The sequence below is a fragment of the Chironomus tepperi genome, unplaced genomic scaffold (assembly GCF_022539635.2).
Source record: "Chironomus tepperi strain 1889 unplaced genomic scaffold, CSIRO-AGI_Ctep_v1 contig_12, whole genome shotgun sequence".
Taxonomy (NCBI): Eukaryota; Metazoa; Arthropoda; class Insecta; order Diptera; family Chironomidae; genus Chironomus; species Chironomus tepperi.
The window spans coordinates 7609-561930 of NW_027226134.1; the positions used below are offsets into that span (position 1 = coordinate 7609).

The 554322-nt window shown below is 32.3% G+C and overlaps 50 protein-coding genes, 1 long non-coding RNA gene and 4 other non-coding genes across 76 annotated transcripts; 33 read left to right on the forward strand and 22 right to left on the reverse strand.

Moving 5' to 3' along the window:
- Positions 1–44322: 44322 nt before the first annotated feature.
- On the reverse strand, positions 44323–50224 carry LOC139088679 (uncharacterized). The gene is made up of 3 exons (XM_070637939.1): positions 49519–50224; positions 45176–45442; positions 44323–44832 (listed from the first exon to the last, which is right to left on the reverse strand). Exons 1-3 carry the CDS (start codon positions 49657–49659, stop codon positions 44665–44667), a joined length of 576 nt encoding a protein of 191 aa, XP_070494040.1. The 5' UTR covers positions 49660–50224; the 3' UTR covers positions 44323–44664.
- A 1508-nt stretch (positions 50225–51732) lies between these two features.
- LOC139088547 (kinesin-like protein KIF18A) lies at positions 51733–56094 on the reverse strand. 2 transcript variants are annotated; one of them, XM_070637826.1, is made up of 6 exons: positions 55957–56094; positions 55567–55882; positions 54448–55496; positions 52561–53323; positions 52327–52455; positions 51733–51821 (listed from the first exon to the last, which is right to left on the reverse strand). In XM_070637826.1, exons 1-6 carry the CDS (start codon positions 56014–56016, stop codon positions 51790–51792), a joined length of 2349 nt encoding a protein of 782 aa, XP_070493927.1. In that variant the 5' UTR covers positions 56017–56094; the 3' UTR covers positions 51733–51789. The 2 variants fall into 2 exon arrangements, with proteins under 2 accessions (XP_070493927.1, XP_070493920.1); XM_070637819.1 differs by lacking the exon at positions 51733–51821 and adding an exon at positions 52013–52261.
- On the forward strand, positions 53427–54300 carry LOC139088563 (ribosome-recycling factor, mitochondrial-like). Its single transcript, XM_070637837.1, has one exon. It carries the CDS (start codon positions 53480–53482, stop codon positions 54245–54247), a length of 768 nt encoding a protein of 255 aa, XP_070493938.1. The 5' UTR covers positions 53427–53479; the 3' UTR covers positions 54248–54300.
- A 51-nt stretch (positions 56095–56145) lies between the features above and the next one.
- LOC139088395 (ubiquitin-related modifier 1 homolog) lies at positions 56146–56648 on the forward strand. Its single transcript, XM_070637612.1, has 3 exons — positions 56146–56236; positions 56289–56356; positions 56412–56648. Exons 1-3 carry the CDS (start codon positions 56214–56216, stop codon positions 56609–56611), a joined length of 291 nt encoding a protein of 96 aa, XP_070493713.1. The 5' UTR covers positions 56146–56213; the 3' UTR covers positions 56612–56648.
- On the reverse strand, positions 56632–62285 carry LOC139088378 (striatin-interacting protein 1 homolog). Of its 3 annotated transcripts, none has more exons than XM_070637592.1 (6): positions 62180–62285; positions 61877–61992; positions 61053–61803; positions 60723–60862; positions 58072–58431; positions 56632–57959 (listed from the first exon to the last, which is right to left on the reverse strand). In XM_070637592.1, the coding sequence occupies exons 2-6, from the start codon at positions 61925–61927 to the stop codon at positions 56685–56687; spliced, it is 2577 nt and encodes an 858-aa protein (XP_070493693.1). In that variant the 5' UTR covers positions 61928–61992; positions 62180–62285; the 3' UTR covers positions 56632–56684. The 3 variants fall into 3 exon arrangements, with proteins under 3 accessions (XP_070493693.1, XP_070493684.1, XP_070493700.1); XM_070637583.1 differs by having other exon boundaries at positions 60699–60862; XM_070637599.1 differs by lacking the exon at positions 61877–61992 and having other exon boundaries at positions 60699–60862; positions 62180–62276.
- A 1579-nt stretch (positions 62286–63864) lies between these two features.
- LOC139088156 (pyruvate dehydrogenase E1 component subunit alpha, mitochondrial-like) lies at positions 63865–66630 on the reverse strand. The gene is made up of 7 exons (XM_070637229.1): positions 66422–66630; positions 65591–65759; positions 65478–65525; positions 64924–65326; positions 64781–64864; positions 64459–64722; positions 63865–64396 (listed from the first exon to the last, which is right to left on the reverse strand). The coding sequence occupies exons 2-7, from the start codon at positions 65639–65641 to the stop codon at positions 64071–64073; spliced, it is 1176 nt and encodes a 391-aa protein (XP_070493330.1). The 5' UTR covers positions 65642–65759; positions 66422–66630; the 3' UTR covers positions 63865–64070.
- Positions 66598–69008, forward strand: LOC139088119 (uncharacterized). 4 transcript variants are annotated; one of them, XM_070637187.1, is made up of 3 exons: positions 66598–66694; positions 66868–67398; positions 67451–69008. In XM_070637187.1, the coding sequence occupies exons 2-3, from the start codon at positions 67119–67121 to the stop codon at positions 68986–68988; spliced, it is 1818 nt and encodes a 605-aa protein (XP_070493288.1). In that variant the 5' UTR covers positions 66598–66694; positions 66868–67118; the 3' UTR covers positions 68989–69008. The 4 variants fall into 4 exon arrangements, with proteins under 4 accessions (XP_070493288.1, XP_070493296.1, XP_070493280.1 ...); XM_070637195.1 differs by lacking the exon at positions 66598–66694 and having other exon boundaries at positions 66700–67398; positions 67451–68646; positions 68733–68787; XM_070637206.1 differs by lacking the exon at positions 66598–66694 and having other exon boundaries at positions 67347–67398; positions 67451–67501; positions 67572–69008.
- Positions 68986–69944, reverse strand: LOC139088163 (acylphosphatase-2-like). The gene is made up of 4 exons (XM_070637241.1): positions 69735–69944; positions 69643–69659; positions 69473–69582; positions 68986–69209 (listed from the first exon to the last, which is right to left on the reverse strand). Exons 1-4 carry the CDS (start codon positions 69901–69903, stop codon positions 69089–69091), a joined length of 417 nt encoding a protein of 138 aa, XP_070493342.1. The 5' UTR covers positions 69904–69944; the 3' UTR covers positions 68986–69088.
- Positions 69945–74971: 5027 nt separating this feature from the next.
- On the forward strand, positions 74972–79460 carry LOC139088145 (uncharacterized). The gene is made up of 4 exons (XM_070637217.1): positions 74972–75562; positions 77095–77199; positions 77279–77516; positions 77581–79460. The coding sequence occupies exons 1-4, from the start codon at positions 75353–75355 to the stop codon at positions 78261–78263; spliced, it is 1236 nt and encodes a 411-aa protein (XP_070493318.1). The 5' UTR covers positions 74972–75352; the 3' UTR covers positions 78264–79460.
- Positions 79461–82235: 2775 nt separating this feature from the next.
- On the reverse strand, positions 82236–113944 carry LOC139088637 (CD109 antigen-like). The gene is made up of 7 exons (XM_070637895.1): positions 113590–113944; positions 89349–89424; positions 84510–89276; positions 84253–84446; positions 84009–84183; positions 82968–83073; positions 82236–82898 (listed from the first exon to the last, which is right to left on the reverse strand). Exons 3-7 carry the CDS (start codon positions 89259–89261, stop codon positions 82669–82671), a joined length of 5457 nt encoding a protein of 1818 aa, XP_070493996.1. The 5' UTR covers positions 89262–89276; positions 89349–89424; positions 113590–113944; the 3' UTR covers positions 82236–82668.
- A 1566-nt stretch (positions 113945–115510) lies between these two features.
- On the reverse strand, positions 115511–127135 carry LOC139088995 (uncharacterized). Of its 2 annotated transcripts, XM_070638384.1 has the most exons (5): positions 127077–127135; positions 116930–117155; positions 116763–116867; positions 116539–116692; positions 115512–115905 (listed from the first exon to the last, which is right to left on the reverse strand). In XM_070638384.1, the coding sequence occupies exons 2-5, from the start codon at positions 117071–117073 to the stop codon at positions 115805–115807; spliced, it is 504 nt and encodes a 167-aa protein (XP_070494485.1). In that variant the 5' UTR covers positions 117074–117155; positions 127077–127135; the 3' UTR covers positions 115512–115804. The 2 variants fall into 2 exon arrangements, with proteins under 2 accessions (XP_070494495.1, XP_070494485.1); XM_070638394.1 differs by lacking the exon at positions 127077–127135 and having other exon boundaries at positions 115511–115905.
- Aos1 (activator of SUMO 1) lies at positions 126265–128545 on the forward strand. Its single transcript, XM_070638373.1, has 3 exons — positions 126265–127433; positions 127492–127920; positions 127981–128545. The coding sequence occupies exons 1-3, from the start codon at positions 127342–127344 to the stop codon at positions 128453–128455; spliced, it is 996 nt and encodes a 331-aa protein (XP_070494474.1). The 5' UTR covers positions 126265–127341; the 3' UTR covers positions 128456–128545.
- Positions 128452–129184, reverse strand: Sf3b6 (splicing factor 3b subunit 6). The gene is made up of 3 exons (XM_070638408.1): positions 129010–129184; positions 128765–128936; positions 128452–128703 (listed from the first exon to the last, which is right to left on the reverse strand). The coding sequence occupies exons 1-3, from the start codon at positions 129037–129039 to the stop codon at positions 128525–128527; spliced, it is 381 nt and encodes a 126-aa protein (XP_070494509.1). The 5' UTR covers positions 129040–129184; the 3' UTR covers positions 128452–128524.
- A 123-nt stretch (positions 129185–129307) lies between these two features.
- Positions 129308–163292, forward strand: Oatp74D (Organic anion transporting polypeptide 74D). Of its 3 annotated transcripts, XM_070638340.1 has the most exons (9): positions 129308–129675; positions 137478–137589; positions 158721–159490; positions 159572–159880; positions 160347–160884; positions 160940–161133; positions 161238–161396; positions 161453–161629; positions 161689–163292. In XM_070638340.1, exons 3-9 carry the CDS (start codon positions 158767–158769, stop codon positions 161904–161906), a joined length of 2319 nt encoding a protein of 772 aa, XP_070494441.1. In that variant the 5' UTR covers positions 129308–129675; positions 137478–137589; positions 158721–158766; the 3' UTR covers positions 161907–163292. The 3 variants fall into 3 exon arrangements, with proteins under 3 accessions (XP_070494441.1, XP_070494432.1, XP_070494449.1); XM_070638331.1 differs by lacking the exons at positions 129308–129675; positions 137478–137589 and adding an exon at positions 148744–149354; XM_070638348.1 differs by lacking the exons at positions 129308–129675; positions 137478–137589 and adding an exon at positions 157690–158099.
- LOC139088367 (J domain-containing protein DDB_G0295729) lies at positions 129705–134189 on the reverse strand. The gene is made up of 3 exons (XM_070637572.1): positions 134185–134189; positions 133483–133737; positions 129705–132328 (listed from the first exon to the last, which is right to left on the reverse strand). The coding sequence occupies exons 1-3, from the start codon at positions 134187–134189 to the stop codon at positions 129994–129996; spliced, it is 2595 nt and encodes an 864-aa protein (XP_070493673.1). The 3' UTR covers positions 129705–129993.
- On the reverse strand, positions 162885–165628 carry LOC139088980 (uncharacterized). Its single transcript, XM_070638360.1, has 3 exons — positions 165492–165628; positions 164756–165330; positions 162885–164700 (listed from the first exon to the last, which is right to left on the reverse strand). Exons 1-3 carry the CDS (start codon positions 165553–165555, stop codon positions 163300–163302), a joined length of 2040 nt encoding a protein of 679 aa, XP_070494461.1. The 5' UTR covers positions 165556–165628; the 3' UTR covers positions 162885–163299.
- A 237-nt stretch (positions 165629–165865) lies between these two features.
- LOC139088405 (uncharacterized) lies at positions 165866–170370 on the forward strand. The gene is made up of 7 exons (XM_070637624.1): positions 165866–165996; positions 166054–166428; positions 166630–166861; positions 168886–168944; positions 169010–169266; positions 169749–169860; positions 169923–170370. Exons 1-7 carry the CDS (start codon positions 165915–165917, stop codon positions 170225–170227), a joined length of 1422 nt encoding a protein of 473 aa, XP_070493725.1. The 5' UTR covers positions 165866–165914; the 3' UTR covers positions 170228–170370.
- Positions 170371–171477: 1107 nt separating this feature from the next.
- On the forward strand, positions 171478–173518 carry LOC139088328 (protein takeout-like). The gene is made up of 5 exons (XM_070637510.1): positions 171478–171586; positions 171678–171733; positions 171808–172064; positions 172571–172682; positions 173164–173518. Exons 1-5 carry the CDS (start codon positions 171573–171575, stop codon positions 173463–173465), a joined length of 741 nt encoding a protein of 246 aa, XP_070493611.1. The 5' UTR covers positions 171478–171572; the 3' UTR covers positions 173466–173518.
- A 2051-nt stretch (positions 173519–175569) lies between these two features.
- Positions 175570–180771, forward strand: LOC139088413 (uncharacterized). The gene is made up of 9 exons (XM_070637633.1): positions 175570–175688; positions 175758–175816; positions 176269–176522; positions 176578–176689; positions 176827–177391; positions 179347–179405; positions 179473–179729; positions 180153–180264; positions 180327–180771. Exons 1-9 carry the CDS (start codon positions 175672–175674, stop codon positions 180629–180631), a joined length of 1740 nt encoding a protein of 579 aa, XP_070493734.1. The 5' UTR covers positions 175570–175671; the 3' UTR covers positions 180632–180771.
- Positions 180772–181584: 813 nt separating this feature from the next.
- Positions 181585–183532, forward strand: LOC139088335 (protein takeout-like). Its single transcript, XM_070637523.1, has 5 exons — positions 181585–181672; positions 181764–181819; positions 181894–182150; positions 182577–182688; positions 183178–183532. Exons 1-5 carry the CDS (start codon positions 181659–181661, stop codon positions 183477–183479), a joined length of 741 nt encoding a protein of 246 aa, XP_070493624.1. The 5' UTR covers positions 181585–181658; the 3' UTR covers positions 183480–183532.
- A 2074-nt stretch (positions 183533–185606) lies between these two features.
- On the forward strand, positions 185607–187253 carry LOC139088204 (protein takeout-like). Its single transcript, XM_070637311.1, has 5 exons — positions 185607–185740; positions 185811–185869; positions 186325–186578; positions 186634–186745; positions 186884–187253. Exons 1-5 carry the CDS (start codon positions 185724–185726, stop codon positions 187186–187188), a joined length of 747 nt encoding a protein of 248 aa, XP_070493412.1. The 5' UTR covers positions 185607–185723; the 3' UTR covers positions 187189–187253.
- Positions 187236–249746, reverse strand: LOC139088194 (serine/threonine-protein phosphatase 4 regulatory subunit 1-like). 2 transcript variants are annotated; one of them, XM_070637289.1, is made up of 9 exons: positions 249639–249746; positions 248361–248439; positions 211526–211638; positions 194600–194757; positions 194174–194338; positions 190885–191235; positions 188899–190725; positions 188536–188794; positions 187236–188226 (listed from the first exon to the last, which is right to left on the reverse strand). In XM_070637289.1, the coding sequence occupies exons 1-9, from the start codon at positions 249643–249645 to the stop codon at positions 187937–187939; spliced, it is 3249 nt and encodes a 1082-aa protein (XP_070493390.1). In that variant the 5' UTR covers positions 249646–249746; the 3' UTR covers positions 187236–187936. The 2 variants fall into 2 exon arrangements, with proteins under 2 accessions (XP_070493390.1, XP_070493398.1); XM_070637297.1 differs by lacking the exons at positions 248361–248439; positions 249639–249746 and adding an exon at positions 218568–218865.
- Positions 249747–250049: 303 nt separating this feature from the next.
- Positions 250050–252800, forward strand: LOC139089163 (oocyte zinc finger protein XlCOF6-like). Its single transcript, XM_070638617.1, has 6 exons — positions 250050–250179; positions 250250–250399; positions 250456–251665; positions 251725–251845; positions 251969–252254; positions 252317–252800. The coding sequence occupies exons 1-6, from the start codon at positions 250132–250134 to the stop codon at positions 252494–252496; spliced, it is 1995 nt and encodes a 664-aa protein (XP_070494718.1). The 5' UTR covers positions 250050–250131; the 3' UTR covers positions 252497–252800.
- Positions 252607–257074, reverse strand: Marf (Mitochondrial assembly regulatory factor). Of its 4 annotated transcripts, XM_070638589.1 has the most exons (13): positions 256903–257074; positions 256590–256777; positions 256356–256463; positions 256018–256291; positions 255668–255960; positions 255381–255611; positions 255138–255245; positions 254972–254989; positions 254545–254837; positions 253605–254238; positions 253375–253545; positions 253053–253249; positions 252607–252992 (listed from the first exon to the last, which is right to left on the reverse strand). In XM_070638589.1, the coding sequence occupies exons 4-13, from the start codon at positions 256214–256216 to the stop codon at positions 252791–252793; spliced, it is 2346 nt and encodes a 781-aa protein (XP_070494690.1). In that variant the 5' UTR covers positions 256217–256291; positions 256356–256463; positions 256590–256777; positions 256903–257074; the 3' UTR covers positions 252607–252790. The 4 variants fall into 4 exon arrangements, with proteins under 4 accessions (XP_070494690.1, XP_070494698.1, XP_070494681.1 ...); XM_070638597.1 differs by lacking the exon at positions 256356–256463; XM_070638580.1 differs by having other exon boundaries at positions 256018–256463.
- A 174-nt stretch (positions 257075–257248) lies between these two features.
- dUTPase (Deoxyuridine triphosphatase) lies at positions 257249–257958 on the reverse strand. The gene is made up of 3 exons (XM_070638701.1): positions 257787–257958; positions 257407–257717; positions 257249–257347 (listed from the first exon to the last, which is right to left on the reverse strand). Exons 1-3 carry the CDS (start codon positions 257888–257890, stop codon positions 257319–257321), a joined length of 444 nt encoding a protein of 147 aa, XP_070494802.1. The 5' UTR covers positions 257891–257958; the 3' UTR covers positions 257249–257318.
- Positions 257959–258408: 450 nt separating this feature from the next.
- Positions 258409–260596, forward strand: LOC139089187 (uncharacterized protein CG5098). The gene is made up of 2 exons (XM_070638655.1): positions 258409–258535; positions 258595–260596. Exons 1-2 carry the CDS (start codon positions 258506–258508, stop codon positions 260077–260079), a joined length of 1515 nt encoding a protein of 504 aa, XP_070494756.1. The 5' UTR covers positions 258409–258505; the 3' UTR covers positions 260080–260596.
- Positions 260567–261688, forward strand: LOC139089198 (leucine-rich repeat transmembrane neuronal protein 4-like). The gene has a single exon (XM_070638667.1). The coding sequence runs from the start codon at positions 260567–260569 to the stop codon at positions 261647–261649; it is 1083 nt and encodes a 360-aa protein (XP_070494768.1). The 3' UTR covers positions 261650–261688.
- A 113-nt stretch (positions 261689–261801) lies between these two features.
- Positions 261802–262022, reverse strand: LOC139089244 (small nucleolar RNA U3). The gene has a single exon (XR_011544280.1). It is a non-coding gene; the product is annotated as a small nucleolar RNA U3 (small nucleolar RNA).
- Positions 262023–262553: 531 nt separating this feature from the next.
- On the reverse strand, positions 262554–264730 carry LOC139089177 (dnaJ homolog subfamily C member 11). The gene is made up of 6 exons (XM_070638643.1): positions 264591–264730; positions 264284–264498; positions 264174–264228; positions 264015–264112; positions 262871–263957; positions 262554–262808 (listed from the first exon to the last, which is right to left on the reverse strand). Exons 1-6 carry the CDS (start codon positions 264654–264656, stop codon positions 262677–262679), a joined length of 1653 nt encoding a protein of 550 aa, XP_070494744.1. The 5' UTR covers positions 264657–264730; the 3' UTR covers positions 262554–262676.
- A 277-nt stretch (positions 264731–265007) lies between these two features.
- Positions 265008–269503, forward strand: SA1 (stromal antigen). 2 transcript variants are annotated; one of them, XM_070638551.1, is made up of 7 exons: positions 265008–265113; positions 265235–265316; positions 265381–266992; positions 267125–267940; positions 268147–268437; positions 268699–269078; positions 269146–269503. In XM_070638551.1, the coding sequence occupies exons 2-7, from the start codon at positions 265258–265260 to the stop codon at positions 269354–269356; spliced, it is 3369 nt and encodes a 1122-aa protein (XP_070494652.1). In that variant the 5' UTR covers positions 265008–265113; positions 265235–265257; the 3' UTR covers positions 269357–269503. The 2 variants fall into 2 exon arrangements, with proteins under 2 accessions (XP_070494652.1, XP_070494660.1); XM_070638559.1 differs by having other exon boundaries at positions 265017–265114; positions 265239–265316.
- A 2458-nt stretch (positions 269504–271961) lies between these two features.
- On the forward strand, positions 271962–286991 carry LOC139089173 (uncharacterized). The gene is made up of 4 exons (XM_070638629.1): positions 271962–272434; positions 280457–281904; positions 281992–282067; positions 282879–286991. The coding sequence occupies exons 2-4, from the start codon at positions 280651–280653 to the stop codon at positions 283226–283228; spliced, it is 1680 nt and encodes a 559-aa protein (XP_070494730.1). The 5' UTR covers positions 271962–272434; positions 280457–280650; the 3' UTR covers positions 283229–286991.
- A 4378-nt stretch (positions 286992–291369) lies between these two features.
- On the forward strand, positions 291370–294844 carry LOC139088422 (protein boule-like). Its single transcript, XM_070637644.1, has 7 exons — positions 291370–291439; positions 291600–291612; positions 292710–292860; positions 292927–293101; positions 293471–293550; positions 293641–293677; positions 294788–294844. Exons 1-7 carry the CDS (start codon positions 291370–291372, stop codon positions 294811–294813), a joined length of 552 nt encoding a protein of 183 aa, XP_070493745.1. The 3' UTR covers positions 294814–294844.
- A 19960-nt stretch (positions 294845–314804) lies between these two features.
- Positions 314805–315025, forward strand: LOC139089252 (small nucleolar RNA U3). The gene has a single exon (XR_011544281.1). It is a non-coding gene; the product is annotated as a small nucleolar RNA U3 (small nucleolar RNA).
- Positions 315026–318520: 3495 nt separating this feature from the next.
- TfIIFalpha (transcription factor IIFalpha) lies at positions 318521–327049 on the forward strand. The gene is made up of 5 exons (XM_070638030.1): positions 318521–318669; positions 318735–319082; positions 319142–319615; positions 321246–321307; positions 326081–327049. The coding sequence occupies exons 1-5, from the start codon at positions 318628–318630 to the stop codon at positions 326841–326843; spliced, it is 1689 nt and encodes a 562-aa protein (XP_070494131.1). The 5' UTR covers positions 318521–318627; the 3' UTR covers positions 326844–327049.
- A 40784-nt stretch (positions 327050–367833) lies between these two features.
- Positions 367834–391513, forward strand: ttk (zinc finger and BTB domain-containing protein ttk). Of its 3 annotated transcripts, XM_070637400.1 has the most exons (7): positions 367834–368533; positions 377695–377982; positions 380080–380586; positions 380671–380784; positions 380853–380934; positions 388922–389494; positions 389573–391513. In XM_070637400.1, the coding sequence occupies exons 2-7, from the start codon at positions 377845–377847 to the stop codon at positions 389797–389799; spliced, it is 1641 nt and encodes a 546-aa protein (XP_070493501.1). In that variant the 5' UTR covers positions 367834–368533; positions 377695–377844; the 3' UTR covers positions 389800–391513. The 3 variants fall into 3 exon arrangements, with proteins under 3 accessions (XP_070493501.1, XP_070493484.1, XP_070493492.1); XM_070637383.1 differs by lacking the exons at positions 388922–389494; positions 389573–391513 and adding an exon at positions 382842–384295; XM_070637391.1 differs by lacking the exons at positions 367834–368533; positions 388922–389494; positions 389573–391513 and adding exons at positions 374822–375052; positions 382842–384295.
- A 1684-nt stretch (positions 391514–393197) lies between these two features.
- mRpS18A (mitochondrial ribosomal protein S18A) lies at positions 393198–393771 on the forward strand. Its single transcript, XM_070637656.1, has 2 exons — positions 393198–393297; positions 393362–393771. Exons 1-2 carry the CDS (start codon positions 393198–393200, stop codon positions 393769–393771), a joined length of 510 nt encoding a protein of 169 aa, XP_070493757.1.
- Positions 393772–393804: 33 nt separating this feature from the next.
- On the reverse strand, positions 393805–395335 carry LOC139088585 (protein FAM8A1). Its single transcript, XM_070637857.1, has 4 exons — positions 395166–395335; positions 394387–394955; positions 394119–394164; positions 393805–394059 (listed from the first exon to the last, which is right to left on the reverse strand). The coding sequence occupies exons 1-4, from the start codon at positions 395247–395249 to the stop codon at positions 393892–393894; spliced, it is 867 nt and encodes a 288-aa protein (XP_070493958.1). The 5' UTR covers positions 395250–395335; the 3' UTR covers positions 393805–393891.
- A 438-nt stretch (positions 395336–395773) lies between these two features.
- On the forward strand, positions 395774–399776 carry Strump (WASH complex subunit strump). Its single transcript, XM_070638540.1, is given in 5 exon segments — positions 395774–395955; positions 396023–397056; positions 397059–398844; positions 399082–399522; positions 399582–399776. Coding segments are annotated over 5 exon segments (3558 nt in total). The 5' UTR covers positions 395774–395821; the 3' UTR covers positions 399745–399776.
- A 254-nt stretch (positions 399777–400030) lies between these two features.
- Positions 400031–405016, reverse strand: HIPP1 (HP1 and insulator partner protein 1). Its single transcript, XM_070638570.1, has 5 exons — positions 404865–405016; positions 402371–404795; positions 402005–402215; positions 401796–401936; positions 400031–400506 (listed from the first exon to the last, which is right to left on the reverse strand). Exons 2-5 carry the CDS (start codon positions 404785–404787, stop codon positions 400354–400356), a joined length of 2922 nt encoding a protein of 973 aa, XP_070494671.1. The 5' UTR covers positions 404788–404795; positions 404865–405016; the 3' UTR covers positions 400031–400353.
- On the forward strand, positions 401019–401974 carry LOC139089217 (U-scoloptoxin(11)-Sm5a-like). Its single transcript, XM_070638690.1, has one exon. The coding sequence runs from the start codon at positions 401086–401088 to the stop codon at positions 401779–401781; it is 696 nt and encodes a 231-aa protein (XP_070494791.1). The 5' UTR covers positions 401019–401085; the 3' UTR covers positions 401782–401974.
- Positions 405017–405326: 310 nt separating the features above from the next.
- LOC139089209 (tRNA N(3)-cytidine methyltransferase METTL6) lies at positions 405327–406340 on the forward strand. The gene is given in 3 exon segments (XM_070638678.1): positions 405327–405645; positions 405705–406279; positions 406282–406340. Coding segments are annotated over 3 exon segments (825 nt in total). The 5' UTR covers positions 405327–405454.
- Positions 406341–406777: 437 nt separating this feature from the next.
- On the forward strand, positions 406778–408424 carry LOC139089236 (uncharacterized). Its single transcript, XR_011544279.1, has 5 exons — positions 406778–406853; positions 407291–407621; positions 407814–407870; positions 408071–408128; positions 408333–408424. It is a non-coding gene; the product is annotated as an uncharacterized lncRNA (long non-coding RNA).
- Positions 407648–407739, forward strand: LOC139089259 (small nucleolar RNA snR60/Z15/Z230/Z193/J17). The gene has a single exon (XR_011544282.1). It is a non-coding gene; the product is annotated as a small nucleolar RNA snR60/Z15/Z230/Z193/J17 (small nucleolar RNA).
- LOC139089265 (small nucleolar RNA snR60/Z15/Z230/Z193/J17) lies at positions 407907–408002 on the forward strand. Its single transcript, XR_011544283.1, has one exon. It is a non-coding gene; the product is annotated as a small nucleolar RNA snR60/Z15/Z230/Z193/J17 (small nucleolar RNA).
- A 722-nt stretch (positions 408425–409146) lies between the features above and the next one.
- Positions 409147–412956, forward strand: LOC139089079 (choline-phosphate cytidylyltransferase A-like). 2 transcript variants are annotated; one of them, XM_070638510.1, is made up of 2 exons: positions 409147–409401; positions 411686–412956. In XM_070638510.1, the coding sequence occupies exons 1-2, from the start codon at positions 409273–409275 to the stop codon at positions 412676–412678; spliced, it is 1122 nt and encodes a 373-aa protein (XP_070494611.1). In that variant the 5' UTR covers positions 409147–409272; the 3' UTR covers positions 412679–412956. The 2 variants fall into 2 exon arrangements, with proteins under 2 accessions (XP_070494611.1, XP_070494620.1); XM_070638519.1 differs by lacking the exon at positions 409147–409401 and adding an exon at positions 410623–411366.
- On the reverse strand, positions 412912–423488 carry LOC139089054 (choline-phosphate cytidylyltransferase B-like). Of its 3 annotated transcripts, none has more exons than XM_070638487.1 (3): positions 423252–423488; positions 418902–419033; positions 412912–415145 (listed from the first exon to the last, which is right to left on the reverse strand). In XM_070638487.1, the coding sequence occupies exons 2-3, from the start codon at positions 419010–419012 to the stop codon at positions 414105–414107; spliced, it is 1152 nt and encodes a 383-aa protein (XP_070494588.1). In that variant the 5' UTR covers positions 419013–419033; positions 423252–423488; the 3' UTR covers positions 412912–414104. The 3 variants fall into 3 exon arrangements, with proteins under 3 accessions (XP_070494588.1, XP_070494595.1, XP_070494601.1); XM_070638494.1 differs by lacking the exon at positions 423252–423488 and adding an exon at positions 419236–419410; XM_070638500.1 differs by lacking the exons at positions 418902–419033; positions 423252–423488 and adding an exon at positions 416442–416669.
- On the forward strand, positions 420702–422983 carry Ir68a (Ionotropic receptor 68a). The gene is made up of 2 exons (XM_070638463.1): positions 420702–422326; positions 422386–422983. The coding sequence occupies exons 1-2, from the start codon at positions 420728–420730 to the stop codon at positions 422935–422937; spliced, it is 2151 nt and encodes a 716-aa protein (XP_070494564.1). The 5' UTR covers positions 420702–420727; the 3' UTR covers positions 422938–422983.
- Positions 423489–424432: 944 nt separating the features above from the next.
- trk (trunk) lies at positions 424433–426020 on the reverse strand. Its single transcript, XM_070638264.1, has 2 exons — positions 425820–426020; positions 424433–425128 (listed from the first exon to the last, which is right to left on the reverse strand). The coding sequence occupies exons 1-2, from the start codon at positions 426008–426010 to the stop codon at positions 424567–424569; spliced, it is 753 nt and encodes a 250-aa protein (XP_070494365.1). The 5' UTR covers positions 426011–426020; the 3' UTR covers positions 424433–424566.
- Positions 426021–426376: 356 nt separating this feature from the next.
- Positions 426377–428889, reverse strand: LOC139089046 (coiled-coil domain-containing protein 22 homolog). The gene is made up of 2 exons (XM_070638475.1): positions 427400–428889; positions 426377–427021 (listed from the first exon to the last, which is right to left on the reverse strand). Exons 1-2 carry the CDS (start codon positions 428840–428842, stop codon positions 426785–426787), a joined length of 1680 nt encoding a protein of 559 aa, XP_070494576.1. The 5' UTR covers positions 428843–428889; the 3' UTR covers positions 426377–426784.
- Positions 428890–428960: 71 nt separating this feature from the next.
- LOC139088697 (ATP synthase subunit C lysine N-methyltransferase) lies at positions 428961–429860 on the forward strand. The gene is made up of 2 exons (XM_070637963.1): positions 428961–429425; positions 429482–429860. Exons 1-2 carry the CDS (start codon positions 429138–429140, stop codon positions 429797–429799), a joined length of 606 nt encoding a protein of 201 aa, XP_070494064.1. The 5' UTR covers positions 428961–429137; the 3' UTR covers positions 429800–429860.
- A 225-nt stretch (positions 429861–430085) lies between these two features.
- LOC139088295 (zinc transporter ZIP3-like) lies at positions 430086–434105 on the forward strand. The gene is made up of 4 exons (XM_070637454.1): positions 430086–431276; positions 431336–431410; positions 431492–431617; positions 432879–434105. The coding sequence occupies exons 1-4, from the start codon at positions 430283–430285 to the stop codon at positions 432956–432958; spliced, it is 1275 nt and encodes a 424-aa protein (XP_070493555.1). The 5' UTR covers positions 430086–430282; the 3' UTR covers positions 432959–434105.
- Positions 434076–439462, reverse strand: LOC139088283 (uncharacterized). Its single transcript, XM_070637444.1, has 5 exons — positions 439317–439462; positions 436572–439258; positions 435356–436125; positions 434383–434503; positions 434076–434294 (listed from the first exon to the last, which is right to left on the reverse strand). Exons 1-5 carry the CDS (start codon positions 439330–439332, stop codon positions 434154–434156), a joined length of 3735 nt encoding a protein of 1244 aa, XP_070493545.1. The 5' UTR covers positions 439333–439462; the 3' UTR covers positions 434076–434153.
- A 5987-nt stretch (positions 439463–445449) lies between these two features.
- On the forward strand, positions 445450–472339 carry LOC139088777 (IDLSRF-like peptide). The gene is made up of 5 exons (XM_070638065.1): positions 445450–445920; positions 462785–462892; positions 463012–463032; positions 467772–467942; positions 469911–472339. Exons 1-5 carry the CDS (start codon positions 445797–445799, stop codon positions 470084–470086), a joined length of 600 nt encoding a protein of 199 aa, XP_070494166.1. The 5' UTR covers positions 445450–445796; the 3' UTR covers positions 470087–472339.
- Positions 472340–491047: 18708 nt separating this feature from the next.
- On the reverse strand, positions 491048–493931 carry LOC139088626 (myotubularin-related protein 9-like). Its single transcript, XM_070637884.1, has 4 exons — positions 493562–493931; positions 493220–493494; positions 492133–493154; positions 491048–492066 (listed from the first exon to the last, which is right to left on the reverse strand). Exons 1-4 carry the CDS (start codon positions 493724–493726, stop codon positions 491783–491785), a joined length of 1746 nt encoding a protein of 581 aa, XP_070493985.1. The 5' UTR covers positions 493727–493931; the 3' UTR covers positions 491048–491782.
- Positions 493932–494006: 75 nt separating this feature from the next.
- On the forward strand, positions 494007–496733 carry LOC139088268 (putative RNA-binding protein Luc7-like 2). Of its 3 annotated transcripts, XM_070637432.1 has the most exons (5): positions 494142–494191; positions 494257–494348; positions 494641–494741; positions 495451–495549; positions 495609–496733. In XM_070637432.1, the coding sequence occupies exons 4-5, from the start codon at positions 495454–495456 to the stop codon at positions 496344–496346; spliced, it is 834 nt and encodes a 277-aa protein (XP_070493533.1). In that variant the 5' UTR covers positions 494142–494191; positions 494257–494348; positions 494641–494741; positions 495451–495453; the 3' UTR covers positions 496347–496733. The 3 variants fall into 3 exon arrangements, with proteins under 3 accessions (XP_070493515.1, XP_070493533.1, XP_070493523.1); XM_070637414.1 differs by lacking the exon at positions 494641–494741 and having other exon boundaries at positions 494007–494191; XM_070637422.1 differs by having other exon boundaries at positions 494641–495549.
- The last annotated feature ends 57589 nt before the right edge of the window (positions 496734–554322 follow it).

A 554322-nucleotide genomic window follows, 5' to 3' on the forward strand; every position in this document is an offset into this window, starting at 1 on the left:
AGAGCAAGAAGAAGGTCGTTCATGAATGATGTGAGTCGTTAATATGGTTTTTGGGAGTCTTTTGGGCTGGTTAATCTAAAAAGTAGCTTCATGAAGTAGTTAGCTCATCACTATGTCGACCATTTTGACTCACTCAGATACCATGTTAGTTGGAATTTGTAATAGAAATTGAAGATTTGCAATATAATCAAAATTCAAAAATTTCAGTTCAAAATTCAAAAAATTGAGTTCAAAATTCAAAAATTTCAGTTCAAAATTCAAAAAAATCAGTTCAAAATTCAAAAATTTCAATTCAAAATTCAAAAAATTGAGTTCAAAATTCAAAAATTTAGTTCAAAATTCAAAAATTTCAGTTCAAAATTCAAAAATTTCAGTTCAAAATTCAAAAAAATCAGTTCGAAATTCAAAAAATTCAGTTCAAAATTCAAAAAAATCAGTAAAAAGTTCAAAAATTTAAGTCAATACTCAAAATATTCCGTTCCAAATTCAAAAAAATTAATTCAAAATTCAAAAAACTTAGTTCAAAATTCAAAAATTAAGTTTCAAAATTCAAAAAATTAAGTTCAAAATTCAAAAAACTTAGTTCAAAATTCAAAAGCTAAGTTCAAAATTCAAAAATTTGGTTCAAAATTTACAAAATTAAGTTCAAAAATCAAGTTCAAAATTCAAAAATTAACCAAAAACTGAACTTCATTACTGACAAACCCCACAAAAATTGCAGCATATTCAAGTGCCTTATACATTCATTACTTCTACCCATCACCCATCATAATCATCATCATCGTCTTCATTTATTCATGCAATGACAATTTAAAACTATTTTATAGTGATATACACTGTGTGTATATGAATATGAATTATGCAATGAATTATTCCACTTTTTCTACATATCTATTTGCAGTACCATCCAACTTGCTTGCACTCAATTAAAATTCATTTTGCGATGACAAGGAAGGAATTTTTCCATCGTCTCAGTTTATTTATGTGCACTAATTTCACAAAACCTATATGATATATAAATATGTGTATATGTGTATTAAATTTTAGTAAATTTACTCATGGGAAATCTATGTTGACATATTTCAAATTAATCCACTTTATTATACATAGCGCTGCATAATGTGACAAGGATCGGATAAATTTAAATGTTATCAATATAATAATAGGACGTGGCAAAGCAGTTTAGTAAGCATTATTGGGTGGGATGGATTTTTTTGAGGTTATGTGGCGCAATTTTGGCTTTATGGGTAGCAAGTATGCATGGAAAGCACATGGTGCATGGAAAGCACATGGTGCATGAAAAGCACATGGTGCATGAAAAGCACATGGTGCATGAAAAGCACATGGTGCATGAAAAGCACATGGTGCATGAAAAAGCACATGGTGCATGAAAAGCACATGGTGCATGGAAAGCACATATGTATGAAAAGGACATAGTGGATGAAATGCACATGGTGGATGAAAAGCACATGGTGCTTGAAAAGGACATGGTGCATGAAAATCACATACTGCATGATAAGCACATGATGCATGAAAAGCACATGGTGCATGAAAAGCACATGGTGCATGAAAAGCACATGGTGCATGAAAAGCACATGGTGCATGAAATGGACATGGTGCATGAAAAGCACATGGTGCATGAAAAGCACATGGTGCATGAAAAGCACATGGTGGATGAAAAGCACATGGTGCATGAAAAAGCACATGGTGCATGAAAAGCACATGGTGCATGAAAAGCACATGGTGCATGAAAAGCACATGGTGCATGAAAAGCACATGGTGCATGAAAAGCACATGGTGCATGAATAGGACATGGTGCATGAAGAGCACATGGTGAATGAAAAGCACGTGGTGCATGAAAAGCACATGGTGCTTGAAAACGTGCATGGTGCATGAAAATGTGCATGATGCATGAAAAGCACATGGTGCATAATAAGCACATGGTGCATGAAAAAGCACATGGTGCATGAAAATGACATGGTGCATGTAAAGGACATGGTGCATGCTAGTTACCCGTCAAAATTGTACTATCCCTGCCTCCACAACACCATACCCGCCATTCAGTCAACCACACAACAGCTACGTTCAATTACATCCAAAAAAGGAACTTCGTTGAATAATGAAGCGACAATTTTCTCTAAATATTGCAAGCACTGCGTACATATCAAATTAAATGACATAAAATATTTTGCATATATGTGTATACATATAATTGAGAATATGCGTGTGTATTGCCAGCAAATCACATGAAAAAAAAGGGGAAAATAGGAAAATGTGAAAAGTGTCATCAATTTAAATGTGATCATGGGAATAATATGTATTTTTTTTCCTATAAAATTGAGTAAAGCATTGAATTGAGATAGGAATGGCACTTGACACATTTTATCCCTAATTGCATTCGAAATATCTCAACAAAATTTTCAACTCACTACAAAATTGACACCCATTCTATAATTAAGACATTGAAAATTCCCCACTGCATAATGATGATAAATCGACTACACATTCAGGCATCAGCTTACAAAATGATTCGAGACTATTTAACATAATAATAAGTTTGGGGTATAGGAGATAAAAAAAAAATTATCTGATAAATGTCAGTTAGTGGATGGAGGATGAAGGAGAGTGTTGAGGACTTGAAATGTCGTGAATTTTGATGAGCTATGGCTAGTAATTTATGATTTTGTGGCAATAAACAAATGGTGTCTGTCTGCTCTGTATTATTGTGGGGATTTTCAAGGAATTACTTTAATGATTTAGAGACACATGTGGTGGAATAGAAGACACAAATTTATGCTGAATTAGGGGAAATATTTTAAATTATTTTACTGTTTGTCAGTAAGCTGTTAAATAACTGATGGGATGATTTTTGGTTTATTAACTGAATGTTTGAAGCCAGAGTTGGTATTTTAGTTTCGATGACTAGGCGATAGGGTCAAATACCTCAATTTTGATAGTATTTAGATCATTATAACCTGTTCCATTCTCTTGGTTTATGCCCCAATTGTCAATGATGATTGCTACCAACTGATATTTTCGTGTATCGAACTACGTATAGATGAATCTATCTAGAAATGTTTAATCCTCTCCTTTGTGAACGATAAAGGTTCGATTTCTACCACAAATCGGTCTCTTAATGATGACATAGAACAGTGATGGACAACTTGTAGGACGAGGAATACTGCCGTGCCGTAGACAAATTTTGAAAACGCTATGAACCTAAAGATGCGTGCAGTTTATCTTCAAGGTGTGGCGCGAAATATAAAAGGTTGTCCAACACTGACTTAGAATGTTGTTGATATGGTCAGGAATCGCATAAACCTCAAGACATCATATCAACATCTAAAGTCAAATAAACAACCGAGAACCTTGTTTTATACTCTTGCAAGTTCCAAGTCTTCCCCAGAAATACATTTCGACTACATTGAATAGGACAAGGCGGTTGATCAATCCAAAATCCGGCACCAGGCAGGTATGACTCTGTCTTGATACTGGATTTGGATTAACTCTGCGGTTTGGGACCGAATTTTTGATCAATTAACCGATTTGTGCTGTTCGACTACAGACGCTAACAAACAGTATCAATAACCAACAAAACCCTCAAAATAACAACTGTGTATTGAACGTGCCCCAGCTGCATTGCAATTCCATTCCAATATTTCAAGTTAATTTCCATCTCCCCTTTTCTGCATCCCGAAAACTCTCCAGACACTGACAATCCTCAGTAAATATCTACCGAGAAAAGTAAGTACTCATGTCATAAGAGGCACAAATTTCATGCATCATATGCGTATTCTTAACACCCAATTTATCAGATTCCTATTATTATTATTGTTATTATCATTATCTATATTATAAACACCCAATTCCTTTGCTGATACAAGAACGGAAGCCATGTGAAGCCATTTTGTGAAGCCATGTGAAGCCGAAAATTGAGGGGTATCAGGGGGAATGGGGGTGTAACGTGAAGTTGTGTGAAGCCGTGTGAAGCCATGTGAAGACAAAAATTGAGGGGTATCAGGAGGAATGGGGGTGTAATGTGAAGTTGTGTGAAGCCGTGTGAAGCTATGTGAAGCCAAAAGTTGAGGAGCATCAGGGGGAATGGGGGGTGTAACGTGAAGTTGTGTGAAGCCATTTTGTGAAGCCATGTGAAGCCGAAAATTGAGGGGTATCAGGGGGAATGGGGGGTATAATGTGAAGTTGTGTGAAGCCGTGTGAAGCTATGTGAAGCCAAAAGTTGAGGAGTATCAGGGGGAATGGGGGGTGTAACGTAAGTTGTGTGAAGCCGTGTGAAGCTATGTGAAGCCAAACGTTGAGGAGTATCAGGGAGAATGGGGGGTATAATGTGAAGTTGTGTGAAGCCGTGTGAAGCTATGTGAAGCCAAAAGTTGAGGAGCATCAGGGGGAATGGGGGGTGTAACGTGAAGTTGTGTGAAGCCGTGTGAAGCTATGTGAAGCCAAACGTTGAGGAGTATCAGGGAGAATGGGGGGTATAATGTGAAGCCGTCTGAAGCCATGTGAAGCCAAAAATTGAGGGGTATCAGAGGGAATGTGGGTGTAACGTGAAGTTCTGTGAACCCGCGTGAAGCTATGTGAAGCCAAAAATTGAGGAGTATCAAGGGGTATGGGGGGTGTAACGTGAAGTTGTGTGAAGCCGTGTGAAGTCATGTGAAGCCAGAAGTTAAGGGGTATCAGGGGGTATGGGGGGTGTAACGTGAAGTTCTGTGAAGCCGTGTGAAGCTATGTGAAGCCAAAAATTGAGGAGTATCAAGGGGTATGGGGGGTGTAACGTGAAGTTGTGTGAAGCCGTGTGAAGCTATGTGAAGCCAAACGTTGAGGAGTATCAGGGAGAATGGGGGGTATAATGTGAAGTTGTGTGAAGCCGTGTGAAGCTATGTGAAGCCAAAAGTTGAGGAGTATCAGGGGGAATGGGGGGTGTAACGTGAAGTTGTGTGAAGCCGTGTGAAGCCATGTGAAGCCAAAAATTGAGGGGTATCAGAGGGAATGTGGGTGTAATCTGAAGTTGTGTGAAGCCGTGTGAAGCCAAAAATTGAGGGGTATCAGAGGGAATGTGGGTGTAATGTGATGCCACATGAAGCTATGTGAAGCTGAAAATTCTGAAGATGGGGCGCCACGGGCGCTCCCGATACTCTAGTTATTAATATTCATGCTTTACAATGACGAAGACGACAAAGTTGTCCTGCAAATTTATTGAAAATTTCATTAAACATGCCCGAGAGTAAATTTGGTTCCGACTTACTGTGAACTGCTGCATGTATGTTGATTCCACATGTACATATATGAAGAATTATGTGTTTACACATTTATGCAGACTAAGTTGTCGTACCATCTTGCCAATATCTGCATTCCACAATGCTACTTATGATGCTCAAGGGAACAAGCAGCAAGCATGAATAGGAAACTAAGGAAGAAGTGAATAAAGCAGAAGCAACAAAAAAAATGACATTAAGACAATTTTCCCTCATATTCTTCGGGTTTTTGTGCTTCTGAGCAACAGAACTGCTGAAAGGAACTGAATACTAATTTCTCATATGAATAAAACAAAGATGTTAGAATGCAAGAATGTTGAATAGACCGAAAAAAGAAGCAGGAGATATTGTTGTGTGTACATCGTAGGAGAAGTGAAAATTTCACGCTCATATCCTGAACATATGAGGCATTGTGTTCAGCATGTATCATCAAAAATTTATTTTATCTTGTTTTGTGTGCTTTTGATCTACAATCCTCATAGATATATACACAATTTTTTTTGCAATTTGTATGTCAGAATTTTAGGTCATTTTTTATTTGATGAATACAAAGAATGAGGTGCTGTTTGATTAAACAAAGTCTAGTGAACGATGTTCGGACATCCTTTTGTGGATGATTGTAGTTGAACTGAAATGAATTTTGTATTCTTTTAAAGCCTAGATATGTTTTTTATAGTTGTTTTTTAGCTGTATACTAAGCCAGTGCTAAGCAATCCGTGTACTGAGGCATACTCGAATTTGTTCGACATGCCATGAACCGGATGCCGTGTGCTCTTTCACTAGTGGCGTACCACCAAAGCGTGCCACAACAAAAATTTGGTACCTCTTCAATATAATAGACAATTTAAGAAATAGTTGCTACTCTATAGTGTAAGCAAGGTGCATCTTAAGTTACTAATGTGTTAAGACATGATATTGACTGATTCCTACACTTCTAAGTAGTTTTTTTTTTCATGAATCTATGTCATGGAAAGTACAAACCGTAAAAAAAGATGAAAAATCCGGCTCATTTCTGCTTAAGTCTGACATCCTTACTTTACTCCCTTGGCTGGGGCGCAAGTCTGACATAATACTGGATTTCACCAAATATCATCCTAGGCTAGAGAAACCCTTGACTGGAAACGCATTGAAAATTGTAGAGTGAGGTTGTGAAACTGATCAAAATGATCAAGATTGATAAGAATATAATTGGTCAGTTCCGTTCCCTTGTTGTGGACTTTTCTATGACTTCTATCCTCACGGTATCATCATATGATTGATATGATACCGTACAAGTTACACACTTTACAAGCTATACTAAAAGGAGCAAAATGGACAAGATTTCATTGAGAAGGTGAATTTACGAGACCATTGTCCATTTTGCAGTTTCAGATTTAGAATTTGAATTCCGGACTCATAAAGTCCTACCAACTCTTCTACAAGGTGTACTGCACATTGTCTCAGTAGTTGTGGTTATTCCGTACCATACAATACCACGGCGTATTCAGCAGGATGGGTTTAAGTGTCAAAATTTCTGGTTTCGCCCAGTACCGAAGAAATCATCTCTTAATTCACCAACCCCTGAATGATACAAAACACAAAACATCCTGAACTTTACTTAATATTCCCAGAATTCATATTTCAGTATCTAAATTGGAAATGTGAAACATCCAGAACACAGAAAAAAAAGAAAAAATATTCAAATAACATGAATAGAAGACAGAAAGAAATTACAAGAAATAACCAGAGCGATTCGAACATTTCTTCCATAACAATTCACTCATGAAACATGAGCGTGTCTGATTGAGTTGTATAGCTTTAAAAGATGCAACATGCAAATAGAGATAACTAGAAACCTAATAATTGTTCATATTCCATTTGAGATTTTATGTTCATGCTTTGATATTTTCCATAAATGTATATGAAAATGTCAGTGCATGTATGGAAAATACATTTATTTTTATCTAAAATCTACTGTACCGTAACCAAAAAATATAAGAAAAATATGTGAATGAAGAAGAGTCTTGTACTGTATATGAGCATTCAAAAGTTGAACTGTTTTGTTCATAAGAGACTAGTTTCGCTGGTGATGTTGGAGGAGTGTGGAGTGCTTGTGCTTCGGCATCATGTCTCTCTCGAGACGACAACAAAATGTCATGGCTGTGGAAGCATGAAAATATAGAGATTCGGCGGTATATCTATCTGGTTGTATGGTTGAAAGGAAAGAACTAACTTGACTACATATTTCATGATTATGCAAGATGTGAATATGGATGGATTTTTGGTGAGGTTGAGATGTGGATGGGGCACATTTAATGGGTCTCATGTGCTGAGTGGTAAGATGCAAGGTATGGGAAATTGATGTTGACAATTTATTGTTATATAGACAGCACTTAATTTAAAAGTTGAAAAATTGTAAAATTTGGCATCTGGTGGATATAGAACCTGCATATTCATTAAAAGGAAGTAGCAAATATCTAGTTTCAGAAACTAATTAAACCAATTAACTACGAAGCTCTTAAGGACTACGGAGCTCTTAAGGACTACGGAGCTCTTAAGGACTACGGAGCTCTTAAGGACTATGGAGGATCTTAAGGACTTCGGAGCTCTTAAGGACTACGGAGCTCTTAAGGACTATGGAGCTCTTAAGGACTACGGAGCTCTTAAGGACTACGGAGGCTCTTAAGGACTACGGAGCTCTTAAGGACTACAAAAAATACAAGATTGCGCATCTAAAATGCAGCATGAAGATTTGCAATTTTGGATGAACCCTTGTATCTTGAGAAGGACGTCTATGGTCGAATGGATCAACAACAGGCCATTATTCTATGTATCAATCCTGACTCACGAGGTCGTATCTGCGAGTTCGAATCCCACCAGAGGCTTTACACTCAATCATCATATAGAGTGCTAAGGATGCAACATGGAATCATGCCATAATCACTACATTACAGCCATCAAATGTCTTCATACCCAATTCCCGCACTCTACCCAGACAACCCTTCATTGCATCCCCAATTCCAATTCCAGACAGTTTATTACCAAATTTTATGAACCGAAAATCCTCAAAATGAGCATTTAAACCATCCCAAATATAACACAAATAAAAATTGCACATTATTTCCACTCAGACTCTCGAAAAAATCAGTTCCATTTCCTCCATAAATTTGCATAGCACACAGAGAATTGCACGGATTGATTAAAAAAAAAGCTTTTAGACGGGTAGAATAAAGAGCGACAATCGAGAAACATTCTAATCACACATGGGACTTCCATTATCGTCAGACGAAAAAAAATTATTGTGTTCGACATTTTTATTCATTCCTTCCTTATATTTTCATATTTGAGTGAATGAGAGGAGTGCGGGACGCCCTCACTTGAACAAAAAAAAATTTTTTTAAATTTATTACACAATGTTGCACAATAAAAAAAAAACGCAAAGCAGATTGTATCATGCTGTCAAAGCGATAAAAGAATGAGCAAGAGAAAATTTACAGACATTTTTTGTCGAAAACAATGCAGGATGAGTGGAGGAAAATTGCGGTTGCAATTAAAAAAAAACTACTGAAAAGTGCCTTTTTCTGCTGTTGAGGAAGTTGTTACAAAATCTCATATGAACATGAAAAGACTCTTCAAGTAACTTCCACGTGGATATGGGTTATTGTATAGGAATTATTCTGAATTTCGGATCAAAATGGATTGGAAAAAAGGACTTGATCGTCATGATTAGGAAGTTAAAAGAGTCTGGAAACTATATAATTATCCAACTTCCACGTGGATATGGGTTGATACATAAGAGTGATTCTGGGTTTGATACTAAAGTTGTTGGAATTAGTTTAGATAGAATTTGGTGGGCATAACTAGGGAAGAAATCAGAAAATTGGATGACTATTCAACTTCCACGTGGATAAAGGTTTATACATAAGAATTGTTCTGGATTTAATACCAAAATGGCTGTAATTCGTTTACTTTGGACTTGGTTGGCATGAAGTTGGCATAATTTGGAAAAAACTATCTGGAAATAACATGATTACCCAACTTCCACGTGGGTAAAGGTTGATACATAAGGGTAATTCTGGATTTGATATCGAAATTGCTGCCGTTGGAAAATTTTGGACTTGGACTACATAATTATGAAAGGCGAAGAATCAGGAAACCACATGACTAGTCAACTTCCAGGTGGATATTGGGTGATTCATAAGAATAATTTTGGATTTGATCCCAAAATAATTAATATTTGTTTATTTAGGACTTGGTCGATATATTTAGGAAAGTAAACGAGCCTGAACCCTACACGACTATCCAACTTCCACGTGGGTACAGATTTGATACATAAGAGCGATTCTGGATTTGACAAAAAATAATTCTGGGCTGCAGTCTAGAAAATAAATGATAATCCAAAGACATGTATTTTGCAGCACTGATTGTGACATCACGTCCAAAATCACACTCAATAACCAACGTCATTTACATACGATTCCTTAATTGATCTATCAATTACTTGAGCCTCTAAATAGATGAATAAGCACAGAAACATCACCTTAACCTCTCAAGACTAATCTACCGCTGAATCCAAAAGCAAAAGCAATCGAATTAAATCTAATCAATGAATCATAAAAGGACCTGTCAATTCCGAATTACCTTCTGGGTGGTAATTACAAAAAAGGTTGAAAATGTTTTTGACAAAAGGATAAAAATAGCAAGTGAAAAGGTACAAAAAAGGTATCATAGTAAATGCCTAACACACTTAAATCGATACTTTCTCATTATTTATGGTGATAAGGTGTTGATGAATAATATTGATATAATGTTATCCATAAGAATATCTTGAATGGGATATAGGCAAATAATTTGTATATGGTATGGAATGAAAAGGCTAACATTTGACCACATTTAAGCATCACATTGGGTTAGCAGAGGATTATTCAACTTCTTGGAGTAGAGTGCCTTAAAAGTATCGTAAGCAACAGCCAGACAATGAGCATACTTACCTAAATGAGTCGATGAACATGACTGAGTGTCTTGATCGGCAGCAGTAGATCCGGTGGATTTCGCCAAGTGGCTGCCACTTGGCTCTAAGTGTACTGCCACCTCGTTGCCATGGTGACAACATTTCAATATGTGCTGTTCGAGGAAGCTCCTGGTAGGTAATTTGTTAAGAAAATATTTTGAAGAACATTGACCTTAATTCCATCGATTTACATGATTATCAAGTAGCCGGCATTACTGTATCAATAATTACAAGGCATCATGGCCGCTAACACCACACCGAGTGGTAGCCAGGGGGAAGATTACTTGGCGTGAAAATTATACGCCATTTCCCGCCAGCAGTGTGAAATTTCACGCCGACGGCGTGAAATGGCGTGAATTTCACAAAATTGGCGTGAAATGGCGTGAAATTTCACGACACAGTTTATTCTGGAAATGACTTTGACCTTACTGGATCTTGTTATTTGATCGGGAAAGTAACTTTTACCTTACTGGATCTTGATTTTAGTTCGTGGAAGTGACTTTAACCTTACTGGATCTTGATTTTAGTTCGTGGAAGTGACTTCGACCTTACTGGATCTTGTTATTTGATAGGGAAAGTAACTTATACCTTACTGGATCTTGATTTTAGTTCGTGGAAGTGACTTTGACCTTACTGGATCTTGTTATTTGATAGGGAAAGTTACTTTTACCTTACTGGATCTTGATTTTAGTTCATGAAAGTGACTTTTATCTTACTGGATCTTGATTTTAGTTCGTGGAAGTGACTTTTACCCTACTGGATCTTGATTTTAGTTCGAATAAGTGACTAAAAACAAGATCCAGTAAGTCCAAAGTCATTTATACAAACAAAAACCGAGATCCAGTAAGATCAAAGTCACTTCCACGAACTAAAATCAAGATCCTGTAAGGTCAAAATCACTTTTACGAACTAAAAAACAAGATCCAGTGCGGTCAATGACACATTGCCAACATTAAACCAAGATCCAGAAAGATTCAAATCATTTCCAAGGAACTATCATAAAAAATAACAAAATCGTTGGGACAAAAAAGTTAAAAATATGCTTTAATCACTAAAGTATGCAAATATTTAGCCCCGACATTAGTGACTTGGATCTCTGACCCCTGAGAAAACCGAATTTCAGATCGGTTCTCTAACTTAGGGTGAAAATCAACTTAAAAACCAATTTAAAGATGAAAAACCATTGGAAAAGTCGATTTTAAAAATAAAAAAATTGGTGTGAAATTTCACGACGCTGGCGTGAAATGGCGTGAAAGTGGCGTGAAACGGCGTGAAAGTGGCGTGAAATGGCGTGAAATTTCACGCCACGGATGTGAAATTTTGGCGTATACGTTTCACGCCAAGTAATCTTCCCCCTGGTGGTAGCAATCAATTTTACAGCAATATTGTGTTCCCGTAAATGAGGCAAACCATCAGAGGAATAGTTTGGCATACTTTTTGCAAATAGAAGAGTGCTGGTCAACCTGTGTGTCGCGGCCGACTTTTGTGCCGTGAAAAAACTACTGGTGTGTCTCAAAAATTTTGTCAAAAAATCCAAAAAGTGTGCCGTGACACAAAAAAAGGTTGTCCACCACTGATTTAGGCAGTTAATTGTGTAGTTTTTAATCTGGAGATTAAAATGTACTGAATCCCACGATTACATGCAATTCAATTGAAACTGACACAAATATTTGCAATTTCAACGTAAACTTGTGAATGGATGATAAGCTTGTGAATGAAAATTAAGCAACAATGTCTTTAAGGAATCCTTAGAAATCTAAAAAAAGAAACTCGTTAATCGACTGCCCCTTTAAGGCATTATCCTTCCTGTAATGGATATCCATCTCAAAAACAGTAATTCTTCATTTCTTCTTATTATATCGCATGGAAGCTCACAACCCATCATCATCAATAATGTCTGTATTGCATGTACTCAGCGTATGAATAGACTCTTTCCTGACTTATATTATATTATTTTGTTTCCCTTCAAAAAAAAATGCTCAAGCATTAAGCACTCGAATTATGAGTAATTATACTTTATAGCATAAAACTTTCTTTCAATACTCCTTCATAGCTGCTGCGAACGGGCAACAATGAAAAGGTGAAAAAGGTGAAAATTAAATTAGAGATTTTAATGTGCATTGAAATTTATTTCTACCTTCTATTATTCAACCTTTTGTGCATGATCTCACAATAAAGCGAGACTAGTGCAAGGTAGCAATCATTTGAATCGATTGAACTTGACTACAGCAGGTATGTACACACACACAAAACTGTATCATAGTCAGAAATGCGGAAAATTGCTAAAGAAATGAAAAAAAAATTACAAAAGTCCTCAGTGTTATTGATCGAGGGACTTAAGCGCATTTTTGTCCCAGCGATCAGTAATTGATTGATAAGTCAGTTATTGATCTACAAAACGAAATCCAGTAGGATCCAGATCTTTAAACAAGATTCAGACTAACTAAACCAGATTCAGTAGGATCCAAGTCATTTCCCGAACCACAAAACCAGATCCAGTAGTATCCAGTACGATCCTGGTCACTTCCAGATCCTCAAAACAAGATCCAGTAAATTCCAAGTTACGATACTAAAAATTTTAGAATCTCATCATTTAACGGATTTTCATTTTTCAAACAACATAACGGTAAAAAAATTCAAACTTTTTTCAGTAAACACTGTTAAAACGTCGAAAAACATTGAAGAACACTGTAAAACAATGAAAAAACGTGTTGTTTATGAAAATGAAAAATTGTTAATTATAGTATTTATGCGTTGATTTGAAACTTTCAAATGCCCGACGCGCCAATAACTTTATGGAACTGATCTTTTATAACCATTTCGAGCTCTCAACGATGTCTAGATAAAAAGATTTTAATGGCAGCCGAACAAACGACCGAACATTGTGTCTTATTAAGCTACCTTTTTGAAAAAAATTTCAAAAATGCGCTAAAAAGTCAGCAGTAGCTGCAAAAAAAGCATCATCATCATCATCATCATCAAAAGCAAAGCAATAAGAATAAAATTCAAATTATATTTCAACACGTTCATTGAATTGCAAGCATAAATTCCGTTCTCGCATTTCAAGTGCCTTTAATATAACAAAAAAAAAAAAAAAAAAATTGTGAAAGAACTGAATTGACGGTAAATGGTAGAATGGCGTGTACTGAGGGTGGCAATTAAAAAACATTTTGTCTGGGATTTCATCGCATCATACAATAAATTTTGTGCTTACGCCATGATATGTGTATTTTAATAAATGAAAAAAAAAATATTCCACTGTCTATGTACGTAACATATATATAGCATAGAGGAGGATGCGAGGAAATGGAGTATGTGCAAAAAATTTATTATGAGTGGATGGATGACATGGAGAAAGTTTGGATAGGGGAGTAACTAACGCTGTCGATGGGGTTACAATAATAAATTCACAGCCTATAACTGTCATATCATCCCCCAATATCCTGTTCCCCTCGAGTTTCTGCAATTTCCAGCAACAACGAGCTAATGCAGTGATGGGTAACTTTTATTTTTCGTGACCCACCTCAGTGGTAAGCCTCGATCAAGACTGTACATTGCATACGATCCATGGCATTTCCTGACATATTCATTAATGTGCCGCGACACACAAGTTGTCCACCACTGCCTATAACTGTCACATCATATCCAATATCCTGTTCCCCCTTGCGTTACTCCATTAGTTCAGTGGTATGCAACTTTTATTATTCGCAGGACACCAAAGTGGCAAGCTTCATGGTTTTTCCAAAAAATGTGTCGACTCACTAATGTGCCGCGGCACACATGTTGCCCACCATTACCTTTAACTGTCACATCACTCCAGCTCAATGGGGGGCAACCTTTATTTCACGTGGCACACCTTGGTGGCAAGCCTCTATCGATACTGTACCTGACATAAGATACATGACATTTCATCACATCTCCATCAATATCCCGCAACACACAGGTTGCCCACCACTGCATTAACTCGTTGTTGCTGTTAATATAGGAGATACAATTTAAGTGATGAAAAAAAAATCCATGAATTTTTAAAAAATTAGGATGGAAATTGGATTCGTGCCATTTCTTGCGTTATGTTCACATTAACCTAAATATTTTTGTTGACTTTCCTGTTCAGCTAGCGTTACTGCTCGAGGAGCTTTAAGTGTGGCAATAATAGTCGTGCTAAAATAAGTTTCTGTGATTGAATTATTGTCTGTTCATGTTTTTTAACTGAAAATTATGGTGATTTTTTTCTATTTTATTGGCTCGCATGCTGGTTTGATGGTGCAACATTGTAGAATCTGGAGTAAGTTGGCTGTATTAAGACTGTTAAACTGATGCAAGTGGAATGCTTCTGTAACTGAATGGATAAAGATCTGTAACACTAAAAGCTATGAGGTTGTAAGCTGGATTTCCATGAGAAATTGAATTTTCAGCCAATGCTGTTAATGTAAATGTCTACTTTAATTTATTTGGAGGACAAAAACATATTTGATGCCAAAATGGCTAAAAAAAGTGGTTCAAGGACATCGATGTGATAACTTAGTGCCAATTTTACTTAATACCAAATGGTTGATGATTCAGCATCAGAGGTGGCACCAATCCACCATTGGTTGGACTCCATCTTTGCAAAAGATAAGAAGTAACATCCCTACTACAGATGAACTGTGATCCATGGCCTCCCTCAGATGCACCTTTGCTCATGAGCGCATTCTACAGAGTATTTGGGGTCAAATCCCTTCCTGACACCACTTTTGGACACAATTCTTCAATTTTCTAGGATTTTCTGTAGATTTTTGCGTTTCCTCCAGAGTCCATACAGGAGAAAATCTCACTTGAAATGGAAATGCACATTAAAAACGCCCCAGCTTACAACAACTAACTGCAAAGGTGACATGCCACCTATCTAACCAATGCATAAAGTACAAACAACTCCCCATGTCAATTCCAAATAGTCAGCTAAAGACAAACTAGACCAAAACCACGATTTTCAATTCCAAAAATTGCACAAATTTAGTACACGACACAACCATCAAACTTTCCGTATGGAAACAACGCTTGTTCCAATTAACTTTCTCACTTTCTTTCCCATGTACAATAGATATATGTGTAGCATAGCATACAAGAGAGAACACATCAGTCACATGCAGGAGAAATATGTTTTAACATAAAAAACATAATACGTTACGTATATCTTTTCAACAAGGACAGAACAAAATTGCCATTCAAGTGTGAAAATAAGCACAATGTTGAAAAAAAGTATAAAGCAACAAAATACCGTCATTCATGCAATAGCAATTAAAAAAATTTTTTTTTTGTATATATTTTGCCTCCTCATTCACTTTGAAATAATGGCTTAACGCGAATAAGCGTGAGTAGCGCGCAAATTAAAATTCACATAACAATATTCAGGAACTCTTTTTTTGTTAGAGGAGATAAAGAATTGTGGATAAAGTAATTGTTGAGGGAAATTTGAAAGCGCTGTTGTGTTGAAAGTAGAGGAATGGGAGATAGTAATGAAGGATTTTTGTTAAAGAGTTGTTAAAATCTGCTTGAACTTTGGATTTTGCTGTTGATTGTGGAGTACAAGTACATGTTCAACACAATCCACAAAGAGCTAGAGCTGTGGTGGATATTTGGGTTATTTTTGACTAGATATTTTAATATCTGGATGGCATCACGTCCCGAATATCAGGTCGGAATGACTCTGACCACAAATACCAAAATCACGTCCACCTGATGCTGGATTTTTGATCAATTAGTCGTGTGGTGTTCTGACTTTGATTAGAAATCATCTGGATTCCTAGAATTTATGAAGTTCCAAATCTAATTAAATCTACTAGTGTTGTCTGAGAGTAACATTTAAAGACTATGTGGACGGCAAATAGGGTTTCTGATGCCGTTAACGAAAACGGAAAACGGGCCGTTTTTTGAAAAAATAAAAACGGAAAACGGCCGTTTTTTGCTAGCCTTTTTTCCGTTTTTTTACATGACTTTTTTTCTGAAATTTTTGAAATTTTATGAAATTTTTCGAAAATTTTATGAATTTTTTTGACTCAAAAAAATTTTTTATTAATAATTTAAACTAAGAAAATTAAGGTTCGTCAATTTTTTGGCCTGCCGGAAATTTTAGAAGTAAATTTTTTATGTGCAAATCAAAAAGGACTTCATTTTGAACGCAACGTGTTGTTTTGCTTCCATTAAAAAAAAAAAACGGACCCGTTAACGGCCGTTTTTTGGAAAAAAACGTAAACGGCCGTTTTTTAAAAATGCCGTTTTTCAGAAACCCTAACGGCAAAAGATCGAGAGGAAGACTGAAAATGCTACAGTTCTCAATATTCCTAATTGAAGTTATCAAGAGATAGAGTTGTCTACATACGTTCTTTAAACGCGGCAATGGGCCCCAGTTAAGGAATTAAGTATGTAGTGGTGTCTGACCAGAAGGGAATCTTATGTTTCTAGTTATATAAAGACGAATCTACCAATACGAGATTAAGGCCTCTATGACCAAGTAGGCAACAGACCGGATTTCTGCTTCATTCTTTAATGAGTACGTAGATTCGATTCCCAGCAGAGATCGATCGCACTCTATCATTTTATAGAGTACTGTCGATATGACAAGTATTCGTACACGTTTCTCACGACATTACATCCTTCCTTCGAATATTGGATACGTTATTGTCTGCCAAGAAAACAGATTAGAAACGGGGACCAAGCGAGCAATGCAAAACCGAATTCATTAAGCAAATATCACTAAGTCGTTTTAACACCATTTGGTATCTGAGGTTGCTGAATCGGCTTCAATTAAGAACATCTAACATAAGGTCCGTTACGTAACACTCTTATTCTCACAGTCAAAAAGATACCTTTTAGGTATCGTAGTGGTATTTCTGTACCATGAAAGCATGCTCTTTGTCTGTTATCGATGGTTGCCGGGAACAAGGTCTTTTAGTCGATTTTCGCATTACGAAATTAGTGAACGACCCCATACCAGTCCGTAAAAATGATAATCACTTATACTCCTACCAAAAATTCATTGTTTAAAGAAAATTATCCTTTATGCTCTGTAAAATTAATTTTCATGACTTATTCATATCATTCCGCATAGACTATAACGAGGAATGAGAAAAAAATAGTAGGAATTGCTGGTATTTAAGATAAAGCAAAAGTGATGAGCATCTAAAAACAGTAAATACCCCGGTGCTATTCATTTATACACTCCTTAACTGTCTTCAAGCTGAATGTTGGCTGAATGTCGACACGAAACTGTCTCGTCCGCCCGTCACATTTTGTAAAATTAAAAACTTCTCTACCTCCTACTTGCTTCATCTTTTTTTTAATTTTATTTGCGGCAAAAAGATACAGACAACTGAGCGCATTACAAAACAGTGAGTGTTTTACAAATATTTACATTGTCCTCGATAATTTATATCCTTTCAAGTGTCTCCGTCGACGATGTTCCTTTTGTCATTTTATTTCCCCTTTTTTTTCATTTTATTTAGAGTAGCACAGCACAGTGAGACAGTGGAACAAGATAATTTCCTTCATTATTTACCGCATTAATGATTTCTTTCTCTTGTTGTTGCTGCTTTTTTGATGATGTTTTCTGGTGTCGCAATGAAGCTGTTGTGCCACATTGTCATTAATTTTAAATTTATTCTTATACATTATAATATAACTTTTCTAATCAACGTTATACACACGATTCATGGTCCTTGAGGAATTTTCTGTCAGATTATTTTTTTGTTTTTTTGAGGTTGGATGGGATTTTGGGTTTGATTTATGATGAATTTTTTGATTTTTGAAAGGATTGGAATTTTTTTAAGGAAATTTTGTGGTGGGATTTCTGAAGGATTCTAATAATGAAATTGATTTTTGAAACAATTAAAGCTGCTTGAGCTTCTTAGGAAGCATGTGCAATTGAATCGTATGTGTTTACATCTGAGAAACTTGTCGGAATAGCTGTAATGTGTTGTGTAGTGTTGTGTAGTATTGTGTAGTGTTGTATAGTGTTGCATAGTGTTGTACAGCGTTTTGCAGTGTTATGCAGTGTTTTGAAAAGTTTTGTAGTGTTGTTCAGTGTTTCAAAGTATTGTACAATGTTTTGTAGCGTTGCATAGTGTTTTAGAGTGTTTTGTAGTGTTATGAAGAGTTTTGTAGTGTTGTGTAGTGCTGCATAGTGTTTGGTAGTGTATTGGAAAGTTGCATGGTGTTGCGTAGTGTTGCATAGTGTTGTGGAGTGTTTTGTAGTGTTGTGTAAAGTATTGAAATATTGTGTAATGTTGTGCTGTGTTTGGTAGTGTTGTGAAGTATTTTGTAGCGTTTTATGGTGTTTTGTAGTATTGCATAGTACGGTGGATTGTTTTGTAGTGTTGTTATAATGTTCTGGAGCGTTTAGTTGTGTTGTACAGTTTTGTGCTATGTTGTGTAGTGTTTTATAGTGTTATGTAGTGTTGTGTGTCACTCTATAGTGCTGTGTAGTGTTGCATGGTTTCTTACATAGTGTTACATTATGTTATGTATTATTGACAAAATCATCAAAAGGGACTTCAACTTAGCTTATTCACATGCTGAAAATTTAATTTAGAAATTAAATATGAATAGATGGAAGGATGCCAACAGACAAGAATGAATGATAATTGTTACAATATGTATGACGCACATTTCATCTCACTGAATTTCCATGAAGAAAATATCTTAATTCAATTTTAGCTTTTTCTTCTGTTTAAAACATTACTTAAGCTCGTCACTTGTGTGAAAGTGATGATAAGTTTCATGTGGGAACATTCATAATTTTAAATTATGAACAAATGTGAAGTTAATGAGTTCTACTTATAACATACGAATGTAGTTGAAGAGATATGAATAATTAATTGTTTGTTGAAAATTATTGAATTATTCAAAAGTCAATTAAATGTTTATTTTAAAGTTCTATTTTGAGGTAATCGCATGGAATTTAAATTTCCAAGAATATTTTGATATTGATAGGATTAATTAATGAATGAAATTTCTCTTTAATTTGTTATTTATAATCGAAATTTAATTCTGGTTGGAATTGATTGATTAAACATTTTCCAAGAATTACTAACTTCATGATAATGCACAATTAAAGCTTATAGTTGCTGTCGTGGGTGAAGGATGGGAAGGGGTGTGTTAGTTGGCACCCTCTACAATTTACTGGCTACGCTTCTGTTTGTTGCATTTCTAAAGCCTATACTCATTGTTATGGGTGAAAAGTTGGAGTGGGTGGATTAGTCGTAAAGATCGAGTGACCCCATCTCCCTCCTTTACCAAGCTAAGCTCCTGTTTGTTACACAATTAAAGCCTAAAATCACTGCCATGGAAGGCCGAGGTGGCAGTATAATTTAACTAAACCCCTCCTCTGCTTTTTCTGGCTACACTTCTGTTTGTTGCGCAATCAAAGCCTATACTCGATGTCATAGGCAAAGCATGCGAGAGAGTGAAGTAGTCGTATTGATCCAATTAACCCCTCCTTCTTTTATTAGCTATGTTTCTGTCTGCTGCACATTTAAATCACCTATACTCACCGAAAGGGATGAAGCGTGACAGGGGTTGTGAATGAGCCCCTCTCCCCCTCCTCCCATTTATTACTTTTGTTTAATACGCAACCATACAGAGAACAGATCCTTATTAAACTGAACAGCTGCATTTAGTTAAGATGTCTCATAATTTATGCCGCCGCCAAAAAAAAGAATATCCAACAAACTCTCAAAGGACACAATTCTAATTAAAACTTGCCAGCTAATTCCACCCAAGTTAGAATTTATTTCCTTATCTAATTTCCATTCATAAACATCGTCCTTAATTTCGTACCATCGAGTGAGAGAAAGAACAAAGCAAACAGACGTCTGTTAAAAATAAAAAAAAATAAAATAAACAACAGCAACAACATAAAAACTCATGATGTATATCACATCGAAAACATTACAACAACAACAACAACTCGTAGATTGAATTATTTCATTTTATGCTCATAAAATAGATCATTTTTCTTCTTTTTTTTTGTTGCCTCAACCATTCATTTGCTACCATTCCCATTGCTTGTTATCATCCACTTTCTCTTTTTTTTACTTACTTCCATTTCAATAAAATTCAATGTACCAAAGCTATAGAAAAAAAGCGTCATAAAAATATGAAAAACCACTCTAATTAATTTCATTATGGTAGATATGCTATAGCCTGCGTTACATTGAATTCGTAATGGGGCATTGAATTCTATAAGAATGTGAGATGAAATGGTAATTTGAGGGTGAAATGGTAAAAAAAGACTAACCCGAGTGTACAAAGAGCACGCTAAGAGCATGCTCAAATTTTCGCTGAGCACGCTAGTGTGAGCATGCTCTTTCATACAAAACCTGATGCCACTACTTTACGCCTCTGAGCACGCTCAGAGAGCATGCTCTTTTAACGTGCTCAGAGCACATTGTGAGCATGCTCTGGAATGTGGTGTGACATGAGACATTTTTTGAAAAGTGTCATGTGACATAAAGTTGAGCATGCTCAGAGCATACTTAGGAGCATGCTCAATGAGCATACTCAAGAGCACACTCACTGAGTATGCTCTAGAGCGTGCTCACTAAGCATGCATAAATATGCAAAATTTAAAAAAAATTAATTAATTTTCACTTATGGAAGAGAGAGAGAGAATGTACTTTTTTAATCATATAATATTAGTAGTATTAGAAAATGTATTTGTAATAAATTCTGTTTAATTAATAATCTGAAAAAACCAAAGTTAGAAAATTTCGCTTTTACCTGGATTCGAACCTGAGACCGCTTCGTTGCTATTTGAGACCATCGCCTTAACCATTACGCCACCGCTGTATTTTACCTAATAATTTATATTTGGCAAAAACCATATATAAATGTTATGTATTTTACTGATTAATTTTAAAAGTTTTTTGGTTATTTTTTTCGGTGTTTCACTGTATTTTCAGGTGGATAATTTTCATAGATTTTTCCAAGATTTTCCACATTTCCACGTTGTGCTCAGAGTATGCTCTTGAGCATGCTCAACGATGTGCTCAGGTGAGCATGCTGAAATTTCATAAACCACATTTTCTCGTTGTGCTCAGAGTATGCTCTTGAGCATGCTCAACGATGTGCTCAGGTGAGCATGCTGAAATTTCATAAACCACATTTTCTCGTTGTGCTCAGAGTATGCTTTTAAGCATGCTCAACGATGTGCTCAGGTGAGCATGCTGAAATTTCATAAACCACATTTTCTCGTTGTGCTCAGGATGTGCTCTTGAGCATGCTCAACGATGTGCTCAGGTGAGCATGTTAAAATTTCACAAACCACATTTCCTCGTTGTGCTCAGGATGTGCTCATGAGCATGCTCAACGATGTGCTCAGGTGAGCATGCTGAAATTTCATAAACCACATTTTCTCGTTGTGCTCAGGATGTGCTCTTGAGCATGCTCAACGATGTGCTCAGGTGAGCATGCTGAAATTTCATAAACCACATTTTCTCGTTGTGCTCAGAGTATGCTCTTGAGCATGCTCAACGATGTGCTCAGGTGAGCATGCTGAAATTTCATAAACCACATTTTCTCGTTGTGCTCAGGATGTGCTCATGAGCATGCTCAACGATGTGCTCAGGTGAGCATGTTAAAATTTCACAAACCACATTTCCTCGTTGTGCTCAGGATGTGCTCATGAGCATGCTCAACGATGTGCTCAGGTGAGCATGTTAAAATTTCACAAACCACATTTCCTCGTTGTGCTCAGGATGTGCTCATGAGCATGCTTAACGATGTGCTCAGGTGAGCATGCTGAAATTTCATAAACCACATTTCCTTGATGTGCTCAGGATGTGCTCTTGAGCATGCTCAACGATGTGCTCAGGTGAGCATGTTAAAATTTCACAAACCACATTTCCTCGTTGTGCTCAGGATGTGCTCATGAGCATGCTCAACGATGTGCTCAGGTGAGCATGTTAAAATTTCACAAACCACATTTCCTCGTTGTGCTCAGGATGTGCTCATGAGCATGCTCAACGATGTGCTCAGGTGAGCATGTTAAAATAAAATGTGGCATAATACACGAGCATGCTCAAGATATGCTCAGGAGCATGCTCAAGAGTATGCTCAGATGAGCATGCTAATATTTAAAATGCCATTTTGCATGAGCATGCTTAAGATGTGCTCAAGAGCATGCTCAGTAGTGTGCTCAGGTGAGTACATCAAAATTTTGATTTTGAGTATGCTCATGAGCATGCTCAGTTGAACGTGCTCACCTGAGCACGCTCAAAAAAATTTTATATTTTTCGAGAGCACATTCAGAGTGTGCTCATGAGCGTGCTTAGTTGAGCATGCTATGGTGAGCACGTAAAACGATGAATTTGAGCATGCTCAGAAGCGTGCTCAAAAAACTGAGCACGCTCTTTGTATACTCGGGTAAACAAGGTCTTTATATTCTGAACTGAATGATATTTAAGCTCATTCGAAGATCTCAAGTGTTGATTACTAGACTGATATTGATCCACGTATGCAATTTGCAATACCTTCTAGTTTTTCAGGAGGTGTGGGCGGGAAGGGAGATATGGAAGAAGAATGATTTTGCTAAATCAATAGCGTCATTGCTGCGCTTTCAGTTTCACAATAAAATTCAGATCATTCTCTTTTTAGCATGAGACATGACTAGCTTGGAGAATTGTGAGGTTTTGGCATTGTGGGTGGCTGTCCTTATGAGGATTTAGTTTAGTTGGCAGTCGACTCAGGAAGGTATTGGAGAACTAACCCTAGACATTTATCCCGATCGGCGCATATTGAAATGTTGCCAACACGGCGACGAGGTGGCAGTATACTTAAAGCCAAGTGGCTGTCACTTGGCAAATCCGGTTGTTTTCGCCACATTTCAATATGTGCCGATCGGGTATGTAATCATCATTGAAGTCAATATATCAACTAATTAGCAGTCCGTATGAAATAGTTCTTACTTCATTGGCTGGGGTGCTTGAGGGCCCATTGCCGCCTTTTAGGAACGTCTGTAGACAGCTCTATCTTTCTACAACTTCTGCCAAACCTGTATTCAACAGACAGTCCGTATGAAATATTCAACTCAATTCAGAGTAACTTCAGGGAAAGGAACTCCATACTTTGATGGATATACGTAGATGTGGTGATGCCCCGGGGCAAACATTTACAATTCGGAGCATGTCAATCAATTACCAATAGATTGCTGCATAGAGGAATTCTACCCAAAAAATGTTGGAACTGTACAACTAATAACATGTCAACGATAAGTCACGGTAGTAGCGTAGTCTGAAATAAATGGAGGGGAAATGCAAAAATGACAGAATACAAGGGAAAGGGGAGGGGAAATAGCAAACATTTGCAAATGCAGAAGATTTTGATAAATCCTAAATCGCTTATGGATATGCTTCTTAGTCACGAGAATTCTAAAATTTGCTCATATAATCAAGTAACCACTAATAACTCAATTGTAGAAGCATTTGACTAGATATTGTAGAATTTAGGTTCGATTCTCATTTAGGGTATACTAACTTACTTACTTACTTACTGCAACCATGTTCCTATGTGGAGCTTAGGTTACAGCAGAAGGCTTTCCATCTAACTCTGTTGCTGGCTCTGTCACATAGTTTGGACAAATTCTCTGTCCGCACGTTGAACTGATATTCTTTACTGGGACTCATTACTGGGACAGAAACACAAATTTTTTACACAGTCCTTGGATGGAATCCACAATTTGACAAAATATTGTTGAACTAAGGCTCGATTCTCATTTAGAATATGTCATCATAGAACCATTTAAGGTTCAATTCCCATTTAGGACAGTTTGTTTAAGGCATAATAATTAATTAAAGGCTCCTTGATAAGAAAAGGCAATAAGACCTACTGTTCCTTCCCCTTAACTATAGAAACATCCTTAATATATTAGTCAAAGTCCATGAATCATTGCATCCCTAACTAAAACAGCATATTTCCATCAAAAATTACCCAAATTGATTTCTCAGCCATAAATTTACCTTAATATCTTCAAAAAATGCGCTCCTCTCCCTCCACAACACAAATTACCTCCCAATACAAATGTTCCTTCCATACTATAGAATCATAGAATATCGTACACGTAACAATCATTTTGGTGATTTGGCTGCATTTCACGTATTTCAATTGATTTTCAATAAGGGTACTACCAGAGCGATGTGCGATGTGCTTAGACAGTGAATGTGTGATAAAGAAGTGTGGGAAATCGAGAGTAGAAGAGCTGGATAAAAAAAAATGAATGAAAGATGCAATTTTCAATTATATGATTTTCCATCCATTTATGTCTTCGTGATGTGACAAAATATATATTCTCCATTTGTATTGCATTCGAGTTCTGTTCTTTTTCTTATATATGTGAAATCATCATCATCAGCTACAAGTTCGTGTGGTATGAGCGATGCAAAAATTTTCAACCCTCCTGAACAAGAAAAAAACGAAGAAATTTGAGAGCAAACACAAATTGAATGAAAAATCTACCCTACCCAAAAGATATATGAGTCTGTATATTTTTATCAAATGGCACTGCCTTTTAGCGTACACTTTTTGATACATAAATTGCTCTGTGCTGTGTGTTATGTTTGTATTTTTACTCGATTTTTACGACTGCATGTCATTTCTTTTGAGAGATTTTTATGTTGTTTTTGTAAGGATTTTTAGGATCTCTAGCTATTTATCAGTCAATTTATGCTGTTTTGTAGCTTCTTGTTTAGATGTTTGGATAGTTGAGTCACTAGAGATAGTTTAAACGGAAATTGTACAGGAAATCTCGATCTGATTGTTGAAAATTCATTGAATTTCAAAATAAACAAGTTTTTTCGCATCATTTGATGCAAGAATTTCAGGCTAAAAATTGATACAAAATAATTTAAATTCAGAAAAGTGGTTAAAAATTTGAATTTTATTTTGTCGTTATTTTATATTGCAAGTTTCTTTTCAACTATTTTCGTATCCTTAATGACTCACCCTAACAGACAATGCACACAGTCACAATGCTCAATCAATATATGAGCATACCCATGAGCATCCTTCTTGTTTGTTCGAATAAACTCTCTCCTTGGTTGTCTTAGCTTGTATTTAAGGATGTCGGCTTGATAGGCCAACGAACCCTGTATTAATCAGAACCTCCTTTGACTCTATCTCACTTTATGGCTTAGCTTAGATTGACAGTCTCTACCGCGAGAAGGTGACGATGGCTTATCGAGAAGTTAAATAATTAAGTAATGCACGTAAGTAAGTAATGCTGTGGTGGGCAACCTTTTATGTTTCGCGGCACACCTTGGTTATATGTCTCCACCAAAATCACACACGACGTACAATTCATGGCATTTCCAACAATTTTTGGCGACACTAATGTGCCGCGGCACACATGTTGCCCACCACTGAAGTAATGTTACATCGTCTAATTTTGAAACAAAATAACCAAATTCCATGATTTTATCAACAAATAATTTTACAACAATTTCAAATAATCCATAAAATGTTTGATAATAAACAATCATAACAGAACAACTGCTGTTCACTATAATTACGAAAAAAAAAACTCCCTTAATGATGATTGATTATTGGACGATGACAATTCTGTTATAAATTAAAACCACAAATATATTCAAAATTGATATCAAGAGGCACAAAAACAATGAATATACAAAATAATGAAGCTTAAAATGATGAGCACTTCTGACGAATGTAGAGATTAATAACCATGACATTGTTTGATATCACCAAGATCATTATTTTGTACTTAATTGAAACATTGAAGCTGTTTTTCTTTCAAAAAAAATTTTATTTCATGCATGAGATTAAAAAATCTCTTTTGCTTGCTGTTTCCATGCTAATCACTTTACTTTTTAAAGTATGTTTTAATTTAATTTAATTTAATGAGGAATTTCAAGTACAAATTTAATTAAAAGGAAATGAGCATTTTCGGATGGAGAATAGAAAAATTATGGGTAAGAAAGAAAAAAGGGAAAAAGACTCGCGTTTTGTAATGTGTAAAGATTATAATTTTAAGATATGGAAGCGAGTGAATTTAAATTAAATGTTAAATGTTATTAAGACTAGGTTAGAGGGGTTTAATCATTTTTTCTTAGAAATGTATCTACATACGTATATTAATTGGCGATTTTGTATGGAGTCGTTCATAAATGAGGGAGTCAAGTAAGCTTTGTGGCAGATCCGCCTAATTATTGTAATACCGACCAAGTAGTCATGGGTTCGAAACTCGGCAGCCAGAAACTTTTCACGAATCATATGCAGTAGAAACGCAGCTCACAGCCTCCTTTTGGGGACTATAGACAATAAGCTGATAATAGCGTCATCAAAGGATCGATTCTGATCCCACCATAAAAAGTAGGTCTACTAAGTATAGAGGTCTGGTGGTCCATCACTCGTTAAAGAATCATTAGCCGCGAAACTGTCTAGCGCAACTCTGAATCTCTATTATCTGAATAGCATGAATATGTTTTTTCGTTCATAAATGACATCCAAATTTTGAGTCTACATCTACATTAATATAAACTTGACATTTAAGGAACTTGCTATGATACTTTTTTACAAACGATCGACTGATTGCAACCTGTTCCACTAGGAACGATGCTCTACTTATTACAAGATGCGTTAACTTAGCAATCCTATGGTTAGAAAGTGGAAACATCCCTGAAACTTGTTTGGACAATTATCCCTTTTATTCCATTTTGAAGTTTTCAATGGTAATTCTCAACCGTCCCCAAGTCTGTATGATTCTTCTTCTTATTTTTGTAAAATTTTAGTATTCACGTCAATTGTGAATTTAAAAGCTATTGCTGGGACACAATCACAAGTTTGCTGCTCCTCTCTTTTCTGGAATCCTCTAGGGAAACGACAGCCAGGAGCTCCAAAAGCATCAACCTTGAACTAGTATCATAATAATCTCAATTAAAAATCTCAGCATCTTGCCATCAGCATTATTTTTTTAAGTCAGCAAAATGTTGTCTCTACGCAACAATTTTGTTCTTTTTTACGACTTCTGGAACAAGTAACGTGAACATTTGTACTTCCTTCTGGTATTTCCCTTAGCATATATCCTTATCCAGTTCCTAGATTTAGATTCAAGAGTTCCTGATTACTTAACGTGAATTTAAAACTAGATTTGTAAAGCATACAGACAATGTGCTTAACACAGACATCTCCTAATATTCCCCCACATCTACACTCTATCCTCCTATGCTCATTTCATAATTTTCCTTCCGCCAACTTAAAATAAGTAAATGGCAAGGAAAGGAAATATAATGAAAGAATTTATTATTTGCTATTTTTTTCTTCCCTTTTTTTGCTAGAATTCCTTATTATTTCACATTGTTCCCAACTTCTATGTGTATATATGTAGAAGGTATTGTTTATATGTCATTTTCTTTCTCATAGAATCATCATCGTAGGTGTTCTTCTCCTCCCCATCATCAGCATCTTATGTTTCCATTCATTCTTCATCATCCCCATGAGAATACATAAATTACGTATTTAGCAGTTATAGAAGACGTTATTTGCTGTGGAAAAAAATATATAATTTTGATACATTTTATGGAGAAAAGGAAGAAGGAAAAAAAAATAATCTAAAAAATCAGAAGATGAGGAAAATGAATCATATTGACAGCAATGGAAGGAGGTGGAAATTTTATATTTTTTTGTAAATAGATGCAAAAGTTGAAATTAATGTCTTTGAGTTTTTATTCCTTTGTTGCTGTTATTTGAGTACAAATTCTATTTAGACTGGTGTTAGGGTTAAAATTCTTGAATTTCCAACCTTCGAAGAATCCCAGAGCTTGAAGTCGACTCGGAGATTGTATGGAAAAGTCGAGTCGATAGTCGACTGTCCGCCAGAGTTGGCGGGACTCTAATATGAAGACACTGTTGAAGCGTGTCCATTCTTCAATATAACTAAATCAAGATCCCATACTTTAGTGTTGTCCAATTTGTTTGCTTCGGTACAAAAATGAAGACTTCATATTGAAGACTATGTACCTTACCATACTACTCGATCGGCACAAATTGAAATGTTGCCACCACGGCGACGAGTCGGTCGTATACTTAAAGCCAAGTGGCTGCCACTTGGCGAAAACAATCGGATTTGCCAAGTGGCAGCCACTTGGCTTTAAGTATACGACCGACTCGTATACTAGAATCGGGCTAGAATGAAAAGCTAGGAGTTCCCATAGACTAGTTAAATTGGCTTCGTCCCTGCATGGATGCCAGTTCATTTGTATAACCAGTAAAGTAGACAAGTAAGATTCATCAATTGTGATATATTCCACAAAAGTGCAGTGCCAAATTCCTCCAATTTTAGAAATTTTCGATTTTATTGTTTATACTTATTGAAGATAATCCAGCGTAGACCTAGTAACTTGTAAGTATGCATAAATCAGATTCTCCTTGTCATTTCCTAAAAAAAAGCTCATCCTTACAAATTGAAAGGTCACGAAGCTTAAAAATAAAAATAATGACGTCCTCTTGCAATTCCGATTTGAGAAATAATCCTAGATCAATCCAAGATTGTTGCCTTAACAGCAGGTCCATTGAAATGTGATATTTACCAGATTTTTATGAATTATTTTTAATTTTAGATGTTGTAAATCCTAAAAAGTTCATTTTATGAATGACAATTTTTTCAGTCAGCAGTTGCTTTACCACCTTAAAATTTATGTCCCACGGATGACATTTATATTCGATTGTAAATCCTGCGACCTCATTACATTATTTTTATCTCAACTGAAATTTGATAAATTACAGCTTCATTTAGGATATGGACAAAGAATATTCATTAAAAAGAAGAATTCAGCTCTGTAATTCGAGTAGTTTAGGCTATAATGTAAAGTAAATATCTACCATTGATTTTTACGATTTCAACAGCTGTGGTTTCCATAATATTATATTTCTATTGCAACAATATTTTGTATGGATTCACCATTTGTGCCATTAAAACAGAATGTGATGTAATGAAATTGATAACAGACGTATTGTGTTGTGCAATAATAATGATCTTTAATTACTGAGTAAAAGTATCGAATTGTTTATTGAATTTTAGTAGATTGTTGCTTTTATTATAGTTAGTTGGAAAGGGCTTATGAATTTTTGAAAGATGAAAATATTGATGATGGTCATTTGGTACTGGATATGCCTGTATTAGTAAATTTCAGTAATGTCTAAACGTTTGTACGTCTGTTATGTAACAAATAAGGTTTTGGGAGGAGAGAGGATTGATAAAGCCAAAGTCTGATTCCGAAGCTGACCGAATGTGAAGTGTATATCTTCTTTTGGTATCTCCTGATACACCATAGTCTTAGAAAGGTCGAAGCTACATCAACGTCTTACGCGTTCAAATACCCGTTCCAATTTCTTTATACAAATCTGAGTTTGTTTTAATCTTTGATACACAGAACAAGCTGATTTTGAATCACTTCTTTACTTGCTTAGTTGAAGCGCACGCACATTGTTGTGTGGAAATAACGCCTAACGCCGTTTCTATCCTTCGAAACAATCTGGTATTTCGGACAGAGTTGCAAAACAGGTGCCTGTGATAGGCATAATCAGTACGAATTCTTGATTATTTATATGGTTTTTCATACAAAACCGTTAGTTTTGCAACTCTGATTTCGGAATATTTATGACCCTAGCGTACTTTTCTAAACATCGTTTAATTCACTGCTGGCGGCCATGCTATTAAGCAAGATACATAAGCCGATATGAGATAGAGTCAAAGCCTATCGCCTTGTCTGAAGACATAACTTGTCGTACAAGCGTAGAGAAGAAGGTAGGGCCATAGCACAAGAAAATAGCAGGAGGAGCCGTTTTGGATGGAACAGATCCCTGTTTAACCGCTTTATAAATGCACTAGGATTAACAGTGGATCAATAGGAACTAATCATCATCATCACCTTGTCTGAAGGACTTGGCAGTCCTACAATCAAGATTGAGATATATAATCGAAGAGTTTATCAGTTTCTAGGAATGATGAGGTCTACAACCTTACATTTTCATCATCCTCCTCCCCGTCTACATCCTTTCCTCATCCTCAAATCAATGTCAAAATCTGTAGAATCTCAAGAAATTGGAACAAACTTTTCAACAAAAGACCACCATCATAGTAGTTCCAATAAGATAAGTCAAAGACAATTGCCATCCGAGTCATAAAGTGACTATTGAAGCAAGCCATAATTTTATTAATCTAACGAGATCTAAGCATAGAAAAAGGAGGAAAGCGAGAGAGAAAGAATAATTTTGAGCAACTCAGCAAAACTTAATGTTTTATAAATAAAACGGAATTTATCAACATCTTTTTTGTGGCTATTCATAGTCTATATTTTTTTGATAAAAATATATATTCGTATATATAGAAATAATCACATTTTATTTGAAGCCATTAGGATTACTGTCGCCGTCAACTGAACGGCAATAAATTTCATTTGTAGCGTAAACATTCTGTCCCCCAATTTTGATCTCGTTCCTTTACAGGAAGGCTATTCACCCAATTCAACAATATATATGAATTAGTAGAAATAATAACAATAACAGCTTAATGCTGTTCAAAAATCATCGTCACTGCCATCAGACGTAACGATAATAGTATATACTTGATGGTTGCCTTGTCGCCATTAACATAGTCGACGTGTACTGCATAAAATGCTCCATAATTAAATTAAACTTTCATAAATTCTCTTTTTTTTTGGCTATTGTGGACGAGAATGGTAAGAAACGAGTAAGTATGTAGAGAAGCGAAATGAAACATAAAGTTTGAAGCAGCACAATATTAAATTTCCATTTTTACGTCCATTCACTTGGTCAGTTGGATAAATATTATGTAAAATAATAAAGTGGGAGTTGGCGGTGAGAGGTCAGGCACATGCTAAGACTGAATAAATTTCCTCTCATTCCTTCACGGTCGTGCAATTTTTATTGCAACTTTTTGTGCGAGAAATGGGCGAAGTAAAGGAGTCGTTTTTGGACTGTGGATATGAATTTTTTATGAACGTTTATGTTGGCTTTAAGCTTCAAGGTTAAGGTTTGAATGATGTAATTAGTTAAAAAGAGTTTCTAGTGCCAACGGCATTGTGTCAAAGTATTGAGGACCTTTTGACCATTTAGAGAGTATGCTTCAAATTTTTACGTCAGTAGTGGACAACCTTTTTTATTCCACGGGACACTCTTAGAAAGGACTTAGAAAGGTCTTAGAAAGGACATAGATTAATCTGAATACCTGAAATTATTGATCGCACATCGATGCTCCACGGTATACATGCTGTATCCACGGTATACAGGCACCTCTGATATACGTCATACTCTATACAAACACCCGTTCCCATTTCTCAATACAAATCAGCTTATCTTAAGCTCGGACACACGGAACAAGCTCATTATAAATCACTTGCTTTCTTACTTCCTTCCTTAGCTGGAGCGCACGCACATTGCCATCCGGAAAGAACCTCTAAAGCCGATTTTATCCTTGAAAACCATCTGGCAGTTTATAATAATAATGACTCTAGCGTCCTCTCCTAAACATTCAATCCAGAAATTTTTTAGTCTATCTCGAGCTCTCTTAACATCTGTAAAGTCATATTCTGTTACTCTATGTACCTCCTGTGGGCATCCTGTGGGCGTCAATGCTCATTAAGAGTCTAAAGCCAATAAATCTAACAATTTGGATATTTGCTACCTTAAAACAACTTCAAACCAAACAGTAATCAATCAACAACCCAACCTCATACAACTTTAAAGACATTAAAGCTATTAAAAAAGCCAAACAACCAAACAAAGGTCAACATTACTAGAAACAATATGCACTTTAGTAATCCACTTACAGTAATTTTCAAACTAGTCATTTTTAGTTCCTTCATTCTGATGTGCTTTATTCTGAAAAGAGTAAATTTATTCTGAGTGACTTTAACGCATTTTGGTCCCAGAGATCAGAAATTGATGAGTTAACAGTTTTTGGCAATTTTAACGGTTTTGCAAAATTTGAATTTTTAAGTAAAATTGATCATTTGCAGCCAACTTCAGGTATATTTATGAATGAAACAAGAATGAAATTAAATTCATTAATTATCGAATTTAGGAATGATTACAAGATTTAAGTCAATGTGATGAGCCAATGACTCTATAAAATTGATCTAACAAGACTTAGTTGGACTGTCGACGATGTCTGATCAACGAATTCTTAACAAAGCCCGAAGTCGACTCGAATTTAATGTGAAAAACTCAATTTGACTTCAGAAACTGATCAACCGACCAGACAAAGTGTTTGATTAAGCTGCTTATTTCTCGAAAATGCGCTTAAAAAGTAAGTAGGATGAAGAAAATATAGAAATAAAACTAACTATAGTTGTTATCCCGCAAAAATACATAACACAACCAACCCCAATGCCAAAAAGTGGCACATAAAGCTAGAAAAAATTTTCATTTATGTCCATAAAAATATGTTCATTCTCTGTTTCCCTTCCATTCACTTTTTTTTATTTGGGTTGTATGAAAAGTTTCAAATATATGCACAGAATATAAAATGCTGAGTAAGAGAGAGAGCAAGCGACATTGCACAACATTTATTAGTTAATTTCAGAATATAATCGTTAAGCAGCATAATTTAGAGAGTCGCCAAATGCTTTCGACATTTCGACTCGACTCCAAACACAAAAGTGCACTAAACAAACAGGAGGAATGAAAACAATAAAAACTAAAAAAAAAGTGAAGCCAGCTGCATTTAAAAAATTATGAATTGCCTTCGTTCGTCGGTATGAATGGAAATAGTGGCGCAATGTTCATGTTTCAGGAAATGCCGTGTTTAAATATTTGCTATGTTTTGTGAAAGCTATAGAGTCATAAAGTATAATACAGAAGCATAATATAACCAAAAAAAATGCTTTGGCTGCTTTTTTTTCTTGCTTTCCTTTTTCGCCTCTCGTTCCTCCTTAAGCTTTTGTTTACTTGCCTTGCGATGAGCGGAAAAATTATCTCTTCAACTTTTTTTTTCTCTTCATTTTCATTTGTTGAAGCGTGATTTTTGGTGGGAATTGTTGCTTAGTTTAAATTAGGCTGACTGTGTATTTGGCTGAAGTACAAGTTATGAGGAAAGACTTTGCTTTTAAGATTACGACTAGGTTTCTTCTCATCTTAGAATCATCAAGGTATTATGAAGGATTTTATTTGTAGCAATCTATTCTTAAGATTCTTGCCTTTTCCCTGTGGAACTATTGAGGAATATTGAGCCATTCATAACATGTACAATTGTCACTCTTCGGACTAGTAAGGCATTTTTAGAGCATCCCTAATGGCACAGTAGAGTTATTGAATGCTCCCACGTCTCTGTTTTAACAGTAAACCCTAAGAAAAGCACGGTGAAGCCCTTGCGAAACACAATTATGATTGTTTTCAAGACATTGAGTATCATTTGGGATTAGGGTAACCTTCCAGACAACAAACAATTAGATCGAATCCATGTCGTGTATTGTTAAACCATCAGAAAAGCATTATTCCAAGAAACAAACTTTAGGAGCTATTTTCTATTCTTGAGTTATCCGAGGTTATTTGACTACATGGTTGAGTACTATATATAAATCAAACATTCTCTGTGTCTGCTTTTCCGTTAGAAAATCAATTAAATTCATTTCATACCTTCATTTGCATACGCAGCCTTAACACCTACATATTAAAGCAATATCGATTTGCTACATCCCGCCAATAATGATACAAATCAAAAATTAATGAGGAACTCATTCTAAATCCATCAAATCCAAATCTGCTTAGTAGCTTAACCCACTTGATATAATCCACTCAAAAGGTCGAAAAAATAAGAAAACCTTCACAGTTCTCAACAAGATGCTTCCTAATAACTCCTCAATAATTCCATTAAACTTACTTTCCTGATCCATCCACAACTGCGCCGAACAAAATCCCTCATTAAGTTCCCAAGCCAAAGCAACTTCCTTCATTATTTCATTCTACTTTGCAAAGCAATTTCACCCTTATTGCTTATTCCTCGAAAAAAAATGTGGAGAAAAAGAAGGAAGAAGCTGCCACATGAAGAATTGTTGTTGGGAAATCACGCGGCACAAAAAAGCAAAGAATAAAGCATAAGAAAAAAGAAAGAATAACTCTGACGAGTACTGAGCGGGGAGGGAGAGACAGGCATGAGAAGGAAGGCATAATGAGCTCGATAGGCAATAAATTTTCGTGCTCCTGCACGACTTTGGCCCCTCGTTAACTCTTTGCGCTAAATTTATTGATAGCTTTACGTTAGGTCTTGCTTTTTTCAAATAAAATGAGCGGAAGAAGAGCTAGTTGGGCAATAAATAATCATTGTCGAAGGATTGAACGGAACAGAAAAGAAAGCTTGCGGGTGACTTCGACTGTCGTGTTCATCTCCATCTCACTTACTCGATGTCAATTTTCCTTCCTTTTCCTGCTCATGTGAAGTATCCATGATTTGCATGAATAAATTTGCTAATGGTGATTGGAATCAATTTTCTACATTCTTTTTTTTTGGGGCTTCACTTTTATCTTTTCTCATTCAATTCTCTCCGATGCCTGTCAAAAAATCCTACAGAGATTCAGTCAGGAAAGTAAAAAAAAAACCTTTTGAAAACAATTAAAAAACTTTTTTTATGTGCTTTACAGTAAAAAAAAGGAAAGAAAAAAGAAAGTTTTTTAAGTTTGAGGCAGAAGGGAATTGTGTGATAAGTTGATATAATCAATTTAGGTACGATGTGGAACGCATTTTGGTATGGAATCAATTGTTCTTATGATTAATTGACCGAGTGGCTGCATCGTGCCACAAGTTTGCTTTTATTCAAATTTGATTTTTCGAAATAAAAATTGAAACTAAATACAGCCATAATGGCTGTAATGGCTGTATTTATAAGGACAATTATTCACCATGCCGTTGCTAACAGACTCGGGGATATCGAGCCAAATACAGAAAAATCTGTAAGTGCAAGTTTAAGGCCTCTAAGGTCGAGTGACTAGGCATCCGACCAGAAATCTGACACTCTTTCGTGACCACGTGGGTTCGATTCTCACTAGAGACCAATCTCTCAATTATAATACAGAGTGCTGTGGAAGATAAGAATTCACACAATGCATACGTCATTACAGCCTTAACGATGACGTATCGGTACTTTAGTGATTACTTTGTGATGATCGGAATGGATACCCGAATGGCACAATGACACCAAACAGCACTTTTTGCAGTAAAAATTGGTCGTAATCTGCCGTCACGGTGCCATTAGAGAAACCTTTTAACTTACTATTGAAACCGCTGGGTCTTTAACCTATGATTGCCATGTAAATGCTAATAATTCTAGTCCTGAAAAACGAAACCAAATTCACTAACGAATCATTTCAGCTCATTCAAAGCAGATGAAGGCAGGCTTTACTTTGTTACTTTCGCTTTATCCTAATTTCAATGCTGATTAACCTTAAACGCTGAGCTGAAAGTCGACTTCAAATTTGCATGGAGTATGAGTATGAGTGTCATACACAATATGAGTATTCCTCTAACTCTACTTGCATTTAAACTTGAAGCCGTAAATATAACTCAGATATATGAACCCTAAAACCAGATCCATATGCCAAGATGGTTGGACCTTAAGAAATCAAAAAATCGATAGATCCGATGTATTCAGTGTTGGTATGATACAGTACAGCTTGAGTATAGTAGAGATCCACCACTATCATCCCTTCGTGCCACTATATCATACCAATATTGTACACCAGAATCATTTATCAATGACATCATCATCTCCTCTTTGTCAAAACTAAAACTTAAATGAAATAAAATTCAAACTAAAATAAAGACCCAAAAAAAAAATAATCTTCAATTATGTCAGATACGATGCCATAAGCTCATATTAAAAATTCCAAGAAATATTCACCATACCCAGACTCAATAATTATCAAAAAAAAGTCCCAAACTACCAATTTATCTGGTCTACAATAAAACGATTAAAGTATACTGTCCAACGAAGCATAAAGCATTAATTTTATTATCTTTCACAAAAAAAGGCAGTTCAACTAGTCAGAATGATGAAAATCACATTGCCCAAAAACAATTTCGACTACAAAAAAAAAGGGAAAACTTGCCAGTTTAAATGCTCCATCCATACATGAGGTTATCGATTGCCCATTTTACAGACGGAGAAGAAGGAAAAGAAGCACAGAAACTTTAATATTTTTGTTCATGGAAGAGGAAAAATAAAGAATAAACTATAACTTTCTTTACCCATAACCAGAATACAAATTAAGTTTCCCTATCCTTACTTCCTACACTCTTTTATCTTATTGCTATATTTTTGCTTTTCCTCCTTGAAGTCTTGACTTTCTTGCTTCTGCCGTATAGATAAACAATTTTTCTTTTTTCTCTCCCTTATTTCCTTGCCTGCCTGCTTGCTCTCAACATTAAATTTTTGTTTTCATTCACTGGAATGTGATTGTGATTTTTTGTGGTATGAGGGATATATGGAAAGGAAGTGGGATGAGGGACAATGTCTCTCAATTTTCCAACTCTCCGGAATTGAGTCGCTCATTCTCTTGAATTGAATCAGATTGGATTTCCTCATTCTCAACATGTGTTGCTTTATGTACTATTTTAATGCTCAACATGCTCACCCTCTTTTTATGAATGAATTTCTCAAACATTGTTATGTATCATCGTCATTCATCCCCACTACTGAAATATTGTGAAGGGAGAATTTAAGAGAGTCAATTTAAATGTGAGAGAATGGATTGTGTTGTGGCATGTAGAAAGTAATATCATTGAGGAAGGATTTCACTTTTGAAGTCTTGAAATCGACTACAAGCATTAAAAATTCTGTTATTTAATGTTCAAACCTTGAAAATTTCATATTGCACACTAAGGTGTTTCTAATTAAATTATTGATTGAGGTTCAGTGGAGATAACCAAACCTAATTCTGCAGTACATAGCAAGACCTAAATTATTCTTTTGCTAAATACGATCTTCAAAATATTGGATTTGATATTTGCTTATTTTCAAATGTCATGTAACTCATACAAATTGCGAAAATTAATTTCAGGTCAGTTCTAACAATTTGAAATTATGCTATCTAACCAAATGACCAAATGAAAAATAAATATCTTCTCATGAGGAATTGAGTCTTGTTGAGTTAACTTCACCTTGTGTGATCAACTTCACCAGACATCTCCATTCTCCAGAACATAGAATAGAATAGAAAATAGTTAAGGATTTACAAAAAATATACATGATCACTGCAATCTTTGATCTATTATGATACTCTTGCCCCATTTGCATTGCGATATTATTCCTAAGTCTAATGTTAAAATAACCCTACTCGTTTACATCCTCAACAGTAATATTTTAAAAATATTCCTCAACTTGTATCCTTTGTGTCTTTACTAAGAAAAAAGAAAAATAGTTGTCAATACTTATCCTTATCCAATAGTCTATACACTTTTTATAGTCATGAACAAAATATATTTTCATACTTGACATTTTCATTTACTCAATGAGAAAAATCACTTGACTTTTGCGTACAAATGAAACTTGAATGAATGAAATTTTACTACTTGACTAATTTAAAATAATAATATGAGGATATTTTCAGCAAAGACACATGCAAGTCAAGTAATGAGGATATTTATACATAATGTGTCAATACTACAGTTATGTGGTATCTACAGGATATTAATGTAAAGTCAAGTAACCATCTTAATAAGTTGAATTGCTTAAATGTTGAAAACTACCAATGGAATGAAGATCCAATTTTTTGTAGAATTTCAAATTTAATTAATAAAGTATGAATTATTAAGATCAGAAGCGTTGCGAAGAGCTTTTGTAGGATTTTTTTTTATAAATAATCATGACACTTTTTTGGAGAATAAATAACCACTTAATCTTTAAATAAGAAGAGTTGTTACCACAAGCCCCTCTCCATCTTCTGGATAATATCGAGCTAACCAGGGCCCCGTAGTGGCGTATTGATGAGTATTACACCCTCCTCTCCTCTTTTGGAACAAAATTCTTAATTTTGCTAGAGTTCTAGAAATTTTTTTTGCATTCTATTCAGTTTATATTCTAGAATCTTTGCAATCAGTAAGAGAGTTGATCTCAAGTCACCTGACTGTGTCCCACACTAGCCCGATCAGCACAACGTGTTCGCAATGGTATCGCAATTACCGTATTAACAGTAAGACACGAAGTTACCATGACGACATTTCATTGACGGTTCCACAACGCATTGTGTCGCTCGGGTCGTGGTTCGCAAAGATCAATATTTTAATTTCTAGAAAGTTAAACAATTAGCAACTAAAAGTTTTCATAAGTTGGTCGGAATAGAAAAAAGTCTATAAATCATAGATAAGCCTTATTTTAATAGTTGCTGCACATTTGTCAAACATTACCTAATCCTTTGTATATTAAAAGCGATATAGATGCAAAAGAAAATAACGGAAATGAGATGGAAAGCTGCATTTACACTTTCATCTAGCAACATCTGTTGTTATGGACAAGACTTGAATGCAAAGTATCCAATTTCCTTATGAAGAAAGTCACCAAGGTGAACATCAAAGTCCATTTCCTTAAAAGACTTAATTCCAGCAAAAAAATTCCATCTTATACAACTCGAACTTCATAATATTTATTTAATTCTATATCTTATAAGTAGTTATTAGAATGAGGATAAATAGACATGCATTTATAAATACTCCACAAATTATCTATCAGCATTTCACTTCCATTCTGAATCTCATACCATCATAATGTGCAAAAGTGAATCAATACAGTCGGTGACCGGTACATCGGATGCTGAAAAGTCCGAAGTTATATCCGATAAAGTTAATTTTGATGAAGCAATACGATTAGCTGCATATGGAAAATTTAATTATTTTATTGTGATAATTAGTGGAATTGTGCTATCGGCTGTGCTACTTGAAACCCTCAGCATCTCATTTGTCCTTCCAGTTGCTGAAAAGGATTTAAATTTAAGTACAGAGGATAAAGGAATTGTCAGTTCCGTTGCATATGCAGGAATAATTGCATCATCACATTTAAGTGGATTTTTAGCAGACACAAAAGGCAGACGATTAGTCATCATGCTATCATTGTTGCTCTCTTTTGGATGTACACTTATATCCAGTTTTGTAAATAATTTTTGGATATTCACTGCCATGAGATTTTTTTGTGGATTTTTGTAAGATTTATATAATATGAATTTTTGGAATAATGTGAATAATCGGTTCTGTTTTTGTATTTAGCATATCTGGAAGTAGTGCGACAATTTATGCTTACTTAGCGGAGTTCCATACGATTAAGATGCAATCAAAAGTTATTATGGGAGGTGAGTTACTAATGGAGATAGGGATAATACAAGTGATCATCTATCCCGAAAAGCAGAATATATTCTAGGCGGTCAAATGACTGCCATATGGCGTTCAAGTGATCATTTTCATGTTAACTTCTTTAAAAATGGGTCATGTGGCCGCCATCTGCCTGAAAAACTTGTGCCGGATAAGATTTCGTACTGTCTTTTCCGTATTAAACTTTAATAGAGCTTTTTAATCAACTCTAAGATAGATCAGCGGATCTAAGAAGATCGTTGATAAATAACGTTCATTGTTCATTATTAAGAAATCTTTAAAGTAGACCAATATTTCTGAATATATCAATAACTGTCATTCAATTTTCAAATTGTATTTGCAATTAAATTTTACAGATTATTCCCCTGTCGTTGTTGTTGGCCCCTTCATAAAAATATTTAGTCTGTTCTCGATCGTCAAAGAATGAAGATCTAAGATATTTATATTTCTGTTCAGTTATTATTTGCCTGATAGAGATTTAAAAGATCCTTCATTTACAAGTTATAGAAGTAATTTCAACAAAGCACAAAAAATCGATGATCGTTTCTTCTTCAAGTTAATGAAAGTTCTGAAAAAAATAAGGGTCTGCAACTATGTAATTCAGACAGTTAAGGTTTTGTTTTCTTTAAATTCAAATCAAATGAATCCGTTATACAGAAAGGTAAAATATAGGATCGGCAAAAATGTGAAGGCCTGGATTTCCTGCATTTCAGTTTCTCAGGCTTGCAGTTAGCAATTGAACTTAAAAATTTCAAATTCAAATTCAAAATTAAGTTTTATAAGTTTCTAGAAAATGTATTTCACTAATGAACATCTAATCAAACAAGACTAAATACTAATAATTCCAATATTTACAGCCGCATTTGTTTTCGGTGTCTGTTCAATGTGTATGCCACTTATTGCTATGCTGATCATTAATCAAGAATGGATTTTTACAATTGATTTTTTGAATGTCGAATACAAGCCATGGAGGTTGTTTGTGCTATCCTGTGGATCTTTGAGTTTAATAAGCGGTTTATGCTTCGTTTTCCTTCCTGAATCTCCAAAGTTTGCATTCAACAATGGAAAGAAAGAAGAAGCACTAAATACGCTTAGGAAAATCTATAGACTCAACACAGGACGACCTGCTGAAGAGTATAAAGTTAAGGAAATAGTAGTTGATGATAAAAATTTGGAAAGCAGCGAAACAGATTCGAAGGATTTGTCATTATGGAAACGGATGTGGAACCAAACAGCACCATTGTTTCAGAAGATCCACCTGAAAAACACGCTGATTTTGTGCTCAATACAGTTCTTGATATTCAACACATCATCAGGGTAAGTATTTGATTTTTAGGATATATGCGGAACTGATCAAATCCTCAATTTCTTTTTAGATTCTACATGTTCTTCCCAGAAATTCTAAATCGAGCAATTGAATTCTCCAACCAAAATCCCAACGCATCCTGTACAATTTGTGAAGCATTCTACGAGAACAGAAACTCATCAATCGCTGAAGTCAATCCATCGAGCATCATAAAGCTCGAATTTAAAACTTATGAATATTCCTTCATATTGGAAATAATATATGCACTTGGATTTGCTGTGATTGGAATTCTCGTTAATCGTCTCGGAAAATTATTCATTGTTTTATTTGTTTTACTTGGCTGTGGACTATGTGGATTTGCGATATCATTTGTGTCAATAGTCAACTTATCAATTTATCTCTACGTGATACTGTTGGCGTGTGGACTCTCTGTCAATGTCATTACGGGAAGCACACTTGAACTTTTTCCAACGAGCTTAAGGTTAGTAGATATTGACTTAAATTGTGAAGGTTGGCTGTATTTATGGATAGTTAGTCTAGAAGTTTAGTTATGATGATAATGAATAATATCTGGAAAATTCCTTCTATAGAAGCTTTTGAAGGGCTTGATCAGCTGTTCTAAAATGTGATAACGAGCTTACTAAGTTCATAATGTACATGTTCTTTATCTGACGTAATCAATAACTCCGGAAAGCACATGGCGTAGCAATTGTCGAAAATTAGGTTTTTGTCCAATTTAGCTATGGAAATCCAATGCCGGCCCATGTAACCAAAATATTCCATATATTTTCCTTCGACATTAAAGGAAAATAATATGTACTATCCATTTAAATATCAAATTTTTTTTGTTGTCCTTGTATGTTCTAAAAGTATTCCATTGATGGATTACCGCAACTCGCAAAAGTTCGAATCTCAGTTTTTCACCATAGAAAATTTTTTTGGCAAGAAAAATAAATTTTGTTCTAAATTTTGAATTCTATATACTTCACAAGAGCAAACAGAAATCACTTTTATAAGTCCGACCCAAATTTATATGGAACTTATAAATATTTATGAATGTGTTCGAGACTTAACAGTCTGCAGCTTAATTAAATTAAGCATCTTTTGTCATTTTTTCATGGTGTTAGTGTACTATAATTAAGTGCACACTAATACTTTAACAATAAAAATACATAAATATTCATGGAAAAAATACAAAGAAAACATGTGAATATTTATATGCATTTTATTGTCCATCAATGTAATACTTTTGTATTACATTGGTTTTCCCTTTATGTTCTACATTGATGTCATATTGCATCTTCCCTATTATCTTCCTTTTCCTAACGACAAGGAACGTACATGGAATGTACAAAAGTATTATCCATGGAAGATTCTTAAGTAATACACAATTCTTCCTTTTGGTTACATGGGGGATTTCATCTAATCTGGACTGGAGTCAGAGTCATGCAATCCTATAGCAGGGCTTTTGGTCAATTCCACATCATGTGCCTTCCGGAACCCGACTCCTAACTCAAACTCTAATCAACACAAACCTAACCTCAATATTCCCATTTCAGAGCTATGGCTGTTTCCCTATCGTTGATGTGTGGACGCTTGGGAAGTGTATTTGGATCGCTTGTCGTTGGACTGCTGTTAGACAAATATTGTAAATATGCCTTCTTGTACTCTGGAACGACATTAATTATCTGTTGCTGCCTTATTTTCTTCATACCAAATATTTCTAATCGTCGTGGTAAAAAATCTTGTGATAATAAAGAGATATCGCCTATTTAGTTATTGACTGACTAGTTTATATGGTTTGTGTTTGAATTTGTTGTCCATAGGCTTTAATTAGCAGGTTATATATAGAATGTCTTTGAATATTCTGGCCACGTGTTCTCTAAACAATGTACCGCGGCTCACCGGTGTGTGAATATGTTCAAATGTGTCGCAGCAGGCTTGAACATCTTTATGTACTTTGGTAAGTCTGTTTTTAGACATGACCAAATGTTCACAACAAGTCTAATCAATTCCGCTTTTTACTGACATCAATTATCGAACTTAAACAACAACAACGATCCCGGTTGTGAGGGGATATACTGGGAATATGGATGTCTAAATAAAAATTCAGTATAATATGCTAAAACCAAATCTACCGTGACTACAAACACTTGGCATTAATCAAAATATTTCAAAATTAGAAGTGCTAATGAAATAATGAAAAATTATAGTAATTAGAACAAATTCTTGGCGAATTCGTTGAATTTAAAAAAGACTTGCTATGTACAATATGTATAACAAGATATTGGTTTACGTAGACTATAAGACTTAGTCGTGCAGATGAAATTTTTGACACCTTTTTCAGATTTTATCATAACAGAATGACCAAATTTTATTAGTTGATGGTTTAAAATAGTAGAATATTATAGACCATGTGTTGGACTTTATGGCTTAATCTAATACAACGATAAGAGCTGTATAATTAGCATTGTATAGGGAAGATAGGTTTAAGTGAGCATTGTAGCACACTACCAGAAAAGTCGCCGGTAGCTCAAAAGGTAAGAGGACGTGATATGGTACTCAAAAGTAATCAAAAGGACGTTAGTTCCAATCCCACTCAAACCCTAACCCAAACCACAAACTATATTGTGGGGTAATGTAGTTTTTTCTCTAGAACCTTACCCGAATATCACAAGCCGGATAATCAAATCAAAACCGGCTTCAAGCCAGCTTGTCAAATAGATTGATGTCGTATATAAACAGATTTGATGATGATGATTGGTTCTTATTGATCCACTGTGAATTGTAGGGCGTTAATAAAGCGATTGAACAGGTCTCTGTTCCGGGCTAAAACGGCTACTTCTATTAACTTCTTTTGTTGTTCTGCCTCCTTCTCTACTGTTGTACCGATTTGATATTCGGATTTTAGTAGTAGTTTAGTAGAAGATAACAAAGATACTAAAATTCAATCTAAACTTGAAAACTGGGTCATTGTCTTCTTAACTGACGTACAGACATATTACTTTTGTTTCAAGGTAATATACGATTTACAAATATACATAATAGTCTGTAAATCGAAGTATAATCCTCTGTAAGTCGAAGAGGTAGACCAAAGAGCTCATGGGTTGCTGTGTAAGCAACGATGCAAAAATGCTGGAAATTAGAAACTTACAGAAGTTATCTAAAGACAGATACAGCTTCCGACAAATCTTAAATGCGGCAATGGGCCCCACGTGTGCCTTCGTCAAGGAAGTAAATAGTAAGGTCGAGTTTGTCGAGCCTTCTGCCAGAACCTTCTACGATCAATGATCTTCTTGTACCATCACAAATTATTTTTATGCCTATATCTATGAGAACTGAAATTTAAGCTATACTATCTCAAGATAACAATCAAATAACAACCGTCCAAACCATATTATTGATCATTATGACTAGATCCTTTATTTACATTTCTCAAAAAAAAAACAATTAACAAATGCATAAAATACAATAAAGCACTTTCTTCGATATAATTTTTTTGGTATATTTGTAGCTATCTATCTAGTCCTGTATTATAAACTCTTTAGTAACCAAGCAACTGTTAAAGTTAACTTCCAGCCACAAACAGCCAGCTATTTATGAATTGATTACTAAAGAAAAAATGTCTTTATCTCCATGCTTTCCATATTTTACTTTTTCGTTAAATATTCAGCTCATCCATGCCTTATCATTATGATATGTAAAATCTCCAATAATTTTAAAATAAATCTCCATGATCCTAAATATGTTGAATGGTTAATTCCTTTGGGCATTTTTCGATTTCATAATGAATTATCTCATTATCAATCATTAAGGTATCGTATGCTGGTGGTGGAATGTCAAATCCCATGACAATGTCGTATTTTGGTGGTAAGTCTGCCGCTTCGGCTGCATCTGCTTGTGGATTCTAGAATGGGAAAATGAAAAATTTGTTAGAAATTGTTAAATGTTACCCGTGTAGACCAAAATACGCTAGAACTGGACATTGGCTGGCCATCAACCAGTTATTACGTATTTATGTCAACTCGGGTTGATTATGCACATCCAGAACTCAATTCTAATGAATATCTCTATGACGTCAAGCAGTAACTATTCAAATACACAAAGCCATATATCTGACATTCATTATGAATGATATACGGATGTACTTTAAAAGGAGAAAAAGACAATAAATAACATTGTTCATCATGTGATGTGCATTCAATGATAAGATAAGGACATGAAGCAAGCTTTTAAATTAATCAACTTACGTAGTATGAATAATGTGGACCTAAATCATCACTGTATTGTGGACCAACCCACAAAAATTTCTTTCCAAGTCTCGATGTTACATACATGCATAATGCAAGACATACAACAGCTAATGCAGCGCCTAATCCAAGTACTAATAATCGTGATTCTGTTGTCTCGAGCCAATTTCGACGTGTTGCTGATTCAAGCATTAATCCAAGAATAACGAGCATCGGCAGTGAGATGAGGATGACAATTAAATCACAGAATGATTGCTTATTTGACTTCTATTAATGAAAAAGAAAATAAAGAAAAGTGTAAATAGGTTTTTTGACCTTCACATGCATGCACAGAAGTACTGAACATTTTCATCCATTGACATTCAATCTCAATCAGCGTGATTTTCATTTTCACCTGAACGATAGATGAGAAGTATGTGTTTATTTACATTCGGCAATATATATCTCGCATTCACATGCGGTCTATAGCTAAAACGAGTATAAATTTTTACATTCCAAACAGTTGGCAACGTATGACGTCAAAAGAAGTCACAATAGTTTTGGATAGAGATGCTCAATGTGTTAATTGAAGTTTTATTAAATGTTAATTTTAATGGTAAATTTATACAGTGTTTTTTCATTAGCATAAACGCACTTTTTAATTCCGAGAATTCTGACTTTTTTTTATTGACTTTTCTTTCCGAGACGTTGCCAAAATCTCGAAATTCCTAAACATAAGTTGTTGATAAAAAGTGGCGCAATTTTGATATAAATGATTGACTTAAATACAGGAAATGGGACACGAGTGTGAGATAAATGCACACATTATCATTAAGTACTTGGAGATGATACACAGTATAATGATCTTCATTTTCTCATCAAATTGAAACAAAAAAGAGCATATATTAAGTTTACTTTTGTTCAACAAATGGGTCACAGATGTGCGAATGAGTATTTGAAATAGTAAGTTTGAGTAATGGGAAATTTTACTGATTTTTAATGTCTTTTTTGTAAGTTAATAGCTTTAATTTATAATTACTTAGAAGAATGCTTGCTATTAATTGAGATATGGACACAGGAATAGAGTTTCCCGAAGTCTTGGATTAGACAAATCTAGAGACCGAGACTGGGAAGTCTTGATCTCGGTCTAGATAGCTATTACACAGAAATAATTTATTTGTTAATCTACAGAAGGCCTGTGGATGCTCCATTGTTAGAGCTATTTAAATCCGACTTTTTAGATGGAAAGAGATCGCGCGGTAGGCCAAAGAACTCATTTAAAGAAGCTGTCGATAGAGATAGTGACACACTTGGAATTTGTAATTGGCAAGATGAAGCCAGCTATAGAGTCAGCTACAAACTGTCAGCTTTAATACTGAAGGAGGCCGTTGATCACTCTTGATCTGTACGGCCAGCGAAGTAACTAAGTAAGTTAATCTACAGCTTCTTTTTTGAATTCTTGTTCTTTAATTTTTATCAATTGGAACTTTTCGGAACTTAATTTGAAGGTCAAATATAGAAATATATTTAGACACAATTAATCTACATAGGAAGAGTAATCAATCTTAGACTAATGAGACATTAATGGCTATAAACCGGATTTTGCCACGGGTTCACTTATTAACAACTTATCACGTTCTGTAACGTGCTGAAAGGAACTCTTTCAAATATGAATCTCTCTTTTATTTCAATTTATATTTTTTGAATCAGATTTACCCATCCTGAACGTAATAAGTGAACGATCCCTAAGTGACATTTAGAATAATCATAGCAAATATTGAACAAGTAGAACAAACTGAGATTTATCAACCGTAATTCTAATTATAAACTTACATGTCTAACAAATGACATTTTTATATCTAGACAAATGATCATTTAATCGCAGCCTTAACAACTCAGGATCAGAGTTGCAAAACAGCACCTGTCACAGGCAAAAACCGTACAATTTCTTTATAATTTATAAGGTTTTATAAAAAAAACATACACATTGTTGAGAAATTGTACGGTTTTTGCCTGTCACAGGCACCTGTTTTGCAACTCTGCTCAGGATGAACTACCGGCTCTAAAATCCCTAACTATTCTATTTACATAAAGAATTCTAATTGACTAAACCAGTAGCATGTGCTATTCTCAAATTTTAAGCCATGTGTTTATAAGTACATACTAAAATAAAGTGAAACTGGATTGTGATCAGTATAACAGCTGTAATTTCATAGAACATATTCCAATTGCTTGAATAATTGTGGAAAAAATATAAAGACAATTACTTTATTTTCACACTTTTAAAATGATTGTCGACCAAAAATAATCAAAATGATAACAAGCTGACAGAATAAATATCTAAACGTGTCTCACATCCAACGAAAAAATAGAATAAAAAAATCTCTTATCACTAAATCATTGTTTAAGTTCACATTGTGTGCACTGTCATCAACCTACAAGATTATTATGCTGACTTTATATATGACAATCGATTAGTAATTAAGTTACTTATGATGTAATTCAAGTTCAAGGAAAAGACGAAATAAAAAGAAACAATTAAGCAAATAGCTGCATTCAGTCACGTTATAGAGATGTATTGTCTTAATCACTCGTATGTACTTATTCATTGTTTCTTAATTCAAGATGATTAAATAGAGCATTTTCGGTTGTATTGATAAATGAGTTTTTTTAGTAGTAAATTTTATAGTAAATTCGATTGGAAAATTGAATATATTAAATTTAATAAAGAGCTGTTATGATTGACATCACGATTAAATATTTAATTAAATGGTTTAAAAATTTCCGACATTTCAGAATTTATAGCCGATAGTCGACTATAGTTTTGTATTAAGTCGAGTTGACTTTTTCATACAAAATCCGAGTTGGCTTTGAGCTTTGCGTCAGATGATTCTAATATATTAAAGATCATGTATCTATGCTGGAATAGTCATGAACGTGATTTGCATCAAAAACATGATCAAATACAGTACCCGAATAACGCAAGGCGGCAAAAAAGACGCAAGTCGGTCGTGCAACCGTTGTTCGCGGCACGTCATTACGTCGACGTGACGGCCACGCTGTGCTATTCGGGGTAGTCAGGTCGATCTTTGATTCAGTGTTAATGTCAGCTTTTGTTCGAATTGTTCAGTCAGTTACTTCGTATGCAGACTCTTTCCAGTTGTTCCTTGCAATTTTATCATTCTAACTGCATTATTCTTGATCTAATTCTAAATTACATCTTTCCTAGTTCCACCATAGACATGCTACTCTCAGTTTACTTTCCTAAACCTCAACACCAGATTGAATCATGTATCAAAATCTATTTTCATCATGTCTGCCCTAATTAAACTGAATCTAGGACTTTCAAAAATCTAAAATTCCCAAAAAATCTTCTTCCAATCCAATTTCACACCGAAATAACCTGCTCTACATTTATTCAGCGCCAAAAACCCAAAAGTGTCGTCGATGAAATGCTGCGACGATAAGACGACGACTGCCTCATTTCACAAAGACACAATTTAGTTTAATGAATTTCGAGAAAAACTCATAAATTTACGCGTCGTAACAAGTAAATTTTGTAGCAATCTTTTTGAGGGTTAAGGAACTTCCGATTTATGACTTGGCACACACAATTATTTTTAATCCGCGCTCAATATGAAGGAGAATATTTTACGGAAATTAACACATTTTAATATTATTTGCGCTTTATTTCGTGTTAGATGATTTAATTTTGATTTTGTTATATTTTTGATAGGGTAGGGACAAGGTTGGCGGGATATATACCCGGTTATTTATCTTAAAACTACTGAATCAAAAGAATTGCACACAAATTGTGATTTTGATTATGGTATGTGAGTGCCACAAGGCGACGAACCTAATTTTTGTCGTAAAATTGACTCCAAATCAACCGTTTCGGTGCCGGCAGGACAATTTTGCATCTTCCGTGTCTCACGACGATGCAGCAAACACGTTGTGCTGTTCGAAACCGGTTCTTTAATTTTGTGATCTTTAAACCGATCCGGATGACACAGGGCGTCAATTCTACACTGAATCCGGGTTTAAGCCGGTGCAATACCATCCTCCTTCATATTCAAACGCGAGCCTAATGCTGAATATCATCAACTTGTTCTTACCGAACAACCAATCATCCCCAACTCCTCAACTACTATTCTAAAGTTCAAGTTCCTTTTATTGATCTTGTAATACTTTAAAAATTATGTGTGCAATCTATTTATATTTGGATATATTTAGCCATCGACATATAGTCAAATGCAAACAATAACAAAACACATTCAGTCAGTCACTCAAAAATCGTATTACATTAGATAATGTCTACATCAGCCACAAGTAATAACAAATTAATTATCGAAATTAGTACCTACCTTAAATCTTCGTCGTCGTACATCTTCACAATCCGTTGATGATGTCGATTGCATTGGCGCGGCAACAACAGCAGCAATTGCTGATGGAACGCTTGTCGTTCCACTTAGAATAAAAATTTGATTGCTATGTACAGCACTCATGTTTCTCTATTTGTTATTGATTGTTACTGTTTAATTATTCTATTTGATATTACTAGATACGCGCTCGGATATAAACAGAAATACGGAACAGACTCTTCTTTAAATATAGATTTTCTCTCTTATTCTTTATTAATTTTTTTTACTTTTTCTATGAACTATTTTTAAACCATTCGAAAAGGAAAATTAAAGATTATTTCCCCGATTTTCATTTATAGACGAAAAAGCGGGGGAGAATTTTAATTCACATTGCTTACAGTGACTCTGTAATGTTTTTACTGACTTTCCTTGTGTATTCTCACAAAATTTAATTATTTTTGTTTTGTTTTCGTTCTCACAGAGAATCTTAATGTTCTCAATGTTCTCTATCCAATAATTAATCACCCCCTTTTAAGGGTCCTGTTTATGGATTATAATTCCAGTTTGAAATGTGAAGTTTTTGATTTGTTGGTGATTGTCGCAGAGTTATCATTTAGATATATGTAATTGTTCTCTTTTCTATAGTTCGTCACTTAAACGTCTTGATCACTTGACTATAAGTTATCAACTGAGCGAAGGTCTTGGCGAATACATTTTATTTTATATTTTTTTTTTTATTTTGCGAGTATATTGAGTTGTTTACCCTCTCAGGCTTGCTTCTCATGAGATGAAAAATTGTGACGTTCGCTTGCTTGCTTCTTTTTCTTCATCAAAAGCTTGATGTTTGCTCAATAAATTCTTATTATTTATCTGACACTTTTTATTCAACAGATAACAGACTAGCGTAAAATTATTTTGTATCAGTTGCTCTTTACATCCTGACTTTTCGTTCTTTAACTGCGTTTTGGGTATGAAACAATTTTATCGTTGAAAAACAAAAACATTTGTTTATACCAGATAGCGGTGGAAATGGCTAGTAGAAATTTTCTTTCTCTTTGTTATGATGTTGTGAAAAACTTTTTTTTGTTTACATACTTTATACTTTGTATTTGTGAATGAAATGAATGATCGAGTTGAAGATCTTATCTTAAAGTAGTTGATTCTGTGTCTAAAATTAAAAGTCACTCTATTTTGCATCGTATGATAAAGTCATATTATGAAATTTATAGTCTTTTCTATTTGATATCACCTGAAAAGCACAAATTATCTAATCGACCCAAAATCCGACACAAAGCAGGCGTGGTCGGATTTAAAATGCTGTCGGTTTTAAAATGAATCCGGCATCAAGAGTCATGCCAATCTTGAGTCGGATTCTTGATTGAAACGACACAACACAATAAGTGGGTAACGCAACGTAGCCGCTACGTGTTGACAGGCAATCATCATGTCAAGCTTGTGTCGGATTTTTGATCGAAATAGCGCAACACAATTGCCAGGCAACGCAACGTCGCCACTACGTCTTGATTACAAAATGTCATGCCAATCTTGATTCGGATGATAAAAACGACACAACACAATAACTAAGCAACGCATCATCGCCAGCACGTGTTAATGACAAAATGTCAAAAAGACGAAAAGTTGTCCTAACTGCTTGTGACGGATTTTTGGTCGAAATAGCACAACACATTTGATAGGCAACGCAACGTCGCCGTTACGTCTTGATGACAAAACGTCATGCCAATTTTTAGTCGAATTCATGATCAAAGCGACACAAGACATTTTCTAGGCAACGCAACGTCGCAGCCATGTTTTGACGACAAAACGTCATAATAAGGTCTTAACTGTACCGTGATGGCTGTTTTTGATTCATTTTGATGACAAATAATAAAATTAATTGCAACAAAAATTTATGAATTAAATGTTAATGACTTTTTAGTACCTAGACAATGAATTTCGCAGAACGAATTTCACAATAACTTTTGGAATTTCCGAGAAAAGTGTTCTTTTGTATAAGTACAGGTTGAATAATTACTAAATCGTGTTTTGAGTCATTGCTACAAATTTCTAAGCAATTAGGAGACACAAATGACGCTTGTCAACTTACACAGTATCGCATGCCTACTTACACAAACAGTATAAAATCTTTTTAAAAAAATCACCTCAATTTTATTTGCTAATTGACTAGAATTTTGAATTTATCTTAATTATTTGAAATTTGCTTCAAAGTTTTGAATTTCCTCAATCGAAATCTGCGAATGGCGTTAAAAACCCGTCTCAAAAAAACAATTTTCCGCGCGGTAAATTCTCTGAAAAAGAATTAAATAAAAAAGTCAGCATGAAAAAGCAGTTTTTATAGTGTAAAAAAATCATGTTACTTTAATGTTATAATTGAATAATTAATTAATAAAAAAATATTTTAAATATACATGAAGACATAAGCTTTTTTTTTGTAGTATCCGCAAATTAGTGAGTATCGCATTAGAATGCTTTTCGAGACAGTAAAATAATATAATATATCCGATATTTCCATATTTATATAAGTCTTTAAAAAATATATATCATAATCGCATGATTAAAACTTTATGCATAATATAATAAAACTTAATACTATAGAGATATCCTCAAAAATTAAAGGGTGAATTTCAGACTTATTTTCTAGTCGCTCTAAATTTATCGGAACTAGTCGTAAGGGATGATGAAACTGCTGATTTTACAAGATTTGGACGATGCGCCAGAGATGCTGGTGCTGAATATTTTAAAATAAAATTAATTATATTGGATTCTTTGGATATTTAATTTTGATAATCTTACCTTTACTTCCGGCAAGCCGGTTTGGAGTTCTCGGAAGCTTTTTGATGCGATTCGTTGGACTGAATTTCTTTGTATTCTCCTTGTTTATTGACAGCGTGTACTTTGATGGTGGCTTTGATTGCTTAATAGCTGAAAATAAGTGGATGAAGTTATTAGTGAGGCAAAATATATTTTAAAGCAGACAATAATCATTTGAAAATATAACGGTCAAAAATTATTTGAATAAAAATTTACCTTTCAAACTTGCTGATGTTGATGAAGACGTCGTTGGAACTCTGTTTCTACTCGGTCCTGGCAGATTCTTCAGTGGCTGAATATCCATATCGAATGTCGCATTCATATCATTAGGATTATTATTCCCAAAGTTAATTGCCTTCAGTGCCTTAGGCTTCACAAAATAATCGTCGTTTTTTAACTTTTTAGTTTCAAAATCATCATCAACTTCCACTTCCTCTCCATTCATGCGCTTCCTCGACATCACCGATGGACTTTGTAGATGATTTTCATTACAATGTGACAAGTCTAAGTGCTGGAATGTCAAATTGTCCTCCGTGCCTATATGATTAAGTGTGATGTCGTCTTCAGCAAATTTCACAGATCTTTGACCTTGTAACAATTTAACAATCTTTTGGAACTTATCGAGTGTTGCATTATCAAGTTCACCCATCGAACGTAATAGTAAATAATTTTCTTGAATGACCTCACACGCCTTCGTGACGATATTTGTAAGATTCTCTGTCTCAACCTTATATTCATTATTTACTTTATTCATGTGATCTATTTTCATGACTAATTTTGCATTTTCTGCTTCGGCATGCTTCTTCTCTAAATACGTCTCCAATTCGTTGTAAAGATTTGCTTCTCGGATTTCAGCTTTAAGGCACTCTAGACCTCTCATGATGTCTGAGAAACGTTTTGTCCATTTTGCCAAATCTTCATTCTTTCTGGATATCTCCTTGCTGAATTTATCAATTGTCTTGTCTAACTTTGAGAGATCCTGTGAAATAAAGTAATAAAAATAACCGTTAATATTTAAATTTAAATTCCATCTTTGACCAACTTAACCTAAAATTTATTTTTCATGTGACATTATTGCTGAATTATTTGTTTATATTTTAAGTCGCGTACACAAACCGAGTAAAATTCTAACAAAATGCTATCTATACGGAATATAGCACGTTTAATGAGAGTATCAAGATGCATTTTAAGTGAGAATATTCCACGACAAGCAGCAATTCAAGGAATATCACGAAATGGACCACAAATTGCGTCAATTCAATTGGTTAGAAATTATGCAAAGGGAAAAGACAAAAAGAAGGACAGTAAGAATCCAACAAAAGTTGCTGTGAATGAGGAACAGCTGGCAAGTGTCATTAATCTTGAAAATTTAAAATCACAAATGGAAAAATGTTTGATAACAATGAAGGATGAATTTGCTAAGAATCTATCACTTAGATCAACAACTGGAGCAATAGAAACATTAAAAGTTAGTGCTGATGGAAAGGATTATGAATTGCAGGAATTAGGTCAGATTATAAGAAAAAATCCAAAGACAATTGTCATTAATTTAATTGGATTTCCACAACTCATACCGAATGTCCTTCAAGCACTCTCAAAGAGCGGCATGAACTTAAATCCTCAACAAGATGGAACGACTGTCTTCATTCCGGTTCCAAAAGTTACAAAAGAGCATCGCGAGATGTTGGCAAAAAATGCAAAAGCACTCTTCATTAAATGCCGTGATTCGATCAAGGACAACCAAAATGAATACATAAAGAAGGTCAAGAGGAAGGCTGACATTTCTGCTGATCTTAATCACTCCGTTCAAAATCAAATTATAGCTATTGGCGATAAACATATTGCAGAAGCTGAGAAACTTCTTCAAACTAAGCAGCATGAATTATTAGCAGGAAAAGAATAGATATTGTACAAAATTAAATTGCAGCAACAATAAAGAGAGATATATCCAATGGACTCAATTGATTACTTAATTAATCATTAAAATAATTCTAATTAGATAATCCGTAAAAATAACATTTCAAAATTTAACGGTTATTAAAAATTTAAAATGTGTAATGAGAATTTTTGAAAAATAACGGTCAAATCCAAAGATTTACTCACCATATCAAGACACGAACCATCCAGCTTTAAAATCTTTTTCACCAACTCATACTGTTCCTTAAATTTAATCCGTAGATTAAGGAACTTCTCAGACGACTGTAGCTTGTAGCACCTTTCTCGCACTTTTCTAAATTCTGAATAAATTGTGTCAATCTTTGAGTGCCATTTTGACAGGTCATTTGGTTTCATGACACTTGTTCCATCGTCTGACTCCCTTATAATGTTTGCGACTGTCTTATTATCCATAATTTGAATTTCGAGCATTTTTGTGCGTTCTTTATACTTTTCAAGCTCAGCCTTTATTTTCTCTAATTCGGCTTGCTGATCATTGCATTTCTTTAAAAGGAACTCTTTCGGCATGTTTGTTGTGATGACATTTTGTTTGCATGTAGTACGAATCTTTTTAGCACGACTTGCATATTTTAAGGTATTGTAAGTATCCTCAAATGTCATGGACGACGGTGACACATTTGCAATCATCAAAGTTTGACAATTTCCACCTAAACTATCTTTAAGGATACGAGTTAGATTCGAATCACGATAAGGAATGTGCTTACATCCGTCTGCTAATTTATTGATGCAATTTCCCAAAGCTAACAGTGATTTATTGATATTAGCACCTTCCTTAAATCTCAAGCCTTTGCATTTTGTGGATTGAGCACGTTCACTGCCAGCTAGATCAATCATTGACAATTTCACAGTTCTTTTCGTGTTTGTCTTCTTCTCAACCATTCGAATATGCACTTGAAAAATAGCATGAGAACGTGAACTTTCAGCATTTGCATCTGTTGGATGTTGAGTTCGATTTTTATTTCCTAAATGTAATAATTCAATCAATTCCTCAGCACTATGAATTTGTTTCAAGACAAGTCCACTAACAACAACACCGTTTGAATCTTCTCTTAACTTTAACGGACCGGATTTTGTCAATAAGTTCATGACATTTTCATTATAAACTTCTAAATATGATATTCCGATATCAAATCTTCGTTCTTCACTATATTCATCCATTTGTCTGAAGAGTTCTTGCATCGTCAAATATGTTATTCCTAGAAAATTGCGAAACAGTTACACATTAGGTCGATTCCAACAAGAATTTAATAGGATTTTTAAGCTTACCTGCAATTTCATCACTACCAAGCATTGTATAAGTTTTACCAGCACCTGTAGCGCCATAAACAAAAACGGAACAATTATATCCACCCATAACTGATGTTACTAAAGGCTTCATGCAATTCTCAAAGATATCTTGATTAACGGAATCTTCATTAAAGACTGAATCAAAATCCATTGTGAGCTTCTTTTTGACTCGTTTTGTGATGTCTCGATGAGTTTGCTTTGTTCCATGAAAGAAAAATTCATCCTCGTCTTCATCTGGATCGAATACAAGCGACTGATTGTCCAAAACTCGAATAATTGATCTCTGATTTTGTTCCTGATTTTTGAAATTAAAAATTTGATTTATAAACAAAAATTTCTTATTTGTAATTTTTAGTATAAATAACTCACTAATTCACGTCGATTGAAAGGTCGAACACGCACAGCAACCTTAATGGCCACTTCCGACATTTTATAACTGTTTAAAATATACGATTATCAATAAATTTAATTAATTTGTTACTGATGAAAATTTCTAAACTATTTTTCAACGCCTGTTATTTTAAATTTGAAGAAAATCCGTTAAAACGAGGGGTCGTCAACTTTTTCTGATTCACTGTTTACAAACACAACGAACATTTCGCAAATTTAGTTAAATATCGCTAAATATGGATATAACGCTTGATTTTGGGTAAGCATCTGACATTTTCTAGTGACTTATAACTTAATTAATATTTTTGTAGCGGTGGTGCTGAAGTTCTTTTCAATAATATCAAAAAACGTGAGCTTAAGCTGGATGATGGAACAAAATGTAAGATCCAGAATAGAATTTCATCAAAGTTATAGACTAATTAATGATTTTTTAGGGACAATTCGATCATTCCTGCAATATATGAAAGATAATCTCTTAACTGATAGACTAGAACTGTTTATGCAAGGTGAATCTGTAAGACCTGGAATATTAGTGCTTGTAAATGATACAGACTGGGAACTCCTCGGTGAATTAGACTATGAGATTCAGCCAAAAGATACTATATCATTCATATCAACACTACATGGCGGTTAAATAAATTAAAACAAATAATATCCACATATAATTATAATTAATTTTTTTTATTCATTTATGTCACATAGTCAGTTTATCCTGATTTCATAAAATATGTCGAATAACGTATAGCATTTTTGATCTCATTGATGAGAACCAAATTTGGTTCATTCAATACTTCATTCCAATCAATTGGATTTGCACAAAAAACTTCCTCTTTCAGCCATGCTTCATAATTATTCTTAAATTCTTTTGTTAATTCAAAATGGTCATCTACTTCCAATAAATTTTCACTATTTAAGAGATTATTAATATTTAATTCATTCTCAATACCATTAAATATCGCATTGTCAACATTATTAGAGTTTAATCCAAGATTTTGATTACCGCCGACATTCGTTTGGTCTGGAAAGCGTATAGCATTGGAAATTTGCGAGAAATATCGTCGATTATTGAATCGATCAACACAGGTTCTGAGTGTACATTCTTCAGCCTGAAAATCCCATGGTCTTGCATCTAAATCATTTCCAAATGCCCAATCTGAGTTCAAATGATGACGAACTTTTTGATAAATTGCACTGATGATCTTCATGTTCGTCTTACGCCACTGTCTTCCAAGATACTTAGTCTGCATCTTCAGTAATTTAAGGACATACAGCTGCATCATTGCATGACGAACTTTCAATGTCCTTTTCAAAATTGGTGCTGATTTGAACACAACAAGCATCATAATCCTTGAATTCTTCCATTTAGTCAGCTTGTTCAATATCCTCAATAGATTAATACATGAAAAGATATTTCTCCATGAATATGGCTCAGAATCTCCAATAACCAAGTCTGACGTTAATTCTGGCTGTTCACCAATAACACATGATGGGAAATCCATAATTGGAATAATATTCTTTGATCCAACATAAGTCATGATGCTTTGATTAAAGAATTTAAGCACCAAAGGAATGCAATTTGCAAATACGAGATGTTGTGACATGAATTCAAATTGATAGACATGATTAATCTTAAAATGTTTCAAGTATAACAGCAAAATAGCTGAAACTGCTTTAACAATAATCTCTTTATGACGATTAACATCAATTCCCAACTTAGTTGATTGAGTTACTGTCATTGGCATGTCCTCGGGAAGTACATCCGCCATAATATTGATACTTTCAGTTTTAGCTTTTGATGTTGGTGCTGCAGCAAGCAATATTTTCAATAGAGAGATCATGTATTGTGGTAGATTTGGAAGAATTGCTTGATAAAGGACTTCTGTTGGATTTACTGGAACTTCGTCTTCTCCTTTTGTCAATGGATTTCTGGCAATTTCCTCTTCACGCTTCACTTGGATGTCAGCTAGACTCACATAAAGATGCTACAAAAAAGAATTTAAAATTAACGGTCAGACAAGATTTAAAAAATAACGGTCTAAGAATATTTAAAAATTCAAATTTGAAATTTCCGTTAATTTTAGAGTTGCTACTTACTCTCTTCAGTATGTTGATTCCTTCACAAATCGGATTTGGGAGACCAGCAGTTGTCTCACAATTATCTGGTAAAGTATATCCAATAAACTTCCTCCTTGATATATCCATAAACTGATAAATATCCTTTTGACGAACTTTTGGCTCCCAAGGTAATGTTGGATGTGGAGTCGTAGCTGCTGATATTGATGGCTGTTTATTTAATTCACTCTCATTGTGCATCATTCCATTCTTGTCACCATTCATTGGATCATCAAATTGTCTGTAATAGTCCGGAATGTCATCTTCATTTTCAGCATTTTGTGCTTCCATTTCCATTCCAAGTTGTTCCTGTTCATCCAACGAACTCTGTTTCATTAAACTCTATTTTTGGGAGACGAGAAAATTCGTATTAGTTGATTGATTTGGGATTAAAATGTGCGTCAACTACACGCCAAAAGTGTATGATATAGATAGGATTATGTTTTAGTAGAAGCACTATTCTAATATATATAGGAAGGCACACTTATAGAAATAATATTGTCGTTCTCTAATTTCTAATTAATTCCTACATTCTTTTGAATATTTATGCATTTTTTAATTAAATCATAAAATATATACTTTTGGGTACTCTAATAAATTTACATTTGCTGAACTATCCAGCCATCTAAAATAATCAGCCCAATTGTTCAAGTCAAAAATGGTTCATGCAAAAGACTTTCTCATGTTCAATCAATAAAAATACATTCAATCATTGAATAAATGGTCGACAAACGGGAACATCAATAAAGGATTCAACAATCATATGCTTGAAAACTTCATATATATTTTTGTGTGTGATTTGATGATGTTGAGGAACAAAAGAACTAATAAAAATGTACATAAGGACTGTACGGTTGATGGATTGACACGCTTTTATAGAAATGACAATTTTTGCTATTTACATGATTAATTTTTGTCTATGAGAAGCCAATTTTGATGAAAGTCAACACTCAAATGTGTAGAGCTACATAAAAGCGTGTAGGAACACAAGAGGGATGAGTAATGAAAAATATAATTTTGGGTCAATGTGCTGATTGTTTTCAGGCTAAAAATAATAAATATCTATTAACATAATTTCTATTTCCTATTTCTATTCTTGTTTTGAGCGCACTTTCTATAAGATTTAACACAGAAAATAACACGGAACTTGTCAAAAATTAGTTTTGAAGATTTAAAACTTAACGGTCATTTACACTTTGAATTTTTATGCCAACTTTGAATATTTTTTGACAAATTTCAAAATTTTCACCGTTTTTTGACAGAATTCAAATATTTTTTGGACGTTAATTTTTGACAAATTCAAAATTTTTTGAGACCGTTAATTTTTGACAAACTTTAAATGCATTAATGACGAATTTTTCATTTTTTTTGACCAATTCTATTGGTAGAAAATGCGCTTTAATCAGTACACGGAACAAGTTTAATCTAATTTCAATTAAATTATTCTATACTAATTTTAATGTGCGATTTTTTTGTGATTTATATGAGGATTGAGTTGAGTTTCAATGATATCAATAAACCTTAGTTGAAAATGTAAATGTTCATGCATGAAAAATTAAAGTTATGTATCCCTGATTAATTAAAATTAAAAGGAGAAAAAATTAATCACTGAATTTTTAGCGCATTTTTGGAATTTTTTTCAAAAAGGTAGCTTAATAAGACACTTTGTCTGTTCGTTCGGCTGGAACGCGAGATCTCAAGAACTAGACATCGTAGAAAGCTCAGGATTGTTTTAATAGCTCAGTTCCATCGATTTATTGGGTTATCGGTCATTTAGAAGTTTCAAATCAACGCATAAATACTATCAATTAACAGTTTTTTTTTCATATACAACAACAACAAAAACAACAATACGTTTTTTCATTGTTTTACAGTGTTTTTCAATGCTTTTACAGTGTTATACTGAGTTTGATTTTTTTGACCGTTATAAGGTTTGAATTATGAAAATCCGTTAAATGATGAAGTTCTTAAATTTGTGGAAGTTTTATATGGATCTTGTTTTAAGATTTGAAAGTGACTCTTATGGATCTTGAAAAAGGTCTAAAGTTATGGATAGGTTTTTATCCCTGATCCTAATCTCGTTTTGTGGGTCGGGAAGTAAACTGAAACTGGATCTTGTTTTTGAGGTCTGAAACTTATTAATCAATTAATCACTGAAAAATTTTTCAATAACACGAGGACTTTTGTAATTTTTTCATGTTTTTTGGTTGTTGGTTACTGTCAATTACCAGGAAAAATATAATTATTATCGGATTTTTAAAGAGATGGTTAATTAAAGAAACACCGAATAAAGATATAATAAATAAGAATGAAATTTGTTAGAAACACATGAGATCATGGGTTATGAAAATGGTTCATTAAATAATCGGACATGTTTTACTCACGCTGGGAACATGGCAATTAAAAAAATATTATCCAGATTTTGTAAAAATTAAATTTACAAAATCCTTCAAAAATTAGTGTTTTTTTTTCAACGCGAAAAAATGTCACAAAATGTTTAAAAAATTCAATATGTATAGAACAAAATAATGGATTTTTATCAAAATATATATCATCAAGAACAAATGTGATAGAATGATAGAAGCAGAACGGAATAAAAGCATCTCTACCTCTGAAATCACAATATTACGTACTCGTCGGAATGGCCGAGAACGTTTTGCCATGTTGTCATCATTTCCTGCGGTTGGCGGCGGTGAGCTAGCCCTCATCGATCTGGACACTTCGAGTGTATCTTCTGTTATTGGTGGTAAGCCTTCTTTCTCACGATATTCATCTACAATGATCAGAATTGTATGTAATTTATTAGTTTTTGAATCAAACTGAATTGTTTGAAAATTACCGGTTTTCATAAATTTGAATTTAGCAATTTTGTGTATTTGAATTTCAAAAATACGTTAAAATTCAAATTTTTGAAACCCGTTAATTTTTTGATTTTATAGATTAAATTAACACAAATAACTCACTTTTCAGTTTCTTTAAAGTTTCAGTTCCACCTAAGCTGACTAGCGAAACTTTCCATAACAAGAGTAGAACTTTTTTCATTGGAAAATGTGGAGCAGATCCACTACAAAATCTCGTAATCATTCCAAGCAATTTAACTGCTAATAATTCATCGCCCAAAGGCTGACTAATTTCTTGTGTGAATGCATCAACTAGATCCAAATGTTCACTGTCAGGTCTTTCCGATTCTGCACGCATAACTTCAGTAATGATGTAAAGAACTGACAAAATCACACGTAAATCCACAGAATCAGCTAGTGAAACAGCAATTTTTCTTATGGCAACATTTGCTGTTGCTGCATTTTCAATTTCGAGATTCAATAACTCCACAAATGCTTGAAAAACACCCAATCTATAAAGCATCATGACATTATATCGACATAAACTTTGTTGCTCTTCATCAGATTGCACTTCCACCCAACATCCTTGTGCAAGATACAGCAATGTACGTGCTGCTTTCATTCTCATCGTATTATCAAGCACTTCCAATTGATCTATGAGCTTCAAAATGATACTTTGGTGTTGATCTTTATCAAGTTGTTGCCACAAAGGCTTCAACTTGTACATTTCCATTTGATCTTCAAATGCTTTGACATTAAGCTGGAATTCGTTATGTTCTGTGTAGCTATAGAGCTCAGCAACCTCGTTAAGATGAGTATCGGCGTCAGCATAGGTGAATTCGAGATCTACAAACTCATTTGCTCCATTTCCCGACTAAAAATAAAGATCCAGTAAGACATTAGATGATGAAAATTTGGAGGAAATTTTTAGGGAAAATTATACATACATCGAAACCACCGTCAGAATCGAAAAAATTGTTTATCGTTAGGCCATCCATTTTATACAGCTTGATATATTTATTTTTTTTTTTTATATTTTATATAGGTAAATATTGATGAATTACTTAAACGGAAAATTCAATGAATTATGAACATTATTTTCATTGTGCGTATATGAAAATTTAATTTGCATTTGTATTGGTGATAAATTTTTCTATGCAGAAAAATTGTAATGAATTTTTTTTCCGATTTATGAGGTGATTAAACATGATTTAATGACTGAATTCATGTTATTAGTGAAATATACTTACGTCTGAATCGTTTAAAAGATCCATAATAGCCTAATTCGTAGTTAAAACCATTAAATTTAATAAAATTAAAATTTTGTGTTAATGAAAATAAAAATTTTACTCAATTTTTTCATTCAAATATTTTTTAGCCGTTATGAATTTTTTGGGTAGCCCAACATTGATGGATGAAATTGTGCAGGTTCGAATAAAGATGGACATATTTAACCCAATCCTGCAATATTTAATCCAGTAATAAAAATAAACCTAATATACTTAAATCTAAAACTTTTTATTCAGTCATCAAACATTTGACTTAATTCAGTATTTTCTCTCATTAGCACTTCCTCTCGTGACCTCAGCAGCTGCTTATATGCCAGAACATTGCTATACTCTTTACTTGGTGCTGAAATCTGTACACTTATATGAATTTTAACAATTTCCAGATCATTTTCGAAAGGAATCAAATTCTCAAGACTGGACATGATGTCTGTAAATGATGATTTATTTTTGAGCTTATAATTTAAGTCTCCAATATTATGTTTAAGCCATTGCTGATAAGTTTGCTTCTTTAAATTCGCTGTGTAATGATAAATCTGTCTTGCGAGGATTAAGGACTTGTAGAGGCTACTTAAGCTGTTTGTCTCACAAAATGCTGTTATTTGTGTAAGAATTAGGTCTGAAAGTTAAAGGACATTCTTAGTAAATTCCTAAAAATTGAGTACCGAATAATATTGCGACCGACAGAAATTGAAATTAATCAAAAAATAACGGCAAAATGAAATTTAAATTTGATTACTTTTCAAAATAACGGTCAAAACAAGATCCAGCAGTTCATGATCCAGTTGATCTTTAACTTACTTTTCAATTCAACATATCCATCGTACTCATCCTTAATGTAATTAACAATCATTAATATGAAGAACCAGCAAATATCTTTCTCACTATTAATTAAATTACAAATTTCCTTGACGATCAAACTGTTGTATAAAGGCATAATATTGTCGATGACATTCCGAAGGACTCGAAAGCTTCTAAATTCTAAATTCCAATCATTTTGGTTAGTAACGACTTCAATCAGTTCCTTTGGACTCTTGAAGTCTAGGTGAAATAAATTATTTAAGAATTTTCGCAAAATAGACTTTGTGAAATGATCTGCAGGCAATAGCTCGTGTGTGGACATGATGATCTCATTCTGGATAATATCTTGCCGATGGATTAGATCGTTGATATAATTCTTAATAGACATATCAATTAGATCTTCAAATCTGTTGCTGTCAATTAGTTCCTCAAATAAAATGTAGCTGTCCTTATCATCCAGAATCTCTGTAACAATTTGCAGCTTCTCATACTCATTATTAATACTTCCTAAATAATCACTAATTGAGCATACATCACATTCTTTAAGTATTTTCAGTACATTTAAGGCACCAATATTGTAACTGATGGAATTTATTTTGTTTCTTATGATTTGCTTCTCAAAACTGTTAAGGTTGACTAATTCCTTCTTTAATTCATACTCAAATGGCAGTATAGGACACTCAAATCTGTTTATCAAGTCGTTTACTATATTAATTAAGTAATTCAGCTCCATTTCAATAATTTAAGAATTTTCCCGGTCACTTTGTTTTGTTTTTGTTACGTTTTACGTATACGTAAAAATCCAAAGTGCTTACGTAAAAATATCCGTTAAAAGAAAAAACCACGAATTAAAGTTTAATTAAGGAATTTCAGTGTTATTTGAAATTCGATAAATATTTTTCGGCATTTTATTTCTATTAGTTAAACTTAATATCCGATTGAGAGAAACAAAAAAATTACAGCACTGAAATCTCTATGCATGTTAATGAAAACTTAGTTACACATTTTTTTCGTGTTTCGATATAATGGAAATGGGAGATATACATACAGGAAATTATTTCATGTTAACAGCAAGACCATTTGATGTGTGCTTAAGCATTTGATCTGGTCGTACTCCACGGATTTCAGGCTGAGCAGTCTTTGAGTAAATATCGCACGAGAGCTCTGAAACTTCAATTTCTGGTTCAACCTTTGCAATATCAGCAGCTGCATCTACTTCTTTCTTGACTTCAGCATCGATCTTCTTCAATTCTTCAACGGTGGCTAAACCAGTTTGAACCATACGCTCTCTGAATGATGAAATTGGATCACGTTTTTGACGAACTTCTTGAACTTCTTCACGTGAACGGTAGCTTGTGCCTGGATCGGACATACTGTGACCTAAAATAATCCATAAAATGCCATTAGAATTAAGTCAATATAAGTTAGTCAATAAGACATACCAGAATAACGATAAGTTGCAGTTTCAATAACAATAGGTCCATTATTTACAGCATAATCAATTGCAAATCTTGTTCCTTCTTTAACAGCCAAAACATCCATACCATCAATCCACAAACCAGGAAGAACGTCTCCTCTTGTATAATATTCTGTATTGCACGATGATCGCTCGGAAGCAGTTCCCATACCATATCCGTTGTTTTCACACACAAAAATGCAAGGCAATTTCCACAAATATGACATGTTGTATGCCTCAAATACTTGACCTATGGATTATCACTGTCTTTACTATCCAATTCTATATTGGGAATTTCACTACTATACCTTGATTTGAAGCACCATCACCATAGAGGGCAAAGCAAACACCTCCATTTCCTTTGTATTGACAAGCTAAGGCTACGCCGGCACCTAAAAATCACAATATAAAGTTACAGATTGAATATTCAGCTACAAAATGAATCTCCTACCCATTGGGACTTGAGCTCCGACAATTCCGTTGCCACCATAGAAATTTGGTGCATACATGTGCATAGAACCGCCCTTACCGCGAGCACATCCACCTCGTCTACCTGTTAATTCGGAAAGAACACCTTGTGCTGATACTCCCATCAAATATGTCCATCCATGAACACGATAGGCAGAGATGAGATTATCTTGTGGACGCATAACTGATTTCATTCCAACAGCAACAGCTTCTTGTCCGGAATATAAATGGCAAAAGCCACGAATAATTTTCTCTTTGTACAAATTTCCGGAACTTGTTTCGATACGACGAATAACTTGCATTTTTCGGTACATGTCCAATGCTTCATCTCTATTTACACTGACCGTACTCGAAGGTGCACTGTCCAAGCGATGAGTTTTGAATGGCTGTCAAAAAAAAAGTGAGAGATGAGAGAAATGTCAAGTTTGAGGAAGTAAACAAAAATTTTTGTACAATACAAAATAAACTGATCTGCGCAATTCTAATATTATAATGATAACTGTAGCAACAGAGTATATAAATTTATAAACTACTTACTCGAAATACTTCGAATGATGCTTCTTGCGTTGCATAATTTTTTGCATTCTGTGTAAAAAAAAGGGATTTTAGATTATTTTATATAATGATCATTAATTATTGATTGTCCTTACAATATTAACACTTTTGAAGAGCTTTGTGGCGTTTCTTGTTATGTTATTCATGGTTTAAATCCTTGGAAATAAGAAAATCAAATGGGAAACGAAATTTATTTATTTGCAAAATAATTTTAGAATTGCTTTCGATGCACACGATGTTATTCGCTTAACAGTGTAGATGCAACTGAAATATACGAAGAGAGAAAGGTGCATTTTAGCTAATAGTATCATTGCAATTGCTATTGTTAATCACTTTGTGCTTTGCCGTCTCTTAATTATTTTTTAATCCGCGGATTATTTTTTTAATCTGAGTTTAATTTTTTAATCCTTTAGATTTAGTTAATTTTCAAAACAAAGGAATCTTTGCAATTTTCTTTTTTCATAGACAATTTTTTGATATGATGATTACATAATTTGATAGCTCGTAGTATTTATTTTCGGCTGTTCTTCTTTCTGGAGACTGTTGCATAATTAACCGCGAAATAAAATGATTTTCATTCATCAAGTCATGCATTTAAAACTTTAAAATACGTTAAAAAGGAATTAATAAGAAAAATCTTTACTATCAAGGCCGAATTTTCCCTAACCTTGCTCACTATTCTTTAAGTATCCGGGTTTTGATAAAAATAGAAAATCACACAATTGAGATTATTATCTTAATAAATTTTCACTTGATCGTCACATTAATATGATACGCATATCCAAAAACACATGACACCCACACGATTTTATTACTGATACTATTTTTGCACATATATATGCACTCTATTCGTGACGTGTAATATGGAATAACAATACAAGTTCAAGGAAAACATTTTTTTGTTAATTTGCCAATCCTTTTCTTACTTTTTTTGCTGCGTATTTTAATTAACTATGCCGAATTTGTGTAAATATTTGTTTATACAACAGAATGCTTTAGTGTCTGACGATTCTTATTAAACTGAAACCATAAAAATTGCCTCGCGATAAGATATCAAAATATTTTGTGTGTTTTTTGCTGTATAGTTTCGACAATTTTCACAAGACAGTCAAGTTATACAAGAGAAATCACATTTGGAGTGAAGTTGGCTGAATGAACTATTTTTAGGCATAGATACTCTACATTATTCCCAAGATCCAGTAAATCTCACAAATGAGAAAAAAAGCCGTTAAAATTCAAAAATTTCAAATCTCATGATCGCTATTTTTCAAATTAAAATTTAACGGTCATTTTTAAATCAAAATTGATTCAAAATTTATTTATAGTGTCCATCCCTTGAATTGTCGTTCAGTAATTCTGAAGTTCATTTCAGTTGAGTTCATGAGCGGGAAAATATTTTGGAACTTTGCGGACAATTGGCAAATCATGTTAATCTCAAGCTTCTTCAGATGCCTATGAATTCAGATTTCTCCTGACTGTGCTCTTTTCACATTGTCAGCTATCTCCATCATCAAAATACCATAACGATAAAATTAGATTCAAAAACTTTCAAAATATTCGGTCTGTTGACAAGATACAATTTTAATTTTATTAAATCCTAGTGTAATTAAGGAGCTAAACCTTATGGATATAGACTATACACAAGATATAGATTATGATTTCAACGATGGGAATCAGGAACCATTCGTATATTTGGAGGAATTTGATGAATACCTAGATGAACTGAATTTGGATTTTGTTTATCCTTTTAATTCCAAAATAATCAACTTTGAAGACGTCGGGTCGCTTCTAGTGATAATTAGTGATGAAGAAATTGTAAATATTAAGTACACAGTCAATACAGACAGTCATGACAAAGTGCCAATTAAGATCAAAAAGACAACAAAATTCACTAACATTGCAGGTAATCCAGACATCCTTTAATTAAGGAATATGCACTAATAAAATATTTTTAGGAGTTGACATCATTTCCAACCAGTTCCACACATACATTCATGACAAAAATGGTGATTTATTCAAGTTCAGATCAGCACAGTCGCTAGATAAAATCAAGCATGAGAACATACTTTATTTAAGGTATTACAACTTTCAAGACAACAGCTGTTTCGTGATGATATCCAAAGCTGACACTAAAGTATCATTATACATCTATGATAAATCATTTGACAAGGAATACTCAGGATATCAGAAATATGTAGACCTAATTTTACCTGAAGATTCCATCCAAACACTTGAGAATGAAGTCACACTGCCAAAAATTAAGGAAAACTTTTCATTCGCCAGCGAGATGCTGTATAACATTACTGAAAATGACCTAGATGTAGAGTTTTTCAATTTTTTTCTTGGACTGGATGTTAAGAATGAGAATATTAGAGATATATTGTTAGTGTCTATGAATGACAGGCTGTTTTACGTCAAATATACAGGTACTTTTGATGCAGAAAGTACAGAAATGGGAGAATTAGAGCAAGAACCTTTGCAACTAGAGACTGTCATCGTTTCCAGAGGAAGAATAAAGGCCATAAAATACCTAAATAGTTCAATCATGATCATCGATGAGTTTTGGGTCCTGACTGTATTTTATCAATGTATAAGGACAAATGTGATTAAAAGGACGGAAATACCACTAGGTGATGAAATCAGCTGCTTTGAATTCACCGACCAATACTTGATATACTCAAATCGATCTAAAATTATTTTTATGAAGTTCAAGTTAGCACCATCGGAACCGGAAGTTTTTGAAGTAGATTTAAGTCTAGTCGCAACATTTTCTATAGCTCAAAATAACGAATTCCTAATAGCCATAGACAAGAATAAGTTCTTCTATTACGTGCCAATTCCGCAATCGGAAGTTCCAAAAGACAGCGATGACATGAATGAAAAGTACGAAAAAGTCACAAAGGATGACTTGAAAAAGTTTCCGGATGTTATAAAATATCTCGAAAATGTTGAGCAAGACATAAAGGAACTGTCGGATACGATAGAATATGAAAGCAACATGTTGCTTCTATTGACTCATTTAGAGAGAAATGACAATGTGACAGCTGGAAGTGCCAAAATCAAATATTTGCCATTTTTAACACCATCACAGGAAGACGATATTATTTGTGATCCAATAACTTTACAGTCAGGACATTCATTCATCCGAATCGTAATTGAACTTGACCGTATTTTTAGTGCCTTTAAATTCACAATTGCTTTTTATCGCCATACATCACATAAAGGCGTTCTTCTTAGACATATCGAAATTGAGCCAAGAAATGACAAGACAAACTTTGCAATTTATGTACCTGATGAGCTTGATGATCATCCAGATAATAAGCTAGAACTTTATGCTAACTTCTATGTCAATATAAAGGATGAATGTCATACATTACAAATCCCGTTCAGTATTAAAGGAACTAAGGTCTCAACATCATATACAAATCGACAGAACATTGAGATTGATAAATGTATTAAGGCATTGAATAAATTGTTACATGATGATAAATAGAATAATTTAAGTTCCAATTATACCTGGATGCTTTATTGCTAATTAATTGTTTTAATTTAATGAAGATCACTGAGTTACAGTAAATATAATTTTAGGTGCTTTATCGTACTCGTTTGATACTAAAGTTCTCGTAAGTAAAGTCACTAATAACTTTAGGCTCCGAAAAGACAGCTTTATCAATTCGGCTTGATGGACTTCCAGTCTTTGACAGCCATTCCTTCCTACAATTAAAATAACATTGTTTTAAATTGGTCAATCGTTGCTAGGTGATATATCAGGATATAAAAGATGAAAAAATATATATATCTGTGGACTATGGATTTCCCTCAAATCGATAATCAATAATCCATGTCTGGAATATTTTTAACATTCTAGAACATGTCTCAAGTCACTTCCACTACATCCATAAGTGTAATCATGAACAGTCACAGGTATCGTGTGAAAATCGACAGTTAAATCCCACGAGATTAGTAACAAAACTTACATTTGATTTAAGGGACCTTCTTCACCTTCCATTTGACCTTTGACAGTCCCATCTTTAGTATTCATACACCAGCCGCGGACTCCTAGCTTCCTGCCAGTCTCCTCAGTATGCTATAAAAGTAATTTAGTTAATATAATTCATGAAAATTGTCATAGTTAACATTTGTTTACCTTTCTGAAGAAAACACCTGAAAAAATATTGAAGGAAAAAAATGTTGAAATTTAATGAAACGTAAGCAATATTGTGTATATTCAATAGCTACCTTGTACAATTCCAAACACTTCAAAGTCACAAGCTAAAATTCTACGGCCGGACATTTTCGATGGTTCTGAATTCGGTGAAAATAGATTAAATTTTCCCTCAATATAACACAATATAACAAAAAGCGCTGTGAGACATGATATTTTGAACACAGATTTAATTTTAAGCATTGTCGGAGAACTGTTATATTTTTTACGTTATGCTACGTCTGAATAACAAATAGAGAATGAATTGAAACGTGTTGATGAAAACAAAATCGAATTATTTAACAAACTTTTATGACATTTCCGTGATCATTAAAAGCTTTGTACAGCTTTTTATTGGAAATATTTATTATTATTTATATCAATCAAATGTCTTAATAGAATCGGAATAGTTAGTAAATTTTGATCGCGAATTTGTTAGACATATTAAATATTGTTTTTAAAAATTTAACTACTTTCAAAATTCAAAAAGTTTTGCATCATTTTTTCGCGTCTTTTTGATTTTTTTTTTTTTGAATTTCAAATGACAGTTATTTTCCTAATTTAAATATCGTAACAATAAAGCAATGCAAGTTTAAGAATAATGCATCCGTGCCTTTAAATGTCTAGCCACATGACCACCCGTAAAACATCCAAATGAGACTACCAACAACTTGAGGAATTTGTGTGGCTAATGAGCTTGAAATCGTCACGAATTTTCATTTCATGCTTTCATAATGTCAAGGCTCATAAAGGCATAGGTTTTCTACTTTTATTATCGTAAAAATTGCCATAAAATTGGCCAATGAATTGTGAAAATGTCCATTCATGGCCTGAGTACAATTGCTTCCCTAATTGAGCCCATACATTTGTCCAATACAGTCCTTGACCCTGACTATCGTCCTTGATTTCATTCAAGGCATTAAGTATGACCATATCTTGGAATCATTTTTGTGAAGTTTCTTTACTAAAGCTTGGTTCAAATGAGCTGCCCGGAATATTATCTATGGAATCAATTGCTTTATAAACTGGAATTAATGCATAATATTCTGAAGTGTTAAGAGCTTTTTTTCGTGGCAAATCAAGTTGCTAGAAGACCGGCTTTCAGCGAATCACATTCAGAATTAACTTGTAATGAATCTGTCACTTACGTCCAGAACTGGGCATGCATAGTTGGTCATATTAACTTAAACGAGAAACATTAAATGCTACAATGATGTACATAAATTCATGCTTAACAGAGTAAATAAAATCAATCACAGTAAACATAGAAGTAGAATTAAAATTCAAACAAAGCTCTTATCAAACAGCTGATAAACGTACGTAAACTGTTATAATCGTAAAGTTTCGCGGGGAATTTCAAATTCACATTGACTGCTGAGCTTTTGTTTCATGTACAATACACAATCTTTGTTCAGCTTTTGAACAAAAGTTTTTTAGAAAGAAATGCTCACTTGAGTTTCTCGAGATGTAAATTTGTCGAAATATCCTGAAAAATTAATTTTAAATTTCTGATTTCAGACGACATTTAGACATGCTTCTAGAATTGTCAAAATCATCAGGGTAAATAACAATTTTATTTCAAATTTCTTTACGATACATGGAATGATACAGCAATTTGTTTTACGCAAGATAGAGCAGGATGTAACATGGTATAATTGGTGATAACAAGATCATTCATTGAAGAGATATAAGATGTTATAGCTGGATCTTTGTGAAAATAAAGCATTTTTGTGAAATTCGGATTAATTTGGTTAAACACTGGCAAATCCAGTGTCAAATCACTAAAGGATTATTTAAATTTGGAGGATATAGAAGGCAAAAGTGTTTTTAGAAAGTAATGCTCACTTAGTTTCTCGAGATCTAAATTAAAATATCCTGAAATATTATCTTGACGACATTATGCTTAGAGAATTAATGTATGCAACAATTTTATTTCAAATTTCTTTAGTATGGAATTCAGCATGAGCTTGCTTTTTTAGGTGAGTATACTTATTGTCTGTTAGGGTTATTTGATCTATTAGAGCCTCCTTGACCGTTAGAGCTTCTTTGATTATTTCTACCATCATTTCTATATTGTTTATCAATTTCCTTCAAACTAGTCATCGAATACTTTTTCACAAATTTATTCAAAGTTGCTGAGATGTCATTTGGTTTTGTGTTACGATCCTGGATGAGAATTGTATAAAGGGAGATTTTATTAGATTCAATGACTTTCCAAAAGGGTTAAGTTAATATCCATTTTTGTCAGACTATCCCTGACAGACAATAAGCATACTCACTAAATTAGTGTGCTCATAAGTTTACTCGGGTATACTAAACAATATAATTGATCATTCTCAATTTTGTGAGCATACTCACGAGGATGCTTCTTGTCTATTCGGATAAATTAATGCATGCATTTAAATAATTTTAAGATAAACTTACACTCATTTTGTTTTGTTAGATCCAGAATGAGATTCTTTGATTTTATTAGAACCAAATTTTTTTATGTCCTTTGTCTACGAGAATAGTTGAAAAAATGAAAATATTTCAAGTGAAGCTGCAGTTATCTTTTATTTCTAATATTCTAACTATCCCACGCCCGGTAATGTTATAAATAAATTTGAAAGTCATTGGACGCATAACAAGCGTAACAAAAAGGCATGTCAGACACTTTGTAGTAGTAGACATGAAATTTACATTTGCAGCTGTATTTACTGCCAGCATGCAAGATCATGTAGAGTAAGCTTTTGAGCGTATGCCCATTGTCTGTTAGATTTAGCTGCATAATTAATTAATTTACTGCTGAAACTTGTAGCTATAATCTACAATATTTTATTTAACAGCTGTAAATTGGAGCTGCAAACATAATGTGTTTACTTAAAACTTAATTTACAGCTGCGATTTTTTCCAGTAACAAATCATTTACAGCTGTAATTTATTTTCACCTGCAATTCAATTCTAGCTGCATTTTAATTACAGCTGCATTTTAATTACAGTTGAATTTTAATCACAACTTTATAACAGTTACAATTTTTTAATAGCTACAAATTAATTTGCAGCTGTATTAAATTCATGCTACATTTCATTTCCAGCTGCATTTTATACAGCTGCATTTTACTAACAGCTATAATTTTACGTCAATTGTAATTCCGAAAATTTATTCTATTGCAGGAAGACCGAATTTAACTACAGCTATAATTTAATACGTCAATTGTATATTCCGAAAATTTGGTCTATTCGGAAGACCGAAAAGTTATCGAAAGATAGAGCTTTCTACAGACGTTCTCTAAACGCGGCAATGTACGAACCAGCCAAGGAAGTAAGTATGTAAATATAATTTAACGCTAATTAGCATAGATTATGTCAACCAAGTACTTTCATTAAAGTAATTAATCAGTAACATAATGATGAACTTGGAATAACAAATCTGAGAACCAGCGAAATTTAAGGGTTGTCCTTGAAAGCATTCATGCTTAAAAAATCTTAATTCAAATCCATCACTTCCAACCAAGTTTATTAATCATTTCACACTTTCTGCACTTTTTTGTTGTAACTTATTTATAAATTTTAGTCAATTAACATGTTGTAGGCATCTCGTGTACGAAAATTTACTATTACTTGCGTATCCAAAATATGCTTCATACCAGCTTCATACATATTTACATATCCAATTATCGTTCAATCAGAAAAAAATGTTCTAATTTATTTGTTTTCGCTTAGTCGTTTTCAATTTGGCATTTTTTGATGATAACACGCCGTGTTATTGTTATGTTATGGGGAGTTATGGGTTATGGATACACAGAAACAAAATCTTTCATTGCAATGTATTAACACGTAATTTGATATTTTTTTCCTTCTCTCTTTTTTGAAATGCAAATGATAAAAAAAATAAATTTAATCCCCAGTGTGTTGACATTTTTGTCACATAGTAATCTTTGTGTGTTTCCAGCAGAGTTGGAGACTTTAAGGATTAACTAATAAGTATTAGGATTAAATGATACTAATTGCTTCCTTATTTCTCAAGCATTATGAAACAATTGTGATTCATGACAAATTACGACCAATCATAGATGAAACATGAAGCTAACTTTATTGCTGACTTTCGCTGCTCAATTCCCGATCTCATATGCATCATCATTTTGAATGACAGATTGCTTAGGATTTTCTGATGTTCGGATTTAATCTGGGTCAGGCAAATAGAAGCAAGTAGTCTTAAATTCGATGTGAATAGCAACCTCGATCAACATGATGTGTCCAATTCCCTTTTATACTGTCACGTTATCGTTCGGACACTCTAAAATCTTCTCGTTTACTCGGCGTCGTAGCAACTAAATTATGTCGACTAGATTATGCAACTCAGGAAGACTCTCGAGTCCTAATATCACGAGCTGGTAAAAGAGTCCGAAGAATATATATGAACACACGCATTAATGTTTGTAATGTGTCAAGGTGTGCATTAGCCACGGAAATAAGTAAGGCACATAGACACTAAATATCAAAACCACTAAAAATGAATGAAACTCAACAGCAGCAAAAAGCAAGCTTTGACATCTATGGACAAGAATCTAGTAACGAACTAAAGTTACTCAGTTGCGTTGAAGTCAAGAAGCTTTTGATATTAGAAGGGAGCAATATCAAACTTTATTGCCATAACACACAAACTCAAATTAATGAGCATACTTAAAGCATGCTTTTTTCATACAAATGAGCATGTTCACAAATTAGAGAATACTCATAGTATGCTCTTTGTCTGTTAGGATTAGATATGAAATTGACATGTTAACATGCTGTTACATTGTTCCTTTTACCCAAGAAGAATACTGTGATGACAACATGACTCATCATCCTGCTTATCATAATTTTTTTAAGGTTAGTTACTAGAACTGAAGTTTATATCCTCTTGAACCAGATTTCATTTTGATATTGGTCGATATATCATCCATGAAATAGTTCCCAAATCCCACACAGCAACAACATTTCCAGCTAAGCAATTATGCAAAGTTTCATAATTTTAAAATTTCCCAAAAATGATATCTGCGATTAGTTGCTATAAAGAATAATTGGATACAACAACCCACACACACTTCTTAGTAAATCATCAACTCTGATATCCACAGCAACCTTGAAAAAATATAAAAAAAAAAGCTTTAAAGCTCTAAAATTGACATAGATTTTGTTATTTTTGTTACCTTTGTGAGATGTTTTTGAATCCTTACAAAAAAGGTAGGAAACAGGAAATTGAATTTCTTCACAGAGTATCCAGCCAAAATACCACAAAATCAACATAATTCATTCCTATATAGAATTAACTATAAATCAATGGATGAATATAAATAAAAGCAGCAACATTATTCAATTCCTCAAATAACATTTGGCATCGTTTGTCACAAAAGCATCAGAGAAACAATAGATTTAATAAGACTTGGTGTTCCTTAGCTGCCTGTTTCTTTTCTTTTCTTTTCCTCCTCAACGCGTTGATGGTGTATATCTATACACGTTCATAAATGAGAGAGTCGTCATGTTTATTTATTTCCAAAATAACATATACAACGTCGGTTCAGTTGTAATCTGACTTTGAGGCTTGCAGCACCTCGGAGAGTGATTTTTTATACTAACTTATTTTTTTCAACGAGACAATAAACTTGCATTATCTTATCAAATCATAAACAATATGGCATTAAAATTACCTGAATTTATAACATTAGATTTTTTGCAAGGCATCTTTACGAAGCATTTTAATGGCAGTGGATATGTTAAAGTTGAACATTTTTGGGGTGAATTTGCGACAAAGCCTGGTGATAATTATGCAAGTGATATGTATCGGATTAATGTTGATTATGAGTACAGTGAGTGTAAAAGAAGGAAACCGATTATATTGAAGGTAAGTTTGCATGCTTAACAGGCAAAGAGCATGCTTTTATGGTACAGAAATACCACTATGGTACGTAAAAGCGATCTCATTACCTGTTAGGGCAAGTTAGAAGTATTAGATCCCGAGTGACACAAATGAAAAAAGTTCTGACACGGGAAGGAACATTGGAGCTTCTGCTAAACTTCCTGTATTGACATTAGGACTAGAACTGATTCCGTTTGATGACCATATGTCAATATATGCCGGAAATAGCTTCATTTGTGTTGCTCGGGGACAGTGCACATACATATGACATGATATAAAGGAATGGTACTCAGGGAGTTTTAAAGGAAACAGTGCTAAGTATGCACTTGTTGATTCAGTGAACATTATAACATCTGGGTTGGTATTTTTGAACTGGAATTGGTAGTTGCTCAGCCGACTGAGGGAAGTCATGGATCTCTACTTGATCTCTACGGCCTGCTAAGTATGTAAGTGAGGGTATGTTAGAATCTTCTTAATCACCAAGAGTGATTCAGATTATGTATGGCTGTCTGATACTTGAATCAGTCTGGTTCTGATAACATTTCTGTATCTATGGTCACAACAAATTTTGGTTTTTTGCTTGTCTCACTTAGTGAAGTACCAAGATAACTGTTCTAAATTGCATACTTCAGTATTTTTATTGTCCATATCGTCAAACAGCAACTAAGCTGTACTTTAAAGCAGCAATAAAAGCACATCCATATCTTTTAGACGGTTTGCAGTTATCTTGATGAATAAATGATAGGAGCGGAATCAGAACTTTTTTAAGAGTTGGAGAGTATTGAGTTTTGAAACTACTTAAAAGTTGGAGTGTTAGCTTAGTTATAATTATATTAGAATGCGCCTGAACCTAGTTCTGCCGATGGATTACTTACTTACTTACTTACTTCGAATTGGAGCCAAGATTGCTACAAAATGCTATCCATCTGGCTATTTTGCTAGTCGAATCACAAAGTTCGTAGAAATTCTCAGTTTTGACATATAAGTTCCTTCATTACCGTCCTACCCCATGATGTTTGCAGATGGCTAACAGTTGCCAACTTCAAATATCAAGTGCAATCCCAAATAGCACAAGTCGGTCACTTACTTACTTACTTACTTACTTACTTACTTCGATCCATGACTTTCTACAAGTCGGTTAATCCATCCAAAATCCGACACCAAACTGAAGTGACTCTTCGGGTTTAAACCGAATCTGGTACCAAGTCAGAGTCACGTCAGGGTAGAACCGAACTTCTGATCGATTAATGGACTTGTGATATGTAAGAATACTATGTATTGGCGGTTCCCTGATGGCTATAGTGTGCTGCAGAGTGGACAGGACTTTGGGAGACCGGACTTTTTGGGAGGGATACATTGGAGTCCTGCCAACTTTGGTGTATTGCACAGAAGATGTTTCTGATTATATTTAAGTGTAAATTCAAAAAATACAGAAACAGATTTCTAAATTCCATATTAAAACCCCCAAAATAGCCCCTTAATACCCCCACTAATCATATCTATTTATCAATTATCAGGTGATGCCAGAAGGTGAAATCCAAACACTTGTTATGGTTCAAAATAAACTTTATCCAAGAGAAATTCACACGTATCGTAATCTACTTGTCGAAATCGATAAACTGGTAAATCAATTGAGCCTTTATCACAGTCATAATGATAATAATAGACCTGATAATGAAAATAATAATAATAACATTTTAGTTGAGTGACATCGACGACCAAACAAAATTTGCACCAAGTTGCTTATATACAGCTTCTGAGCCAAAAATGATGCTTGCATTTGAGGATGTAAAGGATAAAGGATATAAAGTTCTGCCACGAAATCGTTTATTGAATTTCGATCAATCATTACCGTTGATGGTGAAATTAGCGAAACTGCATGCTGCTTCAGCTGTTTTGTATGATAAAAATCCTGATATAATGGAACCGTATATTGAAGGTAAACAGTTGTGTCTTTTGCTTAACATATTGTCATATTGACGTAAGAATTCAATCTATTTTAGGCTCAATTTCCAGGAATCCAGAACGGCAAGATTTTCTCGTTCATTATCGCAATTGTACTCGCGTTTTGGGACTTGTTGCTGAAAAGGAATGGGGAAGTACATGGAAGGAAATATCTGCGAAATTGCAAAAGCTTGAAGCAACAATAGTCGATAAAGGATGTGATGTTTACATTAGGGATGAAAAAAGCTTTTCAGTATTCAATCACAATGATCTGTGGATTCCTAACATTTTCTATAAATATGATGAGAATGAGCTTGTTCAGGATATTCTGTTTATTGACTTTCAAATGCCATATTTTGGCAGTCCTGGTATTGATTTGAATTTCCTTATTTACGGATCATTAACAGAAGATACAAGAACGTCATTCAGTAAGAAATTACTTCGTGCTTATCACGAAACTCTTCAATCTGTTCTTATTGCGCTGGATTATAAGAAGAAAATCCCGACATTACATGACATTCATATTGAAGTTTTGAAATGTGGATTTAATGGTGTATTGGCTGCAATGTGTGAAGTTCCACTTTTGTTTTATGAGAATTCAGAAGATTTAGAGATGGACTTGTTGTTGGCTAATTCCACAAAAGCTGAAGAGTTTCGTTATTCGCTGTTTAACAATCCAAACTATAAAAGCTTCATTCAGGCTCTTTTGATTGAGTTTGATGATTTTGGGTATTTGGATTAGATTAAGTGGAGTTATAGATTTTGGGTGGGGAATCTCTTTATTTGTTGTTACAGAGATGTCAGGGCAACTTCCTGAAAAGCACAAAATGGTTAATCGATCAAAAATCCAGATCCAAGTTGGCTTCGACGACTGAATTCAAACCAAATTCAGCACCAATCCAGTGTTACTCTGGCATCTGGCGGTGTAATTCCGGATTTTGGATTGATTAGCTGAGTTTTGTTATTCGAGCTTAACGCAGAGCTAGATGTTGACTCAGAATTTGAATGGAATTCACTTTTTCAATTCAAAATCCAAATCGACTTCAAACTCTGTGCTTCACATCTCTGTATCACTAAAACAATTCTGTCACTCGAGAATATCCCCTATACCTGCAAAATTCCAATTCAATAACAAGTCCTTGGATAATTTTATTAAAAACTTTATTGATATGTTTCTAACTATAAAAATGAGAAAAACAAAAAAGAGTTTCATCTTTACATTTAATTTATCATTTAAAACTTATGTCCTACTATCTTTCTTCATGGAGATTTTCTACAGCTTTCGGTAAACCCTCTCATTCCGAACTCATGTTGATCAACATAACTTCACGAAACATTTTATATATCCACAAATTTATTTACTTTATTTCGAAAGTAAGTTGATTCTATGTCAAATTTTTACAAAATTATTTTTATGGGGTTTGGTCACTTATGACGTCTGATGGGGGTGGGGATGGGGAGTAGGCAAGGAGTCAGATCTATGGATTGGAGTATGAACCTATGAACCATCTATTTATGAGGTTAGGTACAATCGCGAACCGATGCGTCGCCGTAATAGCAGTAAGTCACGAAGTTGCCCTAACGACACCGTGACGGCGAATTTCAACCCAATGCGACCTAATGCGATTTGCAGCATTGTGGCACTCGGGAATTGTAATGTGAATTCATTACCCGAGCTTCACAATTTAGTCAATAGGGTACCAATGCGTCGCCTTATTAAAGGCATGACATTAAGTTGCCCTAACTACACCTTGACGGCGGATTTAAACCAATGTGGTTCGCTGCATGGTGAAGCTCAGAAACCCTAATTTGAAGTCACTACCCGAGCAACACAAGCTTAGTCGTCAAGGAGCCGTAATGTGTCCGTGTTGATGACAAGAAGTAAGGTAATGGTACCTTAACGGCAGCATAACGGCTGTTTTCGGTGTCTTAAGGCAGTTCTTGGGTGCCTACACTTCATAGAAAAAAACTTATTTTAGTTAATAACAATTTTACTAAAAATGTACAATGAAAATTTTTAATAAAAGTTAACCCTCAAATATACATAAAACTAACTTTTATTTTAAATTTAATAAAAATTATTAAATCTAGTTTACAAAATTTCCACATCGTCGAAAAACCAGTTCCAGATTCGAGTCGAAAAAATACCACTTTATATGTTTACAAAAATTTTAATAAATTTTTACTACTAATAATCCTTAATAATAAGCATTAGTATCAGAATGTATTTTTATTATTTTTTATTAAATTTGTTCGAAAGTTTTATAAGAAATTAGTAAAATTTTGTAAGATGAAGTTTTCAAAAAAAAAAAAATGCTTTTTACTTGGTTTGCAAAACAAAGTATGTGAGCTTTTGGGGTCATAACTGAGATCATTTCTAGCAAGGTTACATTCATGAAAGAAGGATAGATTGTTGGTGACACCATTTGTGTCGCATAAGGGAATTAACATTTTATATGAAAACTTTATATGGGAATTATCATCATTACTTGTAACAGTCATTTCTGCCTAGGTTTATGAAGTATTTATGTTAATATATTGAAACCTTAAGCGAATTTTCGTTTGAGTTTTTGATAAGAAACCTTTAACAGAACAAAATGCTTAAAACTTTTAGTAAGTTTTATTAAAATTTTAATAAAAGAATTTTATGGAAATTTACTAAATTTTTTTAAAATTTAATAATTTTTTTTAAAATCTTTATATGAAAACTTTTAAAATTTAGTATTTTTGTACTAAAACTTTTATCATTGCCAACGTTTTTGGGTGGATTTTTTTTGGAATGAAATTTTTTCTAAGGTGTATGCGTCGGAATATTTTTGAGAGCAAAGACCGCAAATATTATAGGGCTTCCTATAACGACACCGTGCGACCCAATGGAACTTTTTGACCTAATGCGGTTTGCAGCATTCTCAAGAGACACTCAAATTGTAATGTCAATAGGGCAACGATGCATCGCAAATTAACATATTTGTTAAGGTGGACGCGAAGTTTGTCGCTAACGACACCTTGATCACATAACTCTTTGGATTTAGAACCAATGTGGTTAATAAGCTAGAAGCTCAGAAATCCTAATTTGAAGTTACTACATTTACAACGTTAGTCGCTAAAGAGCCGCTATGTCTCCGTGTTGATATTAAGAAGTAATTGGTAAGAATTAATTAAATGTAACGACTGGCATTTTCGATTCATATTTAAAGCGGTTCTGATAATAAGTTCAGGTTCATAACAATGAGATTCTAAATCCCCCCCACAGACGTCATTCATAATTAACCCCACATATATAAAAAAAAAAACATTTTTTTTACTTAATTTAGAATTGATTGCTAGTTTACAAAGGAAATACCACTAATATGTCAAAAATACTTTTTTTTTCTACTACTTTATATCCTTAATGAAGAAGCATTGTCTCATATCAGAATCTAATACAGTATTAACATTAAATTAATAATCATAATTTGTGTATAATCAGTTTTATAGAGATTAATAAGTAATCGGACGGTTGGATGAGTTTTCATTCGCTGTTCCTTAATAAAACAAGTATGTGGATTTGGAAATAGATTGCTTAATTATTGGTGGATAGATTGTTGGTGTGCATTTGTATTTAGTTTTAAGGCACCCTTAACATGAATAAAAATTTTACTACAAAAATTATTTTTATTAATTCTCCTTCCTGTCTATACAGCATTTATGTTATTATAAAATTAAGCTTTTCGTTTGAGTTTTTGTACAATTTGAAAAGGCTTCTTTTTTTGAAAATTCAGGAATTTTCATGGAAATCATTACTACAACATTTTTTATGCTTATTCATTTAAATCTTTGATATATAAATTTCTAATTTAATGATTTCTTGTGTATTATTAAGTCATTGCCAAGGTTGGAGGATTGGGTGGATTTTTTTTTAATTTTAGGGATAAATTTGGAATATTTTTGAGTTATTTTGGGGTTGCTGACAGGAGAATAGCCAGAACTTTTTGGGAATCACTTTTCTGTGCCTCAAGGTTACTAAATTGAAATAGGCAGCCACATGCGTCATACATCATGCAAAGTAACATTGAATGGTTGTTAAGTGGGAATCTTTTTGTCGCTTGGAGTGGCTGATAACATATTTTGCATTTAGAAAAATCTAATCAGATTGTTAAAAGCTAGACTTATATTCATGCTGAATTTATTCAGCATTTGAAGTTCTAGTTGCTAGGAAACATCGTCATAAACACTAACAAATACATGTCTAATTGTGACGTGGTGTTTCTCTAAGTCAGTAATGAGCAACATGTACTCCGCGGCACACTGACGTTGAGGATTGTCGACTGGTAAGTGTTGGTTCCGATTTAGGATTCTTGAAATTCGTTGAAAGCTAGACTTCTGGGTTCATTTCTGGTGTACTGTGAAAAATCTTAGGTGTGTCGCTAAAGCCGAATAAATGGCTGATAGCTCTGTGGCACAGTAAAGGTCACACTACATGCTTTACCAAACTAGTTGTATGTTATATTGCAGCAATGCCGACAATATATAATCCTTGGCAAATCCTTAATTGATATCTCAGATTCCAAAGGATTCATCGGCCACAGAGTTCCTACTCTCTCAATGAAGCTGCCAATCGAGATAATATTGCGTTTAGATCGGGAATTGAAAAATGGTAGCCAGACAGAGCTGGTTTTAGACTACATATCGATGGACACAACTTGTAAGGCAGATTTCAAAAGAGCAGATCTAAGGATTTCATAGAGCACAACACCAACTCCTCAAAATATCCCAAATTCATCCAAGATTCATACAATAATCTTCAATATCAATGAGTTGTTCCCCCGCAACCTTGGACTCAATGCTTTATATCCAAATTATGAGTTAAATTGTCTTGAGTCGTCACATGCACATTTCTTTTTATAAAAATTTACATGAAAATATATCATTTTTTATAAAGTATCGATTTTCTTATAAATTTATGTAAGTAAAGTTCGTCATTGAAAAGTAAAAATGCGAAAATTTTAAACTAAAAGTACTAAAAATATAAAAAAAAATTATTATTGTAGACCAGATTTTTTATGGACGGCAAAAATTATAAAAAAAAAAGATTCTTTTTTCTCCCTAAAATGAATTCAGGATGATAACCTTAATTCCGAATAATAAGTGAACAAGTTTAACGATTCTTAGTTTGCTGGCCAGATATTCCAAGGCGGAATCCAATTAATATCATTGATTATTCTATAATGTCTGAATATAACAGCAAGTGCTGATGTCAATATTAGTACGAATGAGATTGGTGATTTTATAGCTGCGTTGTATATTGAACAATATGGACATTGTGAGCTACCGCACACTTCACAAATATTTAGTAAATATGTAGGCAGTGAGTCAAATATCGTTTCATTAAAGCGTTCTGGAAATACAATAAATAAATGTTTATCAATGCTGTTGTTATGAATTATTAATGAATGGGAAATAATACCTGGAGCATAATAGTCATAAACACGAATAGGTAAATACCTAGACATGTTAGCAACCGGAAGCCATCTCTCGACTGTGAAATTTACACAGGTTGGTTCATCGTCAAGCTGGAAATACAAATTAGATTATGGGATTTGTTCCTAAGTGATGAATAGCATGTATAGGAGGGGCGACCCAAACCCCAATCTATTTTCCTTTCCCTCTCCCCATTCCCATTCCCCTTGTCTCTACCCATTCCTTTCCCTCTCCCCTTCTCGCTCTCCCCATTCCCACTCTCCTTCTCTCTCTCCCCATTCTCACTCTCTGCCCCTATTCTCCTTCTCTCCCCCATTCCCATTACCCTTCTCTCTCCCCATTCCCATTCTCCTTCTCTGTCCCCATTCCCATTCTCTCTCTCCCCCATTCCCATTCTCCTCTCTCCCCATACCCATTCTCCTTCTCTCTCCCCATTCCCATTACCCTTCTCTGTCCCCATTCCCATTCCCCTCTCTCTCTTCCCATTCCCATTCTCTCTCTCACCATTCCCACTCTCCTCTCTCTCTCTCTCTCTCTCTCCCCATTCCCCCTCTCCTTCTCTCTCCCCATTTCCTCTTCTCTCTCTCCCCATTCCCCTTCTCTCTCCCCATTCCCATTCTCTATCTCTCTCCCCATTCCCATTCTCCTTCAATCTCTCCCCATTCCCATTCCTCTTCTCTCTCCCCATTCCCATTCCCTTTCTCTCTCCCCATTCCCATTCTTCTTCTCTCTCTTCCCATTCCCATTCCTCTTCTCTCCCCATTCCCATTCCCCTTCTCTCTCCCCATTCCCATTCCCTTTCTCTCTCCCCATTCCCATTCTTCTTCTCTCTCCCCATTCCCATTCCCCTTCTCTCTCCCCATTCCCATTCCTCTTCTCTCTCCCCAAACTCGCCCTCTTTAAACTGGAGATTGACTGAGGTTAAGCTATATCCAGAACACAATCATAAGCTAATCTTTCAATTCCCATCATTTACAGAGGACCCCTCAAACCCAATTCAACTATTCAAAATAATCAATGAACTTACATAGTCGAAATAAAACAGAACTTTCTTCTCAGCAAACTTTGCTCTTTGTAAATTTCTAACACGTTTAGTCAATATATATGCATCAAGTTTCTGCTGTTGAATGATGTAACCAGTAGGAATAGTGACATCCAAAACAGCCATACCCGATCTTTCCGATTCATTTGCATTCGTCCAACTAAAAAATAAATATAACAAAATTTCATTATCTCCTGCCATAAATATCCCCAAATATGTATCATCTCACCTTGCACAACTGACGTAATTAATGTGCGACTGATTCCTACCGTGAAAGATGGCTTTTGTATGTAAATCAAAGCACCGTACAGGCGGTGGAGTTTGATATTTTTCCATATCAACATTATATTGAACAGACATTTGTAAGATTGCAAAACCGGCACCTTTAGCTTGTACTTTAACTGTACCCCATGCATTCGGGATCTGAAAATTGAGCATTTAATTAAATAAATTCAGCCACAAATTAAATTTCATTCAAATTCTTACTTCTATACTCTGTAAATTAGCAATGTTACGATCATTAATTTCAAGTAGTTTTGTTTGACCTGGAAGTGATGTTGCCTCGAGTGTAATTGACAATGATGATACGTCACGAATACGCGTTCTTATTGTGTATTCAATTAATGCTTTCATTGCAATTGCTGTATCTTGTGTTGATGCCCATCCTCCATCAGTTAGACGTTGTGCATTTAACCAAGTAACAATGGAATCGACCATAATTTCTTGACGTGATACATAAGTCAGTAGCGCAAAGGCTGTCGTTTCTATATTAAGGGAATCGAACTCGTAAGGCAGTCGAGGTAGAGAGAAATATTTTTGGTTTTCAAGTTTCGTTGGCGGTAATGGAAGTGGCTCATTTCCCCAATATGAAAATTCACCAGTAAATTGACGGATGTTTGTGAGCAGATTGAATGCATATTCAGCTTTTGGTGCCTTTGCTAACATCAAGGCATACGCGACAATTGCTATTTCATACGGTGTACCAAAGTCTTTAAGATAAAGCAGTTTCTGATCCAAATACATTACAGCACGCTGTTGCGAAAGTGCTATTTTTGATCCAAGAGTTCCCGCCAAATCCTTCATCGTTGTCAGCGTGATTAAGACATGAGCAGTAAGCGATATATTGTAATTGTTTGTGTTTGTAAAGTATCGAGTCTTATAATTTGATGAGTCATTGACTTTTCTGTCTGGTAACCACGTGACTTCATAGAATGAACCTTCAGGCTGTTGATGTCTCAAAAGCCATGCGACATTTCTTTCCATGACTTTTGGATCAATATAGATGAAATTTTCCCATTCATAGAAGGATGCATCTTGGAATGTCCTTGCACAGAATGCTGTAAGCCATACGGAACTTGCTGATTGATTCCAATCCGAACGGAAAAGTGAGAATGATCCATCAGGCATTAAGTAACTCATTTGACGTTGATAGCCAATATTCAAATGTTTAAATGCTTCCTTTTCTGTCTGTCGATTACGTTGATTAATCAATCTCATGTACATGACTGTATAAAGATTCGCGGCAAAACTGAACATGTTCTGCTCAGCTGATTCCATGGGTAAGTTTATGAGCGTTGAGGAATTTACTGGCATTGTTGGAAAAATTGGACCAACTACATCTCCAACTAATGATACTTTTGCTTTATTACTTCCATATACGTAGTATCTCTCGACTTCATATGGAATAATTGGCGTTTCCGTTACATTAACATGCATATATTGGAAAGCATATGCACGATTACTCAAATCCAATAGAATCGATTGATGACGATATTGAGGAAGACCATCAGCTTCAACATGAAGTATTCTTTCAATTCTGTCACTACCAAGTAATGTTGATGCATGTACTTTGACTTTAATGTCACCAAGTCTTGTTGGTACAATTGGTATGTAGACAATTGTTGAGGATTGTGGTTCAAGGTAGATGAAGAATTGATGCTCACCCATTGATGTACGCGGATTGTATGAAACAACAATTCCATCTTCCTCAACATGTACGAACTTGTAGTCAGATGAACCGTGTAAGACAACTGTTGATTCAACAGCTGTGGTCATGTAGTTAAAAACAGTTACACGAATACCAACTTGCTCTCCTTGTCTACACTCGGTCGGCATTTCTACATTGATATAGAACGGCTGACATCCAACATATTCGAGTGGTGTACGAATCATACCGAAACCAAGTGATGGACTTATACTGAATGCTGATACCATCCATAATGCAGGAATATCAGGTACGTCAAGTGTGAATACATAACGACCATGAGGACCAATATTGACATCCTTCCACATCCACACATTGTCGTAGTGTCTCTGAATTCGACTGAATCTGAATTTACGGAACTCAGCAAGTAAGGTTGTATTGTGGTAGTCACAGCCTGCTTCATCAGCACCATCGTCACAATTGAAATATCCATCACATCGTTGTTCTATTGGATAACAACGTCCTGTCAAGCATTCCATCTGTCCAACAGAAATATTGCAATATCCTGGCCGTCTTGGAATCAAGCCATCAGTAAATACAACAAGACCAATGTACTCAAATGTACGATTTGCATCTACACCGTAAGTTGATGATGGATAATAGACTAGATCATCTGGATTACCTTCATGTGAGTACCATCTATGTGCGAATGTTCCATTTGTATCTTCATCAAATGCTGACATTTTGGATATAATATTAGCATATGTCAATTCATTTCCAGCTTGCATGGTATAGAAAGCATTATCAATACCAGATATACCAACATAACTGCCTGGTTCACCATAAATTGCAACTTCGACCTTTTCACCTGTTCTGTGCTTTCTGTTGTTAATATAGACTGTAAAGTTGTTCCTTGAGATACCATTTACAGGGAAAGTAATACTGTCAGCGACTATATGTCCAAATTGTCCAATATTCCACACGACCATTGTTGCAACCGGTGCCATTTCAGCACTTAATGTAACTGACATTGTTTTGACTCCGTCTTTATATGACTCAATTCCAGTCGTTAATATCATACCTTTGGACATGACCATATATTGGAATGTTTCCATGAAGAAATTACTTTCAATATGGAATACGATATATTCACCGACACGTCCATTTGTTGTACTTGTTGTTACTTTAATGTGATTATTTTGTGGTGAATAATGAGATAGGAATAGAATGTCTGATTGTGCTCTATCACCTCTTGGATCAATGTAATTTGCGGTAAGTCGTACTTGAGATACTTCTCTTAAGAAGTCTTTACTCTGCCTATCATCTCCAAGGTTCAAGTCATTTCTTAAATCAATTTTCAATTCCCATACACCAGGCTGTCCAGTCATTGGTAAGATTGTCAATGGATAGTCTCGACTTCCACCATTTCTGCTCTCAACACGTCCTGACACTTCCATAACTGATTGATAGTAATTCTCAATTGGAAGCTTTGATCCGTCGTGATATTCAGCTACAATATATGTTGTCATTGGCATCATTGGCTTAATAATTTGAGGAGATCCACCCATAAATGAGACTTTAATGGATGAATTATACACACGGGCGATGGAATATCCTTCAATAATTTCATCATAGAATTTCTCACCGACTCGAGCAATCACCAAGATTTCCATGTTTGCCAGACTTGGTACAATATTCTTCAGTTCATGCATTGGATATTTGAAGTCAAATGTTCCATTAAAGAATCTTAAGTACGGCAATCGATTTCCATAATGCTCTCCATAACGGTCACTGTATGAATATGATGTATATTCAGGTTTGTCAATCCAGAATGGCCATTCTTCATCGAAATTGTAATGAGTTTCAACAACATATTGATCTTGATAGCCAGTACCGATATATCTCTGGTCTGTGCTTTGATCAATAGCCGGTGAGTAAGGGTTTGTTGGATTGTAATTGTTGTTGGTATTGCCATAGTTATTCGAGAATGGATTGTTGATGCTAAATCCAGGCTTTCCTGAGTACAGTTCTGTATTGTAGTTATAGATCGTCCTCTTGTAGCTGTCGAATCGTGGATTTCTTGGATCTTCTTCTGGCTCATATCCTAAATTCCAGACTCGAAACTGTTGATTGATATTTTTTGGATTAAAGAATCCAATTGGCCGAATAATAGCACGCAATGTCAAATTACCACGAACTGGAGATCCATTTGTGAAATTGGCCATAACCTTGCCATACATGTAAGGATCAGTGTCGAAAAAGAATGCAGGCATTGTCACATTAACTTCAAATCTTGTTTGATAATATTCCTCAACTAGGAACTTCTGTTCCTCTTCCTGACCTTGAGCTACAACACGAATAATCCATTCACCATAGACAGGCTGATCCGATAGCTGATACTCTAAACTAACCGTACCCAAATTTGACTGTCTTGACAGCCAACGTCTCATTATGTGACGATTTGGATCCAGCATATAAACATCAATTGCATTATCAAATCCTTTCAGTTCTGTTGTGATTGGAACGACTCTGAATTGTACGAGATCATTTTGTTTATAAACAGGTTTATTTGTTTGTACAAAAATAGTCATGGATCGTTGCGAAAATGTTAATTTGGTTTCATTTAAGAATGCAATTCCTCCAAATGCCTTTTCATATTTTCCCTCAACTCTTAATTTGTATTCGCCAGGTACGGTTGTTGGTGGTACTTTCATTAAAAGTGTTTCCGGTTCACCAGTCTTGATAATTTGTGAATCAGAACTCATTTCAACTCCATCACGTGAGATTGATGCACGAACGGTAATTGGATCTTCACTTTCAATGAAGACGGAAACGAACACGCGATAAATTTGATTTGGTCTGACCATTTTGGATGCAATAACAAAGTATGTTGCATCATGGATGAGTGGATTGTTAAGACTCTGATCAAATAGTGGATTTCTGTTAAATGATGTTCCAATATTAGTTCTATCGCGATTTCTTGGTCTATTCCTGTCTCTATCTCTCTCTCGGTCTCTTTCACGCTCTCGACTAGACTGCCGCTGATCGAAATCACGCCCTGAACTAAATGGATTATTATCTATTGAATTTCCAAATGTATCTCGATAATTTGGCGTCTTTTGGTCGAGATCATCATTAATATTCGCTCGATATGCCTGAGTTGAAATTTGATCGTAGTTCCTATCATTCCTCTCTGTATTATAGCGATTTACATCATTCGATAGAATCTGTGATAATGCTAACGATATGAATGAAAGAAGAAGTAGCAGTAACGTGCCAAATGACATCGAACGATGCCATGAGCACCTCATCATGCTGACTTTGTAAAACTGGAAATAAATTACAAAAAGTTATATTTATAATTTTGCTGCGTTTTTAAAATTATTCATTCATATACTTACATTTTTAATTAAAATTCTTATGTACGCTCGTTGTCGAAATTAATTTTCATCATAAAACATAAGTCACAATGCAGATCTATAATGAGATTAAAATAAAGAAGGAAAAATTATTAAAGAAACCTTTGAGAAAATATTCAAATTAAAATAAATTCAATGATTTTCGTCCCTATTTATATTTTTATCGTTTTACCGCCCTTTCATGCTCACGGGACGTTCTATTCTTATCTGAATGCTTCATTACTTTCGCGGTTCTTTTTATAAAGGGGGTCTTTGGTTTGAAAATCACATTCACACCAAATTGAAATTTGCAATTCAAATTTAAATTGAAATTTAAAATTTGATCAAAGTAACCTGATTTTGATTTTTTGAAAATTCAAATATTTTCAGTAACGGATCGTTGATTTAGTAGGTCCTTGGTTTGAAATTTTGAAATTTGAACTAAAATTTAATCAAAGTAACCTGATTTTAAAAAGTCAAAAATGTTCAATTTCGGAAAATTTGAAACTAAAACAAAATAGCATTCCGCCTCGAACGTCATTAAGTCGCAGTGTTAGTGACAAGATGTGAATTGTCTCATGCTGTTCAACAAACTGTCTAAAACTAATTGCATTTGAGAAGAAAATAAGAATTGACGACAGAATTGTGCAATCAAGCGGCAATCAACTGCAGACGTTGCTTAGGAATGTCATGAGTCATGAGTTAGAATTGATCTGAACAGTCAGCAAAGCAAGTAAGTAAAGAAACAAAGCTTGAAGTCGACTCGTATTTTTCATTGAGTCGATTTAACTTAATTTTGCAATTTTTCACTCGAATTTGTATGGAAAAGTCGACTTGACTTCATGAAAAATCCAAGTAGACTTCGAGTTCCGTAAACAACAATTATTAAAACCCCAGACCCCCCAAAAATTTTGCAAACAATACTTCCATCAGTTTTGCTAACTTTCTTTATAGTAAATCTAGTAAAACTTTTCGATTAAAAGAAATTACAGAACCAGAACGCATAAATGAAGGAAGAATCAAAGTAAAAATTATTTTTAGAACTTTATTTTCTTCTTTGTAGCTGTAAAAAAGGCCGCGATGCGATAATTATACGCAATAGAAATAGAATTTCATTATTTATTTACTTGCTGAAAGTATCGAAACAGAATACAGAAGCAAATTATAGCATTATGCCTTTAATCCCTTAAAAAATGGTAACGTATTTAGGTTAATGCTTTGGAAATAGTGGTGGATAACCTGTGTGCTGCGGCACTCAAGTGTGACTCTTGGATTTTTGGATATGTCATGAACCATATGTCGTGTACGGTTTCGAACAAGGACAATCATCAGACCAATTGTCAGGTCAATTATCACCAAGGTGTACCGCGGCACACAGATTGTCCACCACTGCTACAAAAATAGTTGATGCCTTACATGTTATAATATCTATGTATATACATGAGGATAGTAAAGGGCAGGAGTCTCTTTTTTGTTGTTAAATTAAATTAGATACAAAACTAAAAGTGGCAGCAAAAATGTGTTTTATTTGTGGAATACATGAACAAGGAAGTAAATCATAGAAAATTGAAATATTGGCAATAACAATAAAAATTTCCCTTTCAATTGCAACTTCAAGTTACATTCGACCACTATGTATATATAGAAAGTATCATGTAGTGAATAAGAAAACGTCAGATTAGGGTTCGATTTTTGGTAACAATAGAGTCATCCCTACTTCGACTGCAAGAGGCATACATATACAAAAAATGCACATTTTCACCCCCCTTAGAACACACTTGGCTTAATGCAATCGTCAGGCAGCATAAATAATATTGAAAAATAGGATAGATTAGATTAAAAACTTATAGGAATGGAATGAGAAGTGGAAATGAGTGCCCAAGAATATCTTTATAATTCCCCGCTATGCACATAACAATGATCAATTTCTCGCTATCATGATGCTCAATAAATGTATTTAGATATTGAACTAATGTTGCAGTAAATGTACCCCTATTTCTAATGTCTGCACATTGTTGCCATCATGAAAAATGTTTCTATTATTGGATGCAATCAATTCACTACTTATTTTGATGTCAGGGTTGGATATTGTTGGATGGGTCTGAATTGGAACTAAGTCATCTGCCCTAAGAGTCGAAGGGCATGGTTTGATTGTATAGAAATACCACTACCGTACTTAAAAGCGATCGATTTGCCTTAGGTCAGGGATCAACTATTGGTATGACAGTAGTGCGCAACCTATGTGCCACAACACTCTGGTGATTCTAGGGTTACCTTTTCAAGTGTTTAGGGAAGATTCATATATAGAACTTTGTCAAATAGTTGAGTAACCACCGATAGGTCAGTGCTAGGAGCATGCGGCTCAAATGCGACTAGAAATTGTAGGGCATGAGTTCGAATCCCATTCGGGATCCGTTTTTAAGATTTATCCTTTTTCTGCTAGACTCATCACTGATTTGTGACAACAATCTGACTTATCTAAGACCAGATTATGGAAAATTTTAAGATATTTGATCTATTTTGGTCATCCAGTGCAACGATTCCATCTGAATTGTATATTTGAATCCCCGGATATTGTCTGAGTTTTACCATCCATTATTTCTTCAGTAAGATCATAAGACTTAGCGTTATACATGAACTACTTGATTGTATTTTGATCACAATAATAATCAATTGTCTATACCAGTGTTGTTCAAACTAGCACCTAGGTGGTAAGACACGACCGAAACAGCGCACATGAGTTGCGGTTGCTTGATGGTAGCCACTACCGAAATCACACATGGGTTACGGTTTATAAAATTTCCAAAAAATTCGGCATACCGCGGCACACCGTTTGAACAACACTGTCCCATACTGAGAATCTTGGTTCCGATTTCCAACACTGTCTTCTTTCCCAAAATTGCTCAAACATAACTAAATAAACAATAATTTAATGATAATAGGTAATATTGTTGCATCCTCATTTTTCGACATATTTTATTCATGAAGGCCCTGCATCAATCCCTCACTGATTTACAGGAAGAAGATGAATTTTCATTCCCAAATCACCTGTCAGTAACGAAGAATCTCACAAAATGAATTATTATGTGAATATGAAAGTCGTTTCCTTCTAGAATATTTACTCAGTTCTTAAAAACTTAAGCCATCGAAGCTATCTATTTTAATAGAAAGGTTTCCCCTCGAGAATCGTATGCTGTATGTTAGGGATGAGATGAAATTTCTCCCCTACTTCATGACCTTTTTCAGGAATAGTCAAAATTCTATGCATTTTAAACGCAAAAAAATATTAAATTTCCAGCCTCTCTCTTGCACAGCCTGATAAAAAAAAAGAAAAGGGATTAGATGCAGCACATGTTACAATTATTTGCTCATGAACCGAAAATCTAAATCACAATTCTTTATGCAAAGTTTATTTAAACATTTCGTGTCATTTGTTTGTCGAAGAAATTAAAGAATTTTATATCCAAAATCTACCCGGAATTTTCATGTTTAAATATTTGATGGAACTGATTAAAAATTCCTTTAAAACACCCTTTTCTTCTTATTATTCTTATTTCCTGTGACTATGTGTTAATGCAAAAAGTTTCTTCGTACATGACACATTGCGGAGCCATTAACCTCATGAGTTACAAAAAAGTAAATTAGATTTCTTAGATGTATGCTATGTATGCTTTATGGCAGTGCTGTCTTAACTGTTTTGGGTCATGGCACACCTTGGTGGGAAGGTTTCCCGAAGTCTCGGTCTCGAGAATTTGTCTACACTACCACGGAAGTCTTGGTCTCGGTCTCAGCATCGTAAATCCTTACTCAGTGGGATTCCTCGACCAAAACCGTACACGACATACGGTTCATGGCTTATTAACTTACTTAACTAGCCGTATAAACCAATTGAGATTCTTAACGGTTCATGACATTTTCAAAAAATGTTCAACAGCACTCTAGTGTCCCGCTGCTTACAATTTAGACAGCACTGCCATATACCGTGATCTAATTAATTCCAAAAAATTAAATTCATAAATTTATAATTCAAGGCATCGAAAGGAGCATAAAATTGGAAAAAAATTTCTTCTTTATTCTCGATTATGTCGTTAGAATTCATTGTGATTCAAGTTTAGGGACGATGGTAAAGTAATTTTAATAATATTGAATGCGAAATCATAAATTTAGATATATAAAAATTTATATTATCTCATGAGAGGAGGGTGCTAGTTACATCGTTGTGCACACTTATTGTATTTTAAGTTTTATTTGGGGATTGTACGGAAGTGATGTTGATTGGGTTATTGGAATTGTAATATACAGAATTCGAAGTCGACTCAAATTTCATTCATAGCATTCGGAGTTGAGAGCAGCGAAAAAGCGGCAATGGTCAAGTAGTTAGAGCGTCGCACTACCGTTCTAACGACCCGAGTTCAAGCCCAGAAAAAGTCTAGTTGGATTCGGATGCTTTTTCGCAGTTCTAGTCATACCAACTCGATTTGTATGATTCGCGACTCACAAATTGTGACTAGGAACGTTGTATTGATATAACCTGGGCCATACAGCGTGCAGAGTTGGGAAAAGCAAAAACGTCCTTTAGGATCGTCTATAATAGTTGTGTACTCAAAAAGACTATCTAGGTATCATATGAGAATTCTTTTGTCATCTGTTAAGAGCAGACCAACTCTTAAGTCTATACAATCTTCCAGAATATTGATGTTAAATTGCAATAGATCTAGTCGGCATTCGAACATTTCATGAAAAGGAGCTGTCGATACATATTGTATTGTGATTTTTACTTTGTTTTGCGGTTACAATCAATAAAGCAAAATTTACATAATACGTATGGCAAATCATAGATAACAATTGATTCGTCCAGCCAACGAAGTAAGGAAGTAAAATGTTATAAACTTGACATTTCACGAATTGGTCAACAAATGCCAATTTTACATCTATACTTTCGATTGAGTAATTGCGATCCATTCTCCTCATTTATGAATCTGAACCTAAGTGACCTTCCATAAATTTGCATATTTAATAGGACACCGCTGAGTCTCGCGACTAGCTTGTAAATGAGAAGTTTGTTTAGAACTTTTTTTTGACACTCTGGTTTCGAACGTCTAGATGTAAGTTCCACGCATCGTTCACCTCACGTGTTGATGGAATTACCAAAAATGACGTGAAGACACTCTGAAGTTACCAAAGCCTCTTATTTCGATGATATTCGGAAATTTGCCGTAGTATGCCATTCAAGAGTAGTTCATAGAATCAATGGACATCATTTCCACACAACCCCTAATACTAGATTTTTAATTTCATTGCTATAGTAATGTAGTAATGTGTCTAATGATAAATCGCATATAAAAATGGATTCAATGAATTAGAATAATGAAAAATTTCTCTTTTTTTTGTTGTTGTTGTGAAAAAGTTATAAAGCCTGAAGAACCCTCGATAACATTATTCACTGTAAAAACATTGCCGACATGATAAAATTTTAAAATGAGGAAGAGAAAATTTTTCGATTACAAAAAATGTCGTACGCAAGAAAAGGTACAGAATCTCATTTTACATTTGTTCCTTTTTCTTTTCCACGCTCTAGCGACTTTGAATGGCCTTGAAAAAGGATATTCAACTCTATAACCAAATGAGAACTGAAAATTATTGACTTTTTTTTGTTCTTCAATGTTATGAAAATTTTATGGATTTCCACATGAAATTGTGAGCAAGTAGTTCAGAAATATTTAATAAGACTGGCCTTTAATTGTGTGCGTAAATAGGACACACAATTTACTTCACTCAATTTAGCGTTAGGGAAGTTTTTATGAGCAATATGACTTTTAGGACTTAACATGCTTTATCATCATATTTCGTAACATTTCATTAAAATGCCACTTTATTCCACTCCAAATATTATAAATCTATTGTTGATTTCAATAAAACCTAATAAAGTGAAGTTATCACGTAAATTAAATCTTTTTGTTTCATGTTCTATGGAAGTAAAATGAGATCCCTGAATTTAATGACTCTTGACGTATTTATGTATATGCTGTCAGAGGTGTAGTTAGGAGGAGTTTGTATGGAGATTAGTGATTTAGCAATAAGCAGAGACAAATCAGGATTGATGTAGTGGTTAGAGTGTCGGTCAATCGATCCTAAGTTGATCCAAACGACCCGGGTTCGATTCCAGGGAAATTCTAGTTGAATTTGGGAATTTGGGTGCATTTTCGATGTTCTAGGTTTACCAATTTACCATGCTAGACATGCCATTACACACCCGAATGTCACAAGTCGGTTAAATGAATCAAAATCCGGTACCAGGTCGGCGTGATATTGACAGTTTACCGGATTTACTCTGAATCCAGATCCAAGTCAGAGTCACGCCATCCAAGAGCCGGATTTTTGATCCAATAACCGATTTATTCTATTCATGACTGTTCCTTTGAAGTGTTAATGCCATACCGTTATACATCGGTCTCATAGAAATCAACCCCAAATGTCTGTCTAACTACACCCCTGCACATGTACATATTTGAATCATGTCGAACAGTAGAATAATGAAATAAATCAAAAAAAGAGAGAGAAGTTCTCTTTTCATGTCTCACATAAATATAAATTAAATTCAATTCTTTGTCACCCCGTTAAGTGAATACTGAAATTTAATTTTAAGCCATAATGAAATTTGTAATTTTTATTCTGCTGCTCTTTATATGCACTCGAAAATAAATTTGAATCTCAAATAATGCATGAATAAACAACTTATAAATTTTAATGTCTTTTTGTGGCGTTTAATTAACAATCTCTGGTTCTTGTTGTTTTTTTTTTAGATGTTCTTGTTATGCTGCTAACTTTTTTTTTAACTTTTCACAAAGTTCAAGAATATGAACGAAAAAGATAATGAAGAAGTCATAGGGATTAAAACAGAAGCCACTTGAGGCATTGTGCATTAATCATTTTTGAGGCTTCTTTTTCATTATGTGCACTCGTAATTTTTTTTATACTTGATAAGTTGTTCAATTAAGGGAGAAGATATAATAAAAGAAATAGAAGTTTAATGAGCACATAAAAAACTGAATAAACAAATTGTTAACTACTTTTGGAGAATTTTTATCTAGAATCTTGATGTTGAAATGTTAGAAAAATAAGAAACTTGATATTGTTGGCTTGTTTACATGAAACACTCCTGAAGAAGTCTTCAGATTTCATTATAAACATACAATTACGAATCAAAGTTTGATTTTCTATGTATTTTTGATAACGGTCATTTCTAATTTGAATGATATTTATTGTTGACATAGTTGCTTGACCCTTGTTGTCATTTAAGTTTTTTATTGAATTTTGAAGAGCAAACATTGGAAATTTGTATTTTTTGTCAATAAATAGTGTCAGCGATCAGCAACTGCAACTGATACCAGCGATAAGAGATTCAAAAGATCCAATAACGGTAGATAGAAATCAATTTTAAGCCTCAATAGCTTTTGATATCAGAAAAATTAGTGAAAACATCGTGAAAATCAGAAAGACAAACAGCTAAGACAGAAAATCAAGAAAAACAACTTAAAAAGGTGAGTCTACACAAACTTAAATCAACAAAATTGACACTTTGGTTTCATAATAAGCTATGAATCGAATTTCAATAGTCAATAATATTAATTAAAAACTTTTTTTTTTCAATAAAGAACTTTGCACTAAGACTTCTTACAAATGAAACTCAAGTAATTTTATAATGCAATTAACGGCTAGCTTACATACATTTTATAAATACTAGACATAAAAGCCACTTGTTCATATTTGCAATTTAATTAAAAAATTTATTTCCTCTCTTCTCTTTTTGTTTGTATTAAGTCATGTGTTAGTAATAAGTTTAGTTTAAAGAGGTGCCAGCCTACAATGTCAATAAAACAACAACTCTTTCTCCTTAAATAACATCATTAATTCTTCATATTTGTAATAAAGTTGATTTAAGAACTTCCTTAACTAGAAACTCTTTTATGTTCTAACAATCAAAACTGTATGTTTATTTTTTAGAAAATAACAAATAATTTTCATTGGAATAAAGAGAAAATTTTCTTTAAAAGAGAGATTGAATGGCTCATGTTGATGCATTATTTACTCAATAACACGACATGGAAACGTAAACAAATATTCAACAAATGATTTTTTTTCTCTTGAAGTCTTGCATCCCCCTTATGTAACATAAAGGAGAAAAAGATATATTTACAAACTCAATAGATGTTCTGTGTTAAGAATATGTAGCAGATATGCATGTCAAAAGCACTAGCAGATGACAGCATCAATTTGAGTAATCGCTCATTTGAGTCATTTTCCATTCATTCGCACAACAAACGCTTTTTAAAAAAAATATAAATTTTTAAATCATTAGAAGCGCAAGCGGGCACATGCTAAACATACTTAAATGTGGATTTACCATAAAAAAAGAGAACAGAGGAAAAAATAATATATAAACACAGACTTTACATGATGTTTATGAAGTTTTTATGTGATTTTTGCCATTCATTCCCAGAAGAGAACGAATGTAACCGTTTACATAGTTCCTCAAAAAAATATTATATTCCAACAATTGCCTTTTTTTTCTCTTCAAAATCTCAATCAACAAGAAGTAGCAATTATAATATTTAAACTTCATTTGTTGTGTGCACGAGAGTATAATTAAGGGAATTTTTCATTTCTCTCAAGCTTGCTTGCTTGATTTATATCTCATGAGGTATCGAAAAGAAGAAATTAAAGATGTATTCGTCTTATCGAGTCATTTTAGCGCATTTTTGTCACAACAATCGAAAATTGGTTGATTAACGGTTTTTGAGAATTCAAATTTACTAACGGTTTTGAAAAATTCGAAAATTTTCTGTTAAAATTTGTTAATCAAAGAAAAAAATATTTGTAACGGATATTGCAAATTCAAATTTTGAGTAAAATTTTACATTTGCAGCCAACTTCAGGTACGTTTACAAATGAAATTGAAATATTTAATTATCGAATTTAGAGATGATTGACCGAAAACACGATAAAACTGATCGCACAAAACTCTGTAGTGTCTGGTCAACAATTTTGTATCGGCAGCCGATCGACCGACGGACAAATTACTTGATTAAGCTCATATTTTCAAATATTGTACTAAAAATCTTATATTTACATGCACAGAAATCTTTGAAGATCAAACTTGATTTTGTCAGAAAGTGTAAGTTAATAGAAAGAATTGCCCCGGAGGTGATTCGGACTATCTTTTCTTGACAAGCTGATCGTCATGCATTAAAATCATGTTTTTATTCGCTCACTTTAATAACAAAATTTTGTGAATAGAATTAAGCACATTGTGCTTCTGTCAGAAATAATTTCCATTTAATGAAAAGGAATTACAGAGACTGAAGCTGAAAGCGTTGAACTCTTAATAATAATTATGGCTGTGTCACAGTTTCGTGCATTTTATCAGGAATAAACTATACAAAAACATTTTAATTATCATCCAAAACGACCAGTCATAGACTCATTTACATATCAGAATTTATATGATCTTGCTGAATTTAATAATTTTCTTCTTTTTTCCCGTTTCCCATATCTACATATTAAGTCTTAATGGCCAACAACATAGTCAGTCGCATAGGAATTAAAGGAAATTTATGAATAATCATTCTCCCAAATGATCCCCTCGTTTCAGCAGGCAATAATCTAAGGTTAAAATATATCTTTATTTAATTTTTTTAATATATATCTTCCATAAACACCTAGAGCATGTCAGTTAAGTCATAAATTTGTGCACTCATGGAAAAAATTTGAATATTTTTTAGATTTTTGAATTGTTAAAAACCGTTTAAAATTTTGCTAAAATTGAAAAATTGATTTGATTAAGATTCGAACTTATATTATTAAATGTTAAAAAAAGTTAACTTTTTTAAAATTTTCAAAATTTTATAAATTTTTATTAAATTTTAAGTTTTTAAATTTTCAAATCTTGAATTTTCAAATTTTCAAATATTAAATTTTTAAATTATAAGTTTTTGAAATTTCAAATTTTAATTTTTTGAATTTTCAAATTTTAAATGGTGTTTGAATTTTAAAATTTAAAACTTTTTGAATTTTCAAATTTTCAATGTTTTTAAAATTTAAATTTGTAATATTTTAACTTTTTAATCTTCAAATTTTAAGTTTTTAAATTTTCAAATTTTAAAGTTTTAAAGTTTTAAATTTTCAAATTTTAAGTTTTTAAATTTTCAAATCTTAACTTTTTGAATTCTCAAATTTTAAGTTTTTTAAAATTTAAATTTTTGATATTTTCAAATTTTAAAATAATTCTAAAAATTTTTTTCAAATAAATTTTCAAAAACGTTTTAAAACCAATTTATTTTAAATTTTTTCCTCAAGTGTGCATTATGGAATATTTCTGTCTGCAGCATATGTCATTTCTAATATTCATGTAACAGAAGAAGTCAAGCATGCAAGCGAGTGAAAATGTGTGGTCAATTAGCAATGGGATAGAAAAATAATAAGAACCGAATGGATTTTTAATTTATTCTGCTGAATTTTAATATTTTTTTAATTAAGCATGAGATTATGTTTTTGTTGTAGGCGCCGCGAGAGCTATTTTGTGCATTTTTAAGTCAAAACATGCATGTTAGCAGGTAGGGAAAACAAGCATTATGACAAGTTACCCCTTCTAAACGGTCAAAAAATTCAGTAAGTTATATGTGGGGTGTGTAGTTAAGTCTACCATATATCGTGTCTTTAATTCCTACCAATTTCATGTGGATTTTTATTTTTCAATTAAACAGAAATTTGGGAATAATAAATAAGAATTATTTCGTGCACCTTTCCACCCTCACAAATTGAGGTTATATTTATGATTGTATAAATGCAAGATGGGCATCGGCTTATTTATATGCAATTAAATATTTTTTTAAACAATTATCTACGCGTGCATGATTCTCAGTAAACAATATTTGAGATTTCATAGTGAGCTGCAAAATTATTTCACTGCCTGTGTACTTTTTGTATCCATTAAATCGATAAATATTAACAAACCATTAGAGCGTAGTGAATGCTTTTTTCCTTCTTTATAGTCAGTCATAGAACTTCAAATTGAGAAAGAATTAAATTCCCATTAACATAAAAGACAAGGCGGGGGAAATAGCGTAAGATGATAGTCTTCGTTAAATAGTTTCAAACTCAATGTGCGTTCTGTATTTAAATTAACTAGAAAGGAATAAACTATAACAACAAACGAAATTCTAAACTAATTAGGCAAAAGAAATTGCTTTCATTTCTAACGGGGAGTCATGCAATGATTTTTTCTTTCAACAAACAGAAACCATATGTCTAATTTGTCTCAATGAAGATTTAATTTGTTCCTATTGCCCTATGCCATTTATCTTGTTCTTTTAGTTTTATTTTATGTCAGTGGAAATAGTTTGATGTGCAGTGTTGGATTTTTGGGTATTTACCTGGGAAACTGGGGAAACTAACGTCCTCTAAAAGGTTCTTTCTGGAGTTAAATTGAGAAGCCAGTGCTTTAGCAATATCAGCAAGATCTCTAGATATCTCAAGACTCAAGATAGCCCAAGTCCCTAGTCTCTATACATCGTTCTATTTTGCAGCTCAAATGACATCAGAAATCTTGAATTGTAGACAAAATTTGAATATTCAGAACATCTCAAGCCGGTTAAATGATCCAAAATCTGTCATCAGATCGGCGAGACTCTGACATAGAACCTAATTTAAACTGAATCTGACTTCAAATAAAAATCACGTCGGCTTGGGGCTAGATTTGAATCGATTTTTTCTTTTTGGAATATCAAGCGTGAATTTTGCAGTTTGATCAGTTACGGTGATAAGAGTTGTGCCATGAGCACTGTATAGGGTTAAACTAAAATAGCATAATAACCTCCAGGATGGCTAGATTTCGAGTTGGTCCCGGTTTGGTTTAAATGCGTGTATTTATTGGGGATTTTTGAGGTTCAAGTCTCGTACATTTTTGGAAAAAAAATTCTTCAATTTGCTAAGGTTTATCGTGGAAAAAAATCAGATTTTGGATAGTTCGACTTATGCTATTTGGGAAGGGTATAAGAGAGTATTGTGCTAGGTTTTATCACAACTCCCACCAGCTCAGTAGATAAGAGCACTTAAGTGGGGAAGTGTACTGGTATCTGTCTTAAAGCACACATTGTCTTGTTTTTGTCTCAAGTAGACATTGTCATGGTTCAAACACTCACTTTTACCAACTTTCTTCTAACCCTAATTCTTTCGATTATTAATCGATTATTATTAATGACTCCAAATTTAAATAATCTATTCTAAATCCCAAGAGTATCCAAATCAACAACACTGCCCCATAGCATTTCTAGTTGTTTTAGTTCTGCGTGAAAGGTAGAAATTATCTTCAGATTTTCTCAAAGATATCTCAAGTGTCTATATTTGTTCCAACCTCTATATCATAATAAAGTAATCAGCATTTAATGATCATGCACAACAAATTATATATGGAATGAGAAAAGTTTTTATGTAATTTATCATCGAGAATAAGTTAAACTTTTGATTTTTTGGCATTGACTTCTTGCCGTCATTTGTCAAGTTTGTAATTTGTTTTCTATCCAACTTAATCCAATGTTTCTAATTCTTTAAATTCTCTTGAAAATTACTTTTTTTAAAATTGAAGGAAATGAATGTCAAGACAGGGAAAAATACTTTGTTTATGCTGACTTAAGATGACTTAAGAACTCTAAAGTGCTGATAAAAATAGATTTAAGATCGTAAATAAAGAACTGAGTGTGAATCTCGTGATTTGATGAGGTCAATAACATTAATTCATGGACATTGAGCAACACCTTTACTGCATGCCTTTTAAATTTCAATTTTAATCTCTTTCTATTCAGCTACCGTGAATTTAATCGACGAGCATTTTGCAAAATTTATTATAGAAAATAAAAATTGAAGAAATTCGTTCTGAATGAGTTCTAATGGAATTGATATTTGAGGAAATTTGAGTACGGTATAATCAGCCTGAAGTCAGATTTTGGTATCTTCAGCCACGATCAAAAATAATTAATCATAAATAACTGTAAATAGAATTATCAACAAAACATTTGAACAAGAAAAGTCAACAATATGATTGAAACATCATGTCCAATTGACAGAAATCTACATCCACCCTTCAAAAAGTAAACAAAATATGCAGAACAAGAAGAAGGAAAAAAAATCAATTCACTGATCGCACGTGTCTCACATTTCCAAGTTGAATGTCAATATGCAATAACCAGCTTAATTCATATCATCTCCTTTTGTCGTAACTGAAGCGTGTGAAACTGAAAGACATTATTGTCGATTACATAATAAAAGCAAGAATTTCACTCGACTTTCATTGATTATAAATTTTCATGCTTGATGTCATTTAATTTAATTTAAAGATGGCGAATTAAAGTTTGAATGACTTTTTTGTTTCTTTTCTTTATCGTTTGGAATGCCATTGAGGAACAGGGTATGGAAACTGAGAGATGTTTTAGTTTGAGTCGAACTTTGAGTGAAGTCGCGGCGAGTTTTCCGTACAAAATCCTAGTCGACTTCCAAATGTACTTGAAATTAAGCAAATTTGAAGTTTAGGAATTGAGAATTTGTCAACGGTCAATTTATATTTGAAAAAATAGTTGATTTCTCCTTTTTTTGTATTAAGTTAATTTAAAGTTCAAATATTGAAAATATGTCAACTGACAATTTATATTTGAATTATGTTGTCTTCTAGTTAATTTACCCTTTATCTTCCTCTTTGTAGTAGTTTATTACCCCTTTGACAAGATTGACTTTCTCTTTGACGTAGTTAACTACCCCTTTGACATGATTTACTTCTATTTTTGATTTAGTTGATTACCCCTTTTACATGGTTGATTACCCCTTGTTTTGCAAATTTAGTATTCAAATATTTTAAGCTTATTTACACTGAATTAAACATTCCCATTACAATTTCACCATTGATTCTAAGCCTTAAACAGCGCCATTCCACAAATCCCACCAAAAATTCTTATGTTAAAAACAAGATTATGCAAAAATTTGCCAAAAATTAATTTATGAACTTCCAAAACAAGTTGAAATAATTCTTTAATTTATTAATCCCCATACAGCATTAGCAGTTAATGTCCATCGATATTATTTATATCCCATAGGCTAAGAATTATTGGTTGAATTTGAAAGACAGTAAGACAGAAAAGAATCGGCATGATTTAAATGAAAATGTTAATTTTATGCAAAAATTTAATTTTTTAAAATTCTCAAAATGTCCTTTATATATAAATGCTGTTCCACAAGACAAGTCTTTATCTCATTAGATTGAATCATGTGTAAATGTTCTGTATAAATAAGATGAATGTTGATCGAAGTAAGAGAAACGTCGTTCGAGTCATGTTACAATTCTCTCTCTGCTTTTTGCGTGAAAATATTTTGTATATAATTTAAAAAAATATAAAAAGCTGTTCCAACAGGTACACACAGTCGTTATGCAAGATTTCTTCACACGAATGTAATGCTGTTAATCTGACAGACGAGCAATAGGCCCTTGCTGTGTGTAAAAATGAAACTTTGTCAAGAATTGATGTTATAAACATATATTTGATGTCCATGCCTTCCATATGCTGTGGCAGTGGTGGGTAACCTATGTGCTGCGGCACATTAGTGTGTCGTGCTACATTAGTATGTCACGTCACATTAGTGTGTAGTGCTACATTAGTGTGCCGTGCCACAATAGTGTGTCGTGTCACATTGGTGTGTCGTACAACATTAGTGTGTCGTGGCACATCAGTGTGTCGTGCCACATTAGTGTGCCTCCAATATTTTTTGGAAATGCCAATAACCGTGTGTGATTTTGATCGAGGCTTTCCACTAAGATATACCGCAAAAAATAAAAGGTTGCGCACCACTGTCCTATGCAATCAAAGCCAAACCAGTAATAGAAATCATTTGGATTTAACATGGTCACCTCATTTTTCACAGGTTAAATCTGATAAGCAATTAATGGCAAAAAACTGTTTTGTATTGCGAATCTTAATGGCAGTCATTAACCAAAATTTTTCATATCTCTGCATATTCGATTAACATTATTATGAATTCAGCAAACGTCGGTAAGTGGATTCAAAAAAAGGAAATGAATATTCATTATAAATGGCAAACAGCACGCACTGTTGTAAAAGTGCGAAAAACGCTTTCTATGTCTATAATAATGGCTATAAAAATCCATAAACAATCAAGAATTTTCATTCATTCTATGTATGATCTATAATGTCTGGGTATGTCTCGTTTGCATAAGTATTTTAAAAACATACTATTCGATATCATTAACATTGATTATTATATAGCCTTATTTAGCATACTTGCATGCTACTGTTTAAGTACGCCGGGTGAAAAAAAAGGCAATAATAACATTTTTCTACATAACAACATGGTATAAAGGAGATAATATATCGTTAATGAAGTATTAAAGTCCGAGGTGGATGTGATGTATAGTGACGCATTTTTCAGATGTTGTAGTCTTAAAGACTTCAAAATTTCTGGGTTTTGAACTTTCTTCGGACACCAAAGGGGGATTTATACAGTTTTGAGGATGATTTGACCCTAAAACTAGCTATTCTGAGCATATACATAATAAACTTGAGCAGTACCATGCGACTAATCGTATTTTTTCGAAATTACGGTTTTTGTCCAATGGAAGTTTTGCTTTTTACCAAATCAGCATGCTACTAACCCAGGGTATATTAATGCTATATATTTGTGTGTCACGAATACACAAAACCTAGTTGGTGTGACTAAAACAGCGAAAAAGCACCCGAATCCAACTAGACTTATCCTGGAATCGAACCCGGAACCTTTGAGTCGATTACCCGACTTCCTAACCAACTAGACCATTGTAGCTTTTTCGCTGCTTAAGGACATCATACAGTCTACTTTTAATATACTTTGATCTACAAGTCCTGCTTGAGTAGACAATTAGAAGATTTGCAGTTACATGATCCTCCTTATAGCTTGACATTGACCAACCAAATATCTATTTATAGACATTGAATGCAATAATTTAGTAAGGATTTTTTGATTTTTGATTCGAAAAGTCCTAGAAAATTGAATTGTTACATCCAAAGAGATGAGGCTGACCCAGAGGTAGACCCCAAAATCCTAAACCCTCTGGATATGTCCATCTTTAATTATCTGCTCAGACTCGATATGGAAATCATCTTAAAGCATTTAAGAATACAACAACAAACAGTCATGCAACTGTAAAAATGGACAAACCATCCACAACATTCCCATTCCCAAAGCAGTTCTCAAAAATACCGCTACAAAAATATACAGCAGGGTAAATTAAAAAATGTGCATTGCCGGTTTACAAATAAACTCTATGGTTGAGTGACTACTGAGTGTCTGCGAGACAATTTTTTGTCATGAGTCTTATCGTAATATTGATGACGGCATTATTATTGTAGCATTTTAGTCTGTCTACTTTCTTCTACATATGTGAAGTTCTTTAAAAGGCTTTTTTTCAAGAAGTGAGAGATAAAAAATATGTGTTTATGGAAACATATGAGCATAATTGATGCTTAAAAAAGATAACTCGATTACTGGCAGTTGCACATTTTTTTAATGTTTCAAAAGCAGCATTTGAGTGCTCTACATTATTCATGAATGAGCAATTACATTTTGTCTCTGAACTGTATAATGATTTTTGGTAATTTTTTGGCAGTGGCTGAATAAATTTTTTTTGTTAATTTATTAAATTTTCAATTTTAATTTTTGTCATAAAAGTTTATGGACAGATGACAATTGAGGCACATGTCAATGGGGTTACTCGAAGTCTCGGTTTCATTGAATTTTCGAGATTGAGACAGAGAACATAACCGAGAATAGAACCGAGACCGGATTCAAGAATGGAACCGAGACCAAGACCAAAAATGGAACTTAGACAGGGACCAAGAATGGAACCGACACTAAGAATGGGATCGAGACCGAAACTAAGAATAGAATCGAGACCGGAACCAAGAATGGAACCGAGATTGGGACAAAGAGTGGAAAACGAACTAAGAATAGAATCTAAACCGGAACCAAGAATGGAACCTAGACCGGGACTAAGATTGGAATCCAGACTAAAACGAAGAATAAGATTGAGATCGGGACTAGAAATAGAACAGAAAGTGGAACCGAGACAGGGACTGAGAACGAGAATGAGTCAAGGCAGGAACCAGGAATGGGACCGAAAACGAGACCAAGAATGGAACGGATACCGAGACTACGAGGGAATTCTTTGAAGTCTCGATCTCGAATAATCTCGATACCAAGACTCCGGATAGTTCCTTTGTGGTCTCGAACTCGATCCTAGTTTCGGTCTCGGTCCCACTTCCGGTCCCGGTCCCAATCTCATTCCCGATGCCCATCTCCAGAATGTCTTGATCCCGTTCACCAAAATGTCTTCATTCTGGTGTCAATACCCCTAAATGCCACTGAACTGCGCTAACTAATTTCTCAGAACTAGCAACTTTTTCATACATATTTCCATTTTAAAGTCGATGAAGTGAGCTAATTGTTCCACTCAACATACAAAATATTGTTTTTTTTTTGCTTGACACATAAAGCATGCATCAAAAGAACATGTTTAGCAGTTTTATGCGATTCAAACATAAACAATATTGCCTGCTATAGTAAATGAGAACACATTTTAGATGCGAGCAGATGCTACAATAAAAAAAATTGTGAGGCGGTGATATTAATGATTATAAAGACATTAAACAGTTTTTTCTCACATAAATTTTTAATAATTTTTTTATGTGTTCTCAAGTTCTTTTTCCTTTAAAAGAATCAGAACATATGAGATGAAGGAATCCAATCATCACACATATTTAAGATGAAGGGACTGAATCAAGTTAAGTGAATATTAAATTGAGTCGAGGTGGGTCGGTGGCTGAATAGTTGAGAGCTTTGGTACCTAATTATTGTGATACCGACCAAGCAGCCATGGGTTCGAGACTCGGCAGGAGAATCATTTTCGAATGCCCTTTTTCGAGTCATAAGTAGTGAAAACGCGGCTAACAGCCTCAATTTGTAGGCTAGAGACAATAATTTGTCAGCAATAGGATCATCTCTGGTTTACCATCCGGGTGAAATGCTCAAGCGCAGCTCTGATACCTCTTGATCCCACTATAAGTAATAGGTCTATTGAGTGCAGAGGTCTGGCGCATTCTCCGGGCAAAATACCCTAGATCAGCTCTGATTCCACTATAAACTGAAGGTACACTGAGTGCAAAGATATGGCGCCAGAGATACAAAACAGGCACCTATCGCAGGTAAAAACCGTACAATTTATTTAATAATTTGTATGGTTTTGTGAGAAGAAAATTCACATTATTAGGAAATTGTATGGTTTTGGCCTGTGACAGTTCCCTGTTTTACAACTCTGTCTGGCGCGTCCTCAAGCGTCTTAGCGCAGCTTTAATCCCACTATAAACTGGAGGTCTATTGAGTGCACTGGTCTGGCGCAACCTCACTAGTTAAACAATGATTAGTCGCCAAATGCCCTAACGTATTTTTGAATCTAAATGATCTGAATAGCTTAGTGCAGCTCTGGATCTCAATGATCTCAACAGCTAAAGATTTTTATTTAATTGAATGTTAAGCGTCAAATTAACCCATCATACAATGCGATTTTTGTGTAACTGCATAAACGAACTGCAAGCGGATATTGTTCACGCGGAGAAGGTATAGACCGAGAGAATAATAATAAAAATTGGCAGATGCTTGTTATAAATAACACACTCGCTTCACATAATATGTAAAAAAAAGCGACACATATCACGTACCATTTACTCTCTATTTTAATTACGAAATTTAATCTAACATCGGTAATTCATTCAGAATTTCACTACGGTTTTATGTTTTACTGCTTATTTCTTTTTTTTTTATTTCCTCTCAACCCTAACTGCACTAAATTTTTTTATATGTTTTAGAATTAAAAACTATATACATGTGTATGAGTCCATCCTGTGAACGAGTACCTAACAAATAAATATGAAAGGATATATGAACATGTAAAAAGAGAATTGAAAAATTGAAATTTCCGCACGTGGCTTAGAAAATAGTTTTTTTTTATGCATGCCCTCTCTCCTGCTTTATTTTTACTACATTTTTCATTCTATACAGGCACTAGAACTCAAAAAGAAAGATTAGAAAAACAACATAACGCACTGGTTAAATCGTTTTGTTACATTTTTAAGTTGGATAGAGAGGAGATTATGTTGAAAATCTATGCTCATAAATCTCATACATGAATGTGCACCTTTCACCGCTGCATGATCTTTTGTTGCTGTAAATTTAGTTCTTTTATTTATGGTTTTGTCAGAGTTGGGTATTTGGTTGCTTGAATTATCATTATCAGACGTCTGAAAGGCACATGTCACGGAAACGGCAAAAGTTGTGTCTTTATGCTGATGTGACTTCAGGGTGGTCTAATTTATACCAAATTCCACTCCATTTCTGAGTTACACTGACCAATGGATCCTGTTTTTCGCTCTTTCTATGTTATGTGTCATTCAGGAATGTGTTGCCATTCTAATTCAGATCTACAGCTTAAATCCAGTAACCAGTACGTGAAAATATTCGTTTCGAGCTCACAATTTTGGATAAATTCATGTAGACTAGCTTGGAGCTAGCTTAAAATTAACTTTTCCAATCGTCTAATTAGTAGGGCTCAAAAGGAAGCAGTTTGTGGCTGATGACAGCTTGAATGGATGTAGATTTAATATGACAGTTTTGAATGAGATTCGAACCTTGTCTATAACTTTACTTATAATGTAGAATAACTAAAATTTGACTAAGATCATTAAACGCTGACAATTGATCAACTAGATCATTTAGTAATCTGAAACAAGATGCTGCATATCTACTAATATATATAACATCGCATTACTCAATCAGATATTTAAATAGACCTTAACTTCCTGTGTACCTGGATCTTACAATAACTAGACATAAACAACATTTGCCTAGAACTAGAAGGCTGAATGAGTAAAACATCCTGAATAAGACAGCAAAGAACTTTAATCCAAATTAAATCCAGTTCTGACAATTTCCCAAAACACCAACACTGCCTCTCTCTTTCATGTTTCAAAACTGAAAATATCTGCATTTATTTTAAAATATTGGATTGTATATTCAGCCACTTTATGTGGAGAGAAATTGTACTCAATTTAAATCAATAAACTATGTCAACATTTATAGATTTTATTGCGTTTACAACATAAATCTAAAATAATTTAGTAAAAAAGTGAAGAAAGATCACGCCGATCATAAAAATCAAAATAAGAATAGAACAAAGCAGGGAGCTGTGTGAGATAAATAAAAATCAGAACAGCTGAACAGCCTTAAAAATTTTCAATTGTTATCGACATCCATTTAAATTTGTTGATTGAATTATTGAAAGAGATTCGGATCAAACATTGACCATATGAGATATTGGACAGAAGCTTTACAATGTCTACAACTGGATATTGAAAAAGAATTTATATCCTCATAATTTGCCAGTCATTAAAATCCATTAGACAGATGAGATTAATTGCATTAATCCATCACATTTACGGGAAATTCAACCCCAAAAATAGAACTTAGTCCATAAAGTGCTCACGCATATGATGAATTGTCTATTATTAGCAGATGAATTGGAATTATGGGATGAAAAATATCAGACGATGATGATCAAAACAGTTATTTCCCTTAAAAAATTATGGTTTGTTTTACGGTGGACAGCAAGCACTCGACAAATGGATTTACGTAGAAAATAACATTCATCATTCCCTTCTGTTTTACATCAAAAATGTATCAAGCATAAGTGAAGCTAGTTACTTATTTTGTCTAAAGAATTATAGATTAAAGGCACTTAAGATCCATGATTTCATGTGACTATATCTGAGTCATATTGCTGTAGGTCATGAGGTCATCAATAAATTGTAGAGAATTTTTCTCAATTCATATGAATTGGATGTTATGTTGCTGGATGAAGTGTGTATTATTGTTGATATGTATGTATTATTATTTGATGCTGATATGAAGATCTCTTAGTAACTGAAGCATGTGTGTGGCTTGAATGGGATTTAATTTGAACTACTTAAACTGTTCAGACCTTAAGAGATCTATAGCTGTGCATTATGTGCTATAAAAGGTAGTTGAGTACAAAAGCTAATGATAGTTTAACGAGTGAGGGATTGGCTGACCTCCCCCGCTCATACATAGAACTATAGATTAGATAGTTCCATCCTAATCACTCTTTAGATTACATTTGTGCCTGCAGCCTACATAGGAAGGCTCTGGATCTGAGTTTACAGTGCTATAGATTCGAAAAAGAACAAGTGAAGCATTTCTCCTGCTGAGTCTCGAACCCATGACCACTGGAGTCGGAGTATTGTAATTAAGTCCCGAAGAACGAAACCACTAAACCATCGAGCCATTGCGATTCACATATACATGGAATTGAGTAGGAACAAATAGGATTTGAACCTTAATTCAGATTAAAATCTATCTGTAAGGTTTTGTGACTAGCAACTGACAATATGCCTTCATTTCGTTTATCTGTCATATACCCAGTTTCTCCAAAAATCAAATGCTCCCTTATCTGCTCAAAATAATGCTGTAAAATCACAATTTCGTGACATTATAGCAAGCTTGATTAATTAGTTAAACACCGCTAATTTTCACTTCCCAAAAATACTCCATACCCAACAATGTAACAGCTTACAAAACAAAAGAAAGAAATCGAAACTTAAACGACACATTTTTCGCTTTAGACACAAGCAACAGTGTACACATAATGTGGTTACAACTTCTGTATAAGTGCGATATGATAAAATGAAAGATGAAACAGAAAGATATGCTTATACAGTATTGAGAATACTTTCTTTATTCTATCCATCAACATAAATTACTCAACACACAGTGATGATAAATAATGTCAAATACACTTGTCATTTCACATATACAGTCATGTCCTTAATATTTCATCACCAATAATAAAGTGGTGTCATGTTATTATTTGCATAGAAAATGAGTAGATATATGACAAAATAAATAAACAAAACTTGAAACATTCCATGAGAAGAATATTTTAAAAATATAAAGCTATTGAGACATTTCCGATATGGATATATTTGCTCATTTGGGAACTATAGTCAACCCCTCAGAGAAATGAAAGAAATATCTTGAAATTCGATACTTTTGTTGAGAGGTTAATTACTCTTACAATTTTAATTATTCGAAACTGATAGTGACCCTCAGCACTGCTGCATATACTACTTCAAATAACAATTATAAATCCATAGAAAGTGATATTATTTTGATAAAAAAACTAGCATTTTACAGTTTTCTTCTTATGAAATTTAATTAAAGTACAAGAAACGTTAAACGAGCATGCAACACACAAACAATGCATTGTCTTAGGCATGGGAATGATGTTTTGTAAGTGACGCATTTTGTGTTTTGAATGTTGAAAAATATCCAATTGGAATGATTTTTGTGAAAATTTTGACTAAATCTATGTCTGGATCTTTTTAGGACATTAAGAAACGTTAAGTGATATGTTATTGTGATTGTTGCTGGATGTAATTGTAATTAAGAACTTTGTACGGATTGAAATTATCAAATTAAATGTTTATTCTTCAAAGTTCAAATACAAACTGAACTTTCGCATCAAAAGGGGTCTTCAACTATGTATAATAAATATTATTTGAATCTCAAATGAACGTTATGTCATAAATTCTCATTTTTAGGGAGTAAAACTAGGATTGAAACTAGATATTCATGATTTAATCAGTAAATGATATTAAGAACTCAATTTTAACTGAGTTGGCATTTAATTTAACGATTTCTGGCACTAAATCTAGCTGAATAATTGTCATCCGCTAGCTATTCCACTAAGAATGTTAAGGAAAATCACCTAAAATACAAAACAAGGAAGATAAGATGAATAAATCTCTAAAGATTGACTATTCCAAGAATTTTAATGATCATTCCTATTTAAGGTCGACTGAAGCTACAACAATTGAAGCAAAACATCCAAAAACTCATCAAATATTCTCAAATCCAAACATCCAGCAGACAAAACAAACTTTGTATACAGTTCATCTTCACCTTAACATGTTACTAACAAACAAAAAACGTTCTGCGGTCATATTACTGTTAATACTGCGCTTCTAGCAACATAAAAAAATTGGTTAATTATAATGCACAAAATTTAAAACATGTGGCTGAACATAATCTTCATTTTTTTATCTATTCTGCAAAAAATGCACTTTTAGTCATTAAAATTTTATACTTTTTTATTATAGACATCTGTGTGTGCTGCATATAGAACATTTTTTGTGCACGAATGCAATACCTCATGCATGCAATTGGCAAAGCAGGTAAGGGTCTTGTACATTTTTGGCTCTTTTGTCAATAAACACCTTTCGTCCTTAACTCATTGTAGTTAGCTTGTATGAGTAAATATGTGAATTAAGAGGAAATGCAACCCTATTGAGAACTAAGTCTTGTTATTGTTTCTATTGTTTACTAAATAAATAGGATATATCTCTTTTCCTATTTCAAATGGTTCCGCATCTTTTCCGTTGAAATCTTTCATTCCCGGCAAAAACCAAATTGATTCTGTTTTGATGATAGCTGCTACGAGTATGTATACATAGACATAAATATTTCAACGGCGGGTAGCAAGCACACTAAGGCAAAAAAGAAATACCAAACAATAAAAAACCTGTTTCATTGTATTTTATTTCACGTTATTATACGTGTATGAATGTTCAACGTCACTTGAATAATGAACTGAAGTCAGTCTTTTTAGGCTGTTTTTACCGTCCAAAATGTGAAAATTTGAATAATAATTGATTTCTATTCTGTAAATCGATTTTGTATTACTTTAACCAATTGAGGATGAAGTAGCAATTTTAATTGATAAAACATATTTGATTTCAATAGAAAAAAATTGGTCAAGCATGCTTTGAGCAACAACACAATGTAGTTAATGTTGTGTCAATCCACACCCATCGCGATCGCATTTTTATACAAGAATTTAAATTTATCGAATAATTTCATGAATTTCCAATTTATTTATCACATATTCACATTCACAGGCATGATCAGTCGTTGGAAAGTTCTCACAATTAATTTATTTGATGCTTATTTTTTGCATTAACGATCAACTAAAAATCGGTTAACGCCCAAAGCTTAAAGAATTAGTCATCTTGATTAATTTTACCTTTAAATTGTCGCTTCCACAAGCTGCTTATTATATTAATTGACGGTATTCCTTGAGATGTATTATTTCCTTATTCTAATCCTTTTCACTTCGTCCGTTTAGCTTCAAATCTTATCAGTTTAAATTCAAGCAGGTTGAATAATTGATTGGCTTAACACTAACACTATCATATAAAATAACCAATTTTTTATGCCTTAATTTTTCCTATTTCTGTGCTTAATTGCTTGTTTTTTCTTTAATATTTAGTTTGCATAACACGATTGTAAATAACTGACACAGGATTCAAATCGGATATTGTAAGGATAAACACTCAAATATGTAAAGAACAGCACGATACACACACGTCTTACACGTTCTGCGGCTCAACTGGAACTGCCAATGTTTGACAGTTTTAAAATAAATGTTTCTGTTACTTACCCTGCATTTTGTGTTGCAGACATTTGTGGCTGTTCGATTCCAGCCATTGTTTACAAACATTTGATTGTGAAAATTTGTTGAAGTTTTGACTTAAATTAGAATTATTGACATGCAGCACAGTTGTGGATATATTAGATTTATGGATAAAAATTGAATAATTATGGATTTATGAATTGCCATATAATTTTTATTTAAAATATTCCAAAAACATTGTGACACAAAAACATTACACAAGCATGTATTCAGTCGGTGTCTATACGGTATGGTTCGCATGCCGCATGCTACATGCGGTATAGTTTTGTTTTGATAGAAATTCTTGTGTTTATAGAAGATGAGATCATGTCACATAAAAAATTCTGTCAATGTTTGTTGAACTTAAAGGAATTCTTAGTTTGGTATTAGAATTGTCAAAATAGACTTTAGGCTGATTTGTTCTACAAAACATGATGTGAACCTTAAATGATTGATTTATATATTAAAATAAGGAATGCAGCTACATGAATAGGATAATAATTTTGCCATACTACAGATTAATCCATGATAATTTTGAGGGAAGAGTTGGTGACTTAAATTAAAGAATGTAGGTTTGAATCCCATTCGGAATTTACTATTGAGATTCAAACTTTACAAATAGCACAAATCGGTAAATTGATCAAAAATCCGATCCCAAGCCGGCGTGACTCTGACTCAGGCCTGGGACAGGCCGGCGTGACTCTGACTCGTGAATGGGATCGGCCGGTGTGACTCTGACTTAGGGCTGAGACCATCCGGCGTGACTCTGACTCAGGCCTGAAACGGGCAGGCTTGACTTTGACTCAAGCTTGGTACTGACCGGCCTGACTCTGATTTTACATTCAGTATCACATCGGCTTTGTGCCGGATTTTGGATCTTTTACTCAACTAGTGCTTTTCGAACTTTAAATTTTTTTTTTTTTTTTTTTTTTTTATTTGACTTCAGTTTAAATTGTAGTTCATTCCTTCTTTGCTTATTAACTAATTTAATTTAATTTATAAACGTGTAAGCGAATAGTTTACTGACGTATCGTACCACAGTTGCTGTCAAGAACACAATGCTTTAAAAGAATTTGATAAAATTGTGTGCTTATCAGTAAATACCGTGACAAATCTATTACTTGCTGATTACAGTTGAGATATCAAGGTGCCCTCAATTGTCTCTGACGTTTTGTCTTTGTCACGGCGACTTGTTGTTCTCTTTGTGTCTGAAACTCTTGGCATGTCACTGACTATAGACAAATTTACACTAAATATGCAGTCTTCCTTTACTGCGATCGAATGGGAAGTTGGGGAGATTGTCAATCTGACTCGGTGGTTGACTAAATTTCAATTGTTTCATCTTCCCATGACACTTCCTTTACAGCATATCAAAACTCTGAAGATAGATCAAAAGACTTTTTTTGTTAAAATACATTTATTTTCATCTCAAATAAATAACATGAATTAAAGCACATTAGTAATTTCTAAGTTACATTAAAGTAAACAATTATTTTTTAAACTTATCAGTTAATGAACATCTTGCATTTAAAAGAAGAGATTGCTGTTCCAAAAATTGTATATTTCCAACTTAATATCAAAACAGCTTCAATGATTAAGGAAGCTTTTATAAATTTAGATATAAAGATCAATTTCCGTTGACTTAAAAATTTTGACAAAATTCAAAAATATTCAAAAAGTTAAAAACTTTTAAGGCTTAAGTTCCTGATTCCAAATCTCTTACTTTTAAAGTGAGAAATTGTTAAGTAAAAAAATTTTATTAATTTTATTTTCACTCAGTTTGTGTCTATCTTCTATATGGTGTTCTGCTATACCGACCCCGATCGTTTTGTTCCTTGAGTTGCAAAAAGTGTGATAATACGACTGCCCACATGTAGAAGTAGATGACTAAAAAGAGGCATTGAAAATTTAATTAATTATACTGTAAATAAATTGATTATATTCAGTTGTGCAGTTTGCTGGGGTTTGGGTGTTATTAGGAGTCGATTCAAGTTTTGTATGTAGTCAGGAATATTTTAACATGCAAAATCTGAGTAGGCTGTGAACTCAAAGTATGGCTATGACTAGGAACATTTCATCCATCTGTTTCTAAGTGCTAATGACAATCTTCATTAATGCTAGTTGAGTTAGCTACTAAATAGACCTGTACCTAACCCGAGTGGATCTAAATACGTTAAATCTAGACATCAACTAGACATTGAGTGGCCATAAACTAGTTTTAACGTATTTTTGTCAATTTGGGTAGACTTTGGCATGAATCTGATGAATCCGTGCTAGATCTACTCTTGTAACGTTCATTTGAGATTTGAATAATATTTATTGTTCATAGTTGAACACCCCTTTTCATATAAAATCTCAGTTTGTTTTTAAACTCCAAAGAATAAACATTATTGTAAATCCATAAGGAATTCATAAGAAATTTGTAAGGAATTCATTTAATTAAGCTACAAATACCACAATTACAATATCCACAGCCAAAACCACCTAGCAAACAGCATTTCCATCATCCACATAACTTACCAACAGCAAGTAATCCAAAAACAAGCCAAAATATTCCATTTTCAACTTTATCATCAAGAAATGATACAACTGCCGTGTAAATGACATCAACTAAAAGACCAATACACAGCATAATACCCAAAATGATCCATGGTAAAAAGAGATATTGATTTTTCTGTAAGTAGAAAGTTTTTTTGCTTTCATAATTCATGTCATTAAAGAATTTATCATCAATTAAGACTTACGATTAATGCTCCAACGATCAATAATGATGATAGAATGATTGTCATGCACAAATTGACGATTAAAATTATTTTAATAACAGATTTTGGAATAATATCATCGAAAATCTATGGGAAAAATTGACATAAATTAGAAATTAGACATGCTTAATTGAATATGTGTGACTTACAATTGTCTTATAATCAAGTTTTGCATAGAGAACTATAGCAATAGTGGCAATCGACAGAAGAATTCCTAATGTACCAGCAATAATAGTACCAGCTTTTAAGCTAGCACATCCACAACACGATCTCAACCGGTTTGGTGATCCCATTTTAGTGACTTAGTTTTTGTACTACGAATGAAAATGCTCTTAATATGTATGCTTAATTCGTGTATGCTTTTCGAACAAAAATCTGTAATGAAAAAAACATAGAAAAATGTGTAAAAGATTTGAATGGAACTAATCTATGACGCTAGTCAACCTAATTAGCAAAGAATGTAAATAAATGAAAATAATGTATGCTAAAGGCCATAAAACCTCAAAATTGAATATCAACTCATAGGTCAACTAATAAAAATATACTATTCTGTCTCGTTCCGTCTTCCGATTACTGTAAATTACACACAAAAAAAGAATCTTTATCTGTTTTTTATTACTAGTCTATTGAAATGTTTATTTCTTTAATTCCTTTACTCTATCGGTTCTTTTATTGGGAAATAAAGTGAGATTTACACTATGATATTGGGAAATTTTTCATATTTTTCTGGTTATTGAATTGATTGATTTGCATCTGGGGGCTTGTAGTCAATTTGGATTAAATTTCATGCGTATTCATCGAAAAAAGCAACTTGATTAATCGTAAAAAAGTTATAAGAAGTCTGGTTTTAAACATAATCACACCTTAATAGTATTGATTAGCGTTGAGATTTGGATATTAGTGAAGAAACAGTTCTGTTTGTCTTGATTTTTTGGGAATGTTACTTTAAGTTAAGAATATATGTTTCCCGAGTGCAACAGGCAGCAATTAGTCGACCGAATGTCTAGCAATAAAATTAACTTTTATGGAACTTCCGAACTTGTCATAAAACGTCAATATAATTAAACATATGGTCAACTAATCATAGCATGTTGTACTTGGATATGACTGACATTAGATTTGAATAACATATTGCTTATCTATCAAGAATGCTGTGCATTCAGATCATTATCGATACCCAGAATTTCTGATCTCCGTACATTCCATAGTTTTCAATCTCGAATATTTAAGAATTCAGGACTGGTCAGAGGACTCAAGTTTTATATAAATAGTGATTTCAGTCGATAGAACTAATGCACTTGGCATCGATTATTGGCAATGGGTTGGCAGCGATAGGACGCAGCTTCAGACGAAAATTGGGGAAGCATGACTTCCAATCATTCACAATTGATCTATACGGTCAAAAAATAAGTAAACGGTATTTCCTTCAACTTTCCCAAAAGTCAACCTCAAGCTCTGATTACAACATATGCATAGCGATGCATAAATCCTCTCCTGATACATGTAATTCTATGTCAACCAGCGACAAATCACTGTCAAATTCTGACAGTGAGAAACGAGTCTAACTTATGCTTTATAACATACAACTAGCGTTGTCATGATACTAATGCTTAGATGTAAGATACGACTTTCTAAATGATTTTGTATCAATCTTTCGAGCTTTTGGAAGTATCTATGTTGCTCAACATGATGAATGAACATGATATATTTCTCACAACATAAGCTATGCATGACATGAAGCTTTTAGACTAAGTCAGCGAGAACCCTTAGTAATTTACTATAGTGTATATTAGAACAGTTGCCAAAGAAACATTAGTATATGGCCTATAAGATACATTTAATGCCTTAATAATTCACTGCCAATTCACTGCCAAATACTGCCGTATACTTATCTCTAAAAGTAATATTACTACTGTGTCAGTGATTAAAGGCTCAAATATTATATAGAGTCGAGTCTACTTGTCCCTATAAAACCGAAGTCGACCACTAGCAATTTGTATTGAGATAAATACTACATTTTACACAACTATTTGTTTTCAAAACATAATAAAAATTAAAAATCTGAGAATCTCGTCTTAAAAACCAAACAAATAGTCACACTAATGGCCCAACAGCTTTATTATTATTTTTATTACATTGTCTTAATTCCCGAAAAAATTATATTTGAGAAATTTGACTATTTATTTCTTTATTTAAGCATCCAATGATTTTTATCTGACCATAAAGCTCGAGTCAAATTTCAACAAACAATAAAGTTAAATGTGCATTTCTGTTAGAGTTTGAGATTTTTTTTTAATTTGTCTGTATATCTTCAATCCCACTTTCCGTGGATGTTATTTTTATTAAGCAAACATTCTGAGAAAATTCAATATTTTTTCTTTTTTCTAAATTGATGCCATTGTTTGTCTATGCACAGCGTAACAAAATGCTTTTCGAGGAAATTTATACGACATTAGAGCTGACACTAGATATACGATATGAAGAAAGATAATTTCTAATGGGTGACCGAACAGCACATCGCGGTAATGAGAGTTATGTGGTAGTCGTGTGATTGTCACATGGTAGCTGTGTGACTATCACATGCAGTTGCGTGGTTGTCACATTGAAGCTGCGTAGTTGTCACAATGCAGCTGTATGATTGCCACATTGCATCTGTGTGACTGTTTCATTGCAACTGTGTGACTGTCTTATTGTATCTGTGTGACTGTCACATTACATCTGTATGACTGTCACATTGCATCTGTATGATTGCCAAATTGCATCTGTGTGACTGTTTCATTGTACCTGTGTGACTGTCACATTGTATCTGTGTGACTGTAATATTGTAACTGTGTGACTGTCACATTGCAACCGTGTGACTGTCACAATGCAATCGCGTGAATGTCACATTGCACCCGTATCAGACTATCACAATGCAGCATTATGACTGCCACAATACAACCGTATGACTGTCACAATACAACCATGTATCTCTCATATTGCAACCATGTATCTCTCACATTGCAGCCATGTATTCGTCATAATGCAACCATGTATCTGTTGGAAAAATGACAGCTCCACACCACAAATGTGCCCCTCGGGACATGTATTTGCTTAAGCATGTCATCGCAAGTCTTTATTGAAAATGATTATAAAAGAAGCATTAACCATTGTGTTCAATTGATCACGATTTATTTTTTTATGAAGCATGGTTGATAATAATTTATTGTAATTAATTACAATGACAGCATTTCGATGACTTCTGTTATGGAATTTAAATGATTTTTTTTTCCCCTGCTTTCAAACTCATTTTCATTTATTGAATTAGGTCAAGCTCCATTAAGCCATCGTCATTGTACTAATTTATCCGTTTAGTAAAGAATACAAAATAAAAATTTTTCGTTTGCCAATCGCCGAATATCCGGCACACAAAGTACACAGACAAAAAAAAATGTGTTTAACTTTCGTGATTTAGCAAAGCAGGCATCGGAATTTCATGAAAAATGAGAAAGCAAATCTTTGTTAATAAAATTAGAATCGTGTGAATGAGCATGAATGAGATGATTCACATGCAAACTTGAAAAATCTTTTTTACATCCTTCGATGTGTCCCATGTTTTGTGATCTTGAAAATATTATGTGTGTAGTCAGTCGGATGAGAGTAAAATATTCACCATTGAGAGAGATCATTCCGACACATGTGCACGGTAAATAAATAAATAAACAGCTTTTTAGATTTACAACCCACATAATTAAGACATTCTGCTAAAAATATAATTGGGTGCTAAATAATACTATCTTACTTTAGGCGGTCGATCACTAATGCTGTCTTATATTTCTTAGGAATTGGAAGTTGTAGACTAAACAGAGATTAATTCGTAAAGCATAATCAGTTAATTAGTCAAGAATCCAGACTCAGGTTGGTGTGACCCTGACTTGATGCTAAGTCAGAGTAGCTGTGTGACTGTCATTTGGAATCTGTGTTACTGTCATATAGTAACTGTGTGACTGTCATAAAGTAACTGTGTAAATGTCATATGGAAGCTGTGTGACTGTCATATGGTGTCAGCAACCGTGTGTCTGCTACATTGGAGCCATTTTTTTGTCACATTGCAACTGTGTGATTGTCACTTTGTGTCTGTCACGTTGCAGCCACGTGAAATATTCGAGTAACTGTCTGTTGTTTATGACGCATTTCTTAGACAGGAAATGAAATTTCCCACACTGTCGCTCGAGATACATTTGACCGTCACATCCGTACAACCCCCACACACACGAAAAAATACATTTCGTCTCATAATACACATGGTCAGACGTAACAAAAATATTCTAAATCACTGTCGACGACTAATAAATTACGCAAAAAAGCGCCATGTGTGACTACCACAACATCTCTTATGCACGCTTCCTTTGTGTAATACATAAACAATCTTAATGTTGCTTCACATTTTCCCGAAACTATTTCCATTCCCATTCTATAAATTTAAAAATTTTCAATAAAAAAAAGCCAAAAAAAATTTCTAATAAAATACCTACGTCTACTTCTTCAACATCCAAAATATAATATTATAGAAGAAAAAGAGTAATTTGGAGATCAAACAGCATGTAGGCGTTCCTTAAATCGCATTTTAAAGTTATTTTCATCACGAATTACATTATTTGAAAAAAAAAATCATGAATGAATGAGTAAATGAATGAAGTCATAGCAATCGGTGTGATTGAGAAGTAAGCAACAATGTTGTTTTTAATCTTAAGTATTAAGACAACACGAGAGATGATTACATAATGAATATTAATAACAGAGAATCTGATAATTAAGCTACTGTTCAAACTAGTTTCTCTCCACGACGTAATAGAGGCTTTACTTGGAAATAGAGACTCTTATTTTTGCAGAGACATGCTGTTTTGCGTTCATTTCATCATGTCAAATGATTTATGGCTTGATCTTTAGTAATGTTTACGTAGTTTTTGTTTGAATTCAAATGAAACAAGTCGCGGAATGATCAGTGGAGATTTCTGTGAATTTTACTCGATTTTCTTCCTTATTATAAACTGGATTTGATATTTCTCGCGAAATACGTATCAAGTCATTCTCAAACTAGATTGTTAGATCTGTCTAACATTGATATAATTCAGATTAAATAATCATAATGTTTATTTGACTTATTTGCACTGCGGTATTACACAAAGGAATGTAAATGACATTGAGAGGGGTAAATAACTATTACATAGTAAGCAACTTAGAAAGGGGTATTTAACTATGAATATTTTCTCAGAAATTTTGACTTTAAAATGACCGTTAACAATTTTGAAAACAAAATTGAAAGGGGTAAACAACTATCAAAAGGTTAAACAATACTAAAAGAAATTTTAAATGTAAAATAACCTTTAATATTTTTTAAAATTTTGTTAAACAGTGTTTAGAGGGGTTAAACAACCATCAAAGCGTAAGTAACATTGAAAGGGGTAATCAAGTATTTAAATATTCTTCAAAATTTAGAATTTAAAATGACCGTTAATGTTATTTTTTAATTTGGAGAACAACATTGAAAGGGGTAAACAACTGTAAAAAGGTAAGCAACATTGAAAGGGGCAATCAACTAATTAGAATTTCTTCCATTATTTGAATTCAAAATGACCGTTAATAATTTTTTTTATAATTAAAATTCAATTTCATTCAAAATTCCAATTTTCTCATGACTTACTGAGTGTAAAACTGTAAATAATCAGCAACAAATGTTATTATGAATACAAAAGCTCCATATTACATCAAAAAATTCACCGGCAATTGCCAGATTTTCCCTCAAAAAAATTTTCCATTCCGCAATACTTATTTCTGATCATTTCTTTTGTGCACTGAAATTCGATTCGGAATTCACAAACATGTGTGATTAATTTATTTTCCATTCTATTATTGTTTTATAGCATTTTTTTTAATCATTGAGAAGCATCATTGTGCTTGATTTTTCAAAATGCTTTTGAGTATCGACTTACAGGCTTACTTTCATCATTCCGTTTATTTTGAAATGAACAATAATGCACACAATTAAAAAAAATCCAAAATGAGAGAGAAGGAAAGGAGGAAGATGTATTTCAATTGCAACTCAAATGTGAAACGTTATAAACTGAAACCTGCGGCCAGTTGTGCTGCTCAACAAGTGAATAATAATTTTTATCTTCTTTTGTTGTTGATGAGAAATCATTTTTTTGTTGTTGTATGTCTGTTTTCTGTTTCTCATCAACTGAAATGATGTTTCTTATTTTTCAAATGATTAGAAGAATTTGTAGGTGTAGATCGTTGAGTAAGTTATTTAACAGGAATGGATTGAGGGGTGGGTGCGTGGAGTAGGCTTTGGTATTTAGAATAGTTTGGTATGAAATTGTAAATGGCGGAAAAATTGTGCTTACTGCCATGAACAAATAAAATGTTCTAATAATTTTCATATTTTAAAAATTTTAAAGGCTTTTTAAAATGTTTGAACTTTCAAATTTTTAAAAGTTTTAAATTTCTAAATTTTAAAATACATTTTAAATTCACAAATTTTTAAAAAGTTCAAATTTTCAAATTTTTAAAAAATTTAAAATTTTCAAATTTCAAAAAAATTTAAAATTTTCAAATTTTTAAAATTTTTATTAGATTTTCAACTTTTTAAAGTTTTTTAGATTTTCAACCTTTAAAAGTTTTTTAAATTTTGAAAATTTTTTAAGATTTTCAAATTTTTAAAGTTTTTTTCAAACTTTTTTTTTAAAAGTTTTTAAATTTTCAAATTTTTAAAAATTTTTAAAAAAAAAATTCAAAAATTTAATTTTTAAAAAATTTTTTAAAAATTTTTTAGTTTTTGAAATTTTTAAAAAGCATTTTAGATTTTTAATTTTTGAAATTTTTTAATTTTCAAATTTTTAAAAAGATTTTTAAATTTTCAAATTTTTAAAATTTTTTTAAATTTTAAAAATTTTAAATTTTTGAAAAGTTTTAAATTTTCAAATTTTTAAAAAGTTTAAATTTTAAAATTTTTTAAAATGTTCAAATTGATATTAAAAACATTTTAAAACAGTTTTTTAATCTTTTTTTTTCACGATTCCAAACAAACTCATTTTCAAAGAAAATTCTAAATTCCGCCCATGCAGCATTACATACAATAGAATAATTGCTAATTCCATATTTTATTTATTTTCTTTAAAATATTATTTCTAAATTAGTTTCGGATTTTTTTGATGTCAAGGTTAATCGCCTATTGGCTTTTGAGAAGAAAGAAAAAAAAAATACAGTTTGTTGAGAAAATTTACTTAGATACACATACATCTACAGCCATTGCTCTCAATTGTTCATACAATAGTTTAATACATGTTATAAATGTCGCACATTTGTTTGTTATAAACTTAAAGTAGCACAATTGACACCTCAAAATGATTAACCTCTCAGTCCCTCTCAGTCCACATGTTTATAGGAAAAATTTTGAGATTCTGTCAATGATGCAATATTTTTGTGTATTTTTTTATATCTTTTTTGACATTCATCTTCTTTTCGTCTTGCCACAGTATGATCACTTTTTTGCACATTCTAAAAAACTTCTGATTCTGAAACCAGTTTTTTTGTTATTTTCATTTTCATTATTTATTCATCACGAACGATCTCTTTTTTGATGAACGGAAAACATTGCCTTAAACGATCGTACAGAGGAGGGGGTCCTCGGTTTGAATAATTAACGTTTTTTGAAATTTCAACGCTTTTTTTGAACGAATTCAAAATTTCCGTTACAAAAAAATTTAAAAAATCTAAGTAACCTTTGAAATTTCAAAAATTAATTTTATTCAAACCGAGGACCCCCTTGTCATCATTTTTCAATTTTTTTAAAATCTTTTCTGAAATTTCCGTTACAAAAATATTTGAAAAATTTCGAAGTAACCTTTGGAATTGCAAAAATCAACTTAAAACTGACTTTATTCAAACCTCAGACCCCCAACTTGTATTGAAGACCGCATTCATGCGCGAAATAATCCAGAAATTCCAGAGCTTTTCATCTCAATAGAATTTTCAACCTTCATTCAAAAATTTTAATTTTTTTTTTTTTCATTTTCCATACGATTATTTTTAGCATTTTGCGTCATTATTAATTTTTGTTTCTCCTTTGGCATCGCACACAATATCTCAAATTCATTTCAGACTTCTTCTTATTTTCTCTCGCGCGGTTTTTGAAGAAAGAAAAGAAAAAAAATTAAAAACATCTTTTTTAAACAAATTTTTTATGATTCATGACTCAACGTTCAAGAGCTTGGCTTATAAGATGTAAGCAAGGTCGAATTAGAGTTTTTCAAGTGTACGAAATCCTTGCTTAGTTCAAGTATTCGACGATTTTATGTCTCTAATTTCTCGCGGTGATCTTCGATCTTTCTTGGGCTTCTGCTGTCAATATAAATAATATTTTTTATGCCTTAACCGCTTTTCAAAAAAATATTATTGGCAGCATTAAGAAAATAAGCCACAATGGAGAGAAGGAATCTCGAGTATCAAGTATCAAGTCACTCAGTCTTTTATTACAATGAACTCTACTGTTCAACATAAATGCTTTTACAATTCTATTTTGTTTTTTCGAACGGACTTTTGAGAAAAGGTAGCTTGATGAGTCACGAGTAATGATTGGCTACGTTAATAAAAGTTGAAAATCTTTAAAAAGTTTGAATTTTTTGAAAATCGATGAAATTTTGAATTTTTGAAAACCGTTAAAAATTTGAATTTCAAAAAACCGTTAAAAACCTTTCAAAAAATGAAAGTTTATGCGCTTCCATCAGCAGCACTAAGACTTTAAAAATCCGTTCAACCATATAAAAAGAGCTAACCACGAGAGAAGAAACTTGCTTTCCTTATTTGGCTTTTTAAATCCATATATTTCTTCAGTCACTCAATGTGAACTCATTTTCCATTACCATTCCGTGATTATTTTAGCCTATTTTGAAATGTTATGACTTCTAGCATTGCCTGTATGTCGTCTGTTTATCTCAAAGCTTTTCAAGTGTTTATGATTAGTCACCGTATATCGATTAATCAGCTTAATTTCCTTAAAAATTCCATATGATTTTGCAGAATAAAAAATATTCATCAATTTTGCTATAAAAAGACAGTTCAAGTCATAAAAATATTTATGACATCAGTTGTGGCGGGGAGATTAAGGATGAATCAAAAAATATATTGCTGAATAATGCAGAACAATTAAATTTTTTTAAGCTTATTCGACTTAGGGTTCTTAAGCTGATGTGTGGGGATTGTTTGCTTGTGATGGCTAGTTCCTGTTGATCCACTGTGACTTATACAGCAACTTAATAACTCACTAATTAATAATTTCTTGCTAATTGCAAAATTAATAATTTCAGACTGAAGTTTTGTTTTGAAAAAGGGCGTTCAACTATGAATAATAAATATTATTCAAATCTCAAATGACCGTTAAAAACAGATTTAAGATTCTGTATTAATATTCCTCTAATTCAGTCATAAGACTGCACAAACATCCATAAATGCGCTCTAAAATCAACCAATTCAATTCCCATTCCATTCAAACTTATTCCAAGTCCATCCCATATTGACATTTTGGTCATCAGCAACTATTTTTTAAAGGAAATGAAAAGTTTCCTTTTTCTTATATTACGAATGCCCGAGTGCAATAAACGAGCAATAACCACGTAGATAATATTTTCATAGTCCATTTAACAAAATCATCATTCCCAATTTGACTACAAATGAGTTGATTGTTGCACATCATCACTTTAAATTAATATGTTAAGTCACTACTTGCATTAACGATGATTATTGACTTTTTGTCTTATTCATGCATTCGCATTGCCTTAATTCTATTATTTTCTATTAATCAGTGGCCATACATTCAAATTTAAAAGTCAACACTGTCAATCTTATTCTTCCGTTTTGAATCACCATAAGTTGTTATTTTGCACCTCATGAATGGAGCTCGTAGGTGGGCGCAATGTATATTAAAGCACAAACACGAAAAAGTATATTACATCACTATATGTTTTCTATTTAAGTCGCTTATTTTTTTTGTTGCTGTTTATTCTATAAAAGAATGCAAATTTCGTATAAAGTCCAATTTTGAAGTCATTGGATGCTAATTTTGTGGTTCTTACGAATTTCACTTCTTTTTTTTTGTTCACTTTCATTAAGATAATGTGACATTTGCACACCTCAAGAACCGTGACTGACCTTTACGGAGAGTGATATTTAGTGCATGAACGAGTGTAATTTATTAGTGTATAAAAGATAAGATTAGATGCGCATAAGGTAGACGGTCGCGAAAAAATATAAACTTACTTTATACACAAAAAAATTGCTAAGCGTGCACAGTTTAATGGTTGATTTGAAACTGAAACGATTGTACGAGAGCGACAATATTTTTTCGATACTTTAGATGAGAAATTCACCATAACATGCTGACCGTTTTTTGGGGTGAATATAAATTTGAATTTTCCCGCAATGCGTAGTTTTGGTCCCTTCGTGTGCTTAAAAAGCCGACAATTTCGATAATTTTTGCAATTTTATTAATTAAACTAGAAATCCGTGATTAAAATAAGTAAAAATGGTTGAGAACGTTATCCATGAACTTACAGCAGAAGAGGCTGAGTTGTATGATCGACAGATTCGCTTGTGGGGCTTGGAAAATCAGAAAAAGTAAGATCCAGAAAATTAAATCATAAATCATGACATAAAATCATTAATTCCATTACAGATTGAGAAACTCCAGAATTTTACTTGCTGGATTAAATGGTTTAGGAGCAGAAATCGCTAAGAATATCATCTTAGCAGGCTTAAAGTCCGTAACATTCTTAGATAACGCAAAAGTATCCAAACTGGATTTTGCTTCGCAATTCTTCATTCCAACAACAGAAGAAGGAAAGTTCCGTGCAGAAGTGAGCTTATTAAGAGCACAGGCATTGAATCCAATGGTTGAATTGACAGCAGATACAGGAAATTTAAGTGATAAAGATGAAGAATTCTTCAAGAAGTTTGATGTTATTGTCATTACTGAGGCAAGCATTGCTGAACAGATCCGTATTGACAACATCTGTCGCCAAAATAAAATCAAGTTCTTCGCTGCTGATATGTGGGGAATGTTTGGATTCAGCTTTGCTGACTTACAGGAACATGAATTTGCAGAGTAAGTGAATTATAACTGATTAATAGACTAACTGGAACTAATTAACTGTTTCATTTCCAGGGATATAATTAAGCATAAAGTAATCTCAAAGCCACACGAGAAAGTCAAGACAGAACCAGTCAAGCACACAACAAAACGCACTCTTAATTTCCCATCATTGGAATCGACAATAAACTTTGACTTTAAGTCTCAATATTTCGCAAAACGTATGAAGAAGACTGGACCTGCTTATATAGTCATGAAGATCTTACAAAAGTTCCGTGAAGATGAAAATCGTGATCCATTGCCTGCACATCGAGATGAAGATATTAAGAAATTATTGACTATAAGAGACTCCATGGCCGATGCCAATTTGATTCCTGACATTTACTTTGAGCATGTTTTTGGACAAATTTCACCAAGTTCTGCAATTCTTGGCGGTGCTGTTGCACAGGAAGTCATCAAGACAGTCTCACAAAAAGACGCACCTCATTACAATTACTTCTTCTTTGATCCACAAACAGCTTGCGGATTCATTGAAACAATCGAGACTTAAGTGTATTTAATTAAAAATGTTTAAATTTATTAAGATTCCTTAAAAATAAAGCTTATGGTTTAATTTCCTTTACTTTCGTAAATCCTCAGAGTTTATGTTGTATTTTGTTTTCATTTTTTCGAGTTCCTCTGCCTTTGCATTCAAATCTTGTTGCTTAAATGCCTTTGATGCTTGATAATACAGCACAATGAGATATCGATTACAAACGTTGAATCCAGAAAGATGATCGCAGGCATTTTTGGCGTCCCCTATAATTAAATTCAATTTTTATTAGCATAAATTACTTGATGAACATAATAGTATACTTACAGATATCCTCATAGACCACAAAAGCAGTTCCTTTGGTTTCTGGAGTGTTTCCGACTCGAATTTGTCTAATTGCTCCATATTTTCCAAAAATATCGTACATTTCATCGCTGGTTATTTTGTATGGAAGGTTTCTGACATAAAGGATTCTGTTGACCTCTGGAGGAAGTCTCACCTATAGAAATAGCAGGAGAAACGTGAATTAAATTAATTTTTTTTTTAATTATCAATTTCTATGGTTTACTTACATTATTTCTCTTTTGCATTGCTAAAGCCATTTTGTATGTGTTTTGATGATCCTGTATTGACTATTTAAATGAAGGAATATCCTGTAAATCTGCTGTAATTAATATATTTTTAAGGAAATCGTTCTTGTTTATATTTTTCTTTGAAGGGATTGAAACTATGTATGCTGTGAGTTTTTCAGTGAGTTTGAATTTCAAAATATCGTTAAAACTAATAATTTTGAATTGCTATAACTCGAGATGGAACCGATCAATCTGACGATCACTGGAATAGATTGATGCTGAAATCATGATCTGTTGGTGTGCCGAAAATTATGTTGATGCAAGAACGTTAAAGCCAAGAAGCTGAGAATAAAGGAAACCTGGACAGTCGGACAAGTAACATCAAGTCTGTAATTATGTATTCGGTAAAATAGCTAAAAACAAAAAAACTCAACAATAAACCTTAAATTGTGCAATAAATGTTTAATTAAGTTAACTGTTAAAGATTTTATGATGAAAGATTGTTGTAGTAATCAAGAAGAAACATTCGGTGAATTATTTATTATTATTGTTGAAAATTATAAAGTGTTTTTATCCATTTTTCTGATTTCTATTGTTCTTGTTATCACATACAAATATTTTATTGATAAAAGTAATAAAATTAAGGAAGATTAAATACATTTCAATGTGAGTATAACTTCATTTTATTACACATAAATGCTTGAAACAAATACTTTTGTAAATCATTTCGTAAAATGCACGTTTTTTGCCAACAATAAAATTCTTATCAATAATCCATGCTTCAGTATGGTTAAAAAGTGTCAACGTAACTGGAACTTAAAAATCTGTTCTCCTGGATCTTACTTCTACTTAAAAATGTATAATATACACTATTGTCAACAAATCAGATAGCTTAAAATTGTCTATTTCAACAAAAAAATATTCATAAAAGAAGCAACGTCATTGAATGACGGGCAAACTGCTTACTAATCGTCATCAAATAACTTAGTCAACAAAAATGTCTTTAAAGTCATTAGCTTTTGGTAAAAAGAGACTTCTATGTTTAGTGTCAATAGAACTTTCCGTATCAGATGTGTAGTAAGGCACACGCTTCATTGCCTCTTTCATAATAAAATTCTGTTCATCAACCAAACAGATCCTACCGAATCGATCAGTTTTAATTGGCAATAAATTCGAGCATAAATTTTCCCTATTTTGCAACTTGTTGCATCGTCTTGAGAGCAATGGACTTTGAACTAACGGACAATCCTTATAAGTGCATGAATCATCATTCTTTTCGCTCTCGCTTGCTGCTTTCTTAAGATATCTCTTCTTACGACTCTTTCCATAGAAAGGGTCACGTTCACTTGCTTTAAGATATTTTATCGGTGGATTTCTTACACCCCATTTTGGTCTATCACCAGATTTCTTTTCTTTTGGCTTATTGACATCATTATGGACATTATTGCTGTTACTATTGGCAGTTACATTATTATTGTTATTATCAATTGTAGAATGTGAACATCGATGATGTGATAGTATATTATGATACTGATGTGAACAAAATTCACAGAATAAGAATGAGTCAGTTTGTGTTGCGACTGTTTTTGAGGCTTCATTTGTGGTTGTTGCTGGTAAGGTGATTCGATACTTTTGTGGCGTTAATATTTTAATTTCATTCTCCTTCATCGTATAACAGTTATTTTCATTGATAGTGGATGTACATGCGTCATGACATGAAAATGATGATTCTTCTTTCGTGAATGTACCATCATGCGGGATAGACGGAGTTGAACAAATTTGAATTGGTGGTGTGTTTGGAATTGATGTTTTAAAATTATCATGAGCAACCTGTTGAGCAGTGCTAGTCAATGACTCATTTTGTATCTCTTGTGACTTTGAATTCTCATATGAAGGATGTCCATTGTTATTCACATCTGGCGTCGGTGGAATGGATGTTATTTTATTATTATCATTCAAAATGACCTGCTTTGTGTTATCGACTTGTTGAATTTGTAGTGTAATTGTTGATGGATTATTTTGTGGTATAATGAATTGGCTTAAATCCAACTTCTCATTTGATGATGGTGTTGATATATCGCGTGAAATGATGGGAAGCATGACATTAGGACTACCTAAACGATTTTGTGTGGCCATTAAGAGAGCTAAATTGTTTAGTTGATTGAAGCCAAACATTTCATTAGTTAGCGGAACAAATGGTACTAATGGCATTGTCTGTAAAACAATAGCAATTCCTTCTAAATCAGAAATCGATTTGGCTGTTGACTTTGTTGTATTCGTCTCATTATTAACACTTTCGGTTGACTTGATTGTTTTTGGTGTAGACATTTCTTCATCACTTGTCTTGACATCATTGTCTGTATTTTGTTGACGCTTATTAAACTTTCTTCTAAATGTCTCTAAATTCTTTTTCTTTAATTTTATTGGAGTTCCAATCAATATTGTTTCGCCATCATCCTCGTCGTCATTATCATCATCATTATTATTATCTGATTGGTCATTATTTATGCTCTTTGTAGGTGTAGCTTCACGTTCCATGACTTTAACTTTGTTGGACGATTCGTCCTTAACTGGAGTTTCCTTGGACACATCAACAGTCAATGGCTTTTGAAATCCTTCAATACAAATTTCAGTTCTTTCACCTATTTTCTGTATGCTTATAGTTTCGTCTAACGAACTTTGTAGGGCAAGAGCTTTCTCCCTTCTCTTTCTTTCTCGTTCCATTTGTGCCTCAAGTGCTGCTTTCTCAAGTGCTTTTTTCATTGTTTCTTCCTTTCTTCGCTCATTTTCTAATTTCTCATTTTGAATTTTTCGTTCTTTTTCCAATCGTTGCTTCTCCATATCCATTTGTCTTCCCAGCCTTTCCTCTTCTAATTTCTCTTGTTGCCATTGCCTTTCTCTTTCCAATCTCTTTATTTTCTCACGTTCTTCTAATTGTTCCTTTATAGCTTGTTGCAGTTCCATTGCCTTACGACGTTTGGATTCACGTTCAGCTAGTATGTATGCATCAACGGGAGCATTTTGACCACGCAAAAAGGATGAGACGGAATGAACACTTATTGACATTGTTTCCTCTTCACTATCACGTGCCTCACTTAAAGACTTTTCTAACCATACCGGACCATTCGTATTACGGGAGCTCCTTCCATTATTATCCTTTGCAAATGAATCAAAGAGATATGAACCCCATTTGGCCCTACCTTCACGTGATTTTTGGTAATTTATTGATGAATCAATTGTTGATGAATTTGCATACGAAGATACGGAAAATATATCTTGACTTGTTACCGATGATTCCGATGATGGCGTTCCAATTGGTCTGAAATAAATTATGCATGGTTAAATGTGAGGGGTTGTTTGTAAATGATGGGAACATTTATGGAAGTATGACTGAACATTCTGAGATATAGTTTGCAAATGATCCGATGAGGTACGTCTATTAATAAATTCGTCTTATACCTCATCATGACCTTCTGACACATTATTTTGTGAGTGACTAACAGCAACCCAAATAGCATAAGTCGGTTAATGTATCTAAAATCCAGCACCAACCTTGTCAGTCATGCAAGTCTGATGCTGGATTTTGAGTCTGTTATCCGACCGGCACTAAACAAACCGGATCCAAAATCCGACAGCAAACTTGTGTGTCACTGTCATTGCACAGGGTTACCTCTCGGTCACCCCGATGTAACTCTGTGCCATGACAGAATCACGTCGACTCTCATTGCTAGTCACATTTAGTTCTTCGTTAGATCAAGACTGACGTGACTTCAGGTTGCCCGAATAGCACAAGTCGATCCAAAATCCGGCTTCAGGACGACATGGCTCTGTCGTGACACAGGGTTGCATCGTGATGACCGAGGGTTAACCCTGTACCATGACAGTGACACGCCAGTCTGTCGACATGACTCTGTCGTGGCACAGGGTTACATCGGAATGATTTAGGGGTAACTCCGTGTGATAAGTGTGACACGCCAGTCTGTTGTCGGATTTTGGATCAATTGTGCTATTCATGCGACCTCGAGTCACGCCAGTGTAGTGTCGGATTTTGGATCGATTAACCGACTTGTGGTAATCGGACAACCTCGACTAGACTGGGTTTAATTTGTCTGTCTTGATCTAACGAAGAACTAAATGTGATTTGTCGTCCCCAGATCAAGAGAGACAAGTCCATTCGGTAACAGATACAGTATATCTCTACAAATTGTTCCACATCATAAGCACACAACCCCAAACATTTTTTGGAATTAATTTTTTACCAAAAACAATAAATAATAATCCGAAAATCAATCAAATTTAACCCAATTACTATAACATAAAATATAAATACAGTCTAAAATTGTTTCTTCATGCAAAAATAAATAAATAGACATAAAATCTATAATAAAATATGAACGAGTTCTTTTTTTTTCGTATTTACATAAAGTATAAAGTATAGAAACAGGGTTTATAGAGCAAATTGTTCATACTCACTTTTGAACGACATCAAATTCCACTTCACGCTCATTATTTGACGAGGAAGGATACTCGTTAAGTGACGATGCCATAGAATAATGTTTTGGATGTACCGTATTCTGTGACTTATTATCAGCTGTATCAAAGTGCGTTTCACCATAATTAAATTCATATTGATTTTGTGTGCTTAGCGTGTGAGCATTTGGTGGCAAAGAAGATCCACCGCTTCCACTCAAATATCCTGATGATTGATCGGAATTGTTACTGCCTTGACTATGAAAATTAAAATATAAATTAGAAAGTTAGAGGACAACTTTTTGCATTAAGGCTTTTTTTTTTGTGTGTGACTTATTATTAGAAAGTATTTATGGAAATTCTTTTGAGGTTAGAAATTGAAGGACGAACAAAAGAAATGATTTCCTGTGGACTTTTTTGCTATTTCGTCAAGAAAGGAATAATTTTGTGATATAAAATATTAAAGGTCACAGTGTGGCGGCAAATCCTTGATATTCTAATTCTTTATAGCTCCAAATTCAATGAAAGGTTTATTTAACAATCCCTGCATTGGCAAAAATCACGCAAACATAAATCGAAGAAAGGAAATTTGCTTTTTCTTCAAGTCTCGCGAAAGTCTAGTTCTTATTATTGAAAAACACTTTCTTTTTGGTCTAGTTCAGGGACGTACATATCTTTGGATGGGGGCTTGTTAATTGAGCTTACGTCATGGGTAGTTATTGCTAATTAAGTAAGAATAGTAAGTAGCTGCTATAAATCTTAGACTGATTTTCCTCTAGAATACTCTAAAATAAGGTATGAACTAAAGAAGGGTTCTTGATATCGAGAACAATATTTTCTGATTCTCGAGGATTGGTCGAAACCGAGTATACATGGAAATTCTTCGAAGTCTCGGTCGAGACCGAGTGAATCAGAATGGTTCCATCAGAATGATCGGTATCTGATGGAAATCGAATCAACGCATTCACAAAGAAGTGATTCAGACATCCGTTCTATTTCCTAACTACTCGGCGACAGAGATCTTACTTTCGAATGGACAAATTCTCCGAAGAGCACAACATGATTGTTAGATCAAGATTTGGCAGGACTCTAATGTGGAGAAAAAAGGGGAAAAAAGGGGTCAACTAATGATATTTTCTTCGAAACGTCGATCCAAAATTTCCTCTGTAATTTGAAAAATGTCATTTTTAGTCGACTTTTAAAACTATCTAGTTAATGTCTATCGTCTACGACATATGCATCAATGTCTAATATTCGAGCCTAGAATTAACCGCCTTTAAAAATTTACGTTGCCTTCATTTAATAATCGATGAAATTCACACAATAAAACCAAGTTTCAAAATCAAATTTCATTTCAAAATTTTTTGGATCAAATTGAATAATGATTATTCAATAACATCCTAAAAATTGGATCAAAATTAAATGATTCGATCCAAAGATTTTACCCCAATGATTTGTATGAAAATTCCCTTATCAAATATGAATGGAATGCTCTAATGAACTGAATGCAATTTTGAATGGGTTACTGCATATAGTTCGTCATATGGTCAATGACATAAAGGAAGTAGTGGAACTTTTTCCGCAGATCTGATCACTAAAATGAAAACGTCCAGAAATGAAATAAAATTATTTTGAGTTCCAGTCAGTTCGATGACCGGTATAACCATCAAACGTCAGGGAAAATTAATCGAATGAAACATAATGTTCGTTTATCAATTCTGTATTCTATATGGTTTTATTCCATTCGCAAATGGAAGAATAAAAGGAAAAATTTGCATAAAAATTAAACCATTTCTTTTTCCACAAACATTTTGGCTAGTGTAGGTAAAAGTGATTTTTGTGTCAATACCGTATCGTATTCCGTTCATATTTCGATGCCAATTTTGAGTGATATGATTCTAGCTTTGCCATTTCCTCTGTAATTTGAAAAAATTCACTATTTTAATGGTTTTTTTGCGTTGTTCAAAACTAGACTAATGCATGGATTAATAATTTATGTCTATGTCTACGACATAATAAATATCAACGTGTGGCCGTCTCAAATTCGAGTTTTTCGAATTTCGAAACATTTCGAACTCAACTTATTTTAAAATAAAAATTTACGTTACGAAGAAAAGTAAAAGTAACGGTTCAAAAAATTTGAATTTTAACGACAAAATTATTTTTGAAAAAAAAAATTAACGTTCGTTTTTGACAGAGTTGCAAAACAGACAGAGGTGCACCTGTCACAGGTAAAAACCGTACAATTTCTTGATAATTTGTATGGTTTTGGAAGAAAATTGTTGAGGAATTGTACAGTTTTTGCCTGTGACAGGTGCCTGTTTTGCAACTCTCGTTTTTGAGACAGGCACACTATGATTAAAAAATAATAATAAAAGAATATCCACATACTGCAATTCCTCATACCTCGCTCTTTTGCCCACTGAATTTTCTTTTGTTCCACAAGCGAAAGTTCACGATTAATGCTATCCTTATGATCTTTAATGATCATCTTTATTAGATACGCCTTAAATATTAATTTATCAAGCTGTCTATATTTTTTCCTATGCTTTAATTTAATAAAGGAAAGAAAAATATGTCTTAATTGTTGGTTCTGTCGAGTAACAGAATAGGTAGTCGTTCGACACACGTTTAAGGATCAAAATACAAATCGCGACTGAACGAAATGAACCGATTTGAATATGGAAAAAAATGAGGCTTATTTCCAACATATTAGATCAATAACCTAGCGTTGTTATGGCAACATTCATATTTAAACATGGAAAAATTCCAAATTATTTTGTGTGACATTACTTAACACTGTAACGTGCTGTACATAAATTTTGTTACAGCTACTCTACATACTTCCTACAAATTTCAATTCATTCATGAAAATGTTGATATTTAAAGGATATACATTTGTAAGGAAATTGAGGAAAACAAAGAGAAAATGTAGAGCATAAAATCGTGGTTCATTGTCCTGCAATGTAGGATACTATTTCATATGTAAAATAGCTTTGATGATGTTTGAGATCCTTAATCACGTTCTAAATATTTTTTGTGGGTAAATTGGTCGGGTGGTTAATTTTCACTGCTGCACAGTGATATGTACACAATGAATGAAATGTCGGAAGTAAATGTTTATACATTTAGTGCAGGAATATGTAGGACATGTATAGTAATTCTATTTATAACCCAATAAATGATCAACAATCACATGGCAACTGTCAAGTATTTATTGGAATTTATCGATATTTATGTTTGTGAATGCAACAATAGGAATTTCCATGTGATTTTTTTTGAGGTTATGTTGAGGCATTTAATGGGCAAGTTTCTATTGATTTCACTTGATGGATTTGGAGATATGAATGAATTAGAAATTGATGTAATGCTGTTGATATGGACGTATATCTTTATTGAGGGCTTTATTTAATGTTTGGGCGTCTTTTATGCTTTATTTTACATTTAATGCTCGTTAAAGACTGATCTGATATCTAAGCCTTTTGTCGCATATTTTGACACGGAAGTAAATATTAAAGCTATAGATTTTATTGACATATGTTCAATCATGCCTGCAGATGCAGTTTTCAATGAATATTGATTGATTTCTAGAGCGACACAACACAGTCATCAAAACACTGTTGCGTGACATTGTGTTGACGACAAAATGACATAAAATTGAATTTTTCCGTCAGGTGACGACAGCAAAGAGCCTCAGCTTCCCGTTCAAATTATTTAGGTAGTTATGGACCAGCCTGAAGACTAGTAGACTGTAGTTGCATAATCAACACAAAGTCTAAGTCAACATCGACATTTGAGCTTGATCCTGACCAAAAATTCAATAAAAATGTCATTGATAAAATTTAATTGTTTGGCAAAAATGCTGCATATTTACGAAAAACATCTCAAAAATGCGGAAGTCCATAAATTAAAGTTGTACTTTATCTAACATCCATATCAAATTTATAACAATTATCCATTTAATATAAATCACCTGCTAATGCATTTTTATCTTTCAGGTTAATCAGCGTTAATTACATTTCGCTTAAGCTGCAATAACTATGCTATATACTGTGATACATAAGTTAGTCAAATTATCGTTATTGAAATTGCAAGACCGTATACGTTTATGTAAGTATTTATATCTTTAATGTACACATTTTTCTGTTTCAGCGTCTTCTAAACTTTTATTGTCAGTGGCACACTTTTCAATTGAAATAAGCATTGACATAATTAGGTCTAGTTTGGGGTGTGGATGAAAAGTTTGGGAATTTTTGTAAAAGTTCTTGCATTTTGTGTAAATTCTCAATTTGACTGGTTTCATGTGTTACACCAAGAGTACTATGATATGCTCTATAGTGAAGATCAATGTTGTCCAAGCTGTGCACAGCAGTACTTCAATCAAGCTGCAGCACTTCAAAATTCAAGGGGTGCCGTCAATCAAGCTCAGAGCTAATTCTAGTAAACAACTCAGTTACTTATTTACTTCGCTGGCCATACAGATCAAGTGTGATCCATGGCCTCACTCAGTCGACGCCTCAAGCTGGCTCTATCGCTGGCTACCGCTTGCCAATTACCAAAAAACTCAGTTGAAGCATCAAATACTTTAAAATTAACAAATGGTGTAGATCTAAAATTCCCATATTGATTGTTTAGAAAAGAACCTCGAGTCAAACAGGCTGCAATTAGTCAACCGCATGTCTGGTCATAAACTTTACACATACTTGACATTTGTAAAACTTGTCATGAAAATATGTCAAGTCTATAACTAGACATACGGTCTGTTCTATAATAACAGTCTGTTCCAATCGAGTGTGTTCTTAATATCCTGAATTGCTTGCTGGCATAGAATCAGCTTCAGATGCGACAATGGTTTCTCAGATGAATACTCTAGTAGACGTGATCATTTAGCACTGAAAGATTCAGTCTAAAGGAACTGTCTTAGTTCTCAATCATAACATAATATCAGAGCTCTATATCTAATACCTTAGTATGTGACAAAAAGAACCCAATAAACTGCTCTCTAGCAAGCACTCCTATCCATTCCAATCACACCTATCCATACCAATCTATAAATAGAGATTCACGACCTTCTACAAGGAGAGTATTCGAAAATAAAAAAAAATAAAAAAAAAAAACCTGAAATTGTTCACGGCTTACAAGTGTGCCACAGCACACAGTTTAGTAATAAACAGCTCTATTTGCTTTTTCAATATTTGCAAAGCTCCATCGCTTAATAAAAAATTAAAATCCGTCTCTTTTTTTTAAAAAAAAAGCTATTGTAAAATTATTAAGCTGCATGGAACTTGTTAAACATGTGTAATAAGTATTTGCTTGACAGCAAAAATATTTTTTTTGCCTCGCCTTCTATTTACTTAAATAAATAAAAATATTTTAAAGAACGCGTGACATTTTTGCACATAATCATATTCTTGCCCGAACAGCACAAATTATTCATGGCAGTCAAGTGGTTGTCCAAATGGCAATTTTCATGTTAACTGCCGTAAAAATTGACACTTGGCTGTCATATTGCGTCCAAATGGCAATTTTCATATCCAAATGGCAATTTTGATGCTTACTGCCATAAAAATTGGCACTTAGATGCCATATTGCATCCAAATGGTTATTTTCATATTGACTGCCATAAAAGATGGCTTTTAGATGCCATATTGCATCTAAATGGATTTGTTTCATGTTAACTGCCATAAAAATTGGCACTTGGATGCCATATGGCTTCCACATGGCAATTTTCAGGTTAACTGCCATAAAAATTGGCACTTTGATGTCAAGTGGCTGCCATTGAGACTTTTGTGCCAATCGGGCCTTGCGATAAGTTAAGCATTTATATTTTAAACATCAATTAATAAAACATACAAGCATGATAAGTTCAATAACTATCAATAGTAGACTCAACAGTATCTAGGTCAGTCAGCAATTTATAGATAATAAAGCACGCGCTCGTCCTCTATTAAATGTTATTCAATATACATACATTTTTCCAGTTCATTCAACTTCTTTCATCACATTATTATTAACTGACTTTCCTATTAATTTTTTGCATTGCAAACTGCATGATTGAGTAATCAACTGCAATGTTTAAAGTGAAAGAAGACATAATTCGACAATGTAAAGGAAAGAGAAAAAAGAGAGTAAGAAATGAGTCAGAAAAAGACGGTTACGATCAATAATGGAATTTCCTTTTTGGAGATGTGAACGACCTGTTGATTATATCAGCATCACAATATTATTTTTTTTACTACTCATTTGGAACAATTTAAGATGAATGAAGTTTTTTTTATGAATTTTGTAGAACATTTCATTGATTGCGATGTCAACGAACCCTCCTTTTGAGTGTGTTTGTTTCGTTAGCAAGCACAGGCAAAAAGCAATTCTAGTGACCTTAATTTTTAAAAAATCTTTGATCAATAATTTGCTTTTTAGCGCATTTTTCTAATTGGAAAAGACGATGTTGTCCGCTTTTTGTCTGTCTGTCCGTCTGCCGCTGAACTACTCCTCCAATTAAAGCTTGTTTGATACAGATTTTTGCTTATTATGAGAAAGGTGACTGCCGAAAAACCAAATAGATTGGTGCGACAAAAGGTTACTTAGATTAACTTTTTTCAAAAATTCCCTTACGTTTTACGTACGTATTTTTTACGTAACCACCAAAAATATGACTTCTTTGAAAAATGCGCTTCCGTCGGTCACAAGTGACCACATCGATACTAGTTTTTGTTGTTTGACTCATAAAACTACCGCATAACTACACAATATTCTCGAAACAATCAGTGATTCTCAACGAGAGATCAACGAACTTTTGGCCAAAAATGAATAAACTGTAAATTGCATTTAAATTGGAGATGATTTCGCATTTTTATCTCTTTCTTTTGTTCTCTGTGTCTGAACTGCACATTTGCAAAAAAAAGAAGAATATCTCATTTTGACGCTTAGCGATTAATCATTCCGATCAGATGATTTTGCAAGAAATATTCATGCATGCAATATAATTCCTGCATAAGAATTGCTTGTCGAGTTCGTGACGAAGGCAACTGTAAATATTTGCCAGACTTCTTTATGCTTTAATCTCCTTCAAATGATGCAATGACAACACAATGACGATTGAATAATGGTCAGTAACTTTAAAAATTTATTCATTCTTGACTGTAATGCAATAATATTTTGAATATTCTGACTGTGAATTGCTTGGTGAATAATAAAAAAATATTACCAAAGTACTCGACTGTTTCCAGCGACTTCAGCGCATTTTTGTCGCTCAGTCTTTTTGAAGCAACAAATGAGAATCTAATTAGAAGCCAGCTTGGTTGAAACAGGCTGCGATCAGTCTACCTTATGTCTAGTTATAAACTTGGCATTATATGACAAGCTGCAAAAATGTCAAGTTTGTTACTAGACTTAAAGTCGACTAATCGCAGCCTGTTCCACTCGGGAAGCAGATCTATGACCTTTCTCAATTCACAATATAAGATTCAGTGGGATCTAATTCACTTCCTCAAAGTAAAAAGTATTAAACATCAAACAGCATCGGATTAATTCATAAAGTATATTTTTAACGATTATTCGAAATTCAAATTTCCGAGTAAAATGTTTCATTCGCAACCAACTTCAGGGATGTTTACAAATGAAATATTAATGAACTAGAATCAATAATTGTCGAATTTAGGAATGATTACAAGATTTGAGACTATGTGATGCGCAAATTGAGTTCTAAGAATGAACTTACAAAGGATATTTTGTATGTCTCGGCCAGATGCGCAGGCCTGCAGTTTTTTGCATCTCTGTATCTATACGCATTTAATTTTGGCAAGCCCTAATATTTAGCCTCTCTACCAGAGCTCGAAGTCATCTCGGAGAGTATGGAGTCGAGTCGACTTGAGGAGTATTTTCCATACAAAAATCGACTTCGAGCTCTGCTCTCTACGATGTCTGCTCAAATAAATTTTAACGGCAGCCGACTCAGTTGGTCGATTGACCTACCAAAGTGTTTTAATAAGCTACCTATCTTCAAAAATGCACTAAAAAAAATTTACGTAAAAATTATCGGATGTTATAATGGAAGGCAATAGTAATTCCACTGTATTTTTTTGTGCTGCTTCGTACAGACCTACCTTAAACAATATTCAATTATACAAATCACTTTCATTTTACATCTATCGGAAATAATTTATTACGTTTTAGTTAGTTTTTACTCGATTCCATTGCAACAAGAAATATAATTGCCATCATCCTACATTATTGTCTAATGCTCTTTAAAATTGCATTTATTAAACAGCCGAGAATACAATTCATTTTGACACACAAATTGAAGAAGTGAAATTTTTTTTACTTTTTACTTTTCATTTTCTATTTTTTTATCTCATTTTAATACAACAATGTAGACGGCAATTTCATTTCTAACTATTTATTATCGTCATCAATTAATAAAGTTTTGCTATAGTTGTCGGCAAATTTCATTTGGCATTTTAGTTATTTTTATAGATTTGTGCAAATCATGATGCTGAGCTTACACTCAATTTTGTTATTTTTTCACTGAGCTATTTTGGAGTGTGCACGCGCGTGTCATATTGTAGCAGCTGTTCTAGATCTACATTGTTTGAGTTATAACGATCGAGTGTATTTAAATGTAGAAGTGTTGAATTTGGCAGATATTTATGCACTTTTTAGAATGAAGCTATTGAGTAGAGCTCGAAGTCTACTCAGATTTTGCATGGATAAGTCAACTATAGCTGACTTCCAACTCTGCTCTTTTAAATTAATTAAATAAAGTTTTACAAATTATTTCGTACACAAAACTCTAATTTCAACATTGTTGCTTATTCTCAAAATTCACACGACCTGTATAATCTCAATTTAGACTAGATCAAGAAAAGAAATGCGTCATTTACGAACATTTTGCAAAGAGGCCCAATATAAAAATGTTTGAAAAGTAGTACAAAAACTGAGAATACATTTGCACTACATTTGAAATTTTAAGTATTTTTACGAGCTTTTCTTATTTAAATCTTAGAGCTTTATCGCCTATTTTAGGATTTTTGAATAAATTTCGTGGCAAACCTCAGATTTTTTTAGGGCACAGGAGTGTGGAGCAGCATACAACCCGAGTGGACAAAAGTACGTTAGAACTAGTCATCAACTGGACATTAACTTGTCATAAGCTAGTTATAATGTATTTTATCCACTTGGGCAGATTGCTCAATACTGCATCAAATCATAAGGATGGTCAATCACTCATAATCTCCAAGGTATGGCATAGCTGCTAGGTGATGTATGTTTTTATGCTCATGGAATAAACAAAATATTCAAATTTTTGACCATAAAACTGCTACCATCGATATATACTGGGTTATTTATTTGTAGACTTTGCCGTCCAGAATAATTTATATTCTTCTTACTTTTGAGTTCACAATACATTTCATGTTGACTATTGAGTATTTCAAGAATATGATTTTGAAATTTGTTCTATTAATATATCAAGATTCTTAAGGCTTGATGAACTTGTTGCTCTTCTAGGCCGATGAAGTGACGTCCATTTGGCTGCCAAGCGGAAACAGCTTCCATTTGGTATTGACAATAGAGGTTTACTAACTTACTTACTTCGATGACAGTACATATCAACTGTCATCTAAAGCCACTCTCAGATGACGCTTAAAGCTGGTTCTATCGTCACTTTCTGCCTGCTAATTACCAATACCAAATGCAATACTGTCTTTATCGACAGCTTCCTTCCAGGAGTTCTTTGGTTTACCACGAGTTCTTATACCATCCAAAAGAGGTTTAGCGGAGCTTTAAAAGCTCCATGGCAGAGCCATCATCATTTGTGTCGCTTGGGTAGCAATATTCAAAGCTTTCTATCCTTACCTTGTGTTAGACGCTTATCACGAAAATGTCCAAATGATAATTCAGCTATTTTTGGCTAATATCTATAATTTCTGAGAAATTTATCTACAAGGTTGAGCATTGATCCTCAGACTACACGTTCTCAAAACCCTTAACGAAAGTCATTTCAAAGGCATTAATTCATCGCTTTCATGCAATGATTCTCTATTGAAGATTAAAATTAAATTCTAGAATTCCCATCTATAAAGTATCCCAGAATAGCTTCAAGAAATGAACAAAAAATCCATTCAAAATTCATAAGATTCATGATTTTTTTTGGTAAGAAGTAAAGCTTCCAATGAAAGAGTTTTTTAAAATTTTCTACACATGTTAAATTACTTGCAATTACTTCATGCCAATAAGGCATTGAAAAGAAAGAAGAATAATAATGTGCGGATGAATAATAATGAAAATGAAAGAATTAAGAAATAAGTCACGTAGAAGCAAAAATAAAAAGAAGTTCTCCACTTGCTACTTATTAATATATTTAACTAGATAGTGCTCATGTCGATTGTAAATGGAGAAATTTAATTTTTTTCGCTTGTTTTAAATACTTCCTTTAACGCAATTTAAAGACGTGCAAATATAGTCGATCTAATTCCATTCGCATTTGACGCCACTAAATTTGAATAATTTACGTGATTTAATCTGTTGCTTCCAAGTCCTTACTTGTTACTTTTTATTAAAAGATGTGTCTTACATCAAAATAATTCAATCAATCATATTTAGTTATAGTTCGCATGACAGATATAACGTGATTTTTATATGAAATAATTTGTGTACAAAGAATAATCATAATGCACAAAACTGACAATGTTGGAATTGCTGCGATATTTTTTTTGCATAAACAATTTTATTATTACTCAAGGTTGAGTGCATCGACATTGATCAGGTTCAAACCACACAATTATATATCGTTTATCAATTTACTCTTGTTATTTCTTTTTTTGCGCATTTTTCTGATACCAAAGTGCTAAAGTTGATACTGTTCATGCTTTTTCTGCTTGTTCCGTATGTGTCGTTGTGCTTTTGTTGGAAAAAAGGTTCAAACGACTCAGTTTTTTTGATACACTAGATCTGTGTTGCATGTTGTCCAAATTGTGTGTCATGGCATACTTTGTTGAGGTTATGTGTGTCGCAGCACACTGGTGTGCTGTAGAACAAACTCAAATGTGCCCAAAATTCCAAAAAAGGTTGTTTCAAATATTTAATAATGCTCAAAAACTTATGATCTCAAGCCTACTTTAGTATTTTTTGGAATAATGATAGGATTTTATCTTAAATAAACATAATTCGGGTCATATTTACTTAAATGATGTGCGTAAAATACTTTCGTTAGTAAATAGTGTGCCTTAACACTTTCTGCAATCTAAGTGTGTCGTGGCTCATAAAAGTTTTGATAATATTTGACTAGATTCTTCCTCACAGAGCTTGAAGTTGATTCAAATTTTGAATGTAGTCTCGAAATATTAAAATGTTGCCACCACGGCGACGAGAACGTGGTATACTTAGGTCAAGTGACAGGCATTTGGTTCTAAGTATACTGCCACTGTGGTGTCAGCCTCGTCGTCGTGGTGGCAGCATTTCAATATGTGCGGATCGAGAGTCGAATAGACTTAAATCGAATTTTCATACAAAATCTGAGTCAACTTCGAGTTCTACTTCCACATCTGCATATGATCAGTTAAAAGGAATTCTATCACTGATCAATTCCCTACCGAGTTAAAGTCACTGAAATCGTTAACAATATCAAGATTTTAATCAAATTCCTGAATCTAGATATAATCATGTGACTGTGACTCTGTTTGAGTCAGATTTGACCTCTTTATCGTCATTTCACAGATATTAACCGTGTCATTTGGCATTTTAGATCCTTGACTGTGCTAATACTTGGAATTCCCTAACAGACAATTAGCATACTCACCTAAATGTGCGTGCTCATGAGTAGACTGAATCAATTTAGTTGAGAATGATCAGTTTTGAGAGCAAACTCGTCAGCATGCTTCTTGCTTAATCAAGATTGACATTATTTTGAGTAGGGCTTTCAATACCGGTATCAAAATGTATGTAATACCGGTATTGACTGTATTGAAAGCCATCATTTTGAGCATTTACAAGAAATGCGCTTCTAGTTCCACACCAATGTAATCTTCATTACTAATCGATATCTGAGTTATCGCACATTCCACAGCTTCAAATCATTCAACCTTTTTTTTATAATTTATTGCAATTTCTGTTTAACGATGTGAAATTTCCACAAATACTTAACATGATAAATTATTGGTGTCACTATATCTCTTAATTCACAGATGAAAGGATTATTGAGTTGATGTCAAAAGTGAGAGAGAAAGTGCTTTGCATAAATAAGCAATAGTGTCGATATCTAAAAAGAAGAATCACATCATTAAATGCGGTATTATTAATTTTTTGACGTTTATCATCTCGTTTTTTTTTCGTGGTGCCACTGTTTAAATAATTCAGCTATAAGCAAGCAAAAAAAATTTCTTTAATTTTAAAGCATGGAAATAAACCTACGGGAAGTGAAGAGAAGCTAAAAAGTCAACTTTCTCTCATTCAACGTCATTTCATACATACAACGACTTGTGTAGTTTATTTAAATAAATGATCAAATAGATCAACAGCGTAAAATCTTTATTAAGATCTCATGCCACCAATGATAATATTGAAGAATTTCAAGTAACAAACTATCCGACACATCCAATACGTCTAAAGAGCATTTGGATGTGAATTAACTGTCCATGATAATTTTACATGCAACATCCTGGCCTGAATACGTCACCGAATCACAAACTACATTCCGCAACTCAAAGGGTGCTAGATGATGACTTACAGTAATGGATTGCATTCCCACATTTTTCTAAGTGAAAGCATAAATTGAGTAATGACTTATTTGCACTTAATTAATAAGCAGAATCTATCTTTAGATGATGCAATGTGTAGATTGCCATCATTAGTGCCATCATATGCTTTGATGAAAGTGATTTAAGATCGTTATGTGGAATTTACTTTCGTTTATTGCCGTTGATTGGATTCGAGTTTGATGTTGCGGGTTATTGTGACTTTAGATCTTTGTATGGTACATGGAGGTACATGTACATGTATGTAATGAATTTATTGGTCGGCATTAACGGCCGGAATTATTGATTTTGTTTTTATATAATTAGAGATTCATACATTCCATAAATATAAGCTATTGATGATGTAGGATCAAGAAAACAATTCTCAAATTTCGAATTAATTAAGGCTCTTAATTTGATCTTCTGGAGATGACGTGCTACTTTTCAGGCTCGTTTTATCAATTTCTATATTTTTAATGCTTGAAGTATCCAGTAAGATCCAGCCATGCGAGCTGAAGACACTGCGATTATTTATCTGTTGTACCACACCCTTTAGACCTACAATTTATAGTGAGATCCGAACTACTTTCAATTATCAATTTCTATACTTTAGGTTACGATTGTAACTTTCGATTTTATATTCCCAACACTAAAAGGTAGGTCATGGATCACAACTGATCTATACGACCAGCGAAGTAAGTAAGTAAGTAACACTAAAAGGGTGCTTCCAAAAAGAAACAACAAACCAATAAACATACAACTTTATAATCAACTCTATAAGCATCATCGGTGTTGTCTAGAGCTGTCTGAACCTGCAATTGAAAAGGCTTTAATCTACAAGCTTCAAATATTATTGAGACTTTATCTAAGAGCAGCATTGCTCTAAAGCTTTAAGAATTGTATTTAGTATGAGCGCCACGTTGCTGAAAATTTGATTCTCGAATTCAAAATGGATCAAAATGACACTTCCACGTCATTTTAACGATTTCCCGTCGACAGGATGAAATTGCGATGTACCAGTGACTAATCTATGTCACTAAAGTTTGTCTGTGCCTCCCAATTTACCCCAAGTCATTCAACCACAATCTAGACAAACTGTTAAGCTAAAGCTCCATTTCCTACAAAGCAGTGAATTGAAAATAAAAGTAGTGAGTCGTATTAATTTACTACTCGAACGTTTCAGACCTCTATCGATTAACTCCTTTCCCCATTCGCACGTTTCTTGACCGCAATTCTATCGCTTTTTATGAATTTTACTTTTTTAAAATAAAAAAATGTTACTGACCATTTCACTTATTTCATCATTGTACTCTCAGTTCAGTTCAGTATTTTTTTATATTCATTCAATATTCCGTTACTTTCGTTATCAATTGTACGTATGCATGCATAGGCTACATTGAAATGAGACTCGATCGAGTTGTAAGTGCTAAAGCAAGTGAGACAAGATAATAAAAAGAGGAAAAAAACTGAATGCATATATATATATATGCATATTATAATGTATTGCAACGGCATTCAATGTTTAAATAATTGCATCGGATTGCATTGGTATGACCATTAAGTTAACAAAAAGTCGACACACATATATTGAACTGCCCTTGGTCAATCTTACTGCAGTTGCCTTTAAGAAAAATCATAAACATGCTTTATACTTTAAAGAAACTTGTTTTTCCTTTCAGTAATAAATCGAATAATCTCATGCAAGAGCATTAATATTATTTTCTGTTTCTTCATTTTCTACTCTTTCATTTCTCTTCCAATATACTTAACTAGAGTATCGGGAGCGCCCGTGGCGCCCCATCTTCAGAATTTTCAGCTTCACATAGCTTCATGTGGCATCACATTACACCCACATTCCCTCTGATACCCCTCAACTTTTGGCTTCACACAACTTCACGTTACACCCCATACCCCCTGATACCCCTCAATTTTTGGCTTCACACAACTTCACGTTACACCCCCCATACCCCCTGGTAACCCTCAATTTTTGGCTTCACATAGCTTCCGTTCTTGTATCAGCAAAGGAATTGGGTGTTTATAATATAGATACTTTTTCTACAAATGTGAGTGATCAATGAATTTACTCACCTTGTCCTTATTTATTCTTCTCATCGAGGATGATCATGTGACTCACATACACGAACTGATAATGACTGTAAATCATTTACATGCAATTTGATACTTTTTTTTACATAATTCTTGCTGCATTTTCATGCTAAGAAATTCTTAAAAACCGGTAAAAATTATTAGCAAGGAAAATTAATTGAACAGGTTGTATACATGCGGCATTTGATATGAGAGAGCTTTTTCATATTCCTTCGGACGACTCTTCTGTCATACATAATCGTTCATATAAAAAAAAATTTGTTTCTTCTTTCCATCACCGTCGAAAGCCGAACGAAATGTTCAATTTTTTTGTGTTTTGTATCGCCTCAGTCTCTTTTCAGTCGTCGAGAAGAGAAGTTGTGTATTATAGGCGAACAGCGGCGGAAAAAAAAGAAGTGATTTTTTTTTATATATATATATAAATTTTGTGTAAAGTTTAAATACCTAAAAAAAATTTAGCATTCCAAAAAGCAAAACAGACAGTAAAAAATTAAATTTGGTGAACTTTTTTTTTTTGCTCAAATTTTGTGTACAAAAACAACCAAAAAAAAAAGTTGTGTGTCTATAAACGTAAAAATAATATTGTGAAAAAGCCAGTCGTGCTGCATAGAGCTGTGGATTTTATAGAAAGAGAGAAGTGTAGAAAAACGTAATAAACAAGTGCTTTGTTCCAATTTTCTAATTTGAGAGAAGAAAAATACTTTTTTTTTTCGATTTCATTTTCATCAGCATCGCAAGTGAATTCTTACTTTTCATCAAACGAGAGTGAAAACTGTGTCGAATTAATGGAACTGACTAAAGTGACATAAAATATAAGATTATTGCTTAATTATTGCATTCTTTAATGGTTCAAAAATAATAAAAAATAAAAATATCAAGTTTGTCTTCCGAAAAAATTCAATAACAGATTAAGGAAAGGAAGCAAACGGTGGCATTAAGAAACAAGTTTCACGAATATTTATATATATTTCGTAGACGTCGTGCATCATCAATTAGGAACGAATATATTTTTATATTTTAGTGATATAGACTTTAAATGTAAGATTTTTTCAGACTTATTTATCTTTTTTTGCTTTATCCAAAAAATCCACCGGACTGGTCTCGTCCTTTCCAAAAAAAAAAAAACTAATAACTTTCGTGTGTATCGATAGCAACCAGCAAGAAAAACAAACCAATAACAAATGTCTCAGTCTGAATATATATTTTTTATTAAGAATGCAAGCACTGCTTATGAAGTTCAATGAACTAAAGCTTGAATATGAAAATTATTAAATCTGCATTATTGCTTACTACTTACAAGACGTGTCGCATAGTGAAATTTATTTAAAAATTATGAAGTAATCAGCAGTGATTAAGGCAGTGTTTTCTTACAATTGAACAAAAAAAAATATGTTAAAAAGGCCTCGTACTATTGATTGAGGGTCTTAAACGCATTTTTCTTAAGGATCAGAAAAATAAACGAGATGAAAATTGTTTAAAAAATAACGGTCAATATTTTTTCGAAAATTAACGGTTGAAAAAAATTCAAAATTTCAAGGGGCCAAAAACACGTGAATTATTTTGTATGGAAAACTGAAAAATCACTAGTTAAAGCATTTAACCTTGGTTTTAAGCTACCAGACCAAGTGATAAGCCTGTAATTCGATAGTGCGGAGCTGATGCTTCAAACCAGAGGTCTCTACGATGTCTGGTTGCTGAGATCTCGCGCCTCATCCAGCCGGTCAAAGTGAAGCTATAATCCCCATTCTTTATAAAATTACACTAAAAAAGTTTCGAAATTTTTAACCATTCACACATGAAGTCAGATAGACAGTGAAGGAACAATTTTGTGAATGTCTGCGGTGCTTATCTTATCTAAATTACATTATTATTATTGATAACCTATTTGGTATCATGAACCTTCGTGAAGCATCAGAGTTGGGAATGATTGCCGGTGTCGGCGACTTCCGAGGCTTATTTTTTGTTTATTTTTTTGATTTTTACTACTTATATGTTGTTTATTTTGGATTCTTATGAGTTTTTTGTTGATATTTATTTATTGTGATAGTGTCTGCATCAGATATGCTGTAAAGTTTACTTTTGTGCCTTGATTTTTAGTTTTTTCTTTGAAAAAGTGCTTTCAAAAATTGTTAAAAATTTCTAATTTGTATCATTTCTCTTAAAAATACTTTCACTTAATGACTTTTGCTAGAAATTGGGAATGTTTTGGTCAGTAGTTACTTGCTTCTTATTCTTACTTCCTTGGTAAAGGCGCACAACTGTCAATTGCCGCATTTAGAGTTGATCTGGATCTGTCTTTAGATAATTTCTGCCAATTTCTAATTCCCAGCAATTTTGCATCATTTTTGATCAATTCATTTGCCTATTCCAATCTGCCTAACCTTTTTTCTACTCCTGTCGCGTTCAATTACAATGTACTGTCTATTTGTGCTAAAATATAACCGGATTTTGTGTGAAAAAGTTTAAAAATTCATATTGGAGTTAATTAGTTATGTGCTGTTTCATTCATGAGACATTCCTTAATTTTTGGCAAGACACGATTTACCCTTGACTAGCTAGAACTTGTCACGAATTTTGCATGAGGAGCTTGAGTAAATTCTATTGCCCAATTTCACTAAAGTGAAGTATTCTCGATTTTGGAGTGTCTACTTTAGTTTTTTGCAATCAGTGAATGATGTGTTATTAAGGAATCAAATATATCGAGCGACACAGATGAAGAAAGCTCCGTCAATGCTCTTTCATGAATACCAAATGGAAGTCTGCTCTATTTGGCAACCAAATGGATGCAACTCAAAGATGTCTTCCATTTGGTGTTAATAAAAGTGCTTTACTTACTTACTACCTCGGCTGGTGCACAGGAGGTCCATTGCCACGTTCGTAGAGCGTCTGTAGACAGCTTTATCTTTCAATAACTTCTGCCAGTTCGGAATATATTGAGAACTCTAGTAAAATGTTCTTTAGCGGATCCTTAAAAGCTTCGTGGCCTTCTTCATTTGTGTCGATCGGGTATATGATCAATGCTGAGTACTAAAGTGTATCTAAGTGTTTGTATGTTTTGAATTTTTGTGATTCAACTCTTAAGAGATTCATTCCACTTTTATGGAATTGCTCGAATATTTCCATATAAAATCAGTCTAATTCCAAAACAAGATTTGCTCTCAAAAAAGCTTCATAATCATTAAGATTTAAGTACCGATCCGAGGAGCAAATCGTAGTCGCTAACGCACTTCTATCTTACTATGTTGACGGCAAAACGCGTAGGTGCCATTACGTCTGGTTTTGGCCTTTTTTGCTTTGAAAATTGAAATTTGCCGCTCGGATCATAATGCTCAGCAGATTCCATAACAAAATTCCCCAAAAACAGTCATCACCTAACAATTCCCGCATGACTGCAACGCCATTACTCCAAAATGATAAAGAACTATGTCAAAACCAAAAACTAATGTGTAGCAGCAAATTCACAGAAATGCTCAAACATTCAACACTGTTAACATTCCAACACCATACATTGTGTACGCGTACGAAAGAAGAAAAAAAAATACAGCAAATAAATAATGTTTAGCAGTCAAGCAGTTATATAAAGAATTATTAAATAATTTCATACTCAAAATGCTGTGTGCTATGACTTAAGGTTGTAGAAACAAAAAATATTAAATAGTTAATTTCTAGTTCTAAATCATATTCGACAAAATGGGATAGACAGATAGATAGATAGATGGATGGGGATAGATATTAAACCTACATGGAAATGTATATACATATTTTCGAATATGTGTGTCCAAAAAAATAAAAAAAAAAAACACTTGATCAAAGTGATCTTGAAAGAGTTCATTTACACTTCAGAATAGTTTTGTACTTCTATGGTCGAAAAGAAATAGCCGAATATACCACTACGACTTAGAATTTATGATGATTTAGAAGTTAATTTGCTATTTTGATAGTTTTAGTAAAAGAGAATATAAAAAAAAAGAATAATTTCAAGGACGAGATAGTCACAGCAGCTTTTAAATGCGTCGTATGTTCTTGGTTTGTGGATAAAAATAACATTTTTTAAGCATGTATTTAAAAATCTACCCGAACCCGCATGTAGTTTCACTTTTAATTTCTCAATTACATTCGGTAGCAATCGTGCTAATTTGCTGCCTCGATGCCTCCTTTGCAAAATTAATATATCTTTACTTTATATTTTAATAAATTTTCGAAATTAAAGACAATTAATATTGGAATAAGTCTCCATCTGACACCTGATAAATATATTTTATTTTCGACTGTCATAATTGGATTTCTTGTTAAAAATTTATTTACATCAGAGTTGCTATGAAGGTGCTTGGTTAGGTGTCTTCTACTGATTTGCAGAACATATGATATCTGAAATGATGCTTTCTTTTTCAAAAATTTAAGAATCCTTATTCTTATTGATCCACTGTGATTGGTAAAGTGGCTCCTTCTTCTTGACCTTTGTACTTCAAGTGATCTCTTTACATGTAGTTCAATACATTTGTATCATTTGATATTAGTACCTAGAGCCTCAACTTCGTTCATCATGATTCATCTAAGATACTAAATTTTTGGTCACTAATTCATATCTAAGTCACTTCCAAAGCAGTTTCGATCTACAGTTTAAGTAAAGTCAGTATAAAAATACATTCAAGTCACTGCTTTTAATATTCACTCAATTATGTTCCATGGCCTACTTATGCTTTCCACTTGCCAAAACTGTTATCAGATAGCTTAGAATCCTAATTAATTGTTTTCTGTGTTATCGGTCATCAGACAACCACATAGTTACGCTTCGTTGTCGTAAAAATTGTGCTTCATTCGTCTTCTTGTCTGACTAAAAAATACAGAGTTCAAAGTTACTCATAGAGTCGACCTCAATCGAACATTCAATTCAGCTACAAGCTCTGCATTTATTTATAGTTATTACTAAATTATATATTTGCTCAAAAAGTAATCCATGAATCCAAGACACCAACTCTGAATTCACACTGAAGACATTAACAGAGTTATGGAACGATGAATAATACACAATTTTTGAGGTCGCAACTTTCAATTTTTTTCGTAGTTGTAGCACACCTAAAAATTTCACTTATTTACTTGAACTTTATTTTTTTGTATTTTTAAATCATTATAAATGATCTTTCGCTTCATCATTACAATGTGTGCCTATATATATAAAATATAATTCATTTTGATTAGCATTTTAGTTTCTTTCTCGCTTCTTTGCATAGATTAAAGTCTTTTGTTTTGAATTTCAAATTTATGTCTTCTTCCGTTCTCTTAAAGATCTTCTCATGCTAGCCACATTGACTACCAAATTTTCGAATTGAAATAAATTGAATTGCATATGTGTAATGAAAATAAACCAATGAAAAACGTCAATAAAATGTTTTTTGGTTGGTGACTTTACTTGAATTAAGAGCTGTTGATTGTAGTTTTTCTGGCTGACTCAATTATTATTGGTATTGAATTATGGTCTGATTATACTTAGTTTAATTCGTAGGCTGTACAGATCAATTGTGATCTATGGTCTCCCTCAGATGACGCATACAGTTGGATCTATTGCTGGATTCCATCTGCTAATTATGATCTAATTATGCCAAAGCAAAATTAAGTTCGTCAAAGATCGCTATGAACAAATTGAAATTTTTATGAAATTATATACTTCACAAGAACTAGTAGAAAAATATTCTATGCAAATTTTAATCGGTTTTTAGTGAACCGAAGCAAAATCAAGTCAACTTCGACTTTTGTAGAACTCTTTCGATACTCAGGATTTCGACGTAAAGCTTAATATTTTCTTTAATTTGGAACAAAGTTGCAAATCTTGTAAGGAAAGCTTTCTAAAATTGGCAAGAAATTGTACGGGATCTGGATTAAAGGTTCTTGAATTTTCCGATAGCAAGAAAATATATGTTCTAGCCAAAGCACAAGTACGCTGTTGCGTAGAATGTTAAACGTGACCTTGCTAGATAATTCGACATGCTTAATTATATTAATTGTGAATAATCATAAGTACGCTCATTTGGATGAGTATGTTAGTGGTGCCGTTCGAACAGAATAAACATTTTGTTTATATTGCGCCATTTCCAACTGATCCAGATTAACAAGTCTCTCTATACAGCTGCAAAATTATGTGATCTATAAATATGTTGTCTCTGGATAAATATGTCTGGTATTTGACACAATGTAGCTAATGATCAATATTTTTATGTGTGACAACTGACAAATGTTATTTAGGAATTTAAAAAAATTATTAACCCTTCACAATAGCTGATTTTCTGCTTGATTAGTTTTCAAAATTTTGATATTTTAAATATTGTAAACATCATGTGACCTCAAAAAGAAGTACTCGTACTTTCTGTTCTTACTTACTTCGATGGTTATCGAAAGACAAATTGTAATCCATGACCGCTTCTAGATGGCGCCTGAACCTGGTTCTATCGTTGGATACCGCATGCTAATTCCCAATACCAACTGCAATACTGTCTAAAGGTTTTTAATACCGAGATCAAGACTGTTCGTTCTCGTTCTCGGGATTGGGCAACACCGAGACTTTCTGAAATCCTAATACTGTTGCCATGTACAGATTTCTTCAATGAGTTCACCGACTGTTCGCGTAATTTCATGCCAATTTTAAGTTATTTTATTTGAAAAACCAGTTAAATTACGTTACAAAATTGCAAAATACTTCTAAAAACAATTGAAATTTTAATTATAAAATGTTCAATCCTGTGGCCGGCTTCTCGATATACACCTACTTATGATATACTCCATCTACCTACATCTACTCTTGCTCTAAGGTATACCCCAAGATATGATTGGAGTGTAGGTGTAGGGATCGGTGTATACTAAGAAACCGGTACCAGGAAACGATCCCATAAGATCACTTAATGCATACAAATGCTATAAATGCGCTTTAAGTCACCACAAATTATCAAAACTTTGTATGATATTAAATTCTAAGTATTATTAATGATGAAACAAACGAAATTCAGTCAATAATTGATATAAATTTGTCTTTAAATGACATTTTTAAATGGAAATCGGTCATTCTATTTTGATGCTTCCTTAGTCCACAAAACAAACCTGTCAATATCCATTAATTGCACATTTATTTGATGTGACATGCACGAAGTCATCATAGTTAAGTTGTTCACATTTGTGCACAATGTTGCGAGAATTGATTCCTTGTGCAAACATTTCATGAGTGAGATAGGCACTGTTCTGACAAAATCAGAAACAACACATCATATGTCAAGAAGAAATTATATCACTCATGTGTGAATGTTGAGATAGGTCAACAAAATAAGTTTTTATTTTTTTTGTTCCCTTCTTTTTTTATGATTTATGATGGATATTACTGGTTTAAATTTGTTCGGGCAATTTTGGTGCTGTATTTTTTTTTGGGACTCGATAACAACAACTTGTTTATTGCCGGCAAATGTCTCACACACAAAAAAAAACTGAATAGCAGACTCACAATCGCTAAAGGTTTAATTTTTTTGAAGTTCAAGCTCAAGGATGAATTTCAAACTTTTTTTTTATTATTATCAGTAAATTCAGTTTCAAGACACGTTCCTTTATCTCTTACCTCTTATTTTTATTCTTTCTTATTTAATCTGTGTTATTGTGTGGTTGTAAGCAAAAAGTTTTGGAATTTTTTTTTTTTATTATTTTTCACAATGAACAGAAAAATAAACTTGATAAGCGCTTTCGTGTAGAAGACTTCAAGGTCACATTACGAACGCAATTCCTACATGCTGTCATACACATTAATAATAATTTTTTTTTGTGTGCAAAAATGTATAAAGTGAAATTTCTTTTTTTGTAAGTTTTTCGTGTATATATGTACCTATAATTGCTTCACTGCACGCTTAAACTGTTTGTTATTGAATTCTGATGTAGTTTGATTTTCAACGAGTTTGAGAATTTTGAAAATTGAGATTTTGGTGAATTTTTAAGTTGTGGTGAGATTGTTTCTTCGTATTTTTACACCCTTTGGAAATTTGAATTTTCGAAAAACCGCTCAATTTTGAACTTCAAGAACTGCTGTAATTTGAATTTTTGTACAGTTCAATTTTGATTTCTGAATATTTTAAAATGGCTCTTAATTTTAAATTTTTGAAAACCGTTTAATTTTGAAATAGGTATTAAGAACTGCTTCAATTTGAATTTTTTAAAACCGTTAAATTTTGAATTTCAAAAACTGCTACAATTTGAATTTTTGAATGCCGTTTGATTTTGAATTTTTGATAAATGTTTTATTTTAAATTTTTGAACATCGTTAAGTACTGAATGCTTAAAAAATATTAACATTCCTCCTCTGAACTTGGTAGAATACATTGACCTCTTTCTACTGATAATGAGCTGCTGTAAAAGGAATTAATTATAAAACAATAAAATGCAAGATTATTTTAATATTTAAAAAATATTATTAAATTATATTTAAATTTTAAAATGAGGCCTGATAAGGAAGTCTGTAAATGTTTATAACTCAGTCTCTAGATGAGCAAATTTGCCTTTGCTAAATTTATTTTTGTTCATGATAAAATTGTGCAAAAATGATCCAATTTTCAATGAAAGTCTATTTGCGAGATGATGATAGATTTATTCATGAAATAAGCATTTTGTTTATAGCCGAGATGTGCATTAAATCAACGCAAAAATTGACTAAATTCAAATTGTCAAAAATAATTTAAATTAATGTGAATAGCTTAATAGAATAGCTGAAAAATAGGACAATTAACTCGGTTTACCTCATAATAAAGAAAGCACGAGTATTTTGCATGCATATTAAGCTCTGCTGACAAAAGGACAAATATAAAATTGTAAGGCAGATTCAGGCTTTTAAAAAATCGGAACGAAAGAGAGCTGAAAGATTTTTTAAGTATTATATATGGGCTCGCCATTAATGTCAATTTATGCGATTTGGAATGAAATTAAATGTGGAGACGAAAAAAAAGAGGAATCACATGCAGTAAAAGAAATATTTTCAAGTTCAAAATAATTTTCTTGTTCTTCTGATGACTGCAAGGCAAAATTTGGTGAAGTCGTGATTGGTTCAGGCGCATTTTTCACTCTGGTTATCAAGTTTGTCATGGAAAGTTTGATAGCGATTTAATGCAAAAATAACGGTCATAATTTATTTGAAAAATAACGGTCAAAAAATATTTGAAAGATTCAAGTTCAAAATATATTTGAAAAAAGTCAAGTTCAAAAATTTGAAAAAATATTTAACGGTTCCTAAACTTCAAAATGCTTGAAACTTGAAGACAAACTGACAAACGACCAACATGACGTCATTTAAACTGCAAAAAATACGCTAAAATTGAGCAAAAAAATATAAAATGAATATTCACAGCGTTTGACCACAGTAGTCTGGTTGTGCACTTCTCTCACATGATTTCGTATGTTTAAAGGCAATCATGCATAATAATTACTTGTCATAAAATATGCAATGTTTTTTTATGCAATTTCTCCCTTTAATGACGAAGCTTGCGATCAAACCTCTTGCATTTTTCGTATTTTTCTCCATTCCATATTTTGCTCGTGAACTTGACATTGACTCTTTTTTTTGTGTTATTGCTTCGTGAACAACATATATTACGAAATGTGAAATACAAGTCGCGACGAATGCAATTTCAGTCGATTTTTTTTTGGTGAATTTTTAAGAATATAATAACAATAAATCAAGCACGCTGGTTATATTTTATTTGTATGTATAAGGAGAAACAGCACGTTGCATCGACGAGTTTGGTTGATAAGAAGAAGGCATTAAACGTAATTGAATTTGATATTCGATTTTTTTGATACGAATTTTATTTTTGTCGAGGTTTTAATTTTATTTTTGTGGAAAAAATGTGTCTGAAGGACAATTTTAAGGTTTTTTTTTGGGGCTTTGCTGATTTCATCATGCAACTGATTAGTGAATAAGCTTTAGAATCGCAAACGACCATTGAAATTTATCAGTCTTCAAAGTAATAAACAATTGAATTTTAACGGAATTTAAATATTCAAATTTTAATCTAGTACAATTTTTAAACTTCAACTGATCGTTACATTTTAAATCTAGAAAGTCTGTTCAGTACAAAAATTCGCAATAAAATTGTAGTAGATTCAAAATTTGAATCTGGTACAATTTTTAAATTTCAAATGACAGTTAAAATTTGAAATTTAAAAATCCGTTAACATTTATGTCACTTTAAAATATTGAACATCCCAAAAATACAATTGTTATGAGACTTTATGTGCCTTACTTACATATTTTTGAATAGTTTTGCATCAGAAATTTGAGTTTAAAAAATGCAAAATGCGCAGCTGTATTATCTGTTATTTATTTAAATATATTTTGGATATGAATTTAAATTAATAATTTTTACTTCTGCTTTATATATTTTTCAGATAACAAAACAACAACATTTAGGATAAGAGTTTAGAACACTGTAGAATGCTAATAGATATGAATGAAACGAATGAGACAGACAATTTCAGTGATGGTCGAGATCTTCCGCTTATAAATGTTAAGGATGTCCCTCAAAAATCTGTGATAGCTTTTAATGATAATAATACTGTAGATAATAATAATAGCATTAATAATAGTTACGATTATAATATGGATATGAAAACAAATGGAAATAATAAAAATACCGAGGAGGATCCACTAACCGGTCAACGTGAATTCGTATTAAATCTACAAAAAGGAACCGACACAAATTTAAGATGGCGAAATAAATTTGCATCAACGAATTTCTTTATGGTCGTTTTTCTACTTGCGTATGTCCTACAAGGCTGCTACTTTACATACTTTGTCAGCGTGATAACGACAATTGAAAAATTATTTCAAATTAAATCAGCCGTAATAGCACTTCTGCTTAATTTTAGTGAGGCTGGACAAATTGCAACTTCACTATTTTTGACTTATTTTGCTGGACGAGGGCATCGGCCACGATGGATTGCATGTGGAATGCTGTTATTTTCACTTGCGGCATTTGGCTCAGTGCTACCACATTTCATATTTGGCAAGCAATTATATAGTCAAAATGAGATAAGTCCACAAGTAGTCACAACATCTATAATGAATGAAGTTGCCGCAGTAAATATGACGACCGATTTGAACGGACTGAATTTATGCTTGAAAGACAATGTATTCTTTAATCAGACTGTTGCATCAAGTGAGTATTAAAGACGAATTCCCAAAAGTAATAATTAGTACTAATTTTATCCTCATTTCCTTTCGTCCAAAATAACAATAGCTTGCAACGGAGACAATAACGAACAAACATTTAATAATAGCGTTACGTTATACGTTTTGATCATATTGGCTGTGAGTTTATTAGGTATTGGAATTGGACAGACGGCAATTGCAACCCTCGGTATTCCATATATTGACGATAATGTGCAATCAAAACAGTCGCCATTATACATGGCAATCACAATAGGTGTAAGAATATTGGGACCGGCGTTAGGTTATTATTTAGGATCAGTGTGCATGCGAATATCATATGACTTTTCAACTGACAAGATTCATACAGATCCTGGATTTACTGGAGCTTGGTATCTTGGTAAGTAACGAATTTTTGAAATTTGAATATTAATCTAGTACATTTTTTTGAATTTCAAATAATCGTTATCATTTTAAATTCAAAATGACCGTTGAAATCGAATGTCTGACTTTAAAATGCTAAAATGCCGCATAAATGTCGTAAAAATTAGATTTATTGATGCAGACGAAAGGAATGCACATAAAAAAAGACCCAGACTATTACATGCTCTCTTTCTCTTAGCACATAAAATGCATTATCAAAATATTTTGCAGTTGCGTGATATTTTTTTGTTGTAAATTTTTCGTCGCTCTTTTGTGCTGTATACACGGCGAGAGAAGATGCTTATTCCACATCCATGTGCTAAACAATTTCCTCTCTATTTTTATTATTAACGTAGAAAATGTCTCGTCTACATTCGCATGATATTGTAGAAAATTCATACTGCATTTCATGACTTATATCCATTATTTTTCTACATCCACAGGTCTATTGCTTGTTTCAACGAGTATGTTCTTTGCTTCACTTGTTATGTTTACATTCCCGAAAACACTCCGCAATAAAACAACGAAAGTTCAACCGATCGACGTTAAAACGAATGCTGACGATAGTAAGAATGAGGAAGCGATTGTTGTGGCTGATACAAGACCGAAATTTAAAGACTTTGGAAAGACAATAAAACGTCAATTAAGGAACGATATTTTAATGTTCCGTACAGCATCAGCTGTTCTTCACTTACTTCCCATAACTGGACTTTATGTATTCCTGCCTAAATATCTTGAAACGCAGTTCCATTTGCCACCAGCTGATGCAAATTGGATATCAGGAACTTTTGGAATTTTAGTTATGGGCGTTGGAATTTTTGTGACTGGCGTTATATCCGTTAAATTTCCATTATCAGCCAAAAAGGTTTCACTGTGGATTGCTTTTACAGCACTTGCTACTGCTTTAGGATTGTTTGTGCTTTCGACACTTGGATGTTCTATGGATAATTATGCAGGATTACAAAAAAGCTCATCTGGATCGTAAGTTGACTGTTGTTAAGCTTAATAAGTCGTTATAATTGTATTAATTTTACAGAATTGCAAATTCATTAGAATTTGTGCTGCCTTGCAATAAAACTGCATCATGTGGATGTGATACTGACAAGTTCTCTCCAATTTGTGGCGCGGATGGTAGAACTTACTTCTCAGCTTGTCATGCTGGCTGTTTTGACTCAACAAAGGATGTTAACAGTTCATCAAGGATGTATCACAATTGTAGTTGCATAGATGGTAAGTTCAGATTAAATCTAGTACTAAATCCCAAGTTTTGAAAATTTCAAATTATTTTTGACCGTTATTCTTTAAATATTTTTTAACCGTTATTTATTTTTCAGATGCTGCTCCAATAAATGCAATCGATGGCTTCTGTAAGACTGAAAGCTGCAGCACAGTTATGGTGATATTCATTACAGTCTTTGCACTCACTGTGTTTATCCATTCCACATCGGAAGTTGGCGGGATGCTTATCATTATGAGATGCACACATCCGAAAGGTACTTTTGATAATTTAATGCTTAGCTATTCAGTTCTAATATGTTAATTAATTTAGATAAATCAATGGCAATGGGAATTGTGCAATTTTCCCTTGGTCTACTTAGCAACATTCCTTGTCCTCACATATTCGGGAGAATTATTGATGCAACATGCATTGTGTGGAATAAAGTATGCTCAGAGAACAGTTATTGTTCGTTCTATAATGCTGATACGTTTAGGAAGTACTTTTTCGGTATGTCTATTGCTAATTATCTAGTTCCTGCATTTAATACAATTTTAATTATTATATAGGTGTTTCCTGCTTTATTATGCTCATCGCATTTGTAATGGATATGATTGTGTTCTTTAAATCTCATCGAATTGACATTGACCCGGAAGGTAATGAGCCTGAAGCCGATACATCAAACAAGGAACTCCAAAATGAGGATCAAGGCGAGGAAGATTTATTAAGATTACGTAAACTAACGCCTGATGTTGATGAAGAACAGCATACCAAATTAGGAATGTAATAACTTTATTAAGGATATGTCAGAAAAAAATAAAACTTTTTTGTTGTTAACTATGTACTTTGGAAAATAATTTTTCATGGATTTTCATTAAGAAAGTCTAAAATCATCACTAAAGTTCTTTCGATTTTTGAAAGGATATTGACGATTTTTTTTTCTTTGTGCGAAATTACATTTATGATTAAAGAGAAATTACACGCTTAGTAAGGAATTTAGGGGAAGGGAAGTATGTTTTTCTGTTAAATTAGAAAGCATTGCTTTAATTTTGAAAATGAATGTCAATCGAACAGCTTAAAAATTTTCAAAAATTAACGATTTTAAAAAATTCAAACTTTAACGGATTTCTAAAATTCAAATTTTGACATTCAAAATTTTGCGTTTTTTCAAAATTTCAAATTTTGACATTCAAATGTAACGGTTTTTTTAAAATTTGAATTTTGAAATGTGATTCAAAAATTCAAAATTTAACGGTTAATAACGAAAAGTAACGAATTTTAAGAACTAGAAGACTAGAAAATTGAATGAATTAAGCGAAAAATGCACCAATAAATCTTGCGAAATTATTTCCAAAGAGTGAATGCTTGTGATCGTTTTTTGTAAATTCGTTAATCCTTCATACAATCAAATACACATCCAACATTATTATGAATGATTCTTACAAGATTTTTATCACATTGTGAATCTATTGACATATTAAAAAAATGTTAAAGACGTAATCTCATTGACTACAATCATAGATTAATTAAGTTTTTATTTTAGACTATGTTTTAATGTTATTCTTTATGTTTACTGAAAATATATTCAAACAACTTTTTTTGTAAAAAGAAATTTTGTTGCCAGACCTAAGACGGAACCTTTTTATTAAGCGAAACAATGAGAAGACAATGAAAAACTGTTTGTTAATGTTTTTCCGATTACATTTTTTTTTATATTAATTTTAAGTGAAACATAACTTTTTTATACAAAAAAGGATATCCAAAACATACAATAATGTGCCATTAGCTTGTGGATACAAACGAAGAAAAATATCGATTTATGGATATAAAGTAATAGTAATAAGGAAATTAAACCTCAGAATGTAAGCTTTCTTATACATACGTAACATTGGCATACGATTTTTGTGTTGGAACTGATAATTGATGGAACTTGGTAAAATTTATATTCAATCTGAATAATGTACAGGCACAAATAATTGATTTGAAGGACTTAGGATGTATTTAGAGATTAATAAAGCAACAACCTAATGACACACATTAAGACACATCCCTAATAATGACTAGATCATTAAGTTCCATCAATTATCATCTGATACAAACAAAAACTAATCACAAATCGTGATCAAATTAAGATTAAAAATGTGGAAATAAAGAAAGATTATAGACCAAAAAACTTAGTTTTATATGCTTGCGGATCCAAGAACGTTTATCTCATCGTAAGACTTATTCCTTTGCTGCCTATCTGGACTTTCATCTCTTTCAGGGGTTTCGTAAGTTTCTCGATTTTCTGGACTTGCATAACAGCTAGTATTTCCATGATTTATGGTAGTTTCATGATTTCCTCGACTTCCGGTAGTTTCTCCACTTCCAGAAGCTTCACCATTTTCAGAATCATCAAATTTCAACAAATTTTCACAGCTTGTGAAATGTTCAGGTCTTGAAGAATTTTCAGGTGGCGTTGAGTATGAATCACTCTCAACGTCACTTGTACGTCTATTGATAAGTAATGGTGTCCGGTCACTGGTTGTAGGCTGAGAAAAGCGTATGCTCTTACGAGGTTGCTCATTAGGAACACACATTCTGATAGTTTTTATATCATGTCCAGTACATCCCTTAATCGGTCCATAACGTCCTTCATGTTGAGCTCCATATTGTTCGACAAATTCTCTCTTCCTTAATTCTGTCCAATAATCTCTTTCAGCTTCCATACGTTGAACTTCACGTTCCATAAAGCTCTGTCTTAAAGCTTCTGGATGTACGAAAAAGAACTTTTCCTTGCGAATAGTAAAATATATTGACATGACAATATAAATTACTAGCATGATATAGTCAACATAATTAAGTGATACTTTGTAGTTTATATAATTAGGTCTAATAAAATCAAAATATGACTCGTTGATGCTTTCTGCTGGCAATGTTGTTAGTGCCAAGAAGTTATTTATCATAAATCGATGCAAATTGCCGAATTTCAGCAGAAACGAGATATTGAGGTTTAATATGAGACATCCTAGAAATACAGCACATGTCATTGGTACGAATGTCAAAATTATAGACAAAATTATTGCAATAATAACTTCCAGATATACAGACGTGACGCTGTCGAAGAATATTTCCATTACGAATATCACAAAGAACAAGCCTAATGTGAATTTTGACAGGTACTGTCCAATTTCAAAATAAATCGTTATTAATCCAAGGACTGCAGCCACAACGAAGGAGCCGATGATGACAGTTATGAAGTAATCAATTCCTTGTAGACCAATGGAATATGACTCGATAAGTAGAATTGTCCCGAAACCACCAAACAGCATTCCATTCAGCATTGATTCAATAAATTCTGGTCCCATTAAATTAAATATCATGACTATTGAGAATAGAATCAGCACAACGCTAAATCCTCGTTTTACGAAATTATTTTCCTTGCAGCTCGATGACCAGGTGTTTTGTGGACACGAATAGCTTGCGATAGGAACAAAATAAGCCATTTTTCCATTCTTTCCTTTTATGACTGTATTTATAATGATGGCTCTTCCTGGAATCTTCTCAAATAAGTGCTTGTTGTGGATTGGAACATGCTTAGCCTGTGGACAATATTGAAATTTTACATTAAGTCACCATCTTTACTGATCTTCATACCTGATAAGCCGTAGTTATGCTGTCATAAATGACTCTTTCAATTGCTTCAAAATAAGCTTCAAATCCGAAATCCATCAAGTCTATGTATGTATAATAAGTTTCATATGTCATATCCACATCATTGCATGACTTTGTATCATTATGGACAGTTGGAATTATTGATGTCAATAGATTTGGTTCCTCAATTAGTTTAATCATTTGAATATTTGTAGAATTTACATGTGCAGCACAATTTCCAGGCATTGGTGATGATTTTGGATAGGCAATAAGTGCAATAAGGCAGTAAACGTCATCATTGTTATTATTCATTAATTTGAATAATTTCTCATTGGATGGGTCGGGTTTCAACAAAAACCCAATGTTAGTTCCATACTGAGTGATTGATTCATTAGGGCTAACTTCCATAATCATCGAGATTTGTTGATGATGGCAATGCGCTTGCATTGTAGCAAATTCATAGTTGATGTTTGTTTCATTTACTGAAATATCTAATGATGAATATTTTGGTAACAGGAATCTCGTTTTGTAAAGTATACTGCTGAAGTTTCCATTGAACTGTAAGTCGTTGATCTGAACTAAATTAAGTAAAATGAAATTATCAGGTAAATTGAATGAATTATTTCACTGGAAGATGTAAAGTATGTTCAGCTTAAGCAGAACTATCGTTTAAACTTTACATACAGGTTCAAGGAATGCAATTTAAGAACGAAAATGTTGAAAAATAATTTTAACTTACTCAATTGTTCGCATTTGACTTTCCATGCTAGAAATGCGATGAATATTAATATCCTAGTCCTCATTGTACTATATAAGATGCATTAAACGAGTTTGAAATATTGTTAAACACACAAAATTAATGAAATTAAACTTAAAATGAAAATCACGAGAAAATTTTCAAAACTCACAAAAAATAACGGTTTTCAAAAATTCAAACTTCCAATGGAGATTCAAAAATTCAAAAACCGTTAAAATAAGTCGACCGTTAAAAATGCATTTTTATGGAAATGTGTGAAACCACCACGTGCTTGATAAAAACAACTCAAAAAAACTTGTTCTTCGTGCCATAACGTGATATATGTGAACACAAATAAAAATGTTATTTAGAAAATGACTCAGTCTCTTCTTAGATTTCGGCCAATAAAGATTATTAAGCATAATAATGTGTGAATTAAATTTATTAAGAATTTTCGTAATTTTGACACTTCTCGGATTTTCATCAAAAGCCCAGAACGTTCAAACACGTTAGTTAACTAAACTTATTAAGTCAAATTCAAATTTTAATATTTAATTATTTACAGCACAAAGCTTCAAAATATGTCCAAAATCGTCACCAAATCTTGCAGGATGTGTGAAAAATTCCGTCGAATTCTTAAGGCCGTACCTGAAGAATGGTGACCTAGGAAATGGATTTAAAATACCACCACTGGAACCAATGTCATTTGATGATATTTTTTTGGAACGCGGTTCTGGATTCTTCTTTAATTTATACAACATTAAGGCATACAACATCCACAACTTTAACATCGATAAACTTCGCATTACTTTAGAGCCAAATGTTGTTGCGGATCTGCTAATAAAAATCAAGAATGTTGAGTGTTCAGGCGATTATAAACTTAATTTGCTCCTTGGCATTGTTAATCTTCAGGGACATGGAAAGATTGAAGGAAAAATTGGTAAATATTTTGATATTATGGCAGTGCTGCGCAACCTTTTATTCATCGCGACACATCTTGATGGTCAACCTTGACCGAAATCGCACACAGCAAACGGTTCAAGGCAATTCCAAAAAATTTTTATGTGCCGCATCACACAGGTTGCCCAACACTGAACTATGATATCATCTATGACTGGTTGTTTATCATTTTAATTTTCAGACGAGATTAAAGCGCGAATCAAAATCGAAACAGTTCCACTGTTTAGAGATGGTGTTGAGTATAAAAACGTCACAAGAGTTCCTGCCGTTGTTAAAATTGATAATTTGGTGCTAAAAATTCACGATTTATTCAAGGATAAGGTGCTTAATGATGTCGGTGAGCGTCTTGTGAATCAGAATTTGAACTTGTTCTTGCCGGAAATTGAGAAGAGTGTCTCGAACAGCTTGTGTAAGTATTGTCATAATATTTTGGGGGTCTATGGTTTGAATTGGATAGTTTTGACTGCAAAAAGGTGCCAAAATTATTTTTTGATACTTTTTTGGTACAAAATCTCGTCATTTGCTTCCTATGTCTTCAAATCTAGACATCAGAAGTAAAAGATCTTAAAACTTAATAATTCAAACCGAGGACCCCTGGAAATTGAATTCAAAAATTGCATGCAAGTATTGCATACAAGTGTTATAAATTGTATTTTAATTCCTAATTTTCCTCCCTAAATGCAGCAAAAATTGGATTCCAATCCAGCAGCACAATTTTCGGAAAAATTCCTTTCAAGCTTCTCCTGCCATAATTCTCAAGATCACATTAACAATTAATAAATGTGATGCCTTAATTAATTACCATTTTTAACACAATATGCAATTAGCATACAGAATATAGACATAACACAAAAAAAAAGTATTTAGAACCAGTTTATCAAATGGATATTTGAAAAATGATAAAGTCAAAAAACTGATCATTTGTATTTATTTCTTTTATTTTAGGCATTGACTTTGATATTTTTGTATACGTAATACATTCTTCATATTATGCGAATAAAATGAGTTTGAATATTGTCATTTTTATTTTTGAATTTTTAATCAGCACTTCTTGATGTAGTTTATTTCAGGCTGGATCGCTATCGATTTTTTTTTGAATATTTCGCAACGGAAAAATACTTTTGAAAATTGCAACGGAAAACTGATTTTTGAATTTTGCAAACAAAAAATGATTTTCGAGTTAAAACTCTACAAATGCACTTTTAAAACCATTCAATTTTCAATTCAAAACCTTACAATAGTTAACATTTTGACAAATTTCAAAATTTTTTTACCGTTTGAAATTGGAATTTCCGTGAATGAATTTTTTGAGCTTTGTTTACAGTTTTAAGATATTTTTAACACCTTTATGTTCTTGAGAGTTAATTACTTATTTTGGACTTTTAGCTTCCTATTTACAAACATAAATGACATTCTTAATGGAATTTCCAGGTATAAAATTGCTATAAAAATTTAATTCAACTAATTAATGAAGATTATTGGATCACCAAACCAACTCCAACACGGTGTGCCTCTAAAACGAATCCCACCAAATCCCTCCTTTGCTGTTTGACGTCATAAGTGAATGACAGGTTGAACTTATATTTTAATTAGCCATTCGTCTGTAAAAGATTCCGCAAAAAAAACGGTCCAATGTCGACAATCATTGTGGTCAAAGAAAGCTGACCATGGCTAAATTTTTGCATAACAGGCTTCTATTCTAAGCACTATGTTTTTGACAACTGATCTAGGCTAATAAAACATTGTGTTGGCTATAATTTTTAATTGAATGCCAAAAAAAAAAAATCATTGGCGGATTAACATGTCAGTAATTTGCAGATTGTATATATTTTACAGTGATGGAAAACCTTTTTGGTGATGTGGGTCTTTAGACAGGAAATGAGTATGCGGAGGAATAATTTTATTGTTTACTTCCTAAAGAAAGGAAGGAAAAGAATGACAAGAAATCATTAGAAACCTTTAAGATAACGATAAATTTAATTTTAAAGTTTTAACGGTAAAACTACATTTGAAAAATTTGACGTACTAGATTTCTGGTTTGTGTCTTCACTAAATTAACTTTCAAAAAGTGTAAGAAAATTCAAATTTTTGAATAAATTAACGTATAAATTTTCTTTGTCTTTTATTGGAACCAAATTCTCGCGTCTTATAGCTTAACCAGCACTGATCAATAGACATCCAAATTAAATCAAAAATGTAAATTTTTTTCTCTTTTTCTTAATTGCTTTAATTGTGTTCTTAAGCATTTATTACAGCATCTATTTTAGTTATAGGTTGTATTTTGTCGAGGAAGGACTGAAATTTTGAGCACTTGAAGCTATTTATTGGATATAAATCATTTTTGCAAGTCAAACGATGAAGAATTTTATAAGGTAAATGAAAAATTGTTGGGTTTTTTGGATTTCCCTAAAGTTTTTTGTGCTGTATAAAAATTTAGAAATTTTCTGCAAATCATCTTGGTGATTTTGGCCAGTCACCATGCCGCTTCAACAGTTGGTAAATATTAAATTCACCCAAAAAATTCCCAGACAGTCAATAACCGTAATTTTATCCCTCATTAGCTCCAAGTATCAAGCCATGCCCAAGAAATATCGAGAAATTTTCAGACTGTATCATAAATGCGATTGATGGATTAAAGCCACAAATAAGTACAGGAATCTTTGGACCTGACTTAATACTTGATACAAATTTGACAAAATTAGTCGTTGGAGAAGTGTCTGTGAATAAGAGCTTTAATCTTAAAATGAGTGGACTGTATGCACTTGGACTTAATGACTTCAAAGTTAATAAGCTTAGGATTACTCTTGATAAATTTAAGGTAAGTTAATTGATAGATGCTCTTGAAGGTAAACAGTAGGATTCGACAATTGCATGCAATTATGCGCATATTGTTTGCAAGTCTTGCATACAAGTTCTAGAATTTCATGTAAATATGCGTATAAATGAAGAATGGAATGCGCTTCCATATAAAGGCCAAATGACAGGCTATGCTTACTCGATACCGGGACCGGGATTTCGGGGATGTCACATTGACACAAATGCAGCCATTTGATCGACACAAATCAAGCGGCATCCATGTGGCTGCCATTTGGCTTCCACCTGGAAGTGACTTCCGTTTGGTGTCAACAAAATTCTTGCAAACATTATGCACATACTTGCATACAATTTTCGAACAATACTTGTATGCAATGGTTGCATGCAATTGTCGAATGCTACTTGGATGCAACACTTGTTAACGATTTGCGCGTATTTACATACAATTGTCGTATCCTAGAGAATTATCATTACATTTATTTACAGGTTGACGCAATCGTATCATTCAAACATCTTGATGCATTTGCTCGGTACTCATTGGTATGGAATCTTGGAATTTTTGCTCTGCAAGGAGCAGGCGATCTAAAAATTTCAATTGGTATGTATCCATCAACAATAATTTGTGAGTTCTGCTGATCATTTATTTGATTCCACACTTAGATAATCCCAAGGTTCTGCTAAGACTGATTGGATCTCGATATCTCAAAAATGACGTCGAATATCTCAAAATAGACAAAACTTCGTTGAGCATCAAGTCAGCACAGGTCAAAGTATATTTCGATAATCTCTTTAATGGACAAAAATCTCTAGAGGAGGCAGCTAATGATGTTGTTAATCAAAATATTGACATTATTAAAGGCGATGTATTTCCAGTCATTGAACAAAGTATTGGAAATATAGTTCAGAAAATGGCAAATCAAGTATTTGAATCGGCATCGTACGACGAGTTCTTTCCATTAAATTGAGACTGTGCATGAGATGACAAACAACAGCTTTTGATTATCTCTATTAATAGTTTTAAGAACAAAAAATTGTTGTTGTTGTTGTGATTATGCAGCTAATTTTAATAATTCATAAAATTCTTGAATAAATTTACGGTTTTTGGGAATTTCTGCAGTTTTTATTTATTTGGTCTGAGGATTTGTTGATGTTTAAGTTTAGGGGTTTCGACAACTTAGTCAGCAGAGATTAAAGTCGACTTTGATTTGCTAAATAAAAAATTCTTAACACAAAAGGTTGAGTTTCGAAGAATTGCATGCAATACTTGCATACAATTAAGTATTACTAGTAAGCAATTCTTGCACACAAGTGGAGTCAGAGCAGTTTTGAATCTTAGGTATCGATCGATAAACAGGCGAATCTTTCAATGATAGAGAGGTCTGATTCTGTGGCCGAGTGATTAGGCTGGATCACAATTTTATTGAGTAAGTGGGTTCGATTCCTATCAGAAACTGATCTCTTAATCATTAAATAGAGTGGTTGTCGCATAATATTGATTTCATTACAATAGTATTCACTTATCCCTAAACGACAAAAAGCATCTCTGATTATACTCTATTTTATGAGCATGCTCATTTAAATAGAAATGGCATGATTTGAGTATGCTCATTAATGTGGACATGCTTTTTATACGTTAGGGATACTGGCACTTGTATGCAATTCTTGTAAGCAGTATGCGCATACTTGGATTCAATTGTCGAACCCTTGAAGGCAGAGTTGAATCCATCCAGAGGATCGAGCCATATACAAGTGAATCTGCCAATGCGGAAACAAGAACTCTTAGACCGAGTGGTTGGGCAACGACATAACAATATTATCTGCACATGTATACAATATGTCCACATTTCATTCGAGTATTGTATACAAGTTTATTTGTTGATTCAAGAACTTGTATGCAATAGTTGCATGAAATGTGTGAAGATTGCATACAAGTGCTACAATTTCATGTTGTCGAACTCTAGAAATTTCGCCATCATCGCTCCTTGAGTTAAACCACTAAAACAACATAATGCTATAAACCGAGCATTCCCCATAACTCACTTCCTGTCTGATCTATGACATTCAAATCTCATTGGATATTTGGTTTCTAAAGGAAGAAAAATCAAAGGTTGAATAACATATGATTGTAATCTTTAAATTATATCCTATCCATTCCAAAATACTGGAAATGCAAATTTTTAAATCTAATTAATTCAGCTTCTTTTTTTTTGCATCGTGTCTCTCAGGTTTAGTTCCCATTATAAATTCGCAGGAAGAAGACTAGAAGGCTTAAGCTTACCATTTGACTGCATTGGATAGAATTCTAGAATAATGAAGAAATTAAGGTAGGATTAGTTTCTATTGTCAAGTGTCAATTGGGTAATTTGGATATCCACAAATAGCTTCTTTTCATGTCTTTATTGTGTGAATTTTCAGCCTTTTTTTGCAAATCATTGTCGTCATTTTAATCGCCAAAGAATCAGCAACATTGGGTAACAAAAAAAATTATTTCTATACAGAATTAAGGCACGGCTAATGACTATTCTTTTTTTGATATTCTTTTTAGCACCAAGCATCAAGCCGTGTCCGCTAAAATCCCCAAATCTTGCTGATTGTGTGATAAAATCCATTGAGAGCTTAAAACCCGAAATTGGCACGGGAATTTATGGACCAAATTTAGTTGCTGATGTAAATTTGACAAAACTTGTCCTTAGTGACATATATGTGGATAGGAGCTTTAAACTTAAATTGACTCAAATTAAAGGATATGGATTTAATAATTTCAAAATTGAGAAACTTAGAATAAATCCAGAAAATTTCAAAGTAAGTCTAGCAGAATGGCACAAGTCGGTTAATTGATCGAAAATCAGGAATCAGACATCAAGCCGGAGTGACTCTGACATGGCGCTGGATCCTTAACAAGCAAAGAGATCGCGTTTAAGTACCGTATACTAACATCCAAGCATATGCTCAAAGAGCATCTTACGGTATCAAAGAGTATGCCTACTATGTATCGCAAAATGCTCATTGAGCATATGCTTGTATGTTAAGGGTGGTGGTTTTTCTGTATAATGATAACATGCTCTCTGCCTGTTGATGGATTTGAACTTAACTCTGCACTTAGTCAAAGTCACGAAGGCCTGGGGCCGAATTTTGATGGATGATCCGATTTGCCCGAGATAATACGACAATCCGAAGAGCAAATTTGCGTTTTACCGTTGACAGTTAGACGTAACGGCGAACACGTCGTGATGATCGGGCTGTGCTATTCATTCTCCTTTTACAGTGACTCAAATTTAATTTACACAATTTGTTTCTAAATGCTATAGATTGATGCAATCATGCTCTTTCCCCATTGTGATGTATATTCAAAATATGCCTTAGGATGGAATTTAGGAATTTTCACGCTTCAAGGAAGTGGAGATTTGAGCGTTTCTATAGGTTTGTATCGTCAGAATTTGGGGAACGTTTGGAAATTACGTAACGTTATAAATAGTGTTTATAAGACCTCCCCTTCGTCACAATATAACTCTTTGTGACAAAATAAGTATTGTAGGGTTCGGAACTTGCATCCAATTATTGTTGAATGCAATACTTGCATGCAATACTTCTTAACATTATGCACATATTTGCATGAATTTGTCGAATCGTACAATATTGTAACCACCCACCACATCCATCCTGAGAATTGCTTAATTTCCGAATGTTTATTGAGTAGTTTATGAATGAGTAGATTTATTACGTTACATAATTTTCAAGCGTTCCCGTGATCTACGTGAATTTAATTACTGAAAATAATCTAGATCTCGAAGCCGACTCGGATTTAAGATGAAGTCGAGTCAATCTGAGTCGAATTTCTCATACAAAATTCAAGTCGACTTCCAGCTCTGAAAAAATCTAACCTCACATTTTCTTACACTAGACAATGCCAAAGTTCTACTTAAAATCGTCGGTTCTACCTACTTGAAGAATGGCGTGGAATACCTAAAAGTTGATACAGCACAAATAAACATCAAGTCAGCAAAGATGAAACTTTACTTTGATAATCTCTTTAATGGACAAAAGTCACTAGAACAGGCAGCAAATGAAGTTATTAATCAAAATTTAGATATTATTAAAGGTGAAGTAGTTCCTCTTATAGAGCAACGTATATCGAGTGTGATTCTCAAAATTTCTAATCAAGTATTTGCATCGGGTACCCATAAAGAATTTTTTCCTCACTAACCAAATTTGTGATTCATTCTTTGATCTGCTGTAGAATAAATATTATGACAACAGTTTTTATGTGTTGTGAATTCATTTCCATTTTTTGCATGAACTTTTGATTTTTAGCAAATGTTGTCGCAGAAACAACTAATTTTCGTATTCTAATTTATTGACTACGCCAGTGCTGGCCAACCTTTTGCATTTCGCGGCACATCTTGATGGCAAGCCTCGCAAACGTAACACTGTTCTTGGCCTTTCCAAATAGTTCTGACGCTAGTGTGTCGTGTCACATAGGTTGTCCACCACTGGACTTGACACGTTCTAACATTGATAATGAGCTTGATTAAGTGTGAACCAGTTGAATGAATTTCTGGATTTACCTTTATATTTTACAAATGTCATCTATCAAAAACTGGGATTTTTGAGAAAATGCTCCTTCCTGAACAGCAAACATTACAAGGGCACCGATACGTCGTCGTATTAACGGTAAGACACGAAGTATCGTTATTGCAAAATTTACCGTATTTTTACTATTTGAATTTTCACATCTTTTTCACATCGTACTTTAACGCCCCGTTTTCGAACATTCGAACATTATTAATTTTTTTAAAAAAGTATCCAGTATGAAAGCTGACTTCAACCCGCTTTTAAGTTGAACAATGCAGTTCTCAGAACTGTGCCGAATATGCTAAAATATGATTTTTATTGGATGTCGCGTTCGAAAACGAAAAACTTGTTTTCTTGGACATTTTGGAATTCTTTGACGTCTGCTTATTTAATTGGATATATACACATTTAAATCATAGATTTTTCTAAGAATAGTATCATATGTGTGGAAAACGCATTAGATACGTTATAAATGAACGGTCGCTAATTAAAATGATTAAATAATGTCCAATGTTCAAGGACTTGGGGGTGTCTTAAGCAGTGGTGGGTAACAAAGCCTTCCATCTGACTATATTGCTGACCAAATCAAAAGCCGTATACAAATTCTCAGTTTTGACATCTAACTGGTATTCCTTCATTACAGTTTACGCCATGTTGCTCTTGGAGCATCAAAATGCCTTTTTCCTTGTGGATTCCAGCCATGGGCAGTGTAGCAAGCTTGTGTCTCTTCCCCAGCTAAAATACTATTCTGCTTTTGAAGCGTGTGGCTCATTCAGCCATATTAACGTACATAAATTTTGGCCTAAATTAATCAATGGACATCAGAAATAGACGTAAAACTTCTTGATCAGAATCTGCCTGCCACACGAGATGCCGATAAAAATAAAATTGCACTTTGGTCAACAATCTTAGACAGAGTTGTAGATATCATTTAATTTACATATAGTCACATAAAAACTGGATTAAGTCAGATTAAGTTTATATTAATTATTACATTAATATCTGATAACAGATGATCAGATGTAAAGAAGTGCTTAACCGATGTAAGATCTCTATTAGTCGTATTTACATAATTGAGACATTTACGAGCTTATAGCGTTCTTGAGAAACGGAACCGTCTTAAATCTAAGAACGCGTTCCGTTCCGTTGGCTTATTCATTTGTTAGGTCTGAAAATCGGCGAAGGGTAGCATAGTCAGGTTCGACTATACTTAAGATTCGAACCTTAATACTCTCATTTTAATGCATGTGAATTTGCCAAATATCCGTACTGTACAACTTGTGACCTCTCACTAGACCTGAATATATTGCCTTACAAGCAAGCTTAACCAGAATAGAGATGAATTCACATGAAGCAGTTAACTGCTCTCCATTTAGAGAATAAATTCTTAATAACTGTCAAATACAATTTCAAAAAAATTAATTCTAAAAAATTCAAGTTCAAAAACTTTTGAACTTTAAAAATTTGAATTTTGAACTTCCGTTAATTTTTAATACGTAAAAAAATCTTGTTCCCAAACATCATCAATGAACGTCACAAGATTAAATTAAATATTTTATTGAACATATTGGCGTCTGGCAAATAAAATATGGGGTGAATTGGACATAAGATAACTGCTGTGGAATATACCTCATCAACACATCTGAAAATAAAAACTAGAAATGTAAATTTTCTTTCCTGATAATTATTGTTAGCCTGTTGATATTTATTTTGTAATTTTCGAGTTTAGTTGTCATTCAAATCTTGCTGTGGACAGACTCGGTTCTAGCTTAATTCTGTCGTGTGATTTTTTTTTTTATTTTTTTCGTAGAATTTTTTAAAGTTTTTTTTGGCAATAATGAATAAATATTATAGGTAGGATTAGCTGATTAACATATTGAATATTCCCAATATCCTTTTGACCTTTAACGTGCAATTTTTCAGTGTTTGTCTGCAGATTTTTGTCGTCATTTTGATCTGTGAAACGACGCAAGCAAAACTTGGTAAGGAACAGTCTTGAAACATATAAAAAAAATCATTTTAAATAATTTGGCTTTAAATTAAAAAGAGCTTAATTTGAAAAATATGATTCGGTGGACTAGTGGGTAGAGTTCTAGGCGCAGCTCGAAGTCTACTCGAATTTTCCATGGAATCGAATCGACTTTTCCGTACAAAATTCGAGTCGACTTTGTGGTCTGGTGCAAGGCAAGTAGCCAAAAGGCTTAATCTCGTATCCCAGCAGCTTTATTTAGATTTTACTTTTTAACGGTTTTGGAAAATTCAAAAAATTCACCATTTTGTATTCAAAAACTGTCCGTTATTTTTGAATAATTCACCAAATTTTCAAAAAAAAATTCGTTATTTTTGAATAACTCAGAATTTTTTTTAAATTTGTCCGTTATTTTCAAAACATTTTTGACAATTTTTTTTTCCAAAAATTTCTCATCCTCTATAGCCCCAGGTTTCAAAACATGTCCAAGAACTTCACCAAAATTAGCAGAATGCTTGATAAGTGCTGTCGAAGGAATGAAGCCTCAAATAAGTACCGGAATATACGGACCAAATTTGGTTACTGCAAATCTAACCAGAATATATGTTGGTGACATTGCCGTAAATCGTAACATCAATGTTAAACTTCTCGGGATGTACATATTGGGCATGAACAACTTCAAAATTGAAAAACTGAGAGTTAATCCTGATAAGTTCAAGGTACGTGAATTTCTAAGAATTGTATGACGTATGTTAACGTCATTTTATTATTTAGATGGAAGTGCTTATTACATTGCCTCATATGGATGGATTTGCAAAATATCATCTAGGATGGAATTTAGGAATTTTTGCTATTCAGGGATCAGGCGATGAAAGCTTTACGATGGGTATGTATATCAATTTGAGGAGCTTCCTGTTCCGTTAGGGCAGCTTTTCGTCTAAGGCAACATTGCGGTGCCCTAGCGAACACGTTGTTCTACCCTAGTTTGAATCCATCCCTAACTTTTAAAATTCTCATCCACAGACAACGTAAAATCTATATTAAAATTATCAGGCACAAGATATCTCAGGAATGGCGTTGAATACCTCAAAATCGATTCAGCTCAAGTGGTCATTAAATCCGTCGACTTGAAAGTCTACTTCGATAATCTCTTTAATGGACAAAAAGCTCTAGAGAGGGCGGCTAATGAAGTCATTAATCAGAACATTGAATTATTCAAAGGTGAAGTAGTTCCACCAATTGAACAAAACTTATCCAAGATATTGTTTAAAATGGCAAATCAAATTTTCGAGTCAGACGAGATTAAAGCGCGAATCAAAATCGAAACAGTTCCACTGTTTAGAGATGGTGTTGAGTATAAAAACGTCACAAGAGTTCCTGCCGTTGTTAAAATTGATAATTTGGTGCTAAAAATTCACGATTTATTCAAGGATAAGGTGCTTAATGATGTCGGTGAGCGTCTTGTGAATCAGAATTTGAACTTGTTCTTGCCGGAAATTGAGAAGAGTGTGTCGAACAGCTTGTGTAAGTATTGTCATATTATTTTGGGGGTCTATGGTTTGAATTTATTAGTTTTGGTTACAAAAAGGTGTCAAAAATCACTTTTTGATACTTTTTTGGTATAAAATCTCGTCTTTTGCTTCCTATGTCATCAAATCTAGACATCAGAAGTAAAAGATCTTAAAACTTTATAATTCAAACCGAGGACCCCCATAAATTGAATTCAATAATTGCATGCAAGTATTGCATACAAGTGTTAGAAATTGTATTTTAATACCCAATTTCCTTCTTTAAATACAGCAAAATTGGATTCCAATCCAGCAGCACAATTTTCGGGAAAATTCCTTTCAAGCTTCTCCTGCCATAATTCTCAAGATCACATTAACAATTAATAAATGTGAAGTCTCAATTAATTACCATTTCTAACACAATATGCAATTAGCATACAGAATATAGACATAACACAGAAAAAAAAGTATTTAGAACCAGTTTATCAAATGGATATTGAAAAATGATAAAGTCAAAAAAGTGATCATTTGTATTTATTTCTTTTATTTTAGGCATTGACTTTGATATTTTTGTATACGTAATACATTCTTCATATTATGCGAATAAAATGAGTTTGGTCATTTTTATTTTTGAATTTTTAATTAGCACTTCTTGATGTAGTTTATTTCAGGCTGGATAGCTATCGATTTTTTGGATTATTTCGCAGCGGAAAAAAAGTTTTTAAATTTGCAACGGAAAATTGTTTTTGAATTTTGCAAACAAAAAATGATTTTCGAGTTAAAACTCTACAAATGCACTTTTAAAACCATTCAATTTTCAATTCAAAACCCTACAACAGTTAACTTTTTTGACAATTTCAAAATTTTTCTTCCGTTTAAAAATGAAATTTCCGTTAAAAATCATGATAAAATGAATTTTTTGAGCTTTGTTTACACTTTTAAGATATTTTTCCCACTTTTATGTTCTTGAGAGTTAATTACTTATTTTGGACTTTTAGCTTCCTATTTACAAACATAAATGACATTTTTAATGAGATTTCCAGGTATAAAATTGCTATAAAAATTTAATTCAACCAATTAATGAAGATTATTGGATCACCAAACCAACTCCAACACGGTGTGCCTCTAGAAAGAATCCCACCAACTCCATTCTTTGCTGTTTGACGTCATAAGTGAATGACAGGTTGAACTTATTTTTTAATTAACCATTCGTCCGTAAAAGATTCCGCAAAAAAAACGGTCCAATGTCGACAATCATTGTGGTCAAAGAAAGCTGACCATGGCTAAATTTTTGCATAACAGGCTTCTATTCTAAGCACTATGTTTTTGACAACTGATCTAGGCTAATAAAACATTGTGTTGGCTATAATTTTTAATTGAATGCCAAAAAAAAAATCATTGGCGGATTAACATGTCAGTAATTTGCAGATTGTATATTTTTTACAGTGATGGTAAACCTTTTTGGTGTTTTGGGTCTTTAGACAGGAAATGAGTATGCGGAATAATTTTATTGTTTACTTCCTAAAGGAAGGAAGGAAAAGAATGACAAGAAACCGTTAGAAATCTTAAAGATAACGAAACATTTCATTTTAAACTTTTAACGGTCAAATTAAATTCAAAAAATGAAGTACTAGATTTTTAGTTTGTGTCTTCACTAAAAAAGCATTAAAAAAGTGCGTAAAAATTCAAATTTTTGAATAAATTAACGTATAAATTTTCTTTGTCTTAACTGCAACCAAAGCATCGCGTCTCATAGTTCAACCAGCACTGATCAATAGACATCCAAATTAAATCAAAAATGTAAATTTTTTTCTTTTCTTAATTGCTTTAATTGTGTTCTTAAGCATTTATTACAGCATCTATTTTAGTTATAGGTTGTATTTTGTCGAGGAAGGACTGAAATTTTGAGCACTTGAAGCTATTTGTTGGATATAATTATTTTTGCAAGTCAAGCGATGAAGAATTTTATAAGGTAAATGAAAATTTTTTGGGTTTTTTGGATTTCCCTTAACTTTTTTGTGCTTAAAAAATGTAGAAATTTTCTGCAAATCATTCTGGTGATTTTGGCCAGTCAGCATGCCGCTTCAACAGTTGGTAAATATCAAATTCACCCAAAAAAAATTCCCAGACAGTCAATAACCGTAATTTTATCCTCAATTAGCTCCAAGTATCAAGCCATGCCCACGAAATATCGAGAAATTTTCAGACTGTATCATAAATGCGATTGATGGATTGAAGCCACAAATAAGTACAGGAATCTTTGGACCTGACTTAATACTTGATACAAATCTGACAAAATTAGTCGTTGGAGAAGTGTCTGTGAATAAGAGCTTTAATCTTAAAATGACTGGACTATATGCACTTGGACTTAATGACTTTAAAGTTAATAAACTTAGGATTACTCTTGATAAATTTAAGGTAAGTTGATTGATGTGGTTCGGCAATAGCTTCTTAATTTATGTCGCTCGGGAAGGTAAACAGTAGGATTTGACAATTGCATGCAATTACGCGCATATTGTTTGCAAGTCTTGCATACAAGTGCTAGAATTTCATGTATTTATGCACATAAATAAACAATTGAAGGCGTTTCCATACAGAGGGCCAAATGACAGCCACATGGATGTCACAGCGACACAAATGCAGCCATTTGAGCGACACAAATCAAGCGTCATCCATGTGGCTGCCATTTGGCCTCCACCTGGAAGCTGCTTCCGTTTGGTGTCAACAAAATACTTGTGAACATTATGCGCATACTTGAATGCAATTTTTCGAAGCATACTTGTATGCAATGATTGCATGCAATTGTCGAATCCTAGAAATTATCTTTACATTTATTTACAGGTTGACGCAATCGTATCATTCAAACATCTTGATGCCTTTGCTCGGTACTCATTGGTATGGAATCTTGGAATTTTTGCTCTTCAAGGAGCAGGCGATCTGAAAATTTCAATTGGTATGTATCCATCAAAAATAATTTGTGAGCTCTGCTGATTATTTATTTGATTCCACACTTAGATAATCCCAAGGTTCTGCTAAGACTTATTGGATCTCGATATCTCAAAAATGATGTCGAATATCTCAAAATAGACAAAACTTCGTTGAGCATCAAGTCAGCACAGGTCAAAGTATATTTCGATAATCTCTTTAATGGACAAAAATCTCTAGAGGAAGCAGCTAATGATGTTGTTAATCAAAATATTGACATTATTAAAGGCGATGTATTTCCAGTCATTGAACAAAGTATTGGAAATATAGTTCAGAAAATGGCAAATCAAGTATTTGAATCAGCATCGTACGACGAGTTCTTTCCATTAAATTGAGACTGTGCATGAGATGACAAACAACAGCTTTTGATTATTTCTATTAATAGTTTTAAGAACAAAAAATTGTTGTTGTTGTGATTATGCAGCTAATTTTAATAATTCATTAAATTCTTGAATAAATTTACGGTTTTTGGGAATTTCTGCAGTTTTTATTTATTTGGTCTGAAGATTTGTTGATATTGAAGTTTAGGGGCATCGACAACTTAGTCAGTAGTGGTCGAAGTCGACTTTGATTTGCTAATAAAAAAATTCTCAATACAAAAGGTTGAGTTTCGAAAATTGCATGCAATACTTGCATACATGAGAAGTCAAAGCAATAGAGTTGAACAATTACAAGTATATGTATATTGGTAATTGTATGCAATCCTTGTAACTAATTTGCGCATACTAGTACTTGTATGCAATTCTTGCATGCAAATATGCGCATACTTGCATGCAATTGTCGAATCCTGAAAGACAGAGTGGAATCCAGAGGATCGGGCCATATACAAGCGAATCTAACAATGCGGAATTAAGGACTCTGTGGCCGAGTGGTTGGGCAACGACATTGCAATATTTTGCGCATATGTATACAATATGCACACATTTCATTCTATTATTGCATGCAAGTTAACATATAAATTCTAGAACTTGTATGCAATACTTGCATAAAATAAACGCAAATTGCTTACAAGTTTCCGAATTCTAGAAATTTCGCCATCATTGCTAATTGTGTTAAACCACTTAAAAACATAATGCTATAAACCGAGCATTCCCCATCGCTTACTTCCTGTCTGATCTATGACATTCAAATCTCATTGGATATTAAGTCTCTAAAGGAAGAAAAATCAAAGGTTGAATAACATATGATTGTAATCTTTGAATTATATCCTATCCATTCCAAAATACTGGAAATGCAAATTTTTAAATCTAATTAATTCAGCTTCTTTTTTTTGCATCGTGTCTCTCAGGTTTAGTTCCCATTATAAATTCGCAGGAAGAAGACTAGAAGGCTTAAGCTTGCATTGGATAGAATTCTAGAATAATGAAGAAATTAAGGTAGGATTAGTTCCTATTGTCAAGTGTCAATTGGATAATTTGGATATCCCAAAATAGCTTTTTTTCATGTCTTTATTGTGTGAATTTTCAGCCTTTTTTTGCAAATCATTGTCGTCATTTTAATCGCAAAAGAATCAGCAACATTGGGTAACAAAAAAAATTATTTCTATACAGAATTAAGGCACGGCAAATGACTATTCTTTTTTTGATATTCTTTTTAGCACCAAGCATCAAGCCGTGTCCGCTAAAATCCCCAAATCTTGCTGATTGTGTGATAAAATCGATTGAGAGCTTAAAACCCGAAATTGGCACGGGAATTTATGGACCAAATTTGGTTGCTGATGTGAATTTGACAAAACTTGTCCTTAGTGACATTTATGTGGATCGGAGCTTTAAACTTAAATTGACTCAAATTAAGGGTTATGGATTTAATAACTTTAAAATTGAGAAACTTCGAATAAATCCAGAGAATTTCAAAGTAAGTTGGCAAGCAGAATGGCACAAGTCGATAATTGATCGAAAATCAGGCATTAGACATCAGACCGGTGTGACTTTGACATGGTGTCGGATCTCGAACAGGCTTAGAGACTGCTTTTAGGTACCGTATCCTAACATTTTACCACCGTACCCAGCATCTTTTCTGGATCATGAAAAGATGCTTATTGCCTGTTGAGGGATTTGAACTTAACTCTGCATTAGTCAAAGTCACGACGGCCTGGGGCCGGATTTTGAATGATGACCCGATTTGCCCGAGATAATACGACAATCCGAAGAGCAACTTTGCGTTTTACCCTTGACAGGTAGACGTAACGGCGAACACGTCGTGATGATCGGGTTGTGCTATGCATGCTCCTTTTTCAGTGACTCTAATTTAATTTACACAATTTGTTTCTAAATGCTATAGATTGATGCAATCATGCTCTTTCCCCATTGTGATGTATATTCAAAATATGCCTTAGGATGGAATTTAGGAATTTTCACGCTTCAAGGAAGTGGAGATTTGAGCGTTTCCATAGGTTTGTATCTTCTGATCTTGGGGAATGTTTGGAAATGATGTAACGTTATAAATAGTGTTTATAAGACCAATCCCCTACCTTAATGATTTGTGACAAAATGAAAATGCACTATCCAAATTCCTGCTGATCATTACGTAACAGACGAACATTCTTAGGGACATTATGCACATATTCTTGAGATTTTGTAAGGGACAGGAGGGACTCAAAAAGGACATTCTGGAGTAACTTAATTTTTGAATGTTCACTTAACGACCGTGCACTAGTTACGTTACCTCTTGGAAGGAATCGCTAGGGCAAATTTTGGATTTTGTTACATACAGGGGAAGGGGACAAAAAGTGAATTTCTCATGTTACATAATTTCCGAACGTTTCCTTACTTACTGCAAATAATCTAGAACTTAAAGTCAACTCGGATTTTGTTTGAAGCCGAGTCAAATTCAAGTCGATTTAAAGCTCTAAAATATCTAACCTCACATTTTCTTCCACTAGACAATGCCAAAGTTCTACTTAAAATCGTCGGCTCTACCTACTTAAAGAATGGCGTAGAATACCTCAAAGTTGATACAGCTCAAATAAACATCAAGTCTGCAAAGATGAAGCTTTACTTCGATAATCTCTTTAATGGACAAAAGTCACTAGAACAGGCAGCAAATGAAGTTATTAATCAAAATTTAGATATTATTAAAGGTGAAGTAGTTCCTCTCATAGAGCAACGTATATCGAGTGTGATTCTCAAAATTTCTAATCAAGTATTTGCATCGGGTACACATAAAGAGTTCTTTCCTCACTAACTTAATTTGTGATTCATTCTTTGATCTGCTGTAGAATAAATATTATGACAACAGTTGTTTGTGTTGTATTTCCATTTCCATTTTTTTTGCATGAACTTTTGATTTTTAGCAAATGTTGTCGCAGAAACAGCTAATTTTCGTATTCTAATTTATTGACTAGACCAGTGGTGGCCAACCTTTTAATTTTCGCGGCACACCTTGATGGTAAGCCTCGACAGTAACCGCATACTGTCTGTTCAAGGCATTTAATCATAGTTTTGACGCTACAATAGTGTCATGTCACACAGGTTGACCACCACTGGATTTGACACATTCTAACATTTATAATGAGCTTGATTAGGTGTGAACCAGTTGAATGAATTTCTGGATTTACCTATATATTAACAAAATGTCATGTCGTCTATCAAAAACTGGGATTTTTGAGAAAATGCTCCTTCCTGAACAGCATACCGTGTTCACAAGGGCACCGCTACGTCGTCGTATTAACGGTACAACACGAAGTGCTGTTACCACAAAATTTAACGTATTTTTACAATTTGAATTTTCGCATCTTTTTCATATCGTACTTTAAGGCCCTGTTTTCGAACATTCAAACATTAATTTTTTTAGAAAGTATCCAGTATGACAGCTAACTTTAACTCATTTTTAAAACGAACAATGCAGTTCTCAGAATTGTGCCGAATATGCTAAAATATGATTTTTATTAGATGTCGTGTTCGAAGACGAAAAACTTGTTTTTTTTTTGGACATTATGGAATTCTTTGACGTCTGCTTATTTAATTGGATATATACACATTTAAATCATAGATTTTCTAAGAATAGTATCATATGTGTGGAAAACGCATTAGATACGTTATAAATGAACGGTCGCTAATTAAGATGATTAAATAATGTCCAATGTTCAAGGACTTGGGGGTGTCTTAAGCAGTGGTGGGTAACAAAGCCTTCCATCTGACTTTATTGCAAATCAAAAACCGTACAAATTCTCATTTTTGACATCTATTTGGTTTTCCTTCATTCCAGTTTAGGCCAGTATAGTATGTTTGTGTCTCTTCCTCAGTGACAACACTTTTCTGCTTTTGAAGTGGATATCCAGCCATATTTACGCATTTGTACAGAAGGGTTTATGTGATACCTATAAATTTCATTCTTAGCTTTTGAAGCTGTGGTTCCATTCAAAACATATTAACGTCATAAATTTGTGACTTAATTTAATCAATGGACATCAAGAATGAACGTTAATCTTCTTGATCAGAATCTGCCTGCCACACGAGATGCCCATAAAAATAAAATTGCACTATGGTCAACAATCTTTGGCCAGAGTTGTGAATATCATTTAATTTACATATAGTCACATAAAAACTGGATTAAGTCAGATTTAGTTTATATTAATTATTACATTAATATCTGATAACAGCTGATCAGATGTAAAGAAGTGCTTAACCGATGTAAGGTCTATAGTCGTATTTACATAATTAAGACATTTACGGATTAATTGCGTTCTTGAGAAACGGAACCGTCTTAAATCTAAGAACGCGTTCCATTGGCTTATTCATTTGTTAGGTCTGAAAATCTGAGAAGGGTAGCATAGTCAGGTTAGACTATGCTTACGATTCGAACCTTAATACTCTCTTTTTAATGCATGTGAATTTGCCAAATATCCGTACTGTACAACTTGTGACCTCTCAGTAGACCTGAATATATTGGCTTACAAGCAAGCTTAACCAGAATAGAGATGAATTCACATGTATCAATTAACTGCTCGCCATTTAGAGAATAAATTCTTAATAACTGTCAAATACAACTTCAAAAAAATTCATTCTAAGAAACTCAAGTTCAATAACTTTTGAACTTTAAATATTTGAAATTTGAACTTCCGTTAATTTTTAATACGTAAAAAAATCTTGTTCCCAAACATCATCAATGAACGTCACAAGATTAAATTAAATATCGGTTTTTTTATTGAACATATTAGCGTCTGGCAAATAAAATATGGGGTGAATTGGACATAAGATAACTGCTGTGGAATATACCTCATCAACACATCTGAAAATAAAAACTAGAAATGTAAATTTTCTTTCCTGATAATTATTGTTAGCCTGTTGATATTTATTTTGTAATTTTCGAGTTTAGTTGTCATTCAAATCTTGCTGTGGACAGACTCGGTTCTAGCTTTATTCTGTCGTGTGATTTTTTTTTTTAAATCTTTTTCGTAGAATTTTTTAAAGTTTTTTTTTGTCAATAATGAATAAATATTATAGGTAGGATTAGCTGATTAACATATTGAATATTCCCAACATCCTTTTGACCTTTAACGTGCAATTTTTTCAGTGTTTGTCTGCAGATTTTTGTCGTCATTTTGATCTGTGAAACGACGCAAGCAAAACTTGGTAAGGAACAGTCTTGAAAAATATAAAAAAAATCATTTTAAATAATTTGGCTTTAAATTAAAAAGAGCTTAATTTGAAAAATATGATTCGGTGGACTAGTGGGTAGAGTTCTAGGCGCAGCTCGAAGTCTACTCGAATTTTCCATGGAATCGAATCGACTTTTCCGTACAAAATTCGAGTCGACTTTGTGGTCTGGTGCAAGGCAAGTAGCCAAAAGGCTTAATCTCGTATCCCAGCAGCTTTATTTAGATTTTACTTTTTAACGGTTTTGGAAAATTCAAAAAATTCACCATTTTGTATTCAAAAACTGTCCGTAATTTTTAAATAATTCACCATATTTTCAAAAAAAAAAATCCGTTATTTTTGAATAATTCACCTTTTTTTTCAAAATTTGTCCGTTATTTTAAAAACAATTTTGACAATTTCTTTTTTCAAAAATTTCTCATCCTCTACAGCCCCAGGTTTCAAAACATGTCCAAGAACTTCACCAAAATTAGCAGAATGCTTGATAAGTGCTGTCGAAGGAATGAAGCCTCAAATAAGTACGGGAATATACGGACCAAATTTGGTTACTACAAATCTAACCAGAATATATGTTGGTGACATTGCCGTCAATCGTAACATCAATGTTAAACTTCTCGGGATGTACATATTGGGTATGAACAACTTCAAAATTGAAAAACTGAGAGTTAATCCTGACAAGTTCAAGGTACGTGAATTTCTGTGAATTGTATGACGTATGTTAACGTCATTTTATTATTTAGATGGAAGTGCTTATAACATTGCCTCATATGGATGGATTTGCAAAATATCATTTAGGATGGAATTTAGGAATTTTTGCTATTCAGGGATCTGGAGATGAAAGCTTTACGATGGGTATGTATATTATTTTGAGGAGCTTCGCTGTGCAGTTAGGGCAGCTTTTCGTCTAAGGCAACATTGCGGTGCCCTAGCGAACACGTTGTTCTACCCTAGTTTGAATCCATCCCTAACTTTTAAAATTCTCATCCACAGACAACGTAAAATCTATATTAAAATTATCAGGCACAAGATATCTCAGGAATGGCGTTGAATACCTCAAAATCGATTCAGCTCAAGTGGTCATTAAATCCGTCGACTTGAAAGTCTACTTCGATAATCTCTTTAATGGACAAAAAGCTCTAGAGAGGGCGGCTAATGAAGTCATTAATCAGAACATTGAATTATTCAAAGGTGAAGTAGTTCCGCCAATTGAACAGAACTTATCCAAGATATTGTTTAAAATGGCAAATCAAATTTTCGAGTCAGCTCCTTATGACGAATTCTTTCCTGCACAATGAGGACATTTAAGCTGTAAAAAAATTTAAAATAAATAAAAAGCCACAAATTTTTGTTTTTCTTCTCATTTTCTTTATTTTTCCTTTTTCATAAAATCGGATTTTTCTTCATTCTTTCATTTTTGGATTCCTTATGACAAATTGTATTTGCTTATTTAAAAGGAAACTGGTATGAGGATATCAATGTATGTCTTAAAAGATATTTTATGTGTAGAAAAATTAAGAATATCTCTTTACAATAAGAAAAAAATGCACTTTTTTCCACAAATTGTATCAAAATTGGTTTTTTTTTCACTTTCTTGGGGGGAGGTGCAATGAAGTCTTATCTCAAAAAGGCAAATTTTTCCTTTTAATTTTTTTTTTAATTTTATTTATAAATGTTTTTGAAAAAACAAAATAATAATAATAATAAAGACAAAATCAATAACATGATCTAACTACCTACTTATCAGTATAACATTTTCTTTTTTTTTCTCATATTGTGTTGTGGATTGCAATCAAGTTGGATTTTTTAAGAATGGACAGGTATTGGATTTGGTAAGAAGAAAATTAAAAAATAGATAGAAAATTGTTTAGTTTCTAGTTAGAGGACATAGGAAAATTGTATTCTGTATATCCTTTAAGGTTCAATATGTATTATTAAAAAAAAAAATTAAAGGTTGATAGATTTGAAAAATGGAAATAAAAAATAATAATTAATAAAAATGTAGATGTTTAATTATGCCATCAAATGATTGTGCTGTGTTGAGCATTAAGAACTTTTCTCATTTGATTCATCATCATCAGTTGATGGTGACTCATAGATATTAATTTGTAATGGAACGGTCGGTGGTGACGGTGTAGAAGTGACAGAAATCTCATTAGAAATCTCACTAAGTGATAGAGTACTAGTCTCATCATTCTCATTTGTAATAGTTAAAGAGTCATCGGAAGATGCCATAATTATATTATCGCGTACATCACGATCGGAGTCTTTCTTTAAGTTTGCAATTTCCTGCAAGATGCGCTTCTTTGTTTCACTGTTGTCATTCAGATAATATGCTGTAATAATAATTAATGATTGTCTTTTAGTACATAATTAACTTAGTTGTTGCTTGACTAATGCATTTTTATGTTAATTAAAAATTTCAACTTTCAACGGTTTCGAAAGTTTTAAATTTCTTCAACGGTTTTCAAAAATTTGAACTTTTTACCGGTTTTCGAAAATTCAAATTTTTTAACCGTTTTTGAAAATTCAAACTTTATAACGGTTTTCGAAAATTCAAAATTCAGAAAAAAACTTACAATTTTAAAATTTTTCAAAACCGTTAGCAGTCAAAAAATGCACTAAAAAATAAATTAATAACTTACAATTTCTCTGCAATGTCACGGAGAAGCATTTAGCAATGCAAATACGAATATTGGGTATTTTATCGTTGACCAATTCAAGAAGTTTCTTAAAAACATACAAGTTGAACATTTTTGGTTCTATTGCTTTATATTCCAGCAATTTATCAACAGTTAAAATATAAACTTGACGTTCACGCCATCGCGATGAATTTGCAAAATGGAATGATAGGAATTTCAGTAATTGCTTCTTTTGCTTTGACTTTTCAACGCACGATACAAACTGTTTGGTGGTGTGCGAAGTTAAGAAAGTGCCAAAAAAGAGAAATAAAGAAAGAATGTACATTAAATATTGATAAATGAAAATAATATTAAAAGGTAACTAACCGCATCAATTCCAACTTTTCGGACACAATCGTATTTATCCATCATTAATTTCAACGCCAATCCAGTCAAGTAAAGGACACAATTATCCTTCTTTATATGATTATTGAGCTTATTTAATTCAACAATTTGTATGCCAATTTGCTCGCGTAGTCTCCAGTTAACAACATTAAATGTTGGCAACCAGCACATTTCTAATTGATTGACAATCAATTCATGTTTTGATGGATCAATGATTTTTATGAAATTTGATATTTGCTTAACAACCTCAATCTTTATCTCATCAATATCTTTGAAGAATTCAACAAAGGGTGCAACTAGATCTTTTGTTGCATTCTCGGAGCCAATTATCTGAGCAATTTGAAAAATTGATTTTGCCATTGTCTTTCGTACACGTACACTACTTTGTAAATCATTACATAGTGACAGGAAATGTTGATGCAAGAGTGGCCAAAATTTACGACCTAATGTGAGCATAACAGCTGGAAAATTGAATGCACATTTAAAGCATAAATTATTGTCGATATCTTTCATATATACAAAATCTTCTATTAAATTCCATTCGACCTCAACAGCTTCATTATTTTCTAACTTATTTGATGATGTTGATGGTGGCGGTGGCATCTCATAAAATTTATCATAAAAGTCATCCAATTTTTTCTTGTTACTACTTCCATTAACTTTCATGCTGCTCTCACTGACATTATCCTCATCGTCCATGACAATTGTCGATTGATCTGATTGATTCAAGCTTGTGTCATCATTTGATTCCTGCATGTTATTATTATTTAATTCATTTTTATCAACTGTTACGTCAAGATCATCGATATTCGATGGCTCAATGTACCAATATTGATGTGAATTAAATTGTTCCAATTCAGTATCATCATTTGATCCAGCACTAGCATTATTATTATTTTCCTTATCGCCCAATGTTAAATTCTCAAGTTTCTTCTCAAATGAATCATTCTTACTTGTATTATTATCAGCAGCACCATCCGTATCTTCATTATTTTGATCAACATATGATTTCACAACCATTGATTTATTAAAATTATTGTCGAAATCTGTAATGTCATCATCATCGTCATCATCCTCTTCTGATCCATTCTCCTTCAATAGATATTGATAGTTACTGAGAACGCCTGAATCATTATCATTACTATTAGCGGATCCCATATGCCAAACGAATGATGACTCAATGGTTTCAGGTGTAAGGGAGCGATTATTGATGAAATTATTCTTCAATGGTGTATTAAATTTTAAGAAATTATTGAATGCATCATCACTATTATTATTATCATCTCCTTTCATAGGACACATCAAGTCATCAGATGTTGATGATAAACGTTTCAAAATTGCTGATGGATTGATTGAATTTTGTATCGAAAATAATTCACATTCATCGGATTCTGATGCTGTTGTGGATGACAATCGACCACCTGATGTATTCATACGATCATTAAAATGACTTGCTTTAATTATTGACAGCAAATATGTTTCAACATTCATTTTCTTTGCCTCATTATCACCTGATGGTGATAATTTCATTGTTGAATTTGCATTTGGAACCGATAATGATCTTGTTGTCTTTTCGTTTCCCTGTTTTTGGTTAGTGATGCACTCTTTTGCAAATTCTGTTTCATAATATTCCAAATTTTTGAAAATAACCGACGAATTTGGTTGATTTGAATATAAAATCATATTTGATTGACATTGTTGACGAAATTCTTGATCAGCTGCATTTGTGATAAATAATTCTAGACGATAATTGTAAGCCAGTCCAACGATGGGTGGTGATGCATAAGTTGCCAAGAATTCGCCCAAACTCTACAATAATTTAGATATAGGAATTGATTATTGAGTGCTGGAAGTTTAGATAAATGTGAATATGAAAGAATCATTCAATTTGGGACAACTTGCATGCAAGTATTGCATACAAGTTCATGTAATATTGAATGATTCCCTCGAAATTGACCAAAAACTTACATTAAGCGCCGAAATTATCACCCAACGTGAGTCATCAAACATAAACTTTTTCATAATTGGTACTAAGTATTTTCTACGTAAATTTAGGCTACATAAGATTGATATCATCGGTATAATTTGAGCACAAACGTTCCGAATATTCCATAATGAATCCTCACATAGTTTTACAAATAATGGCAACATGCTCGTCTCCAGCACCTCACCACCTAATACTTCACACATCACAGGAAATACCGTCGCGCATTGTTTTCGTACATTTGACACCTCACTTTGTGTCATTTCAATAAATTTGTCAAAGAATGTCTCGTGCGTCATTTCCATGCCAATTATTGGCGCCACTTTGGCCATTATCTGTGATAATTTGGAATAAAGGAAGAGAAAAAGGAGAAAGAAAGGAAGAAAAATTAATGAAATGAAATTTTACACAATTTTTTTTATTCATCTTTTATTATTTCTTATTTTTTTGAGCAATTGCAAAAATAATTCAATTTTTGATGACACTGGAATCAGCGTTCAGCTCATCAAAGCTGGCTGTGATATGATTTTTTTTGGTGACATTTCACAACCACTTTGAGAGTCTGAACATTGAACGATTATTCTTAGAAATTGAAATAAAATATACACTTTGAAGATTTTATGCTTCATGCTCAGCTGAAATGAGACAAGAGAAATTGAGTATACTTAATGTTTTGAGAGAAGAGAATTGGCACAGCTACAACAGAGGATGGTGTCTAATCGAGCAACGTGTTTATTACATTTTAAGTTGTATTATTTGGATAGAACTTTAAGCACCTTTAAGTTTGCATATATCCAATTTTTGTAATTTTCGAAAACCGTTACAATTTGAATTTTCAAAAACCGTTAAAATTTGATTTTTTAGTAACCGTTAAAATTTGATTTTTTGAAAACCGTTACAATTTGAATTTTAGGAAGCTGTTAAAATTTGTATTTTTGAAAACCGCCATAGTTTGAATTTTTGAAACCCGTTATTCTTCAATTATGAACTACTGGTTTGTCGTTCATTCTTCAATTCATCTTAAATCACTTTCCACTAAAAATATGGCAATATCTTTCAATCTCAATGGCAGTAAAAAAATTGATTGAAACCACTGACTCGCATAAAAAGGGATCGAAAAGCGATAAAAATGGAGAAAAGGAAGTGATAATTAGATTTTTTTTATCTCCGCGGATAGTAAAAAAAAAAATATTATTTAATGACACGCTACATTATATGAAGCGATTTTAATGAAGACATTATGAATCTCTTTTTTCCTTCATATCTCGTTCCTTGAATTAATAAATGTCAGTCATTGTTATTAAATCACTTATTATATATATTTTTTTTTATTATTGGAAAGACAAAAATGCCATTAAAGCTTCAGAAGTTTATTAATATAAAAAAAAGCACTTTTTGACCATTAAAAATTCGTCGATACTTCCGCAACATTTAGCTCTTCAAAGCTGGCTGTGATATGAGGAATAAAATTTTTATGTGACATTCCACAACCACTTTGAGAGGCTAAAGACCACGGGACGAGGACGGGTGAAAATAAATAAATAAAGTTGACGCACATGCCGAAAAATTGTTGCATTTTGCCTTTCACTGAACTCGTCAAAATGGCTGTGATATGGAGGTTAAAATTCAGCACGTCACAACCAATATTGACGAAACAGTAATAGGAATGTCCACACATAAACCATCACCTGATATAACATTATGAGTCACTTTTTTTATGGCAATTTTCCATCATCATCATTTCGTTGTTCCAATTTCCAACAGCAGCAGCAGCAGCAGCCCAAAGGTTCACATAATTTTCCCAACTAAGCTCATCAAAATGGCTGTGATATGAGTATAATATTATTCAAAAAACAACATTGTCAAAATGTGAAAATATATTTAAAAATGATATGAAAATATTTAATTTAATGAATTCATGTTTTTTTATGTCCAAAAATTTTGTTTCAGATTTTTTTCCACCTTAAAACATTAAAAAATTCATTTCTTTATCATTTTTTATCTTCACATTATTGAGGATGAATGTCGATGAGCATTTTTTCCATAGTAAGCTATGAATGTGTGTTTTTTAACATTTTTTTGTATCTTTCCCAATAATTCGGAGAAAGTTTTTGACATATCACAACCAAATTGTGAGTTCAGGCAGGAAAAGACATCGTCGGTATTGGCTGCTCTTGATGATCGTTGACTGTACACTATTTTGTCACATGATTTACTTAGTTAGCAGACCTTGCTCATCAAAGCTGGCTGTGATAGAATAACAACAGATTTTTTTGGCTCTTGTTTTTGTTTGATTTAAAAGAATTAAAAAAAAAATCACTATCTAACAGCCAGTTCTGACGGCAAAGTACACTACTATCTCTCTCCGCCTTTTGTGAATTTTATGCAGTAAGCCACTATGAGAATTGCAGACATGTTTGCGCCTGTGAGACATGAATAACAAAATTTTTTGCTTCTGTCCTTTATGTCAGTTCCATCAATCACAATTGTCACATCACCATATTCACTGTTTTTGTTATCACAATTTCAAATTTATATGTATTTTTAAAAAAAGGACACGGGCATTCTATGTCATGTGAAATCAAGGGTTCAAGTCTCAAATTTTCCAACTTCTTTTGTCGTACTTTTCAATTCTTTTTCATACTTTTTTGATAATTTATAATGTTTTAAAATAAAGTTTTCCATTTTCACACTTTTATACGCTATATCGATGTTGCAATCCCTTTTATTCGTACGTCAACATAATTAAAAGCGATAAAAATAAATTATTCAGTGGAGATGAAAGACAAATCAAGGAGTTGCGAGTTTATGTGGGTAAAATCAATTCTAGATGTGTGTTGTGATAAAACCGTTAGAATTTTTGAAATTTTTCAAAAATTTCTGTACATCATGAAGTTGGCTTTAATAAAAATTTGAATTTTTAACGGATTTTTGAATAGATTATTAATTTTGACGTTATTGCTTATAGACACAATTTGTTAAATCCAATGTTAGCACTGACATGATTACCGTCCGTTGAATCACCATTCAAAACATTACATCCACAAAAGTCAGTAAAACTTCAAGTCTAACTAAAGTGAATGAACATTTTCATTTAATCAATCAAGTCCAGTGCTAACGGCATCTATTGTAATGAATCTAAACCGACAAATTTTCTTTTACTTCTCTTCCCTCAAAAAAATACAATGTTGCAAAAAACAAAGACACACGAATTGCATGCCTTTTATAGATATAAAAAAAGAAGTATTAATAATAGTGATTTTAAAAACTTACCGCAATTGCATTTAATTGTATATCGTGATCATTATTCACACCATCAATTTTATCGATTTTAAGAAGATTAAGAACAACTGGACAGACATTTCGGTTAATAACTTTTTTATCCAGAAAGCCATTCTCAATTAAATAGAGTAGTGTGGAATTTGCACTTTTTCGTACCTATTTGTGAAATATAATGAAAGTAAGAAGTTAGATGTAGATTAATCTGTATCCAGTTAAAAATTCAGTCTATACAATAAAATTTATGAATGTATAAAATACGAGATTTTAATGATTATGAATGAAGCTTTGTGAATAGATGAAGAAGTACTCAAATCCAATTCACAAGAGCTGCTTATTGTACATAATATGATATATAGCGACTGACTGTAAAGGTGTGAACACAAGGTGTCATAAATTAATATTATATATAGTATTTACCGTTGCCTCATCTGATAAAAATTTCAATAAAATTGATAGAATATGATCCAACAGTAGAACACCAAAAGTTTGTACAAAATTTTGATCGAGCTGCGTTAGACATGTACAGATTTGGATCATGTTACCGCTCCCCACAAGACTCGCTCGTACTTCCATTTCTGTAAAAAATAAAAAAAGAGAAAAAAGAATTGAAAATTACAATACAGATTTTTTTTTTTGGTGTGAGATTATGGAATGTCCACTGAATGAGTGGGCTCTTTGTGGCGCTATGCATCAAACAAAACAGGACTATTAGTGAGAATAAAAAAATTGTTGAAAAATTACACTTGTGTGGACGGCTTTTGTTTTCACGTCAGAATTTTGTTTTTTCATTCAATCAACTTTGAATGAAAATGACTTCGAGAGAACATTTGTCATTCATTGAAATAACAGAAGGCTCTTAACATACTTTAACATCTTTTTTTTTTTCATCACATTTTTCCCCGTGAGTGATTTGATTCATTAATTTTGGAAAATTGGGTGAATAATGTTTAGGGATAAATCCTTTGATTAAAGAGTATAAAGGTTGGGTTCTTTGAAATTTGATCACTCTTTGCATGTTTCAGGAAGTGACAACAGCAAAAGGTCGTTATTTAACGGTTGTTTTTTGAAATTTTAATTTTTTGAAACCAACACAAATAAAGTTGGCATTTATTTGAAAATATTGCAATTTTTCCTTAAATAATGCAATTTTAGTCTGATTTTTACACGTTATATTTTATTTCTGTATTTCATGAATAACAATTCAATTTTAAGAGACCTACCTAGGGACTATTACAATTATTTATTGCGAAATAATCCCAATCAACTCAAATTTCTTCCAATGTTTACATTCAAAAATTCTACAAAAATCATAGTAACTCTCCAAAAAAACTCAAATCCAAAATAACCGTTTAAACATTTAATTGCTACCCCTTGCCATAACGATCTCTATCTCATGCTGTTATCATTTATAGGAAGAACATATTATAATATTACATTATTACTATCAAACATCCACATCATATTCGTCTCAAATGTCAAACGATGAAGACATGTGAGATAGCTGTACATAGAGAGTATAATATGAGGGCATCAGTAAAGAGTTTTCACACAAAAAAAGAAGGAAAACACAAATAGATGAAAGGATAGGATAGAAAAGAAGCTGGTCGAGAATGAGGAAGGAAAAATGATTGAAAAGAAAAACTTTAATGGGATTTTAAAAAAAAAATTCAATCATAAAAGTTTTTCCTATTCAAACTGAGTCATATCTATTGTGTATTATTTTATAGACCATTGAGAACGAAGTGTATGCATGAAATGTGATTACATCGTAATACATGGCGAAGGAAAAGAAGTTGTGTATTACATAAGAATAAACTTAATATCAAATTGCATCAATTGCATTTTCCTTCTACAACTTGTCAATAATTTTTGCTGTTGACTACACAACAACAACAACAATCCATATGACAGCTAGAACACGATGTAAGAAGAAACATGGCAAAAAATAAAGTGGAAAAAATTCAATTATGTTTGCAACATTGAAGAGCATCTAATGATTCGATTTTCAATCACATTTTCATTACACAGTCCATTTACGTTTCTGCAATTCTGTTTCTTCCTCCTTTTACATTACTCATTTATCATTTGACAATGTTCTATGCTTCATGCCTTTTTTTTTATTTCTTTTCTTATTATTTTGCATCTCAAGTCATTTAACAAAGATATTTTCATTTGTCAAATTTATTATGGTAACAAGAACATCTTTTGTGATGGCCATAGAAGCCAGTGCTGTATGAAGCAACAAGACAACAAATTTTATTTACTAATTAAATTTAATCTGATTTTAGAAAAGCTTTTCTAAACGAAAATTTGTCAAAAGGAAACCCGAGCGACACGTTGTTGTCACAAGGACACTGTCGCGCAACAGTGTCAACAACAACTTGTCACAAAGGAAATTATGAATTGTGTCGCTCGGGATATGTTCATCAAAAATATGATTATAGACCGGTTGGGTCTCATAAAAGTACATTATTGTGACTGTATAATAACAAAAGTCTTTTCCCGTGCATGAGGTTCAAAGAGAAACTTTTTTAGAACACTTGATGATGCGCATTTTATTCACAACGCCTTTTACCATTGCACTACACCCTAAAAATATATGTGCTCTTGCTATATACATACACAATACGTATAGAATTTTCTTTCCGTTTTTTCCATCATCTTCGGATATTTTTTGAGGTTATGTCACATTGTTTTTTTTTTGTTCCTTTTCCATACAAAAATATGCTCGACGTGCTTTTCACATTTTTATTTTCAGATATTTTTATTGTGCAGCACATACTCTGTTGTATTTATCAAACATCACAAATGATTTTTAATTGATTTCCGTCTTGTCATGTTGAAAAGAACTCTGTCCATCCACAAAACTTTTTTTTTTATTGCCATCCATTATCAAAGTCCACTTGTCACGTTTACAAAGAGCACAATGAGAAAAAAAAAATATAAATTTGTCGATTGTTCAATTCACTGAACCTGATAGGAATTCCTTCTTATTTTCTCCATTTTAGAAAAAAAAATCATTTAAGAATTTTTGCACAAAACATCCTCGGCGTGAAAAAAAAAGGGAAAAAAAGCTTCTTCAAGAGCTGATGAAAACACTGAATAATAGTAGTGTAGGCTCATGAGATGATTTTTTATGTTCACCGCACTGACTCAGAATTTGTATGGCAAAAATTTTCCCTCTCTCGCCCTCGCTTCGGTTTTTAGATTCATAAAGAAGCGAGCAGCACAGCACATAAAAAAAAAAACTTTCCCTTCATTTTGCGCATGTGAGTTTCTTTTCGTTGTGCGCCACCAACAACTTTTTTTTATTTTATTTTGGATATGAAGGGAAAAAAAAGAGAATCCGAAAAACGATCCCGACGATATTTATTGTATATATGTTGTTGTTGTATGTGCTCCTAGAGGATGAATAAGAAGAACGCAATAACAATATTTTCAACTGGCTCGCTGTGTTATCAGGACAAAGTCGTAAATAATACAAAGAAAGACATTACTTTACAACTTCTGGTTTCCTTCTTTATGGTCAAAACAATGTGTCCTTCGGATTCATTTGAATTTTTTGAAGTATTTTTTAATAATTTCCCTTGCTGAAAATAATTTTCCAGCTGAATTATTTTTAAGCATTGTCATTGTCCTATCTGTCTCTCTGTCTATCATTCTTGCGCTATAAGACTACATGTTATATTGTAAGGACGACAAAAATATATAAAATAAAGAAGAGGATTTAAGGAGATGTACCAGTAGTTTATATGAGCAATAAGAGAGAGATATTCAGGTGATTCTCTGGCAATATTTCAAGCCTTCTTATATCCGAGAAAGGAAAGAAAGATGCTGTCATTCTATGTGCACATCAGAGTTGCAAAACAGGTACCTGTAACAGGCAAAAACAGTTCAAATTCTTGATAAATTTGTAACGTTTTTGTTACAAAACCATACAAATTATCAAGAATTTGTAGGGTTTTTGCCTGTCACAGATGCCAGTTTTGCCACTCTGATTCACATCCATCTACATAAGACGACAACAATGTAATAAGGACAGCAGGGTCGATTGCTTATTATGTTCTGTATTCTTAAGAAAATTGAGTCTAGGCATTCAATTTTTAATAGACCAAACTTGAAATTGACCCCAAAAATGTGAAACTGATGGAAATTCATCAATTACCAATATTCTTGTCCAAAACCCTTTGGCTGTTCAGGTCATTGAGATGCTGATCTGCGCTAGGATCCCTACAACGCAATGAGCATTCTTTCAAGAGCTTGCTCTACTTGCGAGCATGCTTTCAGCTTACTATGCTGTTAAAAGCAAAGCATCTAAGCCTGCTAAGGGGCGTTTCGCGTCTAATGATTGTTTAACGACCGAGGGCGCGTCAGACCACTGCATTCAGTTAACCTGAGTAATGACTGACGAAGACTCAAACATTGTCGTACATACAATGATGCTGTGCCTCACTTATTTGTTGATACCAAACAAAAAAAAAATTTGAGGGAAATTATAATGAATATAAATGGACATTTTTGTGGTTATGAATATCACATGAACCTTAAAGTAAATTTATGCTTTTTTTTTTCTATTTCATGCCACTCATTAAACCTTTTTGAGGGGACTAAAATTGCTCCCTTTTTTTATCCTAGAGGCATTTTTTGTCACAGATAATGAAGACAAATTTACATCAATAAATAATTTTTAATAATTTCAAGGCACTTAATTTAGTCATAGACAGGATATAACTGACAAATTCTCGTTTGCTGAGTACATTTGAGTATGATTATGCACGTATCTGCATAAAATAAAAGTCCTTATTTTCCGGGATTTAATTTCTTTTCCATCTAATCCTTTTTGGATGCAATCTTCGACGTTTATGTAATGTTATACAAACACAGTTTTATGTAATAGCAATAACAATAATAAAATATAAATACTGACACGCATACAATAATAAAAAAAAGAATCAGATAATTTGATATCATTTTCTTTCTCACTCACTTTCCGTCTATGTCTCATATACATTGACTCTTTTTCCCGAAGCATGCATATACACACAAAGCATAAATAATAACAATATTAAGTTTTTCCAACATTTTCCTTGATGTAAAAATAGGATTTGAAAATTCCGGCATGGCTTGAGCATTTTGTGGGATATATTTAAGAAATTCAACGTCTGTGTGCGATGTCTTTGTGCCTGAAGTCCTGAATGGCAAAGACGACAGGATTTGACAGAAAGTAAAAGCAGCAAAGAACTTTTTTTTTTATTCAAACAAAATTAAGGCACGAAAAACATGCGGATGACAAAAATACGGAAATGTTGTGGTAGCAAAAAAAATCAATCCCCATTGTGGTGTTTGTGAAGTTTTTCATCATTTTAAGTATGTAGTTGTGGATGAGGGTATATTAAGTTAGCATTTTTCCTTCTCCCACAAAAATTTTTACTTCCTTTTTCTTCGGCTTGTTTACAAAAAAAAAAGAAGGAAAAGAAATGAATAAAATTCCCTGCAGACACCCACACACACATTTAAGGAATTTATTAAGGAAGAGAATTTTTCTTCTTCTTTTTTTTTTTGCACACCAACACATTATCTCATTTATCCACCCTATACACAGTACGTGCGAATATACATATTTTCTTATTATTATTATTATTATTTTTTATGTATATCCGAGAGCAACGGAAATTTTTTTTTTTTGGTTCAACGGAATCATTGGCATTGATATTACGTTATATTATGTTGTATGTATACACATGTACCTCATAGTCTCGGCATATTTCAAGAGGAGACGACGTCGAGTTTATTTTACATTGTACAAGCCATTTAGCACAATTCCACACGCACACATAAATGCCTTCTTTTTTTAAGCCATTTACATATTTTTTTTTTTTTCGGAAATCTATTAAGGTGTGTAGATTGTGGGTGGCTTGGTTGTGTGGCACATTTATTGATAGATATAGATGGGGGTAAATGAAAATAAATGAAAAACAATAAAAAAGCTCCAATGCTAAAATAAGATTCAGTATAGCTTTAAGCAAGCAAATATTCTCATTCTACCACGTAGTGTAGTATTACGCTATGCTGCTTGTGCCTTTATTTTCTCCTCTTTTTTTTTGAGTTGCGTCGTTCTTCCTGTTTTTATTCCGCATAAAGCTTCATAATTGAGCCATATTTTTGCTTTCACCTACATGTGTTACTCTCGTTTCATTCAAATTATGTCGAAACATTTTTGTTGCCTATTGTCTTTTATTGATATAAATGAATGGCAAATTATGACGATAGCTACATGACATTCAATCCTATAAGCTAGTGCTCTCTTTTTTCTTGTTAAACAATTTTTTTTCATGTGGCATTGCTATTTTAAAATTATAGATATTAATGCACCACATACGGAATGGGGGTTGGTTTTTGGGGGATGTGAAGGAAGATTAGCTTCACTTTGAGTATTTTTTCTCATAAAAATTCCATTTAGCAATGGAATGTTATATACATATATAATTTACTGGTACGACTCTAATGTCACTTTATACAAATTTTTTTCCATCTCCTCCTTCTTCTCGTTTTTATAAAAAATAAAACTTTCTACTTCATACCACCGACCAATGATGCTGTAAAAAAACTCTTTACTTTCTCGTTAGATTTGTTTTCTCCTCTTCCTTTATGTGTATGGTGGTTGGTATCTTATCGCTTATGTCTTGAAGGAATTTTATAATGGCAATGGCAGAAGCACCGAAGAGTACATTCTTCAATGTTAAAGAGTACGAGAAAAAATTGGAAGCAGAAAAAAAAAATCAATAAATGAAGAATGGCAAACCGTCATGTACGTGTATTGATGGAATATCTAGAGGAACTGAGGAAAAACTAGTGAGAAAATTTTTTCCAGCAAGGCCTAACTCATGTTAAACATTTTCATTCTACTTACAAGCATCATAATGCTGTTACTAAATTATTATGTATGAAGGATGTAAGCGAACATATTTCAACATCAGAATGATGTTAAACATAAGAAAAAGAAGAAAAGTTTTGTAAGATTTAGTCAAACAACAGATATATCACTAGCATCCGAATCGACGACATGTCTTCTTCATCATCCATATTACATCCAAGTGACAAAACAAAATGTAAAAATTTAATAAAAACAAAATTGTGCCTTTATTCTTACTTAAATAGTGTTGTTGAGAACATGAAAATCTACTAATATAGCCATTCCAATAATCTCTCAAAAACATATTGTCAATAAAATGATTTTATAGACAGCAATTCATCAGTTTCGAACAGAGTTGCAAAATAAACACTTGTCGCAGACAAAAACCTTACAATTTCTTGATAATTTGTATGGTTTTGTAACAATTTCTTAATAATTTGTATGGTTTTGTAACAATTTCTTGATAATTTGTATGGTTTTGTAACAATTTCTTGATAATTTGTATGGATTTTTAACAATTTCTTAATAATTTGTATGGTTTTGTAAGAAAAACCACTCAAATTAACAAGAAATTGTACTGTTTTTGCCTGTGCCAGGTGCCTCCTTTGCAACTCTGCTTTCGACTGTTAAAATCTCATCTCAATTGAAATCAATTTTCTTCATCTTTTTCCTTATTTTTGCTGTCTTTAAACACAATAAAAATGTTAAAAAAATTGGAAGGAGATAACGATGTGTTGTCGTAAAAACACAAGAAGGCACACACAAAATAATGTAACGTAGAACATAACAATATTATACAATACATTACAATGACAGACGATCGTTCATCATGAAGGAAAAAAATGGCAATAAAAAGGCGCCAAAGAGATTATAAAATTCCTCTACCGTCCCCTATTTCTTTTTTTTTTTTGTTTTTATTTCACGAATTATTGTCATCCCTATACAGCATCGCAAGTGCGAAAAATCCGAATATTGTCCAGAACATTGCCTTTATTTTTTTGCGGCGTAAATATTGTTAGGGGGAAAATAAAAATGGTGATAATAGCACATAGTACAAGAAATTAAATTGAAAGAAATCTCTGAAAATGAGGAAAAAAATCTTTTTGTGGACACAATTTGATGTGCGTAGAATAATAAATTATATATGTATCATCATCATCAATATTATTGTCGTTTTTTTTTACATCCTTCAACTTTGTCCACTCAATAAATCTGTTTTAATATTAGCAAATGAATAAAGTATCGTGGAGTGAAGATGGGGATTTAGTCAGAATATAGCCTGAGAGCACTAAGACTTTGAATATAATTCGTAACGGAGATGGAAGAACGTATCGGGAAAATCGTGACGGGAAGAAAATGGAGTAAAAAAAAAAGTTTTTTCATTAATAATTATTAAGACTTTATAAACCATAAGGGATAATCAATACTCGAAATGAATGAAGCTTAAGTGGAAGAAGAAGCAGAAAAAACTTTTCATTTGTTATCAATCTGGTTCCTCCCTACTTTTATTATCCATGAAATAAAATCGATATTGAGTTATTGTGAGATAAGTAAATAAGTCTACAGATCTTAATATTGTATTGATAGTCAGAGTGATGGATTAACTTCACTAATCTTCATTTATACTTATTCTCAGATATTCATTGTTTAATAACCAGCATATGTGATCAAATTCTTTATTAAAAATCAATCCACTGTACATTATTTGATGCTGATTTCATCAAATGATTGAAATATGCTTGCTCATAATTGACATTTGAAGGGGTTTAAGCCTGGAGCATGTAAATGCAATATTGTCAGTGGATACCCGAACCGACAAGGAGGATGCTTATGGATATGCTTTATAGACGTGTTCAGGGAGGAAAAGGGAGGAAGGAGGCTAGCTGGTGGTTTGAGATCAAATTTTTGGCTATGTCCTGGAATGCTCTATTGTATTAATTGAGTATACTCATGAACACACGCATTTAAGAGAGGATACTCAGTGTCTTTTCCACTAGATACACCCCTGAGATGTGCGTCTTAACCTTTTCCACTAGATACACCCCTGAGATGTGCGTCTTAACCTCAAAAATCTAGAAGACCTACCCCCTTAATTGTATAGTCGGAAATCGTTCATTAGTGAATGACATAAATCTTCAATTTATTACAACAATTGGAGCAAAATTTTTTCGCTATATATTTAAATGAGTGAATGAATAATGAGTCACAAATTTTTCATCATCATCAAAAATGTGCGTCATCTACACAGAAATTTTTTTTGCTAGTTTGTGAATAAATTTATTTCCTGATTTCTTTATTCTCAACGCCTCATTCCCTAAATAACAAAATTTTCTTTTTCTCAATGATATTCAGCACAAAATAGTGAATTCGCCATGCCACAATGATTATGCAATATTAATAAAAATTATTTAAATTTAAAATTCGTATTCTGGGAAAAATAAAAATGTCGAAGCATCTCTTCCCGTTAAAAAAAATAAATCCTAATGAAATAAGCACATGGCTTAACTAAAATTCATTATAAATTCGTCACTCATTGCGAATTCCTTAAATACAATTCAAATGAATCATCATCGTTACTGACTATTATAGTCATCAATACATTTTCTCCACACTCAATTATGACTGTACGTCACATTCTTTTTTGTGACTATATGCTGCACAGACGAAGACGAAAGCAAAAGAAAAAATTTCACTTTATTAATTTGAAGTATAACAGTACTTTAGACATGGAAGAAGAATTTTCGCGAATCTATTCAAGATATTTGTCATTATTATACAAACATCATCTATTGTGTGTCAGCATTGAATATGGAAGCGAAAGAAATTTTTTTTTTGACACTGATTGAAAAGGCATATCAGGAAATTTACTCGCGTTTGCTGCTCATCTCATCTGAATGATGATGAATGCAGTCATTAATAAAATTTTTTTCATCCTCAATGCTTATAAACGACGTGGTTGCATGCCTGATGGCTGACTAGAAAGCAGACAATTGACAAATTTTTATCATCAACGAAAATTAACACTTCGTTTCATATTTTTTTCCTCACTCTAACGACACATACCCATTTCCTTCATTCATTTTTCAATTTGTCACACCGAAAAATGTTCATCTCGATGCAGTCATTGTAATGTAACAAAAAAAAGATTTTTTTTTTATCTCAATATGGTGATATTTTTTGCAACAAATAGAGAGATGCAACAATTGTTACATCATGACGATGCATTTTTGCAGTCTGTTCAAATGATAATGTTATTACACATATTGTGTAAATGCAGCAATGCCTGCTAATCTGTGTGACGTTAGATGTTTGCAACTTACAATTAGCAGTTTGTGGAGAAATTTTGGACAAAATGCTGTTGAAATTAGGGTTTGGCTAAGAATCTTAGGCTTGAATTTCTTGCATTTCAGATGCATAGGTCTGCAGGGTTATGTGGTACTTTATGGTTCGTCCAAGGTTGCAGACTTGCAAATTTGAACGAATCTTAGTCTAAATGCTTCCAAAATGTAGCCTCAAACAGCTCAATGTGATTGCTAGGGCATAACTTTCCTCAACAGGCAATGAGACCGCTTTTAGGGATTTTATGTACCATGGAGGCATGCTCTTTGCGTATTAGGGTACGCAATATTAACGGTAAGATGCAAAGTTGCATTAAAAGCTGATTTCGACTCAAATTGTGCCTTATTGAGATAATTATCCACAAAAAGGTTTAGAATTCGTTGTCTATATACAATGTTTCATTCAGAACTCAGCCAATGAATTTAGAATTTAGTAACAAAGTAAAGAAATGAATTAGAAGCTATACGAGACTGAAATTTGCTAATTTTATACAGCACACAAATGCACGCAAAAAAAATGTTATTTTTTCCTCTCAAAGCGCCAGGGAATAATGCAATACGACACAATATCCCATACATATATTTCAATACACACACGTGAAGATGAACTTTTTTTTTTCATTTCATTTATGTATTCACTATATTCTCAGCTATTTTTATGAATGAAAAAAAAGAGCAAGCGGTAGCGAACGAAACAATATGCAATGTAAATGGAATGAATATTGCTTTAGGAATATAAAAAAAAAATTATAGCACGCAAATTGTTTGCTATGACTTTTTGCTTCCTTCATTCATTTTAGCACATGTGGATGTGTACAATATATTTCTTTTCCAGAATGTGTTCTGACAGCCTTATTGCATCATCTCATGTACATAAATTTGCTGTTTTGAACTCTTTTTTGGCTCTTAATTATGCGTAGAGTTCTATAGTGGACATAGAAAGCCGTTAGAAGCCTTAATTGAGAGATAGAAGGCTGTAGGTACCGTAATGGTGTTGCTGTAACAAGCAAGCATGGGTTAGAAGCACGGAAATCAAGGAAACTAGTCAATAGCCAATTTTATAAGGAGTCTAGTCGACTAAACTCGACTTTTCCATCCAATTCGACTTCGAACTCTACTTTAACGTATTTCCTTCCACTCAGCAACCTCAAATGTCTGCCAATAACTGCATACATCAAGATATCACATTGAAAAACTGACCAAGAAGCAAACAACATTACATAAGACAATCTTCAGTCTTTATGAAAAATGTTCCGTTTTATATACTGCAAAAAAGCCATTGAAAGAATATAATTTAATTAAGAAGGTCTTAAATCATTGAGAATTTGAATTAAAATGGAAATAAAAAGAAAAGCGGGATGAAAAAGTACAAAAAAATCGAAAATAATTTACAGTTTACGACTTTTTCTTCTTATATCGTCTCGCAAAAGCAGCGGACTGACGAAAGTGAAACACTCTTTCACATGAATGATTTAAAATAGATATCTTAGAGACAGTTTTTTTCTTTTCTTTCCATTTCTCCTTGTGTCGCGAAGTTACTTCTCATGTTGATGAAATAAAATAAATAAAAAAAAACTGATGAGAATTGCGTTTGCCAGGGACAAAAAAGAAAGAAAAAATTATATATATTTTTTGCAATACTATTATTAAACTGCAGAGTGCGAAACGACTTCTGAAAATAGACCGTCTCTTCGAAGCCACTACGTGATTATTAAAAGAATTTTTTTTTTATTTTCTCTTTTTCCTTGCTGTTTTTCCGAGACGCGGCTAGACAATTTTGAAACACTTTTCTATAAATTTGTGACGTGAATCTGTGCGGCTTTTTCATCAATTTGCATGAATGTCTGACTCGACTTTTTTTTACATTTCATTTTTGAGTCGAAATGAACGGAAAGTAAAGAAATGAATAACAATAAATATAACTGAACTATTGGACTTAACACACAATAAGGAACAGTTAATATAGTATAAATGATATCAACATCATCAATACCCAAACGCGTGTAACATAATTAAAGTTTAATGAACATTTATTATTAGCATTTTTCGTTATTTTAAATATTAGACACGAGAAGAAAATGAAAATCGTCTGCAGAAAAAATAAAAGTAACAAATCAAAAGGAATATACGTAAACGTGTTTAAGGAAATGATGATATAATTTAGTTTCTCATCATCATCATGATCGTCGAGGTAACAAGATTCATAATTTAACTAATCAACTTATGAGTGGACTAACTAACTAATCAATATGCGTGTTTCACAATCAAGATGAAATTACCATAAAGACATTAAACCATCCCGTTGGAATGTTAATCTTATCGTTACGGCTGTATTCAACATTCTTTCACTCGGCTTCTTTCATTTCTTTTTCTTATTTCTTTCAACCTGTTTCTCTAGATTCCAGAAAATATACAAAAAAAAAAAATAAACACAACAATCTTTCAATACGTTTCTTAGCGTACACGAGTATAGTAAAAAAATTTATATATAGTATGTAAGAAGAAATGCAACAACTGTAGTTTGATGACCACGATGATGAATATTTTGAGTCATATAGGAATATTGCAAGTAATGGATGATCGAGTGATAAGCACTGTTAGTGACTCTATTCATTTACTTGCTAGGAATCCGCAAAAATCTGGCCTCAGATCAACATGACTTTAGCTCCAGACCAGATTCAATGAAATTCAGCTGGATCCCAGAGTGAAGTCGGCCTGGGACCCAATTTTCGACCATTTCTACATCATGTGCTTTCTGGGACTTTTCTAGAGATAGACTTTAAAATCCGGCCTACAAAAGTTTTAAAAGGCCCTCTATAGACGACAGGAAGGAGCTTCTTCATTTGAATCCTGCCAACTCTGGCAGAAGGAAGTCAAAATTTCCAAGATTGCTGAATTCCCTGAGGATTCTTCAAGATTTATGGCAGTTCAGGCAATGCCTTGGCTACCTCAAATATCTTAAGTCGTTAGTTTATCCAAAATCTGACACCAGACTGACATGGCTCTGGCATGAAGCCGAATTCTCCACCAAATCAGAGTCACGTCGTCATGAAGCTAGATTTTTGATCAATTAACCAATTTGAGTAGTTTGGATACGCGTCAGCGTCCTATTAATGATGTATTTACGAATAATGAGATAGAGTTAAGGTAGAGTATTGAGCCGCATGTTTTAACTATCTTTATTTCATTTAGACATATTATTATTATTTATATTTAAATATTACGACTTTTTCTTCTATTTTTTTTCTACTTCTCTTTCTTTACAGTTATTGTCAATATGATGAAATTTTTTTTCCTATCGTCTTCTTCTTCATCATCGTTCATATAATATAATATAATATAATAGGTATGCATATGAGCAAATACATATTAAAGTAAAAGTCACAACTTCAGTATATCTCAAAATGGAATTAGAGAAGTAAAAAAAAAAAATTCCCACAGTTTTTTTTTGTACCATTTCATCTCTGTTGTGGTATGAAATTCCACAAGACTTCAGCACTCAATGGATGGACGATAACATCAATTATTGATTGTGCAAAAAAATATATACTTAAGGTTCATCGCGGCGTAAAGTGTCTGTAAAGCAAGCCAGACGAGACATTTAAATTTCATACGAAGAGGAATTAAATTTTATGTCAAACGAGAGAAAGAAATGTGCAGAAGTTATGAGAAAGTATCCCACGCTTATGTCTTCCTTCTACTGACATTATATTGTGTGAGTTCTCAATATAAATGCCTTCTCCTGTATACACACCACTTTTTTTTATTTCATATCATGTGCTATTCGAACAGTGTCTCTTTTATGCCTGCTTTTGGTCTTATTGTTTGCGCTAAATTCTTTTTTGGACGAAAAACACGTTTTCTTCTTAAAAAATTCGCTTCTTCTGCTCTCCATTGGTGTCTTACAACAAAAACGGCGGCAAAAATGAGAAGAAACGAAAAAAAAATAAAACAACACAGAAAAGTATGTGGTGAAAAGGCTACAAACAACCATACCGATTGGAATTTTGAGTGTGCCTTAAAAATATATATATATACATACATATATCTTACTGATAGAAAGACAGAACAGAAAGAGCGCTAACTATATGAGGCAACATAAATATCTTTTAAATTCATCTTATTAAAGAAACTCGATTTCTCTGGAATCAAATATTAGCATTTATTGCTGATGATGTTATTTCTTGCCTTCAGGTTGGGGAGCACAAAAATATTTAAACTTATTTTTGTTGCCTCTCATTCGTCTCAAGCCACAAAATAAAAAGATTTTTTTTAGCAAGAATTTCTAATCTAAAAATCAATACTTTTTATATCCTCTAAATCATCGCACATTCCTTTTCTCACATTCCAGTTGGGGGGCTTGATTATGAGTGGCGTCTAGCACTAATAGGCAAAGAGCATGCTTTTAGTAACATGCTCTACTTGAATATACTAGGAGAGCATGCTAGTGAGCGTGATATTAGCTTATTCTGCTCATGACAGCATGCTCTTCTGCTAGGATACGACACGAGGACGACCAAAAGATTCATGGAAGGAAGCCATTGATAGCAGAGCTCGAAGTCGACTTGAATCTCGAGTTGACTGGTTGATAGAGACAGTATTGCATTTGATATTGGAAATTGGCAAACGATAGCCAGCAATAGGGCCAGTTAGGCGACACCTAAGGGAGGACAGCGATCACAATTGATCTGTACGTACAGTGAAGTAAGTGTAAGTCTATGACAATATATTTTTAGCACATTTTAGATAATTTGTGATATTTTATGACAAAATTCCGTTCTTTAATCATGGCTGTCAATATTTTGATTCTGTTCTCATAAATTCCGCTTCTGTCGGTCACGAGTACCCACATCTAAACTAGTTTGGACTTTGATCTCTGCTACTCTATTGCTGTCTCAAATTATAGACATAATAAGTGAACAAACCCAAACAATCTGAACAGAAATTCGAAATTTAGATACTTTATTAATGATAACATAGAATAAAAAGTCTGGCGAGTCTATCAACACAATTTGCGATAAAAAAGTATATATTTTTTTCAATAAAAGATAATTTTTTGAGCTGATCCAGTCTAAATTTAATTTATCTATCATCAGATCTATTTCATATTTTGTCATTACACAGACATGACATTTTTCATATATTTTTAGTTCTTATATCCAAGGAAGTAAGTTAAAGAATTTCTGACGATTGAATGAGCAAAAATTTACCGATAATTGATATAAAATTGATTTAGTTTCATTGTTTGTTTTCTTTCCTTTCCTGTTGCAGACAGTTCGTACTGTATGTGATTTCTTTTTATTCCTTGTACAAATTCGAGAATTTTTACAGTTTATTTCAAAATAAAAAAATAAAATTAGTAAGAGTACAGCAAAAAATAAAAAAAAAAAAAAAATCTCAGACGAAATTAACGAAGAAGAAATATTTATCTTCGGCCTTTTGTTCTGTGATTCTTATTCATTCTGAAACAATTTTATTTCTCTTTTTTTTTGCCTTCTTATTTCTCGATTCATTCTTCGTAGATACAAATTTTGCTTTATTTTTTTTTATATATATCGCATATCGTTAGTTTGTATACGTATGTCTGATGTGAGTTTTGCATGTATACAATATACGTATGATTACACTCTTTTTTTATATTCGAGTATAGTTCATATATGTAACGTATACTAGAAAAGCCATACACATAACGCTACAAAATGAATTGTTTCCGGTCCCTATTTTTTTAAAATATAGCAAAAACCTTTTGCATACACATTCATACACAGTGTTCTACTTGAGTATGTGTAGACGATAATCGGAATAGCTTTCCTGGTTTCGTCTATAAGAATCTTCTTCAATATTATAAAATTATGAACAAGTGGCAAGTTGAAGATGGAAATATAATAATAAAAAAAATTATTACGAGAACATGCATGATCTTAATGTTAATTTTTTTTTGTAATTTGCCCAAGCGGAATACATGATGTCAAACCTTTTATACATTCTCACTTCCCTTTCCCAAATCCGAAGAAATTGAAAGAAAAAAAATAACAGAATTTATATTCCTACAACTTTTCACATAAAACAATCACATGTCATAAAACGCCTGTCGACTGCTAAATTTAAATTTCTTTACATTTTGTCTTTTTCTTTCGTTTTTTTTTTAAATTGATAAGAAACAACAAAAAAGAAATAAGTAAGGTAGTTCTTTTTCAGCCATAAATTGAACTGCAAAAATAAATAATAGAAAAAAAGTCGTCATAAATTCTCTGTTGTTGTTGTTGTTGGATATATACACCCAAAACACAAATCGGGTAAGCAGGAACAACCGAACGTCAAAAAAGTCTATTTCCTTCCCGTATTTCATGTTTCATATGTTGTTAGAATGTGTGCAATATGAGCAAAATAAATAACAAAGCAGAGTTGCAAAACAGGCACATGTGACGGGCAAAAACCTTTCAATTTCTTGATAATTTGTATGGATTTCGTAAAAAACCATACAAATTATCAAACATTTGTATGGTTTTTGCCTGTCTTTATAATTTGTAGTTTCTCAGACAAAAACCGTACAAATTCTTGATGATTTGTATGAATTTGTAAGAAAAACCATACAAATTATCAAGAATTTGTATGGTTTTTGTCTGTCACTGCCTACTTTGCAACACTGTAACAAACACTTAATTTTAATTCTGAAAAAATTTGTTACAAAGAATTTTAATCGGCAATAACAGCAAATAAACATTGAAACTTAATGTTATTCAGGATCTTGTGTAAACAGTTCAGATTCAAATCTTTGTTTTAATTAAAAAAATATCAATTTTGATCATGCTAACAGCAATAAAAAGGTATTTTCATATTTTAAGTTGATTTAGATGTCATAAAAATGTTTATAGGATTTTCTTAAATTCCATATAAAGTTGTAAACTATTAAAAAAGTTTAATTATCAAGTATTTCCGACTGCTTGAAGTGAACAAAAACAGTCATTTCCGAAAATTCATTTGTTTAAGTCATAAAAAATTATTAAAAACACACACATGAATATTTTTCAACAATTTCAAGGAAGTTAAGTTTTGATGCAATAAAAAATCATAAAAAATTTCTCAACATACCTCTATCATTAGAAACAGCTTCCAATGTCTCCAAAATCTCATCTTTATGTGTAAGTATCACATCCGCTGACTCTGTTTGCAAGACGCATTCCAGGACACGTGGATAAAGTTCTCTGTAATTAAAAAAATAAAGGAATTTTTGTTTGTGATTAGTTTTATTGGAACTTGAAAGGAATGTAAAAAATGATGTTGAATTTAAATTTAAAATGAGTTGTAAAAATATAAAGAATCTCAAAGAAGCAATCAACCGCACGATATTGCTTATACATATGTATATAGATATATGAAGAGAAGAGAAAAAAAAATATAACTGTAAATAAATTAAAGCACTGTGGGAAAATTTATTGGAAAAAAATAAAAAGCCAGTTTGACAAAAAAAAAAAAAATATCATCAGCATGTGAATCGTTCATTACTTCATTTTACCAACACCAAATACATTCAGACTGCATTCTTTCGTTATCATCTCAAAAAAAAACGAAAAAGAAATATGACAAATGAAGTAGAAAGAAGAAACATGAAAGAAAAGAAAGAGAAATAACAGAAAATGTGGACGAGCTGCAAGGAATAAACCAAAAAAAAAAGATCTTTTTTTCTTTCTCTCTTTCATTCTGCGCTTTTGTGTACCTTCACAAGCGTATATGCAGCATTTGTATGAGTAGTCTTGGACGAAGAGGCCTGAAAAATTCTTAGAATTTCATCAGAAGGAAAGGAAAAGAAAAAAAAAACGTGTTAAAAGAAGATGAAAGAAGAAGCAAAAAATGTCGTTCATATTCTTATTTCATTTTCATCGTTTTTTATTGTTATTATCTTACGATGGATGATGATGATGATGCTGATGCTTTGAGCATCATTTCTGTATCTTTTAAAATCATGAATGAGATTTTGGTTTGAATTTTTGAATTTTTTGTATGGTTTTTTGACGGAATTGGAGGGGTTTGAGTAGTGATTGAGGTTATGGCTCACTTAAGGGGTAGTGGCGTCTACTAATTTTTAAATACGGGTACGGGCGAGTTTGTAGACATAGAAGGTAATATGAATCGACCAAGAACTACAGGACTGTAATTTCTGAATTTTAGATGCTTAGGCCTGCAGTTTAAGACTGTACTTTATAGGTCGTCCAAAGATGCAAGCCCGAAATTTTGATTGAGCCCTAGAAGTTGATCATCACACTCGAACACATGTTCAGCGTTCAGACATAGCTCATTCTCATGAGTATACTCACAAAATTGAGAATGCTCAATTGAATTCTTGAGTATACACATGAGCACGCTAATTTAAGTTCGTATACTCAATTTAAATTAAAGACAGACGCCATTTATACCAAATACCCTCAATAGCATCATTCTACAGCTTTGAATCCCAACAACAAAAATTGCCTCCAAAAAAAAAAAAGAATCAAGTCAACAATGTAAGAATGTTCTGAATATGATTGTAGACCTTAAAACTGAGAACAATAAGAGACGAAAAAAAAAATCGTTGGAATTTTGGGAGAGCATGAGCAAAAGAAAAAAAGAATCAACAATATATGGTAGACAACAAAAAAAAAAAGAGTCGATGTGTGTAACGATGAAGAAAGAGATAGATCCTTTCAAAGAAATGTATGCCTTCATCAACGCTATAACTGATAATTTTTTTTTTTTGTCTTTTATTTCATATACACATAAAATGAGAAGCGTTAAACATAAGCAAAGACCACCCGTACTATAAAGAGAAAGAGAAAATTGTGTGTATATATATTTTACATTTCTCCAATCGTTTCTTTTATGAAATAAAATTCCTTACTGTTTCATGCCTTTATCGCTTAAAGAACTTCTCATTTATTTTGTTCTTTTAGCGCTTTTACTTCTTATTTATATTTTTTTGTTGCTTTTTTCACTTCCATCCGATTACATGTGAATAAAGTAATCTTTCAATTATCTACAAATACTATTGCAGTTATAAAGAATTCCAGCGTAATGAAAACACGTTTCATTCATGCAAAAAAAAAAGATTCTCTTCCTCCCGAATGAATGTATAAGAGAAGAACATGTATATAAATGGAACGAATAAAGAATGTATCATCAATCAAAAAGGAAGTACAAGCAAGTATTGTAAAAGTAAACATGAATTTACGCGATCCTCGAATTTACGCCGTTCATTTATAATTGAGTTTTTTTGTCTAGAGAAAGCCACCAATAATAACATTTTTTTAATCAAGCCAGAAAAAGCGTCACAAATCACATGTGATCGCCATTCAGTAAGAAAAAAAAAAGTCATGAATGAATTGATAAAGTGTAAAATATGTACAGTACAATTCGCACGATACTTATGACAATTGAAATAATTTGACTTAATCAAATAATTTCAGAGTTTATTACTACTAAAGCTTGTCTCGCTTGTATTGGCCATTTTTTATCGAGTTTCTAATTTTATTTTTCAAAAAAAAAAATAGTTCAAGGCTTGTGAATCAATTAATTCATCGTTGGCACAGAATTTACGCAAAAAACAGTAATTTATTAAGAAAATTTAAAAGGTTTTTGGAAAAGTCGTAAAATATTTGGATTTTTGAAGAGTTTGGAATCGACCAGAGTTGAATCGACTGCCCAAAGACATACAAAGAGCATGCTTTTAGGTACCGTACCATGAAAGCATGCTCTTTTGGGTACCGTACCTAAAAGCGTTCTCTTTGTCTGTTATAGGAGTCGAATCGACTTTTCCATACAAAATCCGAGTCGACCACAAGCTCTGGTTTATTCATTTATGAAGGAACATTAGGTTCTCATGCCAAAAACCAGAATTATTTCAAATGGTGAAATACTCAAACCGAAATGTTGGGCGCCAAAAATTACATAAAATACCAATTTCACCATAATGCCCAAAAATAAGTAGTTTAGGGATCTAAAAACTCGTGAAACACTAGTGATGCCTAGCAAGCATGAATATCAAAATTCAAAAGCATATGAACGCCATTTGTGATCGACACCCAAGCTACAATATGAAAAAATTAGGAATTTTTTGAGTTAGTTTATCATAGAAAATTAAATTTTGAAAATGCAGACATAACTATAGTATGATATTCTTTTCTTATTCTTTTTACACATTTTTTATTTGATTGTATGAGTAATTCTTTTTATTTTTCATTTCTCTCTTTCTCGCGCCTCATACATCAAGTCAGAGTAGAAGAAAAAAATAAAAACACACCAAGCAAACAAGAGAACCAAGCAGCCAACATTTAATAAAAAAAAAAAAAATTTAGTATGAAAAAAGGGGCAATGATCGATTAAAAAACATTCATGTGTGGAAAAAGAAAGAAAACGTCGACTGGTGTGGATGGCAAAGTGGATGAAGAAGAAAGAATATTAAACGGGACTATTTTCAATTGTAGCAACATATTATACATACTACGTCAGATAATTCTTTTTTATTATATATATATATTTTCTAAGCTTCTTCTCAGTTTTGAGTCAATACAATACATACATATATGTATGATCCGCTATAGTATACAATGTATATAACATAATTCGCTCGCAACAACAAAACGCCATTCATAAATTTAAAGAGACACGCAGAAGGAAAAAAATAAAATAAATGTAAATAAAAAGAAGCTAAACTTCTGGGTTTTCAATGATAGCTTTTTTACTTTATTGCGCAAAATAAAAAAGAACGAATGAAATGAAACTAGGTCTAAATATTGTCAGCAATATAACCGATATTGTTTAACTAACGTTTTTTTTTTTTAAGTATTTCCAATATACATTATGTGTCAGTCTTTAGGAATGCGCAATTTGGCGCCACAAGCGCATACACATTTACTATTCGTTAGTTTCGCTTTCGTTATGGCTGAAAGTTCAAAAAAACAAAATTGCAACTAAATCCTCTCATACGATGATCAGACAGACAACCATGAAACAATTTTTAGACACAGAAGCATTAAAACAGAAAAATAAATTCTTTGATCATTCGATTCTTAGACAACATACATCAAATGGGAGTATTTTACTTCTAAAAAGCAACATTAGATGAATTGTCGTCCCGACATTTATATTTAGGTTCTCTCACACACAAAAATTTGATATAAAACATACATTAAAATGCGATTGAAAGTACATCACTCATCAAAGTCAGTCTATTTTTTTGTTGTTGTTCGATCTCATTTTGATCATTTAAACGTGTAAAAAAAAAAAAAGCCAAACCACACTTTTTTTTTATCTGTATCTTCTTATGTATATCTGTAGTGTACTCATGTCGTCAATTTCAAACTCCGGCTCATTGTCACCATTTGCCGTAGTATTTATTTAGACATCATTACTTCTATTTACAATATATAAAAAAAAAATAAAGACGATACAATGGATATTTACGTCATCGTTTGCTTTTTATATCTACATAGAAATAGAAAAAAAAGGAGAACTTTCAAGAGATGGAAAATTGATATTGAAATAAATAAATATGGAGCTACGCATGAGTCTTGTGCTTTATCAGTTGGCAATAAAATTAAGACAAAATATACTAAACTAACAATATTTTTTGTGGCTGTTTTATTTTAGAATAAATTTGCGTCGTCGTTCGCTTGTCGTTATTTAGTTCTAGAGAATCAACACTTTACGCGCGCCAAACAAAGAGAGCCTGACTTGCCATGACAAAAAAAAATTCAGAGTGATAATTTTTAATTATAATTTGAGTTTTTTTTTTGTGTGCTATTTGGAATTGCTAATGAATATACATAGTCGGTTCTGATATACAAAAAAAAAATGTTTGCTTCTTATTATTCCTATTTATTTTCATACTGATGATGACATAAGCTTAACGTTACAGTAACAGCGAAACTCATATGTCTTTCTAAAGAAACACTTACTTAAATGCGTTTCACCGCCACACGTTTGTGCCAAATAAAAAAAATTTCAGACAATTATCATCAGTAAACATCCTTGAGCTAGATTTTGCAGAAATTCGCTTGAGTTTCTTTTCTTTTATTTAGAAAAAGACTCAAAATTGAGATCAACAAAATTTGTACGAAAAATTTAAATGGAATAAAGGCAAAAGAAGAAGAAATGGAAGCATTATTGCCATAAAAATTAAATTTGAGTCAAGAAACTAAAACCTCCTAAATCATCGTCCTGTGGCACATGACAATTTTCTTTAATTTAATAAAAATCCATCCAAAGAAATGAAAAGAAAGAAAAAAAAAGCGTTTGTATGAAGCACACATGTGCTTGGTTTATGAATAAAAACACGCTTGAGAACATAAAAAAAAAATCTACATGGCTCACATTTACAAAAGCATTTTTTTAAATAACTTCCGGCATTATTTTTTATAGTGCATGAAAGAGACGAAGTAAAAAAAAAAATAGAATTATAAATAACCATTTTATTAATGTTATAGATACACACATACATAAAAAGAACAGAAAAAAATATGAGAACCGTGTGTTTAGTCAATCTTATAATATTAATAAGTGCGACTCTGAACTCAAACATACCAGACTGAGAAGAAAAAAATGAAAGAGAGTCAATGATCATCATCAATCGGCATGTACATATGTGAATGTAATGTCTGTCTAATTCTTCAGTGATTTTTTTTTTTCGGCATTTGTATTTTGAAAATCTCTTTTTTTTTATTTGAATAAATATTTTTTTAATGTTCAAATATTTTTTTTCTTATTATATTTTTAAGATCTTTTTCTCCTTGGTTATATATAATTTGTGAATCTCTCCAATCTTTTTTTTTTCTTTTCCTTTTCGTCTATATTGCATGATTTGTTGAAGGTCCAATTCAAGAACTCTGTCTACATGTGACACACAAAAAATTTGTATTTTTTAATCAGCATTCTAAAACGCAAAAATCATAAACGTCTTTTTTTGACATTTAGATATGGAAGGAATGTTGAGCATTAGGCAGGGACTGATGTCGATTTGAATTTTGGATGGAGTCGAGTCGAATTTTGAATGGAGTTGAGTCGACTTGAGTCAAATTCTAAATTCAGACGAATTTTCAATTCGAAATTCAAGTCGACAATTCCATACAAAATCCAAGTCGACATCCCGCTCTGCCATTAGGGACGCAAGGCATGTTAGATCCAAAATATGCTTCCTATCATGCACTTTACATTCCCATTAAGGTACGAAGAAGATAAGTTGTAGTTTATTCAAAAAATGAGTAAAATTTCAATACAAATAAGCATTTTTACGTTCAATTTTTTTATGTAAATACAGTACAGAAATCAATGACAAACGGCAAGCATTATCAAGCTATTACGCATTAAATAAAAATTATGAAAAAGAAGAAAACACAAAAAAAATTCATTCATAAAGAAGGAAAAGAACAAAGACGAAACTGAGAGATTTTGTAAAATAAAAAAATTAAGGCTTGCTTGCTTGGCTTGGCTGCTGTGTGTATGATTTGCGGGGAGCATTTTGTTTTTTTGCTAAGGCATGACAAGGAAGAAAATGCTAAAGAACATGTCTATTGATTTTTTTTTTCCTCATCTTCCCAAACACCAACCTCCTCACTTTATTCGTGATGCGACGGGGAAGATTTTTTCTTGAAGCATTTTTTTTTCCCATTTCCTCTTCTCTACGGTATGTATTCGGTATATCTATATATATTTTTTTCTTGAACATGCGCCTAGATTTTATACAACATGAAAGTCACATTTTTTTTCAGAGGCTTTTGCCCCGAATAATTTTGCGAGTATTATTTCATGTCTTTTTAATCCATTTCATACTCTTTCTTTTAGCACATTTTTTTTTTGTTGAAATGATGATTTTTAAATGTATATTTTTTTTTGATAAATTTAAAAAGACTTTTTTTTTATCATTTATCACAGTTATCATTTAGAAAATTCTATTTTCTACTATATTCAAAACAAAATGGCGCATTTGGAAAAATGTGTAAACAATTTTTTTGTGAACCGCACTAAGGAAAAAATTCACACCCAAAAAAAAAAAGTTCTCTTATGATAAGACACACTTTTTGAGCGCTAAGCTGACAATTGAATATTTTTTATATATAAATTTTTAAATTTTTTTTTTAATTAATTCTACATTTATAATACGAACCGTCAACAGAATAGGGAGCCCGCTATATATTTTATAAATCCTTCGCATTCCTTTTAGAATTCATTTTCGTAATCCATTTTTCGTGCTTTACACAAACTGCTAGGTTGGCCATCGACTATAATGAAATTCCTTTCGATGATATTTTATTACTTCATTTTGTTTTACACACATTTTATTTGCAATCATTATTGATAATTCGTTTTTTCATTCATTTAATTTTTATTTATATTCTGCTTCTCCTTCCTTTATTTCATTTTACGACGAAACAAAATTTTTCAATTCTTTTTTATTTTTCAAAAAAATTTATTTTACTTTTTTATATTCTTTTTTCATTCTTTTAAATTCTTTTTCCACATTTTTATTTATGCGTGTATCGAAATAAATTTTTTTTTTTCTTTCCAAAAATTCAAATTTTCAGCATTTTTTTTGTACTATTTCTCACTTCAATTCATTTTCACAATTTAAAGAAAATTTATTTTTCTTCTTTTTTCTGTTTATCCATTTAATTAAAATTCTTTCAAATCCTTTAATTTTTGTTCAAATAATTATTGGAGCTTTCTTTTGATTTTTTTTTAAAGAAAAAAAAAATAATATAGAAATTCGAGAGCGCGCGTTAATGTACGTACGAATCGCTTCCTTTGTAAAAAATTTCTACTCAATGAATACTCAAACTCAACCTAAAATTCAATTTTATTTTCCCACACATCTATTTTATTTTATTTTTTTTCTTTTTTCTTCATCTCTCTTTTTCTCGTCTGTAGTATTTACACAACACACACATATACACATAATGTGAGAGACATACACACTAGAAGACGACCCCGAACGAAAAAATTCACGCAGTTTTTCAAATACTATATATCCATGTTGCCTGTGACTTTTATGTCTGTGTGTGTGTGTGACTGTATATATATATTTTTTCTAAAAAAAAAAATGCCGTATTTTTATTCTCATCGTTTGTTTCTGTCTGCGTTCTTTCCTTGTTAACTATGTTCGTTCGGTCTGTCCAAACACTTCGGCGTAAGAGAAAAAAAAAATAGAAATTGGAAAAAGACGAAAATATTTCTCGATTGAATTGCGACGATGCTAAATAGCATTTTATGGAATATTTCTTTTCTTTTTTGTGCCTTCTTATTCTTCATTCGTATATGTATTTTATTCTTCTTACTTCTTATTTTTTGCAATGTGGAGAAAAGAGAATTGAATGCAATTTTTATCTCTGCAAAAACAAATTCCTTGCACATTTTGCGTAAAATGTTATACATGAAATTCTTCAATGTAAGGAATGTGAAGAAAAGACTTTGATCAAAAAAGACGCATTTCTTCGTACGACTAGAATCCATTCTCAATTCCATAAATCTAGAATTGATGTGAAAATTGGGATACAAAAATTGAACAAGAAGAAGCAAAAAAAAACTTTCATTTTCACTCATTGTAGAATATGCCTGAAAATTTATATATTTTTTTTTTCACATGAAAAAAGCATTTTTAGTGAGATTTGTCTGGTGCGATTTTGATATGAAAAAAAAAAAAAAAAATTCATACATTTGTATTTGTGTGCGCCGTCGCGACATTACTATAGCTTAAAAGGCGAGACGAGACTACGTTTTTTTAATAAAAAAAAAGAAGTAAGAAGAATTTTTTTTTTGCAGGGCAACTCAAACAGTATGGTTTTTGACTCGACTATCTTAGTCCAAATGCACAAGTTATTCCTTAAAATTCCTAATTAACTATCAACTCAAAGATTTTAAAAAGTTTTTTTTATTTTACGACATTTTTATGCATCTTCTTTTCTCAATTTTTACCTTCTTCTGTCGTTTTTCCTTTAAAACCTCATATAATTACAGCGTGTAAAAATTTATTTAAGAAGGCATCGTAAAAGTGGAAGATATCATTGTCTGTAGGGTTCATTGTATGAAAGAGATAGGTGAAAAAAAAATCGGCTTCTCTCTACACATTTTTTTTTTCCTTCATAATTCTACTATACTAAATGAAGTTTTTTTTTTGTTCTCATATATATACGTACTGTCTATGTTGTACACATTGATAGACATCTCAAATACATTGATAATAAAAAAAATATATTTAAACTAATACACTTGAATCAAGACTCGGCCGACTCATTTTTTACACGTTTGAGTAGCTTGGTTCGTTGAAATAAAAGAAAAAAAAATTTATATATATATTTATATATATTAAATTCCGATAAAATGGAAAAGAAACAAATTCATGTGGAATTTGATGGTAATCAAAAAAGGAACAAAAATGCGATATCAATTTTTGTGTTTTTGTTGCAATTTTCAAGAAATTACAGCTGAATTTTGATAAGAATCATTAACCTTTTTGGATATTTCAAAATTTAATTGAAGAATTTCATCATAAAATGAAAATTTAGACAATTTACGCATTAAAATCAAGCTTAAAACTTAATTAAGAGTCTAAAATTCCATTGCAAATTATGAAAAACTCCAGAAAATCGATAAAAAATGCAAAAATTTCATTTGAAAAGAGAAATAAAATCGTATTGAAAATGAAATTCTTATAAAACTTATCTAACAAAGACTCTAATAGCATAACATAATGGCGGCAAATGTTACAATCCACGCTACACATAAAGAATGAAAAAAGCACTGAAAACACGTGGTTTTGTTTATGCTTTGATATTTCATTTGAAGAAAGCTTATCTTAGACTACAATTTCTGATATTTAATTAAATGAAATTCAATTCAAGCTATTTAATAATATTTATCAATATTTTTTCTAGAACGGAAGCAATATCATGAACTATTTTTTCGTGTGAAAAAAGATCCATTGAACTTTTTTTTATGAATTTTGTCAAAAAAAAAAATCAAGTAAATTTTTATCTTATCTTATCTTGAATTTTCTCTTAACGAAAATATTAAAAAAAAAACTTTCTCACACTTTGGAATTGGTTATGTGATTAAACAAATAATTCATTGATATTTTCTTTCTACTTCTTCATCAATTTTTGAATATCGTAAAAATACATTCGAAAAAAAAAAAAAATTATCAAAAATAGCGTTCATTTGAAAAACCGTTGACACCCACCTGAAATATCTGCTTTTCTCTACTAAGCCGCTTTAGAAAGACTATTTTTATATGTATTACGCACAAATACTATCAATATTCTCGAGTCATTTGATCATTAAAATGTTTTTTTTTTTTTTTTCTTTTCCTTCAATGTGTTAAGCAATGGCTAACTTCTGAGATTGTTTTCTGATGATTTTTAAAGAGAAAGGAGAAATAATGATGATGATGACGATTTTCAATCGCTTTAATATTCTTATTTTTTTTTTCTTTTTAAAAAAAATTTTTCATGCTTTCGAGGTTAATAACTTCTGCTTTAAATATATATTGAAAAACATGCTTAAGAAAAACTTTTTGAGGTATAATCAAATGATGTGAGGAACATGATTTGGTCAGATTTTTAGGTTATTTAAATTTTAAGTTGATTATTCTATGGAAATTATAAGAAATTTTTGAATATTTAAAACTTTTGATGCCTAAATTCTTTGAATTTACTATTCACATCTACTAATACAACTCATATTATCGTTAAGACGCAATTAAACCTCACAGAACAAATATCAACTAGATTCTTTAAGAAAAAATTAGCTTATATGCAGTTTAGATGCAGATGCTTATACAGAATGCAGACTATCAAGACATTTACAATAAGATTCAGATGAGAAAGTATGCCTGGACTGGCCATACAAGAAAAATACCTGAAAAAATGTCATTGTTGGGGCAGAATTTACTTTCTTACTTCACTGGTCGTACAGATCAATTGCAATCCATGACATCCCTTAGACTTTCTACTAAAGCTGGCTAAAGTCAACCAAATACCGATAACAGATGCAAATGTTAAGACAGAAACTCAAAATTTTTTCCACCACCCTAGGATGGAATCCACAAGGAAATGACAACTAGAAACACCTAAAGCCACTTAGTGTAGAACAGACTTGAAAGATAACCAGCTCAATGTGATTTTCAGATAATTTGTACAAACTGGGCAACATTCGAGAGCTTGTTCACCTTAAACATACTACATGAGTATACTCGTGAGGATTGCTTTAGAGAACACGCTCTTTCCCTGCTAGGATATGTGACAGAGTCAGCCATAGATTCAGATGGAAAGCCTTTTATTGTAACCTAAGCTTCACATAGGAACATGATTACAGTCACTAAGTAAGTAATGCAGTTTAACTTGATCAAATTCTTAGAAATTTTCGGTCTCATAGCTACCCACTGCGTTTTAAGGGTTTTATAGACCGAGACTAAGAGTTCCCATTATCGACAAATCTCAAGACTTTAAACAAAATTGTTTTGAAAACCTTGAACCAGACTTTAAACAATCCCTTATAGTCTAAGTCTCAAAAATTCCATAGAAACCGAGCCTTGAAAAAACCCAACTGCATACATCACACAAAAAATCTGCTTTACATTTAACCAAGCGAATCACAATACATTTTGTTTCCGGAAATCTTTCCTTGAAATTCAATTCTCCCTTATTCATGTAAGACTCATTCTCTTCCTTATAAACTTCCTTCATTCCACAGTTCATAAAACGTAGAGATCAAGTTAGTGTTGCTACAGAAACTATGAGAAATTTTATTTTTTTTTGTGTTCATGTGAAGAGAATAAGCATAAAATATTAAAAGGGTAGAAGGTCCCTTTTGCTGTGATAAATTCTATGCAATAGAACTTGAGCTGTTTTAAAATAAGTTTTTTTTTTCTTCTACCTGCTTTCGTCTCATAATAGGACAATAGAGGATATTTCTTACTAGTTCATAATAAAGTATGAAAGAAAGTTTTTAACTATGTTGCTATGTAATTAAAGTAGCATCTTTATGTATCATAATTTTTTTTTTTGTTGATGCAAAATAATGCAATGGATATTGTGAGGGTTTGAGGGATATAATTGGTTGAAATAAGATTTTTGTTGGTTCTCAGCCTTTAGGATGTCAAAGTATGTTAAAATAGTTAATTTTCATGCAATTGTAGACTTTTAGAATGTTATTATAGTTAAAATTCTGTAGAAAATGAGAATTTTTAGATAATGGCATCGAAAACTTCAACATTATCACACTTTGGATCATTTTATAGCTTGAATTTCTGGATTGGATGTGTAGAAAAAGACGATAAGATCCTAAACATTCAGAAATGGTAGAAGTTTTCGAAGGATAGAAGTAAGGAAGTAAGATATTACTAAAATGATTCATAAATGCCAAAAATGTCCTTTTACTCCATTTTGGATTTGTATCATCACATTTGTAAGCTAAAGTAACTCAGTTAAAGTGGTTTGCTGCTTTGGAATCTGAGAATAACAAGGATTTTAGGTTCTACACGACAATAACCATTAAAATTAGCTTCAGAATACAACTAAGAGAGACCATAGATCACAGTTGATCTGTAAGTCCAAAGAAGTCAAGTAGTTAAGTTTTAACAAGAATGTCGTCTAGACTTTGCTAATGACTTGAAAGTCTAGGTTCATTGCTAATGACTAGCTTATAATGAATCCTTTGCAAGTCAAAAAGGATTCTTCAATATGAACAGATCGATCAAATAATCACATAAATTGAGATGTTTGGTATTTCAAAATTCAATCAAGTTTAAGGACATTTAACCAATTTTCCTCATAATTCAAGTGAATTTTTCAATTAAAATCCATTAATTTATCAAATTTATTAACCATTTCTGTGAACAAACTCAATAACTTTCTCAACAGTACATTACTTCAACAACCCTTACTGTTCATCATCCTGCAGACACAATTTGTCAGATAGTAATTGAAGAAACGCCCAAAGGCATGAAAACTCATATTGAAATTATTTAAAATGAAATTGTTTTACACATTCTAGGATTCATATGAAGACTCTCAAAAAAACAAATTTCAATTAAGCAAACTTCAATTATTACTTTTTTACGTTATTTCCTTTTCAATAATTGACAATTTTATTTCATTTTATGAAAATTTTTGCAACATTAAAAGCAAATAATGTTTTTAATTATCCTTGTTAGGAAAGTCACAGTGAGAAAATTAAGTGAAAACTTTTATTTTTGTAGATCAAAAATGACTGAGTCCTCAAAAGTTGGAAAATTGTGAACAGAACTAACTAAAAAATGTGAATTTCAGCATTTATGCTGATAGTTGTAGTCATAAGTTGGTTGAGTATCAGATTTGGAAATGAAACTTTGAGGACAAAGTCGATCTCAAAGGAAATTTCATCAAAATCCCAAAACTTTTACAGAATTTTGTCAAAGGACGATTATCAAAGAACTCAAAACTTTCATAAATTGTAAAAGTTTATTTATTTAAATATCGAATATTAACATAAAATTCAATATTAATCTTCAAGTTTCACTACACAACATCAATCCAACAGGACGAACATTATGCTGTACATTTCAATGCAAACAGGAGAACTGCATCAAAATTAAAAATAAAATAAACAATCAAACATCATTAGAAAGTTCTACGAAAAGCTCAAGCAGCTTTACAATAAAATGCACTTGAAGGAAGTCATTATAACCATGAAAATTGCATACATAATTATTTATAATGAACGAGTTTGTTAATTACTTTAAAAACAAAATGAAGAGATTTTACAAAGTATAATGGAGACAATTTGGATGCAAAATGATTCAGAATTTTGATAAGTTCTTAAGGTTCATACTATCATCCTCTTATACAGTCTTTAAATCTCAATAATATCAACTTTTGATATAATTAAGACACATACAAGTTCATATTGAAAATTATCAAAATATGCAAATCTTGAAAATTTCATGAAAGAAAAGTATTTATAAAAAATTTCTTAATCACCCCCCAAAATAAAAAAACTTAAATTTCAATTTCGAGACATTCAGAAGAAAAAGAATCATGAAAAATACATGTGTAAAAAAACATTGCCGGCAAGATGGCGAATCAAATAAAGAAGGCTGTGAATGTGTGGTGTATCCACATTAAAATCGCAACAAAAAAAACAGAATGTATAAAACACATGGAAATAAACCGATCAACTTGAATATCACATTAAAATACTGTTTTGTCGTCGTTGTTGCGGTCTCACGTCACATTGCCGCTTCATACATTAAACAGTAAATATTCGCGATACATGTACACATTTGTGTCCGCAACATATATTAAGCATTGGATTGGAGCATTCAATATTTCTTAGTCAAAATACATACTTAAAATAAATTGACAATGTATGTAAGATGTGTGAGTCCACGTTTTTCAATCAAATACGAAAGAAATGAAAAAAAATTCCGTGCTTTTTATATCTTTAACATGTCACACATTAGTGCGACAAATTTTGAAGAGAATCTTCTTTTTCTTAAATTTTTATATTTTTTTTTTTCCCCCAAGAAAAAGAGAGGAATGAAAATTTATATATTTCTTTTTTATATCTAGCGCAATGTAGAACTATAGTATCAGACGTAGCAAACCTAAAAATAAACTTTTGCTTTTAAGCATGTATTTCTGGTGGACTTTATGCGCAATTTTCTTCATTAAAGTTGATTTTTTAATCACGAAATCAAATATTATTTTTCTTGTTTTTTTTTTTTTGTGTCCCTCAATTCTATGATTGTGCTAATTAACAGAAGTCCGAGAGAAGAGGAGAAAAAAATAATAAAAATAAATTTAATTTTTAAAGGCATAATTATTAGAAGACTTAATTCCTTTTATTAGATTAGATTAACAAGAATTAATCATGAAAATTGCGACTAAAATTCAGCCTGACTCACTTTTGTCGTGATGACGGTTGTTGTCCTAATGGACGTTTTGGCTACATGACCAAGGGTATATCAATGCAACGAACCTAGCCACAATTTGTGTGTCGCGAATAAACAAACAGAGTTAGTCTGACTAGAACAGCAAAAAAGCATCCGAATTCAACTAGACAATTTAAATACCAATTTTTTGAATATTTCATAGCATCAAAAGGAACAGTCTTTAGAGATTTAGGCTTTATGTAAGAGATTAGAAACTGTAGTAATAACTGTAAATCAGAGAGAAAAGAAATCAAAGAATAAAGAGCCATGCGGCAGTCAAAAAAAAAAATGAACTAAAGAATGGAATGTTGAATAATTTTTTGTGTATAAAATCGATGAAAGTACAGACGACAATTCAAAAGATATTGACCAACTGAATTGAATTTTCTATTTGCATTTTTTTTTTATTCCTCTTTAATGGAATGCAAAGTGCAATGCTGTTTGAAATATAAATTTATTATTTATATATTGATTTAAAGAAATTTTTTTTTATATTTTGATTGAATACATTCGCTCGACACGGTTTCTCTGTTACGACTGTTGTAGTGGGCATATAGCATGTAACAAGCTATACACATTAACAGTGATCGAATTCTCAATTTTTTTTTTTTCGTAGTAAAACAGAATACGAGAATAATGATCATTATGAAAAATCTCATTCCGCAAAACGATTGATTATAATTAACACCCAGCAGAATAATAAAAGGAATATAAGACAATAGTAAGCACATGGTTGTATGAGTGTATCGCAAAGTCATAAAAACAACAACAAAAAAATTAGAAATGCATAAATTTTTTAAATTTTTAAAATTCCACTAGTTATGAAAGAGTTTAGTGTGGTGACTGTTGTGAAACATATTGATAAATATTAATACCTATACTAATGAAGTATATCATACAATAGACATATTTTTTTGTCCACTCAAATTTCATCTTTGGAATGTGCCTTTTTCTTTTCTTTCACCCATTTCACTATATGTATGAATATACCACATTTCACCTTTATTTGCATTGAATAATGAAGTGTTTTAGCAGACCAAAGAATAAACAGGAAAAATAATCACAACAGCACACCCAGAATACGTTAAACAGTTGTTTCGTTACATTTATGAGAATGAATATCTGCATATTGTTGAAAAAAAATTAATCTCAAATACTGTAAAGCCCTTAAAAATGTCATTCAAGACAGAAGCCTCTTATTACGACTCGGATGATAGATAAAATCTCATCCTCTGATGGATATAAAAGATCTTTTCTTGTTTCCCAAGTTTTTCATCTCATTTTGCATTTTTTTTTTCTTATGTAGAACTATAACGGAAGTGCTCATCTTGAGGAACAAATATCATTCAATAAAAATAACAAATTAATATTCTTATGAACTCAGTAGTGAACAAGAAGCAACAACAACAACAACAATAATAAGAAAAAAAAATTACAAATGCAGAGTAAATAACAAAAATATAAATTTACAATTGACTCATTGAAGTTAAAGACGCAAGTCACATCATCATGCAATATAAAAGAAATGAGAGAATAAAGAGGGAAAAGAAGTCAGAGTCAACCTATCTGATACGATCTACTAAGAAAAGAAAAAATTATAATGTGATGAAAGACGAGAGAAACAGAAGAACAAAAAAAAACTCCCGAAATTTCCAAAAATAAAGTTAAATATTACCCACAAAATGAATCTAATAAAAACTGAAACACATTCTTTTAAATGACAAGGGGGTCTTCTGTCCTCATATATGAATGTGCGACTGTTGCTATTTCTGAAACACTCTGTGACTATTTTATTTTATTCCACATCATCGTCAAGTCTTTAAGAAGAAAAACGCGGTTTTATATTTTCCGAAATTTATTTTTTTTTTCTTTTTTCCTTCTTTATTTCACTTTTTCTTCATCGCCTTTTCAAAAAAAAAATTTAAAGATGAGAGAAGAAAAAAAAAAATGTTTAATTTTAGATATCCCCCCTGTAAATGCAATAGAATGCACTATTTATAAGCATATATAAAGTATTTCTTTTTATAATCAGACATATATTAACACCAACATAAGATATATATGCAGGAGAATATGATTCAAAAGGGAATAAGAATATTGCAATCGTCTCTTATGCATTTCTATAATTTTTTTTTTCTTTTTTTGTCTGAGACTTTTCATTTGATTTATATGAAAAAGTAATTTTGTCTCATTGAAAAAGTCTATGATTTAACAATTGTAGATGTAAATGCAATTCGAAATTTTATAACTGATCAATAGGAAGATTTTCATCTTAATTTATGATCTACTAACTTCCTAAAATTTGATCTTCATAGCTAGTATCTGAAGAATGTCATAGTTCCTTTGTCGATTCTCGAACAAACAAGGATCATGCTAAGGAGTATGCTTACGAAATTGAACAAACTCAAAATATTGATCGATTTTACTCATCAATTCACTAAATTAGAAGAGTATCCACATTTTCTGTTGTAAAGATTTGTAAAAATGATTTAAAATCTTTCAATCAATAAGATAAATTAAATTTGAAACCGAAAAGTACCTTCCTCATTCCACGTGGAAGTTAATAGGATTTTCAAGTATTCCATGTATCACATAAGGACCAAAACACATATTTCAAGTCTTTAACAACATAAAAGTTTAATTTAAGGCTTCTGACATCATAGAATGTATTTTATCAATGTTAAAGGAAGTTATTGTCAAAAAGATCGAACTTTTAAGGATATCATAGATCTATTTCCTGACAGGCAGAGAGCGTTCTATGAAGTACTGGTGATGCTGAAAGCTAGCTGATAAGCATACTCATCTAGTTCATTTAGATAGAGTAAGCATCTCGAGAGCATATTCTTTGTTTGTTAAAGATCAAGTTTCTCCAATAGTACAAATCGGTTAATCGATCCAAAACCCTGCACAAGCCAGCCTGAAACTGATTTAGTATAGGGTTTGTTTTTAATCCGCCACTAAACCTTATTCAAGCCAGCCTGGTGCAGGATTTTGAATCGATTAATCGACTTTTGATATTTAGATTTGAATTCTATTGAGCTAACACTCGTTGATCTAAGTGCATTTAAGAAATTCAATTTAAATTATTGAAAAATTATCAAAATTTAATGATTTTTCAAGTTATCAAATTTAAGCTTTAAATTTCGTTCCATAAATTTCCTCTTGCAACCTCCAAGATTACAAAAATTAAAGCCAAAAAGAATTTTCTCTTATTTTTAATTCCTTCAAAATAATTATCGAGAAGAAAAAAAATCTCTTCATTAATTCTGTTTTAAAGAAATAATTAGCCCTTGATACGGTTAAACTGATCCCAACACGTGTATCAAGCTGATGATTTAATGGTGAAACCTTATCAATCATCGAGTTGATGTTCAATTATATAGATTAGTTGAATGTTTGATTGTAGGTGTAGAAAATGAAAGTTATTCGATTTACAGACTTAGATGATAAGATTTGAGAATTACCAATCAATAGTTTAATCAGCAATTTGAGAAATTTCAGTAAATTTGATTAAATTTTAAAATTTCAAATCAAATCAAAATTATTTTTTGGATGTCAATGTGAGGAAAATGAAGAAAAAAAAAGTCTGAGCAATTAAATTTTCGCATGTGAAAAAATAAATAAAAATGTCAAAGAAAAATACGTGAAAAAAAGAAGAAGAAATTTGCCAAGAAAAGAGACAACCATAGATTACGTATATCATCATTATAACACTCACAATCAACTGATTAATGATATCTCAAGCGCGTACACCTACAACCGTAATGTAAGAGCTATAAAACTCAGGAATGTTGTGTGCGTATATCAAACATACGATATTAAGCATAGCATTTACACATATACGAAAGGAGAGAAGAAGTAAGACGAAGGAAAGAAAAAAAAAAATTAATACCCATTTTCTTAGAATTTTTGTTTTTTTTTTTCTTTCTTCTTTTTTCATTTCTCAATTCTTTAACTTTATTTTATATTTTATGCTTCATGTTATTTCTGTTTTTCTTTTCACTATCATTCCATTACGGGCCTGGTTGTAGTATACACAATACAGGAAAGAAGCCTTACGTCGGGTACATCAAAAAAACACAACAAAACAAAACTATATGTGATGTTCATTATTATGGAATGTCTAGAAGATTAAAAATTCAACGTAAATTTAAAAATTGTGATCCTTTTCAAAAAAAAAATCTTTATCCTTAACATTTAACGTATTTGAATTGAAAACCTTAAATGTGGGAATGTTACTGAATTGTGCATCTAAAATATCATTTTTATGATTTTTTTGGCTGTTTATTGTATCATCTTGATTTTTAAGCATTCAAAAATGCACATCAGAGCTTAATTTAGAATTAAAAATATTAGCAAAATTCTCAGAATATGGGTAAAATATCCATAAAATATCAAGCTTCATAATTGATTATTATTTTTTTTTGAGTATTTCTGCTTAACATTGAATTGGGACAAAGTTGTTTTCAATCTTGAGCTATAAAATCACACACATTCTTTTCCGTATGACACTTACCTATAAAAAGGTTTGTATTTGAGACGAGCAGAGGCATATTTAGGACTAATTTTGTGTGGGGAAGTTTGAAAATCACGTAACTGTAATGGGGTAGAGCTCAGTTGCCTGGCCCAAAGTATATCAATGCAATGTACCTAGCCACAATTTGTGTGTCGCGAATACACAAACCGAGTTGGTTTAACTTGAAACAGAGAAATAGCATCCGAATGTGTCATATTTAGGTATAATTCATGATTTTACTTCAAACAGTTACGGTGAGCTTTAAAATGCTATTCTTGGCGTTACGTAAATTCAGAACGTTCCCTGAGATTGAGAATCTTTTGAATATTTTTTTGGTTGAATTAATCAATTGAGACTCTAAATGTCTTACAAAATAAAGCGTTATGACCAAAGCTTGATGCCGACTTGAGTTTTGTATGGAAAATGGACTTGAGGCTCGATTATACGTAAATTTGATTCCATAAAGTTTCTATAGGTGACATCGAGCTTCGTTGAGCGCAGATTGGAACCAAAGCTTAAAGACGACTCAGATTAAATTTGGAAAAGTCGACTCAACTCGATTCGATTCCATATAAAATATGAGTTGACTTCAAGCTCTATTTGGGTCTAAATTCAGTGTCAAATCAAATTACAAAACACGTTAAGTACCAAAATACAACTCTAGATTAGCAGCAATAATTAAACTATCGTTTGATATCAATTATACTTCTTTTGGATTACAACCAAAAATAGAAAAGATTAGCACTTTAAAATCCATCAAAGTAGTTTACTGTTTTCATTCATTAACACCTTTATTTCGGAAAAATACCATAATTGTATCAGTCAAGCTTTACATATCGACCAAAAAATAATAATATAGGTGGCAAAGCATGAATTTTAATACGGAATTTATTGTATTTACTGATCTTCATTCACACATTCTTTAGTTAACTCACAACAGAAAAAGATCGAATGATGACGAGAAATGCAAGAAGTTGAATATAAGTTAAATGAGTAGAGTGAAAAGGCATTCTTCCATTAATTAAAAAAAAAAATGTATATGTTAGACTGAAGAAGAAATGTCACTCGTGTAAAACAAATTTAACATTTAAGAGGACGATGATCTCTGTTGATCATTTCTTTTATCTTTCATCTCTTCTCTCTCTTTGCTCGCTGTTTATCTACATTTTTTTTTATTTAAAAAACCTATCATATGAGAAAGATCAATATGATTCAAGAAAGTGCCGTTTTGGTTATTTTATTAACAAAATATTTTCTATAATCGAGTTGATGAAGGGACAAAAAAATCGAAGAAGAAGTAAGAAATCATCAATGTTATCAGCTATTTACATTCAGATAAAGAAGTATAGGCGTACATTTGTAGTAAGGAATGGTAGAAGGAGTTGTTCAGTTATGAGGTCTATTATTCGAAGATGAGGATGGTGTCTGGGGTCTAGGTTAGCTTTTTTAAATTAACAAGATGTAAATAAACTGGATGTGCTATTTGTAGGGCTCGAAGTCAGTAGAAGTTAGGCCAACTCGACTCTAATTGAGTTAAGTCGAGTCGATTAAACAAGAGTTAAGGCTATTCAACTCGACATGGGTTAAATCGACTCGACTCTACTCGAAATGGGTAACGTCGACTCTACTCGACATGGGTTAAGTCGACTCTACTCGACATTGGTTTAATCGATCCAGTTCGACATGAGTTAAGTCGACTCAACTCGACTTTGAGCTTTATCCATTTATGAATTTGATTAAGCCATGAATATAGATCAATAGAGTAAAGAGATTCAAATTGGATTCGATCAAGTATTGCACACGTGATTTTAGACTCACATGTTAGCAGAGCTGGAAGCAAACTCAGACAGATTATGAAAATCAACTTGACTCGACCTCGAGCATAGCGTAAGTGTCAAGGACTATAATTTCGTCAATTGATATTATTATAATTTATTTGTCCGGACAGTAAGTCTGGAATAATTCATATTGTACATTGATAATTAATAATACATCTCATATTGACTATTGATGATGTTCTAATATTCATAACTAGGTTTCGAATAAATTCAGGCTCTCGTTTCGATTTTCAATTGACATACAAGTGAGCAATATGACAAATGCAATGATATTTCCAATTCTAATAGACATCATTCATAAATAACTCTATAAAAATTCCCATTCTTAAAAATTTTAAATTTATGAATCAACATTCCCACCATTTTTTTGTAAATTGTTATGATAAAATGAGTTATTTCTAATTTTCAAAAAGAAATTAAAGTGCCAGAACGATTCTTGATTATCAAAAAAATGAGAGGAAGTAAAATTAATTCATTTATGACAATTGCTATAATAACAAGAAATTCTTTCATTTAATTGGTTTCATATCAGGCCCATCAAAAATTATTATTATTACTATTTAAGTAAAAATAACCTCAAAATTACAGATAGAAAATTCTTGTTAATTAAACTAATGAATCATATTAACATGATCTTGCCACCATTATGATGTAAGCAATAAAAAATTGTCTGTTGTTATCAGTCAATTTCATTCGGAATTCGTTTTTTTTTACTAATTACTATTATATTTACGCTATTACTGACTTCATTCATTTAATCGTATTCTCTTTTTTTTTCATTCATAAAATATGAATGGAAAACAGCCACATTGTAGCAGTCATGTGTAAAACAACATAATCTGTATTTATAAAGAGGTCTGAAGTTGTATTGACAATTTGATAAATAAAAAATTTTACGACTAATTTAATGCATTTTATTTTCAAAATTTTTTGATGGAACCAATTAAATTTATAGAATTTTTCAGAAATTCCTTAAGCAATAAAAATTTTTATTAATTCCGAAAAATGTGTTTAAAAGCATCTTCAAAAGCAATAATTCATATTGCACAATTGCATCTCTTTTTTTTTACTTTGTAAAAGGAAATTGTAAATTTTTGAATACATAAATATGTTTCTGAGAAACTCTTGCCTCACATTGAACGTATGAATATGATTTACAAAACAACAAAAAAATTGTATGAATGAAAATCGAATGAATGAATGAATGGAATGGAAGAGATAGAAGTCGTGCATATGTGTGTGACCTTATAATCTTCTTTCCTCCTCAGAGCTATCATAAATAGAAGTGTTATCAGTTTTATGTTTATTTAGCATGGCTTAAATTTTTTTTTTGTGTATTTTCGTATACACAACGATGATGTTGATGTCGTGATCAGTGGAAAGGGCAATATTGAGCGAAAAAAAAAATGTCATTTAACTGGGAATATTTAGGGCAACGATGAAAGCCGTAAATTGGTCTAAATTACTTGATGTATTTGCAATATCTCACATTTAATTAGCATTCTTAATGAAATTGAAAAAAATAAAATTGTGGGATGAAAAAAAAAGTTAATGAGCTTTGAGGGAGGAAATGCTAATAAATCTTATTTGACGCTTTACCTCAATTAAAGCTTGAGATGGGTTATTGATTAGAATTATTAACATTTCTTTCAGCATGTAAACATGCTCTAAATTCTATTAAAATGGGGAATTTATGCTTTTTGTAAATATGGTTGGGAGTTGTTCGCAAATGATGTGGATCTGTGACATTGCATAAGACTCAAGTTAGGATACATCCAAACAGTGATGATGAAGTCTTGAAGATTGTTGTGTCTGAGCAGGATGGAATTTGAGGTATCGAGCCATATGTAGGCAAATCTGTCAATTTCAAAGTAAAGACTGAGTGGACTAGTGGTTGACACAAGTCAAGGATACATCCAAACTGTCTAAGCAGAATGTAATCTACTATCGAACTTTACATAGTCACATCTGCCAGTACAAAAACAAGGCCTCTGTGACCGAATGGTTAGGCAACAGACCGGATATCTGTATCACTCTTTTGTGAGAACGTGAGTTCGAATCCTACCAGAAACCAACCTCAGAATCCACAATATAATGTTGTCGATATGACAAGGATTCGCACAATGCTTACAACATTCCAAAGATCAAGTCTAACTCATCACTTTAACTCGAATCCCTCTATAACTAAGTTGTTAATCAACAGACCGGAAGTCTTTTTCGATTCACACCAGAAACACGAAGAACTGAAAGAAGCTTCCCAAATTCCCAAAAAAATATTCGAACAACATTACCAAATGACCCAAATTCTCGACTATTTTTACACGAAAATATTTCAAAAATGTTTCTTTTGTCGCCCATAAACGCCACCCAAAGTGAATTCCACGCTTACTTGCTAATGTTTACTCATAGAATATTTACGAACACTTTTTTTTTTCCTATCGTTACTCAAACTTTTTTTTTTTTATTTTCATATAGAATAAAGAAATATTTGGTATATACATAAAGTAATTATGTATATACATTAGAAAAAGAAAAGAAAAAAATCTTTCATCATGTTCATATGTTGCACTCACAAACTAGCGCATATTTGAACTGATGAAGAAAAATAAAAATATATAAAAAAAGTTTTTTAAAGATACGCTTTTATTTAAAAAGTATGAAAATAATGTGGATTTAGATTCATCTGTACAGTCTCAAATTTAAAAGAGACAATTTTTTAAAATTCGACAAAGAAAATTATAATAAAAGCGTGGGCGAATCTACAAAAGTCATTATCAAAGCCCACTTTATTATAATTTTCTTTGTCGAAGCAAATAAAAGGAAATTGTCAAGAGCTAAATTTGAGACTGGAATCTAAATATTATTTTCTACTTTTCATTGACCTAAATAAAAGCGTATTTTATTTTTTTTATATATGAATTTTTACTTTTTAGTTTTCTATATCAAAATTTGTTAGTATCCGAATTATTAATACTGAAGACTAAAAATGTTTAAATGTCAATTTTAATTTTAATTCGAGAATTTGGTCCTAAATAGAACATATACACACATTTTAAAAAATTTCGATTTTGTGTTCCATGAAGATAAATTTATAATTTAAAACAGGCCAAAAACTAGGGTTTGTTATTATAAAATCGTCAACTTTCATTTTTTTCCCAAAATTCTTTTTGATTTTTATTAAGAATGGTTAATGAAAGATTTAGTTTAAATTTCAGATCAATCGGATAATAAATGTGGTCAATATGTCGAAAATTCCTTTAATTTATGATGCCCACAGTTATTTGCCCTAACTACTACGAAATTTCTTTTGAAATTTTTTTTACATTAAAACAGAGTATTTTTAGATTTTTCATGATTTCAGCTCTCACTTTCATGAAAGCATCGAAATATATCAAGAAATCGTTGCCTTAAAAAACTAGTTTTATTGACCCTAACTAGAAAAATTTAAATTTTTACATGAAAAATCTTATTAATGTGTTCTATATTAGCCTATAATACGCCAGACTATGCCAAAAAAAAAGTTAAGTAGAAGTGGTCTCAAGTAAGGAACTTGAAAATTTGAAATCGTATTAAACAGAGCAACCTAAATAAAAGCGTATAAAAAAAACACAAAATATGCTGTGGAATTTCTGTATTTCCGGTTTTGTTTGCATTGCACATACTTTTACTTCTCTCTTTCGTTTTTCCATCAACACTTTACTCAATCAGTTAAGCAAATAGAAGAGGAAAGTCAAGAGCTAAATTCATAAGACATCAGTTTTTTATTGTTAATATGAATGTTAAAAAGACACATTTTAAATAAATAGATGAGGATGTTTAAATGATAGAGAGCTTTCATTTTAAAGCTTCCGATTTACATCGTAAATATTAATATTGAGCAAATTTGTATGGAATTTCCGACACAGTATTCAGAACAAAAAAAAAAAGAAAAATATTCGTGTCAACTATAAAATAACTTTATATGCCCACATATAGCATCAAAAAAAAAAATATATATAAATTTTTCATTCCTCTTTTGAAAATTTCTCTTTACATGCTTTTGATGCAGACATTCATACATCGTTAAAATTGCAATGAGCGTATATTGAAGAAGTCGAGAAAAAAAAATGTTTAAATACATGAGACAAAACACAATGTGCGCGCGAAACGCAGACAGCGAAAAAAAAAGAACTGAAAGAATGATACATCGTATTGCAGTTATGTTCTTAGATCATGTTAAGGATATGCCAACTATACAAATTATTTATTGATGTTATTAACGGTTTACAAAATGAAGCTAATTTGCTGTGAATTCAGACTTTGGAGAGTTGGAGGCAGCTGTAGGGTTGTTAGAGATGCTTTAGGATTGTAAGAGATGCTAACTGACCCAAGAACTCATGGAGCTAAGCTGTCGATAGAGATATCATGACATTTGGTATCGGTAATTGGCAGACGAAAGTCAGCGATAGAGCCAGCTTTAGGATACGTCTAATGGAAGTCATAGTTGTGAATTCTCAAGGAAAAAGGCTGGTGTTGCAAGAACAACATGGAGTAGCATGGTAATGAAGGAATGCTAGTTAGATGTCAAAACTGAGAATTTTTACAAGCTTTGTGATTCAAAACCAAGTTCAAAGTCGGAGCATGGTTCCAGTAAGTAAGTGCATGAATCGCAATTGATCTGTACGATCAACTAAAGTATGTAAGGAACTGACCAAAATCAGACATTTTGATTGCCATTTAATTTTCAGTGAGAAATTTAGGTAGCAATTAGCTAGGTATTGATGAATATTTGTTCGATTTAGGGTTACTTGAGTTCTGAATCTTGTAAAATGAAAGAATTCTTAACTTCCGATTCTTAAATTTTCACAAGATCCAGACTTCAAGTTACCCTAAATTGAACAAACACTCATCAATCCCTAGATTTAACACAAATTGCTACCCCAAATTTCTCACCGAAAAACTGACTAGATACCATTAATTAAAGATATTGTTCTTAAGACTGACACAAAAGCAAATTGGACGTATTCAGACTTAAAAATTAGTTCAATATTTTTCTTGTGTCTTGTCCCCTCAAAACACACCCTTGTCATTGAAAAGTAGCAGACAGGAACACATAATTACATGCAGATCTGATTAAAAAATATTTTGTTATTTTTTTTTTGTATAAAAAGAATACAAAACATTTTCTATGTGTCTCATAACACCGTAACACGAAAAATACAGTTAAGAAACATTTGTAAAAGCGTTGTAAAGAAAAAGAACAAAAAAAAAATTTACACAAAATTTAAAACAATAATTAAAGATGTATGAAGAGCACGAGTAAATTAAAAATAATAATTAAAATAAATTAATGTATTAATACCAACTATAATGTAAAGAAGCAGCACCAGCAGCAACAACAACAACAAAAAATTCTACTATAATTCATGACAACTACATCGAAATGCATGAAAAATTCAAACGAAAAAGAAAAGAAGGGAAAGGAAAGACATCAAAAAATGCAATTTGCAATATATATATTTTAGAAACAGTCTGAGTGAGAAAGAGAAAGAGCCAACAAAAGAGAGAAGAAAAGAAAGACAGAAAAAAAAATTCTTTTTACACACATCGACAATAATAATAACAACTACAATAAATGCACGCGGCGTCTGAAATGTTTTGACGGGCATCAGAGTAAAAAAAAATATGTGTAGCATTCGCATAGCAGTCGTCTTATGAAAGGTTAAAGAACTTTTACGTCTTTTTGCTTTGAAGATCCTTGAAAAAAAAATAGAATTTTTAAGCAACATGCAAGTTTAATTAAGAAGAAGCAACAAAACAGTTTTTTTTTGTGGATGCATATCCCAACTTGCATGCAGCAAACTTATCAAATTGGATATCTGCAAATTATCGCTAGAATGCAGCATACACACTCACACTTTATATGTGGCGCTTTTGCCACAACAACAACAACAAAGCAAAAGTTAAAAAGAATTTCTATTATCCAATTTTCTCATTTTACAATCTTGTTATGAACTGACCAAAAGGAATGCACACCTCGTAATATAAAGTGAAAAGAAGATGAAAATAAATGAAAGAGGAGAAGCAACTTAAAATTTAGAACGTTTTACCGCCGTTTTGCTTACGGGCACAATGAATGAATATCGCAAAAGTTAACGTAAGAATATTAATATCAGTTAAAATAAAAAAAAAAAAAACGAGTATAAACACATTGATTTTTGTACTTGCCGCGGCACAATCATTAAATTTAAGAAAAACGAGAGAGAAACAAAAATAAAACTAGTATAGACGTGGTCACACGTGACCGACGAATGCGCATTTTCCCTGCAAAGAGTCTCCATAAAAATTTGCATAAAAATTGCTTGGGAGCATGTGAAAATGGTAAAATTTGTCAAAAAATTCATAAATTATCAAAAAAGGATAAAAAAGAATCAAAAATAATTTTTAAAAAAAGTCACATTTTTAGGGTTACGTAAAAAATACGTACGTAAAACGTAAGGTAGTTTTTGAAAATAGGTAATTTAATTAACTTTCCGGTGCACCGATCAGTTTGGTGTTTTGACAGTCATCTTTCTAACCTAAAACACATAATTAGCAATAAACCGCATCAGAAAAGCTTAAACTGGAGGAATAGCTTGGCGACAGACGGACAGACAGACAAACTGAGAACAATACCGTCTTTTCCTTGAAGGAAAATGCGCTAAAAATAAAAGAGTCCAGCGTTCAGAAATTAATGAGATGGCAAACTCGTTAGCAAAACAACTACTTCTGGGAAAAATGAAGACGAAGAATACAGTGAATGGTAAAATTCTTTATTTCACTAGACAGTGATATCAAAAAGTGCTTAAAACCAAAAATAATAATAATAATGATAATAAGAAATTTTTACAAAAATAAAAGCGAAAGAGGATGGAATTTATTTCTGAATCAATTTTAGACTGCACAAAGCAATAAATTATAATTTCTATTCGATTAAGGAAATTTTTTTTTTATTTTTGCTTCTTCTTTTCATTCATTCGAAGCACTATTTATCGTCCATATAAATGAGATGCTAAAAAAAATTGGTATGAAAGTATGTATACTTATTTATTGGGTAGCATTAAAAAGGAATTTTTGCGAGTTTTACCAAAAAGACAACAAAAAAAATATATATAAACTAAATGAACTTTGTGTCTTGGAGTAAATTTATTTCTACGGCTTTCTTCATTTCAGATGTACGTGAAAATATTTGTACAATATTTTTTTGTTTTTCTGCCTCCTTCTTCATTCCTCACTTCTTTTACCAATTTTTCTTTCGTTTTTTTTTTTTTACGGGTTACCATAAACAATTCACGTTAATTTGTATGGACTTAGTATCGAATAAAATGAGAACTAGTATGTAATTGTCACTAGAAGTCAATGAGAGCGCATTTTACTATGGATTTAGAATTGGAGCATATAGCACTAAACTTTTAAGATTCTATGACCGACTAACTTTCAATCAAATATTTTTAACAAGATCCGGTAGCTTGATTTCAAAGAATTCTTGAAATGAAGCTGAGATAAAAAAGTTCTTGGCATCAAAAATTGAACCGTGAAAGCCAACGGTTGAGTCAGTTACATGCGACACCTCTTGGAGGTCATGGATCACAATTGATCTGTACGACTGACGAAGTATGCAAATAAAGTAGCTAACCAAAGATTGAAAATGACTCGAATTCTAAATGGAGTCGAGTTGACATTTCAGTCCTGAATTCGAGTCGACTTCGAGCTATGAAATCAACTTATAGACGATAAATCATGTCTATTGGGTGTCAAACCCAATTCCTTTTTGGAGTATATGAATTATAAAATTACTAAAGTTCTTAAACAAGAGATTTTCTAGGTAAAATCCAACATTGGTTGGAAGCATCCGATCTTATCAAACATTTATGCAACATTACAGATTGATTTATAGATTAATTAAGTCCCCATTTCTTTTAGGAATTGGGGTACATTTCAGATTTGTTTTATCAATAATCATTTGATATCAATAATCATGTCTTCAAACTAGGATTTTTTCAAAATTGCAGTTCTACAGACAAGAAATGCAGGTCTGCAGCTTTAATCGAACTATAAGTTACAGCCTTAAACTGCTTGTCTGGGGATCTTGCCAATACCCGATTCCCACCAGACAGGCATGTCTGCAACTAAATTGACACTCAGTCAAAACACACCCAAGAGCGTCTATTTTTCAAAATAATTGCACCAAAAAAAGAAGGAACATAATGAAATAATTTTTATTAAATTGCAGTAATACTAAAGAATTACTTAGTTACGAAAAAAAATAAAAATTATGTATGTATGAATGTGCAATAAAAGCTAAAAAAACACCTTATTATTATCTGTCGCGACAATTCAACAATGTTTCCTGTTGTGTGCTCGTGTTATTCACCCTTGTTGTGAATAAGTACTTTACATGGACCCTATTTCAACATGAGCAGCTTTTTTTTTGACATGTAGCATGGAAATAGCTTAGCATTTATCAAGTAAATGTAATGTTCATTTCATCAAGAAGCATAAAATTAATTGTATAACATTAATTCATGTTCATTCATTAAATAAATGTTACTTTAGAGCTTTTTTTCAAGGCAAAAACCAACCGTATTTGATATTTTTTTTCGCTTAATGTTACCGTATAACCTGTGTGTGTCATATTTACTAGATACACGAGCATATTTTATGCCTACCAAAAATTATGATTTTAAAGTCATTGCCTACAGCGAGAAATTTTTATTAAATCTTTTTTTTCCCCTTAAAATTTTGGCATGCTCGTCTTGTAAATTTTCATTACATTGATTTAACAACAAAAAAGACTTAATGGGAGCAATTTATAATATCAATACTGGCAGACATGCATTCCTCAAAATTTATAAAATGGCGCGAAAATGTGTATGGATGTCTTGTAAGAAACGAAAAAAGAGAAAATATCTTTCGAATAATTGCCAAAACACGTGGTGGGATTAATTAAGGAAGGATGTGTATTTATATAAGAAAATATTGCACAATCCCTGCCTTTACACATTTTGCTGTTTTCTTTATAATAATCTTACACACATTTTTCTTCTTATTTCAGCATGCTGGTGGCTTTCTTAAGGAAGAATTGTGCACAAATTTATTTAAGAATGCAGCTGCCCTAATTTTTCACAATTCAACAAAAGAAGCAAGAAGGAGAACAAAAACAATTTATCTGTTAAGAAATAAGAAGGAATAAGGAAAAGGATCGATTCAGTAATCTTTCAATTCAACATTAAGTCTGACTATGTATGAGTGTCAAAAAATGTGTGCAACGTACCCCATAAATATATATTAAGGAAGAAGACGAAAAGAAAAAAAAAGACACATGCCAAAACTAACTTAAAAATTGTTTTATTTTGTTGGTTGCGAGTAATTCAAATCGTAAGGCGAAAGTCTTCAATTTACTTTCATAAAACATCTGCACATTCAAATTTCAATTTTTACTTAGCATGAAGAAAGAAAAAAATGTATTTGGTAAAAAGGAACTAAATGATGCACCTTGAATGCATGTATGAGAAGGCATTACAATTGCAAATCAAACATATTTCTTTTCTTATGCATTAAAGTTATTTGCACAGCAGTGAAATTGCATTTAATATTTCAAAGACAGCCGGCTTTCTTCGATTATTTTCTCCACTAGGATTTAACAAGCTGGAATTTACTTTATGTCTATAGAAGACAATAATAAGGATATAATTCTTTTACTAGACTTCTGACATAATTTGCATCGTTTTGCTTAAGCAGCTACATATTTTAAAACTCTACTTCTATATCTTTCAAGATTGTAGATATTCGATCAAAATATGTAACTTTGATAATTGTATCCAAGTGGACGTAAACAAATTATAACCAGGAATACTATAGCAGAAGCTATGGAAAAGGACAAAAGATGGGTGATCTCAGTGCTACTTTGCTATAAGCAAGCCCAAAATATTGTACTATTCCAGATAACGAAGTAGATTCGGATTTGAAATTGAAAAATTGACTCAAGTCGTCTCTACTCCATATACAATTTGAGTCGACTTCGAGCTCTATTCTATTCTAATGTCCAGTAAGTCCCGCTAGTTCTAACGTGTTTTGATTCACGAGTTATTGGATTCGAGTTTGACATCAAATTTGAATCTTGTCAATTTATCCACAAAAGCATTTAACTTCTAATTCTGAGGATCTTTAATATATTTTGGGGTATAAACTAAGACACTGTCTTATAAGATGTAGCTTGAATCCAATCGTTGAGTTTAAATTAATATTTGGTGCTTCTTAACTGTTTTGGCCATCAAACTTAGTAAGCTTCCACGTGGAACACAAAAGGAATGTTTTCATGTCCTTTTCGTAAACAAATTTTGCAAAGTTCGAACTAGACTCGATTTTTGCATAAAAAAGTCAAGAAAAATTTGACTCGACTCCATATGAAATCCGAATCGACTACGAATGTTTATGTCAAAGTGTAAATTATCGTATATCAGATAAGAATACCAAGAACTCATGAAGAACTATTGATAGAGTTAGCATGATATTTGGTAATTGGCAGGCGGAAACCAGCGATAGAATCAGTTTTTGGAGACGTCTAAGGGAAGTCATACATCACAATTGATCTGTACGACCAGCGTGGTAAGTAAGTAAGAAAAGAATCCTAGCAAATTGAACGAATAAGGTACAGAAAAGATTAAAATTTTCAATTTGAAGCTACGAGACCTTAATCCTTTGTTGTTCCAAAATTTTGATAAATCCTATACAACTCGATCTAACAGACAATTTACAGCCCATAACAACACAAAGCATTGTAAATTAAATTTGTTCAAATAATCATGAAAACGTGCATTTAACTCTAAAATTCATCTCATGATTGAAACATAAATTATGATTAAGGACCTTAATCTCTTTTATTAATGTTATCCCTTCATTTAATGATTATTTTTTTGTAAATAAAATAAAAAAAAACTAATCAGCAATGTTAAACATAAAAGTCGCACCTTCTCATCCATTGCCTTAATATAATACAATAAAGCCTCACGTCTTTTTCAGTTATGAGATGAGTTTTACGAGGGTAAATAGACCATTATTGTTATTATTTACTGTAACTATTTTCCTATTCAATTCATATTAAAGTGCATTCATGCACTGATTGATCTCAATTGAGTCTATAAATTTATAGTTTTTAGTGTTAAATCATAAACATGATTTTGACATTACCTTGTCAAATAATAAACATTAAATGTCTGTGCCTTTTTTTTCAGGATTTATTTTTGTCATTAAAATCTCATTCTATGAAATGTCAATATGACTTAAAATGCGTTGATTTCTATTTTCCATCCCTAAAAATAAATTTTATTTTTATCAATCGAATATCTGTTGGATTTTAGGGAATTTTTTTAAAAATTGTGTTGACAGTTGCGCTCATTAAGAACGCATTCGTGTTAAATCTCTAAAGGATTTTCCATGTTCCTAAACGATGCATTAATTACATTTTTTTCGGGAAATAAAATATTGAATTTGTGGTTGAAAAACAAATACATCGTCGTGGATGGATGTGTATATTCAAAAAAACAGGATGTTTAATATGAAACATACCATCGAATGAAAAACTTGTTAAGATAGAAATCAACAGAAGGAAGAATTGAAGAAAAAGAATATATTTTTTTCGAAGGCATCAAAATCGTCGTTTGTTGCTTACTTCTTCCATATTTCTTTTCTTTGTTCCATTTGACTTCACATGTCTTCTTTTCGAACGTATATACACACATCCTACTTAGTCCTAGGTAGAGTAAAAATGCCTTTTTTTTTATTTAACTGTTTTCGTGACTCATATAGAAACCATCTGTTTTTAGATGTGAGTGTTATTCTTTTAAAAATACAACAAAATATTTTTTTTGGTTCGAAAAAGGGAGATGAGCAGATGTTTGTTGGCTTTTTTTCTAGAGCTCTCTGTTCAGGCTACAAAAATCGGTTGCAACTTAAAACTCACTATTTATTTGTATTAGATGCATTACGCATACAATGTAGAGAAATCTATTCCTATTTATAGGGTGATTCCTATGGATCAGAACTATTACAATCGATATTATGGGCAATTCTAGCAGATGGTGATGTCTGGTTTGGTTATTTATGTTGTTTATGGGATATTTTGAGGTATTCTAGAGTTTTAAAGTCGAATTACTCAAGGTATTTGAAGTGTTTACGCAAAATAGACAGAAAAGGACTTAGAAATGTAGATTGGAAAACAATAGCAATCAATAAATGAAAATTAAATGAGATAGAACTGACAAAATAACTCAATAATCCAATACTATAGTGCCCAAATGTGCAAAAACAAACTTTCCTGACCATACAGAACAATTGTGATCCACCTCATCCCTTAGTTTGCGTCTGAATCTCTTAACCGTTTGTCAATTACCAATGCCAAGTGCAACAGCTCCGTTTTATTAGTTCCAATAATAGAATATTATATTGGGTTTGCTCAGATCAGAATAGACACTGTGATCTATGATCTGTTTTACTATCGCAAAGCCTCTATAGAATGACCATGTCCATAATGACAGAGTTCAAAATCGACTCGGACGTTGTGAGGAAAAGTCGACTCAAGTCAACTAGACTCAGCGCAAAATTCGAGCCGACTTCGACATCTACTTAAAGAAATCAATGATGAAACGCAAAAATCTCACAGCCACCACATACTCAAACCCCACCAACTAACTGACAATCCCAAGAATTACCCATACTCGGATGTTGTAGCCTCCAGTCATTATTTCTTTTCTGGTTTTAAAGTTTTCTATTTTTATACACTCACTCACATCGTTTTATGTAATTTTTGAGGTCCTTTTTTTAGATCGTGTTGGTAAACAATAGATATACACACAGAAACGATTCGGATAGAAAATAAGGAAAGGAAGCAAGAGAGTATAGAAAAATGCAAATTTCATCCATTTAGAATCTAGTTTGAAACCAAAAAATTATATAGAATATGAAAAATGGGCACATAATCCTTATTTGAAAGCATTTTGTATGCAATTGGATTAAAGTTTTTGATTCTGACTAATTCATGCCTGTAGTCTATGTGTTATTGAGATGATAATATTGTTTTTTAACTTCCAATTCAATGTTTGCCGTTGGCTGCATTGCTTAAACATTTTCATATTTTTGAATTTAATATTATTTATCTGAATATTGCAATAATAACTTTTCATATGAATGAGTTTTGTATTCAATGTTGCATGTTATTTATATATATAGATATAGATATTCGGTAAAAATTAAAGGGATTGCTTTTAGAAAATTCAAAATTGTAGTAAAATGTTATGTTCCCGTCTTTTAATGGCTCAAAAAAAATAAAATAAAATAGCTCTATAAAATGGAATTAATATGTATTATTGCTTGATGCATCATATATTCATATATGTGTTTATAGTCTAAACTCAAGACGAGGAAAATTGTACATATTTAAGAATAAGAAGTAAGTCGTAACAATATACAGTTCTTTGCCATCATGATGAAACATTAACCAAGACGACATAAAAATAAAAAAAAAAAAAAAAAGCAGCAAGAAGGGAAATGAGGGAGAGAAGACTTTAATACATGAGCACGAGTCAATATCAAACAAATGTTTTGACAGGTGTTCTATATATTCATGTAGCGTTGCTGGCTGTTCAATGGCAAATGGTCGGCTGCTAGTGATGCCTTTAAGGGTCTCTATATATACATAATTTTTTCAACTCATTCTGCATTTTTATACACACATTGCATTGCGTAGCTTCTTCTTTTCTAATGAAATTCATGCTCAATTTCGTGGACTAGCCTTGCAAATTCACATATGCTTTTTTTTGCATAGAGGTCATTAAAATTTATCATCAATTTTTATATTTTTTGTTCCCCTAAATTAAATCATAATTTAAATAATTAATCAAACGTCTATTGTTCGTTATTCATATGAGGATGAGAATGAATTCTGTCTGGACGGACGGAATAAAAAAAATAATTTTTTTTTTCTACATGAATCTATCCCTTAATAATATTTTTGTATTAGCAATTAAAGTTATCACATCCCACTTTTTGTTATATGATAAAACTGCATACAGCATACAGCACAGAGAAAGAAATTTTTATAAATTGTTAATGGCAAAGCATAAAAATGTGTACATTAATAAATTTTTAATATAATTGGAATGTCACTGCAATTCTTTGTATTTAGAAAGCCCGTATAAATATGTCGATCTGGTAGTTTAACACTTCTACCAAAAATATATATATTACATTTATCTGAAGAGAAATGCAGTCTATGTAGCAAATTATAACTAAATAATATTATTAATGTGTGATTTTAACGAAATTTTATCAAAAGATTTATCCAGGGGTAGACTATTGACTATAATTTCTAATATAAAGAAATTATTGGTTTTAGTTTCATTTGTATGAATCCTGAACTGCACAATTTGTTCAGGCGGTGCCCTAGCTGTCTCTCTGAATTATCATTAAGAAACGAAGTTGCTCTGATGTCTCCGTGACAGTTGATTTCGACTCATTTCTACGGCTCAGGAAGATTCAGAGATTTTAAATTATTGATGTTGTTCCTTAACAATTTTGGAAATTAATGGACCTTCTAACTACTTTATCTCAAAGTTCCTTTTTATATTTGCCGGATCTTAAGCTTGATTCTATTTCTATTGTATGAATATCTACATTGTTAGCTATTTTAGACCTTTCAACTACATCAGCTCGGAGTGCCTTGCTATATTTGCAGGACCTTTTAACTTTATTCTACCGCTACTGTATGAATATCTACATTGTTTGCAACTTTAGGTCATTTTTAATCAAAATTAGCTTCAAAACCCACAATTTTTAAATTTAATGTATTCTAAATTTATGATCCTTATAACAGAAACACAGAGGCAGCATGTAATCACATAGCAACATAGTTCTAGTCTCAAGCAGTTATAAATTCTGTCATTCAGCATTAATGACAACAGAGCCACATGGAATGTATTACATTGTAACCTAAGTTACACACCACAAGAGCATGATAACTGTAAGTATAGCAGGAGCATGGTAACAGTAAATAGAACATAAACAATTCTAAACCTAGTTCAGATGACTACAATACTCAAAATTATGAACATATATTCATACCCAAAAAGAATCATCTATCAGCTTCAATCGGATTTCTCAATTTCTTTATTAAAAATAATTTGAAATATCAATAAATGTATTAGACATAGTGCTATAGAATTGAATAGAAGCATCAAGCCAAATAGCTGAGGGTGGTCATAATTTGATTTCAATTTGATTCCATTTTAAAATAAGCAATTGAGAAATATATATAGAGAGAGTAATAGACAAGGGTGTAGGAAGAAATGGCTATAAAGAGACAAAATAAAATACACACCACAACTGCATCAATGTCCACTGTTTTGGTCATGGACGATTTATCAATTGCACATACATACAATAATAATAATAATACATTTGATTTGATAGGGTAAGATAATGAAGATGAACGGATACGTAAATTAAATGGGTCATTGTTTATAACGCTTATATTCAGTCAATATTATATTTTTTCTCTGTCTCTTCACGTTCATATGCCGCATAATGAGGAATTAAGATAAAAAAAAAGTATCATATGGTACTCACCTTTGACCGATAACAGACGACATTGAGAAATTTCGTAATGTCTGTACTGGATCATTTTTGATAAACGAATCACCGAAATCTGAGGAATAAGAGTGTGAAATTTAGACAATTTATCAAAAGTTAGAAGGAAGCATGGGTGAAATGGTCGTGAGAGGAAAGAAAGATTTATGATAAAGTCGACAGTGAGGATGTAACACAAGCTAGAATCCATGAGAAATTTGATTACCGAGAATGTTTTATTTTATTATGAATCACTAAAAAGCCATAATATTAAAAGTGTCAAATAACGTGACTGCTGTTCACAATTGATCAGCTAATGTCGTGACAAGTGGAATAAAATAATTATTTTTATTTCGTCTGAATTGGAAGGTTTTTGTGTTAAGGATTAAAGTAATCGATAATAGATTTGAGTAAATGAACTCACGGGGTTTCTTTTTACTCTATCTTTATGTCTATCATGAGAAATTATATGCCCCTAAATCGCATGCAACCCGAACATTTATTCCCAGAAAAGCTTTAAAGTCAAATTTCATGGAATACGCACTTTAGTCTGTAGATACTTTATTAAGTATTTACAGTAAATCTTAATACTCTCTGGATGAGTAATGCATGACTGAGTATATTTTCGTGGAAATTTCGCTGATTTTCCTAGAAATACTTTACGGCTTGTTGAAATTTCATAGTAAACTATTATTTACGACTCAAAAAATGGTCATAGACATAACCGATAATATCTGTCATTTAATAAATCTGTTCAAATAAATGAAAACATGATACTACGTATTTCAGGATCAGCGCTTATTATTTCCGATTTTCACACGAAATTTCACTTGATAAAGTCAATATTTATCACAGAAAACAATAGTTTATAATCACTTATAATATCATTTAACACCTAATTCAGTAATCATTTCTACTGTTACCTCATTATTTTGCGTTGCCTTGATTCCATTCATTTTTTTTTGTCAAATTTCTTCTTTTTTCTCAATGACAAAGGATTCAAAACATAGCCAAAATTGACTGATGTGTATGATAAGACGTAAATTAATTTAAAGTAATTACTATATAGAGATTAGAGCTTTCTAATCATCTATGAATATATAGAAAGAATCACTAGCATCGCTGTGATTTTGCGAATAAAAACAAAGAAAAATAAAACAGGACAATTTGAGGCACAAAAATCACATTTTTCTAGGTTTCACAAATTTACTGTCGATTCCTTCATATATCTTTCTTTCCTCTGGTTTTTCACATTCGCCTGCTCAACTTGCTGCTTACCAATCATTTGAAATATATTTAAAACACTCTAATTAAATGAAATTTCAATTATTTTTCACAAAAAAATTATTTACTTTTAAAATCCAGGGTTGTGAACCTAACTTTCAGGGGTTTCTTTGATTTTCGAATTTTCGAACTCGGCATTAACGGTTTTAAAAAATTCAAACTAATATGTTTCTTTGCAAGTTGAACTAATTCTGCTTTACCATGTGTCAAAGAAGCATCATTGATCCTGGTTGAAAAATTGATAACACAGCACACAACTCAGTCTATTTGATACATATTTAAGATTATGAGCAATTTTTCAAAAATTTCAACGTTTTTCAAAATTTTAATATTTTTTTTGAAAATCAATGTTTGGTAGTTGTACACCCCTTTTGAGAAATATAAACAAAAAGTGTAAAAAATTATCTAAAAATTAAGAAAATCTTAATTTAACTAATACACAGTCAGTCATAATTAAAGCTGTAACTCTCTAACAAAAATAGAGAGTATGGATGAGAGTCCTGCAGAAAAATCACAGAATATCCATGTCTCTGTAGTAAGTTATGAAAATTTTAAAGGGAAATCAATAAAAGATTTTAAATCTATGTGAAAATTTATTAATTAAGCGAAAACCAATGGAAAATTTGTGCCGACTATGTCTGAAAATGAGCACACAGCTCGAAAACTTGTGGAATAGTCACAATGGAATGCAAATAGCCACTTTAGTTACGAGTATTTGCTTGATAAAACTCGATAGATCAGACAATAAACCAAATGTAAGTTAATCGGCTTAATTAGACTTGTTAACGTTATTAATGATTTATTTACACAGGGAATTTGTAAATCGTGCTTAAATATTGTACATGAAGCATATAATTTGAGAACATTGGCATTATTTAATGATGAAAATTTCAACTTTGAAACTGATGTTTTTGCAACAATAAAGAAGGAAGTTTTTGATCAGGAAGATGATGAAGACAACTCAAATTTCTTTGATAATGAAAATAGTAACATTTTTGTACAGACAGAATTAAAAACAGAGGGTGGAACTGACTTTGGTGAGTCAGATAATGAAGATTATGACTCGTTCGAGCATAAGCCACAAAAAACAAAACGAGGACGAAAGCCTAAATCTTCTGTGACAAGGGATTACTCAAAGAGAATCAGAACATGTCGATGGTGTACACAGCAATATAAAGGATATCATACATTACGACGGCATGAAGCAACTTGTCATCCAGTAGAATATGAACAAGAATTAGAGATCAAATTAACTCGCAATATGGGATGTTCCTTCTGTTTTTCACGATTCTATGCTACAAAGGATATGAATTTTCATATCAGAACTGTTCATGGAATCGATTGTGATCTTATATCGTACTTTTGTGCACATTGTTCCTTCTCATCAAATCAAAAAAGCAAGCTCGAAACTCATATTAAGACAGTTCACTTTGGTATCGCAGAGAAGACATACCAGTGTCGGTATTGTGCTGTAACATGTGTCAGTCAACAGAATTTAAGAAAGCATCTTGCCAACAAGCACAAACTCTTAGATCCAAACATTCTATACTGCGATAAATGCAAATTTACAAGTAAAGTTAAAGCTAAGATTAGTTTACATATGCAGCGAGTACATCTTAAATCAGTTGATGACTTCCTGTGCAGCTCATGTGATGTCGTGTGTCAAAATAAAAAGGAACGTGATCTCCATCATTTCGCTCATTCTGATATTGTTGAGAATTTGGATCAGTCAAAAGAAATTTTAGTCTGTACAATTTGTCGTGAACAGTTTGGAGAACGGAATGAACTGTTAAATCATTTAGAGACTCATAGAAATGATGTTGAATTTACAACCACTCCCTGCGTATTATGCTACAAGCCAGTAACTGGTTATCAGCATCTTCTTGACCACACAAAAGAGTTTCATGCAACAAAAAATCGGTACAAATGTCGTGAATGTGGTCGATGTTATGCTTATGGCTTAAAGTTCTTAATGCATATACAAAACCACAAAAATTCCGACCAAACTCATTTATGTCCAGGTAATTTAATTGGTGATTATTTTTAAGGTTTTAATTAAATAATATTTTTCTCATTACAGAATGCGGCCAGAGTTTCAGAACAGTATGTTTATTGAATAAGCATATTCGAATTGATCATCGACAGATACTAAAATGTCCACATTGTCCAAACAAAGTCTACAAGTCACTCGTTGCATTTAGGTACGTAATTGAAAATTTAACGGTTTAAATAAATTTGAAAAAATAACGGTCAAAATTTATTTGAATTGAGTAATAATCAGATTTGAATTTGAAAAATAACGGTCAAAATAATTAAATTTTTAGATTTCACGTTGAGAGCCATACAAATTCCTGCAAATACAAATGTGATTTGTGTCCCAAGAGTTTCAGTGTCTACAATAGATTCAAGCATCATTATGCATTCCATCTTAATCGTACTATAAACCAGTGTTCAATCTGTCAAAAGTGCTTCGAAAAGCCAGAGACATTAAAAACTCATTTAAAACGACACAATGGTACATTACCTCGAAACTTTCCTTGCGGTTTCTGTGAGAAGCGATTTGCATCACGTTGGGCACAAGAGAATCATGAGCGATCACATACAAAAGAGGTAAAGGAACTTAAATTATTGAAATTTGGTCTATAATTAATGAAAATTTTCCAAAATTTCAGAAACCGTACGGCTGCAAATATTGTTCATCTCAGTATTCACAGAAAGGCGATTTAGTTAAACATTTAGCAAAAGTACATATAGGTGAAAATGTATACGAATGCGATAAATGTCCAGAATCCTTCCGATTGTTGAAAGATTTAAAATTTCACACAATGACCTTCCATGCAATTCCCACTTAAAATCACTTGATTTATTATTTTATTCATATTATTTTTCTTTTTATTACTGAATGAATCTATAAATATTCAAATAAAAGAAATTTCATTTCAAAATGAATGAATTATTAACGAATTTCATCAAAATAAAAAGTATTGGTACTCGTTGGTTGAGTGATAAAAATACTAAAAACAATCTTTTTTCCTTCATTCCATTATTTCCACAAATTGTTTCTAAATACATCAATCATAACATGCAACTAAGAATTTAACTTCTGGTTCAGACATTCAAATAAAGGATTTTTATGGATTATTAATTCAATTTGATTTTATGTAATTATTCTCAAACGTGTCTAATTTGTTAGTAATAAATGTTGCTTTATTTCTCAACAGCTTTATTTGCTTCTGATTTACTTCGAGGACGTTGAGAGATCCTTCAATTTCTGTAAGTTCACTGTTCATCTCGCTCTGTGCATTGTCAACGACACGACATAATCTTGCGAATGTGCTTGAAAGTTCTCTGCAAAATAAAATTATGATTAATCAGCTAATAATGATATTTAAATGATGAAGAACTTACTGTTGGACTTGATGGCTGCAATTGGCTGATGTTAAGTCAACGATAAGCTTCAATTTTCTCGTTGCATGCTTTACATATTGATCCTTGAATTTCCTCTCCTTTGCTTTATTTGTCCATGACAAACGTTCGTAAGCATACACAGACATGTAAATTCCACCAATAGCTACCAGTACTCGCCATCCGATTGTCTTAAAGAGCTACGAGAAAGATTAAATAATTATAATTTTGATTTGAAAAATATAACGGTTAAATAATATTCAAACAAATTCAAATCATGAAAAGCCGTTAAAACATAACCGATTGAAATATAATCATAACTTACAATTCCTGCGATGACTAGACCTCCAACAGTTCCTTGTGATCCAATTGATGCTGCTGCAATTCTCGATATTAACGACAATTGCTCCTCTGTTGAAAATTCATTACCAAATTGTGGCAGTAATGTCATTGGTGAATTAAGATCTGCACTCGGTGTGATGGGATGATTTGATGACTATATAAAATGAGAATATAATTAAATTGGCATTCTCAAAATAAATATGAGAAGCTTACGTTCAAATTTCCATTGTTACGATATTTGATAGGTTTTCCACCTTTTGAAGCTGCCCGTTTAGCATTGAATCGATGTATGAGTGACGTAATACCCCACGAGAACCTGAATTCTAAATCTTCCTGAAAATCGCTGCACAAATTTTGACAATTAAGTGTGTAGAGCATTTCAAATGGCTGACTTCTAGCTGTAATGATGTGAGTTGTTTGTTCTTTGAGCTTTTCTTTGGTGACTAAGGCTGTCATTCTGTCAGTCATTTCTCTTTGTGCTGTCTCAATATTCATTGCTAATGCTGTCGATAATCTTGCTCTCAAATTTGATCCAAGACCAGACTCAACATATGCATTCATTTCCTTCTTATAGACATTCAAGACAAGAGCATCAGTGTGAAATGGAAGATTAAATTCATCAACAAGAACATTTAAGCGCCAAATTTCTTCATTTAATGCTTTTGATACTTTCTGCTCAACTTCTTCGACCATATTATGGATTTTCATTTTCATTTCTCTCGTGACTACCATCAATTGTGTCTCCGTTGTACTTATTCGATCAGTTAAAAATTTCTTTTGTTCCAATTTTTGATTTCTCAGATCATTTACTCTTTCAAATATATTGTCCAACATTAAGCGCATATCACTAAAAATAAAAAATTATTAATTAACAATTTTTATCAAAAATTCAAAATTAACGGTTATCAAAAGTTTGAAAAATTCAAAATAACGGTTTTCAAAAATTTGAAAAATTCAAAATTAACGGTTGTCAAAAATTTAAAATTTCAAAATAACCGTTTCAGTCAAAATTTTGAAAAAATTCAAATTTAACGGTTTCGTCAAGAATTTAAAGAAATTCAAAATTGACGACTTAAAAAGTTTGCAACCTCTATTCTGCATGATAAAATCGCAAGTAAACAAAAACAAGTTGAATAAATAAATTAGCACTTACTTTGCGATCGTCTTTCCTCTAGAGCTGTGTTGCTCGAATTTAGTTTTAACAGCAGTTTTACTAATGCACTCTTCGAATTTTCTCTCAAAATCTTGAAACTCAAAATAACGACTTTGGAATCCTTCAGCTAATGCTCCTGTATGAGCTGGTAATCCATTTGCTTCCTGCAATCTCCCTTGTAATGTTTCCCTTGCTGATACAAAGAAAACTCTCTCTTCTGCTTCCTTTACTGTACTAACTTTTAATTCCTTTACAAGGAAGTCAATGCAACGTTCTTGATGTTGTGCCTTTACCTGCAAAATAAATGAAAATAGAATTCTTATTAGAATGTTGATATTAAGTGAATAGCAAGCACAGCACACAATTTGGCAAGAAGTAAATGTGAGGGAATGACATGTAAGGACATTAAGCAACAAGCATTCATTACCTTCTCTAACGCATCCTTCTTTGGAAATGTTTAGGATATGCGTTCATTTACAAATAATACAATTACATTATACAGATTTATCAACAGAAAAATGAAAAAATGAAGGAAAATACATAATATTTAATGGTAATTGAATGTCATGTTATAAAGTTTAAAATTTACTTACAGATTCTTGAAATTCTGGCTCTGAAGCGGACGCATCCCAACGATTATTTAGAATAAAAATGTTTGGTTTCGATATTTTCCCCGATACTTCGTGGAAGAATGATTTTTCCTGAATAAAGCATAAAATCGATATTAAAAATTAACGGCCACAAAATATTCAAATTATAACGGTCAAAAAATATTTGAAATCCAAAAAATTCTGAGTGTTTCAAAAATATTTAAACCGTTAAATTTTAAAACTTACAGCCAACGTCATAGTAGATTCAGCATTGAGTACCAAAACAAAAACATCGGCGTTCAAGCAATGATTGTCAATCCAATCATTCAAATTTTGTGAAACATCAACGCCGGGTGAATCAACAAAAACAACATCGTCGCGTAATAAACTGCACCTCTCGCGAGGCCAAAAAATGCGCAATAAGGAACTCTCGCTAAGTTTCTCCTGACACAGTGCATTTGCGAGCTGCTTAATCGACTAGAAAATGTAAAAAATTTATTAATATCTTAAAGTAAATAACATTTATAACTTACAGTAACATTAAGTTTTTCCTCTGATCCTTCTCGCATCATATAAGCATCATGTCCATCAATACCCTCTACCTGACAAAAGCAATTTGTTGTATGACCTATTCCACTAGGCAATATTTTATCTCTTAACATAGCATTGATAACGGAACTTTTTCCATTTGAAGTGCGTCCAAAAAATGCAACTTTCATATGATCACGAGCCAGTACTTCCCGAATGTTATTAATTTTGAATACAAATCCCCTAAATGTCTCTGTTTCAGCTTTATCGACGATGTCAATATGACCTTGTGAAAGAACTTAAAATGACATAAAATTAAGTTGGGTCATGGCAATAAATGATTATCTATGCTTACCTTCAATAAAATTTGTGGATTCGACGACATAATCGCTAATATCACCAAAAATATCATTAATATTCTTCTTTGCTTTTACGAAGATCTGCAATGGTGAATTAACATGATGATGTTCCCGTCGTGATGTCGGATCCATTAATGAATCACCGTACCCATTTCCAGAAATCATCGACATACCGCGATTTAAATATGCAGCCATTCGTTATAATATAATTCGGTTGTTTTTGTGGATGGGATAAGAAGAGGGTTGTGATTGATTCAATAATTAAGGTTTCTGAAATATTTTCTCAATCAATATTTCACTTGTTCTATCGTCGGAAAATTAGCAACAAAAATACTTTTCTAAATTTAAAAAATATGTAAATGAAAAAGCAATAATAATAGCTCTTAAGAAAGAAAATCCAGTGCGATGTTTGAGAAACCAATATAATATAATGATGTCAGAACTGAAAATATATTAATAAACACAAAAAATAATAAGATAAATGTATAATTAAGCATGTGATTGCTAATAAAAATCAAGTGCAATTTTAAAAAAATGGATGAAAAATCGATAAAATTCATTACAATACCTTTTTCGGACTTTCTGTACTCATCACTGTTGACTATAATCACAAAATATCTTATCACATTTGTATATTAAGCATAAAACTCTTGTTAGTTAATGCAACTTAAAAAATCTTTTTTTATTTGTTTTGTTTTTGTTGAAAATTTACTTAAATCCTTGTTTATTCAGTCACAATTCGGCTAATTTAATGTTCTGGAATATATTGATATAAACATTTGTTAATTATACTATCTATCTTTATGCAATTCTAATCTTTTTGGTTACGTATAATTTTTTGTGTGATAAACCATACATTTTTTAGCAATGATGTAACTTACACTTTAAATTAATTTATCTCTTTAATTTCACTTCGTCACGACTCTACTTATTAATTAACGTTTTAATGATCAAATGTTAAGCGTTGTATCGCAATTTCCACAAATAGAACTTTGTAAATTACGCGTATTTAATTATTTTTATTCTGATTTTTATTTAAATGGGGATAATCGCGGAGTGCGTCTAAAAATTTTTTTTCTTCGCAAATTCAAATTTTTGAAAACCGTTAAAAACGGATTTTTGATTTCTTCTTTTTCCAGAATTGCAGGTTTATTAGGAAATGATTCACGGATATCATTAGTTATATTATTAATTTCAAATGATTCACTTAAGTGATTAGATAAGATATTAAATCTTTTTACAAGAACTTTATTAATGAATTAAATGAGAGATCAATACATGTATTATAAATTATAATTTAATTGGTTCCAGTACTTCCGAATCCACCTGTACAAAAATAAATCATTAATAATATGTTCAAAATGAATTAATCATTCTTGACTTACCTTCACCGCGTTCTGTATTATTAAGTGATGGACTTTCTTCCAATGTTGGATAGTAAATACGTTCACAGATCAATTGAGCAACACGATCGCCTCTGGCGACAACAAAATCAACATCGGAGTGATTAAACATGACAACACCTAAATTTCCTCTGTAATCTTCATCTACGACTCCAGCACCAACATCAATAAAGTTCTTTGCAGCTAATCCAGAACGAGGTGCAATTCGGCCATAACAGCCTTCTGGAAGTTCAACTTGGATGTCGGTTTTGACAACAAACTTTCCACGAGCAGGAACAACGCAATCATATGCACTAATGAATGAATTTATACATTAATTAAGGATTAACTGTACAAAGGAGAGTTAAAATTTTAAAATTTACCTTCTTAAGTCAAATCCTGCAGCTTTTTCTGATCCTTTTAATGGAGCTAATCCATTCTCAGAGAGCTTTGCAAAACGTAATACTGGTTGAGCTTCAGCAGGCATTTTAAATAGTGTAATTAATAATTTTTTGAGAATATTGACAGATCTGAATTCTGCTGCAGAGCGCGCGATTTTGAATTGCGAAATGAGTTTCCCGCTAAAAAATATTTTTCGATATTGACCATTCAAATTTTTTTGCAACAAGACGGTTATTTTTCAATGACCGGTTGCTGATTAATAAATTTATGGTTTAGGTTATATAAATTTATGGTTTATGAGTATGCTTATTTAAGGTATTTTTAATATGCAGGTTTAAGGTGATGGTAATTTTAATTAAAATTTAACGGTTTTCAAAAATTTAAATTTCTTTCCAAATTTTTTCGAACTTAAAATTATTTTTCAAAATAAAATTCAAAAACTCAATAATCGTTGAAAATTTGTAAAAATTGTTAATAAATAAGTATTTAAATAATGCAGTATAATTTTAACCAATACAATAAGTCAAACACATTTCTCACATCAACTTAAGTGTACCAAGCGACATCTACATGTCAAAAATTAAAATTTTACATTTTGTTTACCGACAAAAAAAAATATTTCTCAAAAGAAAAAATTATTAAATTGAAAAATTGTGAATTTAACTACATTTTAAGGAGAATAACAAGCTAATAATCAAATATGTCAAGCAATGATCCGGAAGATCTCTCGGTAAGATATTATTCCTGTAAAATAAGGCTTATTTCTAATGAAATTTTTAATAAATTCAGAAAGCAACAATTGATTTGACAAAAACAAGTTCGTCGGATCTAATTCCAGCAAGCCAGCCAAGTCAAACACCACCAAGTTCGACACACTGTTCACCAAAATCAGGAGGAGATAATATAAAATCACCAAGTGATGGAAGTGGAAGTAAAAACAGACGAAAACGAAAGCCGAAAAAAGTCTCAACATCCCTTATGGACACAAGCATTAGCGACAATGAGCCAATGGACATAGATCTAGAATTAACTAATAAAGTATCAAGCGAGTCAGTAATCTCAGTTAATTCAGAAGTCTCAAAACCCGAATCAGATTGCGAAACAATCGAGAAAATAGCTAAAATGGTCTCAAACATCACAAATGAAGAAAAACCAGCGGAAGCTGATAAAAGTACCGAGGAACAGGAAGACAATGTTATAAATGATGTAGAAAAAAGTTTGGAAGAACTTTTTGCTGATGCCCCAGAATCAAATGTCAAAGAACAAGTCACAACAGAGTCAACGTCAGTAGAAGACATTCCAAAAGATAAGCCAACTCCAGCAAAGCCAAAGCCCATTAAAAGGAAAAGATCTGACGCAGGAGCTAATAAGAGGAAAAATGTAAATGGAAATAAATCAAAAGACAAGAAAAATGACAAATCAGGAAAATCAAAAGGCGGCGATAAGAACAAAGTTGACAAACAAGATTCCAAAAAGGCACAAAAATCTAAAGAGAACGGTGGAAGGTCTAAAGTCAAGATTGATGCAGCTCCATATGTTCAGATTCAAAAGGACGGGTCATTTACAGTGGTCAATCAAACATCAAATGGCGATGATGATACAGACAAGCCATCAAGTAAGGCAAAGAAGCCAGTGACTATGGAAAAACATCGACAGCACATTCGAGGACTTCATGTTAGCACATTAAGCAATAAATATGATGCTGATAAAAGAGATACAACATGGATTTGTGTATTTTGCAAGCTCGGTCCTCACAAGAATAAGCTTGGTGATCTTTTCGGTCCATACATAATCAGTAAAAAGTCTGAAGAATATTCACTATGTCTAGAAGATCCAGCAAATGATATTTTCCGTCAAAGCAATCGCGACAAATTCATACCAATTAAATCACCTGTAAATACACCAAAAAAGAAGAAGAAGGCAGAAGTAATACCTAAAAAAGTAACTAGTCCAACAGCTGTAAACGGTCCTGAAATCAGCGAAGAAGTATTTACAGGCATGACAGCAGTCGATGAGAATAATTACGAGATTTGGTTCCATGAAGATTGCATCGTTTGGTCGCCAGGAACTCACATCATAGGAACTAAAATAATTGGATTAGAAGCAGCTGTTTGGCAAAGTACACGACATCGTTGTGAATATTGTCAGAAGAATGGTGCCATGATTGCATGCTTAACACGTGGATGTCTGAAGGAAGCTCACATTGTGTGTGCAAGTAAATCCTGGAAATTGTGTGAAGACTTTAAGACATTTTGTGATCTGCACAGCACATGAGACACTAAGGATGAATAAAAGGATTAATTGTAGATTCTGTAACGCATGTATAATTTTGGATGGAATGTCTGTGTGACATAAGACAAGAAAATTATCGAATTATGATTAGCTTGAGGGGTCAATCCATCAGTTTTTTGATGGATGTCATTTATGAACGACTCCCATGTAATCTTATCATTCTTAAGTTATTCTAGACATTGTCAATCGTTTGAATTTAATTTTTTATCATTTTTTGATAAATTTTCATTATCTGAGGGGATCATTCGCAAGTGATGTCTGTCATATGGGGGGTAATGGAGGGTAATCTATGGGATAGCAGGCTTTGCTTTAAAGATTATGTGACAAATTAGATTAATTATCTAAAAAATCCAATGAGGGACATCATTTACGAATTAACCCCATCACAGCATGTATTTAGTAAGTTGATTTTAGTCCAGTAAGTTAGTATTAAGCTTGACGTGGTAAAGAATCGTAAGAAGTATTAAAAATGATATGGAATAAAATATTTTGTGCATTATTTCTGGAAGTTTCATTGCTGTCAATCAGCTACTGTCATGTCGATGAAGGCGATCGTAAAGACACAATTTGTGAATATTTTATGGACGATAAGCGTGGATATGTAGCAAGATGTCCAAGTGTTTATCTAAAGGATGAAAGTCAACACGTCAGATTTACGGGCAAGCAGATGGAAAAGAAGACAAATGAGGATGTAAGGTATTTGGAGATTGTTCCTCCCTCAAACATTGCATTCCTTCCATCACTTGACATTTTCACATATTATGTGAATTTAGAGAATTTGGATATAAGAAATGTCAACATCCATACACTTGATTATGTCTATAACTGCTACCCAATTGTCTACATGACACTTAATAACAATCATATTAAGGAAATCCTTCATGACACCTTCTTCATCTGCCGTGACTTGGTGATTCTAGATTTAAGCAAGAATGAGATCAGCAAAGTCCATGAAAATGCTTTTGGACAGACAAAGAACTTGATGGAACTGGATTTGAGCTACAATCAACTTGATTCACTGCCGAGGAAGTTACTTAAGCCAATTAAGAAGCTCAGGAAATTAAATCTCAAAAATAATCGACTCAAGACTGTTCCTTACAATGCCTTAAATGATCTTTTCGACCTTACATTCCTCGACATGTCCAACAACTTGCTGTCATCCATCGATGTCCGTTTCTTCGATTTCGTCATGTATCTCGAGACATTAAATCTATCTGGAACTAACATCAAGAAATTCGCACCTGGAACCTTCAAAAGTTTAAAGAGATTGAAGTTCCTGGACATTTCCCATAACAAGCTGTCATCACTCGACGGTGAGATGCTCAGCAAGAATTCAGAACTTGAGGAACTCCGCATCAATGACTGCTCAATTTATGACATTGGTAAGCACTTCTTTGACAAACTTCCAAAATTGACATTAGTTGAGGCTAAAGGAAACGACTGTGCTGATGATGTCCATAAAGGTACGCTGAATGAGATTATCGAGAAGTTTGCTGTCTGTCTTGAGAACTCAAATAGGAACAAACGTCATGGACAAAATAATGAATTGTAAATTTACACGTAATAAAAATGGACATACTTAAAAGATTAAGGTTTCGTGTATTCACTGTCGAAGATAATGTTTTGTGAGATTAAAGGAAGCTTTAAGGAACAAGAAGTTCTTATTTTCAAGCTAGATATTTATTTATGTAATTTAATAGTAAGACCACTCAGAGAGCGTTCTTTCCCTCCCATTCTACTAATAAATTAATAGAATGTGAACGATCATCAATAGCAATGAGTACCGAAATAATATCCAGTTCTCATGCCGGCTTCACGCTCAGGAAAAAACGCCACAACTCCTCATCATGGCTTGTTAAGGTTTCGGTTAGAAACGATAAGGTATGAAGACTTACTACAGAAATGATCCTCTGAAGCACAGTCTTAAAGTTTCATATGATTTTGATCATGTCTTATATTAGTCATTTCTGCGAACGCTTGTGAAGTATATGGGGGAAAAATTGAATTTGTATGGAAATGATTGGAAATTTTTCTTTTTCTTCTTTTTTTGTTATCTTGTGTAGGAATGTATAGATTTTTGATAGTAGTTGATGTATGTGACTTAGTTCCAGTCAGTTCCGATGCATTGGCACTGAAAAAGTAGTAAAAATAAATGATTTTTTGAATGAAATTCTTAAAAGTTTGAAGGTTCAAGTCTCATTTTATGTCAATTTCTACATTGATCTTTGATTGGCATGCTTTGTAATCTGTGGCTTAATGGATGATAACTGCTTCTAGTTCCTAATTTGCTAATTGAGCTCAAAATTCACTCAAATCATGTTTATTTCCAAATAAGTCTTTTTATAGACACAAAACACGTGAAAACCAAAAAAGTCAACATTAAGGAACAAATTGGAATCTGGAACAGCTATAGCTGCCAACAATACCATGTGTGAATGAAGTAATAAGAACATCTCTTTAAGTCTACATTATAAAATTTATTTATTTATTTTAACACCATCCATTCTACATTCTGAATGTAATAACAACTTCTCTATGCAGGACAGACAACAATGATGAATATTTTTTTGGTTTATGGATTATTTCAGTGGCAGTTTGATCTCTTCCTTTTCGTTTAGTGTGACTGTACTGACAATATTCTTAAATTTATATTGAACTTTAAGTACTTTATCTTCGCCAATGGCTGGATCATAAAATCCTGGAAGCTCGTACTGAAATGGAAACAACAAGAATTAATATTGGACATAAGAATCTAATAAGATTAAGGACGTACCTTAAATGTGGTATGAACTAAAATTTCGCTGTCTTTTGTAAGACATTGTAATGGAATTTTAACATCAATAAATGTGGAATCGTCTTCTTGGACTAGCTCGTCAATTGCAATATTGTCATCATCAAATATTCCATAAAAGGCATATAATATGATTAGTCCATTTTTGGACTCTTCCTCTATACAAATTCGGTCATATTGTGCTGCCATTAATGACACTTCCACTTGTGCTTCTTTTTTCTTTTGCTGCAGTTTCTCCTCATTTACTTCCTTTTTCTTTTCGACTACTTTTTTGTGTTGCTCTGCTTGCATTGGTTCCAGTATGCATTTCTTTAGAATGAAATAAGATACAATGGGTACGGTTGTTGCATAAAATATAGCTGCTGGGATGATTTCTTCACTAAGCTGAATCATAAAGTTGTACGATTGTGTTGATCGAATGAAACGAATTTTGAGGGCAATACCGCTGGGTACGCCAATCATTACAGATGCATGAACTGATGAGTATTTACTGACTTTTTTCTCTACACCATATTCAGTAAGGAATCCAAAAGTTCCAATTCTACCCGATAATTTGACTTTTGCTTCATGATCAGTAAATCTACGAATATAGTTACATCCAATAAAGGAATGAGGCAGACCTAACGAAAATGTCAAATTGACGTAATTTTTCTCTGAATTTCTTTCAACTATTGTCGATAAGGATGTTGATAAGCCAGCTACTGTATATGTTAAATAGCCTATTGTATGTCGATCTAATTGAACTGCTAAGGAACCTACAAGTGATGGCACTATGCCATTTTGACGCACACTCATGTTTAATGAACCGTTCACAAAGAATCGCTTCCCAAAATTTCTCAATCCTTTTCCACCAAATGTCACTCCGTTGCCTGCACCCATATCTAATTCTATCCATCCTTTAGAACTTAGAATTCTTCTGGCTGTTAAATTAAACCGTCCATTGCCTTGTCCGTTTGAGACATTCAAATTTCCAGACAAAATTGCTGTATTGCTTTCAGCTAAAGGAACTTCAATTGACTGGAACATGCTCATACCCGATATCTCAATGCTTGATAATAAGCTAGGCTCACTGAAAAGAGTAATATTATCAAGATCCAGTTAGGTATGAATCTGCGGCATAACTTACTCATAATCAGTTTCATATGAATTAAAGATATCTGTACAGTTAATGTTAAGTGTAATGTTTCCTTTAGCATTTGTCAGCTGTTGAAGCCGTCGTTCCTCCTATGATATGAAGAAAAAAAAATTATTGCATAAGACATTTCAATAGAATCAATGCCATTACTTTTTCTCGTTGAAGTCTCTCATATTCCTCTCGAATTTCATTCGGTGATGCTTTCCTAAAATTGATTGGATCAATGAAACTGACATTCTTATAAGATGTACTATTATTACCTATGAATCAGTTCCCATCCTTCCGCCTGTAAACCTTTTATTCCTAATAAATCATATATATTTCGTTTCTCTGGATTAGTGAGCACTTCATGTGCCGTTTTCAGCTTATTAAATATAATTTCTGCATTTTTCTTCGCTTCTGGATTTAGGTGCTTGTCAGGATGATAAATTCTTGATAGATTCTTATATGCGCTGTTTATTTGCTCAATTGTTGCCTGTATTTTGAAAAATTTGAGATAAAATAATCCATGAGTATTGTGAAATATGTGATTTTCATTATGAAATAGGAACCAAATTAAGTACTTACATCTCTTGGGATATTCAGGAACGCGTAATAATCGTCTTCGATTTCTAAAATCTCTGGATCATCCATCCTAAAGGTATTTAATTTAATTCACACACTTTTTGAAAATATAATTTGTGATTAAAATTCAGCCTGAAGTTGGCTACGGAACAGATTTAGTTCAAATGTTTGCATAGAATCGTGGTACGGAAGCGCATTATTCTGTGTGTATTGTCCAAAGTAAATAATCAAGAAGAATCCAAACCAGAAATCTTAAATGAACAAAAAATTTAAAAAAATCAATGAACAATAAAAATTTTAAAAATTTAACGATCAAAAATATTTCAAAAACAACAATCTGACAGGCAGACAAAATGCGAACAAAAGCACACTGTGTTTGAAAACGTAAAAAAAAATGTTAAAATTGGTGCGGAAGTTCAAAGTCAATATAAAGCAGTAAACAAGAAAACAATTTTTCTGCACAATTTATTTATTTTATCCGGTTAATTCGTCACATAACATAATTAATCTAGTGAAGTCGTGTAAAGTAAGTGAAAATTCAACAAGTCATCATATTTGTGACTTTTAAAAACATGAATTTCAGACTTTAATTCATAAAAATAAATTTTCAACTTTCGTTTGTTTATGTTTTGATTTTTTTCTTACAGGAAAAAACAAAAATCCAGCAGAAATGATAAGTCGCGGCAAGCGCATTCGTATGGATGAAATTCCTATGGAATATTCATTATAGTAAGATTTACTATTAATTCAATTAAAGAAGCACACTAATTAAGAAGAAAACTCAATATTTTAGCATGAATGAGGGACATGATGATTTGGAAGGTGCAGGACCTTCGGGACAGCGTATGACAAGATTAAGAGCTCGCGGTGGAGTTCCAACAAAGCCACCAATTATTGATGAAGATGATGAGGACTTCTTTACGGCAGCAAATAATCGTAAACGCAAACTTCCAAAATTACCAAAAGAAAAGGTCGAAAAGGAGCCAAAAGCACCAAGAATTCGTAAGGAACGAGAAGTTGTTGAGAAGGAACCGCCAGAAGAGCGAATAATCAGAGAACGAGAAATTACAACAGATGAAAACAGTCTTTTTTGGATATTAAGGTACTCAAAGAATACAATACCGACATTTGTAGACGAATGGATTGAGAACTATAAAACAGACAGAGATTCAGCATTGATATCACTTATGCAATTTTTCATAAATGCCAGTGGATGTAAAGGAAAGATTACAACAGAAATGCAAATTTCAATGGAACATACATCCATAATTCGCAAAATGACAGAAGAATTTGATGAAGAAAGTGGAGAATATCCATTAATTATGGCAGGACAGCAGTGGAAGAAGTTCAAAACTCATTTCTGTGAATTCATTCAGACTCTCGTCAAGCAATGTCAGTATTCAATAATTTATGATCAGTTCCTTATGGACAATGTCATTTCCTTACTCACTGGATTGTCTGATTCACAAGTACGAGCATTTAGACATACAGCAACACTTGCTGCTATGAAATTAATGACTGCACTCGTTGATGTTGCTTTATTAGTGTCCATAAATCAGGATAATGCAGCACGTCAATATGAAAGTGAACGATTAAAAAGTGCACATGATGTTTCTGAGGAACGTCTTGAAAGTTTGATGACAAAACGACAGGAATTGGAAGAGAATATGGACGAGATTAAGAACATGCTGACTTATCTGTTCAAGTCTGTTTTTGTCCATCGTTATCGTGACACATTGCCTGACATTCGAGCAATTTGTATGATTGAAATTGGAATTTGGATGCACAAGTTCTCTGCCAATTTCCTTGATGACTCGTACTTAAAGTATATTGGATGGACACTCCACGACAAAGTTGGCGAAGTCCGTTTGAGATGCTTGCAAGCATTATTGCCACTTTATGAGAACGAAGAATTAAAAGGAAAATTGGAACTTTTTACATCAAAATTCAAGGATCGTATTGTGGCTATGACACTTGATAAAGAATATGAAGTTGCTGTTCATGCTGTCAGACTTGTAATTAAAATTTTAAAAATTCATCAGGACATTCTTACTGACAAAGACTGTGAAATTGTCTATGAATTGGTTTATTCCTCACATCGTGGTGTTGCGCAAGCTGCTGCTGAGTTTTTAAATGTTCGGTTATTCTTCATTGATCCATCAGTTGAATCAAGCACAAAGCGTGGCAAGAAGCGCTTGCCAAATACTCCCTTAATTCGAGATCTTGTCCAATTTTTCATTGAATCGGAGCTTCATGAACATGGAGCATATTTAGTCGATTCCTTTATTGAAAGTAATCCAATGATTAAAGATTGGGAATGTATGACAGATTTACTGCTCGAAGAGCCTGGTCAAAGTGAGGAAGTCATGGATAACAAGCAGGAATCTACGCTTATTGAAATTATGGTGAGCTAAATTTCTAACGGATTTTTGAAATTTAAATTGTGAAACCTTACAAAAGTTTCTCAAAACATTTGTATGGTTTTCAGTTTTGAATTTTCTGCAACCGTTTGATTTTAATTATTTATTCTCTTAAAGGTAAGCGCAGTGAAGCAAGTCGCTTTATCGGAACCACCAGTTGGACGTGGAAGTAACCGTCAAAAGACATCGACAGCAAAGGAAATAAAGCAATTACAAGACGACAAACAGAAATTGACTGAACATTTCATTCAAACTCTTCCATATTTATTGGAAAAGTACAGTGCTGATAATGAAAAGCTTATAAACTTGTTAAGCATACCTCAATACTTTGATCTCGAAATGTATACAACATTGAGACAAGAAGCATCACTGAAATTTCTACTCGATAAAATTACATTAATTATGTCAATAAGTACAGATCGTGAAGTTTTGGAAGCTTGTTCTAAAACACTTGAATTTTTGTGTACGGAAGGCAGTGCTATATACACACAATGCGATGTTGCAAGATCCAATATTATTGATGAAAGTGTCAATCGATATAAAGAAGCCATCGATGATTGGCGCAATCTTATTGCCGGTGAAGAAATTCCTGATGAGGATGAAATTCATCAAGTTTGCATCAGTTTGAAAAAAGTTTCAATTCTTTATTCTTGTCATAATTTAAATCCTTGGAATTTGTTTAATTCACTGTTCCAAGACATTGAGGAATATTTGAATGATCCATCACATGAGAAAAGCATTCCGTCAGAAGCTGTTATCTACTGCATTGAATCTTGCTTCTTTTCAATAAGTTGGGGTATATCGTCATTAGAATCGTCCTTTGAGTCATCAGCTCTTGCATTTACGGCAGAAGAATTGCGGCGTAATTTGGATAAATTCATGACTGCTTGTAATCATTTAATTAGATCTGCCGATTTACCCATTCAAGAATCTGTAAGTAATTTGTGACTGCTTAATAATAATGTTGGGATGTTTGAATATGGTTTGTGGCTGACTAGAGCGCATTTGTTCTTACTATTTTGAGCTCTAGAACTAAATCGTCTGACAGACCAAACAGTTCCCAGCCAATTTTGCTTCCAAATTTGCAAACTATTCAATTAATCATTTTTCTAATAATTCCTTATTATTTACATCCACAGGCATATATATCAATTTGTGATTTATTAGTTATCTGCTCGGCAAATCTCGGTAAGAACGCAAATCGTTATGTACAAATGATGGAATATCGTCCGACAGATGAGCAAAAAGACTTGCTCATCAATTTTGTCAAAACGTATGTCTTTTCGTCACGTTATGATGAAATACAAGATGAGACGAGAATTGAGGAACTTCATAAGAAGCGTAGTCATCTTGCAGCATACTGTAAACTTGTTGTATATAATATTTTGCCAACTACAGCTGCTTGTGACATCTTTAAATATTACATTAAGGTATGTACTGTTGTGTTTTTTATGGTAGGGGTTCAAGAATGAGTCATGGGTGTTGTATCTATGGCTTATTGTGGGATTTGATTTTTTAACGAATCTTAAAAAATTGATGAAATGAAAAAAACGTTCAGAAAACTTTCAGTTCATTTCTGTTCAGTTCATTTAAATTTTTGAAATCCGTTAAATTTTTATTTGAATTTTTCAGAATTTTCGTTAAATTTTCAAATCAATAATGACCGTTAATTTCTTAATTATTTTTCTTAGTTCTACAATGACTACGGTGACATCATCAAAACAACACTGGGAAAAACAAGAGAAAATTCCAAAACAAACAGTACAATGACCATGTGTATGTCCTTAAAGACAGCATTTGAGGATTTACAAAATAATTGCGCACCCGACAAAATATCGCGAACAAGTCAAGAATTTTTGGATCTCAAAGAATTGGGCAAGAGATTTGCATTGACGTTTGGTTTAGATCAAATAAAGAATCGAGAGGCAGTCACAGCTTTACATCGTGCTGGAATCTTATTTGCTGTACAAAATTCAACTGTTGATGACATTAATCCACCGCAGAACTTGCTGTTTTTGGAGATATTGAATGAATTTACAAATAAGTTGTTGAAGCAGGACAAGAAAGTTGTGTAAGTTGATTAAATGACTGAATATTGAAGCTGATTTAATTAATTATTGATTATTTTAATAAAATAGATTGAACTTCTTGGAACGAAGAATACCGATGAGTAATGTAGCATCAAATGATGACTGGCAGCCATTCAATAATTATCGAAATTCGTTGCTGCACGGCGAGAATGATCAAACGACTGCTACGCCAGTTGTGGTTAATAAGAAAGTTTATGGTGGACGAAAGTCTAAGAAAAATCAGTCAGGCGAGTTAGATGATGTTGATTTAGATATTTAAGAATAAGTACGACTAATAATAATATTTAATTAAATAATAGATCCTTATACTATGTGTAGAACAAATAGAGTAAGAACTTTATATTTAATTATCATTTGAAGAGATTTAATGCACAAAAAACCTTAAATAAAGAAGATTTACACAAAATGGTTCAATCTATATAACGTAATACATCCACAGAATTGAGAATCTCAAGGTGTTCAATCCAAGCTACATCACTACACGCCAAATTTCCACCCTAAGTCATTCAGGAGTTCTTGTGAAGCGTGGGAAACTCGATTTTTCTTTTGTTGTAATGAAAAGAAGCACCCCAGGTTGGTGAATAATACGTGAAAAATCTTGAGCGAGTAACCCTCCTTATTTTTTTTTAAAGTTACGTACAATTACTACACACACACATTGCACGACTCTCTCCGTCGCTCTTTCTTAAGGATTATTTTACGACTCGAAATCTTTTGTGTAAGGACCCTACGCAATTTAAAGCATAATTTCGCTATTTTTATTGTAATGAGTTTTTCTTATATGAACATCTGCTTGCAGCATAGGTAGCTATTGTGTTGTGATTATTATTGGAAAGGAAGGGGAGTAAGGAAGGAAGGAAGCAGCAAGTTTCCCACTAGTTGTAGTGAACGAAAAACTTGTTTTTCTCCTCCTTGCTTGCTTTTTTTATGTTATTTACAGAATCTTACAGACACTCATATTACAGATATATATGCGTAGTTATGAATTTTCGTAATGTGCGATGTAAGTGCTCTATATATTTTTTGGATGGGAGAGATAGTTTTAAGATGGTGGTTTTCATGATTTTTTCATAATTTAGGAAGAAATTGAGATTTTAAAAAAATATTTAAAATTTTTAAAATGCCTTCAAAATTTAAATTTTATAACGTTTTGATGCATTTACAGCAGCATTCTAAGCTTTAAAACTATTTAATCATCATTTTGAGCTCAAAAACGATATAACAGCATTTAAATTATCATCAGAGCAATACAAATTATTTAAATTACATTTTAAAACAATACAACAGTTTTTAATTGTGGTCCATCAGATTAATGCTATTAAAAGACTTTTCACAGCTCCTGTAACGGTAATGTACACTATCTAGTTTAAGTGTGAGTAATTTTCACAATTTTACAAATAGGCACTTATTGAAAAATCCAATCATCCACTGACTGACAAAATTCTGGTGTCAACGACTGCTGACAAGTCATCTAACCTCCTTACTTAATTACTTCGCTGATCGTTTAGATCGATTACGATCAATGACATCCTTAAGGTACTTAATTTTTAAATGCAAAATTTTAGGGAATTAAAAAAATTAAGATTTTAGGATTTAAAAAATTCATTAGCTATCCATCAGTTACGAGGAATTGTTACACAATACATATTAAGTTTTTAATTAAATCTCACAAGCTAAAAATTTAAACCTTAAATTTAGAGAGAAAAAACCTTTCAACAGCGTTTGAAGTTAATAAGAAAACAGTACAACAGTTTCAATTTCTGAATTTTGAAATTTCGTTAAATTTGCTAAAATTTAGTAGGCAGCGAAACATAATTTTCATGAATTTGATAGAAAAAAATATTTATACAAAATTGTCTGTTTTAATCATACCAACCCTTTGCGGTTCTAACTCAATATAATGTCATGTAGGTTTGTTTAGTAGTCGTGAATTTGAAGCGAAACAGCAACAATGGTATAATGGTCAGAGTGTCGGCTAACGACCCGGGTTTAATCTCAGGGAAAGTAGTTGGATTTGAATGCTTTTTCGCTGTTTCTAGTCACACCAACTCAGTTTGTGTATTCACAACACACTATAAATAAAAGACGAATTATTCTGAAATTAAATCTTAGTTAGTTCTTTAGTAATCATTTCGAGCAAGTCAAGCCATGTGCTCAACTTTTAACATCAACTTAAGTAACATTTAGATCTAAAAATGTACAATTAAGGACGAATATTTCAAGCAAGACAATATAGAACATAAAATACCGATACCACATGTGCTATCCAATAAAATACCTTTAAAAAATCAAATACCATCACAATTCCCTCCAATAAAAAACAAAGACAGTGCTAAAGGTGTCCAAAAGTTGTTAAAATTTCAAATCTAACTTAAAATCGCGCGATTTTTTTTGAAACGCAACATTTACGCAACATTACAACATAGTGAGCTTTTTCAAAAATTGCGCCTCGACCAAAGAATCCAAAAAAAAAAATTAACGAAACTCTATTTCCATACAAAGAAGATTAATTAAAATGATTTATTAAAATTTTTAAGAATTTTCACTCAACGTAAAGTCCCGACAGATGTGTAAGACGAACAATTGCTCAAGAATTTCCTTATGCATGATTGTATCATTGTTGCTATGTAATAAATAAAGAACAATATATAAAAAAAGGGAGAATTATCGAAAGTAAAAAGGGGAAGGAAATAAACTTAACGAAAAAGTATACAAGCACAAACGTGCTGTACATACAAGAAAATATTATATATGATTTAGTATGCGTCGAAACATCAAGAGATTAACAACATCTCTTTATTTTTATTTTAATTATTATTTTTGTTGCATTCACAACTTTTTTTAATTCAAATATTAAAAAAATTATTAACCCAGATCTAATCTATTAATTGTTGTAATCTTAGTCCATAAGTGATTTGTTATTCGAAACTCGTTACTAAAAAAAATGAATTAAAAAATAATATTGCGAAAAAAATTAAAAGAATTATTTTTGTATCGAAATTTAAATAAGAAGAACTTACAAAAAAAGTGTTGAAAATCTACTGAAAATGTGAAAAAAGTGTCAAGTTTTTGTTATGATTTATCCACATTAGTTAAGTGTCCTCAACTCTCAAGTGAATGCAATTATTACTAAACATAAAGGAACTTCGTCCAGTTACAAAATTATTAAAAAAAGAACTAATCGACTAACTAAAATTAAAAAAAGAAATAAAAAGGATTAATAATAACAATACAGAAAGCTATTTAAGGCAGAGCAGTTTATATCCCTGTCAAATGACCAAAGTATCTAATGGAGTAGCAATCTATGTATAAAAATAACACATTCCAACAATTGAAGGTAATTAAAAAATTACATCTCACGATATCTTTCTCTCTGTCTCTCGTCCCCATAGAGATGGAGATGTGGTGCTGTTGTTGTTGTTATTATTGAAGGTGCATAGAGGAATGTTGTGGAGATTCTGTTCATATATATAATACCTCTATGTATATACATTTATGTGTACAAATGAAGGAAAAGAAGAAGAAAACACTGTATATATACATAAGATATACATACTGTTGGGTCTGAATAAAGCGAGAAAAAAAAAATCACACATTCGCGATTAATGGGAAAAAAAAATATGTGTACATTTTACCGTGATGATGTCTGATCGCAATCGATGATCAGCCAACATCAAATTAATTCACCTGATTTTTTTTTTTTTTTATTTTTCCTTCTCCACATCACATTCGCGCAATTGGAAACGTTAATCAATTCAACGTGTAGAGTTAATGAGAGTTTTTTTTATATTATTTTGTGTATAGAAAGAAGAAACATATTCACCTACAAAATAGCTCAAGAGAGCAGCATATTATGTGTAGAGTGTGGAGGGGGGTCATCTTGAGACAATGTCTACAATGTGGCTTCCTTTAGATTGCTTAAAGATTCCTAATATCTTGTCTCATTAGATTAATGATTAGTATTTCCAGTAATTTTGGGGAATTAGTGAAATGACAATGCAATACAGCATGCTCGGGGACAATTTAGTGGATTGAGTAACAGATTAGCGACTAAATATTAACATTTAACAAATTAAGCTTATTAACAATTGCTGAATTCAGTTTTTCAAAGGATTAAGCAGATTTTTAAAAATCTAAGCAAACAATCAGATTCAAGCTGAATTCAGCAATCGTTGAACTCAACTAGCATTCAGTAATTCAAGCAATTGATTACTAAGTTCAATGCACTTAGCGAATCAATTGCTGAATTCAGCTACTATTCAGTGAATTATGTCATCAATTTCTAAATTCAGCAACTATTCAGCGAGATAAGCAATCGATGAATTTAACTAATATTCAGGAAATCAAGCAATTAATTAATAAATTCAGCAGCAATTTTAATGAATTCAGGAGATGAAGCTTCTATTCATTATAATTAATCAATTTCTAAAATCAAAAGACATGTATGCAAATATTAATTTACCTTGTAATGGTTGAATGATTGGTCAATCAATTGCTGAATAGTTGCTCTACCTATTGCTAAATGGGAACTAAATCAGATAAATAATTGCTGAATTTGCTGAACAGATTTTTGATCTCCTAAATGCATTGAATAGTTGCTGAATTCACTAAACAGTTGATATATCATCTGGAATATCCGCTGAATTTTAAGCTAATTTTTAGAATCATTTCTATGTTAGACAATAAATTCAATAAATAGTTACCAAGCATGCTGTTCAACAGCTAAACTAGCTAAATATATCCTAAATTTTTAAAATAGTTGCATAATTTTGCTAAATAGTTTAATAATATGCTGTTTACCTTCAGAATTAGATAAATATCAAAGCATGCTCTTTAGATCAGAGTAAGCTGAAAATACACTCGCGAGCTTGCTTTACTAGTATATTTAAATAGAGCACGTTCTTCGTCTGCTAGGGATATAAAGGTAATTTGGTGAATAGCTCCTTAGTTTGCTGAATAAATCCATAATCACTTAATAAGTTGCTGAATTAATTGAAAAGTTATTGCTGAATTAGCTGAATAAATTCCAAATCACTTAAGAATTTGCTGAATTAACTGAAAAGTTGCTGAACTAACTGAAAATCCATTGCTAATTTCTAAAAATCGTTCAAATGATTGACAACCAGCCTTCGAGTCTCTTTATGCTCCACTCCAAATGCTCTACGTACCCACCAAATCTCTTAAAACATCAATCAGACCCAGACACCCTCCTCCAATTCCATCCACATTTCATACATCATTAGCAAACAATTCCCACAGCAATAATAATAATGAATGTGTGTACATACATAAAATGACCAACGTATATACATTTTTTTTTGAGATCTCCACCTTCCTCCATCAATCCATCTCCGGTCCCACAGCAAAGCCCAAGTCAAGATGTTTAGCTCCATCCTTCTCACTCGTAATTTAATTGGAATTCAATTTCTTAACTTCGTTTTTTTTTTGTTGTGTTGCTGCTTCAACCTTTATATTTCTCATATAATAATAATATTGAATATGAAACGCACGTAGTTTTTCCTCTCGTCGCATGGCTGGATGTGTGTTAAACATTTGTTGATGTATATTGACTGTGGTTCTCAGAAATTGGCCATTCACTGGCATTCTTTACGTTTTGCTGCCTTTTTTTTTATTATTTCTCCACCAACATCCATCCATTCATGTTATAGAGAGTATAACAGCCATAAGAAAATGAATAACTGATATATATCGAAGAAATGAGATCAGAGGCCCATACAGACTATAATTACAATAATTTAAAATTTTCTGCAGATGTTACTGTCCATCGCGGTGCAAAAAAAAAAAAAATGCGCAACACGCAGAAGATGCAAGTTGAATATACATAATAATATTGCTCGTATACAGGAGAAGAAAAACAGCAATAAGAATGCATTTGTGGCTATCCGCTATTTTTTTTTTCATCCATTCTTTATTATATCCACAATCCACCTCGCAATCGATTATCATTATTTTAACCTCCTTCATAATGATGCAACCATCTCGATTCATTCATTCAAATTTTTTGTAATTCTGGGAGTGATTTGGAAGTGATGTCAGAGATTATTTTGAGGTTATGTTGAGGGAGTGTGAGAGGATGAGATATTACTAACCACAGAATCTGGGGTTGAATGGTCAGAATTTGGTATAGATCCGTCATAACCTCACTTTGCCACACTAGATACATGGCACTAAACTCATTCCGTGTATGATGTACAATTTAGTATCAAAGGATTTTGGAATATAGAGTGACACTCTACACGTTTGCCGTCATAACTGTTTACCATAATATCTATAGGGTTACCCCTTGTCTCGTCCTTCAATGAGTATTACCCATCATACCTTTTGGGTGACACACTATACTCATCATATCAATCTACCATAATTATTTCCAATTTTACCTTTAAGGTGAACCACTGGGTTAGATGAGCATCCTATGTGCCACTATATACGAGTGTGTCGCCAAAAATGCTTGTAACTATCATAAATCGTATACTCTGTGCGGTTTCGGTCGCGGCTTACCACTAAGATATGTCGCGAAAAATCATAGGTTGCCCACTACTGACTTAACCTCACTTTACAATACAATGTTGTACTGTTCTAAAGGGTGAACCACTCAGTGTCACTTTACAATATTAGATGAACTACTTCTACCCATTTAGAGGTATGATACCATTCCAGATATTGGAGAAATCAACCCCTGCCATGCGTATAGACTGACCCACTCCATCCCATCCTTCAAGAAACATTTCTAATCACACCATTAGTATCACATCTAAAGGATTCACACCTGCTCTATCATTAGTACCAGTTGCCATCCATCCTCCAAAAATAACCCCTCCATCATATCCAAATGTCCCCGCAACTTCTTAGATATATGCTCAAAATTTATTTCATCTTGATGTTATATTTTGGATATTTTTTTTTTCTCATCGGTCGGTCGATCGGTTGCATGAAGTGATTCTTTTTTGCCTTGCTTCGCTCGTTTTTTTTTTTGCGCTTAATTTTCAACCTTCTTACACATGAAGCATCCGACACACGAAAAAAAAAAATGTTATTTGGGATTTAATGATGTGAGGGAGATGATGATGATCATTGATGACTGTGGATGAAGAAGAAGTGAATATAAAATACCAGAAAGATCAGGGCTTTATAGTGGACCATGAACCGTTCATTTCATTATTAGTTGTTGTTTTTTTTCTTCAAACAACCTGTTGTTAGACCATCCTTGAAGCATTCACATCTATGTATGATGTATGTATATATATTTACTTTTTTCTATGTTTCTTTCTCCTCTCGTGTTCCGTTCATTTTCAAAAAAAAAGTATCATATGAAGAAGAAGTAAGAAAGATTATATAAACTCCCACAAAATGAGGAGAGCTTTGAAACAGGTCAGCGATCGAGTGAATGCTATCACATCACCATCATAATAATTTTTAATGATTTTTTTTTTGTGTCTTAGCAAAACACTCGGGCATCAGCAAAGAAGCTGAGAGGAAAATAAATAAATAAATATACAGCACATGATCATTATCTTACTATATACACAATATTATTTTTTTTTGTCGGTTATTAACGGATGGTAATTTTAAATTTAACAATTTAGTAATTGTTCAGCTCAGTTCAGCTGTTGTTCTGGGTATATTCAGCGGAATTTTTGTAGAACTGAGCAGCTATTGAGCTAGATTCAGCTCAATTCAGTTGTTGTTTTGGAGAATTCAGCAATATTTTAACAGATTTAAGCTGTTACTCAACTAGATTAAGTTCAATTATGCTGATATTCTGGAAAATTCAACAATAATTCAGCAAATTTTAGCATTTATTCAGCTAAATTTGGCTATTATTCTCGGGAACTCAGCAGTATTATAGTATAACTAAACAGTTTTTCAACTAGATCCAGCTCAATTCAGCAATTTTCCTAGAAAAGTGAGCAATAATTCAGCAAAATTGAGAACTTATTTCACTGAATTCAGCTCAATTCAGCAGCTATCTGACTGATATTCAGTGGTTATTCAGCTGCTATTCTGGAAGAACTCAGCGATTGCTTAGTTAAATTTTACAGTATTCTTTAAAATTTAGTAACATTTAGCTAAAAATATCAACATTTTTCCATTTAAGCTTAATTTAAGCAAGTATTCAGCATGACTCAGCAATAATTTCACGCAATTCAGCATTTTTTTTAGCTAGATTCAACGACAAAAACCATTTATTATTCTAACTTGGCTTAACCCTTCAGTTATTCAGCAAAACTCAAAATTAGTCAATTCAATTCAGCACAATTCAGCGTACTTTTATTTACATTTTATTTTCCTCCATTTCCATTGATTTCCTCCATATCTTCAGTCTCTAAAGTCTCTTGACACCTCAATTACCTATATCTAATTGTTGCTGTCTTGATCCAGTTAACTTAAATCATAGAAATTCCCAAAAATTTGACAAAATTCAATTTAATTATCAAAAAACCATTAAAAATGCCTGTTGTAAGATTTTTGAGTATACTCAAAGCACACCCAAAGTAGCCATCAATACACAACACATGATCACAAGAAATGAACAAACGACAACGGGGCACTCAGTAATGAGATAAACATTTCTACTTCATTTATTTGTTTCCACTATATTCTACATTATTTACCAGTTTTCTTCTTCGATCCAAAAAGCCATCGTCAGATAGCTATGCTAGCGCCTAATAAAATGATTGAATAGATAGATAGTCTCATGTTATTGTCTTTAAAAGCACTCTCTCATCATTATGTATATATAAACAGTCCAATGTGCCGTCTCTATGTCAACATATCGTATTCTTTTATTAACACTATCTATATATGCACTTGTTACTACCAACCAACATGTCGTGGAGTCGGTGTATTTTGATATTTGAAGAAGCACCTTTAACAATTGCATTATCATAATTTATGCATAAAGACGAGAGAATAATGTCAAATAAAAAGCGCTTTACATCTCCACCCACCTGCAATTTTCATCATCAATCTTTTATTTCGACTATACGCGATCGCTGGTTGTATATTTTATTTACCGTAACTACTTGCTCATGTTGCTTAAGATATAAGACAGAATAACAACAATAAAAATGAACATGAAGCAGTAAGAAAGAAGACGAGTAAAGAAGAAACAGAAAAAAAAACGAACAAACAGTCATAACAGGTGAAATTTTGTAATTATGTAGATGGTTCCATCGCGTATATGTTGTGTTGTGTACTTCTTCGTGTGTTGTATGTGCTGGTCATCTATACGATGTGAAGCATTGGAGCGGGTGGAATTAAAGACAATCAACCGAGAGAGAGAAAAAAAAGAAGGAAAGAAGATGTAGAGATAAATTAACAAGACGGAAAATTTTGTGGTTAAGGCTTGGATAGTGCGCATTGGCTTGATTCTGTTGATTATGTTAGTTGTTCTGTTAATTGAGTTTGTTCTAAGTTCTTACTTACTTACTTTGCTGGCAGTACAGATCAATTGTAATCCATGGCTTCCTTCAGATGTCCGCCTGAAGCTGGTGCTATTGCTGGTTTCCGATTGCAATACTGACTGTCAACAGTTTCCTTCCATAAATTGATTTTCTTGCAACTAAAATTAAAATTTTTTCCAGAACCATACAATTTTTTTTTTCAAAAATCATAGAATTTGTATGGTTTTAAAATTCAAATTATATTTGACCGTTAAAATTTGAATTCTAAACAACCGTTAATTTTTCCTTTGAAATTTCTTTGAATATAGAATCTGTTAATATCCAGGACACATTCCCATTCAAACATAATTGAACTTACTTTCAAATTCCTCGAGTCCACAGATCATGATTATCGATTAACCATTCAAAAATTTGTCACAGCGACTTTTGTGCCACATATCATTGAAAAAATTGTGGTTGAAATAGCAAATGAAAGGGAGTTGCTGCTACATTAAAGCAAAAAGTCCAAGTCTTTATACTTTGCATGATCGTCATTAGTTTTTATTTTTTGCTGGATATTTTTTTATATTGCCTGTAATTTAATGGCGAGAACAACTCACTGGTTTGGTTATTTTGCTGTTCAGTGTGAATCTTCTTTCGTAAGACACATATTCCTTCATGTGTTGAGTTGTTGGTGTTATTTTGCTACTTTTTGTTGTATATTTTTTCTTACACATTTTTATTTATTCGCATATGTGTCTCTCGCTCTCATGGATGAATCTCTTGCCAAATGATTCCGCATGCGCGATGTCGTTGTTGCTGTTCATATTTTGGTCTCTTTTTTTGTTCAACTTGACGTGATCAGAGGTAATCTTCTGACATTATTTCCAGTTTATGATGATGATAATTGATGTAATTTCTGTATGATTCTCATGTGTCACGATGATTGTTTCACCTACAAGCAATACAATGTGGATCATTGGAACGCACACATCACTTCAATGGGTTTTGCGACACTCTAATTCCATCTTAGAAAACGGTTCATTCATCCTATGTTGCCCAATTATTATTATTTTGTTGTTTTTTCTTCATTTTTTTAAAAGAATATCTTGTAAAAATTGTAAAAAGCAGCATAATTACACACTTTGGTTAGTTGTTGGCTGTTTGAACGGTCGTTGTAACTCAATAGTTGCGTTGCTAGCTTATAGATTAGTCTGGAAGCTTATTAACACTTATAAACATTTAAAATGCAAAAGACCGCAAAAAATTATGATTGTTGAAGAATTTTGAACTCTTTTGAACAAAAAGAAGAGTTTTAAATTTTTGAAAACCGTTAAAAATTTGAATTTTCGAAAAGTGTTAAAAGTTTGAATTTTTGAAATCCGTTGAAAATGAGAGTTTTTTGAAAGTCGTTAAAAGTTTGAATTTTTTGAAAAGCGGTAAAAAATTTGAATTTTGGAAACCCGTTAAAAATCTATTAAGCAAGTCACTTTAATGCGCTCCATCCAACATACCAATAAAATGAAGACTTTTAACAATTTTGTCTTCATTTTTTTCTTCGTCTCATGCTTGCCATGTCTTCTGTTATTTCATCATCATGCTGGTGTGTGCTTCATAAGAGTATTTATATTACACTCTCATGGATAGATGGATGAATGAATGGATTTTTCAATTTAGGTTGCTTGTATTTAATTTTTTTTCTTATTTTTTTGTGGTCCATCGAAATCTTGGAAATCAGCATTAATTCGCCGGATGTGGACTCGATGCTTCAATCGAGACGAAATTGTTACTGTTGAAGGCAGCAACAGCAAAAAAACTGAATTAAAATAATTTCACACACGCTTGCCTTTGGGCACTTTTTATATATTTATGTCTATATATACATATATTTTCTAATTCCACCTTTCTTTCCTTTACTCATTTCTACTTCTGTTTTTTACTTCTTTCAACTTTAGATGATGATGATGATGATGAAGAAATACGGTTGGCATTAAAATGAATTTGTCGAGGTGAGATCAAGTCTGGACAAAAATTTTAATACAATTTTTTGGATATACATCATCAAATTCCCGTACTAAAAACTACAAAACATAAAGGATATAAAGTAAAGACGATAAGTCAACGACAAAAGAATTTAACAAAGAAAATAATGACGATGGCCGATAATTTAATGTCATCGTTGTCACCAACAGCACATCAAGAGATATATGATCATCATGATAAATTAGGTAGCCGTAATGATCCCAAAAAACGGAAAAGGAAAAGACTGTCGGCAGTTTTAGATAAACTGCATAACAACACTAACATGATGCATCATAATAATGGCAGTAATACTAATTATAATAATAATAATAATAACACAAGTAGCATAAATAGTAACATTAACAACAATCATGAGAGCGTTATCAATAACAATGTCCTAATGGCATCAACAAAAGTCGACATTGATAATAAGATGGCTTATAGTACAAACCTTGCACGTTCCGTTCAAGAAAATGCCGAAATATTGCGTAACCTGTTTGCATTAAGTCAGGGTCTTCCTCACATTCATCCCGCATTTCCATTTATATCAAATACACCCTCATCGCCGACAACTGCATCATATGAATGTAATAATAATAATGAAAATTTTTCATCGCCAACTGCGACAACGGCAACAACAAAAATGGCAGATAAGATGTTATTAAATGGTAAAGTAAAAATTGAAGTAAAGGAAGAGACGATAGATGGTGATGAGACAATTGAGAATGTACGCGACACATGTAAAACACCGTTACAGCAATATCTTCATCTGCCAAAGACAATTCACAACAATAATAATAATAATAATAATAATAATAATACAGTTTATGGACATAATCATCAAAAGCCATTATATCAATATCAAAATGGATATTACTTCAATAATGATCCACAAGAATATCCATTGGATTTATCAATGAAGAATGTTAAAAGACGTAAGAGCAGTTCGGCAAGTAGTTCGGCAAGCTCACCTAGTTTAACGAAACAATTGTTAATACAACAAACGGAACAGAAGATTAATGCTGTTTTACAGCCATTGGGCATTCAAGTTCCGAAAGATTGTAGCATAAGTTTGCAGACAACGCCTAGCAGTGAATCAATGTCACCACATCAACTACCTCAGTATTATCATGACCTCAAAGTATCGCCAATTGTTGAAGAGGTCGCACCTGGAACTAACTCCTGTTATGTATGTCCAATTTGCGGTCAAATGTTCTCATTGAATGATCGTCTTGCGAAACATATAGCATCGCGTCATAAAACTCGTAGTCCTGCATCTGAAAGTAGTCCCGCTAAATGTTATGTCTGTGAAGTATGCAATCGATCATTCGCTAGGTCTGATATGCTTACACGACACATGCGTTTACATACAGGAATTAAGGTAAATAAATATTACAAAGTACAGTTCTCTTTTTTTCTTTCCCATTAAGACTCTTAACTGAACTTTAATTAATAATAATCATTTCAGCCATACAATTGTAACACTTGTGGCCAAGTATTTAGTCGAAGTGATCATCTATCTACGCATCAGCGTACTCATACAGGTTAGTTGAATTGTGATACAGATGGGGATTTGTTCGTTTATGATGTCTGGAATGTTTCTTAATGCTGATTATTGAGTTGATAGCTTTAAAATTTTGATGGAAAATGTGGATAGAAAGGCAACAGTTGTGTAAAAAATGTTAAAATTCAAAAGAATGCAAAATTTTATAAAATTGCAGCTTTAAATACTTTCTGGATGTCTTACAACATATTGAATACATAACTTTAGGCTGGAAACTAACAAAAGATCGATAAAATAAAAAGCAATAATGTCCAGAAAAAGGAAATTTTGAAAAACAAACAATTTCCGAAAGTAAACAAAGATTGGAAATTTTCAATTTTAAGCTTTTTTGGACGATTTTTAAATGATTGTTAGGTCCAATCGTCCATAAACTTTAAGTTAATTTTGTATTCGGTCTCGAACATGTATTAAGGAGCTTTATTAAATCATTTTTATGGACTATAAGCTATTTTAATTCATTATTTAAAAGATTTAAAGTTTGGTACAGTTTAGATGAAATTAAGGAACATAGGAAAATTGCCGTATGAAGGGAAGGTCTGAAACTGGCTCTATCCATCTAAACATTCTGCCTAATCGGACTTTTGATCAATTTAACTTCATTTTACAAACATCCAGTTTAGAAATTTTTAAGTCTTCCAGTTGTCAATTAATCCCTCAATAAACAGAGAATATCACTAAATCCCAATATTATATTGACGTCATAAGCGAATACTGCCTAATTACCCACTTTATCATCCACGACAAGCCAATAAAATAAAAAATACATCCAATTAATTTTTCTTTATTTCTAGGTGAAAAACCATACCGATGCCCTCAATGTAATTATGCTGCATGTCGTCGTGATATGATAACAAGACACATGCGAACACATGCAAGATATGAGCAAAATAATGGCACACAACCGCCACGACGAGCAATGAAAGTTAAAACTGAAAAGGTGAAAACGGAAGTGAAAACTGAAGATGCTACAAAAATTATCGGTAATAATCTTAATAATAACGACATTTCCATGTTCAATCAGAATAGTTTGGGAAATATTAATGAGCTAAGGATGAAACTTCAAGAGAATTTTTTAGCCAATAGTGGACTTATGCCAAGTGACATCCCTAATCTTAAGCGTGAAATTAAAATTGAATTTTAAAAAAAATTATTTATATAACCTCAAAAAGGATGAGAATGCCGAAATTGATGGCAAATTGATACTTACTATTTTTCTTACGGTTTCCTTATTTTTATCCTATATTTAATTATTATATTGAATTTGGTTGATATTAGAAACGACTTTTTCCTCGGTGCGTGATGTTTTTTTCTTATAATAAGTTTTGTAAATTGATACGTATCTAATCTACTGTTGTGTTTTTCTTTTTATTTCTTGTTTATCTTATTTCTTTCTTTATTTATTTTACGTAGATTTTAAGATGAACATGTTGATTTGAATCGTTTCGTTCATGACAAAAATTTTCCTGTTAATTCTTTCTCTCTTCTTTATTTTGCGGAAGTTTAAATTGAATGAGGTTTTTTGGATTGAAGCATAATTGAAGTTTGACATAATTTTAAGATTATTAAATAATTAACCGTTAGAAATTCGAAATTTAATTTAAAATTCACATTTGATTTGAAGATTTGGAAACATTACAAATGTTTTTGGATGATGCAGTTTTGAAAATTACGAAGAAAAATCACATTAATGAGTTAAAACCATTCAAATGTTACAAAAAACTATACAAATTCAAAAAATGTGTGTGAAACCTTACAAATTCAAAACATGGAAATGTTTTAAACTGATCGATGTTATTAAAGCTATACAAATGCTTGAGAACACTACAAATTCAAAATCTTATAAATGTTTTAAAACCAGACAAATTCAAAATCATGTAAAAATCAGATTAAATCCAAAGCCATACAAATGTTCTTCTTCTTCTTCTTAATTATCTTTATTAAGGTCCTCTTTTTAATAAATTTTAAGACCGTTTACAATTCTGTTTTTTGGGTTTACATTTTTTGTTTTTTTTTTTTTTCAACTTTTAAATACGAACTACAGGGTTGAGAATTTTATGTTATATTTTATCATATAAATTAATTTCATTTAGGAAACTTAAAATTTTGTCGGTAACTTTTTTGTCGTCAGATTCGAGTGAGTGATAACTTAGATTATATTTGTTTAAAGATGCTTGGTTGTTACTGCATTCAAAAATGTGTTTAACTGTAAGGGGTTCATTGCATGAGCATATTGGGGGTGAATTTTTTTCAATAAGATGAATGTGTGTTAGGTTTGTGTGTCCGATTCTAAGTCTTGTTAGTACTGTTTGGTCTTTTCTGTTATATGTGTTAATTTCTGTCCATTTGTTAGTAGTTTTTTTAATGTTACCCAGTTTATGCCATACAAATGTTTGTCAAATCAATCAAATGTTAAATGTTATGAATGTTTAAAAACCAAATCAGTTTAAAAACAAATATTTGAAGAAAATGAACAAATTCAAAATGAAACAAATGTCCTTAAAAACCAAATAAACCAGAAAACCTTACAACAGCTTTCAAAAAGCTTAAATACTCCCAAATGTTTTCAAAACGAAATGAATCTCAAAAATTATTGCAATTTCTTAACCTTACAAATGCACGAAACCTTATAAATGCTAGAAAACACTACAAATTCCTATCTCAAAGTGGAATTGTATGGATTCAAAAAGTCAAATATAAATTTCATTCAATTTAAAATTCCGCAAACTGTTTGAAAAACGAAAACTTTCCTTAATCTTTAAGTTTTTATGTAAGTACCTAACTATTTAAAAAATTGAAAAAAAAAATGTTGATTGGTTGTGAATTGAATATAATTTAATTAAATTGGAATTAATCTTTGTCTTTATATAAAATAGTTATATGTTGGGTAAAACCCAATTAAGAAATTTTTATCGAATTTCCCAAAAAGAAAAATATGAAAAATTAATTCATTTTCTAATTAAAAGAATGTTATGTCCCGATTTCCCGATGAAAAGCACTAATGAGAAGATGGAAAAAGGAGAAATTATTTTTATCCAGTGCCTTACACAAAAATCCATTTTTTAAAAACGAAACGAGAATGATAAAAAGAAAAATTGATGATTAACTAGTGGAACCGAATGTAATCTTTGCCTTTTTGCTAACCTCTTGATATAAAACAAGTAAAGCTCTTGCCCTCTTTAAGCAACAAAAAAAATCAATTTTCAATCTAGATTTTTACAACAAAATGAAAAAAATGATACAAATTTTTTATAGAAATCACCTTTAATCAACTCTAGAATAGCTTATTAAAATGATTTTTCCTTGAAATTACACTAAGGGGGGTCGTTCACTTAGTACGTACAGGTAGGAGAGGGTTTCTAATTGCATTGTTGCAAAATAAGCACCTACCAGAGGCAAAAAAATAAAATTTTTTAATAATATGTATGATTTTTTCTTTCAAAACTATACAAATTATCAAGGAATTGTACGGTTTTTGCCTGTGACATGTGCATGTTTTGCAACTCTGGTTAATGCGACTTAAACAATAGAAATTCCAAGAATCCCATTGTTGAATCGTTATAGAAATGATCGTTATTTTGTAACGTAATTAATGAACGGTCCCCAAGGGATCATTCATTTATTACCTTCGCTTATTAGGGGAGAAGAAGGGAGGTGCGTCTATTTTGTAACAGCTCAAACCAATGGTGGGCAACCTGTGTGCCACTGTCAAAAATTGGAGGAGCCATGAACCGTATGTGTAGGGTTTCGGTCGAGGCTTACCACCAAGGTGTGCCCTGGGACACAATAACGGTTGCCCACTACTGGCTTAAACAGAAGACATTTAGCAACAAAGAGGGATGGGGGGATCCTAAAAATTCATTACGTACCGTAATAAGTGAACAGTCCCCAAAACCCGCCTGAACTTTTATGCCATTTTTGATCTTTTTTCCCTCAACTCAACTCAACTCAACTCTCTAACTCTAACTTATTCCTTCTCATAATAGAATAAAATTTATAGAAATTACGTACTTCTTTCTACCTAAGAAATCCGAACTATATATAACTTAAGTGCCAAACTTATATAGAAAAAAATCAACTACACTACTCACAAATTTTATATTATGTTATAATAATTGAGAAATCATCACAAGAATCTGTGAGAAATAATTTAATGCTTGCCTTTCCTAAAGTCCAAAGACGCATTTTTAACTAAGACATAAACAAAAGAAATTCCTCGAGAATGATAAGGAAGTGAAATGATATGGATAGTGATTTATTATTATTACTAATTTTGTACACTAAGAATCCATTCCCTATATTGTAAAAGGTATGAAGATAATTTTTTTGGGGTTCCTCGGTTTGAATAATTGAAATTATTTTGAAAAATTTTCTTACTTTTTATTAAAGTTGCATTTTTGCAAGCAAATTGTAAGCTTGCCAATCAATTAGTTGATATAAAATTTTAAATTATTCAAACCGAAGACCCCCAAAAAATAAGAATTGTTGAACTGGCCAGTTAGATTTACTGTTGAAAATGAGAACCTCCATACTTTCTATTTAATGAATATTGATGAATTTGTAAATGATTTTTTGCATTCAATAATTTTTAATATTGTTAAGTTAGTTATACGTTACTTACTAAGAGATATAAGACCGTGTGAAGATCTCAATTTTTTTTTTAAAAAAAGCATGATGAAAAAAACTGAAAAAATATTGAATTTTAGTTAGATTATAAGTGAAATGTTTCATTATAAAAAAAAAATGTGTTAATGGAAAAAAATGTTTGGGGATCATGGTATTTTATGTAAATTTGTTTTTTAGACACTGAATGCGGGATAAGATTTTATGATTTTTACACATTTTATTGAGTTGAGTAGTTTAACGATTGTTGGAAGTTTAACGGTTAATTGAATTTCAAAAATTCAACGGGTTTTAAAAATTTGAAAAGATTTCAAAAATTTGAAAATAATTCAAAAATTTGAAAAGATTTTAAAAATTTGAAAATATTTCAAAAAATTTGAAAATAATTCAAAAATTTGAAAAGATTTCAAAAATTTGAAAATATTTCAAAAATTTGAGAAGAATTCAAAAATTTGAAAATTTAAAAATGGTTCAAAAATTTCAAAAGATTTTAAAAATTTGAAAAGGCTTCAAAAACTTGAAAAAAATTCAAAAATTTGAAAACATTTCAAAAATTTTAAAAAATACCAAAAGTTTGAAAATAAAAATATTGTAAAAGTTTGAGAATATTTTAAAAATTCAATAAATATTTCAACAATTTGAAAAGATTTTAAACCTTTAAAAAGATTTCAAAAATTTGAAAATATTTCAAAAATTTGAAAAGAATTTAAAAATTCAAAAAGATTTCAAAAATTGAAGACAACTTAAAGTTGTACAAAAACTCAAAAAATTATCGTTAAATTAACTCATCTCAATTTTTTAAAAATACTTAAGGATATTAAGATCAGAAAAGACTCATTTTTGTACGTACAATTCAATTCAATTAAGCTTAAAAAGGAACTCTCTAATTCTCTTTCTATTAAATTAATCTCTTTCAATGCGTAAAATTTTCGTAAATATTGAACAAATAGAAAAAAAAAACTTTTAGTCACACTCATGCCCGCTTCATAAATTTTTATGATTTCAAAATTATTTCCATTTCATAAGCGTGCAAAGCATACATACAAAATAGCATACATAAGATTGTGTACGTAATAATTTTTAAGATCTTTTTAATAATGAAAAATTTTTTTAAGGTATGGCAATTATTTATAATTTACTCTCTTGAAAATTAGAAGTTTAATGAGAACCTTATTTATTATTGTACAATTTTCCCAGTGTCCCAAGAGTTGTTTTTCTTGTTAATTTTTTTTAAATATATTATTTCAAATAAGTACAAAAGACAAAAAATTGGAAAAAAAAACTTTTGAATAAAAATGTTTTAAAATGAATTTGAAAAAGAAAATTGTTTAATTTTGTTTTATTTTCAGATTTTTAAGAGATTTTAGATTTTCTTTTACAGCATAGCAATGATATTAGAACTTTTAAAATTCTAATTATTGAAACTTAAATCAAATTTATAAATTTTTAAATTTTCAACGGTTATGTAAAATTCAAATTTTCATTTGTAATTTAAAAATTTTCAACGATTTTGTAAAATTTCAAAATTGACTTTCAAGTTCGAAATTTTGAAAGATTTTGTAAAAAATCAAAATTGAATTTAAAGTTCAAAATTTTTCAACGATTTTGTAAAATTCATAATTGAGTGTCAAATTCAAAATTTTGAATTATTTTGTAAAACTCACATTTCAAATTCAAAATTTTCAATGAATTTGAAAATTCAAAATTGAATTTCAAATTCAAAATTTCCAACGATTTTGTTAAATTTCAAAATTGACTTTCAAGTTCAAAATTTTGAAAGATTTTGTAAAATTCAAAATTGAATTTCAAATTCAAAATTGATTTTTCAAATTCAAAAATTCAAAATTGAATTTTCAAATTCAAAATTTTTTAAAGGTTTTTTTAAAATTCAAAATTGACTCTCAATTTCAATCTTTCAACAATTTTGTAAGTTCAAAAATTTTCTACGATTTTGTAAAATTTTAAGTTCAAAATCTCAAAATTTAATAAATTCAAAACAAGAAATTCATTCATAAGATTTAAATATTAACTAAATGTAAAGCTTGATTTAAAAAACCATACAAAATTCTATGAGCATAGCATAGCTTAATATATATGCTAGTTAATATATATATTATATTTTTCAGCAATTCACACATGTAAAAGTAGGATACAAATTTTAAAATGCAAAGCATAACGGAAGGAAATACATAAAAAATATATATACAGCAATGAATTCTCTCGCAGCAAGAGAAAGTAAATGAGTGAAATAAAAAAAAAGCTCAGAGGGAGTATGTAGTACTTACTATCAGTTTTATGAATAAAAAGCACGTTCTAGAAAGATAACACTCAATGTATATAATTTCCATCATCCAAAAAAAAAGGTCCAACAACAACAAAATATATATACGAGTAAAATTGTACAATGTCACATCCATGCAATGCACTTTCCTTCCTTTGGAAAAACAACATTCTCCCGAATATAAAAAAAGAAGGAAAAAAAATCATTTTACGTCGCTCTCGATTCTGCGTTGTAACGAAAATTGTTTTTATAATTCTCAGAGTATAATTTTCTGCCTTTTTTTCCATCTTTCCTTTCCTATCCTATTCCATACCATACCACCATACACATATATATATTTTTTTTTATTCAATTTTCACACAACTTGGAAAAGCAGCGTTTTTTTTTGCATTAAAGAATTTTTCTTCGTCATATTAGGAACTCTCAAAAAAACTCTTTTTTATTTGTTATCTGTTTTATATAAATGAATATTTAAATCTAATTGTGTAGTGCAAAAAAGTGTCTAATTTAGTTCAATAATTGATTAATCGTCAAAAAGACATTTGATATTGTTACGTGTTTTACTGAAAAAAAGAAAAAAATAAAGAAAAATTTTGTAAAACAAAGCAACCAAGAAAAGTTAATTGTTTGCCAAGAAAAAAGAGAGTTTTTTTTTACATCATCGCGAAAAAAAAAGTTTTTTAGACTGAAAAATAATAATAAAAAGTGCTGTAAGTTGATTGGGAACGAAAAAAGTGTCAGTGACGAGAAGGCTTAATGAAATATAAATCCTATAAAATTAATTTCTAATTCCATCTAATTGAACCGTAATTGATTTTCTGGAATTTGGGTTTCGCTCTCTCTCGCTCTCTATCTCTCAATTTTTTTTATTCTTGCTTTCCTTTTTGATTATTCTATGTAAAGGAATTCTGTGTTACATTGAAACGCTGCTGCTGCTGTTATAGCTGAGAAAATTCTGTGTGTGTATGTATAGCTTTAGGGGGTGAATTTGGATGATGAGTAACGATGAAAATTGGTTATTGTGGATATATTTTGGATGTAAAAAAAGTTTTACATTTTTGTGGTGAATTATAACTTACAACTTCTATTTTGGTGCATTAAAAGTCCTTTTTCGGTGAATTATAAATAGTTTTTTGATGGATTTAACAATGTTGGAAGGTGTACTTGCGATTTTTGGATAATTAGCTTCGAACATTATTACATTCATGAATTTGAAACTTTAAAAAACAACTAAATAGACATCAAAAGTTAGTTTTCAAATTGAATTTCAAAATTTCGAACTTTTCAAATTGGATATCGAAATTTCGAATCAAATTTCGAAGTTTCAAATTGAACTTCGAAGTTTTCTAATTAAATTTCGAAGATTTTGAATTAAATTTTGAACTTTTTCAAATTAAATTCGAAGTTTTTGAACTTAATTTTGAAGTTTTCGAATTGATTTTCAAGCTTTTCGAACTTAGTTTTGAAGTTTTCAATTTAAATTTCGAAGTTTTCGGATTGAATTGACTATTTTTGATTAATTATTGAGTCTTCTTGAATCTTTGGCATCTTGAATCTTTTGATGCCTAAAAACTCCTTTCCTGATACACTGTGTAATTCCTGAATGTAATGGACTTATTACTATTGTGTCTTAAGGGTGATAAAGTGTATTAAAAGCAGATAGACTTGGAAAATTCAATTCTTCAGTTTCGCAGCATCTAAAAGACCTCGTATTCCCCTGCAACAGCACTAAATAATATTGAAACACCGAATATTGACCATTTGCTTATTGCATTCCTGAATCACTTATTGCTAAACCAAAGTGTACGATGCGTGAATTATTAAATCACTAATTGTGGCTGATTCTAAGGATTACTAATATCTAAAAGGCAAAAAACATGCTTTCAGAGCTTATTCACCTTTAACATACTAGATGAGCATGTTAATTTAAGTTATTGTCTTGCCATGAATTGTCGTCCTTAGAACTTAACATAAAAGTAGTCAAAATGAATCACAATATTGGCAAAAAGCAGCGAAAAAGCGGCAATGGTTTTTGGCAAATAGAGAGACATTCCTTAAATTTTGGAAATTCCCGTTACGCAACATCCAAACAACTCCCATGTATATATACATGAAAAACCCACACCCACCCAACCAGAAAGGAAAGAAAGAAAAGAAAAAAAAATTTACATTTTCATCTCTCGCTGTTCTGTGTTTCATTCTAAATTGCTTGCTTGCTATATTCCTTCTACATAAAATAATCGCGCGCTCTTGAAACTGACTGAGAAATAAAAGAAGGAAGAAATACTTATCAATCATTTCTTTCTTTTTTCTTGTTTCTCATTTATTGGACGACATACAGTAGGCAGAACGGGAGTTTAACAAAAAAAAAGGATTAAAAAATGACTGATTCTCAATTACCAGCAGCAACTGCACAAAAATTTGGTACACTTATTCCCAATCGGATTTTTGGTGAGTTTTTTTTTTGTGACTTTTGCCTTAAAAACAGGAATTTCTTCGTCTTGAAACTAATTGCATCTTGTCATTTCCATACATTTCTTTTATTACACAAACAAAAATCTGGGATTATCGTAAAAAAAAAATAATTCTTCTGCTGTGGAATGATTTCTAGTTGGTGGAATAAGGTAATAAATCAACTGACAATATTTTTTTTTCTCTACATTTGGGTTATTCTGTGAGTGAAAAGTGTGGATTCTTGGTGTTTTAGTTAAGACAGTTTACTAGGATTGAGATAATTTTGGAAAATCTAGAAATATCAGTGACAATTCAGTGTTTTTTGTGAATTTTCGTGGTTAATAGTTTGAAAAACTAAAGATTCTTGTTCAACAAACAAACTAAAACAACTACTTTATCGTCTGCATCATTAAAACTACTAAAATAGTGCATATTGAAAGAAAATTTTAAGTTTTCAATTTAAAAGTTAGTGAAAATTTTAAGTAAACAAAGTTATTTCGATATCTTGCAATTTAAAGCGTTTTTTTAAATTGGATATAACATAGTAAGCTTTTACACTATTTATATTCATGAATTTGAAGAGAATTTAATAGAATTAGTTGAGTAATGAGTGTTAATTTAAGAAAAATGCAGAAACATTGAAAACTTAGCCGATTATTGCAAAACATAACAAAGTTTTGTTTACAAATTTAATTAAATTTGAGTTTTTGTTCAATTTAGTTTGTTTTATTATGCAAATTTGTTGGTAATGCATCGCAAGAACTTTGTAATAGTGTTAATGTAAGGAAGAACTCCAAGTGGAATGTAATTTATCCTAATTAATATTCAAAATAATGTTTATTCTTCAAAGTTCAAAGGCAGACTGAACTTTTGTTTCAAAAGGGGCTTTAAACTATGAACTATTAATATTATTTGAATCTCAAATGAACGTTATGACTTAAATGAAGACTACATCCTGATTTAAATACTCTTGTAGCCAAGTTAACATCAGTTGACTATTTCATACAAGAATCTCTACAATATATCAACATTTCATGAGAGTGCAGTTGACACAGAAATATACGACACCCAATGGATTATTTTGTTATAGTTTACAGATATTGTAAACTATTTCCTAAAATTCCCAACTCACAGAATTTCCCATTTTCTTTCATCGAATATAAATTTCCTGAAAAATGAATGTGAAATAAACTTTTTTTTTATTCTTCATTCCATTCCATGTTCCCATCGTCTCCTTAAAATTATATATATATATAAAATTCTGCAGTGCCGAGACAACAGAAAGTGAACTATGTCGAGTATTTTCAGCTTACGGAAATGTTAAATCGACCAAAATAATTGTCGATCGTGCTGGCGTATCAAAAGGATACGGTTTTGTGACGTTCGAGACCGAATTAGAAGCTAGTCGATTACATGATGTAAGATTTAATTCTAATTAATTTTTCAAAAATTCCTTTACAAATTTCTGTAATTCTTGATTGAAGGGTCGCTGTGTGATTTTACGTGATCGAAAATTAAATATTGCACCGGCAATTAAGAAGCAAACTTTTGTGGCACCAAACGAGACCATTTACTATGCGGCCACAACACATCCTGGTCTTATAAATAATATACCGATCGAACAATTTCCTCAAGCAGCCGCCGCACTTTATTCGCCAGGTGAGCATCAAATAGATTTACCTTAACGTCGTCCTTCGTTCCATCGGCACACAATTTGTTATTAAACATCCCTTAAACATTTGCTTCTTCGTCTTAAAGACTTTTTTTCTGTCATTCTTCTTCTTCTTCATTGTGTGTTAGGGGAGAGTCAATTCTTGTGCCTTCATTCTTTCTTCTTTTACCCTCCACAAATATCTAATATGATCACAATCGTGTGCATATGCGTTAAGATATTGTAAAGGGGATTACTGCAAGATTTGATTTTTTTTTGTTCTTCTTTATGCCTTAAATCTTTATCTATTTTATACACATCCGTATCTGCGTACTCACAATCTGCATATATAAATTTTCGATTTTGAATATTTTCAGGCGTTCCATCTGCAACAGCATTATATCCACAAACAATGACTCCCGCTTATCCATTTTATCAACCTTTCATTCAGCCTATGGTAAATGTTGACATTTTTGATCTAGTTTTTTTTTCATTCCTCTATCACCATTCCTGTATCATGAATTTTAATTTTTTATTTTATTTACAGAACGTTCCTGCTATCTGGCCACCAAACTACCAAGCTGGTATGATATTGATATATTCTCTTTTTTTTGGAGCTATGTCATCAGTGATATGATTTTATCGGCAGTATATTGTTGAGTGGGAGTTGAATGATTAAAGAGCTTAATAACGGATATTTGGAATTTGAATTTTAATGAAATTCAGCGGAAATATTTTGAATTTTGAAAGAACGTTAGGTTTGTTTTGTGAAAAGTTGTTAAAATTCATGCATTAAAAGGAAATGTGGATTCAGTTTGAGTCTTACTGTCTTAAGGACCAGTACTAGAAGTGGAAGATTCATCAACAAAGTAGCTAATAAGCCTAAAATAAGGAGATGTAAACAAAAATTGATTTCAAAATTTTGTAAACAAAAGACTGCTGAATTCTACAAAATTGTCGAAAATCAAGCTAAAGTCTACAAAATTAGGCTGAATTCTGCTAAATTGATGAAAATATTAAATTTGTGTAAACAAAAAGCTGCTTAATTGGCCAAAATTAAGCTGAATTCTACAAAAATTAAGCTAAATTCCACTGAATTGATGAAAATTCTCAACTTTTACAGACAAAAAGTTTCTGAATTCTACAGAACTCCTCGAAATTAAGTTGAATTCTACAAAATTAAGCTGAATTCTGCTAAATTGATGAAAATTCTAAATTTGTGAAAGCTAAAAGCTGCTGATTTAGCCAAAATTCCATTGAATTGATAAAAATTCTTAACTCTTACAGAACTCCTCAAAATTAAGCTGAATTCTATAAAATTGAGCTAAATTCCGCTTCGTTGATGAAAATTCTTGGAAAATTCAAATTTTTTTCTAACGGAAAGTAAGAAGTTAACATTAATTTCCCATGGAAAAGACCATCAATAACCGAAGTTCCAATCTACATAAATCTTGTCGGTTAAAAAAAAAAGTGAAATTAAATTGGATTTATGTCGCAAACAAAAAGCGCTAAAAATACTCCTATCAAAATTATATCACTGATGGTTAAATAAGCTCCAGTTTAATTCCCATAAATTAAATTTCCATAAATTTACATTCAAAACATGACTTTTTTTTCTCTCTCCTGCCATGCCTTACCATCCTCCTCATCAATGGTACACACGAAAATAAAAAAATAAAATCTACCTCCAACAGCATATACTGGACATAAATTCATTTAAATGGATCATGACTGTGAGTGCAATTTAACAGCATTTTAATTTTTAAGTTTTTTTTTTAATTAAATTATTCATCTCAACATGAAAAAAAATCTGCGGAAGAGATATTTTGAGAAAGTGAATTTATACCATTTATTGGATGATAATTTAATTTACACAGAAATTGATAAAAATTTAAAGGATGAGTCTTGAATCTCTATTTTAGATAGGGATTCGATTTTGGCATGTCATAAGCCCTAGTTGAAGTTTTTTTCTATATTTTTTTGAGATATCGTCAATAAATCCCTCGGGTATACCTGTGAAAGGATGTGAATAAATCTGTGGAATTAAGACTCATCCCCACATACCAGGGGCGTAGTCAGATAATTTTACTAAGGGGAGTCCGACCGTTATTTTTTAAAATTTTTAAAATAGCAAAAAAAAATTCAAAAATAAAAAATACGTTACAAAATTAACGGTTTTTGCAAATCTCTGATCGGGGCTCCCTGGCTACGCCCCTGTCACCCACAGAAGTATATACATATAAATTTAGAATGAAGTAATTTTTTTGGGTGAAATTTGAAAGGCAATTTAAAAAATATACAAAAAAATAAATAAAATAAATAAAATAAAGAACGGTGAATAATGATAATGGAATGGCAATTATACATTAAAATATATACACACTCTAATAATAAATAAAAAAAAAAATGTCCTAAAATATATTTTCCTCAAAAACATGAAGTGAATCACACAATTTAGATAATAAAAAAAATGCTACGAAGAAAAAAAAAATATTTAAAATATACAAAAAAAAAAAAAAAAATTTAACTATAAATTTCGCATCTACAAAAAAAAAATAATAAAAAGACGAAAGAATAACTTTCATTAAAACATATTATACACTTTAATATTAAATTAAACGTGACATGAAAACCATATTTTGATGGAGCAGCAAGTAAGGAAAAAAATTATTTAAATTAAGGACTGGCGGCACTGACAAAAAAAAACGTTATTTCAGAGTGTGGGCGTCTCAATTTCGACATTAGATTGTCGAAAAATTCGGACTTTTCGATTTCAATTTAAATTTAAAAAATTAACGGTCAAAAAAAATTTAAATTTTCAAAAAAAATTTTGATAAAAAATTAACGGTCGTTTTTGAGACAGCCAAACTCTGCATTATTTTAAAGTCGAATATTCTCTTGCGTGTCATTGGTTGGCAAATAATAGCACGAGAGTGAGAGATAAGAGAAATCCAATTAAATCGAAATTTTGGTGCCCAAAAAAACAAAAAAATATTCATTAATTTTTAATCACATTAAACTGCGATGATAAAGCTCTTCAAGCTTCCTCCGTTATTATTTTGAATATTTTTTAATGATCAAAAAGGACAGTGCTGTTGATTATGATGCGATAATAATAAAAAAATGACGTAGAAAAATAAAAAAATGTTAAATGTTGGACATGTCCCTATGTCTTACAAGAATCATAAATGTCAACCACGGATAGATTATGTGAATAAAATTCAACAAATTGTGAATGTGAAGAATTTTTTTATAAAACTTTTTTTTTGCATATAGACAAAAAAAAGGCTCAATGCAGACGAAATATATAAGAAAAAAATTGTTATTTAATGAAATAATTACACTACGACATAAATATTCTCATGTGTGTTTCCATTTTTTTTTATTATCATGTGAAAAATTATTATTTGATGGTTGAGTGGATCCATGTGCTGAAAATAACAATTAAATAAGAAAAATGTGAGGTTTAATTATCAATTTAAAATCAGTTTTATGGTTTTTGTGGTTTTTAAATTAAACCGTTAAAATTCAAAATGATTAAAAACCTACATTCAAGTTTTTGAAATTAAAATTTTTTAAAACCGGTAAAACTCAAATTCAATCTTTTGAAAGCATACAAAATTCAAATTTTTGGATACCAAAGAAATTTAAAATTTCGAAAGTCAGTTGAATTCAAATTTTGACAAATTTGAAGTTCAAAATTTTAAAATCTTAAAAAAAATCTTGAAATTCCGTAAATTTTTGTAAAAACGATAAAATCAAATTTTTGAAAACCATTTGAATTCAAATTTTTGAACAACGGTAAAACTTAAATCATTGAAAATCGGTAAAATTTAAAATCTTAAATGATAAAAAAAAATTTAAAATTTTGAAAGTTGGCTGAAATCAAACTTTAGAAATTCAAAATTCAAAATTTTACAATATTAAAAAATCAAAATTTTGAAAATGGGTAAAATTCAAGTTTTTGTGAATCGATAAATCTGAATTTTGAAAAAATAAAAAAAAATTCAAATTTTTGAAAAACAGTAAAATTTGCATTTGTAAAAGTCGGTTAAATTCAAACTTAAGAAATCCGGTAGAATTCAAAATTTATACAAACTTGAAATTCTAAATCTTAAAAAATTAAAAAATCTTAAAAAACCAAAATCTTAAAAATTCGTAAAATTGAAATTTTTGAAAACTGGAAAAATTCAAATTTTGAAAATTAAAAAAAATTCAAATTTCTAAAAGTCGGAAAAATTCAAAATTTTAAAAACCGTTGAACATTAAAATTCCATAATAATGAAAAACTTTATTAAAATACGTACAGACTTAATTCAGGTCACCTCAATGATTTACGACGATTTCCATAGAAATTTTCATAAGGTTTCCTTACGGAATAAATGAGAAAATTAAGGAAGCTCAGCATTATTATATCTCATATATTTTCTTAAAGGCATTGGATCTGCCCAACCATTACATAGATACATAGCAATGCAAATCTCTCCTCAAAATACGAATGAAGATGATCAGAATGAAGGAAGAAAAAAAAAATAAAAAATAAGAAGAATGATGATAAACAAGCAATTCTCCAAGTCAATTTAATCCCCCACTATTACTAATGAAAATCTATAGATGTCTTTTTTGCAATAAGGTACTATTAAAAAATTTTGAGATATAAGTAATAAAAAAATCCCTTGTAGGTAGGAAGTGAAGATAACAGAAAATATTTATCTCCTTTTTTCGTACTTAAATGATGAATAAATTACCATTTAGTGATTTTCACTAAGTAAAGTGAATAAAATAAAAAATTCAAAAAATAAAAAAGATGTGAATTCATGAGAAAAATGTGATAATGTTATTGATATATTTAATGAACAAATCAAGATATAACGATTAATACTAAACTTTCATCTCTTATTCTGTCATCTACTTAACAAAAAAATAATAGTAATTATCTGTCGAATATGAAAAAAAGATTTCAAAAAATGATATAAAAAAAGAATAACAAATGTGCCAAAAAACTTCGTTTGACTGATCATATTTAATACTTTACTTGCTTTTCTGTTGCTTTTCGTATCAGAGTTGACACCTGGAACAAACAAAAACCGTACAAATTATTGGTAATTTGTATAGTTTTGTAAGAAAAAAACAGAAAAAACTGTTCAATTTTTTGATAATTTGAATGGTTTTAGAGAAAAGCGAAGACAAAAACTGTACAATTTGTATGGTTTTGAAAGGAAACCATACATTTTATTCCGATATTGTACGGTTTTTGACTGTGACAGACGCCTGCTTTGCCTAGTTTTCTTACAAAATTATACAAATAATAAGAAATTGTACGGTTTTTACACCTTGTTTTGTAAGAAAAACCATACAAATTATCAATAATTTGTACGGTTTTTGTTTACGCCAGGTGCTTTTTTTTGCAACTCTGTCTTATATTTACCTTTTTTTCCACTGATGGAAATACTAATTTTGGGAAGGAAAAAACTTTTTTTTCTCTAACTAAATGCTTTAAATCTTTTTTTACTTATAAGTATCTAGTTTGTTCTATTTATAGAGTTGTCAAAATTGTTCTCTCTTATGTAACGTAGTTTTCCTCTTCCGTTCCTTTTTCCTCAAAGCACAATTTATCTAATCTCTTGTATTCTGTTGACAGTTATTTTTCTACTGTGTGAAAGTTTTCTTTTTTAGTCTTTTTTGCTCCCTTACATGTAACCATAAATTAATCACAATCAGTGTTTGATAGATAGATCGATATTGATGATGATTTTCATGAGTTTTTCTGGTGAATTGAATGGTTTTGTTGAGATTTTCTTCAATTTTTGATGAATTTTGCAAGTTTCCAGTTTTTGAACATTTTAACGTATTTTTAATTTTTTGAAAATTTTACCGTTCATTTGATTTTTGAAAATTGAAGAGAATTTAGATTTTTGAAAACTATTTGAAAATTCAAAATTTTAACAATTTTAAAGAAATTTTAAATTTTGAAAATTTCAATGAACCAGTGATTTTTTGAAAATTAAAGACAAAGTCTCTTAAAAATTTAACAAATTTTCAATTTTTTGAATTTGAAAATTTTAACGATCTTTTGATTTTTAAAAATTTTGAAAATTAAGAAGACTAGATTTTCAAAAAATTTCACGAAATCTAGATTTTTGAAAATTTTAACATTTTTTAATTTTTCAAAAATTTTTAAGAATTAAAATTTTTCGAAAATTTGTCAAATTTCTGATTATTGAAAATTTCAATAGTCATTTGATTTTTTGAAAAATTATCGAATTTTGAACATTCAAAAATTCAATGAATTCTTGATTATCAAAAATTCGACGATTTTTGAATCTAAGCAAACTTTTGAATTTCTAAAAATTCAAAGTTGCAAAAATTCAAACTTAAAATTCGAAGAAATTCGAAAAAGTTGAATTCATTTACTTTAAAATAAGAAGAAAAATCCCTAAATAAACTAAAAAAAACAAGCATAATTCCAATTCACACTAAATAAATTAAACACAAAAAGCCACAAATCAGCAGAAAAAGTCATGAAAATCAGAAGTAAAAGTTGAAAATTCTACAAAAAAAAAACATTGAAAAAAATCCCACCTTTTTTAAAATAAAAAAAGCGAAAAAAGAAAAAGTTTTAAAAAAACTTTGTTTGATATAGTAAAAGCATAAAAGGATGTTAAAAGAAGTCTAAAATATATCTATATATATATATACAATAAAAACAATGTAAAAGGAAGGAATATTTTAACGAAATTTATTGAACATATATAAAACTTATAAGGCAAGAACATGAAAAGAATCGAAAAAAATTATTTTTTTTTGCTGTAACAACAATCTCGAGATAGAAAAAATGGAAGTGCAACATAATAAATAGATGAACACCCTCGAATAGATGAAAGCACATTTACATACACATAGCAACACACACAAGCCACACATCATTGGCATTATAGATGCGAACGGATAAAAATGGATGTCTTCTTTCTTTTTTTTTTGGTTCTTTTTTGGGAGGCTTGAGGGATAATAATAGTAATAGATATAATAATAACAATACAGAACGTGAAACAAGCATGCACATAATTGTTATAAAAAATGATCTTTTTTCGTACGAAAATGAAAAATGACAAAAAAAAAGGATCTGATAAGAAGTTATTAAATAAAATGAAATCAAAACTATATAATAATACTAGTAATAATGAATAACAATTTTGTTGTACAACAACGAAACAATTCATTCATGTGAGTTTTTGTGAAATGGCATGGAAGTTTGTCGTATGTGGAAAAAAAGTAGTTCCATTAAAGTGTGAAATAATCATCTATAACGAGTGACAGTGTTGTAACAATAGATTGTCTGGGAAATGGTTAGATCATTGACACTTGATGTTATCTTTTGTAAACTTAGCAGTGCTTATAGAACCTATAGGGTAAAAAGAACCTATATGCAGTACCTATAGGCATATGTCAAACGATTGATACACAATTATAATAAGGACTTAAATATCCATCCAGAATTTACGTTGATATTGTCAAATCTAGTTGTATAACCAACCAAGCATTTAGACTAATCGACATTCTACTCTGATTAGGTTTAGTAACTTATATGGTGTCTTGGCTAAACAATTTAGATTGTGTCCTAGCTAAACAACTTATAATTTGTCTTGATTAAATGAGTTAGATTATATCCTGGTAAAAACAACCAAATGTGTGTCTTGACTAAGCATCTTAAATTGTGTTTTGACTAAATAGTTTAAATTGTGTCTTGACTAAACAATTTAGATTGTGTCTTGACTAATCAGTTTAAATGGTCTTTACTAAACAGATAAGATTGTTTCTTGACCAAACAATTTAGTTTGTGTTCTAAAAGTTTGGATTGTGTCTTGGTTACAATGGTTTCCAAAACATCTTAGATTGTATCTTGGCAAATCAACATAGATGGTTTCAGTGTTCATGCAATAAAGATGGTCAATCTGGACTATAGCTCTCAATATAGACTCTTAGAACTAGTAACCCAAACTAAACTAGTGACCCAAGCTAAGCTTTGTCTAACAAAAACTGATAATAACCCAGCTAACAACACTGCACAAGTAATGAGTGTAATCTACATTCACAAAAAAAAGAAGTATGTTCTATGCCTGCATGAATGCATCGTTTTGTGGAACGAATATTACGAAAAAACTTTACATCATATTTTATATTAATCTATAATAAAAAAAAAATGAAAAATAAATGAGAAAGTGATTGAAACATGTTGAAAACACGGTTGATAGCGATGAATAGAGAATGATGGAAGTAGTTTGTAGTAGTGGAGATGAAAGGATGAAAAGGAAAAAAAAATTATTATACACATATTTAAAGTAATGAAATTATATATTATATATATATTTATATAACTTATACTTTAAAAAAAATGATGAAAAAAAAATGTGAAAAAAATGGTGAAATAAACACTGCAATATAATTTTAAGTGATACCTATATTAAATATTAAAAAAATTATTACTATTATTATTGAAAATAAATTGAGAATATATATATTGTCTTGAGGGAAGTTTTCATCTCTCGTGCCAAAAAATGAATCTATACAAAAAATAATAAGCATAAAAAAGTCGTGTCAAAATGAATTCTTTCTAAGTCATTTTAGTGGCATAAAAAGGTCTCATTAAGGTCATTGCATTATAACATATAAAAAATATTTATGGGAAAAAAACTTTTTTTTTCTTCTCATAATTCTCAATGCAAAAAAATTAATTAAATTAATAAAAAAATTATTAATAATATTGATAGGATGTAAGGATTTAAAAAAAATGGAAGAAATGGAGATTATACACATTAATTAATTTTAAGGATGCTGTAACGGGTAAAATAAAAATCTATTAAAAAAAAACTTTCCATACACACCATCCCTCAAAAATTGAAAAATAGAACTATATTTTGACATTGAATTTGTAGCGCATCTGTCTATGGCAATTGGGGGATTTTAAAGTCATTTGTAGGATGTTTCTTACTGATTTTATTCTTAATTGAAGAACTATAGAATAAAGTTTGAAGTCAATGATGTTGTATGATAGGCAACTTGAACTAGGAAGGCTTGATGATGCTCTGATTTAGCAATTTGGAACCTGACAGTCTTCTGAACAACACAACATGTTCACTAGAGCACCGCTACGTCACTGAATTAACAGTGACAGGACAGTGAAGTCTTATAGGTTTACGTTCACAAAGTCATTGTAAGGCTGCCAGTACTTACATACTTACTTACTTCGCTGGACGTACAGACCAATTGTGATCCATGGCCTATGAGCAACTTGTAATAATACTTAATCTTGGTTTGCATAAGTTCACTCTCTAAGCTCTATTTAGCTCATGCAATGGGGTGCACTAAAGTTTTGTCTAATATGGGGTATTGATCCATATATAGGCGAATTTACCATTGCCAGAGTAAGGCCTCTGTTGTTAAGTGCATAGGAAATATATCGGATATCAAAAAAAAAAATGTGAGAACGCGAGTTCGATTCCCACCAGAACATGTCAATCTATATTATAAACACCCAATTCCTTTGCTGATACAAGAACGGAAGCCATGTGAAGCCATGTGAAGCCGAAAATTGAGGGGTATCAGGAGGAATGTGGGTGTAATGTGATGCCACATGAAGCTATGTGAAGCTGTAAATTCTGAAGATGGGACGCCACGGACGCTCTCGATACTCTAGTAATTATATGGTTTTATCGATAATGACAAGGATTCGCACATTGCGGCATTTCCATTTGTTTACATTACAAGCTCATAAGATAGAATTAAAGGCGAAATTAAAGTTGGAAAGCAGAATTGGAAAAATTCTAGCATCAAGCCAGATTTGAAATGGAACTAACACCAGTTTGACTAAACGCTGTTTCAATGCCACAATTTTGAAATTGGCTGCCTTCAAAAATAAACAGTCAAATTTATGGATCCATCCAGTGGTGTCACAAAATGAATGCGACTAGTTCTACGTCTATATGCAAAAGTAACAGGCTTTTCTTTAAGTACTGTGGGATACCTAACAAACATGCTTAGAACAAACATCTCATAAACACAAAAGTCTTATAGCACCGCTAAGTGTGTGATTGTAAAACCGCGCAGATGATTTTGTGACCATTTTCAGATCAATAATATGAAAACACAGTCAGCATCAGTTGCTGCTCAAAATCCAATTATTTTTCATATTTCATGATTATTTTTTGTTAAAAAAAAGACATTTAAATTTTCTTCCTATCAACATTCTTTCAAACATTTGTCTTCTATTCAGTTACAAGGAAGAAGACCATCAAGACATACTTGTGGTTTTATGTCCACAAACATTCCAAACTTGCAAAAAATGTTTCCAATCTTTTACAAAACTTTATTCTTCAAACAACTTTTTAAAGATCCAGCAAGAAACTTCATCAAGCCATTTAGTCTGTCACAGTGACTGTTAAGTTGCCCCGGATGATGCGCTACCCAAAAAACCAAATAATCCATTAAATGATAGCATGTGAAACTGGAACGACGATAGTTCTTTTTTTGACATAGAAATTAATTTTATTTAATCAATCCTTGTACTAGCTGAAACAACACATAAATACGTACATACATGCTTGATGTATAAGTCATGCAGCAAAAAAAAGGAGCTGAAAATTCAACGAAGCACGAAAATCATTTTTTTGGTTTTTATTTCTTGTTTTTATGTTGCTTTCTTGTGTAGTAAGTAAAAAAGAACCAGAAACCACCCCTCAGACAAAAAAAAAGGAAGCAGGCATCATGTGTATGTATTTAAACAAATATCAAAAAAACTACATGAGCTCATAGGCTTTGTCGCAATATTAAAAGCAGCAATGAGATAATATAAAAATTAAAAAAAATATACAGTCTGTCTTGTTACTTCTCATACATAAGCATACAATGTGATGGAATTCTTAGTAAGATCAAGGGAAGAAATCCTTTTGTTCATGTTATTGTATGATTTTGTCATTTCTCACCCTCTATGAAATAACATCAACCCCACTTTTATGTCCCATTCCTTCCTATTCAAGTCCTCATTTAAGCAAACACTCTCGACACTTTTGAGAAGCACATAAAGAGAATGAGACGGAGATTCTTATAAAAAAGAAAAAAAAAAACTTTGAGAGGTTTTTACTTTCAAATATTTACCCATGTCCTGTATACTCCTATATTTTTCTCAAGTATTATTAGCGCAGTTTTAGGGAAGTTCTGCTATAAATGAGTCTTTTTGTTCCGTTTCCAATTCATTGATAGACATTGCAATCTTGTGAAAGAATTGAATCATATTTTGTTCTTTTACTAACATCGCTGGCTGTGGAGATCAATTGTGATCCACAGTCTTTAATCAGATGGTTCCTGAAACTGGCTCAATGTCTGCTATTGATCCATTTTTTCAATACCAAATTCAATATTGTCTCGAATCTACAGCTACTTTCCATGAGCTATTTGTTGGCATCGTAATTGCGTCACATCAATGTTCTATAATAGGAATCGAACCTATGACTTCTTAGAAAATCAGAGAATTATCTTCTTGGTTACAATGATCACAATTTAGGATTGGCAGATTCTTGTACATAAAACTTGTCCTAACAGACATAGAACCGATAGACAGCTATAACTGCCCTAGATTGCTCTACGTTATCTATTTCGTTTGTTAAATCAAGACTCAAAAATCAAGTCTAGTCTCCTTAATCTTTTCAATCGAATTCATGCCATCCTAATTATTGTTGAGTTGACTCTAGTTTATTCGATTTAGATATTACTCAGACAAGTCTCAAATAGAACAGATGACATTTTTGTTTCCAAGAGGCATAACACTAAACATAAAATAAACATTTCAAGGAGCTTACAATTATGAAAAAAGTGCTTCAAGGGGCATTCAACTTCCAAAAAAAAATGCATTTTAAAGATCATAATACTACGGAAAATGCACTTTAAGGGGCATACAACTACAAAAAATGGAATTCAGGAAGCAGAATCCAACGAAAATTACGATTCAAGAGGCACAAAGCTATCAAAAATGAGTTTCAAGGTGTATAAAACTATGAAAAATGCGCTATTAGGGTCATACAACAACGAAAAATGCAATTAAAGGACATAGACCTACAAAAAATACCGTTCAAGGGGCTCAAAACTATGAAAAATGAGCTTCAATGGGCATTTAACTACGAAAAATGCGCTTATTCACAACATTTATCAGGACTTTCTTACTTAAAACTATCTTCGTCTCATAAACTCTTTCAACTGCTGTTTCTTTTTGTGTCTTCGTTTCTTAAGACAATTTTCACATACTCTCTTGTTCTTGTTCATTTTCATTTTCATGGCTCATTAAAGTTTCACTTCCATTATTTTTCCATTGAGTTCTATTTTAAATGAAAGAAAATTTATAACATTGGACTTATAAATCGATATTATGAGATGTATTTGACAATAAAAAAATGAAATGCGTGTTCATAAAAAATAAAAACCCTTTCCACGCAGTTACCCCAAATATTAAAGTCATTCTGCTGCTCTCTTTTGTTCTGTCTTCCCTTGATTGATTATGAATGAAAAATTTAAAAAAATGGAAAAATAAGAAGCAATAAAAATTTGTTGATCAGCTCTTAGTGAGTTACGCAAAAAACAGGAGCAAAATAACATAAATTTTATATACTTGAATGAATAGATGTGTAACGAATAATAACAGCAATGATATAGTTTCCAAATATCCACCCTAAAAAACATAAAAACCTCGCCCGATTCTAATCACATTTTTGGAAGCTTTTTTACTTCCTTTTCTTTTTGGTCTTCATTGTTTGTTTATTATGGATACATAAGGTAACATTATTAAGGACATAATTGAATTTTCATGCAATATATATGGAAAGAAATGCTGTCGATCAAACATTATTGATGACTTGAGAATTATGATAATTGAGTACTTTGGCAGAGGTATGTCCCTGTGAAATATGCAATAAATTTAATGATATTGAATATATACGGTTTTGGATGAAGTCTTTACGGTAGTTGTAGTTACATACAATGTAAGGGATATTGCTCTGTTGAAGGATATAAGAATTGAAGTTTTATTTATTGATCTTGAAGATTTGGATTGATTTGATGGAAATCAAATGTTGTCCTTTAAAGAATAATTTAAATTTTCGCATCATTTTTTGCATCTTTTAATTCAAATTTTGAAAAAGCGGTAAAAGTAAACTGATTTTAGCAGTTACAAAACAATTTGAATTTTTGCATCTTTATCTGCTTCTTTGAATTCAAATTTTAGGAAGCCGTTTTAAAATAGAAAGGCAGAATAAAAAAAAAATAGCAGTTAAAAAGAAATTTGAAATATTGTGATTTTTTCTAGCCTTTTTGGATCCAATTTGGCTAGAAATTTTAAAAAATTTGAAGTTTTGCATCGACTTGTTTGATGCTTTTTATTCGAATTTCAAAAGTTCGTTGAAATCTCAGTTAAAAAATCTAGCAGAAAATAATTGACAATTAGAATTTTTGCATCATTTTCTGCTTCTTTAGATTTGAAATTTAAAGAATCGTTAAAAATTCAACTAAGAAATCAATCAAACAAGAATTGACAGTTACAATAATTTAAATTTCTGCATCATTTTCTGCTTCTTTTCATTTAAAATTCAAAAAGTCGTTATGTCTAATTATTAAATTGTCAAAAAGAAGCTTTTAAACGATTTTTTCTGTTAAATCACGTGTCTGACAATGATTGAATAAATTTAACCCATCAAACAGCGACAAGATTCAATAAATTCAATTTAAATTATCATAATTCTCAAGAAAATAAATATTTAAAAGAAAAATCATTGAAACTTTTTTAAACTAAATCGTGATCATCTCCTTATATATTTTAAAAAAGAAAATCTAGATGTTTTGCATGCTCACTACCTTTCTCACTTCCCCCTGTCTAATCTAACTAATCTATCTCTCTATCTTTATATATATCCTATATAAGAAAAAAATAAAATCAACCCGATTATATGTAATCAATAATATAAATTTGATAACATAAAAATCACGTTTTATAGCAAGAACGATAATACTAGGTCATATGTCGAACTCATTCAAGAGCAAAATATAAAAAAGAAGTAATTACAATGTTGTGATAAATCTCAGCTAACGAGTTCATTGCAAAAAATAAAGGTATATGTATATTTTCATTTCTTATTCCTTCCATTTCTTGTGAAAATCAAGGAAAAAAATCGAGGGGCGTTCAACTTTTTTTTGTTTGAATTTTTAGGTTACTTAGATTTAAAAATTGCCTAAAATCGCTAAAAAATCACAAATTTATTGAAGATCATGCTCAGAGTTTCAAAACAGGCATTCGGCAAGGCAAAATCCGTACAATTTCTGGATAAGTTGTAGGGTTTTTCTTACAAAACCATATAAATTACCAATAAATTGTACGGTTTTTGCCTGTGACAGATGTTTTCTTTGCAATTCTAATTAAAGCATTTAAGAAGCAATTTCAACATCATAGTAGGCTAAAATTTCGTCAAAAAAAGTTGAATGCCCCTCGAAAAAAATAAATAAAAGTTTTTCTACCAATGTTTTTTATACTTTTTTCTCATTCTTTTGCGAGTCTACTTTCATAATAAAATAAGAAGGTATTTAAGCTCAATGATGATGATGATGAAGAAACCAAAAGTATCTTTTTTAATTGTATTTTAAAGATGGATTATTAATGATTAATTATATACACAACAAAAAAAAAATACACGAATATTAAGTAATACGAATAACAATATATTATATAGATATATATACATTGGCCTATATACAGTATATTTACTCAATGATGATGGAACACTTTTTTTTAATTCTCACAAAAACAAAAAAAAAAAATGAGAAAAAAAAGGATTTTTTAACATTTTTTATTTCTTTCTTCTTGTATTAAGGAACGGAAGAGAATTTTTAACTCGCTTAATTTATGCATAATTTTACAAAAAAGGAAAAGAACAATTATTCCTTAATGTGGCTGCAGGGTTGGTTGGTTTTTCTGTTTGAACGCCCAAAAAAATTCTTCTTTGCTGCTAATTGCGGTAATCTGAGGATTCTTAAAAATATTGAAGCTTCCGGAATCGTTTTGAGGACCGGGATGGCGTCGAATGTTCCTCAATTGCTTGAAAGATCATGCAAATTTGTTGAGAATTTCATTCCGGATATCCTGATACAATTAACATGTTTACTGACTTTAATCTGTTTAAGGATGAATTTCATTAACCCTTAGACAATGTATCAGACTTGCTAGACATTGAAATTATCATAAATATCGATTCCAATCGATAATTTCCTCAATTATCTTCGGTAAGTGATTCTAGCCACCGTCTGCCAATTTACAAGTCTTGTTGAGATATTGAAAGATATTGGGAAGTAGCCATTTATCATATTTGCTACATAACAATTGTAAAGCAGACATCCAGACGCCAAGATGCAGTATTGAACGTTAAATTGTGAAAATCTTTGCGGTTTTCGATATGTAGATTGGAAATTCAGTGTTAATATTTAATTTTTGACTTTGAAATGCAATTAGGTTCAGGATGTAGACTTAAAGGATTTAATGCTAATAAAGAAGGTCTTTGCAATGCATATTTAGGTTTGAATGGGAAAGATTTAATCAATCTCAATCAATTCATGCATTAAAAGTCCTTATAACTTATAAATTAGTAGTTCAGGCCCTTATAAGCTGTAATCTATTACATCTATTGATTACAAACTGTAATCTTTTAGTTCAACTCATTGCAAGCTATAATCTTTTAGATTTATTCATTATGAACGATAATCTAGAAGTTTCAATCCTTATAAGCTGTGATCTAGGATTTTGAATAAATTAAGGTTCATAAATGTTAAAAAATCAACAAAATTGTAGAAAATACTTCGATTTTCAAGCAGTAGATTGAAAATTGATGAGTTTTGTTGATATTGAGACAGTAAATTTAATAAAAGAACTTCCAGATGGATTTAAATACTCAAAATGATGTTTATTCTTCGGAGTTTAAAAATAAACTAAAATATTTACATGAAAGGGCAATCAACTATGAAAGGGGAAAAACAAGCAATACAATTTGAATATTAAATGGCAGTTTGCATATTCTCAGAGATTTTACTGCTTTTAAGCTTCAATTTAGATTGAAATCATTCAAGATAACCAACAATCTTAAACATACAACCCTGCAAAAGCCATTATCATCATCAATAGAATCAAGAACATAACAAAAAGCATTTTATGAAGTGAATAAAATTACAAATAAAAGAACAGATAAGTATTTTCTAACAATCTTTTACTATATACGCCGATTTTAATTTCCATTTTAACTCATACTCTACACAATGTTGAAGATGCCATCATCATCAGTCTATTTAATGAGCAGCACATTGCTCAACAATTTTTCTTCTCTATTTACATGTGAAAAAAATAAAAAAAAAAACTTAAAAGAAATGAACAAAAAAAAAGACATTACAGAGAACATATTTATTAAATGAAATAATATAATTATTATAATTATCTATAAACAAAAAAATCAATTATATTTAGTCAAAAATGATAAAAATCTCAACAAAAATAAATCTAAAAAGTGGTCTATGAAGTAAAAGAACCTAATGAATATTTTAAAGACCTCAAGGTTGTGTTAAACTCTAAAAAAAATAAAATAAATGAAAATTTAAACTTTTACTCAATCTTTTTTTTAAAAAAAAAAGGAGATAAGGCAGTCATTTAAAATGCATCTCATGGCAATTATTTTATTGTGACTTAAACTATAATTAAATAATCATCTCTACTTATATATTAAAAAAAAATTAAATTTAATCATTATGGCAATTAAATAATTTGTTTTCTAAAAGAAAATCGAAATCGAAAATCAAAAAAATAAAAATAAAAAAAAAGAATTAAGAAAAGGTAAAAAAATAATAAATTTAATTTTCTTGTTAGACTTTATTGGATGGGAAATTCAATTTCCGAATTTTATTTGACTCAATGCGTATTTTTCTCATTTTGTGGATAACAAGCAACAGGTATGACAGATTCTATTTTAAGGCTGTTCTAATATTGTGATAATATCAGATTATTTGATACTTATTGTCTCATCTTACTCTTGAGATCGTTAGGCGGTAATGTAATTATGCTCATTTGACTGTCAAGATTAGGAGGGGAAGCGCTGGGTGGACGCATAGACGTTTTATTTCTAACAGATAATGCGGATGTTCACCAAAATAAGCTTAATCTAGAGCAAACTCAATCAATATAAATGAGCATACTCAATTTTGTAACCATACTCATGAATGTGCTCCTTGTCTGATCGAAGGAAGTGAAAAAGAAATTTTTCAAAAAAATTATGTTAACGAAGTAATAACGTTATTACAAATTTGAAAAAGATCCGTTAAGTTAACATTTTCAAAATTTTTATAACCGTTATAACGGAAAAATTTTGAATTAGTAAAATTAACGTTAAACTTAACGAAACGGTTATTAATTATTTGAATTAGTTAACGAAACGAATTCAAATTAATAATAACCGTTATAAGTTCCTGAACAGATTAAAATACCCAAAAAGCACACTTCTTGGTCAGAATCTTCTCTGTTGCTTTCCTACAAAGCTATTAAAACTCACTGGATATGCTGCTAAGCACGTTTATTGTCATACTTGGTCATACTCATTAAATGAATATCAACACATAAAGTTTTGTGATTAATTAATCTCTTTTTAGTGCCAAAAACAAACAATTTAGAAAGTTAGTCGATTCTATCATTGATCACATACCTAATGTCAACAAGTTTTGACTGTAAACTTTATGTGCTGTGTTTTGAGAACTATTTAATCTTTTAATTACTCAATCTGAGGCGACTTTTTCATGCAAAATTGCAGTCCACTTCAAGATCTACTTAAAATAAGAACAACATACTTGCTTTCTTCCCTGGCTGGACAGGATAGTTATGATCCATTAGACTAAAATCACCAAATTTGATCCAAAAACTTAGATTTTCTTAATTAGCTATAGAATCAATGTTGACTTTAGCTTTTTCTAGATAAACCTCAACTAATATCCTTTAATAAACCTTTTTAAGTCTATCCGCACAAATCCTCATGAAATTCCTTGGCACATAATACAATATTATGCCTTATCTAGGGGTTGACATGCAAAGATATAACTTACAGCACTTTGTGTGCCAACAAAAATGATATCAGAAAGCCTTACACCATAAGGCCTTATATAAAGATAGTGAATTATGTTGCAAATTGATATTTCGGTCCTTTTACAGAGTTGGAAGTTGACTTAGAATTTTAAGAAGTTAGTATGAATTTTGAGTCGACTTCGAGCTCTGCCCTAATAGATTTCATTGTTTTTAGAACATCTTGTAGGATTTTTGTTAGTCATGGATCAAAAGTTAGGCATCTTTTAGATCTGAGAAGATAGAGCAGGATACTGTCGTTTTAGTTTGAATACTTCGAACTTAATTTAGAATATTAAGAACTTAATTTCGAATATTAAGAACTTAATTTCGAATTTTTCGAACTTAATTTAAATTTTTCGAACTTAATTTCAAACTTTTCGAAGAGCAAATTCAAAAAATTTCCGTTGCTCATTAGAACATTTAGTTTAAACGGTCAATTTGTTTTTGAATTTAAATTTTTCGATAGTTTGAAAATGACGGTCGCTTTCGAAATGCCGGTAGTCTGAGAAAAATACGCTAATCCAGCTGCTTGAGTAATTTTATCGACAATCTTATGAGATTGGAACAAGACACTGCAATTTTGAGTTCAAAACTCAGTTATCCAACATTTTTTTATTTAAATTTTACACAGTTGTTGGAAATAAAGCTTGAATTTTCATAAAAAACGGAAATGTATTTAATGGATTGCCCAAATACTTGAAGGAAAGCCAAAAATACTTTTGGTTTGGGTAGATTTTCCCCTAAAAAATGAAAAACATCCAACAAATGATCATTTTAAAAGACTAGAATTCTAAAAATTTGTTCTCAAAATACAAGGACATCCATTCGTGATGAATATCTTGTTACAGTCAAGTCAAATGAGCATCAAGTTAAACCAGTGATGGGAAACAATTTATTTTTCATGGCATACTTTGGTGGAAAGTTTCGATCAAAATCGGATATAAAATACGGTTCGTGATAATTTGGCTTGACACTAATGTTCCGCGGCACACAGGCTGCCCAGCACTGAGTTGAAAAATTCAAATTCAACATCCAACATTTGATCTAAGCTTCAAAATGAGAACAAAAGAAGTCATCCAAAAAATACGCATTAAAACATAAAATTTTGGACATTAAGTTTCCCTGTCCAATACAGACACAATAAATTGCATAGCAAGCAAAAAAGAGAATAATGCAGAAGCAATGTTAAAGTATTTAGCAGGATTACAAAACGAATGAAAAAAATTCTTATTCAAAAAAATTACAATTTCATACATAAATTTAGGTCATATAGTCAAATAAAAAAAAAAAATGAACATACCCTGACGATATTTCCACAAAAAAAAAAGAATAACAAGAGGATGGAAAGAATAAATGAATACATTTATATATATAAAAAAAATTTAATAATAATGAAAATCTACATGAATGAATAAGAAGATATACTTTTACATATATACACATATATATATTTAAATAAATAATAAAAAAAAATGAACAAAAGTGAAGACGAATATTAGGTAATGATAAGTAATGTCAAGAAGGCATAATTAGATAATAAGAAATATAAGTCATTATACAAAAAAAAGAATCCACAAGCAATTTTATCTAAAAAAAACATGAGTGTACCTCCTCGTTAATCAATTTATTATTATCATCAATAAAATTTATTCATCCACTAATCTACTATTCAGGAACAGAAGTGTAATCAGGGGAGATTCAACCTTTTATGGATGTGAAAAATGTTATTTTCAAGAATTGGTGTGAGATATGGGGCTGGATTGGCATGTGGGTATGCTGACTTGCTTAGTTCACTGGATGTATTGATCATCTGTGATCCTTGGCTTCTCTCAGTTGCATTCTATAATTGATCTATCGATGGCCGCACTTAACAGTTCACAAACAATGTGTCCTGGCCATCAACAGTAGTCCTAGAGTTAGATGCTTCCATGCTATCCTAAGTTGGCATGCATTCAAATAATTGGCAAAAAACCCGTCGAATAACTACTTCTTCAGGGGCCATCGACGAAAGACGATAATCTGCAGGAAGGATCATGAACGTTAAGAAGATAGAATCAATATCTGAATTGAGGAAATTTTGGGTCTGCTTAATCTTGACTATACTACATTATACTGAAGGGTTTAGCCAAGATTTCCGAGTACTCCATTTTGGAGGTGACTCCTGTTTTTTTTGAATCTGAACATCAGTGACGGCACTTTTTGGACTTGTATGGTAGAGAATCTCAAAGTCAGCCAGAGCTGTTCGGGAACAGATCAAACCCTCAATATTGTGAGGACTTAGGTTCGATTCCTACCAAAGGCAGCTTGTCATGTCTTCTATATTTGATAAACTATCCCTAACCATTGTCTGTTATCCATCTTAAACAATAAGATCAGATCTAGATCTCTATGGATTAGGATATACAAGATTGTATCAGAGTTGTTGAGTTGTCATGTGGAGATTGTCATTTTCTCTTATCTCGTCATGACTCATGATTTTTTTTGTTCTGTTGAGTCGTTTCATTACGAATAGACGTTTTGCAAGTTGCATAACTCAAAAACATACTAATTCTGACCCCTTCCACTTAATCAGTGGTTGACAACCTTTTGTTTTTTGCGGCAAACCACTGATTGTTGGTGGTAAGCCTCGGCCGAAACCGCACAAGATGTACGGTTCACAGTATTTTCAAATTATTTTGGAAGCATACTAGTGTGCCGCGACTCATAGGTTGTCCACCACTGCATTAAATTCAAACATCTCATATTAAAATTGAAAATAAATCCATAAAATAGGAACGAAGGGATCGACCCTGAATACACCCCTGCTCAGCATATTATGTATTATCAAACGACAAGAAATTGACCATTCTCATAAAAAATATCCATCAATTATCATTTTAATGTCCAAAAGAATCTTCTTTTTTTATTCAATTCCGAAACAAATTTAAATAAAATTAAGAGAAAAAATACTCAAAAAAAAAGAAATAAAATTAAAATATTCACATTAAAAACAATTTTACGATATTGATTTGACATGAAATTGAAGGGCAATAATGAATGAATCGAAACAGATGATAAACCTTAAAAGTAATATTTGATGAAAAAAAAAAAAATTTGTTGGTCATAAAAATGATGGAAGCGCTAATTTGAATAATGATAAATAAAAAAAAAGTGATTGATATTTTTTAATTATTTTAATTTTCAATTCATCTCGTCTCGTAAAAGCGTTTAGCTGAAAAATGAAACAAAAATCAATGAAATTTGCATTAACTTTTTAGAAAAAAACAAAATTAAAAACACATTTTTTTTGGACCTAAACGCTTCCGAGATATATATTATATTATATACATTAAGGACAATTATATATGATAAATTAATGATGATGAAACAAGTCAAAATAAATTATAAGATGATTAAAATCTAAAAATAAAGAAGAAAAAAAGAAAAAAAACGACAAAAAAGAATAAAAATTGAATTTTGTTCTGAATTACATACTTCACAAACGCTTTCAGAAATCGTCGAATGTAAGTCAAATGAAAATCATATGAAACTTTAAGACTGTGCTTCAGAGGATCATTTCTGTAGTAAGTCTTCATACCTTATCGTTTCTAACCGAAACCTTAACAAGCCATGATGAGGAGTTGTGGCGTTTTTTCCTGAGCGTGAAGCCGGCATGAGAACTGGATATTATTTCGGTACTCATTGCTATTGATGATCGTTCACATTCTATTAATTTATTAGTAGAATGGGAGGGAAAGAACGCTCTCTGAGTGGTCTTACTATTAAATTACATAAACATATCAAGCTTGGAAGGAGTATGGCGCATGTGTGCATGACATCAGCCTTCTAGATGCTCAAAGGAATCACTTAGGTTACTATGATACAACATGAGCAATGGAATTTTTAATCAGATCGACTACATCCCCTGCTCCCCTCCCTGGAACGCGATAAGTCTTTCCGGCCCCATACCTAATTTCACATAAATTGATGCCTTTCTGGATGTTTCATGAAACTTTTTACAAACATATCCATCAAAAAAATTGTATTTCAGGCATCCTCGTTGATATGATTATAAATTCTATATGAAGCAGGTGATTGAGCGAGAAAATTAAATTATTGTTGAATCAACAGGTAATGTGAAACTGAAACAATAAAAAGTTATTTTTTGACTGCATGCAAATTTGTTGTAGGACTTCATTTATTTTCAGCAAATTGATACTTTAATGCCTATAAGGATCAATTAAATTAAATTAATCTTTTAATTAATGCATCAAAATTAATATTTATTTGGTCAATAAAGCTTTATAAAGTAAGTATTGGAGTGTTCAGTCATTGGGTTACAGTAATGTTGGGGATTCTGTGTGACACGGCACACTAGTGTCGAGACTTATCGCACGTGGTTGCCACGTGGCAGAAAAAATTGTGCTGACCGGAGAAGAAGCAAATTAATTAAAGCAGCGTCCCGACAGAAATACAGCAGATGGCCGACCCTAAATACTGATCGCTGGGACAAAAATGCGTTGAAATGACTAGATAAGAACAAGGCATTAGCACTACAAATTATTTCATCCGGACAAGAGAAATTTCCTCCGAATTTGAATTTTATTTTATAACGGTTTCTTATGAATTTAAATTTATTGACAGCAACGCTTTAAAAATATTTTTCTTTTGTTTATGAAATGAAAAAGATCATTAATTAACGTGCATTGAGATGAATTTGCGATTCCAGACCAACCGATACAGGCATAAATCGAAGGCACAAAGTTGATGCTTCAATCAAGAGCTTTCTACGAGGTTTTGTTTCAGAGATTTCATGTCTTACACAGCCAGCGGAACAAAGTGCATCAATAGGCGTAAAAATGAGCTAAAAAGATAATAAGCAAAAGACTGAAAGATAAATGATTTGACTAATTTCATTACTTAATGTAGGATAAGAATTTTAATGAATAATCATACTAAAGTGAACTATTTTTATATTTAGTTTTTAATATATTTTCACATTGTTCAGTTGATCAAAAGCTGGTGAAAGGCATAAAGTTAAAATGATGGTGATCGACTTACGACTGTAAGTTTTAAGAAGTTAAAAATATTAAATTTTACAAATTTATAGTTTAAAAATTCAATTTATTTAGAATTGGATTCCTGATTTGGATTGGTTTATCATCTGGAAATCAAATTACGGAGATTGTTTGCAATTATCCTGATAAGAACTTTGTAGATTTACTTAATATCGAAACATGTGAAGTCAAAGATTGTCCAATTTATTTGCAAAGAGACTTAAAAGCTAAATTTAAATATGAAACACCTAAATATTTTAAAAGTTTCGAAATTACTCATAAAATAATTAATTATCTCCCAACCGGAATTGGTGAAAAGTTCAATAATCTTCAGGCTTTAAGAGTTTACGGATCAAGACTAAAGGAAATCACATCAAACAATTTGAAAGAGTTTACAAAATTACAGTATCTGGATTTAAGTTTCAATGAAATTGAAATATTGGAAGGAAATCTATTTACATCCACATTAGACATCAAAAGAATTTGGTTTAATAATAATCGAATTGTTTACATCCACTCCAATACGTTCGATTCATTGACGAATCTCAAGTACTTGAATCTCCTTGATAATCCTTGCTATTCAATGAGTCCTTCAAACCTTCCTTCAAACCTTAAAAATATTTCAATTCAAGTAAAACAGTCATTTTCATGTTCTGATTCTATTATTCAACTGTATGGATTAATACCTAAATTATTTGCTGATATTCATCATAAAAGCATCGCAATATCTAATCAAAGTTGTCCAGAAGTGATGCATCAAAGCTGCAATTTGTCATTGATTACTGAGAAATTATCACAAAAGTTTGAAAACTTAGAAACTCGTTTGTCATGTGATATGAGCAATGATGTATCTGGATCATTAATGAGCTGTTTTGATAAATCTATTGGAACTAGCACTATGAGTGAAGTACTGACTCACGTAAAATCAATTGGAAATAAAATTGATACAATCCATAACAATCAGAATTCAAAGCCAAAATCTGGAAACAACATCACAACAAAACATGAAGATAACAGAACAGAAATTTTAAATCTACTTGGCCAACTCCAAAAATATGATTCCGATTTGAAAAGTATGCTCGAAAAATACGAAAACTATGCAAAAGTCATTTTTCCAGTTTTAATCACCTTAGTCATCCTAAACATAATAAGTTTATGCTTCAATTGCTGTTGTTCAAAGGCCAAACACTCAAGCAACAACTCAAAAAGCGTTAAAAGCACTAATCTTGATCATAAGAAGACTCCATTGACGAACATAAACAGCAATTTTGACAAAGACATTCAGATGACTTATAATGATCACAATCAAGCATCAATGAGTCAAATTAAGGACACGTCAGAGGAGTATGTGACTGACAGAGATCAAAATTCGAGTCATAGTCTCACACATTCTGCACACTGTGAACTTTATGATGAAAATAGAAAAGTTGAAGACAAAACAGCCATTCAAGATTCCGAAGATTTATATTCTGAGATTCTCTTTAAAAATAATAGCAATATGGAAAAGGCCAACACAAGTTCATTCTCTGATGGTCCAATATACGCTGTTGTCAATAAGACAGATAACTCATAAATTATGGCGGCCATCTGCTGTATTTTTGCCAGGACGCTGCTCTACTTAGTTCTAATATTCATTAGGACATAAAATAGTCCGAAAGTACCCCAATAGTGCCAAACTAAGAAGTGTCCCGATTTTTTGCGAAAATCCTCCGGCCACCCTACTCATAATACTCATAATATGCATGCCTTTATTTAACGTATTTTACATATTCAAATTATATTATACCATATAGTTTTTTCCTGGAGATGACATGATTAATCAAGATACTGTAAGCAAATTATTACAAAAAAAATCAATTAAATTTTTTATCAATAAAATCTGAAAAAAGGGACACGTGATTGAGCTAAAGTGAACTTTTATAGGTATATATTTTAGACGATTTAGACAAACGGTCGTTTAAGATTTAAAAGTTGTATACGATTTTCAAAAACTAACGAACTTTTGCCAAAATAAAATTCTCCAAAGTTTCTTATCAGAGCTGTTATTCAGGTAAATGTCAAATAACACAAAATATACTGTAAACTTTTCTCATTGCACTTCATTCATCAACAGACTGAAGACATCTTTTAAATACAGAATTAAATTATTACGATCTAATTTTACTTAAAAGAATCAAAGCACTTAATTCATTGTAGCAACCCTGTATTCGGAGACTTTTTGGAGAGATAAACAGAAATAGTGGCAAAAATAAATTCTAATCAAAAATTTAATTAATTTAACGTTTTTTAAGTGTTTTAGAAGAGTTATTAAGTAATCAAGATGATGTCGAGTCATTTAAAAATGAGTAAACCTGCACAAAGTGTAAGAAAATAAAGAATTTAATAAAAAATTTCATGAATTAAATTAATTATTGATCTAATTTTCAGAATACATCACTTAGTTCAGGTGTCCAGCCATCAGTGACTGAATATGCGATTAGAGTTCCAAAGAACATGAAACATAAGCATCATGTCATGAGATTTAATTACAATTTAAATGTTGATTTTTCACAATGGAGAAATGTTAAAATGGAACGTGAAAATAATATGAGAGAATTCAAAAGTGGACTTGAAGAGGATACACCGAAATTTGGTGCCGGATCTGAATATAATCGTGATCAAAAAGAAGAAGCTAGGCGGAAGAAATTTGGGATTATTGCGAGAAAGTATAATCCAGATGCTCAGCCCTGGATCTTGAAAGTAAATAGTGGAAAGTCAGGCAAAAAGTTTCGTGGTGTAAGTAATGTTGTGAAATCCACAAATTTACGTCATATTAATCATCATATCAATTTTAGATCCGTGAAGGCGGTGTCAGTGAAAATGCAGCTCATTTTATATTCACTCAAACAAAAGATGGCTCAATTGAGGCATTTCCATTAAATGAATGGTACAATTTCCAGCCAATTCAACGTTATAAAGCATTAACAGCAGAAGAGGCTGAAGAAGAATTTGGTCGTCGTAAGAAATGTGTCAATTTATGGTCAATGAAAATGCGTATGAAATTAAAGAACAAAGATGAGGAGGAAGTTGAAGATCCAGAGGATAAGGCTGTGAAGGGTTCAAAGGGTGGTGATAAAAAGAAATTAATGATAAGTGAAATGGATGAATGGATGGATTCAGATGATATGAGTTCGTCGGGTGAAGAGGATGGAGATGCTGAAAAGAAGAAAAAGGAGGAGGACAGCGATGATGAAGCTAAGAATAAGAAAAAGAAAGGCAAAGCTCCACCAAAAAAGAAAAAGAAGGATGTTGATGATGAGGCATTTGAAGTAAGTTTCATATGCTTTATTTTGATTGAATCTTAAGCAGGAAGGAACGACTTAAAGGAACTTGATCTAGTGACCTATTCTGTTATTGAAAGTTTGTTTGGTTTGCGGATCATGACTAGCTTAATTAAGCTTAAAATTGAAGCCAGCTTAACACGAAATCAATTGTAATAGTGGTTGCGGAATTAAAGTATTTACCTAGCAAAATAGCATTTAAAAACGTTAAATTTCAATTTCTTATCAAAATCATATAAAATCTTAAGTTCATTATCTTTATTCGGACAGACGTGAAAAAAAAGCTAGTCAGCTTTGGTATATACGAATATTTCTCATATCGGTTCTAATCTTGTAACCCCATAAAAGCAGTCATGTTTATTATAAAAATAGATTTCGTAAATGATCCATTTACTCGCGTGATAAATAGACTTGAAGGTCGATGGTACACGAAGGCATGGCTTCAATGCTCACTAGATCAAATGGTGGATTTATGTGCAGTAAGGGTGCTGTGTGGTGGAATTCGTGTCCAATTGGTGACTACTTGTATGAACCAACATTAAGTTTAGTGTTACTTACTTTGCTGGCCGTACAGATGAACTGTGATCCATGTCCTCTCTTTGGTGGCATCTGAAGCTGATTCTGGCTGCCTTAGTCAATTAGCAATGCCATATGCTTTACTGTCTCTATTAACAGCTTCTTTAAAAGAGTGTTGAAGTGTATAGGAACTAAATGGTAGAGTGTTGGTCTTACGTGCCAAAGGTCCTGGATTCGTGAGTTTGCTGGAATTTTGCTTCGTCTTTGTTCATGAATGTGTCTCATAATGTGTTAGGTATACCAGGATATATTGGTATTTGGATGACTTTCCTTACAAAATTTTGCGCGTACGAATTGTAACTAGGTTCATTGCAGGGTACATCAGGTCTTATGACGTACTCGTGTCTTTGCAATGTTCAGAGCTTGCAAGTGGCTTGGATTTCACTATAAACCGTAGGTCTAATGGATGCAGTACAGCAGATTAATAATCGCAGTGCTTCCAGCTCATAAAAGGCTGGGTCCTTCAAGCATTATGTATATATAAATTATCTTTACTTCTGCCTTGAAGGTGTTTATTGATGGCACCAATGCATGTTCCCGGTATTGGCGTGGTGCAGTACGGTATGGACACATTACTGGAATGATACAATTGTGCATTAAGTGCTGTAAAGTTGTGAATCTTAACCGTACCATTCCAGTATTGAAGAACTTGGTCTCAGAGGTCAACCAAGACTAAAGTTTTCTATACCGGTATTGAAAATTCAATCAGGACACTGATCTTAGAATCACTACATCCAGTTTCCTATGATGAATCGCACTACTTAATTCCCCGTGATACAGCAATTACTTCCTATGACAAATATTTTTTTGTGTCATTAAAAATTCCCAAATTTCTCAAACCCAAAAATTATTAGCTGATGCTTAATGAAAATTCTACGAATTTCTGTCCACCGGTCAGGCACTAAAATGTCTTATCATCAAATTTTTAAATGACGCAAATTTAAAAAATTGTCAGTTCCAAAAAAAAGTCATTTGATTATGCTGAAAATGACGCAAAACCTTTGTGCTAATCAAAATATTTACTTTTTTTTGTTTATTTCAGGAATCAGACGACGGAGACGAGGAAGGACTGGAACGTGACTATATATCAGACTCAAGTGATACGTATGTTAATTTTTTCATAAATAATTTATTTTATTTGAGCTTAAAAACTAGAAATTTTAAAAACGGAAGTTCTATCTACAACTTATGGACTATATTTTGTATCCTAATTTGAGTATTAAGTTCTCATGATGTCTTATGATGTTCTCGCTCTCGAAGTTTTGTTTCCAATTGTAATACTGTAATTGGTATATTATCAAGTGATGGTACAAAATAGTCATCGGTCTCTTCCTCAATACTATCGACATCAATCTCAATATCACTATCACTTTGTGACATATCCGAATCTGATGATTGTGCTGGTGATGAGTCCATCTCTTCACTACAGTAACTACTATTGTCACTTTCTTGTGCGGTTCTTGTATTTGTGTGACTATAATTGTATGGTGCTGAATGATATTCAACATTATTGACTGTCATTGGCATCATGACTTGATTATCATGATATCTTGCCATAATTTGCTTTCTTGCCTCAAGTGCTTGCTGTTCCATTATGCTCATCACTAAATCCCATGATGGTAATTTTGATAAGTCCACATTTGCGTATGGACGTTCGATATTATTGTAATGTTGATTAATTGTTGCCATATCACTTCCACTCATTTTTTTTTGTTTATATTCTTAATTACTCAATTTGATATTTATGATAATTTATTGATACTATTTTGGGGTTTTACCACAATTTTTTAGGTATAGTCACTATCTTATCTTTTTATTCCTCAAATGTCTTACTTCTTCAAAAGCACGATTTAAAATGTCATACTCTGAAATTGTTACACGAGCTTTATATACGAGAGATGTTCTCTTTTTTTTTTGTGTATGGAATATCCCTATTTCCTTCTCATTCTCACACATACACATGCTCGCAATACGCGCAAAAAAATAAGGACATATGCAGGAAAGAAAGGGAAATACCAAAAAAAATATTGGTACAGAATGTTTTTATTATTTTCAATTCGGAAATTCAGGCAGCTATTGTCGTTCCATGTGGCTAACAGATATTCTATAAACTTTATTGTTGTTTTTTGATTCTGCACAAAAAGAATTTTTCATATGGTAATTTTGGTATGTTGGATTTTTATTGGGTATGGACTGTACTCATGATGACTGAAACTTATGATACATGATTGGGTCTTTGTAGGAATTTGGAAGTATAACAATTTTTGATAAGGAATATTTGAATTAATTAGGGCTGATTATTATTAATATACGTATTGAATTTTTGGAATATTAGTTCCAATCAAAGTCAAGTTAGCTAAAAAGTTCATTAAAAATAGTACAATCAAAACATTAGAACTGAGCCCTAATAATAGCATTGAAGTATTAAGAGTAAAGAGTCAAAGACACAGCTATCCTGAACTCGGGTGAATAGACATCAGCGGACTTTGTGCAAAAGTCAATAATCAATGAGTTTAATTCTAAGCTATGATAGGCTTGAAGCTCATTCTTAATTTCTCCGATTTAATCACAAAGCTCGGTTTATGTGCTGTTGTTAGTTCTTGATGTACATACTCCTTACTTAATTTCCTGACCTTACAGATCATTTGAGATCCATGACCTCCATCAGATGTCGCTAAAAACTAGCTCTATCACTGGCTACCGTTTGCCAATTTATGATTCCAAATGCAATAATTTCTCGATTCACAGGTTCTTTCCATGAGATTCCATTTGATGTTCATAATCTGCACATCTATTAGAATCTTCGAGTATTATCTTTACGAAAACATGCCCAAATTTAGTTAGATTTTTAGTAGAGACATTGCGATATTAATCAAATTGTTAATTATCACCATGAAAATATCAAAATTTGGGTTTACGGACTATATTGATATCCAAGAGGGAAAGGGATGATATGAATTAAAATTCAAATTGCTTCAAAATTGAGGACAATTTCAAGTCTCTAATCAATAATGATTCAAAATTATCCAATATTTCTATTGTTGCTAGTCATCAATAAGGATATGACGTGATTAATCAAAATTCCTTCCATTTACACAATTTTTCCAATTTCTTCTCAATCTATAAGGCTAAAATCTCCATTAAATAGCCCTAACATACAAGTATATGTTCAATGAACATTTTACGGCACCTAGATATCGTAAGGTGCACATTGCGGATATGTTTGTATCCACAACAGGCAATAATAATGCTTTAAAGGTAAAAAAATACCACTACGGTACCTAAAAGCGGTCTCTTTGCCTGATAGGATATGTTAGGACATGCTCACTAGATACTACAAGATCCTTATTGAGAATATGCTTGTATGCCAGGCCAGGAGTTCTTATTGAACGTGCCAAAAAGCTTAAAGTCTCATACAAAACTGAGTCATAAGCACATCATGGATTAAAAGAACAAGACATTGATAAGCATTATCAATTAGCCCAAGATAGTAAATATTTGAGAAATAAAAATGATAAAACTCAATTAATGAGCATTAATAGAACTAGAATTGGGAATTCCCAAAAGTCGACAATCTGATATGAAAAAAAAAGTAAAGTTTCAAAGGATTTTCCAACTAAGTCAGGAGGCATAAAGGTAGGCTGAAAAAAATAAAATTAAATGCAATTAATAAGGAAGAAAAATAGGAAACAAAATGTGGGAACCAGATGATCACCAAATTAGATAAAATTGGCATACAATAAAGGCACGAAGGGAATTCCAGTTGATGTTATGAATATTTGGTACTTTTATTCAGGTAGCAGCAATTGGAACAGATTGTTTTTGTTATTCGGATGGAAAAAACACGGAAATTCTTTTATACTTTATTTATGTCATCCGCATTCCTGCTCTCTTTACAGCATTAAATCCCATCCTTTCCATTTTTTTGGGTTTTCTATGTTTGGGTTTTTCATGCATTTTTTTTGTTACTTCTGGAAGTGAATGTGTTTACCAGATTCTTAAAAAGCGATTCCTTTTATCCCTTTACTTCGTCTTGACGCATGCTGGATGGGGGGAGGAAAATCCATAAAATGACCTTTAATTATTGTCACACATTCTGCAATAAATTTGTAGTTATTAGTTATTATTTGGGCGCTTATTTATGCAAAACGAAATGTGTTAGCGCCATGCCATAATTTGCATAGATGAATTTTTTTGTTCATGTTTTTTGAGGCTGCATGCTTTTGGGGTATTTTGGTCTAGGTTTGTCTTTTTGTCTTTTGTTTGTTGGGATATTGCCTTCTTTGGTATGATTTCCTTCTTATATGTGTGTATGTCAAATGAGAGCAAATGTTGCCTGAAAGATTTTGATCTCTTTGGTCACTTCCTTTGCTGGAATTGACAAAATAACGATAAAGGAAATTTCACAAAAATTTAACGGTATTTTCGCAATTTAAAAAGAGTTCTTTTTTTTTCAAAAATCTTGTGATCGTTATTTTTCAAATATTTTCTGCCCGTTATGAAATTTTTAAAAAATCTTCGTTTTTTGAAACTTTTGAAACAATTCAGCCAATCAATTCAGCGTTTTCAAAAACATCTTGACGGTTAATTTTCAAATATGTTTTGATCGCTAATTTTCAAATTCCTTTTGACAGTTATTTTTGAATTCTCGTTCATAATTTTCAAATTCTTTTCATCCGTTAGTTTTCAAATTCCATTTGTTCGTTATTTTTCAAATTTCTTTTTGTCAATTATTTTCAAATTTCTTATGTCAGTTATTTTTAAATTCTTTTAGTCCGTTATTTTTGAATCTGTTTCGTCCGTTATTTTTCAAATTCTATTTGTCTGATATGAGTGCCTATTGAAATAACGAATTTCAATAATTCGAAACTTCATTTTTACGAATGTTCATTTTTCCGAACATATCATTTTTCGAATAATTCTTCATACAAATCTCTATAATTTTTAAATTTTAAAAAACCGTTGATATCAAGCATTTTAATTTCGTTTATTATTTTTACAAAAATTATCTACTTCACACCTTAAAAACTATTAAATTAGCTTAGCTCTTCAAAACAAAAAGATAATTTGATTGTAAAACATATTTTTAACGAAAATAAAATGCTTGTTATCAACGGTTTATAGAGATTTGTATGAAAATTATTCGGAAATTCGAACAAATGAAGCTTTGAAATTCGCCGTCTGATATTTTTCAAATTATTATCAGTTATTTTCAAATTATTTTCGTCCGTTATTTTTCAAATTAGTTTTGGTCGTTAATTTTAAAATTCTTTTTGTTTGTCAATTTCCAAACATTTATCAATCGTTATTGACAAGTTGTTGATCATACAGAAAAATTGTCAACCTAATTATTTGTGCTCGGATTTTGTATGGAGAATAGTTGGCTCAAATCACTAAATTTTCTTACAAAATTTGAGTCAACTTCGAGTTCTGCTAATTATTAATAATCCTTGTCCAAAAAATGCGCATTTGGAATTTCCTACTTATGCTACACATTCTTACTAATTTGGTACATACGCTTAGTATGTCCAACATATTTTGAACACATTTTTAGTCACAATAAAAAGGGATAATAAATTTATGAATATTCAAATTTTAAGCGCCGGATATTTAAAGGCGCATGTTGCCAATGCTTATTTTTACGTGCAATAAAAACATTTCTACAGATGTGAAACATACGTGATTGGAATTTACAGGAAAAGACACCAAAAGACAAAACTTTAATTTCTGGCATGACTGAATCTCTCATCTCGTGTCATTAATTAAAGTCTTTTTAATTACCTGAAAGTCATTTCATTCCTTCCAATACCAAAACTTTTTATTCATTCTCATGTCACATTTTAATATTTCTCTTATTTTCTTCTCATTTACCAACAGTGAATCGGAGCCGGAAATCGAAAAGATAAATAAGGAACTTAAATCAGTCGCTGAAGAGCCAGCATTACAAAAATTATTAACATCCGATGAAGATTCCGATGAAGAGAAATCTGAAAAGAATGAAGAGGAATCGGATGAGGAAAAGAGTAAGAAAGCTGAAGATGCCAAAGAGTCGAAAGAGAATGAAGTGAAAGCAGCACCGGCAAAAGAGAAGAAAAAGGATGATAAGAAGAGTAAAATGCAAAAGTTTTATGATGCAATTAATCAAAAGCCAGGAACTGGTAATGCTAGTGACTTTAGTTCTGATTCTGAGGATTCTGAGGCAGATCCATCGAAGAAGGTTGTCAATAATAAGAAGAAGAATGCTCAGAAAAATGAAAAAAGTGCTCACAATTCACGTTCTGGAACTCCAGTTGATGGTGGAATTAAGCGTAAAATTGACATAACAAGTTCTGATAACAGCAACAGTCCACAATCAACACCAGCAAAGAAATTAAAATCGGAACCAATATCCATCACCCCATTGTCATTTAGTAACTTTTCAAGCTCAAAAGACAGCTTTAGTAATACAGAAGAAGCTGTTCGTCGTTATTTGATGAGAAAGCCAATGACAACAACGGAGTTACTTAAGAAGATACAAAGTAAGAAGACGGGTGTGTCGAGTGATGAATTAGTCGAAATGATGACACAAATATTGAAGAAAATTAATCCATCACGACAGCGAATTCAAGGAAAAATGTATTTGAGTTTGAAGGCAACTTAAGCCTTAACTTCTTTTTTTTTTGTGGACGAAGATTATTTTTTATTTAGTTAAATTTTTTTCTCCCTTTTTTTGAATTTTCAATCTCCAATTAACTCAATTATAAGCCATTTTTCTATCATCCATTATGTTCAGATAACAATGCATCTCCGTGCATCTATTTAATAGACACAAAAATTGAATAATAAAGAAGTATTTTTCTAAAGAAATTCCTATTCCTAGTTTATTGAGGTGTTGAAATGCTGTGCGTGAGGTTGTTGAACTTTTCAGGAGTTTTAATTAAGTTTAAGATCCAAAAATCAGCTTTGTGGCTTGTTTTTAATCTTTTAGGACGATTTATGGCTCTTTATAGTTGCTGCCAATTTTATGTATCCGCTCATAAAAGAAAGCTACATCATTTTTTTTGGGTAGAATTAAGATTTTGTCGGATTTTTTTGTTCTTGTCTAGCAAGTTATTCTGTTGTTGGGTGCCAATTAAGGAATTTTGTAGGAGTAGAATTGTGAATATTGTGAGGTTTTTTGTGGATATTTTGAAGATTCATTCATTTTGAAGAATATTTTTAGAGGTCATTTGATTGAAATTGCGTAATTTGTGAAGGAATGACTCAAAGGTAAGGTAAGAAATGGCATTAAATTCCACTAAACAAGCAAATAAATTTGATGAAAATTTAACGGTATAATTTTTTTTAAATTTCTTCAATTCAGCGGATTCAATTTTTGAACTTGTTCAATTTTGAATTTTGAACTTCCGTGTATTTTTGAATAATTTTTATCCGTTGAAATTTTTGATGATTTTGAATTTATTTGTTAATAATTTATTATATTGCAGCATTAATGCTTGAAAGGCAAAAGTTCAACGGAATATAGTTTATCAATTTCACGAATTTTGAAATTCGGCATGATCAATTTTTGAACTGTGAACTACGGCATGATCAATTTTTAAATTTCGAACTTCGGTTTGATCAATTTTTGTAAACAAATTTTGAACTTCAGCATGATCAATTTCATGAACATTGAACTTCAGCATGATCAATTCTTAAATTTTCATTTCCCGTAATTTTTTGAAAAAAATTTTTCCGCTGAAATTTTCAATAATTTTTGAGAGAATTTGAACAATTTAAATTCACTTTATTAAGCATTTTATCCAAATATTAAGCAATAAAAAAATAACATAATTCCGAAATCCTGAAAATATAAAAATCTAGGAAAGCCTAAAATTCTCAATTCCTAATTACATTAGTCGCCGTAAAATCCCCAAAATGCTGATACCTTATGCTGCAATATTAAAACAACAATCCACCACATGTTTCCGTAAAATTTGTCAATTTCACAGCAAAAAAAAAAACCAAAACATCAAGTCACATGCACAGTTCATTTATCCGGAAATCTTTTTGTCCATAAACAATAATATTGCATCGTTTGCTTGAAAATAAGCAGCAGCACATTTTTGGATGTTTTGTTTCATCATATAAACAACAAAATATTAGCATTTCCTTCTTCTACACTTCCATATATTGCATATAAAACTCCAATTAATGTGAAAGAACAAATTAGTTACTTGCTTAATCGTCCAACAGTGAATACAATTAGAACCAAAAAAAAAAAAAGAAGTAAGTTTAATTAATCTTCATCTCATGTTGATGATAACTGAATATTTTTTCTATTCCATCACCCGCAGTGCACAGACGTATTATCACAATTATTTTAATCGCATCCATTGCCGAGGGTCAATTACAATTAAATGATTTTAAACAAAAATTTTCCATAACAACGTCAGCATCGCTGTTGCCGGGACTTTTAGAGACCGGTGAGGCATGTACATGTGCTGTCTATATGAGTGGACAATTCAAAAAAGGTTCAAATGAACAACCAAGTGGATATCCAGCATTAGTACAAGAAACTGACATTCATTATCCATGTACACCATCCGGAACTAAAATGTGCATTAATAAATGTTTAGAGACAATTGTTAAGCATCTGCCAAATTCACCAGCTATAATTTGCGGTACAATTGATCGTGATTGTCATCGTGAGAGAGCATACTTGTTTGTCAAAAATTGTGATGCAAAATCATGGATCAACAGTAATTTGTCAGCGGGAAGAGAATATTGCTGTAAAAGTGGATCGCCAGTAAGCTGCTTGGAACGGCTGACGTAAAGAATCAATTTAACATAGAACGTACACTACTTTTTTTTGTTATTTTTCTCTGTATTTTTTTATATCCGATCCAATTCTTTTAAGTCCAACACTTTTTTATGAAATCCACAAGACAGCTAAAAAAAAGTGTAATAAAGTCAAAAAAAAAAGAAAATTACCGTTTTTGTAAGATCCGTTGTATTATTATGTACTTGCGAAGCACAACTTTAAATATAAAAAAAAATCCGGGCAATAGCTCGACATCGAGTTTAAAATGAAAAAATAAACAGTTTTAATAATTTTTGGTGCCACTCATGATATGAAAATGAAAATTTCTTTACCTTTTGACTTATGCCACAAATATACTATTTTTCACTTAATTGTAAGATAATTTCGGCGTAAAGGAATAACGAGAAATGAATTATAATTTTTCAGTAAAGATGTAAGCATCAAAATAACGTGACATCAAGTTTTCCTTATAAGACAATTTACAATTCGTTCTAAGAATGGCATTAATTGGACATTTATGAATTGCATAATGATTCTGGTTAAACTGTCGGTAATATTTTGAAACTTGTCGGCATTTAAGATGCAGTTTTGTTATCAAAAGATGCGAACATTTTGAATTTTTAACGGATTTAAGATGCAATTTTTGTTTAAAAAAGATGCAAAGATTTTGAATTTTAACGGTTTTTCAAAAAACTTCAAAAAAGATGCGAAATTTTAAAAAACAAACGGTTTGAGATGCGATTTCGATTCAAAAGATGCAAAATTTTCAATTTTAACGGCTTCGAGATGTAAATTTGCCATTAAAAAGATGCGAAATTCTGAATTCTGCCTGTTCTCGGATGCAATTTTGCTTTAAAAGTAATGCAAAATTTTAAAATTTCGTCTTCCGTTAAATTTTACGACGCAAAATCGAATTTCAAAAAAATGCAAAAATGCCATTTTGAATTTGATTTTTGATGGGTTTTCATGATGCAAAAATTTTCAAATAAAATCCAAGATTCAAAATCAAAATTCAAACATAACTGTCATTATGTTTTCAAATTATGTTAATTTTTGCTTCAAGGAAATCTAAAATGAGGCAAAAGTTTTAAAATTGTCGTTAAAGTCCGCAAAAATTCAAATTTCAAGAATAACTGTCACTTTCATTTTGAATTGTTTTAATTTTTACTGCAAGTTAATACAAGAAGATGCAGAAAAATTGGAAATTTTTGATAGCAAGACGCGAAATATTTGAAAGATGCAAAATTTTAAACTTTCAATTTCCGTTGAGAATTAAGATGCAAAATTGAACTTCAAGTACTTTTAATTGTCATTTCGATGAATTTACTTTTCAAAGATGCTAAAAAAAGACGCGAATATTTAAAAACCAAACTGTCGTTAAAACATCAAAACTCATAAAAAAGTCAAAAATTCAACATCACAGGATAAATCCGAATAACATACAAAGAAGCTCCGGTCATCGCCTCCTCTTTCCTCACGTTTCATGTTAAACTCATTAAAAGAAAATTATCATGAAAAAAAAAAAAAAAATATGTAAATTGGCTTTCGATTAATGTAAAAAAGGCTTTAATAGTCTTTTCAATATTATTTTTTTGTTCTTTTTTTTTCAAGATAAATTGTATTTAAATCTTTTTTTTATATATTTTTCTCTTTCCCATTCCTCCTTTTCATAGAGGAAAAAAAAAAATAGATTTAATTTAATCTTTCATTTTTCTTTCTTATATTCCATCTAATTTCACATTGGCCACATTTCATCGAATATCTCAATGAATGAAATGTTCCGATCAAAAGAAATAGAAAAGAAGTAGAAATAAAATAATGTTAAAAGTCCTCGTGGTATTGATCGATGGACTAAAGCGCATTTTTGCCTAACGATTAGAATTTGATCAGCACAATTAAATTCAAATAACCTGAAAATTCAATGAAAAATAACGGTCAAATATTTTTTTGAAAATTAACGGTCGAAAAAAATTCAAAATTTCAAAGGGTTAAAATTACGCGTGTCCAGTGAAAATTGTATGCAAAATAACGGTCAATAAATTTTTGAAATTTAACGGTCGAAAAAATTTCAAAATTTGAAAGTTCTTAAAACACGTGTTTTTTGTCAAAAAATTAAGAAAATCATTAATTATAGTATTTAATTATGGTTTTAAGCTTCCAAACCAAGCAATAAGCAAGTAACTCAGTGGTACGGAGCTAATGCTTCAAACTAGAGGTCTCTACGATGTCTGGTTGCTGAGATCTCGCGCCTAAGTTAGCCACCCAACCTGCCAGCCGAATAAAGTGAAGTTATAAGCGTCAATCTTCTTCAAAAATGCGCCAAACAATAATAAAATACCAACACGAAGAAACAATTCCACTATAGTACTTCCGATCTCAAATAAAATAGCAACAAGAGAAGATGAGAAAGAAAAAAAAACTGAAGAGAACCAAACATCAATTGATGCCGTTACTTAAATACTTGACTATTGTAAAATAGAGAGGAAAGAACAAAAGGCAATAATTAAAATTGAATCATGTCGAATATGTAATTGACAATGAAGTGCAATGCATAATTTTATATATTTTTTTTGACGAATAAATTACTTACTGCTACATAGAATTTCTCTTTACCACTTGTTCCTTTATCGCAATGTGAGGTTTTAACAAACAAACAAAATATACAGAACTATGAATGTGTGGCTAGAGCATTTTAATGTTAATGTTAAAATTGCTTTTTAGGGCATTTTTAGACAAAAACTTGTAGTTTCGTTTTGGTTCGGGTGGAGTTATGGCTGGGTGCGTTGAGGTTCGGAAGTGGAAAATGACTTTGGAATTTGATTTGGTAGTTTTGACTAATAAGTTTGATTTGGGTTTATTTATGTCAGAATTTCACATCAAAATTAGGAACATTTGATACTTGATACAGCAATTAAAAAATTAATTTTCAAAATTGATGAATTTTTAAAATTTCTTCAACTTTTGAATTTTTTGAAACTTGCTAAAAATTAGAAGTGTTAAAAAAAACAGGAAAATTTAAAAATTTTGAAAATTGTTTAGAATTTGAAGTTTTTGAAAACTGTCAAACTTTGGAATTTTTGATAACTTTGAACTTTTTAAAAGCGGCTAAAATTGAAATTTTTCAAAAAAAAAAAAAACTTTGAAAATATGGATAAAATTTTGAAAATCTGAATTGTTTAATTCTTAAAATCCTAATAAACTTTGAAATTTTAAAATTGTTAAAAATTTTAAATTTTGAATTGTCAAAAATTCTAAATCTAATGTTTTTCATAAATTTAAAGTTTTAATGTGTTTCAAAATTTTAAATGCCTAATTATTGGTCAGTTATCAAATTTTCTAAATTCCTTTGAAATTTTCAACGATTTTCATAATTTTCAATTTTTGAAAGCATTTCAAAAATTTGAAATTTTTAAATCTGTTAAGTTATGAATCTTTTTAAACCAAAAATAAATAAAATTTGGAAAATTTGAAAACTGGCCAATAAGTAGGCATTTGAAATTTACACATTAAACTTTTGAATTTTTTTAAACAGTTAGAATTGGAATTTTTGAAAATAATTTGAATTGGAATTTTTGAAAACGGTTGGAAATTTTAGAATTCGGTAAAGTTTTGAATTTCTAGAATTCGTTAAATCTTTACATTTTTTGATAACTTCTAAGACTTTTTGGAGTGAAATAAATGAAAAAGATTCCATAACAACTCCTTTAAAGCTTCGTCATGGGATTTATTTTACATCAAATGGAATATTCTCCGATTGTGTCGCTCGGGTTTTTAATTTTGAAGACTCTTTAAAATATCTTTAAAAAGCAAAAGTTACTTGACAGCTCACTTAGCAAGGTGCTTGTAATGAAAGTTGGTGTTGAATTGGAACTGCCGGGTTTGAATCAGATACATCGATTTCTAAATTTTGCAAGAATCCAAAACTCAATGCTTGATCATTTATTCCACTCAACTATTATTAATTCCTCAAAAGTACTTGTTGCTTCAATCCAAAAGAAATGCGCCCAAATCCCCTCACCCAACACCACCACGAGGACTTTAAACATTATTATTATTTTTTTCTATGCTTCACATTCTCATGGATCGTAATAAAAAATAAAATACAAAAAAAAAGAGAGGAGAAAAGAGTCCATAGATAGAAAGGGTCAATCACATTACGCTCCACGAATTGAGGAAAGCATCTGAAGAGGAACAGCCAACGTTGTATTAGTATAGAGGCATATATAAAGAAAAGTAACAACACTATTGTTATAAATATGAGAAAAAAACGGAGTTTTTTAAAATAGAAGAAAAAAAATGTAGAAATTGGATTTGAGGATAAGAGAACAAGAAAAAGCATCCAAAAAGTACTAGGAAAGGGCGATGAACTCACCCAAAAAAATAAAAAAAAAAAACCTGAGATGATGCCTGTGAGAAAGCTACAATAATAAAAAAAAAGATCATTGCCGTCCGAAAAAAGTTATGTGTATAGACACAAGAAATAGATAGGGCTCGGTGGAAGAGAAATCTTACTGTGATGCTTAATGCGCCTTTTTTTTTGCCTTCTTCGCTATGGTTTCCGAGATCATCAAAATCATTATGTTGTTTTTCTGTATGTGACGCTTTTATGGGATTTTATTTTTAAGCTCAATTTTGATGCTTATAACTTCACTTTGAGTGGCTGACTGGCTAGATAGCTGGTTCAACCGCAAGATCTCATCAACTAGACCTCATAGAGACCTCTGGTTTGAAGCATTAGCTCCGTAGCACTGAGTTATTGTCTTATCACTTGGTTTGGTAGCTTAAAACCATGATTAAATGCTTTAATTAATGATTTTTTTAGTTTTTGACACAAAACACGTGTTTTTAGCCCTTTGAAAATTTGAATTTTTATCGACCGTTAATTTTCAAAAATATATTGACCGTTAATTTTCAAAAAAATTGACCGTTAATTTTCGAAAAATTGTGACCGTTAAATTTCAAAAATAAATAAACCGTTAATTTTCAAAAAAATATTGACCGTTATTTTTCATACAAAATTCAGCTAAATGCTTGTCAATTTGAATTGAATTATGCTTATCAAATTCTGATCACTGCACAAAAATGCGCCTAAGTCCCTCCATCAACATCACGAGGACGTTTAACATTTTCTTTATTCTTATTGTTACAACTTTGATCCATCCACAAATCTTTCCACAGCCCACATTGTCATGGCATATTCGAAAAAAAATTCTTCGTGTTAGGTAACAAAACTATATGAGAAATAAATTTTTTTTTTTGTTGTTACGAACGGACGGAGAGTCTTATTTGTAGTTTAAAATGAGAAAAAAATAATTTCATATATAGAAATGTCCATCAATGTGGGTGATGATCTAATGCTATCTAATTGATACTTGTTGAATGTTGACTTTACCATAATAGTAAGACGATTTAGGATATCAATACATGTTTGGAATTAGAAGATACAAAGTTTGTGGGGTGATTACGAAATGATGGTGAATGTTCAGAGCAAGCTTTGGGTGATCTGGAACTGTGGAAGGGCCAATTGGAGATACAGAAATCTCATTTCTTGGGAGACTTCATTTATGGAAGAGTTCTTGTTGCATTAGTAGACAACATGTGTGTCGTGTCACAGTAATGTGTCATTGATAATACTTCAACTTAGTTGCATACCCCGTGAATCTCAGATTCTAATTTCGGACCCTTCAAATCTCGAATTTTTAGTTGAAATATTCTTGAATTGGCAATTATTTTCAATTTGCTCAATCCGTTAATTTTAAATTCTTAGTTGTACGCCCCTCAAATTTCAAATTCTTTGTTAGACATCCTGAGAATCTCAAATTATTGGTCATCCATTTTGTCAATCTAAAATTCTTGGCTGCACACTACATGAATTATATTTTCTTAGTTGAACACCCTTTGATTTCCAAATTCTTAGTTGCATACCCCGTGTATCTCAATTTGTTAGTTACACTCCCCGTGAATCACAAATTCTTAGTTGCACACCCCATGAATCTCAGATTCTTAGTTGCATATCTTTTGAATTTCAAATTCTTAGTTTCAGGCCCTGTGAATCTCAAATCATTAGTTCCAAGCCCTTTAAATTTTAGACTCTTAGTTACAAGCCCATGAATTCAAGATTTTTTATTGCAAATCCATTAAATTTCCAATTCTTAGTTGCATGCCCCTCAAATTTCTAAATCTTACATACCCTTTGAATCTCAAATAATTAATTTGACACCCCGTGAATTTAAGATTCTCAGCTAAAAACAATTTGAACATGAATCTCAGATTCTCAGTTGCACACCCCTTGAATCTTACATTGTCATATGTTCTGTTACACAGCAACAGATTGTCAATAAATGCCTAACTGGAATACAACTCTCTCATGTCCACTTACTGATTAGAAATTTGATCTCATTAGATTCCAAGAAATTTAAATGCCACATTTTCTTATTGGAACTAGTAAGTTTTATAAGAATTTTAATTTAAATGGAAGTCCAATAAGAATCTCTTGTTGTAACTTGATATCCAAAAAAGTTCACACATGGGCACCTTCCAAAATATTGCGTAATCGAAACATTTCCGAAGAAAATAAGCACTTTGTTAATTTTTGTGTTTTATCCACAGCAGCAGCGGCGTTTCTTTTGTGTATGTTGGATGGAATTCCTTTGGCTCATCTGTAAAGCATCGATGCTAATTATAACAGTTATTAATTAAGATGTTCTTGTGCAACATCGTGGCTATCCTAATAAGATTTTAAGACTTTATCTGTAATAAGATCAAGCATGGCTTAAACAACATGTGGATGATGTCGAGTATTTATATATCACGTGTGAATATTCCCTCATAAGACATCCCAAAACATTGATGATAATTTTCCAATAAGAAATTTGCTGACTCAATAATTGAAAGTCCCACGGTCTCATGATCTGTTTGCATAATTAGCTCAAAAGAATTTACGTTGAAAATTCCTGTTACAATAAGAATATTGGAAGCAACACAACAACAAAAAATAAAGCTTCGAGAATGATTTTGTGTTTCTTCTTCTTTTATGGAATTGAAGTTTTTTCAATGAATGAATGAGTGATGTTTTGATTTGGGGGCTATTCATAAGTGATGTTCAGTGTAAAATTGGATCTTCAGATCAGAGATGCAAGACAGGCAAAAAAAGAACTTGTGACAGGCAAAAACCGTACAAATTCTTGATAATTTATATGGTTTTTCTTACAAAACCATACAAATGACCAAGAATTTGTACGGTTTTAGCCTTTTTCTCTCTTACAAAACCATACAATTGGTCAAGAATTTGTATGGTTTTTGCCTATTACAGGTGCCTGTTTTGCAACTCTGCTTCAGATACTCAGAACTGTAACAATGCAGTGGGAAGTAAGTGCGCATTGTGCAAATCCTTCAGCCTCTAGTGGGAATCAAACCCACGCCGTCATCTAAGAGAGCCAAACCGCATGGCCACAGACCCTAGCAGACAATTAGCATACTTACCTAAATGAGGGTGCTTATTAATAATTGTGGGCATAGTCATGAGCATGTTCCTTACTTGTTCTCGAAAGACATTTCTCTTTCACTGCCAGATTCACCTACATATACCACACTACCCCAGATTACACTCTTATCAGACTCTTATCCGATTGTTAATGACAGCATTTCAACACGTGTTCCATCGGGGTTAATAAACCCTCAAAACCTTTCCTTAAATACAAGCCTAATAAGACTCTAAATACTTAACATTACAGATCAATTAGAACCATAGTCAATCATTAGATGTCACTTAAAGTTGGCTATATAATTGGCTACTACATACTTGCCAATTATTGATATTATGTCTCTATTGGAAATCTTCTTCCATTAGTTCTGTGGTGACCATTAGATCGGTGCCAATATTAAGACATGTTACGTTTGCTTGGCAGTGGTAGTTACATGCCCGACAAAATTCAGTTTTCGTTGGTGGTGGTCTGGGATCAGTAATTATGTAGTCAAGGCACTTTTGTGACCTTGCCGTCTATGTCGCGATGTACCGGCGTATTAGTGATTGTATTAAGCTGGTTGGGATGCTCTCAGATGAACAACCAGTGTGCTTTGGGATACTAGTGAGCCACTATTTTTTTTGGAAATACCATGAATCGTGTGTCGAGTACGGATTCGGTCGAGGCTTACCACTACGGCGTGCTGCGAAAGATTTAAGGTTGCCTATTACTGATCTAATTATACTGCTTGCTTGGAACCCTTGTAGACAGCATTTCAAAGTGTCCCGATCGACTTTGCTACTCCACTAATCAGTCAAACATGAAGCATGTCCCATTTCTCACTAAATATTGATGTTCAGCCTAGAAATTATGTAAAAATTTTCAAAAATATTTTAAAACCACAGATTTTTGCAAATTCCATGGATATCAATCACAATAATTAGCATCAGAAATTCCTAAACACTTTCCAATCCCAAGCATCTCATCACCGCCTGTTCTATATCCAACACATTGTATGGAATTCCCAACAAAAAAAATAATACAAAAAAATTTCTTTAGTCAGCCCCGAAAGGTCATTCACATTTCTATTCCTCGAATATCTCATGTCTGTGGTAAAATTTGAGCCGCTATAAAATCCTAGAGAATTTTTTTTTGTTATTTTAATTGATTTGAGTCGAAAATGTGTTAGAATGAATGCTTCAAAAATATGAGCGGAGAAAAGTTACTTCCTGAGTTTAAATTATTATGTTGATAATAATGAGTAAGCAAGTACCAAAAATGTGAGATGAGGTAGTTTGGTGGCGGAATGGTTGTACTTCGGGATTTAATTATTGTGATACCGATGAAGAGGTCATGGGTTCGAGACTCGGCTGGAGAAACTTGTTCAACTGTCCTTTTTCGAATTATATGCAGTGGAATCGGTGGACATAACCTCACTTAGTCTTCTAAAGACAATAAACAGGCACTAAGATCAACAAAAGAGTGATTCTGTAGGTCTATTGAGTGCAATCCGACGCACCTTCCGAGTGAAACACTTTAGCGCAGCTCCGAGTCAATGCGACTCTGATTCCACTATAAACTGTAGAACTGCTGACTGCAATGTTGTGGGGCACCCTCCGGACGAAACACACTAGCACAGCTCTAATCTCACTTTAAACTGTTGGTCTACCGAGTACTGTGGTCGGGCGCAACCCTCTAGCTGAAATGGTCTTGGGCAACTCTGATCCCACTATAAACTGTTGGATTTTTGAGTTCAGTGGTCAGGCGCACCCCCTACTCTGATTCTACAATAAACTGTATTGTACTGGTCTACTGAGTGCAGATGTCCGGCGCACCCTCCGGGCGAAAAAACTCTGATCCCACTGAGTCTGCAACTCTGGATCTCAATGATCTGAATCAGAGTTGCCAAAACAGGTGCCTGTGACAGGCAAAAACCGTACAAATTCTTGATATTTCCTTCAAAACCATACAAATTAGGAAGCAATTATCAAGAATTTGTACGCTTTTTGCCTGTCACAGGCATATGTTTTGCAACTCTGCAATGATCTGAATACCTAAAAGGTTCTTTTTAAGTACCAAAAAAAGTCCAGACTTGAATAATATTTTTTATGATCCTATAAGAAATTTTTAATTGCCATTCTTATTTCCATCCAACTGACTAAAATCGATAGTGATCAAAACTTCATTAAATAAATTTGCCATTTTCTTTTTAAATCCACAGCCACATCACATCCCAATATGATGGGAACTTACTGTCATGCAAACAATTTGTCGATTAATTGTCATTGATATATTTTATTCACCTCTATACTACCGTTTTATGCACTTTTTTGTTGTTGTTGTTGTCATTTGTTATGTCTTATTCGCTTCTGTGAGAGATCAAGCTTCGCATATACACATATGTTGGATATCCAATTCCGATTCATTCCATTTAGTCATCGTACACACATTTTTTTTCGCAATGAAATAAATATAAATAAACAGGTATTGGCTGGAAGAAAGTAAAAGAAAGAAATATATAAAATAGATATCATAGACGACGGCATTTGTTATTAAAAATCGACTAGACAACATTATAATGTTGTATTAGCATCATCATAACTGTGCATATAGGTTTAATAGATTGCCGATTTATCGTTGTGTATGTTTTTATTTATTTATTTTTGTTTTCCGATGAGAATGGTGAGCTTTTTAGCACAAGAAGAAGAAATGAGGAACAACAATAAATAACTATTGCAGACGTGATTATTTATTAATTGTTATGCAGCGCATTTTTGATGCATGAAATTGGAGTTTGTGGTACAGTTGAGCTATTTTAGGTTTATGACTATTACAGGACTCTAAATAACAATAATTGCAGATTTAAGTTTGGAAATTTTGTTTGAAGAATGACTTGCTTACTATTTGATGTTCCTATATAACAAAGTAGTTTTCAACTGATTCTAATTCAGTTTAAAAAATAACGGACAAATTATTTTTGAAATTTACCTAAAAGTCAACTTCTTAGGAGAATAACGGTCAAAAAATATTTGAAAAAGAATTGTCATTTTTTGAAAATTAACGGTCAAAAAATATTTGAAAAATTATTGACAATAATATTTGAAGAAAAACGGCAAAAAAATATTTGAAAAATAACAAAAATATTTTAAAGAATAACGGTCAAAAATATTTTGAAAATTGGCCTTCAAAAATTTAGGGGTGTTAAGTTTATTTTTTTAAAGTTTTTGAAAATTTAATAGCATGCATAGTTTCATACCCTTTCAATTCTCAAATTACGTTCCTATTTTTAAGGTTAGACATTATCAGAGATGGGATGCAGCTAGATATTGGTAGATATAATCGGCAAAAGCAGACCCCGAATCACGGCTTAAGCAGGTGACCCCTCCAATAGGTTGTCGCCTTCCCCTTATGGTCCCTGAACTGTATGCTGCAAAACCCGGCTTTTCCCCACTCTCGGGATATTATCTCAGTCCATTTCACTTAAATTCACTACAATTCAAATGATTCCAGCTTTTCACAGCTAAAAGTATTTAAAAAGCATCAACAGATCACCAATTTGACCACATTCAACATCCAGACAGCCATCATCCACACAAACTGCAAACAATATCAAGGAACTATGCTAAAAAACTAAAACAAACTGTAAGTTGAGAATGATTGACGTTTGCAATACAGCAAAATTGTCATCATAAAAAAGCAAAGAATGAATATTAAAAGAGTTACATTGGCTATAATAGCAGTAGTTGAGCATATTATGACCATGGCATCAAAAACAAAAAATAACAACAAAAACTTAGGAGTTTTTTTTTCTAGTTTCCACATATATCTAAATGTACAGTCTATCCAGAGTTGCAAAATAGGCAACTGGAATAGACAAAAACCTTACAATTTCTTGGTAATTTGTGTGGTTTTGTAAGAAAAGCAGACAAAGCAGGCGTTTGTCACAAGAAGAAACCGTATAATTTCTGGATAATTTGTATGGTTCTGTATGAAAACCTAGGCAAAGCAGACGTCTGTCGCAGTCAAAAACCGTACAATTTCCTAAACATGTGTATTTATAAAAAAAACCATAAAAATTATCGAGAAATTGTAAGGTTTTTGCATTTTTCTCTTTTGAAAACCATACAAATTATCGAGAAATTGTAAGGTTTTGTCTTTTTCTTACAAAACCATACAAATTATCATGAAATTGTACGGTTTTCGCTCTTTTTCCTCTTGCAAAACCATACAAATTACAAGAAATTGAACGGTTTTTGCCTATGACAGATGCCCGTTTTGCAACTCTGCATACCATCACACACAATCAACGGACTCAAACGGAAATTTCCGTTTCAAATCTGTTGTCTATTCCTATTGTTTCAAAAACTTCTGCCTATACGGTGCATTCACGGAATCAAAAATTCACATGTGTGTGTATTTACTTCTTATTATTTATTTTGCTATTCATTGTGCAATATCACAAGTGCTTTTTTTTTCGTTAACAGCAACAAGCATATATTCTCTTTCCATTGAAATTTTATTTACAGTCGGAAACAATAAAATGTTTTTCGACATGCAATAATTTAACGAAATGAGTTCCTCACGTGTCCAAGAACCAAATCTAATTACCTCCTTTTCCTTTTTGTGTTTCCATTGTCTTCATTGTTGTTGCTTTAGCTTTAAATACATATCGGACATGTCAAGCGATAATGCAAAAAAATGTCCTTAACTTTACATGTATGTAGACATAAGAAGATATGAGGAAATATTGTAAGGCTTCAAGAAGGCAAAAAATCAATTAGGATTTGACATAAACACAAAAACAAAAAAATTGAGGAATTGGAAATAGACAACACATATCCTTTTTGTCATTTAGTCAAGTTGGTATTTTCATACTGGACAGTAATTAAGAATAGACTAAAGTGTAATAATTAAAAGGTTAGTTATAAATGACGTCTGTGGTGTAGTTAGGGGTTGTCTGTATGTATTGAGGATTGTCTTTAGGATTTGTGTTTTTGGCGGGTGTCTCGATATGGCAAAACTAAGGTTTTGCACCAAAGTCTTAGTTTCGAGGAATTTTCGAGACCGAAATCCAGACTGGGACCGAGACTGAGATTACAAGAGCGCACTTCAAATTCCCGGTCTACAAATCTCGATACCGAGAATAAGAAGTCTTGATGTAGTTCTTCAGATTCTTTAGCTATAACACCGTGTATTACTCGAACCGTGTAATGGATTACATAGTATGGTTAATATTACCGTACTCCTTTACCGTACCATACCAGTACTGAGTTCCAGAAATCAGCGGAAATATAAAGCCTACCTCAGATTGCGCATATCACTGGCTTCCGTCTTCCTATTTCCAAAATCAACTAGAACACTCCCTAACATTTAATGACCATCCTAACTTGTAATTAATTTGCATGCTAATGTTCCTTGACTGTTCGGGACTGCCTTCTTTCAAGAGTTCTTTGGTCATCCTTGTAAATCCACATACAATTTGAGTTCTGATGTATCATATGAGGTCGACTCCTGATTACGTTTGCCGGGGTGTAGAATGACCTCTATATTGAGTCATTTGGGTAGTCACGGATTAGTCGTCATCCTCATATTGCTCCTTCAGCCATTCCCATTGTAGTCTGATACACTTGATATGCATAAGCCATACCAGAAAGACAGAGGATTTGTAAAAGTCCGATTGTTACAATAATTAACATCATTAGTTAACGACCTCCTTAATAGACATCGTCATGATCGATGCAGTTCAGTAAAATTGCATAAAGGGTATATAATTGCAGCAAAGGTCAAGAGAGAGAGAGAGAGTGAGAGAGTGGAACAAGTGAGAGGAAATTAATGAGCAAGAGAATGAGATTAGTTATTCAATGGATTTTAATGGATAACAATATTAATTGTGAGTATATAGCATAGCTGTAAACAGGAAACATAGCAAAAAAAAAAATAATAATAATTTTCATGTCATACAGGAAGATAATTACGTGATACTAATTGCAAGTTAATTGAGAAATGCATATAGCTTCCATTATTATTTTTTAGACAATTGACAAATTGCAGTTCTTATTGATAATTAGGCATTAAGCATATTTGGATTCCTAAATTATTGGGACTTTCCATTAAAATCCAATTGAAGTGTTCAGGAATTTAAAGCATTACAAAATCATTAAAGGCTTTCAAGTTACAGCTAGGAATCAACAAACAAGAATGTCACTAAGCATTGCCATTTCCATCAAATTTGTCTCGACCACAAATATAATAGAAATCAACGTTGACGATACCACGAAGGAAATTAAGATTGTGCAGTTATGAGACGACAGTAGAAACAGTTTTTCGTCGTCCTCATGCATAGTAATTTCTCTTCATGACTTATTGATTGTCGTCAATTGTAAGAAGTCATACCGTTACCTAAACCACTTCACTTTACTTCGCTCGGGTGCTACTTTTTTTTCCCAACAACACACAACATCCTCAAGAAACCATGACAAAAAAACTAGTTGAGATGTAGTTGCTTCGTGATCGACTAAAGCGCATTTTCCGCGAATAGATTCGGCAGTCGGCTTTCTAAGCTTAATACACTTAATGAGCAAAAAGCTGCATCAAAAATGTTTAAACTGGAAGAGCACTTCGGCGACATATAGACAGTCAGACGGACAAACAGATAGACAGACTGTCGGACAGTCGGACAGATTGACAGACGGGCAGATAGACAGTCGTACAGATAGACCGACGGACAGATAGGCAGACGGACAGATATACAGTCGGACAAATATACATTCAGACAGATAGACACTCGGACAGATAAACAGTCGGACAGATAGATAGTCGGATAGGTAGATAGTCGGACAGATTGACAAATGGGCAGATAGACAGTCGGACAGAAAAGCAGTCGGGCAGATAGACAGTCGGACAGATAGACAGTCGGACAGGTAGACAGTCGGACAAGTAGACAGTCGGAAAGATAAACAGTCGGACAGATAAACAGTCGGACAGATAGACAATTCTGCAAATAGACAGTCGGACAGATAGACAATTCTGCAAATAGACAGTCGGACAGATATACAGTCGGACAGATAGGCAGACGGACAGTAGACAGTCGGACAGAAAGACAGTCGGACAAACAGTGACAGACGGACAGATAAACAGACAGACAGACAGACAAAATGTGGACAATAACCTCTTTTCCAGCAAGGAAAATGCTTTAAAAAAATACATGCCATAAGCGTACAAGCGTACTCTTTCTTCTAACTGCACGCTCGATTCTCTTAACTTACACTTGATTATTGCATAACATTCTTCTATTCCACATTTACACATGCTTAACTTATTGTATTGTACATTTGTGTATAATACACATACAGTGACAATAAAAGTGGCGAGAAATAGAAGTAGATAAATAGATACAAAAATAATGTATGTGAAGCGACATGAATCTAGGAACGTCAATTATGGGAAAAATGTGTATATATAATATTGAGTGAATGAATGAATGAAATTGCAGTGCTGCAGCTCTCTTTCTCTTTTTGTGGCAAATCAACTATCAATACTTAATGCTAAACTTGCAACTTTTTCATGCATCCCAATATAGGTGGAGTGCGACGCAACTTTAACATTAATGGACGTGATTTTTTTTTTCTGTAACGTAACTTCCTTTTGCTGTAAAAGAAGGCGTTTTGTCCTATTAGGTTAACTGCACGTTATTGCCTCATTAAGTAAATGTTCTAATCAGCTTTGTATGCTGTATACCTAAATAGGGACTTTTGCACGTAGTAGTGCAAAAAAAGTATCATCTGATTTTTTTAATTTCTATACACAATCGTATCTTGATTAAATCTGCATGATTTTCAATTTTACATTCGGAGATTCGAGAAGATGGAAAATGTTTTTCTGCCGGCATTTGTGCAGGCTGTTTTGGATAAATACATTTTAGACTTGTACGAATTAGGCTTTAGGCATTTAAAGAGAGTTAAATTGGTTTTGATGGGAAAATTTGTGAATATTCCAAAGTTGACTGATTAAATGGATTTTGGATAGGATTAAATGCAAATAGGATGAATTTGAGGTCAATACTGACATGCTATGCTCTTTGCCTTGAATCTGAGAATTTGAGAAACTAATCAAAATGGTTAAAAGGTCTTAAAATGGTAGACATTAATAAAAATGTAATAAAAATGCTATTCATCAGTTCCGCACCCTTGACTTCCATTAAAATGATTTTAACTATTTTGGGGTTGATCACTTACCTGATCGGTATATGTTCAAATGTTGTAAACATGGTAGCCACATAGAAGTTTAAATTCGTGTCCAGCAAGTAACAGTAGTCACTGTCTAGCCGCTTTAAAGTCACTGTCAAGCTGATACATCTCTGTTCTAATTAAACTATTCATTTGTCCGGACCGTGTATTTATCTGACTAATTGTATGTCTAGTTCCATTCTTGTATGACTAGTTTTAACGACGACTAAATTGTATTTAGATGACATTAGTTATCCCTAGAACCAGACGTTTAACTTGGCAAATAAAAGCCTGTACCCATCCTAGCTGTTCGCCATTTAAACAATAATTCAGTGTTCTTCAATAAAATCTATCACAGATATTGTTTGAACAAATATAAAATTACAAGCACAGGAAGCCTTTTCTCAGCATCTTAGAAAAATGTGGCTCAGAATCTGTCTAGATCTGTAAAATAAATTTCAGGCTCAGTATCTGTAGCTGTATATTAAGTAAATTTATGTAAATCGAAGTGAACTCGTATGTCCTCATATCAATTGAAACAAGCTGCGACTGGTTATAAAGTTGCCATTTGTATAACTTCCGATGAAATGTCAAGTTCCTAACTAGACCTTTATGTTGACTAATCATATGAATCTATCTAATACTGTTCAACTGGAGTATGATTCGGTCTTGGACAAGTTTTGCATGGTTATTGTAAGACTCGGATATAAATCCTAAATGACAGTATTAGTCTTAATTTCTAGCCTTAATTTGTCTTAATTTGCTTGCATCCATGTCATTAAATTTAACTAACTTTGAAATTTTTGTAAAATCTAATGAAAATCAGTTTAAACCTGAACATTAATTGCAAAATATCAAGCTAGTATCCTCCAAGTTCATAAAAGAAAATGATGAATTCAGTCACAAACTCTAAGTTAAAAGTGACTAAAATCCTACAAACAAAAAAACTCAATGAAAACTTAAATTCCAAAATAAATTCAATGTCCAAGAAAAAAATAATCGTAGGATGTTTAGTGCCACGTGTTTTTCTTGTTTATTTTAGAAGTAAAAATATTTCAAGCCATTTAAAGATATCCAAACTAAAATTGACGACAGAAGAACAACAATCCTGGTGTTAGAACTAACATCTCCAGAACATTACATTGTGCGATTATTGGACATCCGAATAAATTGTAAAATTCACATTTATTCTAACAAAAAAATTCAAATCAAAAGCAATCAAGTATCAATTTATTACACAATAAGGCATCCTACATTACATATGTTAGTTACGGACTGACTCGTCAGTATTAAAGTACTGAGAAAAGAATTCCCTTCAATTCAAAAACATTAACAATCATCGAACGATCGTGATCGCCTCTAATGGATTAGAAAATTAAGGAATTCATTGAACCTAACGAAAAATCTAAGCCATAATTCATGTTTGTTGCTCATTTTCGCCTTGAATTGAACAGAGAAATGAAAAAAGAAGTAAGTAGAAGTAGAAAAAATTGTTAGAAATTGAAGAGAAGCTAAAGAAATGGAAGAAGAAATTGAGAACGGCAGGCAGGAAAGTCAAAATGTGGAAGAAGAAATTGTTGATTGTCAGATATTAAAAATGCTGGTAATTCACAAGTTCGAAAAAAAGTAGTTTCTTTTCCATTTCCCCTCCCCTCCTTTATATTATTATTTTTGTGAACTAGCTTTGCTGCTTCTTCCTACATACCATCACTATCAATTTTTCAATTTCTTTCTCTCCACAATTTTTATTTTCAATTCTCTCTGCTTCCCTCTCATATACATGCAAACATACAATTTAATTGAAGAGTCTATTTTTGTTTGTGATTCCATATCCCCGAAAAAAAAAGCAACAAGCGATTGTAACCATACCATAGGAAAGTTCGTTGACCCAAAAATTGTATAAAAATTTCTATTCTATGCTCTTCGGCTCTATTCCTTTTTAGAAAAAAAAAAATAGAAACAAACATGAAAAGAAGAAAAGAAATTCTTCTCTCTGCTTTGCTGGATCTTTTTTATGCTTCACGGGATGAGATTTTTTTGTTGTTGATATGGACAAAAAAAAAGAACTTAACTTTTTAAGTTAAAGTTACTGCTATTAGAATGTATGATTGTCATTAAGGCTTTTCCATTCTTCCACACATGTATTCATAGTCCGTAGGTAGGAATATATAGGAATGAATAACATCGAGCCATGAGACATTTAATTTCTGCTGAGGGACACAAAAATGCACAACTATACATAAAATACTGACCTCGTTGAAATGCACAAATATAATAAAGTCGCTGGCTATCACAATTTTTTACGAAATAATTCTTCATATAGTTATTTTTTTTGAAATGCCTTTGTCACCAACAATGCTTTGTCATTTATTTTGCATTTTATGAAATATGAAAAAAAGAAGAAATATGCAATGTCCTCGTGGTGTTGATTGCTAAATTTGAGCGCATTTTTTGGTTACTGTGATTAGTATTTTGATGATGAATCAATTTGAAGCATTTAAAGTAAACTTTGACAAATTTTCGAATTTGGAATGGAAAAATCATCTCAACTCCATATAATTTTCTAGTTAATTTTGAGATCTAAAATATCAAAATTCAATTTATAACGTTTTTCAAAAATTTGAATTTTGACGTTCCAAAAAAAATTTTTCAAAAATTTAAATTTAGAAATGTCAAAATATTGTCGTTTTTCAAAAGTTTTAATCTAAAAAAGTTAAAATTTTACAGTTCTTTATAAATTATAATTTTGAAATGTCCAGATTTTACCGTTTTTCAAAAATTTGAATTTCAAAATGTCAAAATTTTGATGCTTTTCAAAATTTGAATTTTGAAATTTCTGCATCCTTCAAAAATTTAAATTTTAAAATGTCAAAATTTTAACGTTTTTCAAAAATTTGAAATTTAAAATGCCAAAATTTCAACGTTTTTAAAAAATATGAATTTTTAAATGTCGAAATTTTGACTTTTTTTCGAAAATTTGAATTTTGACCTGTAAATATTCTAATGTTTTTCAAAAATTTGAATCCATAAATTTCAAAATTTTAACGTTTTTGAAAAATTTGAACCTTAAAATGTCAAAATTTTGATGCTTTTCGAAAATTTGAAGTTTTTAAATACTTTCTCAGACTGACGTGACTCTGACTTAGTAGTAAATTCGGTTTGAATTCGACACCATGTGTCACACCGTCCTAGAGACGAATTTTGGATTGATTAACCAACTTGTGCTATTTGGGATGGTTTCGCGCTTCTAAATCAGTTGATTATTTAATAACTCCTTACAGACAGTGACCTTACTCACCAAAATGAGTATATTGATGATTATTCTCAATAAACACAGTTGAATTTGCTCAATTATCTGATCATACTCTTTAGTATGCTCTTTATTTGTTCGGAAACTAGAGATCTAAATCCATAAACCTAGTTCTAGTCTATCAACTGTCCAAGTCATCCCGGGTCACCCCGAGTTACCCCGGGATACTCTGATGCAGTGCCGGAATCTAGCATTAAGTCAGTGTCACGCTGTTTTAGAGTCAGAATTTCAATTGAATTCCCAAATTGTGCTATTGCCTTTCTTCTAATTTATCCAGCCGACCAAACTGAATATCATAAGCCACACGCTTCTTCAAAAACTCAATCGAAAAAGAAACAGAAATGCATTTAAACATTTTTGAAGGAAACAATGTTCATATTCTTTATTTTTTATTTTTTTTTTTGACGAAAAAGAAACGTTTGAAAACAGCCAAACAAGCCAAAGTCAAGTGTGTATGCATAAATGTTTGCTCGATTTTTTTTTTCTTCTATTCAACAAGTTGCCCTGATGAATATAATGTATGTTGTGAAATAGTCAGTTACTGTCGAGGTTTTTAAAACATACTTTTTTTTTGTGAAAACCAACAAAGTGTAGCCTTTACTTTACTAGAAAAAATTAAAGAAACAGTTAAGGTGGCTTTAAGTCGCTACTTTTTTTTTTGTTTTCGATAGCAATTGCTAGGTAGATTGTGTGCTGTAATTATGTGAACAACTAAGTTTTTTATGCCGCAAGAGAGAAATTATCTCCTGAAGATTCTAATAAGAAGAGGCACGAAATGATGGAATTTTGTCATTGTAGTTGAGTCATGCCATGTACGTGTACAATTCAAGTCTTCCTTCATGCTCTATTAACTTGACAGATAAATATTGTACAACAAAAAATATCGTCTAAATTGCTATGAAATTATTATTACTTAATGATGCTTCTCTATTGGTTGGGGATCCGTTGAGGTATGATGGTTTGATTTGTGGGGATGTTTGGAGGTTCTGGCATCTTAGTTGACTGCTTTTATAGCATGAGTATTTGGTTATGTAATGTTGTGAGAGCATTCCACGATATCTTTGTCATATTTGGACAACACTATACCCTAGTGGACAACTTAACATAATATCTAGTTAACTAGCTTGATTAATGACATATTTTATGGGACATACCGACTAATTAGTCGACTGTAACTTTAGTTAATACCTAAACATTAAGTCATTGTTGTCCACTCGGACTATTTTATGATTGAAACCGATTTCTGATAGGAATCGAACCTACGTGCTCATAAAAGAGCGATAAAGATATTCACCATGTAGCCTAACCACTCGGCCATATAGTTCTTACTCTCTCACTGACAAATTCCTGTACATATGACTCGATGACTCCAGATTCCACTCAGGCATCATAGCTTAGAGGCAATTTTTGGCTTAATTATTTGAAAATAGAGACCTTGCTGAGTCTCCAACTTTGGTAGAGCTATTGATGTTTCTGGATGGCAAAGCACTAGATCAGTGCCCTAGGGAAAGAGACCACTTTTAGGTACCGTAGTGGTCACTCTTTACCATGAAAGTAAACTCTTTGCCTGTTAGGGATAGTGAGTAACTTGTGTGTTGTGTCATAGTAGCGTATAGTGGTACAGGTGTGTATCTGAGTATTGACACTAGTGTGTTGCGATACCCAGGTTGTCCACTATTTTTTTTTGGAAATTTCATAAACCGCATATCGTATGCAGTTTCAAACGTGACTTCTTACCACCGAGATGAGCTGTGGCACAGAAAAAGTTGTCTAACGCTGCACTAGATCAATAAGTCATTGGGTCGTTTTGGCTTCTGGAGAGAGTCTAGATCTGTCTCACAGCAATTAGGTACCGAAGTGCAAAACCATTCCGTCACCGAACCATCGTGACTCTCGGTTAGTCGATCCATAATCCGACAACAGGCTTGCGTAACTCTGCATGGTATAGCATTGAAATTTAAATCGAATTTGGTACCAAATCAGAGTCACGTCGTCTTGAAATCGAATTTTTCGGACTGAATGGTATTTTGAAATCGGTTAACCTTAATGCTATTCAGGATTTCATCCTAGACGTCAATTGCAAACATCTCAACTGCAAAATCCATCATTTCTTGTAGATATCTTCATTCCCAAAGTCCAAAAACTCAAAAATTTTCTCAACAATACACCTGCATAGTCATTCACTATGCGCGATTGACCTCGTTACGCTTTAAAAATCTTGCCTTAAAAAAGCCTGGGAAAAGGATGTTACATCCTTATAAATTACCATAAATTTCAACTTCTTCATGCGAATCATTTTCCTGTATAATTTTTTTGATTTTTTTAAGTCTGTATTTCCACGTTCACTTCACACGATTTTTCCATCTTCAATTAATTCACTTGTTACTTCATATCCAACCCCTTTAAAAATAACTTGTTGTTGTTAGTTTTCTCTCATACCTCAACAATCATATTTTAATGCTCATTTAAATGAATAAATTTGACCGTCCCTACCTATTTCTGTGTATTTTTAAATTCAATATATAGACAGAGTCGAGTGTGTGCATAGAGAAGAAAAAGAAAGCAGCAAAAAAACGGAAGTGATCGTTTGTTTTGAAAATAAAGTTCATGAACATGTAAAGGCGATCGTTCCCACTCTGTATATGTACGATTCCATTCAACAAGCATGAGGGAAACAATATTGGAATTAATTTTGCGGCTCGCTGCCTTTTTCGCGGTCGAGTCACTTTAATGCATGAAATATAACATGTAGGGACGTGGCATGGCAAGGAAGGAAGAAATCGGGGAAATGAGAAAATTTGTTCATCCCCAAAATCAGAGGTTCATTGCTGATGCAAATTTATGTGTGACTATTTTTGACGAGTTCCTGTCCTGTCCCTTGTCGCGATTTAATTAAAGCACTTCCGGATTTTAACAAACGTTAATGCTAATGTGCCTTGATTCCATTCCCATACAAAAGGATTAAAATCCATTAGAAATGCATTTATTCAGTGCCTTCATTTTAATGACTTTTAAATGCTAATTAATAGTCTTAAGGAATAGACCGACAGTCGTACGATAAATGGATGTGATGACCCCAACCTTTATTGAGCCTTTTCGGTCGACACGTTTATTTTTTTTTTGGGTAATTTTTATAAAAGTGAGGAACAAGAAGCAACTTGAATAAATTAATGGATTCCTACAGTGCATGCTCTTTCTTCGGCTTCCTTAATTGACTTTGAGAATGTCTATAAAGTACAAAAAATTGTGGATTGCTAAAAACGGTATTTGTTATTAAGAACCACGTTAATGCCTTTTGAGACTTAAAACTAGATCGCATTGAGTAAATATCAAAAAAATTGGTTCATTTGATGATTGGTCTAATTTGCTGAGAAAATTGAAAAAAGAAGTCTTGAGAAATCACTGCCAAAGATCACGGAAAAAAGTTCAAGTAAACAGTATTTAGTAGCATGCATAGCTGTATGATTTTGTGAAGGAATTTTGACATTGGAAATACAATGGGTTAGAATTCAGTGAATTGGAAGTTACTGTATGTGAGAGACATAGATTCCTTCGGACGTAAATGAATTGTTGAAGCATTTTTCGAATGGCTTATTCATCTATAACGTCTGAAATTTAGGGTAGAAATGATTCAATCGCACAGGGACACTCCTTGAATGTGTTGTTTTTAATTTAGGAGGAACAACTTTCAACGGATGCAATTTATACCCTAATAGACGATAAACTTGCTCATCTATATGAGCGAATGGACAAAAATACGTTATAACTAATTGATGGCAAGTTAATGTCCAGTTGATGTCTAGTTTTAATGTATTTTTTCTTTGCTGTACTTTGCTGTACTTTGTTGCAATCAGTTTATTTGAGCATGGCCATTTTGATGCATTTGGTAGACTCATTTAATTTCTTTATTTTGATTTTGAGTAAACTCATAAGCAGGCTCTATGTTTGCTAGAGATTAACATGATATCGGTTACATATTCTAGATTACATAACTTACCAAACATTTGAAAAGTAACCTACATTTTCAAACCTTACATTTCACCCTTCCAAGCACAGCATGTACTCTGAAAAGCAGTTTAGTTGCTCACCTAGAAGAGCAATTTAGGATCCAGAGAATTAGGATCTACTTCCAGCTCATCTAGGTTATTCCAGAGCAATCCATAATGAGAAGATCCAGGTAATACCATATAAAACTTCCACAAATTTAAGAACTTCATCATTTAACCAAGGCTCCAACGTTTCGGATGAATTCTTCATCTCCATACAAAAATTTCATCCGGTTTGTATGGGCCGGATGAAAGCGGATGAAAGATTTCTATGGGCCGGATGAAAGCGGATGAAAGGTTTATATGGGCCGGATGAAAGCGGATGAAAGTTTGTAAGTAAAAGAAGATAATGTAAATACTCATGGCTTCTTAGGCTTTTTGGTAATAAATATGTGGTTACTCTCAAGTCTCTGTGACGTTAAAACGACAACGAGACTTCATTTGCTCTTTTGATTTTAAGGAACGGGTTTAAGTAAATAATTAAGTCAGACTATCATTACGATTTCGTAGGCGAATTTTTTCTTTTCCGAGAGTCCAAGTTATCAGAAATTTTGACTTGTTTGGAAGTTTTTTATTCTAATATACTAGGTTTTCAATCTTAGACTTCTCGATCAAAAAATGAAGCTATTTCCGGATTAAAATCCAAATTAGTAACTCTAATTTTAATAAAATTTTAAACCGAATAATTCTTTCCTATATTTATATAATGTTTAAAAATCACAGAAACTGCACCCGAATGAAATACTTAATTTATTTTGAATTCATGAATCAGGATGAATTGTTTTTTTTTCTTTTTCCATACAAAAATTTCATCCGGATAAAGATTGAAAGAGTTCGGAAAATTTAGGATGAAAGCGGATTAGAGTCTAGTTTGTATGGGCCGGAAATCTAAAAAATCTTAAACCACCATATTTCGATATGCAGCCATGAAAAGTAGAACTATGTGAGTTTACGGTGGTCTCTAGGTTTTGTTCAAACTCTAAGTCCCCTATTGCTGCATTGATTGCTTTCGCTAACTTAATTCCACTTGATCCTAAGTAAATTGCCATGTCAGCATCCTGTTAAAGTGCCATGTTAGCATCCTGTTGGCAAAGTGCAAGTAGAGAAAAGTGCTGAATTTGCATTTTCAATGCATAAAAGTTCAAAACTTTAAATAAAATTCACTCCAGGCTAACAGACAGGTATGAGTCTAAACTGTCCATTTTCTATCATCACACAATAAACAAACTATGTAAATCCAAAGTGAAAGGATCAAAATAACTTTAAACTTTCAAAAAAATACAAAAAATATGAAGCAAGGTTATCGAATAAGCACACATAAAAATTCTTAAGTGATTTTTGACATGTTCAATATTAAGCTTTATTTATTGTTTAAACTAAAGAAACTGTTAAACGAAGGATAATAAATAATGAAAACAGAACCAGACCTATTTCAAATGGTGGAACTAAAATTCCAAGAAATTTGAATTTGGCATTTTTAATGATATCAAATTTTTAAGTTCTCAGGATCTCTAAACAAAAAATTATGCTAATATAGCTTCTAAAATTAATTTAGTTTGACTTGACCATTTTTGTAGATGAAAGAAGAACTAGATCTTTTGGTACGGTGATTGTATCACGTAGCTTTTTGCTGTGTGTATAAGGAAATGTTTATTTCAACGTTAATGAGAAGGTTCTCTCGTATTAAGATCATATAACTGCATATAAACCCTTTAATGGTGCTTAATGAAACCCTTTAATGGAATTGTGCAGGGTTGGTCAAACTGTGTGCTGTGGTACACAAATGTAGAGGCATGTTGAAAATGCTTTGAACTGCATATCTTGTATGGTTTCGGTCGAGGCATGCCTAAAGGTGTGCCATGACAAAAAAAAGGTTGGACAGCACTGAATAGTCCAAGATATATGAATCAAATTGCGGTTTCTGTCGACGCTTGCCACGAAAATGGTTCATGACGCAAAAAAGGTTGGACAGGCAGCCCTAGAATAATTGAAAACAGTGGTCGACAACCTTTTGTAGTTCAGCGGGACGTCTTTCAAGATCTTGGTGTTAAGCTTCTACCATAAAACCACATACGGCTCACGGTTCATGGACATTTTATCACGAAATTTTGGACAACACAACAGTGGTTGGCGGCACTGGACTAATCAAATTTGTCATTACGAAATCAAACCGAAGGTTTTGGTTCGAGGTTTTCACAATTTCGAGGCTTATCAGCAAAGTGTGCATTAACACAAAATATTGAATCAAACACTGGCTTCGGTCGAGGCTTAACATCAAGATGTGCTTTGACACAAAAGTGTTTGGACAGCACTGGAATCGTCAAAGTCATTTGAATCAAATCAGCGGTTTTAGTTCGAGGTTGGTCATCAATGTGGACCATGACACAAAAAGGTTAGACAGTCCAGAAATAATCAACGCCATTTGAACGTGTCTTCGGTCAAGGCTGATCATTAATGTGATACCATGAACAGAAGAGATTAGACATCACTGGACCAGTCAAAGCCATTTACATCAAATCGGCGGTTTTGGTTCGAAGCTTGCTACCAAAATTGGACCATGACACAAAAAAGGTTGGACAGCCCTGGACAAGTCAAAGCCATTTGAATCAAACGAGAGCAATAAAAAATTTAGCAAAATTTTTTTATATAGACATTGCTTAACATCTCATAAGTAAATGAAGAATTAAGTGTTACATCATAAGTACTTACATTTTAATTTCTCATATGCTCATGCATACATACATTGCACATTCATGGAGTAAGAAAAGAAAAAAAAATCGGACATGAAATTAATAAGTGCCATAAACTGTGTAATTGATACAATTTCATCACATATTTATATATGTATGTACGAAGTGATCCACATTCTTTTTAATTTCACATATATATAAATGCATTGACAGACATTGTGAACAGTACATACATATTCCATAAGTAAGTAAATAACTAAAAGGTCTCAATTTTTATTTTTTATTTTGTCGTAAGGGTTCTTGAACTCGACTCTCTTCTCCTTCATCATCATCTCTATGCTGCCTTCTGTCTTTTACAATCTATGTACTGTACATAGAACATCGTCATGTATGATTTTGAAAATTATGGTCGAGATGCATCTGATGCCTCTTCACGAATGATCGTCGATATGAGTATTGAGGTCAAGCTAGGGTTGTGCCTTTCTTCTCATTAAAAAAAAATTTCTTTCTTAACTGTCGTCGAGTAAATGGGAGAAGATGAAGACGAAGACATTTCTTTTCTAAGCTATAACTTGCTACTATTTGACTTTCCCGACTTTATGTATTTTTCAACATGTTTTGTTTTCTTTTGTTTCATTTGAAATCAATATTGCTCTTTATTTTCTCAAAACTTTCAATTCCATCAACGATCCTCGAGTCCGCGGCATGCACATGTAACTCATCTCTTCCATATCCATATACCTTTATTTGCTCAAAGACACCTGTAATATTTGATTAGGCATTTAAATAAAACTAGTTTAGATCGTATTTGTATTGTTTGTGTTGTGTATGAGCGTTCATGGACCCTTTTTTTCACTTTTATGTGCTTCTTATTCTACTTTTATACGTTGATGGAACCCCAAAAAAAATATGTTCGTTAACCTGTGAACTACTCATCTAAACAATTCTTAAGGTAAGGTGTAACGAACTTTTATTAATTTCCTTCAAGGAAAAGACGCTGTTGTCCTTACTTTGTCTGTCTGTCTGTCCGTCCGTCTGTCTATCCGTTCGTCCGTCTGTCTATCCGTTCGTTCGTCTGTCTGTCCTTTTGTCCGTCTGTCTGTCTATCAATCTGTCTGTCTGTCTCCCGCAGAGTTGCAAAACAGGCACATGTGACAGGCAAAAACCGTACAAATTTATGGTAATTTATATGGTTTTGTAAGAAAAATCCTTTCTCAAAATGACTGTTAATTTTTTTCAAATTTTTTTTTTGTCGCTAAAGTTCAAATTTTTTTTGACCGTTACTTACACTTTTCCTCGTAACGTAAATTTTTATTTCAAAATAAGTTGATTTCGAAATATTAGATTTCTGCGACAATCAAATGTCGAATAATTTGAATTTGAGACGGCTGGAAAACCTTACAAATTATCAAGAGTTTGTACGGTTTTTGACTGTCACAGATGCCTGTTTTGCATTTCTGGTCTAACGCCGAAATACTCCTCCAGTTTAAGCTTTTTTGATGGGGTGTTTTGCTTATTATGTGTGTTTTAGCGTAGATAGATGACTGACAGAAAACCAAATTGATTGGTGCACCGGAAGGTTAATTAACTTTTTTCAAAAAATTCCCTTGCGTTTTACGTACGTATTTTTTTGACGTAACCCTTAAAAATATGAATTTTTTGGAAATTCTTTCGGATCGCAGGCTCAAGTCTCAAAATTTTAATTTTTTTAGGCAGAATTAATCAGTATTAAGTCATTGTTCCTTGATCAAGACTTAATTTTTTGATTCTATACGCGGAAAATGCGCCTTCGTCGGTCACGTGTGACCACGTCTATTCAAGTTTCTACCTTTTTGTGGTTGAGGATGATGATGAAGAAGTTTAAGGAATTGAAATGTACATTGAGGGGTTGCATGATCATGAAGGTTTATGGAAATGAAGACGAGAAATTGAAGAAAAAGAAGTAATTATATTTTAAAATAAGGTTGGAGGGTTGTGCAGTGATATTGCGGTATGGATTTGTGGTCTGATGGTTTTTCCAGTGTCTTGTTTCAAATTGAAACAACTCAGCAACTCGAAATTGTTTCGCATCAGTGACGATGGAAGGAAAGTCATGAACAAAAAGAAGTAAAAATAAAAAAACAGATTCAACGATTTGAATTGTTAATAATAAATAAAGGATTACTTACATAAAAAGTTGGCTTTTCTCGTATATCTATACATATATATAATTTTACAATTGGAATCAACAACAAGCAAAGCGAAGAGAACGTAGGAGAGAGATGATGAAAAAAAGAAATAAGAACAACACAGAGTATCATGACTTTAGACGCTGTTTTCTACATGAGAGTTCTTTCCTTTACTTTTTTTTTTGATTTTCTCTTTCTCTGTAGATCTCATGCACATATTTACAGCTTAGTCTTACATGTGTATTTCTCATTCTCATCACAACCACAAGCTCACATAAATGATAGGCAACATAAAAAAAAAGCATAAGAATTCAAAATAATGATTTCTTGTTAGAATGAATATGAGAAAAAAAAAATAGAGATATTGTTGGAAAAAGAAAACGGAGTGAAGCATAAGGAAAGGTCATTCAACTTGATATTATGTTTGAAGTCAAGGATTTCTTCTCTATTCTCTTCTCTAATGCTGTAAAGAATTTTATTGCTGAGGAGGATCGTTTCAGTAATTTGAATAATTCTATTTTACTTCTTATGCTTATTTGTGAGGGTTTTTCTTTTAATGCTTACGTTCGCATTCAAAGAAATGTTTTTTTGATTCATAAAAGAAGAAATTGAATTTATGGATAGATATTATTGCCGGTCAACAGTTCTTATTCTTAGGAAATTCTATTATTTTCAATGATTGCTCGAATTTTTAACTAACACAAAGATAGAAATTTTGTAAACAAACACGTTTTTTTGATAAATTTTTGTCAAATTTTTGCAAAATTGATGAATTTTCGTTGAAAAGGAATTAAAGTTGGTATGATATCTTATTCTTGCCACTTTTTTCAATCAAATGACGTATTTTGTTTGAAAATTAAGCTTAAATTGAAGTTGAAATCTCAAAAATAAAACGCGAGTTGAGAAAATTAAAATGGCGAGAAATTTTGAAATCAAATTTTTGTTGATTTTGAATCTTTTAAAAGACATTTAACCCTAAGAGGAAATAAGCATACTCTAAATTTTGTGACCATACTCATGAACATGCTCCTTGCCTCTTCTCCAACATTCATCGCAAATCACTCACATTTTGATAAAGCAAAGAAAGCCTGACCCTGAAAAATTCCATATTTTTATGGATATCAACTATAGACGCCCCAATAGATCAAAATAGATAGATAGATGGATAGGCACAAAAACAAGCCATTCGTCATGCACATTCATATTCACATATTGGTGATCACATTTTTCATCGTCATGTAGAATTCGCAATGACTCTTTTTTTTGTTGTGGTGTGTTGATGAATAAACAGAGACAACAGAGGAAGATAATCGTGAAAGGCATCCGAGATTAAAAAGACTTCTTCTTTCCTCTTGTTTCCTCCAATCTCCTCTTGTAGATTCATAAATTTATTCATTTTAATGTCCGTACTTCCACAACACTACTCGATTCTATCCATTATTGAGTCCAATCATAAACTCATTTAAAAATCCACTTTCTGTGAAAGGAATTCTGAACTTGACTTCCTGGCGAAAAATATAAAAAAATAAAGTATAAAGAACCAAAAAAGTTAAGTAAAAGAAAACAACAAGTAAAGAAAAGAAAAGAAATCAAAATTTACATTGAAACCTAACTGTTCCTTCTGATTTCTTTTAATATTCTTTGAAGAAGAAAGTCAGGCGGAGAAAGAGAGAGGAAAAGAAAAGAAAGAAAAAAAAAGTACAATGAACTTCAAGTCTTTTTTTTTTTGTCATTTCTCTATTTCTCCTTTCCCAATGATCATACAAAAAGGCGAATTGTTGCTTTATCTTTTTTCTTCGTCTCCACTTCTCACTCCACCTCGACTCTTCGTCTTCTTCTCCTTGAATTTCTTCTATTTTATAAAGCTACATTAATGCTGGAGCATGTTGAATCCTGTTTTCTACTTATTTTCGCTTTTGGAGCTCTTCTCCGGTTATTTCTTTATGTTCTTGTGAAGCTTGTCTTGATGGGAATAATTTTCATGTTCTTCTCTCTTGTTTTATTATCCTTAATTATTCTTCTTTTTACCCACGTCGATGCTGAAAGAATCAAAATTATTTTTTGATTTCATTTGTTTTAGAAAAAATGTGTTTCTGAACTGGAACTAATTCTGTGATTCGTTTATTAATCTGATGGGTTCCTTGCTGAGGATAATGTCTGCCTCACCACGTGTGCTGTTGATGTTTTATTGTCTATATTTGATGTGAAAATTGATATTATTTTGATGTTGATCTTTTTGACTGTTTTGACAATTTCGTTCCTTGATCTTTATAAAGCTCCTTTAAGATTTATGATTTGTAGTTTGTTGGAATTATTAGATATTATTGGCGTGGTTAGATAGGAGAGTGGCAGGTTAATACAGTAGAAAAGCAATCTTTGGTTGAATACTAAGTCATTGCTACTTAATTCTCTTAGATCTTATCATTATAATACTCCTTATTGAAGGAATTGGATAACAGGGTTGTAGCTTGAAAGATTTTGTATAGACTGCAAACATTTTGGGAAATTTTGAGAGTTTTGTATCGAAAAACTCAAGCATTTGAAGTATTTTGTCCAAGTAGAGGGTGGAGTTGGTTGACTCTAAAACTCCACCATCCTGGATGTGGCTGAAGTGTCCACTTGGAGAGATAAAGCTTAGCAGCAAATATAGCGAGGTCATGTCGAATGCCTAGCTCATGTTGAGTACCTAGTTCTACTCGAGTTGCAAGCTACAGTCCATGTCGAAGGATATGTGTCATAAGTAGCAAATATTATCCTAAATTATATTCAAAAGATCCCAAAATGCCTTAAAAACTTAAAAAGTCTGATAAAAAATCACGTGGACGATCTAAGAACTCCTGGAAGGAGGCTGTTGATAAGCACAAGTTATTCGATTGGAAGTCAACGACAGAGTCAGCACTATCTGAGAAAGGTCATGGATCACAATTTATCTGATCATACAGATAATAAGTAAAAAGATAACATCTCACAACATGATCAGGATTCCAATCCAATAAGAATTTTATGACTTAGTAAACTGCTCTGAACTGCCATTGACTTAAAAATTTACAGTTCCTTAATTTTTACCGAAAACATTTTATTGCTTCGCGATTTCAATTCGTGATTGCTTAATTTTTTGTTTTTCTGTAATTTTGACTGTAATAAAATTACATGATATAATTAAATTTAAGGTTCAACAGATATTTGCCTTGATGTGGATAGATCAAAGGTAATTAAATGTTGAAAATTTCAAGGCATCAGTTGATAATGAGCTCGAATAGCATAAATTTGGTAATTTATAAAAAGTCCGGCCTCAGGACGAGATGATTCTCTTCGGTTAGAGTCTAAAGCAGTGGTGGGCAACATACATATGTGCCGGATTCGTGGCCATAAAATGCCAGGATTCGTATACCGTTAGCGGTTCCGGTAGAGGCTTACCACCAAGCTGTGCAGAGAGTCTCAGGCTAGAGTCATGCCGTCCTGGAGCGGATTTTGGATTGATTAACCAACTTGTACTAATCGGAAGTGATTCTGGGTTGATTTCATGATCTCAAAATGGACAAAAAGTTTGTTGTCTTTTAATTTGTTCACCAAAGTGGATTGAAGATCCTTCTAACGTCGTAGACATTGGGGTATCCAGAAGTCTTTGTCTTGTCAAATTCTTGAGTAAATGGGAAGTCTCGTTGTCTGCATCAAGAACCCATAGTGGGTATCAAAAAAATCGACAAGCAAAAAAAAGCACGGCTTAGCAAGATCCTTTGCATAAATAGACCATTGTTTATATTTGGGAATCGAACCCTAGAAAATTCCAAAATTCTCTATCTTCCACTCATTAGATGTACAGAAGCCATTTTACGTCATTTGCGGACCTTAACTAAAACCACTTTAATATCTTCCACTCCAGCATTCCTATCCTGTCATTACTAACTTAAAACGTCATTTCGAGCTCATTCATATTTGTAGATACGATCAATGATTCCGATGAAAATACAAATTGCCTGTAAATGTGGAATATTGTGTAATATTTTCTGATTATATAATAAGAATTGCTGGAAATCACACACAAAAGACTTCTTTTTTTTTGAATAATTGAGGATTCTAAATAAAGGAACCAAGAATGTCGAAATCGATCTTCCAATTATTCTTATTTAAATCCTTACACCCTAACTAAGAATTTGAATAAATAAGAAATAGAAGGAATCTTTAAATGAGACTTGTTTTTGTTGTGAGACATACAAAAGGAAGGATGATAAAGAACTCATAAAGAAATAGAAACTCGAGTTTAAAGTTCCTTGCTCCCTTTTATTTCCCATTTGCTTTGTTATCATTCATTTACTCACATAAACAACTTTATACTCGTTATCATCACTCGATTCCTTAAAAATGCTGGCTTACTCATAGTAAATAATAAATTCCTGTTTTTTAAAATGATAAAGGCATAAGAGCAACAAGCAAGCAAGCAACAAATTTTCATACGGCACCCTCATATACCATGCATGGTAGTCACAAAGCGATAAATATTATTTTTTTGTTAGAGTCATTGATTTTGTACCCTCATGAAGACTGATACTTAGTTTGTAGTCACATCTACCCCCATTACGACCGTATGAGTACTAAAATATATATTAATTGTCTGAATATCGGCATTTTACTACACACACACAGCGTACCAGCATGTGAAGGAAAAATTGTGTTTTTTTAAAAGAAAAACTATTGAATGAGGCATGCGGCAGTGTCGGTACCATTGCAAAGAGCACACCACACTTCTTATTTTAAATCAAAAATAGAATTTGTGTCGAGAGGATATTTTTTTTTTTTCGTTCAATGATCGCGGCGTGAGATCAGAAGTGAATTTTCTTGATTCAGAACAATCTTTTTTTTTCCGTTCCTCACATATTGAGTTCACGAAAAGGGTTCAAAAATATCCAAAAATAGAACAAAATTTTTCTCTCCTTTTTCCGTCCGCTTTGCGTGATGTGAAATGATTTTCTATCTTTTTAGTGGAGGAGATCCCTCATTAAAGCAAGTGACATTGATGCTTCGTTTTCCATCATCATTCCTGAAATAATATCGCTCTTTTTTTGTGATTTTTCCCATATGTATGCATCATTCAAGTCTATCAATGAGATTCGTCTTATGATTCATTTTTCATATCTGCTATTTTAGACAATTTTCAATGGTTTATTGGAGGGGTTGATTGAGTCTTTTAGTTGTATTTAGCGGATTTTTAGGATGTGGATGATGAATAATTGTTTGTTCGGCTGGTAGACTGGATGAGTCATGGGATAGATGTAGTTAGACTTGGTAGGGATGTCAAATTTGGAATAAAATCTAAGAATACTAAGGATTTCAGCAAATTTTAGTTTGTAAACAAGAAATCATGTTCAAAAATTGCAAGAAAAAATTCAAATTTTCGAAAACCGTTATATTTGGAATTTTAAAAATTCGTTAAAATTTGAATTCTCAAAAACCTTTAAACATTTGAATTCTTAAGGATTTAAATTTGAAAGTGAAAAATCGTTATCAAAATTTGGAAAACAGAAATTCAAATTTTTTCGTTAAAATTTCGAATTGTTAAAAATCCTTCAAATTTGAATTCTCAAAAACCGTTAAAACTTGAACTATCGTAAACCGTTAGATATTTGAATTCTTCAGAACTTAAATTTGAAAACCAAAAATCGCGACAAAACATTCAAATTTTTGAAAATCGTTAAATTTTGAATTTTAAAAATCCGTTTAAATGCTTAAACCCGTTAAAATTTGAACTCTCAAAAACCGTAAAATGTTTGAGTTCTTAGGGATTTAAATTTGTAAGCCAAAAATAGCCAAAAAATATTCAAATTTTTAAAATTCAAATATTTGAAAGCCGTTAAAATTTGAATTTTCAAAAACCGTTAAAATTCAAAATGTGTTGATATTCAGGATCTGAGCTTAAATCAACATATTGCAGCATATCCACGATAATTCATCATTTAAATGCTGATCACGTCTTAAAATATGCGTCTATAACCCAAAATCAACAGTTTAAGGACTTTTCAGTCAATCAACATAAACAAAAAATTAATTCCTCTCTTTGTTCATTGTCAATTCATCCTGAAAACTGCTCAATTCACTTCCTAACACACACTAAGTCATTAGAAATATAAAAAATAACGATGATAATTGACAAGAAAGGCAAAAAAAGGGCTTTCGTTGATTGAATTTAATTGAAATTCATTGACTACATCCTTTTTCCATGAAATTGTAAACTCACAAAGTCTGTATGTATTTATGAGCTCACATTATCATATCAAACCCCCTTCATTCTCATCCATCCATAACGGATGTTCCTTTTTGAGTTCTTCGATTTACTTACTCATTATAATGCGATCGCATTCATTTCTCTTTAAAGCAGCATTAAAGCACATTTTTTTTTTCTCCTCTCATTCTCGACTCGTCTTCTAAGGCAAGGAATTATTGAGGTTACATGTCCGAGAAAAGAACTGATTGAGGTTCAACTTTATTATTATTATTTTCTTCTACATTTATGTATATATATTGCGATATACTTCATGGAGTGATTTTCTCATGAAATAGAGACTTTTTCTTCCTCTACATTGGCTGTTTTGTATGTTGTTGTTCTTTCTCTATTTATCCGAGACATTCCCACAGATTTGATGAATTACATATAGGCGAATGAAAAGAAGAATAGTACTTGAATGTATAACTTTTAAGGCCGTAATGCTGTTGCTTCTCTTTTTTTTCTTTCCCTGTCGCAGTTTGATTTTCTGCAATAAATTTCATTTTTAATTTTATTATCTATGTCTCGTAAAGATGAATTCTTCACTTTGTTGGCTATTAAGCTTGAAGGAGAAAGGCAATACAGTGCTGCTTATTTACATGATTCGACCATTTCCTTTTGCAATGTCTTATTACAATTTATTTGATGTAGGTAAAGAGTTGCAAAATGGTTACCCACATCCTATGGTTGATGAGCATGCTCAGATCGTTCTTATGTAAAAGTCTATTTATGCCATATATGCTGAATGTTTTATGTATTGTGGAATTCTGTGATAAAATATTGAACTTAAAAATTTAGCAATTTAATTCAATTTGAAGCTTAAAGGATTTAAAATTCGAAATTCTAAAATTGTTTGGCTAGTTAGAGTTTTCCAATACTGAAGATCTGTATGACTAATACTTCATAATTTAGAATAGAGAATTTGCAAGTCGTGTATTGTGGGAATGTTTGTCAATAATTGTCTAGATAATGATTGTGAGATCAGATTTTGAAGGGAATCGAACCCACGTACTCACAAATATCGTAATACATATATCGGGTGTGTTGTCTGACCACACTGCCATAGAGACCTTACCCTCGCAATGGCAGATAAGTCTATATATGGTTCGATCACTTTTATATGGTTTGATATCTCAGAACTATATTACTTACTTACTTACACCACTACGAGGTTCAATCTTGCAATCCATCTTGAAATTGAATTGTATTCAATTCTCGGAACCAGGGCTCGAAGTTAGGATCAATCGCGAAATTCAGTGCATTTAAATCCCAGAATTGAAAATCCTAGACTCTACAATTAGCTTCACTTAGGTCTTTAAATAAATTTTTCTGTACGATCATTTTCAGTTCTAAATCTGCAAACTTTCAGAAGCTTCCTTAAAGTGATTCACAAGCTGAACTAATTGAATCAAGCATTTAATTTGTATTTTTTGGACAAAGTGTGTCTTTCTCTAAAACGACCGTTGAATTTTTTCAAAAAAAAAAAAAAAAAATTCCGTCGAATTGTTCGAATTTTTTGACAATCTAGTGTCGAAAATCTCGAATTTGAGACGGCTACACTCTGTTTTTGGATTTGAATCAGAATTCTGAGTCGATATCTGGTTTTCGTAGAATCAATCGACAAAAAAAGGCAATCCACCGCAGCTTCAGAGACGTTCTCCTCGAAGGGCTAAGTAATACACTGACCTGTCCCAGAATAGTGAATTCCTCTAGCGCAATTCATTTCCACTCATTTAGGTAAACATCATGTCCAAAAGTAACATATCGTCAAAAATCATTTTTAAATACTTTGTGTAAATCAATACTCGAACCTAGTTCACATTATTGATCGAATAGGAACAACCTAATACATTTATTGTCATTCCTATTCATTCAATCCTTATGTCACAGATGTATTACTTCGATAGTTTCCAGACACTTCTTAGGAATCTCAATGTAATACGCTGACTTAGTAGCAATCTTGGTTGTTTGTAAACCAAAGCAACATTGAACGCAGCAAACCGAGTTGGCAGACAAAATGAGGATATAAAACTGCATCAAATGAATGAAAAATAATTGTAAATAATAATAATAATATTAAGAAAAAGAATCAAGATTGTAATTTGATGACGTTCAGACTGATGTAAAAAAAAGAGAGAATTTCATTGTATAATATATTCTTCATGTTGCTTAATTCCATTTAAATAAGGTTAATTTTTCTTCAACCAAATGTCATCTAAATAATAGCTGGAGTTTGTGAGCTAGAGGAATGAAATCTATTAGGCGTTCCATACATACAAATGACTGTAATAAATTACATAAAAATGAGCCATGCGACACAAACACATTTGCAATATTATTCATCGTCATCAGTTTGTGATATAAAATAAAAAAAAAATAAGAAGTAAAGTCAACAATGCATTTTGAAAACAGAGGAAAAAAAAAATCTCACGAGAGATCGGCGCACGATATCAAAACCTAACAAAAACTTCAAATTGAATTATTAGTTACCCCACATATAAACTGCTGTTGCTGCTGCTGCTGTTGCTTGTGTTGTTTTTTATTGCATCTATTTACTGCTATTGATGCACATACATGAGAGAAATTACGTAAGTTAATTACTAACTATTTGAAAACGACGTTGTGAAAAAAAAATCACAGGTTTTGAGAGAGGCAAATAGTGAAATCAAGGAATGACCATTTGTTGATCATCCATATCAATATCAAATCACGTTGAAATCGAGTGCTGTGCTGAGGAAATGTTTGATGTTTAAAGTGCATTTGCAATTTTTTTTTCCATTCCATAGTCTTGCACACTTTAAGCCATTTTTAGTGTGCTTTTTTTTTCATTATTTTGTACATAGAGCGAATTTATTGTATATCCTATCACTTTTCAGTCTCGCTTCGATGAGCAGCTAGCAGTATTGTGAATAATCATGAACATTACATTTTGTTTTTTTGTTCTCTTTGGAGGTTGAAGTCGATTTGAGTTGGGTTTGAAAGCCTTACAAGTTGTATGGTTTTGATGTGGGTTGGTCATCTACTGTAATTGGATATTATAGAGTCTAATGTTAAGTGGCACTTTAAAGGTCAATTTGGGTTGAAAACCTTACAAGTTGTAATGTTTTTGATCATCCACCGCAATTGCATCTTTCAGAATCTAATGTTAAGTGAAAAGTCAAAGGTCAATATAAATTCAAAACCTTACAATCTGTACTGTTTTGATGTGGGTCGGTCATTTACTCTTGTTACGTATTAGAGGATCAAATGTTAAATGGCAATTTAAAGCTCAAAATAAGATAAAAACCTAACAAGTTGTATTGTTTTGGTATGGGTCGGATATTACTGCTATTGCGCATTAGAGAATCTAATTTTAAGTGACAATTTAGGTTAAATCCAGTAGTCGAAAAAAATGAAACAGGTTGTATTGTTTATGTAGGTCGGTCATTACAATTGCACTTACAAGTTGTACTGTTTTGATGTAGGTCGATCATCTATTGTTCCCTTTTAGAGGATCTAATGTTAAGCGACAATTTTAAATTGAAACTGGATTGAAAACCTTACAAATTGTACCGTTTTAATATGGATTGGTCACTTACTGTTACTACGTATTAGAAGGTCTAATGTCAAGTGACAATTAAAAGATCAAGATTGGTCAAATCAATTATTTTCTTTAAAATTGCAAAAGATCCCTAAAGCATCAACTAAACTAGGGGAAAATCAGAATGTTATTTCGAAAAATTCGAAATTGACTAAATTCAAATCTGAAATTGTCGTTAAAAATCCTCAATCAACTAACAATTTGTAAAAATCATTAAGAAACAACCAATTAGTCCATATTAAGTACACAGCACACAGCAAGTCAACCTCATCCTCTGCATATATTTCTATGAATTAAATAACATTTATAAATGTGTATATGGGATGCATGGGTATGGGTGGAATGCACAGAACTTACCCAAAAAAAAAAAATCTAAATAAATAAAATAATCTAAAAAAATGCTGGCATCGCCAATGTTAAAAGTTATTAAAGGGAAAATAGAAACTCTTTTTTTTTTTTTATTTCAATTATTATGGATATTCTTCTTGTTATTGTTATTTTTACATGCAGTGCTGGAAAAATACCATCAAAAAAAAATATGGTAAATCTATTAAGTACGAAAGGAGATAGATAGATATGAATGAATAGATCGAATATGGGTGGGAGAGAAAGAGAGAGGAAGAAGGAAAGAGAGAAAAATCCCTTTAATTCACTTATCATGATGTTAGTTAATTGAAAAGCTAAAAACTACTTAAGCAGAAATATTTTTTTTATTTCCACGACCATCAAATCCACTTAGTTCTCTCATTCTATTTTTCCCTCTATATACACACATGTATATGGATGTTGAGTGGAGCCTATTTTTGTAGGAAGAATGTATGTACATACAATGCCCTAAAAGAAGTCATGAAAAATAGAAATCTATTGTTTCTCATGTTGGAACTGACGACTGGGGATATGTAAAAGAAATAGGAAATAATAACATGGAAAAAGATGCTTGAAAAATCATGTTATAAGTAACCAAAAAGGTCTCTTCTCTCTCACCCACGACTAAATAATAAGGCGATTGAGAGAGCGGAGTGAGCGTAGTGCTTTACATGTATACACCAATACATACATACATCGCGATATGGAAATACTTTTGTACAATTTTCGACGATCACTTAGAAATAATTTAAACTTTGTGCGGTTCAGACGTATATTTCCTGATATCTCTTAGAAATAAAGAAGAAGACAAAAAAAAATTATTTAATATTTTAATTTTTTTTTTGTTCAATCTTCTCTCACTCTCCGTTTTCATTTGTGTGAAGGGCATCAGGATATTTAAAAAAAAGTATAAAAGAACTTGAGCGCTGCGCAAAAAAATAAAATATATCTTATTTAATATTCTAATTTGTTTTGTTAAATTATCTACTATATTCCATTGTTCAATTCGAGTTAAAGACTATAAATAAGTACAAAATACATAAAAACGTGGGTGGAAACTCTGGAAGTAACAACAACAAAAGATATATATATAAAAAAAAATTAAAAAAAAAATGTGTGAATAAGAAGGAAAAATTCTAAGAATAAAAATAGAAAGGAAAGTGACTTGACTAGTGCTTATGGGGGATTGAGATGAAATGAATGAAAAAATGTGAAAAAAGCCTGCTTTATCAAGGAAAAATCCGTGAAAAAGGAAGAGAAAAAAAAATGTTATAAAATGTGATTTATAAAAGGCATCACTGCTAGTTGAAGATTTACGTCTCGATCAAATCTAAAAAAGAAATTATTTTTTGTAAAATCATTAAGGATAATTGATGACAATCATTATTAAAGTGAAATAAAGCAACAAGCAAGCAAGAAGCAACAAATAACAAATAATTCGGTGAGTCTAGATTGCAACAAGTATAACAGGGTGTGTCTGGTATTTTAAATTATTCGATCGTTCGGTTAAAGGATTAAAAAGATGTAAATAAATTCCTTTACATCGTTGACTTCTCGTCGGTTCCTCTCCCTCCCCTCATTCTCTCTTTCTCTCTCGCTGCGTGCTGTAAAAAAAAATCTGAGTTGTTCATTGACCTCTTTTGAAAAAAAAAAAATCAGTTTCGGGCTGCTTTTCTCTACTGCCTTTTTTTTTCATTTCCCCCCTGAGCATTCGACAAAAAAAAAAGAAACTGTGTGTATAGAAAATAATACACAATCGCGTTGTGAATGGGGAAACTGAACTGAAAACATATTTTGTTGGGGGATTTGAAGCATAACGCAGTTAATTATGACTTTTTTTTTCTTCTCTGTGTTTTTATTAGAGACTTCCTCTTTTCGCTGCTCGATCCTTCCGTTATTTACTCTCACATGCTCAACAAGCAGCTTCAAGCCCATAGGTAGTTGATTGTAATTTTAAAAAAATAATAATGTAATGTGCTCTGATTTAATGAATCTAGTGGAATAGCTTATAGAGATGGGGGTCGATTCGGAAGTGATGGTTGGAGATTTATGTTTTGGGGATTTATGTTTTGAAATTGGGGGAGGGTGAGGTGTCTCTTATCCTAGGGATTTATGTTATGAGTTTCGAAGAGGGTGTGGGGTATCTTGTCCTAAGAATCCTTATTCTTTTGTTCTTAGACCCTCTTCCCCTAGGACTCCTGGGGTCTTGTCCTAAGACCCTCCCCTCCTTGGACTACTAGATCTCTTGTCCTAAGTCGTTCCTCCCCCTTGGATTCCTAGATCTCTTTTACTAAGACACCTTTTCTCTTCTCTGGGATTTCAAAGTCACTTGCCCTACCCTGTAGAGACTCTTGACTCTCCAGGTCTCTTCTAAGTCCTTCCTCCATTTGACTTCTAGGACTTTTTAGTCATTCCTCCACTAAGATTCTAGGTTATCTTGTTCGAGGACAACCATCCATCAACACCATATGCCGATCCTTATTTCTCATCTTGAAAATTGATTGTAATCAGTCGTCATGGTGCTGTCAAGGGGCAACTACTAGTCGACTACATAGTAATTGTCCTAGCGATCACGTTGTGCTGTTTGGGGTTAGGAATCGTTCACTCTTAGGGGGTGTCGGGGTGTTCAAACAATTCCATAGAGATGATCTTGTTTTTGTTACAGACAGAGGGAGGGGTAGGGGTGTCAAAAAGTCGATTTTTTGAGTTCGTACCCCTTAATGAGTCAATTGAGGATGAGACAGAGTAGCTTCAGAGAGATGTCTATCAATGGACATCACTCATGAATATCCCCAATTCTAACTGTTGCAGTAATAATGAATAAAAAAAAGAGAGAATACATACGGTATAGGGTATATAGTTGCAAAATGTAATAATAACAATAATAATGAATGTTTCACTTCCATCCGCGGAATATATATATTTTTTAATAGATAAATAAGCGGAGGAAATAAATTATTCACATCTCGTGAAAAAATCCCTAGAAGTATAGCAAGCATGAAGAAAAAGATTCTCAAAATGTTAATGAATTCTAGCGAAATCTTTTTTTTTTTGAGCATTTAAGCACAAACATATGAATCACCCTACGCAAAACAGTATAGAATCTGAGACTTCACATTTCGTACATCCATACAGCAGAACAACAGAGATTAAAGTTTCGAATCTCAACAACAAATCTCAACAACGAGGAAAGTAACCAAAAACTTCTCTCACTCTCCGCGCAAAAAAATAAAATATATCTTATTTAATATTCTAATTTGTCGAAAAACTATTCAATTTCAACAACAAGATACAGCAACAACGTGAAACTCTCATCAACAAAAAATCTGAACGAAAAGCAACATGACATTGAGATGGAAAATTGGATCAATTCGTCCAACCGATTAAGGGCAGAAAAACGTCGCAGCTTGAAATCTAGTGACTATCTAGTGCTAGCAAAAAGAAAGATGACAACAAAAAAAATCTTTCAAATGCCAGCTCTAAAAAAAGATAACAGCAACCAGAACAACCAAAACAAAGTGAAATATCATCATCATCGAAAGTCGAGGAATTCTAGGATCTTCTTTTTTGATCAACGTCAAAAAGGATAAACTCTTCCTCTAGGAATTCTAGGTTGCTTGTTCTCGAGGACATTCATCCATTAAAATTGTCAAAATGACAATGAAACAAAGGAGACACGAAAACGACGACGCCATCCTTCGTATTTCTTTTCTTGTTTTGATTGTTTGCAATCAGTCGTCATGGTGCTGTCAAGGGGCAAATAATCTGGATGCCTAGTCAAAAAAAGACTACATAGAAAAAATTGTCCTAGCGATCACGTTGTGCTGTTTGGGGTTAGGAATGGCTGTTTTAGTCATCAATAATGAAAAAGCCAGAGTACTTAGGGGGTGTCGGGGTGTTCTTGTTGCGTGCATGCAACAATTCCATAGAGATGATCTTGTTTTTGTTACAGACAGAGGGAGGGGTGAGGGGTGTCAAAAATCGAGAGTTTTGCAACGTCGATTCATTCTTCTCATAAGGCTACCCCTTAAAAAAAATTGAGTCAATTGAGGATGATGCAGAAATGCCAACTAGCTTCAGAGAGATGTTCTATCAATGGACATCGACTCCACATCAAAACTGAATTAAACATTCTACAGAAAGTCATCAAAGGAACATAGCTTTCAGAAATCCAACCATCAAACCAAACAGTCTGGAGGATTGAATTGCAAACTAATAAGGAAAAAGCCAGCGTTCTAGTGACTATTTTCGTAAAGCTCCTAGCGATCCACGTTGAGGACAACAACCCAGTTTACCCAGGAAGTTAGACAACGCAGTGAAGGAAACATTGGAAGGAGAAAATAGTGACTGCACTGTTGCTCAGCAAGTAATATATGAATCAAAAAAAGAGAATATATACGGTATAGGGTATATAGTTGCAAAATGTAATAATAACAATAATAATGAATGTTTCACTTCCATCCGCGGAATATATATATTTTTTAATAGATAAATAAGCGGAGGAAATAAATTATTCACATCTCGTGAAAAAAATCCCTAGAAGTATAGCAAGAAAAGTACAAGCATGAAGAAAAAGATTCTCAAAATGTTAATGAATTCTAGCGAAATCTTTTTTTTTTTTGTGAGCATTTAAGCACAAACATATGAATCACCCTACGCAAAACAGTCCTTATAGAATCTGAGAAATATTCACATTTCGTACATCCATACAGCAACAACAACAACAAAAAAAAATCTGGTTTTCTTTTTCTTCGTCACCGATCACTTTACTGACTTTCATAAAAAGAAATATAAAAAAAATCTTTGCGAGGAATATAAAAAAAAAACGGTCGAGGAATCGCGAAATGATGATTTTTTTTTTTGTGCTTCTTATTCTTTCCTTTCGAGTTGCTCTTTTCTCGACGTCGTTTTCGTATGCGATCTCGTCCTCGATTTACGTATTTTTTTTTTAAGAGTTTCAGTTTTCTGTATTTTTCTTTTCTTTTTTCATCATCCAAGAAGAAAACATACAGTAAGACGACTATGGATGCCGAATAAGCAAAGAAAAGAAAAGAAAAAACATCTCATTTTTATATATATGTGTATAAGATGAAGCTAAGCAAGAAGAAGTTTGTATTAAGAATAAGAAGAAGTGGCTGTTTTAGACTTCAGGAAGGGTGTATGATGATGATGATTTTTCTTGTGCCTTGCTATGTGAGATACAGATACACAAATGTTTAAATTTTTGTGTGAGAGGAACAGGCGAAATGAAAAATTTTTTTTTTTCTGTTCCTTCATTCTTCTCATAAGGCTAAAAATAAAAAAAGATAAAAAAAATTGTCTTGTTAACATTTCTTCTTCATATCACACAGTGCTGATCGGAAAGTTTATTATTTCTGCCATGCTTCTTGTTTGCGTTTACATTCGGAAAAAAGGAATTTTGTGCTCGGGTTGGGATCGTTTCGTTTAGGGTAGGGCAATAAAAAATATATACTCAGCATATACATTCATATGTGTATTAATCATCCCAATGGGTTTTTGTCAAACTTTTTTTCGATGTCATAAACATCAATTCACTTCCTCTTCTTGATAATGAATTGCTTGGATTGCAAAATTTTGTCATGTTTTTTTTTTTATTTAAAGTTTAATGAGCTTCAATTTCATTTTTGAAATTTTTTAGAGATAAGAGTTTTAAGTGTCTATAAAAAATTTTTAATTGATGGACGAGAATCAACGGTAAATTAGCTATAACATTTGATATATCTTGATCATCTCAAATCTCATCTCGGCTGGAAGGCAAATTGGCTAGAATTTAAGATTTCAAGATTTTGATAAATCTTTACCCATGCTGGCGTGACTTTGGCTTTATAACTTATCTCTCAGAATCCAGCTCGATGTCAGAGCCACGCTCGACTTAAGGATCTAGCTCGACTTAAGGATCTAGCTCGACTTAAGGATCTAGCTCGACTTAAGGATCTGGCTCGACTTAAGGATCTAGCTCGACTTAAGGATCTGGCTCGACTTAAGAATCTGGCTCGATGCCGCAAACCGGCTCGATGTCATAGTCTAGCTCCACTTAAGTATCTAGCTCGACTTAAGGATCTGGCTCGACTTAAGGATCTGGCTCAACTTAAGGATCTGGCTCGATGTTAAAATCCGGCTCGAACAGAAGAGTCTAGCTCGAATCCACATTCCGACTCAATTTTAAAGTCTAGCTCGACTCTTGTGTCTTCTGAGAAGTCTGAATAGTAAAATTGATCAAAAAATGTCCATAACATGACTAATCAATTCCTTACCCTTACTTCAACTCCCCCATATAATCTCAAACTCACTGATCCATGCTCTAAATTATTCTCCGTTTCCCATGTCATGCCTATACTCTTAAAAATAACTTTTAATTCCCTCTTGATATGCCTTCATACCCACACCCCTGCCATAAAGCATTTCACAATTCCATGCACAAAAATTCCCTCAAGCATAAAAACGAGAATCGAGGATCGCGGATGTGATTTCAAGGACAAATGTGGGTTTTGAAGAATCTCAGCATACTAATGACTATGAAAGAATATATATATAAAAATAAAAGAATTAAGGATATGCCGACAATAATGAAAGAAGAAGAGGAGACACAGAAAAAAATAAAAGTAGAATAGTTCTTAATGACACATGTGTGTACATTGCATTTAACAAGACATACCTGTTTAAATAATGAGCAATGTCTTGTAATGGGGATGATTCATGAATTGGGTCTGTAAATGATATTTCAAACCTAGAAGTCGAGTCTTGTCGAGTTTAGTTCTATTTTGATCGACTTTGAGTTGATGTCAAGTAAGTCGGATTTGAGGTTAGGATCTGTTTTGGAAAAGATCGTTATTTTTTAGATTTGAAAATTTTCAAAATAATTTTGACCGTTATATTTGAAATTTGAAAATTTTAGAACAATTTTGACAGAATATTTGAATTTTAAACAATTCAAAATAATTTTGACCGTTAAAAAATTTGAATTTATTTCGACCGTTAAAAGAAATTCCCATTAATTTGTCATTAAAGTTTCAAGTAATTTCAAGCAATTCCAGTGTCATTCCAGTTCCAGAAACTCATTAATGTCACACATCATATCCAATCGATCCCCCTCAATATGCACATAAACTCGTTTAATTTATGATAACCATCATTAAGTATAGAAAAAAAAATGAAAAACTAGTTATCCTCGTCCAGCAAAGTGTGTAATAGAGAAAGAAGTCAGGACCGTTAGACATATTTGAAATTCAAATTATCTGCCATCAATCCATCGTCAATTGGCCATTATATCAAATCGAGATCAAGAAGAATAAAAAAAATTGATACACGTCATATATGCGCGCATATATAAAAGATAAACTCGATTTTTAAGGACATAAAAATCTGACTTTTTTTTTTGTTACTTCTCATTCTCTTTACTTTATTTGTTATGTTTTTTTTTTTTTATTCTTCCCACTTATGTACGTGTTGAAATAAAAATTGTAAGTTTATATTCAAGCTTGCTCAATTTTTTTTTTCTGCAAAAGTAGTAAAGAGACATAACAAAACAATATGAAACATTGTAAGCCTCAACATTTATATCAACTTACCCACACTGACTTAACGATCGCTGAGTATAATACACATTAATTCACACAAATATTTGAATGAGTAGGAGCGGAGAGGAAATTAGACTGTATATGTGATTATTCCATATTCTTTTTGGTGGTGGAACTGACATAGAGAAGTTTCCATTCAGTTTAAGCTGTTGCTTCATAGTGATTTTTTGCAATAAAATTCCTTATTTTTATTTAGAAGTAGACATGCTTAAGAATTCATTCCAACTGGATATAGACTAAGTTTTTCAAGTGCGCGACGCGTGTTTTATGAGAGAATTAATATCGGAACTACAATAAAATATTATAAAAAAAAAAAAAAGTCGAGCATATACATTGAAGATCAAATCATTACAAGTGAATTAGTGAGTCGCTGTTCATAACATCCATTATTATTTATTTATTTTTTTTTAAGTTACATTCGCAACCGATCACGCTTTCATAAATTACACAGACCTGTAATTTTCCCTTTATCCGGTTTATGAAATTTTTTGTAGCTTTTTTTCGCAATAAATGTACAAATATGACAATAACAATAGGTTTAGGGTGACATTTAAAATTAGATATTACGTAATATTCCCATTTTTATTTCCTAACACAAATTGCGCTTGATTTTTATTTCTTTCCTCTGCGGTTCTCTCGCGTTTTGTTCATTCTAACATGGAAATCCGTCCTGAAATGATTTATTTTTTCTTCTCTTCTGTTCCATATCGATGTGTATGGATAGTGGTTATGGCGATGTGACCCGAAACGAGAATTTTTATTTTATTCACATTTTCTATTTAATTTAATATTATGTGTGGTTAGTCATGTTTGACGTTCCTGTAAGTGCCTATGGGGGTGTGTGGGTAGGGGGTCTCCTTAGGGGGTCTAGATTATTTACTTACTGTATGTAATCTGGTTCTTAGGGTTTTTTTATGAATTCTTTGTGTTGACAAATCTCGAAACAGAGAACGGGATGTTCTGATTTACGTCTAAAGTGCCCTTATATGTTACTTTGTGGACTCCCGAACAGCTCAGCGTGTTCGTGATCGCTGATTTTGACTCATTTTGGATTGTGTCATATATGCGGCGCATTGTGTCACTCGGGAGTGCTTGAGAGCTAAGGTTACATTAAATTGGTATTCTTTCATCACTGTTCATAGCTTTTGAAGCTTCGGATATCCCGAGATCATCTCCAACTGTACAAAGTGACAAATTTCATTTCTAACCCTAAAAATACGCCTAAATACGCCGTAAAGTAGCCATCAGAGCTCCCTCACGTCTTAGCATCAAAATGGTGGGGTAGCGGTGCCCTTGTGTTGTTCTTTAAGGGGACTCTTTAGCTGAGTAGTCCAATCAGCACAATTTTGCAGTTAGAGCGACATTTTACCACCCCATTGAAGGTACCCTGAAAGTCTCGTGACAACTAATTTCGTCAAATTTCTCAATAAAAATTCAAAGAATCAAAAAAAAAAATCAAAAGGATCAAAAACAAAATTTTCCTAATTTTCCATCACTTCCAAACCGACCCCCCTCACATCCAATTCATATATGGAGAAAAATAAAGTTTTTCAAGGACACGATCGTCGAAAAATAAAATAAAAAAAAAAGATCGAAAATGGAAAAGAAGAATAAAAGAAAAAAAAAAAGTCGGATAGATAGAGGAGATGTTCATTTTCAGGCATGGAAGGCAAATAAAGCTTCGCCTGTATATGTATACGATGATTCTTCTAAGACGATAATAATAATGATGAGAAAAATATAAAAAATATAATATTTGAGAAATTCCTACTCAACTAAGAAGAGTTGTACAGTTCTTCTCTATACTATAAAGTTAACATCATACATGGGGAAGCACTTGATGAATAAAACACGAAAAGAAATAAGCAGCAACAACAATAACAATAAAAAAAAATTGATAATTCTTTTCTTTTTTTTTCTATGTTCGTACGGACAACAACGAACATGAGATTCTCTGTTTTTACTTTTGGGGAATGTTCGCTGAAAAAAAAAGCGCAACAATTGAGTATGCCTGTATATATATATAGTGACTCCAAACATACAACTTTAAATTCTGACTTCTTTTCCCACTCTCGGTTTTGTATATTCTTTCTCTCAGCACATCAAAATGACTAAGCATGTATTGTGTATAGAATTGATTCCTTTTGTGTATACAATCGTTCTGTATGCTGACTTTGGCTGCGGTAATGATAACACACATAAACATCAACACGCGAAAAAATAAATAAAAATGCGAAATGAATAAGATACGATATACAATGGATATACATATACAGTCACAGATGTAGCTGTGAAGCACATTTGAATGTAAGGAGCGGACATGAAGCACTGTGTGATCGCTTTTGTATAGAAGTGAGAAAACAGAATTATTAAGAATAGGAAAGGGTGGGGAAAAAATTAAGGTTTTTTGAGAAAATTTTCTGTGCTGTTCGAGGAATTGAATAGTTTGTGGCACTTCATAAGTCGACTTTATTGCTATTTGCTTAAGATTCTTATTCAAGTCTCTTTTATTTATTTTGTGACGTAACGTCGAATATGGCGTAGGATATCTTCTCTTCTAATAAAAGTTCTCATGTGTATGCGAGATTGTATTTTTGCGCGTTGGATGTGCCTTTTTTTTTGTTCTTTTTATTTCACATACTCGACGATCGGATTCTGAAAATAAAATGAATAAATAAATGTCATTGTTGGATATTCTTTTTTTGGCCATAAATAGCAAAACTTTGAGTTCTGTCAGCGGCACTGATCCTGTTTCTGTTGCTAGCCCCTTGCGTATGGTTTATCTTCCTGTTTCATGTGAATGTGTATGCATGTAGAAGTTTGTGATAACAGCGAATTTTTGTTCAAGTTCTTTTCATTCCTCTCATTCTCTTTATACAATTCGCTAAAGCCTTTATTTTGTTACTACTTACGTGCTCCAAGTGGAAATTTTCGTCGAGAATTGTACGATAAAATATTCAGTTTTTATTAATTTCTGTTTTTTTTTTCTCTCATTTTATTTTAGTTTATTTAACAATGTGATAAAAGTGTCTTAAAGGAAGTAAAGAGAAACGGCATAAAAAAAAATCAAATTTATTGCAATTTTGACATTGAAAATTTTTGTGTAATTTATAAAGACAAGGATCAATCAGTTTTTAAGTATATATTAGATAAAATGGCATCGCAACGTTTTTGTCTACGATGGAATAATCATCAATCGAATCTTCTATCCGTTTTCGATCAACTGCTACACGCTGAAACATTCACAGATGTCACACTTGCTATCGATGGACAGTATCTCAAGGCTCATAAGGTATGTAGATTATTGTTTACTTTTGACAGATATTTAAATCGCTTTAGCGTGCTGTATGCTTTACATTCACTTTGAATTGGCTGTTGTTGAAGTGATTTTTTGTGTGGTTTTAAAGTCAGGGATGGAGTTGGGGAACGGATTGTTCGATCGGTGCACAAATTATTTATAGAAGTCATGTGGCTGTCATATGGACTCCAAGTGATAATTTTTATAGCAAATATCTTATTATCTGCCATAAAAATTGCCACTTGAATGGAATGTGGCTACCAATTGGTTGCCATAAAATAACTTGTGCTGGTCGGGATTAAGAACTAGGAATTTAAGAGCGCTTGGTATTATCCAACCTGTAAAATACAATTATTTATTTGGAAACCATACAGAGTTTGAAATTCATTTGGAACACGAATGGATCCCAATATGGACTTCATGTGTGGGTCGGGTAAGGATGCATATTGCCCAATTTGCAAAGTTCGACAAACCGCAGTTTAAATCGACAAAATAATTGAAATCAGCCGTCAGGGTCTCGCTAGGACAACTTTCTGTCTTACCATAAAAACGGCAACGTAGCTGTGTCCTAGCGAGCACGTTGTGTTGCTCGGGTTGATAAACATAAACACTTTAAGCATATTTATTACAACTCTTGAAATGTATTTAAGGGACAAATGGAAACTAAAGTTCTGGAATAATATCAAAAGTCCTAGGGAATTCCCCGCAAATTTAAAGGAATTAGATGATTTTCTAGAATTGAATATGAAACAAAGAATCAGGATTTCCCCATGACTTTTAAATGTTTTTTTTTCCCAAAGTTTTCAAAAGTATATCCGATATATTACTAATATTTCAATTCTTGGAAATGTTCCTAAGAGAATTTAACGTCATGTTCTTCAGAAGGATTCTGGGTGTATGGTAGGGACGCCATGAGAAAGGGGGAGGGTAGGGTTAGTTATCAAACCCTTTCCCCTATTTTGGACAAAGTCCTAGAATTTTATGAAGTTTTTTGAGAGAATAAATCCAAAAATTCTTCAAAATTTTCAGATTTCATGCAATTTCAAAGACGACCTAGGGGATCCCCTACCTACACCCCTGACAAGATCTCAAAAACGATTCAAATCAAGTATCAAACTATAAATGCCATCTAATTCATGATTTTGAAAGGAACTTCATTCATAACTTCATGACGAAATAATTTCTTCAAATCATTTCCCACACCATTCTAGAACCTGAACATATTCCTTATCACCAACAAAGTATTCTCAGTGACTATCAAACACCATTTCACGATAAAAAGTAAAAAAGAATGAATTCAGGACAAATTATCGCACTCAAATCTACGAGAGTGGTAATTTCTACTTGTTTTATATAAGAAGTTCATGTCACATTTCTTATCTACCACACATATTAATGTTTGTCTCTATGTTATGTACTGTAATAACGCTCAAGTTGAACTTTTTTTTCAAAAATAATAATAATAATAATAATTTTTTTTTCATTATCTTTATGTTCAGTTCTTTTTTTTTCCTTTTTTTATTTCTGAATCAAGAAGAAGTCACTCTTATGTATTTCTCTCTTATCAGCACTCTGAATTTCTTATTTCTCAAAATTATATGTCTGAGGTTGATACCTTTCAGAGACCAGATTCCCTCGCTCCCACAATTGAGTAACACATAGAGTCTTATCATTAACACATTTATTTTAAAACCACAATCGGTTATTCGGAGTAATGTGAGAAGGAGTGTTCATGTACACATAAAATGCCTTTTCCTAATGTTGTTCCTCATTATCAGGTTTAGTTATTAATTTTTTGATATTTTTTTTTCACATGGAAACATAGACAGTCAGGGATACACAGATATATATATATTTTGAGGGTGGATTTCTCGCATTACTTTCATTGATAAGGCACAACAAAAATGCGATAGCTTTATTAATCAGCTAGGCTTGATGTGTGAAATGTTTATTTTTCGATAATTCTTATCGATAATCGAGAATGTGTGATAAGGGCCCGAAAAAAAGGGTGTAATGTCATGCTTACTTCCTTATATTTAAGGGGGATGAGAAAGGAATCGATAATGAATGTCTGTTTTATATTTCCCACAGATGGTTTTATCAGCATGTAGTCCATACTTTCAACAACTATTTATTAATCATCCTGAAAAACATCCCATTGTCATTTTACGTGATGTTCCATATGCTGATATGAAGAGTCTCTTAGATTTTATGTATCGTGGTGAAGTGTCGGTCGATCAGGAACGACTATCGGCATTTTTACGTGTCGCTGAAAGTCTAAGGATAAAAGGATTAACTGAAGTTAATGATGAGAAACCATCAAGTCGTGAACAAACTGAGACACCGCTATCAACAGCACAACAAAATCGTATGCATAATAATAGTTATGCACAGCAGCAAAGAAAAGTTCATCAGCAGCAACAACAACAGCAACAAATATCACAGCAGCAACAGCAACAATCGACACCGCAACCACAACAAACAAGCAGTCCAATTGGAACGTCCATGCCGAAAAGAAAAAGGGGCCGTCCTAGAAAACTCAGCGGTAGTGATGATGTGGATGATTATGATGATGACTATAGAGAGAATTTGCTACAGGTAAAAAAAATAGTTCTTTTATTGCCATACGGAGAACAAAAATGGAGGAATTGACATAAAAATATTACTTTTGTGTATATTTAGGGCTCACCAGATTTAATGGAAGCTAAAATGAACACGGACAACTATTCAAATTCAGGAAATGACACAAATTCAGAAGAAAATGACAGTAGACGGCGACCGGATGACACAGATGAGGTAAATTTGCATAAATATATTAAATTAATTAAGAGACTCGATAGAACAATTGTGCTTTATATTTATAGGATTCACGATCACAGCAAAAGAGACAAAATGATGGAAGTACTCAAGAGACAAACTCATCAAAAAAGGACGACTCGACAAATGGTGAGTCATAAAATTTAGATTTCTTTATTGTCCCCATCACACAATGACACATCTATTGATGATATTGTCAGTCAATTCTAAGAATGATTAACACAATGTTTGCATATCTTTTTGTATGAAGGAAATGACCGTAAAATGTCTTTTTTGAATTGTTAGAATTTGAATTGTGAAATTCAAATTTTCTTTTGAATTTCGAACTTAAAAATTAGAATTTTGAAGTTTAAAATTTGAATTTTGAATTTCAAAATTTCTTTTGAAATTTGAATTTTGAAGTTGAAATTTTCAAGTTGGAAATTTCTTTTGAATTTTAAATCTTAAATTTCTTTTAAAATTTTTGAAGTTGAAAATTTCATTTGAGATTTGAATTTGAATTTGAAGTTCTTATGAATTTGAATTTTGAAGTTTTGAAATTCTTTTGAAAATTGAATTTTGAATTTCAAGAGTTCTTTTGAAGTTTGAATTTTCAAGTTTAAAATTTCTTTTGAAATTTTGAGATTTGAAATTCGAATTTTAAAGTTTTGAAATTCTTTTGATTTTTGAATTTCTAAGTTCAAAATCTCTTTTGAAGTTTGAATTCTGAAGTTCAAAATTTCATTTGAAATTTGAATTTTGAAGTTTGAAATTTAAAATTTCTTTTTTGAAATTTTTTGAATTTTAAATTCAAAATTTCTTTTAAAATGAAACTTGAATTTTGAAATTTAAAATTTCTTTTGAAATTTGAATTTAGAAGTTCATGAATTTCTTTGAAATTTGAATTTTGAAGTTTGAAATTTGAAATTCTTTTGAAATTTGAATTTTGAAGTTTTCAAATTCTTTTGAAATTTGAATTTTAAAGTTTTGAAATTTGAATTCAAAATTTCTTTTGAAATTCGAATTGTGAAGATAAAAAAGATAATTTTGAACCTTTTCGGTTAAAATTTCCAATTTTATGACAAGATGTGCATTCATTGGATTAACATTAAACACAAAGAACCTTGTAGAAATTTTTTATTTGTTACCAAGAATTACAAATATATGAATCAGGAAAAGCTAAAGGGATTTTTTGATACATATCGAAATTATTATTTTGCTTTTTTTTTTGCTTACTCGATAAAAATCAAAGTTATGCTTAAAGTTGAAAGAACTTGATAAATAAGTGGAAAATTGTGACTTCAGTTTCATTTGAAAAAAGAAAAAAAAAGTTTTTGTTTACGTCGGTTTTTTTATTAAAAAAAGAATTCCGATCAATTTCAGGTGAGTTTTCCACTTTGCCCACTGATGTTCATAATACATCGAAAATATACAGGAGAATAAAGAAAATTAAAAAAAAAATCCCAGAAAATTAGACTTCGCCCTTTAAATTTAAATAAATTAAATGAGAAAATTTGTAAATTAAAAAAAAAATCATTAAGATTATAAAGAAGAAAAAGGGAGCTTAATTTAGGGATTTTTGGCCGACGTGAACATGAAACGTGTTTAAGCACCTATATTAATAATATAAAAAAATTAAATAAATTCTTTCATATTTATAAATAATAAAGTTATTCGCTTTAAACTATAAAATTTAAAAAAAATGACGTGATACACAAAATGATAATAAATTCAAACTAAATTGCGTCACCAAAAAATGGCTCAAAAAATCCCTAAAGCTTTTCCTTTGATAGAATAATAGTCAGTTTCCTGGGTATTCTTTTTTTTTGTATTTATTCCAATAATTTTTCACTATTATGAGACATCAAGCAAAGTTTTACAATATTTATTGATGAGTCATAGCTGGAAAAAAAGGCCAATAAGTCAATTGAAATTTTAAACTTGCTAAATGCTCGGTGGAGGGAACAAAAAAAAAAGACATATTTGGCATTTTTTCTACTGCTATTTGACTCTTTTTGCCTGAATTAAGTTAAAAACCATACTTTTTATAATTTTAGATGTGCAAGCTGATTCCGATGATGATGAGCAAATGATGATTGAACCACAGTTGCTATTAGATGAGTTTGATGAGCCAATGGAATTTAAATATAATCCAGATACGGATTCAAGTTCAAATACACCGAATGCAACAACACCTGCACCACAAAATGGAAATTCTGCAAATAATCAGGAAGCGAATGGAACTAGTAATAATAATAATAATCTTACGCAACAACAAGTTCTCATGCCACAATTATTACAAAAGAAACAGCAACTATTAGCAATGCAACAGCAATTGCCAAAGCTGACGCCAATTGTTGGTGGACAGCCGTCGTCATTTGTCATAACAAAATCATTACCAAAACAAAATAAGCGTGCAAAGCTATTGAAGCAGCAAAATGGTGAAATGAAACCAATATCCGTACAAACGAGTACTGGACATATTCAACTACCAAATGTTCTTAGCGGCATCAACAATAATGAATTCATTGATCTATTTTCAAATAATTTACTTCTTAATTCAGCTATAAGTCAATCGAATCTTATAAAAATTAAACAAATTAAGCAACTAATGCCCACAACACCATCCCAAATATCACCAATATCAACGCCTAACAGCAATGATTCACAATTAAAAGTTGAACCGATGATTCAAGATAATCGAACCAATAAATATGCAATTGATGATTCCGAAGGATCCGTTCGTGATTTTTGTACCAAAGAAGCTGATCATGTATATCGTTGCAAAGTATGTTCACGCGTCTACACTCACATAAGTAACTTCTGTCGTCATTACGTGACATCACATAAACGAAATGTTAAAGTGTATCCATGTCCTTTCTGTTTCAAAGAATTTACTCGAAAGGATAACATGACAGCGCATGTCAAAATCATACACAAGTTGGAACATCAACAACAGCAGAACGAACAAAGTGATGCATCTCAACCACCACTAGTTGTAACGCCCACCTTATCAACTACCAGTCAATGAAATTTTATGTGATGCGCATGTCCAAAAGAATTTTTTTTTTTTTTACATACATTTATATATTTTTTTTCATATACTTTATGATGATAATTTATGATTTCAAAAAAAAAGCAAGTAAATCTACCTTCAATTCAAATGAAAAATGAATCTAGAAAATCAAATCCCAACGAGATCTAAAAGTATCATATTTTTTTTTTTGTTTTATGATTTAATTGATGATTATGACTAAATTTTACTTTTTTTTTTATAAATCAATCATTCCTTTTTTCCAAGCATGCTTTGGAAAGAACATAAAATGGGTATTTTTTTGTCTTATATTAAATATTAAAATTCATATATTTTTAATGATCATGGTAGAGCCACTTGACATGGCTTTATTAGTACAACAATTTTTCTTAATCTATAAGTAAAAATACTTTCATTCTTTGGGATGGTTGAGTTGTGGCTTTTTGATTGTGATTTGTTGACTCTTCTGATTATCTTGAGATTTTCATACAAAAATTTGATGAAATTGTTCAAAATTTGACAAAATTGTTGAGAATTTGGTAAAATTATTCAAAAATTTGATAAAATTATTCAAAAATTTGAAACATTTTGACCAATAAGAATTTGAATTTTCAAAAAAATTGTCAGCCAACTTCACGTAAAACATAAGTTTATCAATTTTGAACACAAATTTGATGAATTTAAATTTAAATTTTGTTGATTTTTTGCAATTTAATTTTTGGCATTTAAGTTACAATATGTGCAATAATAAATGTCTTTGAGATCACTCTAAAGACATTTCATACATTGAAAGTAGACTCAAAAATGTAAAAAAGGTTTAAAATTTGATAAAATTCAAAAACTCAAAAGATTTTCTCTCAAAGTTCAATTTTGTTAGAAGTTCAATTTATAAAGTTCAAAATTTTTGAATTATATTTTAACTTTTTTAAAATTTAAAAATTCTCTTCAAAGTTTAATTTTATTCGAAGTTCAATTTATGAAATTCAATTATTTTTTAATCTTTTATTAACGTTCAAATTTTTTGTTCAATTAAATAAACTTTCTAAAAGTTTAAAAACAGTCAAAATTTTTAAAAATTTGACTAATCAATCTAAAATTTTATTCAATGTGCAATTTAAAAAGTTCTAAATTATACTGAAAATTCAATTTATAAAGCTCAAGATTTTTCATGAATTCAAAATTTTTAAATTTTTTTAAATCGTCAAAATTTTTCAAAAATTTGATAAATTTTCCAAAACTTTATTGGAAGTTCAATTTAATAAGTTCAAAATTGTTTGAACTTTTACAAAATTTTTTACAACATCTTCAAAAATTTTGATAAATTAACCAAAATTTGAATGAAATTTCAATTTATGAAGTTCAAAATTTTTTTAATTTTTCATAATGGTTAAAATTGTCAAAAATTTGATAATTCACTTAAAATTTGATTTAAGTTCAATTTTCGAAGTTCAAAATTTTTAAATTCTTTTCAAACGATAAAAATTTGAAATTACAATTTTTGTATGAAAAACAACAGAAATCATGAAAGTCAATCAGCATATAATAAATCACATGATATCATCCCATATTGTAAAATTCTTGAGAGATAATGAGGAAATTCTAAATCCGTACTAAAAAAATTCAATACACTCACACGTGAAAACGGTGAAAAATTGAAAAATGTTTTTAAAAAAAGTATAATTTTTAAGGGAGTAATCTTATGTGCACTTTAAAAATATATATTTAAAACAAAGATTAATTTCATTATCATAAGCACATACATACATACATACACACACACACACATACAGCATAATATCATAGATTAATGGAAAACTTGAGGCCTTACATTATTCACAAGGAGATGCCTTAATTCAATTATATTGTGTCAAAAAAAAAAGAAATGAAAAAAGTATGCAAAAAAGATGATGAAAAAACTAAAAAATTTAACTTTAAAGTCTGATCCAAATTTAACTGATTCATGCATAATAATTAAAAAAATTAATAATTAATTAACATTAATACTAAATTTAGGAAGCAAGTTCACAGAAAAAATGAAAAGTAATTAGTTTAGTTAGTGTTTTATATAATTTTTTTTTTCGATTTTTGAATATATATATGCAGACATGTTTGACTATGTTGTAAGTGTATGTTCAAAATAATAAGCTGAATGAAGGAGTTCTATTAGATGATAATTGATTTTTAATTTTGATGATGAAAAATATAAAAAATTAAAAAAATTTACTTATATTGAATTTTGAAAAAAATATATTTTTTTTAAGTTAAGGTGAGGAACGGAAATGCGGATGAAATTCAATTTAAATGAAATCAAAAGTTGTTGCAATATTATAAAATAATCAAAAAAACATAAAACTGATGATAATATTAATTAATTTTATTATTATAATTTTAATGCTAGTTTAAAAAAAAATTTTTTTTATGTTTCATCAAAATTGTAAATCGGCGATGGTGAAAACATTAAGAAAAATCAAGAAAATCAATCATATCTTCCCGTAAAAAGAGTTGCATGTGTACTTTATAAGTTTTATTGTATATGTATACCTATGTGACACATGCACAATTTTTATTTTTATGTTTATATTAAATAATTATATTAATTTAAAAAATTTAAATTTTTTTTTGACGAAAATTGATCATCTTAAAAATGCATAATCTAATTACTTATCTTAGTCGTTTGATTTTAGTAAGATTATTCTAGTTTACGGATGTTGGACTCTACAACATTATTTTTTGTGTTGGACGATTTGTGTTTTCAAAAAATGCAGCTCCAACTTATTTCGGCAAATTGTCAAATGATTTTAAAACTATCAATTAATTACATTAACTCATCGAATATTCAGTTTTCATATTTCTAATGATCAAGCTTTTGTTAGAAATTACTTGATTCATTAGATAATCATTTACTGTTAAGATTGAACGTTGATAGGTTTTAAATCAAATTGAAATTTGACATAAAATTGAATGAAAGTTAAAAATGACTTTCAAAAGTTTGAATTTTTGAGAATTTCATAGTTTTTGAAATTGGTCAAAATTTGAAAAGATTTCAAATTTTTTATTTAAATTAAAAACTCTGGAAAATTAATTTTTTTGACATCTAGCAACATTTGAAAACAAAAGAATTTTGTCAAATTTTTGAAGAAGGTCAAAATTAAAAATTTTAAAATTCAAAAAATTGAAAGTTCAAATTTTGGACAATCAATGAATTTTTAAGTTTTTAAAAACTAGATGTAAATTTAAATTTGTTAAAAGTTTAAAAATTTTCAAAACATTGAAAATATAATTTTTTTGAAAACATTGAAAATTAAAATTTTTAAGAAAATTTAAATTTAAAAAGTTGAAACTTTTGAAAAAATTCAAATTCAAAGTTTAAAATTTAGAAACTCATTAAAAATTCAAAAATTTGAAAGGGATTGAAAATTTAAAGTTTGAAAACCATTAAAAAAATGTGAAAATATTGAAAATTGAAATTTTTGAAAAACAATTTGGTTTTTAGTTAAAAGTTTAAAATTTTAAAAAATTTTAAAAGTTCAAAATTTTCAAAAATTTTTGGAAATTTGAAATATTTGAAAACTAATGGTTTTATTCAAATTTTAGAAAAAAAGTAATGAATTCAAAATTTTGAAAGAAAACTTTTATACAATTTTATCACAAATTTCTTTCAACATTTGCACGACAATCATCATCAGGCTATTAACAAATATATCTCTTATTTGAGTCCAACATCCATCTTTTCGATTTTTTTTAATTTAATTCTAATTTAATTTTGTAAAAATTTCTCCTCACGATTTTTCTTACAATTTTTTTTAGTTAATTTAATTTATGGGCACGTTGAGAAATATAATGAATTAAAAAAAAAGATAAATATATAATAATTTTAAATAAAGGATGCAAAGAAAAAAATATTCACACACTATTCACACTAGAATAACTTACTAACTTAAAGTGCAATTTTAGTTTAGCAGATTAAAAAAAAAAAGAAAAATGAAAAGAGAAATATTGAATAGAAAATGTGTTATGAGGAAGTTATAAAACTGAATAAAAAATAAATAATAATTAGCACGTTAGTTTAGAGATATTCCAACATGTTGGTAATTCTTCAGGTTACATAACTTAGTATTTTTTTCATTTAATTAAACAAAAAAAAAAAAACAAATTCTTTCTTAAACCAAAAATCAAAATAAAAAACCCAATTAATGATTAATAAATGAACTCTTTATATATTATAATGCAAGCATTTTTCACACAAAGATAATACAAAATTTATGATTTTTTTAATTTATCTGAAATCCCACAAAATTGCGGTATGAATAAAGAAAAAAATTGTTGTTGTTTTTATTATTTTACCTAGTTTTTTTTTGTTCATTTTATTTTATTATTTTCTTTTTATTTTGCGTGAAAAACGAGAGGAAAAATGAAATTTTCATTCTTAAAAATTTTTTGTAACTTTTATTTAAAAAAAATTGAAAAATTTTCATCTCAATAAAAATTCATTAATACATTACATCAAATTATAATGTATCTAAAATATACATTTGAGTTTTATTTCTATTGCTTTATGCTTTATTTTGATTTGTTTTTAGGTTTTTTCCGTTAAAATCGATGAAATTTTAACGGATAAAATTTGTAATTTTGAAAATTGTTTGAAGCTTTAACGGACAAATTTTGAAATTTGAAAATCGTTGAAGCTTTAACGGTCAAATTTTGAATTTTTGAAAACTGTTTAAATTTTAAAAAATGATTTCAAATTTTTGAAAACCATTAAAAATTCAAAATTTTAAAAATTCAACAAAATAAATTCAAATGTTTGTAAACCGTTGAAACATTAACGACAATTTTTTGAATTTGTGAAAACCATTCAAATGTTTTGAAAAATTATGCAAGAATTTGTATGGTTTTGTCAAGTTCAATTTCAAAAAGTTCGTTAAATGGTTGCTTAGGTTTTGAAAAATAACCGTTAAAGCTTCAAAGAAATTCCTGCTTTAAACCATGTATGCAGCTTTCGACTGCATTTCCAAATCTCAATCAACTCTTTCCTGATTCAAATACTCACCAACCATAAAATACAATGAACTCACCTTGATAAATCTCATAATTTCCTTTCAGACGGTCTATTAATTCCTAAAACGGAACCAATGGAAACAAATGATATTAATGTCACGGAAATGACTCCACAGCCACAAATTAGAGTTAGTGGATTTGCATCGCAAACAAATACCAGTAATAATTTATCGTCTGCAACGAATAATTTTCAATTAAAAAATGATGCCATTGAATCGGATGTTGGTGTCGATAGAAATCAAATGCAAAACATATCAAGGTGGATTAAGCATGATAATGGATCAATAAATACATCGCCAATAATAATAGCAAATTTTAAGACTCTAACATCAACAAATGAGTCACCAAGTAGCAATAGCTCAATATTAGCATCACCAACATCAGGTCAGAAGACAGTACGAAGACGAATAAGGAGGAAAAATCAATCACCGGATGATCAAGCACTAACATTAACGGAAATGTCAGTACGTGGACTAAATCTATTTAGATATGCAAGCATACAAGATGGTGTATACCAATGCACAGAATGCTTAAAGGAGAATGTTCAAAAGACATTTAAAAATAAATACAGCTTCCAACGGCATGCATTTCTGTATCATGAGGGTACACAACGGAAAGGTAACTGAAAAAATTTATTTCTGGATATAATAACAATGAGATGCTTAAAATAGACAATCTTCTACTTTTTATTTACAGTTTTTCCATGTCCCGTTTGTCGTAAAGAATTTTCACGGCCGGATAAGATGAAGAATCACATGAAAATGACACACGAATGTTATATGCCGAAAGAATGTAAATTTCCAATTCCGTTGATTACATCGCCTGGTTCATCGACGCCTCAAATTGCAATCGCACCAACCATTAATAATAATAATAATAATGTTGCAACAATGCCACAGCATATTGTGGCTACATCTCAATAAGTAAATTGAAATTTTTGTGCTTCCATTAATTGGGGTTGCTTTGAAAATGATGTCTAGAATTCGAAGATTTAGTTTCTTTATTCATCTTGAACCTTATAGTAAGGTTTTTTGGAGACTGGATAGCAGTGATTCTCAAACTTTTTTTCAAACTGTTTCGCGACATACTTAAATCACCTTTGGCAATGAAATCAAAATTTTACATCTTAGGTGTTGCGACTCAGTAGTAAATGTTGCGTTACAACAGTAAATGTCTCGTCGCAGTAATAAATTGTGTGTCACAGTTGTAAGTGTCGCGTCATGTTAGTAAATATCGTGTTGCAGTAATACATTTCGCGTCACAGTTGTAAAATTCACGTTGCAATAGTGAGTATCGCATCACATTAACAAATGATGTGTTTCAGTAGTGAATGTCTCGTGACAGTAGTAAATGGCTCGTCACAGTAGTGATTGTCGCGTCACAGTAAGTTATTTTCGCGTTACAGTTGTACATGTCGCGTCACAGTTGTAAATGTCACGTTACAGTAATAAATGTCGCGTCATAATAACAAATGTTGAGTCACAATAGTGAATGTCACGTCACAGTAGTGAATGTTGCTCCACAGTGGTGTTACAGTGTTTCTCAAACTTTTTCGAGTGTGACATAGTAAACCACATATTAAAATTAATGTTGATGTGTCATCACAATTCTTGCGTTACAGTAATGTGTCGCGGACCATAATTTAAAGGAAATACAACCTACCTTTCGGATCACTTCCTCAAAATTCTAGACATCATTTATGAACGACTCCCCAAAATTAAAAAACTAATTGTTATAGATAAGATTTATTAGATATGATTGATTTCAATGGTTGACCACAATGTGCCTTATTATTTCAATAATAGAAATTAATGTGGATTTGTTCTCTTTTATAAAAATATCAATAATATTACTATTTTACACGATCTAACAGACTGATTGTTCATTGAACTGCTTCACAAACTTTTTTTTTTCGTCGACTATTTTTTCATCAGAAAAGAAACAAAACACAAAATAAAAAAAAACTCATCTCATGAAATGGAAAATAGAAATATTTTAGAAGATACTATAAGAGCCATAATGATGTTAAGCGAGATATGTACAAATATTGATATATTATTATCATTAATTAAATTAAAGTAATCGAGTGCATTTCAAAAAAATAATAATTAAAAAATTCTCTAAGAAATGTATTTAAAAAATTAAAAATGATGCAAAATTTACAATTTTATAAAAATGTGATTGATGTGCATCGGCATTTAGGGAATTAACATTGGGGTTTAGGGATAAAAATTTGAGAATTTCAATGAATCGCACAAAGTTTTATTGGTATTGGAATAGAACGTACAATGATCCATGATGCATGTTGCTCAAGTTTAATAACACTACAACTCAATTGACCTCTACCAACCTAGATATCAGGGGCATAGCCAGAATTTTTTTGAAGGAGGTTAGAAGCAGTTGTAGTTTTTGGTATGTAATGTTTAAATTTATGGGAGGAAGGATTTGTAATTTAGATTCGAAAATCCAAGCAAAAATGGGGGCGCGGAAAGGGGAGATGGTATTCTACGTATGCACAAAAATCGTAGATAAATGAAGAAGCGGAGAGATCATTACAAATTTTGAAGATTCTCAATTAGCATTTATACATACATCCTGTCCAACACAATGTTTGGTTCACAATTCAGAAGCCATAAAGAGTTCCTTTGGACTTCATTCCTCTTCGTATCGCTCCAAAATATACATGGACAATCATCTTCCTTTATGTGTCGCTTAATGTTCCATGTGTATTGCATTACCGTTCCTAAGGAATATCAATGTAATACATATGGAACATTTTGGTTACATGGGGATAAAACGTCGTTTTAAATGCAAGACGCGATGATGCCCCAAAGGCTACATGACTGATGATTTTGGCTCATTTCGATGGGACAATAATGAAATTTTGCACATCCCTGACGCAAAGATGGGTCGTAATCAGTCTTTATGGTATTAAAAGCGCAACTTAATGTCTTAAAGTTAACAGGGCGATGTAGTGGTACCCTTGAGTGCACATTGTGCTGCTCGGGATCGTGAAATTGGGAAAACAATCAAAATTGTGATGAAAATTCTGTAAATCATATCTTACCTCCTCCCAAATTGAACTACAATAACTAAAAAGTCTTCCAGTTACAAACCAACCCTATCCTCACATCTCCAATATCACAAAAAATCAAAATTTCCCAAAAATGCCGCTGCACATTGATTGAAAAAAATTTATTATTATTATTTGTTTATACACACACTTTTCGTGATATTTCTAGATTTATTATCTATCGTCCTTAAAGGACACAAACCTTTATTTGTTCATATACAAGAGAATATTCATGCGAGTTTAAATCCGTACTTCTGAATATATAGTAATTTAATAAAATTTGTGCAATTTCTTCATGAAAAAATGTAAATTAATAGAAATTGAAGAAATAGATAGTAAATATAATTAATAAGGAAATTACGCATTTCTCATTAAAAAAAAATGATTTGAGTTAATTTAATTAAGCTTTTATTTGTTTAAGGAAGAAAACAAATTCATCCACCATTATTAAAAATATTAAAAAATTTAAAAAGAATTAAATGGAATTTAAAAGCTCAAGTAAATGCATTTAATTTAGGCATGAAGAGATGTGCAACGAATAAAAAATAATTAATATTGTTAACTCAGGCGCTTTCTGTAAAATTTCGTTGCATATTTTCTGGATCTTTAATTTTTAAAACTTTTTTTTGCTCCTTTTTTTGTGAATTATATTGACAATTTTAATTAAATTTAATCGATAATTTAAAAAAATACTTTTTTCTTTCGAGTGCAATTAACAAAATGGTTTATCCTTCACGTTTCCTTATTATTTAATTAATTAATTCTTTTGTCTTGATTGAAAAATTCTTAGAAATTTTTGAATTTTATCATTTTTTCTGATCTCAAAAAAGGAATTCAATTTAAAAAAAAATTAAAATTATTTTGTTTCTTATTTCACGTATGAATTATACTGTAAATTATGTTCAACGCCAGTGAAAGTTATTAAGTGAATTAAAGCACAAAAAAAGCCTTTTGTTTGACGTAACTTGTTTTAAATGATGATTTTCTGAAAATAAACAAATTTTGAATACCTATTTCAAAGTAAATTATAGCATTTTTAATAGTACAGCTTTAACTTTTCAGAATTAAATCCAAAATTGTCTCAAAAATGACAATTTAGTCACGTTTTCAATTCAAGATCAACAATTTTCCGTTAAAATGTGTCTCAACTAAATTCAAATTTTTCGTTAAAAATGTGTCTCAGCTAAAATATTGTAAAAGCACCGAAATTTCTCTGTGAAGGCGGCTGATTAGATTTCAAACATAAACATGAACAATTTAATCAAAAATATCGTACTTAGGCAGAGTTTCTGGGGATATCCAATTGCCAGAACATTGTTCACAACACCAGCTACAAATGTTAAACAAAGTAAGCTAATATTAATACGTAAATTCAAGCAAAATTTAATAAGAAAATTTTCACATTTTTTTAGTCGAAGTTATCCAAGAAAAAGATGTAGTTACAGTAAGAGGTAAGACAGTGCAGTCAGGCAAAGAACAATTATTAGTTCCTCAAATAAAAGAATGTGCGAAAAACGGCGAGAGATTCTGTCCAGAATGTACCTTAGGACTTGATATAAAACATACAGACGTTCTGATCCTTTCACAGTACGTCCGACCTGATGGATGTATGTTACCTAGACGTGTCACTGGATTATGTAAAAGACAACAGAAGAAAATTGGAACAATGGTCACAATGGCTCATAAAGCTGGACTCATGGGAACTTTGAAACCATCAAATTGCAAAAAAGATCCAGAAAAGCGCTATGGATTTAAAAAATTCAACAAATATTTCTTTGAGGAAACGATAAAATTACCCAAATCAATCTGTAAATCAAGCTGAATAATCAATTAGTGTTAATAAATAGTCGATTGATTCGTGGATAAATATAAGTAGTAAAAATGGATGTTATATTTATTATTTTCATGTTACATGATGTATTTTTGGTACCGTCTTAATAATTTAGTTTCTGCGTCTCAACACTGGATTTGGATTGTACTCAACGACTACACTTTTACAAAGCATATCATAAATCAGTTGATTAAATTTATAGAAAAATAGCATGAAATATACTGGAAATAGCAACGTGACCATTAGGTTTTTAGCAAATGACCTCATCAATGCACGGAACTGCAATAAAGTTAGTTAATTAGAATTTAATGTGGTGATAAAGTTACAATTATACTTACAAATGTCAAATTTGTTGCTGGGAAGATTAATGCGCGAATGCCTTGACTGTAAAATAAGGAAAATTAGTGTTAATTAACACAGATACATGAATTCATGTGACGTGACATTAACACTACAATTTAAGAGTCGCTTGACATTCAACGATCATTTTTTGAAATACATCCAAGTTTGATGTATCTTGAATGTCATATGCCACATTGATGTCGTTTGAATGTCATATGTCACCTTTATGTCGCTTAAATGTCACACGTCACTTCAAATACTTACGAATGGTTGACTTGTTGTTCTAATGGAATGACAGCATCTGCATGAATGACTCTAATACCAAGCACCAATTTTCCAATGGTGGCACCAAAATTAACGTAAAAGACTGCCTCATATAGACACGAAATGAGCTTCGTGATGATTTCAAGAACAATAAATTCACTGCTTAGATTCAATAATTGTGAGTAGTCATCCTCAAGGAACTTCATATCTTTTATGTCAGCGATGTCTAAGTCTAATGTTATATTCACATCAAATAAATCAATCAAGACAACAAGGACGATAATTTTAATGACGAATAAAATGATGCAGTCAAGTACTTCTGATAGGAATCTTTTATATAGTGGACTAATAACTAAGTCATATCCTCCATTTATACGGATTAATTCTTCAGCTCTTGCGGGATCAAACCATCGAGTACTTCCAAGTAATCGCTGATTCGTATTTATTGGTCTCGGTATTGATTGATGATTTTGAGTACTTTCAGTTCCAGTGTTTAATGATTGATTAAGTAAAGGAAAATAAGTCATTGCCCGAAAAGCATTCTGTAGATTAACCCATTCTTGAAGGAGCTGTAAGATTAAATCAAGAAATACTATAATTAATTAATATGACATTGAAAATGATTTAACGTTACTGGAAGTTGCATTAGGTAAGAGAAATTGTAAAAATCGCTTTTATAATGCGACGATAAGCGACAATGCCCATGAACCGTGAAAAAGGCATAATATAATTAAATTTTCAAAACAAAACAAAAGGTACACATCAGAAAAAAACTTTACTTCAAAATATTTCTCCTTGGAAAGCTCTGTCTTCTTACTGTCCGGATTTTCCGGACTTTCCATATTCTTTTGTTCGTTTTCCATAGATTAATATGTTTGATTAATACCGAGAAACTAGATAAAATCGATAATTAATTTTTATGTTTTTTTATTTACTCGAATTTATTGTGACTTGTTTGAAATTCAAACGACCGTTAGAGCTAGTTTTACATTTTTGCGAATTCTGTCTTAATTAACAGTTGTTTATATGATCTAAATGATTTATATAATCAAGTGAGTTATAATTAGTGACTTTAAGTATTTTAGACATTACAACATTCTATAGTTTTTGAGTTATATTTTAAAACTAGACATACAGTCAGACAAACAATTTTGGACTTCGAAATGTAAATAACGAGTAAAGAAGACACTACTTATAATCCTTGATAGCGCATTTTCTCTGTACTTAATTTTGATAGAAAATATATTTAAACTCTTTGAAAAATAACGGCTGAAAAATATTTAAAAAATAACGGTCAAACAATATTTGAAAACTCTCTTCTAAAGGGGTGTTAAGCGACAAACAGACAAATTGCTTCTCAATCTAAAAATATGCTAAAAATGTAAACATTAGATTTGATAAAAATTAAAAAAAAAATTAAAATTAGTTAAAAACCATGGAAAAAGTACTGGAATTCACAAGTATTGGTAATGCAATCATATCTGAGCTTCTAAAGATATCACAGATCATTCCCAATGAGTTCCAAGTCAGTGATAACAAGAAATATGATGAGATTATTATGGATTTTAAGTAAGTTAAGAGTTCATTCACCTTACAGTTTAATTAAATTACTTATGACTGTTTTTTCTTCATGTAGATACTTTCGGATAATAGAATCACAGGAAAAGAAGATCGAAAACGACGAGAATCTTAGCGAACTGGATGAATTTATTCGCGAAAGTTATTCCCGGATCTTACTAAGATTCTATTTAGCATTTGAGAGTGTTTATGAGTATGGCATCAATCTGAATCATTTTATTAATGATTTGAATGAAGGAGCATACATCCAGACAACATTAGATTCAATCTTTCAAGATGAGGAAGGCCGTCAATTGATTTGTGAGTCTCTGTATCTTTATGCTGTTATGCTGATCATTCTGGATGTTTTTATACCTGGAGAAGTACGAGAGAGACTACTCATTGGATACTACAGATATCATTCACAAAATTCAGATTCATCAATTGACGATGTTTGCAAATTTTGCAGATCAACAAGCTATAATCCACAAAATACAGGAACTACAATCCATTTTCAGCCATCATGTTCAACAAGTGGATATCCTGAAAATTATTTCGCTCGTGTGCCTTTAGACGAAAACTTCGTCAGTAATGTGATTGAAACTTTAAAGTCAGAAGACATTTATCATCAAATGCAGAAATTTCCAGCACCAGAACACAGAACAATAGCACTGTCTACACAGTCATCAATGCTCTTTGCATGCCTTTATTTCCAACCCGATACTCTCATGAATCAACATTCAAGGATGAGGGAAATTTGTGATAAATTTTACTATAATAACTGGATCATATCAATTTATATGGGATTGACTGTGAATCTGTTTGATGCATGGGATGGATATAAAGCAGCTAAAACAGCACTCGTTAAGATCCTCGAGCCACAAATTCTAAAAGAGATAACAGTCAAGAATCAGCAGACAATGAAGCGAATGATTGAGTCAACTCGTGGCTTATTAAAGGAAGGAGTTCTGAAGGAAGAGTTCCTGCTTAAGAATTTAGAAAAGATCGTCAAAGTCATTCGAGAATGTAACTTTTCAGCACGATGGTGGATCCTTAACAGCTCGAATATTTTCACTAAAAAGTCAAAGCATATCTATGATTTAGTCAGGAACTCACAAAATTTAGTGTCCAAGATCAATATGACTTGATATTAAATATCAGTCAATTGGAACTGATTGTTAAGGAAATAGCAACAGATTTGCTTGAGAACAAAGAGGCTAAATGGAATAATTTTAAGGCAGATGCAATTGAAAAGTTATCGGAACTGAAAATGTTCTTTTCTGGTGAAGCTTCAACGTTCCTGAAAATTGAGAAGAATGAGAAGCTACAATCATGGTTTGTGGATATATCCAAAGAAATTGAATCACTTGATTTAAAGCAGAAACCAAGAATTGTCGAAAAGAAGCTTGTGCAGATGATTGAGGCATTCTCGGAAGTTCAGGAATATCACAACTTCTCGTCATATGCTCATGCTAAGCAGCGACTTGATGAGACCATTTCCTTACTCAACAGCATGATTTATTTGTTGAATATAAAGGACACAATTCTTGTGGATCTACAAGCTATTGGTGATTTCAGCTATGCTTGGTACTTGATTGAAGACTTTACTCCAATCATCCATGTCAGCCTGCAAAAGACACCAAATATTTTAATTAAATTAAGGACACTGTTCATCAAATTAGCTACAGCATTGGAAATTCCTTTAATGAGAATCAATCAGTTTGGCGGTGCTGAAGAATTTGTCAGCATTACGAGATATTACAGCAATGAGCTTGTCAAGTATGTCCGCAAAATTGTTCAGATTATTCCACATTCCATATTCAATTTACTGCGGTCAATTATTGAGCTACAAACAAATCATTTAAAGGAACTGCCAGAAAAGCTTGAAAAGGATAAAGTCAAGGAATTTGCGCAGTTGAGCATCCGTCAAAATATAGCCATGCTGACATTCAATATTTCAGTTTTTACGGACGGAATTATGGCGATGGAGAAGACACTCGTTGGTGTCATTGAATTGGACCCAAAACAGCTATTGGAAGATGGAATAAGGAAGGAATTGGTCAAGCATGTTGCGGAAGCGCTGAATGAAGTTCTTCAGTTTAATGAGAAGCAACAGAAGAACTCAAAGGAACTGCTGTTGGTCGAAAAGCTTAATAATCTTTCAAAAATCATTAAAGGACTTCGCAGTACATTTGAGTATGTCCAGGACTATCTGAACATCAGTGGATTATTGATCTGGAAGGAAGAGATTATGAGAATAATTAATTATAATGTTGAGCAGGAATGCAACACATTTAAAAAGAAGAAGCTTCAATTCAGCAAGTTCCAAAGTGATTCGATTCCAATTCCTAATTTTCCATCGCTTCCTAATGATCCGTCCTTAACATTTATTGGACGACTAGCTAGAGAAATTCTCAAAATTACAGACCCTAAAACTACAATTTATGTGGATCTGCTGACATCCTGGTACGACGTAAAAAGTCATCAAGAAATTGTGGATCAAAAATTCACAAATTTACTGTTTAATTCTGTTGATGTTCATGGACTTGTTGGAATCGATAAATTGTATTCATACATGATATCTGATGATCTTGAGAATATCCATAAAATGATGTTAAAGCAAGTATTAAAGGAAAAGCAGTGGACAGACTTTTTGCAGAAATTCAAGACTGATTTTGAAGTTAGAAAGTCAAATGTAAAGGACAAAAGTAAAGTTGAGAATCCATTCAAGCATTATCAGCCATACATAAATAAATGCAGTAAAGGACTTCCAAATATTCTTCCACAAATCTTATCAATGGGACAGAAAGCTATTTGGAGAAGTCACATTGCACATGAGTTGGTGACATCATCGAGGATTAATTGCAGAAATTTAGTGAATTCTTTAAGTGCCTTTAACGAGTAAGTCTGAATTTTGAGATGAGTGCTATCGGTCAAGAGAAATTAATTAGGCTAAACGAAAATTTAACGGTCAAAAAACATTTGAAAAATAACGACTTAAAAATATTCAAATCTTATAACCGTTTCGTTTTCAAAAATATTTTAACCGTTAATTAATTTTGACCGTTATTTTTTGGAACAAAAATTTACATTCCTTAATAATTATTAATTAATTCTTTTCCTACTCTTAACATCCAGTGCTCTGTTGTATGAATTGAAGTGCCATGAAATCGACAACAGTAAACCCAAACCAAGTGCAGATCTACTTCTAGAAGTCAACAAGCACCTAGAAATGGTCGGTCTATACAATCCTCTAGAAAAGGTTTACATCAAGATGACTAAAAACTCGAACGAATTCCTGAACTTTATTGTCATATTTGTGTTAACAAATTTAAATCGTCTTGTTTTTGGCAAGAATCTTCTCAAGTTCAACAAAACAAACAGCATAAATGCTTCAGCGATAATGAAGCACCGAAAGAATATAATTGACATTATACATAGCAACAGATATATTGACGGACATGTATTCCTACTTGGCTTAATTACACTTTTGAGACAATTTTATGAGAATAATTATTTAATAGATTTTATCGATTTATTTGGGACATGCTTATTTGAAATGCTAGAATTTAATTTGAGGTAATTTTATAGGATCAACTTTTAATTACACTATAATAATCTTTAATTACATTCAACAGTTCAAGGCACGAGCTATCGATGGAGATAATGAATGGTTTGGATTTGATTGAGACAATGCTGACGCTAACTGGACTTTCAAGAAGTACACTTGAAGACATCATTCCAAAGACTTTATTGGATCAAAGGGATTATCTGCTGACTGTTATACCGAATATCAATTGAAATGCTGTGGAGAATAAAGGCTGCATTGTTGGCTTTGATGCCTGGATCTAAGGGGTCTTCGATTTGAATAATTCTGTTCCTTTGAAATTTTGTTTTCAAAAAATTTGAATTCAAAATTTCCGTTACAAAAATTCAATTATTCAAACCGAGGACCCTTGAATGTTCACATGCAACAAGTGATCTTGTTGAGCATAAAATCATACATTTTAATCAAAAACTATGTTTTAATTTTAACTCAGTTTATTAAATATATTCAAATATATTTATATTTACCATCTGTTTTATAAAATGACAAAAAGAAATTTGTATCCTTTATAATTAACTAAGTTTTTATAGTAAAGAATAACAATATATTGCTTTGTTTAATAAAGAAGTAAAAAAAAGTCATGAATCATGATTCAAGAAACATTTGGAAGTTGTTTATAATAAAGACACAATGAAAGGTCAAGAAATTTAAAACTCAAATTTTTTTGTTTCTTAATTATTTTATGTAAACTTAACTATCATAAAAAGGTGAAAAAAATGTCTAGACTAAATGATTCAAATTAACAGACATAAGTAAAAAAAAATTAATTAATTAATCCGAATTTCCTTAACATTTTTCTCTTTTTACCAAGAACCAGTCGAGGAATACTTTTTGAATTTTTCTTGACATTCTGCACTTATCCATTGCTGTTGCAATATTTTCACTTCCTTCGATAAATGTTGATCGATAGACGAAAGAAACTCTTCCGTTAAAATATTCTTTGTTGACTCCAATGCCTGTTTTAATGAAATAAAAAGAGAGAAAAAAGGTTGAGATATCAAAATAATCGACTTCGCAACATAAACAAAAGTATTATAGGTCCGGTAATAATTTTTATATGTTGCTTATAAAATGAGTAAACTATTGAATCACTTTGGTTTTCAACGTTTTAATAAAATTCAAATTTTTTAACGGTTTTGTAAAAATCAAAAATTATTATCGGTTTTGTAAAATTCAAATTTTCAACGGTTTTGTAAAATTCAAAATTTTTATCGGTTTTGTAGGATTCAAATTTTTTGCATAATTTTCAAAATTCAAAAAGCCGTTAACTTTCTTTAATCAAATTCCCATTAAGCTGCGCATAAGCCATCATAATCATAAGACAACTTTCCAACATTTCTGCAGTTAAAGCATGTTCGACAACGTATATATACACAAAAACATTTAAAAATAGAAAGAAAAATATTCATTTTTTTCATGAGAGAAGTGAGAAAAATTTTCAGCTATTAGAAAAAGTAATTTTCACGTCTTGAGAACACTTTATTTTCGAAATCAGTCGTCGAGTGTCATATTTAAATTAGTTCCTTTAAAAAATAATGGGAAATTTAAAATATTTAATATTTCTAATATTTTTTTGCAATATTGTTTGTGGACATGAATTAAAAGAAAAGTCAGACAACGGATCTGTGAAGATTTGTGGACAATTTGATGTTTGCAACATAGTTTATAAGCCATATTTTGCAAATAATGTTGTCGAAACTTTATGTAAATGTCCTGAAGGTGGATATTGTTCTCCCACGTACGATAATGACAACAGAAGTTTACCAATAAATCCAAGAACGCAAATGAAGTTTTGTGAACCAGTCCATGAACTGATCAGTAAATTACCAGAATGTGAAGTTGGTGGAAAAGCACTCGAAATTACAAAATTCTATTACATCAATCAAATTAAAAATATATCAACAAAATTACTATGTGGATGTGATAAGAATCCTGTCTATTGGAGACATCATTCACGTGAAGGACAAGCAGTTCCAGAAAATGAGAAATTATTTAAAGCATTCGATTACTTTGAATGTTCAGATTTAAGGCAATGCAATACAGATGAATTTTGTGGACTAGCTAGAAGTGATTATGGCTTTATATTTCAAAGATGTACGTGTAATTATACAGACGATTGTCGATATTATGTCGAGGAAACGGATATGGAGGAAAATATTGAGGAATTATTTTATAATGATCTATTTTATAAGGCACACTGTTTAAGGAAGGAGACAGCAGTTGATTGGTAGTATTAGACACTTACTTGACTTGATAGTGTTGACATTTTCATACAAATCTCTTTTGCATTACTTTCCATATTATTAGGAACAATTTTTGATACTAATCCATAGTTTAATGCTGATGTAACATTCAATATTTCATTCATATAGAAAAGTTCGGTTATCTAAACAAATAAAAAAAAATAGATTTTATCAATATAAAGCACGTCTAATTTTATGTTTAAACACTCACGATATTGGCATTGATTTTATTACTAGCTTGTAATATTGAAATTCCTTCCACATTTGAACCAATCATTCCATGAGGTAATGAAAACTTTGTTGACGATTCAGCAACAACTACATCGAATAGTGGAAGCATAGATACAGCGATACCCGACACCGTTCCTTTCAGTCCACACACAATTATTTTTGGAAATGCTGCCAAGAATATGAAAAAGTTTCTGAAAAAGAAAAAAAAAAAGTTTTGTAATTGAACGGTTTTTTGAGATTTGAAAAATTAACGTCTTTCAAAAATTTAAATTTTGATTTTTTGACAAAATCATGAATTTTTAAATTTGAAAAATACGTTAAAAATTTGTAATTCTATAAAACTTACTTGACTGCAGTGACTAAATCGCTAGCCGCTTGTTTCCTTTTATCGATAGTATTCTGAATGAGCGTTGAATAATCCAGTCCATGTGAAAAGTCCTCACTTGCAGTAATTAAAACAATTTTACAGCTCTCATCTGTTTCCAAATGACCTAAAAGTGTCTTAATCTCGCCCAGCAAAGTGATCGTAAGCGGGTTAGCAGTCAAGATGATTTGAGTTACAGCATCTTCCTTGATTATTTTAAATTCTTTCTCAGTTCCATTTGACCGTCGTTCACTTATACGCTGTTTTGCTGGTGGAGATTCCTTTTCTTGACTATTATTATTATTGGCAGCAGCAGTACGTTTCTTTCCTTTTGGTGTCTTTTCTGTCGTCGCTTTTCCTTTACCGAGTTTCGTCGACAGTGTATTTCTGAGTTCCTCAACAAGACCACCGACACAACTTTTCAAATCCTTTTGTATTTCAGGTGATTTTTCTTGAGGTTTTGTAAATTTAAAGCCATTCCGTTCTTCCTTAAATTTACCAGTGTCCTCTGCATCCAAACTTAATCTTCTTGGACTAGTTGGTGCTGAACTTGAATAGGATGAGTTTGAATGACGACGAATAATCATTGCATCATCACATGTTGTCTGTGCGTTTCGAACAAAGTCCCATGAATCGTCAACTTTCCGTTTTCGTCCAGCAGCTGGAGTCTTTTGAGCTTTTGTGACAATTACGGTCTTTTCAGTCTTTTCGGGTGTTCCTTTCTTCTCTGACGAGCTGTCACTTTCGGATTTACTTGGCGTTAAGTCACGTTTAATTCTCTGTGGTCGTACTGGAGTTACTTTTGCTTCTGGCGGTGACGTTGATTGCTTCATTATCGTCTGTTTTATAGTCTTTGCTTTAGCCATTAATTTTGTCTTTTCTTCGGACTTGTCAATCATTGATTTTTGATCAACATTTACTTCAATTTCAGGCACATCCCGATTATTATTTTGTCGTTCTAAACTGTAAATCATATTGACGGCTCCTTCATCCTGGAATAGCTTGTCAATTTCTGATTTCTTTTTACCCTTCCTTCCAGGTGTTTGTTGTTGTTGCTGCTGTTGCTGTTGTTGTTGCTCTTTTTGATCAGCAACAGCTGTAGCATTTTTAATCAGCGATTCTTTTGTGAGCTTCTTAATAGTTATCGTGGATGGTAGATTAATTGGCAATTTATTTGGTGTTGGCTTTTTCTCAATCACTGGCGGTGTTGGAGATTGAGATGTAGAAGCAACAGATGGATCCCAAATGGTCTTTTTCTTAATGACACGTTTTGGTTCCTCTGCAGGCAATTTAGGAGCATTAACATTTAGAATTTTTGGGGCGATATTTTTAGGAGCATTTTTGTTGAGGATTTTTGGTTCATTTTTGAAAACTGGAAGTTGTACCATTTTTGGTGACGACTTGATCTGTGTCGGTGACTTAATTTCTTCAGATGATTCATTAAGTATCGTCATATTTAGAATTTTAATTTTTGGCTCGCCATCTCCTTCCTCAACATTCTCTAATTCCAATATTACTTCCTCGCCTTTATCATCATCATTCCAATCCATCGCTAATGACTGGACTAGCGATTGTTTCTGTGTTGGGGTTGAAGTTGCAGAATGAGGCAATTGCTTCAACTTTCTGTTCTTCCTTGTTGGCATGCTTGCAATTTGTCTCATTGCAATTTCCCTTTCAAGTAATTTCTGTTTAGTCGATTGCATCTTTTCATCTTCTGTAGATATGATTTCATAGCTGGTCGTTTGCTCGTCCTTATTATCTTTTACTACAAACATTCCATTTTCACCAATAACTTCAATTATTTGACCGACTTCTTCATGCTGATCGTCTTTTCCTTCTAAAATGTCAATCAATTGCTGTTCATCTAATTGACTGGATTGACTGTTATCCTTTGATGATGCTGCTGATGTATTAATTTCTGATAAAATTAACTCTTGTGGAATTTCAATTGATCCTATATCATAACTTGTACTTTTCTTAATTACAGAATGCTGTGTTTCTGATTTTACAATCTTTTTACGAATTTCATCTTCCAGTTCCTCTTTTGATATGATAGCGCTACTTAAATTAGGCATAGTAGGCTTCCCATCATACAAAATCTCTGGAAAAGTGTCTTGTTTTGCAGCAGTTACAGGCTTTGGAGGAACTACTTCTAATTCCTTTGCTGTATCAACGATTATTGAAGTATTTTCACTATCTGATGTGACTGGAGATGTCTTCTTATTACGTTTCTTAGTCAAATTATCTAATTGTTTACGTGCAATCATGGATTTTTCTGTTTGATCTGCTGGAATCTCTAATGATGTTGTTACTTTCTTAGGGACTGATTCTATTATTTTAATCTGTTCCTTTTCATCAACATTTCCAATTGCAGACACTTCAATCGATACGCTTTCCATTATTTTATCTAAAAAAACATTTAAGAAATATTTTAATGAAATTAAAGTAGGCAATAAATTATTTTTATCAGTTTTACCTTTAAAATCCTTCGTTAAATGAATTAAACTACTTTACAATCGTCTCCGTTATTTCCTTTATTATAATTAACAAAAAATAGTGCTTTAAAAGCACTTAAAGGCCATGTAATTAATAAAATATAGCTGCAAAACTACAAATTATATTTTTAAATCCAATATTTACTCTCGAGAATTTTTTGATCGATTTGAATTTCAAATGGCGGTTAAAACAATATTCGAATAAATTTTCTTGAAATCTCATTAATTAAAGCATAACAACTTATCTGAATATAACAAAATGAAAAATGTTAGAGTTTAACATAAGCTCATCAAAACATTGAAGCTGTAAAATTCGCCAATTAAGAGAAATCGATGAGGAAACTTCTGTTGTGGAATTTCTATTTAAATTTTTGAAAACCGTTAAAGTTAAGTTCGAAAATTCGGAATAATTAGAACCGTTCAATAGTCGTCAAGTAAGAGAGTGTGCCACAATTCGGTCTTTCTCATTTCTGCCTTCAAGCTGTTCACACCTATTATTTAATATTAGACATTAGTCAATATAGTTTAATTAAATTAACAATGAAAATCAGCTAAGAGAAGCTGCCATATAATGGAAGATGAATTTGTGAATAATTTAGTTGTAAAAGAGCTACCAGAATTGAGTGCTGAAATGAAGGACATGCTTGAAAAGCAAAATTCACGCATTGTTTCTGATTTTAAGGCTCAAAAACTGGAAAAAGATGCTCAAAAGAATTGGGATCTGTTTTACAAACGTAATGAGACAAGATTCTTTAAAGACCGGTAAGTTAATTTAATTAAAATAATGAAAAATTGCTAAAAACATGCTTTCTAATTCTTAGGTTATGGACAGTTCGTGAATTCAAAGAACTTGCTGGATCTTCTGAAAGCAATGATGAACAAAATAAAGTCTTACTGGAAGTTGGATGCGGCGTTGGAAATATGGTATTTCCATTAATTGAAGAGAAACACAATAGCTACTTTATTTATGCCTGTGATTTCTCTCAACGTGCTGTAGACTTTGTCAAAAAGAACGAACTGTATGATGAGACAAAAATCAAAGCATTTCAATGCGACATAACATCAGAGACCATTTTTGAAACCATTAAGGAAGAATCTGTAGACATAATTACAATGATATTTGTATTGTCAGCTATTCATCCAGAAAAGTTTAAAGTTGTTGCTGGAAATCTGTTCAGACTGTTGAAGAAAGGAGGAATCTTGATGTTTCGTGACTATGGACTTTATGACATGGCACAACTTCGATTCAAATCAGGCAACAAAATTGCTGAGAACTTTTATGTTCGACAAGATGGCACTAGATCTTACTTCTTTTCACTGGATGAGGCCAAAAGCATATTTGAATCTGTTGGCTTTGAGGTTGAACAAAACAATTTCATCCAGCGAAGAACAATTAACAAAAGGAAGACGTTGATGTCAAGCGATGGTTCATTCAAGGAAAATACATCAAGCCATGAAGTTGCTTACTGGATCTAAATGGAAAAAGGTAAGATATACAATTTATGTAGCGTTGGATATGGCAAATATGATGAATGTTCTTAGTTCTGAATTAATTTGAAGAATCTATAAGAACGGCCAGCTGAAGATTTGCTTTAAAACCTAAAAATTTATTGGATATCCCAACAATTTCTAATTTGGTTATTTTTATCATTTATAGGTTAATTGGTCGTATCCAAAAATGAGCTAATATCTGCATCATAAATAAGGTAATTATAAATATTCTAATCTATAACAAGCATTACTTCCAATGATGATTACTTTACTCATACATAAAAACAATGGTGACGTCTTAAGATTAATAATAAAGCCAAAAAGGATGCTGACAGCTTCAAAACCTAACAAATTTGTGGATATCCGTACAATTTCTAACCAAGTCTTTTTATTTATCCTTTATAGATTGCTGATCATATGCAAAATTGAGCCTATCGGAGCTACAGTTAGCTAATTCAGCTAACTGGATCATAAATCAGGTAATTATTAATAATAAGCATAGCTTTCTATGATGATTACTTTACTCATACATATAAAACTATGGTGACGTCTTAAGATTAACAATAAAGCCAAAAAGGATGCTGACAAAAGTGATCTATCTGTTACAATTTTCATAATCTTTATATTTTCCAATTAACACATCTGATTATGAACCGGCTGACAGCTCTTAAGAACTTATGTACAAATTATAATATTGCCAAATCTTAAGGATGCTTGATGAATTCAAAACGTATAATTTCTTAGCATTCTGAACAATATTTTAATTACCATACATCGTCGTGACTTAAAGCCTTTAAATGATTTTAATTGTTCCATGTTTTCTACTTACAGAATATTGTTCCAGTGGACAGCATCTAGCAGTCTATCCTGTGATTATGAGCAATTTTCATTAATCTTTACTATTTTCCAATTACAGAATCACATCTGATTACATGAACCGGCTTACAGCTCGTCAAAATTGCATCACGTAACTGCAAGGTATGTACAATTTAATTTAATTATAATATTGTGAATCTAAATCTTATAATGATGAACTCTATACGCTTGCTTGTATGAATTCCTTTATGATTTTAACGTATAATTTCTTATGCCAAAAGGATTCTGAACAATATTTTAATTACCATACATCGTCGTGACTTAAAGCCTTTAAATGATTTTAATTGTTCCATGTTTTCTACTTACAGAACGTAAAGTTTGCATGCTTATGGCTTAATGCCATGACATCAATGGATATGCACAATATCAAGGTAATAATAATTAATTATTTAAATTTAATGCTATAAAGTGATGATCAGCATAGTTCAGATGATTTAATAATGATTTCATTTAAAGCATCTTGTCTTTCGCTCCTATCTGAATTACCTACTTTATTGCTATTTATAGACATTTTTTAAATTATTTGATTAGGATTTAATGGATGTCTTTATTGATAATTTCAGACAGTTTTGTGTAGCTATGCCTGCTTTTAGATGAACGTTTACAAGCTGATATTCTCGGTAAGTCTGGATTTGAATAATCCATTTAAAATATATATTCCTAGAATGATGATGCATAGTTCATCTGATTAACCATGATCATATAATAGCAACTATGTAAATTAAGTGTCTTTCGCTCCTATCTGAAGTTTAACCTTTTAAATAAATAAGACCTACAGTTAACTTACAGTGTACTAATGAGAATTTATTATACTTTATAGGAACAAGGATGACTACCGAGTTTCTAGAGAAATGACATCGCTTAAATTGATCTATAAGGTACGTACTACTCTAAATACTGTCTTAATTACTCATTTTACTATGATGAATAGCTCTTATGAGCTCCCTCTTCAGAAACCGAACCCTAAAATTATAAAAACAACCATGTTGATTACTCTAACTGATATTGTCCATTCCTTTATACTTTTAAAGAATTTATAGAACAATTTGATTAAAAACGTGATCTTTTGGCTTTCATTCCAGGCTTATCAACTCAACAATGATAATTTTTCACACTTAAGATGTTACTTTTATAAAGAAATTTAAATAAAATGTCAAGAATATCAAGAAAGAAATGAATACGTGTTTTATATTCAGTTTCAGGTGATCACATTCCATTCCATAAACAGCTGTAAAAATACCGTAATGATAAGACGCATTTTTTGGTGACTGACTCAAGGTTTGACCTATAAATTAGACATTCCAGAAACTAGGTGTAAGATCTGTGTTTACAGTCAGTCATCATCAGTCATGAATTCCAAATGACAAGATAACAGCGACCGACGAAAGCGCATTTCCATGTACAGAATTGAAAGTTATTAAAAGTATTACATCGTGTTATATCTATTGACTTCAGCGCATTTTTGACAGCGATCAGTATTTGATTTCACTGATATTTCATATGAGTTCTGAACCTATACTTATTTCAAATGGCTTCATGCAATTAATTAATGAATGTTATAAAATATTGCCATTTAACGGTTTTTAGAAATTCAAATGATTTTTCCGCTTTTCTTACAAACCCCTTGGAAAATTTCCCCTCGTTAAGAATTCGAATTTTCAAAATCCGTTAAATCATAAAATACAATTTTAATGCAATTTCAAACCCCATGCCTGCACATTTGATTTCATAACTAACTCACAATGTTAAGTGCACATAAACTTATGTGGCTGATATGTCGAAGTGGGTGAGATTTAATTTTTTTCGGGATTTTCCGTATCAAATACATTTCACTCGAAAATAAATCGTGTCTTTAATCGATATTTGGACGAGAGCGAAACGCTCAGAGAAAAATAAGTCAGTCAGTAAGTGAATAAAAGTGCTCGTTGTCGGATGTGAACAGAGTTTCACCGTTCTATATATTTATTATCACTTATCTTGACATAGACTTTGTAATTTGTGAAAAAAAAAGAAAATTACAGTATGGAATCGCGCAAAAGACCACACCAAGTTTTGGCGACAAATGGCAATGAAAAAGTTGACGAAATAACCACGATTAATGAAAAGAGATTAATCATAAATCCAACATATAAAGTTAGACAAAATAGACCGGTAAAGACTTGATATCATTTGATTACGTTATACATCCTAGTTCAAATTCATTTAAATTGTCACCCATTGTCACATGCATCACAAATGTTTATTTTAAGTGTCCGGGGGTCCTTGATTTTAATAACTGAATTTTTGGAGAAATTTCTTTTTTATTTTGTAACGGAAATTAAAAATTCAAAAAGTAAACAATAAGAATTGATCAATTTAAACCAATTATTCAAACCCATGACCCCCAAAAGCATTAAATTGATGCAAATTATGTGTGCACATCGCTTAGATCGTTCAGTGAAAGATGAGTACAATGAGAATAAATTCTATCTAAAAATTAACTGTGCATTTTGCGCTCAATAGATATAAATAAACACAATGCACAGCAGTTAACAATGACAAACCTTATTTCGATTATTTTGACACACGTAAGAATTTTGTAAATAAAAAAAAATCGAGAGTGTCGATCATGCATGAATTAAAAATAATCTTGTGACTTGATCGTATGATGTCTTATCAGCAAGTTAAGTTATTGTGCAATTTGTAAATTATATCAGTTCCAATAATACATTTTTTGTTGTACGATAAACCGGGAATTTTTCATTATCAACATGGACACATGTCGAGTTATGTCACTAAATTAAATATATTAACTGTGACTTGTGACTGATTTATTGAATGTCATGTCTTCTTCCGCAAGTCATTCGCTTCTATGAGGGATATTCTTGGACTTTCATTCATATAAATGATGTCTTATTGCTGTTTTTATTGCTAAATGCTTGCGTCAGTCTTTTTTTCTGTGATAATTAAAATTGTTTAGCACTTTAGTCGGCTTTGATGGAAAGTTTATCTGCTTTTCTGTTCTATTTGAGCATTGAAACTGTCTGAAAATTTATTGAAGATGATTGAAATATTTAACGGACTTTTGAAATTCAAAATAGTTGTTTTTTCGTCAAAATCATTCAGTAATTCAAAGTTCATTTCATTTCAATTCATGATTTTTTGAATTTTTGAACATCGTTATATCATCCAGCAAATTAAATGAATTGATTACCGCTAATTAATCTCATCTATTGGCAAAATTGCTTAATCATTCTCACATATTACAATGTTCATTAATTAAAATTCACATAAAATTACTTCTGACCTTCCATGCATGTCTTGTTCGTCAAAAAATAACACTTTTTAAGATCAATCCCCAAAAAAAAGTGTAGATCCATACATTAACGTCATTCAACAATTGGTGCGGTGGCGTGACGAATTTCTAAGAGCACTTTTATCACCTTCATGATAAAATACGCTTTATAATAGTATCAAGGTCAAGCCTTTTTTGAGTCTCTTTTCCTTCTTTTTCTACTTCCACGAAAAAAAGTATAGAAAATAACAAGTTCAAGCAGCAATAAATGAAATCATATTAATGTTAGAATGCGAAACATCAAGCCTATTTGAAAATTACAAATTAAGTGACGTCACGCAATCGGCGATCATTCAATTTAAATGAAATTCTCTCAATTCCGCTCTCTCAAAAAAATGTGTTTACTGGATCTATAATTAATTAATTAAAACGACATAAAACTCTGTTACGAGTACAGATTAGTGATTAAGAATGTCTGAAATTCCCTGTTATTTACATCCTGAAACTGAACTCTTTGTATTATAGAAACTATGACGTGTTTTTTGGGATTTGTGAATTGTCGGGTGATATTTATTTACTCTCTTTCTCACAAATTCTCTCTCCTAAACGTTGTTGCTGTAATAAAAAAAAAATTAAGCGACGTGTTCAGAAAAGCGATCACTATCAGTAGAAATTTGTTTCTCGATGAGTTAAGACTATATTTCTAATAAATAGTTCATTTTAAATTAATTAATTTAACTGTACTTAGTACCTTAGTGAATATTGAGATAGTTATGGCTCCTTATAATACATTCCCGACAATCCAAATTGCAGAACTTTCTAAAGTTTCTAAACAATCGTCTGTAAGTGACACATTTAAGGCTTTCCATATATTTCTTGTGTGTTTTGTTAATGGCAGTGAAAAGTGGGTTGTTAAATATATTTTTGGAATTTATGCTTATTGTTCCACTTTCAATTATTTTATAGACATTAAAAAAAATGAAAATCAAGTGAAACTTTATTGTTTTCATCATCAAATTCACTTTTTACTAATTAAATAATAATTATTACGTCTGACTTAATTATTAAGGTATTTAACTTGAATTAATTCTGTCAGGCGTAACCCCTTAAGCTCACTGGATATTTGTCACTAATTACTTTACTGTATTTATATATTCATAGACATTATGCAAGCCGGCACCATATTCAACAGATCCAGAAGCAATAGCTGAACATGAAGCTTGTGATTATACTCAAAAAATAACAGCGGAAATGGCAAGAAATGGAACAGCACCAAGAAAAATTCGTATTTATACGGATGGAATCTATGATTTATTTCATCAAGGTCATGCACGGCAAATGATGCAAGCCAAAAACATCTTTCCAAATTCTGAAGTTTATTTAATTATTGGAGCCTGTAATGATGAATTGACACATACGATGAAAGGCCGAACAGTAATGACAGATGTTGAACGATATGAAGCAATTCGTCATTGCCGATATGTTGATGAAATTATTAGAGATGCACCATGGAAAATTACTGATGAGTTTATGGCATTGCACAAGATTGACTTTGTAGCTCAAGACTCGACGCCTTATGTCAGTGAAGATTGTGACGATATTTACAAAGAAATTAAAGAAAAGGGATATTTTGTGGCTACTGAAAGAACTGAAGGCATCTCCACATCAGGTCTAGTCGCAAGATTAGTCAAAGACTATGACATTTATGTGAGAAGAAACCTTGCGCGTGGCTACTCTGCAAAGGAACTCAATGTCTCATTCTTGAGTGAAAAGAAGTTCCGTCTACAAAACAAAATTGACGAGATCAAGCATAAAGGAAGAAAGGTTAAAGAAGATTTTATTGAAAAATGGGAAGAGAAGTCAAATGAATTTGTTCGTGCATTCCTGATGCTCTTTGGACGTGAAAATTTGTTGGAAAAAATTTGGGACAAGTCAAAAGGAGGAATTAAGGAAGTCATTAGCTTACATCCAAAAAAGAATAATAAGAAAAATATGATTTGTGACAATAATGGCACTGATTCTCCACCTCCAACAAAAATTCCAAGAATGAAGCACTGCTCAATAACATCAGATGAGGATGATGAGGAACTAAATCTTGCACAATCAGGCTTTCCATCTATCACATTCACATTACCGTCTAATCGTTTCATATAAAAATAAATGGAAATTGACTTCAATGGCTGATTTGTTGTTGTAATTATTAATTCCATATGGAGTCGATATATACACGATATCTGTGATATGATAAATTGAAGTTCTTTTGCATGCAAAATCATTAATTAATAAAAAAATGACAAAAAATTAATCCAAATTCCAAATAATCTGAGAGCTGAAATGAAAACTTCTGTAAATGTATAGCCACGAGAAAATATTAAAAAATCTTCTACTTCTGTTCATGTATTCAATAAATATTTGATTTATTTCCAATGAAATTTCTTCGTTTCTTTTACTTCTGTCTTGCCTGTTTCTTTTTTGTTGAACAATTAGCTACAATTTTTTTAAAGCTGTTTTTAATGCTTTTTTTTACTTAAAAATCAATATTTTCAGGAATTAGTTCTCTCATTTTTTTGTTATAAAGCGTCCAATTACGCACACTTGGTGTCATTATTTCTTTAATTTATTCATGTTCTGCCCTCATTTAAATGTTGAGGGTTTGCCCGAGGGACATATGAGAAAATCGACAGTTGATTGCATTTTACGGTAAGTCGTGGTAAAATTTTTAAGTTTCTGGAACTGAATTTGGTATCAAAGTCATTAAGACTTCAAACTGAAGAATTTAGTCTAAGATTGGCCGTTATTTTTTGAAAATTTTGAATTAAGTTCATTCAAAATTCAAAAAAAATTTTGACAGTTAATTTTCAAAATTCAAAACAATTTTGACCGTTAGTTTTCAAAATTCAAAACAGATTTGGCCGTTAATTTTCAAAACTAAAATTAACTTTTCATTCAAAATAATTTTAACCGTTATTTTTCAAAACAGATATTGTCGTTATTTTGACTGCTGATTCTTTAATTTTGACTGACATTTCCAAAATTTCATTGATTGTAACTCTTTTGGAAACAAAATCTACTAACTTTGTTCTGAAATTAGAACTCACTCTTGCCTAAATATCCTAGTAAGTTTGAGAATTATTTATGAATTTACATACTTCACAAGAAGAAGTTTCTACACTTTAAACTAGAAACTTGCCAACAAACTGACGATATTCCCGTAAAACACATCACATGTCTAATTTCTCATAGTATCACTCGGCCTATACATTGGTAGCTTCTAAATATTAATTATTTATGGAAAAAGTTTAAAACTTAAGAAATGAATTTCAATAGAACGTACTAATGACTATATAATAAGCACATATAAAACGATAAAAAGTGTGTCTAAACCTTTTTTTTTTGGTGAAATTAATAAAGAATATTCGCGCATGAAATGATTCCAAGAATTATCATTATCTCCAATCCATTCAGTCACAAAAAATTGTGTATAAAATATAATAATAATAAATTAATTAATTCAGTACACTAATGAAGTTACATGCTACATATTTATGTATGTCTGATAATAAACTATAAGTTATAATGTTTAATTTGAGAATCCAAATTGTGGAAAGGATGTTGTTGGTGATAAAAATTCATCTTCGTCATCATCTGATGTTAGTGGTAAGTGCGTGGCATTTCCTCTTTGGACACGCTTTGGAGGTGGAGAATCATGCTCTTGCTTATTATTTCCATTATTGCTGCTATTACTGCTGTATGGTTCACCTTCATCATCTGATCTTGATGGTGATAAACTATTACGACTTGGACTTCTTTTATGCAAGGCATCCTTAATTCTCCCTTTTGATTTATCCCAAATTTGTGACAAATTATCGCGTCCAAAGAGCATCAAGAATGTACGAATGAATTCATTAGATTTCTCTTCCCATTTTTGAATAAAATCACCCTTAACATCATCAATCACCTTCTTGCCTTTATTCTTCATCTCGTCTAGCTTATTTTGTAAACGGAATTTCTTTTCATTTAGGAATGACACATTCAATTCCTTGGCAGTATATCCACGCGCAAGATTTCTTCTCACATAAATGTCATAGTCTTTTACAATTCGAGCAACAATAGCTGATGTTGAAACACCTTCAGTCCTTTCAGTGGCTACAAAGAATCCTTTTTCCTTAATCTCTTTATAAATATCGTCACAATCTTCACTGACATAAGGCGTCGAGTCTTGAGCTACAAAATCAATCTTATGCTCCTCCATAAACTCATCAGTAATTTTCCATGGTGCATCTCTAATAATTTCATCAACATATCGACAATGTCGAATTGCTTCATATCGTTCAACATCTGTCATAACTGTTCGGCCTTTCATCGTATGTGTCAAATCATCGCTACAGGCTCCAATTATTAGATAGACTTCAGAATTTGGAAAGATATTTTTTGCTTGCATCATTTGCCGTGCATGACCTTGATGAAATAAATCATAGATTCCATCCGTATAAATACGAATTTTTCTTGGTGCTGTTCCATTCCTTGCCATCTCAACGGATATCTTTTGAGTGTAATCACATGCTTCATACTCAGCTATTGCTTCTGGATCTGTTGAATATGGTGCCGGCTTACATAATGTCTATAAAGATACACAAAAAACAGAAGGAACAAATTAATTGATTGCATGTGCTTCAAATTTTCAATGTTTTATTTTTTCAGCCTGACTAGATGTTGCTGAGTGATATCGTAAATTAAAAAATTCAAGGCGATCTCTTTTTTTGCGGAATTGCAAACATTAAACAAAGTTCAAAGGTATTCCTTCAACAACTCATTGAGGCTGCTCATGGAATTTTGAGAATGAGAGGAAGGAAGACGAGACACATAATTTATAGCACAAATATTTCGCATGTGTTATTTATAGCTTTTATGATCATTTCTTTGCTTTACAACTTGTTTTTTAAAAAAGAAGTGGAAGAAGAACTGTGACAAATCTGTTGCTATACATTACTTAGCACAAAGAGTCGTGTTTGTTGTCACCAACTGGATGTGGATTTGGATATTAATGTTAATGCTTGCGTAGATCAGGCTTTTAGCTTTTTAGCATTTAACAGAGTGTTAGATCATTTTTTGGATTCTTCTAGATACAATACGTCACATATAGTCGAAGCGTGAGCTATGAATCTAACAAAGCTTGCTTTTTGATACATTTTGGTGGGATTTTCCTATTTGATCTACGTCATTCACTCTATCGGCACGTGTTAAATTGCTGTCGTCATTACGGTCAAATTGACAACTCAGTTGAATCTAAACATACTGCTGTCTTAAAGCTATGGTGGGAATATTTGAACGTGTACTAGGATATTGAGTTACTGTCGTCGTGTCGATAGAGACAGTATTGTGTTTGGTATTGGCAATTGTCAGGCGGAAGCCTGTGATAGAACCAGCTTTAGGCGTCATTTGAGGAAGGCCATGGATCATAGTTGATCAGTACGGAAAGCGAAGTAAGTAGTGATGAAGTGGCACCGAGCCAATTTTGTGGACAAAATAGCAAATTGTCTCGATCAGGCTACATTTATTGCAAATATAGAAAGTTTTTTGATGGACGTCATCTAGTCATGTCTACACATTATTATTAAAAACAATGATCATGCATTTCCAAATTTTTATTGTAATCCTGACTCAACTTTCACTAATTATAGCCAAATCACAGCACGATACTCAAATATTCACTGACATGATCAGAACTGCGCCTTAGTCACTATTTAATTATCACATTCAGCTATTCTTCCGAGAAAAGAAAATGTGAGGAAAAAGGCGGAAAAACAAAAAAAGAAATTTCGGCTATGATGTAATGAGGAAAAGTTTATTCTGGGAAAATTGGGGCTTCAAATTCAGCACAAGTTCAATATCGCTATAAATATTCTAAAATTCTTACCGATTTTTTTGGAAGTGGAACATCATGCAATGCTATTGTAGGAATGGTCGTATTAGGTGCCATGTTTAGCAAATTAAGCACTGATTTAATTAAATAAAAATTACTGAAGCACGCAACTACAAATTAACTAAGGTATTTGATCAAATATGCTATTTAGCAGCTATATGTTGCTGTTCCATTGAATTATGAATGTTAACTGACTCATGTAGGTCTTCCACGTATTACATTTTTTCTGCTGTTTGCTATTTTTTGCTTTCTAGATATATGTATTAATTGTGCTGCTCAGAGAGTTACTCGATCCTCTCGAATTTATCTTTACTTGCTCACAGTAGCCAAGCATTTCTCAAATATAAAAATTTTGACGTCACACGAGTCAATTTTTAGATTCAAAAACTTCCAACTCATTCATTCATCATCATAACAAGTTGTTCAAATCTACAATTACGACTTAATCATTCAGGAACAATATTATCAAACAAAAAATGTTTCGAAACGGATCATCCATAATGCTCGTGTGATTGTCACATGTTTATAAATTAGCAGGATCTGAGTAAGTCATTGATTTCATTCACTATCATTGCGTTGAATGTTCATGACTACTTTCAAGGCTTTTGTATGATTCTAAATTTATTTTGATTTGATAAGATAATAAAAATATTGCAAGGTTCCGTAATTTTTGAGCAAGTAGCTATGTATGAGTCTTTTATTATGTTTTTACAAAATGTGAATTTAATGAGTTACTGCAACAGTCAGGTGCACACCGCACAAATCGTTTGTTAAATAGCACAGTGGAACTAATGTGATTTAGCAATATTTTTGGAATTGGTATGAGTAACCCTGACAGGCAAAGAGCATGCTTTCAGAGGACTATCAAATGATGACTACTTTTAAAGTATTTTTGTCCATTCGGATTGGAAACAGAGTTGCAAAAACTGGTGTCTGTAACAGGCACAGGCAACAGATCTGTAACAATATTTGTCTGCGAATAGGCATAAACTATCACAGGCGTTTCCTTGCGAAAAATTGGAAAATCGATGACTGGAAATATAACGGTTTTCTAAAATTCAAAAATAACTTATTTCCAATGAAAATTATTCCAGTTTCTGGAAAGGTCAACTAATAGAACTATTTCAGATATTGGAAGGATTTGATTTACTTTCAATGGAATTTTAAGCTTGGAAAGACTAAATCAGAATTTATTCCACGACTGGTTTTATGAATCAAATTTTCAGTGAATTTGTTCCAAGACAAGAAATTCAATACAGACTTCAAAATTGGACATAAATTGAATTTCCATTGTAAAATCCAATGGAATTTGATTGCTAACTGGAAAGTAATGCCAACTTCCATTAGAGTTCATTCAAGGACTAGAAACACGATATCAAATTCCAATGATGACATTCCATTCTATCTGGAATTTCCAATGAATGTTTTTGTAATTCTAGCAGAATTTTTTGGAAATTTTCAAAACCATCAAAACATGACTCCGTAGAATGACTATATAATGAATATATAACAACATACATTCTGAGGAGATAATCATAACAAATGAATTATTAAGGCAACACTATACAATGATTAAAATCTCTTTAAATAAACATTCTAGAATGACATTGATCGGATGACACTATTGTGCATATACACAATTCAGATCATACGATTCGAACGAAAGTAATATGCATCAGATGATGCAATGACTTACTTCTTCGACTTTCTCTAATTATTCTAAAATGTATATTCATTAAGGAATTGATTTATTTGTGCTAACGTAACTATAAAATGTGTAATCGACTTACTCATCAATTTATTGATTTTTAAAAAGTTATTTTATAGTTTCATAAGAAGTGAGAGTGGGCAAGACTCAAGGATTAGTCACTTTGTAGCTTGTTATGCTTAGGGAAATTGAGGATTGAATGGAATGCTGAATATTAAGTAATATTAATATTGTGAGTCGGAGATTCATAAGCATTCAAATACCAGCGTTCGAATGATGTATGGAGCAAGGCATTGACATTCTTCATCCGCTTTCATCCGGATGAAACGTGTGTCAATGCCTTGGTATGGAGTCAAATCGACTCAAGTCGACTTTTCCATACAAAATCCGAGTCGACTTCAAACTGTGACAAAAACTTTACCCTAACAGGCAAAGAATGTGCTCTTATGGTACAGAAGGACCACTACGGATCCTAAAAACGGTCTCTTTGCCTGTAAGGGTTCAACACTTGAAAGATGTATGCATAATGTTGCTGACAAGATTGAAACTTGGTCTAGCCAAACAATATTTAATTTCAAGAATGAACTTACACCCTTCAATCCTTACGAGACTTATTAGTAAACACAAATATGTTCCACACGCATGTGTCCGCACAACTTATTATTTAATATGTTGAAATTAACTTAATATTTAATGTAACAAACACCGGGTGAACTTTCAAACCCTAAATAGTTAATGATTCTTACCGGTCTATAAACTTTGATACTTTCACTTCCATTCTGTATAGTAATTCCTTCCATATCATGATTTAAGCCATTCTCATTCGTTGAGTCATGGGGTCTTTTGCGTGATGCCATGTCTTATTTGGTGATGAGTTTCTGGAATTTAAAGAAATCAATATTAATTACCATATATTTATAATTAAAAGACGGACGATAAAGTTTCTATGACTATATATTGTGTGAACCTTATGAAATTAATCCAGCAGTCGTTGTATTACTTTAAAATACCATTAAAATTGCGAATTTTGTGGCTTTCAATTTCACAATTTGCATTCCAGTCTACAAAAATAATACTTACAGAGTAGCAATGGAATCAACTTTGTTTGTTTCTATTTACGTAAACAGATATAGAATACAATGAACCAAAAGGTCGTACTATGATCTGAATAACAGTAGATCACAATATTTAATGTCGATTAAGCATCAGTCGAGAGAATTAAAATGAATACGACGGGGTGATTCCGTCTTACTGCTGTATTGTATATTGTATGTCTCAAAAATTTGAGAGAATATTTACAATCAGCTGTTAATTTTATATAATTCGCTCAAAAAATACACTATTTTTTTGCTAATATTTGCTCATGCGCGCTTATTAAACATCAAATACAAAAAAAAAGGTTCTTCCACGTCATCTACATGTGTTTTGTTGTTTCCTTTTCAATTCTCTCAATCTCATTATGCTTGTCAAACTGTATATAGAATGAAAATTGAGAAGCCGGCAAATTTATATTTTTATTTTTCTCTAAATGCATGCGATATTATTGCAAGAAGAAGTTCTTAAATTAGAGCGTCGTGCCTCTAAAATAAAACCAGCCAATCGTAGACGTTGTAGATCATCATACGATACTTTGTTTTTCACTATAATAAAATAGTTTTTGTGAGTTCTATAGTCAATTTATATAGCTATTAGTGATTCTGTCTGCTTATAGTCTGCCTGACTGTCTCACAAACAAACTGGTTTTTGAACATTTTCTGATTAGAATGCTGTGCGTGTACAGCAAGTTCCTTTTCTTTTCGTTATCTTCTTTTCAACCCGAACAGCACATACATAGTGTTCGCTAGGGCACAGCTATGTCGCTGTATTTACGGAGAGACGTGATGTTACCCTGACGACACATAATGTTCGCTAGTGTACAGCGGAGTCGCCGTGAATACAGTAATAAAACGCGAAGATGTCCGAACAGCACACTGTCTTCGCTAGGGTACAACTGTGTGGCCGTCAATTTGGTGATTAGACTCGATGTTGCCCAGGCGGCACATACTGTTTGCTACTGCCGTATTGAAGATTATACGCTTAGTTGCCCTGATGACCTTGAGACACCGGAGTTCGATCAAATTTGACTCCCAAAAATGTGATACTCAGTATTGTGCTACTCGGGTCATTGTATTACTAGCCACCAACCTTACGACTCTAAATGTATTACTATGGACATAAAGCTACAAGCGTAACAATCTACAAATATTTCATCATCAAATGCGTCATTGCAGCAACCTTCAGACAAGCCAATTTTCATGCTTATTGTTACAATTTTTGGACTTTGGGTTTGTCGTCTGTTCTGTTAAAAAAATGATTTCGTAAAAGGAACTTGACGCTCTTTATTGATAGTCGAAGTTCCACATATTTTCAACAAAAGTTCATCGGCATGAAACAGGTTATCGTAACTGAAATGTTCTATCGACAATTTCGACAGTTTGAGAACAATTGAAAATTTAAATATGTATGAAAACATATCGGATGCCTGCCTTATTTCTGCAGAAATATGTAGCAGTTTACATAATTATCCATTGCGATGTACAAGCATAAATTGCTGTATTTCATCTTGTTGTACAATATTTTCGGCACTTCCGCAATCTTTAACTCATTATCATCATTTGTTAAATATGGAGCAATCTATAAAGAGCTTGAAGGCACTAACAAACGTGATGATGTAAGGAATTTCGTTAGTACAGTACTCATAAAATCACTGCCAACATCAACAATTTGTTTTATTACCGACAGCATATATGAAAATGAAATGTATTATGGATCATTGATAACATCAATTGAAGGACGATTGATATACATATTAAGCATAATCGATTCCGAGGCATTTGAGGACGATGATATGGAACCAACAGAAAAAGTCGTTCTTATGCTTAATGTCATGAAATCTCAAAGCTGTGATTATTACATCATTCTGATAATTAATGGAATTCAAATGATTGGATTATTAAGGTATGCTGATCATCATCGACTGTTCAACGCAAATGCCAAGTTTATCATGTTGCATGACTATCGTCTATTTGCACCTGAGTATCACTATTTATGGAAGAGATTGATAAATGTTATCTTTATCAGGAAGAGTCAAATGGATGATAAGAAGGGCTTGTTATATGAGCTATCAACAGTTCCATTTCCATCAACATTAAGAGGCATTTATGTCTCAAAAATTGTAAACTACTTCATACCGCCGAATCGTTTTCTAAAGAAAACGGAACTGTTTGACGATAAGAAAAGTGAACAGATTAATGGAAATCATATGAATGTTGTTGTCTATTCTCACGCGCCAGCAATTATTAAAGATTATAATGACGATGGAAATAAGTCACAAGTTCATTATACTGGACTTGAAATTGAACTGATAAATGCGATTGGAAGGGAAATGAATTTTAATTTAAATTTTTATGAGACAATTGACAGTGAATATGAAAAATGGGGACAGAAAATAGCTGGTGGAAACTACACCGGTTTATTAGGTGAAATGAATGAAGCACGTGCAGACATAGCATTAGCGGATTTATATCATACGATGTATAATTATGATGTTATGGACTTATCATATCCGTACACAATACAATGTTTGACATTTATAACGCCAGAAATATTAGGAGATAATTCTTGGAAGGCACTTATACTTCCTTTTAGACTTAACATGTGGATTGGAGCATTTTTGTCGTTATTTTTTATCGTTATTGTATTTTGGCTGTTCTCTAAATCCTACATTTTTATAGACAATGAAGATTATGTCCGAGTCGACTCAGCAACAGGAAAGAAAACTTTAGTTAAGGATCTTTTTGATGACTTTTCAGCATGTATAGTCTATCCATATTCAATGATTTTATTAGTTTCACTTCCATCACTACCAAATCGTTGGTCTATAAGATTATTAACTGGATGGTGGTGGATCTATTGTGTCTTATTGATTGTTGCTTATCGTGCATCATTAACATCAATTCTAGCAAATCCACAGCCACGATTAACTATCGATCAATTAGGAACACTTGCAAATAGTCGAATAAAATGTGGTGGATGGGGTGAACAAAATCGAAACTTATTTATCACTTCACCCGATCCAATAGCACAGAAAATTGGCAGTAAATTTGAAAATATTGATGTCGCCGAGGATGGTGTGAGTTTATTGAGCATATATGCATAGATATTTAAGTGATTTTATTATTCTATTTATAGATAATGAAAGTGGAAAAAGGCGAATTTGCATATTTTGAGAGTTTAGAGGAACTACGACGATTGAGATTTCAACATGAAATGAAACAAAGTCAATTATCTCAAAAACTACACATAATGGATGAATGTGCTATAAAAATGCCGATAAGCATTGGATTGGATAAAAATTCGCCCTTGAAAGAGAAAATTGATGAGATTATACTCAGGCTTGCACAAGGAGGATTAATTAAGAAGTGGTTCAATGACGCAATTCAGAGTTTTGTATCGAGTGTAGAAGAGCCACCACAAGAAGCTCTTATGGATATAAAGAAATTCTTTGGTGCTCTCGTTGCACTTTTTGTTGGATATTTAATTAGTATCTGTGCCTTTCTTGGTGAATATGCTTATTGGTCATTTTTTGTAAAACGTCATCCAAAGTATGATAAATATTATAAGCGAATCATACTGGATTGTGAAATGGAATCACTTAAAATTGCAAAACGTCGACGTCATCAGAATAATAAGAATCTATTGAACAAAAGAAGTGCTTATGCGTTTGCAAAATTACAGTATTAAGTCACTAGGTCAATGAAGTAGTTTTACATACATTTTGTGTTATTGACAGCGCGTATCACTGTGTATAAATACACAACATGCTTTTCTGTTCACGTGCTTAAAAATCTTCTTTGTAGAAATCACGTAACATTTAGACTTTATATTGGCTAATAAGAAGAATCTTACACAAAAATATTTTAATGATGAGAAAATCAATAAGATGAAAAATTTTACTACGACCATGGCTTATTAATTTCATAAACGAGTTCCTTGAATTCTCATTTGTTCACACAATATATTCTCATCGTAGAAACTGTATTTAAATTGTGACTCACCTGATTAAATGAATTGAAATGATGAAAAAGAAAAATCGTGCAATATGATTTAGTTGAATATGAGGTATTTTCTGGACTGTTGCAAATATCCTTTATATTCCACTTAATTATTGTATATTTAAATTATATATTCTACTATTGTATTCTCAACAAAAGCTTTAATTTCCATTAAATTTTTCAATTTTCACTTTCAGAATAAATTTTTCTACCAGCTCGATTGTAAACAGAATTTCGAGTTGTAAAGTCACGAATATAAAGTTTATGTGTGTATTAAGCGCATATTTTGAAACTTTTAGGGACTGTGGTCAAGTGATGAGATTTTAGGGTTCGAGATCAATTCTTCGCACAAAAATGTTTTTTAAATAGTATTTTAAAATTACATCTTAGGAATCTTCGACTAAAAATAACGATCAATTTTCAAAAAGAAGAAGGGAAATTCGACGTTTTTGGCGGGAATTTTAGATTCCTTAGTTCAATCTTCTTCTTTCCCAACAACTCCTTAACTGAATGTCACAAGACAACGACTCCTTACCATCATTGTAATATCATGTCTATCCCTAAAATGTTACGACAATATGAAGCAGTAATGAACAAATAATATTGAGGAATATGTTAAAATATGAAGGGGTATCAACACTAGAATGTTGCCGGTTCATGATGTTACTTAATTGCGCAGTTTCTCTTTTTGATTTAACTGAATTAAAGACAGCATGCTTGGATTTTCTAACTGCTTTTTCTGATTTACTTAATAATTTTGGAAATTGTTGATGTGATCCAGAATTGTTGAATGGGACAATTCGGATGAGTTTCTAGCTGGATCATACTAGACTTTGCTTACTGATCACTTAGAGTTAAGAGCTACTAAAGACATCTCTGATTATTACATCCAACAACTTGAAATTATGTAACACATCCCTAAATTATCTAATCCTAATAAATTCCAATAAGAATAATACCTAAATTCAATTGCCGAAAATATTCTCCGACAATTTCCCCGAAAAGCTATAAAATATTAAATGGGCATATCGAGTAAACAGGTAACAAAATAAATCAAATATTTTTATTTTATGTCATTTCTATTTGTCTTTATAATGTAATTAAATATTTACAAAAAATTGCCTCTAAAATAAAACTTAAGCCTACGTGTACTATACAGAATTAACAATTAGTTAATTATATTAATTGTTATAGATTAATCTTGAAGGATATAACGAATCTTTACACTAAACGAACATCAAACTGGATATTTATGAGTACATTGGAATTACTTTCTTCGAGAAAGTTTACTTGTGACTTCCAAATCAGTTCCACTAAGCTACTTTGCTGCACAATCACAACAAAAATTCACAGCTCTCTCCTCCCATACCCAAAGTTCTTTTAAATCTCCATGTAATCCTTCTATTCCAATTTTATTTTTCGTCTGTACACATTCACCTCGTCTCCGTCTAAGAATCTTGACTGTAAATGATCTTGGTTTACATTGAAAATGTCCATAAAAACAAGAATGACGTGTACACTCCACCGTTCTTAAATATCGTGGATAGTAATCAAATCCAAGATCCAGCCATTTAATTTTCGCCTCACATTCCCAAGGTCTTTTACTTTGCTGCTGTATACTGCTTCCTTCTGTCTCTGTTCTTCTTCTAAAATTTGATCGCTGAACTCTTTTCTGACTTTCATTGGATGTGCCTTCCTCTATCTCTCCACTTTCAGTTGTGTTCTTAAGATGCTGCACTTCCCATGCTGGCATGTCACTAATCTCCATTGCATATGTGTCATCAACGTAGAATGGCATGAAGTCATTTGCTCCTCGCTTACCCGCTTCATTTTTGGGCTCTGGATCCTCTTCAATCTTTGGTTCATCTATACTCATGTATCTATAATATAATTTGGGAAGGCATTAGATTGGGTGCTTAACTATTTGGATGATGTGAGAATGGTACACAGAGGATCTAACAAGTGAGGTAATTTATATGGAACCTATTGTCAAGGGAGGAATCTATTGTCAGTATTCAATGTAATACGAAATTGTTCAAGTGTTGTACATTGCAAGTACACAAGGATGACATTAAGACCTGGTATACCATGCAATGCACCTAGGAACAATATATTAGAATAGGCTTTGTCCAAACTTGCAGGTTTGGAGACAAAAAACCTAATCCTGCATCCGTGGACAAACTATAAGATAATACAGGCTTGCGCATCTAAAATGTAGGTCCTCGGTTCTTGGTCAAACCCTATGTTAGAGTAAGATGCTAGTATACCCAACACACAAGGCACCTTGCGTTTTAAAGATTTCAATTCTACAGTAACCATATGAAGGACAAACTAGTTAAAAACTGACCCAAGGTTCAATCAAGTGACCAGCTTCAACTATTGACTATAGTTTGACAAAATAATATCCAAGAAACCAGCAACAGGACTAGATATTTTTTAAAGTAAATCCTAATTACTTAGTTAGAATCCTTTAACCGAGGTTAAACCTGAATAATCACAAGAAACCTGACCAGTAATTGAACATTGAGCATTTAAACTACTTTAAAACATGTTAGATCAACTAATACACACCTTGAATTAAATGCAGCTCCTAAAATATCATTAAGCACTAGTGCTGACAACTCATCACACTTCTTTGGTTCAATACTGCTTCTCTTTTCATCATTAACTAAATTTAAACTCGTTATTTCCTTCTTTGCTATCACTTTCTGATTAAATTTCACTTTTGTACTAAAAGTTCTGGATTCACTTTTTGTTTGCATTATAAATAAACAGACAATAATAAACTTTATTTGCACCATGATTGAAACTAGTTCCTTTGTTAATATCACAGAGTAATCTTTGATTCGATTAAAAATTTATAATTTAATTGTTCTATTTTTTTGCACTCGAAAACAACAAAACGATATGATTAGTGTCGCATCATGTAAAAGACTGTTGACTGTTTTGGTAAGGTCACATTTCTCTCAGCACGTCAAAAAAGTTTTAAACAAATAGTAGGTAAGTTAATTACCGAAGAGAAGAAAAAAAAGGATCTTATTTACAATTGTAAATACGTTACTACTACTCTTTTTTTGGCATAAATCCACACATTCTTGCTACCTGATTAATATTTTTGAGTACACACATTTACATGTTTATTGGAATGTCACTTAGACAAGTCAATTATTCTCAACTTTTTATTTATTTACTTTTTATGATTTTAATGCTTTTTACATTTGTGCCTACATGCTCCACATTACTTTTCCGACTTACAAATAAATAAGAGGCTGAGTCCAAAAAGAACTGTTGGACATGAAATGATCGTTTGAAATGCAAAACAAATAAGAATGCAATTCTTTTAAAATTGGCAACAAACTTTTTGACTTTCCATCATAATAATATAGTAATAATAATCTCATATATGGCTATGCATACAAGAAAAAGGTTAGTCCGTAGAAGGTATAAGAGAGAGATTATGTAACAATAAAAGAATAGAACAAAAGGGAGAGGAGGATGAGTTATGACAGAAAAAAAAGGGTGGAATTATAATTGACTTATTTACTGCCATCATTAAAGCCTGAATTTTCGATCATTTGTAAATCTCGTGTTATCTGGTCAATTTTATGCTGTACATTTTGTTGACGTTCGTTATCAATCTGATCCTCGAGTTCTCTTATTTCTCTCTGTATCGTTCCGGTATTTTCAATCAGGCTGATTAGTTCGCTGAACTCTGTGTGCAATGAGATTAATAATTTGTATGCTCGTTTGGAATATTCGTCCTGTTTGGCTGTCTACAATGTTTAAGAAAAAGAGATACCTTATTAAACTTTTATTGCATGATTTAAATTGTGTTGTTCATGAAGGATATACATCAAAATTCAATCAAGTCTTTATTATGTTCCTGAATAGCACAAATCGGCCAGTTGATGCAAAACCCGGCGTTACACTGACAGGTACCATGATTTAAACCAAACCCGACATCTTGACAGAGTGATGTTTTGATCGATTAACCGATTTGTGCTACTCGAGGTAGGACATCATTAGCAATCCCATGAGACCTAACATATGGTGTCATGTGAGCACCCTCAAGACAGAAGGACAAGAGCATGTCTAAAAATCTCATAATTTGTTGTACATCATCTCTGAACAACCTTAACCCCTTCCATTACCTTAGTCCAAACCAATTCCTCAGTCACCGTAAACTGTCTTTGCAGCTGCCCTTCAATATTGTTAATAGACTTCTGCAACATCCTCGTCTCTTTGAGAATCTCATTTATATCGTAATTCTGCTTATTAATGCTCTTAATTATGTCAGTTATTCGCGATGTGTAGGCAGACCTCTCTGTCGTTCTCTTCATTTTACTTAATTCTTCTTGTAAGTTTTGTTGCAATTGAATTTTATGCTTGATATCTTCATGAATATCACTGACTGTCTGCTTAATGTTCTTTACTTTATTGCGCGTTTCCTGTATTTTCTGTAATTTATTGAAATTTGTTCCTTCAAATGATTCAAGTTGCTGTTCCAATGGGATTTTATGAGCTTCGAATTTAGCATTTAAAGTTTGTCGCTTTTGTGCAGCCATTTCTAGTGTCTGCTGTAGTTTTTCAATGCTCTCTTCTGGATTGTCAAGGAGCATGCCAACTTGCATTTTTAGCTTTCCTTTAACTTTTGCTTTTTCAAGGTTCTCTTTCTCTTCCTCAATATGCTTTAATTGTTCGTTCCTATCAAATGTCAACTGCCTATAAATATCTTCCTGCTCATCCACTTTATCCTTTAAAGTTTCAACTTTTTCGGAAAGAATTTCAAGCTGTGACTTAATAACTGGTTGTGGTTGTTGTTGCTGGATGTTTTCTGATGTAGCAAGCTGTGGAATATTGGAATGGGATGATAATGTTGATCTTGATGATGATGGAACTAAGCTTAAAGATTGTGTCGATTTGATCATACTGGTTCTCAACTTTTTAGCTATTTCTGCTGATTCAGACTTTATTAAGCTCTTCTTAGTCAAGTCTATGTCATGTGAGTGGATTATTGAAGGAATCAAATTCCTTGTTTGGTGGAAAATTGACGGCTGGAACTTGACTTCGTACTCGTGAATGTTTTCATCACTTGACAGACTTGGTTTTGCTAGTTCTATTGGTGAGAATGGAACTGTAGTTGGCTTTTGCAAGAATCCAGTTACCCAAGGTTTCCTCAAATCCATTGCAATCTTCCTTGCTATCTCATTCTCTATTCGTTGAGCCTTACTTAATGTTCTTGGCTGTTGGAATGAATCAGTCTTATCCTCACTTTTCGGTAAATGCTCAATCAGCCACATAAAAACTCTTCTTAATTCAGTCACATTTGAGTACAGTATCGTCTGATACCCTAAATCACCATTATATCCCAATGACTTGCAAGTATCAACCAACTGTGATGCACATGAGAATCTTTGAGCCATTTGTGCAGGCAATGACTTTGGAATTTGAGTTTCTGGTTGAATTATTTTGCACAATATACCAATGGACTTGTATATCTCTTCTGGACTCAAATCCTTTAATCTGACATCCTCATCCAAATCACATCCAACTTCCTTTAATGATCCAAGAATTATTGAATCTACTTCCTCCATATTTTTATTAAATTATTGAATAATTTTTTTTTGGTGATCTTCACAGCAAATGATAACAACAAAAGTGTTCCTCAATATGCAATGCTTATGATTTCAAGCATAAAACTGTTGAGAGGTTCTGAATAAAACATTTGAACGGTTCTCAAAAATATAAACATTGAGAATTGCTTAAAGTTGTAAAAGTTGAAATTTCTGAGAATCTAAATAGTTTCTTAACCAAATTAACAAAGTTATGAACAGAGGAAGTTAAAGTTTATACCTACATCCATATCCTGATTCATGTCATACATCAAAAATGGAAAATTTCGTTGAAAATAAAACCATGCCGAATGAAAACAACAAGAAGATAAGCTTCACAGGGAAAGTGCTAATTGGTGCTTCTGGATTAGTTGCTGTTGGAATTTCTGTCGTCTGCTTCCCATTTATATCCCCAGCATTTCGAAGATTCACTTTGCCTTTCATACCTGCCACAGACAAGCAATTGCGAAACATTCTTAGTGTGTTGCCAAAAAATCCAGTCAAGAATAATCGACTTTTGGATATTGGAAGTGGAGATGGACGAATTGTCATCCAAGCTGCTAAGGTAAGGCTTTGATATCTGAACTAAGTCATGAGTAATTTAAATCAACTTCCTTTCAGCATGGATTCAAATCAGATGGAGTCGAACTGAACTACTGGCTAGTCCTCTATTCACGTCTTGCCTCACTCCGATCAGGAACATCAAAAAATACAAAATTCTTTAGAAAAGATTTATGGAAATATCCACTTGATAGCTACAATTATTGTGTAATTTTCGGTGTAGAAGAGATGATGATTAAGCTTGAAGAAAAGTTTGATAAGGAACTGAAAAAAGGCTCGACAGTTATCGCATGCAGATTTCCATTACCAAACAAATCACCCACTAGAGTGTTATCAGATGGTGATGTCGATACTGTCTGGATATATGATTATAAATAATCTATAATAATTGTGAAATAATAAACAGTAATGCACGTAGTTCTTATCAATATGTCTTAAATTTCTCACGTGTCTGACTCTTTTCTTTATATTGCCTTGTTGCTTAGCTATACAATCCCCAAAATAACCATTGTAAGGTTCTCCAGACAGACTGTAATCAGTCACATACTACAACTTATTTTTGAGTACATTCTCTCATTAAACTCTCAATTGCTCCGTGATATTTTGTTATTATCGCTCCGTACACTCCAATTTTTGGTATGTTATAAAGCTTTAAAAGCAGAGAAAATGATTTTAGTTCAATCAAATACGTCTTTGTGATCAGAATAGAAGTGAATTTTGTGTGCCATTCTTTAATTAAGTGTACACGTTCAGGCACAGACAAAAAAGAGAGAGAGAGGAGAATAATAGTGCAGGAAGAGATAATTAACAGTCAATTTTATTATTTTTTTTGGAAGTGAATATAAGTTATTGTGCATCAATATGACTGATTATTATGAAGAAGATGGAGCACTTATGGCCAAAATTATTTCAGGCTCTGCACTATTTCTCGTGTCATTAATTTTTGGTATTGTTCCATTTAAGCTTGCTAAAGTATTCAAATGGTCAGAACCATTTGATCCGGACAGTAAGAGTAACAAAAAGTCATCAAGAGTTGTGTCTGCATTGTTATGTTTTGGCGGTGGTGTTTTGTTGGCCACCACATTCTTGCATCTGTTGCCTGACATTAATGGCGAGATTGCACATTTACAGGAAGAAGGAAAGATTCCTGAACTGCATATAAGTCTTGGAGAATGTTTAATGATGTTAGGATTCTTCCTGATCTACTTAATTGAAGAGATCGTTCATTATTATCTGCATAGATATCAACAAAGCTTACAACGATCACAAGCTAGTGTTGCTACTATGAAGCCAGAAGAAGAGACATTTGCCGAAGCATTTATGCGTGGAATTAGTGCAAGAAATAGTGTACATAGACGATTTTCTGATAGCAATGGATGTCTTCAGATAACGAACTCAAGACGTGGTTCTGTGATATTAGAGGATGGACATGATTTAAAGACACTTGGAACGATAGCCGAAAAAGGTCAAATAATTCCAACAATTGAGAAAACTGAGAAAAATAATACAAGTGGCGATCATCATCATGTACACAGTCATAATCAACATACACATTCACATAATCAGCATGGACACTCTCACAATATGCCGGTTCCACATTCTGAAGATGAAGATCTACTCGTGTCATCACTACGTGGTCTTTTAATTGTTCTTGCCTTATCACTTCATGAATTATTTGAAGGATTTGCTGTTGGTCTACAACGTGATACAATTGGTGTTTATTATATGTTTGGTGCTGTATGCGCACATAAATTTGTCATTTCATTCTGTATTGGAGTTGAATTAATGGTACAGAAGACGAAAATGTGGCTCGCATTCATCTATGTATTTGTTTATTCAATTGTTAGTGCATTAGGTACGTTATTCTCATTATACTCATTGAATTGTGCTTGACAATGAATTAATGCTTTACAGGAATTTTGGTTGGTGCCGTATTAACAACTGGCTCATATGGTGAGACACTCCAAGTACCGAACATCATTTTACAAGGTAAAATCAGTTATTTTAATTAAGTTACATTGTCGATAATGTCTAACTTCCTATTTTATTCATATCCAATAATAAATCAAGGACTGGCAACTGGTACTTTACTATATGTGATCTTCTTCGAAGTCTTGTCAAAAGACCGATCTGGTTTGATTCCATATTTGAGTATCTTCTTTGGATTTGCAATCATGCTTGGACTACAATATATTGGTAAGTACAAACCTACTGACATTATTATTTTTTTTGTGTTACCTCATATATTATCGCATATTCATGGTCAATAAATCAATTGAAGTATTGGAGTAGTTGTAAATGTTTATCAGCAATCAGGGCGGTAGTCAGGGGGTCTATTAGGGAATTTGCATTTGGGTTGCTAAGGGAGCTGTTGTAAAGTTTTTAAATAGCTATCAGTGGCGATCTTTAAATTGTGGTTAAAGAATTATTCGATCAGACTAACTAAGAACTACCCTTACTGATTCTTATAGTCATAATATTGGTATCTTACTAAAGGGTATTTCACTTCAGGGTCCACTTACGAATCATGATTAGTTCCTATAGGTCCCCTGTAGTGATGACAAAATAGGGTTAACAGGTCTCTGTGGTACTTCCACAACTTGTTGTCCGATAGTTACCCCTAACTTCTTCCATTTTTGATCGGGAAATACAGTTTATGGGAGAAACTTCTTTACTGAAAATCAGTTTTAGGCGTTACGAAAGTAATCTTTTAAGTGGGTAGGCTAAGGGATCGTTTACTAATTATATTCATGGGGAAAGTGGTCGAGGTGTTAGAGGGTGGAAAGCTCATTATATGTGCAACTTAATACGTGATAGTTTCCTTAGTAAGCCAAATATAGGTTTGCTCAAAGGGTTATTTGCTTACTGGAACCATGCTCCTTTCTGGATCTTAGGTTCTCCATCTGACTATATTGCTTGCTTTTTCGCTTAGTTTGTACAAATTCTCTGTTCGCATATTCTGTTGAGATTCATCACTATTCTACAATAAGTGCTCATAGGTTTACCCGACCTATAAATCGCCTAGAAATATGGGAAAATTCTAGAAAATTTTCTAGTTTCCTTCTAAAAAAATAGAATTTCCTAGAAGATAGACCCCTAAAAAATCCCTAGATCCACACCACATAATTGACACAGTAATTGAACATGTAAAAAAAAGTATTTTTACAGTTCACGACTCTGGTGGTCTCGAGTAAAATCACGAAATTTTTGTAATATTTACGTGCTACTCAAAACAGTAGCAGTTCTCCTCAAGTGCAAAAAATCAAAAATACCAAAAGAATCTCATCTTCTCCTACATGATTGATTAAATTGGATTTATGTCACTTATCACACGGCCAATTGATTTATTTACTGTAAACTCTATTAGTAACAGCCCTAATCGCTGATTACTACAATCATAAAAAATACTCTAAAAAATGATATTAATAACAATTATTATTTCTTTTTATTAATCTAGCTGCTGTAACTGAAAGTAAAGGAATTCAGGGAGCTAATGCCTCTTTTGAATCAACAACATCGACTTTCCTTCATGGATGAGACGTTGAGTGACTGATTAGATCCCAGACGATTGATAATTAACAATTTCTAAAGATAAATAATACGTGATTCCTTTAAGTCCAATAATGAAAATAATCTTTTTTTAAAACCAAAAATCGCACGTTTCACGACTCAATAAAAAAAAGTTAAGTAGGTATTTGTTACCGATAAAATGATAATCGAGTTCCCCCCAACAGCTAAGCATTTTTTTTTTGTTCATTTTTTTTTTCTTTTATTGAATGAAGTTCAAGAAGTGTCAGAATTTGAAAACAATTTTCTCTATTTAGTGATAAGAAACTTATGTTAACATTATAGAGTAGTATGTCATCTTATCATCAGAATGAATGACTTTGTAAATTATCAGGGATTTTCATGTCGTTTATTTTAAATTTTTTTTTTCTTTTTAAAAACTCATCCTTTATACATAAAAAGAAATGATTTGAATGAGTGTGAATACTGAGAGATAATGATGAGAACTTTTATATAAATCCACTATGTAGCTAGCGAGCAATGATCGAGAGATGAAATTCTTTCTCAATTGTAAATATTAAAAGTCATAAAGATGGTTGTGATCGCGATATTATATATTTTTTTTCATACTTTACAAATGATACTAGAATAGAATTGACCCTTCGTGAGCCCGACAGAAGCGCATTTTCCCTGACTGATAAGGATCTTAAGTAAGGAGCAGGAAATAACGACAGATGAATTTCAAAAATATAACGTTCAAAAAATATTTGAAATTTTACACATCAAATTACATATCAAACTTAATAAATAACGACAAAAAGAAATTTCAAAAATATAACGTTCAAAAAATATTTGAAATTTTACACATCACATTTCCAATGATTTACATATCAAATGTAAAATTTTACAAATCATACTTTTTGAAGCTCTAAAATCAGTTATGCTCGGAGGTTGTTCACTTTTTCGATACGAAATACGCATCAAATTGAAGCAATTAATCAACAGACAAATAAAATGCGCACAAAAGCATCTTATTCAACTGGGAAAATGCGCAACAATTTATTCTAGTAACAATACGTAGTCATTAATTATTTTGTAGATTAGAAAATGATACGAGATTAAGGTATTTATAAGAAAAAAAAGGCAATAAAATGAAAAACATTTATTTCAACAGTAATTTATACAAAATTTACTTATTTCTAGTCAATTTCAGCATTTACTTACTTCACTTCTTCTTTATTTCTAAGAACAAACTGTCATAGACATCTCTTGTCGATTCGTCAACAACAGCACATATATGCTTACGAGTTTTATCATCAAATGTTGACAATAGTTGATAACAAATATTTTTGATGTTCACCTTAAACTGTAAAGGAAATAAAAAAATAAAGAGAAAACAGATGATTTGCAACTTAATTGATGGCAATAACATTATACAGATAGAAAAATCTTACCTTATCACCAACATTGAGCATTTTGGGATTTTTGATAAAGACATTTACGATCGACGAGACTATGTATGGAGAAATTATACTGAATGAATTGCTGTGCAGCTTCATCAACATTTTCATGATGCTGTAGAGAGAAAAAAGAGATAAAAATTATGTTAATTAATTTTTGAAAAGATAAGTTCCGGCCCATTTTAATTGAATGAATGAGTAACATGAGTAACGTGTCTATGTCAAGTTCATTTATGTTGGAATTCGTAACTGTTATCAGTTATTAGGAATTTGTGTTTGGCACTTTTTAAGAAAAAAGTCCAAAAATACTCTACATTATCCAGCACATTTTTGTTCCCCAGGGATCTATATTTGGTTAATTATAACTTTTTAAATAATTTATTGACCCTAAAATATTTTAATCAGATAACGGTTTTTTAGAATTTAAATTTTATAACGGTTACTAGAAATTTAAATTAATTGAAAGCAACGCTTTAAACATTTACTGGGTTTGTTTATGAAATGAAGAATCATTAATTAACGTGTATAGAGATGGTTTTGCACTTTCAGACCAATCAATATCGGAATAACTCGATGGTACAGAGCTAACGGTTCAAATTAGAACTTTCTACGATGTCTGTGTGCCGCGATCTTGTTCCTTACTCAGCCAGCCGAAAATTCGAAAATTAACGGCCAATAAATTTAAAAAAATTTTATTATTGTAATCCAAAAAAGCCCTCGTTGTATTGCAATCCACAATCAGCTTAAATCCAAGTTCTCTAATTTGAGATTATAAAAATTAACGATGAGACATGATCATTAAACCCCAAATTATTACATATTAGATTATAATGTGAGTAAATTTCATCAAAATAACTGCCAATTATCACTCATTCAAATTTAATGGTCAAGGTGTCTCTAATCTCATTTTATAAAAAAAAAAGCCTGACATATGATGAGTCACAATATTTATAAAAAATATACATACTTTTCAAGCTGTAATGTGAGTCTCAATAACATTGATGATTCCTTTGCATTGAATTGCTCTTTATCGTCAGCCTTGTAAAAGTAAATTGTCTCTAGGAACTTATTGTAAGCCTTGAAAAATTGCGGTATTCTCGATTTGAAATAATTCTGATGAAAATTGCCAAGAACAAACAAAAATTGACCAACAATTTCATAGAATTTACAAAATTCTTCAACAGATTCTGTTTCGGGTCGATGACGTTGATCAATATGGAAGTTAAAAATTTCATCAATTATAAGAAAATTTAATTTCTCTTTGTAGCACTTCATCATAGCGATATGAGTTGAATATATGGAACATAAGAGGTCAATTTCTGTTATCTTTCCTCGTACCATGACTAAATTATCGCAATGCTTCATATAGCTTTTGACTAATGTTGTATTTTCCTTCTTTTCGCAATTCTCGAATAAAATTTCGTAAATCATAAAGCTGTAAATCAGCTGTTTATCTGTAACCGCATCCTTTCCACTGAGCAGCTTTTGTAAAAATTGTGAACATTCTTCGCGACAATTACTTTTAAATGAGCTCAATGTCGTTATTAATTCTTTTTCCCTATTTACGTTGTTGTAGTTCTCTTCTTTTAACACTGTTTCTTCGATAATATTACGCAGATGTTTTGTTAATGCCTTAACAATCCCGCCTTTAATTTCATCATTAAGATTTAATTTCTTTGCATCTTTCAGGGTTAACATGAATAACTCGATTGTATTATCTGCTGTTGTTGATTTTGCCTGTTGGAAATGATAATAAATTGGATTATACAGTGGAATTTAAAGAGATTTTGAATGAAAACATTGGATTAAAATTTAATCTCAGGATTAAACATTGGATTTAAATTAAATTATGAGTTAAAACATTGGTGAATTGGAATTTAATTGAACCGTGTGATCAAAATTGGATTTAAACATTGTATTTAGGTGAATTTTAAGATAAAACGTTGAAATTAAGATAATTTTAGAGCTTAAACATTGGAATTGAAACAGGTTTTAAGACAAAACATTAGAATTTAAACAAATTTTAAGACAAAACATTGGAATTTTAACAAACTTTAGGACAAAACATTGGAATTCAAACAGATTTTAAGACAAAACATTGGAATTTGAACAGATTTTAAGACAAAACATTGGATTTAATATAAATCCTGCGATTAAACATTGAAATTAGAATTCAAGCTTACCATTGACCCTAACAGCTTATTCAAAAGGTTCAGATGATGTTCCTTAGTTTCATCCTTAAGAATCTGCATATTTTGACAGCAAAGTCTTGAAAAAATGCAAAATAAGTGCTGTTCCTTGACAACATTCTGTTCATTGATTTTCGACGATAAATTGCCAATCACTTCCAACTTAAAATTGTTTATCTTATCGGCATTACATTCATTTGTAGCTGAAATGTTGATGTCACACATTGTTGCAGCTAAAATTTCAATCAATTCATTATTATTGCTATCCTTAATGATCCATTCAAGATTCTTAAGAACATCTGCGGTTACTTTCTTAATGCTGGTCCGTAAGATCAACTCATAGACAGTCTTAAACGCCTTTATGTCACTTAGACTTTCAATCAATGAAGTCAAAGTAAAATCTTTAAAGAAATTTTTATATCCATCATTTTTAAAGATCTTATTAAATGTGATTATCAAATCAAAACAATTTGCATCTTGTGTACTCCCTTTTGTATCAAGTAGCAATTTCTGGATTATCATCTTTTTGATTTCTTGCGTCATGTATGAAATCGGCAGTGTCTTTATTACTTCAATAGATTCATGAATGTCATTATTTTTTAGCATTAAACTCGTCAGTGATTCTAGCATTTTCGAGTTGTTTTTGGTTATGCTCAAAACTATGGAAAGTTTCTCCTTATCATCATCAATTTTTGAGTATAATATGTCTATTAAGTCTGCGACTGCTGATTCATCGTTCAAAAGGTTGAAAATGTGTAAACGAATATGTTTATGATCCAATAGCAGATTTATCTGCTCTTTATTCATCAATAGGGTCTGCAGGAAGTCCTTATCGTCATCGTAATTAGATATTTTAAATAATTTTCCTTTGATAAGATGCTGGATCATCAATAGATTAGAATAACTCTTTTCTTCCGTTTTACCAAAATTATTGATTCTTTGCTGTATAATTTTCCATTCACTTGACTTGATTCTTGACTTATCAGCGATGAAAATTGGATCAAGTTCACTCTTGTCTTCCTCATCGTAATGATAAAAATACATCATTATAAAATTTTCATAATCATAAGACATTTTGAGGAACGCGTTCATGATACGATTATTATATTCAATTTCTATTATTGTCTCGTAAAAGTTGTGCTGTACATCATTGAAATCGTCGATTATATTTGAAATTTCCGACGACTTGTAAACAAGATGTTCATGAATTCTACTTGAAGTAACTAATTGACATATTAAGGATGAGATAAAGTCAATTTTAAATAAAATGTTTTCATCAATTGATTCCTTTAAGCTGCTGATGATCTTCCTTAAACAGTCATTTAAGTATTTCCATAATTTTGTCGTCTGATTGACATTTATGTCTGCAAATATTTCATCAAACTGTAGCTTAATTGAATTTGGCCATATATTTGAGATGTGAAAGCTGTCAACAAATGCAGAACATCCATCATTAAGTTTCATCTTCTTCTTGGCACTTCCTTTTGGTTCAATTGAGTTCTTTCGCTTGCGTTTCTTTGGAATCTCAAAATCAATTAGCTTAAAATTAATTGCAGACAATAGCTTCTTAATAAATTGATAGATATCCTTTCCGAAAATCTTGACAACTGTAGTCAGCAGTAACTCATAATTTGGCATATCTTCCTCAGATTTCTCTTTCATCATACATTCAGCAATTAATTTATAAATCATATTATTTTCGACAAATATGAATGGATCATATGAGATAATCGTCGACAGCACTTGGAAGTATTCGCATAAATTCATCTCATTAATTGAACTTTCCACGCGATCTATTATTTGTAGTGAGAAGCTATCAAATGTTGATTCTAATTTTTTTAATGCCGCGATTTCTATATCATGTTTCTTTAATATAGTATACAGCATATTCACGTGATTTAGATACTCGTCATTACTGCTCTCGTACTTTGACAATACGTCCTCATTAAAATGATTTAGAAATTTTACAATCTTTAACGAATCAGACTTAAATGATATTATGAATGATTCTATAAGAATTTCCATTTGCTCCGAGGTCACTTCCTTATTGCTGAATATTTTTATTGATGCATCGTCTTCATTTTCATTCAATGATAACGATCGTGAGAAAAATATTGATTTAATCAAGTTCCACATATCATTAACATTATCGTACTTATTTGCTGCTTTGTATAGCTCTAATAGTATATGCTGTCTGAAATGCCTTGAAAAGTCACTCAAATTTGCGAAATAATGAAGTTCATGAACGATGTCATCTATTATCTCATACTTGTTGCACTTGATCTCATCAAAGCATATTAAGGCTGATCCAATGAATTTGCAGTAAGTCGTTAGATTCTGCTTGAAGTATTCTTTATAGCTCTCATTCAGCATAATAGAAGTACAAATTTCGATAGATTCTGTTGATTTGTCATCTAATGTTTTCTTTACAGTTTTCAGCATCGATTTAATGACTTCATTACTCACAGAGCTTTGTGGGAACTTCAAATCAAGAAATTCCTTAATTAAATCATAATTTTTCTCTGTTAAAAGTTGACTTAAAAATGTTTTCTCGAAATTTCGCAAAATTATTTCATATTTATCACTTGTATCAATTGCAGATGAATTCCATGCTTTAATTAAGAATTTTACACCGTTTTCCGATGATCCATTAAGATTGTTATTGATGTAATTAAGCAATTCTGAAAATATAAACAAACACATGAAAAGTTAGGTTAAATCATTCAATCATAAGTTTACCATTTTCTAGTTCCATTTTGATGTGTTCTCAATGTGGTCCTAGTGTATATTGCTGTTATAACTGATAATTTATGCTTTTATTGGTGAATTACACTGTATTTGTTATAAAAATAATTAAATTTTGATAAAAATGTTTTTTTGTGGTATTTTACGCAGTTTTACGTACGTAAATAGAAATTTGAATTTTAAACGACCGTTACGAAAAATTTTGAACAGCACATGATTTAAAATTTTTAACGGTTCTTGTCTGTAAATTTGTTTTCTAGTTAATAAAGCAAAATCAGTCATTTTTAATTATTTTTTCTTCTTTATTGATTGCTGTATGTAGTTCCAAAGGCAAATTACACGATCGACACCGTACATAAGACTATCGTCAGCATTCATAGATGAAATATTCGGCTTTGATCGATCAAAAACTATCTCTGAAGAGCTTTTATGCAGTTTGTCTTTATTACTTGACTTTTTGAACGTCAACAGCTTTTTCTCTTCGTTTAATTCTTTAGGGTTTGAAGATTTTAGGCTGCTTTTTGATTCTTGTTTGAGATTTTCCGGATCTTTTTGGAGTTTTTTGGAATCTTTTTGGATTTTTTCTGTTTCTTGCTTGACTTTTACACTTTCAAGGCTGACTTTCGATGAAGATGACTCAGACTTCTTAAGCTTAAGACGCTTTGATAGTTTCGAGGATGTAGATTTGTTGTCATCTTCCATTTTTTCAGCTACAAGATATTTTAATACGAAAAATTTGGATGTTTTTTGTCGAAATTTTCTTGTTCCAATGCCAACTTTGATTATTTTAATTTCGATGATTTGCTGTTTCCATAACAACAAGGTCATGGCTTAAAACGTCAAATTTGACGCAAATTTTCCTACCTATCAAATTTCAATATAAATAAATATTGTCATTAATACGATTTTATTATCATGCGTAGACATACATTAGGTATTAAGCTATTATGTATGAGTTCATAAATGTCAAATTAAATATAGACACGACAATTTTGTTGGTAAGGTGGATTTTTGTTAATCCACAAAATAAAGCCATGTTAAAAATCTGTGTGCCTTCAATATTTTTTTCATTCTTTTTTATTTTTTTTTGGTGTTTATGCATCGTAAGACACAAAAATAGAAGGCTCATTTTAACCTCAAAATATTCAGTTCTCCTTATTGTGCAACTTGGATCGCTTATTTTAAATTAATTTTCTAACAAATTGAGTTTTATTTACACTTATGTATGAACTTTACACAATACTTTCCTATGTTCAAATATTAGAGCTCAAAACTATTTGAGTTTGAAGTTTTTAAAATAATTAATAATTCAAAATATGAGAGGCGGATTGGTTAGTTATGAAGTTTAATTTCAACCCACAAACTTACTTTCTTAACATCAAGTATTCAAAAATCAAGAATAAAATTCACAAAAACTTTCATCGTCCTTCACATCATCTACGATCTAAAATGACTAATGAAGCACGAACATTTAATATATGAATATTCCCGGGTAATTTTTCCGGGTGAATATTCCCGTCTGATTTCGGGAATTCCCGGGAATTCACGGGAAAATTGCCGTTTTTGGAAACCCTAGTAATAAGTGAACGGCCCCTTTGACATTAAAGGAAAATACTATGTACTATCCATTTATATATCAATATTTTTTGTTATCCATTTATGTTCTGAAAGTATTCCATTGATGGACTACTGCAACGCGCAAAAGTTCGAATCTCAGTTTTCACCAAAAAAATTTTTTTTGGCAAGAAAAATAAATTTTGTTCTAAATTTTTAATTTCTCTATATACTTCACAAGAGCAAACAGAAATCACTTTTATAAGTCAGATCCAAATTTATATGGAACTTATAAATAATTGTGAATGTGTTCCCAGACATAATAGTATGCAGCTTAATTATATTAAGCTTCGTTCAGAGCTGTGAAACGGCCTGATTTTATCGGTCGGCCAAAAACTGCAAGCGATAAAAACGGCGGGCCGTTTATTTTTTCAAAACGGCGGGCCTTCCTTTTTTCAAAACGGCGGGCCTTCCTTTTTTCAAAACGGCGGGCCTTCCTTTTTTCAAAACGGCGGGCCTTCCTTTTTCAAAACGGCGGGCCTTTTATTTTGTCAAAACGGCGGGCCGTTTATTTTGTCAAAACGGCGGGCCGTTTATTTTGTCAAAACGGCGGGCCGTTTATTTTGTCAAAACGGCGGGCCGTTTATTTTGTCAAAACGGCGGGCCGTTTATTTTGTCAAAACGGCGAAACGGCCGTTTATTTTGTCAAAACGGCGGGCCGTTTATTTTGTCAAAACGGCGGGCCGTTTATTTTGTCAAAACGGCGGGCCGTTTATTTTTTCAAAACGGCGGGCCTTCCTTTTTCAAAACGGCGGGCCTTCCTTTTTCAAAACGGCGGGCCTTCCTTTTTCAAAACGGCGGGCCTTCCTTTTTCAAAACGGCGGGCCTTCCTTTTTCAAAACGGCGGGCCTTCCTTTTTCAAAAGTAATTAAAATCATAATCAAAATTTCTGGTCACGATATACTTTAAGGAAACAGATTTAGAGAAAAAGGAACTTGAAAATTTGTTTACACTGTTAAAAATTTTTGTATCAAAAAATCTCAGTGCACTTTTTCTGTAGATTTGCTCTGTAACAAAAACTAAAAATCGGATACATTGGAAATTTTCAAATTTTTTATAAAAAATATAATGTTTTTATTTACAAGCAGATTAATCAAAGTGTACATATGTGAAAGGTAGGTCTGGATGTTCAGATAATAGCTGATGAACATTTACAAAGTAGAAGTTTTCTTTTTGTAAGTGACTGAATTTTTTTAATGCTCTTGTCTTCTGCTTGCTATCCTTAAAAGGTAATATTGATTTTTGTTTTGGATCAATGTATATCCATATTGTTGGGTTGTGCTGTGCTAAACAATGAATTGCAAAATCTTTTTCAGTTTTTTTTCTCTGATTTATGCATGTTTTACATTTCCATAATTGATTCTTAGTGTCAAAACTTCCGTTTAGTTTCCAGTCGTCGTGTCGTTCTGTTGCTGTATATTGTTGTTGTAAGGCTGGATTCGTACCTAGTAATGGCATTGTTTCATAATTTTCTCTATTTGGATGTGCTTCTTTCCACAATTTTATAGCCGTTTGCAAATCCACAGTTTGCATTTCCGACTCGCTTTCTGTTTCCTCGATTTTGATGTCTTCCTTCTTAATGACTTTTTGATTCATTTTATTGCGTTTTGAGAATCTTATGATATTGTCATCGCTGTGTGAACTTTTTTGATTTCGCCGTTTATTTTTCAAGTTAGCCACATAATCTAATTCGATTGTTGCTAACTTATGCAACTCGTCTCGAATTACTTCGATATTGTCATATATTTCTTGACAGTAGTCTTGTTGCAAAAAATCCTCTAAAGACGTTGTTCTCCTATAGTTATTTAAATATGTTGATAAAAGGAGTACATTCACTGCACTGAATATACCGCAACTACCAGAGTCAATGCTTTGCTGACGACACATTGTTAGGTTCACTTTCTTAACTGTCACTGCTTCTTGTCGTTCCCATTCAATTCCTTTTAAAATTTGATTTATTGCATTTATATGACTTGGTCCTGGACTTTCTTTATTATAAAAAGAATCTACGACACAAATTGTAGCTTCTGGGATCGGTTGGCTGACATCCAATAAAAATAGTAACACAAAATAATGATTAGACGTTTGCCATTGAACAATAATTTCTTTTTTTAACAGCTTTATATTTTTAGGTCTTTTATTTTGTTTCAGATCGCAATCAAGGATGTGACATTCGTCAGCAGAAACGAATCCATCATGAGCATCAGCTATTGATTTTCCCAAATATTTAACTATATTGCTTGCTAGACGGGTTCCAATCCATGCTCCTGGCTTACTTTGATTTATGATATGTGGAAGCGCACTTTCGGTATTATAGCTTAATCGGAATTGATCATAATCAATGAAATATTCTTCACCATTTCGGAAGATCAACTGATGATCGTCTAAATTGATAATTTCTACTGGCTCATTCTTTAGTTCTGGTAAAAAAATTTCAAAAGCCATTTTGGCATAAAATCTTGTTGTCTGGTTATCTTAGTATCTGAAAAAATAACATTCGGAAATTAGTCATTTGTTTATCACAAATCTGATGATATGAACAGCCTAAACATTTGATTTAGAATAATGTATCAAATGACTTCTTTAAGAAACTGCTATTTTTGGAAATCAAGTGATACATAAATGGTCGGGAAATTTTGCTTCTTTAAGAAGTAACTTACGTATAATTTGTCTGCGACGAGATACTTTAAATTATTTTCTCAAAATTGAAATTATTTCAACAATTAAATAAAACTCAAAGCTTTCTTGATTAAAAAATTATACAGTGAATAAAAATGGAGAAAGATTCACTGGATTTTGAGGCTAAACATATTAGCTAAATTTAATTGCTGAATATGAAATTGAAAGTAATTCAGTAGGCATTAATTTAACAAATGAAGGAGATTCATTGAATGTCTTCTTGATGTTTTTTTAGGTATTTTGTATTTTGAACTCAATTTAGTTCTTATTTAAGTATATTTTAATGAACTTTCAATGTTATTACCTTTGTACTTTTTCAAATGTTGCTATTGAATCTGCTGTTATTGAAATGAAGCTGTATTTTATCACAATAAGGCACTTAACTGTGTAAAAGATTTTCATTTTTAGACGATTGACAATAAACTTAATATTCTAAACAAGGGGTTTGAAACTATCAAAGGGAATTCAACTAATTCAAATTGCATATTCAATTTAAATATTAAATGGCCGTTATATATTCTTAACAGGATCGTATTCAAAAATTCAAGTCTTTCTCAAGAATAACAGTTAAAAATCATATCCTCCTAATAATTTTATTAATATACAAGCCAACATTCCAAATTCAATTACAATCCATGTGTTAAAACGGAATGAATAGCTTTTTGTTTATGCAAGGGTATGAAACTATTGTTTTTTGACTTAATTTTGATTATTTTTTCTCAACAAAGTTGACTTTAAAATTTTCCAAATATCCATAAATTTATCAAATTATATAGGCATATCGCGGTATATTGGCATCCGACAAAGGTTTTCAATTCCTGGATTGATTTGTAATCCTCGGATCAATCCAGAGATTTAGTATATTTCAATTCCGGAATTGAAAAACCTGCATCATAAAGTGGAAAATAAAGAAATTTTTAAAAATTACAATTTGAACAATATGGATGAAGAGGAGGAAGAGAAGGAACAGAAGGAAGCGGGCTGAGGGAGGGTGATAGCAGGGATCGGATCACTGAAAAAATAAATTGGTCTGTTTTATGAAACTAATACCAAGGTTGATGCGGCCTCTTGTGGATTTCGATTCCAGCGTATCAAGCCACGGTCATATTAAACCCTTCCCTCCCTTTTCCTACAAATTTGCTATTTAAACGCTCTTTTGTTTCCAACACAAGAAAAAAGAAAGAAAGAATGAAAAAACGTTGAAAAGTGAACAAACCACGTTGAAGGAAATTGAAATATCCAAGACACAATCCACAAGAAGGATTTTTCCGAATAAGTTCATTCCAATATTCCATAAAAAAAGAAAATCATGAAAGCTTTGAATGCCAAGTTACTTATTATATTCTTTAAAATCCAGTCTTTATTCAAAGCTTTCACATCACAGTAGTCTTTGATTTTACGCATGGAAATTCGAAATTCGCAATCTAAACAAAATGTTAATAGCTTCATCTCTTTCATACTAAAGGATTTTCAAGGCGTTGTTGATTTTCGAATGAAACCAACAAGTCCTTTCTCCTCATCATACATACGTGCGACAATTCTCAAATATAAAGAAAATGCAATAACGGATACGTTACAGTTTACCTTTGAGTTTTGTTGGAGAAACACATCATTTCTACCAACGCAACTCTCTTTTTAATTCCATTTACTCTCTTTAATATTAAAACCAATAATTTTTTTCCTCTGTGGAAAATTACTGACATAAAAAAAAAAGAAAAACAAGTTTTTTTATTCAAAATAAAAAGAGTAAAAATTGAGAAAAATCAGACGAAAAAGAAATTATTCATTTTATTTTTATTTTTTTGGTAAATTTTTCCTTGTGTAGTGATAAACATAATAAAAAGTCATAAAAGGGAGAAGTAAAAAAAAAAGTTAGTGGATATACTTCAAGTTGAATTAAAATAAATATTTGAGTTTGAGTCAAAAAAATAAAACAAAAAAAAAGATATTAAAGTTCTTACGTGTAAGGAATAACTTTATTTATTTACTGTGTATATCGTTCGACATCAGTCTTGTAGCTTTCATTTGTCCAATAAATATATACTCAATTTGTAAGAATCATAAAGAAAATATCAAAAAAAAAGTGAAAAATAAAATTTTGTGTATTTGATTCTTTTGGCTGCAAATAAGAAGAGTTTACATTAAACGGATTAAAGGATCAAGAAAGACCAGTCTTTAAAGATGACGAAATCAAGTTGCTTCTATTCGCTTCTCTTCAGTTTTCTCTTTACGACACAACAAATTATCGCTATCGATTTGGCTCGCTTATATGGACATGAAGGGCATGAGGTTCAAAAACGGAGTGGTGAGTAGAAATGCTTTGTGTAATTTATGTAATTATGATTTGTCATGCTTTGGTCAATAGACTATGGTTCAATAGTCAATTTTCTCATATTGATATTTTTGAAATTTAACGGATAGAAATTGTTTGAATTTTAGAGGAAAAAATTTGATTCAAAATTTGAATTTTTTTGGATTTTAGAATTATTAATTGTCAAATTTTGAAAACTTTCAAACTCAAAAATTGGTTTGGCAGATCTAAAAAAGTTTGAAATTTAACGAACAAATTTTTTTTTTTTAACTTTCTGAAAAAAAAAAGAAAAATTTAAAATTTGGATTTTTTTGGGGTTTAAATTTGACTTTATTCGTCTTTCGCACTTTCAAAATTCAATAAAATTTTCAAATTTAAAATTCTGCCGTTAATTCAAAAAATTCAAAAGATTTTTTAAAAAAATTGAATTTTTTTTGAATTTTTGTGATGGAAGTAGACTTGAATTCGCTCCGGTTCGCTAAAAACCGTTTAAAATTTTCATAATTTTTTTCTGCTAACACTTGTGAAGTACATATAGCATTTCACACAAATTTCAATCGGTTCTTTGCAAACTGTGGGGAATTCAACCTGGCTTCGAACTCTGAAATTTTCAAATTTAAATGAATTTTTGTTGAATTTTCTCAGTTTTAAAATAAAATTCAATTTCGACATCCGTTAAAAATGAACGAATTTTTGTTTAAATTTAAAAAAAAACTGTAAAAATCCAAAAAATTATAAACTTTTAAAAACAGATAATTTCGTTTAATTTTGTAAATATGTTCCGTAATTCCTACCATTCATCCACAACAAAGAACTTCACAAATTAACAAGTTAACTTTTCAGTCGATAAACTCTAACAATACACTATCATTATCATCAACAATAGTATACAATAATAATTATAATTAATATAAACGGAGTTTTTTTTATGCCACCACAAAGTTTCCACCAACTTTTTTTTCCCCTCTATCCGCTCTTTTTTCTCTCTAATGTAATAATAATGCTGGAAAAAAATTCTATCCCCATTAAATGAATTATACACAAGAGACATATTCACAATTGCGGATTAATTTATTCCATCATCAAGAATATCTCATAAATGTTCATAAAAAAATGGCATTTTAAGGCTTTTGTGCGTTACATGACATTGTCAAGCAACAAAAAAATATTGGAATAGGTATTGTGGGGACGTACGTAAGTGATGTTTTAGTTAGAAATTGATTGATTTTTCACGATTTTTCCATCGGACTAGACGAATTCGATTTCCAGATATCGAAGCCAATTTGCGTTCATGATTGTTTGTTAAGAACTGATTTAAATGTGTATGAAATGTTATACTTCACAAGCACTAGCAGAAAATAAAAAAATGCAAATTTTAAACTGTTTTTGCCGAACTGGAGCGAATTTAAGTCGAATTCGCCCTCTGATAATTTCTCAATGACTTTGAACCGATAGATAACCCATAGAATCGTTTCAAAAACTCCAAAAATGACAGGAACATGTAACAGAGCCCGAAGTAGAGTTGAATTCTAAATAAAATCGAGTTGACTACCCGAGTTGCACAGTGTAGTCGCCAGGACGCCATGTTGACAACAAGATGTGATGGTGTCCTGATGACCGTGTCGCGGGTGATTACTTACTTCCTTGGCTGGAGTGCACGAGGGCCCTTTTGCCTTCTGCTAGTTCAGGATATTAAGGACTCTAGCGTCCTTTTCAACACATTCAATCCAGGAATTCTTCTGTTTTCCTCGCTATCTTTTGCCATCCACAAAGGGTGATTGGTCACGTTGTGCTGTTTGGGATAGTTCACTTTCCCTTACAAAATCCGACTATATCTCGAACTCTTAACATCTCCAACCCTTGTCTCTCTAAAAAGCATTAGACACAATAACTCAATAGCCCCCCAAATATCGAACAAACCAATGTATTTCAGCGAATGCACGAATGGATATAATGCGTCTCGATTAAGCGAAATTTGAGAATTATGAGGGGAGCTTAAAACATGACATATTATCCTCAATATTGTGACCATTTGTTGTCGCATAATATCCAAACACGTAGTTGAAGGCAACGTTAAATCGATCCTTTTTATGAAGTTTTATGGCATCAACAATTTATTTGTTAAGTCTAAAATATAAATACAATGTTTGATATATCAAATAACAAGCAACTAGCATAAAGATAAAATGCCAAATTTTTTATGTACATAAATTCGATAAATTTGAAATTCAAAATACAACAACAATTTGAATTGGAAACAGCTTTTCCAAATTTATGTATGTAATATCATTCAAAAAGGTTGAGTTGAGGATTGATATCGAAATAAAACAACGAAAAAATGTCGATTAAGAAGAATATGATCGAAATATTCTTCAATCTAAAAGTGAAATATGGTAATGAAAATGGCGGGGATTAAATTGTAAAAGAAGATTTGTTCAATTTGTAGTTTAAAGCTTTTTAGATCCAAACGCGAACTTTATTGAATAATTTAATTTTGCTCTTTCACAGCCACAACTTTTTCCATTGACTTAAAATTAAAATATTCAATTTGAATACTTTTTTAAGAGTAGAATTCCTTGTGCAACCTTGACATAGTCTAGCAAATAATACAATTTAAAGTTTTTCAATTAACTCGCGTCCCTGAAGGCGAAAAAATGGGAATGAATAAATATTTGAAAATATTCAAGGACTTATGAGCTGGATTTATGGAAAGGAGTTTTCATTTTTCATCAAATTCCTTTGAGTAATGCCTTTTTTTTGGGTCTATATTAAGAAAGGCTGAAGATTTTTTGCCTAGCAATGGATAAAGTTTGTAGAAACAAGAGCCAAGTCTTAAATTTTGTTGAGTAAATTGGATAGAGAATAATGGGAACGTTCGGAAATTACTTAATGCTATTTATAGCTATTTAGACCTTACTCCACCGTAACAACAAAATCAAAAACCAAAATTTATAATTTGTTGATAAATTGTAATTTCCAAACGTTCCCAAATGTTCATAAACAAATATGGCCTTTATTAATTAGATTTATACTCGATAGAAGTATAGATCAAATATTTTATAATTATAGTAATTATAGTTCAATTAAATGTCTTCAATACGGATCTTATTAATTCTTAATGATGTTTATTCTTCGGAGTTTAAATACAAACTGAAGTTTTATTTGAAAAAGGGGTGTTCAACTATGAATAATTAATATTATTCAAAACTCAAATAATCGTTATAAAATAATGAATTCTTTTATCAAAATTTGAAGTTTCAAATCACGAATTAAATTGATGTTTCTTAAATTATGTATGATACAAACTCAATAAAGTGGAATCGGGGTTGACTGGCTTCACCTACTCTGCATTCATTTTTTCTATACATTTGAGAATTTATGTAGATATAAGTAAGAAAATCCTAAAATCACATACAAAATTCCCTAAAACCTTTATCATCAATATTTCATTTAAGGACTAAGGTCAATCGTGACCGGATATTCCGGTATTACTTGCAGATGATGTTGAAATCCATTTAAATATCATCGAATAGATAAAAAAAAAATGTGTTGAAATCTCTTTGATAAGATAAAAACATTCAGGAAGGAAGTTCAAAAGTTATAACAAAAAAAGGCATATTCAAGGCATTATGCATACTCATACCACAGTTACCGTACGTGAAATCCATTTGTTATCATTTTATTTTGATATTTTACGATAATATTATTCATAGATATCAACGTGAAACGCAGTTTATTTTGTATGTTAAGCTTCATATTATACATACATCCATACGTTTTGTATTTTAGATCCTATTTGTATACATTCAGAAATAAAATAAAATAAATGATGTGAGGCAACAACATAGTGTGTTGGTAAAGGCAACCTGTTGTCAACTTATTGAAAAATTGTAAAATAATACGCGATATTTTGTGTACGTGGAAATGAAACACCTTTCAGGATATTTTTAACATGTGTTATGCTCTATAAAAATTGAAATTTTTTTCTGTTTACAATCACGTCATTAACACTAGTTGTTTCCACTGAATTGTTTGTCATGCTTGCGTCACATTTCATTAATTTCCGTAATTAAAAAGGCTTTGACATATTTTTGCAATTATTGTTTTATGTACGATTGTGACATAAAAAATTTGTTACTTTGTGTATATCCTCATATGTAGCTTTTTTTATCACGAATGGTGCGATACGTGACAATTTTTTTTTCCTGTATACAGTTTAGAATAAGAAATTTACTTTACTGCTCTTCCTCAATCGTAAATCTTAATTCAACTTTCTATTCGCAATGCTCAATATTGATAATCGGATCTTATGCTACCTCATGTGTATACAACATCAAAAAAATCGATAGAATAACGTGCAGTATCGTGTTTTTTAATTTGTTTGTTGCCTGTCTGTTAAAATGTAAATTTTAATGACATCCTTGAACTCAACAAAAATGCTGATGAATATCAAGTAACTTCGTTTTTTTTGGAAGCTTTTCTTCTTGAATATTGAAGCTTTATTTCAAAAGATGTAGACGCTTTTAAAGTTTAAGGTCCTTGATAACGAAATTCTGAAATTCTTTGATCATTTAAGCGCAAGATTATCATTCACAAGGCATCAAAATTCATCTATGGTATGAGCTTTTTTTTCTGTGTTTAAAAATTCGCAAAGAGCTTTTTTTTTTCTTGAAATGCTTATTTATAATTCAGATCTGCACCTGATGTTCAATGCTTTTTACTGTTGACCTTTCCATTCATAAAGTTTTTATTCAGTTTCTTCATAAATTTTATTATCTCTTTTGCTTATTTGATCGGTTCTGTGGGTGATTTATGTCAATGGTTGTATTAAATTTAATAAAATGTAATTGCAATTTGAATCAGTGGCTTACTCTTTTGTAAGTTGTAGTTCATCCTTTTGTATTGAGTGTTCTCGAGACCGAGACCAAGACTTCTTAGTATCAGAGATTTGTCGAGACCGAGATTTTGAATTCGCTTGAAGTACCGGCTTGGAAATTCGTAGAAATGAAGACTTCGGGAAATCCTATTTTGTATACATTGAATTGCGACTTTAGAGAGATTTGTTAACTTAATGATCCACTGTTTCTATAATATTTGGCTGTCTATAAAATAAGCTTCTGGGCTGCATTGATTTGTTTATTTCTGTATTATTGACGTCTAAAAGTAATATTTGATGAATTTTGTAATATTTTCAAAATATTTACCTCAAATTATATATTAAACCTCTAAAGTATTTTTTGCAGCTGGTTTATATTGTTTGATTGCACCTGTTTAGTCTATTTAAATGTATTAGAAACTTAATTTTCTTGCTTAATTTAATTATTTTAACTTTTTTTTCATCTTGACAAAATGTGCTTAGTAAACTAAGAATTTAAAAATTTACCGTTAAAAAAGGGGAAGAAACTATAATTAGTACTAAGATTTCAAATATTATCCGTTGAATGTTTTTGCATTCCTTATTGAATTTTAATCAACTTTTCGAGTTCAAACCCCAAAGTTCTCACTAAATTTTAATAAGACTCGACACTTTTGCGAAAGTCGTATATGATGCATTAACATTTGCATAATTATTTAATCATATTCGTCAATCACATATCTTTCCGAGAAAATTAATACTTCAAAGTTAATAACATCTTCAAATGTTGTCAAAGACACAGTTCACTCTGACATCAGATAAAGTTATTAAATTTACATAATTATGTTACAAACTTACCTTCACCTTCAATTCTCAAGATATATTAAATAATTTATGAATCATAATGTTAAAGTATCAAGTACCAACTGCGACGTTTTCAACCTTTTTTTCATCTCATTCTCAATGGGATTCTACCTTTGGCTGCTCAATGAGATAAAAAACAGAATTTGAATGCATTATTTAATGTTTGTGGGATCCCTAACTATATATGTCAAATTAAGTTTTTCAAAATTGAGTCATAAACATTGCCAAAAATTATTGAATTTGCATCAGCATCTAATCAACCTAATGAAGCTTGAAAAACTGCCAATAAATTGAAATTGAACATTTTGTGACAAAATTGAATTTAAGCTTCAATTTCAATTTGAATTATTATTCTTAAATGATCAAGTAGTCCGGTTTTTGAATTCAAATTTGAAAAGCTTCCAAAATCTGAATTTAGTGCCAATTTATGAATAGCAAACAATTTACAGAATCCAGAAAAGCAAAACTCAAATTGAATTAAGCTTAATGATCCCAACATCACACAAAAATCTGGATCTTTTCAACTTTCTCACCCGAATCTAAACATACTTATCCATTCCTAAAATGAATATTTGATTGCTAAATCCCAGCTTTTATATAATGTGGTGTACAGCACAAACAAGCTTCCCCAAATAGCTAACAAAAATTGATTAAATATATCAATGTACACTGTTCACCGCAATACTATACATCCATAATGTTTACTTGAACTGTACGAACTACCTTTCCGTGAGAAATAAACAGAAAAATCCCAAAGCAAGGATAAACTTTTACATCACAACATCTTTAAATTGTTGAGTACGGGTGGAAAATGAAAAAGATTTTTTGACAATTTGAATTGCTAAAGACATCCAATTAATATTCCAAAGATGCTCATGAAATTTTTAAATGGGAAAACTTTCATTCCGCTTCATTTTTTTTAAAGGTGCTGATTAATTAAAAGAACTTTTTATCCTTAATCTGAATATTAAAATCTTCCCAAAGAATTAATAATTTAAATGGAAAAAGTTCCTTAATGCATTTAATCCAAAGCACCATTTTAAAGCTCATTTCCTGCTGTGGTGTTGAATAAAAGGTTGGGGAAATGCTCATATACAGTTACAGGAGGTCAGTGGTGGGCAACCTGTGTAATGCGGCACTTTCAAAATGTTTGAAAATGCAATGAACCGTACAACATGTACGGTTTTGGTCGACGCATACCATCAAGGTGTGCCATGGATAAAAAAGGAATCGCGGCATAGGCCAAAATGTTTGGAAATTCCATGAACCTTACAAAATGTACGGTTTTGGTCGACGCATATCATCAAGGTGTGCCATGAAATACAAAATGTTATCCACAACTGCAATAAGCTTCTCCTGTCCCTTGGGTAAACTTCAATACGGTGTGCATTACAAAACGAGTTTTTTTAATGCCACCGACTCCTGACTAAGTTTACTGTAAGTGGGTTACAGCTCACATTACTTCGAAAGTTTCATACGTTTGACTCTAATTGATGTTTTAATGAAATTTTTTTTGTGAGGAATACCTGCGAGCATTCTTTTCTCGTCATGTAAATTCAATTTTTTATAATTACCTAATGAATGAAAATTTGCATACGTAAGCGACTGCACATGCTTGATTTTTTTTTATATCATAAAATTTATGATAATGTTGGCTTCCTTTTAGCAACGAACGATGAAAATTGTAAAACTTGTAATGAAGGTTGTTGGTGTGGGGATTGGAAAGCGCATTTGTCTGGTTATGATTCGATATTATGAAAATTGGCAATTTGTATCAGTTGAAACTTTGTTTTAAGATGCAGAATATAGATAACTTTAATTTATCAAGAGGAGGACGGTTGGATGGTGGAGTCAACAGTCAATTGAAACAGCTGTTTAGTTCTTCGAACCCTTATTCTTGTCAGCTCTTGTTAAAATTATTTATTAAGTTACAATAAATCCAAGTTCGTTCCAATAAGAGTCTTCTTTGGTGAATTTGCAGCATCATACTAAGTTCATGATTCATGACCCGTGCTTGCATCTCTCGTTGCCTAATTCTTGGTTTTTGGTTAAATTGTTGCACTTTATGTCTTCTTATCTTCTCACAGTCTGGATCTTTAAGTCACTGTCTTTGGTTTTGCACCATAATCCCAAACTGGGACACGCTGTAGAAATGGCTGAAAATCCGAAACCAGACTAGCTTGTCTCTTTTTCCATGCCATATTCGATGAAATCCGGTCTCAATTTAGAGTCAAATTGGTCTGTAGCCGGATTTTCGACCATTTTTATGCCGTATTACTTTCCCAAATAGCACAAATTGGTCACAAAGATCATAAATCTGGCACTAGTCTGACATGACTCCGGATTGGTTCCGGATTCGGTTTTAGTGATTTGTGCTTTTTGAGTTCGAGCAAGTCTTTAGGTAATTCCAGAGTTTCTAGATTAATATTATTTGAAGACTACTAGATGGGTGACATAGGTGCTAAACATACATAGCAGCATGTAGACAATAGAACGGATAAACAGACAGATCGACAAAAGAAAGCCAACAACTACAACTTCCAACAAATTAAGTTGTTAAAAAGCGACGAAACATTTTTTTGACATATAATAATATGCAGCATATTTACACATAGACTACTGCTGTCTCTCATTTATCAAGCATGAAGCAACAAAAGCTTGATGGTAAAAATCACAATGAAAAATTTTCTCTGAAGTTTAATGAATTTTTTTCATTTTATTTATGAGTAAAAGTTATGTGCTAGTAATATGCTGCGCAATTTACACTTTAGACAGATTTAATCTCATAAAGAATCCCGACCCATGATGTTATATTTTTAAACGTGCTTTACATTCCACCAAGCAAAAAAAAAGCTTTCCTCGTTATTTAACATCTGCAAAAACTTTCGAATCAATTTGTTATTAAATTGCGAAGCGGAAGAAGAAGGCCATGACAAACGAACAGAAAAAAAAAAATATGAATGGAGCACGAATGGAACAAGATGAATAAAAATGAAAATTATTTTCATCTCGTCGTTAGACGATTGTTCTTTACGTTGGTCATACAAATTCAACTGTAATTGTAGAATGCTCGAGGAAATGAAATCAAGATACGAGAATGCTGTAACAAAATGTAAAAAAAAATTTTGTTATTCAATTGAAAGCACGAAGGCGTTTTCTCGATTAATTTTTTAACGCATAGTTCCCGGAAGGCTATTGAATCAAGTCTTGGTTGCATTTTGTTGCTTTCTTTTGTACATGATGGGTTCGAAGATGGTACGGAGCTGCCACTCATCAGACAGGGTTTCGATAGGCTGAATTTATCCTTTCAAGTTTATATCTTGACATAGAGTTCTGTCTCAGCCAGTGCATTTAGTGGTATCCTGTCCTGATTGATTGTGAGATGGTTCATCCTTTAGGGAGGGTTTTGATAGGCTTTTAATCTATCCGTTTAAGTACTTATGTATCCTGTCACTAGTTGGTGCTAGAGCTTGGTCATTTGCCGCGTTTAGAGTTACAGAGAAAGCTGGATCTGTTGGCTATAACTTCTGCCAATTTTGGAATTCCCAGCACTTTTGCATCGAATTGCTAGAGTTAGTCGATGAGCTCTTGGGTCTACCTAGTTAGAGTAGACTGGTGCCAATTTCTAATTCCCAGTACTTTTGCTTCATTGTTAACTCGAGCGACACAAATGAAGAAGCTTTCCATGGAGTTCTCGGGTCTCACTGGTCAGGAGTTTTACATACCCGATTGACACATAGTGGAATGCTGCAACCACGATGACGAGACGTCAGTATACTCGGAACCCAAGTTTTCGCCAAGTGGCTGCCACTTGGCTCTAAGTATACTATCAACTCATCGCCGTCATAGCGACCTTTCAATATATGCCGATCGGGATAGGTTTTGTTCCTAAATCCATGAATGAATCAGTCAAATTCATTAATGTCATGATTCATGACAATTTTCATAATGACACACCCTGCAGGAGTTGATTTTTCGTCTTAAAATTTAATCTTGAAGCATTTATCATTTTGGATGTTATGCAATCTGATGTTCTCGTGTTTCTAATAAATCTCAGGTATTATTTATAAATCTGTTTACAATCTGGATGAATTGTTTATTTGATACTTTTTCTTTTGTATAGCTCCACCTACATACATTTGTAGAATAATTTGACGTTTTGTACAAACAAAGAAGTCATGAGAAATTTTGCGTCTGATGAAATACAAGACTTCATTATTTATATCCATCATGTTTGTAAGCTTGATGAAAATAGTTACTTTTAATGACAATTCTCATGTTATACATTGGAATGACGTTGATTAAAGTCATTGTATTGTATGACTCAGAAACTTGGGATTCGGGTGTCTTTGACTATCTGATTTTGATGTCTTTAAAAGACATGTTCTGCAGGCAGTGAAAAAACATGAGTGGGGCAGTGTTTAGACCCTAATGACTTGGGTTCGATTCCATACAAAAGTCTAGTCTGGTTTGGGTGCTTTTTCGATGTACCAGCTTAGTTAACTTAGTTTGCATGATTTGGGATGCACAAATTGAGGTTAGACAAATTGAAAACATCTCGTGAACGAAGGAGAATACATCGACTGGCTATGATTGGATATGTGCCTAATTATAAGAAGAATTGGGAGCCATGATCATTACGAAAGCTTTGTATAGCCCGAGCTAATGTCCTCGTCATGCTATTTATCTTCCTTTCTTGAGTTTCAAAGCTTCTTCAAGACAATTACTTGAAATGAGTTTGTCAGCTTGACTTATTCAGCTACTTGGAGAATATTCCAGAGCTAGAAGTCAATATGCTATTCCAGATCACGCTTGAGTGGACAACATGCGTTACTTACTTACTTTGCTGGCCGTACAGATCAAGTGTGATCCATGGCCTCCCTCAGTCGTTTCCTGAAGCTCTATCGCTGGCTACCGCTTGCCAATTACCAATTCCAAGTTTGACACTATCTCTATCGACAGCTTCCTTCCATGAGTTCTTTGGCCTGCCGCGCGATTGGACAACATGCGTTGTAGCTAGTCAATGGCAAGTTAATGTCTAGTTCTAACGTAATTCTATCCACTCGGGACGAGATAAACCTAAAAATCCTTATTTTGAAATGTAGAAAAGAACATCAAAGTCCTTAAAATCCCATAATGGCTCTCTTGACATTCCATTCTTCAGATACCAAACAGCATGACCATTGCTCCACAGAAACTCTTTTCAACTCATTTAATGACAAATTCTTAACATTGTCAACAATCACAAATTACTACATTTCCTTTCCAAAAGCATCTACAGCATTTCCAACAGACTTAATTACAAGTTTATCTAGTAATTACATTAAATAATTCTATTATTACAAAAGCTTAATTAAAGGAACTGATGTTTTATTTTACCTCCGAGAAAATTTTTTGTGCTTGCAAAAAAAGCACGAAAGTTTTCGGAATGACTGCAGTTGCTAATAGTTATGTGATTGTTTTAATAAAGCAAGCAGTTCATGAATGCATGCCATTTGTTGTCATTGTGCTTTTTAATTCCAAATGAAGTAGTAAACATAAAGACAAATGAGTATTGGCCATGATAAGGAAAATTTCATTATAAGCACTGCCAACAACGTTACCAAAACTTATTCTACCTTCCAGTCCTGTTTTTATATCCTTTTATTCCGCATAAGATACGAATAAGACCAAATACATGCTTCCTTCCTATCTACGTATTATGATCAGATGTATCGTATAAATTCACAGGAAACCCCCACCAGTAGAATTATATTACACAAAAAATATTTTCAGTATTGTGCGTATCAGTGCTGTGTATGTACAATGTGGGAAAGAAGGATGAAATTTCATATGTTTAGGTGAAGTACAAGGTTTTTCTCGGATTTTAACCATCAGTAAATAAAGTTGTTTTTTATTGTGTACATCCTTCGGATGGGATAGTTTGGAAGTTACGTAGCTAAGCAAGGAATAACAAACCACACCTCCCGTTCTCTTCCACCCACTGTAGCGCTTTGTAGGGGAATCATGAAATAGATTTCCCGAATATTCATGTCTGTGGGCTGACATAAAAATGGAAAAGGAATGGAATGTTGGAAAATGACGTAACGATTAGGAAGGGGGCGGGGTAGATGCAGTGGGGATTGAGAATGCGGAGTACAAACCCGAATAGCGTAAATCGGTTAAATGATCCGAAATCCGACACAAGGTTGACGTGACTCTGGCAAGGTGCCGGATTTATACCGAAATCGGAACCATGCAGGAGTCCTGTTGATCTGGAGCGAATTTCGGATCGACTAACCGATGTGTGCTATTCGGGATTGTACTTCGTAACAGTGTCATGACTACGGCAAGGTGCCAGATTTATACCAAATTTGGATCCATGTCAAGGTTAACCAACCCCCTCCAACACCAGGTTGATGTGACTCTGTCAAGATGCAGGATCAATGCCGAAGTCATGCTGATCTGAGAAGGATTTAGGATCGATTAACCATTGTTTGCTATTCAGAATTGTACTCCATGACAACGGCGTGACTATGGCAAGGTTCCAGATTTATATCAAATTCGGAACCATGCCAAGCTCAACCTAGAGCCGAATTTTGAATCGATTAACCGTAATTTGTGCTATCCAAGTTACTACTCCTTAACAAAATTGTATAGTCATCCACACCCCCACTCTTCCCATCACTCCTACTCCTAACAGTCACGTCATATGCCAACATTCCCCCTATTCCATTCCATTTTATGTCAGTCAACAGATGAGCTTTAATAACATAAAAATGAACAGTTCAGTTTATACGATGACTAAGCAACAAGTTTTGTAATGGGGAAAATTCCATTCATTTTCTTATTTTCGTTGGATATGCTCAAAAAACAAAGAGATTGCTTTGTTGAACATATTCTATGGACGAATCTCTTACTAAATATTGAAAATTGATTAAATTAATTTTATGATTATGTCTCATCAACACTCGATCCAGTTGATTAGACTGAGACGGGTGTAATCCTTGGAGAAAATTTTCAGTTTAATCTCGTGCTGCTTGCTAGCAGTTTTGCTATTCTGTATTGTTGGAACTTTTTAAACATGAAATATTAAAGACTAAATCAATTGGGAATAGAAAGCATGAAGATTGAAGCCATTTAGCTATGGATTCATCATGTCTCAGTCTCGAAAGATTCTTGAGACTCAAATTAATAGATTCAGCACTAAAGTTGTCAAGTAAAACAATGAATTGGACATTTTAAGGTTGGTAATGGAAGTGAAATGTTCAAATTAATCAGACATTTGTTCTCATGCATAGTTAATGGATAGATTCTTGGTATTAAACGTTTTAAAATTAATGAATACCTGTTGATATTCACGTAGACTGAATTGTTGAAGCTATGCTGATGTTAAAATTGGATCAAATTATGTTTTACATCCATAAAATGTTCAAGTGATAGCTCCAAAGTTACAACGTCATTTTCGGCACATCATAGCCATTTAGTATTCTAATCAAACTTCACCTACCCACTCATGACATGCTATAATATGCAAGGTAACCTCCAAAAACATCACTCGTACCTAGCATACGTCAATATTATCTCCAAGGGACACTACATGACTATAAATGACGCATGAAACAAAAGACAGAACAGATTGAAGCTATAGCTAATAACTTTGTATGATGTAGGATGAAACATGTACGTGGGAATGCATGCTGTCCAAAAAATATATACCATGGCGTGAAAGGATTTAAAGCTAAAAAAAATTGATGCTTTGCCTTATCAAAAAACATTTCATGGCCATCATACCGTTTTTGTGAAAAGGATGTGATTTTATCACGATAATTGAAGCTGAAATGTGCAAGCATCGTGTTATGGTGAAGTGTCTCTTAATATTGCTGTTTCAATTTTTTAACATCACACATTTAATATTGTGCTTTTATATTGCTCGCAGTAGATTTTTTTCGCAGTTTAAGAGGCATGTTGAGGTTGAAGTGACTGTTCACTTCATTTTCATATATGAACTGAATCAAGGGAATGGAATTGATGGAAGGTGCACGGAGTAGAAATGGGCAAAAATCCGGTTTAAGGTCTGAGTGATTCTAGGCCGAATCCAGATTCGATTAAATCTGGTCTCAGGCAAGAGACAAGATAGCATAATGCTGGATTTCGACGATTTCGAGACCGTGTGCTTTTCGGGATCATCTTCAAATTGCGATTTGGTCTACTGGCGTACTATCATGACCATTGTGCAAATCATTGTCTGTAGATATGCAACTCCATATATTGAATTAGAGCTTCGGTTTCAGATGGGATTCGAACCCACACAATTATAAAAGACCGATTCAAGCATCCGATGTGTTACATAACCTCTAAACCACTGAGTTCCTACTTCCACAATGAAAATTTCTCCTATTTATGACTCGACACTTCATATTCCATTCTACTCCCGCACTATAAAAAGCTCGCAAACCTCTCGCATAAAGCAATTCCCCGCTTTACTACAGAATGCAGTACAATTTATTTTAATCAGCAAACCGTAAACTGTAAATTGTAAATAAAACAATTGAAATGGTATTTTATATTTTTTAATAGAATATTACTCGAGTGTAGATTTGCTCTGAACTATCCTCAGGATAGATCATTAATAAAGTAATTATATGATAATAAATTTCAATTAACCAAGGAAGAGAGTTGATTATTTCTGTGTATATAGTAGAGATTTATTGTTGATTAATTTTTGTATTCTATGGATTTTATTGCTGTTCCCGAAGGATAAAAATGAGGAATGGCTTCGATATGGAGCTTATAAGGCTTCGATATGGAGCTTATAAGGCTCCACTAAAGTCATTTTAGTAATATCAAATGGAAGCTGTCTCGATGTGTCCTGGCAGCAATATATATGCCACAATTGTCAATGCTACATTAATGAGTCAGAGTGACTCGGTGGCAGAATGGTATAGTACTTTGGTACCTAATTATTACAATACCGACCCATCAATCATGGGTTCGAGTCTCGGTATGGGAAATTTTTCACGTGTACCTTTTCGAATTTTATGCATTGGAAACACAACTTACAGCATTCATTTATGAGCTACATGCAGTAATACAATAAAAGAAGTGGTTATGAACCAGAATTGCAAAAAAGGCACTTGAAACAGGCAAAAACCGTACAAATTCTTGATAATTTGTATTAATTTGTGAGAAATACCAAAGAGTGCTAAGGTCTAGAGGGCCTTAACTCGTTTAAAAATTACAAGCCGCGAATCGCCCTAGTGCAGTTCTGGATCTCAATGATTTGAATAATTGAAGGTTTTATGGATGTTACATGAAGGCACAGCTTCAATTTGGTGTCACTCGGGATCTTTTACATAATTTCTACAATTTGTCAACAGCCAGGACATTTCATAAATTTATATTAAGCTGTTTGTTTGCAAAGGAAGTAGTTTGTCTATTTTAAGACACAAAAAGCATTTAAATTCCCCAATAGTTTCCTCATGCCTATATACATAAACTATTAACATCGAATGCTTCATAAAGCCACAAAACACGATACAGCTTCCTCATACACGAGATACAGAAGCAAGTGTAGATACAAGGCATCATATCTCATGAGATATAAATTTAATAATCTTTCGTTATTAAATATTGTGCCATAATTCGATACACAGATCATTTCACATGTATATACATAGGATCAATTTAACATTTGATAACGACAATCAATCTTATTAGTTTTCACATGTGAATATGATGCTTGTGCATTGCTATTTATTAAGCATGTTTAGGTAATTAATTTAGCAACTGCGAAATCACAGATTCTTCTTATTATGCATGTGCGTCACAAAGTTAATTATTGATATAGGAGACATTAATGAGATAGGAGACGAAGGAGTGATTGATATCAATATGATTGATGTGGGTGCGATAGATTCACTATGCTTTATTAAATAATTGAATTTCTATTATTGGGAAATCTTTATTCTTTTTATTTTGAGACATGCTGTTGTCATTTATTTAGATTTCATCAGATTTCAGGGTCAAAAAGTTGTTCTGAATCTTTTGATATTTGTGAGTTTAGATTGCATGGGAGTCTGGGGATCTATACTGGTCCAATAATAAGGAGAATAAGGCCTTTATAGCTGAGTATGCAACAGGCCGGATTCATGTGTATAATACCCTCGATTATGAGGTCGTAGGTTCGATTCCTAACAGAAGCCGATTGCTCAAGCATTACATAGAGTGCTGTTAATATAGCTAGGATTCTTTTAATGTTCCCGACACTACAATATCCTCCTAGAGCAAGATAACGGACAGAATGTTAAAGTAGTTAGAGATCAGAACCAGAATTGCAATCTGTCAGTTGCTTGTAAAAAGGCAATGCCTTTGACAGACAAATTATTTGTTTCTTGCAAACTGGTAACACCTGCCACAGATTGCCGACGAACAAGCATTGTCTGTCATAGACAAGAACTATGACAAATCGTTGGCTTGTACCTGTCACATGTACCTATTTTTGCAATTCTGACTGGGTCAAAAACATAACCTCACATTTTGTAACAACTTGGGTTCTATTGCCATTTTCCTATATTATGCTATCAGTAACAAGACTTTGTATATATCCATGCAACCAAAATGTTCCATATGTATGACATTAGTATTCCTAAGGAATATCAATGTATTATGGAACATTTTGGTTAAATTGTTATAGTTGTTACCAGACATTTTTCCAAGAAGGGAACCAAGCAGTATATCCTACTTCAGTCTCTCCTTGAATATTAAGCATCCACCACAACAAAACAAACAAAAGCCTTTGCATCCCATTTAATTGTTTTGCATATAAATTACCATCCGTATGACGCCATAACATGGTAAAAGCAACAAAAGTACCATTAACATAAATCAAGTGGCTGTTAGGATGGCTTAGATTCCTTACAGCCACAAAAACCGCTGAAGCGACTATTACAACAACAATATTATGGATGATGCCTGTTTTAATGTGTGTTGATTTATTATTCATTGAACAAATTAAATTAAATTAAATATGAATATGAGAAAATTTGTGTTTTGGAACCAAAATTGAATTAATTAATTAATTAATTAATTAATATGATTCAATTAATTGATTATGTTATGGAGTTTGGTCAATTAATTAAGTCTTTGTCTTCTTTATAGAAACATGTCATCCATACGAGCCATTCCGATGTCCATCTGATGGCAATTGTATTTCAATTCAATATTTATGTGACGGAGCGCCTGACTGTAGTGATGGATATGATGAAGGTAATATTACAGCTTAATTACAATGAATTTTTCATAATTTTTGCCATTCTTTTCTTCCACATCCATAACTGGCAATAACTAAACAACCATTTTTAAATTAATCAACAACAACAATGAAGACATGCGGTTATGCACTGCAGGTAAGCTCATGATGCTCTTGTTGCATCTCGTATTCATTCTCATTCATTCATTCACTATTCATACTTTTTTTATGCTGCATAAGTCATGCAATAAGCGAATGATTTAATGAAATGAATACGAGACATAGATTAAAATTTAATTAAACAGAGCGAGAATATTGCGATGATGGTGAAAAGAAAAAAAGGAAGTAGAGAGAAATGGCATGTGAAATAACAAGAAGAAATGAGCAATTTTCTTCGGTAAATTTTCAATGCTTTTTGTAGGAAATAATTAAGCGGTGAAGAATTATAGATGTTTTTTTGGAGATCTGTCGGCATCTGGTTGGAAAAGTAATGAAATTGAATTATTTACGGAACTGAATTTGTCTTTTCTTAGTTTGAATGAATTCAGTTTGGTGATCTGGTTACTGAAGATTAACTGGATTTATATGGAGAGTTCTGCTAGGATATTCCGGATGATGCGGACAAAGTCCTTAAAAATTCAAAAATATGTCAGAGAAGTCGATACCTTTGTGTCGACTTATGGCCAATTCGTTTAATTCGGCTTTCAAAAAGTGGTTATGCTGGATTTTCGGGATTTTTCACTTTTCGATAATAAGCTTTAAAAGCACAAATCGGTTAATCGAATCAAATATTCCGATCACAAATCGTAGTGACTCTGATTTAGTGCTGCATTCGATTTGAATTTGGCATCATGCCAGCGTCCCGATATTCCGGCCAGTCCAAAGTTCGGACATAAATCGAAATAACCATCCAAATTTAATTTTAGATGGTGTAACAGTACAGTTCAAGCTATTTCAAAAAAATTTTATAGCGCATTAGTATGTCGCGCCAATCAGGGGCTTGCCCACCTCTCTGGTATGACATCGAAACCAGTTACAATTTTACTATCCAACAGTCTGTATGTATTAAAGGACAACAAGTTGTATGATAACTAGTTTCGAATTCTATGATCTAAGTGTAACAGAGGTCAACAGTATTCAAATATTCCTTGACACATAACAGCTTACTAGGGCACATCTACGTCGACATTGAACAGTAAGAAGAGAAGTTGTCTTGAGGGCACCGTAACGACGCTTTGAGTCGCTCGGGTACTAAGTTGATTAGACTGTCAATTATTAAGTCCTTACATTTCTAGAACATTCTTCACAAACGTCACAGATCCACATCAACCTACTCAGAATCTTAAACAACATGTATCCCTTTTAAAATTGATTTCCAACTGATTGACTAACTGATACATTTCTACGTAGGTGTTAATTCACAAACATGCTCTGACATCATGATTCCAAGTATTACTTAATGAACAATACAATTTTCCCAAACTCTGTTAGATATACGATGAGTCAGCACGAAATTTGTCGCACACAATTTTGATCAAAAGAAAACTTTTGCTTATCGTATTGCCAAAACGTGCCAAAAACTTAGCCAACGCTATCTACATAGAAGCGCAAATCACAAAAATTATCATGCTAACCGCCCAATATTGCAGAATAACAAGATCTCTAGTTGATTATTCAGTTTGCATCGCTAAATATTTTTTGGATGCAAATGCTGCATTTATTCTTTATGCTTAAAAAAAATCATAATTAAAATACATTATCACTCATTTTGAGATGCAGCACGTACAAAACATAATAGAATTGTTATGTTAAGCACTATAAATGACGTTGATGATGATTTCCATATTTGCAAATGTATTCTATATGAATGTTTATAAAACAATTTTATGAAAGTTCCTCTGATGTGTTTGATTCTGCATGCAGTTAGACGAGGATGCAGTTGGGTTGTGGGAAAGAGGGGGGATGCAATAAGAGTTATGCAGAGAGTCAATGGGATAATTTATTAGAACCCCCCAAAAACCCCAAAAATATTTATCCCGACCAATGGGATAATTTTTTAGTACCCCAAAAACCCCAAAAATATTTATCCCGACCAATGGGATAATTTTTTAGTACCCCAAAAACCCCAAAAATATTTATCCCGACCAATGGGATAATTTTTTAGTACCCATCCTACCCTGCTTCATCCCTGCATCAAGCAAGAATACAAGCTTTTAAATTTAAATTTTCATGTGCAACTGTATGACATGATATAAATGGAAGTGGGTAAAAAAGCATTGAGATAGCTAAAAACCCCAAAAAATTAATGTATAAATAGCTTGAAGCTGTAAATAAATAAGAAAAAAAACCCCAACAAAAATTTTGGACTAAGTTTATGTTTCTGTTTGTTTATAAAAGAAATGCAAATAAACATTAAACTTATACGAACATTATTTTTATGTTTAATAGATCAAAGGCATATACAACATAAATATGCACCAAAAACAAAAGGAAAAGAGTAAATTCAATTCCAACCATGCGATATACATTTTACTCATTCATTGCCTTAATGCCTTAAGGATGTCTTTTTCATGCTTTTTATTATTATTCTACATGCAAAATTTGCGTGTGTGTTTGTGAATGGGTAAATAAACTTCTGTAGACATTCATATTAGCCCTTATGTTTTGCTTGAAAAAAAAAAAAGAGAAAGCAGTGATGAATGAAAGAAATTTCCCATGTGTAATGGATCAAATAAAGATCCTTGATTTACATGTAAACAATGTTATTTATACATATAAAGATTTCATGTTGGGAATGGATGATAAATGATGGGAAATTTAGGTGAATAAAAGGACATTCAATTTAGTTGGTATAAAGGAGTGAAAAATGATATTACAGATATAAATGTCCAAAATATATCATGCAGAAAATAAGAGAGTAACTTACTTGTGAGTCAAAAACCGTGAAATTGACATCATATGCTCTTTAATGTTATGCTTACTTCCACAAAAGCTTTTTAGTAGGAAATTGCTCTCCTTTTACATAGACAGATTGCTGTAATATTTTTACGACACTTTTGAGATCTCAAAAAACATCTTGCTTAATAATCCTGACAAAGAAAACCTTGTTAAAAGTTCAATAAAAAGATGATGAAAATTACGTTAGAAAATTTTAGCCCCAAAAATTGATTTAGTACACAATGGGATAATTTTTAGTACCCCAAAAAGCATTGAAAAATATTATATCTTGCAAAAATCCTACCCTGCTTCATCCCTGCATCAAGCAAGAACACAAGCTTTTAAATTTAAATTTTCATGTGCAACTGTATGACATGATATAAATGGAAGTGGGTAAAAAAGCATTGAGATAGAGCTATTCTGTGAAGTAAGGATGAAAATTAATGTATAAATAGCTTGAAGCTGTAAATAAATAAGAAAAAATAACATTTTGGACTAAGTTTATGTTTCTGTTTGTTTATAAAAGAAATGCAAATAAACATTAAACTTATACGAACATTTATTTTTATGTTTAATAGATCAAAGGCATATACAACATAAATATGCACCAAAAACAAAAGAAAAAGAGTAAATTCAATTCCAACCATGCGATATACATTCATTGCCTTAATGCCTTAAGGATGTCTTTTTCATGCTTTTTATTATTATTCTACATGCAAAATTTGTGTGTGTGTGTTTGTGAATGGGTAAATAAACTTCTGTAGACATTCATATTAGCCCTTATGTTTTGCTTGAAAAAAAAGAGAAAGCAGTGATGAATGAAAGAAATTTCCCATGTGTAATGGAGCGTCAAATAAAGATCCTTGATTTACATGTAAACAATGTTATTTATACATATAAAGATTTCATGTTGGGAATGGATGATAAATGATGGGAAATTACAGGTGAATAAAAGGACATTCAATTTAGTTGGTATAAAGGAGTGAAAAATGATATTACAGATATAAGTGTTCAAAATATATCATGCAGAAAATAAGAGAGTAACTTACTTGTGAGTCAAAAACCGTGAAATTGACATCATATGCTCTTTAATGTTATGCTCACTTCCACAAAAAACTTTTTAGTAGGAAATTGTTCTCCTTTTACATAGACAGATTGCTGTAATATGTTTACGACACTTTTGAGATCTCAAAAAACATCTTGTTTAATAATCCTGACACAGAAAACCTTGTTAAAAGTCTCAATAAAAAGATGAAGATAAATTACGTTAGAAACTATTTTAGCACAAAATTTGAATTTAGTCCACAAAATTTTTAGATCAAGAAAGCATTGAAAAATAATAAATTGTGCAAAAATTGAGGAATTTTCATTGAAATCGAAGTTTAAAGTTCTCTGGATCAGTAAATTATCAATCTTTACGTGATTTGAAACAACAGTCAATTCAGGAATGAACATAAAGGTAGTTTTAAGCTATTTAAGTTCAAATTTCATAAAAAACAAAATTTTCAAATTAAATTATTTGTAAACAAATGTTTGAATGAGTTGAAATTCTCTTATTTTACACTACCCAGAACACTTAAACAGAAGCTTTAAACTTTCCTTTTAAAGGATTTTCAGTTTCTTTTAAAGGACAATCATCCAGAAACCCGAGAAAAAAAGTTATAAATAATTTAAAAAAAATTCCAAACAAACTTTAAAGAGGATCATTAATAATGTCAAGCTACACAAAAAATAACATTATGAAAACAGAGTCCTGCCTTGTGTGTTGACATTTTACTCCATAACAGTACTCCCAACTCTTATTTTTATCCCTTTCAACATACACTGTAGAGGAATAATTAGAAAATGAATTTTTTATGTACTTCCTTGTCTTTTTTTTTTAACATCATTCTCATCTTATAATTACATCCTGACATTTTCAAACTCATACTAACATGTTTTTATTTTATTTTTTTACAGCAAAAAGGCCGCCAGTAGAAGAGACAGCATCATTTCTACAAAGTCTACTCGCCAGTCATGGTCCAAATTATCTCGAGAAATTGTTTGGTAGCAAAGCGAGAGATGCTCTTGCACCTTTAGGTGGAGTTGAGAAGGTTGCCATCGCCCTTAGCGAAAGTCAAACCATTGAAGGTAAATAATCGGTTCATCTCAAGGAAAATTTCCCATGACTTTTTTATGGGTATTTTGAGGCAAAGGAACATTATCATGGGAATGTAAGAAGGGGAAGGAAGTTTAGATGTTAAAGTTCACTAACGACCCAACCACAGAGAATGTACACAGTAAAGTTAGAAATAAAAATGCCAGATTTCTTTACTTTTTTTGTGTGCGGTAAGCATACTTGTAGATGGAAGGTGTAGGTGTTGTTGGAATATCTTTATAATTAAGTGAATAAGCTTAGTATAAATATTAAAACCATGTTGTATCCTGATTATGTGTAGGTTGATTTGAGCCGCTCTAAATTGAAGCAATACAAACTTTTCCATTAGAATCTCTTATGGCATTTACATGCTGAGGAATTTTAAACTTTTCTTAATTTGGTTTTGTATTCAAATATGGTAATTTTTGTATAATCTAATTTTGTACAGCAATAATAATGCACAGATTTGCTAGGAGCCCCTTTTTATGCCTTTACGACCACTTTAGTACTTCTATTTTATAGATTTTATAGAAAAAGGACAAAGCTATCTACGATCTAATGTTTTAAATTGGATAATATTTGGTGTTATTCTGCTGAGATTCTAGTACAGTAGTAAAATAATATTAGGTGTAGTATGTTATGACTTTGGAAAGTATTAAAATTTTACTTCGATTGCTGGAGAAAGTTTCATGGCCTTTTTGAATCAATGAACATTATTGCCCATGGTTATTTCAACAAATCTATGATTTTATGGGTTTTAAGGCTGTTTGATTTTTGATGAAATTTTTTTGGATTTGCCTGCTAGGAAATGTCAAGATTGACGATCTTTGGTAAAACAGTAAGGATCAATTAAGTTTATTGAATCGGAAATTTAGATGAGAATTTAAGGAATGGGCAATTTCATAATTAGACATTGATTGAGCCAGTAGCATATCCTTCTTAGAAAGCCTTGTAAACTCAGATTATGGAACCAGATAGAGATTGCTTCAATAGAGCGAAGAATGATTCACATTTTAAGTGTGTGAATCTTGTTCAGGAAACCTTTGTTGCTCAACTAAACTAAAAAAGTTATGTTTTTTAAACTAACCAACTACTTTCAAAAGCACACGACACAGCAATCGCGAAATACCCAGTCGACATTACTCTTATCAAAATGACCCTGTTCCTTTCGGGGTATCGAACCATGTGTATGTGAATCTGCAGTTGCTAGAATAAGAGTTGTTAAGCAACAGAACGGCTGTCTGTAATTCTCAATTTAGTGAGAAATCTACGGCATGTGTTCGATTCCTACCACAGGCCAATCTATAAGATTTAGGCTTACACATTCGATCAGGTTAAATCTGAAACAGAGACAGTCTTGACCAAATGATTCTAAATTAGACAATGATCAAAATGGACATCAAAGCTGCCAGAGTGGCCTCTAACTTTATCGTCTGCCCATTGAAATTCAAGACATACATTCCCATTAAAGCTTCCAAGAATCAGAAAAAGTTTGAATTAGTTAAAAACATATTTTTATCAGATTAGATACAACATCCGTTCCTGCATCTCTATAAAAACAACAAAAATTTCAACATCATCATCCATATAGCGTGACAAATTAGATCCAACAATAGTTGAAAGGCCTTTTTATTATTTCTCATGCCTTTTCCTCCTCTCTTTTGCCATTTTTTCGATAGATTTTTTTTATTGAATATTTTATGATAACATGTAAAGTGGAAATAAAAAGTTCCTCAAGAAACCTTTTTTCGTTCCTTCTTCTCCTTCACATCTTGTTTGTTTCTACTTGATAAATAAACCCTTTTATGGATTTTTTTTTTGTGTAACTTGTTGATATCCAAAAAGTTTGTTTCTCATTCCTTGGGGTGGGAAATACTCAAATAAAAAAAGCCTTGCCTTTTTACATTCAATGACTTCATTTGTAAGCATACTAACGTCTATCCTTTCTTTTTTCATTACAGATTTCGGTGCAGCGTTGCATCTTATGCGATCTGATTTGGAGCATCTTCGTTCTGTATTTATGGCTGTTGAGAATGGTGATTTAGGAATGCTGAAATCTCTTGGTATTAAAGATTCAGAGTTAGGAGATGTTAAATTTTTCCTCGAGAAATTGGTGAATACGGGATTCTTAGATTGAGTTGCACCAGAGCCGTTATCGCCATTCTATTATTCTATCGTTCCAATCAGTCCACAATTTTATAGTTATTTGGGTACTGGGTTTGACGGCTATAACTATTAAAATATAACTTGCTTTTTACTTCTACTTCAATATTACGTTTTTTTCTGGGGGTTCGTACGCAAGTGACGTCCATTAATATTTTTAAACCTTTCTATCCTGTTTTGACATACCTAACCATATTGATGTGTCATATCTAACTCCTACCCTCTATTTACAGTGGTAGACCATTTCATGGACGTCATACGTGAATGATCCCCATTGTACTTAATTAAATTAACAAAAAAAAAAAAATGAGAAAAAAACGAGACAAAAAACATTAATTAATTAATGATAAGAATGATAAGTGATAAGAAAATATTATTAATTAATTTTATTCAAGGACATATCAGTTTATAGGACCTTATTCTTTTGAGAATTGTCGGAAATGAATTTCCATACGACACACCAAAATGATTGATGGGAAATTTTGTCGTTGAAAAAGAAGAAAAAAAATTCATATTTTTTATAACTGACACAAAATGTGAAAAAAAGGGCGAAAAATTTCCAACAATTATCATTTTAAATGCAACCGGAAATACTTTTCCGACAATTTTTAACATCCATCCCTTTTTTCCGACTTCTCCATAATCTCATTTATCCGCAGAGCATTTAAAAAGGGGGAAAGCTTTTAAACGTGTTGAAAAAAAGGGATTATGATAGTGGTGGGCAACCTGTGTGTCGCGGTACATTTGGAATTGACATGAACTGCATGTTATGTAAGGTTTCGGTCGTGACTTACCATCTGTACCTGCTAACTAGCCATGCCATGCTATGGTTGCTAGCCATGCCATGCCATACTATGGTTGCTAGCCACGCCATACCATGCTTTGGTTACTAGCCATGCCATGGTATGCCAAGCCATGGTTACTAGCCATGCTGTGCCATGCCATGGCTATCATGCCATACCATGCTATGCCACGGTTACCATGCCATGCCATGCTATGGTTACTAGCATGCCATGTCATGCCGGACTTCATTCGAGACTTACCACTAAGGTGTCCTGTGCCTACTACTAGATTATGTTGGTGATGGACAACCTGTATGGTCGTGCCACACTAGAAATTCACTAGTAACCATGCCATGCCATGCCATTGTTACTAGCATGCCATACCATGCCCGGTTTAAGTCGAGGCTTACCACCAAGCTTTGTTGTGACTACCATTAGATTATGTTGGTCGGACCACACTAAAAATGCACCAGTTACCATACCATGCCATGCCATAGTAACCATACCATGCCATGCAATGGTTGGTAGCATGCCTTGCCATGCCCATCTTCAGTCGAAGCTTACCATCAAGTGGTGCCAGAACACTAAAAAGGTTGCCCACAACTGAATTGTGTTAACAGCATATCGTGTCTGTATAAATTGTATTAACATTCATTCATTCATGATGAATAGCTCATGCAAAGTACTTTCGCATATTTTATTATATTTCTGTGTGAAATCAATATTAATTCAATCCCTTTTTGCTGCCGTAAGCAATTTTCACTTCACACTCAAATTTTATTACCTTTATTTTATTATTTTTTATATTCACATAGTAATGCAATTTATTGGATATATGCTGCGGAATGAATGAATGGATATTGATTTAGCTACTTATTTTATTAGACTTTACGGAATGTGAGGAAATAAAAAAAACGGATTGATGATCTCATATTTTATGATAATGCATGATTAACTGTCAGACACATCTGTATGAATAAATACAAGGCATACATTTTGGTTTTTTTATGTGCTGATGATAATCTTGTAGGCAAACAGAGAATTTCCATTTTTCTTAGTGTCTGTACGACTGTCGTAGCAATTATGCGGTATGTCACGTAATTGGTGTTACTGTGGTCATCTAAAAGCTGGTTGTGTCTTCTTTATGAGTGAGGCTTTATGTCATCCCAGTCTTAAATCATATTTAATAGGTAGAACTTCTTGGAAAATGTAAGACGAACAGAAGGACGAACAATTAATGTTGTACATCTGTTGACGGAACACTTTATAATTTATAATAGGGATTAATTAAAGGTAAAATATGTAGGTTACCTTGAATATTGCGGTCATGTAAGAGGCTTATTGCATATTATTACCAAATTTAGGTTTTGGAAACGGACAACTTTAAGAATTTTGCTTAAGAACTTACTTATTTCGCTGACCGTATAGATCAAGTGTGATCTATGGTTCCCTCAGTTTAGGCCTGAAGTCCAGGCTCTATCGCTGGATACCTTAAGAATTTTGGCAATTGTCTATTCGTAAAAAGCGACTCAGCTGGGCAAACAACTATTGAGCTTACCACAAACAGCCGATTTTTCGATCCGAAATCCAGCATCATACCGGCATGATCTCTGGACGGATAAATTCCAATTTGGTTCAAAATTAGAGTTAGACTGGCTTGTCGGGTGCTGAATTTGTGATCAATTGATCGACTTGTCCTATTCCGTTACGGATTTGGCTAGGAATTGCGTTAGTCATAGTGGAGCAAAAGAACATCATCATTATTAAGACACACCGACTGAGCTTAGGAGTAGAGCACATGGTCTAGATCATGAACAGCTGCAATTCACTGATTAATAAATATCTAGACCTGACATAGAATGCTGCTTTTATATCTAGTCCAGGCACAGCTCCTTTTTTGCTAGGTTATAGTCAATAGATATTGCATTCAAATTTGTCAGGACATCGATCTTAAGTCATTAACATCCTTTAATTTTCCTGGGAAACTTACAAATCCAGATAACTTTAAGGACATTACACAACTATTTCAACATATTCAATTATTAAAGACTCTTATCATAAACCAAAAAAGTATGTCTGTATAGTAAATCACTTCCAACACGACTTTGTAGCACATATCATTAAACTGACACGAGCTCTTATTCTGAAAATGACTAATTACTGTGATATGATCTAAACAACAGTTAAGAAGATGTCGTTAATGGTTTTTTACGACTCATATTCACGAGTAAACAGCTAACATTATGTTTAACAGGCAAGGTTATCTATATATTTTTAGAATTGAAACGTGAAAATGACATGGTTACAATTACATCTCTATATACAGTCGTAATTATTCATATGGAATGTAATATTGTTAATTTTCTAAAATGTCAATAATGAATGGTTATCATTAATCATCCACAAAAAAGTTCCATATTGAATTGGGGTTTTTCACACCAGATATTACCGCAATTACAATTCATCCATCACGTAAATTGTAACACATAGACAAAGTTTTGTTATTGATTTTTTTTATTGTTGCTCTATGAAATATTAATGATCAATTCAGATACTCAATATTGTTGTGCTTTTTATTGCTCTGATAGGTTGAGTCGAAAACATGTTTATGAGCTTCCAATCAGCGGAAGGCAACTCAATGTCCATAAAAAAGTGAAAAAAGAAGTTTCAAACTGTCAGGAAGTTTAAGTTGTTTTAGGATGTATCATGAGCCTATTTAGAAAGTTTGGATGGAATGTGTCTGTAGAAATGTGGATTTGATCAAGATTCATCGGTATCCATGTGGTTGAATGGTCAAAATGATAGATATTGGTAATCTGAGTTCTGATTAAAATCTTCAATTGTCTGCTATTTCTGTTGAAGGCGCGGGAAATCTTTAATTTTATTATTGACGGTTGTTGCCGATAAACAAGGCGATGGCACTGTTGAAGCCGCTGACTTCTGAAAGAAAAAGACTAAAAATAGCCGAAGACAACTAATTACCACCGCTCGTCTTGCCAACTGTCAGAAGACCGTGCAGTTCAGTGTGTTCGATAGGACACCGCTACAATATTCAGTTAATACTACTGTAAGATGCAATGTTGCCCTGACGTCATCGTGACGAATGATTTCGATCCATTTTTATGACGAACAATACGGTTTGACGCATTACATCGCTTGGATGTCATACTTTAAAAACTCCCAATTAAAAAGCTCGGGAATAGAACTTTATCTTGATATTTCGATACAGGATTAACAGACATGAGCTCAAATAGTAGATAGTGAAGTTCGAGTGGGTCCAGTTGTTCCTTTGAGAATGAAATTCGTCTACGAGAGCAATTAAAAATTGAAATCGGACAAGGAAAACATCTATATAGATGACCATTCTTAAGCAGCATTTATGTGTGTATCCGAACAGCGCAACATGTTCGCTACAACATTGCTATATCACCGTATTAACGGTAGAACATGAAGTTGCCTTGATAACACGGAGATGAGATATTTTGATCCCATTTTCACTGCTACAACTGTGGTTTGATGCATTGTGTTGTTCGAGACAATTACACGAGCTATAAACCTGCCATAAACTTCCGAAGAATCGATTCCATAATTTGATAAATTTTCCAAATTGCCATAAAATCATAAATTTCTAAATACATCATAAATCCCCCAAAATCAACCTCAATTATTTATGCAGAATCAGAATTATTATTCGAGCAACCAGAACAGACAGCTTCTTCTTTAAACATACCCAAAAGTTAGAAACTTATGTTAAAAATAATTTTTATTGCTGTGCAGACGAAAGCAATTTTACAGATTTATACAAATTGATGCCTGATGTTCATTTCCAAAGCATTTAATTCCATAAAACTTTTACAATTTCTTCATAATACCTTAATAAAATTGAGATTTAATATGCTGATTAAAATTGATGTAAAATTACAATCAGAAATCGAATAATAATCAAGTCGTAATAATTCAATAAAATTCGCTGAATAATGAAGACTTGTTGGAAAGTTCAATGAGTTTAATAACATCCGTAAATCCTTTTTACGATATTGATGATGAGATTATTTTTTGACGGTACGGTAATTGCTGATTTGAAAGCTTCCTTGAAATAAGCTCATGAATCCTTTCAAGCATCATCTTGAAGTTAGACATTAATATGGATGTATTTATGGAAATGTATGAAGTAATCTAAAGGAGCTTTGGGATACGTTGTGGGGATGAATATTATTAGTGCTTGATGGGTTAGAGGAAGGTGGTATCTTGATATTATTTAGTCATTTGGTAACCTAGAGCAAAACCTAGTGTTATACTCTAGGAAAATCTTTCCTAAATAACCAAGATTCGTAGGATATATCAAGCAATTAATATGCAGGGTTTTAGTTAAAATTCTTCCAAAATACGTTCCTGTTCTTATCTTTACTAAATCCAATCAACACTTGACATTCACTAAAAAACACGTGTAGTTTCTAACTAAATTATAATAGACTAGTAAGTCAATGTGACTCCGTCGCGACAGTTTCTTGATATCGAAACCAGGATTGAGACTATAAGGGAATTTTCCAAAGTTTAGATATCGACAAATCTCAAAACTGGGATCAAGAAGTCTTTGACTTGTCCGATCGGCTCAAGCTTATCATGGCATTTAACATGAAAATGTCATTGGTACTTTATATGACAGCGACTTGTACGCCATGTGACAACCTCTTCGACACCATATGACAGCCACTTGGACGCCATGTGACAGCTACTTGTAAGCCATATGACAGTCAGTTGCACGTCATATGATAGTCACTTGGACGCCATGTGACAGCTACTTGTAAGCCACATGACAGTCACTTGGACGCAATAGCAACTTGGACGCCATATGACAACCATTTGAGAACGGCAATGGCACTACTACATATGACGCCTAATAGCAACCTCTAAGCTGCTATGAATAACGTGTACCGATCGGATTGATGTCGAAGAATCATAGCATGATTCTGACGAAAGCTACTCAATCAGCACAAGACAGTTTTACATAAAACTACATGAAGTCTTGTCATGCCTTGTTGTTGCTTCTTTACCAACAATTTTCTAAATTTAGAATCTTAATGAAGGAAATCTAAGAATTTTTATGACGGATAGAAATTTCCTAAGCTTAAAAACAGCCAGATGCTGCTATGTAGACCAAGATTGTCTTAATTTCATTCGGTTTCCTTCATTTAATTGGTTTATTAATCTAAAGCTCTAAAAATGAATTAATTTTATTTTGAGATAAAAGCCATAAAAATATTTTCGGAAGTTCCAATTTCATTACTAATTATTTTAATAACAACAAAGCTTTCACGGCACGCAAAATTCCATGAGTTTAATGTTACATGGAATTTATTTTAAATATAAAGCTTTATAAATATTTAATAAGCGTAGACTTTTCAGTGAATACATCATTAAATTTAGTTAATACTCTCATAAACTTGTTGCTGGTTGGCGGAAAATATTAATTAATTTATTGATATTTTTAATTCAAAAGGCGTCTTCTTTTTATAGAAGTTTAGTCATGAATTAATAAGCATCAATGAACTTTCTTCGAGTCATTTACTTTTTGTGGAATTAAATGTAAATAAACTTGGAGATATTTGGGATCTGAAGCTTGAATTTTCATGATTTATTGATGAAGTATTGATTTTTGATCATAGAATGCGGATTTGGAATTATTGCAAATTGTGATACAATTTGATTAACTATTTGGACATTAACCTGGATATAGATCTTCAAAAAAATTCAACGGATAAAAAATATTTTAAAATTTTAACGGCTCAAAATCATTTGAAAGTTCTTGACACTCATAACGGTTAAGAAATATTTGAAATTTCAAAAATTGCAACTTTCAAAAAATATTTGAAATTTGTAACGGTTGAAAAATATTCAAATTTAAAACTTTTCATATTCTTTGTTTTCTTTCTTGAATTAAAAACTGTCAAAATAAATTTGAAAATTGAAAACTTTTCTAAAAAAATTTCTGAAAAATTCAAATAGTTTTGTAACGAATTTTGACATAAAGTGTTCTAAATCTGTCTGACATCTTCCGAGATAACTTCGATGACTTCGAGATCGATATAGCTTCGATGGATAAAAATACATATCAAATACAGAATTTTCTTAAAGCATAAGCAACATACTCTAATGTATGTCACACATTGTGCTACATCAATGTACATGTATGACTCGTATTCAAAACACCGTGACATGTATGAAAATATACAACAAAATCTGCTATAAATATTTAAATTCATATCTAAAGCTAAATCTCTTTTTAATAAAATATGAGAATCAATTCCGAAAGTTCGTTGACAATTTGAACCAAAAATATATGAATATATATGAGATTAAGGGAAGCTGGAGAGCATTGGATGATAAATAACATTTAATTTATTGCTACACAAAATGGAATGAAAAACTCTGAGTGTGGCTGTCTTAAAAATGGCCGTTATTTTTTCAAATTTTAATATTTAAATTTTTTTTGAACGTTATTTTTATTTTCATTGTAATTTTTATTGTTTATTTTAAAAAAAATAAGATAGAGTTCGAAATATTTGAAAATGTTCGAATTTTTCGAAAATCTAATGCCGAATTTTTCGAAAATCTAATTTCGAATTTTTTTTCGAAAATGGAATTTCGAATTTTTTTTGAAAATCTAATGATGAATTTTTCGAAAATCTAATATCGAAAAATTCGAAATTTGAGACAGCCACACTCTGAAAAAACTAAAAAAAGTATAAGAATGATTCTAAATGGACTTAAAAAAAATGAAAATACATATCATAAATTATACATAAATATGAGATAACAGAAACATATCAGAAGAAAAAAAACATGAAATGAAATACATATCAATTGAATGAACCTTAATGTGTGTAAAACATGAATTAAATTATTAAAAAAAATGAAAATTTCACTTGGAAAATTACAGCTGGATGTTTTCTGAATGAAATTTTCCTCAAAAAAAAAAACTTATGAGATAAAAAGCTTAATGAAAACTTTTACCAAAAAAAAAAAAATATTTAATTTTTCGCAAAACTTAACGATGGACAAAAAAAAAACTTAAAAAAAAAAATAAAAATTTGTTTAAAAATTTTCATTAAAAATACAAGAAAAAGGTTATAAAATAAATAAAAAAAAAAGTTAAAAAAATAAATGGTTTTGAAAAATAATAATTTCAGTCAACATTTGCTATGCTTACCATCCACAACCAAAAGTCCAAATGTTGACTCTGCACCCATTAAAAAAAAAAGTCTTATTGCATAAAAAACGAAGAGTAAATGTACCTTAATACTAGATGATAACCATGTTGATGAAAAAAAAAGAATTTCTTTTCCCTTTTCTGACTAACTTTTTCAATAAAAAAAATATATATCTAAGTAAGTAAGTAAACAACTGCAAGATTGAATGGAGTCGCAGGGGGTCGTTCGTGTGTGATGTGTGTTGATGAGTTGGATCCTATTACGTTTCATCCTTATTGTCCACGATTGATGAATTTTGTTAAGATAGAAGTTTAGGTTAATCATAGATACTTTCAGGTTATCGGGGGATTTGATTAGTTATTTTGAGGTTATGTTATGAATTTTTTAGGTTACCTTAATTGATTTTTAAGGTTATATTAATAGATTTATAAGTTAAACTTAGTCATCTTAAGCTTATCAGAGGATTTCTTTAGATTTTTTAAAACCTTAAATGATATATTTTGAGGTTATGTTGAGAAACTGGGGTTATGTTAAGAAGTGAACCTCAAACCCTTTTGTCTCTATTACAAAAATTATTATATTAACTTCCAGTCGGAGTCAAACCCTCAAAAAAGAGAAGTTTTATAGATTTCCAGTGCGATGCTTAGCATTACGATTTTGATCTTGCACTTTCAAATTCAATCATATACCTACTAAACTTCCCACATTCCAAATCTCATCTAGCACCTCTCACTAGCAATAGTTTTCTGTATTTCAGTATAGAATTTGAAATAATGATCTAAAATTTTCTTATTTTACAAACTAAAATTCGGGAAAATTTCAAATTTTAGTAATTTTTTACACATTTTACAGACTTTAAACCTGTTAAGTACATTAATTTGAGTTGCAAACTAGCAAAAGATCAATAATATGACAAACAACTACAATCCGGAAGAGTAAATTTTGAAAAATAAATCAATCATATTCACACAAAATTGTGTGAATATATTGTTTTTTGTTTTACAGAAATCTACTTTTTTCGATTTACTGCCTCAGCCTTGCCGAATTATAAAAAAAGTTCGGTCATTCAAAGTTTGTGCTTCGTATTACCTATCAAATGGGAAAAACTCCTTCATGATTGGTGCTTCCAGTGCCGAGAAATCGCAAAAAATCACGTTCTGTCCTTTAGCAAGTTAGTTAGTTTCCGCGAAAACTCAATTTTAACACAAAGTTAAGACTTCCGGTTTTTTCTATCGATAGATATTGGTTATCACACGAGCTGTATAGTTTTTGGGGTCATGAGATGCATCCACTGAGGCACAAAATGCAAAAAACTGAAATTTTTTCCCTAAATATTAGCCGCTTATTCCAAAACACGTGTTTCAAAACACGTGACAATTAAAATTGTTTCTTCTATATTTTTCATGATCTAAAATTCATTAATTTATATACATGTTTTATCCAAATTATTAATAATAATTTTTATTGAGATTTGGCTGATTGCATTTGGTTACAAGTAATTGAAATCTTCAGGTCGTTAGATCGAATCCTATGAAATTCTGAATTTTTTTTTCCATTTTTTTTGAGTTTTTTTTTTGAATACTTGAAGTATACAAAAAAAAATGTAAATATTAAATGTAGATATTAGAAATATCTATCCATTAATGTGCTTAATTTTTAGAAAACAAAAGCGAAGTTAACAAGGTTAAATCAAAATACTTCTTAAGAATCAATACATTTAGCCTAATTCGTATATACACAATACGAATATAAGTACTCGGCCGAGCTCGTATAGTGATCTATATAAGCACTGTAATCTACCCAAGTCGGGCGAGCGAAGCTCAGCCCGGCTCGTATAGTGATCTATATAAGTACTGTAATCTACCCAAGTCGGGCGAGCGAAGCTCAGCCCGGCTCGTATAGTGATCTATATAAGTACTGTAATCTACCCAAGTCGGGCGAGCGAAGCTCAGCCCGGCTCGTATAGTGATCTATATAAGTACTGTAATCTACCCAAGTCGGGCGAGCGAAGCTCAGCCCGGCTCATATAGTGATCTATATAAGTACTGTAATCTACCCAAGTCGGGCGAGCGAAGCTCAGCCCGGCTCGTATAGTGATCTATATAAATACTGTATTTTCTCAAACATTAGAAACTGCATATCTATGAAAATAAGTCGCCGTGAGAAGAAAAACAGTTCGAGCGAAGCTCGAACATTAATAGTTCGAACGCAGTTCGGACTTGGTTGAGCGAAGCTCACAAATTTTTGCGACCTGAACGGAGCGAAGCGAGTGAAGGCGTGAAAATTTTCTCAAACATTAAAAACTGCATATCTATGAAAATAAGTCGCCGTGAGAAGAAAAACAGTTCGAGCGAAGCTCGAACATTAATAGTTCGAACGCAGTTCGGACTTGTTGAGCGAAGCTCACAAATTTTTGCGACCTGAACGGAGCGAAGCGAGTGAAGGCGTGAAAATTTTCTCAAACACTAAAAACTGCATATCTATGAAAATAAGTCGCCGTGAGAAGAAAAACAGTTCGAGCGAAGCTCGAACATTAATAGTTCGAACGCAGTTCGGACTTGGTTGAGCGAAGCTCACAAATTTTTGCGACCTGAACGGAGCGAAGCGAGTGAAGGCGTGAAAATTTTCTCAAACATTAGAAACTGCATATCTACGAAAATATGTTGCCGTGAGAAGAAAAACAGTTCGAGCGAAGCTCGAACATTAATAGTTCGAACGCAGTTCGGACTTGGTTGAGCGAAGCTCACAAATTTTTGCGACCTGAACGGAGCGAAGCGAGTGAAGGCGTGAAAATTTTCCCAAACATTAAAAACTGCATATCTATGAAAATAAGTCGCCGTGAGAAGAAAAACAGTTCGAGCGAAGCTCGAACATTAATAGTTCGAACGCAGTTCGGACTTGGTTGAGCGAAGCTCACAAATTTTTGCGACCTGAACGGAGCGAAGCGAGTGAAGGCGTGAAAATTTTCTCAAACACTAAAAACTGCATATCTATGAAAATAAGTCGCCGTGAGAAGAAAAACAGTTCGAGCGAAGCTCGAACATTAATAGTTCGAACGCAGTTCGGACTTGGTTGAGCGAAGCTCACAAATTTTTGCGACCTGAACGGAGCGAAGCGAGTGAAGGCGTGAAAATTTTCTCAAACATTAAAAACTGCATATCTATGAAAATAAGTCGCCGTGAGAAGAAAAACAGTTCGAGCGAAGCTCGAACATTAATAGTTCGAACGCAGTTCGGACTTGGTTGAGCGAAGCTCACAAATTTTTGCGACCTGAACGGAGCGAAGCGAGTGAAGGCGTGAAAATTTTCTCAAACATTAAAAACTGCATATCTATGAAAATAAGTCGCCGTGAGAAGAAAAACAGTTCGAGCGAAGCTCGAACATTAATAGTTCGAACGCAGTTCGGACTTGGTTGAGCGAAGCTCACAAATTTTTGCGACCTGAACGGAGCGAAGCGAGTGAAGGCGTGAAAATTTTCTCAAACACTAAAAACTGCATATCTATGAAAATAAGTCGCCGTGAGAAGAAAAACAGTTCGAGCGAAGCTCGAACATTAATAGTTCGAACGCAGTTCGGACTTGGTTGAGCGAAGCTCACAAATTTTTGCGACCTGAACGGAGCGAAGCGAGTGAAGGCGTGAAAATTTTCTCAAACATTAAAAACTGCATATCTATGAAAATAAGTCGCCGTGAGAAGAAAAACAGTTCGAGCGAAGCTCGAACATTAATAGTTCGAACGCAGTTCGGACTTGGTTGAGCGAAGCTCACAAATTTTTGCGACCTGAACGGAGCGAAGCGAGTGAAGGCGTGAAAATTTTCTCAAACATCAGAAACTGCATATCTACGAAAATATGTTGCCGTGAAAAAAAACAGTTCGAGCGAAGCTCGAACTTTAAAAGTTCGAAAGTAGTAACTGTACATGTTATTCTCCATGTAAATAATTTTAGTTAATTACTTGCACATTATCATTTTTTATTTCATAAATCTCTTATATTGTTCAAGTTGTTTTATTTTTATTTTTTACTTTTCTGTACAGTTTCTGATCTTCGTATTGTGTGAATATTCTCATGAAGCGTGATCCGCTTCATTACTAGTTTTCAGGATGTAAACAAAGATTCAAATATTTGAATTTTGCTAAAAGCTTACTTAGCGCTATAATTCCTCGTGAGAGATGTTAGGATGATTCTATCTTCAACATTTTGGACGTAATTAAGAGATTCTTCCTTTAAGAAGTAAGTTGAAATTTATTTTTCAAAAATAACCTTAAATACAAGTCTAACTTAATTAAACACTCAAGACTGCTTCTATTCATTCCTGATCTTACTTCAAACTTTCAGGAGGGAGGATCCTCTTTTCCCCAAGATAAACACGGTTCAACCGAACGACTCCTACACAAACACACACATAGAGGAAAGTATGAATGATGAAGGTTGTTGGAAGCGTCAGATGAAGGGAGAAGGAAATATGAAATATATGGTAAAGCAACGTGATACAGAATTGATAAAAATGTAGAGAAAGAAAGTAACAATAACATAACCTACCTAAGCATCCTTAAACATATCTCAAATATTGCGGTATTTTGTATATAAATGGAACATATTTTAGAGAGCAGCACAGACATGAGACAATTCAGTGACATTTAAAGAAGCATAAAGGCATAAGAAGTTTGAGGCAATTGAGACATTTTATTCAACGATTTCACAAATTTTTCATTCTCTTTGAAACTTTATTGTCTCAAATGCCATCGTCCTTTTACATTAATAATGAAGACATTTGGCCTCGATGTGCAACGACTGAATAAAAATGATGGTAATGTGTCAGTTTCATGCAACAAGCTTCGAGCTTAACATGACAAAGTTTTTTTTACTTTTTCTTCTTGGATGTTCTGCTTAAAAAAGTGAATTTTTATTAGGGAGGAGATGGGATTATGAAATTTAAGGACTTGAAATGAGTATACACTTTAGTGCAGACAGATAATTTTGGAATTTCGAAACCATATTTTACGCAAATTAATGGGGTTTTTATCTTGACAAGTTAAGGAGATTATTCTGTGTACTAGAATTAGAGTTGGAATGTGAATTGGAAGGTTGTATGAAGTTGAATATTTAATATTAGGGGTTCCTTTGATTCACAATTCATGTGAAAATTCAAAAATTTTCAAGAAAATTCTAACGGTTTTTTCAAATTTAAAAAATAACGATCAAAAAAATTTTGAATTCAAAATAAAAATTTGTATTGAAAATGATCGAAAAACTTTTTAAATTCCAATCGACACCAAATAATTCAAATGTAACGATTCAAAAAATTTCAAATTTGCAACCTTTAACCAAAAAAGACTGAAAATTTCAAAATTTAAAAAACCGTTAAACTCAAAAATTTCAAATTTTCATTCAAAATCGACCTTAATTATCAAATTACAATAATTTATCACTTTCCTATCACTCTTTAACTCAAATTCATCCTTAATGTTCTTAATCCCATCAATCTTCAACTCTAATTCATCCTTAATGTTCAAAAACTTTCCAATTCAATCCCCAGTTCCTCGAACAATTACGATCAAAGGAAGCTAATTTCGATAAAGTCACAAAAAACTTTGTATATCCCTGCTACAGATTAGCATTTTGTCATTTGATCTCTAAGCATAGCTCCTTCATGTTCCACCCAACATTCTACAGACTTAGAGATTGAAAATGATAAATTTTGAATGATTTATGAACCTTGACATAAAAAGTTTTAACGACCCAAAAAAAAAACTATTCTAATGGATAGACATCCCTGTGGTCACGATGTAGGTCATGTAATCAATTCATGTCATACCTGCACGAGAACAACTCTCAACAGGTGTTTCCACACAAAAAAATAATATTTTCATTTAATTTGCCTGCAGCAATGACAAAATCACAGGATTTTTAGTGCTACTGTAAAAGTTATTCAAAAAGTTTCTCATGTGCTTTAAGTTTAAAGCGACAGAATCTCGTTTTCATTGTTGTATGACAGTGGTGGTCAACATGTGTGTCGCGCAACACAATGAGTCCTATGTCACATAATGGTTTCGATCGAGGCTCACGATTAAGGTTTGAGCAACATGTGTGTCGCGCCACATGTTGTATGCAACTCATGTGTGTCGCACACCACATGTTGTATGCAACTCATGTGTGTCGCACACCACATGTTGTGTGCAACTCATGTGTGTCGCACACCACATGTTGTGTGCAACTCATGTGTGTCGCGCACCACATGTTGTGTGCAACTCATGTGTGTCGTGCACCACATGTTGTATGCAACTCATGTGTGTCGCACACCACATGTTGTGTGCAACTCATGTGTGTCGCACACCACATGTTGTGTGCAACTCATGTGTGTCGTGCACCACATGCTGTGTGCCACACCATTAGCTGTATGTCGTGGACGGTTTCGATCAAAGTTCACGATCAAGGTGGCCACGAAAAAGGTTGCCCACCACTGCTAGATATCGTCTCTACTTCGAACAGCAATAGGATAGGGATTTCTAAACTGTAGCATGGATTTGTTCAACACATTGTTGAATGTCATATGATGGATATACAATACATATTGGACGACATGTGAAATGAATTTCGGATAAAATTGCATAAAGTTTGTTCATCCATGCAACTTGTGGCTTTAAATTACTTTCAATACAATCCATAGAGTATTTTTTGATTACGTCTGAGACGTTCCTTCAGTAAGCAATCATGCTGTCGACACAGAAAATGATAAAAATCCATAAATCTCTTCATCATCTACTCTTACATCCCACATCCAATAAATCTTCAATTTTTCTTTGTTCACTTTTTTAAAAACTTTCAAGCTCTTCTTTAAATGCCACCTGATGAATCTTGTCTGATTCGGAGAAATAATGTTTCAGGCTGTATGCAATAAAAATGTGATGATTGATTAAACTCAATCATGCTCTCTTCCTTTCACATCTTCATAAGCAAGTATGTTGTGACTTGATGTACGTATGAGGACGATGAAAAATGAGACGACAGGGGTGGCAGAGCTGACAAGTTTAAGAACCGTTAAATAATTTTTTGAAAATTCCAAGACTAAAAAATTCAAAATTTAAAATTAAAAATGACGGTTATGAAATTTTTGATCGTTAAATTTTGAATTTGAGTTTTCTAAGCTGACTAATTTAAATTTAAAATTACAGTAACAAATTTTTTGAGCATTGTTTTGAAATTTTGACATTTCACGAAAATTTCTAACAAAATATGACTGTTAAAAATTTCAAATTGTTAAAAAACTGTTAAAATTTGAATTCACTAAAGCTGAAGAAACTTTTCAATTTAAAATGACGGTTAAAAATTTCAAATTAATAAAAACTGTTAAATTTAAATTTGAATTCACCAAAGCTGATGAAAATTTAAAATTTCAAATTTTAAAAGACGGTTGAAATTTTCAAATCATGAAAAACCGTTGAAAATTAAATTTGATAATTTCCTGCAATTTAAAATTTTTTTCTGAATAAAATTTTAAATAAAAAATGACAGTTGCTGACTTTCTCACCACCCCTGATCGAAATCATTACTTTAAAGTATGATGAAAAATCTTACACGGTAAAACGTTTTGCGATATGATGAAAATTCAGTGATTATGTGTAATAAATTCTATTTTTACATGCTTTCTAAATGTTAAATCTTATTACGAAATAAAAGATCATGATGAAAATTTAATAACATTAAGAAAATGAGAAAAAAAATACATCCAGAAAAAGGAGATATTAAGTAATGATGAATTTTTCTTCGAAGAAGGAAAGTAAAAAAAAATGAAAAATAAAAATGTTAAAAGAGGAGAAATTTTAAGAAAATATTAAAGACTTCCTCTTAATATCTAATGAACATTAAAAGCTCTTGTTTAGTATTATCAACTACCTACACTATAAAGATCTCATGAGACATAAATTTTATTAATTTTTGATTCTTCAAATTTTACCTTTTTTCTTGTTTTAAAAAATGAAATTAAGAGATAAATATGAAGAGGAACTAACTGTTCATTAATGATTCATGCTTTTCTGAATACAAGCTTTTAATATTGCAACGAATATTGAGATCCAAGACATAAATATCCTACATTTGATGCTATTTTGATTGAATTTTCAAATTTTCTAAAGCTTTTGTAAAACCTTCAAATTTTTGTAAACAAAGTTATATCAATTTGATTTTTCTTGAAAATTCACATCAAAACAAGCTTTGTGGACGTCATAATATTGATCTTTAGATGCTGGAAAACATGTAGTTTGATTACTTAAAGATCCAGTGAAGCTAAAATAAGCAAAATTGTTGAAAATCGAGTTACAAATTTTTGAAAAGTTTTGGAAGTCAAACAAATTTTAAATTGGAGTTTGATGTACTCATGGAATGTACTAAGGATGAATCTAAGCATCGTAGGTAGATTCTGCAATCCAAATTCTTAATATTTCACAATAATTTCATATTTCAATTACTTTTTCTCATAAAAAATCACATCCAGTGGCAATTTATGAGCATTTCAATTGATAAGACAATATTCAGCACCCCACGCAATGTCTTGAAAGCATGAATGAATCATGACAAGTAAAATTCTTCATTGTAGTTCAATGAATGTTGTTATAGTAAATGATCTGCAAATGGAGCAAGCATATTAACTACATGACCTGACCTTTTATTGAATAATGGAAGAAACATGCACAAAAAGTCCATCATATCTGTTTTCTCTATCTACAAAAAGCTCTAAAATATTACTTACTGTAACCCATTCATTGAATGCATGATGAACTCTTATTGAACATTACTTACACATTCCTCAACATCAGTGTAAAGCTTCGAAAGCAAACTTGTATCTAAATCTAAACGAGAAAAGTTATAAAAATGTCATACGCATTGGAAATTCGCAATTTTCTTTTATTTTCTTCCTTTTCTTTTATTTGAGTATGTTAAACATTATTATGGGGGACGATATACATACATCCATATGATATATAAATATATTTTTTATTTTGACAAGTTAATTTAATAAAGAGACAGAAAAAAGAGACACTTTGCATACTGTGTGATTGATTTTTGTTCCTTTAACATTGCGATTTTCAGCACTGCTCATTTCTGTGTCGGAGCATTTTTGAACTGTGAGATCGTGATGAAAATTGTAAATGCTGCCTCATCAATTACTTGTTTTTCAGTGAACAGAACGAGAGAGAGACCGCATAATGAATGCGATACTGTGTGGGAGCCTGTTGATTATTAAGAGGAAATTTTTCTTCGTTTTGTTCATCCTTAAACCAGCAAATCATTTAAATTGACTCCTTCGTGACTGTTAATGAGTCATGACTTTTTGGTTTGAATAATTTGTTTTCATCCGTTTTCATGTGATTTGGGTTCCAAAAGTGATTTTAAGGTTTGAGCTTTCCAGAATTAATTGCTTTGTTGACAACATATCAACGGTCATTTCATATTCAAATTGTATTTGCAACTTTAATTAGTTGATTCTCCCCTGTCATAGTTGCAAACCCCTTGTTTTTGGAATATTCAGTCTGTTTTCAATCGTCAAACAATAAACATCTTTTACATTGTTAAGTGAATCATTGCATAAAGCTGCATAATCGAGATCGGCACTCTAACCAGCTGATTAAAAGCTGCACAGCAACTAAAAGGCTTTATTATCCTAAATAATAATGTTCTTCAATTTAAAAAAGTCTCAATTTACATCCAATTACATTTTTGGCAGCTTTATTTACATTATAACCAGTAACTTGTGGAATAAATTATTGACCACTCTTAATTGTATTACAAAATATGCCTGGTAAGCCCATAAAAAGAATTATTTTTCAGAAATAATTCACGAAACTTCCTTTTTTTGTCCACAGATTTATTATAATGAAAAATTGCTCATTCGGAAAGGTTCAAGTTGTGTGACAAGTCAGCAATAAAAAAAATTATGTGCTTTGTGGTTTCTTTCATTAAAAGGACATGATCGTTTAATGCAAAGAGGGTAATAAGTATTATAATGGACATTTACACGAAAGAAAATGTCAGTTGTGCTACAATTGGAACCTTACAACAGTTTTAGGATTATTGAAAACCATACAACAGATTTTGAAGTGCTTCAAAACTATCAAAAAAATTCAGAAAAGTTTGAAACTTTTCGTTGTAAACCTTACAACAGCATTCTAATAACAAATGAAAACCTTACAACAGTATTCTGAACTACAGTAAATCAATTCAACATCTTTCAGGTTGTGAAAACCTTACAACAGCATTCTAAAACTGTAAAGCACTACAACAGCTTTTAGAATGTTCGAATCTTTTAACAACTTTCAGAATGTCTGAGAACCTTTCAACAGCGTTCAAATGTTTGAGAACCTTCCAACAGCAAACTAATTCAAATTTTAGCACTGAATATATTGAAAATCACTTAAAATTCATCGAATTTTAGCACAAAAATGTCAAACATGCTCACCCACATAGCACATTTAAGGTAAATATTTTATGCTTTTCATCATAAACCTACATACCATACCTTACAGAACTGCGTTACAATTTTTCAATGCCCGAAAGTTAATTCGAAGAATTTTTGTTAGAGTTTATCAGAGCGAGAATGAATTGAAACTCATCAGACCTTTATTAATTTTTAACAGAGGAATACAAAGCATGTAAATTTTTCGTACCGCAATTAAATAATACATTTCATTTCCACATTAACACTTTTTTCTTTCTCATTTTTATTCATTGAGTGTTGAATGGGAAAAATTTATTTTTAAAGCATTTAGCCTAAAACTTGTATAGAATTTAGCATACAAATGAGATTCTTTTGAATCCTGTGAAAACATATTATGTTATGCTAAATGTCAGTCGTATGAAAATGTTGTCTTAGGATTAAAGCTACTTGTAGCACATAATGACATTTGGTATTTATTCTAGTTCTTAATGTGAGAATGTTATTCAAGAATTAACACTTCATTAAGCTATTAATCATTCATATAAATCATGTCAGAGAGAATTTGTTATGTTATTTGCTATAAAGTGCTAGTTATTTACTTTTTCGTGACTACTTACCTTTAATTTGTATGCATTATTCATTCCACATCAGACAGATAAGACATCGATGTGAAGACGTACCCGAGCGTTACAAATAAAGATGGCTCCGCCAAGGAGGATAAACAAAACCTCTTTTACTAATATCCAATTGAAGCCTCCTAAATTTGGCAGCCATATGGACGCCAAAAGGAGCATAAAAGCTTCGTGGTTGAGCCTTCTCGAACCTTCTTCATTTTCGGGGTATTGATGGCAAGATTCGAATTGGCCTTGACATCAACGTGGCCGCAGAATTTGACGAAAAAAATAGCTTAGCAAAACATTTTGTCCGGCCGTCCGACTGTCATTAAAATTTCGTTTACCAGACATCGTAGAAAGCTCAAATAAGCATTGTTAGATCAGTTTTATTAAGCTATTGGAACATCACATAGTCTTAATTCTTGTAATCATTCCTAAATTCGATAATTCATTATTTAAATTTCGTTCATATTTAATGTGTAAACATACCTGAAGTTGGCTGCGAATGAAACATTTTACTAAATTTGAATTTCGAATAACCGTTGCAAATGCTATTTTCTATATGGATTTAAACAAATGTTAACATAATCATGCATTTTAAAGGATTGAGGAGGGATTTGTATTTGTTAACTAATCAATTTCTAATAGCTGGATGCACCAAAGTCACTCGATAAGAACAAATACTTTTTCAGCTATTTAACAATATTTTAAATTCCCTAGTCAATAAATCTCCCCATTTATTACATAATCATGCTTCCTATTTTCATATCCTTCACATCCTGATATGCATGAACAGCTCAATATGCATAAAAGCAGGTAGTAATAAGTTCTTTTGGTATTGATAAAAAAAAAATTCATGAATATTAAGTGAATTCAAATTGTCTAGAGGTAAAATCTCAATTCACTCTGTTATCTTCCTTGAACAGCACATCTGCTCGTGATTTGACTTGTGGACTTTTTCACAAAAAAAAATTAAAATTCTTCGAAAACCCAAATTCATTATTTACGGCAATAAAAAGAAGAAATTTGAATCTTGCGGCTGGTTTTTGTCTCAAATTGACAATTTTTTTGCTGAAATTAAAGCACAAAAGGCTTTTCATATTGGAATGAATACTTTTTATTTAATTCTCTTTTTATTGGTGTACACATCGAGTTTATAAAAATTTCAGATTAAATGAGAAATAAAATTTTTTTGTTTTAAGCTTTAAGGGCATTTACAGTAAAAAGTCACTGGAATATAATGAATTTTGGAGAGATCTGATGGATAGAAAATAACTCAATTGATATGTTCTATTGGAATTGAGTTGTTGTATAATTGACCTGATGAGAATTTCCTTGTGATTGGAAGCATATGGGGCTATAGAAAAGGTTTTTTGTATGCAATTCTACCTTAATTTATAGTTAAATTTAAATTTCTTTAAAGTTTTTCAAAATTTTCATTTTTCTTCGTCAAAAACCATTCAAATGTTTTATTTTCTTGGTCAAAAACCATTCAAATGTTTCTTTTTCTTGGTCAAAAACCATTCAAATGCTTCATTTTCTTGATCAAAAATCATTCAAATGTTTCATTTTCTTGATCAAAACCATTCAAATGTTTAATTTTCTTGATAAAAAACCATTCAAATGCTTTATTTTCTTGATCAAAACCATTCAAATGTTTCATTTTCTTGATCAAAAACCATTCAAATGTTTCATATTCTTGACCAAAAACTACTCAAATGTCAAATTTTCATAATTTTTGTGGATTTATAAGGTTTTTGTATTATTTCATAAAGCTTTACAAATGCCTGAAAATCTAAATTTATAAGGTTTCTTGATTTTTAAAAAATAGTTGAAAACTTTACAAATGTTTCTAAAATTTCATGGAATTGAAAGGTTTTACAACATTTTTTGAATTATCTGTTTACATTAAAATTTTTTAATTGATCGATTTCAAATTCTGGTAATACATCGTTGTACATAAATTTCAGGAAAAACATAATTCACATATGACTAGATACATCTTAGATAGATCTTATCATGCTCATAGTTATTATCATTATTCATTTAAATTCATTTTTCATTACATTTAGGTATGTTTTTAGATATTAGCGACATTCTTTTAGAAAAAAATTGATCTTGAAATTCTTTAATTGCAAATTGGTTATTTGTTAACATATCTTAAATATTATTGAATATAGAGAGACATATTTTTAAATTTATTTACATACACTATCTATCGGGTTCAATCATAGCCTCATATTGCGTGGAATATCGGCAGTACAGAGAGGTTGGAAAATAATCAATTTATAAGTCATAAAATAAAATATTTCATTTGTATTGATAATTAAGGCATATAAAAATGCAATATTAAAGCATTTTAGACCGTAGAGTTAAGAAGATGCTCTTCATAATTGAAAAAAAGGTTCCAAAGTGCATTTTTCCAGAAAATTCTATGAAAATTTAGTGAAAATCAATTTATCGGTTATTTTTTGAAAATTCAAAAATTTGATTTTTTTTTGACCGTTGCTTTTCAAATATTTTTCGACCGTTACATTTCAAATATTTTTCGACCGTTAATTTTGAATACCGAAAAAATGCACTTTTGTCAGTCACTAATGACATCTTTAACAGATTGAAAGTAAAATAAATTACATAGCACCATTCAAGACATTAATATTTTTACTATTGTCGTCATTTTTCTCCTTGTCATCATTAAGCTCCTCATATTCCTTCAATAAATCATTCAACTGCTTCCTCAGCCGTATTACACGCGACCTCAATTCCTTTTCAGTACTCACCATCGTCTCAACTTGATGTTTAATCTTTTTAATTTGATTATTTTCAACAACAAATCTCAAATAAAGGTCTGACCAGAGAACGATTGAGACAGGCGCGACTGATGGCCATATGATGGATTGATTTGGTTCATAAGCTGTTTAAATAGTAAGGAAGACAGTAATAACCAAGTGAACTAAATATAGGAATAATCAAGACTTACCAGCATTTAAGAGATTAGTTATGACATCTGGTCGATTAAGGTGTGACCATAATGATGTTGTCTTTGTAAATGCCATCAGTTCCATTCGTTCATTTTCATTGTCTACAATGAATGTTCCATATTGTGAGAAGTAACTATGCTCAAATAACATAATCAATAATTGAGGATCAAATTCAAAACTTAATGGAAATTGTTGATAAAGTTGATAGACGCAATCAAGGAACAGAACAAAACTAGCTCCAGATGACTTTAGTCGATTTTGTGGTGGTGTGTAACAAGATTGAGCATTTCGCGTACCAAATGGATGTCCGCCTTGTATCCATTCTCTATCTATTAAGGCTTGAAGTCCGCGGAATGTTCGACTGTCTGGATTTAAAATAATTTGAACGAGGGAAGTGACAATAAGTGTTGAATCCATTCCTTGACCACCGTGGACTAAAACTGGTGCTCCTTCCTGTGCTATACATTGTGCTACAATGCATGCTGTGTTCAGTGAATTTAATACTAATGTTAACCATCCGGAAGATTCAAGTCTTGAAAGCCATTTCTCAGTTGATGACGACATGTCATTGCATGCTTCGATTAATTTAGAGAAACATTCAAGATAGCTTGATGGATGAGCAATATTTCCGATTGGTCGAATGAACTTCTTCCACAGATGATAATGCTGGTCATTCTCACAACTCCACTTATTCTTACCACCTGTTGTATCTATGATATATCCTCGTTGTGTCTTATTTAATAAGAAATTAAGGATGGCCTCATCAGCTTTACATCGTTTGGTATGATTGATATTCGGTTGTGATGATTTCATAAGAACTGCACCGTTTTCATGCTTATAAGAAACTAATGGGAATCGTCCGAGATCACGGTATGTTGACGATTGTATGATTTGTTCATCTGTAATACATTTTGGAACTATAAGCTTGCCACTATAACTTGGACATATCTCGTATGTTTCATTGACTGTCGATAATCGCCACTCGTCTGATGCGAGAAGTTTTGAAAATTCTATTTCTGGTCTAAAAAATAAAATCATTTATGCTATTTAGGTCATAAAAGTCGTACCATATGTTATGTCTCATACCTGAATATTGAGAATCCATTTTCCAAATATAAATGATAAATTGGACGATAATAAAATGCATAAAGTGTTTTTGGATCCTTTAATGTACTTAATTGCTCAATTGATGATGCCACACTAAGGAAATCTTGGGCGGTTGGAATCTCTAAAGTCACTATCCTCAAGTCTTTTAATTTTAACACAATATTGTGGCCCTTTCCTGGTACATTGACATTCATTAATTGCCCATTGACTAAATAAGGCTTACGTTCAATTGTATCGATGCTCTGATGTAGAAGCTATAATAGATAAGGGAAATATCAGTCATGTACAGCTGGATTTAAGGCATAAAAAGTCTTATCTTACCCATAATTCTTCATCATCAGAATTTTTTTCATTCTCACTCTTTCTAGCACTAACTATTATGTGTGAGAATGTTAGGCATAAAGTACCTCTTATTGGATGCTTCAATTGTCGATGTAGAATTACGCTATCTAATTTCGGTGTCTGTATAAATTCACAAAAATCCATTGTGAGGAACCAAAAAAAAGTTTGGAAAGAAAAAAAATTGAATGTTTATTTGTTGTTGCTGTTTTTGTGTCCTTGTGAAAAGTTATGCTGCATTCCTCTACACTGATCTAATGATCCACGTATTAATTGATGGGAATAATTAATTATTACACTGTAATAAAATGTAAATTCCTCAAAAAATTAATTAAATTCAAATGACAATAAAAGTTTGTGAAAAAATTTTGAAAAATGTAAACAAAAGTTTTTAACGGTTTTCAAAAATTCAAAATCAAGGGGAAAATCAACGCAAGCTTGTTAAAAAAGAAATTAAAAAAAAAGTTTTTGAAATTTTTTTTATTTTATGAATTTTAATCACATAAATCGTATTTTAAAGAGTTAAAAAGTGTTTAATTATATTTATAAACATGACTGCTCACGATCAGATGCGTGCAATGCTGGATCAGCTCATGGGAACTGGCAGAAATGGTAATTTTTAAAATTTTGTCTTATCAATTTTCAAATTTATTAAAAAAATGCGATGAAATTTTTAGGTGAGGTTTCAAATTCAATTAAATTCAGCGATGCTCGAGTCTGCAAATCATTTCTAGTCGGTTGTTGTCCACATGATATCCTCGCAACAACGGTGAGTAATCTCATTCTTAGTTGTAGACAACTTTTCGGAAGTATTAGACTTGCACTGTAAGTTTAATGATCTTCCAGAAGGTCTTATTTCATGATATTTAAAAAAAAGTAAAAAAAAACACAGTCTAGGAATCAGTTTAGTTAGTTTGTGTAAAAACTCTCCTCTCTTTTTTTTTGTTTGAATTTTTAATTATAATATAAAATATATCCATGACTCTCCTTAGTCTTGTTTCGATAAACTAAAAAATTCACAATTTGCCCTTTTTCGAATTCATATTCACATATTCAATCAGCCCCAACAAAATTACGTGGATTTACATGATTTATGATGCTATGCTGGATGTACATATTTATGTCCGAAAAAGATTGATTGAAATAGGCCGAAAATGTTGTTGTAAGTAGCAAGTTTCGTGCTATCGATAAGTGAAATTAATTAATGTTCAAATCATTGATTTATGAGATACTCGTTATGCTATATGCTCGGTACTTTTAAAAGAATAATTAATTAATTAAAATACAAATAAAAAAAATCAATGGTTTGACACTTATCGTCATGAAACTTATTAAGTTCGTTTGGGGTACGTAACATAAAAATTTTCAATAAAATCAGCTAAAAAAAAATCAAAAAAAATTTAATTAAAAAATTATTGCTGGCAGGAAAAAAAATTAATTAAACTATACTTAATAATTCGCAAGTTCGCAAAAATCAGAAAATGAAATTTTTTGTCTCATGTTTTATTACTGTATATCGTTCGAAATCGAATATTATTGACTTACGATACCTTCTGTCACACACATATAAAAAATCTACATAATTTGGTAAGAAAAAAAAGTTAAAAAAAAATCTAAACAAAACTAAAAAAAAAAAAATTTCACAATTTTAATTGTAGAATTTTTTGATATTCTTTTATTTTCTTTCATATTTTCTATTTTTCCATTATTTATGATGAAAAAACATTTTTTCTTTTTTAATTATACTAAATGAAAAATTGTATTTTTTTCTCCTGTATTCTTGCCCAATGATGTTTGGTCATTGATCGACCTAAACAAAAACGGGTGGGCTTACTTTCTTTATCCTTTTTACATTACATGATAATGTCTAGCGAATGGACTTGGGGGAGTGCTTAAAAGTTCACGATTTGGCGTTACGTGCTGATTATGAGAAAGCACAGCAGAAGAAAGACTATTTCTATGATGTTGAGGTAAGTCATGCTCTATATCCATTCATCCTCAAATTTTCTAACAATCCTTAATTTTGCAGGCAATGGAGCATTTACAAGCATTCATTGCTGACTGCGATAGACGTACTGAAGCAGCAAAACGCAGACTAGCTGAAACACAAGAAGAGCTATCAGCGGAAGTTCAAACAAAAGCAAATGCCGTCCATGAATTAGCTGAGGAAATAGGTAAAAAATTGGCAAAAGCCGAGGCTTTAGGTGAAGCAGGTCAAGTTGAGGAATCGATGCAACTTATGGGTGAGATTGAAGAATTGCGTGCAAAAAAGGCTCGTGCTGAGCATGAATATCGCTCAAGTATACCAGCAAGTAGCTATCAACAGCAAAAGTTACGTGTTTGTGAAGTCTGTTCCGCTTATTTGGGAATACATGACAATGATGTCCGTTTAGCTGATCACTTTGGTGGTAAATTACATTTAGGCTTCTTGTCAATTCGCGAGAAACTGACTGAATTGGAAAAAACGGCTGCACCACGTAAGAAAGATATTGATCGTTCCCGTAATCGTTCATCATATGAGTCATCATCTGATCGTCGACGATATGTAGGAGCTCGTGAATTAGATGGAAGATCGAGAGTTCATCGAAGCAGGAGTCGTGAGCGCAAGTATGATTCAAAACGTGAAAATAATAAGTCCTCTTCATCTCGTTATGATTCACGACGTTCTAGATCACCACACAATAATTCACGTCGTAGTCGATCGCCGAAAGGTCATTCGTCTTCATATAAAAGACGTGATAGATCACGTGAACGTGATCGACGTTAAATCCCTTCTTTTCTTTTTTTCAATAATTGAGGAAATAATTTTTTTTTTATTTCTGGAATCTTTTTTTAAATGATGAAAAAAAATTCTAAAACATGTCGACTTTATTCCTGGTCGTCAAACTGTCCCAATTTTTCATAAAAAGAAGTAAAGTAAGACAACAACAAAAAAATAATAATATTAATCTTAAATAACAAGTGAAATGATTATCTGTAACTACTGCAATCGTTAACATAATTGTATATGATAATTAAATACATAACGGATAAAGATGAATGAGGATGATATAAAGTTATATTAAACATTGATACATACACACAAAAACATTTAATATTATTATAGTTTTTTTTCTCTCAATTTTTTTGAAATAAAAACGTAAATTAAAAATAATGTTGTTTTATTTTTAATAAGGTGAGTGTGATCCTTACTTACTTACTGGAACCATGCTTCGACTTGGAGACTATGTTATTAGATAAACCCTTCCCTTCTTAAGTGTAGCAGTTTAATGACTGGTACTAAGAATTAGGCAATGTAAAATGTTAAAACGGATCATGAGTGATGTTGTTAGAATGATAATAGAAACAAGAGCCGTAAATTCACCGCAGAAAGCTTCTATGGAACGGATCTGGATGCGTTACAACTTGAGCTCGAAGTCGACTCAGATTTTGTATGGAAAAGTCGACATGAATTGACTTGACTCCGTACAAAATTCACTAAATAATTGGAACGAGAGCTTACATTAATTACCGAACCTAAGATCCAAATGTTTTCAATAAGCTGCTTCAATTCCTTTAATAGATACAACCCCTAGCAGACCAAGAGCGTACTATCATGATACAGAAATACCACTACGGTACCTAAACGCGGTCTATCGTCCTGTTAGGGAACTAAATATTGCGTTAATCTATAATTGCATTTTATCCCCTGTTAACCAGCAGTTCTAGTGAAATTTTCCTACACCTAATAAGAAAATAGCACCAAATTATTTCCAATAGACTTAGAATCAAGTTCATCCTCGATGATTTGGTGAAATTATTGTCAATTTCTCAATTCTAAAATTAGATCTTGCAGTTGTTTCGTAATTTGCTTCCTTATTTTCTGCATATTTGAATTACCTACATCCATAATCAAATGGAAGGAACAACATAACAATATAATACACATCATTAGTCATTTTCTTAATTTATTGCCAAATTATATAGAACAGTAAACGATGTTCAGCATTTCTATTTATTTATTATTACTTTTTTTCGCAATATAAAGTAGGGTAGAAGTCAAAATTGCAATTGAGAATGAGGAACAGATGAAATGTCATGTTTAAAATTACACTGGTGTACATGCATACTTGATAAAAAAAAGAGGGTAAGATAATAATATATCAGGAATCAATGATGAAATTATGTAAAATATTGTTTCTGTCTTCAATTTATGCTTTAAAGATAAATGACTTTTCAGATCTGCATAAAATTAAATTATTCGCATTTTTAATTTCTTCTTAGTGCGTCATTTAAGCAGCCTTTGTCTTGACTCATGTCATAAGACATATCATTTTCATATGACTGACTGGAATTACGTCACTAACATTCTTTGTGATCAATCAAATGTTAGGGTGGAAATAACAGAATGAGAAAGAATAATATTCACTTGATTAACTTCCGTTTCCAGCATAATCATCATCATCATCTCAACATCAATAGCATTCAATATACAATTGAGGTATTGATCGTGTCAGTTGATTGACCAAAAATATTTTTCTATGTGATTTGATTAAGTCAAATTACGCTTTTTAATTCTAGTTCCTTCCCTAGTTTATTTTATGTGTAATTTCTGAGATTTTCATAGTTTCAGGGAGAGAGTCTTGCAGAGTTGGAAGGACTTTGGGTGTCCGGACTCCAACTGGAGTCCTGCCAACTCTGGTTTCCATATTGAAGCTGCAATTAGAATGGACTTAATGTTGATGAGAGTCGAGGTGACTCGGTGGCGGAATGGTTTAGTACTTCGGTATCTAATTATTCTGATCCGACCGACCAATCGGTCTTGGGATCGAGACTCGGCCAGAAAGACTTTTTCACCTGTCCTTTTTCGAATCATATGTGAAACGCGGCTCACAGCCTCCCTTTGTAGGCTATAGGCAATAGGGTTTCTGAAAAACCGCGCTTTTCCAAAACCGCGGTTTTGCGGTTTTTCAGAATTTCAAAAACCGCGGTTTTGCGGTTTTTTGCGGTTTTCAATTTTCATACAAATGTATCAAATTTTTTGAAAAAATTTAAATTTGGAGTTTTATGCATAAAAGTATTAAATCTTTCTATTTTCCTCCATTTTATTAAGATTCAGTTCCAAATTGGTTGATAAAATAGTCAAAAAAATTATTTGTTGTAAAATCTTTTAAGAATAAAGTTTTTTCTCAAAATTTTGCAAGATTTTAGTCCAGCTTTTCAAGTTAATAGAGAATTTATATCAATTTTCGAATTTATCTTCAAAAATTTACATTTTGTGGATTTAAATGAATTTTTTCCATATAAAATTCTAAAACTGCGGTTTTTTCATTCAAAACCGCGGTTTTCTAAATACCGCATTTTAAGGTCAAAAAGTGCGGTTTTGCGGTTTTTGGAAAACCGCTTCCAGAAACCCTAATAGGCAATAAGGTGACAATACAGTCATTAAAAGAGTGGTTCTGATCCCTACTTTAAACTGCAACTCTACAGAGTCAAGCGATCCGACGAACCCTTCGGATGAAGAATCCTAGCACAGCTCTAATCCCACTACAAACTGTAGGTCTACTGAGTGCAGTAGTCTGGCACACCCTCACTCGTCAAACAATCATTACCCGCGAATCGCCCTAGTTGCAGCTCTCAACCTGAATCCAATGATCTGAATAGATAAAGGTTATTATTTTAATGCTGATGTATTTGTCATGGGAATGGAATAAAGGAATGGAACAAAAAAATATTGATGACCATTCCTCATAAACATCTCTCTGCCTCACTACCTCGACTTTCTATCATTTATTTATTATTATTGTACAATTGGAATGGCAATAAGAGACATGGATGGTCTGAAAGTGTGAAAATAACTCAAAAGATGAGGAAAAAAAAAAATATTTTCGATAATTGAATTTTCTCGGCAGCAAGAAAAAAGATAAAAAGGAAGAAAATTGAGTGAAAAAAGAGAAAATTCCCTTAAAATGCTCAGTTGGTCTTCTTCCTTTATGCTATATACGTAAAAATATTTTATTTCATCCCATGAGATTATCACCATCATCATCAGCACTTCTTTCACTTGTGTTGTTTAATATTATTCAAGTATTATAGTCAGCCAATTTGGTCAATTTGACCTAAAACTTACTCATATGTACAGCAAGACTATTGAGATGAATCCATGTGCAATAAAAACATTATCATTCGAATAAATATTTGGACGAGGAATAGTAAAGGAACCAACATTATTTATGATAAGTAGACTCACTTCACATTCTTTTTTTCTTTCTTCCTTTCTATTGCTACATACGATTTTGAAGTATTGATCAGAATTAAATAAACGGAAAGGGCATTTGATGAACGAAAATCAGATGTGCAAATATATTTATTTATGATAATTCCCGATAATTCGAGTTAGAATTACATTTTAAGCTACACTTTCTACTTGGCCCTTAAAATTCCATCAATTTTGAACATCAAAGGACATTTGATTTGGTCTGCATTGGCTTGTTCTATTAAATCTTAGTTTGCGCTAAATCCTTGAAGGAATCTGGCACACAAAAAGCAAAAAATCAAGCCTAGACCAGTTTATCTCTTATCTAGAGCTAGATTTGGTGAAATTTAGTCTCGACCAAGATTTACACAAGTTTAAGGTCCGATTCCTGTCTTTTTACGCCTTGTGTCTTCAAGATTCTTTGCATCGTTAGGTTATTGGAACCTGTATCGTCTGAGATAAGAGTTCATGGGATTACTGTGTGAAAAATGATACAAATGTGCTGAGAATTAGAAACTGGCAGAAGTTATTTAAAGACATATCCAGTTTTCGACGAATTCTAAATGCGGAATTGGCTTCTCGTGCGCTTCCGCCAAAAAAACAAGCAAATAAGTGGTATCTAAGCAGAGAGGAGTAAATCGAGTTATCGAGCAATTTATAGGCAAATCTGCTATTGCGAAAGTATTGACTCTATAGGTCAATTGACTAGGCCATAGACCGCTCTATTGTGAGTAAGTGGGTTCGATTCCCACCAGAGAAACCGATCCCTATACATATGAAGATTAGCGCAATGCTCACGATATCACAGAATCGATGGATTATTCTACTTTGTGGTTCTCATATTCCTATATCGTGATAGTTCTTCAAATTCTAACAGCTGACAGAGAATCCTTCAAAACTTAAATTATTGATAAATCTTGAATAAATCCTATGCTTAAAGCATCACTCTTAAATTATGTACAAGCATGTATCTATCTGTAACAGACGTGTTTCATTGACATATCACTTCTTCTGCTTTATGCCATAAATTCAGTAAACACGAAACGTCACAAACTTAATATTTTGAATATTCTATACGAATTTCGTATACAGATTATAAATAAAATTCTATCATGCTGCCTTTTTTTTGTGGCTAAATTAAGAGGGAACCAGCTGATCAAAATGACATCACAAAAGAAAATCGGTGCACGTGAACATATTGAATTTGTTGACGCGTTTGTCGCAAAGTAACAAAAAAGTGGGAACGTAACTTGCATTTGAAATCAGTATCACGAACGAGCCAGAGAGAAGTATACACGCGTTGTCTGTATGACTATTGTGTGTGTGTGAGTAGCTATGAGAAAAAGTTAAGTAAAGGAATGAAGGATTCCATCATGAAAAAAAGCCAGCAACTTTACTTGTGTAAGTTCCATTGCATTTGTATGAGTTAAATTTGGGGACTAAATGGGCGGTACGTGACTTCTTATCAGTGTTACGGCTGTATTTTTTTTGGCGCTCCAACTTCTTCTCTTCTCAATCCATGCACACACATATACAGTCATGAATGTTGTTGTTGATGCTCTTCGTACGTTTTTTTTGTGTATGTGAACGTGATTGGTTTTACAATTAAGCTCCGCCCGTCTTCCTTTCCAACTTTATTTTTTTGTGCCTTTGCGACATGCTACAAACATCTCTTTTGCGACACGACACGTTCGACATTATGACAATTCTCAATTGAAAAATCTTTTCTGCTTTACAGCAAGCATCCATAAATTCGTTCTTACGAATGATGAATCAATAATATGAAGCAGGTCAAAAACAAGCAAGCAGTAAAGGAAGAAAACAAAAGGAAAGTTTTTCTGTTCATGTCCATTACATACATTTAATGCTTGCTGCGTGTAAATGCTCTTCATACACAACGAGGAATGTGCTGCACATATAGTAAGTATCAATCGATTTGTCGATGTAAACACGTCGCAAGGACGGATTGGTGATGCTGGACGAATTTTAAGTAAGGATCCAAGAGTATCGGCCAGGACGACGTGGAAAAAGTTATCATCATGTTGTCTACGTGCCCAATAATTTCATCTCTCTTCCTCCTTTACTTTTACTAACAAAAAAAAAAAGGAAAATATGAATGAAAACGGCGGCGTCTGATAAGAATGAGGATATGGCATAGAAGAGGCATCACGTCAGTTCCAATTATTGCATCATCATTATCATCATTTTCAATGTCGCTACTTTCTCATACATATGAGGAATTCCCATGTCATGCTCATAACAATTATGCATAATAAAGATATTGAAAATCTCGTTTTGGGCCATAAAGCTTGTCACTTGCCACTTTTATGATCCTCGGAAGATTTCAATTGTTTTAAATTTTCATGCAAATTTTTTGACATTGTCGTCAAGATTAACATGAACAATTAGGCATAACGATACATTCACATGTGATTTTGGTTTAATGAAATCTCTTGATGTGGATATGGCAATAAAAAGTTACAGCTAGGGAGATAACAAGACTTTCAACCCTAAAATTATTAGAGTATGTAGCAATTATTGCTGTGTAAAAAGGAATAAAATGTTTGTATTCATCATTTTGTTTCGGTAATTATTGAGCTTGCATACATATGATGCTGATTATGGCTGACTGATAAGCATCCAAAATGTGGAAGAGCTGCTTAGTGAATTTTTTTGAGAATATAAATTAGCAGACTTGAAGTCTACTGCATCTAAAATCATAAAATACATTGAGTCTAATCTTACAGACCAAAAGGGTCATCTTCCATCCAACGAAAAACCCAAAAAAAGGAACATAAACTACCGGAAAAATCTCTAAATCTCTTAAAATTAAAATTTTTTATAATTGTTTTACATACACTCTTCCATCTTTATGAGTTTGGGTGCTCACAACAAAATTTATTTAGAAGTCGTAATTCAGTGTTGGGATGACAAGATTTTAATCTAAATGACTTTATGCTGCTCATATGTGTAAAATAAAGCAGGTATGCTGTCAAAATGTATAAATCTTATGATTCTTTTGTTCTTTAATTGGGATGAATACAAAAAGAGAGAGATTTTGGATGTGGACTCAAGGGATGGAGAGTTTTGAGGTTGAATTTGATGTTTGAATGGATTTTTATGGATTATTGGGTATGGTTATGATTGTTTAAGATTAAATCAGAAGAGAAGGTAGATGCAGAGGGGATAAAGTTAGAGCGACTTTTAATTTCATCAATTTCTCTATGAATTCAAGCAGAATAATGATTGGAATCTTAGCAGGTGAATTCAGGAATTCAGCACAAAAGTTGGAAAACCCTGTAGCTGAATTTAAAAATTTAGCTCAAAAGTTTCCGAATTCAAAAATTAGGTTAAAATGCTGCTAAGTTTGGCCAACTAAAATGTTGCATAATTTAGCAATTTCTACTGCATTCTGCTAATATGTTCCTGAATTCAGCAATTTAGCTAAGATTTTGCAACTAAAATTCTACACAATTCAGCAAAAATGTTGCTAGATTCAGCAATTCAACCAAAATGTTGCTAGATTCAGCAATTCAACCAAAATGTTGCTGAATTTAGAACAATTCGCAAACAGAGCAGATTTATTGGTGAATTCAAGCTTAAGTGCTGATTTCAACCAAATTCGTGCTTAATTTTTAAATTGAGCAATGTTTCAGCTTAATTGCTCAATTTGAAAATTCCGAACTTAGTAGCTAAATTCGACAACTTTTGGCCTAAATTACTGAATTCAGAATAACCTTTTAAAGATACCTTATCCAAACAGCACAATGTAGTTGCTAGAGTCCCGCTACGTCACTATCTTAACAAAAAAAACGTTAAAGTATTTTGAATGCACCTCGTGCTGCTCGATTTAGTAACAAAAATCATTCAAAATTCACAAAAAACTGTAGCGAATTCCTAAGATTCTCACCCACATTCAAATAAAAAATTCAACAAATTTACTTTTACATTTTTCTTCACTTTAAAAAGGCGACAAAATAAGCAAATTTTTGAATAAATTATCAAACAATAAAGATGAAATAGCCTGTAACGAATTTTAAAAGTGATGAAAAATTCTTTCTATTTTTTTCCCTCCACGAATAAAAAAATGTTAAAAAAATATTGCGAACAATAGCAGCGATGATGATGATGGTGGTGGGTAATAAATGCTTTGGCAGATTGCAGGGATTTTTTTAACACTTGCTACTTACAAACATAAAGTATAAAACATTGCATTATTATGTTAATGTTGCCTTTAAAAAAATTATACAACAATATGCTGCTATAAGGACTTTTTTTTGTGTCGCATAAAGCAATGCAAAGAACATCCAAAAATAATTCATATTTATTGCCATTCTTACTGATGCTGTACAAACTTCAAGTGGGGAATAATGTGCGACTAATAAAGTGTTTTCGATCATAAACAGGAATGAGTGAGAAAGGTAATAAAAATCGATGGATCGCGAAAAGGAACTGAAAGTGAAATTCCCTATTGTAACATTTGTACGCATTTACCCGACGATTTCGGTTGATGTTCAAGGAGAGGATTCACATTTTTTTTATTGCATTTTAAACATTTTTTACATTTCGTCTACGACTTTGCCTTTTATTTTCATGTTCATGTTCATGCTCATCAATTTTTATGGCAAATAAATATTGTGATACACAGCGAACAAGCTAGAATAATAATCCTTTTCTTTTTTGGCATCTCCCTTGCCACTCATTCAACCTTCCATTCTAGTCACTTTTTTTGATGACAAACAATAAAAGGATGCTGGAAATTAGATTAAAATCTTTCTAAATTGGATGAGAAATTTGCATAAAATTCGCGAGAATTTTTTGGGAAAGAAATCTTGTTAGGGGATGTTCGGAAGTTACGTCATGCTAAATATTCCATTTCCTTACTCCCCACCCCAGATCAGTTCAAATTATTCATGACATCCATGCTAACTACTAATTGGATGCCATGTACCCACCACTTCGATGCCATGTACCCACCACTTCGATGCCATGTCACCGCCACATGGATTCCATGTCACCGCTACATGGATGACATGTCGCCACCACTTGGATGCCATGTAGCCGTCACTTGGATGACTTGTAGTCACCACTTAAATGCCATGTAACTGTGACGTGGATGCCATATAGTCACATTTTGGATATCATATCACCACCACATGGATGCCATGTAGCTACCACTTGGATGACATGTACCTGCCACTTGGATAACATGTAGTCGTCACTTGAATCTCACGTAGCTGTCACTGTGATGACATGTTGCCACCACTTGAATCCCATTTTGCTGCCACTTGAATGACATATTGCCGACATTTAGGTACTATGCCACTTAAATGACATGTAGCCGCAACTTTGTTACCACATAGCCACCACTTGGTTTCTTTTAGCCGCAACATGGATAACATGTAACTGTGACATGTAACTGTGACATGGATGTCATGTAGCCACCACTTGGATGTCATGAAGTCGCCACTTGGATGCCATTTAGCCGCCACTTTGATGTCATGTAGCCACCACTTGGATGCCATGTAACCATCACTTGGATTTCATGTAGCAGCCAATTGGTTGCCATGTAGCTGCAACATGGATGTCATGTAGCCATCATTTGGATGCTATGTGTTACACCCCTTTCCTCCCCTCTCCCCCTTTTGTGTTACCTAATTTCCGAACATATCCGTTATTATGAACTCCTTTTCCTTTTCCTTTTGCATACAGATTAAGTATTATACCGTACATAATATTCAAAATAAATAGAAGGGAAAAATTAAGAACAGTAACAAAATCCTAAAAAATAGGAAGGGGGCAATGTATGGAAATAAAATTCCTTTTATGTGATTATCTTGCATGCTCGATGCTAAATCACAAATGTAAATTCTTTGTGGTACACACAAAATACACCCGAAAAATGTGAGAATCAAAGGAGGTTAATTATGGGATTTTAAGTTACAGCCAAAAACTTTTTATCTCATTATCAATTTATGCATTAATAAATTGTTCTGCCTTAATTGTTCTTGTTTTACAAACAAAAGTAATAAATAATTAATATCATATCGAATGAAGTTGCCTTATGACTCTCATTTGGATATTTAATATGGCAATTTAGATTTGGGGGAGTTTTTAAGTTACGTTTAATATCTGTGTTAATACAAATATACTTGATATTGGCAATTTGCAAGGGGCAGTCAGCGGTCGAGTCAGTTCTTGACGCCAACTGAGAGAAGCCAGGGATCACAGCTGATCTGTACGGCCAGAGAAGTAAATAAGTAAGTACGTGTATTAATGGAGACTAGAACTTTGTCACGCTATATACAGCAACTTATTTTGTATTCTTTCATGACATATATACAGTTATGTGTCGCCAAGCAAACAGATCTGGATAGGCTGAATATTCCAGAGTAGCAATGCAAATTGATGTCCTCAGACGCTCCTACAAAATTGGTTATAGGTAGTTATTAGCTAAACTACCATCATAACTTTTTGACTACCATACTGGCACGGACAGAAAGTAATCACGATGAAGATTGACAGTTCCTATTACCATACTTTAGACATCATTCAAGATTTTAAGCAATAAAGGCTTATACCCTTTAGTGTACTTAAAGGGTTATGGCATCGATAAACAAAAGCTTCATGTCACTGGATCAAGTACACACAAAATGCGAATCGACATCAAGCTCTGCAAGGAAGTAAGTAGTAAATAATTAAGTAAAGTTCCAAACTTTGATCTACATCCTCGTGTATCTACCCCATTTACAATCGTTCCCATTCCATTTCTCATGAATTTTCTGCATGTTAATCATAACAAAACTAAAAGTAAAGAGGCAAATCTGTCAGATATTAAAATGCGTGTAAAGAGAGATGCTTCTCAACACTTTCGCTGCATGCATGCTGACATTTTATTATTATAATAATAAAATAACCTTTCTTATTCCTCAATGGTTAAAATTTGTTTTGTTGATAATTTTTCATGGTCGCATACACAGCAGTGGATATAAAGTCAGACACAGAATTTTTGTTTTAAATTTGCATTTTCTTAATTTCCTGAATTATATCAAATAAATTGTGCGGAAGTGAAATGAATAGGAAGCAAGGAACTTTACCTACGATTAATTTGCTTACATTTTCATCTCACTTATTACTTGACTTGCTTGCTGTCTTAAAATAATAAAAGTAATTCCCGTTGATTCTCAAAAGTTCATTAAAAATTAGCATAAGGAATAAATTCCCTTGACTTTCTCTTGATTTTTACAAGATTTTGCACTCAATGTAAAAGACATAGAGGAACATAAAAAGTCATATATCTGAGGATTACCATTCCCCCACATCCATCTACACTTCTTTACCAGATTAATATTGTTTTCCATCGCCTCAAAATATTACCGAATGGGAGAAAATGTTAATAAGATTAAATGACTGTGAAGTGTAAGATGTGGCTATGATTACACATGAAACAGAAGGAGGAATAAGAAGAATAAGTCAAGCAGAAATTATTCTTCATCACCAAAAGGGGATACAATGTGCAATTAAAAGTTTAATTAAAATATCATGTACCGTCATTAATATTAAACCAATTATCTATTATAGTCTCTCAAAGGATATTCATCATTATTGCTACAAATGTATATATTGTTGTACTTTTTGCCTAGGGTTTCATTTATAGTTTTAGGTGAATATGTGATATTATGAATTAATTTAGATGTCATGAACTCTGTTGGATGTAGTTTGGTGTTGTTTGAATAAGAGTTGGCAAGACTTTGGGAGTTCGAACTCCATTTCGGAGTTGCCTCCTAATACAAAAGTGGATTCGTTTTTGGACCCGAGTGAATTCGCCATGAGTCATGTCAATTCTGGTTTGAACTTCTTTGGTCTCGTATTGACAATTGGACAAAGACAATCAGCGTACGAGCCAAATTAGGTGCCATCCAAGATCATTTCAATTTATGCCGGATAGGTATGGACCACAAGTGATCTATAACCTGTGGAATAAAATATTTAGTCTCTTATAAGCTTGTTCATGTAACTAAGAAACGACAATTTTGATAACAAAGTTAAAGTTGGAAAGTTAATCTTTATGCCTACCTCCAATGAGGGTCACGAAAGGCTCAGACTGCTCATCATCATTCAGAATCCAGCGGTATCTAACCCTCAGTATGACCAAACTCGATTCTAACTGTAATATGATCTTGATTGGCATATGAGCAATGTTCATATCGATCAAAACACATCCAATTTGATCAACTTAAAAATCCTAACCTCAAAATACCTCAACCTTTTCCCAAAAAATAATCCCGTTCTTTTCAAAACCTCTCACAAAACATTTGCGTGCCTTGATTATTTGCATGATTCCGTATAAATTTTCCTTAATCGAATTAATTTAAACAGCACCAGCAACAGGTCAATTCAATTTAAGTTACAAGTTTAATCAATTTTTATCTCACACCATGCAGCAATGAATGTCTGGAGTAACAAAAGCGTAGCGCATGCAATTTTAAAAGGAAAAAGGCAGAGAAGTGTTAAAACATCTTTCATGCAAGGTACAACATTTAATGTAATTTTTGCATAAATTTGATGTAAAAATTTCAAAAATTTTTATGCTCAGAAAAAAAGTCAGACTTTTTTTTATTTCTGTGGAACGAAGACTCAATTTGGACTTAATTTTCTAACAGACATATCAATCAACTTTTGTGTCATCGAATAAATGTTTATAATAAATAAAATGTTGCATGAAATTAAGTAATTAAGTCAATTTACATTGAATAATTCATGAGTATGAAGTCAAAGCAAGTAACAATGGCAATATAGGATACTTAATTAATGCAATGTTTATCTTCATTTCATTTTTAACAATTCTTGATGTCTCTCAGAGATTCTCAATTGCTTACAATGTGACGTGCACAACAGTTGGCGCTAAGGAAAAAGTCATAAAAATTTATCACATCGATGAAATGGAAGTGGTTTCGAGTATTTAATATACATACAAAAAAACTGGTCTTCGGTGATGACATGAAAAGGTAGTAAAAAGTGTCTGTATAGATGAGGAACGGAAGCGCATTATTCAATGACAATGTTAATGCCAATGTATCATATAGTTGTGTTCATATCGCAGTTGCATGCCCCTCGAACAACAATATAGCACAAGTTCCATTTTCAAAAACAACCACTGAACTTGCCTACAAAAAAAACTTAATTTTGTCAAAATACTCCAAAGTTAGAGTTAATATGATTTTTGCGTAGTTGAGTGCCCCTCGAATGACAATATACCATCTGATCTATACTCAGTAACAATTACTAAATTCACATACAAAATTCCAGTTGATTTTGCTAAAATATACTAAAGTTTAGGGCAATATGATTTTGGCATAGTTGCTTGCCCCTCAATATACTTCTTGACATTAACTAACGTAGAAAGTGCAACAGACGGTTTGAATATGCTTGATGTAGTTGCATATCAAATTTCTGCTCATATTGACAGAATGTATGCAGGTGAGTGTAATTATAAATAAGACGAAGTTTCATGCCCCTCGGACAACAATATGGCATCGATCCCAAATTCAGAAAGAACCACTGAACAAACATCGAAAAATTTTACTCTATTTGATTAAAACATACTCACGTTAGAGCTAATATGATTTTTGTGTAGTTGCATGCCCCTCGAAGTACATCATGGCATTGGGAGAAATGCATAGTGAACTGACAGAATTGCGGTATTAAAGACAAAGTGAAGACAACATCGCCATTAACACAGAGGTTTGCAAAATCCGCTAATAAAAGAGACACAAATGAATATAAATACAAGATGAGAGAGATAAGAGGAACAGAGCAGCAAAACATTGCAGTAGCATCAATATATTTTTTGTATGAAATTGTCTAATAATTAATTCAGATCTAATTGACTGCCAACATTGAATTTCAAATTTAATTTTTAAGATGCTGATGCGAACGAGAAAATTGGCTGTCATTGTTGGGTGAAATGCAATCTGACTTTATAATCAGTTTTCATGTCAATTGTGAATGATTGAGGGAAGTAGCAATAAAAAAAAAGAAAGAAAAGAAAATTTATTATGATGAAAATATTTAATTGATTCATGTGATGATAATAAATCTTTCTAGTCAGTTCTTCTTATATCCAATTCGCGCAATTTCAATTGACCACAATTGAATTAAAATTGGCTACTGAGGCAATATGCAATCAATGCCTTGTGAATGAATAATAATATACATGGAGGGATGGAATAATAATCATTGCATGTATACCAATCAGGCAGATGTTTAATTTAAGCTCAACTATTTTTTTGAATTCGTCTTGCCTGAATACTTTTCAAGTCAATAATGGATTTTATTTCTCATGGCTCAAATTCATATTGACTTTAATGGATATAAGGTAGCATGTGAATATGTTTAATGTGAGTCATAGTATGTTGAGTGTCTCTTTGGGAGCTTTGCTTACCAGCTGTGTAATGTGTATCATATTCATCTATCGTTTATGGATATCTCATGGTGATCTTCTATGCTGAGAAATCCGGAAGTGGTTTATGTGATGCAGCAGTCATGTTAGTATGAAAATCTTAAATGCTTGAAGCGATGTAAGTTGAATGAGGAAAGATACGAGAGCTGTAAATTCACCATTAAGGGCTTTTATGGAGCAGATCTGGATATTTTGTGACTGACTAAACCAACCATAAGATCCAAGAGATTTCAATTAAGCTACCACATAACCCTGTACACAACATATACTGAGAAAAGACTAGGCATCTGGATATCTGAGCGTATCAGATGAATTCGTTGTGCTGATGAAGTTGAATATTGAAGGCGATTGAAGGCTGAAAGGAAATAGGTATGAGAGGGAAATAGGGTTTCTCCTTGAAGTCTAAGTCACGACTAATTTGCTATACCGAGTTTAAGAGTTGAATCTGGACTACAAGGGAATTTCTCAAAGTCTCGACAAATCTGGAGATCAAGACCGAGAAGTCTTAGATGCCAGAAGATCGAGACCATAGTAAGTATTGATCCGCACTGATCTGGTAACAACAAGTTAATGTCCCGTTGACTTCAGCCACACGATGCCTAGCTTTAACGTGTTTTGGTCCATTTGGGGAAAATAATGGTTATCATTGAGTTCTGTTCTAACCATTACCTGGAAAGGTCATTTACGTTGTCAGCGTAGAATTTTTAATTCACACTCCTGCCAGATTGGCTCCATAATCCTTCCAAAATGAAAGTCTGTGCGATGTCTTGGCAACTACTCACTCTAGGTTATATTTAATGCAGCTTTGGCTCAGACTTCATCCAAAAAAATCCAAAAGTTATCCTTCCAATCAACTTTGATTATGCCTTACTTACTTACTTACTTAGCTGGTCGTACAGATCCATGACCTTCCATAGGAGTCGCCTGAATCTGGTTCTGTCGCTGATCATGCCTTACTATACACAATTTGACCTTCTTTCCTAAACCTTCTTTGACTTTCTATTCATATAAATTCTTATTTGTTGGACAATATGCCTCATAAAAACAATACATCCATGAATCATCTGCAAAAATGCAAGTCTTGATAAAAAAAAAAATTATGAATGAATGAATCTCGGCGGGATACTATAGTAGAGTGAAAGATGCCATATCGCATATCGTACTCGAACTCAATACTTCTTATTTTGACATCAAGTCACATTTTCATCTTTCACAACAAAACGATTGACAATCGATCGAAAATGATTATGAGACGAATGAAATGTATAGACCTGATGACAGAAAAAAAAATGTATTGATGCCCTGTTGGATATAAATATAAAAAAATACGATTTACAAATTATTGCTATAGTAAGGAAAAATATTCTTCACTTATCACAAATCGCCAATCAATCGTCATTATAAATTTTCTGCTCAATGATTATCGATCTCTTTATGTACATATATACAATATTTTATTTATTTTTACCGATATTGACTTGACATGTTTTTTTTTGTTCTTTTACTACAGATGTGGGTAACCTGTGTGATGTAGTAGATTGATATCTACTCTGAAAGACAAATGTAACCCTAACAGGGAAAGAGACAGCTTTTAATTACCGTAGATCCGGTCTTTTTGTACCAAAAAAGTATGGTATTTGCCTGTTAGGGCTAGTTCCATCTTTCTGAGATTTTGAGTCTAAAGAAGATCTTATGTTTGATTGCGTAAGAGGAATGTGAGCTGCAGATGAACTTGCAATTGGTGTCTTAGACTGGAGGATTCTTAGAGTCATCTTTAGACTTAAGAGAAGGTAGAATTGTGTGCTATATGATTCACAGTGATTCAATAGGAACTAATTATCAACGCAGAATTGTATGAACTCTTTTAGAGAGGCTGATAATATAAGACGAGTCAAAGTAAACAGGCTATGATATAAGAAGACCGTCAGACATTAGATAATGTTTTTAAATCCGATTTTGAGGAAACGACCAAAGAACTGCCAAAAGAGGAAACTATTGATAGTGACAGTACTGTAATTGGTATCGGAAATCGGCAGATCCAAAACACAGATTGAGCCAGCTTTATGCGTCACCTGAGAGACGCCATGGATAACAATTGATCTGTTCAACCAGCGACATAAGTAAATAAGGATGGCAAAAGAGCTCATGGAAGACCAAAGAACTCTCAGAAGGAAGATGTCAATAGAGGCAGTATATCAATTGGTATTGAAAATTGACAGACGGGAGCTAACGATAAAGCCAGTTTTATTCATCTATCGTTTATGGATATCTCATGGTGATCTTCTATGCTGAGAAATCTTAGACACCAACCGAGGGAGGCCATGGATCACAATTGATCTGTACGATCACCGTAGTAAGTAAAAAAGACTTGCTGTGATCCAAAAAAAGGTTACCCAAAACTGTCATACCATATGATATTGTACATGGATACACGTTGGGATACGAGAGTCAGATAGCTAATTTGCAATTACAATTTGTTGTTCTCATTCAATTGGGAAACAATTAGTTGTCAAACAAATCTTCATGTACAATTGTTGGCTGCTGTTTTTGTTCAAGTCTCTTTTGCTCTCTCTCATATTGTCAATGACATGGACTCATGTCACTCGATGACATGTGAAGAAATGATGTGAAATGAACGGAATATGTTTAACTTCCATAAACCATTCGACTCATTAATTATACAAAAATTTTTGCGCATTCAGTTGTGTCCATGTGCCAAGATGTGCAATATTCACATTACATGTAATTTCATTCGGTGATCTTGCTTCCATTTCTTCCATTTAAAATAACTTATCGCATGAATCTAATTAATTAATGTACTTAATATGGCACTACACAACATATCACTTCATTGACCATCATTTAAAGGCATATGAAATGTCCTTTAATTGAACTAATAGTTCATACTCTGCCTTTTTTTTATGTATTTCTTGCCTTCTCATTCGCATCATCATCGGCAATGCATTTTAAGTAGCCAGTATTGTGTCCATATAAGCCTTAAGAACTTTTTCGATATTTTTTTTACTTTTTCATCAATCACCTTAATGAAATCGAACTCGATCGATTTGTGCCGGCACGCTTCTTTTGAAAAAAGTGCACATAGCTCAAACCATAATTGAAATGGACTTGACGAGTAGCAAAAAAAAGTAAGGGAACTGTAAAGTTGCACAAGAATAAAGGAAGACAAAAGAAAATAATGAAAAAAATAACTTTATATGAAACTATTTCTCTGAATCTTATTTTTGTCGCAATATTGTGCTGAATATTCAACAAAACTGGTCAATCAAGCTGCTTTTTTGCTCTGATTTTTGCGCACTACTTGAAAGATTTCTGCTTTTTCATATTCACACCAAATTTTCAATTTGGGTGAATATATTGAGAGTTTCAGTTTTTTTAATTTCCTGCATCAGACTTACAGAATTGACAGATATGTTCAATGGTGGAAAGTTCCTGAAAATACCAATCCAACAGTGAAAACCGAAACAATTATTGGTGCTCAAACCGAGAAATCATGCAAAAAAACACTAAGCAATTTAGTTAGTTAGTTAGCTAGTTAGTTAGTTAGTTAATCAGCACGATATCTCTCTTCAAACTCAATACTAAGACTTCGGGTTTTTTGCTTCTGGTAGGGAATGACATGGCAAGAACTGTATGTTTTTGGAGCCATAAGATGACCATGAGTGCACAAGATGTAAAAAACTGATTTGGGCCAAATTATAGCCGATTATTGAAAATATATTTTTGTAAACAAACAAAAAAATAAATTGAACTGAATTTACTGGACTCATTTTATTGGTCTATGAAGTGAACTGGATCCTACTGGATCTTATTTTTATGGGCTAGAAGTTATATGGATCACTGGATCTCATTTTGTGTCTGGAAGTGAACTGGATCCTACTGGATCTTGTTTTTATGTACCTGGAAGGTATATGGATCCTACTGGATCTCATTTTGATAGTCTGGAAGTGAACTGGATCCTACTGGATCTTGTTTTTATGTGCCTGGAAGTTATATGGATCCTACTGGATCTCATTTTGATAGTCTGGAAGTGAACTGGATCCTACTGGATCTTATTTTTATGGGTCTAGAAGTTAAATGGATCCTACTGAATTTGATAGTGGCACTACACAACATATCACTTCATTGACCATCATTTAAAGGCATATGAAATGTCCTTTAATTGAACTAATAGTTCATACTCTGCCTTTTTTTTATGTATTTCTTGCCTTCACATTCGCATCATCATCGGCAATGCATTTTAAGTAGCCAGTATTGTGTCCATATAAGCCTTAAGAACTTTTTCGATATTTTTTTTACTTTTTCATCAATCACCTTAATGAAATCGAACTCGATCGATTTGTGCCGGCACGCTTCTTTTGAAAAAAGTGCACATAGCTCAAACCATAATTGAAATGGACTTGACGAGTAGCAAAAAAGTAAGGGAACTGTAAAGTTGCACAAGAATAAAGGAAGACAAAAGAAAATAATGAAAAAAATAACTTTATATGAAACTATTTCTCTGAATCTTATTTTTGTCGCAATATTGTGCTGAATATTCAACAAAACTGGTCAATCAAGCTACTTTTTTGCTGTGATTTTTGCGCACTACTTGAAAGATTTCTGTTTTTTTGTTGCTTTTTGTTTTGTTGCTCGAAATAAGTAAAAATTGAAAAAAAAGTTGACTAAGTGATTGAAGTGGTCATCAAAATGAAATTGCAAGGAACAAAACAATTCGATGGGAATCAATGAATACAAAAACTTGTTTTATGCACGATCGAAGTGATTGTTTTACTTTGTTTGGTTGTCGATATGAGAAATTTGTGGTCAATTTGTGTACAAATTTCACACTACAAAGTAGAAGTTAATGATCGGAATTGAATGTTGAGGATGTGGAGGTGAATGTGATGGTTAAGAAGCAGGCTTTGAGTATTTTTCTAGATTTTTAAGAAAAATAATGGAAATTTAGTTGAATTTAGAGAATATAATTAAGAATCTAGAGCTTCTATATGTTTTACTTACCTTTTATCCTGTTTGTTAGTATGCTGTTGACTCAATACTTGCTGTACAGCTTAAAAACAATGAAGAAAGTCTAAATTAAATGATGTTTATTGTTTGAAGATTGAAAACAAACTAAATATTTTGTACTAAAAGGGTTTTCATCTATGAAAGGGGAGAATCAACTAATTGTTGGTTAATTAGATAATTTGAATATTAAATGACCGTTGTTATATTTTTTCATGATTAATAGTTCATTTTTAAGGCTTGCAGTTCTTACTAAGCTTGCTGGTCAGTTTTCTAAGCTAGTTTACTTACTAACTAACTTACTAAGCTAGCTTGCTCAGTATTGACTTAGTTCGCAGACCATATAGATCAATTGTGATCCATTACCTTTCTTATTTGTCGTCTGAAGCTGGCTATATGGCTGATTGCCCCCTTTTGATCTTTGTCAATTATCAATACCAAATGGTGCACTGTATCTATTAATAGCCTATTTCCAAGTATAGTTAGCTATCTAGCTAGTATATTCTATAAATCGACAAAAATTTGAGTCTTATGAGTTTATCCAGATTTTATTAAGTTCACTCGGGCTCACTCCACAACAAAGTAACACTTCTCACTCCCAGAATTTCCATATAACATTACAAAATTCCTCCTAGTTCATGCATACATGCCACGATGATCATTAAATATAACGAAATACACATAAACTCGCATAAACAAAATAAAATCCAATAAAATCGCAAAAAAAAAGTCAATTGGAAATTTGTACTTTGTACTTCTTATTTCCTTACATCAAAATGTTCAATTTTAAAGATTCTTTTGTTTGCAAATTCCATAGCTGAAACAAATTTTCTGTTCATTTCTCTTCCTAACAAATAAAAAAAAAATGAAAAAAATGAAAATGTGTAGCATGTACATGCATGAGAAAGGTAGCAAAAAGATGTGAGATTTAATACGAAACAGAATTGTGTATTATGAATAAAGTAGCAACAATAAAACACATGTTTACCATTTACATGAGGTAAAAACTGTAGCAACTTTCGCAACCTTAAGAAACAATTAAAAATCTTACAATTAAAAGGCCAAAAACAGTGTACAGAATAAAATTAATTAGTGTTTGAGTATCAATTAGTCGCCTCTGTATAATAAATTCCTACATTACCTCTTGTGATTTACCGGTTCTTACTGCTCTGTAAAGTTCAATAAATGAAAAACTTAAAATCAGAAAAATTCCTTTCGAATTTTTGTCTTTTATTCTCTTCTTCTTCTTTTAAGAGTTGACAAAAAAATCGTTCTTTCTTTGAATTTAAAAAGGGAACATGGCAAGTTGATGGTTGAAATAGGGCATTGATGTATTGAAGCGCATAATTGATTTCTAAGGAGACAATCACTAGCTGATGTAGAGTGAATTACGAGATTTCGAATCATATATAGGCTAATCTGCAAGTGTGAAAGTTAGAGCGCTAAAGGTTAAGCGGCTAAGCAGCAGATCGGATATTCATACCATTTTCTTTAATTAGATTGTGTTCAATTCCCACTAGATAAAATCGTGCCCAGAAGTCCTATAAATAAAATGTTGTCTTAAGCAATTCGTCTTTTAACAGGTCTGTATGGATTCAGTCTGCAATCAGATTGTGGCAATGTAACATCCAAGTGGCATTTTATCTGACAATTAACATGAAATAGTCAATTGGACGCCGTATGATAGCCATTTGACAGCCATGAATAATTTGTACCGATCGGGACGATTTGATCCAGTGCTTAGTGCCACGATTACTAAGGTTAGCGAAAGTTAGAATGTGGAATAGATCATGAAATAACTAGCTTGATTTATATTCTAAGCGTAAAACTAAAGTCTAATTTCGAATTAATTCGAAGTTGAATCTGATTGTTCTGGATTACAGATTAAGTTTCCTCAATAGCAAAAGAGACAAAACTCACTCTTGACTGCTTCCTTGTGGTTTACAACCCTAAAAAAGAAAGACACCGTCTTTTTTGACCGTAGTGGTATTTATGTACTATGGAAGCTTGCTCTTCATCTGTTATGATAAACTCCAATCCAATTTATTGACATCAGCCATAATATCAACAAATCTCCTCCAAGATGCTCTTTGTCAGATGATCTAAAAATGATTACTTTCACTTACTCAACAACTTTACAACTTTAAAAATAAAGAAAATAAAAGACAGCCCAAAATTTATTCAACATTCCTCCTTAAACAATCACGGTAACAAAAAAACATTTTTTTTCACAGTCAACACATATCCACAAGATGTGATGTTAAAGTATGATGAGAATTATCATAAAAATAAACCAAATACAAATTGCTTTTGAAAAAATAAGATAAAAAAGGCAGCATTATCGTATTGTTAACGGCACAAGTGCTCGAATAAAAAACATACCGTGAAATTTCATTGTGTAACTGTCATAAACCGTATCTCGCATCATATATTTTTTAAAGACGGATCGGCAACAGCATGTTTAAATGGCTTTTTTGTTATGAAAAAGTTGTTCTTTTTTTGTGTTAGGATTTATTGACGATATATTCATTTATGCTAGATTGTCATTGTAATTAGACCACCTAGATACCCATCCCGAGTGACAATAATGAAGAAGGCATTTCCAGGGAGCATTTAAGAGTCCGCAAAATCATTTTTACTAGCAAAAAATGAAAGTCGCTTCCGTTTGGCGTCCATAAAGCTGCCAAATGTAAGCGGCTTCCTCAGCAGCAAAAAGCGGCAATGGTCAAGTGGTTAGAGCGTCGGACTACCGTTCTAACGACCCGGGTTCAATCCCAGGGAAAGTCTAGTTGGATTCGGATGCTTTTTCGCTGTTCCAGTCACATCAACTCGGTTTGTATGATTCGCGACACACAAACTGTGGTTAGGTACGTTGCATTGATATACCCTGGGTCATGCAGCGTGCAGAGTTGGGGAAAGCAAAAAGTCCATTGGACCATAATAAGCGGCTTCCATTTGGTGATAGTAAAAGAGGGGTAAAGATCAGAGTTGCAAAACAGGCACCTGATCTCTACAGGCAAAAACCGTACAATTTATTAAGAATTTGTATGGTTTTTCTTACAAAATCATACAAATTATCATGAAATTGTACGGTTTTTACTGTAACAGGCATAATAGGCATATTAACCAGAGTTGCAAAGCAAGCACCTGACAGAGGTAAAAACCGTACAAATTCAGAATTCAAAATAAAAGATAGAGTTGCAAAACAGGCATAAAAGGCATGTTAACCAGAGTTGCAAAACAGGCACCTGTTACAGGCAAAAACATGCAATATTTATAAATTATCAATAATTTGTACAGTTTTTGCCTGTCACAGGCACCTGTTTTGAAACTCAGCTTTAATGTTCCGTAGAGGAACCTTCTTCATTTGTATCGTTCGGGCATTCAGCTTCTTAACAAAAGCATTCGTCAAATATTGTCTTTAAACCCAAAAAAGTGTTATTTATTATATGTCCATAGATATAAAAGGCTGAATGACAATAATACAATACAGTAACATGTTATAGACATCTTCAAGATGGTAAAAGAATGGTCAGAAACTTACTACAATTGTTCATTATTTCTCTTTTTGTTGCGCAACATTTGACTTCTTTTTTTGTTTTTGTTGTTGCCGAGAGACTTCTTAACTGCTTCAATCTCAAAAAAGAAAAGATTCAAAGTCGGGCAGGAATGAAGTAGAAAAGAGAGAGAATTGACTTCTTTTTTTATTCAGTTTCTTTTTGTTCTGTACTTTATTTGCTTTATAAAAAAAATACTAACTTCGTGACATCATTAAGAAGTTTCAATAAATTTTTAAATCACGGTTTACAATACTTACAACTTTATTATAATCATAATAATAACAATATCATTTTTGGAAGCTGGTTTTCAGTGATTATGAGTTGATTGTTGACTTTGTCTGGTGTTTAGCTTCAATATTTTACTGTCTGAAATGCAGTAAAATAGTATAGGCAAATCAGCCAGTGCGAGAGTTAGGCTTCTATGGCCGAGTGGTTAGGCGACAGGACGGATATTTGAATCACTGTATTTTGAATACGTGGGTTCGATTCCCACCCGAGACCGATATTTCAATCATTATAAAAGAGCCTTTTATTTTGAGCGCACCCCTTGGTGGTAAGCCTTAACTTAATTTGCACTATTCAATTCTTAAGGCCGTTCTAAAGCCTTAATGCACCTAAAGTGGATCTTCTAGAGGTGTATTTTTGATATGGTTGCAGCATGCTAGTGTATGAACCAAAGCAGAGTTGGCAGGACTGTTGTAGTCTGTTTTTGGAGTTCGACTACAGTTAAAACGGACTCTAAAAGGTAAAACATCTGAACTTTTGCATATCTGATGTGTCAACAACCTTTTCATACACAAAATGTCGTTTTGACACAATATTGTGGTAAAGTAAGGATGTAATATAGGGTACATCAAGTAATCGACACCCTACTTGCTCTTTTCTTGGTATCTTACTGATCTAAACCACTTTGAGTACTTGCAAGATTCACTAATAAACCACAGTACACAGGATCTCTACCTAAATCTGCAGTTCTCCTCATCAAAACGCAGAAAAAACACAGTTTCAATGTTTGTATTAACTCATGCTTAGATCCACGCGATACTTCATGAAATTGACGGTTATTTGACATCATGCATGATTGCCATGCTAACAATTGCCATGATGTGTACTTAGTTGCTATGCTTCGGTACAAGATTGCAATATTGAAACTATAAATGCTTAATTGGAAGCCAGTTCCCTCACATCACCAGATGACTAAAACATCCAAATACCCAAAATTGCGTCTAACTACCACAACCTTCATACAATAGCCTTTCAAACTTGCTCCTATCCTCGTCGCCAGTAACAGAAACATTTCAATAATCGAAAATTGAACAATAGAGTAAAATATTATTGATTTCATATTAATAATATCGCATAGCATGAAATTCAACTTAGATGTTGACCTTCTGCACGAGCCGGAATGCCGGAATGTGCTTTATGATAAATGAAATGAAATTGCAGAGATTTTAATTTTTAATCACAATAACATTGTACTTCATGTTTTATTCCTTGCATGATTATTCTTTGTTATGTTATTTTTTTTGGTCCGAATATTGGCAATTTCATAGTCATCAAGACCGTATGTTGCATAATGGCCATAAAAAATCCTCTCTTATATTGTCATTGAATGACCAAAAGTCCCCCAATTTTTTTATATGATTCAATTTAATGCAAAATTTCATGTGATAAATGATTATTTGAATGCACTTGGACATAACTTTTTTATGATAAGATTAGTGTCATTATTATTCTGTGGCAGATGTCATAGAGCATGATTGCTTCTTTTTTTTGGCATCCGATGAGATCAAGTCACTCTCGTCATGAGATATAAAAATGATTGTGCATATATATTGTCGCCAATTTGTCTCATTTCTTAATTAATCCAATTTGCATATTCATTAAGGATTATGGAGCATCTTTGCGTAGATCTACAATAAGTCCCAAGAGATATTTGTCGTCTTTTTCTTCATTTTTATGTGCCTTATGCTCTATGATTAAACCCATTTATATGGAAAGGGTGTTAATTCCTTGAGCTCGAGTTACTCCTTTAAATGGATAAAATTGTGTAATACGAACGTCTGCTTCACTCGCCCGCATAATGACGACGCGCATCATAAGAAATGAAATTACTTTTGAACGAACAATTTACATAAGATGGCCATAAAAATTCCTCAACATGACGAATTTCAAGCCACGCATCTTTTAAACGTATTAAAAATCTTCTTCTGCTTTACATGCCCGATTGGCACATGATGAAATTTTGGCACTATAGCGATGATGCGGCAGCATACTTAGTGGCTGCAACCATGTGGACCATGTGATCATGCAACCATTGGACCATGCAACCATTGAAAAGCCACTAATATACTTCCATGTATAATTTCCGTCTGCAACCATGTGACCATGCAACCATTGGACAGCCACTAAATATGTTACCATCATGTCACCACAGTTGCAGCCACTAAGTATGTTGCCGCCGAGTTGCTGTCACACAGTATGTTGCCGACACGTTACCATGGTTGCAACCACTAAGTTAGTTGCCGTCACGTCACCATGGTTCCAGCCACTAAGTATGCTGCCGTCACGTCGCCGTGATTGTAGCTACTAAGTAAGTTACCGCCACGTCACCATGTTTGCAGCTACTAAGTATGTTGCCGCCACGTCGCTATGGTTGCAGCCACTAAGTATGTTGCCGCCACGTCACCATGGTTACAGCCACGTCACCATGGTTATAGCCACTAAGTATGTATGCTGACGCAAAGGTTGCAGCCACTAAATATGCTGACACCGTGACTGTTGCCGTTATCGTAATGACAGCATTTCAACATGTCCAGACCGGGAAGAAATTTTCAATTTTTTTTTTGGTTTGAAGGCAGTGGAAATGAAAATGGATTTTCATATTGTTCTCATTCACTTATGTACGATGCATAACTCAACAATAGCAGATAATCTTTATTTATGGCTTCAAAAATTATTTGACTTATTTTTATTGTTTTGGATAAAATATAATAAAAAGGCGTCAATAAAAAATATTTTTAGGGTCAAGTGAATGTTCTATTTGCGGAATTATATGCAGTGCTTGACTTACGAATGTGTGTATTATGAAAAGCCATAATTCTATTTACAATTGTGATAAAATATATTCAATTGAAACATTTTTTTATGGACTTTGAGGATCTCAATCTTTTAAGCTTATTGATTTTTATTATTTTAAGATTCTAGGCTGATATGTCGAGGAATTTCTAATAGGATCTTATCTTTACATGGATTTTGTGATGTGAATTTGGAAATACTTGTGAATTCTTTAGTAATTATTTTGTAATATTATTAAATTAATCCAACGGCTTTTTGTCAACTCGAGACCGTTGCGTAGTCGGCGGATTTCAATCCTAGTCCCTCTCATACTTACAAAGTCTTGCTTTTATCAATTGTTTACCATAGATCAATATTGTCCAAACTGTATGCCGCGGAAATTTTTGGAAATGTGCGGTTTCGGTGATGACTTACTATCAAAATGTGACACGAAACATTGGAGTATCGTCAACTCTGTACAAACTCAAGGGAGTATCCTTTGAAGCAGTCAATATTGTCCAATCGGGCATGCCAAATCTACTTAACCCTATAATTCAGATCTAATAATGACGATCAGGATCTGGAAAATACAATTTTGTTGTTTAGAGTGACACACGACTATAGTATGGCCATGTGACAAGTAACTATCCATTGACGATCTTAGATATACAGTTTAGGTTAGAATTTCAAGTCAGAAGGTTATCGAAGCCTCCGTTAGTATTTATTAGTTCCAAAAACTTGACCATACTACTTGATTCAATACCCAACATGAATATTATCTATTTCCATCATCCGCACCTCACAGCACTTCACGACAAAAAGTGAAATCTTAATTCCCATGAAGAAAATCCTTCCTCAATATCCATCAAACACGTATATCGTTACATACCAACTCAACTATTTTTAGAAAGTCATTGCAATAACATAAGTCTGTAATAATGCAAGACCTTCAAATGAGCAACTTATAGCATTTATGTTTTATTATTCTTAGTTCCACTAATAAAACAAAAATGAAATCATTAAAAACACCAACGGCATTCGTATATTTCCAATTATGTTCCTAATCATTACATTTTAGTGTGATAATCACTATGATTACATTATAATGTGATGGAAATATAATGAAATAAAATTTTAGTTCTCCCCAGCGTCTCATATAATGCTTTTTGCTGCTAATTTTCCATCATACATATCCACAGTCACAAATGAAGGAATGTATCGAATTCTGCCTAGCACTAAATGAACCCCAAAATCGATATTTCGATATTATTATGTACATAAATAGGCATAAATAAAGTTAAGACAATAATCGTTTAGCAATAATGTCTTATGTTAGGCATAAGGAGAGAAATTACAATAAGAATTAAATAAACTTTTATGTTCACATTGGCAAGGCATCATTTTTCTTTATTAGATTTTTTTTTTCGTTCTTCCTTTTTCTCATTTTTAGAGCGGTTATCCTTTTGGAAAATGTGTGATTTGGATGGTATTCTGTCAGGGTGTCAGCTTTCAGGGTGCACCCCTCTTCGTCTATTACTCTAACAGACAAGGACACTTTTATGTCCCGGAGTGGCATTTCTGTAGGGTGAAAGCATGCCTCTTGCATATTAGGGTCACTTACTCAGTCTCATTGCCCGTCATTTGTTATGTGCCAGCAAAATCTTTTGGAAATGCTAAGAACCGTATACAATGTAAGTTTTGTTGTCCAAACTATGTCCCGTGGCCTTTTGGTCATCTACTGAAACTTATGTCACTTATTTTCCAAGACACACCTTACCTGGTAAGCCTGAGCCGTCGTATACGGCACATATTTTGGACATTTAGATAAAATTTTGGCAGCACCTAGTGTGACACACAGGTGGCAACTTTTGGTTTAGATACTTTGTCAACACTTGACTTAACTTAGTTCTAGCATAAACTTAATAAAGCATATTCAAACAAATTCTTGAATTTGAGGTGGCTTTTAGAATCGAGATGATCCGTGTCCTTGTATTGACACGGTATCAAGTTTAAGACAATCACGGATTCTGTCGATTTTAGTCTTGATTCCATCTCAAGAACCCATAATTTATTTAAATTTTAAATGTCCAAAAAGACATAATGGCATTAAGCCAAGATCTTGATAAGTATAAGAAGAGGACCAAATAGGTTTGAGGCAAGGACTTTTCTACCTAAGGACCTACACTTAGTTTGGAACCCAAAAATTTAGATGGTGCTTTGAGAATTTTACCTCCAAAAACTGGAACTTGATGATATTTCTCCGAAAAAGACTTGAGGTCTCTTGAGGATGAGGGGGAGGGTTACTCTCTCTGTACACGTCCCTGGTTCTATCTTTTCAGCTAGTTATAGCATTATAGACAAGTTCTCGTATTTAATCATTCTTATTCCGTCCTAGATTCATCCTTAAGATTGAATCAAGTAGCATACGATGACAGTCGGGAAAATGTCTAGATTTTGCTAGAAGAAAAATGCGTCTCAATGCCTCCTTGATCGAAATAATTGAACATATTTTTTTTATTTTATTTTGAGCCCCTCAAATTCAGCCTTTTAAATAACGTTTACGTTCGAATTAATATGAAATTTTTTCTGTTCAAGGACATGTCACACACCCTCACATTATTTCTTTTTCATTTTTTCTATTCTGTTACGCTTATTTGAAGTAAATTAAATAAAAATTCCTTCTATGCTGCTTGAACATTCATTGGACTATCCACGATGAAGGAAATTTTCACCCACAGAAGCATCGCTGTCGCATAATCATAATAGCTATTATGATGTAAATTTTTCGAAGGACGAACACGACACGCTTTTTTTAATGTTCACACATTTTTCAAATTTACATCCAACAACAAATCGTCGTCCCTTAAAGACTATCGAGAGAGTTGTTTAAAATTAAAAAATTATCATCTTTGTTTCATCGCTACCGGTGTGCCTGCAAAGAAGTTGAAATGATGAATATCAAACAAAATAAATAACATGAAAAATGTTTCAAGAGTTGTTAAAAAATGAGTCATGAGAGCAATAAATTACAGCGACATTGCCTTATGCAGTAAATTTTTAATTTAAATGTTTCCAAAAAATTCTCCTTTTTTCCATTTTTAATGCAGTAAGTCACAGAAATGGAATTTCTTTTGTCATAAATAAAATGAGAATTTTTTCTTTAGTATATAGGAGATAACAATGCTCATAATTCATTTCTCAAGATGATAATTTCACCTTCATTCCTTTTGCCTACTGATCCGTCTAATTCATTTCTTTTTCGTTTCTTCTTTTGCCTTTATGTTTTTGGATAAAAGGGGTTGGAAATGAAGGCTGAAATTCTTCTGTTTAGCGTTTTTTTGGAGAAAATGACCTTTACTGTGATCCAGTTGGCTGGGTAAGGAAGGAAATCTCAACAATTAGACATCGCAGGAGAGCTCTTGATTAAAGCATTAGCTCCACCTTACCGATTTACTGACTTAAAGATTGGTTTTGTAGCTTAAAATCATGATTAAATGCTTTAATTAATGATTTTTCAACTTTCTGGATGTTTTGACTGGCTGAGAAAGGAAATTTTAACAACCAGGCATCGTAGAGAGCTCAGATTTGAAGCATTAGCTCCGTACCATCAAGTTACTGACTTACAGATTGAATTTGAAGCTTAATTCCATGACAAAATGCTTTAATTAATGATTTTTTTTGTTTTCTAGCTTGATTAACTGGTTAAAGAAGGAAATCTTAGCAATCAGATGGCTTAGGAAGCTTGGATTTGAAATAATAACTCCATACCATTGAGTTCCTGGCTTATAAATTGAATTAGTAGCATAAAACCATGACTAAATGCTTTAATTATTGATTTTTCAATTTTCAATGCAAAAACACGTGTTTTCAACGCCCCTTGAAAATTTGAATATTTTTTGACCGTTAATTTTCAAAAAAACATTGTCCGTTAAATTCGAAAATTGTAGCAATAGAGTCAGTTTGAGAAGCAAACTAAAGGAGGCCATGGATCAAAATTGATCTGTACGGGAAGTAAGCAAGTTAGTTCAGCACCAACTAGCTTTTGGATCCCCTGGTCGTCATTTCGCTTGCAGATTTCAACCGGTGTAAGAATCTCGTGTTTTTGTCCAAGTAATATCAGGAATGGACAATGGATGCACAATTCATACATACAGCATTATTTAAAAATGCGCTAAGCTCCCTCAATAACAATAGGACATTCCAACATTTTATTCGTAAATTCATCTTAATGATAAATGTGAATGTGTAGATGATGAACTGTAAAATGAGATGACCGGTTCACGATGAGAAATGCAATTTCCTGTCAATTCACAAAAAAAGGCAACACAATCTATTCTTATATGCGACATATAGGTAGAATTGATCATTTTAATCATCTGTAAAGGAATTTAAGTTACTCTATGAAATTCTCGCACGAATGGACTCAATTTAAATTTAAAGGGGATATGGCTCATCATTGAGTCTCTCCTTTATGGACTGACTGCTCTTTTCGCATTTTGCATTTCAATGGACATGGAAAATTTTTATTCCTTTAACACTTCCTTTCATTCTATAGATTTCTATCGAGGTGGATGGAATGCATGAAAAGTTTGGAATGTAGAAGGATGATTATTGGATGCTTTTATTGATCAAGGTCTTTTGAGATTATTTGAGCATTAATCTTATTTGATTTTATGGATTTTAAAAAAAATGCTCATCATGTGTTGTCTATGTCTAGTGTGATGTCTGAATGGAGTTGAATCTGGAGTATCGAGCCATATATAGGCGAATTTTTTAAAAGAGTCAGATGGAAGGCCTTTTGTAATGACCTAGGCTCTAAGTTGATGCATGGTTCCAGGAAGTAAGTAAGTAAGTATAGGCGAATTTGTCAGTGCGAGAGTAAGGCATCTGTGGTCGATAGATAAGGCAATAGATCGAATATGTGTATTACACTTTTGTCAGGACATGGGTTCGATTCCCATCAGAGACCGATCTCTAATCATTATATAGCACTTTTGTAGATCGCACAATGTTCATGACATTACTTCTAGGTTTCCTGCGACACCTGAAACACCGGAATTTTTGGAAGAATTTCCCTCAGTCTATTCTAAATTTTGTCACTTTCGTATGCTCTTAACCAACTTTTAATGCTTTGGTTCTTGCAGTTTTATTAAAGTATATTTTCTCGGCACAGTTCTATTCTAATCGCACAGTCCACTTGGCTGCCGTAAATTCCAAGAAAATTCTCTCGGAACCGGAGAATTGGAAGTCGTTTGAAACTTACTGCAAAGTGGGCGACGATTGACTCTAATCGTTCAGCCTACTTGGCTGTCGTTTGGACAACATTCAAATGTTAGCTGATAGGAAAAGTAGGCAAAGAAGATTCTTTATGGCTTCATGTAACATTCGTGTTGCTCAAGACACTAGTTATTGAAAGAATTTCTCCACATTACGGGTAAAATACAACAAATTAATTGAAACCACGTGTCTTGTACAATCAAATCAACATCCAAATCCAAACCTCTGATTCACTTATTCATCCACAAACCTACATATTTAAAAACACAAATTATTGGCCATACTTTCTACATTAAAAAGAATTCTGCAATAATTTTGGTTTCAAATAAATTCCAGCCTAACAAATAAAGTACATCCTTCATCAACTACATCCATCCATAATCAAATTTCTTTGCAACACTTACAACTTGATTACATTTTGAATTGTGACATAATTTGAGGAATTGAATGATAAAAAAATATTTTGTGGGAAATTTTGATTAAAGAAAATCAAATTACGGAACTGAAAAATATTTTCTATTGAATGACAAAACAGAAGGGAAAAAAATAGCTGATGCTGTCGTTGCGTATTCAATGTTTATGATTGTGCGGGGAGGGATGACAGCAAAAAAATGTCATCAACTTTATCCTATACATGAATTTAGAGCATATACACAATGCGGAACAAGAACAAGATTTCTAATTACGAATGTAAACATTTTCAAATCCAATTTTGTGGTATTCTATTGTCTTTAATTGTCGGTATTTGTTACAATTTTATTTCCATACTTAAATATTGACTCTCATTCCGTATTTTAATCAAATTTTCAATGAAAAATTTTATTTTTAACGTTAATCGAATTATTCGCAACCCTTTTTGTACAAGTACAATGGAATCATCGGTATTATGGGATGAAGATATTTGCATAGCGACAGGGATGTAGTCAGGCGTGGTATAATCGAGAGCAGTGATTTTCAAAATACTGTGTGTACTGTGTATAGCTGTATACTGGGTATACTGTGTGTAATGTTTATACCTGGTGTACTGAGTGTCTGGCAACACCTGGTATACCGGATGTACTGGGTACACCTCATGTACTAGCTTTACAAGATGAACTAGGTATACGGGGTGTACTGAGTAAACCGGATGCACTGGGTAAACCGGGTTTGACTTTGTAAATCAAGTGCACTGGGTAAACCGGGTGCACTGGGTAAATCGGGTTTGACTGAGTAAATCGGGTGCATTGGGTACACCGGTTGTACTGGATAAACCAGGTGCACTGGGTATATCGGGTGTACTGGATAAACAGGATGCATTGAGTTAACTGGATGCACTAGGTAAACTGGGTGCACTGGGTAAACCGAGTATACTGGGTATGGATAAATAGGTTTGAGAAAATCGGGTCCACTGGATAAATAGGATACAATGGGTAAACTTGGTGCACTGGGTAAACTGGATCCAATGAGTAAACTGGATGCAATGGTTAAACTGAGCGCACTGGGTAAACTAGGTGCACTCGACTGGGTATACGGGGGTTTATAAAGAGCCGGATCGCTTTGAGTTGACATTTCATTACAAATTCCGATTACAAATTCCGATTTCTGAGCTAGAAAGTTAAAGCTATTTAGTGAATTATACCCGAGAAACAATCCCCTGACTACACCCCTTTCTACCGACAGTTGAAATGATGACAAGAACATTATGGGAAAATTGAATTAGCCTTTTGTTGAGTAATTAAGTCAGCATATCTACTACATATGTAAATTTAACCCCCCTGATTAATACAACCAGACATAAATTCCTCGTGTCAATCAAATAAAAATTCCTTTTTTGGAATAAATTTTTCGTCCACAAAATAGATGATGATTGCATGAATATTATTTGATGGAATCATCCCTAAAAAATATTGCTGCTCTTTTACATTCCAGCAGCTCAACGAATCGAACAAATTGACTTATTTATTTGATATGATTTATTAAGCCTTAATAAATAAACAATATTTCATTATTAACTGCAATAATTCAAAATATTTCCTTACAAGACCGATACATATGCTTCATACATTTATTGCATGATATTTATTTCTTTTTAAAAATATTTTTCACTCCCTCTTTTCTTCCACTGCCATTCATGCATGTACATATATGTACATGGTCATACACTTTCAACGCCCGAGAATGAAATTGTTCCTTCTTTCCTTTCGTTTTCTGCTTGACATGATGACTTTCCCCTACAATTTTCCATCGTCAAAGAAATGATGCACAACTTCTTCTTCTTGGTTTTTTTGCTTGCTTTTAACTGTGGAAAAATATTTTTGTAATCAATGGAAACTATTGATGAGTTTTTGGATTGCTTTAGATGTCAATGGTATTGAAGCGCATTAATTAGAGAGAAATTGGAAATTTATAGGAGATGGTTGCTGTAATTAACTCTTGTGAACAACAATATTAATATGTATTGCTTGATCACTCAGGATTCATGGTTAGGCATGTTGTTACTCCATAGACTAAGTTGCGAGAAACACTAACCCAAACAGGTAATTCCATTCAAAATCAGTCACTTGGCCGGTATAACTTGGGCAAAGTGTAAGACTCAAACCGAATCCGGTACCGGCAAGGGTCACGCCGGCCTGTAACCTACCTGGAGCCGGTTTTTTGATTTGTGCTATTCGAGTAATAAGGGACATCATAACAGATGGGTAGCAAATAATTGAGTTTGGTTGACAATCATCAGATGCTGAATTCAAGCATCCTGATTGGAATACACCTATTATTATACAACTGTTGTAATCATTCGGAAACTCAGTTGGACATTCAATTCTGAATCAACCCTTAGAAACTGTTTATCCCAAGTTTATCCATGTTGTCATTATGCTATCTTTGTACAAGTTGATTTGACGTTACCATCCCTAGTCTGATTATGAGGATGCCACCCTTCAGATGAGGTGTTTAAGATAGGCTTTTACTGGATCCTTTAAGATACTTATCCCGGTATATTTCTAGGTAACAAGCGGCATATTTAGCGATATCAGAGGATACCACGAGAAGGAATACACTTGACATTTGCTCAGTTTCGGAGTCAGGCTTCAGCGTCCCCAATTCTCTAATTATGTCCTCAATCCTCCAATCCGCTAATAGTATTTATAATTAAACCTTATTAAGGACAAAATGACTCCTCTTTAATAAATTCAGGAACATTTGCTTACTAAAAATTCCTCTGGAATGGCAATAAATTATATCTCACTTGCTGCTCACATGTGAACTTGCTAGAAGCGGTGAAAATATTTTTTTCGTTTCTTTGAAAAACTAGCGATGAGATATGCCCAAATAAGATTTATGAATGTTGTCATATTTTAACTTATTCTTATTCCTTACTCTCGGACTTAAATAATAATAATATTATTCCATACATATTTTCCCTTCTTCCATATATATGCTGCCATGTGGTGATGTTTGTTAGTCTGAAAAAGGAAGAACTGTTCAATTTTCTTGTACGGAAAATAAATTGAATAACATCAATTGTTGGAACTAGAAAAAAATAAAAATATGGAAGGGAACTTTTGCGTATGCAACAATGATATATTAAATAACAGTCAGATTACTGTCAAATTGTAACTTTGTCGATATCCTTCATATTATTGCACGCAATATAACAATTGTAAAAGGATGGCAACAAAATAACATCGGAAGCAATAAATTCTCACTTTGAGGAAGAAATCATTGACATGTAACAGGAAAAAATTTTAGCCAAAAAAAAGACATTTATTTCAATAAAGGAAATCTCAATCAGTCGAAGGTGGAATGGAACTGGCATGTAAACAAAGGAGAAAAACTGATTAAACAAAATTGGCAAATAATCGATTGCATAATATTGGATGTGAATGAATAAAACATTTCGTGAACTACCGAAAAATTAAGTCGGCTTTTGTTGGATATTCTCTCTGCTGCCTTTATTTTTAAAGTTGAAGACGCGCGATAATAAAAACGGGAAAAATTCTTCTCTTTGCTGGTTCTTCTTTTGATATCCACGACACGTAAAATTTACTACGTGATCAAAATTTCTTTATTCATTTATCATATCAAGTACAAAGCAGCAAGTCGAATAAAGCAGCCAGCAAGTAAACAGCATCAGATGAACATGAGAAATATGAAAATGATAATAATAAATGAAATGAAATGAATGAATGAATGTAGTTTGGATGGTAAATTTGAATAAAGAGCAATTGCTTGAGATCTTCAGCCTGTTTCTGTTGTTCTAAGTTAGTCTTTTCCATCTTATAGCTCACAATTGTCATCAAGAAATTGATTTTTCATTTCACACACCTTCTTGGATGCAATTATTTTCTCATCATGGGAATGGAAGTATGAATTGGGGTCGGTTTGATGTTAAGGAACGAAATTAATATTCAATTTAGGCTTATTTTGACTTCTTTGCGGCAAGTTTGATGAATTTTTGAAGATTTTTAAGCGCAGAGCAACAATACTGCAGAGATGAAGTCACAGAAAGGTTTTTAAGGCTGAAAATCTCCTAGCTATGCTCCTAACAATACTACAAAGCATTCTAAATTGCCAAATAACCTGGAAACTGATCTAAACTTAAAGTTTTGCATCAAAACTTATGATTGCATAAAATAACTATCGATATTGCATCTTTCGTAATTGTATAATTGTAGAGGAATAAACTACAATGCTTATTTGTAATTAAGTTTAATTAAACAACTTCCAAATGGATTTAATTATTCACAATGATGTTTATTCTTCGGAGTTCAAAAACAAATTGAACTTTTGTATGAAAAAGGGGTTTTCAACTATGTACAATAAATATTATTCAAATCTCAAATGAACGTTAAAACAGAACCTTACAAATTAAGTATAGAATTTGTCAATTTGCAACTGTTTGAGACAGAATCTGTCAGATTACTCTAATGTAATCATCATTGTGATTTCGAGAGTCAATTCCCATTAAAACTCCATAGCACGATTCTGACTAATTCACTCATTAATTCCACCACTAAATCCACAGTCCCATCCAAGTCATCGTCACATCATATCCAAACGAACCCCAAGTGGAAATGAAATTATCTTCTCGCAATTGTTTGGTGCAAATTATCAATTTTATTCGGTGAATTTCGAATCGAAATTGAATGAAATAAATCAAAAATTTCTCATCAATTTTTCTTCAATTATTTTTCATTGCATTTTTTGTGCTGCTTTGTCGGTGCTTATTTTGCAATTTACTTAGTTCTCTAATATTGTGGAATTCCAACAGAATCGAGCATGTCACTTTACTGCTGCTCTATTTACTATCAATTCTCATGTGGATCATTTCAGGCACTAAAAATTTTCTTCCTCATGTCTTTTTTGTGTCCTTTTTTTCGTCTTGAGCTACAAATTTTTATTGCCATGTGCTGGGAAAAACTTAATGGAATTTTGTAGTTAATGGCTTTTTAATGATAAGGAAAAACTAAGACTTTTATGACGATTTTCCATTAAGAATCCTCAAAAATTAAATTTACATTTCACATCTTACAACCAAGTAGCAAGCACAATCAGTTACATTTGTTGGATATCCAACATATATGAAATGAAAAAAGTCAATTTGTTATCACGATAATCTTTACAGCAAATATTTTCCTCGACCGTCGTTCATGATCAAAATTAAAATTAGTTTTTGCCCTAAAGTTACAAAACAATGAGGAATATCTTATATCCAACATAGTTCCATATATTACGCAATATCACATGAAACAAGGAAAATAAATAAAAAGTAATATTCCTTCTCGTCACTCTCTCCTTTTTGTGCTGTATATCAGTGTTGGACAAACTATTTTTTATGTCACGGCACACGTTGCTTGTGTCAGGACTGCAACAACACATAGCATGCGATTCATGGCATTTACAGTTTTTGAATTGTCCCGCTCACACACGGCAAGCGGTTCATGGAGTTTCCAACAAATTCCAGCGACACAGTTGTGTGTCACAGCACATAGTTTGTGCAACACTGCCGTATATAAAGTAGGAAATGTGACACATTATGACAGTCCATCATTTGTCATTTATGCCTCGGCACTTACAAACATAATGGAACTTTATGGACTAAGTGACGTCCATATGTGTGAGATTAAAGATGAGAAATGGATTTCTCTCTTTTCGTCATCGTCGTCGTAACAATCCCTTCCAAAATTTAAAAAGAGACTAGGACGAAGAAAAATCGAGAAATTAGCATAAAAATAATTCATGGCTGTGTCATATCATGATAATGCTGACTGAAAAAAAATATTTATTTCTTCCTGATTGTTCCGCTGTGAATCGTAAATCATTTTCTCAAACTCAAAATATACATAAAGTTTTAGATGAAGGTAATGGCGATTAGTATAAGATATCAAATGACTCGCAGTAGAACATCCTGAAGACGTGAAATGATTAGAACCATTCCTATATCTCTAAAGCAATTAAAAGAACAGAAAATTTAAATGACTTTAATTTTTTCAGATCATAAATTAACTTTTTTTTTGTTATTTTTGCCTCATCCAGGATCAATGAGCTGAATTGTTCCTTCTTTTTTCATTACTAATTAAAATAAATTCGTGTATTTTCATTTCTTTTATTTTTTTAAGGACGAAAAGAAAGAAAAAAATTTGCATAATTAAAAAGTGAGAACATAAAAATTAAAGTCAAGTCAATTTCCTTTCCCGTTCAATTGTTTCAGACACCTCGCAAGGGCTAGTCGATTTGAAATTGGGGTTGCGAAAAGAAAGAATTTTTTTATTTTTTGAGAAGGACAATTTTTTATTGTTGAATGGAAGTAAACTGGTATTGGAACTATGAAGGGATTTGTTGTTGAATAAAACGCATTTTAAGGACACATTATTAATATTTAGGGATGAAGCAGCAAAACAGCGGCATTAGTCTAGTTAGGATGTCCTAGTCGGGCAATTGAATCAAAAATTCCGAGTTCGATCCAGTTAAAGTCTAGTTGAAATCGGGTGACTTTTCGCGGTTCTAATCACACTAATTTCTTTGTATATTCACTTTATTTGCTTTATTCCAACTTTGCACAGTTGCATGGCCCAGGGTATACCAATGCAACGTACCTAGCCACAATTTTTGTTTCATGAAATCAAGTTTTTGAGACTAGAACAGCGAAAAAGCACCCTAATCCGAATAGAATTTTCCTTAGATCGAACCCAGGTCCTTAGAAGTTTAAGCCGATACTTTAACCACTGCGCAACTGCTGCTCCAATGCGTTCAAAACGATCATTCGTACAAAGTATCTTAAGACCAGTTCCTTTTAATTCTCATAGAAAACCAAATTTATGCGGTTCATAAATTTCTACCTATCATGCATGACGGGATTGTACCATATGTAGTTCAATTTCAGTAACTCGAAAGTAACGAGCAAATACTTTAAATCTGAGCTCTACGAGCTAGCTGAAATTTATTCAGTGAACCAGATATGCAGTTACTCAGGGAAGAGCATTTTTATTTCTTGACTAATCGTAGTCTACTCAAAGTCTGCTCAACTCCTGGAGTCGCTTTCTCGGTATACACCTACCCCTACATCTACATTTGGTACATACTCTAGGGAAAACCTTAGGTGCAAGGGAATGTAAAGTGTATAACCTGGGTAGATGTAGGTCTAACTGTTGAACTTAAAGGTAGCTGTAGGACTCGATGTGTAATTTTTGCCTTGAAGGTAGCTATAGGACCCGGGGGTAACTATAGAACCCGAGGGCAGCTGTAAGACCCGAGGGTAGCTATGTATCTATAGATAGGAGTAGAGATATACCCAAGTTTAGTGGTAAAGATAGGCGTAGTGGAAGGTATTTACAGAGAAGTCGAATCAAGTGCAATGCGACAGATAGACAAAGTATAGACAACAGCATTTTATCCCTTCCAAAAAATAAAAATTCTTCAAAAAAAATTTCATGTTGGCCTTTAAAATGCTTTTAAGAATCGAGTCGAATTGTAAGGCAATAAATTTTTTTATTTTTTTATTTTTTTCGGCACAAAAAAACTGTAAAAAAAGTACGTAATTTAATGAATGTATGGGGTGTTTATTGGATTTTCCTCATTCATACCGAAAATGGAAATGGGAAAATTAGGGCGAGAAAAATGAGAAAATTCCATTGAACCGTAACTACATTACATTTCTATGTTCAGCAATAAGAAATGAACAGCTTTTACGCATTTATACTGAACTTGTTGATTCATTTGCATTTTTTTCACTTCCTTTTTTTTCTAAAAATTGAAAAACATTTTTCAGCTTCTTCACAATGAAAATTGACTTTACGATTCCTTAATATATCTTGTGCATGTACTTACTCAACTCCTCTATATATGCCTTTTAATTTTTCATTCATGCTGAAAAATGTTGATGAAAAATTTTGCAATTTCATGCGACATAATAAATCGAATGAATAAGGAAATGAATGTGTTGTGTACCGTACATGAAAAGGCATTTCTCATTCGCAAACAATGTCTTATTGATTTTCAGGCATTGACTTTTTATTTTGACTTTAAATGAGAAAATTTTTTTTGACAGAAATTTTCAATTTTAAGGTAATGAGAATGGAATGGGTTTTTTGGAAATGATTTATTATGAGTCTGAATCAGGTTGATTAAGTGCTGGATATATGTCTTCAAATTGCTGCATGTGTGAAATCAATGTGGAATTGGATTAAGTGAGGAATTGATTTCTCGACTCTTAAATGTGAATAATTTGTGCAGAAGATTGGTGGAAATCTCAAGCAGCACAGAGCAGCAAACCGCATTTTTCTCTGTGAAATCTCTCTCGACAGCTTCCTTCCAGGAGTTTTTTGTCAACACAAAGCAGCTCACCATCCAACTGTAAAGTCAGATCGAAATCAGCCATCACGAAGCTTCACAGTCTTCTAATAACGTGTCCAGCCCATCGAAGCCTGTTTACTTTGACTCTTCTTGTAATAGCAGCTTCCCGATATAGCTGGTACAGTTCCAAATTACTTCTACAGTTGTATTGGTCACCATCTTTTTTAGGTCCAAAGATAATTCTAAGGATCCTCCTCTCAAATACTCCAATTACATGTTCATCTACAGCTGACTCATCACCATAAAGCACTGGTGTGACTAGAACAGCGAAAAAGCAGCTGAAATTCCACTAGAATTTCCCTGGGATCGAACCCGGGACCTTTGAGTCGACTGCCCGACTTCCTAACCAACTAGACCATTGCCGCTTCTTCGCTGCTTTTGCTAAACTTCCATTATTATCCATATTGCTAGTTACAGAAGTAAGATAAGTATCAGAAGTAACTCCATCACAATTTATCAACCTTATTCCACACAATACCATCAACAATAGTCATCTACACTCCATATTTACGTCACAAAAATCCAAAAAGTGCTTATTAATTCATCATCATTTCATTTCCATTTTCATTGCCATTGTTATGACACTCACAAGATTATCCTCATTACACTTTGAGTCGGCTCTTTTTTATGATGTCTATTGTTATTTGTTAATCTTTTGGCCTTTCCAACCATCAACATCATCATGGTCCATCATCATAATCAAAAAATATTATTTTATGCAATGATAACAGTCCATTTTTATATCTTCATAAAAATGAGCATAAGGATGAGGATGAAGATGAGGAACGAAGAGATATAAAAAAGTATCAAAAAGGGGCAATATTTATCGACTATATTAGTGGTGGTCAACTTATGTGCTGCGGTCTTATGATGGACTCGTGTCTTTGCAATGTGCAGAGCTTACAAGCAGAGTTGCAAAACAGGCACATGTGTTTGAAGGAAAAATCATACACATTACTAAGAAATTGTACGGTTTTGCCTGTAACAGGTGCATGTATTGCAAATCTGCTTTCAAGTGCTTCGGATCTTATTATATAGGGTAGGTCTAAAGCAGTGTTGGACAACCTTTTATTTTTCACGACACACTTTGGTGGTAAGCTTTGATCGAAACCGTACACGACACACGGTTCATGACATTTTCAAACGTTTTTAGCTATCTACTAGAGTGCTGTGGGACACAGGTTGTCTATCACTGGTCTAAGGGTGTGGAACTACAGATTGTTGATCACTGAGCCTCCAGCTCATACGGCTGGACCCTTCAAACAATATAAGGGTGGTAAAGGTTTCACAGGATTATTCATTAAGTTTTACACATTACTTCCGCGCGGCAATAGACTAGCATGTTACTTAGCCAAGGAAGTAAAAAGGTCGTTGATACAATGTCTCCGGATATCTTATTTGCTTATTTTTTTGGCTGGGGCTCACGGAGGTCCATTTTCGCGTTTAGAGAACGTCTGTAGACAGTCCAATCTTTTGATAACTTCTGGTAGTTCATGATATTGAGCGTCTTAGCTCCGGGTAGCACAAATTGGTTAATCCAGTGGATTGTTTACGACCACACTGTGTTCCACCAAACATTTTTGGAAATGTCATGAACCATATGCCATGTGCGGTTTCGGTCGGGACTAGAGTTTTCAGTTCCAGGATTAAGTTGCATGTAATAACCGGGATCAATCCCTGAATTCAATGCACTCTAATCGCGGGATTGAAAACCGTAGTCGAATCTTACCAACAAGCTGTGCCTCAAAAACATACGGTTGTCCACCACTGGACTATATTGTCTATCTTTAAAAGCAATTCAATGTAGAGTGCACATTTTTATATATATTTTATAAATATGAAATAGGTACATAATCGTAAAATGATAATGAAATACATTCCTTAAATCCACTAACAGAGATAGACATGCTGCGTATGTGTCTATAATTTCGACATAGTCTCTCCGGTCTGATGGGGGTCATTTTACGACCATTTCAATGTGATCAAAATTGTATAAATAAAATATAAGAAAGTTGTTTATGAAAATTTTATATTTTTTTTGTTGTTTTAAATTTACCGGACCAAAGGAACCGATAAAGGAACAAATTCGATTCAAATAGAAAAGAAATTGCAATCGTAAATTGTAATTTAAAGGAACAGCAGAAGATAACTGCACCCAAAACCATAATCAAATGAAATTATCATCCCTTCTTTTACTCTTGCCTTTTTTTAGCAATAAAACCTCAACTGCAACCACAAGCATCATCATAGGATCAAGTAAATAACATTATCGAAAATAAATAAAAACACTGTAAATAATTAATGAATTGTTCTTCAAAAAAAAATGAGAAGGAATTGCTGTATTGAGGAGAATTTTTTTTAATAAATTGGATTTTCATAAAAAAAATCGGGAAGAAAGTGCAAAAAGGTTTTTTTTTCTGGATGTGCTTGAATTTTTATGAGAAGAATCACAGAGTTTCAAGTTTGTCTTTATTGAGTGAGATGAGATCTAATGCACTGAGCTAAATTTGAGTTTAGACGTGCCAAGGTTTTCTGCCCGAAGAGCTCAGCTAACAGGCAAAGAGCAACTGTGACCAGATTCTCTGAAATTCATGTGTTTTACGGAAATTTTGAGACAGTATCGAAACTGGCATTAGAAATAGTAGGGAGATGCTGAAGATGCAACCAGTCCTAAGAGTGTCTGCACCAACTTTGAACCTTAATTCAATAGTCCTTTTTCCGTTTACCCTCCTTGGTCATCGTTATTAGTTCCAGTCCTGCTTTCTATCTTGAGTAAGAGGATGGTGGATTGCTAGGACAACGTACAATGCGATAACAAGAAGCCGATGTCTCCAGGGTTAGTTGGTGATAGTTCAGTACGGTAAAGCTACACCATTGGGTCCATTGGAAATTGAATCTTTATCGACTTCGAAATCATTATATGGTATGGATTGATAAACGGAAGAAGGTGAGGTTGGTACATGGTATGGGAAGACTAAGCTATGTCTATCATATGATCTAAATCTATATGAAAACACAAGTATTTGGCAGCCGTCAAGTACCAGTATTCAAAATCCAACATTTAGTATCGAGACGCTATTTAACTGTTTTTTAACAAACTTAATGAAATATTTGTTGTAATATTGAATGATAAAAACCAGCACAGCTGGTTAAAATTAAATTTAAAATAAATTTCAAAAACTCTTTGAAAAAAAAATGCGTCAAAATTCATTCATCCACAAATAATTTCCAACCAGCAGATATATTTATGAGCGGGGATTTGTTCTGTATAATTTTTGATCAAAATTACCCTTTATGTTATGATTTTCAAAAAAAAAAAAAAAACTTTAATACAAAAGGGTGATAGAAGTCAAGTCAATTTTCAAAGGAAATTGTCTTAAATAAAAAATAAAAAAAAGCAGCACAGCACCTAGGGTTGAAGACTTTTTCGTTATCAGATTTTTTATTTATAGAATTTCCTGTTTTAAAAAGCAGGAATGAGACGGCAAATGAATCTTGTATGTGAGGTATTTATTAATATTTCACAGGCATTCCAATTGTGCCTTTTTTTAAAGCAAAAATGATTAAGATTTAAAATGCAAACACGTGTTGGTGCTAAGTACTCTAGTGGATTAAAATCCTTGAAATTTAAAAACACTTTTTTTTACTTTTTATCATAAACGAGAAATCAATTAATTTATTCATAAGTAAGCAATGGAAAGGAAGCAGCCCATCAACATTATTATATCAATGACAATTTCTGCTTTCTTTGAATAGCAAAAAATAAAAAGTTGGCATTAGCAATGCAAACAAGAAGAATTTTAAAGATTCGAAAGTTGAATTTAAATGGCATATATGAGGAAGAAGCTAATCAAGCAACATAAACACACAAATATTGACATCGCATCGCATACATACCCGAATAATCATTGTTGTACTTGTAATCGTAAGGGGGTGATATATGTATGTATGTGGATGTGAATTTAGAAAGTCATGGAAGGAATAAACTAGTTTAATGTAGTTGGTGATGATGGACGAAAGTGCATTTTTGTAGGGAATAGAAATAGAAACTGCGTTAACGGTTAAGAAATTGAATCGGTAGAAAAATTCAAAATTTAACGGATAAGAAATATTTGAAAATAACGGTCAAAAAATATTTAAAAACAACGGTCAAAAAATTATTGAAAAATAACGGTTAAGAAACATATGAAAAGTAACGGCCCAAAGATATTTTAAAAATAACGGTCATGAAAAATTTGAAAAATTTCATGAAATTTTCAAATTGACCGTTATTTTGAATAGATGAACATCAAGACAGACAGACAAACAGCAACCATCACAATATCTTTCCACTTTGCCAAAATAATTTCAGGATAAAAGTATAACAAATGTATGACAACGCTCCGTACATGAGTAAACAAAAATCCGCAAAAATCGCATTTACATTCGGTTACTGAAAATATAAATAAATCACTGGTAATTTTGGCGAAATCTGGCAATTTATCATTCAAAATTGGTTTTTTCCTTGCTTCTTCAACTTTATATTTTTGCTTGATTGTACGGTGTCGAATATTATTTTATTTTAGTTCTCATGCATGGTAAACATCCATGAAGTGAATTTTATTTTCCTGCTATTTCTATGAATGAAATAATAAATGCGAAAAAAATTCGTCTTTGAATGCAAAATAAGTCTTTTTTTAGTCAAATTTAGTTTGGTGATTTGAAGACTTTTTTTTGAGGTTAAATTGAGTAAATAGTTGCTGTTGAGTGGGGCTGATTAAGAGTATTCATGATGGGGAATGGAGATGTATAAGTTGGAGTCAGGGTGGACAATCTATGGTGACTTTGGCAAAAAAGTCTTAGCAATGTTAAAGTTGACAAAATTTGTATCATGACTGAAGGAAGGTCCAACCATGGCTAAGAGCAGTGGTGGATATTCTATGTGTTGCATTAGGTATACTGGTGTGATGTAAAGGATGTTCATGCAAGCATGACAATGTTTCATGATCTAAGAAAATTTGTTTCCATTAAGTTAGAACAGTGATTGCCAACCTGTGGGTGGAAATGCCATGATACCTCATGCAGTGAGTGGTGTCGTACATGGCTTACCATCAGGTGGAGCTGAGATACATAAAAAGGTTGTCTATTACTTGATTAGAGGCTCTTTTGCCTACATTCGACACTGAATTTTGACATAATATTTAACTAGATGTTGAATCTGGTACCAAGTCATGGCCACACCGTCCTGAAGCTGGACTGTTGATCGATTAACCGATTTGTGCTATTCCGGTTTGATTGTTAGGAGCTGGTTCCTCATATCACTTCAAATTACCCACAATTAACAGGAAATCAATATATATTCCATATTTTCAAAGCTACAGCATATCCATGCCTCTCATGTTCAATAACTCCAAAATCACTTAATTTCCAACTTTCCATTTAACCTCCCAAAAAGCATCCTTAACAATAAAGCGCCATCCATATGCGACATAAAACAGCCTTTCTTATGATAAACGTGATGAAGTCAGAAGTCAATAACATCGAAATCTAATAATATCCTTTTTTCTAATGAAATTACTGTGTTTGATAAAAACATTACAACTGTTCACAGTAAGTTCCATGTTATTGTTATCAAAATATTCTCATTGGATTGACACAATATGTTACAGCATCCTTTTTTCTTTTATTTATTGCCATGAAAATAAGGAAAACTAGCAAAAGACATAAATCATTCAATTTGTTCTACAAAGTCCAAATAATCATCTGTTTCAATGGATAGAAAGGACGAAGTGGACCAAACTATATGGGAAGAAGAAATTGATGTAGGAAATGAGAGAAAATTTCCTTTTTGAATTAGGCGACAGCTACTGAAATTCTTAGTTCAAATCAGATCTACAATGGGGTTATGTTAAGTTTGTCCTCGATTGTGGAAATTTCAAGTGATTGCTTTATGTTATTCTAAGAATTGGCAATCATCATTCTCTTTTAATTTGGCACAAGTCGGTCAATCAATTCACAATTCGGCAACAGACCGCCGTGATTCTGGCATGGAGCCGGATTCAAACCGAGTCTGGTACCACGTCAGCATCATCCCAGGTTGGTGCTGGACAGTGTTGAAGTTTTAATCTGTTTAGTCATATCCGGTAGCCAACGATAGAGTCAGCTTCAGGCGCCGACTGAGTAAGGCCATGGATCACACTTGATCTGTACAGCTAGCGAAGTAAGTAGTCATATCCAGCATCCAATTTCAAAAATTCTTTAGCTTAAAGAACCAATCCCTTGGCAATACAAAGCACTAGCTAGCATAATTCATTGACAACAAGACGAAGATGCCCGAACGTTTCTGTCCCATTTTGAGCCAGACAAAGGAGTGTTTTTCTCTCGTTTCAATTATAGTCCAAAATATCCGTTTGCATACCACATAACACAACGTTGATTTTCAAAGTTGGCTGACGATAGGATTGAACCCAGAAATTCAAATTCTACACCAACCTTCATATCCCGTACTTTGCCAACTAACCTATTAATGCAGTTTTACATTTCTGGCTAAAAACTGTAGTCATGAATACTAAACTATTCAAACTCAAATTCCTCTGAACTCATTTCAGCAGAGCCACACTTTCACAAATGTCTCAAAAACAAGCACATTCAATATATATTCATTAAAGTTGTGAACCTCGCTCATTAATCCAATAAATTGTGTAAAAAAGTAAGTCAGCTCTACCTCGGTACCTTAAGTATGAAAATTACATGCAGCCACAACATCAATTTGAAGGCATTTCAACATCACATTCTTAAAAAATATAGCATTTCTGATGATGAAATATGATCTGCCATTAATGACAAAAGACAATTTTCGATAATCTCTAAAAATAAGTTGATACAATAGCTGTATGTACAGCATAGCGTACATGAAAATTGATGGTAATATATAAACAGTAATCTTTAATCAGTGAATTTCTTCATTGCTTCCTAAAGTTGGAAATGCTCTAAGGCTCAAATTGTGGTAAAAAAATAAGTTAAGGTGGAATGGCGAGAATGAACGAATAATTTAAGTATGGAAATTGAGATTGATGATGATGGTTACAAGGGAAAAAGGTGATTTTTTTCGTACGATTTTTGATTTTACATTTCTTTGAAATTTGCGATAAAATTTGCAGCTTCTTTAGTAGCAAGCAACGGCAATATCAGTTTTCACGTACCTCGCCTTCATGATGATCCATATCTTACATGTTGCGCACAATTTTTTTTATGAATGAATAAATGAAGCAGTAGCTATAAACATATCACACGGAGCTGAAAAAAAAGACTGTTTATAGATGGTAATCGAGCATGTATCTTGCACTATACAAAGTTGGCACTCTCACGCACATAAATATGTATTTCTATAGGATATAAATATAACAATGCGATGTTTATAAAACAGCAGCAAGAAGCAGCAATAGCGCAAGATTATAAAGCAATAAAAATCTACTTTTTTTTATTACATCTCTTGACTTCTTCACGCCGTAATTGGATTATCGGTTGCACTTTTTTTTGTGCCTTTTTTTTTTTTGCTGTTCTTACCTTTTGATGATGATGATACTGCTGTTGATGCTGATGCTGACGATGACGGTGGATATAAAAAAATTGAGTCGGCATATTCGCCTTTATGTTTATAAAATGTTAAATGAGAGACAAGCGGCAGTGAAGAAAGAATTGTGAACTATAACAGCAGAAAATGTCAATATCTGTGACTCGACACTCTCTTTAGACTTTGTTTTTGCTGTTGTTGTTGCTTGTGTGTTTTAGAGACTTGAATTGATCGATAGTTTTAGAATTGAAAATGAATTTATCTTTAGGCATCAAGTTGAAATGGTAAATAGGAGTGATTCATGCTGCATTCGTGGATGTAATGGATTAGTTCACTCTATACCCTAATCCATAATTAGTTAGATCTGAAATATGCAATTTTATTGAATTTCTACCGTAGATCAAGGTCTTTTTAAGACAAAACCCGAAGATACTAGATTATACTTCTTGCAACTATTTCCAACTTCTGATATAAATTTCCAAAATCAGACATAAAATTCGTTCTCACTGAGAATGGCTTAGTCTAAGAGAAACCAAGCCTGGGACCGGTTTCTCCGCAACTTGTATGGTATGATATGATATTATATAGCCAGAACAGTGTAATACTTACTTACTTCTTTAGCTAAGACGCACAAGGACCAATTGCCGCGCTTAGGGAATGTCTAAAGACAGCTCTATCCTTCGAAACCTTCTGTCAGTTCGAGTATTAAGGACACTGGCAGCTTTCTCATCCAATCACAGTGTAATAGGACTTAGTATAGTTAAGTGGCACATCTGTACCATAACGTTCTAGTATCGAAGAAAGAAGACGGATTGTTAGAGATCGAGCAAGCAAGGTGTACATCATCTTAGCAGTATCAGTCACTTTATTGCAACTTAGAATCCCTTTACAATCCTAGCAGTAAGATCTCAAAGCAGTTCGCTAGAGCAATGGAAAGTATGGTCATGTAGTTTATGTATTTCAAAATAAGCTTTCAAGAACACTTTCTGGACCTGTTAGAGCAAGTGGTTGTCGTTACTTGCCATGTGAACAACATTGCAATATGTATTGATTGCCAATTCATTCATATCATTCGGTGATTTTTTAAAAATTATATTAGAATCCCATAGGTTAAGAATCCTTAAAAGACATCACAATTAGCTTGTCGCATCACAGAGTTTGTCAAATATTGTCTATTATCGCCTAACATGATTGAAGAACACATAAACATAATTTTTAATGATTCCTCATGTTGAACCCCTAACCATCACAACACAATATTCCGCGAAGTGACGAGTAAACGCTGCTAAATGACATTTCCATTTTTTCTGATGAGATGTCGAATAGAAAATGTGTCTTATTATGTCGAATCGATTAGCATACATAAATATGAATACGAGATATTCCAATTATATTAATATATCTGCTGCATTTTTTATTCCAACAGAGTGAGAGCTGTGGCAGCGAATAACATGATGTTTACATCCTCAAGGCAAATTGACTTATTGGAAACAAAAAAAAGGAGATTTTGACGTTGCGATAATGAAATTTCGATTAGAGGATTTTTTTTAATAATAATAAGAAGGAAGAATAAGCCAAAAATGTATATGTCATGTTATTGTTGTTATTGCTGCTGTCTTGAATCTAATTTATCTCATCTCAATTTCTTTGAGCTAAAAATCATTTTCCACCTCCTGCATTTCTCAAAAAAAGAGACTCACTCCATACTTGAACCAATTTATTCTCATTTATTTTAGCCATGGCTTAGGATAAATATGCTTCTTATTTTCATACTGTTGCTGCTGCCATAAGAAAATAATGATTTATTTGAGATCGATACGATGTTAAAATTTACATGGTACGGGGATAACTGAGAGTACAGAAAAAATTCGATGCATAAATTATGTGATGCTGATGTACGGTAAGAGATATCAACCTACGAAAAATATGTTGTTATGAGATGCAGACTTTTAAACATATTTAGATGAGATTTGAGGTACAAAAGAGATGCAATTAAACTTTATCGTTTCACACTTTATTCATTTTGAATTTTAATAATTTTTATCCGGTGCTGCATACTTTCTTTTTTTCGGTAAAATTTCTACTTTTTGTTTTTGAGATGGTGATTAGAAATGACGTCAAAGAACTTGAGATACCTTTTCTGATATGCAATTTAAAATATTGAGGATATTCTGATGGAATCATATTAGAATGTTTGAGACTAAGTCTGAGACCGGCACCAATACTTCAAGGTAATTCTTCAAATTTCAGTCTCAACAAATCTAGAGATCGAGAAAGTGGAGGCATGATCTCGGTCTCGAGAACTCTAAGTGCATACTGCCCACACGGTACTCTACATAGGGACAGAATCAGCTCACAGTTTGAATTCTGAACTAGGAGAAACTCTATTCCTCATCCTGCCTTTTAGTATGCACCATGAGCAGTCTTTCTTACCTTATGCTACTTTTTTTTACAGTATAAAGCGTTAACGAAATTTTGAATCTAACTCGAATACTAGCTAAATCCGTGGCTCAGCCTAATTGTGGGGAGTACAGACAGGCATATGCAACTTCATATGCAGATCGGTTACAAACGGTGTGTTTAGTTGAAACGGTCTTAAAATTTATTAAAAGAAGGACCCTATTAAATATAATTAAAAAGGAGAAGAACAATGTGTTTATTTGAATCATGAGATACAACGAGAAGACAAACTTGGCCAACTTATGAATCATACTTTGATTTTAACAACTCCTTATCTACCGGTGCAGTGATGGCAACATTTAAAGATGTGTTAATTGGTTTTATTAAGATCAAAATCTACACTACGACTTGGATTTGTTGCATTAGTTCAAGCCTATTTAGTCCTTCATGTAATCAATTATATCTTTCACGATGACATGGCTGAGAAATTTGTTGCATTGGAATGAGGCTAATTTTTGATGAATTTAACACAGTTTCGAATCCTTTCCTAATTTCTCCAATTTCGAATGTTTTTTAGGACACTAAACAAGACCATGACTTGATAGATGTTTAGAACAAGTCGATAAATTCTCAAAATATCTTACAATTGCCTCACTCCTTCCCTAATCACAAACATACCAACCAAACAGTGCAGTGTCTTTCCTTTGAAATGTTAATAATTCACCCCCGTATAAATCCAAAAAAAAATTCCCGCACTTTTTTTCCAACATAAAATAAGGCAAGGCAAAGAGTCATTCATCGTCGCATCCATAATCGTAAATTATCCTCCACTCTCATGTGCTTGTTGCAAGTGAAAGTAACATAAATAAGCGATCAAATGCAAAATCCTCTTTATTTATTCATGAACATCTTGACTAATATCAAAGGAATATAAAATAGTACGTACGTCTTATGCCACAATCCTCATAAAATGTTTTATTACCTTTTTTTTCTGTGGCTGTTTGTTTATTTGGTTTTGTCAAGACTGAATGACGAAAATTTTCCTGCTTTTTTTGTGCTGTGCTTATTGCTAAGGATAATTGTTTTTATGAGATTCTCTCTTTTTTTTGTTCACATTTTTATTGTTATTCGTCTGCATCATGAAATCGAGTTATGATGTTTTGGAAGTAATTCCTTTTGAGTTGGTGTTTTGCGTTTATTGATGCGTGCATTAAAGGTGGTGTTGTGGAGAATTTTTTTAAAGAGAATTTTTGTGTTGTTGTGTAATGGACTTGACTGCATTTAAGTTTTAGACATTACGAATTTGCTACATGAAGATGTCATTATAATGACCTAATGCATTAGTGTTAGGGATCATTGAACGACAACACTTAGCAAATGTGATGCAGTTTTATGTTGCAAAACTCAAAATCACATCTGCCGTTGTTAAAGTAGAGAAGCAAAACTTTTTGAAATTCTTGACTAACAACCTATCATTTAAGCAACATAGAATGCTGAATATAAACATCTACAACTGATCAATAATCCAGTTTTTGACTTATTTTTTGCTCTCAACAATTTATCACAATCAATGTGATAATTGCTATCGCATATTTGAAAAAAGAGTATTGAATAATACATTTTTTTCCACTGACTGGATAATCGACTGATTAGGTTCCGAGATCTCGATATCCTAAGATCGAATACTATAACGTTCATTTGAGATTTGAATAATACTTATTGTACATAGTTCAACTCCCCTTTTCATACAAAAGTTCAGTTTGTTTTTGAACTCCGAAGAATAAACATCATTGTACGTAATTAAATTCATTTTGAAGTTGTTCAAATAAACTACAATTACTTCAATTTGAAGCATAAGATCTGTGTCATCGAGTTAATTGAGTATCAATTGTAATTGAAGCATAAAACTGTCTCTAAACACGTTAATTAATAATTTTTCATTTCATATGTCAAAACACGTGATTTTCAAGTTCAAATTTTGAACTTCATCAATTTGGATAATTTTCGATCGTTGAAATTTGAAATCTAAAAGACTGTTTGTATTTTAACAAGAAATTTAGAAAAATCTTATATAAAATGTAGATTAAATTGAAATATAGAACTTTTAAACAAAATTCCTATGTTTTAAAAAGATTTTTAATGGAAGTGCATTGTTCAAATAAGTAGAAATGAAATTCTAGGGCCAGTTTCTTAATCTACACGGGATATCCTACCATACCCGAGTAGACAGGACTATCCCAGGTTACTCTACTGAACTATTTCCTAGAATGAGAAAAGTAGATGGGGAAAACTTCGAGTAGGGTAAGGTCAAAGCCTGAAAATTCCAGAATAAAAAGAATATTCCATACAAATTTGGAAGTACTTGTGAATATTAGGAATACTCTCATGTATTTTAGGAATATTCGTGAATATATTCCAGAGTTTCCAGTCCATGGATATGGTAGTATATCCCTGATAGATTAAGAAACCGTCCCCTACCAACAGCAAATTGAACTTAAACTTTTACCAATAATAATAAAATTACAAAAAAAAAATTCCCACCAAGCCCGTCACCGTCTGCATCATTGTTGATAAATTTCACAAAATCAACAAAATAATTTACTATATGTCGAGAGTGAAAAAGGAGGCTATAAAACATAGCAATGAGAAAGATTACAGGTGAAGTCTTGACGAAATCCCATGTGAAATCGATGAAATAAAAATAACGCGGCATCAGAATGATTGAAGCAACAAAAAAAAAAAATAAAAAATCAATCAATTCAAGGTCATTTAACGAACGACGTCTCAAGAATTTCTAATCAATAATTATTCTCATGCTGAAAAAACAGGTTTTTTTTGGCAATTTTTGTGTGTGCATGTTGTGGCTGCTCTTTTATACTTTTGTATCGGGAGATGCTGGGAAGACTATACGGCATTTATTAAAAAATAATTAATGGCCAAATTTTAACATATTATTAAAATGTGAAGCATAAAAATCCCACCAGAAAAACAATTTATGGATGTAACATTTGCAAATAATAGGAACTGAAAGTATCACATATGTACGGTACGGGGAGGAAGATAGAACAGAGAAAAAGACACATACGTTCATGTGGCAATTCCATTTGCATTAAAATCATATAATTCTCAACCCCAACACAACAATATTGTATTGTTATCCATAAAACCACAAATGCTTGTGCCTATATGAATGCTGTGACATTTTTCCAAAGTCCCTTTGGCTCATTCCTTAAGTCACATTATGTGATATTAAATTGCTAAGAATCCCAACAAAAAAAATGACATAAACTACTTATATCTTCTACTTCCTTTATTTACTTCAACAATATATTTATGGTTCCTGAATAAGAAGAAGAAATGGATTAAGAACATGATGAATAAGTAACGAGATTTTTCCCTGAAAATGTTTTATTGCTTTTTTCCATCCAATAATTTTCCCATACATCCAAATATTTTCTACATCTACTTCTGTTTTTTGAATTAATGACAATTACATGAAGATGGAAATTGAAGGTATATAAGAATTATTATCCTGAATGATATGAGCAATGATGTTAAATAATTCATGTAAACAACTTACCGTGCAAGTCAATTAGGCTTATTAGAGGAGATGCTTTGAGATGTGGAAGTCAATTTGTTGATGGATGAAGGCGGAGGAATGATGAGATTTGGAATTGATAGGAGAGATTGTGGATTTTTTGACGATATTGAGGATTTGTATGGATACCGCGGTACTACCGCGGAGTTTCTCAGCCTGGTCATATTATGTGATATTAAGGATTTATCCCAACAGACAATTTATATCTTCTATTCCTTTGGATTTTTTGGATATTTGAATCTGAATATGCCTAATATGAATCACTAAAAGAGCTTCAAAAATTGAGAATGTGTCATATGCAAAGAAATTACAAGATTCGAATCTCAGTCAAAGCAAATTGAGTATCCCGAATGGTAAAACATATCTGTTAGGACATCATAACGTGGTGGTGCTGAGGAGAAATCATTAAAAAGACATGGGGTATCCTGACTATCGTTTTAACCCACATTAACTGAAATTCATTGGAATTCTAGTTCAGGACAAATCTTTTAAGTTGGCATTAGGTGAATAAGCACAAATATTGACCATTTAGATTTTATCCTCGCCAATGTATATGCCATTGATTGATTGACTACGCCCTCGCATTTAGGATACTTGCCAACACGAATCAACAGAAAATTCATGGAGAATCAAGTGGCGATGTCTCAGTTGTCCAGATTGTGTGCCGTCGATTTTATTAACCGAATGTCGTGTGTGAGTTCGGATGTGGCTAACCACAAAGGTGTGCCGTGGTAAAAAAGTTTGAACAACACTGCTATAGATTGATCAGATTAAGTGTTGTGATTATGTTTTAACATAAAAATGTGTAAATTATTTTTAAAAATGTACAATGAATCACGATGACGTTCCGGTCGAGGTTTACCACCAAGATATGCCGAGAAAAATAAAAAAGTTGCTCGCTCCTGGTCTACAGATTCCCTAAAATATCTCTCAATTTCAACATCCTTAAATGTTGCTTAACTTCTTCAAGATCCAGCACTTAATCATCAATTAATTACTCATTATCCACATTTTCGTGATTCCCATCTACTCAAATCACCTAGAAAATTTCTTCTAACAATTTAATTAAAGTTCCATATCCAAAAACATCCATTTGATCCCAATTTAATTTATTTATTTTTACTGTAGATGCTTATTGCGGTAAACCTCAATTTATGCCATAATACAGACACAATATAGGTCATAATATAAATCTGCTACATATTAAATGACCATTAAATTTTTCCAATTACTTTGGTTTTGGAACTTCCAATAGGTGTGAGTAAGCAGGAGTTCAAACCACACACAAATACAGTTTAACGACTTTTGTTACCTTCCGTGAAAGTCAAACAGACCAAAAAATCTCATTATAAGTTTTTTTATTGTCCTTACTTCTATTTTTTTAAATTCTGGGAAGCAATAAAATCCATTTCTATTATAAAAGATGTTGATGATGAGCAGCAGATTGTGATTTTTCATGATACACGTGTTTTTTTTTTTTGGTGATGATGATTTTTATGGCTTTATTTTTAATTTCCATTTCTTCTACTTTCTTCTTTCTGTGTCTAAATGGACAATTTCATAATTTATGATTTAATCTTGTCCTGTGTGGTGTGTTTTATTGTTTTTTGTTTTGTACCTTCACATTGCTTCATAAAATATTCTGATGAAGAATTTTCGATAGAGACATAAGAAAAAAAATTAAAGAACTTCTGAAAGGGAAGTAATAAAATTTAATTTGATATTTCTGTCATTTTTATTTAAAATTTTTACTAGTAATGGTGTTGTGGTAGGTTTTGAGGGTTATTGGGTGCTGTGCTTTGCATAGAATGATATTCATTAATGCACGATTGTCCAAACTGTATTTATGTGAAATGTCATGAGCCGTATGCCGTGTGTGAACATTCGAAAATTACAGAAAGTTAAAAATACAGCATTTGTACCTCCTCCTCCTCCTTACTACTGTCAATGCATTGATTCTCAAAATTTTTAGAGCAAGAAACATTAAACCAGGACCCTAAACCTTCGGTATTGAATGGTACAGCAAGGTATGATACGGTTAAGGTGAACCACAACCTGATATGAAAAAGTGACAAACCCAAACACAATAACGTGTTCGTTACAGTAGTCGTATTGTCGATAAGACACAGAGGGTGACACGGCACCGTGACGGCTTGGAACTTAATTTTGTAATTTTGCGTAAATCGAGTTTGTCAGTAAACTTTTCACACCTGAAATTATGCAGCTGCATCATGTATGTGTCAGTCGCTTAGTAGCTAGGAACAACTGCAGAACAGTCACTGCTTGCTTTTAATTTAACTGTCAGTTTAGCTATGAGTGTGTTTCAAAAGAAAGGAACATATTGCTCATTTACTTGGCTGTTGTGACAGAATTTCAATCTAGCAATTGATGCTTAAACCATCGAATTTATTGGCTTCTATCAGTTCTGTACTCATGAGCATTTAAGTGACTATGTGTACCAATCGGTAAGGTGCCTGGCTTAATTTAAGTGTGGTTATTTGAAGGTTGTCGGTTCGAATCTAAAAATTACAAAACTTATTGTGCCCGTAGAAGTTCAGATACTTAAACTGCTTAATTTACTGAATCAAGACCAAATAGGCCATACCTAGTCAAAATTTAATGGAAGAACGGATCAAGAAGATGATAGGTAGCTAGAAAAATCGGAATAAGAGCTATTAGATTCCTTTTCAAACAGAATATTGGTTGAATGGACCTGAAAGCATCAAGTTATGTCAATACATCATCAACACTCAATATAAAATGCATCTTCAACAGCATTAAAAAGCAGACACATATCGAAAATTATCCAATAAATTCAACACCTTTCAAGAGTCCAACACACATGATGTTATGTTGACAAATTTACAGAAGTCAACCAGTAACTATCTTTTTCTCAAGAATTATGTAAATTTTTTCATGTAATATAAAAACTTTCATGATTCATTCATTCATTTCATTGAAGAATTCTTCATTCTTTCTTCATTTATCGAAAAGTCGATACGTGCTCAGTATTCTGTATTTGCCTTTATTTTTGCCACTGAACTTGAAAAACTCCTTTTTATTCTTTTCTTTTTGAGATTAATTGCACACAAAAAAAAAATAAGGAAAAGTTGTCATAAATTGACATGAAAATGTTCGAGACACAACAGCAGTATCGATCGCATTTTCATAGAGAACCAAAAGAGACATAAGCACAGCAAGCAGCAAGCAAGCAAAAAAAAATTATTGTTTTCAGAATAGTTATTACTTCCAGAACGTGCGTTGCTCCCGAACACGTAACAGTCAGCAGAAGAAGTAAAAAAAAAAAATTTTAGTTAAAATTCCGTCCACCAAACATATTCAAGAGTTGTATGCGAGCGACTGTTGGACGTGTTCGATCCGCAAAAAAAAAAAAAAAATTCTCTGTTTTGATTGATAAAAAGTCATGTTCCATTCACTACACTTGTTGAATCGCCATCCGAACAGAGACCCAGTAACCAAGTTTATATTCCTCTTCCTCAGTTGACGTTGCATACGCAAAATACATCAGATATATAGTCTTCGACCATCAATATACACCGAATATTGATTTTTGTGTCGACTGAATGTTGTACAAATGTTGTTGTTGTTGTTGTTGTCCCCTTCTTGTTGTATTACGCTTGTTTCAAAGATAGTCGAGCATGTCACATGCATGCGCTCTATTAAGGCGGAGTCTAATTGTGACGCCAATCACGTTCATCATGTTGTGAAAACGTACGAAATAATTTTTTCAGGTAATTTTGCACGTCCTGGACAATTATGATTGCCTGAAAATTCACTTTTACTTCATATACGGGATGATCCACTTTGTGATACTTGTTCATCCATCAAATGATATATTCTAGAATGTATGTATGTCAGCTTCATACTTTAACAAGAACCAGAAGCTTGTCAATGTCAGTTTTATGAGATTTTGATGAGTCATTGATGTTATTATTAGGCAATATCGTTCCACATACATCCAAATGACCGTACCCAAAATAATGTACAGTTTTAAGGCCCACCAAATGAGAATTTCAATCAATTATTTTCCAATTCTCGAGCATGAATGTTTCAATTTCATGCCTGATTGAAAATTCATAGGTTATACTTCAACTTGCTTTATTGCTCATGCTATGCTGTACATGCTTATAGACAATTTTTTTCTTCTTTTTTTATACATATTTTATCTATTTTTAGTAAGGCACAATAAGTTCAAACTTAAATATCACGTGAGAACTTTTTCCTCGTTTCATTTAAATATTGAGGAATTGGAAAGCAGAAGCAGGCAGAAGAAGAAGAAAATGATGTGAATTAAAATTTTTTATTGGATAAATTATTTTGTGTACGTGAAAAATTTTCATATTTGAATTTTTTTGGGGTCTCTCATGTTGCCCATATGAGATCGCGAGGAAGGCCGAAGAATTCTTGGATTGGAACTGTTGAAAAGGACGGTAGAGAAGGTTTCAAAGGATAGAGCGGTTTTCAGACATTCCCTACGCGCGGCAGTGGGTCCTCCTGCGCCCCAGCCAAGGAAGTAAGTAAGTAAGTATACATGTTGCCCAACATTGAATTAACCCATTTGTGCCATTCGGATGCATTGTGTCAATGATTAACCTCCATATTTTCTTGATTGAGTAACATGATAGCCTATTGCCGCGTGGAAGTTCTGTCTTAAACTTGAATAATTCTTTGAAACTTTTAGTTATATCGAAATATTAAGGAATTTAAATGTGAACAGGTTTCGACGAGCT

Bases quoted from the DNA above. Each gene is read 5' to 3' on its own strand.
- LOC139088637 (XM_070637895.1), bottom strand. From the start codon at position 89,261: ATGATGAGGTGCTCATGGCATCGTTCGATGTCATTTGGCACGTTACTG. The intron at 84,447-84,509 runs GTAAGAATTTGA...CTCAATTTTCAG, and splicing joins CTAATTTACAGAGTATAGAA to ATCCCGAATGCATGGGGTAC. The intron at 83,074-84,008 runs GTAAGTTCATTG...TTGTATTTCCAG, and splicing joins TTCTGTTTTATTTCGACTAT to CTTGACGATGAACCAACCTG.
- LOC139088547 (XM_070637819.1), bottom strand. From the start codon at position 56,016: ATGTCGGAAGTGGCCATTAAGGTTGCTGTGCGTGTTCGACCTTTCAAT. The intron at 53,324-54,447 runs GTGAGTAAATCT...TTTATTTCACAG, and splicing joins ATGGTTCGTGTCTTGATATG to GATCTCTCAAAGTTAGACAA. The intron at 52,456-52,560 runs GTAAATTTTTAT...ACTTATTTTCAG, and splicing joins AACATCAGCAAGTTTGAAAG to CTATTAAGCAATCAAAGCCA.
- Oatp74D (XM_070638340.1), top strand. From the start codon at position 158,767: ATGCTAATAGATATGAATGAAACGAATGAGACAGACAATTTCAGTGAT. The intron at 161,397-161,452 runs GTACTTTTGATA...TAATTAATTTAG, and splicing joins GAGATGCACACATCCGAAAG to ATAAATCAATGGCAATGGGA. The intron at 161,630-161,688 runs GTATGTCTATTG...ATTATTATATAG, and splicing joins GTTTAGGAAGTACTTTTTCG to GTGTTTCCTGCTTTATTATG.
- LOC139088679 (XM_070637939.1), bottom strand. From the start codon at position 49,659: ATGAGTGCTGTACATAGCAATCAAATTTTTATTCTAAGTGGAACGACA. The intron at 45,443-49,518 runs GTAGGTACTAAT...TTTCATTAATAG, and splicing joins TACGACGACGAAGATTTAAG to AAGTCAAATAAGCAATCATT. The intron at 44,833-45,175 runs GTAAGTTGATTA...TTCCCATTCTAG, and splicing joins GTCCACATTATTCATACTAC to AATCCACAAGCAGATGCAGC.
- LOC139088995 (XM_070638394.1), bottom strand. From the start codon at position 117,073: ATGGGATCACCAAACCGGTTGAGATCGTGTTGTGGATGTGCTAGCTTA. The intron at 116,693-116,762 runs GTAAGTCTTAAT...TTCTACTTACAG, and splicing joins TGATCGTTGGAGCATTAATC to AAAAATCAATATCTCTTTTT. The intron at 115,906-116,538 runs GTAAGTTATGTG...GCCTCTTTTTAG, and splicing joins TTTTGGATTACTTGCTGTTG to TCATCTACTTCTACATGTGG.
- LOC139088585 (XM_070637857.1), bottom strand. From the start codon at position 395,249: ATGGAAAACGAACAAAAGAATATGGAAAGTCCGGAAAATCCGGACAGT. The intron at 394,956-395,165 runs GTAAAGTTTTTT...TTAATCTTACAG, and splicing joins CCAAGGAGAAATATTTTGAA to CTCCTTCAAGAATGGGTTAA. The intron at 394,165-394,386 runs GTAAGTATTTGA...CTTATTTTACAG, and splicing joins GAACAACAAGTCAACCATTC to TCAAGGCATTCGCGCATTAA.
- LOC139089217 (XM_070638690.1), top strand. From the start codon at position 401,086: ATGGGAAATTTAAAATATTTAATATTTCTAATATTTTTTTGCAATATT.
- LOC139088697 (XM_070637963.1), top strand. From the start codon at position 429,138: ATGGAAAATTTCGTTGAAAATAAAACCATGCCGAATGAAAACAACAAG. The intron at 429,426-429,481 runs GTAAGGCTTTGA...ACTTCCTTTCAG, and splicing joins TTGTCATCCAAGCTGCTAAG to CATGGATTCAAATCAGATGG.
- ttk (XM_070637383.1), top strand. From the start codon at position 377,845: ATGGCATCGCAACGTTTTTGTCTACGATGGAATAATCATCAATCGAAT. The intron at 377,983-380,079 runs GTATGTAGATTA...TATTTCCCACAG, and splicing joins AGTATCTCAAGGCTCATAAG to ATGGTTTTATCAGCATGTAG. The intron at 380,935-382,841 runs GTGAGTCATAAA...TTATAATTTTAG, and splicing joins AAAGGACGACTCGACAAATG to ATGTGCAAGCTGATTCCGAT.
- LOC139088335 (XM_070637523.1), top strand. The intron at 181,820-181,893 runs GTAACAAAAAAA...TATTCTTTTTAG, and splicing joins AAAAGAATCAGCAACATTGG to CACCAAGCATCAAGCCGTGT. The intron at 182,151-182,576 runs GTAAGTTGGCAA...TAAATGCTATAG, and splicing joins TAAATCCAGAGAATTTCAAA to ATTGATGCAATCATGCTCTT.
- LOC139088145 (XM_070637217.1), top strand. From the start codon at position 75,353: ATGGCATTAAAATTACCTGAATTTATAACATTAGATTTTTTGCAAGGC. The intron at 75,563-77,094 runs GTAAGTTTGCAT...ATCAATTATCAG, and splicing joins GGAAACCGATTATATTGAAG to GTGATGCCAGAAGGTGAAAT. The intron at 77,200-77,278 runs GTAAATCAATTG...ATAACATTTTAG, and splicing joins TTGTCGAAATCGATAAACTG to TTGAGTGACATCGACGACCA.
- Sf3b6 (XM_070638408.1), bottom strand. From the start codon at position 129,039: ATGGCTTTAGCAATGCAAAAGAGAAATAAT. The intron at 128,937-129,009 runs GTAAGTAAACCA...CTATTTCTATAG, and splicing joins CAATGCAAAAGAGAAATAAT to GTGAGACTTCCTCCAGAGGT. The intron at 128,704-128,764 runs GTAAGTATACTA...ATTTAATTATAG, and splicing joins TGTGGTCTATGAGGATATCT to GGGACGCCAAAAATGCCTGC.
- LOC139089187 (XM_070638655.1), top strand. From the start codon at position 258,506: ATGTCAAGCAATGATCCGGAAGATCTCTCG. The intron at 258,536-258,594 runs GTAAGATATTAT...TAATAAATTCAG, and splicing joins ATGATCCGGAAGATCTCTCG to AAAGCAACAATTGATTTGAC.
- LOC139088268 (XM_070637414.1), top strand. From the start codon at position 494,131: ATGACTGCTCACGATCAGATGCGTGCAATGCTGGATCAGCTCATGGGA. The intron at 494,192-494,256 runs GTAATTTTTAAA...TGAAATTTTTAG, and splicing joins CATGGGAACTGGCAGAAATG to GTGAGGTTTCAAATTCAATT. The intron at 495,550-495,608 runs GTAAGTCATGCT...TTAATTTTGCAG, and splicing joins ACTATTTCTATGATGTTGAG to GCAATGGAGCATTTACAAGC.
- LOC139088156 (XM_070637229.1), bottom strand. From the start codon at position 65,641: ATGAATAACATAACAAGAAACGCCACAAAGCTCTTCAAAAGTGTTAAT. The intron at 65,526-65,590 runs GTAAGGACAATC...TTTTTTACACAG, and splicing joins TCTTCAAAAGTGTTAATATT to AATGCAAAAAATTATGCAAC. The intron at 64,397-64,458 runs GTATGTCTTATT...GGATTATTTTAG, and splicing joins TGCAACTTATCGTTATTCTG to GTCACAGTATGTCCGATCCA.
- LOC139088163 (XM_070637241.1), bottom strand. From the start codon at position 69,903: ATGCTTAAAATTAAATCTGTGTTCAAAATATCATGTCTCACAGCGCTT. The intron at 69,210-69,472 runs GTAAGTTTTGTT...TTTTAATTGTAG, and splicing joins GAAGGTCCCTTAAATCAAAT to GAAGGAATGGCTGTCAAAGA.
- LOC139089079 (XM_070638510.1), top strand. From the start codon at position 409,273: ATGGAATCGCGCAAAAGACCACACCAAGTTTTGGCGACAAATGGCAAT. The intron at 409,402-411,685 runs GTAAAGACTTGA...ATATATTCATAG, and splicing joins AAGTTAGACAAAATAGACCG to ACATTATGCAAGCCGGCACC.
- Aos1 (XM_070638373.1), top strand. From the start codon at position 127,342: ATGGTTGAGAACGTTATCCATGAACTTACAGCAGAAGAGGCTGAGTTG. The intron at 127,434-127,491 runs GTAAGATCCAGA...ATTCCATTACAG, and splicing joins GGCTTGGAAAATCAGAAAAA to ATTGAGAAACTCCAGAATTT. The intron at 127,921-127,980 runs GTAAGTGAATTA...TTTCATTTCCAG, and splicing joins CAGGAACATGAATTTGCAGA to GGATATAATTAAGCATAAAG.
- LOC139088563 (XM_070637837.1), top strand. From the start codon at position 53,480: ATGCTATCTATACGGAATATAGCACGTTTAATGAGAGTATCAAGATGC.
- HIPP1 (XM_070638570.1), bottom strand. From the start codon at position 404,787: ATGGAAAGCGTATCGATTGAAGTGTCTGCAATTGGAAATGTTGATGAA. The intron at 402,216-402,370 runs GTAAGTTTTATA...TTTCTTTTTCAG, and splicing joins GATTTAGTCACTGCAGTCAA to AAACTTTTTCATATTCTTGG. The intron at 400,507-401,795 runs GTAAGTGTCTAA...TCATTAAAACAG, and splicing joins TGTCAACACTATCAAGTCAA to GCATTGGAGTCAACAAAGAA.
- LOC139089163 (XM_070638617.1), top strand. From the start codon at position 250,132: ATGGATGAGAGTCCTGCAGAAAAATCACAGAATATCCATGTCTCTGTA. The intron at 251,666-251,724 runs GTAATTTAATTG...TTCTCATTACAG, and splicing joins CCAAACTCATTTATGTCCAG to AATGCGGCCAGAGTTTCAGA. The intron at 252,255-252,316 runs GTAAAGGAACTT...CCAAAATTTCAG, and splicing joins AGCGATCACATACAAAAGAG to AAACCGTACGGCTGCAAATA.
- LOC139088328 (XM_070637510.1), top strand. The intron at 171,734-171,807 runs GTAACAAAAAAA...TATTCTTTTTAG, and splicing joins CAAAGAATCAGCAACATTGG to CACCAAGCATCAAGCCGTGT. The intron at 172,065-172,570 runs GTAAGTCTAGCA...TAAATGCTATAG, and splicing joins TAAATCCAGAAAATTTCAAA to ATTGATGCAATCATGCTCTT.
- SA1 (XM_070638551.1), top strand. From the start codon at position 265,258: ATGATAAGTCGCGGCAAGCGCATTCGTATGGATGAAATTCCTATGGAA. The intron at 265,317-265,380 runs GTAAGATTTACT...TCAATATTTTAG, and splicing joins CCTATGGAATATTCATTATA to CATGAATGAGGGACATGATG. The intron at 267,941-268,146 runs GTAAGTAATTTG...TTACATCCACAG, and splicing joins ATTTACCCATTCAAGAATCT to GCATATATATCAATTTGTGA.
- LOC139088422 (XM_070637644.1), top strand. From the start codon at position 291,370: ATGACTGATTCTCAATTACCAGCAGCAACTGCACAAAAATTTGGTACA. The intron at 293,102-293,470 runs GTGAGCATCAAA...GAATATTTTCAG, and splicing joins CGCCGCACTTTATTCGCCAG to GCGTTCCATCTGCAACAGCA. The intron at 293,678-294,787 runs GTATGATATTGA...TACCTCCAACAG, and splicing joins GCCACCAAACTACCAAGCTG to CATATACTGGACATAAATTC.
- LOC139088980 (XM_070638360.1), bottom strand. From the start codon at position 165,555: ATGAGGACTAGGATATTAATATTCATCGCATTTCTAGCATGGAAAGTC. The intron at 165,331-165,491 runs GTAAGTTAAAAT...TACTTAATTTAG, and splicing joins AGTCAAATGCGAACAATTGA to TTCAGATCAACGACTTACAG. The intron at 164,701-164,755 runs GTATGAAGATCA...TATTGTCCACAG, and splicing joins GCATAACTACGGCTTATCAG to GCTAAGCATGTTCCAATCCA.
- LOC139089173 (XM_070638629.1), top strand. From the start codon at position 280,651: ATGACGATGGCCGATAATTTAATGTCATCGTTGTCACCAACAGCACAT. The intron at 281,905-281,991 runs GTAAATAAATAT...TAATCATTTCAG, and splicing joins GTTTACATACAGGAATTAAG to CCATACAATTGTAACACTTG. The intron at 282,068-282,878 runs GTTAGTTGAATT...CTTTATTTCTAG, and splicing joins GCATCAGCGTACTCATACAG to GTGAAAAACCATACCGATGC.
- dUTPase (XM_070638701.1), bottom strand. From the start codon at position 257,890: ATGCCTGCTGAAGCTCAACCAGTATTACGTTTTGCAAAGCTCTCTGAG. The intron at 257,718-257,786 runs GTAAATTTTAAA...TTCATTCATTAG, and splicing joins GCAGGATTTGACTTAAGAAG to TGCATATGATTGCGTTGTTC. The intron at 257,348-257,406 runs GTAAGTCAAGAA...ATTTTTGTACAG, and splicing joins TAATACAGAACGCGGTGAAG to GTGGATTCGGAAGTACTGGA.
- LOC139088777 (XM_070638065.1), top strand. From the start codon at position 445,797: ATGACGAAATCAAGTTGCTTCTATTCGCTTCTCTTCAGTTTTCTCTTT. The intron at 463,033-467,771 runs GTAAGCTCATGA...ATTTTTTTACAG, and splicing joins CATGCGGTTATGCACTGCAG to CAAAAAGGCCGCCAGTAGAA. The intron at 467,943-469,910 runs GTAAATAATCGG...TTTTCATTACAG, and splicing joins CGAAAGTCAAACCATTGAAG to ATTTCGGTGCAGCGTTGCAT.
- LOC139088119 (XM_070637187.1), top strand. From the start codon at position 67,119: ATGGATATAGACTATACACAAGATATAGATTATGATTTCAACGATGGG. The intron at 67,399-67,450 runs GTAATCCAGACA...AAATATTTTTAG, and splicing joins AAAATTCACTAACATTGCAG to GAGTTGACATCATTTCCAAC.
- LOC139088413 (XM_070637633.1), top strand. The intron at 177,392-179,346 runs GTGTCAAAAATC...TAAAAAATGTAG, and splicing joins TTAGTTTTGGTTACAAAAAG to AAATTTTCTGCAAATCATTC. The intron at 179,730-180,152 runs GTAAGTTGATTG...ATTTATTTACAG, and splicing joins TTACTCTTGATAAATTTAAG to GTTGACGCAATCGTATCATT.
- mRpS18A (XM_070637656.1), top strand. From the start codon at position 393,198: ATGAACAATTTAATCAAAAATATCGTACTTAGGCAGAGTTTCTGGGGA. The intron at 393,298-393,361 runs GTAAGCTAATAT...ACATTTTTTTAG, and splicing joins AGCTACAAATGTTAAACAAA to TCGAAGTTATCCAAGAAAAA.
- LOC139088204 (XM_070637311.1), top strand. The intron at 185,870-186,324 runs GTAAGGAACAGT...CATCCTCTACAG, and splicing joins AACGACGCAAGCAAAACTTG to CCCCAGGTTTCAAAACATGT. The intron at 186,579-186,633 runs GTACGTGAATTT...TTTATTATTTAG, and splicing joins TTAATCCTGACAAGTTCAAG to ATGGAAGTGCTTATAACATT.
- TfIIFalpha (XM_070638030.1), top strand. From the start codon at position 318,628: ATGATGTCGAGTCATTTAAAAATGAGTAAACCTGCACAAAGT. The intron at 319,616-321,245 runs GTAAGTTTCATA...TGTTTATTTCAG, and splicing joins TTGATGATGAGGCATTTGAA to GAATCAGACGACGGAGACGA. The intron at 321,308-326,080 runs GTATGTTAATTT...ATTTACCAACAG, and splicing joins ATATCAGACTCAAGTGATAC to TGAATCGGAGCCGGAAATCG.
- Ir68a (XM_070638463.1), top strand. From the start codon at position 420,728: ATGTACAAGCATAAATTGCTGTATTTCATCTTGTTGTACAATATTTTC. The intron at 422,327-422,385 runs GTGAGTTTATTG...TTCTATTTATAG, and splicing joins TTGATGTCGCCGAGGATGGT to ATAATGAAAGTGGAAAAAGG.
- LOC139088626 (XM_070637884.1), bottom strand. From the start codon at position 493,726: ATGGATTTTTGTGAATTTATACAGACACCGAAATTAGATAGCGTAATT. The intron at 493,495-493,561 runs GTAAGATAAGAC...TATCTATTATAG, and splicing joins CTGATGATGAAGAATTATGG to CTTCTACATCAGAGCATCGA. The intron at 493,155-493,219 runs GTATGAGACATA...TTTATTTTTTAG, and splicing joins AATGGATTCTCAATATTCAG to ACCAGAAATAGAATTTTCAA.
- LOC139088367 (XM_070637572.1), bottom strand. The intron at 132,329-133,482 runs GTGAGTATGAAC...AATTTATTTCAG, and splicing joins GAATTTGATGTCGTTCAAAA to ACCAATTGGAACGCCATCAT.
- trk (XM_070638264.1), bottom strand. From the start codon at position 426,010: ATGCAAACAAAAAGTGAATCCAGAACTTTTAGTACAAAAGTGAAATTT. The intron at 425,129-425,819 runs GTGTGTATTAGT...ATTATATTATAG, and splicing joins GGAGCTGCATTTAATTCAAG to ATACATGAGTATAGATGAAC.
- LOC139089054 (XM_070638487.1), bottom strand. From the start codon at position 419,012: ATGGCATCACGCAAAAGACCCCATGACTCAACGAATGAGAATGGCTTA. The intron at 415,146-418,901 runs GTAAGAATCATT...GTATCTTTATAG, and splicing joins GTATCAAAGTTTATAGACCG to ACATTATGTAAGCCGGCACC.
- Marf (XM_070638597.1), bottom strand. From the start codon at position 256,216: ATGGCTGCATATTTAAATCGCGGTATGTCGATGATTTCTGGAAATGGG. The intron at 254,239-254,544 runs GTAAGTGCTAAT...TTTTATTTTTAG, and splicing joins AGAGGAAAGACGATCGCAAA to TGATATGCGCTTAATGTTGG. The intron at 253,546-253,604 runs GTAAGCTTCTCA...CATTTTATATAG, and splicing joins GTAACAATGGAAATTTGAAC to TCATCAAATCATCCCATCAC.
- LOC139088295 (XM_070637454.1), top strand. From the start codon at position 430,283: ATGACTGATTATTATGAAGAAGATGGAGCACTTATGGCCAAAATTATT. The intron at 431,411-431,491 runs GTAAAATCAGTT...TAATAAATCAAG, and splicing joins ACCGAACATCATTTTACAAG to GACTGGCAACTGGTACTTTA. The intron at 431,618-432,878 runs GTAAGTACAAAC...TTATTAATCTAG, and splicing joins GCTTGGACTACAATATATTG to CTGCTGTAACTGAAAGTAAA.
- LOC139089046 (XM_070638475.1), bottom strand. From the start codon at position 428,842: ATGGAGGAAGTAGATTCAATAATTCTTGGATCATTAAAGGAAGTTGGA. The intron at 427,022-427,399 runs GTAATGGAAGGG...TAAACATTGTAG, and splicing joins AGGAATTGGTTTGGACTAAG to ACAGCCAAACAGGACGAATA.
- LOC139088405 (XM_070637624.1), top strand. From the start codon at position 165,915: ATGTGTGAATTAAATTTATTAAGAATTTTCGTAATTTTGACACTTCTC. The intron at 166,862-168,885 runs GTATTGTCATAA...ATAAAAATTTAG, and splicing joins GTCTCGAACAGCTTGTGTAA to AAATTTTCTGCAAATCATCT. The intron at 168,945-169,009 runs GTAAATATTAAA...ATCCCTCATTAG, and splicing joins CCATGCCGCTTCAACAGTTG to CTCCAAGTATCAAGCCATGC.
- LOC139088395 (XM_070637612.1), top strand. From the start codon at position 56,214: ATGGATATAACGCTTGATTTTGG. The intron at 56,237-56,288 runs GTAAGCATCTGA...ATATTTTTGTAG, and splicing joins GATATAACGCTTGATTTTGG to CGGTGGTGCTGAAGTTCTTT. The intron at 56,357-56,411 runs GTAAGATCCAGA...ATGATTTTTTAG, and splicing joins GCTGGATGATGGAACAAAAT to GGACAATTCGATCATTCCTG.
- LOC139089177 (XM_070638643.1), bottom strand. From the start codon at position 264,656: ATGGATGATCCAGAGATTTTAGAAATCGAAGACGATTATTACGCGTTC. The intron at 264,113-264,173 runs GTAATGGCATTG...TTCATATCATAG, and splicing joins AGAGACTTCAACGAGAAAAA to GAGGAACGACGGCTTCAACA. The intron at 263,958-264,014 runs GTAAGTTATGCC...TACTCTTTTCAG, and splicing joins TCATATGAAACTGATTATGA to TGAGCCTAGCTTATTATCAA.
- LOC139088378 (XM_070637583.1), bottom strand. From the start codon at position 61,927: ATGGATGGCCTAACGATAAACAATTTTTTCGATTCTGACGGTGGTTTC. The intron at 58,432-60,698 runs GTAGAGATGCTT...TCCCAAAAATAG, and splicing joins GTAATATTGTGATTTCAGAG to AGTTTAATGAAACAGAGTTC. The intron at 57,960-58,071 runs GTAAGTAGCAAC...TCTTTTTTGTAG, and splicing joins GAATCAACATACTGAAGAGA to CATCTTTATGTGAGTCTAGC.
- LOC139089198 (XM_070638667.1), top strand. From the start codon at position 260,567: ATGATATGGAATAAAATATTTTGTGCATTATTTCTGGAAGTTTCATTG.
- LOC139088194 (XM_070637289.1), bottom strand. The intron at 194,758-211,525 runs GTATGTTGAGAA...TATTTTTTACAG, and splicing joins AGCTGTTTCTAATGATAGAG to AAATGGAAGTACGAGCGAGT. The intron at 188,795-188,898 runs GTTAGTTACCTT...ACCACCAAACAG, and splicing joins GAAAAGTTGGAATTGATGCG to TTTGTATCGTGCGTTGAAAA.
- LOC139088283 (XM_070637444.1), bottom strand. The intron at 434,504-435,355 runs GTATGTATATTT...TTCTCTCTACAG, and splicing joins CTCACATTACAGCTTGAAAA to CATCATGAAAATGTTGATGA. The intron at 434,295-434,382 runs GTAAGATTTTTC...TTTCCTTTACAG, and splicing joins TGCTCAATGTTGGTGATAAG to TTTAAGGTGAACATCAAAAA.